General features: G+C 39.1%; 22 protein-coding genes and 1 long non-coding RNA gene across 48 annotated transcripts; 10 read left to right on the forward strand and 13 right to left on the reverse strand.

Annotated features, from left to right (window-relative positions):
* The first annotated feature begins 969 nt into the window (after positions 1-969).
* BAIAP2L1 (BAR/IMD domain containing adaptor protein 2 like 1) lies at positions 970-40,882 on the forward strand. Of its 2 annotated transcripts, XM_035548884.2 has the most exons (14): positions 970-1,294; positions 9,580-9,655; positions 11,846-11,932; positions 28,890-28,951; positions 29,047-29,118; positions 29,453-29,590; positions 31,168-31,320; positions 31,753-31,920; positions 32,644-32,791; positions 33,976-34,183; positions 34,493-34,570; positions 34,902-35,079; positions 39,412-39,452; positions 39,989-40,750. In XM_035548884.2, the coding sequence occupies exons 1-14, from the start codon at positions 1,244-1,246 to the stop codon at positions 40,062-40,064; spliced, it is 1,536 nt and encodes a 511-aa protein (XP_035404777.1). In that variant the 5' UTR covers positions 970-1,243; the 3' UTR covers positions 40,065-40,750. The 2 variants fall into 2 exon arrangements, with proteins under 2 accessions (XP_035404777.1, XP_035404778.1); XM_035548885.2 differs by lacking the exons at positions 970-1,294; positions 9,580-9,655 and adding an exon at positions 11,240-11,291 and having other exon boundaries at positions 39,989-40,882.
* Positions 40,883-42,045: 1,163 nt separating this feature from the next.
* BRI3 (brain protein I3) lies at positions 42,046-56,609 on the reverse strand. Its single transcript, XM_035548886.2, has 3 exons — positions 56,334-56,609; positions 54,716-54,830; positions 42,046-42,431 (listed from the first exon to the last, which is right to left on the reverse strand). The coding sequence occupies exons 1-3, from the start codon at positions 56,497-56,499 to the stop codon at positions 42,299-42,301; spliced, it is 414 nt and encodes a 137-aa protein (XP_035404779.1). The 5' UTR covers positions 56,500-56,609; the 3' UTR covers positions 42,046-42,298.
* A 1,779-nt stretch (positions 56,610-58,388) lies between these two features.
* Positions 58,389-85,753, forward strand: TECPR1 (tectonin beta-propeller repeat containing 1). 2 transcript variants are annotated; one of them, XM_050713864.1, is made up of 26 exons: positions 58,389-59,345; positions 59,873-59,974; positions 62,279-62,511; positions 64,196-64,378; positions 64,893-65,015; positions 65,706-65,831; positions 67,107-67,281; positions 67,379-67,479; positions 68,737-68,838; positions 69,222-69,367; positions 70,202-70,725; positions 71,586-71,731; positions 72,677-72,832; positions 73,361-73,510; positions 74,146-74,303; positions 75,570-75,697; positions 75,982-76,084; positions 76,784-76,880; positions 77,282-77,361; positions 77,687-77,743; positions 79,235-79,409; positions 80,689-80,824; positions 81,178-81,270; positions 81,938-82,044; positions 82,513-82,632; positions 83,643-85,753. In XM_050713864.1, the coding sequence occupies exons 3-26, from the start codon at positions 62,281-62,283 to the stop codon at positions 83,838-83,840; spliced, it is 3,615 nt and encodes a 1,204-aa protein (XP_050569821.1). In that variant the 5' UTR covers positions 58,389-59,345; positions 59,873-59,974; positions 62,279-62,280; the 3' UTR covers positions 83,841-85,753. The 2 variants fall into 2 exon arrangements, with proteins under 2 accessions (XP_050569821.1, XP_035404700.1); XM_035548807.2 differs by having other exon boundaries at positions 58,389-59,156.
* A 2,202-nt stretch (positions 85,754-87,955) lies between these two features.
* Positions 87,956-97,109, reverse strand: BHLHA15 (basic helix-loop-helix family member a15). The gene is made up of 3 exons (XM_035548973.2): positions 97,095-97,109; positions 91,446-91,594; positions 87,956-88,854 (listed from the first exon to the last, which is right to left on the reverse strand). Exon 3 carries the CDS (start codon positions 88,816-88,818, stop codon positions 88,324-88,326), a length of 495 nt encoding a protein of 164 aa, XP_035404866.1. The 5' UTR covers positions 88,819-88,854; positions 91,446-91,594; positions 97,095-97,109; the 3' UTR covers positions 87,956-88,323.
* On the reverse strand, positions 93,206-136,875 carry LMTK2 (lemur tyrosine kinase 2). Its single transcript, XM_035548974.2, has 14 exons — positions 136,728-136,875; positions 123,003-123,127; positions 121,979-122,123; positions 120,882-120,955; positions 120,258-120,376; positions 118,980-119,067; positions 110,269-110,402; positions 107,512-107,596; positions 106,740-106,861; positions 105,231-105,380; positions 102,096-104,991; positions 100,536-100,671; positions 98,296-98,541; positions 93,206-97,220 (listed from the first exon to the last, which is right to left on the reverse strand). Exons 1-14 carry the CDS (start codon positions 136,873-136,875, stop codon positions 97,192-97,194), a joined length of 4,497 nt encoding a protein of 1,498 aa, XP_035404867.1. The 3' UTR covers positions 93,206-97,191.
* An 11,992-nt stretch (positions 136,876-148,867) lies between these two features.
* Positions 148,868-174,486, forward strand: LOC118249178 (parvalbumin, thymic). The gene is made up of 6 exons (XM_035548895.2): positions 148,868-148,987; positions 170,321-170,384; positions 171,636-171,703; positions 172,510-172,642; positions 172,925-173,034; positions 174,340-174,486. The coding sequence occupies exons 3-6, from the start codon at positions 171,643-171,645 to the stop codon at positions 174,363-174,365; spliced, it is 330 nt and encodes a 109-aa protein (XP_035404788.1). The 5' UTR covers positions 148,868-148,987; positions 170,321-170,384; positions 171,636-171,642; the 3' UTR covers positions 174,366-174,486.
* Positions 174,487-190,411: 15,925 nt separating this feature from the next.
* Positions 190,412-193,104, forward strand: LOC118249100 (parvalbumin, thymic CPV3). Its single transcript, XM_035548750.1, has 4 exons — positions 190,412-190,472; positions 190,846-190,978; positions 191,402-191,511; positions 193,079-193,104. Exons 1-4 carry the CDS (start codon positions 190,412-190,414, stop codon positions 193,102-193,104), a joined length of 330 nt encoding a protein of 109 aa, XP_035404643.1.
* A 6,780-nt stretch (positions 193,105-199,884) lies between these two features.
* CCZ1 (CCZ1 homolog, vacuolar protein trafficking and biogenesis associated) lies at positions 199,885-217,659 on the forward strand. Its single transcript, XM_035548760.2, has 15 exons — positions 199,885-200,190; positions 201,811-201,908; positions 202,037-202,130; positions 202,228-202,302; positions 203,325-203,372; positions 204,017-204,100; positions 206,446-206,621; positions 207,774-207,855; positions 209,648-209,709; positions 210,616-210,727; positions 211,362-211,395; positions 211,750-211,867; positions 214,808-214,966; positions 216,048-216,175; positions 217,311-217,659. The coding sequence occupies exons 1-15, from the start codon at positions 200,086-200,088 to the stop codon at positions 217,364-217,366; spliced, it is 1,431 nt and encodes a 476-aa protein (XP_035404653.1). The 5' UTR covers positions 199,885-200,085; the 3' UTR covers positions 217,367-217,659.
* LOC118249102 (radial spoke head 10 homolog B-like) lies at positions 216,184-234,032 on the reverse strand. 8 transcript variants are annotated; one of them, XM_035548752.2, is made up of 23 exons: positions 233,857-234,012; positions 232,911-233,219; positions 232,093-232,168; positions 231,757-231,825; positions 231,351-231,524; positions 230,792-230,877; positions 230,028-230,148; positions 228,994-229,170; positions 228,137-228,278; positions 227,510-227,631; positions 226,877-227,066; positions 226,028-226,139; positions 225,267-225,346; positions 225,012-225,160; positions 224,093-224,200; positions 223,297-223,326; positions 223,004-223,180; positions 222,096-222,227; positions 220,887-220,938; positions 220,214-220,324; positions 218,855-219,047; positions 218,218-218,456; positions 216,184-216,597 (listed from the first exon to the last, which is right to left on the reverse strand). In XM_035548752.2, the coding sequence occupies exons 2-22, from the start codon at positions 233,141-233,143 to the stop codon at positions 218,249-218,251; spliced, it is 2,742 nt and encodes a 913-aa protein (XP_035404645.1). In that variant the 5' UTR covers positions 233,144-233,219; positions 233,857-234,012; the 3' UTR covers positions 216,184-216,597; positions 218,218-218,248. The 8 variants fall into 8 exon arrangements, with proteins under 8 accessions (XP_035404645.1, XP_035404644.1, XP_035404651.1 ...); XM_035548751.2 differs by having other exon boundaries at positions 233,750-233,876; XM_035548758.2 differs by lacking the exon at positions 232,911-233,219.
* A 1,081-nt stretch (positions 234,033-235,113) lies between these two features.
* On the reverse strand, positions 235,114-248,221 carry PMS2 (PMS1 homolog 2, mismatch repair system component). The gene is made up of 15 exons (XM_035548761.2): positions 248,139-248,221; positions 247,798-247,937; positions 247,214-247,300; positions 245,988-246,090; positions 245,114-245,297; positions 244,432-244,599; positions 242,733-242,830; positions 241,861-241,960; positions 241,494-241,578; positions 240,757-240,909; positions 238,625-239,516; positions 237,594-237,761; positions 237,018-237,118; positions 235,884-236,053; positions 235,114-235,514 (listed from the first exon to the last, which is right to left on the reverse strand). The coding sequence occupies exons 1-15, from the start codon at positions 248,162-248,164 to the stop codon at positions 235,371-235,373; spliced, it is 2,619 nt and encodes an 872-aa protein (XP_035404654.1). The 5' UTR covers positions 248,165-248,221; the 3' UTR covers positions 235,114-235,370.
* A 132-nt stretch (positions 248,222-248,353) lies between these two features.
* Positions 248,354-252,467, forward strand: AIMP2 (aminoacyl tRNA synthetase complex interacting multifunctional protein 2). Its single transcript, XM_035548672.2, has 4 exons — positions 248,354-248,658; positions 250,474-250,680; positions 251,207-251,438; positions 251,946-252,467. Exons 1-4 carry the CDS (start codon positions 248,536-248,538, stop codon positions 252,329-252,331), a joined length of 948 nt encoding a protein of 315 aa, XP_035404565.1. The 5' UTR covers positions 248,354-248,535; the 3' UTR covers positions 252,332-252,467.
* Positions 252,468-252,605: 138 nt separating this feature from the next.
* On the reverse strand, positions 252,606-270,827 carry EIF2AK1 (eukaryotic translation initiation factor 2 alpha kinase 1). Of its 2 annotated transcripts, XM_035548671.2 has the most exons (15): positions 270,685-270,827; positions 270,061-270,219; positions 266,967-267,103; positions 266,156-266,187; positions 265,578-265,677; positions 264,949-265,029; positions 264,427-264,526; positions 262,809-262,860; positions 261,739-262,108; positions 261,358-261,469; positions 259,347-259,453; positions 254,366-254,492; positions 254,173-254,252; positions 253,394-253,627; positions 252,606-252,900 (listed from the first exon to the last, which is right to left on the reverse strand). In XM_035548671.2, exons 1-15 carry the CDS (start codon positions 270,806-270,808, stop codon positions 252,778-252,780), a joined length of 1,938 nt encoding a protein of 645 aa, XP_035404564.1. In that variant the 5' UTR covers positions 270,809-270,827; the 3' UTR covers positions 252,606-252,777. The 2 variants fall into 2 exon arrangements, with proteins under 2 accessions (XP_035404564.1, XP_050569726.1); XM_050713769.1 differs by lacking the exon at positions 252,606-252,900 and having other exon boundaries at positions 253,394-253,985.
* Positions 270,828-271,339: 512 nt separating this feature from the next.
* On the forward strand, positions 271,340-292,248 carry USP42 (ubiquitin specific peptidase 42). 5 transcript variants are annotated; one of them, XM_050713766.1, is made up of 20 exons: positions 271,340-271,459; positions 273,843-273,960; positions 275,539-275,776; positions 276,510-276,710; positions 277,856-277,966; positions 278,127-278,229; positions 278,388-278,455; positions 278,613-278,683; positions 279,224-279,306; positions 281,462-281,573; positions 281,935-282,075; positions 282,269-282,369; positions 282,830-282,968; positions 283,642-284,379; positions 284,760-284,848; positions 285,480-286,979; positions 287,464-287,756; positions 288,298-288,380; positions 288,970-289,012; positions 290,594-292,096. In XM_050713766.1, the coding sequence occupies exons 3-20, from the start codon at positions 275,548-275,550 to the stop codon at positions 290,632-290,634; spliced, it is 4,146 nt and encodes a 1,381-aa protein (XP_050569723.1). In that variant the 5' UTR covers positions 271,340-271,459; positions 273,843-273,960; positions 275,539-275,547; the 3' UTR covers positions 290,635-292,096. The 5 variants fall into 5 exon arrangements, with proteins under 5 accessions (XP_050569723.1, XP_035404563.1, XP_035404560.1 ...); XM_050713767.1 differs by having other exon boundaries at positions 271,369-271,459; positions 273,746-273,960; XM_035548670.2 differs by lacking the exon at positions 288,298-288,380.
* A 1,955-nt stretch (positions 292,249-294,203) lies between these two features.
* Positions 294,204-344,974, reverse strand: CYTH3 (cytohesin 3). Its single transcript, XM_035548934.2, has 13 exons — positions 344,815-344,974; positions 318,479-318,561; positions 317,850-317,914; positions 317,341-317,407; positions 313,067-313,185; positions 309,218-309,298; positions 307,105-307,217; positions 305,179-305,327; positions 303,998-304,109; positions 297,814-297,890; positions 297,665-297,736; positions 297,412-297,566; positions 294,204-296,449 (listed from the first exon to the last, which is right to left on the reverse strand). Exons 1-13 carry the CDS (start codon positions 344,843-344,845, stop codon positions 296,377-296,379), a joined length of 1,197 nt encoding a protein of 398 aa, XP_035404827.1. The 5' UTR covers positions 344,846-344,974; the 3' UTR covers positions 294,204-296,376.
* A 58-nt stretch (positions 344,975-345,032) lies between these two features.
* Positions 345,033-367,030, forward strand: LOC118249371 (uncharacterized). 4 transcript variants are annotated; one of them, XR_004779032.2, is made up of 6 exons: positions 345,033-345,396; positions 345,507-345,780; positions 347,674-347,756; positions 348,432-348,566; positions 358,439-358,523; positions 366,881-367,030. It is a non-coding gene; the product is annotated as an uncharacterized LOC118249371 (long non-coding RNA). The 4 variants fall into 4 exon arrangements; XR_004779031.2 differs by lacking the exon at positions 366,881-367,030 and adding an exon at positions 359,057-365,455; XR_004779030.2 differs by lacking the exon at positions 366,881-367,030 and adding an exon at positions 365,109-365,455.
* LOC118249370 (uncharacterized) lies at positions 352,754-365,594 on the reverse strand. Of its 2 annotated transcripts, none has more exons than XM_035549241.2 (3): positions 364,794-365,594; positions 353,664-353,721; positions 352,754-353,579 (listed from the first exon to the last, which is right to left on the reverse strand). In XM_035549241.2, exons 1-3 carry the CDS (start codon positions 365,592-365,594, stop codon positions 353,563-353,565), a joined length of 876 nt encoding a protein of 291 aa, XP_035405134.1. In that variant the 3' UTR covers positions 352,754-353,562. The 2 variants fall into 2 exon arrangements, with proteins under 2 accessions (XP_035405134.1, XP_035405133.1); XM_035549240.2 differs by having other exon boundaries at positions 352,754-353,582.
* On the reverse strand, positions 365,631-367,343 carry LOC126913492 (small integral membrane protein 10-like protein 2A). Its single transcript, XM_050713921.1, has 2 exons — positions 367,064-367,343; positions 365,631-365,707 (listed from the first exon to the last, which is right to left on the reverse strand). Exons 1-2 carry the CDS (start codon positions 367,247-367,249, stop codon positions 365,687-365,689), a joined length of 207 nt encoding a protein of 68 aa, XP_050569878.1. The 5' UTR covers positions 367,250-367,343; the 3' UTR covers positions 365,631-365,686.
* Positions 367,344-376,789: 9,446 nt separating this feature from the next.
* RAC1 (Rac family small GTPase 1) lies at positions 376,790-391,619 on the forward strand. Of its 2 annotated transcripts, XM_035549245.2 has the most exons (7): positions 376,813-377,084; positions 383,329-383,400; positions 384,789-384,906; positions 387,151-387,207; positions 388,888-388,950; positions 389,671-389,830; positions 390,010-391,619. In XM_035549245.2, exons 1-7 carry the CDS (start codon positions 377,050-377,052, stop codon positions 390,138-390,140), a joined length of 636 nt encoding a protein of 211 aa, XP_035405138.1. In that variant the 5' UTR covers positions 376,813-377,049; the 3' UTR covers positions 390,141-391,619. The 2 variants fall into 2 exon arrangements, with proteins under 2 accessions (XP_035405139.1, XP_035405138.1); XM_035549246.1 differs by lacking the exon at positions 387,151-387,207 and having other exon boundaries at positions 376,790-377,084.
* A 118-nt stretch (positions 391,620-391,737) lies between these two features.
* Positions 391,738-405,020, reverse strand: DAGLB (diacylglycerol lipase beta). 5 transcript variants are annotated; one of them, XR_007708890.1, is made up of 16 exons: positions 404,837-405,020; positions 404,303-404,454; positions 402,609-402,783; positions 401,682-401,943; positions 400,506-400,631; positions 399,319-399,446; positions 398,168-398,294; positions 397,705-397,788; positions 397,172-397,249; positions 396,695-396,775; positions 396,476-396,603; positions 396,018-396,086; positions 395,852-395,924; positions 394,689-394,942; positions 392,161-393,528; positions 391,738-392,000 (listed from the first exon to the last, which is right to left on the reverse strand). XR_007708890.1 is itself a non-coding variant. In XM_035549242.2 (16 exons), the coding sequence occupies exons 1-15, from the start codon at positions 404,929-404,931 to the stop codon at positions 393,336-393,338; spliced, it is 2,025 nt and encodes a 674-aa protein (XP_035405135.1). In that variant the 5' UTR covers positions 404,932-405,020; the 3' UTR covers positions 391,738-393,187; positions 393,320-393,335. The 5 variants fall into 5 exon arrangements, 3 of the variants coding, with proteins under 3 accessions (XP_035405135.1, XP_050569879.1, XP_035405136.1); XR_007708891.1 differs by having other exon boundaries at positions 391,738-391,850; positions 391,933-393,528; XM_035549242.2 differs by having other exon boundaries at positions 391,738-393,187; positions 393,320-393,528.
* Positions 405,021-405,618: 598 nt separating this feature from the next.
* Positions 405,619-418,385, reverse strand: KDELR2 (KDEL endoplasmic reticulum protein retention receptor 2). The gene is made up of 5 exons (XM_035548775.1): positions 418,117-418,385; positions 412,018-412,118; positions 408,869-409,027; positions 407,627-407,879; positions 405,619-406,837 (listed from the first exon to the last, which is right to left on the reverse strand). Exons 1-5 carry the CDS (start codon positions 418,205-418,207, stop codon positions 406,803-406,805), a joined length of 639 nt encoding a protein of 212 aa, XP_035404668.1. The 5' UTR covers positions 418,208-418,385; the 3' UTR covers positions 405,619-406,802.
* Positions 418,386-425,408: 7,023 nt separating this feature from the next.
* OTOA (otoancorin) lies at positions 425,409-455,502 on the reverse strand. The gene is made up of 25 exons (XM_035548834.2): positions 455,444-455,502; positions 454,261-454,392; positions 452,678-452,913; positions 452,358-452,477; positions 450,555-450,654; positions 449,963-450,102; positions 447,354-447,477; positions 446,759-446,974; positions 446,054-446,218; positions 445,610-445,750; positions 444,965-445,020; positions 444,518-444,635; positions 444,125-444,198; positions 442,857-442,992; positions 441,862-442,052; positions 439,735-439,828; positions 438,796-438,925; positions 435,063-435,250; positions 431,688-431,843; positions 430,920-431,062; positions 430,386-430,522; positions 429,701-429,798; positions 427,651-427,843; positions 426,393-426,482; positions 425,409-425,816 (listed from the first exon to the last, which is right to left on the reverse strand). The coding sequence occupies exons 2-24, from the start codon at positions 454,390-454,392 to the stop codon at positions 426,415-426,417; spliced, it is 3,156 nt and encodes a 1,051-aa protein (XP_035404727.1). The 5' UTR covers positions 455,444-455,502; the 3' UTR covers positions 425,409-425,816; positions 426,393-426,414.
* A 7,118-nt stretch (positions 455,503-462,620) lies between these two features.
* On the reverse strand, positions 462,621-482,556 carry METTL9 (methyltransferase like 9). 3 transcript variants are annotated; one of them, XR_004778963.2, is made up of 6 exons: positions 482,198-482,524; positions 477,721-477,911; positions 475,275-475,484; positions 474,043-474,227; positions 473,708-473,784; positions 463,214-463,354 (listed from the first exon to the last, which is right to left on the reverse strand). XR_004778963.2 is itself a non-coding variant. In XM_035548836.1 (5 exons), exons 1-5 carry the CDS (start codon positions 482,369-482,371, stop codon positions 463,149-463,151), a joined length of 966 nt encoding a protein of 321 aa, XP_035404729.1. In that variant the 5' UTR covers positions 482,372-482,556; the 3' UTR covers positions 462,621-463,148. The 3 variants fall into 3 exon arrangements, 2 of the variants coding, with proteins under 2 accessions (XP_035404729.1, XP_035404728.1); XM_035548836.1 differs by lacking the exon at positions 473,708-473,784 and having other exon boundaries at positions 462,621-463,354; positions 482,198-482,556; XM_035548835.2 differs by lacking the exon at positions 473,708-473,784 and having other exon boundaries at positions 462,621-463,351; positions 482,198-482,525.
* IGSF6 (immunoglobulin superfamily member 6) lies at positions 464,215-470,608 on the forward strand. The gene is made up of 6 exons (XM_035548837.1): positions 464,215-464,281; positions 465,642-465,992; positions 466,863-466,960; positions 468,088-468,144; positions 468,800-468,883; positions 470,470-470,608. Exons 1-6 carry the CDS (start codon positions 464,215-464,217, stop codon positions 470,506-470,508), a joined length of 696 nt encoding a protein of 231 aa, XP_035404730.1. The 3' UTR covers positions 470,509-470,608.
* Positions 482,557-487,954: the final 5,398 nt, after the last annotated feature.

Raw genomic sequence — 487,954 nt, forward strand, 5'->3', positions numbered from 1 at the left:
AGGTAAACTGTAGTTGTGAAGGAATAAACACCTCCATGTGCTTGGATTAAAACATTTTAACAGCTCTTGAAAGCTGATAACAACCCCCTCCCACACCTGAGTCCAATTTCGAGGGTTCTGGTCTAAGTCCAGTTTTGTTGCATGCCCTGTGTCATTTTATTGCGGCAATAAAATGGGGAGAATGGAGGGAGAGGCAGCGACCTGGAGAAGGAGGTCCAATGAGCACGGGTGTTCATGCCACACGCACACAATATCCCAAGCTGGGCCTGAGCTTTAAATACCCAAGATTATCAAATTCCCATAAAGTCCTTCAAGATAGCGCTGGTATTATTTTATCGGAAAGGCATTCCAGGCAGCATACTTTGAATTAATCTCGCAATCTCCAGGTGATTTATGGTCCACAAAAAATAAGTTACTCCAGACTTTCCCCCACGCTGTCCCCATGAAGGCCTTGTGAGTCATTTCACAGAACTAGTATGATCGGGGCACTTTTTGTTTTATTGAAGTGTATTTGAAAGGAATAGAAAACTTTAGGGTGCAGTACGGAGCACGGCTGGTGCTCCGCACGCGTGTACAAATGTTTTCAGGGGGAAACATCTCTCTCCAGGCCTGAGGGGTCCCAAGGGAGGCCCCTCAGTTCTGCCTTGTGCAGGGCTGTTGTGTAAGGGGGAGAGGAGAGAGGAGAGCACCCCCTGCCTCACAGCCAGCCTCGGCCTCCCCTGTTTGACATGAGAAAACCAAATAATTCTTACAGAACCTTCAGGAACTCTCACAGAACTCTCACTCAGCTGCTGAGAGGAAGACTTTACCTCCGGCTTCCCTGGACGCCCAACGCGGAGCTGCCTCCCGAAAAAAGCCTCTCACGCCGCGCACCCACACCAGGGGTCTCCACGACCACCGAGCGCGGAGGCTCAGAAGAGGACGGAGGCCCCGCAGGGGCTGCGGGGCGGGGAGGGCGAGGAGGAGGAGGCTGAGGAAGGAGGCCTGAGCAGGCGGCACCCAGGTGGAAGCGGCAGGGCCCGCTGAGGCGAACACCGCCGCCCCGCCCGCCGAGCCAGTCCTGCCGCGTCAGGCGGCCCCGGCCCCGCAGTCCCCGCCCGGCGGCGGCGCTGCCCGGCTGGTTCCACAACTTTTTGACAGTTTCTCAGCGGCCGAGGAGGGGGGAAAACAGCTTGGGCTCCGGCTGCGCTGGGGCCGTGAGCGCTCTCCGGAGGAACGAAGCCCCCCTCTCCCCGCCGGCACCATGTCCCGGGACCCCGAGGAGGTGAACAGGCTGACGGAGAGCACCTACAAGGTGAGCGTGGGGGGGGGGGGGGGGGGGCTGCCCGCCTGTCGCCGCCGAGCCTGAGGAGACGACGGCCGACGGAGGCAGCCACGGCCCCTCTCGCGGAAAGGGAGTCGGCTCCTTGTTTTTTTTAATTTTTATTTTCATTTTATGAGTAAGCTCGCCCGTCCCAGCGTGCCAGAGCCCTGCTGCTCGGTGCTGGCTTCCACGGTGTGAATAACGCCAAGGGGCTTGGGCAACAGGTTTAGGGCAAGGCAGGCTTTAAGACTGTTTTTTTTTCCCCTCCTCAGCAGGCTCGGTTCTCCGAAAACCATCATTCCCCCGGTGTGCTTTAATGAGAACACGGTTCGGAGAGCTTGGGGTTTGTGGTTCTCTGCTTAAGCCATTCCTTGATAGGGGCCTGAGCCTGGAAGTGGCTTAACGGTGAATTAAGTTGCTTGCCAGAGTCCTAAACTGATAATCTGATTTATGGAGGGACACCCTAGGGTGATTCAAGGCATCTGCTGGAAAAGATAGTCCGATTAATGTTGGTAGACTTCTAAACTTTCTAGAAATGCCTACTTACTACCAGAATGAAAAGTGTTTTGTGTGCTGGCAGGAGGCACTCAAACTTTTTCTCTCAACAAACAGCCCCTCCAAAACACACGAAGGGAAAAAAAAAAAAAGGCAAAATGCCCTTAAAAATCCTGAGTAGCAATAGCAGTCATAGATCCATGATCTTTATTATGTGCAGTGTGTTGTAGTACAGAAATCATTCACATTTGCAAATGTATTTAATCATGCAAATGAACCTACAACTGCAATGCGTTTGCAGCTTCAAGCCCAAAGGAAGGCTTTCTGGAGATTGTTCTGTTTTGCTGTTTACTCAATTGTACTGGCATATTATCAAATGTTTTCATATTTCTGAAGATGTTGTTACAGTATAAAGGTCTCCGAAAACTTTTACAGGAGTATTTTACTGTTTTGTTGTTCTCTGACACACTTAAGTCAACTTCACTCCTTCAAGTAGTCCACCTATATTGGTGTCATGTCATATTTCTATTTAATTTCTCTTAGATACCAAATTCATGTAAAATTAGTGGAAAAATGAGATTACTTGGCAATAAAGGTTGTCCTCTAGGATCAGTGTAGGTCTTAAAGAGTCTGTTGCTTTTTGATATCAGTTACTTTCATGGCAAGGCCATAAGCAAACAAATTATTTTTTCTCAGAAAAACAGTCTGTAAATACAGGCTCGCAGATGAGAAGCCTGGGAAGTTCAGGGCTGTGCTGAAGAAGGAATGCCCTACCCTGTCTATTGGCTTCCAGAATGTAGCTAAAACAGGACAGAAGATCTCTTATTTGTGAGTTTTAACAGATATACTATGAAATAGGTTTTAAAGGAATGACAGACCTCTTAAACCTTCCCTGGTACTTAGTACTTGCTTCCTGGGAAAGCTTCCCCCCTTTTTTTTTCTTTGTTTTCTAAACTAATTCAAAGGGACACTTAAGATTGAAACAACCAGCAAAACCACAGTAATACAAAGTTAATGTTGACAGTGTGATGAAATGTCTTCTATGCGGATATTTTGAGAGGTCTGGTATGTTGCATCACATAGCTAGTACTCACAGGCCTGGAAACCCTCCTGCCCTGCCCTCATTAAAAATGGAAACTTTATCCAGATAAGGTATAAAGGCTGCTTCAGATAGACCCAGAATCCATTCTCTGTTTTAAAGTAGTTATTTCTATATCAAAGTTAAAATCTGGAAAATACTTCTTTACTTCTTAAGGGCAGAGAGAACTGGCCTCTGTATTCAGCATTTGCTGTGACTACAATTACACCTCCCTCATTTAAAGCACATGAACGCTTCTTTGTGCCATGCTTCCATCTGCCTGGTGAGCGTGCTCTCCGTTCAGCAGTGTCCCTGTAACTTCTCGCTGGGTGCTGTCCTAGCAGCACAGCGCTCAGAGCACCGGGCTGGTATCGACCAAGTCAGCAGCAGTATTTGTGTTTCTCTTACCAATAAGAAAGCTTGCTCTGGAGAAACCAGCTCGACGTAGCATAGGGATGGCATCTGTGTGCTGCGGGATCAAACGCAGGTTTTCAGTGTCTCAAAAAAAAAAATGTAACCTTTCTGTGACCTGGAAAAATAATAGAAAAAGAAGTTTAATGCCTTGCTAGTCTGTTTTCCTTTTTTTTTTTTTTCTTTCTTATAGTGCTAATCCACTGGATTTATTAAACACGTAGTAACCTGTGCTATAGAAAGCTTTGAAATATGCTTACAGAGGTCACCAAGTGGCTAAAAGTAATGCCCTTGTATTTTTTATCTTATTCATCCTTTTTGTTGGCAACGACATAGGGAAGCGAATACTTCAACATATTTTAGCTAACCGGACTGAATAAACAGCATAATCCACAAATATGTGCATGTGTACACATATGAAAATCAAGGTTGACATTTGCTCTTTATGTAATACCTGAAGAATTATTTTAGTGCATGATAGGAATGGCACGTGCGAAAGGAAGCCCGAGGGTGTGGGAGCCTGTGAGCAAGGAGGGCCACGGCCTCCCCTGTGCCGGGGCGCTCCTGTGATGCCTCCCAGCTCTCGCCACTGCTGCAGTGACACGTCATGCTTGCAGTGCGGGACATTTCGTGACCTCCACGCACAGACCGTGTCCGTCGGTAACCCGGGAAAGCCGGTGCTTCTTGGTGTGCCACTGCAGCTGATGCAGTTTCCTTTTATCGGCTGTATAAGGAGATCTGTCTGTCATCTGGCTATGACACGCAAAGCAGGGGAAAGGGGAAAAAGGTGGAAGAGCTGAGTTACGCACCCATGGTTCTGTCCATGGAGTCTGAGGGCTGCGCCGACATGTATTGCTCCTCTGGTTTGAGGCTTCTAGAACTCTTGATATTTCACAGGTGTTGATCATCTTGAATTTTAAAGATGAATTTCTCAGTATAAAAGCAAATTTTACCTAGAAATTTTCATTATCACCCTAAGTATATGATTAGACTTGAAAAAAATAAGTTTGTTCCATGGAGTGCTGTGTTACTCTGAACAGGGGCATGTAGAATTATTTTGGTAGGCTATATTGCTTTCTCCTTGAAATATTTCTGATAAACTCAGTTTAAAACCCTAACTTCCACATATCCACATTTTAAAAAGGCTTACGATTAGATTAGACTACCAGACTTACTGTCAGTAGTTAAAATTCACTTGTGGCATGCTGCAGGAAAGGTATTGTTTTGAATCACCAAAATATAAATCCTAATTTGGGGGAAGAGGGGCCTCTGGGAATCTGTGAGCGTATAAATTCTAGCTTAGTACAAGTTATCTATTTGACCTTACTTAATTATGTCTGCTTATATTCTGTCTTGGGTCACACATTCATAACCTGGAAAATTTTGTATTTAGAACACATTGATGGATGATGTATTAATGTTTCTCTTAAACATGAAACATCAAGCTAATAATTAATCATAAGAATTAGACTTTTTGATTAAACACTGTCATCCCGATTTTTTTTCTCCATTCTGTTAGACCAGTTTTAAAACAATATTAAGCTCATTTACAGCTGAGATGGCTTAACATGAGGACTTAATCCTGCCCTTATGAAAGCTTTATTCTGGATTTCAAAGGCTAAAGAAAGAGATGAGATGTCATAATGTACAAAATGGAACACTGGGATTGGCTTTCTATAGGGCTTTTTGAATCTCCTCAATGGGTTCTCAGACAACATGAAAGACTCAAAAAAAATTAATGTTGCTGTTTTTTTTTTAATTGACCTGTAACGTTATAAACAAAATTATTAGTGGCTATACAAAGGTTAGCTATGAATAGCTGTAGTGATGGTAATATGAGTAACATTAGACCTACTTTTCTGTGTTAGTTCTGTAATTTCGGATTTCGACCTAAATACATTGTTATCCACTCTTGCAAAAGTGCCTGCAGGATGTAAACTTGAAACTACAGGGAGTCTGTGCATTGTTTGGCTGTACCCATACCTGCTGAGCTATTGTTCTGCGAGGTGTGTCTTTAAGTAAGAAGCAAAGCTGCACATTTACAGGAAGGCACTTTTACAATGGCTTTCATTTGTTTTGAAGATTAACCTTGTTTATATGGCTATCAGGAACTGTGGAAGATATGATACCTGTACCCAAGTGGAAATACACCGCTTGTTCCTCCTCAGTCTTTTCTGCCAGGCTGGTTAACGCATTGGTTTCATGTGGTGAAGGCACATAGCAACCTTCATACCAGAGAATACATCTCCCTTCAGCTCTTTTTTTGGGAAGGTCACTTGTGCCAACTCTAACGTTCTGCATAAAAAGATGTTTCCAGTTGCCTCTCTTGAAAGTGTTTCCCTTCGTTTCCGTTCATCCTAAATACTAGAAAGCTGTAGGATCTAATCATGTGCCTCCTGTTCTCTTCTAGTTAATTATTCTGTTCACGAGAGGTAGTGTGTCACTAGAACATAGGGCACGAGATTGACAATTAGGAGGCCTGGGCTGGGTTCCTCACTGAACAACCAAATGATGTCTTGTGAACTACTTTATCTCAGCTGTTGCCTTACTTTGTCATGTCCTGCAGGATTGAGACAAAGGTTTTATTACAATGTCTGTGTACAGCACAGCAGATGTCAAATAACATTGGGAACGTGTTACTTCTGACAGCTTTAAGTTAGTGGGCCTCGTGGTCAGAAATTCCTCTGTTCTGCCGTCTCTGCTTTATTAGAAGTTCTCAGATCTGGCTTTAATGTATGACTAGTGCTACTGGTGGTTGGTCCCAGTCATTGTCGTGACCTTTTCCTCAGACTGCAAATACGGGAAGCTGTAAAATAGTAAGGCATCACCTGAAAATAAACAGCTATAAAATTGATTTCTGAGTGGCTTGTTTTTAACCCTGTAACTTCTGAAGTTAAATGAAATATTACAATCATTTTAAGTGATCTGAAATGTCTTGGCAATATCAAGTTTATATCTGATCCTGAAAAGGGAGTTGCCAGTGACAGTTTCGTTTTTTTGAAGAAGTGCTCTAGGTATTTCTTCCTGGAATGAAGCTGCTTTGAAGATGGCAACAGTCATTAACTGTATAAAGAGAGCTCTCAAAGCAAGAGCAGGTTTTTGTTTGCTCTGAGAATCTAGCCTCCAGTAGAAAAAACAATACGTATGCTTCTCTCTAATGCTGGAGAGAGGAAAAAATCATCTAAAAATTATTTCATTAGGTTGTCTTGTGGATCCAGCAGGGAGGAGGAAAAAAAAAAAGTTGGGTCTCTATCAAACACAAACCCTCAGTAAGAAAGACGAGCCTTGCACAGTACTGCGAAGATCAGCTAAGCATACCCTGTGTTAAACCGAGCAAATTCCAAAGAGAAATTTCCATTGCAAAGGTTTTCACTGTTTCTCATGCGTTCCTGTCTAGAAATTGGCGCAGACACTCCAGCTAACAATCAACCACTGTGGCAGCGCAAAGACTGAAAAACTTCCAGAGACTGCTTGGTCTAATGGAGAAAAGATCCCTTGGTTGTACGCCTTCCAGCTCCTGAAGGCACTGAGCTAGAAATTGTTTCTTCATCCTTCCCAGCAGCTTTACATATACATAGAGCAGATGTGATGTACCAGAGCTCTCCCTGGGAGTTCTCTTTCAGTGGACTTGTTTCCACAGTGTGATGTCTATCTGCTGTACCTGGACACCTGGTATGTCTCAACTCAGCTAGTGAAAACAGAGCTGAAAAACTGGGGAAAAAGAGCAGAAAATGGCTTCAGAGAGGGGAACTGCTGCGCATTTTCTTGCTGGATTTTGGTCACGTCCTCCTAAATGAAGACTGATGATGCAGGTGCAGTCACTGTTTTCTCAGTCTGAAGTCTGATTAGAAGGTGTCAAGAAAACTGGCATCTTAACCTGGACGCGCATTCAACAAAATGAATATTTCAAGAGTAATAATTATCACACTACTGTTATGATTTTTGGATAGGGGGCAGTAAGGTTTTTAACTCCTTGTTGTGCAGGGCAAGGTAAGCAGAGAGAGGATCAGTCTTGCAGAAAAAAAGTTTTCAATATGGGGTGGGGATTCAAGGTGGCATTGGGATTCTTACCTGCTATGCATGCATACGTTTTCCACATCATGTAGAGCTTTCTCTTCCCCCATATCCTTGGAATACAGGACTCTATCCTAAAGCAATTCTATAATTCATCTAGTCACATGATTCGTTAACTCCATATATGCCAACAGCTACCTTTCTTAGCGCAACGCTGGGAAGAAAAGTCAAAAAGGTGGTAACAGGAAGGAACACAAGCACCTAGTTGCATGGTGCCAGCTCCAGGAAGGGCAGCAGAGGCCCAGCAGCAAGGTTTCCAGCAGTCAAACAGCTGGGGTAGGAGGAGGAACATTTCCAGACACTGCAGCTTGAAAGTCCATCCCATTAAGTTGTTGGAATAGCCCTGGGCGTTGTTGGCCCAACCTGAAACACACGTTCCCACATGATTTCTGGATGTGGTTTGTGAATTAACACAGACCAAGGGCCTGGGGACAACAGGTAAGTTTGCTCGCAGTGATTGTGTTTGGACGGGTAAGAGTTTATTGGTACAGACAAGAAAACAATCCCCATTGCATTAAATTTGTACAAATAAAAGCAACAGGGCTGGGCACTGTTGTTGTGTCCATTTCTGATGTCATAGGTGCTGTAGCAGTATCAGAACCTAATAGCTTTATGTCTCTTGGTATCATGTTCGCTCAGAACTGTGATACCACTGTGTAATGACATCCCATCTGTCATTGTTAAAGAGTAACGATAAAATGATTGCTTGGACTGCAGATTTTTCAGTTCCATTACCTAGAAAATGAAAAGTCAGAGGCTTGGCAAGAGCTGAAAATCTGTAGGTTTAAAAGGAAATTCTTGCTACTGCATTTAACTGTGGCATGCTTGAAGGACGCAGTTGTACTGGCCCCGTAACAGAGAGGCTGACAGTTACCATTGTATCCCAGTACAGGAGACAGAGAGATGGGCCAGTAGGGAAGACCTTTTTAAGGAAAACATTTTGAAGATTAACAGAATAACAACACACGTCCTCAAAATCAGTCCTCTAACAGAGTTTGGGGAAGCAACAGGATAGATGCTAACTCGGTATTGAAGTCCTTTCTTATGGGATGTTGTCAGACCGTGCCATTGGACTGTTGCGTGTGAACCTATAATTTTATCCAGGTCCAGCAATATTATGTATGCGGGTCAAGTGTCTTTCATAGTGCCAGTAAAATATGTAATGCGATACATAAATACTGAAACCATGGTATGACCTTTATGTGGAAACACAGAATTGCAAGTCCTGCTGTGCGAACAGTATCCAGAGAGATGTGAGTTGTGCCATTAAAAAGAGTGCCATTTAAAATAGTAAGAATAACAGAGTGGTGTCTTCACCTATCTCATGATCTTAGAAGATTTTAGAGAGTGATGTCACCGTTGTAGTTTTATTAGGAAGGTTCTGGGAAAAGAAGGTCTAGAATCTTCAAAAATGGAAGATCCATATCTATGGAGTACAGGGCATTTATTAAATTTATATTTAAAAGAAAATATTCATTACCAAGTTGTTCCTGAGACTCAGCAGCTGTTTTTACATGAAATTGTATTTTGTATGGAAGACAGTAGAGATGAAGGATTGGAACTTTGTGGTTACTTGATCTTTAAATGACTGGGCACATATGGAAAATGCCATAATATTTGTTCAGATATAGTTATTGACAGACATGGAAGGATTTGTTGTTAAACTAGAGAGAACTATTTTCCTAAGTACTAAATACTAGCTGTAATGTAGAAAAGAGGATTTTTCAGTTTATTTTTCTGCTTGTTAAAAAAAAAAAGTCTTCCTCTAATCAGGTATCTCATCCACTTCTTGCTCAAATCTTACACCATTGTCAGAAAGTTATTGTTATTGTCTGACTTTAGAAAACAATTAGTAGAGAAATGGTTTCTCTCATGCTTCTTTCTCCATCACTTATTTATCATAAAAGCAAGGTCTGTGCAAACTTTGATCATATACTCAACATCCTTTTTTATTATAAACAGACAGATTCCTCTTCAGCCCTAGTTTAGCCTAATTTTTTTTCCTGTTTATTGATCTTAAATGCTCAGTTTCCTCACCCTTCCGTCTTTTGCTCTCCTCTTCCTCCTGAGTCTTCTAATTTTCACCCATCCACAGACTTTCCAGGTAACGTACTGTACATAAGAAATATAAAAATATTCATAAGTGACACTGAGATAAATACTTTCATCCATTGCTGAATTGCCTTGGCTATAACACAAATTTTATTTTGTTTGCTAGAATGTTATGGAACAGTTCAATCCGGGACTGCGGAATTTAATAAATCTGGGGAAGAATTATGAAAAAGCTGTTAATGGTAAGTCTTTTGGCTGTTAACTTTAGAAACAATGCTTAATTTTCATTTAATTCATTTTCATATTGGATGTGAGGATTGCGTAAAAGCTTAAATTCCAAATTGAACTTTATGCATTTATAAAACAAACTAAAAAGCACAAACACCTCAGCATATGTACCTCCTCTTCTTTTTTTTCCTTTAATTTGGGAGGGGAAACAGGACTTTGTCCAAGTTCAAACACTGCCCTGCAGAAGCTGCATCCCAAACACGCAGGCACTGAGCTACTGAAAAAAAATTTTAAAAATGTATGAATAACACACATTAGAATCATAATATAAATTGAAGAAACAAACAGTTATGCAAGTTAGATATTGGGGTTTTTCCTCCTGGAAATACCTTCCAAAGATACTTCATGATCTTAGATTTGTTCCTGCTCACCTGTACACATGTCACTGCCCGAGTAAGTATGCCTATGAACAGAACAACGTGAATGAGTAAGAGTTGCAGGAATGGATTCAATTTTTTCTTATCCATACTAAATCTGATGATGTCTTTCTAACGGAGTCAAAATCACAATCAGAAAATTTGAATCTAAGGGCACATTCTCTCAGACTTCATAATGTGTTTGTTTACTTCCATTATTGACTTCAGAGAAACTATTTATATAAGAATTGGTTTCCAAGACTGGGCTCTGGATTCCCAAAGCTTATATTGTAGGACCTGTTAGAGCTTGCTCTATTTCACTTATGCAGACCTGTTGAGCTGCTTGATACCATATTAAAGCAATGTAAAATGTCTCCAAATTTGCCTCATTAAAGTCTGTGACACATATTTCCCTGCATGTAATCTAGCACTCTGAGAAATGTGATACTGCAGAAGTTGTGCATAGCCAAATAGTCACTGAAATATCTCTTCATGCAAATTTTAGACCAGGCTTGAGACAAAGATAAAAAACAAAGCCTGCTGGAGATGAAAATAAGGAAATATTGACTTAGTTGCAGTACCTTACCTTACCTGATTCATTAGCAAATGCAGTTTATGGATTATAGCTAGTACCAGAAATAATATGTTTGGCTGAAAAAAATTTATAGCAGTTTTCGAGAGCTGCTTTTCTTTTTTTGTACTGTACTATTGATGCATTATATTGTGTCTTTTGTCTTTTTAAAATTCAATTTGTTATCAGTACTTCACAGTATAGCTGTGCCCAGCAACACTGGAGAGAGGCTGATAGACATTGTGTTTTACAAAATTTGCCTTTAAGACTGGTTGATAAAGCCTTTCTAGTATGAATGCTTAATTTCATGAGTAAATGTTTGCAACATTGCAACAACTGTTGAGAAATTGTTAGTCATCTTTGGGCTCTCATAAATTGTTAATCTTTCCTCCATAAATTCTGAGTGGTATAAATAGATCTTCAACAAGGAGTAAATATCCTGTTGCTAAACAGTCAAACATTTTGCAGCTTTCCAAACAAGTCAGAGTGCTCTAACAAAGAACATAAATCTTACAAAAACTTCTCTTGGATTTATAATGCGTCTTTGTGCATTTTCAGGCTAAAGGGTCAAACCTCCTTTTCTGCCCAAGTACAGTTTACTAGCTGTAGTACTAATGAAGATACTATACAGATGGAGTTCTTGATTTAGCTTGATAAACACAGGTAAAAAAATCACATATTTTCTTCCTTTCTTAGTGACTACACTAGGAGATAAGACTGACTTGGGGCTATCTGAGAAAACATTAGATAGGCAGAGTTGAAATGACACAAGCTTTTCATGAACGTGTGGCAGACTGCTCCATCAGTAGCACCAACATAGTTGGTGGTGCTACTTTTTTTTTTTTGCTAAACTTTTGTTTTGTTTTTTTTTCCAACAGCTTTATCTGTACCAGGGAGTTTTGCTATGTCCTGAACAAGGGCTGGTACTAAACCTATCCACTGGATGCTGATTGCTCCTGGGTATATATGAAAGTTGGAATTAAAGGCTGCAGCTTCGCTGATATAGTTTGGTGTCCTGCCTTTCTGTCACCTGGTTTCACAAATTAGGAGGTAGCACAGGGACTTGAGTAACTTTTTTCCAGCAGCAGGATTTCCTTTTTGCTGTACGACCCTCTCTTACTTTGTGTCCTGGATTCCAAAATTTCGTAGGATCATAGATTAATGAAAATAGAAAATCTTTCCATGTTTTTAACTCTTTTTTTTTTCTTCCCTATAAGCTATGGTAGTGGCTGGAAGAGCATATTATGATAGTCTTGCAAAGATTGGTGATATATCAGCTGATTCTCCTGTTTCTAAAGAATTAGGTAAGTGATTTTTTTTTTTTAATATTTTATAATCTAAACTTCTTTTTTGTTTTCCTACTGACACTTCACAGAACTAATGTGACGTACTAAAGTATTGGAAAAAGAGCATTTTACTCTTTAATAATGCATAGATGGAAGGAATTAGATCGCTTTAAAATGTATTTTTTTCTCAGGAAACTTATGCTATTTTGATCAAAAATGTCAGTAAACGTTCTCAGATATTCTAGTTGAGCTTTTGAATGAGGAACTGTAGAGTAAAAGATATCATTTAGTCTATCAGTAGCCATTTATATTAATGTAAAATTAATCCAAATTCTGTACTTTACCAAAAGTAATTTCTGAATTTTTGAAAGACTGTCATCAGCACTGCATTTTGTATTCCTTTGGCTAGCATTGAAACGATATCACTCAATCTACAAAAGTGAAGTTTTCATCAAAGTACTTGCAATATTTCTGACAAAAATATAACATCATTACAAAAAAAAAAAGAAATTGAGCTATACTGTAAAGAGGAAACTGTTTAAAGGCTTGATCTGCTTATTGACTAAAATAACTGGATAAAGTGTCTTTCGATTATGGGCAATCTTTTGATTACGGGCAATGTAGGACTCTTTCATTGGTATAATGTGCATCTGCTTCTGTAACTCTTAACTTAGAATAGTATACAAATTCAGGTGATTATAAGGAATGGTTTTAGTAATTTTTTCTTAGTGATTCTGTTGAAGGTGATTTGAGGGAAAGACTCTCCTTGAATGGTGACCACAGGTTTCTATGTGCCTGCATGTATTTTTGATTTGTTCTGAAACCTCTTCTGTGTGTTAACATTCTGTGTTCAAAGTTGGGAGCGGCAGAACAGCAAACAGTACAAAGCAAACAGTCCTAGGGTAGTTACTTTCTGTATTTGCTTTGCATGTTGTTTAAAGGAAACAGAGTTGCTAGTTTAAAACCATAGAACAAAAGTATGAGAAAGTTAGAAGTATCAACCATTCAGTCTTATAAAAATGTCAACAAAAGCATAGTTATGATTTTTGTAATCAAGCAGTTGGTCAAATACATAGAAGTAATATATTTGTTGAACTTTGTATTGACTGTGGGATATTATCTGCATGTTTGAAAATATCATTGGGTAGTCTCAAGCTGAATTCTGTTTCTTCCCTACTACAGGGGCATTACAGAATTGTGCTTGAAAATAGATTTTTGGTTTAATTATGAATTCTTCCATGCAGTTATAAACATTTTTCTAGACACATTGAGAAAGTATTGCCTTCTTCAGGCTCAGGTGTCTAGCACTGTATTCTGTTCATCTTCTACTTAAACTGATACTGCAATAAAAATCTTCCTAAGGAAGACAGCAACTCTGGATTTCTTCCAGCAAACTCTCTGATAGAATACTTCAATTAGTGAACATTGAAAAAGCCAGGATAATGTGGTTACACATCTGTGACAGATTAGTTACATTTTCTTAACTTTTTTAATAGTTCTGAAGCTAGAATATGATACTGAACTATTTAGCAAAGAAATGGATACACCCCAGACAGCTGTAAAAGCGTCTTTCCTTAAAACAAAACAAAAAACCATGCTGGACAGCTTTTACCTTTTTGTATTTTAGAAATACTAAGAGAGAGGCTACGCAGTATTGGATGTGTAAAGACTAGATCACACTTTGCTGTGATTCGTTCCTTTGAGGACCCTATTAACCCTACCAGAGTTACCATAGGCTCAACCCACTGCAGAAGTGTCTCCTGTCAGTTCCTTTAGATTTGCCAAAATGCGTGTTATCGACCACCAACAGCTCTATCATACATAATGCTTCAGGCATCCTTGCCAGAACAGAGTTCAGCAGTCATCAGTTTGGTTTTGTGACCTACCTGTGACCTGCCTTACAGGACCGTATTCTCTTGAGAATGAAGTGAGCTGACACTGGTTTTGTTTACAAGAGCAGCAATCTACAGGTGACTGGCAAAGAAGCAGAGAGTAGCAACTTCCATAATTTTGTGTGTGCATGTTATCTGTATTCACATCTGATGCTCTGATATTTCTGTAACTTCTTACCTTGCCCTGGTTTTAAACTACACTACGCCTCTTCCTATATCCTGTATTAATTGAAATCAATAGTAGCATTCCCACAGATGTCAGTAGGGGGATCATGATATTTTGAGTATGTAAAACATCATCCTGGCTGCTCACAATGAATTAGATAAACCAGCAATGACAAGAGCTGTTTTGGAATGCTTTAATATTTGAGCATGAGTTGAGCTCCTGTGGTCTGGATTTCCAGTGTTAAGGGCTTTGGACAGACAGCAAATTTAAATGTTTTAATTTGAGTAATAAAAATTGAAACATCCGAAGTAAGTATTGAAACTAATACAATCAGTCTGTCTGAAAACAAACAAACAAAAAAAACCCATGACTTATCTATTTAATCAAAATCAGGTCAATTGGTGTATGGATGGCAAGGCTTTACAGAAATTACTTTTTTTCAGAAATCCATGCTGATGGTTTTTTACCTTACTTTGTCAACTACAGCAGAAATGAAGGGAAAGCAGATCATCAAATTATTTTTGACTCAACTTAAGCGTAGATGCTTCCAGCATTGACTTTGTGTTTACAGCAGAAAAGTACCACCCACTAGGTACTTTTTGGCTGTAAAATGAGATATTAGAACAAGATTCCTCCCTTTTGCATAGCAGCCTGTGTTTTTTGTGGATACACTTCATATTAACATCAGCCTTATGAAGTCTGAACTGGGCAACAAGGCAGGAATCAATGTTTCAGCTCTTTCCTGTAGCAATGTCACCTTCAGTAGTGTCAGATGAAAAATAATGTATTATTCTTAACTCAGTCGTGTTGCATTAAACTTCTTTCACTTAATTACAAAAGACTCCAAGGCTTAGACGGCTAAAATACAATATTCTTTCTAATTTATGGATAATGTTTACTGGAAGATCATACTGAGTCATTTTACAGTTCAAACCCAAACCTGCTGGGTGACCTAGAGTATATTTACTGCCAAGTGTGATGTAAAGATTTGTATCAAAAACACACTCAGTCAATCTTTCCTTCTCATAAGGAAACACAGAACACATTCTCCCTGTGATGAGACAGTAAAATAGAGAGCGCTTTCTTCCCTCTTCTGCTCCCATCTCATTCTATGGAAATGACAATGAAATGGAAATCCGGATATTCCAGATGATTTAGAGCTTGTGTACTAAGTATCTATATCTTTCAAGTCTAGATAAAGCTCTGAAATATTTTAATACAAAATAATTTAATATGAGTAAGTTGAGGAAGTAAATGAATATACTGCATTCCTATTACAATCCTTAAAAATAAGGGATAAGTTTATTTAGGTCAATTTCCTTTCTAATTTTGGATTTTCCTAAATTTCTAAGCTTGTAGTCCCTCAGAATTAGCTACAAGAACTATACACATGCAGGTTATATTCCTAAATTCAAGTTATTTTCCAATATGGAATTTCCATGTCTTTCTTTTCTAGAAACCTTTTCTAAATCACACCAAGAATTAAACATAGGAAACAAGAAACCACTCGTTTAAAAATGTAGTTTCATACTATTTAAATTACAGCATATCACATCAACACAATAAAATTTCAAGTTTCAATAATGCACTAAAATTTACATGTATACATTAGCACTGTATCAATATTAAAGATACTAACTTTCATGATGGTAATCTTTTGTTGTCATACCCAAAATACAGGTTTATGAGGTTTTATCTAATGGATTTTTTAGTACTTATAATTTTAATAAGCTCTCTCTTCTAATAACGTAGGCTGTCTTTTTAGCCTTTACTTTCTCTAGGAATCAGGAAGTTTTCCTGCACATTCATTGAATACTTCTCATGTTTTCCCAACTATTCCCTTGTAGGTACAATAAATGGCAGGTGCTAAATGCGTTTATAATACTGTGGGTGTGAAGTCCCAATTTGGTTGTTGTGTGGCAACTGTATCTATAACAGTCACCCACAGTTATATTACAGATCTGTACATAGAGCTTATTGCTCAAGAACTAATAAGTGTGAACTGTTCACTGCTGCTCATGCAACAGATAGCCAAACCATAAGAAAAACACTATATTGTATGGTCTTGACCTGTGGAACTGAATTGCAGAAATCTGTGGCAAACCTAACCTAAACTGTTAGTTTATTTAAAGATTAGTCTGTGTCATAAGCTTACTGTTTTCACAATTTCATTCTATTAAAACTCATCTGGAAACAGGTACGCAAAGCTATTGCTCATCTACAATCTGAAACTTAAGAATTTGTTAAAAATAGGGGGTTTGTTTGTTTTTTAGGAGAAATTTTCAGGTTAAGAACCACTGCCCATAATTTACAGAACCAAATATTGGGCAAAAAGATTGCTCTGTGCTGTGCCAGTCACAAGGCTGAGGAAGGGAGCCCCTCACGGCGCAAACAGTAAGCAGAATGCCTGACCAAGGAGAGCCCTGAACTTGATGTTCTGCTTGGGCACAAAAGGCATTGAGTGTCCTTCTAAAAGGGCTAAAAGACAACACTTGAACATGTCCACATAATGTAATTTTAAAGGTCTCCAAAATTTTGTCATGCTTTAAGTACAAAACATCCACTGAAGTGATATAGTAATATAGTAATTACACATAATAATACTATGACGTAGATAACTCAGGGCAGGAGTTCTCTATATAAACATTCCCCCCACCCTTTTTTTTTTTTTTTTTTTTTTGAGAGAGAGTCCTTATTCTTCTGTGAGCCAAATGCCTATAGTTACTGGGGTAACTGTGGATCAGTTTGAGAGTCATCGTTGATAACCGTAGGTTAGCTGAGAAAATAAGCTAATGAGTGGTGAATATGCCTACAATTCGTCCAATAGTGAGCATTTCTTATCCATTTGAATGGAATAAAATTCAACAGGATCATAGAAGACAGTTACCAGAAGAATTCAAGTTTTTCAAAGCAAACTAACAGTAATTTGATAATAATAATACAAATCTAATATTAATGTAATTAAGTGAAGTTAAATCTGTAGAGAGCACTGTCTAATTTTACTTTATTTTGTAAGTGATAACTCCTTCATTTTACATATTTAGCTAAGAGAAACCCAGTGAACTTTTCTCCCCTTCCTTATTTCAATTTGTAGAGAATTTTGATGTAAGAATCTGTGAGCTTAGTGGCCAATTAATAAAGAAAAAAAAATGGAATTGAATGGCAAAATTTTTATTTTACTAAAAAAATACGTATCTTCTGGCTGAAAAATTTCTAATCAGACTGTAACGTAAGGTAATACCATCTTTCTAAAGCACTATCTTGCAAGTAATTGTCATTCAAAACTCTTTTTCCTTCCTTATTAATAAGCAACATGGCCATTTGAGCCTGTACTGTCTCTTGCTACTTCTGCAATACAGCACTTAAGCATTGCTCTTGGTATTGAGAAAGCCAAGCAGAAAAACAGAAAATTTAATCATTTAGGATAAATGTAGCTAGTTACACTTAAATTTAAAAACAAAACTAAAAAGGGAGGCAGAGGGAGCAGTGGAGGGAAGAGTTGTTGGCTTGCTTTAGCATAAAAACTGACCTGTTCAGCTGGACTCCTGTCTCAGTTGTCTTCGAAAGATGACACCTAGCACGCTCTCCTTCATTGGCTCGTGTAATCTAAAGAAAAGATCTGTCATCTTGTCCCGTCTTACTTACTGCATCAGTGTCGTCTCCTCTATAGTATAAATGTTCTACTTTTAGAATAGATTCTGTTGGATAGAAAGGCAAGTGAAGTGTGCCAGCAACTAGAGAACCTCTTTAGCACCTCATCTTGTGGAAACTTCTGGGAAATTAGCTTAGAGGTTGCAGCTGAAGCAGTTAGTATGTCAGGCCAGTTTTTCCTATGGAGCATTAATAAAACACTCTTCTTCTATATTTATAATGAAATGGAATTGGAAGAAGCGACTGAATTCTTTTATTATAAAAAGAAAGTATCTTGAATATGAAACACAAAATAGTTTTCTGTTTCTCAGGAGTGAGGTTTTGTATCTTCTAATTTTGTGGTAACATTCAGTCTCAATGCTACATAGACATCCAATTTGCCATAAGTAAGCTAGGAGGAGATGAACCAGCCTTTCTAGGTATATTTCTACTGATGGAAACAGTAGCTGAGTTAGTGGAAACTTCCTGCTAGTCATAGTTCTACTTTTCCAGGTCATTTATAAAGTTAAAGCAAGCCAAACATTCTGATTGACAATTTTTTTCCTCTAGGATTGGTACTGTGGCTTTTGGTGCTCAGTATTCTGCATGTAAACTTTTGATGAGTCTGGTGGAGGAAAGCAAAACAAAGAAATAGAAAACCTTCAGTCTTAAATTCTTAAACACGAACAACTCCATATCACGTAGTAAGCTGCCTGCCCACCTATTGCAGAGCTTTTGGAAGCTGTATGTGTTCGCTGATTTATAAATTGAATCAACTATTCAGATACTCACAAACATGCCCTGCCAATGGCCTGGTAAAAACTCCTGCAAGTCAAGGTGTTCATGAACAGTGGAGAACTGGTACGGTACCATTAATAAATCAAAAAAGAAAAAAAAGGCAAGAGAAACCTGTTATCCTGTTGCTATCCAGAACCATAATTAACAAACAAAACATCACAAAGCAATAAATAATCAGTGAGGAGTCTCTTTTCCGAAGGTCTACAATCCTTTCTGATAAAATATGATCCTGCCAAGAGGAGTGAACAAGAGGTGTGTATGTTAGTACACGTAGAGAATGTAAATGCTTAAAAACAGATATTGTGGCTTGTTCTTGTACGATTAGAAAAACAGAAGTTTGTTCTATATATAATCACATCATTCTATTTGTAAGTTACAACAACTTCCAGCTAAGGTGCAAATTTTCTGGTTCTGGAAATGGCTGAGGAGAGGAGCAGAATATGGAAACACAAAAATTTCTTTGAACAATTGCAGGGTGCTGGTTGCAGAATAATACTAGCCCCAGAGAAGAAAAGACAACGGACACTGATATGACTTAAATGATATTTTTCAGATTGAATTCTAGATGGTCTCAAGGTAATCATTCAAATTTCTCAGATAATTTCAGTGTTTTTGTATTTTTCCCTATAGCAACCTGTAAACTGAAGCTGATTCTGGTATTTGATTTATATTCAAAATAAAAGTGGGTGTGCACTTACTTGATATCATCATGCAGTGCTTCAGAGGCCTAAGAAAATAGGGAAAATACCTCGAAGGGCATTCTTAAAGATATCTGACTGTACTGGAACAGTTAGATTTTACATGAGCGTCACTGGTAGCACAGACATCTTTCATCTTGCAGTGAATTGCACCTGGGTGTACATGCAACATTTACTTGATTGTGGCTTGTTTTTACGTAGAAAAGAGTAGTTCCAAGGTGAGAGAATGTGTGTTCTGTGCACAGTAGGTGCATGTTCCCTGGCAGCACTCCTAACTTACCCAAACACGGTACAATCGCAAGATACTGGGGCTGGTGCAGGCAGGAGGCTGTTCTCTCAGCTGATGCTAAGCAATCAGTTTTTCTTCACTGTCTCCACCCCCAGGTATGTCTGTTGGCAGGCAAAATAAAAATAAAAAGCCTGAGAGCCTGTGTAGAGGATTCTTTCTGTCTACTCCAGTGAGAGAAATGGATGGAAAATGGAAAGTAAATGTCATCATTGCAAGGAAAATTGCATCATGCATGTAACTAGCTTGTAAATCCTTTAATCTACCTGTATTTTCTCTGTACAGTCAGCTTTTACTAATTATTTCTGAACAACAACAAAAAAATCCACAAGCAGTGGTAGATGTCATTAACATTCCTAAGGAAAAAAATAATAATATCTGCCTTGAAATTCCAAGAAAGAGACTTTTATCAAAACTGTAAGCTGCATTTGGGTTTGGATTTTCTTTTTATTTTTTTTTTGAAACTGGCAGTTTCAAATTGTTGTGATTAAAAAATGCAGTGATTCCTTGCACTTTATTGAAATTCATGTAGCGTTTACAATGACAATTTAAGTATTTATCCTTTTTGTTAGTACTGGAAACCCATAAAGAGCCTCTGTTTTTGCTGGTTAGTATAATTTTCTTGTTCCAGTCCTGCTGAAAAACAGAGATTAGCTCTGTTGTATGATCTTCCCTAACTAATCTGCCTAAAAACAGCAGGGCGACATACAGGCAAGTTCAGGCCTGTGGCTGCACTCTAACTTATTTTCTTTGCACCTGACGTGCATGAGGATTAGAAGCTACTTGTTTAACACCATTGCAGAGCTCAAGTATAAAAACCTTGTGTATAAGGTTTTCAAGGCCCTATGAAAGATCAGTCAGTGTAGCACATACCTTAATATAGTGTTTTTTTTACGTATGGGTAAAAAAATAAAATAAAAAGAAATGCCTCCAGCAGTTTTTAAATATATTAGTAATGGAGTAACAGGTGGAAAAACAAGTTTGCCATTTTTCATGCATTATTTATGTGGCATATGCTTTTCCTTTCCTTTTTTTAACATGAAATTTAGTTACCATGCTTACTAATCATCTAAAACAAGATAAATATTTCATGTTAATTAACATCTGATCAATGATGTAGTAGGTTTAAAAAAATTTAATCTGAATTTTTTTTTGACTGAGAGATCAAAACAGTTTGGGAGAGAAAAAGGCGATTAGACTAGCAGACTGGAATTTGCTAAAGCTGGAGTAAACTCACACTTCTCTTTATAATAATATATTTTTTGGTTGTTGTTGTTCTGTTTAAAATCCTAAAATAGGAGCATCACACCAAGAACAAACTCCAAGGAACTGGAAATTGTAATAGTCTTGATAATCTTTTGTATTCGCTCCGGTAAATTCTTAAGTGGGAATGGCTAATTTATGAACAGTTTATTGCCTACAATATAGCAGGTAGTGCATGATATGCATTTTGTAGTACTTTTTAAAATTATTTGTACTAAAATGAAAGTATTTGGCATTAATTTTAGACTAAATATATTTTAAAATAAGTCAATACCTGGGTTTATCTTAATATGACTTTATAAAAAAGTCGTAGACTTTGAGGTATACAGAGCTGAAAAGTTCTCTATCTTTTAATACTTAATAATTCCACAGTTAAATAATAATAATAATTTTAAATTATTTTTATTTTTTATTTGTGTTAGTGTTAGGAAAGTACTTCATTATGGAGTCTTATCCTTTTTTGTTTCACATGATCATCAACAATGTTTTAAGACAAGGAAAAGATAAATGCATAGTTTAGATCCTGATCTACAAAAGAAAATGGTATAAATAGTAGGTGCTAGGCTACTAAGTAAAAGCAAATTATGCTCTATCCCTTGACTGTTTATGAAATGGGGAAAGGATTTTTGAATAGCAGGAGTCTTTGATTATACTCCTCACATGGAGAACAGTGTGTCATCTAACACGGGAAGTGTCAAAGAGAGCACTGCCAAGTGTGTGCTCTAACAAAGCTTATTCCAAATAACGTAGATAAGCTGCTGAATGTTGGTGGTTAGGCTTTTTGGTTTTTTCTCCCTTTAGAAGCACAAATTCCTTTTGGGTAAAATCCCAGCCAACCTTTTATAAATGCTCCTGACTGCATTTTCCCAGCCAGCTCCGCCAGGTAGTACATCTGTGGTGGCTCATTACCACCGAGAAGACAGAAATCTCGGAGAAGGTGGCGGGCACTGTTCAGTTGTCGCCAGCAGTGCAGCGTATGCCACTAGCAGTGCATTCTACTCTGGGTCCGGAGGCATGCTAGGAGAGGATGAGCAACAGAAACTGGCACTGGCAGCATGCTACCAGCAAACCTTTTTTTTCCCTTCTTTTTTTTTCTCCTGATGCTATTCGGTTTTGGCACAGAGGGAACAGGCTGTCAAATGCATGTGTATTTGTATGTATACGCTATATATATATATATATATATATATGTACAAAGATGTACATATCAAAATAAAGCTAATACTCCAGGAAGCATAGAACTGAACCTAGTGTGCAGCATTGGTTGTAAAAGTACAATGGTAAAAGGTACTTTTCTTCCAACAGAAGGAAGTGTGTTGTAGCTAGAAAGCAGTCTCTGCTGATCAAAACAGCTCTGGACTCCTGTTGAATGATGTTGCCTACGATGTAGCTGGAAAGAAGTTGTTTGACTGGATAAAAACAGAGGTTGTATCTTTTCTTTTCCCCCCCTTTTTTGTTCTGCTTGATTATAACTTCAAGCAACTGAAATTTTCACTTTTGTCAAACATACATTAAAAACAACATGCATCCCTCGTCAGTAGCCTTGTGAGGAACAGAGGCAGTGAAGTCCTACAAAAAGGAGGAAGAGTGGCTTGAGTTCATCACCACCTAATAACACTGGAGCCCAAATCACTAAATTAGCAAGTGTCTTGTATAAGCGTAGCTGTTGCTTATTGTTTTGGTCTGGAAACGGAACCATGATATTTAGGCATCTTCCAGGCTCTTCGGAACTTTGGAAGGTTTTCTTTCTTCTGTATCAATCAGACTATATCTAAAAATGTTTTAAACAATTGGAAGTAATGTAGCTTTTGGAAAAAAAACAGGTGATCAGACAGAGCTATGGAGAAATTGAAACTTCTCAACTCAAAGCATTAAATCTGTTTCAGATAATTACCTAAAATATTGTGGGTTGTGTAACTTGAGCTAACCTCAGAGGAAAAATGATGCTTTAAAAGCAACTTCATATAAAATGCTTAAATAGTTAAAGGGGTGCTAAAAGCATGAGATTGCATTCTAAATGAATATTTGCTGCAGTTTATTTTGTGTGGGAGCCTGGTGTAAACAACTCTGACAACATTCGCTGTTAAGAGGGCTGCATTTTTGCTGCATGAATTTGCCATGAATGAAATGAGAAGTAAGGCTTTTCTGTGCCCACCATGCCCACCAACTAAGATGGCATTAATTTATTATTAACTTCGGATATAGTAGTAGCCATTGAATTAAGAAAACAACAAAAACAAAAAAGACTTCGGAAAATGTTTTCTTATGTTTTCTGGCTTTATCAGGAGGGGAGAACACTTATCTGTATAGGAAGTCATATTCCTATTCTGCACTCATAACAAAGCATATGCCTATTCACAGTAGTCTGACTGAATGGACAGTGAGATTGACAAATTGATAATGCATTCAAAAGATTGTAACGTGAAGTGCCTATGATAAAACTGTCAGGGATCTGTTTGGTCAAAAAGACAGTTCTGTGGGATAAGCATGGAGGTTCAGCATACAGCAGACTGACACGGACTCCATTACCTCCCCTGAGCTGGGTTTCTGAAGGGCTAGACTTTCCGAGATGGTACGGTTTCAGAGTTAGGTTTTGGCTTTGCAGTTACTTTATATCTGCTATGGCTTTCTGGAAAATAAAGTAATTTTTAATAATTGTTTTTTTAAAAACGTATGCTTTAACCAACAAGTCTGTCACTCGGTTTCCAAAATTTGTTTTAACTGTATTCCTCTCACGTGTAGATTTTATTCATATTATTTATTTATGTGCTGTTCTAGCAAAACATAACTGTCCGTTTAGAAGTGCTGTTTTGGGACAGTTGGATCTAGCACATATAAGGGACTTCAAATACTTTATTATATTCTGAAATCTCTTCCCTGTTTCTCTACTGCAGGTTTTATTCTTCTTCTTCCCCTTCACCTTCTAGTGTCACCTTCATAAAATGGCACTGAATGGTCATGTGTCAACGCTGTTTTATAAAATGAACTACAGAGAGATTTACTCCTTGCTTCCTATTTCATGTTCGCTCATGCAGTAAGGAAAGGCAGACTTGACCTAGTCCTATTGATTTATGTGCATATTAGTATTAATTCTACAGATTGTGGTTTTTTTGTAAAGTATTCTGGACAAATTGTATTAGAAGCAGAGCAGTTAGAGGTTTGGAAACCTTCACGTTGCTTTTTTTCCTTATTATTTTTTTCATGTATATTACATTCCGTTAAGACTTTTTGCCTTCTTTAAGGCATCTGCTGCACAATTAAATCCTTCTGCAATAAATCCTTCCTATGAGAGAATGATAAATTTAATGCATTTGAGGCTTAACAGATGTTTAGTTCAATCATATTCATCTGTTATACTCTATTCGTTTGAAACTTCCTATTTTACTGCCTTTCAGGGGCTAATGGCTTCAAAGGACTTCTTCCAACTTTCCTTTGTCATAAATGCCTTTCTTCTGGGCAAAGGGTAACTTCGAAGAAGGAGCATCTCAACAGAAATGGGATCTAGTAATACACTTGAACTATATTGTCTCATCTGTAGCTTTGACTCAGCCTTTCACTCTTGTTTAATACAAATAATTATGTGGTTTCATCTTGAATACATGAAGTTACTAGACCTGCTCTGAATGCAAAATAGGACAACAGGAGATAAATGAGTGATTATAATTGAGCACTTTGTCTGTTCCCAGACATCTAAGAAAGTCTTACTAGAAAGACTTGAATTTTTTTTCCAGTGACCTCCTCTAAGGAAAAACAAAATTTAATTATATTTCAAGTAGGTGATACAATTCATATTTTTTATTCTAATATAATCATTTACTATTTTAAAAGTTTAAGTGATTTTGTTGGTAGCTACTAATATTTGCTTCTCTGACTCTATTGACTACCTTGCACTAATTTTTCTAGTTTTCTGTTCATCAGAGCAGTCAACGTAAGCTAAAAAGATAACCAGTAAAATCGCCCAGCATATACAGAGAGATTAAAGTGTAACTGCTGCAGAAATTTTATATTCTGGCCTTAAAATGAATGTGTTTATTAGCTATTCTTTCTTCAAGTGAGAATTTGTTAAAAATTGTTTTCCTTATTTTTCGTCTACTGTGAAGACAGGTTTTTTTAAGGATGCTTTCTTGCTCATGTGAAGCTGCGTGTGGAGGAGTGTTATGTATTTTGGGTTAGTGACTTCTATATATTTATTTTGGTAACAAAACCAACAGAGCATTAATGGAATTCTAGTCCATCTTATTTTCCTGATAGAAAATACAGATACAAAAGCCTCAGTTAAGCCTAAAAATCTTTCATGAATTTCTTAGGTTTCAGTTTACAAGATCTTTCTACCTGTGCATTTCACCTATTTGAAACTAAAATATATTTACCATGAATTCCGCATTACTGTTCATGGTCATATTTCAGATTATATCTGTATTATACAGCCTAATATCAAGAACTGTACATGAGAAATGTTTGGTTTATTTTTATTTTATTTTTAAGGTGAGATGCTCTCTCAAAACACCTATCTGAATTGTTTCTTTTCTTCCTTGTATTGCACTACTAAGCTAATAGTAAGATAAAGTATCTATAAACATTTATGACTACATTTTTGTTTTCTAAAATAAATGTGGAAATATTTAAAGTACCTTTATCGTTTTAGTCACAAAGATTTTACATTTCGGGTGTGGAGGAATGGAAGGCAAAAAGGTATCTTTGAAAGGGATGTATTTTAATAGTTATGCTTATCATCAGGACTGGTGGTTTTGGTTTGTTAATTCATTGCATAATATAATGCCTAAAGCTGGTTCAAGTTTACAGTATGTCTGTCATAAATTGGACTTAAGTGGTCTGTTATCATGCAGTCTAGTCACATCATTATGCTTGCTAGCTATGGGGTTTGACAGTGAATGATGATAAGGCTAGTATTTGGTTACTGTGTATTATGAGGTCTCATATATAAAACCTGATCATGAGGAGCTTTAATATATAGCAAAATGTTTTTAATTGATGTGAGAAATGCGTGTTTGCCTTCACTTCAGGTAGTTTTCTGTACCTTTTTACAAACTGAATAATCACTGAATGCCAGAGTCTGGTGTTAGTTTATGCCGTTATTAATCTAGAGTAACCCATTATCTCTTTATTAGAGCTACTCTATAAATCACTATGGTAATTAAAATCAAAATATTCTCTTGAACTTGTTCAGTTTCCAACCCACTTGGATACTGTTACAAGTAGGCTAGGGGTCATTTTGCCTCTCCTGAATTAGTCTCCTGCAAAAACTTTTCTCCTTGTATAAATCTTACTTGGGAGGGCCATCTAAACTTGGCTAACCCATTATCTTAAACCAGCGATAAAAGACCATGGTATATGTTCACTATAAAAGTGTTCTCTATTCTAAGTGCAGAATCTGACCTCTAATGTAAACTATAATTTAGATCTTAATAGGTCAGAGTGTGCTTACTATGGGTTCATTTCAAAATGTTGATTCAAAACATGAAAGAGGAAATGAAATGGGTGAGCCAGCACATACAGCGAGTGCCTCTGGATTACCAGCAGCAGTAAAGAGACTGCAGTATGAAATCTGTTCTGTCTGATGCACTGCGTACAGGGAGCCTTTGGTTAACAGTCAAAGAAAATGCAATGAGACAGTCACTGATATTTAAAAATAAAATTCAAGTGTTCTAGGGTGTATGAAGAAAAAAAAGTTGTGAAATAATCCAGCACAAACTGTTCAGAAGGAAGCGTAGTTCTTAAAGTTCTCTTAATCTCAGGACATGTTTTGGCAGTATTCTTTGCAATAAAGATTAACAAAATAAAAATGTTTCTAACCAAGTATTCAAAGCCTAAAGACTTGAAGGCTGCAGTTGGTTCAAGTGCTGTGTGAGACAAAAATAACAACCTCCGAGCGTCAGGTTTTCCATTCTTGACGCACCAGGTGAATGGGTTGTTTTATTGAGCGTTTACACTGTGGTGGCAGGGCCGGGCAGAGGAAGGGAGTGTGAAAGAGCGACGCGAGAGCTGAGTCAATACCCGGCGTTGTTGGATGTCTGTCAGGGCTTGGAACGCTCTGCTTGGCTGCACGAGCGTTGCCAAGTATTAGCTAAGTGCACCGCTTTGGCAGCAGATCTCAGAGCGGACTTTTTATGAAGAGTGAGAATAAGTTCATTTTAAAGAATAAAAACCTATAAGAGCAATTTTTTGATGGCCATTCACCCTGAATTTCTTTGACTTTCCGAAGTAGCTTTCTGTTCTGCATACTTAAAACCAAACAAACTTTGTAATCTAACTTGTATTGGATTTTTTTTCCTTATGTCTTCTAACACTATTTTTCTTAAGTTGCTGATAAATTTTTACAAAACTCCTCCAATTTTAAAATGCCATTACAGTCTAAAATGGAACTTCTCATTTGAATTTGATGAAACAAACACTACAGACTAAATTGCATTCACTTCTGCAGCCTTAAAATAACCAGGTGGCTTACCCGTGTTGATTCCTTCAGTGTTTATGTAACTGCATGGTATTTACTTCTCTGTTGCATATGAAATAACTAATTACTGTAGCAACTCTCACTTCTCATAGCATTTACCTTTGTATTTTGGTAATCACCAGCAACCTTAAATATAAAGGAAAAAAAAAAAGCATAGCACTGTAGGCTGTACAGAAGGACTCAGAGAAACAGGGTGTTATATATATTGTATAGTTTACATACACATAGATATGTGTACATATAAAAATATATATATAGTTTGAAAAGGAGAAAAGTAATGATATATATCCAGTCACTATGGGAAGGTATCTGCATTATATGGGAAGGTTACCAAAGCACTAACATATACTATGGAGAGACAGGTCTTGATGGCTGTGGAAATGTTGAGAAAGGAGAAGATGAGAAGGATCTCATCAAACGTTCTGTGTCATTTGTTTCATTTAGCTGAATTTGTCAGTTATCTGCACCTTTTGGGGAGCTTTTTTGGGAACTGAGGCACTGCAGGATGACATGTCTTTGCTGACTGACTCAGTCCTGTGCTGGGGCTCTGCCAGTGGCACAGAATCAGAAAACCAGAATTAAGGAGCTTTGTACATTAGAACAAGAGCCTTTCAGGTTTAATACCGTAAGAACCTGCATGGCAAAGACTTCAGTGTGGGATAACGCAAGGTTGATCAAATAGATTACTGGAGGAGGCATGACAGTGACCCAGCCCTGAAACAGAACCTGTGTTCTTGCCATGGAAATGTAATGACAGAAAACAAATCTGTAGACAAAAAGCCATTATACCAGCTCCTGGCTGAGGCCTGGTAACTACCTACAGTTCTAGTCTGGGTGAGGTCAAACTGGCCACTTTGGGACATGTCCAGTTACTCCTCCAAGCTGTACACTGCAGTCTCCCAGACAAGACTGGCACACGTTCAGCATGTCAGTGCCAGCACAGCCGGGAGGGAGCTGGATGATGTGGCCATCGGCATCCTGAGCAGGATGATGTGGCTGCTTGCGTACAGGGCAGGACCGCAGCAGGCCCAGTTTAGATAGGTTTGCATGTAGAACCACACCCAAGGAGTTTTTTTCCTCTACACCCTCCTAAAGTGAAGTGAAACATTCCAGCTGCTAACTGCTAGCAGTTAAAAGTAAGCTATGCAACCTGGTGCTAGAAGACAGCAAAGGGTAATAGACATTTTTAGGATAAGTTGAGAGGAAGCTGAGAAATCTGCCTCTCCATGGCTGCTAGTTAACGCCATACAGTCAGGCTCTGATAAAACAATGCAAGAAATTAATCAGCATGTGTATCAGATCTGCTTTACCAGGTGTGCCCTCAATGAACGTGAAAGGTTACTTTGATTCTGAGGGAGCAGTTAGTTAACCATTAAGGTTCAGTTTTCAGACTAAGAAACAGCTATCTGGGTAGTAACAAGTATCTCTACTTTTTATGTGCTATTCCCTGACTTGGCAAGAAAAGAGCCTGTTCCTGAACCAATGTGTGCTATGCTGGAGAGAAGGAAGTAGTTATTTTGTCTGGCACTCCAAGTCTTCTTTGCAAAATAATACGATTAATTATTCTTCTATCATTTATGAGCTTCTTGGTTTGTTTATGGCCATATATATTTATTTCAACTGCTGTGATGAGCAACAGCAAGAGGTTTCCTATCTCTTAAATATTCTAGTTAATAACTGTATCAGTTAAATATATTTTATTGCTGCTCTTTGTTAACTAACTTCAGAACTCTATGAAAGAAACAAATACGTTTGTATGCTTATCAACAGGCCAAGTTCTCACAGAAATTTCAAGAACACACAAGAAACTTAATGACAGTCTAGAGGAAAGTGTAAGTTAAACAAATTCTTAATCTATCTAACCTTTTGAAATTATAAACTATTTTTTGCTGATTTTTAATAACCCTTCATTCATTTGCTTTTCAAGTTCAAAAAATTTCATAAAGAAATTATATCTGAACTGGAGAAGAAAACAGACCTGGATGTAAAATATATGACTGTAAGTACATCCAATTTTAATACCAACAAGGTCATACTTTATTTATTTGTTGTTAGGCATAGACTTTTTCAGAAATTGTTCCCTAGCAGTTAGTTTATATGACAGATTTGAGCTTTAAATACATAAACATGGCCAAAATTTTCATGCTTATGTTGAGTTAAAATAGGAACCAATGCATGATGACTTAATAGCATTCTTAAACTAAAAGTGAGAAAAGCAATTGGTCACCTAATTTGATGTGTATTAGTGATAATCTATGGTAATGCTTTTTAACTGCTTACAAATGTTGCACTGCTGAGTGCATTATGAGATGTTTTAAATATTTTGATTGCAGGCAACTTTAAAGAGGTACCAAAACGAACACAGAAGCAAATTAGATTCTCTAGAGAAGTCTCAGGCTGAGCTGAAAAAAATCAGAAGGAAAAGCCAAGGAGCACGAAATGTAATGAAATATGAGCATAAAGAAATGGAGGTCAGTGTGTTGTCTCTTAAGTTTTTTTGTTTTGTTTTAAATGAGAATTGGTCAAAACGTTAAGCTGTTTCAGGTCATATCTGAGTCTGTTTTAAAACTTGACTTCTGAAGCTTACAACAATTTTTATATATGCAATGTAATTAGTTAATACACATAACTCCTCTGTAAGTTGTTTGGCAACAGTTAAACTAACTTCAAAGAACGTGTATTTTTGATTTCTCAAAGCTGTTTTATATCAAGGGGGCTCCTAGAATATGCATTCCGGTTGAAAATAAATGCTGGACTGTACTGCTGTATATGTTCAGAGACTTTTGCTTCAGTTTCTAGGTTTATTCACTTGACCACTACTTTAAATTACCTCAGTAACTACACCTTTATGCAGAAGTTTACGCAGCTATGCCATGCAACTTCAACAGTAATTTGCTATAAATTAATTTTCCAAAGTAGGCACCATCACTTATTATTTATTACCTTTCCTGCAGATCTTAAACAGCATTGCCATCTTGAGGCAAAATAAGAAGTGGCAAGGCAGTAAAGAGAACCTTTGTTTTAAATAATAAGTCATATTCTGGTTATCATGTATCTCAGAAAATACTTGCTATTGATATTTTTATTTGCACAAGCTTTTTATTTTATATTAGCTTTTACATTTTTTCCTCCATATTTCTGTTTTAATTTTCTCTTCAAAGAATGCTTTGTTTATAACAAAGTACAGTGAAAATAAATAAAGAATAGCTCTTATTTCTTACTGCCTGTCTTTTAACTTGCATTCAGTTCTTTTTAATGTATTGGACTGAGTATTCAAGAATTAGCATTTAAGCACATTTTAGCCATGAATCTTCATAACCTTAGATAAATATACTTCAGTCTCTTTAGTATCTCATTTTCCCTTCTCTAAAATGAAGTATAGATTCATCACAGTTTTGTGAGAGCAAATGTAACTGCTATGGAGCAGATGAAGGTAATTAGTCTAATTAGAGAATGAACACCTGTAGCCTTAAAATTGCTCAGCTCAGTTGCTACTGCTTTGAAGTCATATTCTTATTTGCTGCAGATATTACTTAGAAGCTAAAAGACTTTTCCTTGTTTTCCTTCCTTTCCCCTTTTAAATAGAATCAGAGAACTATTTAGGTTGGAAAAGACCCTTTTCCTGATCTTTCATGATGTCCAACTATCTGTCCGTCATGACAAGTCCACCACTAAACCATGTCCCCAAGTGCCACATTCACACGTCTCTAAAATACATCCAGGGGTTGGAACTCCACCACCTCCCTGGGCAGCCTGTTCCAAAGCCTAACATCCTTTTTGAAAATAACTCTGCCTGACATGCAGCCTAAACCTCCCCTGGTACAACTTTTCTTGTGCCTATAATTGTGCCTACTAATTGCCTATAATAAAAATATACATTTACCTGATGAGGTTGGGGAGTTAGGTGTATGTATGAAAAGAGAATGACTTTGAAGTAGAGCCACCTCACCCCACTTTTCCAGTAACTTTTTCTAGAGTTTTTGGAGTTCACTTCAGTAATTGAATAGAGTACTACATAAAACTAAGAGACTAATTTTTTGTCCCTTAGTATTTGGAAACCGTGAACTCTCGACAGACTGATATTCAGAGGTTTATTGCAGAAGGCTGTAGAGAAGCTCTACTTGAAGAAAAAAGAAGATTCTGTTTTCTGGTTGACAAGCACTGCAGTTTTACCCAGCACATGCACTTCTATCATGTTCAGGTCAGTGGCACGAGTGTAAATAGAAATGAAATCTAATCCTATAGGAGATCTTAAGCATCTCTATTAGTATCAAGATGAAACTGCCGTAAATACTTAGGACAGCACTAGGAACACTGTAGTACCAGACAAGTGTTGCAATCTGTTCACAAAAAATGTTTACAATGCAATATTCTCATAAATGTATTGTAGTGACAATAAAGGGTTACTATGACTTTTTAAAAAATCTACAGAAAGTCCAGTATCTGACCCTGAAAAAGAGCATTCTTTCTATTACATGCTATTTGTTTCAAAGAGATATTACTTAATTATGAACATGTTTGAAAAGACTTCCATTTCAGTTACCATTTTGCTGTAACAAAAATTAGCAAGTAGCTCTGCGTAATTTTATGCAAAAGCGTATCTTTGACTAGTACCTTTTACACCTGGATGCAGTGTGCAGAATTCCTCAACTCCAAGCTGCCTGGGTGGCAGGAAATTTGTAGTGATGCTACCAAAGTGCCTGAAAAAGTCAAAATGATGATAGACGAAATAAGGACACCTGGTTCCACTCCAATATCAGGAACACCACAGCCTTCACCAATGATAGAGAGAAATACCATGGTATGTCATTCCCTGATAGTTAAAGGTTCTCTTTTAAATGGGACTAGATTGGCTTCACTAGTTTCTTTTGTACTTAAGCATTTGGATTCAAGTCTATAACGTAACTCAGCAGGAATATAATGGGGTTGGGTATAAAAGCCAATCATTAAGCTGAAGCTCTACCACTGGAAAAATGCATAATGTATATAGTTGGCAGAAATGTATATCCAAACAAGGCTCAGTTTTCAGTTGGGAGCCCAGGACTTTTTCTGCAGACCCCACTCTTACAACTTCATTTGTTGTAACAGTTACATATCCTAAATTTTTAACTGTAAGTACTAGTAATTTCATACTCTGTTAGCTCAATATAAGCTAAACAAAATGTTTCTTTCTTTCTTCCCTCTATTTTTTTTTGTTTTACCATTAGTTGTTGAATTTCTAAATTATACTAATCTCCAAATGTATCTATTTATTTAAAGAAATTTACTTATCTAGGTGTGAGCGTGCTATTTGTGGAAATGGAGGCTTTCATAGCATTCCCACTAACAAATGTGTATCAAGGGACAGGACTCCCTTACAAACTATACTATCAACAACTTCACAGGAATGTAAGGACTTTCTGGCTGGCCTTCATATGTATAATCTGGGAAAATCTGCGCATTGCTTTCTAGAATTTTTTGTTGCAAATAACCCAGGTGTCACTGTCACCTCAGTATTGTGATAACGTTGTTTTTGTGACTCTAGATTGGAAATGATTTTTATACTCTTTATGAAAATGCATCAAGGGTGCCCCCTGCTCCTACAGGTAGGGCATGCACTAGTCCACTGGTCGATATGTTTAACAATCCTGCAACGGTTCCAAAGACATCTTCCGAAAGACTAAATTCAGCAGGTGAGTGTCATTTTGTTGCAAACTATAAGTGCAAATGGGACGTTACAGTATTAAAAATTATCTTTGGATTTCTTGACTACTATCATGATGTGAATTCCAGGACATATGGAGGAGTAGAAAATGGTCTTTATGAAACATTTATATATGAGTTACCTAACAGGCAAAATATACGTCATAAGAAGGGAGGAACTGTTAGCAGTAAAACACGGGTCAAGATAGGTAGATTCTATTTTAATCACTTCGCATGCATACCTGATTCACACAGTTTAACTGCTCTTCAGACTCCCAATCTTACTGGAAGAATACATTCTGCAATTTTGAACAAGATACATCTGTGTGATTATTTCAGTGCACACAAACAAACATGAACTAATATAGCAGTCTTGTTTTGGTTTCCTTTAAGGATATGTAACAGTTAGGGAAGAATGCACGTGGGACAAAATGAGCAGTCTTGTATTTCTTTCTTGAAACGCAAAATCCTCTGAAGATTTGTTTTGCTAGTTTCTAAAATACTAATCCTTGGCTTACCCTGCTATAGGGAAAGAACCAAGCCTACATCACAACAAAAGAAATGCAGAACGCTTCAGTGTAATAGTAGCATTTCCAGCATTTCTTCCTTAAAAAATTCCTCTACAATGAATTGTGCTATTCAAATAATACACATTTTTGAGACATCCTTTAAATCTTCTGGTAAACATCTGATGTCTGAAAAGTGCCAAGTGTCTGCATTTCTCATTGATTCGGTTGAAGCTGAGTGCTTGGCTCATTTGCAAATGAAATCTTGGACTTTATACACAGCTTTTTCTTTTTTTTTCCTCCTTTTTTTTAAAAAAAAAGAATGGAAAATTTTCAAAGGTCTTTTGTGGCTGTGTATGGTTAGCGTTTTCATGGCAAAAGAAGAAAGCAGTAGCAAGTTTAAATTTACATAACTTCTTATATCTGTTGGTTCAACCTTATTGTGATATGTGCATTTGTATACACATACACACACTATTAAGAGCTTTGTGGGGATAAGAAACGGTGGATAACTGAGAGTCTAAGCAGAAAGTAAAGCAGTACAAAGTCTCAGAACTTCATCTGCACTTGAGTTTTCCTTTACCTACTTTTCCTGTCATATAGCTAATTGTATTTTATTAGTGTGGTTAATTTTGCTTTTTTTTTCTTGTTTTGCTTTTTTTTGACAGAGAATTCAGAAGATGCCAATTTATCACGTTCAACTTCTGTTGCCACAGGGTTGAATATAATGAAGAGGCAAAAAGTGAAGACAATCTTCCCACATACTGCTGGAAGTAACAAGACATTACTTAGCTTTGCACAGGGGGATATCATCGTACTTCTTGTAGCTGAAGAAAAGGATGGCTGGCTTTATGGGGAACATGAGTCAACCAAAGCGTAAGATAGTCAATACTTTACCCAATCTGAACATGAAAGAAAAACGTCTCTCATCAGGTTTCATTAGCAGATAATAGTAAATGGTTTTCCACCCTTTTTGCTGGCTGTCATTGACTGGGGACTTGAAGTCCTCCTGTCAGGTGAATCACTGCACTTATTTTAGGGAGATCTTGTACACTAATTTGGTATCATCAGAACCCAGGCCTTTAAATGTTAAGTCTTCTGGAGTCTACTGTTTTGTCCAGTGTTGTCTTTTGAAAGATCATTCCAATCATATATAATACAAAATTGAAACCTTTCCCATTACAGAAAAGGATGGTTTCCATCATCGTATACTAGACCACTGGAAGAACCAGCAGAAGAAAAAGCATTTGCCCCAGTGCCAAGGTAACATTTTGAGTAGGAGTTGCAAAAATGCCCAAATCTTTACAGTTCCGTAACATCCAATAATCATGTTACATTTCTGCTTACACTTGATGTTGTTCAGTGGCATATATAGTAAGTACTTTCTAACAATTTGTAGCATGATCCCTTGATTACATTATCATGTTTTAACGGTTATACAGAGACCCCAAGAACCCCAACTTTAATTTGGAGTCCCACTGACCAGTGAGGTTACACACTTTAATTAACTTTCAGCTCATCTACTTCTGTTCTTTCCTGGGACTAAAGACGTGAGAGGAACTGAAAATGATATTTGTTGGGTTCTGTCTTACAGCCCTGCACCAATTAGAAGTATTAGTTCTGTGAATCTTGCAGAAAAAGCTGGTGTTGTCCTCCCACCACCAGACTATCTGGGGTCTTCACAAACAGGTTCATCGTCAGATAAGAGAATGGAGTCTTCCAAAGGTACTACTGTTAAAACACCAACTGACAGACCAGAAAACGTTGGTCAGGTAAGTAATCAGTACCACAAATCCAAGTGTTCTGCCCTGCTTCCTTTTCTTGACCTGCTTAACTAAGTTCTTAAATGAGGCCCTGAAATATTCTGGTTTAATTACTTGTACTTGACTTCAGCGGCCCTTTAGTGCACCTGTCTTCTGGATTCTTATTCCTTTTTGGTATCGCAATCCAAAAAAATCATAGTAATAAGAAGGGAGAGAAATTGTTTAGGGATATAATTAAGAGTACTAGCAGCCTTTCTCTGCATAGCAGAAAAAATCTCAGGAATGTAATCTATGAAACTTGAGAGTAAATCCTCATAGAAAGTAACACAAATCCATCATCTTAAGTGACTTTAGAACTGTAGTGGGACAGGGGATTTAGAATAACATAAGCTCTGTTTTAAAGAATATTTTAAACACCACCATGAAAGTTAGTGTTACTTCTGTGAATTTTGTTGAGGGATATACATACTAATTAATGCCTATATTCAGCAAAATTACAGACGAGTGGAAGTGCATTTTTATGAACAGGTAATGCTATATAAAGTTGGTATTTCTACTGTTATGTCTGCATTCAAACAGTGATTCAAAATGAAGACTAATGTAATCAAGCAATTGCTGGTACCATAGCAAATTTCTAAGAAGTTTACTAAAAAAAAAAAAAAAAATTGGTCAGTTAGACCAAAATATTTTGTATACTATTATAACATCTAAGCAGCGTTGGGCTGTCCTTCTGCAAGATGTTTTTGCTTTCTAAGTGATCTGTTGAATCATACTGTATAAATTGAAGAGGATTTTGTAAGTTTGTACGTGATGGAGGTAAAATTAAGAAATCTAAAAAGCAAAAACTGAAAGTTTATTGCATCGCATTTTGATTCATAGTGAAAGATTCCATGTAAGTTCAAAGAATGACTATATATATAATGGTACTTATCTCCTGTAAAATGGAAAGACATCAAGAAACAATGGTCTTCATCCAAGAAGCCTCCTTTCCTTCTGTTTCATTGAAGTCTACTATTAGTAATGTCAAGTATATCTACAGCATTTTTTACTTCAACATATTAGCTATTTTGGGTGGGGGTTGACAAGTGTTTGTTATACTGACAAGCAAAGAGAATGAACTATGTTTAAAATAAGTAAAAATAGAAACACGAATAATAACCAAAATATATAAATAACCTCCAATACATCACAATAGACAAAATTACTGTTAGAATGACACAAGCAGCAGATGTACAGAAATACTGAATTTTATATATATTTGAATCCACACTCAAGTAATTTTATTTATCAGTACTGAACCTTGTTATCCACTATTCATCCCACTAGTGGGATGCCACCCACTAGATCAGGTTGCTCAGGGCCTCGTCTAGCCTGGCCTTTGAACACCTCCAGGGATGGGGCAGCCACAGCCTCTCTGGGCAGCCTGTGCCAGAGCCTCACCACTCTCTGAGTGAAGAATTTCCTCCTATATAGGAGGAAATAGATAGATAGGAAGTATATAATTTGTGCAGTGATGTTGCATTTCTAGGACACTGTTTTTCTCCAGGAATAAAGCTTTTAACATGCATGAAAGGAATATCAAGAAGTAAGATCTAAATTTTAGTGTTAAGTCACTTTCAAATGGAGTATCTGGGAACTTCTAAAATTATTATGAAGACAGACATCTGTAGATTAATATATTTGTGGTTTTCATTTTTGGATAAAGAAGCAATGAGCCTTAACAATTGTGATGTCAGATTTATACATTGGTTCATTTATTCTATGACTATCTGTTGAGACCTATGGGATCAACATGTCCTTCAAATGTAATTATGTTCTCAATAGTTAAAAGACGTATCAGCCTGTGAAAGTTGCAAAGCAAGCAGTACAGTGAGTTCTTTGCCCTGCGACAAGTAAAAGGTGACTTACTATAGACCTTTTAAAATTATTGAATCCATTAAATTGCCATGGTATCGCTGCTCTGTGCTGCTGTCTGGCCTTAGTCAGCTCTCAAGAGCTGTCAACCTTAAGGAAGGTTTTCCTATGGCATTAGTTTAGGGGTTTTATCAATAAAATTAAGGCGTGTGGACTAACTTTTGTACTGAACTGAAAAAACAAACAAAACAAAAAAAAAGAGAGAAATGGCCAACTATTTAGTTGATAGATGAGGTCAGAGAATTCTATTTAGAACAGTATTCTCTTTGGAGGCCAGATCAGACTTATACCTTTTTAGGCATCTGATAGAAGACAAAGGCATCTTTTTTGAGATTCTGCATTTCCACAGGGAATAAGTGATTATTTTATGCTCTAGAATTCTTCATTACTGTTGTTTAGGTACCCCATAACTTGTAGCAGATACATTTTGCTGTGACCCCATGATACTTACCTGTTATACAGAAGGAAGAGAACTGTAGAGGAGAGTTCCTGCACTTGCACCAAAGGACTTTGCTCCAAAATTACCATTTATTTTCATTCTTTTGGAAAGCTGTAGAGCTTCCTTGTTATTCCTGCTTCTGGGCAAGTCAACAACTCCCACTACATCTTAAGGCTTTGGAAATAAGCTCAACATTACAGCAGGCTGGCCCTGTACAGAATTTACATGCATGTAAAACAGTATGCTTACAGTGTCTTATATGCAGAAGCACAAAGTGACTTGAGGCATCTTATTTTTGTTTCAGAATACAAAGAATAATAGCTCACGATTTCAAGGAGGAAAGATGAGGAATGGTTCTTACAAGTTAAATTGTTCATGCTGCATTATGTAGGACAGTTCTATGCAGACCAATATCAACAACAAAGGACTTGGTCACTGAGAAAGCTTGGATGAGGGCTAGTGTTTAGTAAACAGTAGCATATAATTAAGGCATTAGTTCATTCATTGTAATTAATTTTAAGGCCTAATTAGACCTAATTCTACTTATGGCTGATGTGATCCAATGAAATTGCACATGTACGTGCACAAGTTAAGCACAGGTTTAAGAACACGGTCAAATTAGGTCCTTAAATACCGATTTCTTCACCTGTGTCACAGTGTCATCAATATGGTAGCTAGGAACTACCAGTACAATAGATGGTTACCTAATTTGAGAAGACAAAAATTTACAAAGATAAAAGGTGGCTTACAGACATTCGCTTAGCAGTGAAATCTTATGTATTGAAAGCAAAATGGTTGTACAGACAGAAAGAGTAGTACAAATCAAGCAGTTACACAAAAGGCAACTGCATACTCCTGCTTCCACACGCATGAATGTTATTCAAATGTTCACTTTGACCTTTAGCTGACACTTATCAGAAGCAAGGCAGTTAGTTTGCCATTTTAAGTACTTGATTTAAGTATGATTATTTCTAAAAGTTAGTGCAGGGGGAAGTAGAAGTTAAATGTTTCCAAAACTGCCCTGTTGTGCAATAGGCTTGCCAACCCTGCTTTGTAGCACTTTTCCATCTTATTGCACCTGAAGCATTGCATCCTGTACTAACGTTGTGGCAGTGCAACACTGCCCTCTTCTGGGTCATCTTAAATTCACAAAAATAAACTCCATCACAAAAGTACCGTGCAAACAGTAGCTGTAAAAACAAATGCTTTCAGGTTGTACATTTAACCAGGACTGTTTGATTATAATGAAACATTAGCAATACCTGTGCAAAACTATTCCTCCTTTTGTATCACTTGCCCACAAACACTGCAAGTTAAATATATGAATGCTATCAGCTCTTTTCTTGCTGTTTTTATTATTATTATTATTCACCATTATTACTCACAAAAGTCACAGGTGATACCAGAACTTGTCCTTTGTAAATCAACAGCAGCTGAAAGTGGTAGTTTGTATTTTATTTAAAACAAACAACAACCAAAAAACCAACCCTGCCTACTGGTCAGAATCTGCTCTCACTTCAGACTTTTAATAGGCCATTAAGCTGGCTGCTGCCTTTTTTAACTTGATGCCTTTACAGCTGTATGAAGATAAGCTGTGTTCTCTCTGTAAGATCTGCTCCAAGCCTAGCTTTGGCATTGTGCAGTGACAACTAGCTGTTTATTAATTATGCTATAGAAACAATATGGTAAAACTTGTGTTCTGCTAATAGTTCTGTCCTTTTTCTTTTGGTTTTTGACTTTCAATGATTTGCTACTTTAACTTCTAAAATGCACTCTCAGGTGACCATCGGTGTTAAAGCTGGGAAAACAACAACGGAACAAAGCTAAGGCTGTTACTGGGGGCACAGTTCTCTACACTAAATGTTTTAGCCTGCTTACATGATAGGGCCTCTTCTCCTTAGCAGAATGGGGAGAAGATCACCTGTAGCTTTTTTGTTGTTGTTTTGTTTTGTTTTTTAAGTCTGTGTAAATATCCTTTTCTTTTGCAGAAACCTGATATGAATGGCATTGTAAAACCACCCTTTCTAAGGTATATTTTTTAAAGCTTTTATCCTAATGCAGTTGTGTTGATTTTTATATTGGCTTATAGTATGTTTTAATTGTGAGGGGAAATTGAGATGTTTTTTTCCTGAATTTTACTCTATGACCTTTCTTAGGCATTGTTAAAACCACTGTGGTTAAAATCAGTTGTACTTTTCTCAAGAGTGCTGTTAAGTGAAATACAATGCAATGCCTTCTCAGAAGAGTGTATTTCTCCAGTGGTTTGGCAGGGAGGAGGAGTCAAACAGTCTTTAAGGGTTAAAACTAAAAGTTTTTGAAAACTGGAAGCTATTTAGAGAATGTCCAGATCTAATTGGAGACTAACTTAACCAAGTGTTGGATTGCTGTAAAGTGAAGTGTATGGAAGCTTGTTTTAAATACTGAAGTTAAACTAAGAGTTGCATACAGTCCTTTAGTCTAAACCGTAACTTAATCTTCAGATAACGTAGATGAAGAAATGGCATGGCTTAAATTTCGTTTTGTATCACAGTGAGCCTTGTAGTAACTTTGTACATTTCCTTTCAGTGGAGAAAATCCATTTGCAACTGTGAAACTCAGACCAACAGTAACAAACGACAGATCAGCACCAATTATTCGATGAATATACAACATATATACACTTCCTCCTTATAAACATCATTTTCAGTAATGTCAATTGCTATCTAAAGTTGTTCTAAAAAAGATTATTTAAATGTAATTACTGTACAATAGAATCATACTGGAATGGATTTGTGATTTTTAAAAACCTATACTTTCTAATGAGGTTATCGCTTTGGGCTACTGTTTGAGCACTTTAGCTTGATTTTATGGTATGCCTTTTTGTAGTAGGACAATTGTGAAAATACTGGAGGTAGTTTGGATGCTGTAGAAAATCTGAGTTAACTAATAGCTCAAATCTGAATCTTTGGCATTTGCTATTTGGAAATTGCAATGGTAAGTTCTAGAATGCAAGTCTGCGTATGCCACTTACTAAATTAGAAAAGGCTAACTTTTTTTTTCCAAATTCAGCAGTGTAACAATTGCCTTATTATGCCAGAATAGAGAATTGCCTGTATAAAATTATACATTATTTTGTTTAAAAAAGATACCCTAGGTCATAAATAAATATTTATCCTCTAAGCATAGACACATTTGTAATGCTTTGCTTAATGTTCAGATATAAGTTTTTAAATGTTAGGACTAAGCCTAATGCATTGTCAACACATTCTTCAATGATTTTTTTTTCTTTAACACATTGTCAAACTTTAGCCTTATAAAAGTTGTTAATAATAAGGAAGTGCCATGATTTTTCTTCATGTATTAATATTAAAAAAGCTGCTTTTGAAGTTACTCCATTCCTGCAGCCTTCCACAAGACACAGACAATGCCTAGCAATGGCATAAATGTTGGCAGAGTGTAGTATCTCAATTAAATGACATATAGCTTTTAAAACGCACAACTCTGCTTGGGAGTGAAGTTACATTGCTACAGGCTTTGAGTTCCTGAATCAAATGCAGCTAGCCTGTCTGAAGAAAAGATTCTTCCTACTGTACTAATCAGCTTCTAAATTAGCCTAGGATCTTATAACCTGTCTCTTCATTCTGCATTAGTGTTAGGTGCGTTGTCAGAACCTGTACTGTTCAGGTGATATTTCCAACCTGCTATGTGAAGTGTCTCTCTTGACTACCCTCAGCAATTAATCCATACCCTAAAGCCTTCTATTTCATATATAAATATATATGTATATGCCTCCTACAGCATCCTGTGGATATTCATTTTGTTGTGCCTGCTTCTGCTACTACAGTGAATTCAAGTCATGTGAAATGCCTTTCAGTTACTTAATATCAAAAAATAATATAAGAGCATGTGATGGCTGCAGAGGTAGAGTCCACTCATTCCACCTCCTCTTCCTCTCACCCTGCCTTTCAGTGTTTAAGGCTGAGGACACTTCATTAGATACTCATGGACAGTTCCATAGCAATTACATCACTTTGAAACAGTGATGTTTCAAGGGTACACCTTACACCTGCACCAATTTTCTAAACTATTAGAGAGAGGCACATCAAACTAGACTACAAGCCCTCAACAGTTCAGCACCAGAATTAAATATTTTGACATGCATAAATCTTTAGTCATGGCCCATAGCAGTGCCACAGACTCTCTTTTTCAGTAGGAGCTCCCTGCTTCAGTCAGCAGTTACGGGTGTTATTGAACACTAGTTCAACGATGTTAGGAAGCTTCTGCTACAGCAGGAGCAGTTCTGCTACTGCAACCCCTTGGAAGTAACGCTTGTCCATAAGCAAAACCTTCACTTGTTAAAACAGGGCTTGTACTGAGCCTTCAGAAGAAAGAGACGGTATCTATTCAGCCACATCCATTACACAGTGGTAGCACAGACAGTACTTGCACTACTTTCCTCAGAAAGGCTCAGGATGAAGGGATCTGCGTGTTCCAACAAGTACAGCCCTAAAACATGACTATTGTCATCATAATGATCCTGACACTCATCCTTAGTTGTAGCTAGGATTACTAACTTCACTTTCAGACTACATGTTATCAGACACATTAGTCACATATGTAATAACCCAGCCACAAGTTGAGGATTGCAAAAAAGGAAAAGCAGTTTTATTTAGTTTTCAAGAGGTGCCACTAAACATGGAAAACAAGTTGGGTTTTCATGTTTTGCAATGCACATGCTCATAAAAGATTAAGTTTAAATTACATGCAAGAGACTAAATTTCTTCACACTTTACAAAAACAGGTCTGAAGCAAATAAAATGATTGTACATGACATTTACATTAGAAAGAGTATGCTAACAGTTGTAGCTTCCATAAGCACGTCCACGATCGTCCCCTTTAGCCAAAAGCCGCCCCACAATTAGGGCATCTTCGCTGCCTCAGTGCAAGACAGAACAGAATCCCAATTGGAAAGAATACAATGGCACACAAAACACCGAGGCAGGTGAAGGTGTCCTCCAAAACGCCAACCCTGTAAAAACGGAAAACAGACTGAGTCAAAGACACCCACTACGTTTAACCCAAAGTTACCACTTTATGATCTGATAGTCACTAAAAAAAAAAAAAAAAACAAAACATTTTGTTGAGCAAAAAGAAGTGCATGTAGTTTTTTTTTCTTTAAGAGTCTTTTATGCCATTATCTTGCAACAGGATAATTTGAATTATACCACTTCAGTTCCAGAAAGCAGACATTTCTTTTTCAATCACCACAAAACAGGAAAACAGGACTGGTACTTAGCACAAGACACAGCCACCACAGCTCTGAGCAGTAGCGTCAATTGGTTAATTCCAGTACACTGAAAAACACACACAGGTGCAGCACCAGATACACAGTGGAACTCACTGAAGCCACATGTGCTCTCAGATTCAGAAAGCTTTAACACAAAAGCCTTTGCAGCTTCTGACGTGTTATTACTAGCTGGTCCCTGAAGGATCTGAAACTCACGGCTCCTTTCTTGTATTCTTGCATGCTAGTTCAACTAACCTTGCCAAGTAACTACACAGCACTGACAGATCAAATGGTCAGGACAAGCAGTAAAGCAAGTATCAAACCTTTTTCCTTGCTAGCCCTTTCTAGGGTCAAGTTTTTCTGTATAGGTAAGGATAAACTTTCCTAGAACTTAACCTTACTACCAGCTAAAGAATATCCTCATAAAAATGAAAACAAGTGTGCTTTTAAAATACCTTAATCTGTGATGATGACTTTTATTTAATTATCAGTGTTATACTGGTTACTTCAGGTCAACAAAACAGCTCCATTTCTCAGCTGTTTAGGTCTTTCACAACAGGCAGCAGTCACGCTTGTGTCACATGCTTTGCCTACCTAGTTTCCACAATATCCCAGTGTGAACCCTCTCAGTTCATTCAGCCTCATGTCACCCAGAGGATATGCGCACTAGAGCTCTTTCAGGAAAAATAATAATAATCCTTGCTTTCTGAATGTTTTGGTCTGATGATCTGGAGTGTTTTTCTCAGCTTCTTTCTAACAGAAAGATCTGAATTGAAGTTGTGTAACACTGGCTAAAGGCTTCTGGTCAGCCATCCACCTCATGCTTTCACCAGGCAAGTTAAAACTAGGTAACTACATGTAGTATAAGTCTGTTTCATCAGCTAGGCTTGTCACTGAGGAAAGCAGCAGTTTTCCACTTTGTCTGTGGAAACATCAAGTAGTGATGTGAAGTGACCTCAGATAAAAAGAATATTGAGTCACTTCTGCCCAGAAGTGATGCTCTGGTAATTCAGTTCTACTGCAAATAGCCCTGGTACACCGCACAGAACCATCGGTATCTGTACAGAGCATACACGGTTCAGAGTAGCTTTGTGCAAAGTATCTTTTTAAAGATAAGTATTTCCAAGTAATCAGCTGACGAAAAGGATGTTTTCACAGCAGCAAGACTTCTATTTAAGCCATGAAATCTCCCAACTCCCCGCCTCATAGAAAGTCAAGTGACAGAAGGAAACAATTAAAGCAGAAGTAATATGGCAGTTGCTTCACTGGCAATGTCAAAGGTTATATAAGCAAGCAGTCTTACTAGAAACGCTCCACATTTCCTTAGCACAAAGGCACGAAAGAACCTTTTTTGCTATTGACATGTGAATGTCTAATAACATGACTTGAACTTCTTGTCCTATTGCATCAAGATCACCAGAAACCAAAGTCCCAGAAGAGCTGTGGTGGTTTTACCCAGCTGGGTAACACCACAACTGCTCTCACTCCTCCTCCTCAAAAGAAAAGGGGGAGAAAATACGATGGAATGGGCTGAAGAGTTGAGGTAACAACAGGGAGATCACACACCAATTATCACTACAGGCAAAACAGACTCAGCATAGGGAGATTAACATAATTTATTGCCTATCACTAGCAGACTAGCACAGTGAGAAACTAAAAGCAAAACTAAAAACACCAGTCTCCAGTTGCCAATGCATTATTTCAGATGGCCACAGATCTTTCTTCAGACTGCATGAGACCATATAACATGTGAAAGGCTAGGTACACCGGGCACTTAGGGCTCTGACCACATCAGCAGGATGAGAGGGACTTAAAAAAAAATCTAGCCATAGATTGAGTGTAAAAGTATTTTAAATATCAGCACTTCATTGTAGAAAGTGCCAATTAAGTAAGTGTGTACAGGACTAGGCTATCTACTCACATTCAGGCTTTCTAAGTCACTAGAACAGCTCAGAGGTGCAGCACTACTGTCATAAGCTGTTTAGCAAGTTTATTTCTGGTAGCTAGAGAAATAATCCAAAAGGCCAAACATGCAGCACTATTAAAATAACCCTCAGTAGGTGTTCCCAGGCTTCTATTTCAAAAATCCCAAGTTTTTGTAGAGCTGCAGGAGAACCTACTATTTGACATCGCGTGGCTCCAGATCAGGCCTGACTGAATGACCACCCTAAACGAGAAGAATTCTGTTTCAGCAGTTTTGTGTCACAGCAGAAAAATAGCTGAACAGACATTTAACTTCAGTCCCTAACCCTTTCTGAAGTGCTGTATTTGAGTGTCCCCCAGAATTAATATAGACAGAAAAGCCTAAGCATTCAGACTTAAGAAAATTGAGCAGCTATAAAAATCAAGATTTGGAGGTTAGCAGAACACTTGAACAAGAAGTGACCTCTGATTGCCTGCTACAGTGAAAGTCAACAAACCAAGCTAAGTGACCTTGAAATACATGCTACAACAGGCAAGGTGCCAAGACCAACAAGTTGTTTTTTCCCTACAGAGCAGTCCCAGGCTATTGTACAAGTGAATAAAGTGAAGGAAAGAAGATGCAGTCTCAGAGACCTCTCCCTTACTGCAATTGACTAAAACATTACATCTTGTTTTTAACTTAAGAGCTGCTGCCCTTCTCCTCAACCATCATAAGAAGCCAAAGGCTTTTTTCAAGGCATTCTTGATACTCTGCTGCTTACACAACTTCACATTCAGTTTAGGATTTCAGCATCAGTCCCCTCCTTTTGTTGAACGTCCTTTTGTTTACAGAGTTGCATGATAGAAGTTGACTTTCTATTTGGTGTAAGGTATTCTCAGAGTACAGCTGATCCCAGCAGTAATTCCAAAAGGCTCCATTAAGGCAACAAGCTGAGATGTAGACTAGCATTCTACTCATCCTACTGATTGTAGTCTCAGCACACAAGTATCCTGACTCAAGAGTTTTGTAGCCTGCGCTGCTCACAGTGGCTACTCCTACAACCTCAGCATCACACCACCTCTGTTGCCTCTCAGTCACACACTGCCAGAGCTCCCTCTGTCCATGTGAGCACTTAGTTCACTACAAGAACAGAAGATTACTCTTGAACACTAACACCTGTGTGTACAGAGACATAAGAGCAATGAGAGATCAGCTCTGAAGAAGCGTTCTACAGTTCTAACAAAATCTCCAGGATTTGTGATCCTACCATTTTTCCCAGACCTGGCACAAATTTTGTAGATTTAGTCCCAGTGGTATAGGTACCACTTTTTTTCCCCCCACAAGGCTCCATAGCACTTCTTGGAAGCCTCTTCAGACATGGGAAAAGTTTCATCTTTCCTTTCAGTCCCTTTTAGCTCCTGTTCTCATACTTCCATTCCCAAATCCAGATATCAACATCTGCTTAAAGTACAGCTGAAGTTTTTACCTGCGATGCTGCCCAAATCCATAGAACCATCTTTCTCCAGGATAGAATCTCCAAATTCAGCACACCGGTAGAGTCAAGACACGTTGTAAAGGATAATGATTCTGGCTTGTCACCCACAGATATTATTGCTAATACTGCAAGTACTAATGACACTAACATTCACAGAGTACTTTGTACAGTAGTTGTGGTATCAGTAGTATCTTATTCTCCAACCAAAGCAAAAGATATGTGCAAGAAATCAAGCATAAGGTAACGATGCAGCCTTTTACTTTGTAAATATTCTTTACATCTTCTGCAGAAGGACAGGATGCTCTCCACAAGACCTAAACAAACAGACTGCCATGCCAGAAAGTTGCTCCAGCTTATCTCCCAGGATTCTGAATTTGATTCAGTGACTGATTCTTGCCACAATGAGCACCTGACTGAAAGAACGTAGGACTTAAAGCACAGAATCCCACTTTTATACCTAATACTCCCACAAGTTTTAGCACTGACCATTGACTACAGACACAGCAGAGCAAGAGCAATGTCTCAAAAATCACTACCAGTTGTCTTCACAATGTAGTTTACCCGACCTCTCTTCTGTAGTCAGGCTTGGCAGCTCCACACCTGTCCAGAAGACACTGCAGGCAGTTCTTGTGGGACCCATGCACACAGCTGTAGCCTTTTCACTTCTGCTGGCTTGATGACAAGTACGTCCAGTGGGTTTATGAGGGTCAGAGAGAAAAGCTTTGTGTCTCCCCCACCTGGCACGCAAACCACTTCTACCTCCATAAGAAAAGTGCTGACGAACTACACTACATGCCAGCAGGCAAAAAGGAGCCAGACCATCCCTGCTGCAAAGCAGGAGCTCACCTGTGATTTGGCACATTAGTCACTGACTCACAGCACTTGCCCTGCATCTTCCCCACATCACCTTAGCAAGCAGTACTCATAGAAACTACAGACACCAGAGTTGCTCAGCTTGTTTAATATTGCTCTTCAGTTTGTGTCTTGGGTTCTGCTACAAAGAACTCTAGCCCAGGATTCCCCTCAGACCGTGGCAGTGGTGGCTGCTTCCCTTCCTCTCCCACCACAAAGCATTCCCCAGGAAACTGAAATATCGATGGGAAAAACAGAGGGGATAGGTAGTAGGAGAAAGAAGAGTGGAAGGAGCTATTAAAAAATTATGAAGACAAGTCATCACTGTCACAACTAGAAAACAGGCAAACACCATAAAAGAGCATATCACAAAGTATATTTTTTCTGTATGCTCTGGATTATTAATGCTTCATCTTGACTAATATATGCAGCTTTGGTCCTCATTACAAAAAGAAAGTGTCTTAATGAAGAGCGTCAAAAGGGAAGAATAATAGTAGAGAAAAGGTAGCCTCCATCAATTTGTCCTTGCTACCCGACGTTCAAGTCCTAATCCCAAGTCAGCTGTGTACTACTAACCAGTCAGGAAACATCAAAATTGGCTTGCTAGGTCAAGTTCAGGGCATACTAACCCAAAGAAGAGACACTTCACTAGACTGACTTTGAAAGCAGAGCGAAGAACCCCCTATTAACACCTGCTTCCAGAGATTTCCCACTAGCTGTCCTACCTGAACATACTGAGCACAAGCAGAGTTTACACAGTATGTCTTAAGGCTAATAGCAAAGCTTCATGATAATTTGTTTGCTAGGGCACATCCAGACACTAAAACTGTACAGTTACATTGTAAGGAACCCTCAAAATTAGACTATAATTAAAGAATAGGGTCAGTAAACAAGGATCTCATGCCTTCAACTTCATTCACCAGGGAAAAGATGTGCTACTAGAATTGCCATCTCCTGGGAAGAATATGCTAACAGGACTGAAACACAAGGAGATTCAAAACTCTTTAGACATAACCAGACTGGTTATAGATACAGCAACAGAAAGGACATCGGTGTTAAATTCAAAACGGCCACATATTTTAATAATTTCGTATTCAGGTCCTGCCCTGAAGTCTACCTTTGTGACAAGTACACCAATGTGTTTAGTTAAGAGTATAAGCAGCCTTATTTTGATTTGGCCTTAAGGTATAAACATACTAAACATTAAAGAGGGATCAGTCAGGGTACTTCTGGTCAGCCCTGAGCAGCTGCAAACCCAAGCATAGATGACTGCTGTCTAACCCATTACCATCAACCCTCTTAATCAGCTTGCAAAGGCCCAGGTCTCCTGGTCAGCAGACGTCCCTGACACCTTAAATAGAATTTACTTTGAACTCCCTTCCCCCTAAACACAGTTATTCGGGAAGTGTTCTTTGGTCACGCAGAATGCCAGTGAAATAAGACGACGACAACAACTTGCCATCCATACTCAACACCAGAACCAGGGAAAAGGTCTGAGAGGGATGAAGCAAGCAGCAGGAAGCACAGCTGGCTCGGCAGCAGAGGAGGACCAGGGCCAGCACAACCAGGGAACAGACTAAGTCAGTTCCAGGTGACGCTCATTTGGGAAGCTCAGCAGAAGTGTATCTGTGTGACCTCCCCCACAACATACCTGTTATTTCAGTCATTTCCTAGCACCTCCATAGCAGCGTGACTGCTACTACAGCATTAACTCCACAAGCATGCTCTGGTTTCTGTTGATTTGTGTCACCACCTAATTTTAGATGAACACTTATCCAGTCACTGTCTCTGCTTAGCCAGTTACTAAATTTAGAAGGAGGAAAAAAAGCTTTTTATAAAGGAGAACATGAATATTTTAGTTTGTGCTTGTGTATCTTACCTGAGCTACAGAGTAATTAGATTCCATATTCAAACTGCAGATTCATTAACGTAACCAAACATAAATTTTGTTCTACACAAACCACATAAAAGCTGATTATAACTGCACCACTCCCAATCTAAAAATAAAGAGGAAAGGTTTATTTATATTGCAAGCAGTGTCTTGGATTTAAGCTATACTGCAGATGCCAATTCCATAAAGCAAGGTCAATTATTCCCACTGACAAGCATTTAATAGCAAATTACGTTTCAGACAAACCTTTTCTTGGAAATAAGTCTCAAAACGTTAACATTAAGTCATGTGCTCAGGATCAGAGAGCCAACACGGAGATTTGCAAACACAATATTAGTACAATTTACCACGAGCATTTTTAGACTTAACACTACATTACAGTACTTAGATGTGTGCTTATCAGCATTTTTGATCCCTTATAAATGAAGTCCAAGGGTCAGCCTGGGTAGTCCAAGATAGCATTCTGATTGCACGATAAGCTCTGCAAGACCTGAAAAGAAGCTACACTTTACTAAGAGGTGCCTCCAGCTGTCTTACACACAGATACTCGCTGACTGATCAAGCAAGGGGAATTTTCAGAACAGTGTCCCAATTTCTCCTGCTTCCAAGGTTGGTTGAGTCTTTAACTTTAGATTTCAGTGGAAACAGTCAGACCGGGGACAAGCAGGGACTTTGGAAGTTGCACACGAGACCTCTAATTTTGAACGTGAAAACAAACAGATAGCTTCTCCTTGTGTCTATCCTAGCTAATCCAACAAAAGCAGCTAGGTTAAGCGGTTTAAATTTCACATGCAAGCAGCAGAAGAAAAAAAAAGTTATAACTATAGATACAACTACTGATGGTATACTAACACAGTTTTAGTTTCCACTTAGAGAGGTGCCAGTTCCTCCAGCCTCAGCTTGAAGGCACATTGAATGGTTGTTGATCTGTGTGGTTTCCCCACCACCACCACTCATCATGTAACGTGGCCAAGTTAGTATCACCTCGGGTTACCACCTTCATCTAGCAAACAAGACCAGTTTCCTCCTCACTGCTACAAAGAAGTTCTAATTATCAGAGTACAGACACCAAGACAAATGGTGACACTAAAAAAAAAAAAAAAATGTTATCAGCTCAGGCCCAGCAGCCAACTGGGAGTTAACAGCCACTATAAGAGTGATGATCTGGTCCCTAGGGAATATATTTCTGATGTATCTTGTTAACTGCATAAAGTCTCATTTATTAGAAAAAGAAGTGTTTTGATTATTTTCCACCAATCAGTTCAAAACAGTAATACAAAAATCCTCAGAACTGCTATGAAACTATGCTGTTCTCACTTGGGACCCTATTCCAAGGGTCACCACCTCCTCTGTTCTTCTGGGCTTAGGTATCAGACTTCCTGCTAAGTAGCTGTGTGCCTCTGCTATAAGGCTGGTGAAAAAAAAAAAAAGTTACAGCTATCCTAGGCAGTAATTCCGAGTGGCAGACTCATGGCATCTGCTCAAGTCTGCTGTATCAAGGCTTTCTTCTTCACAGTCACATGCATAAGTCACTGCTGAATTTCATGCCCTAACTGCTCCAGCCACCAAATTACAGCACAGCAGGGATGAACACCCCAATCTGTCCAAACAGCATACATTTACAAAAAGCTGCATATTATAAGGAAGCTACTTTGATTCAGCACAGGCTGAGCTTCTTTGTGACAGAAAGCAGTGTCATGAGCTGCTGCACTATTATAGCTGCTACTCTTTATAGCACCCTTGAAATGGTATTTCAAAGTTGGCTTTACTCACAAGATTCAAAAGGATCTCTGTAGCATGTCAGCCTGTTGCTAGAAACTGAAAATCCCCAGCTTTTCTTCAGGACAGAAAGTACATCTGATAAATAGCTTTTTTTATTATTATTATTCTTTGACTATTTAGCCAGTACATATTAAGACGTTACATTAAGAATCTTTATATAAAAGTTATTTATTGTGAATACCTACTGAAATCCTGTACCCTGAATGAGCTTCTCTCAAACCACACACAGCACTTGTGATTGAAGCAAGCAGAAGATTGACATTTTGAAGGAGTTTATCATTTAAATGCAATTTTTCCAGAACACACTTCTCTCAGCAGTGATGCCCTTAATTGAATAAAAACAAATATCAACCAAAATCTGAGAACCTACTACCTTATCAAATCGAAAAATCAAACAAACAAACCCACACCACTCTGTCAGGAAGAAGGCTCTAAGAGATCAGTAGTCCCTCATCCTTCAATCCTGGAAGAAGCTTCAGTATTACCATAATTTGGAACCCACTGTAATACTTCTCAAGCAGGTAATTCATAATCATCAGAAGAGAAAGCCACCACAACGCAGTGGCATGTCCTCTCCCTCACCCTTTCTTTCAAAGGACCCAATTCGTGTTAAATACAAACATAAACACCCAACAGGGCCAATCACAGGCTCTGCCCAGATTTTGAAAGAACCAGTTTTTGCAAACTTCAGATCAAAAGCACGTTTGTCACAGTTTTTAAATGGATCTTTCCTCTGTTAAGAAACAGGAAAGCAAACATTCCTTTGCAGTTTGTTCTACCCACGGACGAGAGATGGAGAAAAAGAAAATGAAAGTGACCACAAGAGAAGCAGCCAGGCTGCATTCTCCCAGCTAAAAAGATAATTAAATTACATGGCTGGATCTCTGAAGTTAGTGGCTGTAATGACTCAAGCTGTTCTTGGGAACATAAAATAGTTTAAAAGCCAGACTTGGCTAATCCTTACATGTCAACTACCAGCACTAAAACTGACAACATTCCGCACCTCAGTTTCTCTGTACATCAGGGCTGGGCTGGAAGAGGACCTCACACTACGAGTACTGCAGCCACCTAGACTTCTTAGCAATGCAAAGAAGGATGAAACGCAGCAAGGCTGAAGTCTGTAATTAGAAAGCAACACTGGACGCAACAAGGACGAATGAGGATGATTTGACTAACGAATAACTTTAGGCAAGAGGTACAGCTCACAAGGCAGGAGAGTCATCCCTCAGATACACCAATGCTTCAGAGATTTTTTAAAAATAAATAAAATAAAATGCAATTACATGGTGACCAGGAGCACACTACCTACTTCTAGAGATACTTTGTACTTTTTATGACTTCACACCACAAACTAAGCCTGAAGAGGGCTAGCTACCTAGCTACTGTAGCTAGCCTGTAAACCCCAAAATCATTTGCATCTGCAATAAAACAGACTCCTACCAAAATAACAGATCAGTACCACATGTTTCTCCTCAAAATCATCTATTTTAAGTTGAAAATGGCATATTTTTTTTCAATTAGCAACATTTCCATGCTATAGAGCTGACTGGTTTGTGTTTCTGATTGCAGAAATCCTGCTGATGGGCTTTAGCCCTCTCCATCAGTTACGTTATTCCACAGCCACAAACAAGCCTTTTCCCCCTCACAGTCTAAAGCATGTGGACTTCTCTAATAATCATGCACAACTTCAAATCCAAGGAGTAACAAGACAACTGTCTTGGCAGTTTAATAAAAGTTTTAGGCACTATTAATAGCTTTTTATGTTATCAATGCCCTTTCAGTATCTTTCTGTTCAGTGATGTATTCAGAACCTACCTGCGTGTTGCATTCGTCACAAAATAGGTTTCCAGGCCAAGAAAGTAAACTAGAGCTACGTTTAAGGTGTTGAGAAGCCAAAGAGGATTACGAGCTCTTTCTCAAAGAGAAGTAAATAATCAATGTAACCTTCCAGAACATGAGCCTGACGCTTCAAGTTCCTGTGAATATTTCTAGTATTATGCTTCCCATCAAGCCTCGCTGCTGCTTCTCTTGAGGCACTAGACTATCAACTCCTTAACTAAAGGAAAGACAACCAGTCTGAGCTTCCCCTCCCCCCCCCCCAAATTTGACTCTTTCACTACTGTTAGGGAAAACACAGTGCAAAGACAATTATGACACAGTGTTACTAGATGCTGGTCCTTGCGAGTCCCTGATCAACAGTAGGTGGGTCCTACATGGAAGCTGCGTAGTACTGTGCCTCAAAGGAACCCGTACAGCAGGTCTCACACCTGATTTCTTTTCACAGACTAAGGCAAAACTTGAGGATTTAAGAGCAAAAATGTGGTTACACTACGTGTGTCTCTCTCTCTCTCTCTCTCAAAAACACTGACTACTTCCAGTAGCACCAGGATGATGACTTAAAAAAAAGCTTTTCAAGTCAGGTCACTTAACAGCACCTTACAAAAGCTTCAGAAACTTGCTCATTTTTCCAGATCTGGCTGAAAGGATACTAGAATTAGATTCTTTATTTACAAATGACCATTTCAAAGGAATCTCCTAGAGAATCTCTGGATAACCACTAGGAAAAAAAATCCTAAAAAATAGCAGCAAGAGTCTACCAACCTTACGTTATCACACAAGACTACTTCAATTTTTTTTTTTTCTGAAGTTTCCTGATTCTAAGGCCAGAAGACCTGTATAAACATACTGCTTGCCTTTTACCAGACAACACACAACATCTTTCCTGTCTTCTGGTTCAGCCAAAACATGAGCATTTTAATGTAATTACTCAAGTAGCAGGATCTACGACATCCTCCCAGCAGCTCGGAGGTTACTTACCCTCGTTGTTTAAAACATACACCTTCCAGATCAATAGCTCTAGCTGGTACAGGTTTTTCAGCCTTAACTGCTGGAATTTCAGCATGCACCTGCTTTAACCTAACATCACAAGATACTTATTTGAATCCACCTTTGAAGGCAGGTACCGACTCTCAAACACACATCAGTTTTAACACAACCAAAAGGCATCAGAGGCGCTGTCCCCATCACTAAGACAATCTTCATCACCTTCCTAGCACTGAAACCCCGTATCATTTAAGCTATGCTAGCAAGTCTGTTTCCTACATGTTTTGAAATGGACAAGAAAAGGCTCAGACTTGCAGAATACAAAGTGCTTCCTCATAAGACACCACAAGGGTAACTCCCATACGTTTTAACAGAAGGGGAATGATTCTGCATTTGAGTCAGAGCTGGCCAGGCACACAAACGCCTGAACTGCACCAGCAATCTGGCTGCCCTCACCCATTAGTTAATATCCTGGGAGGAGGAGAACTGAGAAGTGCAAAAGAACTACTGCAGACTTACAGCACTAATGTGAAACAGAATGCCTCCTTCCCTTTTCTTATTTTATGGCTGTTGATCACTGAAGGGGAAGTTGCCCTTAAGTTGCCATTCTAACTAAGAGCTGACCATTTTTTTTCCTCATTTTTACTGCTTTGTCAGATTAACACTTTGAATCAGATTTATTAGTTTTCTTATACTTCTGCAGTAAAGGGACTTACAAAGTAAGAGGACTTTTAAAAACATCAGTATCATAGGGTTTTAATCAACACTGACAACCACCTTGCCTGGTTTTGCACAGCGGAGACTGTGGGGATGAGGACACTCACCACAGCAGCAGAAGCCCTTCCACGGGACTGCCGGATAACCAGAATTGCCGACAGTCAGAGATCACAGAACATTTCACAATAAAGTCATGCTACTCGCTATCACTAGTCATAAATGTATCAGAAAGGACTTCCTATCATCCTCTCCCCCAAGAGCTGACCCTCTACACCTGTGACTGAATTGTCTTTTCATTAAAAATACTGCCTACAGATCTTCCTCCATCATACCGACAGATGCATGTTTGCATAAAGTCTATTGTATTAATTATAGCAGTTGTCTACAGCCTATTAGGACATACTACATAGATTAAAGAACTGCTGAGTTTTAGTGCTTTTTCAGTTAGTTCAATTCTAATACAGACATACACACACAAAGAACCAGGCAACTACATGGATACGTCTCGTTTCAAATATAAAACATAAGGCTCAGTTTATTTCTCAATTAGAGGACTATTTTACCTGCAGGCAGGGCAGCCACCAACTACTACTACAGAAGTGGTGGTAGCAGGCTGTTGAATAATGGTGTATGTGCTCGAATAGTTTGGCTGTGATGTCGGTGGAGGAACAGCATATCCTAAAAAGAGGAAAAACAACTGAATCACCATGTATAAGGCACAGAAATCACTAATAGTTCAGTGAAAAGTACAGAAACAGAACACTTTTAAAAAAAATAGAAGTGTCTTGGTGAACAACTTTAAGAATGTTTCAAAGTCAGAATCAAAGCACACTGGTCAGCACATCTAATAGCAAAACCACTTCATAACTCCAAGTATCTAGCACAATTTAACCATCTAAAAAGGATTTTGAGCTAATAATTAACTTTGAGAGTTTGTTCCAATGCTGTTTGAACATTGAACAAAAACAGTTTAAACAAATGAGGATTGTGGAGTTCACTTCTGGACATTACGCATCAGGTATGCCCCACTCTGGCAGACAAACCAGTTGAAACAAAGTCTTCCTCTCCTCTGGTGTCCAGCTCAACTTCCACACCTTACATTTTTGGCTACATAGAGAGGCAGGAGTGATAGGATGCAAGTGGAAAGGAAACAGGCTGCATGGCACAGAAAATAAAACCTTTCACAAAACCCATCTTGTTGGCTAGTGAATGTGTTATTTGAAGAGCTGTACTTAAAAAGCACAGGCCCTTGGAGACTACATTAATGTGAAAAATAAAGACATAAATGTTTTTAAAGGGCTGGTTAGATGTATGCAGTGCACTCCTACAGCTAAGACACACTTTGCCCAAGTATAATCCATCCTGCGCTTCTCTCCCAGAGCACAGTTCTGATTTCTCTTCAGTCACATTACACACCAGAGAGCCCATGAACTCCACTATTTTAAAATCAAAAGGCCAACCGTCAGTAATATCTGTATTGCAGCACAACATCCCAAGTTACTGGCAGATTTACCTGCTACCTCACAGTTCTGCCCAACGCACCTACTGCGCTCTGCAGACTTTTTGCCATTTCAGCAGCACTCCCTTACAACTACAGAGCTCCTGACAGGCTCCTTTCTGTAACTGCGCTCAGGACTGACTCACCCCTCACCTGCTCCAGCCTCTCCAGGACTCCTGAGGTGCACCAGACCAAAACAAACGTGAACCGGGGAGCCGCACAGAGAGCGCAAGTTTTCTCCTGGGGCCACTTCACTGCTGTCGTTATCCCCCCCCCCCGCCCCTAGGAGCCACCCGCCGGTGGGGCGGCGCCTCTGTACCGGAGCCCTACACACCTGGGGCCCCTCGGAGGAGGAAGAAGAGAAGAAGAGGAAGGAGGGAGGCAGCAGCGCCTCCTCGGAGCCCCCTCAGCGCCTCCCGCCGGGCACTACAGGCCACGGCCCTGCCCTGGGGCCCGCGAGCGGCCTGAGGCGCGGGGACAGCGCCCGGCCTGAGGGGCTTGGGGAGGGGGGTTGGGAGTTGTGTGAGGTGCCTGAGGGGGATACCGAGGTGTGTGAGGGGGGTTGGGGTATGAGGGGGCTGTGGGGGGTGTGAGGGGTGCATGAAGGGGGCGCTGCCCCCACAGCCTCCCCTCAGAGGCCGCCAGCCCCCTTCCCGTCCCCGTCCCCCCCGCCTCAGACCCACCTGCGGCAGCCGCGGCGCCCGGGTACGGGTAGGGCGGGGGCGGCTGGAAGCCGGGCTGCGGGGCGGGGATGGCGCCGTAGTTGCTCTGCCCGTAGTCGTAACCCGCGCCCTGCGCGGCGGGGCTGTAGGCGGGCGGCCGCTCCTGCAGCAGGGGCTTGTTGTCCATGCTGGGGGGGACAGGGGACGGGAGGAGGAGGAGGAGGCGGAGGCGCTGCCCGCCCGAGGAGGAAGCGGCGCCCTCCCCTCAGCGTCCCGGGCTGCCGGGCGCCGCCCTCCGCCCCGCCCCGCCCCGCCCGCCCGGGGGCGCCGCGGCCCGGGGGGGTGAAGGGGGGCCCGCGCCTGAGGGGAGGGGAAGGGAAGGGGGGGGGGGAACGGGGAAGGGGGGCGGCCCCGGCTGCTGCGCTCGCGGCCGGTCACGAGACGGCGCCCCACGTGACGCCGCGGCTCCGGCGGGGCGGGCGCCTCGCTGAGGGGAGCGAGAGCGGGGCGGGAGGGGCTGCTTTAAAGGGGCCGCGCGGGGGAGCGGCGCGGGAGCAGCGTGGGGCGGTGAGGGAGGGCGCGGGGAAAGCTGGCGGCTCAGGGCTGACGGGAGGGTGAGGAGAGCGAGGGGTGCCGCGCTGTCCCCGATGGAAACTGCCCGTGGCTTCACCAGCGGGCAGCCCTGCGTCCAAAACCCAAGTTCTCAGCACTTTGTTCAGGCCACATGCTGAAAGGCTCTTCCCTGTCTTTTGTTGTCCTCACAGCTCTGCCCTCTCCTCTGCGCCTTTGTCCTGTGAGCACCTGATCTGTGTCCTGTGGTGTCGAGGTCCCGCAGGCTGCCCCTTCGCACAGGCACTGGCAGGCCTCGAAATGAGGTGCTGAGAAGGGGAAGCCCAGGGCCCAGGCAGCCTTGCATGAGGGTGCCCAGATCCATCCCTGCCCTGTTTCCCCCTCTGGCCCTGCCCAGTGTCACCGCTGATGCTCTGTGCCGTGGGAGGCTTCCACAAGAAATCTACAGCCCAATGCGACACAGGGCTTCTTCGTCTGGGGAAAGGCACTTCCCTATAACAAACACTGAGTGGTGGTGAGAAATCCCCCTTTTGAAGAAGTGAGATTTGGGAAAGTGGGGAAGAGCCAGCAGGCAGAAGGGAAACCACAAGAGCCACCTCTGGCCCATCAGGGCCATGGCCAGAGGACAGTGGAATGTGGTGTAAAATGCCTTGGATGGAGCAAAACCTTTCTTCAGGACAAGAGGTTTACAGACTCACAAAGTCAATACCTGAGGTCCGGCCTTGCCTAGGTTGGGGCCATGTCCCAGCTGTGCAGGGAGGCCCCTTCGGACTGCACCTTCTGTGCAGCAGAGACTTTGCCATGGTACGCTGCAACCTGCATTAGGAGCGCTACAATTACGGGCAAAACTGAGAAATTGCAGCAGACAAGGGCTAGCGGCCATAGCAAGTGAAGCGTGGTTCACTGAAGCTGTTTCCTCCTGTGCTGGACTGTAACCAGAAATCGGAGAGGGTATTTGGATACTTTCTCCCTCTTTTGCAAGGCCTCAGAGCCCCATCCACAGACAACAGGACATGGGGCTCACATTCATGCCATGCCCCAGATAACACACAAAATCCATTGCTCCAGCAGGCAGCAAAATAAAAATCTGGCCCAGAATCTGTTTGCATTTACCCGTTGTTTGGTTTTGTAAAATCTTTCTTGTTACCTCCTTACCAAATAGCAGTCACTGTTGTAACAGCATCACTGCAGAAAGTAGGGCTCAGCATCAGACACCCAGAAGGAGCCTCCACAAAGGAGGCATCCTGCCTAACTTTTACATCAAACCACAGGTGTAGCATAGCCACTGTCCTTGTTGGCTGGCCACAAAGAAGTTGTGTGCTGCCAGTGTCATGGATAATGCACGTTTGGCCTCACATGAAAGTTCCTCCTTAAAATCAGTGTGAGAGAACTCTACAGGTTGTAAATGGCTTGTCGTGTGAGCTCCCTGCATGGTCATTCCTGCTGCCACCGTGTAGGATTACAGGACTGCAGGTCAGAATGCAAACTGAGAGAAAATCACAGAAAATATGCCTTAAGCTCTTCTACAATCCAACTCCAATGGAAAACAAGTCTCAATTTCACCTGCTTAAAAAGGCAGCTGAACTGAGTAAATGTCAAATGTATCAGAGACACAACTGACAATAGACCTTGCAAAATGAAATTCTTATGACCTAAGCAGTACTTGGTCTTTATAAAAATTTTTTACTGAAATGATCAGATAAAAACACTACTAGGGAGCAGCATTTCTGCATTGAGGTTAGGCACCAATCTGCAAAAGGGACCAAATCAGAGCCATGTGAGGCGTGTTTCCATGGCCCCACAGGAAATGTCCCAGGCAGGATGGTTTTTCCTCACACAGGCATCCTGCTAGAGAATTTCACGTGCACGTCACACCTGGCTCCCTCTGAAAATACAGGAGCAAGGCAGATGTATTCCAATCACCCAGCAGCTAGAAGCCCCTTGGGTGGGTTCACAGCAGATCTGCCGGTTGGTTCCCTGTGAGAAAGGCCTGAAGCAGATGCCTGACTTTTCATCCTCCTTCGCTGCATCTCTGAGCGAAGCCAGGAAATGATCTTTGTGTGCAGCCTGCCTTCCTGCCTGGTAACTCCAACAGCCGATGGAAGTTCTCGTCTGTCGCGCTGGATTTTCCGGCTCGCTGTAGGCGAGCGGGCGGGATGGCAGCGGCAGGGCCGGGCACGCAGGCGCCTGGGCAGGGAGGTGGCAGTGCTGCGGCAGGCCGGCAGCGCTGAGCAGGGAGGGCCGCTGCCACCTGCCCCCGGGCCGCTGTTCCCGGTAAGCGCCGCCTGAGCCGGCCCCGAGGGCCCTCTCCGAGCCCTGAGGAACCGCCGCCCCGCGGGGCCGCGTAATGGCGGCGGGACGCGGGCAGAGGGAGCGCGGTGTCACCGCCCCGCGGGGCCGGGCCTGGCAGGGCCGGGCGGCTCCTTCAGGCGGCGGGGAGCGGGGCAGGCCGGCGGGAGGCAGGTGAGGGACTCGCCCCGGGCCGGGAGGGGAGCGGCGGGCACTGGCCCTGAGGCCGCGGGGGGAACCGTGGAGGGGCTGGGGCCTGGCTGACGGGCGGCGTGCGGCCGGCTGCACTCCCGCCGCGCCGCAGTGGTGCCCTGGGGAGCCGTGCGGGTCCCCGGCAGCCGGTGTCCCTCCGGTGGGTTGCCGTCACCTCAGGGTGCCGGTGGGTGCTTCGCCGGGAGGCACAGCCCTGCTGCCAGCCGCCGCCGAGGCCACCCCTGAAGCCGTGTCCCCCGAGGAGCTCCCCCGGCTTTGTAACGGGGATGTTCTTCTTGAGCTGGTAGCAGCCGGTGTTAGGGCAGGCAGTGGGGAATTTCATCCCACAGCACGCCTTCTCCATTGGAATAGCGTGCCTTCTGCGTTGAAATAGCTCTGCTTGTATCAGAAGAGCCTGGCGAGGTTGAGGGGTGAGGGGAACGTAGCTGGTGGGGGTCTGGCCCTCCTGCGCCCCAAGACCACCGGGCAACTTGTGTGTTCACCGACAGGCATGAGCCAGCGGCACAGAGCGTCCTTGAAAGCCAAGCAACGTTTGTCTTAATCTTCTGCAGCGCTGCCAGTGCGAAGGGGCCTAGATTTAATTCTTAAAGGTAGGTAGTAACCCCAAATGCATTTTCACATCCCATGATTCTCTGAACACTCAGTGTGACAAGTTCAAAGGAAAGAATATCCAGAAACTTGCTTATTTCAGCTGTCTTGAATATTTTAATTCAGTTGCATCTTCTCAGATTAGCTTAATTCCATCCCATCCATATCCGTCTATATTCTTCCTAACCTCATCGTTTTAGGGATATCTGAAAATTCCACTGCCTTTTTCTGAACTGTTCCAGGCACTTTTCTGCCTGCCTGGACTGTGGTTCCAGACCCAGGCCTTCATTTGTATATGTGCCCATCTTTAATACACACAGGCATCACTTTTCTTTATTATCTGACTGTGGATCTCTTCACTGCATTATCCATAATGCTTCCTTTACTCCAGACTTGCTGGTATTCTGGTTGCTCAGCATTAAATGCATATTTTTCTCCATTACAGACTGTTCTGTAGAATTTTCAATGCTTACACTGACAGGTTTATTTTCATGGGCTTTATTTTCCCAGTGATACATAATTTTCACCTCACCCTCACTTCTTCCCATTCAATTTTTCCACATTTTGCCTTTCTGTACCAACCTCTTTTTACCGATGTAAAAATGCAGATAAAGAAGATAAATGGCTGATCCAAGAGTGAAGTCAGTTATACATGCCCTATTTCTCACCTCTATTTCCTAACACAAAATTATCTTTGTCTTAGTGTTTTCCTTTGAGAGCTCAAATGAAGATTCCCAGGAAGATTGTCCTGCAAGGCTAACTTCTCACGGTTTGTACTGCAGAGTTGGGATAAAGCACAGAGTGCTGATACTCCCAGCAACAACAAAAACAACAAAACCAAGAAGCCCAAACCAGAGGATTCATCATAGTTATGCTGTCACAACTAGCAGGAGAATTTTGCTCTGTGACCTCCCCTGGCTTTCACTCATTCTTGACTACTGCAGATTTTCTTCCCAGTGTTACCGTTTTTTTCCTTGACAGACCCAGTTTTGTAGGTACTTAGCAGCAGCAGCACTAGGAATAAAAGAATTCCAGCACAGCAGAAGATGAGTCTTTGTGTTCCTCCTGCCTTCAGAAGCATCCTCCCAGGGTGGACCTGTGCATTTACCATGCAGGTCATGATACTGGCTTAGCTGTTTCCAGATGTGCATTGATTCTTTCCTGCATTCAAGCACAAGGTACAAACAAGTCCCCGCCGCATCTCTGCTAATTACCTGTCAGAAAGCAGGCAGGCGAGCTTCCTCAGGCTCATTTGTTGAAAGCAAAGTTGCCACTTGACCATGGAGGCGGCGTTCCACGGTGACTAAGCCAGATTTCACTGGTTTGGCTGTGAGTTCTCCTTTTTACCTTTCCCTTCCTGGTCCCCCACTACATATTTATAGAACTGGAGGCGAAGTTCAAAATACTCTTCACTAGTTTTGTCGTACATACAGAGCAACTGAAACTTGTTGGGTTTAATGGCATCCAGAGAGCAGCTGGCAGAAATAAGCCAGCTTTTCTTGACTTCTGAAAGGACTGGCCAACACCTACCTCGGAGAAAATGCTGACCCCTCCATTTAGGGAGAGCTTCAGTGCCCAGAATATAGCAGCTTATTAAGTGATAAAACTGGAATGGAACTCAAACAATTGTCTGCTGTCAAACAGTGCTCTGTGTATACTTAAATAAATATCACACCTATGTATATTAAATAAATATTAGATCCCAGAGTGGTCACCAGCATGCTTTGGAAAGAGGTTTCCTGGTAGCAGTAGCACCTCGAACATCTGTCTGAAAGCATGAGATGTCCACAGACTAAAACTATATGTGTGTTTATGGAGAATTCTCACTTCGCATTCTTTCCCTTGCACTTGTGTGGCTATGTTGGCAGATGGCAAGAGGAGGCTGAGAAGGAGGTACCATGAGACACCGTGGCTTTGTGCACCTGAGATGAGCAGTGTGTGTAGGGCATGACCAGCTCTGGAGAGGGAAGCTTTCTGCTATGAAACACTCCGTGCTGCTTCATCAGTGTGTCTCAGTTCACTGTTGGCTTCTGTCCTCAGCCTTCCAAAACTGTCCTATTAACATTGCAAGGTCTTGTAGGATGGACAAGAGTGGCTGTAGCAAGGTCTTTCACAAGAATTTTCAGACCAATGTGTGGCTCTGACTCAAAGAGATCTGTCTGTCAGCTTCACATGGGCTGTTTATAAAAGATCATTCTCTACTTTTCTCTTTAGTTTGACTGGTGCTGGATCCGAGCAGAACAGTAGGTTCGAGATTCATTTTTTATAACTGTCATTTCCATTAATACCTCCTTTTTGCCTTTCAGACATGGCGATGTCCAGTTCACTTCTGTGGGCTGTTGACATATTTGGGAGGGTTTACACTCTGTCCACTGTTGGCCAGCACTGGGAGCTCTGTAAGGATACACAGCTGGAATTCAAACGGGTCTCTGCTGTCAAGCAGTGCTGCTGGGGAATAGCCTGCGATCATCAAGTATACACCTACGTGTTCTCAGGTGATGTTCCTATTAGATACCAGGAAGAGACCTATGAGAATCAGGTATGGAACACTATGCATACCTCTGCTGTATGTTCTTCAGAAAGCAAATCTGTAGATTAGCTGTTTCTGTTGGTTTTTCTCACAGATTGATTGTTTGGTTTTATTTTTAATTTTTTACCTCATGTTTCTGAAGAGTATATATGCATTGAATAGGTTATTATTTTAATATTTTAATTCCCAAAGGAAGATTATACTTTCTGGCTCTTGCTAAAGGAACAGCGTGCACTGCAGCATCCTTCATGCAAGCTGTTTCACCCATTCCACCTGACGTGTTCCTTTCTGTGGTGAAAAAGACACAGTTTCCTTAAGAAAATGTCCAGTGTAACAGGCAACAAAAATACACTATTCTTCCAAAATACTCTTTTTCTAATGTTTCAAAGAATTCTTAAGAATTCTTTGAAGTACTATTTTTAATGTATCAGAGAATTCTCTAGTAAGGGCATTAACTCTCCATTAAAGTACGTTTCCAGCTTTTTTGTGTGTGTAGAAGTGTTATTAAGATGATCCTTTTTATGTAAGATACATCAAAAGAATGTTTTTAACAGTGTTTTTAAGTATATTTATCTATTTTGTTTTTAACTTCACCAAAAGTTATTTGAGAGATAGAATAAGTCTCTTCAACACATTTTTCTGCTTTCTAAGGGGTAAAAGGATAAATGTAAGTTGAGAAAATACATTAACTATCTACATGGGTAAAGATAGAACAAACTATTTTGGTACATTATTTAACATTGATACAACTTTCTGTCCATTCAAGAATGTTCATTTTGCTAAGTAAACGTGCACGTTCTTTAAAAAATGAAAAACTTTAAAATCGATTTGGTTTGTTGTTTTAAAACTTTTGTTTTGTTTGTTCTAGCCTATGAAAAAATGGAAAACAAAACACTAGAAAGTACAAAAGGAAATACTGTGTAAGAGCTAACAACAGAATTAAACTCAAGTAGTTTACAGATAATGTGCAAAGCAGTTTAGTAAGATTCCTAGTAAGAAAAAGTAATATTTTGCATAATGGCAATTTAATTGAACAACTAATTTCCCATGTGCCCTAAAATGCAGGACATTATTACCTGACCAGTCTTGCCAGTATTTCTATAGCGGGTAAAACTGAGGCGGAAAAAAAGAAAAACCACAACTGCATTGGTGAACAGCCTAGCAAGTTACTTGTTCTATAACTGATTTAGGAAAAAAAATGGTAAGATAAGATACAGGAAGATTTATTGATGTAGTTGTTTTGACATAGTTTCTGGTGTCGAAACTATGCTGTTTTCCTAGTGTAGGCCACGTGTTAGTCAACTTTCTCACATGGGATACATTAGAAATCCCAAAGCCATCTACACAGGAGTTATCCTAATGCTTCAATATCATGGTGCCATACATCACCAAAGAAAAATGCACTGTAAGTAGTAAACTATATCATCCATCATTCCTATTTTTGTAGTTGAAATTTACTTGGTTGGGACTAGCTCTGCAGTCAGTCCTTCTTTGATACTTTAAAACAGCTTCTTCCAAAGACCATATTAGCTGGGGATCTACAGCATGACCACTTGCTCATTCACCCCAAGAATTATTCCTCTTCTACTGCAGAAAAAAAAAAAGGTATAATTTATGACTCACTAGGGCTCTGTAGATGTCCAATGAGGTGATGTGATTTCAAATAAAACTTTTTTTTTATTATTTCTGGCAGCGCTGGAATCCAGTTGGTGGCTTTTGTGAGAAATTATTGCCCAGTGACCGCTGGCAGTGGAGTGATGTGAGCGGGCTAAAACATCAGCAGCTTGATAGTTTCACACTGCCTTCACCACACTGGGAGTGGGAGTCTGACTGGTATGTGGATGAAAATATTGGAGGGGAACCAACAGAGAAAGGGGTAGGTGAACAATACCAAAAAGAGATCTCTTCTGGGAATCCTTAGTCTGTAAAATAAAAGGCACTTTTATAAAATGGCAAAAGGTCTATAAAAATAAAAGGTACCTCTTAACTTCCCATAGCTACTTTTTTTTTTGGGAAATAGCTCAGCTATAATACAACACAAGGAAGGATCTTGTTTGAAAGCTTTTGAAGTCCATAGGAGTTGTTGTTTTTTCTCTTTGGATCAGGCCAAGAAATGCTGCCAACTTTGTATTGCTGCTATTTAAAAACTTACTATGAAGAAAGCAAAGTGCTTTACTGTATCTTGTTTGTTCTGTATATATCATGCAGAGGAATTAGGACATGATTCATAAATCATTCACAGAATTAGCTTGTCTGTTAATCAGGCTGTTAAGACATGCACAGTAACCTGTACTGTCTGTAGGAATGACTCTTGTGCAGAATCGTTCTGAGTTAAGATTTCAAGCTTTTCCTTGGTCCAGTTTTTCACAAAAGAAAACCTCTGTTTGCAGGGCTGGACTTACGCCATAGACTTCCCCAGCAGCTACACAAAGGATAAGAAGTGGAATTCTTGTGTGAGACGCAGGAGATGGATCAGATACAGGAGATACAAATCACGGGATATTTGGGCAAAGGTTCTGGATATCTTTTTAACATTAACTAAACTGTTTTTGTTTTTTCTTTTCTGAAATAAAAATTAATTTCCCTGCACTTATAGTTGATTATTGCTGCTCTGGAGGTTGGACTTTTATTCCTTGACTTCCAACCTTGTAATTCTTGCAAGCATAAATGGAAAGCTGGGATTTCTCTTAGAAACTTGTGGTAATAAGGTACCAAATCTCATGTTAATGCAGTTGGAGATAGATGTTCAAATCCTCTGTAAATTTCACACTAACTATTGAAGTTCCTTTGGTTATTGACAAAGCATTCTCTTTTGAGATGGCACCTGTTTAGCATCATCTAACTAGCTGTGTCCTTTATCTGAATAAATAACTGTTATTTAATAAATGTTGCTCCATTCTGAGAATGTGCAAAAATTGAGATGTTCTGGCTTTCCAACTCAAAGAACATCTGTTTGGAATGTTCTGTGAGCAAAACTTTCCTTTAGTTTGGGGCTGAAACAAAGACTTTTTCGTGCTGCTTCAGCAGTGTTTCTCCGCCCTCTGTAAATAGCAGCCTTCAATGAGAGAAAGAAGCTCCATGCTTAGCCTCTTTGGGAAGCGATACTGAAACCAACCTGCAAAAAGCAAGTTAAGCCATCGGCAAAATGGCCTATCCATTTGCAGCATCTCTTCTGTTCTAAGTCTTCCCTCTCTTTGCTCCAGATTGTATCACAGGATGATCCGGATCAGTTGCCAGACCCTTTCAATGACATCTCAATTGGAGGATGGGAAATCACTGATGAGCCTCTTGGCCGTTTATCAGTGTGGGCGGTTTCTTTGCAAGGAAGGGTATGTGCACATTCCATACGTTTTCTAATATAAATTACTACTGAAAAGGAGTTAAGTACTTTTAAAGCAAAGCATGTTTGTTATCATCTTACGTTGGTGAGGAACTACACTGCTTGTGCAGGCAGGCCTGCTCCTTACTAAAATTCTCTAGGATCGAGAGATTTGAGGTTACTGTTTGAGTCTCCAGACTTGGCAACGCAGAATCCAACTGTGGAATGTTTTGAATTTATTCTCCTTTGAAAACTATACATCTTTCTTTTGTTGTTGTTGTTTTGTTTCTGGTTTTAGGCCCATTGTAATGCTTCTCATCTTCTGCTCAGTATTGTAGAGATAGCTTCTTGCTTTCCTTCCTTCATTGTTAGAGCATGCATCTGAGTAGCCTTCCTTTGTCTCTAGACAATTTCTAACTTGTGGTCTCACAAGGAAGAATGTAGTAATTGTAACAGGTAGCCTGAGATTGCACTCACGCTTGACACTGCCTGGGGAGGCAAGCAATCTTGGTTAAATTGTTTAAAATGAAATTCCCTGTGCCTCAGGCTTCCCCGTAATAACTGACTTGCATCCCACTCTACAGGCTTACTTGACTGACGTTATAAAATGCTTTCATTTCTCAAAGTAAAAGTCCCTAGAGGAAGAATGTATTTCTAAAACTGATGATTTAGCACTTAGCAGTCGTCTTTTGGAGCACCTGTATGACCACCACAGGATGCTTTCTTTGACCTTCCTGTTTTGACTGGAGTCAAAAAAATCATGCAGGCAGTCTGAGCACGACTGGCAGATGGATGGGATGTCACTGCAGGCTGCGCAGAGAATGGAATTTTTACCCATGTTGTGGCAAGCTCTGTTCAGTGAAAGTGAGGTTGGGCTCTCATCTAACAAGAACATTTTCATGTTGTGTATTTGTTCATTCTTGTTTTGTATTGTTTTTTTTTTTAACATGCCTTGAGATATAAAAAGTTGTTTTTTTTTTTTATTGTTGAAATATACACAGAACTTGTAGCAACAGGTCACGTGCCCAATCCAGATTCAGGTCCATGATAAAAGCTAATCTGTAAAAACACCTCCTCCCTTAGTACATAAGGAAATAGTCTTCAACAGCATAATTGGCATCAAAAAAATACTTCTAACAGCCAGTGCAAACACTGCATTAAAAAAAACAACTGTTGTTAAAGGAGGACTGTTCTTTCATCAGGATGTCATCATGCTTCTCTGAATAGCTTCATTGTTGTAGTAGTATTTTTCTAAGTTTTGTTTTGTTTTTTTAAACTTGTCTAGGTGTGGTACAGAGAAAACGTTTGCCATCACAATCCAGAAGGTTCCATGTGGTCCTTAATCACCACTCCTGGTGAAGTTGTACAGATCAGCTGTGGACCATATGACCTCCTCTGGGCAACTCTTTGGGAAGGGCAAGCTATTGTGAGAGAAGGAATTGATAGGAATAACCCTCAAGGTGAAGTGTTGCTACATCTAGTATGAAACCTCCTTGATTTTTGTAATGTTGCATAAGAAAATAACCTACAATGGCTTCCGGGCTTTGTTTCTTGCAGGAATTTCCTGGAGTACTGTGGAGTCCCCAAACTCTGAAAATGGGATTATGCATGTCTCTGTGGGTGTTGATGTGGTGTGGTGTGTTACAAAAGATCGGAAGGTAAGAGGTGTTATGCTCTGGTTCTGTTTTTTCTCCCTTTTTTATCTGCCTTTCTGAAATCGGCATGTAACTTTCATAGGAAATATCATTGATTTGGACTCTCTATACGCATGGTTTGGGCAATTCCAGTAGCCCTGTTGTTACAGAAATACACTGTGGTTTGTGATACACATACTTGTGTGCAACTTCAATATTCCCTTCAATGAATCCCTTCATATCGAATCCAAAACCAGAGATTAATTCTGTTTGGGAAGAAAATGTGTTTGATTTCAAACACTAAGACATTGTAACAGTTCAAGATTCTTACTTTGACATCACAGACAATTTAAGAATGAGATGGATAATATGAATGAGATTCCTCATAGGCTGTGTGGCTTATGGGCTTCTTTACATGAGGAAGAGTGTAAGAGTGAAGCACAGGAAGTGATTTAAATCAAAGTAGTTACATCATTGGTGTAGCTCTCCCTTTGAGCATTTATTTTGGGATAAGCGTATGTGTTTTAAGTAATTCAAACAGTTTAAGCTGTTTTAAGTAATTGAGTTACACTGGTTTAATGAGTTACTGCTTGTCAGCTGAGCCATGGCAACTGATTGTCCAGCCTGCTCCATCTGCCCCTAAAACCACTATAATAAATGTAAATAAACTAGTAGGTTTTTCTTCAGGTTTGCCAAAGGTAGTCAAGTACACAGTCTGTTACATGTTTCAACCAACAAGTTCTAAAGTAGCTACTTGTCATTATAAGACCATATCCTAAATATAGAAGCATAACTGGAAAATTTTCCAGGTACCCAGCCCACAGACATTTTCTCATTGGTAAAAACTAATTTAAGAGGAGACAATTTAAAGAGCAGTACCAGTGAAAAAAATCCCTTTGTCAGTTCCCTCTGTCAGCTCAGCTTCACAGGAACATTGTTTGGAAGTTGATTTAGAGTCACCAAAAATAGCCTACAGTTGACATGTAATAGCAAATATTTTCCCAATGGCTGAGAAACTAACTGTCACAGAAAGTCATAACATGATGTGTCCTTGTGGGCTCTTCTGGCTTTAGTTGATCACAAAGACACGTTGTCTGGTTACTATTAAAAGAATTATTTTATCTTCACCTGATTAAAACAAACAAACATGGAGGTAAGTGACTTCTCAAGGCAATGCAGTAGTCAGTATTGGACATTAAGACTAATCCACTAAAGAAATTAAATTCTAGCTGTCCACCTGCGTGTACAGAAGATGCAAACTTCAGACTTTTGTTGTTGTAGGTATGGTTTAGAAGAGGTGTGAATTCACATAATCCTTGTGGAACAAGCTGGATTGAAATGGTTGGAGACATGATGATGGTAAACGTAGGCTTAAATAATCAGGTAAGATACCTGTATACCAGTTGTGAGGCTATTTGTGTTCCTCTTTGTGCAGATAGTATTCACGTGTGAACTGTCAGCAGTGCCAATATGGACGGCTGAACAAGAGGTCCATGTGCTTGAACTGCTAGGAAGGAATGCGTGGCTGCGTTCCTCACCAGAATACAACAGTCAGCCTGTCTCTCATGTGACACATTCAGGTTCAGTCTTCTTTTGATGGTACTGAATTTCATATTGCATCTACGGTATCAGCAGTAAAGAACAGAAAGGGAAAATGCTGAGTCCAGCAGGTTTTTGCACTGAATTTTCCACCACTGCACCTCTTTGTAGATGCTCTTTGCCTGCATTCCGTGCCATTTCCTTCACCAAGCCCTTTTCTTCCCTAGGTCTGGGGAATTGGCTGTGATGACAGAGCAATCTATTTTCGCCAAGGTGTCACGCCAAGTGAGCTCAGTGGGAAGACGTGGAAGGCAATTGTATGTGGCCGAGAGAGTGACAGATCTCAGACTGGGAGCTCAACAAGTCTGCTCAGGTGCGCAGTAAAATACCTGCTCGAGACTCTGTATGCCAGGAGTTTCAATGCTAGGACATATTTCTGTACATTCTGTACGTTCAAATGGTACAGACAGGGAAGAGCAGGGAAGGCATCTCTAACCGTTAAGCATGCCAAAAAGCATTTGCTTTTTTGCCATTAAAATTAACAATAAGCAGCAGCTGATGCAGTCAGAAGCTGATGCTCCTACTTTGGAATTCACTGCATGCTTCCAGTACAGTGTGTTTTTCTGGCCTTTATTATCCCTATCTGGAGCTGGTCTCTAAAAAGATAAAATGTTACCTGTGAAGTAACATGAAGAAGTGTCAGCTTCACTTAGCGATTATCCTTCTCTAGAGCATCACTGTACGTTTCTTTCCTGAGAGATTAGATCAGTAACTCCCTGCTGACTGCTTGCTGTTGACTGTGCAAGACATGACAGTGCAGCTGGCATGCTGCAGAAGCTACTTAAGTCAGAGTGCTCTGAGTAGGAGACCTCTCTAACTAAGACAAAAAGCACAGAGTTAATAATGGGCTTTAAAAAAAATCCTATTTATTATTTCATATCCCAAAAATGGGATGTTGCTTCAATGCTTTTCTTGGAATTGTTGATAGCCAACACGCCTGATTTTTACAAAGATCAATTAAATCTCCTCTTAGATCCGTATTAGGCTCTTCTTTCTTAATGATTGATTTTGACCTTTAATGAGAAGTCTGCTGCTTCTCTCCTAAAGCTGCAACACTCCATCAATTTCTGTATGTCTGTGGTCTCAGGCCTGTGTTAATTTATTATGTTTTGAATTACAGTTAATGAATTATCTATTTGTCCTTCAGTGCTGGCTGTTTCTTTACTGATGATATTCAGAACCAAACAAACGCAATCATTCCCGGTGATGCAGACACTTCCTCTGACACAGATCTTCCAAGCATCCCCACGTACCTTGCCAACACTCCCCCGATGGGAGCTGCAGCCAGCAGCAGTGGTAGCAGCACAGGCAACCAGACAGCAGAAATATGTGCAAATTTGACTGTGGATCCTCTGGACTCTGATCAAGGAGAAGCCAATGTTGCTTTGACTGGTCATAAGAAATCTAATCTTGAAAGCCGTAAGTCTACAAACCCAAATCCTTCTGCAGAACTGCAGTGGACAAACATTGACTTAAAGGAGGCCCAAAAGCATCCAGTCCTCTCTGTCAGCACCTTTGCAGAAACATCCAGCCTGTCTTCCCTTGGCATGTTCTCAGTGGGAGCTGAGGAGCAGTACGGAGCCGATGAGCACCCGCTGTGGGCCTGGGTGTCTGGGGGAGGCTGCCTTGTGGATTTGCACAGCCCACTGAAATGGTTCACTGTCTCCTCAGGTACAGTCCAAGCACCACAGAAGACTTTAATTTCCAATTTCAATTAGTCAATATTCTTAAAAAAAATGTTGTTTGTTTTTTTTTTTTTTAAATAAAACCTTGGCACAAAACTTCTGAGTACTGCTCTTCCTGCAATTTGTTGTTACACTCCATGTCTGAGCATAGTGCTGCATGTATTTAACTGTAAAGCACTTTGGGATTGAGATATGTAAGTGTAAAGGTGATAAAGGAGTTTCTGTAAGAATTTTATAAAATAATCAGTGTGCTGGAACTGCATCTTTTTTTTTTTAATGGCACTGAAACTGCAACTTCAGGCTAAACCCATAATACCATTGAACAGTAACTAGAAGCAGTGAAAAAGGCTCTCTTGAGAGATGCCAATGCCACAAATACTGCCTTGCTACTACCATCCCTGCTGAGGTAAGGGTAAGATTGAAGTTGCTGAGGGGCAGTGTGGATGTGAGCCCCACTGATACCTGGATGAGGCTGGAATTTACATTTTTGAAAGACAGTGGAGTATAGCCATATCTTAAAAATAAACCATGAACTGTGGCATCCTAGTACTTACTAACGGCATAACTCTTAATGCATTGTATTACCTAATTATCTTGCAGTTCAGTGACAGAAGTCCCATTTGTATAAAGTTACAGCATTGAAAGATTCAATATAATCATGTAGCAGTTCTATTCCTATGCATTATTTACAAAGCTCGGCTTTAATACACTGATTTCAAAGTGTTAATTAGCAAAATTTGTTAGACTGGGTTGATTCAGTCCAGTGTTCAAAGCAGTATCATGATACTTTTCCACAGGACTGTATTCAAAGCTCACTGAAATGTGTTGGTTTTGCTTCTCTTGTAGGTTTGTCGTCCTCCGTGCAGTCTCTTTCTCTGTCTATCACTCCAGCACAGACAGCAGCATGGAGAAAGCAAATTTTTCAGCAGCTCAGTGAAAGGACAAAGCGGGAGCTGGAGAATTTCAGGCACTACGAACAGGCTGTTGAGCAGGTAAGCAGCGAGGATACCTACTTTTGTCTTGTGAGCACTTAGATCTGTCAGTACTAGGCATCAGTGGTACAATTCTGACGTACTCATCTGAACTTAGCTGTCAGCTTTTTATTCTCTTCCTTATTTCTGTCTGTGACAGCTTTCCAGGAGTATCACTGTCTGGGCTCCTTGTGGGAAACTAGTGGCTTATTAAACATGCAGTAGCAATCTTCATCTAAAAATGTTAGCTGATAGTTTTGTGTAGGAGCAACTGAAGCACTGGTCAGCCATTATTTCATATACTGAAACCTCAAATTCAGAGAAACGTTTTCAACAGTGGAACATTGTAAGAATTATTCCACCACAGGATGAGGCTCCTTAATTGAAACGGTGACTCACATAGGTGAACCTTTCCTCTCCGTGAGCGTTAGGTGATTAACATAACTTGCATACATAAATCAGTGATGATAATATCAGTAACAGCACTTAAATATCAGCTCCTGGTCTCTTTTCAGATTCATTCATGGTTTTGGTCTCTTCATGGCTAATTACCAAATGCCAATTGCCAAGTCTGCAATTCACTTAATTAAAAACACTTGGAGTCTGGGGCTTTGATTCAGTTTAAAAGGTTATGTCAAAATCTTTCAAAATTGGAACAGAAATCGTGTTATAGTAAGGAACACACTAGAGTTAATTAGTATCTGTGTGCTATTGCATTCTTTGCAGAAGTCAAATGTTAACACTGACGTACACATGCCATTCCAGTGCCTTTCTATCCAGTTTTGTCAGTTTTCATTTTGTTCTCAGCTTCCTGAACACTGGTATACTCTGTGTCAGAAGTAACTGATATGATACAGACCTTACAGACCTACAGCAGAGATTTCTTGTGGTCACAAGAAATAATGTTTGGGAGAAAGAAGAGTCATGCAGTTTCCTTACTTTTGAAAATTTGTGTTTGCATTACAGTCAGTTTGGGTTAAAACTGGGATGTTGCAATGGTGGAGAAATTGGAAGCCTCACAAATGGATGGATGTGCGAGTGGCACTTGAGCAGTTCACTGGGAGTGACGGAATGCGCGACAGCATCCTGTTCATCTATTACATGTATCATGAGGAGAAAAAGGTGTGTTCAGCTCAAGACCCTCAACATTGTTGTGTATGGCAAAAGACAACCTATGAAGGAAAAAAAGTTTTTTATGGAAGGCAAATTATGATAAGCTGTTGTTTTGGGAACCAATTCAAATGTAGCCCAGGGTAATAGCGAATTGCAAGCTTTTCTAAGCTCTGTTAAATGCTCTGTCAGAAATGCCCAGTCAGCAAGCATCCACATTGCTTAAACCATCAGCTTTGCACTAACTAGGATTGCCTTTGGAAGTTCAAAACATTCCTGACTATGAAGAAAGAACCAAGCTTATCTGGCTAGGGTCTTCACAAATAGGGTTGATGCATATGGGCAACATGAACCAGAGGTAGTGCAGGCCTGGATACTGAGCCCCACGTAAGGAACAGCATTCCTTCTGCACCAAGAATTGATTCTTTGCTACCCTTGGCAGCAATGCCTTGCTCATAGTCTTGAAGTGCAAAAATGCTGGCACTGAGGAAGGTATATCTTGAGTTTACCTTAGTCACTTTTTTTTTTCTCTTGTCTTAGTATATTCATGTATTCCTGAATGAAGTCACCATTATAGTCGATGTTCTGAATGAAGCCAAACACTCCTTTGCCCTGTATACACCCGAAAGGACGAAGCAGCGATGGCCAATCCGCCTAGCAGCCACAACAGAACAAGAAATGAATGACTGGGTAATTCAGTGAAATTTTCGTTTCAAGCTGGCTATTTTTGAAATAAAACATGAAAGCTAGTCTCTGAAATCTGAGCGTTACGTTTACAGTATCTAGGCTACTTAACTATCTTCACAAATTAAGTATTTTAGAAGTTCTCTTCAAGCTCCGTCAGGGGCACCCAAGGCTTCCTGTCTCCTCTAGAGTTTTCACTGGTTCTGAAGCCACAGTTATCCACAGTAAAACCAACATTGCTTTTCCTTCCCTTCCTACCTTTGGATATAGATTGGGCTACAAATGAGTTAGGAGTTGAATTCAGTGAGTCTATTCCTCTGCATTGGTAGAAGAACTGTTGTCACTGTTGTAGAGAATCTTACATACAGGCAGGCCTGTGTACACACACCAAAGCAAATGAAAACCTGAAAGATACCTCATAAAAGTCAAATGCTACAAACCACATTAATTCCAGTTATTCTGTTAATAATTTCTAAAACACTGCATCCCAGTGCCTTTGAGAAAAAAATGCTAGTTCACTTTGCTGACTTGTAAGAACCTGCAAAGCTAAAACTTCATTTTGTAGTACTGGGGCATCTATATGGAAATTTTTGTTCTCGCTGTAAAAGTAACCTTCTGGCTCTCTGCTTCTCGTTTTTTAGCTGTCTTTGCTGAACATGTCCTGTTGTGAAAGCAGACGGATTCAAGGCCCTCCTTCTCACCATGCCATTTGGTCAGTTACTTGTAAAGGAGACATCTTCGTTAGCGAGCCAAGTCCTGAACTGGAGGCAGGACCACACCTGATGCCATGTGATCAAATGTAAGGGGTTTCAGAAGCTGTTCTTTCTGCATGGGGTGCCTTGGCACAGATTGTCTTTCATGTCAAGTTGGTGACATCGATGGGCTGTTGGAATGTATAGCACACTGCAGATGTCTGCCAGTCACAAGGTTAACGGCTGCCTTCATGCTTACGAGTGCATCTGAAGAAATTCACCAAATTGTATTTTAGTTCTCAGATGATGGAGCTATTCGTGTGATTTCAAAAATTTGGGTTGAGATCCCATCACAAATGACTTGAAAATTTTTCATGATGGCATCCTTAATGTAGTAATGATCTAAATCAAGAGATGGCCTACACTAAAAGTAAATCTAGTCACTGTAATTGTAATGTAATTTGAGCTTTCAGTTTTATCTGAGTCAGGAAATCTGAAAGTCTCATTTCTCTACTGTCACTTCAGTCCAGGAATATCTCCTTTAGAGTTTCTGTTACAACTGTGACAATGTCGTACTGCAAGCTCTCCAAGCACAAACTCAGAACTGGGGGGTCAAAGGCCAATCTTCAATTTTTAAAAATGCCTCCAGTTTCTTTGAATAATAACACTTCAGAAATACTTTGGTCCTTTTTCTTCAGGGTAGAGCACCTTCAGCATCTGGAAAATCACAAACTGATGTTCTCTTACATCTTAGTTTAGGGGATCTGTGATTGAAGCCATCTCCTACCATTTGCACAACTAAAACACTCCTCTGCAATTTCTTTACTTTCCCCATTCTTCTCCAGAAAAGTTTCATGGCCAACTGGCTGCATAAAGCTCCAGAAAAGGATTAACCTGCCAAGATTAGAAGTATTGGGAGAATTACATCCCTTCTTTTCTTCCCAATCTCCATAGCAGATATATAAATGATTTGTTTTTTGTCAGATAAAGGTGATTCCTGCCTTTAAAAAAAATGAGGACGAAGTTAAAGCTGAGGCAGCTGATGGCTGCTAATATATACAGATTCTAACAAGATCGTCCTAACTAGTTCAAAAAAGAAATCAAAACGTAAGCCATAAAATAAAAGGAAAGCAGAGTACTTCAAAGCCTGAAAATTCCCAGTGAAGGCAGACAGGTTCCTTCCAGCAACCTTTCCAGTTCAGAGGGAATGCTTTCAACTGGCAACTGCCTTCACTAACTGAATGAACAGAGGTTGAGCAAACAAATAAAGTTGCCTTTCCGTAGGATGACAGAGTTGTAGGGGGCAGGGGAAGCATAGATTCCTGATGGATGTAGTATGGGGTAAATGTCAAATACTGTCCCTTTTCTGGCAGGTTTTGGCGTCAAGTTGGAGGGCATCTTCGGCTGATAGAGTGCAATAACCAAGGCATAGTGTGGGGCATAGGATATGATCACACAGCTTGGGTTTATACTGGTGGATATGGAGGTGGCTTCATCCAAGGTAGGGATGACTGTTCTCCTGTGGTGTACATGTTTCTTTCTCATCTTCACAACTGGGTCAGCTATTCAAGTGATTTCAGCTGTCCTTCCTTTAGCCTTTGTCATATGCAGGGGTGTACACTGAACGGGCCACACATCAGGAAGGACTTGGTATTGAAGTCTTATATTGTCAGCTTAGAAGTAAGAAATAGGGTAATTTACAATATTATTGTGGCTAATGGAATTTAAAATGTAGTGCCTAGAAGGTTTAGCTTCAGTATAATCCAAATGATTTATTTCTCCCAGGACTGGCCAGTAGTGCTGATAACATCTATACACAGTCAGATGTGAAATGTGTTTACATCTATGAAAACCAACGGTGGAACCCAGTCACTGGATACAGCAGCAGGTTAATTTACTTGATTTGTGTTTATTGAGTGTACTTTTTTACTGATGTCAAATGAATCATTAAGAGGGTTGTTCTAGCTTTTTAGAATAATTACTACAGATATTCTGTCTTCAGTCTCCTCCAACATTTGTGGTTAACCTGAGATGGAAGGTGCAGAATTTTTGAATTTCCTAGATTCATAAATATCCATTCAAACTCCATTTGTAGTAAAGCATTACAGATTTGTGCTTTGTGAGTGCACTAAGAGTGCCTGCTTGCAATACCTTTTATTAAGGCCACAGAGTGAAAGTTCTTATTAGGTTACATATATGTTCATGTATATTTTGTTCTAAATACATTGTACATTTGAATACTTGAATAATATATTTAAATGGAAGTACTGAAAAGCATTCACATATATGGGTGTCTATGTCACGGACACTCAGGATTCACCTTGTAATTTTTAGCAGTGAGGAATATCACTCTAGAGAAAAATTTTTACATGGTCGTCAGGTTTGGTGTGACTGGAAGCAATTGTACAGATTCTTTCCCACTATGCTCCTCACTTACATAATATTTCTATATACAGAGTTTAATGACAGAAGACTTTCATTTATGAAAATAGGAACTGCTAGAAATAGTTTTTTTTTTTTCTTTCTCCCCTTTTGAATGATGTTGTTGTAAATGACCTTGCATTCCTTATGCACTGTCTCACTGCAGAGGCCTTCCCACAGACAGATACATGTGGAGCGATGCCTCTGGCCTGCAGGAATGTACAAAAGTCAATACCAAGCCTCCTTCACCACAGTGGTCTTGGGTAAAGTTTGTTTTAAAAGTCTTTTTACTACTAAAGTAAGGCTAAATAGGATACAAAACTTGTGATCAAGTGACCTAGATTTTTTTTGTGGGTTTGTCATTATATTTAACCTTGATTTCCCTATTTATACAATAGCAATAAACTTCCATAGTCAAAAGAACATTAAGCACTGAGTGGGTTTTGTTGTTGTTTAGTGGGACTTAGACTTCTCTTCAGATTGCTTTGTCTTCAGCTGAATTAAAAAGACTTGGGAACCTCTGTATGAATTTATATTGCAAGTATTAGAAGGTTTTTAGCAAGTCATTGCACTCCAAAAAGTAGAAGGGGAAATACTGAAAGAGGTTATTATTATGATACAGTAGGTATTGATTGTGCTTCTTATTGTTTCCTTCTGACAATAGGTATCCGACTGGTACATTGATTTTAGTACTTCAGGTGGAACGGATCGGGAAGGCTGGCAGTATGCAGCAGACTTCCCAGCGTAAGGAGATACCTTTTTCTGCCTAAAATCCTAGCAGGCATTTTTAAGTTCTTGTTTCCTCATTTGCTGTTTTGCACATAAACCATACTTTGACAGGGGCAAGCGTGCCTTGATTTCTCTCATGGTATGGGGACACTAACACTGAAATGTGTTGGGGAGGTAGGGCAGCAAGGTGAAGGTCACCTTAGCAAACAGAAGTTCCAAGTGTTTTAAAGTTAGCAGATGTGTCTGGTGGGCAGATACATAGACGATGCTCTCAGGCTGTCACTGAAATGGGAGATGCTCTGACATCCTCGTGAACACATATTTACATTTGTTTTGGTAGGTCCTACCATGGCCACAAGACAATGAAAGACTTTGTCCGACGGAGGCGCTGGGCAAGGTGAGGAACTAAGATATAAACACAAGCTTTGATGCTAGCTGCTGCCTTATCATCTCCTTTACTTGAGGGGAAGGGTTGTCACACAATCAACAAAAGCAGTAATAAAGAAACATGCAGTAACTAACCCACCTCCAGGATAAGCTCAGGATCTTTAGCACTCTGGCTCTATCTGAAGCCTTTACAGTAGATAACCTAATTGATTTTGTGGGATCTGTAGACAAAATCAGCTGGTGATTCTCTGTATCTGTTTTTCCTTACGGTAAATAATCAAGGAACAATAAAGTCTAGGTATATTAGTACGTACTAGTTCATTTGTAACAGCTGAAATATGTCATCTCTATTAGTTGCTTTAACATATGAATTCCACATACCATGCACTAGGCCACAGATAATCCCAGACCCATTTAAATCAAAGTACACTATATTCAGACGGGTCCAGGAAAATAGCGAACTGCCATTATATTCCATTAAGCAGTGAAAGTCTGCATTTACTGTTTTTCCAGCTTTTCTATGCTTTCCGTACTAGGCTATCTAATAACTATGCTAAGAAATTGCTGTGAATTTACAGTTATGCATTGTTCTATTTGATACTGAGGCTGCAAAGCTAGTATTTTGGCCTTTGTATAGTATCTTCTAACTAAGGTCCTGAAGCAAACTGTTGTTGTTCCAGGATGTGCAACCAACCAAATAACATCCATTTGATCAAAATAAGCAACTTGAGAAATACCCTTAAACCTGAACATTTCCTCCTACTTTAACTATCAATTTAAAATTGCAAACAGGTAAGGAACAGCTCAGGGCTGGATCTTATTTTTCAGATTTGGGAACAGAGGAATACCCCAAGTTTTTTAGGACATTCTTTACACACAGAAATAGCTGCTGTGATGATAAAATCTAATATAGTTTCCCTAAGACACCACTGCTTTGCAGCAGATTCCTTCCAGAATACACTGATTTCCATTGACCTACCTCCAACTCTTAACTCGAAACTGCCTTTTCTCTGCTTACCTCAGGATACTACATTTGCTTTTTAAGTCACCACCAAAAAACAAATTGTAAAGTGATTCCCTTATCCAAGGCAGTGGAAGGAATGAATTGGGTGTGAAGTTCTCAGTACAATGGGATTCCTAGCTGGGGTCAAATATCCATGATTCATCTGTTGCCCACTGAGTTTTAGAGAGTTAGGAAGCAGAGAAATTAAAGCTGCAAAACCTTCTTTGGTGGCCTTGATTTTATATATTTTTTTCTAAAGAACGACAAAAAACAACTTGTGAAATCAGAACAGATGTAAGATGTCAGAATTCAAAACCTGATGCAAAATGATTGTTGAAAACCCTTTCAAATTAAAAAAAAAAAAAAAAGCTAATTCTTACTGTACCTATTTAATGAAGACTTCAGGATTGTTCACAGTAAAGTCACCAATGGACCAGGGAACAAATTCAGTTATAGAAAGTACATACTTCTGATGGGTCTGGGGTTTTTTTGCTTCAGAAAATGTAAGATAGTCACCAGCGGGCCATGGCTGGAAGTGCCTCCTGTTACCCTGTGGGACATCTCCATAATTCCCAGTTCAGATGCGGTTGATGAAGAATCAGTAGCACTGTGGGCAATCAGTGACAAAGGAGACGTGCTCTGCAGACTTGGAGTGACACAGCAAAACCCAGCTGTAAGGCTCCTTGTTTATTTTTACTGCCTTATTGATGTATATAATGTAATTATGCAAGTACATACACAGAGTCATGCAGTGCCTTCTGTCAAAGTACCTTATTTTTTTCCCTTTCATGTCCCAGATTTTAAAGTCCTTGTCCATCAACTGTGACAGTTTTCTGCCCACATTTTTTTTTAATATTCTTTCTCTTGCATAATCTGCTTTAGCTTGTGCTACATTATTTGCAGTAGCCTCTCATCCCTGTATGATCTTTGAAGGTCTCTTCCAATTGAACAACTCTATTCTAATCTATCCCCTCTGTATCTCCTCTTGAAGTACTTGATTTCCACTTTCTGCACTGATAGCTTAGTTCCATTTTTTTTTTCCATCGTCAATAATGTGTATATCCTATTCATTTAACTGCCCAGGGATAGAAGTTCTCTAAACTATGGCCCTAACCTAATGCCCACTGATAGCAATAGGAGTTTGTCCATGGACTTTTCAGAGCCTGGAACTGACTTTGTTTATTTCAAAGGCAGGTAGGCCTGGATGTACCTACTGACTATTCTATGAACTGGGACAGAAATAATGAGTACATGTCCAGTAAGGTACACAGAAAGGAACAAATAGTTTGAGTAGCTTCAATAGGAACCTTTCCTAATAAAATACATGTGCTAAAACAACAAATTAGGGTTGATATTCACTAATTTTAAGCCATATTTATAATTGGAAAGAAAATATACTTTCAGTGGAATTTGGAGAAAAACTGCAAGAAGATGAAAATTTATAGGGATGAATTTTTTTCTTCCTACTCAGTCTGTTACAATAGCACAGGTCCGTATGGCAGTGCAACAGCAAGAAATGGAATTCTGTGTCTGGAATCTGAAGCCAGACAGACTTCAGTCTGTTGATTTTTGTGAGATTATTGCTCTATATAATCAAAAAAGATATTATTTGAAAAAAGGAGGAGAAAAGAAAGAGAAAGAGAGAGATCTCGATCCCAACCATTCAGAGACAGGCAGGTCCCTAAATTTCAGTGATTTCAACTGAAAAAGGTCTGGTATAGTCCAACACAGCTATTAATTTCAAAGAGTTAAATATCCAAGTATCTTTGAGGATCAGCGACCTTGTTTCTGTTCAGTCATCCTAATTTTTTATTTTTCTAAAAAGAATTATTACTCAGAGTCTTTTTTACTACCTAGGGTTTTCCCCATTTGGTAATAATCAAAATAATTTTATCATGGTTTCCCATGGAGTTTTTAACCATTGCTTCACAATTTCTTCCACAATTTGTCAGGGAACATCCTGGCTTCATGTGGGAACAGATCAGCCCTTCATTTCCATCTCCATTGGAGCATTTTACCAGGTGTGGGCTGTTGCTAGAGATGGTTCTGCCTTCTACCGGGGCTCAGTGTCTCCAAAGAAACCTGCAGGTGAGTACTTGTACTATTTTTGGTTACAATCTTCCTCTTATACAGGATGTAAGCTCTACTACGGTGCCATGTCTAGAGAAGACAATTTTTAGTAGAGGTCTTTCCAATAGGCTATACAAAATAAGGGATATGAATAATCAGCATCATGTTAATTAGAGCAGTTAATTTGCTTTTCACTTGGGTGATTTAGAAACAGTGTTCATCTCTAAAAACAAGCTAGCAAAAATACATCAAGTGTAATGTCATTCACAGTTTTCTTGCACAGGTATGCATTTCCACTGCAGATATTTCCCAGAATTCTCATACATAATCCTGTTTTCTCAGTGTTTTACTCAAGTATTTCTGACTTTTAGGTGACTGCTGGTACCATATTCCTTCACCTCAAAAACAAAAGTTAAAACAAGTCTCAGTAGGACGAACATCGGTGTTTGTGTTGGATAAGAATGGTGAGGATTTTTTAAAAATTACTTATCATTGGTAGAAAAACTACATCGGTATTTATTAGATTGATTTTAAAAGGAGAGTCCAAGTCAAACCTTCTGCTTGCACTGCTGCTCTTACAGAATACTCTTGTATTCAAAGAGACACGTAGTGCCATAGGTAACAACAATCCATTGCCTATACCGTTTTTGCAAGAAAAAAACAGTAACAGGTGAACCTCAAAGAGAATTCCGTGAAAGGATTTTGTGTCTGAAACCCTAGAATGTACAAAACTGAAGAATACTTTCCTGTTGAGAAAGCTAGAAATAGCACCACCATCGCAAGAAACATTGTGAAGGATTGTTTTGTGAAAGAAACAAGCCTTTAACACCAGTCTCCTTCAACTATCTTGACTTCATGTTTTACTTCTCTAATGCATAGTTCTTTATATAAATATTTTTTCCTCAAGAAATTTTTCAAAACAGTGTAGCTGCTGTTTTCCAGAAAGTTATAAAGAGTAACTGCAGAAATACAAATTCTAAAGTAGAACATTCATCTTCCCTTGCTGTAAAACATTAGTCAATGCCCCCAGTGATGCATGCCCACAAAACATAGAAAGTATTAACTACTGATTTCTTACGTTGTTTACTAGCACTTTATGCAGAGCTGTAACCAGGACTATTTATTTTATAGGCAACCTTTGGTACCGGCAAGGTATCACACCAAGCTACCCTCAAGGATCTACTTGGGATTATGTATCAAATAATATCCGCAAAATGTCTGTAGGGCCCCTGGACCAGGTGTGTATTGTTTCCTGGTATTGTATTAGTTTACTCAAAATTATGCTTAACATGTTTTTGTAATTAATTTTTTTTTCAGGATGTTTTTTTTTTTTGTTTAGCTTTATTTATTCCACAAGATGATGATCTAAGTGCTGGAATCCCAACAGCAGGACAAAAAAATGAGACCAATGCAATAGTGATACAGACAGTCCTTTGCCTTAAAAAGCCTTATTAATATATTTTTAAAAATTGTTATATATATATAAAATCTCTTTCCTGCCGAGTCTTACTATCTGGCACTGTTTTCACTACAACTCTGGTATCTAGTTACCTGTTTGGTTGTCCCTCTGACTAACTCAGAGCAGTTTTGGCCTACTCCAGAGTCAAGACTAGTCTGTTAATGTGGTAAAGCGAATCAGGATTTTTCACATCTGGGAAGAGCAGCCTGAGGAATGCATTTTATTGCCACTTTTTGCTTTCTTTGAGGTCTGGGTGATAGCTGACAAAGTGCAAGGAAGTCACAGTTTGAGCTGTGGGACAGTGTGCCACCGCACTGGCGTTCAGCCAATGGAGCCCAAAGGCCTCTCATGGGACTACGGAATTGGGGTAAGTGCTGGAGGACATTATGCTGCTTTAAAGCCGGTACCAAATGCCCATGGGCACCATGCGGAAAGCAAAGCACTAGCCTGCTAAGCTGGCAGGCTTCCTAAAGCTCGCACACACCTGCAGGAGACTGATGTTTGTTCTCCAGTTTTAATTCCTTTTTTAAGTTAACTATAATGGCTTGTACAATTATTGCTAGGAAGTCATTTATTTACGTTTGATAAGTATTCATTTTAAATAGGTCATTTAAAAGTTATAATGGAAAAATTAATAAAAGTAAGTAGCATTTTTAAAAAGTGGATTCCTTCCTCCTCTGCACATGATTATTCCTCCTTGTTGCTCCCTGTATTACCCTCAGTGTTCTCAGAAAGGCTATTTCAATGTTTTGGTCCCTTGCAGATGGGTGGAAAACCTGCAGTGGTTCTATAGGAGGCTGGGCAGTCCCCCAGTCTGGATCAGTGGGGCCCGTGGCCAGGCAGGAGGACAGCTTCCTTGGAGCTGGAGCTCATGAGGGGGCAACCACTAGCACCTTGGCACCCCAGGGGATGCAAGGGGACCCTGGCTGAGGTCTCCCAGCCCAGCTGTCTGGGAGCCTCTCCCCAGGGCCTCCAAAGGGGAGCGTCAGCCCTCACCAGCACTATCTCTGCACAGGCTCAGAGCCTCAGAGCCCCCCAGCCCAACCCAGAGGCAGGGGGAATACTCTGAGAGCCCTTCCTTATACTCATCCATTCTAGGCGCTCTGCTCAAAAGAAACAGCAATGTGAATGGTGGGTGCTGCATGTGAATTTTAACGGACGAGGTGAACATGCACATTCTTTTTTGGGGAGTTACACTTGCAATCACATTTTTGTTTTGTTTTACAAGGAGCCTTTTTTCTGACTGAGCCCAGAGCAGGATTATTTTCTATATGAATAAGCCATATAAAAGTAGTAGTGTACATAAAGCATCACATCAAGTGTTGTAATTACAGGGTGATGTTTCTCCTTTTATGTTTCTTTATCAATCTTCTGTAGGGTGGATGGGAACACATTACAGTCAGAGGAAATGCAACTGAAGCATGTAGGGTCGCTATGCAAGACACTTCTGAAGAAAACTCTGCAGTATCAAAGGACTTGGAAGAGAATGAAAGTAAAGGGAGAGCGGTACCCTCCAAAACCCCTCTGATGGTCAGTGAAAGACAAGACTTGGACAGAAGTGCAGTTAATTGTTAAGTTGCCACTGTCTACGTTTTGCAAACAAGCAGTAGTAAATATAATTTAAAAAGAAACAACATCCATGTGAATGTCCATGACCTGGAGAGAAAAACATGATAGTTTTGTGCTACTTATGTTTTACTGAACTGGAATTTACAGTGGGGTAATTTTAATACTGATTTCTTCGACTGTGTCGTGTGTAAAATGTGACTTAACAGAACTAATAGTTTTGTCAAAACAGGCAAGCATTATAGCCACAATGTATTTCTGACCCTTTACTATAGCTGGTACAAAACTATACAAATGTGAATCTTTGCACATGACCATTACATTTATTTAATTTTTGTATTACAGTTCTTGTCCCTACATTTCTCATATTCACATTGTCTTCCATGCTACACTTCAGATTCATATTTGAGCAGAGATACCTATATAACTGAATTACAAGCATTTCCATGATTTGCACTGCAAACATCCATACATGCACGTAACTTTGTCCATGTGAGCCCTGTTTACATAAGCCTGTAGGTTTGGTCACCCTACGCTTGCTCAAATCAGTAAAATTAAATTCTGTACAACTCACCTTAGGATGCAGTTACCAGTAAGGGCCAATTTTTGCTATCTTGGCACTCAACAAATACCTTAAGAAGAATCACTGGTTTCAGCAAGACTTTGTAGAGAGCATGGTCCTATTCAGTCTTGGTTAGAGAGGCAAAGTCTCATGCTAGATTGTCAGGACAAACAGCAATAGATCATGTTTAGTCTCCATCTTAACTGGAACCCTAATCACTAAGGTATACAGATACCTACCTTATGATGTTGGAAGGGACCAGATGCTCAAGGAGTTAGACTGTGCACCAGGTAATTGCAAATTATACTTTCGTAGCATAAAAGAGAAGAGCAGGTCTTAAATAAGATTCTGGCTTCACAGTGGTAAGAATTCAAAACAACCGTGCTGGTACCAGTGGAGTTTGTCACCATATACTTATGCAGGTTTAGGAGCGGCTCTGCATTTTGCTTTTAGCAAGCAATTGATTCATTCCTTCTTCCAGCAAGAAACCACTTTTTTTCCCCCCAGAAAAGCATTTTTCCTGTCTTTTACTTATCTTAGACTGTGATGTGAAATTGTTTGAAATCATTATTTGAAATCCAGCCTGTGGAAGTGCTGAGAAAGCATTCTCTCCCAATAGCTTCAGGAAGGCACCACCTTTTCTCCCCGGGCAGCAGTTTACAATCATTTTCCCTCTGTATGTGTGACTACATATGAAGTTATTTTTATACGATAAGCAGTGTGGTGTGGTCTCAGTACTGTATTTGTAGAAGTAAAGCTTACGTTTGCACGTATTTAAAGAATATATTTGATATTTTAATGCCAAGGAAAGCACTGTTTCGAAACCCAAATGTGAATGAAGATGGAAGATGCTTTACTGTTTAAAAAAAAATCTGTTGATCTTTCCAATATGTGATTATAGATTTCTGTTTTATACATGCATTGTGGAAATACCATAAATAACGTTTTGCGTTAATTACCATAAACAGGTTTTGCGTTAACTTGCACAGTATCTTGTCCAAATAGATAACTTTATCATGTATTTTTAGAGAATTATTAGGATTGTATTTTCTCTGCAGCATATCAAAAAAGGCCTTTTTCCTTTAATAGTGTCTACATGGCCAACTAGCAAAACAATTCCATACAATAAGCTTTATAATGTTCCTTTGCATTTTCCCTGCACTGTCAAGTTTCACCTACTTTCCTGTAAAACACTGGCTTTAAGTGAACACAGGTAACTTATGTTTGAATATTAAGTATTTGCTTTTTGAAACTGTTGATTAGAAAATGGATTAATTTAAAAAGATAATATTGTTATGGCTAATTAAAAACAGGAAAAGTGACTTTAAAACGATTTTGAAAAATAAAAGTAATTTATCAGAAGAATACGCCTTTTATGAAATCCCTTTTGACACATCCTCAAGAGTAGCACTTTGCAGCAAATAACCCTTTGGGCACCAGCTGCTGCTGCTGTGTTTAAGTGTGCTGGTGCCGTGCCTGGTGGTTCATCAGGGTGGCAGCATTGAGAGAAGGGCTGGCCTCTGGTCTCTTTGGTACCGCAGCAGCAGCCAGGTACTGCATGCCATTTGGGGCCTGATATTTGAAATAATGCCTCTTTGTTTGCAGTAAGTCCTATCAGAAATACGCTGCCGCAAGCATTTGAACTCTGTACTTGTAACAGCACCAGGAAGCGGCGCTTGGAGTGATAGGCAATTCTTCCATCCACAGCGCTGTTAAAATACTGGTTTTCCAACTCACTTGGTTCCTTCCTCTGCCAAAGTAACCAAAGAGCACCTCGGCCACCTGCTCTCCCACAAACATCTTAGAAGGCACTGAGGACCTGGAAAACGCTCACATCTCCTGTGTAATGCACAGGTCTGGTGGACCTAATGACTTTGAAAGAAACCCACAAACGTAGCTCCAATTACCAGTGCACAGCACGCAGCCGTCACTCCCCTCACACCGCACGGGACTGAGGCTGGACAGGGCCTGGGGCACTCCTGCCGATGTGCCTCATGGCCACTGCTGCCTGGCACCAACCCCTGCCGCCCCAGGCACCCTGCCATCACCGGCCCTCCCTGCCACTGCGGCTCATACACCCCAGTCAGAACAATGCCCTCACAGCCGCGGGAGGATTTCACAGAACCTCCATCAGGCTGCAGTCATTCCACAAGCAGGTTAGAACTGCGAGTCACCAGGGCAGGGAGAGGGTAACATTTCATTTTCAACACAGGCTATAACATCCAGTTCCCCCATCCCAGAAGGACAGTGGATTTTATAAGTTAAATCACCAGAAGGATGCTACGTGTATTTAAATATGTTTACATACTGCCTGATAGTTTGCTTCCCTTTCTGGTTCATTGTAGAAGAGTAGAGAAGCACTGTGACAGCTGAGCACTAGCAATATGCTTCCCCAGTAGAGAAGAGAAAATTTTGTTAAATGAAAAATTTATGGTGAGAAATCACCAATTAAAGCCTAATAAAGCATCCCTTGCTGTAAAAGAAGGGGTATAAGAACTGAAGGAAAATGCCTTAGTGTTACTCATATCTCCCATTACAATTAGACAATATATGTTAAGTGAATTACAGATAAGGAGCACCTGTTGTATGAAGTAAGATACAGCAGCACCATTACTGCAAGTCAAATCTGTAAGAGACAAGGTAATACTTTCACTAACACTTAAGTAGTAGGACAGCCAACCACAGACATCCTAAACACGCATGAAAACAGGTTGGAACCTAAGGAAATCGAAGCCAAGAAAGCAGGATCCAAATCATTTCTCTCCCCCCAAGTAAGACAACCACACAGAGACAACACTAAGTTGTTCCACATCGTATACCTGTAGATGTCCGTGGTGAAGAGTAATTCACATCCCTTGCAAGCCTGTCTGTGAAACCTTTCAAAGAAAAGTTTACTCTTTCCTTTGAAAGAGGAAATGAGAATTTTTCAGTGACAAAACATTTTCCAATGAGATGGGAAACAGATTAAAAAAAATAATTTTCCTGTTTGAAGAGCTCCTGCTTCATTTATTATGTTTCATAACACCAGAATCTAGCACTAGTCCAGAAAGAATCCCAATCACATTACAAGCTTCATTAGCTAATAATTGTAATTGGAAAGATCATTGCCTAGCTTAAGACTAAAACATTTTTATACTTTTTGCAAAGATTACTGATTCATCCATTATTTAATATTTGTATTGCAACAATATTTGTATTACAATGGCAGCCAAAGGACCCACTTAAGAAAAACTCCACAAGGCTGGATGCTTCAGAAACATAAGCCATAAAATGTCCTTACTCTAGTTTACGATCTAAGATAGCTTTGTAGTTGCTTAGAAGTATTTTAAAAGTTTATGCTATGCACAGTATGATTTCAAACCTTGCAATTTAAATACAGTAATGCATCTGTGTTTTGGACCCACATAAAGCAAGAGAGTCTTCCACCATCTTCAGACATTTTCAGAGCTGATCCAAAGCACTCAAGATAAATACTCAGATTTGATGGTCAATTTCACATGTGCTACTTTGCTTGCCAATTTTGTCAAGTTTGCCATCAACATTGATTTTCTTCAGTAACAAGATAGACAAGAACCAATTCACTGAATGGTTGGTGATCAGTGTTACAGCCAAGATTCTCAATAAATACGAGTGAACTCGGGTGACTCAGGCCTTAAAAGTGAACTCACAACCTTTCCCAGGAGTATAAGCTCCGAAAATTCCTTATAATTTAGGGTAACTTTATATGCAGCACAAGCTATAGCTGTTAGTGTTACCTGTTTGTCTTTTTATGGAAAAAAAGGAGGACAGAGAGAATTTAAAAGATTATTTTTCACCTCCAGCTATGTACTGAAATGTATTATCATGCAAGTAGGAAGAGGAATGAAGGTAGTAAGCTAAAACTTACTAAAACTAGCTAAAACCGTAGGTATTTTTGCTGAAGCTATAAATCTATGTGGTATGTTTTTGCAGATGTTCCTCATGATCATCATCTGCATACTGCTGTTGATAATGCTGGCACAGTTTGGACCCCCAGGCTCCCCCCATCCCTTCTGCAAAGTGTCCGTTGGACATACTGAGTATAATGGAGGTCAAGGATTTAATGTAATTTTTGGCCAATGTGAGAGTCTCTATTTTGGAAAGTTTATTCTCAGCTCTCACATGAGGGATTACCTCCCGCAAGGCCTGGAACGCATTGTTGAGCTTGTGCATTCTCTGCCTCTCCCGCTCGTTGCTTTCCAGTCTCCTCAAGTGTCTGTCTTTACTGCTCCAAGGATGCTTGGCTCTGGCTGCAGTACTCTTGCTGCTCTCCTTACTTCTCCCATTCCTCCTTTCTTTGTGTCTCAAGCATTTCACCAGTTCTTTGTTTTTCATTGCTGACTCCTCTGAAAATGCTTCTTTATCAACAGTATTCTTTTGCTTCTTCCCTTTGGCTTTAGTCTTCATGTTTCAGTAGATGTACTGGTATTAAGCATCAATGTGCTGTAAAAACATGACACCAATATCTTTAATTGTTGAACAGTTCAACACCAAACAAATGATCTGATGCAGGTTTGAAAAGTTTGTTCCATACTGGAAGACCACCACTGACTCAATTTAGTGATGTGCATTTTAGAAGTTGTGGATGGTACTAGCCAAGATGAGCTATGCCAATGAATCAAGGAGAAAATCCGTTTTCAGAGAACAGATTCCCCCTTCAGCTGGAAGGGGTTACAGAGGGAGCAGAAGCCAAGTGAATGGAACCACTAAAACAAAGATGCAGTGAACACCACCTGGTGCCCTCAGGGATGGAAAGGCAAGTGAAAAACAGACACCTCTCCACTTTCTCTTATATAGGCCTCAAAGTGGAGAGATCTCTCCTCTCACTGCATGCAACATAAGCAAATGGTCTCCAGGCTCAGCCAGTCATTGACCATTCATTTGTAGGCGTCTACTGGCATGCTTAAACTGAAGCCAAATCATTTTTTCCAGCGTAAAAATGGATTTAAACCCTGCTTCCTCCATTGAACTGACAGCACATTCAAATAATGCTGAAGTCACTAATAATCGTTGTGCTGGAATCATCTTTGGATGGTAGAAGTGCTGGCCGCAGTCTCCTCTCAGCTATGGCGTTATCAGTGGTTTACATGAAAAGAGAGTTTAGGCAGTCATGGCACTTGACAACACTGGTAATAACTATGTAAGTATACCATGTAAAAGCAGGGTCTCCCTTAAGAGAAAACAGAACAGAAATGTAAACAAGTTGAGATTCTGCTTTTCAGATCTAAAGATCTCAACCAGAAAAAAGCCTGTGGGAAGAGGGAGCCACAAATCAAAACATGCCAGGAACATAATGATCAATTAGGTTTGATAACATATTGCCTCTATCTCACATGCTTTTATTTTTTCCTAGCTCCACCTATCAAAAGTAATAAAACTACACAGTGCCTCATCATATGTATACAGATTTATGTGTGGAGCATTAGACAGAACCCTCAGGCTCTTATTCAAAGTAACTTCTCAAACTCCCGGTAATTGCTTTTTGTAGGAATAGGTTTCTACCATGTTTATGAGCAGTCCACTAGAGGGAAACATGACCCACTAACTCACGTAGCTCAAACTCTTAGCCAGTAACATTTTCACCCACAGCTTCTCTGCATTCTGGGCCAGACCACAACACTCACAAGCACAATTCCCGCAGTTTCTTCACACACACAGCCTATTTTTCTTTCAGACAAGCAAAGAGGGGAAAACAGGCAGGCCAGGTACTAACTACAAGGAGATGAGCAGTTCTCAGCTAGAGATTTGTTTGTTTCTTGTTTGCCCAAGCCCCTTCACAGGTGTCTTTCACTCCTTGTTTACTCTGTCTCATCCTCAAGGTGCCAGCTGTAGCTGCTACAACAGTGCAAGCAGCAATTCCTTGCTGGTGGTCTTCCCAGCTCTCAGTTCTGCTTTTTGATGCTGTTATACAGGTCAGAAGTAGTCTGGGTATTAATAACACAGAACAAAATAGTAAATTTTGAAGCAAGGGGGGACCCTAGATATAATGAGGGCTAGAGCAGTTTGATGCAGCATTAGCAGGATTCCTACTATACACCCAAAGTAACACGCTATACTTCTTGTGTGACTGACAGCTGCCGGGAAAGGGCAGCTTTCCCTTTTTAACAACAATCAAATAATGATGGGGCATAATCGCAGCTACTGCCCCAGTATGAGTGTAGCAGAGTGCTATTTATTGTCCAATTTATCCAAAAAGCCACAGCAATGTTCCTTCCTCTTGTGTTAGCAGGGCAGGTGATAACAGTGAAGTTTTACCCTCCCCTAGCTCTGATTCTGCCACACTTGAAGACAGCAGTCTCACAGCAACCCTTCCTCTAAAAGCAACTATCAATGTTACTGTGACTATTTCCAAAAATTCTTCCCTCCACCTTCAACCAGTCCATGTAGTCACAGAAAGGTTTGGTCTTAAACAATGCATTTGTATGCTGATGCTAATATATGAGTGGTTTTAGAAGTTGGTGAGCCAATAAAGGAAACTTGCCATGGGTGCCATCCCAGTACAGGTCATCACCTTTAGCTGCAGCAGGCTGTAGAGTTCCCAGCTGTGTTGCAGTAACAACCACTTCCTCTCTCTCTCTCTCTCTCTTTAGGGGTATTTTCAGCTGTTGGGCCTTTACAGAACTCAGTTCCCTGCCTGAGAGGTAACAGGAGGTTCATGGAAGCAGCCAGCAGAGAAGGCTTTAAGGACAGCTCAGGACACTTCAACAAACCACAGGAGCAAAGATTAAGTGTTAGAAACAGCAGGTGAGGGTGAGCAAATGGGATGACATGGGATAAGAGTTCAGCTGGCTGAAGTTTGCTTTCAGACTGCCACACACCACTGCTGTAACCCCCTGAGCAACTACCTCATGGAGCCACAACCAGAATCCTTGGCACACCCAGAGAGATGGCATGGGTGCAGAGAAAGAAGTGGGAGATAGAGGAGATTCAGGATTCAAGATGGGGGTTGTCAAGAGAAACCAAGAAGAACAGCCAAATACCAGCAAGCCTCTATATCCATCCATCAGGGCTAAGATTCATCCTCTGTGACTTACCGCTGTCACCAGCTGCGGAGAAGGCACCTAGAGCCCAAAGGAGGACATGACAGAGGTTTCCAAGGAACCAGGAGCAGCGGCAGGGTCCGTGGGGGCAGCTGGGGCACTGCTTGCCCTCGGGGCCCCGGGAAGAGGAGCCTGTGAGGGACCTGGGAAAGAGGAGCCCATGAGGTTCCCTCACGCTGAGAGGGGAGCCCAAGGGACAGTGTGGGGAAGCATTGCCAGGAGCCCCCAGGGCTGGTGCTGCCACTGTGCCCCAGAGCTCTGCCTGCAGTGTGGCGAGGCAGCAGCCCCAGGGCTGTGCGGCAGTCTGTGACACACCGACAGACAGGCCCGCTGCTCGCCACGCCACGCCAGAGGTGGCTGCGACACGACACGTCGCATTAGCGGCGGGGGCGGGCCCTGCAGCTGCCAGCAGGCATGCAAAAACACCACAACTAGTCCCTACCAGCACCCTGCTGCACTGAGGCCAAGCAGCACGGTTCAGAGCTGGGCTCCGGTAGAGGAGTCGTGCATGCACAGCATTCCCACAGCCCTCTTCCCCCACAGAGGGGGAAGTTGTGGGGAGGTAGCCGGGAGCACAAGGCTCCTGTGGTTTGGAGGGTCACAGGGCTCCGAGTGAAAACAGACAATTACAACAACGCTCCCAGGGGAGGCAGAACTGGAGCAGCATTTAGAAGCGGTGCTGTCAGACTGATGGAAGCTAAGCCACACAGATAGATACACCCTTGTCACTGCAGGAGGGGTGAGTCCCAGACTTACTTGTGGAGCGTCTTCAGGTGGCAGAGGAGAAAGGCTATCTCAATTCTCTGTTCTGCCCTGGGCAATGCAAGTTACCATATCCCCTGCATAACAAGGGCACAGAGCCAAAGCACTTCCATCCCCTGCAAGAAGGCTGCTGCTGATAGATTGCGAGAGCTCAGATTCTTTGATAGTAAAGTTCTGTATCAGACAGCCAGTTAGTGCCATGGATGGGATCTTTTACATCTGTTCTCAATAACAACCAGTATCTTGGTCAAGTTTCAGCCCACTAGTTATACTTTAGCTAATGAAGTCATCATCTTGATATCAGTTTCTTGTTCCCAGGTCTAAACAGTTTCCAGGAGCCACGAACAGCTGTCAGACAGATGCGGGGGCTTCCACACCAGCCTCCATTATCTACTTATATTGCTGTGCCATCATATCTCAACAGGTAATGAGGAAAAACAGCTCTTTCACGCCTCTGGCAGTGTCATGACTGACATAGTCTGAATCTCAAGTGAAAGAAGCTACCCATTCAGGTAAGTACATTAACCTGGAGATCTTACATTAGTTCAGTACATGCACTTAGATTAAAAACCATGATTTTCTATAAATAACTTCAATAAATATTAAGAAAACATACAGTTAACCTGTTTTCTGAAAGGTAGTTATGCACTCTGAAATCTGCATTCTTCCTACAAATACTTAGTTCTAGGATTAAAAGCAATACTCAATTTTTAAAGTTACCATGTTTGTATTTCAAGTATTGCTTCTCTACTGACAACATATACATGTTACCTGTGTTACCTGAAGTTAAAACAAGGGTGATAACTGAAGATATTAAAGGTGATGACATTATTTAGTGTAGACTCATCTGCTGTGACTGGGGCTTTGAGCCTTTGGTACCTTCTCTGCATCTGGATGCTAACAAGTGTAACTCAGAGTAGCCAACTATGCTATACTGTGGACCTGACTCGTTACTGGCATCCGTTTAAGAATGAACAAATATACAAAGAGATTATAAATATATAACTGTATTTTATTTTTAATATTAAATATTTTTAAATTACAAGCAATTTATCGAATCACACTATGCATGATAATCAATATACAGTAGAAATTACAATTTAAAAATGTACACAATTTAAAGACATTTTGACCTGAAATTTCATTAACTATTATATATTGCCATAAACCTCATACCTGTATTAAATTACAATAGGAAAACCTCATACCTATGATTTTGTTACATAGTTTCTCATTTACAAATAGAATTAAACATTATATATACACACATCAGTACCATTTATCATTTAAGTTACACCTACAACTGTGCAAGTTCAAACAATTTCATAAACAAAACTAACTAAGTCATATTCAAGTTTCTGAAAAACAGGCTGCTGGTATTACAAATACTTATTTTCAATAAGTTTATATGATGTTCGACTCCCCTCTAGATTTTTTCCAGTCTTGTACCAAAACCATTAACGTACAAGGATATTTCTGTATGACTTAAAGCTGAAATAATTTTGTACACTCCATTCTTATTTAAGGCTATTTCTTATAAGGCTAATGAACTTTGATTCCACCTTTCACCAACACCAATAAAAATAGCCATGTCACTAACACCTGACAATGCTGACATTTTAGCATAGTGCTTAATCAGAAAAAAAAGTCTTTCTACCAACCAGCCTCCTCATGAAAAAAGATTTGAGTACTACATAAAAATCTGCTAAAAATACTGATAAAAAGAATGAGGCTTAAATGGCTTTCATTAGTGCATCAACAAGGATATGAAAAATGCTTAACTCATTCACTTCCATGAAAATGGCAGTTTCCATGAACGCAGTTATACACACAACATGTCTGCAGCTAGGGAATTTGGGAAAGTACAGGTGTTTCCATTATAACTGGACACTTCTCACTTGGTTAGCTTCTTACTACAGATCCTCTGTTTCTAAACAAACTTCTTTAGGTGGGAAAAATCAGATCTTTTAAAGAATTTTAGTAGCCAAATTGAGACAATGCCTTCATTATTCAAATAATCAAGGTCTTGTACTAGAGAAGGAATTAAAATGTAACCAGTCCTCATAATAAACCATTGAAAATAGATACATGTACTTCTAAAACTGAAACCATGCTTTGTAGCTAGTGCAAGAAATTACATACACAGTTTTAAGAATGACTCATAAACCCACTTACTAAAAGGTAATTTGTTGGAAATACAGATTCATCTTCATTGTGTCACTGACTGCTAGGTGGGTATCTCAATATTGCTAGTAGTTGATCAGATTTTAACTATAATTTAACTATAATTTTTTCCAAAGAAACCTTTTAGATTATTGCAATCCAGCCTACTGGATTACTAAAACTAAATTCTTAGTTTAACTGAGGTGAGTCAACTTCAAATATTTCTTTCTTTTCATTGTACAGCTTAAAAGGACATTACCTTGCTTAATATCATACATATCCCAGCCCATTTTGGAAAAAAAATGCTCCTTTGGCAATTAATTAGCAATGAGTCCATTTGGACAAAGGAGTAACTTTCACTTTCTATGCAAGATTTTCTCTAAACCCTGCTAAAGAATAAAAAACATTTCCACCAAGCAAAGGAAATTCCTGATGTGCAGGATGAAATACTGCACGTTTGAGAAATATCTGAGTTTCCAGAACTACAAGAACCAAAATGCACTACTAAATTTTAACATTTTGGAATAAAAGCTTTTATTTAACTTTGGACTCTATTCTAAGTTAAGCAATTCAAAATTAAGGCTGAACTCCAGATCTGATCCAGTAGATTTCTCAGCACACAAGGCAGATAAACCCACGCATTATTTGCAGACCACTTAGGGAGTTTCATTCTCAGTTTTGAATTTCCGTACTCAATGTAGTGTGAGAATTACACAACACAGATGAGATCTAATTAATCTAGCCATATCAAGGAGTTCAATGTTGGAATTATGGAATTTCTAAGCAATAATGTGTGCACAAAGTCTATTACCTATATTTTAAAATATTACAAACAGCGCACAGCTTCCTTAAGTGCTCTACAGTACGTACTGTAAGCATGTATTAAGAACTATTTGGCTTTGTCTCTTAAATCATGTTTTGAGAAAAGTCCATGAAAAATTCTGTTCCTTGCTCCACACTGAAGTACAGTTCTGACCAACTCTGAACCTGAGTGCCGCATCAGAAGTTCTCAACAATAAATTGGCAAATTCAAATAACTTTACAGAACTAAATCATTCCCTTTTGACTGGTATGGAAGCCATTCTGGCTAAGGGCTAAATAATGCTGGACAAAAGCAGTTAACATATTCCTGTCATTTAAAACATACTTTAAAAATGAAAATGCATATAGAAGTATACAACACAAACTTCACATAGCTTAAAATATGTGGTCCTCCTACACTTCATGGGATGACAATTCTCTGGTGAGTGGATCTGAATACAGAGCACTCGGACCACCAATACAATGAAGCCCTGCCAAAAAAGCCACTAAAATACAAAGTACTTTAAAGCCGGGTAAACTGTTCTTGTTAGCGTTTCCTGCAGATCAACAGCTGGATAAGGCATTCCAAAAGGCCACGGATTTGTTTCTCAAATTAATTTGCTTTAGAGTAGTGATTAAAGATTATTTTTTTTCCAAGCAATTTAAAGGATTAAACTAGCTGAACACACAGCAGAGCATGAAGGTTAAAAAACCACGTTGTATTCCCTTCCCTACACACAGCTTCAGAGTAAACGTTAAACGTTACTATACAGCATCATTGGGTCAGTATGCATTCCAAGGTGTAGCATGGAGCCTTGCAAATACCTTTAAATGTCTGGCCTTATAAAGGGTGCAAAATTGGTTATTAACCATTAATCTAATTCTTAATTGTCGGAACATCACTGAGAGGTAGATCTACCACAGGCCTCTGAATGGCAGCCCCAGTCTGCAGTCAGCAGAAGAGAGCTTCAAAATTCACAGAATGTACAATTACAGGACCAAACATGCCTAAATCCAGTCTACTGAAATTAGTCGTGTTTTAGAATATTCATAATTTCCAGTTTTGTACAGTCAATTTTATTTCTTCTCTCTCCAAGGCAAAAGTTGTAATAACAACTGGAAGGCCCTTAAGCATGATATAGTCAGATGGTATTACAGTTTAAGCAGTCAGTAGGATTGTATTCAGGAATTGAGACATTATTTCTTTCATCTACAAATTCCAGATTATATCATATATTCTATTCCAGTTTCCTATAAAACATGAACACTAACAATCTATAATCGTTATCATTTAGAAATGGTACTGAATAGAAGATTTCAGCAAGTCTAACATAACACTCAGAAGTTATGTACGTTTTACAAGTACCGTGCATAGCAAAGGCTACAAAAGAGGACAAATTAAACTGGGTAACTGGGCCAATTCAACTTGTCTTACTTTCCTTGAAAGATTTAAGATTTTGATTCTGTACATCATCAGGAAATAGAGGAAGAATAATCCATAGTGCAATCGTAATAAGCAAAGTAACATGTAGTGATATCTTTTTGAATAAATATGGCTACTACTGATCAACTATCATTCATACAGTTTCAGCAACACAGACACCTGTTGCACAGGACAGTTATACACAATTCTACAACAGGTGTATGTTCAAATAGATAATGAACTACATGGAAAAATATAAAAAGAGTATTATACAATCTCATACATAAACCAGACTAGTGTAATTGCTTTACTTGTTTAAGTTATCTGAAAAATACTTCAAGTACTTGAAAACAGTGGCAGAATCATCTTTCAATGAAAAGCAAAATTGCACTGATTTAAAAATACATTACAAAGTTAAATACACATTCAAATTAATGTCCTGATTTAACATTTTTTTCAGTGTTTACTCTCATTTCTTAGGACTTCTTGATTACCTGTATTACTCCAGGAGATCCAGAGTTCAGATAAAGAAGTTTCAGACGCAGAGTCTGTGTGTTCTGTGTACGTAGTCCCAGGAAGTTTTAAATCCGTTTAATCTTTTTCTCCATCTTCACTGCTTCCTATTAGCAGAGGAAAGGTAATAATGTACAGTGAGATTCTTCTGAACAACCATCACTTCTTTGCAAGACTTATCCTAGAACTTGGCATTCTTCTGTTTCACACTTCCAAGTATTGGTTAATCTTTCCCTAGAGCTTTCATCTACTATAAACATTTGGTACCTTTGTACATAGACATCTGCTTAAATCACACAGTTCAATGTCACTTCCTAGGACACGTAAGGCAGTGTAGGATCTCCAAAATCTCTTATCTATAAGTTACTAAGCAGCAAGCATTATCTAATCAATATGCATGATACAAGAACAATACAAATCTATGTAACAGTGATTACGTTTTTATAGACATTGACCATCAGCAAGGTTCAGCAATCAGTAGTATTTATTTTTATAATGCAGTATTTTACCAAGATTAATATGCTAAACTGCTTCAAATCTGTTTTCTTTCCCCTCTTAACTCTCAAAAAACGTATTAAAGCTTTATAAAGCTTTTTGTTAGAGACAAGAAAGCTTCCATTAACAAATACTGCTACTAAATATTTCTATGAACTAATTTGTTCAACTCTATTCTACCTCCACTTTAGAAAACATGCTGCAACTCTTGAGAACGTAAAAAATGCACTTTCTAAAAAGCAGCGCAAACTGAACTGTAAAATAAGCTTAGACAACAATTGCAGACATATTCCTCACCCTGTGCAATAAATTGTGTCCTATGACAGGGCAATAATGAAAATTAAACTGCCACAGTGTTACAGCTATACATAAGCGCTTAAGGACTGCTAATATTTCATTTATATAACTATCATACTAATTTAGGAAACAAGACTTGTGAGCTTGTCCCATAAACATTCCAGAAAATGTACAGCTGTAAGTTTGTAGCAATGTGGATGCAAATAATCTCAAGCTAAATGGAAAGGTCTACCTTACTGAAATACAAGACCAGACATAACTTCTACAGCATTAACAATATATTTATAAACTAAGTATTTATCAAAGAAGAAAATTTGTCATCTACATTACTCACATCTTTGCACGAAGCTTTCAATTTGTAGTCTCAAAATAATTAACTAAATCACCTACCTCCTTGCTCTATATCTGAATCTGTAAGATGTGTAAGGGAAAAGCTTGCCATGTTTGCAGGAGAGATAGAGAATCTAGAATATGGGGATGAGTGTGACCAGTTCTGTTCAGAAGTCCGGGTGGGTGGAGGTGGAGAGAAGTATTTTGACTGAAGAGGTGGTTTAGAGCTAATAAGGCTATTAGCTGCCTTTGATATAAAGGATGGCTCTGGAGAAGAGAAGTCATCATCCCATTCAAAACCGCCACCTTGGAAGAAGGAAAAAAAAAACAAGAAAGCAGTTTAGAGTAATATAAAGTCATATATTGTTTTAAAAGCAAGTCCTGCAAGTCCTGGAAGACTGCATTAATCCAAAAGGAACCTGTAGTAGCTTTTCATACAAGATCTCTTACAAGTCAAAAGGAATGACATTTATCACACAATTACAGAGGTTACCAATGAATTTTGGAAGCAAAATCTAAACTTGGGGCTTTTGATACACAGCACTCAAAAGCGTAATACAGCCTTAAAAACATTAACCCTGACCCTGTCCTCTGCTGTACAGAAAATTTTACTTTTGTACTTGCTGTTATTGACACTCACCAGAATTAGAAATTACAACCTTCAATCTGAGAGAAGCTGGAGAATGCCAGCTTTCAAAGCACAGAACAAAAATAGTTAACACAGGCAAAGTCTATTGGGGAAATTAATATCAGATGAATAAATAAGTATTTTTAAAGCACTTTACAGTGCTAGGATTTAGACTGTGTTTATGGATATCAGTATAAAACATGTTATACACACACAAAAAGATTTAAATGCATGTCCTGAGGACCTCCTGATAAAAAAATCTATAGATTCCCAGGCTAAGAACACAGACAATTTTTCTCAGAAGCATTATATAGACCTAAGATAATTCAATGCAGTTTAAGAAAATATTACTTACAGCATCCTAACATAGAAATGTTGAAATAACACTGACTTCATTAGGAGTGACTGGCTGTGGGGACAGGGAGGAGACTAAATCCTTGCATCTCCTTCTAAGTAGTAATGGGGGAATAAGGAAGGAGAACACTGGCTGGTAGTTTACACATTGTACTGAGTCTGGCTGCAGTGGAGTTCATTTTCTTTATTTGCTGCTGTGCTTTACATTTGTAAACAAAACAATGTCGATAATATATTTTACCTACTGGCCAGTGTTTGCACAGTATCAAGGCCTTCTATTTTTCCTCACTCTGCCCTCTCCTCACCCTACCACCACTGAATAGATTGGGGGTGCATAAAAAGTTGGGAGGGGACAGAATCAGGCAGATGAACCAATCAAAAAGATATTCCATGCCACATAACAGCATGCTCAGCAATAAAACAGAGGAGAAGAGATTGGGAAGTTAGCCCTCTTTTGCTCAGCAACTGGCTAGACGTCTGTCTACCTAGGAGAGGTGGCGAGTGCTTGATTTTGCACTATTCGTTTTCTTTCTTTCTTTCTTCCACCTCTCCTTCACTTATTAAACAATTTTTGTCTTGACCCACAAGTTGTCCTGCTTTTACTTTTCCTTCCTCTTCCGCCATCCCACTGGGGGTGGGAGAGATGTGAGCAAGTGGCTGTGTGGCATTTAGCTGCCTTCCCATCTGTTAACCCACGACAAGCATACACAGAGTGTAGAGACTGGACAGAAGAAAAAAGGTCCGGAACGGCAAACTGACAGCCGTTATCAGACTGCATTTGGAAGAGGTATGTAGCACCTCCCCAGATGCAAAACTCAGCTTAGAGAATGCTGAGTGCAAATCCTGCACTCATACTTGAAATTCTGGAAAAAAAAAAACAGCTGCTAAAGAAAATTATTTGCTTTCCTTTGTTTTACTGAATGCAGCTTTGAACAGTACAAAGTCTTTACTGAGTCACAAGAGCACCGAGGTCTAGAAGTGTTGGAATGCCACAGCATCCAGACCTTCTCTCCGACTCAAAAAAAAAAAAAAATTATCTTGAGCCAACTGTGTTCTAGTCCAAGAGGCCACAAAGATTTATTGCCTGTACTTTGGTTGCCTCTCAAGATAGCCAATACATGTCAAACAGTATTTTCTCTCAAGCTTTGATAAACAGTAACACTACTATCCAAGCCTAGCTGAAGTATTTACTTAGGATGCAAAACTGAAGCCAGTATGGTATAGTGAACGTACAAACCACATATTTTAAGTGACACTTCATTAAAAACTATGCATAAAATATTCTCAACCCCTGCTGTGTACAAATATATTTAAGTACCTTCTTCATCTGTCGAGCTTTCTGAATTTGTGAATCTATTTAAGTAACTAAAACCCGAAGATGGAGCAGGAGTGCTGTGAGAGCCTTCGCCATTAAGGTCTGCTACACGGTTTCCCAGCTCCTTAGTTGGCGTTTCCTAATGCAAACAAAACAGCTCGGTTAACTCTTTCATATACACCATGCATCCATGCAGTTGCATGCTAGCTTTCCAAAAATACTTTGTTTTCCCCATCAAATCTACTATGAAAATAAATGGTCTGCAAGCTCTTAGTTATTACCACACAACAGGACTTTGAATTGTACATTAAGCATATGGATACACCTCCATTTTCAAAAAAAAGTTGCATCAGATCTATGCTAAACTGAATGCAGAAGTGACTATTTACATCATTTACCATATAAAGAGGTTTCATATGCCCTAGGAAGAAAGCTAAAATATCTTCCAATTGCACAGAAAACAGTTCCCTTACCGCAATACACAGGTAGGGATTTTTTTTTCTATTCTGGAAAAGCCTTATATAGTCCCATCTCCCAACGTTTTACCTTTTTTTAACCCTTTAACTATGCTTCAGGATAAAGAGACACGCTCTGCAGGACTAGTATTTGAAGCAGCCAACATTTAATCAGTTACTATAATAAGTGAGTTCGACAACTAAGTACTTTAACACAGATTATTTTTTCCTTCCCCTTCGACAATAGGATTACTATTCTACAGAGGACAGAAAAACAAATACATACCTGTGTTTTCTATTCCAAAAGACAATGACCCCTAGTATGCCTGACAACGTCACTGTTCTTTTAAACTGACTGTACTAGTTCAGTTCCTATAACGTTAAAATACAATCCCCTTTGTATCAAGTTACAGAAGCTTAAAAATTGATAAAGCAAATAGGGAAACAAAACTAACCTTGAATTTTATAAGCAGATCAGTATTGTTTTACTAAACTTGAATAACATTGTATTAATAAAAAGCAGCACTGTCATCTAACTACTGCTCTCATCCTTGATTATAGCCTAAGGTAAATTAATGCTAACTAATGCAGGACTCAGTTTTTATTTTTATTATAAAGACATTTGAACTTAAACTGTAAGTCCACAAATTCATTAAACAGATAACCCACTTCTATAAAGTTAAAACATTCTATTTTTTTTTATTATTATTATTATTATTTTTTTTTTTTTTTATAAAATCTAGTCCATAATACTGTCTCTCACTCAAATTCTGTACAGCTTACATGCATCAGTAAAACATCACTAAAAACCAGGTTTCATCCAGTGCATACACAGTCAAGGTTCCAAAAGCAGTGGAAATTTAGGACTTGGCAAGCAACCCTGTTCAAAGCAAAACTACACTTCAGGTCCCTGCTGCTATTCTACCATCAGCACAAAACCGCACCTAGCCAAGAAAAAAGTTTCTTTACATAGAGAATACAAACACATCACAAACAAGATGCCAAGACAAGAAAGTGATCTTGTAACAATGTGCCCATATATACTAGTAAGTTATTTACCATGTCTTGTTTAAAAAAACAACTTTACTTAGTAATTAAAAAAGGATACCTGATCAAACAAATAGACCGTGACATCATCAAAGAAAGTTACAGCCTTTTTCTCATTTTTCCAGTGCTCATGTTGCCTTTCATTAAGAGGTTTTGGAAGTTTTAACAAGCTTCTCAGATGCTTTCCATCATCCTTGTCAGTAAGTATCTCAGGTACTCGATGAACAGTTTCATCTTCACTGTCAGAACTCAGACTATGCATATGAAAAGTCCTCATGTCATCCTCAGAATCACTGTTTTCATCTTCCTCATCTGCATCATCGCCATCTTCTAAATCAAGCATTCCAGAAACATCGAGTTTGCCAAGGTATTTTCCTTCAATATCTGGCTCTTTCAACTTTTGTCCTTCAACGTGATAGAAGGACTTCTCACTGTTACTCGAATCTAAAGGATTGTGTATGTTATGCACAGATTTCAAGTCTCTGTGTGAAAAAAGTTCTGAAGTATTAGTGCCAACACAAGAGACACTTTTATGGGAAAACTCCGACAGCTTTATTTCATCCCTTAGGTTATTCTCCATTGATATGTCCAGGGAATTCAGAGTTGCCTCAGTCCACTCGTCAGGACACCTCTGTATCCTTACATCCATCTCTTGTATCTCTATCTTGTGATTCAGTTCTGGATTTGTACTTTGATTACTGGTATCCTGGTAATTTCTTAGGTCACGCTTTTGCTCTCTCTCTTCAAAACAATAATCCTTTTTAGTATTATTCTCTCCTCTATTTGCAGACGTGATACACATAGCCTCTCTTGATAGATTTACAGTCTCTTCTGTTTTTTTATCTGGCTCAGAATCATTATCAGAGAAATAGGCAGAGTCTCTATAGGAGTTTTGATTCCCACCCACAAAAACCTCCGGGGTTATTTCAAAATTGTTTACTGCATCTAAACAAGCTGCTGCTTCTGAAACAATTATGACTGGATTAGAAGGTAGATCATTGGCATTGCTCTCACTGACACCACAGTTACCAATATCTGCATTAGAAGCATCCTCAACAGTAATATGGGAAGTCCATTCTGGAGACTCCAGATTCTCTGTTTCATAGCCACTGTCAGCAGGCTTATCAGGTGGTAAAAGTTTCTGAGGACTTTGAGCCTGTAAAGATTCTAAAACCTCATTTACATCTAAAGAATCCAAAGAGTCAGGTGTCTCTAAGGCCTGTTCTGCAGTCTGTACAGGAGATGGGCTGTCTTCCAAAAGACTATCCTGACTAGTGCAATCTGAAGTAGCAACAGAAATTAAGGTCACCTCTTCTGGAACATCCTTACAATTCTCAAAATGACTTAATGTTTCTTGTCTTTCCTCTGACAAATCATCTTTTTTTAATATGGGAGAATTACTTTGCAAGTTTCTTTCTGTATCTTCCTGATTGGATTTTTCCCTATTAAAAGCTATTTCAGACTTGGAAAGTATTCCCTGTTTCATTTGTACATCACTCCCATCTGTTTTAACAGCAACACCGTAATATGGATCATTTCCAGCATTATTATTTTTTGTATTACTGGACAGCTCTTCTTGACAAAGAGTATCAGTGTTACAGGACAAGACTTTGTTGACTTCCACATTTGAAAGTTTTCCCTCATCCTTCAAATAAGGAAGATTTGCACATTTATCATGCAACTTATAGGCTGCAGATGGACTAGAGGATGCCTGCATCTCTACAGTCTGAGAATTCATATCTTTATCCGTTGTTACTGGATTACAATTTTCATCTTTCATGGTTCCAAGATTTTCACATACTAAAGAAAAGACCTGTGCAGTTTCAGCCAACACAGGCTCAGGCTCTACAGAGTTTCTATGTGAGGTTTCCAACATACTTTTTAGAACAGTTTCTGGTTTTTGCCCAAAATCACTGCTGGTTTTGTTAGACAATATCCCTGTTAATAAGTTTTTCTCTTGAAGAAATAAGAAGTTACCAGAAAGTTCTTCTAAAGTTACTAAGTCAGACTGGTTAGAAATATTTTCACCTAAGGAAACTGCTTTGTTTTCAGAAACATGACTAGAATGCTCTTTCTCAGCAAAGCCTGTGACATTTGTAATATCTGTGTTTGAGTTTAAAACAGTCAGTTTAAAGTCTTTAGGAATATCATTCGTTTCAGCAAAACCAAGTATTTTTCTGTTCGTTAATTCTTCTGATCTGTTAATGTCATTAAATATATTCTGGAAAGGACTTTCTGGACTACTATTAGCAGGCAAAAATTCCTCTTTAGGATCTGTATTGTAGTGGAAGAAGTCCCCATCAGTGCTAGATTCTTCAACATCAAGATCCCTGAGAACCATGAAATGAGAACTTTTTTCTTGAACAGCTTCTTGATCAACTTCTGTAGTTAGTACAACCGATTGGTTATCGAAATTCATGCTGCAGCCACTACCTTTTTCCTCTAACTGGATATAGTAGTCATTTCCAACAGAAAGTTTGTGTGCATCAAACACAGGTAACACCCCAGGAACAGCAAGCGATGCTTCCTGACCACTTCCATCCTGTGCTCCTGGCCCTTGCTCTGAAAGCGATCTCTCAAAAACCTCCACGGGAAAGAAAATACTTGTGTATGCCATTGCTTCATCAGGATTCACACGACCACATTCATCAAAATGATCATGTTTAGCTGCCTCCCAGATATATTCAAAGCTGAGGCCCTGGCTTGTTTCAGTTACAGTAAGAACTTCCTCCATTTCATGGCCAAGTCTATCTCCTGTAAAGTGATCTAAGATTGGAAATGCAGAATTATTTGTTTCTCTGTTTGAGGTGTTTGGTTTAAGAGCATTCCACTGCTGTTCAAAATCAATCTCTGAGTCCCTTTGGCTTTGCATGCGAAGGTAAGTTAAAAGTCTATGCACTTCTTCTGCTGTTGGTCTCTTTTCTGGAGATAGCCAGCAGAACTGCAGAACTTCATACCTATAGAAGTAAGAAACACCTTTCAATAGGTTCCACAAGGAAAAGGATTTTATAAAAATCAGGTACCTAAATACTAAAAAGTAACAGCAGTATTACTGGCAGGAATTTCCATCTATAGCAACTCCTCATTTTCTGTAGGCTGCCTTTGCAAGGAACATTTAATTTCAATACACTTTTGAGAGAAATGGGTAATATGAAAAACATACTCAGCAGCTTTAAAAAATAAAAAAAATGTTTACCATCTATCAGAGTATGGCTGCTCCAGATGTGGCTTAAAAAGTTTAATCTGCTTCTCCTTGATGACATGGGTTAGGACTTCCCTGTCAGAGAATTCTGAGTAAGGCTGAGCAGCATTCTCAAACAGCTCCCACAACGTTACACCCAGGGACCTAAAAAAGACCAGTAAAATGACTGTACGTTCTAAGAACTAAGTTGCTCTCAAGAAAATGTGTTATGCAAGAACAGGCAAGAACTACCAAATATCACTACCCCACGGCTCCATAATAATTTCAGAATCCATTAACCCATTTCAAGTGCGCTTGACAGAACACTAAAAGCCTCAAAAACAAAGTTCTTTGAAGGCCAGTGCCAATGAAGGTAACAAAATGAGTGACTTATCTATGGAAGAAAATCCTGCATATTAAAGAAAATTAGAAAACGCCTATTTAAAACAGAGAAACAAGAGGAAAAAAAACTATGGCTTCACTAAAGACTACTGTTGGACAAAACTGCACTTGTGAGTCAAACCACTAGAAAACTAATCTGTTTCGGACTTCTTTAAATTGGTATTTTTAAGCTGAAGTACTCAGAAGCCTTGTTTTTGTTCAGTGCTGTATACATATGACATACAACACTAATCACATTTTCAGTGCTTAGAGCTGATCCAGATCTTTGGGCAACCTTTTCTTGACCAAAACACAAAGTAAATTCTATTACCATAGAATAATTTAGATCAGAAGGGGTCTCTGAAATCATCCAGTCCAAACCTAGTCAAAGAAGCTTTGTATAAAAGGCACTGAAGTTCAATTTGGAATGCTTAAGACACTGGCTGCTGGTAGTTTAGATGAACCGTATGATTTGAGGAACTCTGCTTGAAGGATACAAGGAAGAAAGTATTTAAATCATTTCTATCCATCTCGCTTTCTGCGAATCTTGTTTTACATTAACAAATAAAACCTAGTTTATTATTCAATACCCTTAAAATATAAAAGCAGGAATTTAGCTACAATGTTTTTGGAAATGGCAGCCTAAGCCTCAATTTCCGTTATCCAAATTTTCCTGGACTTGAGAACTGAGGTGGAACTTGGCAACTTCAAAAAATGTTCAGGATTTTCTCTAGTCTCTCTCTATAAGCTTTGTGGTAGCAGAGACTAACCTTAATGGGATTCTAGTGGCATCTACCTCAAGATTTTGTTTTACATCATCCACAGCTACTAATGAAAAAAATACCTTCCTTTATAAACATCTGAAGGAATTTGGCAAATTAAGTAAATATTTTATTAGTATAAACATCTATTCTTCTGCTATACATTTCTCTTAATCTAATCGTTCTTGCAACAAATTTTTAGGCAACTTTCCAAAGCAAGATACAGTTTCAGATTTGTAGAGATTAACCTACTGTACATCTGATAAAATAAAAAAAGCACTGCATCAGGCCAATATTCAACGATAAATATTTACTCCTTTATGTAATATTTGAAAATGTATTCCAAAATCTCTCACAAACTATTTTATTATTTACTACATACCATATGTTACTGTATTTATTTTGCTCTGCTGATAACAGTCTGTCTTGAAAACTTGTTATTAACTCAGGTGCAGTCCATCGGAGAGGAACAAGTTTCTTCTCATCTGTCTCAATATAATCTTCCTATATTATTGACAAAAAAAAACAGAAAGACTGAACAAACATTGGGACAACTTCCAGAAGTTGACAATCTTTTTTCCCCTAATCTGTTTTTATGTGATCACTATGTGTAAAATGAGAATTAAAAAAGTAATCTCATTTTACCAAAGTAGAAGAGCATAATGCTAGAGAAAAACGGCATTCAAGAAATCCATTTCTTGTACACAAGAAAATTGAGTATCAATTTCTTGTTTAATGTTTGGTACTCAAAACTTTAATGAACACTTTACATTTTTCACTTTCTTGGTATATTTAAGTATGTTAAACATTTTCATTAAGCACTTTGATAGCATTTTTCCTTTCTTAGAACATTCGAATTAATTTTTTGCATAACACCTGCCATTATTATTTTAGGGCTACTGCATATATGACATACAAACATAAATTTAACCAAAAACTTCTATAAGCAGGAACTCCATTTCTGGAAAGATCGTTTATTCCATTACATGACCTTGCTACAGTTCTTTGCCAGTTACTCTGAGAAGTTCACTATTCAGAAAAATGAAAAGGACAATCTGGGATCAGTTCATAACATTGCAATATGCTTGTTATAATCTCAGGCTTTCAAATCCTTCAAAAATTTAAAAAAAAGTGGTACATTACCAATAACTTACCTTATATCTACTGAATCCTATACCATAATCTCCTACTTTGACATTTAAATCAGATGTAAGAAAGCAATTTCGTAAGGCCAAGTCACTGCAAAGGCAAGCAAATAAATAGTAAGAACAAACCAAGAAGTCTTCAATTAAAAATAAGACAAGTGGGTTAAAAGAAGTAACACTACTCAGTAGAGTCAGACCACGGCTTGAAAAATCAAATAAAAAAAGCCACAAAATTTAACAAAAAAATAAAAAAAATGCACATTTACAGGTTACAGTAGCAAATGGCAGGAGCAGATCGGTAATATGAAGCAACTAGTGCTAAGGATTCAATATCCACACTATATACACTTCAGTAATTTTATTCAGATGCGCTGTAGCCTGGTCCCATAGACCAAAAGGCTCCTAAAAGCTGAAGCAAGTTAGGCATGCACCTGAAGCTATCTCTCTGATTCTCTTTGGATATAATTAAACCAGTCCATGCACTCCAGAAGATCAACTTATAATACAAGCCCAGTCACAGTAACTGGCAACAATAGGGAGATTCATTTCAAAAGTACAATTTTGATTCAAACTAAATGTGGTGGTAGTTCTTCTGTTGCTTGTATTTTCATCAAGTTTAAAAATATATATATAAACCAACAATTGATTCCCAATCTCACTAGAAAACTGCGGACACCGTAGTTCTGTCACTCTTCACTCATACTAAGCAACCAATAATATATTACACGCACTTATAAGTTCCTCTAAATAACAAAACCACACATTACATTTGAACTAGAACTATACATAGTCTTTGAGAAAGACCATCAGAAGAAATCATGTATTTCATAAAAGTTCCTTTAATAAAGGAATCAAAGTTCATTTAACAAACGAATCAAAAAAGCTCTTGAATATACATTTCCTGTTTCCACTATAAACCAGACAAGTGCTAGTAGCCAGCAGTGTTGCTGTAATAATAGCAAGAAGCTTTTTTAGAAAACCCATCATGCAAATTCAGAAATCTATGCAAGTTTAATGAAATTGCATGCTTACTATGAAACTATAGCCATGACAGCAAAGAGTTCCACATGCTAATTGCTCAAATATTTTGCTTCTCAGTTCCACAGAAGGGTACCATGCAATTAAGTGCACTGGAAGAATTCTACCATTGCTTCTGTGTACATTAAAAGAAAATCTCTGAAGTGTAGATGGTCTGAAAACCACACAATTTCCCTACTTCAAAAGAATAAGATTTTTTTCCCCCTCTTTGAGAACTGTTGAGCCTCATAGGTCAGAAACATCTGTAACCTTCAAGTACACTCCAAAGCTTTCCAACTTGTATTATACTATTTAAATAAATATCCCAGAAGAGAAGATAAAGTTTAGCTGCTAGAATTTACCACTAACAACAAAATCACTGATGCTGGAGCTTTACCACTTACTCTGACAGCATCAGGATAGTGCTGCTAGAAGTAAACATTTACAGTGATAATTTTGCAGATCCAAAGAATAATTATTTATCAAGTTTAACTGTATTTCACTGAAAACATACTGCTAAATTTAATACCTACAAAGCCACACTGCTGCAATACAAGAAACAGTGCTCAGTTTAGAAGGCACAACTGGTACTACCTTCAAGTAACTTGAAATTGTTAAACAGGTTAAAAGCTCTGCTTATCTGGCACCAGCTGAGTCTAGGATTGGGGAGTTTCTTAGGGTTTTGTTGTTTTACACATGCACTTTTTAAGACTGAAGTTTAATAGTTCAGCTTCTCCCTGAACGCAAGGTCTCTGCTTTCTCAAAGTAGTACAATGCATTGACCAGCAAGTTCCTAACATGCTAAAAGGGATGATAAGTGCTGCTTCTACAGCAAAGAACAGTTTGACCCAGTACACACACACAGAATAAACTATCCTGAGATATATCAGGTTTCATCAGGTAAGCCACGTCTGGGGAGCAAGTACTCTAATATAGCATTACAAGTCTAAGGTTGATGTCTCCAGCTGCTTAACAACTTTACAATTAAAGCAAAAAAAATTTTTTTGTCATAGTTCAGAGCAGTGAGTTTCACGACTGCATTTTTTCTTAACTGTTAAAACTACTGCCATTGTTTCAGTAGTAACTGCATCATCTTTTAATAAAATAAAGAAATCCAGGCCTTCCCCCACCACTAAAATGAAATTGTTCTCCCATTATGATCTGACTAGCTCCATTACTGAAGATTAAGAGACACTGAAGATAAACAGTGCTTTAGTGAGAGATCACCTACTTCAGTCAGATTTTTCAATTTAAGCCAGGTTCTCCCTTAACATATTAAAAGGGTAGCAACTTTTTTTTTCCATTTTTAGTAACAAAGGTAACGGATTACAAAAATTCTAAATTGCTATGATCTATAAAAATACAGTCCGAAAGATTGATTCTAACAAAATTTTAGTTTCATCCCCCCAACCCCTAACACACATACCCCCAACAAAACAAACTTAACTTGTGCAAGAATTAATCAAACAACTACATCTTCTGGATTGGCCTAGCAGTAGGCTGTGTTCTACAGACTGCAGATCACCTAAAAAGAAGGTGATTAGCTTACAGTCGCACAAGGACTGTAAGACCATATCACTGCAGTTAAATTAACATCTTCATAAGCATCACACCTTCCTGACATAGGATATGTAAATTAGATGAAAGTTTATTAAACTAGTGTCTTTAAAATGCGCCGATTTGAATGAAAACACCTACATGATTTTTGGAGTGCGCCATAACAAAGAGTAACTTATCTGGAAAACATACCTATGCACAAAATTATGCTTATGCATTACAGCAAGTCCAGCAGCAATCTCACATGCCATTCTCTGTAGCAGCATTATTTGTGAATCTCCTTTAATGTGGTCCTGTTCGTTGCAAATATAAGTTTTTAGGTCACCCTGTAAAAGAAGTTGAAAATACTTAGCCTTGTGTGTTAGGTGAATCTAAGAAATACTTTATGAAGAGGCAGCTAACTACCTACGTTACTTATTTACCAGTGAACAAGGTTAGCACTAGTTATAAATAGATTTGTGCTTAATAAAGAATCTCCTTAAGTTTCAGTCATCACTTGTATAAGAAGTCATCCAAGGCATGTGGTATTGTCCTTGTAAAGGTTTGTAATCACTTCATTTAGGAGTTAACAATCTAAATCACACTGCCACATAAAACATAACTTTCATACAATAATGCTTTCCATTAAAAACGTGATGAGCTTCTGTTTTTTAAGTGTGGTCAGTTTCAATTGCTCCCCATCAGCAGTTGCCTGTCTGGCACGTGCAAGGGGATGGAAGGAAGAGAGCACAGAAAACTGTTTTAGATATTGCCAGCTCACCAGAGCTTTAGATATTAAAAGACCATGATAATACAGCCCACTCCCATCACTCAGGCACCAGAGGATGGATGGCAGCAGTTTTGTTGAACCTAGGCATTGCTGATCAGCATCCATACAACTTACAAGCCTACAGAAGCACTCCATAAATTACCAAAAAAAACGAAAACAGCTTTGAAACAGATGGAAAAATAACTGGGAGTTGTCAAGCATCTTCTAGTCTTGCTTTTCCTGTGTAGGACAATCCAAGAAAGGTAAGAGAACAAGTTTCTTATGCCACTGTTCTTACTTTCACTTGTACACAACTTTTAACCTACCACTTCTGTATTTTTATTCTTATTTAAATTGTACTCTTCCTGCAAGTTTATCAAAAGATTTCAGAAATTGTTTTTGTTTTTGAAGAAAATTAATTGTATCAAGACTGCACAATACATTACAACTTACTTCACCAGTGTAACATACTCGGCTATAACTGTACACACCAACCGTGCCTAAACCTTGGACCAGGAAAAAGACTGAAGAGAAGTCTGAGATTGAACAGACATGGCAGCAGTCTTTGCACTGGCTAAAAAGTGTTGTCTTCAGAAAAGAAGAAAATATCGCTAAACTTCTGTTCCTCTGGTGTTCCTGTACGTTACAGATCTGTAACTAAAGCATCTCATTTCTCCTTAATATGGCTAATTAAAAGTGACAATTTACAGTTCTCTTAATTCAAGCAGTAGATTGCAACTCACCACACAGACATCTAACAGTGCAGTAATACCTGAGAACTAATTGACTGGAGAATCACAGATCTGAATTATTTAATAAAATAAGAAGTCGGATAGACAGTCTGCTTAAAAGCAGACACTACTCCTACATAAAACAATTTTGTTTTAATTTGTTTTAAAACAAGAACAGATCCTACAGTACTTGCAAGCAACTTTCTATCTTCATCTGCTTTATACATGCTACTTATATTACAGAGCTAGTAGGTAGAGCTAATACCACTTCGTGACAAAAAATGTATAAACTCTGAACTGTTTGATGTTGTAGAAACCTTCATCACATTCTCTTTATCCTGCTTTCAGCTACTAATTAGGCAACATTTAAGTATTTGCATCCTACAGAATTGTGTAGAAATGTCTCCATATATGTTATTATGACTTGCAATTACAGCTTTAATATCACACTGACTCATACATGTGTATAAACACACAAACGCACGCTTCCCTTTCTGCCTTGCCAGAGCAGATTAACCAGAACAGAATTCCGGAGAACTACAAAATGAACAGTGTCCGTATCACAGATTCCCAACTGCATAGCCTAATGAAGTACAAAAATCCAGTTTAACTGACTCTAGATGGCAGCATGCTGCTGTACAAAGTCAAACTATCCTGTGAAACTGCTGTCATCCCTTGAAACAGCAACTGGTTACTCACAGTTTGTCCCAGGTGGATTAAGTTCTTAAGATGCCTGAAATGCACCAAGGAATTACTTTTTAATTTTTAAAAGCCTTAGTAACAGCAGCACTATGTGGCATCCTTTATTTAGTAAATAATTGAATTATTTAGTAAATAATTCATGTAGACACATTCTTATAGGAAATGCAAGTTGTATTAAATCCAGCATCTTGAACCCCACTGGCTCTGTTTTCCTCATCCTATTAATAGCAACAATCAAAGTTAAAATACAGTTGTTGTGGTTTTTTTTTGGTACTGGTTTAAGAGGACATTCCTTCATACCAATGAATGCACTCTAGTGCTGGACTGACACCCAGATGGACCTGGCAGGCTGGAAGAAGGGGCCCACTGAAACCTTATGAAATTCTAGAAAGACAAATGCAAAGTCCTACACCTGGAAAGAAAAAAAACCCTTGCAACAATACAGACTGAGGACCGAACAGCTGGACAGCAGCTCTGCAAAAGGGGACCCAGGAATCTTGGTAGACAGTAAGCTGAACATCAAGCACCTGTACTCCCTGGAAGCAAAAACTGCAAGCAGCATCCTGGGCTGCATCAATATGACCATAGCCAGGAGACCAAGGAAAGAATTACTCCCTTCTCCCCCACGTTTGTTACACCACATTTAGATCCTCTATCCAGCAGTGGCTGCCCCAAAACAAGAGAGAGACTGGAACAAGTTCAGTAGAGCGTCATCAAGACTGTCAGGGGATCAGAACATTTCACCCCAGCTAATTCAGGCTGGAGAAGGAAAAACTGCAGTGGCACCTGATAGCAGCTGTCCAGTACTTATGAAGCTATGAAGACTGAGCCAACTCTTCACTGCAGAAGGATGAGATGACAGGCGCAAGTCAAAACAGAAGTTCAGACTAAGCATAAGGAAAATTGTTTTCCCAGTAAGGACACCTGAGCAGCAGAGCAGGTTGCCCAGAGAAGCCGTGCAGTTTCCACTCCTGGATGTTTTCGAAGACCCACCTGGCCAAAGCCCTGAGCAACCAGGTCTGCCCCCAGGCTGATGCTGCTTTGCGCAGGAGGTTGAACTGAAGACCTACTGAGGTCCCTTCCAACTTGAATTATCCTATGATGCCTCCCTGTCTACAAACAGACAGTAGTAACACATCAATAGTATTCCCAATTTTGAGCCACACAATGGCTCTTTATTGGACAGAGTTTTTTAATGCAGAGCTCTATAAGTATCAAAACTTATACATGTCAGGGGAAACACAGTTCTGCAAAATTCACTGCTCAGACACCTGAAAATAAAAAGCTCGGTAATCATGCTTAAAGAAGGCTCCACTTCTTCTCCAACTTGTTCTGCCTCATCCCTTTTCTCCTGGGAATCTGTGAAGAACGAGATTTTTACCTTTCCTCCCACCTCTCTCAGTTCTAGTCAGGATCAGTTCAGCCTTCTTTGTAAATAAGTCTTAATTTTATTTTCTCCTCTAACAACCAGAAGCCAGGGGCACATTTATCTGCAGTATTCTTCTGTAGCTTTCTGCTTTGCACAAATTCCACGTTTGGTCCATAAGAACGCCCAAACTGCTGAGGTGACTTTTTAAACAAGTAGGTACTGACAGGGTTTGAGAAGCATAAAGAGGTTACCAAATTATGTCCACTCAACACTTCCTACCAAGTTGGAAAGCTACCTGCCAAGTCACATAACACCACATAATTAAGAAAACTAAAAATACTACCCCTGCCTCCCTGCTTCAACATTGCTTCACCATATACTTACCCAACATCACTGCTGTTAAAATACCTGAAAGTGGTATATGGTATGGACCCCTTATACCATTAGAAAGTTGTTTAGGCATATATAAGTAAGAAATACTAAACATTTCTGAGAATAAGAATTGTTTGAACCCAACAGACATGATTTCTGGAGCTGCCATGTACTGTCAACCTCCCATTTTTTCCTCTTTAAAACTACATATTATTGATATATGTAGTATTTGACTCCTTCATTGTTATTAACTACGATTATTAAACTGATTTGTTGAATACTTTGGTTAAGAAGTTTTCATTGCAAAGATTTTTATTTTATTTGAAGATAATGTTTTCAAGTGGCAGTAATCAGAAAAAGGCCAAATAAGAACCAACCACTGCAGGCAGACACCTTCCAGTAACAACTACATCCCTGCAGCAAGCTACAGGGCATTCTGGGCAAATACTGCGTCCTGCTGATCTCCTCTGCTCAGGGAATTGCAAGATATAAGAAACTTCTTCAAGAACTATTTGATAGGCAAATCACCCTCACCATATAGATGCTACTTCCACATTTGAATAACTTTCCTTTACTCATAAATTATGTCAAACTACTAGAAGAGTTGCTGTGCTGACAAAATGCTGGCCACACATGACTGAGTAATACGTCGAAGTTAATAAGCCAGCTACCACTATTTTTAACCTGGCACCATTCTACAGCTTTTAACAGTGGCCAGTTAGCTATTCATAGAAGACCTCTAACATACTAAACAAACTAATGCAGGATCTTTTAAGGACTTATTGACCATTTCATTTTGTATTTACCTGTTAAAGAATTTAAACAATTGTAACAGAAGCAAAAGAAAATTAGAATTTAAGTCTTTCAAGCACTTATATGCAACTGACCTCCCTTGCTTCTTGCCCAGTTCTCAAAAGCAAGGGACACACAGCAAGTTGGATTACACTACAAAATAGGCTAAATGCTAGCAAATATAGTTGCTGTGTAAACAACATTGTGTAACAGAAATGTGTAAATAGTTTATATGGCCAGGGAAACAAGTAATTTAGCCCACATGACATTCAGTACCGCTCCAGTGACAGTTGGCTCTGGTATCTCTGCACTAGTTTCCAGTGCCTCTGACCAAGACCTTTCAGTGCCAAGGAACCTGGAAACTGATAATCCAACAGGGCTGCCTGAGCAGGCAAGGCAAGGTCAAATGGCCCTATAAAGGGCCCACAAATCCTATTAAAAGTTGCAAAAGGGGGAGATGCTATAATATGCTATAATTTTGAAGGCATGTGAAGAAAACACCCTCTGTATCCTCTAGATGGTCTTGGTCAGTAGACCAGCCACACTTTTCATTACTTTATTATTATAGTGTGTGTGTGTGTGTGTGTGTGTGTATATATATATAGATATATACACACACACACAAACTTGTGTATATATACAAACTTGCAAAGTGGAATCTGCACAGCCGAAAAAAAAAAAAGCTTGTCATCTAAAGATAAAACTTCCTATCCAATACAGCTAACCTATTTGTCACTTTTTTAATAGCCATCTCACTCTTAACCACATAAGTAACACAGATCACAACAAGTTTATTCTTTGCTAAACATGTATATACGACATCAGTAATGCAGGGTAAAGAGCTTTAGCACAGTATTATACTACCACCAGCAAAACAGCAACATTTTCCATCCTTCCTATATGAACAACAAGCAGCCACAACAGACACTAAAACCTTCAGCCAACCACTTGAACTGCATCTGTTCCTACAGTCTTTCTACTGAAGAACCTGAAACTGGCATGTTTTGGAAGCACCTCCACACTCACTGTGTTACCCAATTTCAGAAAAAAGGTACAAAAGAACCTACCACCTTTTGGCATCACTTACTAAAACCCTGAGAAACCCAAGTAACTGCCATTCCAGCCACCGTATTATGAGCAACTTCTAGAGTAGTAGCCTGCTGAAAGTCTACTAAAACCAAAGAACTACTGAAGGAAGCTATCTAGTCATACCTTCTATTCCAAATGGTGCTGTCTGTCTTCCTTGGCATTTCTCCCCTCACCATGTTTCTCCTCTCCCCTCACTTCAATATTGCTCCCTCCCACACTAGACCCTAGGACTACAGCAGAAGTTAGTGACACAGCAATAACTGAGCTAACAATGCGCTCATCTCAATCACTGCATGAAACTACTTAAAGTGAATGCTGTTTTATCTGCCTAGCCCCTGTATATTTGTGTGCACAATGAATAAAATACTATGATCTCTACGACATGCTCAGCTCTACCAAGTAGAAGTCCTCAAGTGAGCCAGGCTTTCAGTATGAAAGTCATGTTTAACTCCCTACAGTATGTAATTTTCTAAAAAACAAGCTTTAGTTCACTAGGAATAGAAGTCAGCACAGATATTTATTTTTCTCTTCCAATGAAATATCTAACTACATTCAAATTTGTAAAAATACCATTTTGGCTGTCAAGCTTACTGCCCCCAGTTAAAGTAAAAATCTATTTTATCTGCTTAAATAAAATCCTTTCCATGACAATTTTTGGCACTAATCATCAGGCAAACAAGGATTTTTTTTTTAATATATACTTAAAGTAGGGCAATCTTTAAAAGTTACTCCAAATTCAAAGTGAGATTTAAAAATGTAACAATTTAAAAACATGGCAGCAGTTAAATCTGATTAAATATTTTGATTTATATCTACTAACAAAGCCTATAAAATACAGTTCTTTTTCAAGGGTCCTTTTAAAAGAAACTACAACTTGAATAGCAGGTTTAAAATCAGTAAGAAGTATTCCATTTCTGCACATTGAAAAAAAAATCTGCTTAACCTTAGGCAACCACTTTTCCATTCTTAGCCAAAAATTGAACATTTCACTTTGATCAATCATTTTAAAAGTTCAGGCCTTTCTCCCATACAGAAAAAGAATGCTTTTATCAGCATTTTCGCCTCATTAATTTACCACAGATAGTAAATTTGAGCAAAAGAGCAGTAATGAAAAATATGATTATTTAAGGTCACAGATTAACTGATGTTTCTCAAAAAAACTCAAAGTTCACGTTCACTTTTATTTAAATCGCCTGAGGCATCTGGTGCAACTAGAACTGGATTTGTGTACCTGAGTTTAAAGGAAAATACTGTAGTAGTGAAGCAGGTTAAGAAGGACTATATTGAATTTTATAAGTACAAACTATTTTTACTTCTTAAAGACTTCTTAGTAGCAAAGTCATGATTTTGGCTGGGACAGAAATAATTTTCTGCGCAGTGGCTCACACAAGGCTGCATTTTGTTTTTTTGATGAAAATAGTGGTGATAACACACCCATGGTTTCAGCTGTTGCAGAGCAGTGTTTACATAGAGCCAAGGCCATTTTTGCTTCTCATGCTGCCCTGCCAGTGAGGACCCTGGGGGTCCACAAGAAGTTCACAAGGGGACACAGCCAGGACAGGTGACCCAGCCTGACCAAAGGGATATTCCATATCACATTGTGTCATGCTCAGTAATGAAAGACGGGGTTAAGAGAGGAAGGGGAGGGATGTTCAAAGGGATGGTGCTTGTCATCCCAAGAAACTGTTAGAGGTGATGAGCCCTGCTGTCCTGGAAGCAGCTGAACACCTGCCTGTTGATGGGAAGTAGCAAACGAATTCTTTGTTTTGCTTTTGCTTGGGCACACAGCTTTTGCTTTGCCTAGTAAACTGTTTTTATCTCACCCCACATGTTCTCACACTTCTACCTTTCTGATTCTCTCCCCTTCCCACCTGGGGAGAGCGAGTGAGCAGCTGTGTGGTACTGAGCTTCCTGCCAGGGGTAAAACACAACACTCCTGAGTTCACTTCTGCCTTGACATTTCTCAACGAACTGTTTTCACTAATATCTAGACCACAGATTTAAAAGCAGTAATTAAGCCTACATTTAGATAGCCACTTGGGAGTTCTGGGTTTGTATTTTTTTTTAATATTGTATTACACTACAATAAAGCAATTCAAGTCTTTCCAGACCATGGGACCATTGCCATATCCAAATCTTAGTTTCTTAAGATTCTGTGTGTACTGGGCACAGCGCAAAGTTTCCATACATGCATACCACCTCCTTCCTCACAAAACTTATGTAAATTCCAACACATGCTCAAGAATGCAGTAGCTGAGCAAGGTTTTTGTGCAACTACCCTTCCTATCTTCAGTGGCCTTTGTGGCACTAACAGCAGAGCAAAAACCAATGAGAACACCCTTCACTGTGCTCTTAATATTTCTTTAGGTGTTCAGGAAGCACAACAGGTAGATGCCTGGGGCGGGAAGAGACAGAAGGAGGGAGATAAAAGAATAAGAAAGTAGGAATAATAGAAGTACAGTAACAGAAAGGATCAGGAAGAGCACAGGATGATACTTTAAACTCCAACTGTTGGAGCACACTCATTACAGATTCTGGAGATTAGCCCACCACTGCATTTTAGCTGCACAGCACAGGTAAAATTTGGGCACGCTGGAGGGGAAGGGGCAGGAGGGAGGAAGTTCTTTCAGTTTCCTAAATTAACATTTTCACAGAAGTCGTATTAAAAACAAATTAAGGTTCCACAGACAGCAAGTAAAATTTAGGATGAGACTGAGCACGTGCATGATACTGGACTGCAATAAAAAGCATCCTTTTTTCCTTCCAGCCTCCTTGTTACATGATGTAGTTAGACTGATATGAGTTATTAGTGTCTTTCAAAGAAAGAACAACTAGTTTTTTCCTCAAAACATTCCACAAGAACAAACTTTTTTATTCATCACATAAATTCTAAAAAAAAAAAAAAAAAAAAAACACACAACACTTCTGCAGTCTGTCTCTAAACTAAAAAAAGTATCCTTTCTGAAATTCTGGTTATTCAAAAAAAGAAATCCCCCAAAAGAAAAATAAGAATAGTTTCGTGCCTGAAGGGCAATAAATATACCACATAAAATTTACATAACAGAAAAATAACCTCAGCCTTTTGTACAAACGCACTTACCAAGTCACAGAACTCAAAAACTAGGAGGTAAGGAATGGCTTCTACGCACTGCCCGATGCACTGGAGAACATTTGGATGCTGAAGAATACTGGAGTGAAAATACAGTTGAAGTCAGAAAGATTACAGTGTACATTATTTGCAGTATAACATAACACACTGAAATCTCAATTGTAAGTCTCAAAACATAATCGGGGGCAGCATGAACAGAAGGTGCAAGTATCCAGCCACAGATTCCCTTTACACCTTTACTTTGTATTGCTGCAGCATATCATCAAGAGCAGCTGAAACTCAGAGGCTCTCAAAACCACCGAGCCAGCACAGCCAGAAAAGAAGTCACACCTATCTTCCCACCCCCACCATTCCCTTATACCAAAAATAAGTGTTCACGCATGCAACTGGTTCGTGAACTATGCTTGAGGAACTGATCTGGCTAAAAGCTAAACCCTTTTTTTAGCCAGGCTAGTTCCCTGCCAGATTAGTTTTTTTCTAAATTGCTTCAAAAATACTTGTGCCAATGCAACAGAAGGTATGAGATTCCTTCTGACAACTGCCAACAATTTAAGCCTATATGCAAACGTAACTAGAACATTAGAAAGCATCTGTAGCATATTCAGGCAAGGTAAGCCACACAAAAGTATACCTGGTAAACTACAGTACTCCTCTCTATTCCACTCAAAACATGAGAAGAGAAATTAGAATACCTTTAATACATCAAATACCTTTCTAGTAGGCAAAGACTCAATTTCTAGAAGCAAATAGTTCCAAACAAATTCTGATTTTTTTTTTGCACAAGCCCAATTGCAAGCTACCTGTGCAAATTTAGTTTTTAGCACTATGCTGTGTTCATTTTTTTTGAATAGGGGAATTTTAAAGAAATTTAAGTGCATCTGATAAAGAAGTGTTGCCAGTTCTCCTACTTCCAATAATAAATTCAACTACAGGATTTAAACTTCAGTTCTTAAAGTCAAGTAATTAGACATAATGATAGTTTGCAACATCAGGATTTTTCCAAACAGCTGCAGAAGAAAATCTGATAAACCAAACCAAGTGTGTTTTCCAATCATGAACAAATAACTACCCAACACATTTAAGCAAAGAGCTTATATCTAAGCAAACTTGTATTTTGTCACTTTGAATTGACTGTATTTCATATCTTAAAGTCAAGAATTTGACTTGTAAGGGAGGGCAAGCAGAGACAGCAACACTGAACAAAAATTTCTGTAACTCATAAGCAGTAGTATGAAAGTGTTTAAGGTAACCTAGTCATGATTTACTTACTAGTATGGTTCTCCATTTCTTAAAAACTGTTCTTGCTCCTTGAGACCTGCACTTGCTTTCAACTCTTTCACTATCACTCTTGCCACACTAGTGCCTGTATAGATCTCTCCAAGCAGAACCTGAAAAATGATAATCATTGTCTTTAAATCAGCAGAAAAAAATTGGGAGTTTCTCTACAAATGAAAAAAGAGCTAAAAACATGGCGCATGGAAGATTTTCTGGCTTGTCAACACATGTAGAGCTCTGATAATTAAACACCCATACTTAACAAATCTTGACAATTGATCAACACATCAGCTTTCAGAAAATGTCTTTTTGTGAAGACCATTTATTTACTTAGGTTTTTTTCCTAGAAATCATTGGTAGTAACAGGAACATATTAATTCAATCCCATGGAAGTGAAATGTCTAGACAGTAAGTGGCTTTGGTAAGAAATTGCATTTAAGTTAAAGAAGCATTAATCATAGCTTAAAAAAGTGCATGCAAGTAAGCAATTTCAACTACAGCTTTTCTTATGCTACTATTATTCTTTTAAATAAAGAGCATCATATTAAAGGAAATAGAGTAGTCTGGTTAGTTAAGAGGAAAACTCAACCTGCAGTACAACATTAAAGAACTTCTCACCTTTCCAAACCAGCCATTTCCAATTTCCTGGATGTAGTTTAGACTCTGACGAGCAACTTGAGACTTTGATCCATCTGTTATACACAACAAAACAAATGTTACATGCAGCTAACCACTCAGAATGACAAAGTCACACAACTGTTGAGGAAACAATGCGTGCTCCTAGAGTATTTATTCCTACTTACATGTATATATTCACGCTAAACAATAAAACGTAGTATGAACAAAATGAAGTATGAAGGTAATGTGACAATAGTATTCAAGAGAAACTTCTCAGCTTCTAAACCATTTGTACCAGAATACCCATCCCACCCAAAAGATGTCTCTATGACACAAACATCTTTAAAAAAAAGTAAAAAAGCAAAAAAGCTGAAAAGCTGAGTTCTAATTCCAATACAAGTGTATCATACACTGTATTGGGCATAGCAAATTACCCACTTACACAAATTTCTATGTAAACAGAAGAAAAACCAAAACACTCACTGCTTCTATATCTTAACATTTATAGTTATAGAGTTACCATTTTAAGAGAAAAGGGTTGACTGCTTTACTCTTCAGTCCAACTGCCCTACTTATAGCTACCATCTGGAAGGAGGACATTTTCTGACTAAAAATACTTTGCATAAAGAGCATAGAGAGGCAAAGGACAGAAAACAAGGCAAGGATCTTGGCAGAGGATCGACAGAAACAATGGTAGACTATACTATAGAAGAGATTCAGCAGCATTATCTCTCTTACAGTGATATTAAGAAAGGGATACAGCTGAAACACTAGCACTGCTGTCAAGTAAGAGATTCACTCTTGCTTCCATTTAAGACCAATGTCTAAAGTCCAATGACAACTCAGCCACAATGACAACTACTAAAGCGTGGAAGTCACTGACATCCTAGAGCATTCCAAACCCTTTGTGTATGTAGATACATAAAGGAAGCAGTCTAAACAGATTTAAGCCAGTTTCAGTCTCTTAAGCTACTATATATAGCACCTGCTGTAAGTTATATTTTAAGAAATTTCACACTATACCCTACAAAAATGTAGGGTTAATTAACTCAGTTTAATTCAATCTGTAACAGTTAAACTTAAGAAGTCTATTTTACCTGCGCGAGATGGAAACTGGGAGGGAGTTGGTAAAGCAATACTGGGAACTGAAAGAGTAAAAACTTCTGCTGGAGACTGAACTGATGGAGTGTCTTCTGCTGGAGGTGTAAAATCTATTTCATCATCAAAGTTATCTTCAAATTCCTGCAATAAAAAAATATTAGTACTCAAACTAGTGTCTTAAAAATAGCACTAATACATTTCTTTTAGTTTATTATCTGAATACATAAACTTGACTACAATAAAATAACCACCTGAAGGTAGAAGTAAAATATGACCCATTACAAAGAGCTTCATTTTTAAGGGAGATAACCTGATAATATTAAAAGAAACCATCTGAAAAGGTGAAAAAAAAATCATAGTTTTTAAAGCACTTCATCTGAATGAGTAACGATAAGGAGGCTCATTTTTTTCTTGACAGTGACAGATTTTTTATACTTCTATTCCTTGTTTTCAAATTATTGCTGATTAAAGGAATTAAAGCATCAAGTACTATCTTTATCAAAAATATGTAGGGCTTTTCAGGGCCTTTCCTCAGAAATGAGAGCAAAACACAAATTTAGAAACACCAATAACTGATGTTTCAAAAGTAACTGTTCTCTGATAACACCTTCTCAATAGATTTGCCGCATTAGATGTGCATCTTCAATAATATTTGCCAGGAACATCTTAAACACTGTCAGCAGACTAAACCCAGCAAATGAAAAGAAAACAGGCAGCAAAAAATATTCTGTACAGTAAAATTTTCTCGGGGTATACTTTTGCTACTGATCCTAATAGATAGTAATGATTTTGAGAAGACACTAAAGATCCTTACTGCAACATGGATCAAGTGCTTAACCAGCTGCAGCAGTATTTTACAGCATGCAGAAATACATTTGCCGGCTATTTCAGAAGAGGAAATGTACAGAGACAGAAGTGTCACTAACCACAAAGTATTAGCACAAGTAATAAGTATCCTGGAAATCAGACTGCAGCTGCAAATACCACTTGCATATAACATCTGTAACTTCTAATGCTTACCTTGAAATCTATCTCAGGGTCTTTGCAGCAGGAGACACAGTTCACAAGCAGTATTACCAGTACTACTAGAGTACATACACACAGAATCACAAAAGATGAGGAAAGTTCAACTGTAGCTCCTTGTCCTAGAAATAAACATGTATGTAGTATAATATAAATATATTTAGCAATTCAGAAGTTCCTTCAAACTATATTACCCCTCAACATTTATTTAAAAGATAAATTTGAACATTTAACTCTGAAGATATGATTAAAATAAAAGGAAACTGACCAGAAAGGATATAACTGGCAAAATATTTCTATGTTCTATAACCTGCCTGCACAGTTTGGACTTTTAGCTAGAAGAACTCCTCGCATGAATTGCGTACAGATTTCTAACATGCTACTGTATGGCAATGCTGTCTCTTTCACTAAATGCAATCATGACAGTCTGCCAAACACACAAGTTGTTTTCATAAGCGCAATGGATCTAACCAACTCCACCCTCAATTCCTGTTTCCTTGTGATTCTTCAGGTGATTTGTCTCCATTTCAAGTTTAGACATGCTCTCTCACCATTCTGTAAATGCATTTTCCAATAGCACACTTCCATATTAGCTGATAAAGATGTTCTATAACACATTTTATACGAATGAGTCAGGTTATCATTCCTTGCACAGAACCAAAAACCACACATAACATTTTAACACAATCTTAAGGCATTGCCAGAAGAATTAAACTCATTTTCATGCCTGTTTTTGATTTTAAGTTGAGGGGGGAAAAAAAAAAGTATTTGGGTAGTCACCTAGGAAACCACAGCACACATCTTAAGGGTTGGGTTATTTTTTTTTTTTTTTTTTTTTTTTGCTGTTAGTTTGTTTTTGGTTTTTAAACAGGAACTGGTATATGGCTTGAAGAGTAGTAGGACCATAACTGATTAAGATATATTTAGATATTACATCAGCATTGCAAAAGTTACACAGTGTCAGGTGACTTAGTCTGACTGGATTTTTAGGGAACCTCTAAGGATCAATGGGAACCTCTGGCGATGGAACACTATCAATAAAGCCTTAAAAATAAAGAAAATAAGAAGTTGATCACCATAACTAAGGACATACAAACCTGCCCAACTAGCTCTTAAGCTTTAAAACCTACAAAGATTCCTAGAAAAAGCCACAGCTGTTCACCATGTTCTGCAGAACACTTAGAGCATATTTACTTATTTTTATTTCATGTCAAAGATAAATTGACAAACTACTGCTTTATCATACTTTTGAAACTTGTAAGTTTGCTGCAGAACAGATTAGGCACATTAGCCATCCATACAAAAATGGAAAAGTTAAACAAAACAGTAAGGTTTTCAAACAAGCGATGCTATTTCTAGTCTCAACAGCAGCTCTGGTGTTCCAGACTCATTAGAGGACACAAATACTGCATTTCTAACTATTATATGCTGTTTGAATGCAGATCAACCATGACGTGAAGCTATTTAACCACCTTTTAGTCATAATTCTGAAAAGTCTCTGCAGAGGGTTCTCAGTAGAATGATTTACATTCATTTAAATCAAGGCTCCCACGTTACGCCTTTGTATATTTCATTTATAAGCATCAACAAGGAAATGGAAAAGTAAACACTAATTTACATTTGCTTCCTTCAGATGGTTAGTAACATTGCTAAGCAGACTGAAAATTACCTAAACCACAAATATACGCAAATATATTGTGGAATAAGTCATTAGATAGCTGCATCACTGAAATAAACACACACAGGTAAAAGGGCTTCAGACGAAGCTTAAGAGATTCCCTTGAACTTTTAACTGAAGCCAAATAATAAAAGGTAGCTTTAGTACAGAAAAATGTAAATGTATTTATGGTACCAGGTATTACTGATTATTACTTTAAATGTTTTCCCAAAACCATTCCACCCAATTTCCAAACAGCTTCCTCACCTTCACCATCAACAGCCCTGAGATAAGAAGCAAACACACCACAGACCGTCTACCGACTAGATGCAGATTCTCCTTCATTAATACACACCTGGGAACACATCACCACAATTACAATATATATTCTTCCCAGTAGAAAACCAAAGTTCCTGAGCCCCACTCTAGCACACCTTAGAGTGCAGTTTATTGTACTACAAGGATTCTCTCGGTCTCGGAGGATTTATACCAGTCTTCTGGCTTATTCAACTCCGAGGCATTAATGATCATAAGCCGTGTTAACTGTACAAGTTAGATCCACTGTATATGGCCTCAGCTATTTATATGAAAAAATAAACAACACATTTTGATTACAGTTTCTCCTGTAAAGAAAACTGTAAATTTATCAAGCCTGAAGTCTAAGTGTTTTATGCAAGTTATACTCTTCCCCATAATGTAACCGTCGCCGTTAAATGTCTTGGAAGGAATTCAGAAAAAAAAATCTGCTGCTGCTCATTGTGTTACTTCCTAACCTTACAGAATTCCCAAGAAAGTGTGTGTACTAACAGCACTTAACTGGAGAAGGCAATGAAGGTGTTTTTTTTTTTTTGTTTGCTTGCTTAAAATAAAAAAGAAAGCAAAGATCATCTTTGAAAAGGCAACTAACCATTAATGGTTCATTAAGATGGAAGACACCTAATCTGCCAAAAATGCAAGGAAACCGTTCATATACAAAGTTATAAAAAGATGCTTTAATGTAAGAAAAATGCCAATTATCATGGGCAAGTTTCTGCAACACTTACAGAATAGCATTTCAGATGACTCACACAAGTGCTACTTACTAAGAATTACAGAATCCAGATCTATTTGGATAAACTTTGAAGTCTCTCACACAGTCATTAATAAGTGGTATCTTTAATTTGCACTTTTAAATAAGATTAATGTAAAATTAAATATAAAATGACAACCTGTAATTGAGCTAAAAATGTAACTGAAATTATTTTAATATCTTGCATAAATACATATTCAGTGATGGAAGTCACTGATTAAATATTGGAAGTAGTGTTTGACAAACTGCTGAACTATCTGCTGCAGTATAACCTCTTTTGCATTTTTTCAATTATTTCGATATAACTATTAATTCACTGGAACTTCGTAAAATGACTGGGAACTGAAAAGGTAGGAGGTGTTTAATTCCTTCTTTTGTTTGTAAATTGTGAAAGTATTTGCACCTATTATATAGGTATATGTATATATTTACAAGATCCTGACCTTAATGCAAACAGAGAGAAATCAGTTCAGTTGAACATAAAGGACCATTTGATACAGTTACTACAAGAGTTTCTCTAATAAAAAACTGCTAAAATATTTTGTAAATTAAATTTATCTAAACCAAGATGAAAATATATCCAATATCACTTATAATTTCGTAACAAGTATCTAAGTTTAAAATCTTAGCATAATAGATGCTGAAAGTAAAGCATTTATTAAATTTACTCAGCATATCATCTCAGTTAAGAAACTATCATTTACTGTAACTATACTCAGCAACAACCTACTACATTCTTTAGGAGATGAACTGCAAAACATCCAAAAAATACTACATGAAAAATGCTAACAATATAAAGCTTCATACTACCTGATAGACACTGTCTAGCCTACTTAGGTCTGGTCTATCCAAACTCCTTACACAGGAGGAAGAGGCCTGGATTGTCTGAGTACCATATTAAAATCAGCAGAAGATGCAGTATGTCTTACTATTTGTTTCTGCATGGTTTACACAACATAATGCTTTGCACGAATGTTTAAAGCTAGCAAGCATTTCTTCTCAAAATGATATCTAAATGACTCTAAATGATGAACACACAAAAATAAAAAGGCCTTTTTTCTCAAACCTTTACAGTGTTAGATTCCAACTTGATGCTGCTACACACTTTTTAAAAGCGTATGTTATTGTAAGTAGTAGGTATTTAATTAACAGTTATTGGAAGCAGGTTCTTCAGCACCTCTGAAGACTGCCATTGCAAAAGCAAAATTTACACTGAAGTGTAAATTTGAACACAGCACATCTGAAGTCAAGCCCTGTATATGTGCAAGTACAGGAAAACACAAAAACCAATAATGATAAGTTACACTGGCATTCTCAGGACCAAGTATAGACGTGAGAACATAAACTTCAATAAGTGCTAGCATGTCTAGATAGAAAAAGGCTACTTTCATACAAAGTATATTTCAAAAAAATGTATATAGCTCAGGATTCTGTATTAAGGTTTCTGTATTTGAAGTCTACTTTCTTCATAATATAGTAGACATATATCAAATGTACCAACTAAGCAAACAGAAGTTGGTTTCTCATCTAGAATTGGTTTCCCTCCCTGTCCAATTTTCCAGTTTTGCTCACAATCATCTCAAACACTCACTCATGTCATCTGTGGCATCCTGTGCTACCATCAAGTAGGAATGACACGCACACCAGGCTGCCGAGCAGTAAATCCACGTTCACTTGCCAACCAGCGGCCACCACTCAGAATGGGCACAGGATCAGATGTAACTGCCTGCCCGTACGAGGGACAGCAGACCTGCCTCTCTTCCCTTACCACAGATCAAAAGCCATGGAGCATGAATTCAGCCTCTCTCAAATTTGGTTCAATGTGATTAATCATATTATTAAGGTCTCAAATCTTCAGGAAATTGGGCTAAAAAAACTAGCAGCACAACAGTGCACATTTCTAAGCTCAGGAAAAAAAAAGAAAAGTCAATGTACATGACAGACATGACTTAGTACGCTAACAAAAGACACTACTGTGATAAAGACAGCGCAAAGCCCAGATAAAGTAAGCATTATTAGGGCAGCACAGGGAACTTCAAGGGAGCATCTGATTTTAAGCTTTCAGCACAGTAGTTGCTATGCAACAACGGTCCCACTGCATAAGCAAGTGCCTCTTTTCTTTCAAGAGCATCTATCTAAATGGCAGCTCCACACTAATAGCTGTAACTATTCCAGCACAAATCTAGCATGACAGCAGTCACTTAAACTGCCTTTTGAACACCCTGAAATTATATGATCAGGAACTGAGGTGTTACCTTATGACATCAAGTCAGAACACAGCATCATTTCAAATACTATTGAATGGCCAAATCCAATGTTTCTCTCCAGCTACATCCATGATATCTGTCATAAACCTGACCAGTTTACTTACTGTGCTATTCATAGATATTAATGTAACCAGATTAAATATGTAATAATGCTAATTTATACTGTTTTTCATAAATACGCATTTAAAAGCTACTCTGACTTTCCTAAATAACACTGTCATTTTCTTCTGTGCTAGCAATTAACTTGAAAATTAACTTATTCTCAACTCCTACCTAGTTCTTCACAAGTCAGATTTACATCGCTATCTGTTCTCACAAGGGGTTTCTCCTGCATTTGTTTACTCCATGAAATCTTCAGAGGCTTGCTGCTAATACAGACAAAACCAAGACTCAGTGCTATCTGTATAAGAAGGCCTAGAGGTAACAGGCAGCCTGCTAAAACAAAAGCCTATCTAAAACAACCTTAGATGTATCCATTGTGTAATGCTTGATTAGCATGGCAAGGCAAAGCATGGTGTGCCTTGCAACTCTTCTGTTTCGCAAAAAATCTCAAGAGTCAATTCTGTTAGTTACTGCATTCCTATCATCTCAATTTTTTCCTGTGCTCCATTTAACAGCGGAGCCAAAAACCAGCATCATTTTTGAGAGTAAGTTTCAGCTGGTATTTGTGCAGCACCATCACTTAGCTGCGCAATGTTACATTACAATAGGCTTTACAATATTACATTAGAATTGCATCAAGTCGCTGTTAACCTTCAATTAAAGCACAGCACAAGCAGATGAACCTAGCGTAAGTCTGGAAGGAGTGTTATTTACACTTCAGCCATTCTTTCAACAAGAAATAAGGAGAGCTTTAGCACAAGAGGCACGTAACAGAACTCCATATGCCAATCGGCCGTTTGATTTGAATGACCATTACCAATACAGCAGGAGAAAACATTCCCAAGATCTCAGATGACTTTCATTGACTTGATGTCCTCAGCATAATGCCAGCATCTTAACTGCTTCCAAATGCCCAAATTATATCAAGTGGTTCCTTCAACAAGCAAATCCCTAAGAGCAGACATATATAATACCCCTCAAGGGACTTCAATCAGGTTCTTAGCTCATGTCTGAACTCTTCAGCTTTCACAATTTTAATACCTGTTGTCATTCAAAGAAAAACACAAACATTTTAAAACAATAAAAATCATCTGGAACAAACTACTGAAAAGTTTATTAACTGAAGAGTTATTTCAAAAGCCTTCTCTCTCATTATGTTATTACTACCCTCGTATTGGATCAGGCAACGTTTGCATACCTAACACAAATAACCTTTGATATGGATGACACATCTTATTTCCCCTTCTTCCTTACAACTATACAAAATCCCAATAGCTACACTCTCAAGAAAAAGAACTCTTAAAAACTTAACAGCTGAGTTACTTGGGCACACTTGTACTTAGTCTTTCTGAATACAAAAGGCAGCAACTAACAGTTTATCAATAAGAAATTACTGACTGTCTAAATCTGAATTCCCTTACACAGCCTAAATCAAAGTATCACACTTAAAAAGATGAGAATAAGACAACGTTTTCAGCAGTAGCGGAAAAGAAATCACAAGCAAGTTACTCAGTTACTGTATTATTCTAGACAGAAATTGAAACATTTTACCCCTCTCTACTCAACTTGGCCATTACCATCCCTGCTTTATCCTAGATTTTTATTAAAGTCCTTCATGGGGAGATGTGGACAGGATAAAAGACTAAAACAGGTGCACAGACGTTTCTTTTGAAAAAACACCAGCTTTTCTTCTTCACAACAGCTAATATTCAGAAATAAGGGTAGTGAAGACAGCAAGTGGCAACTTCATACTGAACTTCTCCCGTGAAGCAATAAAAAAGCACCTTTGCCCCCCTTCCTAAAGCCTCCTTTGTGCTCAATACAGTTCTACTCAAAGAAAAGCCAAATTCATAATTAAAGGTGTTTTGTGGACGTGACCCTGAAACCATTACTGTCCCATGCAACAAACAACAATACATTCAGGAAGAAATATTAGCTCCTTCATATCACAACCAGATGAGTAACTGTGTCAGCAATTCTTGGCAAATTGGCTCAGTCCTCCCATTTGTCCTTAAAAAGAACACAAACCTCTCCTGTCATCCAATGTTTTTTTAGACTGTTTTATCCCATGCTCCCCCCCCCCATATACTTTTACAGTATGCTTCAAGTGAGCTTCTGCAGCTGCTGAAGTCCACTTTGTACTCGAGGCTGGCAGAGATTACATATCCTAAGGCACGAATAGCTGGGACAACGTTGGATCCCCAAGTCATACAGCATCCCCAAAACAACACTGCTCCAATCCTCATTTTCTTCTGAACACTTATCCCAGCCCACCTCAGTGCTGGCTGAACAACTAGCAAGTAGCACAACTATGAGCTGGGGTTAGTTTTGTATTTCTGTCGTTATTCTGTTACTCTACAAACCTTCCAAGTGATGTCAAAGAATCGCTTGTGAAACAGCACAGGGCTCAATTTTAATAAAGAGTAAGTATAGGCTAGCACTTCCAGTGTTTACAGAGCAAGGTCTGTTTGAAGTTGAAGTGTTAAAATGTATTTGCACAAAGCAAGATCTTAAGACAAGGATAAAAATGTAAATCTTCAATAACATATCCTATGCTTTCATGGTAATGTTTCTGGAGAATCTGGGTTAATTAAAATCTTGCAAAGGCTGCATCTGATTCTTAAGTGTGTGCGTACACACACACTATACACACACAGTTTTTAAAAAAGAATTCTGCAGAGCACACTTTTTAACATGCTGCTAGATTTTGGTTCTAAAAACATATTCCTGCCCAAGGACAGTATGATTCCACGCACTTTAACATCTCTCCAATTGTGAGGCACATGAGTTGGTTTTTTTTTTAAAAAAAAACAAACAGGGTAGACCACAGTCATCTAAAGCATGGTGAGATTACATATCGTGGTATCTCAAACCATCAGAGTTATCTGCAGCATGGAAACCACAATTTCCATACCTCTTCCTCCCACCACCTGAAAGACCATGTATCTGAGAGCACTGTCCAAATGCTTCATGAACACCAGCAGGCTTGATGCCATGACCACTGCCCTAGGCAGCCTGTCCCAGTGCCCGACCACCCTCCTGGTGAAAAACCTTTTCCTGACACCCAGCCTGACCCTCCCCTGTCCCAGCTCCACGCCGTTCCCTCGGGTCCTGCCGCAGTCCCCAGAGAGCAGAGCTCAGTACCTGCCCCTCCGCACCCCTCATGAAGAGATATTGTTTTGAAGAGACAAATTACTTCTGGTTCATGCAAAAGGAATCCACACTTGCAACATTCATTGATGGTATTTTCTAGAATCTTAATGTTACCAAAACATTTCCAACTTCCATGTAAGGCTGGGATAAGGTACATGGAAAACAAGGTCATCATTTTGCCAGAAGTTGTTCATCTTTATTTGTCATCCCCATCCACAGATGAAGAATCTCTATGAGAAAGAACAGGCCACAGGACACATGCCTGATTTTGGACAACTGGATCTAGTCTACAAGCTGAGAGCTTAAGGGCAGTCCTCAGAAGCCTGTCTGAGTACTGCCCAGCTTCCCCACACCTCTTTCATAACAGAGAAATCTCAGGGTACAAAGGTAGCTCTAAAACAATTCACATCCCCGTTGAATCACTGAAGTGACATTTCCTTTCCATTAAGGAAACTCTACATGTAGCATTGGACGACACTTAGTGCTACTTTGGACCAGCTTTTCATACTGAAACCCCCTCAGAAGACAATTCCCTGACACAGCTTGCTTCACTCCATCACCCCGCCTAAGCTGCATCTGGCACAACACCTTCCTGCTCCAAGTTATGCTTAATGAACCTCTCAGACTTAACTACCCTGACACACTTTGAACATCTCCAATTATGTCTATGAGATGTTTCTAGCACCACTGAAGTTGTTCAAGTCCTTTCAAGTAGTACAATGAAAACAGTTTGTATAGAGCAATCAAAGCGACAAAGCAATTGAAAACTGTATCCAGAACCCCACCAGGCTCCATATACTAGATGCACTCAACAGCAAGGCAGGCCCAAAGTGAAATTTAAGAAAATCCAGTACTCCTTGCATTGTACTTCTGCTGCAGAAATAGCGCATTAGGACCAGGACAGAGAACCAGCCTCTGGCATTATGCTGAGGGTCCCCATGTCCTGCACAGGCAAACCACACATACAGGGACTGAAAACAGATTACAGCAAACGTTCAGAAAATTACTTCTATTCAAATTTGCCTGACAGTTGTTCAGTACACCCCCCCACCCCAAATATAACCTGGCCTTTTGTGCTTTCCAAATAAAATGTTGGCATGTTGGCTCTGACTATACAACACAAACTCCTTTTCCATCCAGGACCTGTGGTAAAAACAGTACTCATCAATGGGGCCCTCCTTCAAACCGATGACCCAGGCCTAGTGCCACGACCACAGCTTTGAGACTTCCTCTTATCAGTGCTATCTTAACATGCTACAATACCTGAGGAATTATTAAACATACCACAGCATTCAAGATGTGAGAAAACACCTCAGAAAGGGGCTGCCTCCTCTAAGGACTGCTTTAGTTGTAGCAAACTCCAGACACCTTACAGCCAGAGGAAGAGAAAGCAGACCAAGCCTGTGAACAAAGCCTTGCAGGGAACATTCCTGCAGGCCAAGAGCTGGGGTTGCCTTCTTACCTCAAAGTCACAAAGTCACAGAGAGAAACAAAAGATAAAAGACAACCCAGCAGCTCTAGCTCTACAATTATTAGGCATCTGGGTCAGAAGTTAGAAAAAGAAATACAGGGAGAAGTAAACAAATTTAGTGCTTGAAAGAGAGAAGAAAGGTTAGATGAACAGATGACTCCCAAGAAAAATATACCACTGATTAAAACCCCCTTTACAAGGGAGATTTAACTTCAAATGATCTGGGTCTCTACCTTGCATATGCTTAGAAAATTGCTTTTCTCATTATGTGCAACTGTCACATACACTGTACATAGATCCAAACCACAGGCTACAACCACAAGCGGGCCCCAGGCCGACACAACTCCAAGTAAAACATCAAGCCAAAGCAACTCAAAACCAACAACTTTCCCAAGAGTACACGTGAACTACAGAACTCATCTTAGCACACAGAAGAAAATTTCAAACTGTCACCTATGACCAGTCGACTATACTAGGTAGAGCTGCACAAACAACATCTAGCTATCTCTGGATGCTATACGCCAATTTCTGTGTCTTTTCTGGAGCTGTACATTACCCAGCTCTTCAACAAGGCTCCACTGCTGTGCCATGCAGCTGGTCCAGGAGGGCAGTCCACAAGTGAGGTTCCGGCACAAACCAAGAAATCGTGTAGGTGCCAGTCCAGCAGCCTCATTTCATCTGAGCAGACTATGTAATTCAGCACAGATGTAAGAGTGAACACACCTGTTAAAATGCTACCACCTATTCAAGTTTTGCAAGAAAATAAGAGTTCTTTTGAGTCCCTGTTCCTTTGCTCTTGCAAGGACTTCATAAAGCAGAGAGATGATAGAAATGCTTTGTCTGACATTAACGTATATACCCTTGATTCGCATTCCAAGCTTTCTGGGGAGGCAGCTGAATTAAGGCCATGTATGAAAATCCCAGTCAAAAACAAAACAAGCATGAATTTGAATGGAAAGCTTTAGCACAGTAAAGCAGAAGTGTCAGATTATAATTCAGTATGCTTGTCTGCAAAACAGTGCTGCTACCAATTTCCCAAACACCCTTACTTCAGTCACACAACACTAAAGATGAAAATTGTCCTAGCTTGATGCATTCAGGTAAAATCACTGATGCTCCACAGGCTCAGAAAAACTGCAGCATTTCATTTTATGAACTCTTCTACTTTTAACAGATTAGGTAATAAATTCTTCAAAAGCTGCTATCAACTAGACCTGCCCCCAGCTCTTACCTCCAGGATAAGGTGAAACCATTAATTCAGAACTATCACCGTACATATCAGTATCCTTCTTTTCCATTCACAGAATAAATTAAATTTAAGTTGGCCTAAGTATTTCTAGATAGGAAAAGCAAGATGTTAAAGATGTTACTATCTGTTACAGTAATTGCTATGAAGCATACTAGGGGAACAGTTAAAGCAAAGTTTCCTTTACCACCACCTTTTTTTTCAAAAAGTTTAGAAAGACAACCTCAAAAATGGGAGACAAACACATCAATGCACACCTTCACCTGCAAACACTGTGAAGCCATACTTAACGTATGAGCTGCATCATTCATCTTGATCAAGACCCCGGGAATGTGACAATTCCCCAGCTGTGGTCTGGCATACTTCCACACTACTTCCACAAAATGGAACATTTTTGAACATTTTTGGACTCCAATCTATTCCTGCTAGAACCTGCCCATCGTCACTTCTTGCTTTCTTCCTTCTTTCCTGAAAGGGAAATCTATTTATTATGGGTATATTCCATGAACTATTCCACGAAGTTCACTACAACAACTTCAGACAATACATATCCTTTCCTTCTTTTCTGTGGATTGCCATCTCTCCAGTAAAGTGCTCGGGGCAATGCACCTCAAAATGCTTCTCCCCTGTCAGAGAAGCAATCCTTCTTGCTAGGTGCAGAATTGTGGGATCTTGAAGTAACTCTGAAATCCATTACTAATTATTTTATGAAAAGTCCATTAAATTCTTCACAGGTTCACAACTCTTTAATATCAGACTGAGCATTATGGTCAACTGCAAGAACTGCCAAGGCCTACAACAGAGACCGTTACTTCCAAAATCATCAATGAACACCAGTCTCAATAAAGGAAATCAAAGCAGCTTGTCACAGGATACATGAGAAAGTCATAATACGGCTGAAGCTGTTTTCAAACACAACTCATGCCTCCTACCCCAGCAGAATAAAGTTACAGGCTTGTTTTCTAGACAGTTCATAAAATTTGCTTAGTATGACAGAGAGGGTTCAAGACAAAACTGTCTGTCAACCATGGGTGAGTTATTCAAGGGAAGGAGAAAGAAGTCCTTGTAGCTTTCCAGCTGCTTACTGCTGTCCTGATGATATGGGATGTGCTGCAGAATCTGCTGCACATAAAACCATTTGTACACATTATCTCATTCAGAAAAGAAAAGTCTGTAGAAAGTCTTCCCAGTAAAAGCGATGCCACTGAAACTGGAAAAGGTTCCTCTTGAGGCTTTAAGGATCTAAACACTAAATATCTTTCAATCAAACAATCCAAATACATTGCTTCTTACTATATGGGCAACGATACAGGAGAAAGCAGGAGTTTCATTTCCCCCAAGTCCACCAGGTTCTCCATGACAGGATGTGGCAGTTTGCTGAATTTCAGGTAACAGCCCACATACGTATACCTTGGGCTAAGATTATAACTGAAGACACCCTATAAAGTTAGGGTATGACATTCACTTTGTATTAGTGCAACATTACAGCATCGTGAGTACTTTCCCTAGCAGTACTATACTTAACATATCTAATTTAGCCTTTTTTTAAAAAGGTAACTGTAATGCCATTTCCTGCAATATGTCCAATCAACTTTTCATTCTGACAGCTAAGCTTTTTGCCAGTGTTGTGGAAATTATGTCTTCAGCTCCAAGCTTTGTAAGATACATACGTGATAGTCCTGATAGCAGAGAAATTCTTATTTAAAAAAAAAAAAAACTAGGCTACTTTGAGAATACTTAATGCAGACATCGACACCTAGCTTTAAATAGAAAAACTAATAACACGTCAGGAAAAGACAGATAGAAAAGGAAGAAACCGCCACACAGACCTGACTATGCTGTCTTACCTTGGGGCCTGATGACAAGCCAACGTTATTTGGAAAATCTTCAAGCATTTCATAAGTGAGAAAATTATCGTTTAGTCTCAAAGGAAATACAAATGTGTTCTTGTTTTTTTTAGAGGCTTACTTTTATAGAAAGACTGACCTCAAGGAAGGCTAATGGAAGGAGTAATTCATGAACAATTCTGAATTTTTCTTGGGAAGAAAATAAATGGAAAAAAATGCATAGATCCTGTTAAAGGCAGTATGTGTTCCACTGCCAGTTTTGATACTTTCTGTGGACCAGTAGCCAAATTACCTAACCTCTGTGCTTCAGATCTCTCCCTCCCCACTGCTGCTGCTCCTCCACTCCAACCGTAGCGTCTATTTCAGCTGCTAAACTCTTCGTGGCTAGCACTGAATCTCAGAGTGCATTCAAACCAAGCCTAACCAAATTCTGTCCTAATACAATTTCATGCTTGCCGCGATAAAAACACCAAAAAAAAAAAAAAAGTGGTTGTTACCTATGCGTACTAATAAACTTTCCATCAGTAATTCCTAATATTGAGAAAGCACATTTTTCATTCTACGTCTTCAGGATAAACAGGAAAACGAGGAAGGGAATCGGAGGCAGGCAGCGTTACCTAACGCATGACAAACAAGCACGGACTACATGCCTACTCAGGGAGACGAGAGCGCGGGGGGACCCGGCTAATCGGGCCGGAAAAGAGGGGAGCGCCGTCTGCCCTCGGAGCCTCCACCCTGCACCGGGAGCCAGACCGGGCGGTCCCCAAGGAGAAGAAAGAAAATCCCGCGGAGCCCAGAGCGGCGCCCTCCGCAGAACCACCGCCTGTGGCCGGACACCGGCGCATCGCGCGCCCCACAGCGATGCACGACGCCCTCCCGGCCCCCCCCCCCAGGCCCCGCCGCGCCTCACCTGCCGCTTCTGGCGGAAGCGGAGCCGCCCCGGCGGCGCCCAGGAGCAGCGGGAGCAAGAGGGCGGCCGGGAGGACGGGCCCGAGGAGCTGCGGGCCGAGGGGCTGCGGGCCGGCCCCCCGCCGCCCGGCCCCGCCGCGCTGCCGCATCCCCTCCCCGCGCTGCCGCCCGGCGCCCAAGCCGGTGCTCTCGGGTCCCAGCGGCTCTCAGCGGCTCCCCGCAGCCCCCCCGGCGGTCGCTGCCCCCCGCCTCGGCGGCGCGGCCGCCCGCGGCATCGGTCCCGCAGCTCCGCTCCCCTCACGGAGCACCGCCAGGCCGCCGCCGCCGCCATCTTCCGGGCTACCTGACGGGGAGGGAGGGGCGCGCTGCTGACTGGCAGCCCGGTGGGCCAATCATCCCGCGCCTCGCGATAGGGAGGCGGGAGCGCTGGGCGGCACACGACTGAGCGGTGATCGGCAGCCGCGTCGGCCAATCGCTGCGGGCTGGGCCGAGCGAAGGCTGCGGCGCGAGGAGGGCGGGACGCGTTTGGCGATCGGCCCGCAGTACGGGCCATGGAGGGGGCGGAGCTTCTTCGGCATTGAAGGCTCTCTCCGCCAATCGGCGGGCAGCGCGGAGCCCGGGGGCGGGAGGAGGAGCCCGGCCGTGCCCGCGCGCAGGGCGGGGGGAGCCCCTCACAGGGCTGCCCCCTGCAGGAGGGGCGTGAGTGGGCTGAAGGGAGGCGGAAAGGCTCCAGGTGCACTCTGCAGCCCCGGCCTTCCCCAGGCTGGAAGGGACCTTGTTGTTAGACGGGGCACGAGCACGGCGCAGAAAGTCTGTGATTCTGTGAAACAAGGCCCGACCTCGTTCACGTTTGTAATTATTCTGGTTTTACAGAGCATGAAGACGAGGTGACGGCTTTAAGCAACGTAAACAGAGGCGTTAATCCCAAGCAACCAGACGCTCCATATAGTGAGGAAATGGAGAAATATCATACAACTCACTCGATTTCCATTTTCCCAATAATTTAGCAGAAAAGGCTAATTATGTCAAGGTTATATAATGAATCTGGGAGCACAAGTTGTCCCAAGCAATGTCCTACGAGCACACCCCTGGGGCCTCAGGAAAGGAAAGCTTCATGCTCCAAGCAGCACCAAGGACACGACGTTCAGGAAGACACAAACAGAAACCAAAATCCTTCTCTCTAGTAATTTTTTCTAGGGTAATTTTTCTCCTGCCATAGACATCTACTGAAAGTCTAATTACTTTCCTGCTACCAAGTCTGTGTCTACCCCCAGATACGTTCTCTCTGGCTTGAAGATACTAATTGTATTACCAAACGTCCCATATTTTTTGAAATGTCCTAATTACTTTTTCTTCCACGGGAAGTATTTTACTTGAATAGTGATGTGGCAGACAATCTTTTGTCATTTTAGTAAACTATTGTTAATGCATTATGCTGCTCCTTGTGAATGTTTTAAAGCAATAGATAGCTCCAAATTATTCCTTGCCTGGCTGTCCATAGATTTTAGTATTGGGAAGGCAAAATAGGGCCTCTTCCCTTTAAAATCAGTGATATGTAATAAGCAGTATGTTACACAACATATATATTTTTTCATGTACTAACAGCTACTATGTTAATTTAAATAGTTCTGTATGGATTTAAAACTGGTGCTGGTGACAAGCCTGTAGTCTGGTCCTTGTCTACACATATATAATATCCACTGGAAACTTCAAAAATATTCCTTTATTCTTCACTCTACCAAATCTCCCTTCTGAATATGGACATCAGGGCTGGGGCCTCTGGATGTGTTTTCCTTCTAGTTGACACTTTATCCACTTTAATGATGGTTATTCAAACCACACTGTGCTATTATGGTCTAACTACATGAGCAAATCTAATTTCTACCTATCACTCTGGTATCTAGGGTCTATGGTATTTCTGAGATCTGTCACTGGCTTCATGCAAATTCCATAAGCAAATAATTTTGAGGTTCATAGCAGCTACAGACCTTAAGTTTAAAACTTCTCTTGTAGCCTAGCAGCAGGTTTACAATGTAAGGGTGTTCTCACTTCAACAGTGAAAACAATTCAGTGCATTTTAAACACAGCAGACTGCTTCACTTCACAACCCACCCCATCCTAATTGAATGCTAGACCTTTGATGTTATTTGCTGATAAAGCATCATGTTGTAATATTATCTGGGAAGTTATGGTAGCCTATCATTAAAAGGACTTGTCAGAGCACTATTCTATAATGACAGTACACTTAAGGTTAGCTGTGAATTAGTCATTGGTAGAATACGAAGTTGAAGCTACAAAACCAACCTTTCCTATCCTTTGTTCTACGTGTTAGTCACGGTTACTCCCTATCTACAAATATACCACAAGCATCCCAAAAACAAAGACACAAATCCTAATCTCCTATCTGCCATCATCAGGAATGTTACAATTTACTCATTTCCCATTTCTGCAGCTGAACATTTGTTGCGACTGTACGAGAGTAATGGGATGAGCAACCTAATGCCAAGGAATCCAAAAGGTACTTATACAGAAAATATATTTACTTAAATAAAACAAAAATCTTCCTGTACACAAAATGGGATGTATTACCACATCGCAGCCTCATGTTTCTTGATTATGCGCTGTTATCACTGCCAAATTACTGAAGCTGCTGTTCCGTGTGGGAGGTGTTAAAACCTTTTTTTAGAGAGGGATAATTGGATCAACTAAAGGATGTTGATAATTTTATTTTCAGTTGATTTTCTTAAATATTTTTGATAACATTATTGGTGCGGAAGGAACATTGTCTAGCAGACTGAGCAAGTTGCCAGAGGAGTGTTAAAGGTCCTCAGTGTAACTGTGAATAACGCCCCAAAATATTCACGATTTGCTTACTACAAAACAGTATGGCTGAGCATCAGGAACGCAACTGAAAACAGAACCCAGGTCTTTATTCCAGGCCACTGTTTTAAGCATAAAGATTAGTGTCTGTATATACGAATGCTGAGATACATGCCCAACACCTCCTCTACCCAAAAGAAAAATCTCTCATCCCTTTATGCATAATGTTTTCCTTCACTGTCACTATTCTCTTTTTATATTAAACAGTAATTTGCTCCTCTACCTGATAAATAGGGACAAATTTTAACCTCCACTTTCAGTCATAGTGACCAAATAGCGTTTTTATATAACTAGAGACATCTTTCTCAGTTCACTGCTGTTCCAATACTACAGCCTACAAAAGGATTTTATATAGCACCCAAGGAAAATTGGCTAAAGAAAAGCGGGTTTAAAACAATGAGTAATTTGCTTATTTAAGTCAAATGTTTTCCCCTCATTCTGTATCTGTCACTCTAAAATGGGTTTAGAACAGAACTCCCTGATTTCTCCCACAAATGCTTAAGCTTGCACATGGAGAGACAAACTCCTGAAAAACATGGCAGGGCATATTGTGAACTGCTGGCAGAAAGTTCCATTTATATGGATTTTAAAATGTGTTAAACAATGGACCAGCAGCTCTTGTCATAACCACAGAGGAATTACATTCCTCTTGGGAAACATTTTAGAATTAGATTTGCATCTGCCACTGATGTCCTTGCAACCTTAGTAAAAATTTCATTTCTGTTGACTCAGTAATACCTACTGTATTTTGATGGCCCTGATCTGGAATGGCGCTACCTACTTTCGCTTCAGACAGGTGGGCTTTGAAGAGGTCTTAACATGAAGACATGAAGGTGGTTCATAATTTTAAATATACCTTATTCCATTTATGTTGTTTATTGAATCAAATTAATTTCCCTTTTGTCCACTGAACCATCCTAAGGACTCAATTAATCTAATGAATGATTTTTTTGTAAAAGAGTGTTTAAGTACTCCCTCAAGAAGGCATAAGAAGTGCTTTTTTATCAGTATAAATTTCTTATCAACAGGATTAAAAGAAATAGTCATGAGTGGGCAAATTTCTTTCCCCAGGTATTGCTCTCTGCTGATGCTGCCAGCCAAAATACCAATTCTGACAATTTTGGAACTCTTTTCTTTATGAAGATACTCTTTTCTTTATTTAAATGTTTAATGCTGGACTAAATCACATCTGTGTTTTAAGGCTTTCTCTAGAACCCTGCACCAACTGTTTCAGAGAAAACCAGGAGATTTAGCTAAGTAATTTCCATTAATAAGACAGGAAATGCAAAACAATGACCTTTGTGTAAAGGTGTTGTACAACTTTCATAGCTGTATTAGATATTCCTTGCCATCCTCTCCTACTTGTTATTCTTCCCTATTTATTTTTAGCAAATGCTGAGCTGTGTGCTCTATTAAATTTTGTTCCAGATGCAGGAAAGCAATACTAAATAGAATGAGAAACTATTTAGTCAAATGAGTGTCTAATGCAGTACTGATCTAAATATACATTATATGTGTCAAAGGAAAAAAGCAAGACAGAAAAAATATTCTCACAAATAGACCAGGTAAGACGCAACAGCAACAGATCAAATAATAAAGTCTCAATTCAGTCTTTCCTCACGCGGTACTTTCATTACAGCAATAGTTGTGGAAGCCGTTCAGCAGCTCTCAAAAACTTGTCCTATCTGAGATGACTGAAATAAGCAAGCATTGCTGCTTAAGGTTTCATATGTTTTTACACTGTAGGTGTCATGACAAGAACAGCACTCCTGCAATGGCATAATTTGGCAATGCTTTAGCCAAAGGGCATGGGTTTAGTAAAAAACCTACAAACTGTAGAACCACTGCTTCTGAAAACAAACAAATTAATTACCCACAGGCTGCAATGAATGGTCCCGTAATTAGTATCTTGCTGGTGTATACTCTATTCACACAAGCTTGCCAAAAAAGCAGTGTTTGTTTCTTGATGTCTAGATCAGGAGGAATCTCTCCATCACAAATCCTTTCAATAAAGGAAGATAAGCATTAAACAAACAAACAAACAAAAAAGGTACAACATGATTTGCATGTCTACATAAAAAGTAATGCTAATACTAAATTTTGAAAATATTTTACATTGCCACTTAAATGTGTCACCTGTTGAAAGAGAAAAACCAAATGAGTTTTTCAGAGCTGTGTTTGGAATCCTATCAAACTGGGTATACTTGGTCAACCTGCCTATTAATTTAACACTTTCCATTTCCAAGATACCTTATACTTGACTTCATAAAAATAATTAAAAAAAAAACCTCATACAAATACTATTTCTCATTAAAATTGAGCAAGCTGAAGCTCAGAGAAGATGAAAGGACAGTTTTTTACATATATAGATACACATCGCTCATTTTAAGTATCTTTAATAACCTGATCCCAAATAACTGGTCCACAGTTAAACCAGGAATTGGCCTTAGACCACTTGCATTCCCCTTCAGTGGACTCCAATTGGCTTCCAAACTTAGTTCTAGTGAAAGCACAAGCAAAGTCTTCCTGCTAAGGATCAGTATATATACTGGGGGAAAACTCATCCCAATTTGGAAATAATTGGCAATACTGCCAGAATAAATTTTAAAAAGGAGTATTTGAATCTAGAGGTCAGATACAGAAAGGGATAAATTAAATGGAATAAGTAAGCTCTAATATACAGACATCTGGTGTTCTTGATGCTTTAAGATAAAATTCACATTTGGAAGGAAATCCACAAGGATTCAAGATTTAACAGAAGGTGTGGTTTGTTGAAGCCACGTAGGGGAAGAAAGGGTCTACCTTGTACTGGAATGCTGATGCTTTGCAATCTTATTTATTCCTGTGTTAATGAACGTTGCCTCTCAGAGCACTGACATTCAACATGACCTACTAGCTGGAAGCATTAGGCAGAGAAGAATCGAGATGAATCAAGACAAATTAAGCAGGATCAGGAAGAATCCTGCCAGCAGAGCAAGCAATATATCCAGCACATGTATCCTGGAAACATAACTTTTGATACCTTCATTTATTTTTATAAGTTACGGGTTCAAAAGACAGAGTTCAGAACAAGAATGGCTTATTGAAGGTAAGAATTAGATGTAAGTTTCTGTAGTATTTGCTAATCAGAACAGAAAGTTGTATAAAACCCTTCAATGAAAATTTGTTAGAGAAGCCAATCAAAACCAGTGAGAAAAAAAAAAAAGAAAAGAAAAAAAAGCTTAATGCCCCAGACAAAAAACAACTCACTAAAAACAAATTGCATGAACATTTTCAGAGAAAACTTTGGCACTATTAAAGGACTTCTTATTTTAGAAGTTTACTCATTAATTTTAACTGGTTACTTACAAAAAACAATCAGACCTGAAATCTGTAGCTTATTTCCCTTACCACTGCAGTCTGAGAGTCTAAAGATCATACAAGAATCAATGGGCTCCTGTCTTCCACAATCTCTTCCTCATCTGTTTAATAACACTAATCCAAATTATTTAATTTGGATTAATTACAAAATTATCTAAAAGTTCAAAGTCTTACAGCAGAAGTTGCTTTGGTAGTAGAATTATAAAATACAAACAGATACAAAGAGAGCAAAAATTTAAGTGAGGATAATATTTGTGCGACTGTTTTTTCACCTCCAATAATAATAACTGAATGAACTCAACTCATTCAGTATGAGGGCATTCTTTTTCCTCCCCATTACAGCATCATAGCAGTATTGCATGTACCTTAAATTCCGCACTATATTGTTCTGGCCATATCCTCCTAGGTGAGCATGTGCAGTGGGGCTGCTCATGTGATTGATATTACTCATATCTGCCAGTATATGCAGGAATTTGCCTGATTTTTTAACTAAGGAACTCCAGGAAAATCCAGAGAATGATCCCATATTGTACAAGCACAGCTACAAGCAGGAAATACAGTATTTTTCAAAACGCTCACCCTTCTGCTACTTTCCGAAGCTTTGACTAAACTGGAAAGGTCTAATTTCCTTCAATAAATGTTAGTAGTTACCAATTTCCTCTCCAGTCCAGGAAAGGAAAAAAATATCCAAATCAAAAATGCATTAATCCATACAGAGAACTGGTGCTTTCTTTTGCTGTTAAAGGAACCTAACAACCAGTAAATATCCTGAGCAGGATGTTGGTGATATATCCAACATCACAGAATCCAAATGACTTCTGAGCAGTACCAAGGGGCTTGATGATAAATGGCTGGCTATTTATGAATCTTGTGAATCAAACTCTATATACACTGAATAATTAGGAACAACTCATGGCTGACAACTTGCGTTTTTTTTCTTCATAATTCACAAATGTAAATTACTTGAACATGAAGTAGATTCAATGTAAAGGTGCAAAGACAACCAACATTCAAGGGCTGTTTGGATATTCAGCAAGAGGAGGTTTTTTGTTTTTTCTTTTAACCAAGAGGATGTGCTGTTTCAGTGCTGTAAACTCCCAGGGGTACACTGACTATATCACTGTAAATTGAGAAAAAGCATTTAAGAGATTAAACTGCATGAGAAAACAGTTAACAGCACCTTTGCCAAAATTTTCATTCCTCTACAAGCACACACTACCAGATCTAAGTAATTCTGATCATCTAAATGTTTTTAGAATACGGCAGATGAAGTACATGCTCTAAGACATCAGAGAATGTTAAAATCACATCTGCTTGGAGCTTCCTCTTAACACAAGAGCAGACCAGGGATTTTCCACCTAAGAAAAAAATCTTTCTGTCATCATGAAGCACATAAGCATACAAAACATGATTTGATCTCATGTTATGAGCATGTATCATCAGCACATGGCTGGAAAGCTGCCCAACAAGCTGACAACTTATGAATTAACCTTGTGTGATCACAGCTCAGGTTATCTATTTATAAAGTCATACCACAGGTGTTGCCTACAGTGGGATATTACAATAAGCAGCAGTTAACAAAGCTATGCTCATTTTGATGCAACCCAGGTGTTCAGTTGTGCCTTCTCAGTCTTTTTAGCTAGTGCTCTCAATTAGAAATTCAAAGAGCCTGGCATCTGGCACAGGAAGACAACAGAAATTAACATTTCCCATTTCCCAGGGGTCATGGATTAAACATGGCTTGCACCTGCTCTGTTTACCGCTGAGCTGGCATTTTAGAAGCAGGATTATCACTTAGACTCTTTCATTGGTTACATTTTACAGCTTATCCATCCAGTGCAGCATGGACCACTCTTTAATTTGACCCAAATATAATCTTTATCCCACATAAATCTCTAGACACATTTATTTTGGTTAAAGACTTGTCTCAAAAATGCTGAATCACTCAACGTAGGTAACAGAAAATGTTGTTTTTATCAAGCATATTAACACAACTCATTACATTCCTACACATTGCAAATTCTCCTTTCTAATATCAACATATTCCACTGTGTTTTTGTACATAAGCTGAAACAGGTCCGATTTTCCTTCTGCCTGACATTTGATTACAGTTGCTGGAGATGAGAACAGTTCCAAGAGCTTCCCTCTTCACTAGCAGTATTAAACAATTAGCTAGTCCCACCACTGAGAATGGGTTTGTACACATGTCCCTGCTGCAATGTGCTTTGCTCCAGCTGGCAAATGCAGACCTGGCAACAGTCCATTACTGTTCTCCACGCTGACCTACATTCCCAGCCTGTGCAGACCCACTGGAGAGGAAATATCCCCAGGAGGATCCCTGGTCTCATCTACTGGGAGCCTTACCATGTAAAGGAAGTGCTAGTAGTAGTAAAAGTGGAGAAGGAAGATCCCTACAACATCAAGACGAACACTAAAGGCAGGAGATCTCGCCTGTGCACCACCATCACTGGCCAATGATTCCCACGGAGATATGAACAGGACCAGCCAAAGGCTGCCCTGCTCCACTGACAGCGGTGCTGTGGCTCTCTCGCAGGTGGCCCAATTCATGTGGAGGGCTCTCCCTGCAGTCAGAGGGAGCCCTGAGTGAGGAACACGCAGGAGCTCTGCCATGGATTGGTTTAGCTTTCAAAGAGCTTGCTGGTGCATATTGCTCCCCCTATTTGCTCTTAGTCCTTTTCTGCTCTGTCATTCTGGTCCTTGCCTGAAATACCATTTTGTTCACCACTGAGAAATTTACATATATCTCCAGATGGCTCTGGATATTTATTTGCTTTCTTTAAGCAGAGATTTGGACTGCTGTGTAGAATTGCAAGCCATCACGGAGTATCAGAGAAAGCATGCTTGGTGCTGCACAATGCTCAGCCCACTGTTAAAGAGCCTAAAAACTAAGACAAAGATGGAGGTTACCATTTGGGACACAACAGGTACATAATAACTTACGAATTTGCTGAGGTCATGTTGAAGGGAACTTGCATTTAATGTAATAGAAAGAGAGACAGCCATCATTCACATAGAGAGAAAATATTCATTAAGTTCAGAGGGACCAATAAATTAGTTGTTGCACACAGCAACAAATGTATGGACACACAAAAAAAGGAAACTTTTTTGAATTTACTGCTACTGCATAACAATGCACTTGTGATTATTACAAGTTGAGATATGCAATTGGTCAAGCATGTTGTGTATGTAATTTTGAGCCCAATACATCATCTGGCCCAGGAAATACTGGGAACAGCTATCATTTATAGTCATGTTTATTTACACCACTCTGGAAATGAAATAGACTCTTACACTGGGTGTACTTGTTTACTGCCTGATCAGCATGTAGCAGTCAGCATAAATAAGACACAGTCAAATGGATTCGAAGTAGTTCAGGCATTCAGGTGTCCTGTGATGCCCACTGCATTATTACTGGTATCCCTTTGCTTTTTGCTTCTTCTGTCACAAGAAGATTTACTACATGTGGCAGAGGAACTCAGACTCCTGCCCAGCCTTAAAAAAAAAAAAAAAAACTGAGCAAGGGCTCAAAGGAAATTCCACAGATAGGTTTGCATGTGGTAAGCATACATAAGAATGGGTATAAAATCCTGAAGAAACAATGTCTAGTACTACAAATTCTGTAAAGCCTTTAAGCTGCCAGCAGCATAACTCTTTGATTCTGCACTTTCTTTAACTGCCGCAGACTTCAATAGCAGTTCCGGCCATTCACAGAATGAAGGGTGAGCCCCTAAGAGACTGATAAGATATTACAGAGATTACTAGAAAGGAAGAATTAGGCCCATGTAGGGCTTATTCTCCTACAAAAGGGCACGTTAGGAAAAAAACAGCGTCTTCTAAAATGGACCTATAACAAGGTACAAATTAGGAATCTGTCCTGTAGCTAAGTCAAAAAGCACAGTATGACCCTATTTATGCAAAGGCTTCGACTCAAATTAGTAGAGGAGAACTACATTCCCAAAACTATTCATATGAAAGATGGGAAAAGAACATGTAACTTGCATTCACTTAAGACTCCTTTCCGACTTGTTCTTCATTCATTATATGGTTTTGTAGATGCTGAAAAATGAGTTCCTAACTGAGAAATTAAACAAGAAGCACACTAAGAAGCAAAAGAGGATAATGTGAATGAGACATGAACCTAAGGAAAAGTTCATATTGAATTTGCAAAAGTTGAGTTTCTGTCAGAAAGATGATTATGACTACATCAACGAGCCCCCCAGTTAATGCCAGCAATGTGACTTTCAGCAGCCTTTGATGCACAAAATGACAACTCTGCAGTATTAAAGCTTAATTTGTTCTGAGTAGAATACTCCCTGATTTTTCTCTCCATTGACTCTGGTGCAATTAATTCCCTCGACAATAGTACTTGTAAAACCAGATAAGTCAAGTCAAAGCAGTTAATGGACCAGATTTTTTTTTCCTGTCTGAAATATCTTGTGCATATCTTTATGTAGATACAATGACTCTCCTTGAAAATTTGGTATAGTTTATGTAGAAAGAGGCTGGAATTCTTAGTTTTACATATACGTACATTGAAGATCTTAAGAAGAAAATTGCTGCAAGACATAACTTTATGTAGCTTTCAGTAATGAGAATTGGATCTACGTCAAAACTGACACATTAAATAAATACCAAAATCTGACGGCTTTGGGGAAATTGAGGTCTAGACTGTGCAGCTTTGGTTCTGTAACCAAGAAAGATTAATCTGTATTTTCATTGGCATATGATTCACATTACAATACAATTTTGAGCAAACAAATATGCAATCACTTAGAAAACATTTTTTCTAACTGCTAATGAATCTATGGTGAAACAAAATAACAGGATTGGATATTGGGATCTTTCCTTCTGCTCAACCCCCAAGCAAAAATCCCCTATAAACTTTGTGTATCTTCAGATTACAGATCAAGATATGAGATATTGAACAAGGTTTCCCTATCCTTGAGGTCAGTTGGGAGTCTTTGTGCTTTGATTCTGCAGTCAAAAGAACTTCAACTGTGGTGACTCATGGACATCTTACAGGATCACATTTCTGAATTGGCAATATTGCCTGAAAGAGTTAAAATCAGAATGAAAGTTCCTGTTACAAATCTTTTTGTCAAAAACATAATGTGAATATAATGCTTTGGAAAGAATTGGACTGATGATGTAGACTATAAATAGCTGGACTGATAATAGCTGTGACTGTGAAGGTACCAAAACTACTTGTTTCTCCAAACCATTCATTCATCCCTAATTGGGCCTTGGACTTACGCTGGGGATTATGCACTATTAAAATACAGATTGTATTAACGATAATACCATTAATACTGTCATATACTTGTACCGGTATCACTCAGAAACACAACATATGACATGGAGTTGTGCCCATAGCATAAAAAATGTTTCAGATTTGTTTTGTCATCTCTATTAAGCAATCACATAAACTGCTGCCTGTATGAAACCCCATCTGGGTTGCAGCTGAAAGATAATATTCAGAAACAGAGCACGCATTTGCCCAATTTTCTTTGTCAGCATTTAATTATGGTAGTATTTGCAGTGGCACAGTGCCTAAGAGCAGAAGTCATGGACAAAATCATATCTAGCCAATGGAGCTTACAACCCAAGTAGCATTACCCAGCCTGCATGGAAGTATTCATATGAATCACACAAACTGGAGCTGGCTCACCAACCTTAGGTAAGAGTCATGTTCACTTTCCATCCTAAAACTGTAGGCACAAGATCAAGTGTTTATTTCAGCTGCCACTTCCCATCTGTAATTCTTCCCCCATGTGAAACAACCTCCTGTCTCACCCACCTATCAGTATAAGCCATCCAAAAAGAACTGGCAACAGACAGCATACGAGCCTCGGCTCCAAACTCTTACATGCAAATCTGTTGACTTCAATGGAGTTGCGACAGGCAAAAAATGTTTCTGTTCCAAGTGAAGTTAATTATCTAGGTAAAACAAGGACTTCAGCTGGTACTGCAACTATGCTAGCAGTGAAGACACTTCTAAGGGTAAGGATGGTTGCTGGTTTTGTTCCATGCTGGATGTGTTCCTTCACTTCTTCAAGTTAACCTTTCATACATCATCTCTAATCTCATTCAATGGAAGTATGAATTCCCCTTTGGCTGTCCCTTCCAGGAAGAAGCAATTGTAAGATAACACTGTGCAATGTAACCGAGTACTACCAAGTGAGCTCTGTGTTCAGCTCGCCTCAGCTCAGTCCATGCCGTTGTGCCTGTGTTTCCTGTTCTCCGGTTCTAGATGCTTTAATTCTGACAGCCTCATGCAGATTATATGGTGCTTTGCCAAGAAGGCAAAAAAACATAAATAAGTTTCTTGCCTTTCAACTAGTAGGAGGAAGGCACAAGAAATTTGTTTCCAGCAGGCCACAAGTTCTTTGCAAACAATTGTATCATCTTAGAAACACCACTGCACTTGTGATATGGTTTCAAACCATATTGTCCTTTTGCAGTAGTCAGTTCCCAAGCTCCTCAAAAGACAACTGACCAAATATCTGCTCCAAAAATATTCCAAGCATCAAACAGAGCCCACAAAAATATCAGTGAGACATTCCAAAACTAAACTTGCTGTTTCTAACCCTTCTATTGAGAAATTAACTTCTAATAAGCCCTGAGACTTACTAGTTAAGAAAATCTTTTCAGATGCAATATGCCAAACAAGTGCCAATCCTTCTGTAACACACTACAAGGAAAAGGTAGAAGAACAGCAGTAGTGAAGCACAGTCAGAAAGTGTTATCAGCTAACAGGAAGGAGAGTCACTGTATCTGAATTAATAACATTGCAGCTAAAGAAAAAGTTCTTGCTACATCAAGAAATGCAAAATTCCTGACCAGAGCTGCTAAACTGTAAACATTGTGAAACTGCTGGGCTGCTGTTGTTGGCAAACATCTTTGTAGAGGGGTTGAGCTATTTTTGATCTGATGGAATAGTTTGAAGATGAGTCGGATACAAAATTATTACTCTTTCTCCAATTCACTGAACTTTTTGCAGCTCTCCCCCTTTGTAATTTAATTTTACATCTCTGAAAAATTAAGCACAATGCATCACAGCCAGTAGTAGCCGTTGAAAGGGGAAGCATTGCTTGGACTGCACAGAAGCCCCATCCTAATTCAGGAGACAAGAATGTCTCTTTCCACTCACCACCATAGTTTCCCTTCAGGCTCCAGCTACAGTGCTTGCTGCCCATAGCTATTATCAAATTTAGAAATGCACAGTATTTACTTTGTGAAAACAGTTGTTCTTGGCCCTATGATGGGAGTTCTTCAGGGTGTAAACATCTGAAAAATGCTTTGCATCACCCAGCTCTGTGTCTGGAGCCGCTCCCATCAACAGCAGCTGGGTGTGTGCAGCCACAAGTGACTGGGGTGACAAGAACTTCAGCAATGCCATTTCCCAACAAGTCCTCTGGGTTGTGTTCAATGTTGTGCCCACTGCCAAGAAGCAAATCTCGGGTGGATTCAGAGGATCGGGTATATGGGAGCGCACTTCTCTCCTGCCCATGCTGAAATTTATAATCTCAGGGAATGCCTTCATGATGTGGCTAAAATCATTTCTCTGAAGAAGCAAAGAACAAATAACACTTGGAGACGGCTGGTTAGCTCAAATAGTTCTCTCTGTAGGAAGTGCCCTGACTATTCTCATTGGCTCTGGATGCCAGGACAAACATACAAACAAACAAACAAAAACCCTGCCAGTTCAATAAGCATGAAAAACAGTGTTTCTGTTCTTTAACTTCATATTAATACTTCTCTCTGATAATCCTGAGTGGATAGTCAGGGCCTAAAGACCAATGAAGTCTGGGTGTGTAGACAAGCAGCTAAAGTATCAAATGTCTATTACAGACCATCTTTGACTGTGAAAAGTCAGCTACGAGCTGATATAAAGCACAAGGGATGTAAAAATATAGGAAAATAATAAATGCAATTTCACGTTTATGGAAGACTTTAGCTTCCTGGGCATAAAGCAGAAAATAAATGCCACCAATGATGGCAGAGCTCCATCAAAGGCATAGCATGGTAAGCAATGAATTTCTTTAATAATCAATTAACTAAGGGGAGCTGGTGTTATTCCAGGGTGAGAAAATAAGACCTTTGCTTTGATTTGGTTAAGGCTGATGACAGATGAGAATGATACACAAAGGAAACAGCAGCAGGATAACAGAAATAACACCTTCTTAGGAGAAACAAAACTATTTCTTAATGTGAAAAGGGATCCATGTAATTGCTTCCCTAGTATGCCAAAAGAACTGGTATATGAAATTATAAGTAAAGCAGCAGGTTTTAAATAAATTTGAATGAAAATTTACCTAAGGCTCAAGTATAGCAAATATAATGTATATATATTCCAGAAAGTATTTTTTTAAATTCAGTATAATGCTATGTCTTAGAGCAAATGCTGAAACAAGGCATGATTAATTGTAGTGAGGCGAACAGAATGTGAGAAAATATACATGGTTTACCAAAGCAGAGGATGTCAGACTAAGCTGATGTGTTTTGAATATGACAATTGTCTTTTTAGAAGCGAATAATGCAGTAAAGTTGGTCTATTGAGTTTGAAACAGTTCACTTGATACAGCGTTCCACAAAAAATAATTACTGAAAGTGGAATTTATAGGGATTAATAAAAAAGCAATGTGAACAAGGAGCGACAAGTTGTAATAAAAAAGTAGTTATAAGAACAGAGCAAATTTCCTGATGCCATTCCTCAGGGATCAGTCTGTGGAGCAATGCTATTTAATGTGCACGGCCGTCACCTAGGAATAATGACCAGGCTCAGCATCAAAAAAACATGCACATGATGCAGAGCTGAAAGATACTGCCAGTACTGAGGAGGACCTGATCACCACATTGGAATTAGATGACCTTCTTGTCTGTAGTGATAGAAATTCAATAATGTGAACTGCAAAGTCGTGTTCCTGGGATTCATCAGCTGGAAGCAACAGAGAAGGAAAAAGATCTGAGTGCACTGATAGACTGTCAGTGTACCAGAGCTGCCAATACAACACAGTTTTGGAAACAGATAATATAACGCTAAGACGGGTTAGGTGAGATGTTTAGTAGAGAAGGAAATATTTGTACTTTTACACAAGGAACTGGTAAGATTTTGTGTGAAATATTTATGCAATTCCAGTCAACAGTGTTGAAAAAAGATTAATTTAAACTGGAATCAGTGCAGGCTGGCTATGAGAACAAGTGCAAAAATGGAGCATCAGTCTTAGGGAGAGATAAAAGAGCATGGTTTGTTCAGCGTGACAGCAGAGAAACAATATGCCAGTCCTTTATAAATAGATTTTGAGATAAACATAAAGACAAAAGAATGAAATTAAAGGTTAACACTACCATGAGTTCAAATTGCTCCAATCTGATCAGCAGTATGTTTAGACTGAAAACCAATGCAAAATTTTCTAACTATTCACGGAGTTCATGTTTTGGCATTATCCTTCAAAGAGAGCAGTAAGGGCAAGGAACCTAAATAGGCTTAAAATGGGACTTGATATACCCATGTAAGAGTTACATAACTATGTAAGAAAATGAGTTTGTGGCCAATAAATGTTTGGGGCATACCAAAAGAGGTTTGAAACAAGACTAGATCTCTCTTGTTCTGTATTTATTTTGTACGGATCCCATGCCTCATCGTGTTTTCTGATTGCAAAAAGATTCCACCAACAGAGAACCAATGGGTTTCTCCCAACACGTCCCCATTGCTGGACAAGTTACATTCTGAGTTTTTTTCACCTTCCTCTGAAACACTGGAGCTTTGCCAACTGTTCACTTTCACATCTTATGGTTTGACATTTTATCTTCTGCAACCTTACAACTCAATTTTAGGCGTCTTCATTCCTCCTGTGATTGTTTTTCGTTTTCTCACTTGGTGTAAGTCAGGCACAGCCTTCCTGTAGGCCTCCCTTGATAATTAAAATTAGACGTGTTATAACAGAAGACTTGGTAAACTTGGATTGCTTATTAAATACGTTTTGCCCTCTAAGTATTCCATTTAGCATCAGACCTTCAGTCTACAATCTAAGCTTTATTGATTTTTGTTTTATCAAGGAATGGTATGTGATAAAGAACTTTTGCTGTGACACTAAGTTCAAGGACACAACTTCTATACCTGCCAAAAGTGATTCTCTGGACTTCTGCAGAACGGATGAATGTCGTTATATTTTTCTTTTCTCTATAGCTGTCGTCTTCCCCACTTCATTTTAAGAGGAAAGAAAGCCAGAAGAGTTACATAACAAGTTCTTAACGGGAAGCAAAGTAATTGTTTGTTTTATTTGTTTCCATGTCAAACTGGAAAAAAAAAGCTCTTATCCCACTGTAAACTGCCTGGCCAAATATAATCCTCTTTTTTATGTCTGAGAAGTACCTAGGACATCTCAAACACTTGGGGGGAATAGTATTAGTAACAGCAACAACAACAACAACATGTTTACCATGGTTTGAACCTGTTCTGTTACATTCTTTTTAAGCTCTTTCCTGATGGTATCATAAGCTGTACAAGCTCTCACAAAGCCCACTCAGGTTGCCCACCACATGAAATCTTTTGATATTTTTCTGGATTTTTGAATATGTGAAATTCGTACAAATAATTCAGATTTAATCACTAAGCCCTCTGTAACTTCTAGCCTGTCAGAATAAGCTGGTTTATTCTCTGGCAATAAGCAGAATTCCAACAGGCTCCAACTGTGCACTCAGACTCTCCTGTGTCCCAGTAGATACTGCACTGCAGGATATTTCAAATCCCAAAGGCCTGCTTTGTTCAAAATTGGGTCCTTTACTCATTCAAGGATCCACTTTCTGACGTTTCTACATAACAGAACAGATCTACATAAGGTTTAGCAGGGGTGGATATGATTCAGGTAGCGATGCCAATGGGAGCTATTCATAGCTTGATGAGACAATCGAGATATAGGGGAAGGTCTTTTTCTGGAGAACTGAACCTCCACTGTGGGGAAATGCACAGGCAAAGAAGGCGCTGGGATGAAGGCTCATATACAAGATACACCAGCAGGATGAAAGGGGCTTGGGTCATCTCAGAGCAGCTCAGTGCTTACCTGTGGAAAACAGAAGACTCACAAACAGCAGGCACACAAGTCAGGGGAGCAGCTGGAAGGGGCAGCACTGGAAGCTTCCTTGACTTCACTGCTGCACTGATTTTTGAACCACAGGGCAGGATTTAGCAACCTATCAATTAATCCTCGTATTCATCCTCCCAGCTAGCTCAGCAGTGTCAGACGGGTCTAAGAGCTGTTTTCATACAATATGATTACACGTGTTTTTAGAGGCTTGAATTTTTATGTATTTAAGGCCTCGAATTGCCTGTATAGCTTGCCTGCACATTGTCGAACCCAACAGCGTCCCGTTAGGCCATTGTGCTCTGCGGGAATGCAGTTAACTCACAACCTGATCCTGCTGCCTCCAAGAACCACCCATCATCCTTCCCCAGCAGCCCCAGAGGACTCGTCCGCAGCCAAGTAGCCACAAGGTGGTGCTCCTTAACCTCTGTGGTTGCACTGAGGCTGGATACTTCAGACAGCGAGATGCTGAGCTGGGCTAGAGTCAATCTAGTGGCTGGGAGCCCGGCTGGGTGAATGCTTCACACACTCGGCCATTCATTGAACAAGTGTTTTCTACACCAGTGTTTACAAATTCTCCACATCTAAAGGTTTTAAGACGCTTTGAGAGGTCTTGTGAAGTGTAAGAATCATACAAAGGCAAGATACAAGGAAAGAAACTGGGGGAGCCAAGAGATATCCTAACATACTGATGTCAATCCTACCAGTTTATAGCTCAGTATTTGCAGGCTTACCACCCTTGCCCAATTCTTCCAGCCAGACTCAGCCAATGGCAGCATAAAGGAGAAAGGCAAAACAGCCCAAGATAGGTACTGCATGACAGACAAGATCTTGTTCAAATTCTCGCTCTTGTTTTTTTCCTGTCTCTTGGCCATACCCTTCCACCTGACTATTTCCACCTGACTGTTCAGTCTCCTGTTTCTCCCATTCTCTGCTTTTACTGCATAGCCTGTTAGAAAATATAATGGAAGAGGATTCAGCAAGCCACCCCCCCAGTGGACATGAACAAAGCTTTGATCTCCCCATCGCTGTCACCGTGGCTGCAGCAGAGCCATACTGCAGTGTACAATTCAGAGATGGATTATCAGCCTTCCACTTTAATCTGAAAGGCATCTTCTGTTTGAAGAACTGACATCGATATAAATATCACAGTGAAGGAAAGACAACTAGACCTTACTGATCACAATGAAGAGCTCTCCCTAAACAGTTCTTGATTACAATCACACACCTTGTTGCTTATATTTCTCCTGCAAAAGCAGGTCAAGCCATATGTTTTATTCACATAAGCACGTCAATGTACATCACATGTAAGGTGTGCTACTTGTGTTAACACTAGCTGGGAAAGATTAGGTATTTGTGTTTGTTTATATTGCACCCTACCTCAGAACAGGTGGTCTCCCTGGTTTTTTGGCATCACCACCATGTGTGGGGCCATTCTTGCACACACGGATGTATATGTCTGCTATGTTCTATGACTTATCCCCAGGTAATGCCAACTAAATCGTGTGTTTATGCATAAGACCTGCTTTATTTTTCATGCATCCAGCTCTAGTGCAGACAGTTCAAAAAAACCCTCCCTTCTTTTCTTGTTAATACCTTGTCAGAATTTGATTTGTTCATTATCCCTAATATTCTTCTAGGACCAGCCTTTAAGCAACAGAATTCACTCTTCTTTTTCATCCTATTCTTATGACATTTTCTCTTCGGGCAAATCCTGCCCACTCCATCATCACAGAGGACTCCAAAAATAATCTAATCTGCAAAGATTGACTGCCAAGTGGGTGTAGAATTTAATGAGTCTGCACGTGGTGGCCACATCCCTTGCAAAGACTAGTTCCGTGGGTGTACACTGTTTACATACCTAGGAAGTGTAAGGGAGTGCAAGGTGCATGCTTGGAATAGTATAAAAATCCACTGCCATTGCTCCATAACACCCTCCAGGAGCATCACAGAAACATCAAAGCCATTAAAAAGCCTCTGCTGGCACCGTGCCCATTGGCCCTGGTGAGACAGCTTTGAGCCATTGCTGAATGCTTCAACTAAGCTAGAGGAAACCATTTATCTTTCCTCGTCAGTTTTAGTTAGACCAGTTAATTGCCCAGCTCGAATGCTCTCCTGCTACAGCAATGATTATCTAACATACAGCATTCCTTGGAGCACTTGAAAAGCAGAATACTCTACAGTTCACTGCTCCAACAGCATACTTTAAATTGTAACCCACCCAAAAGAGAAGTACCAAACGCTGGCAGACCTCACCCAGTGCTTTAGTCACTTGGGAACAAATCCTGAATCTTTAAGTGGCATTCAGAGAGCTCAGAGGTGCATTTCCATACCCATGATAATTTGCCACTTGGTCAGTTGTCCCACTGTCAATCAAAGAAACCAAAGTGATTAACAAATCTGAGCAGTTTCATACAGGCTTGCTGTAAATTCAATGGACAGCACGATCTATCATAGTAGAGAAAGATGTGCTTGCTTTCCTATTGCTAATTTCACTTTGGGGAGGTCTATAAGCCAACCATAAACAGTTTAAATTACAATTAGACACCAGATCTTCATGTACCAGAGTAAGATAGATCAGCTGCAATTTATTTATATGTTTGTGCCTTATTTTAAAGGAGACACACTGAGAAAAAGCAACTGCAAATTCTGATTGAGCAGCAGTCAAAATCTGCACAATTTTAGCCACGTTTACATTGGCTTAACCTTTAATATCACTTAAAACATTCTCTAGTCCTGAAACTGATCTTACTTATTTACATATTTATTCTTGCTCTGCTCCAAATTCCAGAAGAATGGTTACCGCCCAGTGAGTGTCAGTTTTGAAAAGAACAGATCCAAACAGGAACTTTGCTGTAGAAGTGAACCTTCCTCTCTTTCACACACATATATGGTTACTCTATGCTTTATAAAAGCAGTTGGTTGGCAGTTACCTAAAAATAGAAAGCCTTAATTGTTTTCCTTTAGAAATAAAAGCAAAACATAGAAAATATTCTCTGATTACTCTCTACCTGATGCTGGGGGGTCATTTTAAGCAATAAGTGATTTATTAAAAACTGGAATTTCCTTTTAACACCAGAGGCATTTTTTAATACATGAGGGCTCCCTGGTATGTAGTTGGTAGAAAGTCACACTAGGTTTTCAGGGTGAAAGGTGCTTAAAGAACAAAACCATTATTATAAGCATTTACATTTATGATCGGTGTTGAGCCTGTAATGACTGATTTAGCTGACAACCAGGCGAAAAGCAATGAGAGACCCTTTCCTTAAAAAGGAAGCACCTTGCCCCATCTTCTGGACAAAAAGTGGCTGAACAGGATGGTGAGTTTTGCAGCCAGGCCAGTCCACGCAACCACACGCTCAAGCACCGGTGATGATCTGAGTGTACTGGTCTGTGACAAGACGCTAGCACGTTTCAAGTCTAGCCCTGGCTCCAGTACAGATTTACGAAGTACAGAACTGTGCTGTCACACTGCACAACAACCCCTTTAACTACAGCTTTAACCACAGCCTTGACCACAGCTCCTCTCTGCTCACCACTTCTAAGGGTCGCATGAGTACACAGAAGCTGGTGAAGATGGAGGGTTAACGTAGCCCAGTGTCAGCATGTCACTTCTTAGCTTCCCTAAGCCAGGGATCTTGTGTCTGCACTGGAGAATGATTCATTTTAAAAGAATGTAGGTATCAAAATGCAGGCAGATCTCCAACTACATACAAGTTAGACTATCTGTTTCTTGCTGATACAAATTTTCACACACTAGGAGGGAAAAGTGCTGGTTTCATGCATCAGTTTGCACTGGATTGTGTCCAGTTGCTTTACTTATCATTATGCAACTTAACCCAGGGCAACTCAACACCCAAAGACAAAATTAGAAATGCATAAATATATTTGCTCAGTTTCTTTTCTCTCCATAACAATATTTGTTTTGCTCCCCAACCCAAGATGAACTGTACAGCACAAAAGGAAGTTTAGAAAAATATACCAATAATTTTATTTTTCTAAATTGACTATTTTTGCATTTTGTTATTGTCTTGCTTATCAGATCAGATGGGACTATTTCAGCTTAAAATAAACCACCTATCATCCTCATCACTGGGAAAATTAATCCGTGGACCAAATCTATCACAAATCAGCCCTAATTCAGGCAAAAGTTCAACTGACTTCCAGTAGAGACTTTGTCAATGTAGGGATAAGCAAGAATTCAGAACTAATGTAAGCCAAATTCTGCTTTTACCAGCATGAAGAACTTACAGAAAAAAAATGAAAATAAATGAACTGGCCGGTACTTAAGTTCATTTTTTCATCTCCAGAATTGATTAATGATTAGCAAATTCATACAACACCTTTTTAAGCTGTTAAAGAGATAAGCCATACTTTACTTATAAAATCTGTCATCTGTCATCAGAATGTCATCTTAAATGACATATAGGAACAAATTTGTGGTACGCTTACACTGAGTAAGATCTGATTCCTAGATTCACCTCTACTGTAACGAAGCAGTTCATAGCACAAGAATCTACTCAACATCCATTGAAGCTCTATCAACAACTTGCCCTTCTGGCTTTGACCTCCTTGGGACAAAACCCGTCACTTAAATGCATGTGTGGCAGACCACGCCAGGAAGCAGTGACATAAGGCACACAACAAATAGTAACTGTCCAGGGTCACATAGAGGCTCAACATCCAAGTCAGAATTAGAACTCAGGTGCCCCATCCTGAGTTGCGTGTATGTCTCTCTGAGAAGCATAGATGATTTAAATATACAGAAGTTACCTGGTGGCAGAATGACAGAATCTGCTGTAGTGGGATCCAGTCCTGGATTTGCTGCAGGTCCCTAACAGAGTAGATCCTTACCCCTGAACTGAGCTCACATGAATTACTCAAACACTAACCTGCTGCCACTCCTGGAGAGCCTGCAACTGTTACTTTCTCAAGAGTGTCTGTTTCCTCCTTACACTAAAAATTACTGTCTTTTTTGACCTTATGTTGAAATGTTCCTCTTTTGAATGAAAAGTAAACTTAAGAATACAGCTAATATTCTGAAGAACATGGCTGATAATAACCACGTTGCCTTAACAGAAACTTAAATTTGTCTTGACATAGTCTACAAAGTAGTTTTCACTAGTAATAATAATACAATGGCTTTAACCACAATGCGGTACAGGATTAAATATTTATAGAGTTTGGTAAAAACAAGGACACTACTTAATCTTAAAATCAAGCAGAGAAACAAAGATCCAGTTCATATAAACAATCCACAGCTTCTATAGCTATCAGATCCAGCTCATTAAGCAGCTTCCTGATGCTAATTATATCACAATTTTAATGGGAAACATTTGTTTTAAGGCCTGTGGTCCAGATTCTGTTGGCACTGAAGTCAGTGGGAACTCTGCCATTGACTTTAATGGAAACAGGAAGTCTCTGTATAGTAAGCAGTTATAGATATCATATGTTTGTCCCTATAATTTATAAATGATTGCTCTGCTTGGAAGACTGAATCTTACTCCAGTCCCTTTAAAAAGCAATGGGATTTCCTTGTCTTAGACCTAGGAACAGTGTGTAAGCTTAGTACTGTATTTCCCATAACAGAAAGATAATTTCATTCTGCCATCTCATCTGTTCTCTAGCCAATACAGAAATGATAGTGGCATCCTCTGGAAGAGCTATGCCCAGCTCTCATCAGCCAAAGTGAATGTCACTGTGCTCTGTGCTCCTGCAAATCTGAAGAGGCTGCGCACAGGGATATTGCCAGTCTCTGACAGACTATGGAGATACCCAGGGTGGGATGCACTGAGACTTTAACTAGATTCATTTGCCCACAAAAATTAGTTCAGATAAAAAGGATTCATTAATGCAGGTTAAAAATACCTGACTCCTATCAGTTGCTATAAAGTGTAATTCTCTGAGAATCCCCTTCTATAAAGTTATAAAGGTGTGACACAGCTACCACAAACCTGCCTGTCTTTGCATGCACAGGGGAAAATCCCTGCCAAGTGTTACTGACTTAAAAGATATTTATTTTATGTTGCTCAGATGGGAGGATTCACATTTAGATGCTAACTTAAAAGGCTGCATTCCCAATGTCAAGAAACTCAAAAGTTTCATTAGCATGAGAAGTAAAGAAAAATACTCTGAAGAGGTACAGATAATAAATTTCTGCGCTGCCATGCTTACTAAATCAATACAGAAAAATACTATCTAGGCACTTTACCCTTATCAAAACAAATTAAGAGACTGATTCCACAATTCTTATTCGTTAAATTCCCACTCCTTACCAGAGATCAGCTTAGAAATTTGCCAACTCCTGTTTCCTTTAACTTTACAGCTGCAGAATTTACAATCAAATTCACCACTGAGCAAACATTGTCCGCAGAAATGTCAGATGATGCAAAGTGTCTCAGAAAGATCTGGAAAGTGGTCAGTGTTCCTCTGAACAGAAATAGCTGCTACCACCGGGGAAAAATTCCTGTCACGTATGGTTCAAAGAAACGGCCTTTAGAATATTAATTGCATGCATTTAAAAGCAGACTAAATACAGACAATGCCTTACATTAGTCTGGGGAGTGGGCCTGATTTTCAGTGTTCTGAAGAGTCACTTTTTCTGGGACTGCCAGCGTAGCAGCAGCTTCTACTATGGTATTTACAGACAGATTTTTAAAGCAGCATTCAGTACACAGCTCTTTTGCAAACTTAACTCTAGGAGTCTTTTATTACCAGCTACAAGATAAAGGCAAAAACGTTTTGACCATGTTGCCCATGCAATGCATATAGCAAAGATGTGCTCCAGTCATCATCAGAAAATGTCACCTCTTCTCAGCTTGTCAAACTCGCACGTTTTCACCTGTACAAAGAGAAAGAAAATCCAGTGCTGCATTTTTGCCTACCAATGCACAAAAGAGACCAGGTCTTGGAGACTGAAAAACTGGTGGCATTTTAAGAAAGTATCTTCGGTTTCTTTACCTCAAAACCATACCTCTTTCCACCAACAAGCACAACTGATAAAACTTGAAACCGGTATGTGGGACATAATTAACAGGAGAAGCTGGAGAGACCTGGGATTCCAGTGATACTTTGGGGTATGGAGGCAGAGTGTATTACCCAAACACAGAACTAGTGTTTTTGTTAAATATAGCCCTAAACTCTCGCTATGCTTGCAAGTATGTGTCAGCTTTATCTGCATTGACCACTCTGTAATTTTACACCCTGCCAGGGATCCGTAAAAACAGTCTTAACATGAACTAGGTCTGTTTAGCTTGCTTCAGAGCCTGCCCTTTTAGAAAACCCTGGGGCTGGAGTAATAGTGCTGGTCTTTTTTAAATTTTGCACATTTCATTGCACCAAGACGGCACTGTGTGTGTTGTGAGCAGCAGCACAAGCCAGGGGAGTTCTTTCTACAGCTTATCCAGCTTTGCTCAGTGTAGGCATAGTGGGCGTAAGGCACATGATTCTCTGAGACTTGAGTTTTGAAATAGCCACTTAAAGAGTCCTAGAAAAATTTCTCATTTTCACTTACAATTTTGTTGTGGAGGATTTCCCCGAAGCAAAAGGGATCCATTAAGCTTCTTTTATTTTCTACCTAATCCCATACTAATAATTACTTCAAATAACAGCAAAAAGTAAGAATATTCAAGACAGTGTCGTTTAATCCTGAGGTTTCTAATACTGATGCCACTATCTTTTAAATTAAATCCTCTTCCATGATCAGGTAAACAAGTCTGTTGTTAGTCACCAAGTCTGCATGGTTCTCTTAAGAATGGTGCTAAAATCATGATGGGGATTTTGGGTCAGCTGAGACACAGGATATCTGATCCTGCAGATCCTAACTGGAATTTCCTTCGTAGCTGAAACAGTAGAGGACAAGCTGAATTACCAAATTCATCAGACAACTTAAAATGGTCCGAAATTAAGTGGTGGAGTTAAACATATTGATTTGCTTCTACTAAGCTGGAATACAGGGAAAGAAAGACCATTTTGAAAACATTGTTTGAATCAGAATTAATTCAATTCCAAATGGAGTTAACAAAAATTTTCATGTTAAGCCTTTTTCACCATAACACCTTTCAAAATAGTCAGGAAAGAGACATACATACGTATGCACAAATTGCACGTTTGCCACTGTAATTGTGAACATTTCTCATCTATAATTCTACGTTTTTTTAATCTCTTGCATCTGCTCCACATGTGTTCAGCATTCCAAGGACACAGACAGTTTAGTAACTAACTTAGCTCAGTTCTGAATTTCTTCCACCAAGCAGATGTCATTACAGGCAAGTACATTGGGGTATTTAGTCTTAATCCTACTGCATATAGCGGAACTGCAAAATTGTTGTAGCAACCGACCTACAGCCCACTGCTCACACTGTGAAGTACGCAGGGTGAGCTCGCTTGGGGGAAACTAACTGCTACTCTATTTTGATGGGTCTCACGCAGATTGCTTTATATAAACAAGAAAATACTCAAACTCTCTTCAGTTATATGTCATGAGACAGTGTCTCAAAAGAGACTTTGCTCTTTTGAGCAAGCTGAATTTCGGGTATACATTTCTTTCCGGAAGCACCCTGCACAGCTGAGCGCGGCTGTGCAATGATGGCTCCCGAGCTGCGCAGAGCCAGCTGCCACCTCCCCGTGCTGCCATGGCCTCTGACCGTGGTTACTGTCGTCGCTGAGATCCCAAGGGATTTCCGAAGTGCTGTGGCCTCATCCCAGAGTTAGCACCCTCAGCACAGGCAACACTCCAGGGTGCTTTCTTCAGGAAGTTTATGGATATTTGCCCCAATAAAAGCAAATGTGGAAAGGGAGTTAAAACTTTTCTACTTCTAAAGATGGGATTTGTATTTTCCATTTTACTGACTGGTTTTGTTTCTCTAATAGCTGTCTTCATATTTTGCGATTGACGTTGTTTACACAGCTTTCTTTGGAAAACTCTAGGGGGTTGCTGAAGAACTGGCAGAATTAGATACAATGAAAGATACCAAGATACAATGAAAGCGATGCCTGATTATCAGACCATGATTTCCATACTTTTAGTTTTAAAACTGGGTGAAATCCAATCCCACTCACCCAAAAGAAATCCTCCTTTCAGAAGGCAACCTGCTGGCCATGTCAGCAGAAGATGAACTCCCACGTTTTTCTTTGATCCATTTATATCACTTAGCTAAATGCTGTCCATAAACCTGAGATCTAAATAGAAGTGTATTCTACAAATAAACACAATTATAGAAAATGTTCAGGCAATGCTCGGCTGGTCACCTCTACAGGGAAGTTACTCCCCCTCAGAGACACTGGTCATCAGAAAGCTCTCTAGACCATCTCCATCAAAATGGAACAGGCTGACAAAGATTAAGCTGATCGTTTCAGCTGCCTGCTTCCATAAAAGCACTGACATAATTGCTTGTAGGTATTATAATTTAAGGTTGGTTTAATTTAAGGTTAGTTTATACACCAACTTCAACAAGGCTTAGAAAAACTTTCAAACATTATTCAGTGGATGCTCCTGTCTGTTTTGTAATAGCTACATATTTAATATAAAAATATGCTTGGTTACCCAAATATTCATGAACTTTAAAACTATGTTTAATTTTGTACTTTTCTCCAAAGCATGACTCAAGTTCTTCTACTAGTTCTAATAATGCATACACTTTAATTCCTATGCCAAAAAAATTCCATCATTTATAACCAGAAGCATTCATAATTTAAATGACTGTCTCTGCTGTTGATGACACCATCAATTATAAAGTTACACGATGGGGAAAATCTTCTGCACTGATTAGCACACATTTTTCAACATCACTGTTAAGTAAAGTTTTATATAGCTGTATCTTTCGGGAAACAGTAAGGATTTGGCAATCTGAAATTACCTTACCATGGTACTCTGAGATAACAGCTTTGGAACACTGCTTAGTAAAGGCTTCACATTTCATATGATAATCAAATTTCAGTAACATCACATTTTGCACAGAAGTATTTGACATTCCAGCAAAAAATTTAGGTGCTGAATTTTGCCGAGAACTACAGCTTGTATAGCCCATCTCAGCATTGCATACGACACGCAATACGTTTGCAAAAATTTGGTCTTATTTCTCAAATTCAACAAAGCACTTAAGCATACATTCTACTTAGCACCTGCTTCCATCCACCTCTACTCGGAGAAGGACAAGCCAACACGGAGAATTCAAGAATCAGCAAACTGCCTTCTGCTCTCACTTTCTGGATTTTCAAATCTGGAGGTTGCTATTAAGTATATCCAAACGCAGAAGTTAAAAACTAATGTGCCAAAATCCTTCAAAAATCGTAAGACTCATTAAAGAGTCTTGTTCATCTATTTGTTGTCTATGCATTATAACACCACTCTGTGAGTTGTTTCAGAGAATAATAAATGCAGACAGGCATCTCCCCACCTGCAGCTGGCAGGCAGTGTCCTCTGTGAGCTCATGATCAGTTTCCGCACATTTCAAGGACATTTTCTGCTGTAAGAGCTACCCATTTACAGCCATACCCGAGTTTCTGCTTAGGAGATAGGTATCCTGTTCTAGAGCTTTACTTAGCCTTTTGCTCCTAAGTTTCCAGGTTAGTACAGTTCCTTTCTAAATGTATGCTTTTAGTAAAGTGCAATCAGTGCTATAATCCAGCTCAGTTGGAGGACATTACATTCTAAGAAAGATTGTTAAGTGCATTTATTGCTGGAATACAGTAAATGTATTCTCTATTCAGAGCAACAGATTTGAAGTGATTAAATTTACACCTACTGACTACAGCAATTTATTACAAGGATCCATAGTGAATATACTGTAGTTTGTCAAAAATGAATAATAACAACTCACAATTTCTGTCTGTGTTCTATAGGATACAATAAAGCTTGAAATCGCTGGAATATCTGGACACTGGTATTACTCAGGAGATGCAGCACAAATGCAGCCCTGCGTAAGAAGAACAATGCCCTCTTCCATCTTTTCATCCCACCGATCCCCTAAATATTTGAACAGTGGGATGGCTTTATTGATGCACCATTTGATTAAGCCAGGCTTAGCTCTCAAACGTAAATGAATTCTTGTTTGTAAAGACCTAATGCTTTCATATCTGATGCCATTATGTCTCTAGTACCAATTACCGTATTAATTCAGCTTACTTTTCTACAGTTCTCATTATTGCCAATGCTTTGCTGTTGGCAACGTCTAATGTCTAACAAGGGAAGAAGGGATCCTTCTGAGTTCCTGAGTCTGAGTGCATGGCCTGGAGACATGAACTCTGCATTTGGACAATACCCAAACGCACATCAGCCCCTTTATCATGCTCTAGTTTCCATAGAACAGAAGCCTGAGCACACAGACTGGCCTGGAGCAGTGGCAAGTTGTGAGCAGTTCTTGATCTCTGCAATCGGAGGAGCACAGAGGGAAATCCCTCCTCACCAGGCACCTATAAATCAGACTGGGTATGGGCTTTGTGCACAGGGAAAACATCTCTGAGAGTCAGTTTTATGTCAGTTAGCACTTAAGTTTTTTGAAACCTATATATCCTTGATATATATATATCCTTGGCAAGCAACTCTGCCAGAAAAATCAAAGGCACTGCATTGTTCAACAATATCTGTACTAGATTAGTATATGCATGAATAATGACCCAATTCTTATTTCATACTCCTGTAATTACATAACTGCAAGGGGTTGTTTCTCTTTCCAGTGGGATATGCTGTTTACACTGTGTGAGAAGTAATAAACAAGAATATACAGACAGGCTCCAAAACATCTGAGTTAATTTCAAACATTTGAAAGCCTGCTGCAACTGATGATTATTTATAGTGCCTATAAACCGTAGTTATGGAGCATGACTGCACTGGGCCACACAGTGTAAAAACACAGACCACTGACAACTCCTGTAACAAGGACCTCTCTAGGGCTGTTCATGTCTGAGAGCTGCAGAACATCGCACAAGAAAACAATACAGCAGATAAATATTGAACACAACTTCTGTTTTCTCAATGTATCTTCGCTTCCAACTTAGCTAGAGAAGATTGCTTTGACAGAACTGATTTTATTTTCTACTCAAGAAGCATGATTATCCTACGCATACATTTTTATTGGTGATTTTATTAGGATACTTCCAAAAATAGGTAACCTTTTTGCTTCAGAACTTATGTAGAACTGTACTTCTTTTACATGCTTCCTGACGCTTGCTGCATGTAATTTTTAAACTGTTGAAATAATCATCTGATGGTTCAAGTACTTTATCCATTTATGAATGATTCCATCGGATTTAATAGATCCAGGAATCTAGCACTTCAGGAGTCATTCTATGTGATTTCTCTCTTCAGAAAAAAAAAAAAAAAAAAAAAAACAACTTTTTTTTTACATCACCACATAGGCATTTTCAGAAAGAAACAGAAATGGAAACTGATTTTTTGTAATTCATTTAATTCTGTAAAAACACAACAAATGTTATTTGGTATATTACCCAGGTACAGCCTCCCCACCCCATAGCAGCAGTTTTGATGTTCTTTTTTTTCAGCATTTTACTGAAGAGTAGCTAGAATGTGTCCATAGATGTTAGTTTAAGTAATATATACCTAAAACCACTTACAACTATTTCCAGATCACTCCAAGAGTTATGTTCCTAGAATGACAGCAGCATGATGCATTAATGCAATTACACTAAATTACATTCATACAATTTCTTTCATCTCACATATTCCTAAAGCAAATGACAAGCTGACTGGATATTGCCCTTGCACTATGTGCATGTCATTCTTCACATGCAATAGGTTATACACATTATATGAGGTGATTTCTATTCCTTGACTGCTAACTATGGATATCCATATCATAGGCAGCCAGGGAAAACGATCAAAAGCATATACAGAGGCAGCAAATCAGATTTATTTAAATCAAAATGGGCATTCACAACTGTTTAGTGTATTTTTGTTATTCTGCTGCACGTGATTCACATCAGCACTCAAAGAACAATGACAGGAATATTACAGAACAATTAGAGAAGACCTAAAATACAGCTGCTCAACCTGGGGAAGTAACTTCAGGTGCCAGAGAGGTTAAGATAAAAAATGGGAAAAATAAAAGAAGAGCATTCCATTACAGAATCCTCCAGAAGTCAGTAAGACTTGAGGAAAATGAAATGCCCAAGTGCCAGGGTTTAAAATTGCCTTTAGTGGTAACCTGACCACCTGAAGGGATATCTTCTCCTTATTTTTTAATACTTCCCTAGTTCCTCTCCCTGCCAAATTGGATGGCAGCTGTATTTGATGTAAGAAGGTAAAAATGACCAGACAGATGTTTTTGCAATCTCTAATGTAAGGCTTGCAACTAAAATGGTTGGTGGAGGCTGGTTGTAAACAGAGTTACATGATCCTTGTGCATTTCATCCCACCAGCCAGTGCACATGTTCTGGATCTCTAGTGCCTCCAATCTCACTGCAGAAGCGACTCCAAAATTCATTGGAGTCTGAGTGCAGCTAAGCAGACTAGAGCCATAAATCATTTGATGTTCATGCTTTATCCTTAAATTTTCAGAGAGCAAAAGGAATCACGTTCTTACAGCCTCTTAGAAAACAAAGCACACTTTAAAAGACTGCATCCTTATGTGATGCACATACAAAAAAGTTCAAACTAATGGCAGGAGTCCACAGGCATTAAGGGAAATAACAGCAATCAATGCTATTTTTAAAGGGAAGAGTGGGGGCGAGGGGTTAACATATGTGGAATTAGCTCTAGGCAAATTGAGAAGCCATTGCATCTAAAATCAAATACATTCTCTGAAATAGACACCAGAGCCCAAATTCCCATGTAGACTCCTGCAGTCCAAGAGTTTCAGCAGAATTTGGCCTTCCTCTTAACTTAGCTTCATTAGGTCATATCATGCCATCGATTTTTATGTTGGATGCCCTACTTACTTCGCATCAGTTGTTGGCACTATGTAGGCAATTTTCCGAATTGGAGGGGGAGAAAAGGGTGGTGTGTGCACAAGGGTGAGGATTTTTTTTTTCCATGTGGAATAAGTCATTTCTTAGAACAGTTTGAGGGGGGAAAGTGGTATTTGTATCCCTTCTGCCAGATGTCACTAGTGGCAACAAGAGCCAGGATTAAATATCTATCTATCAAATTCTTCCTGAAATTTTTAAGTGCCAGTTGGTTAGCGACCCATTCAGAAAACTGGGAAAACTGGCTGTCTTCCACAGCCATTCTTAACCAACAGTTCCTCACCTAATGACAATTATCTCTGACTCTGAAACTTTTTGATGGAGGACAAACATACAGAATCTGTAAAAAGAAAACAAAAAACAAACAAAAAAATCTTGTAGCAATATATTTTAGTGTTTATATGCAGTAAGTGAAGCAATGTCCCCTCCTTGCACACTTTTACAATAGTCTTTTGTCTATTTTTCATCAGCTGCTGTCAATGTCAGATGGACTAAGGTCTCACAGACACCCCATTCGCCCCTCTTCTTGCCTCACACAGCAATCTGTCAGTGTTTGTCCTCAGTGCTTGGTTAGGATTGCCTTTCATCTTAGAGGGAAATGCTTCTGAAACAAAAGATGCTTTGATACTCTCTCCAACATTAAGACAGTCTCTGCACTGTCACATCTTACTGTGCCATCACCTCAGGCTGTGATGCCAACTGCATTGTCATCCCTTGCCATCCCTCACCCTGGCCATAATGCCATCTTGTGCTCTCATCCATGACTTGTTTTCTATTGTTCTGCTGCCTGAAACCACAAACAAGATCCAAGCTGACTGGGTCCTCACCCAGTTAGGCTACATAGTTCATGAAAGAAAACTGAGATATCAAGCTGTTTCTACTTTATCTTAAAAAAGGTGAAAAGCACAAGGGAACACTTGGAAACAGCACGGGGGAAAAAACATCCTAAAAATGAGTTACCTAAAAGAGATTGGAAGGTAGGTTACCAAATTGCACAGACACTCCTCACGTATTGTTCCCTGCAGTGATGCTGCTATCAAAATTTTTCTCTCTATTCTGAAAGCAAAGATCTTTCATGTAGGGCTCAGAAGCTTTTGTCTGAGACAGCTGGGTGGATCACAACCCCTTTGCTTCATACATACGCGACTAAACAGGATATCAGAACCTTACAGAATTCGAAGATTTTCTCTGGAAACATACCAGACTAAATACCCTCCCCCAACCAACTGTTCCCATGGATTGACATAATATTATTTTACCTCCTGTAGCAACACATTCACTGTGTGGTTTTTTTTTTTTTCAAAATGACAGCAAACCAGACATTCTGAGACAATCTGACTACTATTTTCCCTAAATGGTTTGCTACACAAACAATATTTGAACAGGACGTTTTTAATTTTTTTTCTGTTTAGTTCTCTAATGATTAAACCCTATCACATGCAGCGTCTACAGATAAGATAGCAAGTCATCACATTTAAACATTAAAGGCATCTCTTCAGAAGCTAGTACCGCTTCATTTGATCTGACTCCTCAGATCGAGCATATCAGATAGGTTTTTTTTCTCTCTCCCCTACATCATGAGGAGAAGTTGGTATTTTCTGCTTAAATCAGAAGAAATTTAATGAGACTCAGTCCGTTTCGTGTATATAGCTGCTTATCTTGTTTCGTTTGCAAATATCGTATGTATTCTCTTGAGATAAAAATAGTGCAAGATGATTAGTTAGGCAAGTTCATTTGACACCATTCCCCCTTCGTGACGCTGAAATCTAAAATCTGTATATGGTATACAACTTAAAGTATATATATGCAAGCTCAGCTCTGGGAGAGCCACACAGCAAGTACTTTCCTCCCAACCAGACGGCTTCCTTATCCCATCAAGACGACCACAAAGGTAAGCTGATTAGATCCTCTGCTTTCAGAAACACAAAAGCAAAATGCTCCCTAAATGGAAAGCACCTATGCAATTAAAATATATATTCTTATATCAGCTTTCAGTGTGCCATACTTTACAAGGTCCCATAGAACAGAATCAGCATCCAGATTGCAGGACGCAAAAAGACAGACCGGTGCCCTTCACAAAACCTGAGACCACGCTGCAATTTTTAGTTTTTCCTTCAACTCTTCCCTGTTTTTGATCCTGTCAGCAGTGAGAATTAGGTGAATGGCAGAGCTCCAAATTACCTTGCCTAAAACTGAGAGAGGGAAATACTCTGCACAAGAAGCCACTGGCACCAAATAATTGCTAGCAAAACAGAAGTAACTTATCTGCCTTAGCTGGAGAAATGCTCCTTGCCATCAACACGGATTTGTCCCATTGTCTCCTTAGATCTTCTGAGACATTCAGAAAGAAACTGCAAAGACTGACTATTTCTTCTGCTGCAATCAAACAGGTACAGAGGTATCTCTTTCATATTCTGAGCAAAGTTTCAACCAATGTGTAGATCTCAAATCAATGTACAGACTATAAATGTTTACCAGCATTGATTTCCTCCTAACCAATGCTGCTTTCCAAACTTAGACAGGATGGATGATGCTGCTGAAGATCGGTTAGGAATTCAGGAGAAGAGATTTCTGTTCTCTTGTGGTTTTCAAAAATAACTTTTCGATGCCTCAGTCCCTCTTCCTTAATTAACATGAAGCTACCTCACAGTAACGTTGCAAGTTTTAAGTTGCACTGGAGTGCGCTACGAAACTGCAGATGCATTGATGCTGTATTCACACTACAATAACTGAGAAATTCAGGCCTTGTAGCATTTTCTACTACTTTGGCAAACAGACTATTGCAGCTGTTGGTGGTTGACTGAGACAAAGAGTATCTTTTGTCAAATGCTGCTCTATCAGAAGAAAATGCCTCCACCATTCTATTAGGAATAAGATTTAAGTCTCAGTAAGTCTGTTCAATATACTGAAATGCCAAAACGTGGATAAAAATCTGGTTTATTCCCATCTACACCAAAACAAAACAAACAAACAAACAACAAAACATAATTAAGACCCTTTTTTAAAAGCTACCATGAAATGTAGTCTTTTAACGATGCAGCAGCCCAGCTGACCAAATTTAGTGTCACTACATTTATTGTGTGTAGCTAAACAGAAGAGATTACCCTCTGATTTTAGATTTCCTTGAAAAGAGTGGGATTATTATTGTTCATTCTACACTATTATTTTTATTCTTGTAAAGATTACTGCATTTATAGACAATAATACCAGATGTATTTATGTTTTTAATTCCAATTAAATTTATTCCAGATGTAGTTCTAGGACATACTTGGCCCTATCTTTTATGTATGCTGTAAATAAATGCTGAATTTAATTGAGTAATAATCCAGCTCCAGGAAAACCCACAAAGAATTCATGAACTTTTGTGGTGCTAGCCACCTTTGATTTGCTCTCCCAGTGCAACAGAGGCATCAGATCTTCCTGAAGCCCCCCACTCCTGCATGCAGAATTCCTCCCTCATTACCCAGCTTTAAGTGGAAGCACCTGCTGCAGACATCTGTTACAGAACACTCCCCTTACAATTAGATGAATAATGTCTCCCCTATCACATACTGTCACAGCAGCAACTTCAAATAGAGCCATGAAAGAAGTAGAGAAGTCATTTTAATGACTAAGTAGCTCACTTTTAATTTATTTTACAGTTCAACAATGGCCATCACTGACATCCTTTCTGCTAAAGATATTGAATCTGCTCTCTCCAGCTGCCAGGGTAAGGAATGGTCTCTCCGCAGCCAGAAGATGCATATCATTTTTATGTCTTAAGATGGCATGCCTATCATTTTCCCCTTAGATTCCTTCCCTGTGAGATCTCATTGTGGCTACATTACCGTATAGCCCCTTGAATTCAGAAAGTCTTACAAGTGGATATTTGGTGGGTAACATTCCCGGAAACACAAAGAAGTAATTAAAGGGCCACAGTTTCAGTTAGTACCAAACTGCCTCTCAATTTCTAAACCTGTTGAAGATGTAACTGGCTATCCTTGTCCTTCGGAATGTCAAAAAAAAAAAAAAAAAAAAGCGCCACAGCTTGCAGAATCCAACCACCATTTGTGAATCAATGACTAGCCTCAGTTCTCTTAGAGTTCTTCCCTGGCAGGATCAAGCCTAATTTCCAAATGCTCAGTGAGCTAGTTCGAGACTGCAGCTTACTTAACTTTCTATCAAATTCTTCACTGAAGTAAAAGCGAACATGCAATGTTAGGAGTTGGTCTGTAAGCCACAGTAGCACCCTCTAAATATTTATTATTAATTGCATGACACAGATTGCAAAGATCTTGATTTAGCAGGATGTGCATTGTAGCAGAAAATGTCAAACTAGCTGAAAGGATATATGACCACAGGCACAGAGTGATTAAAAAGGGAAACTATCCACTATATCATCTTCCTTGCTACACTGAGGAACAAGAGGAACAGGGGCAGGCTGATTTTTAAGAAAAGACATACATATTCCCAAGGAATACATCCAGTAGGAGCAACTTCAAGGGAAAACGTTTAAGAGGGTTTTGTTTCTTCCAGCTGCGGATTCCTTCAATTACAAGTCTTTCTTCTCCACGGTTGGTTTATCCAGCAAAACCCCTGATCAGATAAAGAAGGTTTTTGGAATCCTTGATCAGGACAAGAGCGGTTTCATCGAGGAAGAAGAGCTTCAGTAAGTACTGCTCAGCTGATGTATTTCTTTGAACAGCGTAAACCTTTGAACATTCTTGGTGTCCTAGAAGAATCTTGCTGTTATTTTTAAAACAAAATGCAGTACTTTGCCTTTCCTTGAATCTGGGTGGACTTCATCAGAAATTAAGAGCAAGCATTACATTACCTTTTTTTTCTTTTTTTTTTGGCATGGATTTAAGTTAGAAAATCAGAAATACCAACATGCCAAGGTCATTTCAGAGAACAAAACTCAAGCACAGCACTCTACCCTGTTCAATTCCAGGCTGTTTCTGAAGAATTTCTCTTCAAGTGCCAGAGTCCTCACTTCTGCAGAGACCAAGGCTTTTCTGGCTGCAGGTGATACTGATGGCGATGGCAAAATTGGAGTAGAAGGTCAGACTTTTGGCAATTTCATCGAATTTATGTTTTAAAATGCATGCATTTAGCTGCATTTAAATGGTTGAATGAAGAATGCATTGCAGCAATTTGGCCTGCTACTTTCTGACACAATTTTTATACTAGCAAATAATCCTTCGTTTTCATAGCCTTATTTCTGTTTGGTCTCTATTGCAGCAAAAGCACATTTAAGCCCAATGTAGAACCTGTTCTTTCAATCCATAACAACAGTTTTGGGGTTAATTTCTACAGTGCATCTGATCCACAGGCTCAGTGTGATGGATTTTTAAAACATTCTGAACATCTGTTCATTCTCTGCATTTTCATTTCAGCAGTGGATGCTTTGCACTTCTGGTCATATGCCACTTTCACTTTTAAACAACTTCCAACTACATAAACTTATTTATCTACCACTTTCCAAGGCTGGCCAGTATTACTGAGTGGATAATTTAGTAAAATAAAGTAAAACTGGTATTTTTTTTAAATCCAGAACTGCTACAAGGCAGCACATAATTTTCTGCTGGAGAACTATCTGATATTTGCAAATTTCACTGGGCAGTCCTTCTGTGAGAAACTAAATCAAATTCCTCACGAAACCTCACAGATGTGATGATGTGAACCAGCAAGGACATTTCTTTTAGAAATTGCAGTAGAGGAAAATAGGGCATTAGACATCATGTATTAGAGATGAAGTCACTGAAAATGGGGCTGTCTTAGCTGAACTAGGACAGGTGGCAATAACTCCAACAGACACGTGCTAATCTTAGCCAGAGTTTGGGAGGAGAGGGAGACACTGTTGGAGGAATTTGCTTTAGCAGCAGCTTTTGCAGCTTCTGTTTATGAGCCCCAAATAGAGCATTATATTACGCTTAGCTATTAACCATCAAATTTCCCATTCTGAAATTATGTCATTATTAATATTTTTTCTTTGGAGTAATAAAATCAAAAAAAACCACCCTCACATTGAAAGCTACAGGCTTGACCTAATTAATTCATTCTCTGCTGCCTTAACTATTATCAGACTTTGTAAATGGGTTAAAGATAGTTTACTTTTAACTCAGGATTTCCTACAAACACGAATTTACAGACGCACTCCTCTCTGCACATATTCTTTTTAAGGAGTGAAAAATCTGTCACGCCCCCAGAATCTCAGTTTAGCAGTAGCTTGTGCAGTGTTATAATAACTATGGGAGCCCTCCACGGCTAGGAGTTTAGGACAATTTTATCTACCTTTTTTAAGGGTGTTAATAAGCACTTTCATCTAGTTTTATTCCCTGCCTTTCTCATTTTCTTTCTTGACAGAATTCCAATCTCTGGTGAAGGCATAAACAGCATTAGACCAAAGGCAGCCTTGGACTGACTCTTCCAATTACCTCGTCCAACAAGCACTTCGCACTCAGCATGTGTTTGTACATTTTTATATTGTTTCAGGCATTAGCAATTCCCCATACGCCAAGTTCACACACAGGATTGCTGAGAAATCTTGCAACGTACAGATGTTTTGGTGACATGGCATTGTTACATTTCCATTGTAAAGAAGGCACTTTGTCATTTTCAACTCCTAGTGTTGAAATCGTGGCTGGAAGATGGGACAAAAAACATTTAAAAAAATGGGGAAGAGCTTTTTTTTTTTTTAATTTATTTTGGTTTTGTTTAGGTTTTCCATCTCTGTACTTTACCATGCTGACTTGCCAGACACAGTTTTGATGTTCTTAAACAATATGACATCTTTTAAGGCTTAATTGTCCTGATTTTGTTGAGTTTTATTTCTACTTAATTCTCTGATCCTTTAGGAAAAGCAATGCTAACAAGATAGCTCAAAATAATTTATATTCAGTTCCAGACCTGAGACTGAGAAAAAATTTAAGAGGAGCTGACACATAGCTCAAAGCATGGAATAAATTTGTGGGTAATTTTACAAAATGAAGTACTAGGCTACAGCATACATCGTCAGAAAGTGTTTATGGCCTAAAATGTAACTCTCCCTCAAGAAGATTTATCTTTCATGAAACCTAAGGCAGCTGTGAGACAGAGGAGAAGGTTCTAATCCCATATCTGACACTGTCACAAGTCACAGTGCCTTGATGACATGGGCCAGGCCTGGAGGTTTTTCTGTTAATCATGAGCATGTTGCTTGTTACCTCTTAATACCTACTAAACAATAATACTTCGTCACATTTGTGAATTTCTGTGATCACTACAGATGAAAAAAACAGCCAGCCTTGCTGTTTGATTATCTTAAAGTGAAGCAGAGTACAAATACTATCTGTCTTATGCAGCTAAATAACAGCCATTACTCAATTATTTCATTTATTATAATGAATAATCATCTATATAACCCATTATATTAGCAATTTACTTAGGTATGAAAATCACAAAGAGCTAGTCTTTCCTTTCCTTTGATAAGTGTCTTACATGGTTTAGAGCTAGTTATAGCATTGTTTTCATTAACGGACAAAGTAAATATTATTCATGGTTAAATGCAGAGCTCAGTAGACTGAGTAGATGCTATGCATTTCTGGATGAGTGGGTTGGAAATTTCCCCACCAACATTTAGTTGAGACCTCTCCCATCTACCATGACTTGGTTCCAGCTCAGAAGTAGACTGTCATTTTAATCCTCCCCGCTGAAACTGGGTGATAATTATAACATAATTTGGCAGCTGTTTTGAAGAAGAGCAGAAACAAAGCCTGCTGGAACTTTTATGTAACATTCAGTGCTGGCATTTCTATGAATTGCAAGATGATTACGTGAGGCAAGTGCAGCTCACTCATACCCAGGCATGTAAGAGAGCTGTTCGGCAGATTTAAGACTGTTAATGCAAAAGAGGAATTCTAGCAATCAGATTCACTGAAGCCTTGGCAGAATTATAATGAATATAAATCTTAATTCTATCCCCAATGCCTTTGATGTTAAATCTGGGCTTAAATTATAGCTGCTGTTAGATAGAGCACTGAAATATTTTGCATAATGATGAGACTGGTGGTTCCTTTTACCTTATTCATTTTCCTATCTGCTGAAGAAACAAGCCAGAGCAACCCAGACCTGCAGCAGTATACAGAGATAACACATACATTAGCTCTTCACACTGCTAATCATTAAAATATCACGTCATTAATTCACAAGCAGATGGCACACACAATACACTAAGTGACAAGCCTGACATTTTATTCGTTGCACACCTGAAAGTCTCATGTGGAATGCAAGAAATGCAAGACTATCCTGTAGTTCAGAGATGTTAAACAACTGCATGTCAGTCCCTTCTGTTGCCATAAGGGGGAAATTAAGTACTTCTACGAATTAGGCAATTTTCATGTATATTGCAAATTTAAGTAAAACGTAGAGAACTTTGTTCATGAGAAAATCCATCCTTCTTCAAACAGTAACTCCTGGTAACAAGATGAGTTTTAAATTTTACTAAAGCCATCCAGACATTTCATTAAGAAATTACAATAAAACTCAAAGTCCTCAATTTCAAAAAAAGCTCATAGACTGTTCATCAAAAACAATGCTTAGTCCCTGTTAAGTCTTCTGTTGGCCCTAGGATGCACATTTTTAGAGCTGAACTAAATTAGAAGAAAATAAATTCCAACAAGAGGAAACAACTTCTTTTGTGTGACAGACGCATTAACAAATGAAAACAATACCTCTCATGTTCCATTTAAAGACATACTTTTACCAAGTATGGCACTACACAGACACGTGTAAGTGCCAACAGCAATTGGCTATATAGAAATTTGAAAAAAAAACAAACAAACACATGATTAACCTTTATTCTACATCCCAGATTATGTACCTGAGGAACGTACCAATCGTTGCTTAATGCCCATTGTTTTGTAGCATATTGTCACAGAATAAACCAAGCAGCAGACGTAAGAGGAAAGGTCACATCATTCATTCACCAAACTACAGAAACTCATAAAAACATCTGTAAAGAAAAGTTTTCTTGGAAGGTTCATTTAAATTAGTTTAAGTTCAGCCAGTGGCGGCCTTCAATTTTTTTTTTTAGGCTATAGCAAGGAGCGCTCTCTCAACTTCATACTGCCATAGTGCTAGAGAAAACCTTTGTTTGCAGGATATGCCATCTTAAGTAGCAAAGAGACAAATGGTGATCTCACAATGTTACCACAACCAAGGCATAGGATCACAGAGTAATCTATGCCAGAAGAGGGTTCTGGTGGTCACTGGTGCAATCCCCTGACCAGAGGGCCAACTTAGATCATACTGCTCTAAGATGAGTTTGAGTATCTTCAAACACGGAGGCTCTATAACCCCTCTGATCAATCTGATAAGTAAGGATTAAATCCTCTGCATCAATCTTTTATGAAAAAAGTACACAAATAAAACACTGATAAGTACACAGTTTAAACCCCATATTCTATTATAAATTGTTTATGCTACATCAAATCAGAAAGGATCTAACAACCCGTGTATCACACCAATAATCTGTTCTCAGTTTCTAGAGTAATTCCATCCTACTCAGTATAATATTGCTTCTTAATTCCCAGCATGAAGGAAATTTTATTTATATGTTTTACCTCCACTTAAGACAATTAAATATCGACCCAAAACATGAGCAGCAGATCTGAGTCCCACTGAGCCCAAAGACTGTGAGTTCTCAAACACACCTCAGCTGCATACAGTCTCCTCATTACGCTGTAGGAACAGTTTAATCTCTAATCCTCCCAATACCTCTTGCGAAATAAAGACTTACTATCATCTCTTTAAGTGGGAAATCAATACATTTTGAATCAAAGAATTTTGATTGTCCTACACAAGCTCTTATAAGAAGGATATGGTGGGTCAGGGTTTGGAAACCTGTTCTCAAAACCCAGCCTATTGCTCCAGACACTGAATGCACCATCTCTCTTAAACTAAAATTTAGTTTGTCCTGATAAAGAAAGGATAAAGCAGCAGAACCATGCATGCAAAGGTAAAATCTCCTGATATTTAATGGAAGCTGGCTGCCTAATAACTTCATGTTGCCAGAGAATACTCCAAGTAATTTTACCACCACATTGTTCCTTTGGAAATCCCAACCTAGAGCCATTTGTAAACTTCAGATTCAGTTTGAGCTCTCCAACTGTTCAAAATCTGGCGTTCATTTTCTAACAAGAGGAATGAGAGAGCACAGAAAGGGCAAGGGGATGTCAGAACATTCGTTACATGCACAGACTGGTAAAGTTTATTCTTTGAGTTAGCAGACAGCCCATGTGGAAAATCTTTGATGCAGCATCATCAGAGGCGCCTGGAGCCCTTCACCCAGTGTGGGCAGAGGGGGCCAAGGCTGGATTCATTTCCTGGAATGGGTTACCAAAATAGATACATCTTGATTAAATCCCTGAACAGACATGTACTTAACATTTTTATGCTTAGTTGCTTGTATTTTTACAACATTATACTAAGTGGGTGCAGTGGAATCTGAACTTATTCGAAGTGTTTGTATTTTATGAAACTGAAACTCCACATTACTTTTGCTTGCAAGCACACACAGAAAACATTAGATTAGTATGGACTTTTAGGAAAACTTTCTGTACAGAAGGCCTAAGGAGAAAACTGTCTAACAGATGGGATATGGTTGCTCAATAACTTTTGATTTGCTTATCAACATGTCTTACACTCATGAAAACAAGAAAATCAGAGCTTCTGTGTATCAAGCTCCAGAAAAGAAAATCAGATTACCACATTGGTCACAATATGAAAAGAAGGTGCTCCTAGACAATGGCTTCCCCTGCAGTTACAAAGACAATGACCCTACAGTTTGAAGGGGAATTTGTCAAATTAAAATAGGCAAATACCTGACTGAAAAAGAATCGCACTGGTTTCATCACACCTAGATGTTCATCAGCAGGTACTTCTCAGACACTAACTTCCTGCCCTAACTCCTGGGTTTCCACAACCAGTCTTATCTCAGATTTGCAATGATCACCCTGACAGACTGTATTATCTAGCCAGCATAAAAAATATATACAGTAAAACTGGTTTTGTTAAGTAGCTGAAATAATCTATTCTTCCAAACTATCATTATAGGAAGGTCTGGAATTATATTTGAGTTTTCGATTTAACTTTTTTATATTGCAGTCTTTCAGTTGGTTTGGTAGATTAGACTTTTATCTTTTAAATATCAGTTCTTTCCTCTTCTAGTCCTTCCTTATGAATGTCCACCTGTGAACGCATTCTCATTCTGGTTTTTGGTTCCCTCTCACCCAAAATAATCCTGGAGATTTCATGGGTGCACATAACTGCCTTTGGTGCCATCTACAGGCAAGCTCTAACCAACCACATAAACACTCAAAAAGTTGTATCAATAAATGCTTTGTAATCTCAGTGTGGTCTTCTGACAAGAACTGCTTCTTGAATGCTCAGAAATTCCAGCACAATTATTAGAGCCTCTCTGATCCCATGCCATATTCTCAATTATTTCCTAGGAATCTGACCCAAAGGCAAAGCTAGATTCCCAGACAGAAAGACTGGATCATTAAATTTATATATTCTCCAGTTCTGAACGAAAAGTCTTTAAAAATAACTTGCTCAGTTGATTTTATACAGTCCAGAAAGCTTTGCTTTCACAATGTTAAATTTACCATATAGCATAGGCTTAGAATAATACAGTTAGCACTCCTTGCCCGAGTCCATCTCTTGAAGAAATGATCCAAGAAAAACCAAGAAATGCAAGATGAGGCTTTGTCTGTATTTTCACGTACATAACTGCTGAGAGAAAAGACAGCAGCTTTATGTTACATTGACCAAGTGTTAGGATTTATTTTATACGTAATGCCATTATTCAAAGACTATCTAAAGCTACAACAATACTCTATGCGTATCTATAAATATGTGGGTGTGTAATGTTCACCCAATGGCTTTTTACACCATTGTAATTTCAGCCTTTCTCAAGGCCACTGAGTTCCAACAGATTTCATGAGATCGCCAAGTGGAGGGCCCAGCAAGAGAAAAGTTACAGCTTGTGCTTGGTCAGTGTTCAGATCCTTATGGAAGTTTATCTTCTCAATACAGAAAAGAAGAACCAAATATTACTGATTCCATTGCTCACATTTTCGCTTCTTACCTTTAACTGGTGCGTAGTGCTTTGTGCTGCTGAACGACTGACAACTATCATTCTATAAACGGACACATTTACTATTATGATTTAAAATGTGTACCATGTAGTAAATTAATACTGAGCAAAATGTCTTCAGTATTAAACTTTTATAGTCTAAAGTACATATTGCAGTAATTGGGTAACCGATCTTTATGTATGAGCTTATTAGAAATACCTCAGGCTGATTTATAATGGCAAGTTTTATCTATGTGAGATTCTACTTGCATGTCAGTTATTTTTACTACATTTGTATCATTGTAGCATTATTTGAAGATTATTAAGGCAATTACAGGAGTAATGCTTCATGGGCAATTAGTGTCAGGATTGGACACTTGGAAGTCAAAGTCTACAATGAAGATATCCATTTGCAGCTATCATTTAAGTAGAAAAAAAAGTTCATTTACAGCTCAAAAATCACTCACTGGACTATAAATAAGTGCAAGTGAGATGATTTACTTTGATGCCACTAAACCTTATATATTGTGTAAAACACCATGCACATTCCTTTGGGATATAAATATCAATCTGATTAGCTAGCAGGTCTTGTTAGCCACAGTAACTTATCCCCTAGGGTATCTGAGCCATCACGTGGCTCCAAGACTTCTGTAAAAGGTCAAGAGAGCTTAACTGAGATCTATATAAGTCATTATCTCTGTCATCTGAAAAACAATCAAGTCAAGAGGACTCTGCAGATCTTTTACCTTAAAGATTTTTCTGTTCTTGGCGTGGGAAAAACTATGCTGCAAGGTGAACTGAATCTTTCCTCTGGGAGCTTTTCAAGTCATCCCAACAATCCGTGCAAATAAATGCATGGAAATAACCAAAGATTCCACAACGTCATGCAGTTCTATAAATACATTTGGTTTCATCCTCAGCTTGTGCACCTGAAGCCGTAACTAGAGATAACACCAAGGCAGATGCACTGTGGATGGAATAGCCTGCTCCTGCAGGGCAGCTCCCTTGGTTTGTGCTGTGACCTACATTACAAGTGTCCCACTAATCAAACCTGGCTGCCCACACGGCAGCGTCAAAGGCTGACAGAGCAAGATCAATGTGCACTCTACCCAATGTTATTTTTCATTTTACAGTAGCATGGCTCTTGCTGGTATCCTGACAGAAGCTGAAATTGCTGCTGGCCTACAGCGCTGCCAAGGTAAACTTTAACTTTTAAATTTGTTTTTTCAGTTTATATATCAAATTCGTCTTCATGTGTTACAATTCAAGACCCTCTTCTTCTCCTACCCTTAGTCTCACTGAAGAAGGAAGATTTTCCACTGAGTTCAAAAGGATTTCACAAAGAACTTTGAAATAGTCTGAAGGAATGAATCAGGCTTAATTTTTTACAGTTATTACCAACAACTCCAAACGCTTTCATGACTGAGGTATGTCTCACTCCTTTTTCCTCTCACCTTTAACAGACTTTTCCTGCAGAACTTCTCACCCAGTGCCAGAGCTTTGACTAATGCTGAGCCCTAGGCATTCCTGGCAGCATGCGACAGGGATGGAGATGGTAAAATTGGAGTGGATGGTAAGACCCCCTTTATGGAATGGAGTAATACTTGCTGTTGGGACTTCCTAGTGGCTAGCTCTAAGCAGCTGCCATGCTCCATACACTGGCTGTTACAGATCTGATTCTGAGGTGCTCAGCTCTGCTCTGTCGTAGAAAGGATTTAACACAGGAGTGTGTTTGTATTTTGCCCTCACCTCTAGGTAGTCAGTCCCTTTTTTCATCTGCAGAGATTTCAGGACTGGAATCCAAACATATTTATAAAAACTTAGTATATAATTTCATTGCTTTATTATTGAACTATTGATACAATATGACACTTAAATGAAACATTTCTTACGTTTTAAATATCTATTATTATGAGTACACAATGTGCTACTTTTAAGGAATGATTATCAGATACGAGATACAGAAAGTACTTTTCTGAAGATGCAGTTATAAAATATGGTGTCGTTTTATTGTTCTTTTCTTTCTTTTTCAGAGTTTCAAGCCCTCATCAAATCTTAACAGGCACTCAAAATAAAGACCAAGATCTGTGCCATGAACAATCTTTCCCATTGCAAGCACATTATTTATTTATACATTTTGTACCTTGAAAGGTCATGAACAATTATTGGCACGTGACTTCGTATTGCTAAAAAATGTATGAAGTAGCGCAAGCACTACCTACATAATGTTCCCCAGTGTTTTAGGCAGAAGCTCGTTATACCACTGGGAGACTGAATGGGAGTTCACTCTGTTCATCTGAATTTTGATCTTTAAAGATCCTAGTAAAAATGTTAAGAGCAGGAGAAATTAAAAGTATCTCTGTGGGCCATTTAATTTTCAACATTTGCATAATAGCTAGCAAATGCTGTAAAAAACTTGAATTAATAAAATTTCTGGGTATAAAAACTGATTATGCTAAATGGCGATATTATACTTGCATATTCAAGAGATGTATTTAATAATCCATATGTTTTTACGTCATTCTTTATGCAACTGATTATGCTTCATAAACTAATTAAATGGCAGGACTTAGTGTTAATTAAGCTGTTAATTTTAATAAAAGATCAAATGGATCAAGATGAATTCTGATTACTGAAGCAGAAATACATTTAAAATTCTGCCAGGAATAACTCATCTTCATGTCCACCTGATGGCACTATTGTTCCACTTGAAAGAAGTTAAATCAGTATTCTGTTTGAATTAATTCAAGCCAGAACATTACTAGTATCCCGTTTGTTCACTTCTGTTTATGACTCAGTTTTGCCAGATTAAACTATCCCTGAACACAGAACGAAGGCCTGCACAAAGACAGCCAGAACAGAGATTCTGTATCTTTTAATCATATCAACAGAATTTACACCACAATGAGTTCTTGTATGGTCAAGGTAAAGAGTATTAATTGCTACCACAATTCTAAATTGCTTATTTTTCCCCAGAAATCTTCTTGGAGGAAACATGTTTTCCAGCCCTCACAAGTGTAACTGCAGGCAAAGGGAGCTGCATTTTGGATACAGTAGCTAAAAAGCACTTTGAAAACTCAAGTCCCTGCCTCCATATTGACAAATTGGGGCATGTTGCCCCAAAGTAATCAACGTTCTGCTTTTCTCCATCTCATAACTGAGCATAACACAATGTCCACACCTCACAAGGTAAGTAAATGTATAAATATTTGTGAAGAAGGTCAGGTAAAATGAAGAGCACCATAAAAAAAGCTTACTATGAAATTAATATATATTTTTTTTCTTTACAGACAGATTGAAATAGCAAGAAGTAAATAAGGAATGAGAAAAATGCAAAATTCTGGACAGTTCGCATTAACTGAACTTCATCCAGTTTGTGCACTGACTACATTAGAGTTCTGGTTAAAAAGTAAGAGTGTGATGATGTCATTACAATTTGTCCATAATATATACACAGCTGTCAAATTAGATTACCTAATTACTATCAGTACTTACCTAGGCATTACAGTCTTTATGTTCTTTTTAGACTTACGTATATGATAAAAATAACTAGAATCCAAACATCCCTCTAAAAATAAACAAACAAAACAAAACCAAACCTGTCTTTTACCATTTGGAAAGGAAAAGATCTGGAACTCTTTGAAAAGTCTTTCTTTGGGCATTAATCTTGTCAAAACCTGTCTGACTGTCTCAGATGGCATTTCTTGGAGCTACTTAAGAAGACGTTCTAGTACCTGTAGACCAAAATCTTAATTTCAAAATTATCTGCTAATGCTACAATGGTACTGATGCATAACACGTTTATGGTAAGACATTACAGAGAAGCAGGAAAATATTAATACAATGTTGGGGATCAATATAATGCTGGGGAAATTACAACACTACAAAAAATTAAAGCAAGCTACATGACTTTAATGAATACTCAGTAATTTGTTCATGCCTTACGGATTAGCCAACAGATATCTCTCCATTAACTTTTATGAATTTAATCAAGGCCCTAATTTTATAGAAATTTTCTGAACAGTGAAAAAAGAATTATCCATCCAACGAATTCACATTTATTATTTCAGTGGCATCTCAGGAGAGTAATAAACTAACGAAATTCTGAGGAATTAGTAACTGCAGTCTGATTGCAAGGCTAAAAGCTGTCATTGTCAGAAAATGTTATGCATCTCATCTAATACTATGTTTTATATTTTCAGCACGTAACACTGGTCACCTGAGTTTCTTCAAACATTGTACCAATTTAACTGCTAAGAGAGAGAAATGCACGGACAGCTCAGGCATCTCCTTTATTTAAGCACACTTACTTCCATGCTGACTATTCTGCCAGGTCTATACAAACCTACAATAATTTCACCACTTACCATTCCATTAAGGACACTAAAAAATTAATGATGAGGTAGGTCTGATACCAGCTTCAGTGATCGCTCCCGAATGTTAGGGTTTTAGAACTTTCCTGCTTTCAGCATTACCACTAAACAGATCAGCGGAGAAAATGCTGTTTCTGTCTACCAGAACACTCACTTTTTCTTTTAATTTCTTTCTTTCACTCCCTGTCTCTCACTCACACAGGCTGTCAGGTACTGTGGAAAGTCTTTATCTGCTTATCATGTGCTTTAAGAAAGTTCTTCAAATTGCGCCTATAAGGCCGCAACTGGAAAGAACACTGCGTGACCATAAACATGCATTCCCACTCAGCTCCCTTAAGTGAAGAATGCTCTTCTGGAGTGATAAATTCTTACGTCTGGGACTATGAGCCCATATTCAGCAGATGTTTCTATCCAACGCTTTCCACCTGTCTTTAAATATGTGGTTGACTGTTGTCAGTGGAATTTTGTTCTGCTTCCCCTCTATTTAGAAGGGCATTTCTGTTTAACAAGTGACTTTAGATGAATACTTATGATAAGGTTAACTGATTTATAGGGCAGTTTTTATTTTTATACATTATTAAGGGTTACACATCCTCGTATACAACATCCATATACAACTGACTACTGCTGAAGTCAATTGTAGAAATCCCACTGATACCAATGAGGAGAGGCAGTAAACACAGAAATAGTTGGAAACACTTCAGTGTTACTTGCTTTATTTTACTGTGGCTTGGTACACCGTCGGTCATAGTGAAATACAGCCACGTGTAAAAGGCCTTTGGTAACAGTATAGTACTGCTGTACAGATCTGTTACAGGCCACAAAAGGCAGCATCCAGAATCTTTGACAGTCTTTAACCTTAGGGCACAGTTACTTTTTAAAATGCACAGAAAATCTGAACAATTTACACTTTCAAATATAAGTCCATCTGATACTACCTACAATGCTGACAGCAGTCAAAAACATCTTAGACAATTATGTTTAGGGTCACAGTGAGAAAACAGTGTTACTGAGTCACAGAAGCACTTACAAGTACATTTGAAGACAAACACATAGCATATATAATGCTAGCAGAGATCTTCCAGGACAGCTTTTTAAGTGGAAAAGTATTATGATCAGAACCATCTCTATGAACTAGCTATGTTATTAATGTTAGCATGTTATCATTTTGAAATTTTCTCATTTACACACAATGATAAGGACATAACTTGCACTGGGGAAAGCACACGCGACATTGCTCCTAACACACAAGAAATACCTGTCTCTGTTTAGCTCCAGACCCACAGTGCCGTGGGATGTATCCTGTAGCTTGGATTCAACAGTCCAGATCTCTGCTCAGTCTTCTGGGTAATATCCTCTGCTTGCTGCAAAGGCAAAAAAAGCTTCGTCACTGAGGCTTCTGAGGCCTGGATTTCATCGTTCATTGTAATAATGTGAAGTACAAAATAAAACTCAGATACTAAACCATGTTCTTAAACCTCTCTGCTAAATGTGGTAAGACTATGGCCCAAGAGGCCACTCATAGGATTCTGTAATTTTTTCTATACAATTAGAGCATGTACTTTGAGAGACAGCTTGAAGCAGCAAGATGTAACACACGTCATTGCAGAGACCCTTTCCAGTGATAGCAGCTATATTCACACTGAGATTTTTTGCCATCACCACTGAGACATCAGCATTCATGACCAACCACATAGGTTGATGAGTATCTGTTTTAGTTACTTCCACGCTCACTACAAAGGCAGACTCTGTTATCCAGGATCATGATACAACTGTTCTAGCCCTAACGCTACCAGGGCTGAAAGATGGAATTGTTTGGGGTTTAGAACAGCTGCTACAGCATCTCTTTACACTACCGTAGTTGGTCTCAGGTTAACACCTCTCCTCTGATCTCATCTGAGACAACTCCTGACATTACTTCGCATCTGCTTCAAGTCATGTCTTGGGTTGATTTACCAATTAACTGTACTTTATACCAAACAGAACAGAAAGAGTACAAGACTTGTCCACAACCTGTCAATTATTTACTAAAATACAACTTGCCTCTACATATTAGTTAATGGTACTTGATTTTTTTGTTGTTGTTTCTGTCAGATTTCACTGAAAATGAATTTATTTCAAGGTAAAAAGTAGAAGACTGCTACCAAGAACTTATCAATATGAACATTCTGTATTTTTCAGAACTACATCTTCAAGTTCACTTCTAGAGGTTTGAAGCAAACAAACACAAAAAGGCGCTAATATTCCTGTAATGCATAATGCATGCAGAGACATCTCAGGAGGAAAAGAACAGAAGTAAGTTATGGAAGTACATAAATCTTAGGAAGAAAAACTCAACAGCACTTCCAAAACTCCATAGTAGAGCAAAAACAAACAAACAAAAACATCAAAATAAATATTTTTTCTTGTAATTTGCAGGAACAAGTGCAACCATTCCTGGAAACTGCAATACTCAGATTCTGTATCAGAATTTGCACTATTGTAAACTGCTCATTACCTAGCAACTGCTCTTCTTGTGGAATAAGTATTTTTTTTCTATAGCATTACATTTCCTGCACATTATCTTTTATAAATATTCTTTTACGGTTCTTAGTTTTTGAGCCCCTACAGTGATTACAGTCAACTAATTTAACACATATCCCACAAGTAAGGAAAGCAACCAAATAGTTTAGCTGTACGATAGATTACCAAGTTAAGATGTCCCTTTATATAATATAGTCATCCCTGATTATTTCGTTCTTATTGTAGTAGAGGGAAACCTGTACTTCAGATGCAGTCTCATTAATAAATAAATAAATACCAGTAACCCTAGATTCCCACCTGTATCAATATACAGTGACATCAACTTGATTCTGAAATTCAGCTGTTTTAGGCTTTTGTAAGTCATCTTTCAGGCAGGATTAGCATCACTTCCATTGTCAGCATTGAATTTCAAATGTTACAATACCCCTGCATAAGCAATAATAATGAACCTATTGTAGCAATTAGCTCATTTCTATTTGACATCATATTTTAATATAACATTCATTCTGATTACTTTACTGTTGTCGAATACTCTCTGCCACATGTAGAAACATTTCAGAACCCTGTGTGCCACAACAGAGCGTATGAGCTAACCCGAGGCCATTCTTTGAGCATTTGCTGCTTATACTTTAATACAATGCCTGAATAAGTTGCAGACATATTTTGAGCTTGAGTATTATTTACTTACCTTTATCTCATCATTTGCTTCTACATCATTGGCTTTTAATAATTAGTGAAGTATGACAAGTCAAAGATTTACAGAAAGCTAGCAGCTCAGCAAGCAGTTTGTAGGTGCAAGAAAAAATAAAGGAAGGCTACTATGAAGTCCAGCAGTGAAATTCTGCTCTCAGTAAAATCAATAGCATTATTACAGAGGTCAAAAAAACCTTTCCTGTAGAAACATCTTTGTTATAAAATATATCAAAGGGAAGCAGTATGAAGGCCTATGAAATCTCATATTAACATGAGATGGACATAAAGGAGAAAATTCGCAATGCAGTGTAAAAATGTACATACAGTGATGGGAATTATTTCAGAGTGGATCTGCAGAAAGCATGTATGCACTTCATTCCTATTGCAGATTATAACAGCATGCAAATCTTAGGTAGGAAGCAATATGAACATACCGTACTAAGCAAAGAGGAAAGAACATTAAATGGAAACATTAAAGAAAGAACATTAAATGGAAAGAACATTAAGAGACCTGAGATCGGATCTTCAATATATACAAATCAGCATTGTTCATTCGGTTTTCTTCAGACAATTCTAATTTGCTTCAGCCAATGATTCTTAGATTTAATAGGAAGGAGTCCTTCCAGGTCACTATAAACAGTTTTCATACTGAAAGAAATAGAAGAAAGCATTCTTCTATGCAGCTGGTATTTGGGATGCTTTATCGTTATGTCTGATTATTTGTGATTTACACCTTTTTTTTTTGTACAAAAGAGATATCAAAAAAAGGGTAAAACTGTAATTAACTGATGTTTGCTTTCTCATGTTATTTGTAATTTATATTTCTCTACCCAATTTCACATAAACAGATGCTATGCCTAACTGCTCTCACTGACATTACATAAATGAGTAAAACTACCACATTCCATAAAGTTATACCAATGTGAAAAAGAACCATCTTAGATGTACTACTACTCTATTTCACTGCTCAATTTATAACTTTTGCCACTATTAAAAACAACGAAAACAAAAAACAGTGTTCTGGTATTAAGAGAACATTAATTTACATACCATAATAGACCATTATACAATAAACTAAATACATGTGTTCTTTTATTGGACTTCATCCTAGAGTCTTGTCCACATAAACCCCCTTAATGATGAAATAGATTATATTTTCTCAGAAGGAAAACCTCATTTCTGCTGTTCCAATTTTTTTTTTCCCTCCAAAATTAATGATCTCGAAAAACACACACACAAAAGTCCATTATTATATACCTGCAATTTTATTTTCTCATTAGGGAAATTGAGTATGTGTGTTGTAAACTGTACATACCTCTATCTCCACAACAGCAAAGTCTGATTCCTATGATTTCAAGTAAATCTATTATTGATTTCGTATAATTTAAAATAATTGAAATAAATTATTAAGTAGACCATAAATAATCTTCCAAGGATACAGACAAGAAGATTAGCTTATTCAGCTTTGCTTAGTTACTTGGTTGTGCTGTCAAGGAACGCACTGGTTTCTGTTCTATCCCCAACTAGGGACGGCACTGTAATTTAAAAAACAGTCAGGACACATGAAATGAAGCCTACTGTAGAAAGATTCCCCTAAATTATGCCACACTTCCCTCTACCCCAGTGACAAGTTATCTTTGTCAGAAGGACAAACTGTCACCTCAAATCTTTCATCTCCAACTTCCTTTATATGCTCCAAAGGTCAGACAGACTTCAGGAAACCAACCTAGTTCCATTTCATAAGGCTTTGACTGCTGGAGTCAGCTTCCAGCAAGCAACTGGAAGGTCCAGAGGTTAACTGAAAATCTTTAGCACGCTTGGAGTTGGAAAGACTATGTTTTGATGGCAGAGTCATAATTAATTAATCCCAAGTGGATTTATTAAAAACATTGTTCTTCTTGTCCATGTTATAAGATATAAATAGAAAGAAAAGTTTAATTAGTTCAGGAAGAAATTTGAGCTAGGTCTCAAATCAAACATTTGATCCATGAAACAGTAACCTAAGTAGTGGTTATTGTCACCTTTTGAATCCTTTATAAGTCAGAGTGGCAAGCCAGAGCCAACAATACTATTTTGCCTGGTATCTCCTCAGCTATATTTCCTTACCTAGCTGAGAAAACTATAAAGGTGAGCAGCTGACTTGAGATTGGTTAAATGACATGACTGTGTAGAGCTGCACCAGTAGTAAGTACAATAACCACTGCTCTAAGATTTTAATTGCTGGAATTACATGTGGATGGACCTTCTGTAGATAAGTATGTTTTCTTTTTATTCTTCAGAGCTGTTGGGGGAGAAAACAGAAGCAAACATTCTTGACTTTATTGTTTCCCACTGTCTATACTGTTATTTGTATTGCCAAATGCCACGCATTCCAGTAAGAGTCATTGATAGATTAATGGTAATATTGAGTTTACTATGATGTACTTAACCAGGATGCAGGCAATAGATCAAAAAAGATTAAAAAATTGTACATCAACTCACAATACTGTTTACGTGATCCATCTCATTAAAAAGTATTATTTCAGCAGTACTATTTTTAAAGAAGTAGCATACTAGATCTTCTAATTTGCTTAGGAACAGCAGCAATTTCAGTCTGATCAAATAGGTTCATCTACCTTTAGAAATCATTAGCCATATAGTATTCCTCAAAACATTAAAAAAACAATTTGCTGTAAGATGCATTTGCATTTCATAAATCTGTTTGCAATATATTATTTTGAACAGGTTTAAGATGAGCCTCGCAGACATTCTAAGCCCTTCTGACATTGCTGCTGCTCTGCGGGACTGCCAAGGTGAGAAAACAAAACTCTAAAAATCTATTATTTTGTGTAACACATGGGAAGTCTAATTCAGTTGCAAAAGCATACGGGACAAGCACATACTCTCAACAGACTTCTGTAGTCTCCTTCCGTAGCAGCTGTCACAGTATACTTGTTCATGAGATTTCTATTTGTGGGTGGTTTGAGATTGTTCGTAACCTATCGCCCTGTGATTTCTTGATGTTTACCAGGGTATTGTGCAGTATAGCAAAATGTATTCTTTGTCAGTCTTCACCTACTGTTCATGTTTAGAACAATTAAAACATAACAAAGCTGCATCCTCAGACCATTTAGGAGCAGTAAACACAGTGGTCTGGGGTTAATTTATTTATTAATTTATTTTCAGCTCCAGATTCCTTTAGTCCCAAAAAATTCTTTCAGATCAGTGGGATGTCTAAAAAGAGCAGCAGCCAGCTCAAGGAGATCTTCCAGATTCTCGACAATGACCAAAGTGGCTTTATCGAGGAAGATGAGCTCAAGTAAGGATTTTCTGTGTTACTTTAACTAGTAAGAGCCTATCCACAAATTACCACTTTTTTCTTTCCAGAACTGTTCCATAAAGGGGTGTCTCAGGTTATGCTAAACATTGAAAAACCCTTCAGCAGGTTGTGAATGGTGCATTTGAGTAGACAATCCCTACAGTCAAAGCCAAATTAGTAAATACCTGCCGTTACTGCTTAGTATAGAAAAAAAATAATAACTCCCTGGGGCTGGATTTTGGTAGTGGGCAGAATCCAATGTATCAGGGCCGGACTTACAAAGCAGAATCGTACATGAAGAAAATTTACCCTCCAGTGTTTATGGTAGATAACTTATTTACAGATAGCTATCAGTGTGATAATACAGCCAACAAAAGAATTGTATGATCTGAAAAATCATAATCAAAGGTGCTTTCCACCTAGGTATTTCCTTCAGAGGTTTGAGTGTGGAGCCCGAGTGTTAACTGCCTCAGAAACCAAGACTTTCTTGGCAGCTGCAGACCATGATGGGGACGGTAAAATTGGGGCTGAAGGTATTTATTTCTATATAGAACTAAGATCCTCAAGATATGTTGTAAGTAATGCGTGATTCTCTTTTATATTGATGGTACATTAATGTACCTCCAGTTATTTTTTGCTGAAACCCCTTCAGCACTGACCTCTATGAATACAGAAATGGTCCCTGACCTTACAGCTTCATCTCTGCAACTCCTCATGCATAAGCAAGTCAAAAAGAAAAATAAAAAAAACTACCCAGCTGCTCTAAGGAGCTTCCTCACTGCCACCCATAAATTTCCAGTTACTTTGCAAGGAACAGCTCCCTGTTTCTCCTCCCACCTACTCTGATGTAAAGCATCACCAGTTCACTTGTGCTACACGCACGTGAAACAAGGACAAAAGAACCAGCCCTGCACAGCAGAATCACCAGCACATTCAAAGACTCATTTACAGCAGTATCCCCCTAAAGAAATGCTACTAGTTTCAGTGAAATCACTCTCAATGTGCAGGAGCTAGCAGCATACAGTTGACTATTAGTTTTGCATAATAAGGAGAACAGCATGATCAAGTGTCACTACCCCGACATGAGATACCACAGAAGGGTCTGTGTGTGCAGATGGAGGTTTTTTACCTCCGGTGCCGGGCTACGCATCAGATAAGAAGCGGCTGTTTTAGGAAGCAGCAGATTGCATCCACCCCCTGGAAACGCTGGTGTGGTTTAATGGCTGCTCAGCGCGAAAACCTCACAATCTCCTAATTCCACCCTTCTGGGTCTCATTTTGGACAGGAAGCACACGCTCACAAAAAAGGCTTGGAGCCAATGGCAGCTTGTCCCACGCGAGCAGCAAGCTGCCCAGCGAGCGTGAAAGGGGCTTAGGGAAGGGCACGCAGGGAATGTGCTGCTGTGCGGACTGCCCAGCTCACTGCGCTAGGGGCACAGGACTCTTCTGCTCCTTTCTTTGGAAGGAATTAAATCCAGTTCCTTAGGAAACATGTCAGAACAACCACACATGATTTATGAAGCAATCTATATATTTAATAGAGTCTTTCTGGGACAGGATTGATCAGATGCTCTTAACTCACAGAAGACAACATTTAAAAAAAAATCTTCCTAATGGTGGTATCTTGTTGAACACCACAATACCACATGAAGCTTCACACATTTTTAGCTTTATCCTCTCATCTAAATAAACAATTCTCAGCTGCCGAAGCACTACAAATAGCTAGTAAGACACATGGACTCACTTTTAATCCTGCTTCAGGTCTGCTTACTCTGATTCTACATTGGCCATTCCATTAACTCTGCCCAGAATCATTATTAAGCAAAGAAAGCTAAAACTATCCTGGGAACTTTATTATTCCTTATAAATGTCAGCAAATCACTGCCTTTCCATCCGCTGTTTGATTAATTAGATTTGTCTGCCTGAACAGGAAATATAGGCAATGTCTCTCTTGCATGCAAGTTTCTTCCATTCTGATAATCTATCAGGTAATTGCTTTCTGTTTATTTTGATTCTAAACCTCTTGATAAGCCATTAATCTTTTCTTCCTAATCCTTTTATTTTACTATTTCTACTGTAAGTATCGTCTTCTTTTTCACAGAATTCCAGGAAATGGTGCAATCTTAGAGGTTCAAAAAGACCAAACAAGATAGAATTGGGATGAATCTGCAAGAAAAACTCCAAAACCTTGAAAATCAGCAGTCCCTTATGTATTTCTCTTGACGGTGTCTGTTATTTGTTCACTGACTTAATAATATAATGAAACACTGATTAATTATTTTTTTTCATTGTGTGGACCATTTACCATGTTCTAAACTCTACTTCACCAGACACTTCCCTTAAAAATATCCAATAAAAATTAATTACTGCAGCTTGTCTGTGTTTTTTTGAACAATAAATGGAAACATGAATTCTTAAACAGAACGTGTTAATCTCTCAAAGATCTTAATCTTATCAGAGCCTCATATATAGATCTGATTGAACTCAGTGGGAGTTCTCCCTACACTAGACTTTCCGTATTAAGCTTGAAGCCCTCAAAACCCTCAGTTCTTAGGCCAAGACTTGGGGCTCAGACATAGCTAGCAGGTAGGTGAGGAGTCATCTCTTACTGACTTCGAAATGAAAAGCAGTATTTTTTATTTTTTGCCTAGGAAATGGTTTCTACATGAGAGTGTTGCAGTTTCAAGCTGTATTTTTTCACATTAACCAACCAAGAGAAGTTAAAAATCATATGCTTTCCTGCGGAAAGAATTAAAAAAAAAAAAAAAAAGGAAAAAAGCCTCTGTGGGCTTAAGGCTTCATATAAACTGTAAGGCTTTAAAAAACATAGGGGAAGCAAAAGATGTCCTTCTTGGTGGTATTTTTTTTAAATTTTTCTCAAAGGGAGGACTAAAAGCATGGAGGAAAGACTTGCAGAAATGCATGTTGAGAAAGCTCCAACATATTCTAGCAGGTATTTCTGGGCTATGTTGCCTAACATAATAGTAATTAAGAAATTCCTCTTAGCCTCAAATGTGTTCATCACTGAAGTGAAAGCATTTAAATACACTAAAGTTTTCTCACTAGACAGCAGCACAAACACAATCATGATTCATCCTTGAGTACTCACACCTCTAATGCCTTCTCTACAGCCAATTACTCTTCTGGGAGCCAAGTACTGAAGAACCAGCCAGAAACATTTACTGCTTTAAACATGTATACATTACCCTACACCTCTTAACAGCTGATGGTTGAAAATAGATTTTTTGTCCTATTTCAAAATGTTTTAAATCACCTTAGTTTAGTTATTCATACACTGGGATACTCAGGACACGTGAGAATTTACAATGATTATGACATTTTTCCTTTTATTGTGGAAAAATAATACTAACAAACTGATAAAAATTTAACACTGAATTTAAATAATATTTCTTAACATTAAGAAATGTTCTCACCTGGCAAAATTCACTAGAGTATCAAGGACTTGAACAAAGCTACTCAGATTTACACAAGATAAGGATCAGACCCATGGAGATTCTCACAGCATAAGATGGATGTCACAGGATATTCACAAGAAATAAAGTTTGTTCTTGGCAATGAAACCGGCCTGATGACAGAAGGGTCTTGGACTAGTTCACATGTAAGTAACAAACTGTTCTCCATTTCACTGGCAATTAACTTTCCTGACCTTGACTAACCATATTACATTAAGCAGGAAAATGCATGTAAAACAAAGAAGTTTCCAGTTGCTGTTGTACTCTGCATTTTATCTCCTCTCAACATCTCAGCCTCTTCACCATGTTCCTACACAAAGAAACCCAGAGGCAAAGTTCAAATTCTGTTATTCTCCACTAAGATGCAACACATTGCTGGAGCCAGTCACTGGACAGGAGGTGGACAGAAGATTTATGCACTGCCCTGACCCAAAAAACGTTTTTCAGTGAAATTAGAACTCTCTTCGTTTTCCAGAAAACAGAATATATTACAGTTGTCTGCATTAGAAGTTCCTGTAAAACATCTGAGCTACAAAACTTACTTAAGACCAATCAAGATGCCAAAGAACAAAAAGACTAGGGAAGCACTTTTTGGCAACTACCCTGATATCTATCTTCTTTTACCCAATTTGTATGTAAAGTCTTTATTATAAACTCGTGCATCCTTACTAGCTTGAAACATGCCTCAGTTGTTTGTTTATAGCTTATTATTTGATACAAGTTGTGTGCTACGGTACCAAACAGGAAAGATACAAGTCACTTACTCTGAGCTATTTTGAGATATCTCTAGCACCCCAAGTACTGCTGTTAAAGAAATCCTTCCATACATTTCCAACACACACACATAAAAAGTACCTGAAAAAAAAGCTCCAAAGTACGGCAGCTACTGCAGCAGATTACTGGTTTCTGTGGGAATTTGCATTTTAATTAAAGGGAAACTCTCTGACGTAGGATTTCTGAAATAGAAGAAACTTTTAAAGTAAAATCAACTTATCATTTCCCTGGGGTCCCTCAGGTACTAAATCATACTTTCAAATGCTGTTGGCCTTGTCTGTAAAACCCATGAAAGTGATATCTCAGATTGGATTTTCTCACTGACAGGGATACCTTTCTGCTCTACGGCCTAAAACAAAATGTCATGGCTAAGCCTCATTCTACAGACATGGTACGCTGAATTCTGATTGCTTTCAAGCAGGGAGGGAGTTGTAACTGAGAAAGCTCCCGCAAAGGGGCCTACTGACTGACAAAGAAGGAAAAAATATATTTACCATATTGTAAGGACACAGTACGTTGCATCATTTATCACATGCATACTGGTGCACACTGAAGAACATGAGCAGCTAATTTCTATAATCATTGTAATAAATGAAATGGAAATAAGGACTGCCTTAATCAAGCATACTCAGTACCAAGATTTGACCAGAGATAGTATTCAGAAATCAGCTACAGCTAACAATCATGTTTACAGACTGCAATCAAATTTGCAACTAGTTACCAGAACTGCCACTTGTAAATTATATTCTAAAACTTTTTACTAGACACAACTATAAAAATACATTTTTAGAAAACACCAGAATACTTATGAGTCCAGCAAGAATACAGGTCTCCTTAGTTCCTTTGCATGTTTACATTATTTACCCCATAATACTCTGTAAAAATATCCTGTGAACAGTTAAAATTAAATTTAAAATATAAAAGAATAAACAGTGGCTTATTCAACCTCTCAGCATGAAAAAAACAATACCATGCCTTAAATACATCAAACTATGACATAATTTCTCATGTAATTCTCTCTCTTTCAAGTCTTGCTGTGATCAGCAGGGAAATAACTAACATATTACTGTTACTCATCTTCAGCGCTGAAATCCTTTTACCTGTTTAGCCCCTTCCTCATCCACTCTTCCCAGCTTTTCTTTCATGGGTACTACAGATTCAGTCTACAGACAATGCCTAGGCTATCCTAACACATTAAACAAATCAAAACATTTAAATATCTCCAGTTTTTCATGAAAGTAGGGTTTTTATTGCTATTCAGTGACTCTGTATCCTTAACTGTAACCAAAACTAGTATAAATTTACTACCTTCCACTATGGAATCTTGGATTCTGCAAAGCATACACAACTGTTATTAAACCATCTCTACTCACCGTGACACTCAAATAGTTGCTCGCATTCCTTGACATCACACTAAGAACAAATCTGGGGGAGATGAACAATGCTCTTCAGAGCAGAGGCAGTACCCTCGCATCTGGCTGCAGTGTTACATTTTCACACAGAGCTACAAAGGCCTGGTACAGAATTAACAAAGCGTGCAGACTAGGGATACACAGGCATTGTGCTTTTTGCTGGATCACAGCACTATTTTGTAATTTATTTGCGAAACTAATCCCAAACTGCTGAGCCCACACATTTGTTAACACATTTAGACCACATACTGTCAATGGAACAGCTATTTGAGCTGTCAGCTGTATTTACTTACAGCTGTCAGCTCCAACACCCGGAGTGATTGATAGTATACCTTTTTGTTAAGTCTGTTACTATGCAGCTGATGGAAATGCTCAGAATAGTACCTAGAAGCAGGCTCAACAAACCAAAACGTATGACTGTACAATGCTGTAGATATTATTTCTTATTCCAACTTTTTTTTAATATAAATTGGAAAGCACTAATGAAGTCCTTAATTATTTGTCTCTTGATGCTGGGGTTGTTCTCTGTCAAATTTCCAAAGTACTTATGCAGCAGCTTAATTTTACGTAACCATGGGCTAGGAATCACATTTCAAACTCAGGGAGATCTGATGCCACTTTGCAAATGCCAAGGTGTGGTGTTACTGCACATACAATTAAGAAGATGGGATGAAATTGGAACCACAATTGAAGTTCCTTCCCACCCTGTTAATGTGTATATTAGAGATGTAATAATTTAAATTAATTGAATCTATTATCACTTCCTCTTTGTAGATTCTCATAAATACTTCCACCAAGAATGATATAAAATTACATGAGAGATTGCACTGAGCGGAACTGTATTTTAGCAATCACTACACATACATTAATTCCCTTCCTAAAGAAAGTTTGGCACGGAAACACCTTCCTTATCAATCACGAGTTACACTGAGTATCCACTGTCCAACCATACATGACTCCCCAGTTCATCCCTTGCAACAGTATTTGTATTACAGCAGTAAACAGGCATCCTAGTCATAGACCAGGATCTTAGTTAAGTCCCGAACAAGCACACATCTAAACGATCATACCAACCCAAACCAAAATCCACAGTCACTATGGTTTTATAGTTTCGTTGGTAAGAAATTAATAAACCTGACTATTTACACCACCAATTTCAAGGATTTCCATGTTTTGCTTAAAGTGAGTGATATAAAGAAATTTAACTTTTCTGGCCTGCCATCCTGATCACCACTGCCCTGCAGTATAGCATGGATAGGGAGGAACTTTTTTTTTTAACTGATATATTCCGTACTGACTGGATGTTCCCAGAAATTGTCTCACCTGTGCAACAACCTTTAAACTGACAGGCCATAACTCCAAATGGTTTATCTGAGCAAAGCACTGAAATTTAACTCACAGCTGTAGGGTAGGAAGCTAGAATTACCATTTTTGGATGCCTAATCCTGAGGCAGATGGTCTGATACTTATTCAACGTGAACTCAGGGCAACCCTGTAGGCCTCATGGCACCAGCACCTTCCCATTCCTGCTTTTTGTGCTGGCCAGGGGCAGGAGTCACTTTAACCTATGGTCTCTCTGAAAAACCGAAATTAAACTACAGATCAGAATCTCTTGGCAGCTTTGGAAACACTTCCTACAGCTGCTTAAGACCTGGCTGACAGTGACTGGAAGCACCGTATGGTGTCCCCCCAACCAGTCCAGTTCACGCAACACCAATAGCTTCTTAGCTCTTAAGAGGTTTGGGTTAAACACCATGAGCACAGGCAGAAGAGGTCACACCCAAGGCAGTGTTGAGCTCCACACCCATGGAAAACAAACCTGCACACATGTACTACCTTCATATGAATTCACATGCTCACACTCTGCCTTGAGCCAGCCTTACAGGCCTCATTCCAGCAGCTTGACTGACACACTATACCTTACAGCCAGCCCAGGACCGCCATTCTGTGCCTCCCCTCCCTCACAGGAGGTATGCCCAGCCATTTTGTGCCTCCCCTCTCTCACAGATGGCAGCCCCTGACATTTTCTGCCTCCCCTCCCACATAGGAGGAATACGCCGCCATTTTGTGTCTCCCCTCCCTCACAGGAGGGGCACCCCGCCATTTTGTGTCTCCCCTCCCTCACAGGAGGCACACCCCGCCATTTTGTGCCTCCCCTCCCTCACAGGAGGCAAATCCCACCATTTTGTGCCTCCCCTCCCTCACAGAAGGCAGCTGTCTCCCTCAGGCTAGGTACCAGGTGGGTTACAGACACAGCATCCCAGCTGGGATGCGAGACAGACCTAAACATTGACCCTGCCAGCCCTGGAGAAAATTGCGTTCCTCTCTCTCTTGCTTACACTGCTCACTTTTTGGGTACAGACTGATTAAATATTAAATTACTGCAGTCTTACATCATCTTTATTTTGCACTGGGCTCACTCAGCACCACGTTGGGTTTTCAGGAATCAACTCACGAGGCTGATTAGACTATCTGGAATGACATCACTAGCGCTGGAAGTACATAGAAACTAAAAGAGCAACGAGAGCAACCAAAATAATGACAAAGTGGAAAATGAAAAACCTAAGAGTGCAAGATGTGCAATTATATTTTTACACCTTTTTTAGGTGGTTAAGTAGGCAATTATGTAACTTTGTTTTTTTTCAGATTCCCAAGCTTCATACTTGTAAGAGATGTATCGCTGCCCTGCACCACGTATCTGTCTCTACTTATAAACTCACACTGAATTTTGATTAAATTGGAATTGAAAGACAGCAGAAAAGCTTTTCAAGTGCTTCATGAGTTAAATGCAGCTACCTAATATGTGCCACACAAAAAATAACCAGAATAAATGTAATGCATCCATTTATGGAGAGAGGATTACCTGCACTACGTGATGCTGGGACGACATGTCCTTCAAGATATTCAAAGTTGTGGATCTCATCTCTCAAACCTTGGTTTTTACCCCTAGAAATAAGGCGTTTCTACTTATTCACCTACTGGGCGTCTTTAAGCAGAAGGGAACTGAACCACACTGTGTTTTTGCCCTTCAGAAAGGGGCAGCTTTGGCCAAACGCTTGGTATTTTGGCACCGGCCAAACCGTCAGGAACCTCTCGCCTGCCGACGGGCTGCTGGAGGCTCCAGCAGGGCTCGGGGATCACCTCTCGCTAAGGGGGACGCCCGCCCCGCTCCCCGACTCCCGCTGCCCCTCACACCACCGGGCCGTGCCCGAGGCAAGGCTGCCCGGCGACGGCCACCTCTCTCTCTCCCCGCCGGCGGTGGCGCTGGGGAGCGCCGTGTCCCGCGGGGCACGGGAGCACTTCCCGCGCCGTGCCGTGCTGTTCCGGGGCGGGGGAGAAGGCGGAAGCGGTGTGGGGCTGGTGCCGGTGCCGGCGGAGGGCCCTGGGCTGCTCCCTGATGGTGTGTGGCGGCGGCGGCTGGCCCCAGGCGCGCTCGCTTCCAGCTCGGTATGGCGACGGCGGCGGCGGGGGGAGCCGCCCAGGAGAAGCAGCTCGCTCCGACCTTGCTCAGTTTCTTCATCTACAACCCCAAGCTGGGGCCCAAAGAGGGAGAGGTACCGGAGGGAGGGACGCCGCGGCTCGGGGCAGCGGGGCGAGAAGGGTTTGGGGGCCCTACGGTGTTGTCCCGGCCCTGGGGCGGCTGTCGGGGCTCGGCTGCCCCTCTCTGAGGCCCTGGGGACCGCGGGATTACCGCTTCCCCTGGCTCCTGCGGCCGCCTTCCTCTGGCCGTGTCCTGCTTCAGGCAAAGCAGTAACCAAGGTGTTGTCAGTGGTAGCATGTGAAATATTGCAGGTGGTCTGTTAAGTACTGTGTTTTACTGATGTGGTAACTTCTTCTAAAATACCTTTTTCAATCGCTATAATCTGGTAAAAAACCTCAGTCATTAATTTAGCTAAATCTAAGCTATTGCTAGTTAGCATTAGCATCACAGTGCTCATGCCACTGTGATTTTTGATTTCAATAAGCCAGAATCTGTATTTTTAGATAATAACGTATTGTACAATTTGTGTGATAGCCTGTAGTTTTAGTAGTGCTTTTGCACAGGGCTGTGCCTATACTTACTTATTAGTGACTGACGGGGCTGACTGCACCCTCAATGAGTCCGTGGATGGCTTGAAGCTGGGGGGAAGCTGTTGATGTGCTGGAGGGCAGGGCTGCTGCTTGGAGGGACCCTCAGTGAGCTGGGGAAACAGCTACCAGAGACCTCGCAAAGTTCAACAAAAACAAATGCAAAGCCCTGCATGTGGGACAAAACAATCTTACGCAGCATGGGCTGGCTGGTTAGAAAGCAGCTTTGCAGAACAGGACCAGGGAGTCCTAGTGAGCAACAGGTTGTACATGAATCAGCAGTGTGCCCTTGTGGTAGTGAAAACCAACAGCATCCCAGGCTATGTGAGTGAGAGTGTATTAGAAGGTCAAGAGAAGTGGTTGCTTCCCTCTCTTTGTGGGCAGTGTGGTCCCCTGAGGCTTCCCAGGGTAGGAAAAACACTGACAGACTGAAGCAGGTCTAGTGGAGAGCCCCTGTTGGTCAGGAGGCTGCAGTACCTGATGTGTCAGGAAACCCTTAGAGAACTGGGTGTGTGCAGCCTGAAAAGCAGAACGTGTTGGAAGGGGGTCTTGTGGCTGTCTTCACCTGCCTGAGGGGCCATTATTGAGAGAATGGAGCCAGGTTCTTCTTGAAGATGCACAGTGAAAGGATAAGAAGCAATGGAAGACATTGCAGCAAGGGAAATTCTGATGAGATAAAATAATTTCTTCATGTTGAAGTGGTCAAACACCAGAACAGGGCCCAGAAAGTCTGTGAAATCTTCAGCCTTGGAGATACTCAGAACTTGACTGGACAGGGCCCTGAGCAATCCGAGCTAGCTTTCAAGCTAGCCATGCTTTGATCTGGCTTTGAAGCTATCCTTGCTTTGAAGTAGCTGTGAAGTGGTTATGGCCTGTTATTTCAGTAGCCTTGGAAATATAAACCATTTTGAAATGTCTTGGGATGACTGCTTAAGTATGCTTAAATACGACTTTTAGCCATTATTACAGAAGCCTATTTAGGTACAAGATAAAATTCTGCCTAAAAGACTGTGATTGAAGTTCAAAAACAATCAGAACATGATCTGAGTATTCTTTAACTTTGATTCTGTTAAAATGCATTTTGCTTTGATTCTTTTAAATTTTAGGAAGAAAAGAAGATTCTCTTCTATCACCCAAATGAAGTAGAAAAGAATGAAAAAATTAGAAATGTGGGACTGTGTGAAGCTATAGTACAGTTCACAAGGTATAAAGTCTGACCGTATGACTCATTGTATTAGCACAGACAAAATGCTTAAAATTTCCCAATCATATATGTTTTCTTTTTGTGTGTGTATATAAATATCTATATCTACATAAATGTTTTCTTTCTAGGACCTTTAGTCCAACAAAACCTGCAAAATCCCTACATACACAGAAGAATAGACAATTTTTCCATGAACCTGAAGAGAATTTCTGGATGGTCATGGTACTTATGCATATGATATGCATATTTCTAAAACATCATATCAGAATGTTCTCAATGCATTCTGCATTGTCTAATGCCAGCCTGTTCCACCTTCTAGGTTGTACGAAACCCCATAATAGAAAAACATAAAGATGGAAAACCAGTCTATGAATATCAGGAAGAAGAATTACTGGTAATACTGAACTCTCCCCTCTCCCCCTTTTTAAATAAGTTACATTGCATTTTAAGAGTAACACCAGAAATACCTTAGTTTGATTCTTCTTGAACTGCTGCCAAATTGACTTAAAATATGCATATAGCCATAAATGGAAAAAAAGCAAAGTAGTTTTCAATACAGTTTAGAGAAGACAGCAAGATAGGAAGTTATCCAAATGGCAGTTCAAGATCACCTAATAAACATCAGTGAAATACACAGCTGTGAGTCTTTTTTTTTTCTTGGAATAGACAAATATTTCTCACGATCTGTTTATTTAATAGGTTTCCTGTATGATTCTGAAATGTAGCTTTATTAGGTTTAAGTACATGTTCCACAACTATAAGACTACCAGTAATCTTTACTAATAAGTTGGAAAGCCAAACAGCTCAAACCTATCATGGGATTTCTTGTCCAGACTGCAGTATCTTTACACCAGTTTAATTGTATGCAGGAAAGGTATTTGGTCAGCTGGAATAATGTTTAAAGAGGTGGTTGTTTATGCTGCCTCTGTTCATCACAGTATGCATACTAATGCTGTTCCTTATTTAGTCCTGTGAAAAATATTGGTGTTGTCACTCTATTTCGTCAAACAATAAAAGTCTTTTTTTCATTAAGACTGTAGTCCAGTAACAACTTGCTATGATGTCCCACCTCCTTTAGCCTTTGAATGTGAAGAAGAGAATAATGGTCAGAAATAAGTTCATTTTAAATTGACCACTGGCCTTAGGAAATACACAATTTGTAACTGATACCTTGTGCTTGAGTTAATAACATTTGGTATTAAATTTAAGGGGGGGGAAGGACTCCCTTTGAAATAGTACCTTATATGTATGAAGAAATCTCTAGATGTTGACTGAAAATGCTATTTAACTTTTCAGAGACCAACTTCTCTAATTTGTGCACGTGCCTGCTCTTTGAGTGTTCGTTACATGTAGCTCAGCCAAAATATTTGAAATACTGCCTCTACTTTTACTAATGCCTTGCTCTTTTTTCTGCAGGATAAGGTCTATAGTTCGGTCCTGCAGCAGTGCTACAGCATGTACAAGGTAGAGTTAATAATACAGAAATACAGAGGCTCTACTTCTGGGCAGAGAAAGAGATCCTTATGGTACCATTTGGATGTGCAAGCTCATCATTGCTTTGAGATGCTTCTCATTGCTGTTGGCTGCAGTAATAACTCTTAATAACTATTCCTGAAGCTGTAATAGTGGTGATGGAAGAGAAAAAATAAAGCTGTTGCAGTTGTCAGTGTTAGTTCATTAGCTTACAGTAAAAATAAGAGCCTTCTAGTTTCCGTGAAGTCCAGATTTCTTCTTTTGTGGACAGTTCTGACACTAAGCACTTGCTTTTGATGTTTATATTATCTGTTGGAGAAACAATACTGAATAAAGGCCATTAAAATGTCTTTTAGAAAATAAGGAATTAAGATGTTTAAGCAACACAGATAAATAACTTCTCTACTAATGGAGAATTTATTTTCCTTCTCTAATTCTGACCATGCTGCCATGTATACCTGGAGTCTGCAAATCTGAGAGAGGATCTTTCAATAAGGGAGGGGTAAATTTAGATCTATGCAGAGCTGTAGTACTGAGGAACAGAAGCTGTATTGTAATCTAGCTATATTCATATTTGAATTACGTGAAATTAATGTAACTACACAATTATCTGACTGACTTCTTTTAACCACTAGCTTTTCAATGGCACATTTGTGAAAGCCATGGAAGATGGAGGTGTAAAAGTTCTAAAGGAAAGACTAGAGAAGTTCTTCCATCGGGTAAGACTTTATTTTTCAGGCACATCTAGTGTGATTCTACATTGGAAATAAAAAGTAAAAATTTTCTCTACGTGGCTTCAGTGTAACTCTAAAACAGGAGCGGTGGAAAAGATGTAGCAACAATACAAAAAGCCTCGTTACTTGTTCTTTCCAAATACTTCCTGCTTCCTACTAACATGGTAGATTCTTTAAAGGAGTTGAACCACAAACAGGGTTATAGCTTGATAGAAGAGTTTAGCTATTGAATATTTTTTTCTGATGGAATCGTGTTCGTTCTTTGGAAATTCTGCATTAACGTTTGAATTGGTTAGTGGGATAATCATTTGTGCAGACCTATTCGAGAAACTGTTAAAGAATGATTCAAGTTGGAAAGAACCTGGAGAGGCTATCTAGTTCAACCACCTGCTCGAAGTAGGGTAACATTGAATTCAAATTAGATTGCATGTGGCTTTGGCTGGTTGACTCTTGAAAGTATCCAGGGTTGGAGTTTCCACAACCTCCATGCACAGACATTGAAGTTCCATAGCACAATGAAGTAACTGGTAGTTGTGACTTTTAACTATATTTTTTTTCCTGTGTGGGATCAATAGTCATGCCTGATAAGGTTTCAGGAAATAAACCTTGTTTATAACTTGTCTTCAGTATTTAACTTCAATTTTGAACAGCAAATGCTTTAGTAAAAGGATGGAAAGCAAAACCTATTTCTGAGCAGGAAGTCAATCAAATATTTTCATTTAACTTTCATGTAAAGTAGTCACATCTAGCAAAAGTTTGAGTTCCTACGTTAAAAGTTTAATCGAGCTGACTTCAGAAGATAGCAGCCAAGTGTCTGTCTGCCCCCATTCTTCTCATTTGCATGGAAGGAAATGGAGGGTTACTGTCAGCAGTTAGTTCTCTTGTAGAGATTTGAATATTGATATCTCTGATAATGATAGAGTGTAGACACTGTATACTGATGTTTAAAATTGTTCTCTTAGCAACTTTTAAGAAAAAAGTGTAAAAAAAAAAGTACAATTCAAACTGATTTTAGGATAGGCTTCTTTTTTGTTTTTTGTTTTGTTTTCCTTAGTTTTGGGTTTTTCTGTTTGCATGTTTGTTTCTTGTAAGGCTGTCATAGGCCCCAGAATGAACCCTGTTGGCACAAGGAGTACTTGTTTGATTTGCTGGTGTATACTTTTGCCTAGACTGCATTCAAATACAGCATGGCAGAAAGGGAAGTAATAAATAATCTTTAAAACATTAGTTTTCCTTTCAAGCTCCTAGTGAAGATAAAACAGTAGTCACTGAGATTAGTATAACAAACAAATCCAAGGAAAAGTTGTTTCTCTTTTTTGCTGGGGAATTAGAAATGCTTAGAAAGTTTGGTCATGCAAATTACTGTATTGTAACCCTATTGAATGAATTGGTTACGTGCTGATGGCAGGCTTGGTCTGCATTGAAACTGTGAAGGGAAATGAGACTTAGATTATAAACTGTGACAGAGACCTGTCATACTGTCTGTAGCTACCATGGAATATGTAAATGTGAACAAGAATACGCATTTCTAAATGGAATGAGAACAAGCTCTAATTTTTAAGCTAATAAAATTATTCTGCAAAGCTGAAGATTGATCTGAGCAGTTCAATATGTATGTATGTGCTTGGTTGAATGCAGATTTTTTTTTTTACTAGGTAGACAAAGATTTTTGTAATGACTTGATAACAACTTGCTTTAGCTATGCTGTTTTGTGTGTATGAAACTAATTTTTGTTGACTGTTTCCTACTAGTCTAGTACGGTGGTAATGTATGCAGTGCTGAGTAGTGAAGTTCAAAAATGGGGCTTATTTTATTGCTTGGCTTTTGGTAATGTGAAATGACTGTAGAGGGAGCCACTGGATAACTCATCGTTCACAGACCAGGGTGTCTGATAGTGTGTTTAAAATCTATTGGTAAAACTTACGATCTATCAGGAAAGAGAATAATAAAAATTTTCTTTTGCACATTGCAAGCTAATGTATTTATCTAAAATTCCAGTGAAAATATTTTATAGAATTATTCTGTGATTCTATGATCTAATATTTCTACAGAGTTACTTCTGAAATTAAATAGTAGTATGATGGGCTTTGCGTTCTTGTCCTCTCCAAGGATCTTGAGCTAGCCTTAAAAGCTGTTGTCCCTGATTAAATAGTAGTAGATTGACATCCGGATCACATTGATACATTAAGGAGTACTTCAGGCAAACAGGACTATAGGGGATTTTTTGGATCGTTAGTCTAGATTACAGGGAATGAGACTCAAATTTGTCATTTAAATGTACACATTGGAAATTTTCTGAATTCTAAAAACAACTGTCATTATCCTCTTAGTACTTGCAGACACTGCACTTACAATCTTGCGATCTGCTGGACGTATTTTGTGGAATCAGCTTCTTTCCACTCGATAAAATGACTTACTTGAAAATTCAGTCATTTATTAATAGGATGGAAGAAAGCTTGAACATAGTCAAATATACTGCATTTCTCTACAATGATCAGCTTATCTGGTAGGTACTAAGATAATTTCTTTTATGTGTTTTTAAATTATCATCCTATAAATAAGTGCCATAATAGCAAAGCTGAATCAGTGGACAAGGTGCATGAAAATGCAAAAACAGAATGCTAGGAAGAGTGATGTGGAAGAAAGTCTTTGATCTTTGGCTTTAAAAATCTCTAAGCTGTACCAAATTATTATTTCCAAGTAGCCCTAAGGAGCAGCTATAAGCCTGTTCTTGTAGTTCTATTTTATGTCTCCTAAAATCAATGAATCTCTCCATGCCTGCAATAATTTTAGGTCTTTCCAGTTCTACCAAATATTGGACTTCTATGTGAGTCTTGTTCCTACTAAACTGCTTAAGGTGAAGTCTCTGGAAGTTTTGAGCTATCATTTCTGCTCTTAAACTAGGTAGTAATATGGCAAGTAGATTCAAAAGTTATTGGGGAAGGAATGTGAGCCTTTTATTAACCTAGCTTCCAGAGCAAACGAAGAAAAAGTCCAGATTTATAGATCTGTATTTAGTTTTGCAGGGGCAACTTAAAGTAATAAGCCTTGAAAAAGCATGTTTGATATTTAATTATTCTTTAATATGTCCCAGCCCTCATTGTGAAAAATATTGGGGGGAAGCATTTTTATTTTTTTTTAACAAAGACAAGTATTTAAGTTTGCAAAACCAATGCTAACTTAACTTTTCAGCTAATCTAGGGGGTATTTACTGACATGACACAGTTGTTCAGGGCATACTGCTTCATTTGCAGCTAAACATTTTATTTTTTAAAGGGTGTGAGGAAATCATAAGAGAATTGCACTGTGTTTCAGATGAGAAATCTTGTGTTGCTTTTTTTTTTTTTTTGAAATATTTTTTTAAAAAAATCCCACTACTTTGTACTTACACTATGTAATTATGACATCAAATATGAGTTAGTAGCAGGAGATATGACTTCTATTTTACAGCAAACTTGGATGTTAGTTTGTTTCCTAAATACAAACCACATCTTATTAAAAATGAATATTCTGGGACTGAATCTACTGAGACGCTGAAATGTTGCTACCCTAGTTTTATGCGTGCTTTGCTGCCTGGGTTGTGGTTGGGGGAAAATGTGTGACTTGAGCACTGCAAGACAAACAGCACTTGCATTTTTATCTCTGCTTGATGTTCTAGGAGTGGACTGGAACAAGATGACATGAGAATTTTGTACAAATATCTCACAACATCTCTGTTTCCAAGACACATGGAGCCTGAGGTATCATAGTGGGAGTGTTTGTTCTTTTTCCTTCTGTCTATTTTGTAATGCTAAAGCCTAAAATACCAAAGAGAAGCATCTCTTTTCCCCTACCCACCTTAAAATTCAGTTTAGGAATGCCTAAGATTTATTGCTTTGGGGGCATTCTACTAAACTCAGTAATGTTTGTACCTATCACTTACAGTATGAATTCCGCTGATAATTTGAATAAGGGTTGCTGATAGGGAATTTCCTAAATGTTGATACCTGATGACTCCTTATAGTACCAGTGGAGACCTGCTCAAGCTTAAAAGTGAATGCTCTGCATGTTCTTAACTGTAACCTTCGCAAAAGCCTACAGTGTTTGAGGCAGAGCTGGATAAAGCTGAATCTTTTATGAGTAGTGGACAGTGGGATCAAAATAAGCTTGCTGCTCTTCTGATATACTTCTGTTATAAAAGGAAAAGAGCATTTTAATGGAAGCGTTATTTTAAAACAAAATTATTTAAAAATGTATGCATTTGGGTCTATTAAAGATGTGCAATGTTAGTGATCGAAGGCGTGGAAGCTTTTAAAGTAATTGAGTAAATTGTGTGTAGTTTTCCAGTTAATAAAGTGTTGCTCAAATACACCAATTTTGATATACAACATAGTAGAAACTCCTTAAGCTGCACAAATACCTAGTAATTGGCCTCTGAGTCTTTGTCTAGCAGCTCAGTGCTTGATGAATAGAACTTTCACACTGCTTGAGGTGAATTTCAGAAGTCATCGAGCCTTATTGACAGGACTTTTTCTTCTCCTGTAACTGAATCAAGCGAGCTTCTATAGCTTTTAGTGAGCTTTACAAAAAGAAGACATTTGATTTAGGGTGTTTGTTTCAGTCTTCCATGGATTAGCATATGAAGCTGGAGAGGGGAAAGCTTATTGTTCCCTGAATTTAAAAAAATGTATTTGTAGCTATTTAATTAGCTGCTACGTGATGTTCACAAACAAAAGGGGAAACCCTAGGTTTGATTTGAGCTTTTCCACCTTAGGATATGAATTTTGATGATAAAAATAGCAAGGGATCTCATTCCCAGAGATGACTATGGCAACATAGGTAACATTTGCGGTGCTAACAGTTTGAGTTGATTCTCACTATAACTAACAACAAAACAGGGAGAATAGTGCAGAACATCTTCTAAGAAGAAAAATCATGTAAACACAGAACTGTTTACTTCAGTGAGGATTTTTTGTGTGTGAGCTTAAGTGGCTGATGTAAATAACTACAGGTAGTAGATAGCGTGTGGCACAGCCTCCTAATTTGAAGTACAGGCTGTGCTTTGGCACAGCAAATTAAAAGTGAGGGCTCAGCTAATGTGTGTGTTGCTAATGTAGGACTTGACCACAGCAGATAGGGTGAACAGACCTGCCTTCCCTGTATGTCACTTTGAAGAATTCATTCAGATGTGTTTCATACCTGCATAACAAAGATACTTCCCTACTTCATAGTGCTGACCATACTCAGTATAGCAAACAAATCGCATCAGCCTAATGGCTAAACAGAACGTGGAGTTCTTTAAGACCACATGGAGTTAGTTATCCTTTTCCCCACCCCCAGCAAAGCTCCAAAGTAATAAACGCAAAATCAGAATGTTCTGTTCTGTCAGCATCTCTTTAGCTTTGTCTCCATCACGTTACACAAAGAGTATATATCTTCATGAGCGTTATTTTCTGCAGTGGTTTATATATAACATGATATAAAGACAGCCTACAAAAGAGTAACAGAAAATACCTCTAAGGTGTTTTTTTCTTGTGTTCTTTTTTGCTTCAGTTAGCAGGAAGAGATTCTCCAATACGTGCTGAAATGCCAGGAAATCTACAACATTATGGAAGGTAGCTCTTAATAACTGTCACCGTCTACTCCTCCTTCCCTCAAGGGCAAAACGTTAGAGAGGAGTGAATTTATTTTTGGGTACATGTTCCACATGTAGTCCATTCCACAGGGTCACACAGTAGTCAGTATAATGTAAAACTTGACCTCTAAGGAAAATAAATATGCAGAAACAGTAATTAAGCCTTTTCTTCCCTACTGTTCTTAATGCACTGCATGAAAAGTTTTGGCAGTGCTCCAGACACTTCTTTTCAGTCAGGCACTTCAGACAAAGGTGCATGTATCTAGTGATTTGTTTTTCCTCTGTACTCAGTATGTCAGAGGGGGGAATTCTGCACTTAAGCAGCTGGGCAACATTTTGAATAATTGTGGGTTCAGCCATCTTTCTTTAACCACTATAATTCCCTTTGCCTGATTTAGAGTATTGTGTTGTGATAGAAGCAGTGGCACGTGTTTTCCTGCTTTTCCCCTCAAAGTTAAGTGCTTCTAATACATCACTGTTCTACGTAAAACTAATCTGAATATACTGTTGGAAAGTGGAGGATGAATGCCTTCCCAGTAGCAACAAAAAAAGTTTTTTTTTTTTTAAAGTCACAACTTGGATGTGGAAGGAGTTCGGCTGTCGTTCACCTGACAGTCTGTGCAGTTTACTTCCTTATCATTTTTTACTCTGCTTTTCTGATCCTGTTTCTATAGCTGGAACATATATGTAAGTAATACTTTGACAATAAGAGTGCTGAGATAATATATAAACGAAAGGGTTCTGTGCCTATCTGGATAGCTGAAAATTTACTGTATGCAAATCCATTCATGCATGCAAGTAATTGCTAGTCTCAAAAACATCTGTTAAATAGGAAAAACTGAAATACAAGAATTCATCACATCTGACCTGTTAAATTATTTTATAGGTTTCTCACTGGACCCTTAAATCTTAATGATCCAGAAGCAAAATGCCGATTCCCCAAAATATTTGTTAACACTGATGACACTTATGAAGAGCTTCATTTAATTGTTTATAAGGTATTACATTTTTCTCTGCAATTATTCCTCAGAATTAGGAACCTATATACAACGAGAAGCCAGTGATGTGAAATATTTGTGAACTGCATAAAGAGATGCATTGATAGGACCAGGTTAGAGCAAAGAGACAGAAAACTGTGGAATTTATAGCAGTAAGATTTAAAACCTGAATCTACTTCTTCCTCTCTCGTATACCCTCCCCAAAACAAAAAAGTTTTATCAAAACAAAATGTCAGCCGTAGTAAGTTTACATGATTTCATACCTGGCTTTATATTGCATTAATCTGTGGGGAGAAAAAAATAGTATTTTTTGTAATGAAATGCAATTCCTTGCAGACATATGTCCTTGCATAAAATGCACTTAGTAGCAAATTTTACATTTCCCCTACAACTTAAACACTCTAAACTGGGCTGAATTTTAAAATCCTAACTATCCCATGTTATGGTAGATTGCAAAGAGATTGTTCTATTAAAGGGTAAGGATAATCACCTTTAAACTAGGTGATTATTTTATTATTATTATTATTTAACTGGTTTACCTATGTGTGACTTCACTGAGTTATTGTCAAATGACTTTGAGGTAGTTGAGGTAACCTGTTGTAAATGTTTTTTTGCTTTAACTTTTTTGTTCCAGGCCATGAGTGCAGCTGTCTGCTTTATGATTGATGGTAAGTACCTACTAGTATCACTTCTTCAGTGAGACACAGTTAGTACAAAATGCATACAACTTGTTTTATTTTTGAAAATATTCAAGTTAATTTCTTATTTGAGACACTTCTTCATGAGTGCTTTTTATCAGTCTTTTGATTTTGTTCCAGTGGTATAGGTAATTCAGTTTACACAATAAAATGACTAAATATTGCTTAAAGTTAACCTTATGGATGATTTGGAAAGTGCACAGGTATAACTGAGAAGTTTGTCCCGGGACTCTCAAGGATGTTTAAAGAAAGCAACTACAGAAACTGTACCTTCTACTGTGGGAAGGGAATCTCATCTCTCCCCTTTCTTTACATGCCATGTAGCTTCAATTCCGCCTACACTGGAGTTTTGCCGTAAACTGGACAGCATTGTTGGGCCTCAACTTACTGTGTTAGCATCAGACATATGTGAACAATACAACATCAACAAGAGAATATCAGGGTTTGTACCATGTTTCTGTTGCAGTCCTGCTTTAGTTGGTTAAAAATTAGCTTTAATGTACTGCTTATATAATGGTAATATGATTCCCAAATTTTGAAAGCATTGAGTTAATTGTATATCTTAGGACGTTTTTCTACCTTTCTGCATCTTAAGCCTTTATAAAGTTCCTGTTGTTGCATATTCAGGTCTCCTTGAAATAATGACATGCATGTTATTAATTTTGCAATGAATGTTTATCGTGTGGCTGAAGCCTTTTTCTTCTATGTGCATAACTGCTGCAGAAGAATCATGTAAATATTAAGATGATAAATCTCATTTATTGATCAAGATTCTCCCGCCTCACCCCGAAGATGTCAACAGACTTTTCAGATACAGCAGGTGGAACTTCTGGGTTTTGCTTTTTTCATATGTGAACTTGAGCTTGATCTATGGAGATGCACAGTTCTATGGATTACTGTGCTTCCAGAAATACATACAAGATAGTAAAAATGCAGACTGAACTGGTAGTTTCTGTCCATCCTCGCCATGTTGAAACAGAAATAACAGTTCCTGCAAAACTTTCAGTTTGTATTTTGCAACTTTTCTTGATCAAACAGGATCTCTTAATGTTCACAAATAGCCTTTGGGCAACTAGAACTTTTGAGTTTCTTTAAAATATCACTGGCTTTGTGCCCACCTCCTTTCTTTTGTTGATTTCCTTTGACTTCTGCTTTCCTAAACTGATATTTTCTGTAACATTAAAAATAGAGAATTTTCTTCTTCACACCAAGTAGATGCTGACACAGCTAGCTCTGTCTGTTTCCTTAGACACATGTATCTACAGCTTGGACAGAGTGTATGTAACTCTTAAATCTGTTACAAATGCACACCATGTGTTTATCAGACAGCATGGATGTAAAACCTCTGGGCTTAAGTTGTTGATTGAGACAAGGGCATAGAAATCAAGTGTGACCTTTCACAAGCAGCTTTATTTTCTTGTGTTCTTCATTTGTAGAAGTACTGTACTTGCACATCAGGGCATAATGGGCTGCTCTTTGTGGCACTTATTTCAAGTGGAAGATGTAGCCTATAAACAGATGAGAGGGCTTTGAATAACCCAGTTCTTCCTGGGGAAAGACCTAGAAGCATCCAGTGTAGTCTACCTGAAGGTAGCCTGCCTGAGTGAAGACTTTTTCATGGGACTGATGTTCTAGTCTTCCCTTCGTTATGTTGAGATACTCCCTTGGTCCCAAGTTCTTGTGCTCTCTTTAATTACCAATTCCTGGCAGGGAAACACTTGCTTTGTCATAGTTTCTGCCTCATCTGTAGGGCAGGATGGGTGGTGTTTTTCTGTTTTTTTTTTTTTTTTTTGTATTTAACTCCTGCAGGTTCAACTCTTATCCCATTTTCCAGTTCCTCCTCCAACTGTCCAATTCAAGAATTGTCTTTCATGCTGCATTAACCCAATAGAAAGGTAGTGAGAGCACAGGAAAGACAACTTTCTTGCTGTTGCTTTGGAGCCACAAGTCCGTGCAACATATTCGATGGATATCAAAAGTTTTATCTAAGATGCTGAAGCTAGGCTCCTTATCTTATGGGAATGATGCTACAAGGAAAAAGAAGTTCTAGATACTAGAATGACTTATGTTGAACAGGTTTTTTTGTTTTTCTTTTTGGAGTAACATATTTGTTAGTTATAATGCAAGCTTTAAACTTAAGTACTTTTATTCAGAATTACTGCTTCTCGGTGTGGCCACGTATGATAGGCGAGGAAAAAAATGATTTATTATTTTTCCATTTTGCAGAACTAAGGTAACAAAGGAAAAAAATGAAAAAGCATGCTAATGCTTTAGAAAATTTGAAAAAAATATCTTAAAACTATAGCTGATTCTCCATATAAAATGACTTATTTGTAGGTAGATCTGTTAATTGTGGAACCAAGAACTGCAGTCACATAAAACAACAAAAAATGAATTAAATCAAAGATAGGTGTGAGACTTAATTTTTATAGTGGTAGCATGCAAAATTAGCAGAATTGCAGGGTACAGAGTAGGATGCACTTGAAATTGTGCCAATCTACTAAATCATTAAACTTGGTGGTTTTTTTTTTTCCCTGTCATCTGGGACTGGTTTTGGCTGCTTTATCTCTTTTAAAGTTTAATGCCACAGTGTCCTGAAAACATGATACAGTTTCTTGACACTAATGCACTGGGGTGACAGAGACAAAGGGTATCTAGTTGTTTGCTAAGGTGACTGGTGTCATCACAGTATCTCCTTGACTCTGAATAATACATAGCCTGAAGTACCAATTGCTGTAGCCAGTTTTCGACGATCTAAATTTGTTGTGGCTTAAACCAAAATTACAGCTCTAAGTGACAGATTTTATATTACCTTAATAAAAGAGGAAATGGAGGAGGATAACTGAGGCAGGAGTTTGAAAATAGTCTTGCCTGGGCCACACAAATGATGGTCAAAAACTAACTGTCTGGATCAAGGAAGAGTCTTTCCTTTTGACTTAACAAATAAAGATGTGAGTGAAAAATTCCTAAGTAGTCACGTTAAAGACCCATCTCTATCCAAAGCAGACTGAGCTGACACAGCAAGGAAACAAAATTGTAATGGAGGAAGAAATAGTTTATTAGAAAGATCTGAATAAAATACTGATGGAATGTGGGACCAGGCCCTTAGACTCCACCGTGTCTATTTCTTAGCAGCCTAAGAGGAGGAAAAACTGGTCTTGGAGGTTTTCTTTTTTTTTTTTATTATTTTTATTTAAGTATTGAAATTAAGTTTGATCTTGCTGCAAGTCTTAATGTACTTGGTCTCTGCAATGTGAAAATAACCTCATGATGTTTCAGTAAAGTTTTACACTTCTTAGTTAATAAATGTTTTCTGTGAGTCTTGTGCTTATAGAACATGTTAGTACTTGCAAGTCACTTTTTTTTTTTTGAATCTTCCTAGGGCTGAGAAGGAGCCACAGTTTAAGTTTATCTATTTCAATCACATGAACCTTGCAGAGAAGAGTACTATTCACATGAGGAAAACACCCAGTGTATCACTTGCATCTGTACATCCTGACCTCATGAAGATTCTTGGTGACATCAACAGTGACTTCTCTAGGTAATGCTTAACTATTAAATAGCCTGTAACCCCTTCTGTCAAGTAGATTTTTCAAATGTGTGAAGCTTTCGTGCCTTTTTGTTCATGGATGGCTTTCGTAGCTCTATAAGGAACTGTGTAATGTGGGTCATATTTACTACTTCTAACCAACACAAAATATTATGTCATATATAAACTTTTCTTGTCCTTTAAAAAAATAATTTAGAGGTCCTGGCCCTTTCTTTATCCAAGAAAATATCTAATCTATGTGAAGCTTCAGAGTAACCATAATAAACTTAGAAGGAGCCTGAAGCCAAGTGCTTTTGCACTTAAGTCCATCTAATGTCATGATAAGTAGCATAAAGGACAGGGAAACCTGCTTCTGCCTGTTACATTAAACCCTCTGCTGGGGTTTAATAGCTGGCTGCTTTTAGGGTTCGGACAACAGATAAAACACAAGTCTTGCAGTTACTACAGTACTGCTTGTAGGAAAGATAACTGGCTTTTTGTAAAGGGTATCCTCTTATCTAAATCAAGGTTGGAGAGACCTTCCTAGAACTACAAAAACTCATAAAAATGTGATAATGTGGAATGATTGTGATGCCCATAGCTCTTACTAGGGACTATCAATAGTCCCACTCTATATAAGTTTTTCATTTTCAGTTTTCATCATATTATGGAAGTACCAGGTTAGTGACAGCCTTATATAATAGACTTAGTTGTTCAGTTTGGTTGAGTTCTGTTTAACAACTTGATACGGGGTGTGAGTCTACTATCTCCACCTTCTGTTACCTAGTCACAGTGTAGCAAAACATCATGCTATGAAATATGTCCTTAACTTCATGGACACTGTTTTCTTCAAAGTGCAGGAGTGTTTGGCCAACAGACAAAGCAAGAATTGTGCCTTCAGATGAGTAAATCATTCTGTGCAGCTTATTTATGAAGTCTTGGATTGATGAATTATGTTAAAGTTAGTACTCTGTTAGTATCTCTTGATACTCCACAACAATTTATGATGTTATTATTAATAAATTAGTACAACTGAAAAATTGATGACTATCAACTTGCCACCACCTTCTTTACTTTTTGAAACTTCTTTCAGAGTTGACGAAGATGAGGAAATTATTGTGAAGGCAATGAGTGATTACTGGGTAGTTGGGAAAAAGTCTGACCAGCGAGAACTGTATGTTATTTTGAATCAAAAAAATGCAAATCTGATTGAAGTTAATGGTAAGGATTGGTTTTTATTACTTTTAAATACAGTTACTACTGAATCGTATGCCCATGGAAAAGTAATAAAATCCATCTCATGCAAAATCTAGAGAGGGAGTTATCGATGATAGACCAGGTAAGTTTGTGTCAGGTTTTAGTCTGCTTTCTCTATTAGCTATGAAAAAAGAACAACATAAATATTCATCAAACATTCTTAAATTATTAATGAGTCATTCTTCTTTGAAATAATAGAGGAGTACTTTGTGATGTTTAGGAGTAATTAATGAAGTGTATTACAGGTGAGAGATGAAAATATTTACATCTGATGTAACCTACCCATGGATCACTGACATAAAACTTACTTACACATCATGTCTCTCCTGTCAATGATCCTTCTGCCAGTATTGGTGTTTCTAAGACTGTTTGAAGACTGATTTGCTCTGAGAGGGCAAATGAACATTAAGATGCATTAAGCTTTTAAATAGATTGATTTTAAAGAGAAATGGCAGTTTGAGTATTACTTGCAGCAATTTGGGGCTTCACGGTTTTAATAAAGAGGCAATGCTCTTATTTCGATGATAGGAAATAATATTTTTTCTATGACCTAAACCTAATAACTTAAATTTTAGAAAGAGGACCTGGTTGCATGCCTTACACAATGACCACTAATTGTCCTTTAGCATCAAACTTGCCATACAGAAACAGTGCGCCTTATAAACTCAGAACGTCCTGCTACCTGTGAAGCATTATCTGCCAAGTAGCACGAAGCAAAAGTTTTGTTGACTTGATCTATTGTAACAGGCTACAGTAATCCTTCCTTCCTCTGAAAAGGCGTTCTAATACACTTCCTTGCGTGGAAGCTAGGTCTTCTGCTGTTGTAGTGTAGAAGTTTAAGACATGTGGTCCAGTGGCAAGCTCAAATAATCACTTACACTTCAGCCACTAAGCAATACAACTTATCTTTCAGACAGTCTGGGACTTCAGATTTAACTCAACCTTCTCTTACTGAACACAAAATTTATTACTTCTACAAGGAAACTCCTACTTTTTTCTATTTGAATTAAATTATACTCTACTGGATGCTTGCCATGGCTTTTCTTGCACAGCTTCCTGTATAATATACTGATTTCTAAATTTATTTATTTTTTTACAGAAGAAGTGAAGAAACTTTGTGCAACACAATTTAATAATATTTTCTTCTTGGATTGATCTGTAAAGGGCTGATTTATTGAAGATGTCAATGTCAGACACTTGTTCAACATGAGAAGTTATTAGTCATATTATTGACTGGAATAATGACAATAGTAAAGCAATACTTGCTTTGTAAGAATCAAAATTTCTACTAAAATCTGTAAACTGATCATAAAATTTTTAGATTTTAAAAATGTTTATGTGCAAACTAATTAAAAACCAGTCTGAATTCATCTGTACCATTCCATTCTGATGTTATGTGAATATTTTACTGGAAAATAAAATTAATAATTGTTACACTTTTAAGGGCATCTTTTGGTTTCCCTGTGTTGATTTGTAGAAAATTAACAGAAAGTCATGCTGTGATATGGAACTAGACTGGTTACACAAGACCTCAGAAAAGGTGCTAGAAGATTATTTGTTCAAAGTTGACCTGTTTTTAAAGCTTCTCCTTCATCCTGATTCACCTTTTTTGTTGTCAAATTCTTACTTAAACGTAGGTCTACTCCAGACTGGACCACAAAAATACTTGCTTATATGAAGCATTTCAATCAAATAGACAATGGTTTAAGGAGAAACCATTTACTTAGGGCATACACTCATGATATGGGATATCAATTCTATACCAGCTTAACAATGATAGAAGTTTTAGTTAATCATCAAATACTGACTTTTGTAATAGTTTTCTTTATGCAAAGGGTTACGCTCATTTAACTAACATTTTTTTTCCCAAAGCCCTTCATTTAAAGCAGCTGGCCATGAAGTTTAATTTCCCTGTGAAAACATACCATGCAGTTTTATCTCACTTGTGTTTTAAATGCTACTGCAGGTGTTTTTTAGTGTTTGTTTTTTCTTCAAAGAATACTTACATACTTGAAGTTTCAGGCCTCATCAGAAGATTTACTTCTTCTTTCTCTTTGCACCAGCAGGCACCTTGGTAACAACAGGGGGTGGTACAATGGATGCCTCTTCCTTTGGAGGGGGTACTAACTGTGGAACAGGCTCCTCTAACTCCTTAATAGCTGTATTGTTGGACTCAAAAGATCCTTTTTCAACTGTGGCCTCTTCCTGCCTTTTTGCCTCTTCTGCTTCTCTTTCAGCAATAAGCCTGAGTGAACAAAGTTTATATTTATGTACTGCAGATTTATACTGGCCAAGCAACTACACCTATATTCACATTATAAGCTGTCATACTGTAGAAAAGCAGAAAGTCCAGCTAGTTAATCCTTCAAGTCCAATTTATAGCATTCAAAAATACATTTGACTTGACTGCCTTTATACAGAGCAGAACTAGGAAAGATTGTTCTGTAACCTAAAGAGAGCCTGCATTCATTATTCCTGACAGTAATAAAGTTACACAAGTTACGTTCTATATGTTGCTTACTACATTTAGATTATTTTTCCCCAGTTGCAGTATGCTATATTACTTTATTACAGTGGATTTCCTGTTTTCAATAATTTTGCTAATAGAAGATAAAATATTTTAAGATAAGATACCATACGTACTTTGCCAGCTCTTCATCCTTCATCTTTCTCAGCTCAGCTAACTCAGCATCCTGTATTTGATTTTCTTTTATTTTTTCCCTCAGTGCTTTTTCATGATGGTAGGCAGGAAAGAAGTTGTTTATAAAAAAGATTTGCACCTGATACATCCACCGACCAAATTCCTCATCTTTTACAGTTTTGGCTTCTAGTTTATCTGCAACATACAAATTAAACACGTTTATTTAACATAATATTTATATTTCAAATGCCTGTTGGACTACAGTATTTCAGATCTGATACCCTGCAACAGAAAAGTCTAGCTGCACTGATCATTATGCTCCTCACCTCTTCATATCTGAGGAATACATGCTTGTTTCTGCATGGTATAAAAGATAGAAACTCAGAACTGATACACATGAAAGGGGATGGCCCTTTTGCAGATCTTCAGAGCCACTCATCTCTGGGAATGGCATCAGAAGAATATAAACACTCCCTTTAATCCTATGACAGATGTCTTAATTATGCAGTAGTCTGACAACAGTTCAGGACCTGGGACTCCCGTACATGTGGGAATGGAGGGATTAGCATGCCTCTCTGAAAGAACAGAACTGCATCCAATTGCTGTGGCTGTCAAAAAAAAGGCTAGGTTACATCTGATTGTTCTTTACGAAATAGAGTTTTTTCAGATCTAACTGTTCAGTCATCAGATTTCAGTGAAAGATATGATGGACTGCTTAAAAAAAAAAAAAACACAAAAAACCACCTGGCCTACTATGTTCTTGCATTTGGGTTCTTTACCCTTGTAACAAGTTAACAAAGACAAAAAACAGCCCCAATGAGACCTGCTAACCAGCCAGCAGGGCGATGTTATAAAAAGGTGAGTAACAGGAAAGTTAGTAGGCTCTATATATGAAAATGCTCTTAGCAATTTTTCTTCTGCATGAATGCTGGCCTGTCATAACACAAAACATTTTAACCCAGATAACGGTGGCATGCCATTCCTGAATATGCAATAATAATTCTTTTAATAAGTAAAAGATGCAAGAAATAGCCATAATATCTTTTATTTTTCCAAGATTGAGCTTCCCATAGAGTAAATAAAAACTAAAATTTATAGATCCCCTACAGATAAGATGTGGTGTTTTAAAATTGTGGAAATAATATTTAAGTTTTTACTTTAAATTCTCATTTAAGTTACACTTTCTTTAAAATAATTCTTTTAAAATTTTTCTTCAAAATATTTCCTCCAGAATTAATGTTCATTTACTGCCCTCTTGTGACAAGCTGAAATCTGCATATACAAATAATATTTCACAACTGAAGAGCTATGAGGGGTGTGTATGTGTGCATGTTCATCTTAAGACAGTAGGATTGCTTTACCTGTCAGTTCCATTGCTGGACAGAGATCTTGTCCTTTGGCTGTATCCCAGCTGGACAATGACCAAACATCTTTGACTTCTCCATGACTTGTGTGGAATGAGAGGACAGGATCTGGTACCGCAAACACAGAAAAAATAAAATGACTCAATCTGTAATTCTGTGTGTTAAGTATTTGTTTTGATCTTCAGCAAAAACAAATACAGATTATCATCAACCTTCCAGCTTGTTTAGTGGTTGAAACACTTCCGTACCAATGAAAAGATTGTTTATAATGAATGCACAGTGTAGAGTTCAATCTCCTGCTTCCATGCCCAAGAGTGGGACAGACCAGTAAGAATTTAAGTTTAAATTAAGTTTAAAAAAGCCTCTGAGGTTTTTTGTTTGTTTGTTTTGTTTTTTGTTTGTTTTGTTTTGTTTTGAGGGGTGGTAATGAAAAAACGTGATTGTTTACAATTAAAAAGCACAAAACAGATTCAAACTTCTCCAGCTAACTGAGCATAACATGTTTTGGAAGCTAAACATGGAGAGGTAAACCTTGTCGTAAGTACAGAACTGAATGCCACTACCCTCCGTAATTACAATACATCCAAGTGTTTCAACAATTAACTACTGTTTTAATCATCATTAAATTTGTAGCTGCCTATAGATGCTTATGGTTAACTACAGTACTCACCCATTAGAAATTCTTGCAGAGACTGCCCTCGGTCTTCACAGGGTCTCGGTGGCTGGCAAGAAGTTTTAAATTCAGTTACTAAATGCTTTGTCTTGTGTTCAAAAAAAAAATATTGAAATTACATTGTCCATTTAGATCATGCAAATATCTACCCCCAAAGCACTCTCCTAACCAAATACATTCTTCAATTATGCCTATTTCAAAACATTTAACTTACAATAGTGTTTGACACATTCAAATATTAGCAAAACAGTCACAACACTTTGCCTTTGACAATGGCCAGGGAATTAGGATTATCCTATTTCAGAGTAAAGGAAAGACACAAGTACAGAGAACAAAAGCTCCTGCTCTTATTTGCTGTGCTATATTCTATTAGTCATCTATTTCTGGCTATAGGAATATACTACAGGAACTACATTCAGTGAAAAGAAAAGATCATTATTTAAAAGTGTATCTGAGAAGGATCCTTTGAAATCTTCCCTACTGTAATCCCAAGCTTTTACTGTAGCCCAGTGATGCCACTCTTCAGACAAGTGACAGCAAAAGTCTCACAATAGCTCAGGTCAAACATGGTTCCATTTTCAAAGTGTTGGTATGTTTTATTTCATTTTAAGTCAGGAAGTTTCTAAATTCTCTGACTAATCCTTAGTATCTTACCCTAGAATCACAGACATCAAACAGAACATTTTTGTTCTTGGAATATCAAGAATCTCACCATAATCATATTCAGGTATCTTTACTTCACTGATTCTACCCATGGTTAAAATAATACAGCCTCAATGGGTGCAAAACTGTAAAGGTGGTGATGTTGAAAAAACTGCCAGAAGAAATCTGAAAAGTGTTTTTAGGAAGTTACAGTTACTTTCTCCGGTGCTACTAAATCTCTTTGCCCACTTCTAAGCCTCTAACTCCCCACCTTGCTAATACAGGTAACACACGTAGCTTTATTCACCACTGGCTTCTGCTTTAGTTTATGTAGAAAATACCAACCAATATCCTAAATAAAAATAGCTAAGAATATGTGTAGGAGCAAATGCTTTGTTAGCAGTAGAAATATCCCACTTGTAGGCTCATACACGCATTCAGGCAAAGGAACACATTTTAATATTAGGTGAAATTCTAGCCCCTTTCAAAACATGTAACTACCTTGGCTTCTCTGTCACCCATGAATGGCAAACCCTCAACTTTCAGTATGGGCTTTTTATGTACCTCATGCTTCTTTATGTCATCTTGTGATATGACACTTTTGCTTGAAGACAACCATGAGCAACTGTTGAACTCAACTGCCTCAGAAATGTCATCATTTATGTCTGCACCAATTATGCTTCTGCTGTAAGTGTACTAGTAAAAAGTAAACAAGATATTCAATATGTTTTAAATGAAGATTTTTCTATTAGTCTTTGAAAATGAACTAGTTGAATTGGCCTGTTTCACTGTGCTACTGCATGAGTACTTGCAGTGATGCAAGGTAATAAGGTTACACAGGAGAGCAAAAAATGGACAGAGAATGGGAAAAGGTGGTGTTCAGTGGCGCTACTTAGAGACTGAAATTAGTTTCTGAATTCTCTGCAATTTAATAAAAGATATTTTCATCTTGTGCATAACTCTTAATAAGTCTTGCTTTCAACTATCCTGTGTCCATTTTTTGGATGTAAGATGTAATTACACGAGTGTCATAGGCAGCATCTTACAACCTACAGAATCCTTACTCAAAAGATTAGCAAAAAAAGGAGTGCAGCATAACCTCTGGGAATGCACAGTCCCATCATGTCCAATAGCTTCAAGGCCATTCTTACACGGCAATTTTAGACATCCCACTTAGAGCAGGAGAGGCATGTCCTCCACCAGTCAACCCACTTATCAATTCCCCTTTGAACACTGGAGAACCTGAAAGTGCTTTATGTGTGTTTATAATTATCTATGAAAATGTGCAAGCCTGTTTATACTGTCTATACCGATAATGCAATCTAAGGTACCAACAAACAGAAAAAGCAGAAGGATCCAATAAAATGAGCGTTTATGCAAAATGATGAATTTGGTTTCTATGTTCAGGCTTTGCAGGGCCTGACTTTGCCCTCTAAGTGGACATACATTTATCAGGTCTGTATTAACTTTACCTGGGAGAGAGAATATTCTGGACACAGAGACACATTCGTGGTTTTCTCGGAGAAATCCTCAGCTCTGAAGTTACTTCTCTTCTGATTATCATGATCTACCTGCTCTTTAATCATATCATTGGTAACATACACCAGCGCACAATCGAGAAGAGCTTCAACAAATTCGAGAAAAACCAACTAGAGTAAAACAAAATACAGTTATTAATTCATTAATTTTCACAAATCCTTTCATCACAGGTAAATGTGTCTGAGCAAACAAAGAACTCAAAAACTGATTGTTCACAAAGCCTCACCTGCTTCATGTATCTACTCGAACATCCCTTCTTTTGGAGAAAAAAAGAAAATTAAATTGAAAAATTCAGTCAGTGATATACTGTCTTATGCCTTATACAAATCTCATTAAAATAAAATACCGAATAGATTTTTGCTATATCTGGAGCTACAAGAAATTTTTCCCTGAGCAATAACATAAAATTATTGGCGTTACTTAAAATGTTTAATTTTACATGATGCTTCCAGAGAGACCAAGAATGGATGTATAATGAATCCTTTATTAGTGCTTATACACTGTACTCTCAGTTTATCAGATACTGTTTAAAATCATATTCAAATCATATTCAGTCATATTCAGTTATGTCATTTACAATAGATTGTCACTGGATAAGAGCTAGTTCTTTAAGGGTGAAGGCCCTCTATGGCATGCCAGCTTGTAGCTCAAGAGTCTTCTACCATTCCTCAATGGATAGTGACTCTTGGTGACACCTCACGCATCACTAACCAAGTATTTCGTCCTCTGTGTTACAATACTTTTAAGGTGTTATCTCTATGATCAGCGCACAGGTATGCTGAGACTATACCAAAGGCAATATAATAAGCAAAACATGGAATTACACAAGCTGTACTAGAAGATATGGGCACAGAACAACAGAAGATAAAAATATTACAAATTTTGTGCTCATTTTTTTCATAATAAATTACATTTTCTTCACATTTTAGCAGAAGGGAAACTGTTTGCAACATTTTCTAAAATTAATTTTAATTGTTCCTGTAGCAATGAACTACTACGTAGTATATTTTTTCCATACACACCTCCTGTTCCAGGTTGGTACTACTGCTGTCATGTAGAGATGGACCATCTTTGACAAGTATTTCCACAAGTCTTGAAGCAGTTAATTGTTTGCTGAGAAGTTCAAAATCCTGTGTGAGATTAAATATTACAAGTTAACAGCACTTAAGGCATTCCCATATGAACCTAATCCAATTCCCCTTAAAGCCTGTGTCAAAATTTCTATTGGTTTCAAATGATACTTCCACTACGCAAGTAATGATAGACTGAAATTCTGGATCAACAGAAGTCAACAGTAATTTTTCTGGCAATTCAAAAACAGTGTTAAAAAAGAACTTGAGAAAGCTCATAAATAAGAATATTAAATATTACAATTTTGCCATCTGATAGTTTTAATTAGAAAATTTCAAGGAAAAGAAAAAAGGCTTGGATTTAAACAGTGAAAGGGACTCAAAACACAGTTATATCAATGGAAATTGTTCCATAGCTTCAGTGTAATCTATGTCCGTCCCTGGATTGCTGAATTTTAGTAAAGAATCTCATGACCATGATGCAGTAAATTAAATTAGTACCTTATTAAAATTCTTTATTTTGTTATTTCTAAAGTTTCCAGTCTTTAAGTTCCACCAGTATGACATTTCGGCACATATATTTTATGGGAGGAAAAAGAAAAAGAAAAAAAACCAGCAAAAATATTTATATTCCCTTAAAACATGTGTCTAAGTTTTGATGATTTGAAATAATCAAGTAAGAAATCAGAAGGCAATCCTGTGAGGAGCACATAAATTTCTATGTAACAACTGTAACATCTGTTGGACAGTTTGTACAAACAGCAATACTCATATTTTTTCAACTGTGCAGAAGTCACAGGGAGAATTTTTAAATGCCTATAAAAACTGAAAAAAGTGCACCTAATCACACAAAAAAACAAAAATAAATTACATTCAACATCCAAAGGAACTGCCTCATTTTCATTGTGGGTTCAAATGGAGGTCTGGTATTTGATCTACAAAAGGCTCTGTATATTTCCCAGCATTTGTCAATGTAGCTCAGGGCAAAAACAGTACGACGTTGTTCAGAAAACAAGATACCTGTAAAAATTAATTGGGAAAAAACATAAGTTACCAGAAAATTGTGATGTATGTAGTACTAAATGAATTTTACACAGTACAGAAGAATATCCAGAATATTACTTACCCTGGATATGACATGCAGTGGGAATAACATTCCTGGACACCATTTCTACAAAACACTTACTCAGATAAGGACCTTTGTCCCTACAGGCGAAACAAAAATTACATTTTTTTATTTTACATTTTGTGCAAATGAAAGTTTTTTTTAATTATGATGTTTTTAAAAAAGTACATTTATCCTGTAAAAGTTTTACAACAGATTTTTCTTGGACACTCTTCAGTGAATTTCAGGACTCTTGGTAAAAGTCCTTCCCAAAACCATCTTGAATTATGACTCCATCATATAGAACCAAGGAGAAAAGATTCACATTTATTTCTGTTCAGTATGAAAATGTCATTTAATTAATGCAAAAAACATTAAGTAGAAATTTCAAAAACACCCTCATGTTGTAGGATCAAAAGCCCACTGAAATTCCACAGTCTACCTTGCACTTCAGAAATATTTGCTACAATTTATATAGACTAGTTTAAAAAAACAAAAAAAAAGAAGAAAAAAAGCATTTCACCCATACAGCCACCTCCAAAAGCACTAATATATGGTTTCTGCAATACCACAGCTGGTACTACTTTGTTAATAGTTCCAGTATTGGTTACTGGGATATTTTGCCCAGTATCAGAAGAGGCAACAGAAAGAGAATGAATAATCAAGAGTGCAAAGGCAAGCCAACGTCCTGGGAGAAGTAGAATGAAGGAGAGGAAGAAGTCCTTGTCTGGGAAGAATCAAACATTACGCTGAAATAAATTTCACTGAAAGGTGAAACTTACTTGTGCTCCTTATGATAGATATGAAATGCTAGATGAATAAGGTGAGATAAAAATGTTCTGAAGAGTAAAGTCTCATATGGAGAATGTATCTCCTCAAGTGGCGTTTTATCACCTAAAAAAATTGAAAAAATAACCTCTATTGCTATCATGTACATTAAAATGCTCTATAACTGTATTGAGCTTATAGCTTTCTTACCCTCTCCGTCTCTACCTATCGCAGTGAAACAACACTCCTGGAAGAATCTGACGAGACACAGCATCACTTCCAAATAAGCAGGGCAAGGTAGCACAGTCCACCTATATCTATAACTTATCATTTCTCTTTCTAAAAACTCATCCCTTCAGCACATGCAAATAGAAGGGGAAGTGAAGTTGGAGTTAATGCCTTCACACACTGGGGACACTGCAGTGTGTCTTTATAACAAAGGCACAGTGCAGGTCTAAATGGAGCTGACTCATAAACTGGCTCTATGGAAGAAAAAAAAATACTACATGAAAACCTGAGATAAGAGCACTTAACATAAATACGGAAGATTTTTGTCTTCTACTGGTTCTTCTCAGACCTCTTAAAACTATGTGTAACTGTAGCAACAAGACCAGTGGTGAAAAAGTTTTTATACAGATGTCTGTCTCCATAGAACAATTTTTAAGTGGTATTTTAATTTTGCATTTCTCTCACCTAAGCACCTGAAGTGCTTTTAAAAGTGTTAATACATCCACTGAAAATTCACAAGCACAGAGGAACTTGCTTTGTGCCACTTACCTATGAGTAGAGCCTGCCACTCCCACTCTCCATAGCTTACTATTGAAATACCTAGATCCTACATCCTAATCAACAGAAATACAAACCACTCAATATTCGATCCATTTCAGCGAGAGTTATGTTGGAGTGATGAAGTTGGCAGTCCTTCAGAAATCTCCAAAATTGGAGCCTAGTCATAAGGAAGGTGTTGTCATGAGCATCGTCACAGCCTAAGCTGCTGTAGAAACTGTAAACTCTTCTCAGTTCTGTAATATGTCTCAACACAGCAAATTCTACCTAAATAAAGCAGGATATGTTTTCAGTATAGTCTCATAGAAAGTAGGAAGCAGCTCATATGGAGTACGTAATGCTTCTGATCTTCTAAATTCCTGGCTAAGGACTCAGCAGAGGATTACTCAAATGAAGTTACAATACATATTTTTTGGTGACTGATAAAAATAAATTTGTCTATGTCTGCTAGTAGACAACCCTCCCAGTAGCTGCAAGTAGTTGCTGAGTGCCCTTATGAATGTTAACATATTTTTTATTGTTTTCTAGTAGCTGCTCAGTAAGAGTCAATACAGTGTATTCATTATTTGTGCTTTTTTTTCACAGCCTTCAGATTTTTGAAAAATTCTTGAACAAAAAGACTTACACTAATATATGTAAACTAGAAATAATGTGAATCTCACTGTAGAAAAAAATGACATGAAAAAAATGACTAGACAGTAGGCTCTTACTTGTCTCGTTTCTTCCTGTTTCTCTTCCCCTGGTAACAAGTCAAGCAGTGAAGATATATCTAATTCAATATCTGATCCCAGAGTAGAAGGATTTTCTGAGTCGTTAATGATTCCAATGGTTTCTAACATACAAGTAAATAAATTAGAAACAAAATGAAATTAAATACACACACAAGTAAAAGAAACCATACATTATTCCTTCTTGTTTTACTGACTTCAGAGAAAAACAGACTCCTTTACAGTGAACGGTGCATATTTCATTATCAACAGCATAGCTATTAAACTGTATTTTTTTTCAAATCCAACCACTAACAAAAAAAAATGCATATCTTATATCTGCTATGAAACTTCTAAACAGTGTTTCAAAACTGTAAGAAGATGCAGTGTGAATGTATCACTTAGTGTGATATGTATCAGTGTGAATGTATCACTGGAAACAAGAATAGGAACAAGAATATTAAAATAACTTTTAAATTAAAGCAAAAAGTATTAAAATAACTTCTGTCTTCATCAAAGTTCTTTGAAGAAATAGGTCTGGCTCTCAAATTAGCATGAACAGCTTCACATTATAGAAGAAAGAACAACAAAATCTGAATTGGGTAGAATTTGTGTTCTTAAGCTACTTACCAGTGCCAAAACGACTTCCTGTGCAAATGGCATTCAACTTTTGTGCATCCATTGCACCCACTTGAAAAGCAGGATATCCTACCATATTATCATCTACAAACTCTCCTTCATAAACATTCCCATTCTTGAAAACAAACTTGCCCTACAGACAGATGCAATTGATTAATTTTCTTATTTAATCAAAGACCAGGAAAAAGTAACACTAATGTTCTCAATTAAACTTCCTTTTAAACAATCTTGGTTATAAAGCATTATACGAGATAAAATAAAGCAAAAGAATTTTTCATACCCTCTTTTATAAAGTATTTTGTCATCTGTTAATTAAAGTACACTGATGGAATGAAGAATTGCCAACATATCCTTTTTATTTTTTAACATATTTTGAAAGAAAAACATCCCCACACACACCCATATAGAAAGACTGCAGTCTTTCTTACTACTTTAACAATGTGCCCATGGTTGAGTGGTTTTTTGTTTGTTTCTTTTAAACAATCTGCTAATGTGAGAACACCTCTGTGCAAGGATAGCTTGAAATCCATTAGCTCATAGGATAAAAGCACTGACCAACTGCTGCAAAAATCAAGATGCACCAATTGAACCTAAAATCTCCACAGTGAAATATATTTCATTATACACGTAACACACACTTAACTATAGAGTCAGACCAGTGGCCCAGCAAGGTCCCTGAAAAGGCTCCTACTGCTCTCAGTGGACTCTGTCCTTTATGTTAGGATTCCATCCACAATGCAAATTGAATGTAGTTTTTGGTACAGAAATCTCGAGATCCACTATACAAAATCAGAATGGACTAATCTGGTGTTTTCTCTTGCTTTGTCTTACTACTTGTCAATACGCACCTTGCCATGCTTCTTATTACAAACCCATTCGCCATCATACACTGCTCCACTGGCATAGATGAACCTCCCACGTCCATGTCGTTCCCCATTTACAAAATTCCCTATGTATTTATTTCTTAAAGGGTACTGGGATGCAGGCATTCTCTTCAGAAACCATATGTGGGTGCCATATCCATGCTGAAAAAAATTTGTGTGGTTAAAAAAAAAAAAAGTCTCCAGAAGAGCTACTACTGCTACCTGTCCTGACTTTTATAAAGGACGACCTCCTAGGCATCTCTAAGAGTTGCTACTGATAAATCTCTCAAATAAAAGCACACAGTGAATAGCTGTAGTACTTCAAACCATACACAGAACTATATTCTACAAATGTGCGTGGGAAAAGCATTCAGCGGATATACCGAATGAACATATACTTAAGCAGGCTTTACCAACAGGACTCCTAAAAACATCCTTCCTATCTGAATCCTTTCAACTGTAATGCGGAACAGCCAGGTGAGGAACAGCATGCCACAAAGCGCCACGATGTTCCAGAAGCTGGACTCCTCAGCAATTTTATGCAGAGTAAAAAGACAGAGGAAGTTGTTCCCATTCTTTTTCCAACAGAATAATATATGGAAGGAACAGAAAATGCCAGAAATCTCCTTATACCCTAAACCTTTTACAAGAGGGAGCAGTGAAGTCTCACATTTTACAGATGACACAAGTAAACTGTCACATACAGTCATGGTCAAAGTCTTATCTCAAGCTAAGTATAGCCACAAAAATTTAACTTTTCTAATGGGAAATAAGATTCTTAATAATCAAAAAAAGTTTTAAAAATTAAATTATAATTTTGTAAGATTAAGTCAAAAGCCGTTAAAAATGGGAATATTCCAAACATGAGAATTAACTTAGAACAAACATCATATTTCCTCGATCTCAACTAGCAAGATCGTACCATGCTCCTTTGATCTTGCACAAAACTCCCTATCTAGTTTGAATAGAGCAAAGGATAGATGTTCAACTAAAGAGGTTGCTGGGGAAGAAATCAATACCTGTATGCCATACACCCACTGTCCAATATACTCTTGATTATCTGTCAACCACCTCATTCTTCCTCTTCCGTGACGTACATTTTTCTCCCACTGACCTTCATAGGTATTGCCAGACTTATAGCTGCAAAAAGAAAAAAACGTTAAGATTTCACACTGAATTCTGAGTGGGTCTTATGAAAGCAGAGTTTATGCAAAGCCTCAATGCTAATAAATTTAGCATTTCTTAATGTTAAATATTAGTGTTAGTTTGAAAGCTGGCTCACTGTGACATGGATACACAGGTTTGACTGTGCTCACTCTTTACCAAATCTTAACTAATAAACAATTGTAAAAATATTAACCAGATCTTTTTTTTCTCCAAAGAGACTTTGTCATAACTAATAAAAATATTATCTTATATATAACTAGACCAAATAATTCATTTATTCATGAAAGCACCTCTATCTGTTCAAATCAATTTAGTTCATTTGTTTTGAAATGTTGATTTGTGGTTTACTAAAGCTGATTCAGGATAATTTCATCTTTATAGTCTATCTTTTTGGCAATAATCAGTATAAATACATTAACATAAAAACGTAACTCATAGAGAAGGTCTACGTTATTACAGTCAAGCACTTCGTACAGTTATTTTTTCCACTGCAGGAAGTACATACTACTATGGAATGGCAGCACTTGCACCTGCTTTAAACAATTGGAAAAAACATATGACAATATATGCAAAATAAATAATATGAAGATAAGAACAAAAGTGTTATCATCTTTACCATCTCATTCCCCATCCTTCCTTGACGTTATTTAGCCAGTCACCTGAATACCAAGAGGTGTGCTCCCGATCATAATAAACGGTACCCTAAAAGAAACAGTACCATCAAATTAAATCAATACCTAAGTATTCATCTACACTTAGAAAACATCACTTGGTCTGTCTAATACATCCGGGAGGTGGGTTCACTTTATCCTTTGTGGAAAGCAGGAACACACTGCTGATAGAATGTGGCTACGGATGCAGTCATCAATTTTGGCTTTGTTGTCATCTAATTGTAGCAGCCTTAAGGATTAACAGAACACACAACAGACCAATTACTCTTTTGGCAGACTACTCATCCCTTCTACTACAAACAAGATCCCAAAGTAGTTGTTTTAATTACTATTCACAACCTCAGAAAAGGTTCTGAAAAAAAAAAAAAAAAAAAAAGGAATCTCTATGTAGGATAAGACCATGCAATGACACAGAACATTTTTGGAAAATCCCTGCACAAGAGTGGATTATGTTCTAGAAGGTACACACCCAAAACTATGCTCTCATTTGGTGTTTTTATTTACCTTTCCATGTCTTTTGCCTTTATACCAGTAACCAATATAAGAAACTGGATGGGTACTGCTCCTGAAAAAGCCAAATCCATGCCTAAGTCCATTCTCGATCGATCCTTCATAATAGCTGCCATCATTCCATGTATAGCATCCATTAAGCATCTGCACATTCTTAACAAATGTTCCCTAAAAGATTAAATTACAACATTTAAAAAACTAAGGCATTTGACTCGCTGTTCCTTCTTAACGCAAGGAAGACATAACCAACTGAGGACTCAGATTTATGGCTGAAATCACTACCACAGTTCTGCAGTTGCAACCTGTATTGTACCAATTACTGTAATGTAACTACTTCCCTCAAATTTATACATCTAATCAGCTGTAACAGTGTTCAGTCACAAGGTATAATGCACTTTACCTCATACTTCACTCCATCAGCCCATGTGTAAGTCCCTTGTCCATGCATAAACCCTTCAGAAAACATCCCCTTTAAAAAGAAAAGAACAGTATTGTTTGCAAATTTATTCCAACCACAACTGAAGCCTACAGTGACCATAAAATTTCATAATAATAGCATATTAAATTCCCTCCAACTACTAGTTGCCAATGAAGTTTTAATGCCGGAAACCAACAGAGCTTTCGATGCTTACACATTTTAAGCACTCAACCTCCACCTACATTAAGAGAAACAGCCTGTTTGATCTAGAAAAATAAGTTTATCCATCACTATTTTTAAATTAATTTATACACCCACCTTATACGTGTTTCCTCCCTCAAAATATGCAACACCTTCACCCTCATACAATCCATGGACTTTTTCACCTTCATAGCTACAAGGAAAACAAACTAAAGATGAACATTTCAAGTCACCAATACACCTAAATCATGGCAGACATACAATAAATGACTTTTGTTTTACCATGGTTTGAACACAGGTCAGTTATTGTATCTTGTGTAGAAAACAGAGCTACAAAATTTCCAATTTTCAGAATCCTCCCTGTAGCATTTCACATAATTACCATGTCGCCACAGACCCAAATTATTTTCAATTAAAAAATAAATAAAATAAAATCATACTGGTAGCATTTATTAGCTTACAACCAGGCAACTTGGTGAATATCTGAAACATTACATACAGTTCCCTTGAACTACAAAAGTATTTGTTATACAATGGCATTCACCTGTCTTCCTCAGTTTAGGATATTTGTAAAGGATATGAACAGCTCTACACATTAAAAGGCAGCAACAACTGAAAATTAAGTGATGTGGGTAAATTTTTTCTACATGTTGATATATTTAGACTAAACTTCACCACACCTAAACAAAGCTTAAAGAATGAGACTTCTGGCAAGCAGCAAGTGCCAGCAACACTCTAGGATCCAGAAAGGCAGTAGAATTTCTATGTGTATCACTTTTATAACATGTCAAGGCTACTAGATCTGAATAACCTCATATGCTGTCTCAAATCACGGATCTGATCCATATTTGTATGACAAAAATGTGTATCACTGTACACCACAGATACTTAAAGGAGAATTCCCAGTTTAACTGATATATTTGTAACAACCATACCTTTTTACAATAAGCTGAGTAAGAATAGGCTCCTCATAGTATTGAGGAACATTTTGGACTGGACGTTCTTCTACCTCCTCTGGTTCTTTATCTGATACTGCTGTGCTTGCCTGTGCTTCCTGCAAATCCGTTAGCTTTGTTGAACTACTCTCAGTTCTGGCACCTTGTTCAGCGATAGAAGGACGTACAGACCTTTCTGACTTCTTGACATCTTTCTTCTTATCCTTTGCCATAACTACTGAATTGCCTCAACATCTATTATCCTCCCAAGTATCTACTGTCTTCTTATACAAAGATTTTTCCCCATATCTGATGCAAAAACAAACAAACAACACAGATAACTAAATGAAAAAATTATAAATCTTTCCTTACGTATATTCACTTAAATACATACACATATTCATACAGGTATTTAAAATCAGTGCTGTAATAAGAGTAATTCCTCAAAGAAGTGTTTTCAGCTTGTGGCAGTCAGACTGCAGGGTTAACCAGAACCAATGTCTGCCTCTATGAAATCCATCAAATACTGACAAAACACTATTGCCAGTAGACCAATTTTAGCTATGCAGAGAGGTGTCCATCTTTACTAAGGGAATTTTAGGGTCTAGATTTAATCATGTAGAAAAGTTGAACACCTTTTTTCTTAAGAAGACAGTTTAGTGGGCTTCTTTAAAGTTACAGTTGAAAGAGTATTTTGGATTTTAACCCACTTTTGTTGATCTACAGACAACCACAACATACAAAAACCATTACAGCTTATGAAAAAACAGGCTATTTTGCCAGTCGTTACACGAATGCCTTGGGACAGCTTCCCCAGCCATAACAACAAAAAAACCCACTCTTTTCACAGACGGGCCACCACTGCTCTGTAATACAAGAATCAATCCCGCATTTTGCAGCGGCGGGAACCGACAGGGCCAGCCTCAAGCACCCGCCATGTTCTCACCACAGCCTGGCTCCAGCAGGCGCCTGAACCCCTCAGGCACTACCAGAGCAATCGCGCCCAGGCTTCGCGGAAGAGCCGAGAGGGCGCGAAATGGCGACCGGGTGCAGCCCCTGGAGCACGGGCAGAGCCGCAGGGCCCCCCGGGCCGCCGCCGCCTCACAGCCACCACCCCCTCCCGCGCAGCCGCTCCGCGGCCGGGGCTGCCGTGGCCTCCGTAGCCGTAGCAACTGCAGCGCCCAGCCCGGCCCCCAGGCCGGCGAGGCCCCGCCGCTGCCCGGGGAAAAGCCCAGAGCGGACCCGGCCCGTGCCGCCCTCAGGGGAGCGGCCGCCCCCTTGTCCGGCGGTGAGGGGAGCCTGGCTTTGTGCTCGCTGTAGGGCCGGAGGAGGTTGTTTCTGCCTTACGCGGACCGCGAGGGAAACCGCTTTACCTCGAGTTTATTTTACTTTGTGAAATCATGGATTAAAACTGCCCGTTAGCAGATGTTGAACTCGTTCCACAGATAGTGTATTTATGGCACTTGGCACATTCACACTCAAACGCAAGACAGCTACAGACATTTGGATATGGTCTCTGAGTGTGCCCATCAAAACCACAAAGCTGAGAGAAGCAGTAGATGCTGATCTGCACCAGGACAGCTCCACCATCACAGCCACAGCGCTCCATAAAAAAGAGCAGTCAAAAATAAAAAAACAAAGTCCCCTAGGTCAAATCTTAGTCCTACAGAAGTCAAAGACCTTTTTAGTTTTTTTTGTTTTTTTTTTTTTTTTTTTTTTTTTTAATATGACAATTTTCTAACTACTGTGATCCTAATAAGAGTGAGTTTTACTCACAAGGTCTGACTTGTAATACTCCCTCTCCCCAGCGCCTGGTGAAACAGCTTTTTGGGTGTTCATTCTCTGAAAAACAAGCACTGTTCTTGAAAAAAAGTGTTTGAGATATGAATGGGAACAATGCTAATTAAAAGTAAATATGCTGGATAAGTTATTCTTTTTGAACATTAACCAGCGATGCCAGTAAGTTAATCATTAAATGCAATATTAATGCTTGAAGTAATTACAAATGAAACCCAGCTTTATTGTAAGTAAAAAATAATTGTATTTCACTTGCAGATCATTTACATTTTCTTTAAATGATCTGTTTGTACATCCTGTATATGATAATTTTATGTTTTATGGCATTACTAGACTTAAATTAACATTACACTTAAGAATCACTGTATTTGCTACAACTGAGGGTCACCCACTCTTGCTCTTCATATATAAATATTTATTTTAAAAAATCTTGATTACAAAAGTAATACAGAAGGCAAATGACAATAAAAGATGTTATTTACACATGAATTCCAGTATGTAGATATTGTTGATAATGAAACCCTGCTGAACGTTTTTAAGTGCTATTTTCAAATTCGCAAACTGGCTAAAATCATTTTTAGTCAAAATAAGAGAACCATGATAAAAGGTTGAAATATTGCCAAGTTATTAAAATTGAAATTGTTAATAAACAGAAACTGACTGTTACTCTGATGAAATCAAGTCTAGACTGACTATGTGTCTCATAGTAGGCCTTCCATGGGGGCAGTTCCAGGGATGCTCAATCTCACCCATATGGGTGATCAGTTTTCTCATCTCCTGTATGTTCAGTGCAGTTCCAATCATCACCTGAAAATAAATGCTAAATAAATAAATAAATCTTACTCCATATTGACAAGTGACATACAGATAAGAGCAGTACCTCCACTACTACAGCAAGCAAAATACTGTGCAAAGCATTAAAAGCAGAAAGACCTACCAGAAAACGAAATAGAAACAAGTATATTGTTCATCAGTGCACTAGTTTGAACCAGAATAAAAAATTACCAGGATTCTTCCCAAGTTTCACTATACAAAGACAAAAATGAAGGATGTTGGCTGCTGACACCTAGCAGTAAATAAACTTCTCTTGCAAGACATACGCAGATACAGCCACATATAATACAACAGAAAATATAGTATTTACTTGAAAATAAACATCAAGTGCTGTATACTTACAGATTTTCTGCAAGCTCGAGAAGCAAACATCTGTCTGACCCTGGAGGGTCTACACATGACTCCCGGACAGTCACTTAACATGAAGATCAGCTCATCTATGTCTTGTGGACCAAAAGTCCAATTTTTGCTTGTTGGCAAAGATATTAATTTCACTCTCTGAGTTACAGGAGCTGAAAGATTTGCAATAATTAATAAAGAAACAGCATTACAGGACATTACATTTTTTCCTGAGAGAAAAATAGAGAAACTACTTTGATATGCTACTGTGTTCTGCATATATGACAAATTTAGTCTTTTGATGGGATGTTATTAGCTAACCAAAGCAATGACTATAGCAGACATGCTTTTGTTTTTAACATTGACCAAGAATTGTTTGCAAATTTAAAATCAGATAGATATGATTTCTGAAAAACCCTTCAATTTCAAAGAGCAAAAGATTTATGAAGGTATTTTGAGGTTATGTGACTAAAAAATAATCAAGGATTTTTGTTTGTTGGTAAAAGATTAATAATTAATAGCATTTCAGGCAAAAAAATTGGGAGATTCTGAAGTGAAGAATAGGGAAAAATCTGTAGTGACTTCCCAAATACCGAAGTGGTAACATACGATACTTTCACAATCCTTCCCAATAAAGCTCTGAGATGTAAAGCAAGGATAACACATGTATAAGAAAAATAAGGAGCTTGCAGTTTATGCAATTTGATCAGAAATACATAGCAAGTTAATGCTACAGCCATAAAGAAAACCAAAGAACATTATTTACCAATGCTATCTAATAGTTTAAAATTACTAGATTTACCATTTGCCTGTATCTAACCTTGCTGGGACCCACAAGTGTAATAATAAAGCAAAATGATTTTAGTGTGACACATCCAGAAAATACAGATCCTGTCATAAAGCCAAATAGTGATGCCAAAGAGTCTACAGCAACTTTAAAAAAAATGGTGAGATAAATATTCTACAATGTTCTGTTAAATAGTGCAGAAACACTACAGAATGGGAAGTCTTAAGAAAAAAAAAGCCTGTATACAATAATACATTATTTTCATGTTTCTGCCTAAACGGATTCTTGAATAAGAATGGGAATGAAGCCATAGAACTTCCTTACTTCCAGTAATTCTGACACAAACTCACCATCTTCATTTATCACAAAATCAAACCCATTTTTTCTGAATATTTCTATGTTTTCAATCAATACTGTTTCATTTACAGCAGTTAAGTTGAGATTTTGAGGCCTGAAAGAGAGAAAAATACATTATTGCATAAGTACATAGTAAAGACTGCTTAAGGTAGTGATAACACAGGGCTCTCCGAGATAACATTTCATTTTGCTTTGTAAAAAAATCCCACTACTGAGTAGAACTCTTTGTTTCCAAGCGTTACTCAACAGAGTAAAATGAACTAGGCAGCACTCCTTGGTGCTATAGCTGTCTCCCATATCTTCAGTATATGACCAGGCTTACCAAATTAACATGTAATCCTGCCATGAAATCTGTTTGACTGCTGACTTTCTACATAGCTATGATTATCTGTGGAATTTAGTTGTAACTCTATGTGAAGGTTGATTCTCTGGAACACCGAACATAAAAATAACTTTTGTTGTAAGTATTTTGAATGTGTGAAATACTATGTAAGTATAATCATAGATACCTTTCAAAAACATCAAATTAAACTTATAAAATTGTTAAAATAAACAATGAAAATACTTACGCTATCAGCTTCTGACCTTGAAGCACTGTGTGTTGTTGTAACATCTCAAAGTTGTACTTCTCATCAGTAGCATGTTGGTCGATTATGAAAAGATCAGAATTCAACTTTGCTATTATAAACCCTAAATTGAACTGGCCAATGATCTCCATTTTTGCAAACATTTCTTTACTGTATATAGAAAATATAAACAGATTACAAGTCAAACCACATCAGTTACCATGTTAGTGTAAAACCTCAAAACATCTTTATCTCCCCTGCAGAACACGCTTTACATTTAAAACAAAAATAAATACAAATAAAGATGTAATTTAAGCAGGATATGAACAAGAAAAAAGAAAATGGTGATCTGGATTCTGGCGCTGACTGATGATGCCATTCCTGGCACAGCACAATCCATCCTTAAAACAGGACTTGATCAGCATTCTTCCCATTATAAATACAGCCACTAGCAGTAATAAAATTAGAAACATGCAGTATGGTGATAGTCTAATTGAATAACACTGAAGGCAGCATCATGGTTTTGAAGTAAGGCAGCTGACACATTTGCTGCCTTCTTGCTATAAGAAGGCTTTGTTAATACCTTTTTCTTAAAATCGAAGTTCACAAATCATACAGTGTTACTCCCCAGTGACCATCTGACCAAAATTTATTTCCACAGACATATATCACTGAATTTTAAATTCACATGAGGGAGAAATATGAGTTGTGGAATCTATTTAGTGTTATCTGTCATGAAATTTGGCATTCCTCTGAAAATTACAAATCTTAGCCAAGTCAAATCTAAGATTCGTTGCCTTTTTTTAGTGTTTTTTTCCCCACATTCTGCTTGCACTTAGCTCAAACAGCTGCAGACCTCTGTCAGACTCTTGCAAGAATGCTGTTTTAATGGCATAAGCTAGGTAAGAGATCCCCAAAATTAGAAAGTAGGTGTAAGCATCCCTTCCATCTCCCCCCACAAGGCAGTTTTTATCTATTTCCTTAAATGTATTTTGTTTATTCATGAATACAACATGTTAAGAAGGTTAAAATACCTGATCTCTTTTCTTAATTCATCTTCTGCTACTTTATTTTCTCCAGGACTAATTTTTGCTCTAAATCTTCTGTAATTTTGTGTTTCTGTACTCTTCCGTTGTTGCTGCATTACCTTTCTTACCCTTTCTGCTAAAACCTTCATAGAGAACTCAAGTGGCACAGTTTTCTTTTTAACTTCCACCAGTACATCAACAGTTGCCATACAGTTTTCAGTATTCTTCACTTCAGGATTTACACCTGCCTTGAAGTCACCTGACTCACTTTTAAAACATTTTCCTCTCGGGGAAGAATTACTAGCTTCCAGAGATAAGTTACTTTGATTATTCCAGTCATTCATGCGATTTAACTTATGTTCAGTGCCCAAGACCTGAACATCACATTCCAATGATTTCTCACTATGTCCAGCCATTTTAGGACGCTCATTTTGAAGTTGTTCTTCCGAGCTAGAGAATTCTTCTTCAGGAGGATTAATTACACTTTCACTATTGACGCAGCTCCCAGCTTCCGTTGTATTATATCCAACATCTGATTCAGAGGTGCTACAGAATCCAGAATCTGTATTGTCTTCTAATTTTCTCAAACAGCTGTTTGGAACTGACATCTTTGACTCCATCTCATGACAACTCTCAGACTCCTCACTCAAGGTAGTCTTTCGAGTCTTTACAGTACTCAAAACAGTTTCAAGTGACAGTTGTCTAGGGGAGCTGTGCTGCTGTTTTGCCCTTTTAGGGCTTTGAAAATTACTCTCTGTTTGGTGGAGAGAGAATGACTCCCTTAACCTGGCAAGAGTCATTCTTTTTCCTCCACTGTTTGTATTTTCAGTCTCAGAATTGAGCAGCATTTCTTCCCGAGGCTTTTCTGTCTCTTCAGGAAGTGTTTTTTTCAAGTTGCCTAATAAAACCAGAATAAAAAATATTTCAAGACTATAAGTTAACTTATAACTTAAGTTGAAACATGAAGGGAATCATGTGCTTCAGTAAAAGGAATGAAGGGAGGAGTAGAAAACTAACAAGCTCCTCAAAGGAGCCCTTAAGTTTCAGACCATGACTGAGTAGGAGCTGAAATGTATTACTATCCAATGGACAAGCAGCTATACCTTTAAAAAATTTAACATGAATGAATTTGTAGTATCTTTTTAGGCTGCAACAGCAATCAGTCCAATCAGCGCTCTTATTTATATTATCAAGAGTTTAAATGACTGAATGACAAAAATGAATTGCTCTTCCACTTCAATGGTCACTATAAAAGTCTGTGGGTGAGGAATTAAGGAGCTGGCACAACAGATACCTCTAGTACATGTGATTCATTGATAATTAAAGGACTTAAATCTTGCAGATTGTCGGTCCAACATGTATTTTATTAGAGATTAACCTAAAATAAATAATACTAAGTCTGCAATTGTTCCTATACATAAAAAAAAAGGAAATTAGAAGGGTTTTTATTGAAATGGGAGAGGAAGAAAAGCTCCTGCCAACATAGAAAAGCAACCCTGAAAGATTACATAGTGACAGGAGAAACAGTGATTTCTGTGGTTAATATAAAAGAATCAAAGTACTCAGGTTTCAGTTTTTGTTTTTAAGACTTCAACCATTTTTTCAGAAGCACATTTACATAAACGATGCTTCTGTCCAATAATCTTCACCTAGCCTTTTTAGTTAGATCATAAGCTCTCAGTAAGTATCCTGATATCCTCCATGACAGGTATAAAAAGTATTCGGTTTTTAAAAAGAACAGCCCAAATCAGATATGATGTTTCAGATGCTTCTATGGGTTAAAAAATAAATAAATAGCAAAAACAAATATATATATATATATATATATTCTTTCTCTCTTCTTCTGGGAGGAACACAAATTTCTTCCCAGTATTTTGTGAAAATTCTTTCAGACATCAATTAATTTTGTGTTAATCTTTTCCCCATACAGGTGACTAAAAATCATATTGTATTAGTAGTTTTTGGTCTTCCTTTATTATATAATATTTCAGTGTAAGCAACACATGAAAAAAATCTGCCCTGAAAGGCATGTTAATTAAAAAAAATGAAACTTTGGTAATTTCTTCTTTGGGTTTAAAATACATTTTCCAATTCTCTACCATATATCATACGCGAAACTTTCACATTTTGTGTCCCACCTGCAATGTCTAGAAGTTTCTGATTGACGTTCAGTTTGTTAAGGTCACTACCAAACATCTCCATCAGAGAAGTTTTTAAAATTGCTAATAAAAGTTTTTCCTCCTGAAGTAAAATTTGCCTTTTGTCTGGAGTAACGTTGATGTCAACACATTCTAAAAATCAAAAGAAAGACAACCATATTATAGATGGAAAAATAAGTGTTTCCTCCGCCCTTGGTTCAAAGTTCCCTGCAGTTTTGCCCTTCATTTTTATTTCACAGGATTGAAAACAAAACCACAGTCAACATTCAAAGTATATCTGCAAATTAAACTTTTTCAACATTCTAGCAAACAAAGCAGAAGCTAATTCTGTGCAGTAACATGACAATCTTGTGGTTAGCTTAAATACAAGATAGCTTTTTCTCATTCATTAAGAAGTTACTTCAGAGTCAAGTAGAGACTAGAGAAAAAGTAGAACCACAGCTAGACTCCATCCTCACCAAAGGTAGATCAAAAAAAATCATTGCATTGCAGAAAGTTAAAGTTGGAAAAGCCCTCCAAGCTCATCTGGTCCAACCATCCCCCTACCACCAATGTCACCCACTAAACCATGTCCCTAAGCACCACATGCAACCTTTCCTTAAACACCCCCAGGGACGGTTTTCTAAATAACTATGATATTCTTTAAATAAGTATGATTTATTCCTCAATGAAGTTTTAGCCTTTACAAAAGTTACTGAAAATTATTCATAACTCACCAGAATCCACACAAATGTTAAGGACAATAAAAGGATACTGGTGTTTATTGTACACGTGATAAACTTCATTCACAACCTTGACAACCTGCAGAGGTGGAAAATCAATTAAAACTAGTACTATTATCTTGTCTTTCAAACCAGAATGCTATTTAACCCCCCACAAAACAACAGATGTTCTAAACCTTATCTCATACAATTCAGCTTTTGTTCACATAAATGGACCCGATGAAGACAAAAACTCAAGACAGGAATTTGCAGCATCAAGCCACAGATAGGTATATCAGCTACTAATCAATCAAGTGGTTTTCAGAGAATACCAAACAAGTTAGTGTTGCCGTTGTTAGAAAACACAAATAAAACAATTCACCTTTGCTGGATCACATGGACGTTGGTTGATAAAGAAAAATTGTCTGTCTGTTGCGCTCCTTCCAACACCGTGATCACAACGAGAAATGAAGCCTGTAATACTGTTGAATAAGAATATAACAGTAAGGTAAAATGGAGGAGGAAAACAAAAGAAATTTTTCTGAGTCAGAGCATATTTGAGGGAAAAGTATTTTATAAACTGCTAAAAGAAACCCTATTACACAGTATCAGCAAATGTGCGTACTTATTTTCCTCTCCCAGTTACTTATCTAACAAAGGCTTGATGTTCAGCTCTAGAAAGTCGTCAGACATTTCAAAAAGTTATTGACTGATTTAAAAAAAAAAAGTGGCATTTGTCATTTTTCTGCTCTGAAAGCAGAAGAGAGGTCAATTGTGAACTGGCATTGGTCAGATATCGATGCATCTATTTGTCAACCTCACCTATAGTGAGGGGGAAAAATACACTTTAAGTAAAGGGTAATTTACTTACATAAACTGATTCACATTCATTTCACACCATTTCTCAGTAACATTACTGAAGAAATACAGGTGTAAACCATGGATACAATTCATGCATGCAATTACTCAGAGCACCTTCATGGATGACATTCAGCAGAAGATTACAGTAATATAAAACTAGATGGGTCGCAAGGAATAGCAGTTCTGCTATTCCCTCTCATCTGACTGTCAACATCTTAGTCCTGTCCTGAGTTATCTTTTTAAATCAAGTGATGTTGTTTCCTAGACTGTATACTAATACTTACTATGCTGTTCTTAGTTATTTTTAGTACTGTTAACTGCATTTTTATTTTATTTTATTTAGGATTATGCTAAAATGCCACTGGCAACACTGCTTTGTACTTCTCTAATTACCTATAAAGATTTGGTGGCATGTCAGTAGCGTTAAGTCCATATTCTTCACAAACAGCTTCATTAGGAGGTAGCTGAACAAAAGGGATGAGGCTCTGCAACTGAAAAAAAAATAAAAAAATTTTCTTCTATTACTATTTATTAACCTTAAACTCCATTTGATAAAAGGGTATTTCTTTTCAAGTTGACTCATTCAAATTACCCAAAACCCAAATGTAGCCTAGCAGAAGACAGTAGCACTGCTGATGAGTGCTGAAGGTATCACTACATTTGAGGACAGATTTAGATTAGACATTAGGAAGAAGTTCTTTACTATGAGGGTGGTAAGGCACTGGAACAGGCTGCCCAGAGAAGCTGTGGATGCCCCATCCCCTTTTACTGCACAAGGAGCAGTAAAATGTTTTTGGACTTGGGAGAAATTTAGTTACCCCTTTAAAATAACCTGGCCATTACAAACTCTTTGTTAGGGAAGTGTTTGAGGCCAGGTTGGATGGGGCTTTGAGCAACCTGGTCTAGTAGTAGGTGTCCCTGCCCATGGAAGGGGGTTGGAATTAGATGACCCTTAAGGTCCCTTCCAACCCAAACCGTTCTATGATATGTCTTATTTGTTTCAGAGACCCTTACTTTAAAAGACACAAAGAAAAACAAAATGATTGACTTAAGTTGGAGTCTCAGCTACCTACACATTACCTAAACAAGTTTTATGCGAAACAAAAAGGCAAGAAGAGTAATAGAAGTTTCTTTTGAAAAAACAATAAAACTACTAGAAAAGACATGCTATTTGAATCACAAATTACCAAACAGATGAGGGGACACATTTTCCCAATCATACCACTATTTTTTTTTTTCTGTCCTTACAACACCTCCTACTGATTTTACATTCACGTACTTGATATTACGTAACTAGGTTATAATCGGTATGTTCTACTCAGGTAACACTGAATTTTCAGCTACACTTGTTGCTATCTGGCAAGACAAAGTTACATCTTTTGTCTAATCTTTCAGGATGGCATGAACAGGCTTTGATAACTCTGCAAGGGGCACTCTGAAGGGTAGAAGGGCTTAACAACCAGAAGGCAGCTATCAAGCACTCAGTATTCCTGGTGGTTGTAGAATATGGTTCTAGAAAGGGTGCTTTGAGTTTCTTTCCTTTTTGCTTTCTTCTAGATGCTAACAATTATTTTTATAGCTATTATTTAGAAAGCATCAGAGTCCACACTTCTACAGGGGCTGACTGCAACATCCATTTAAAGGTTAATGAGGCAGGCGTTGCCTCACTTTTCTATTTCCCAGTTAAGAATATCACATCACAACTATTTTTATGATTTTTTTTTTTAATTGCTTGCTCTTGCAACAGCCTTTGATGTCCATACTGTTTTTTGAAAGCACAAATCATGGACCTTCAGAGGCCTTCTGTCAGAACAACTCATAAAACTGGCTTCAGAGATATTAAGCATTAACCTTATCTCCTAAATCATTTCTCATCCATCAAAACACAGTTCCTCTCAGATTTAGAAACTTCAGGGGAACTGTAAAGGCTGCACTGTTTCCCCTTCTTCAACCTGTAGGGTGTGCCAGAAGTCAACACAAGCTCCATCCTTTTATGTTTTTTAAAGGCCTCCTGCATCCCCTCTATTTTAATGAGGTCTTAAAACTACATCTCTCCAACTACATTACCTCCCTTTTCATTAGCATGTAATACCTGTTTTTGCCCAAATACTGCTCCAATGTTTTCCTTTAAACTAGGACTTCCAGTAGTGGATACCACAGAGGTTTTTTTCCCTTGGCCGACCTGATTAGTGCAATTAATCCGCACTCCTTTTGAAATAATACAGTATGCTTGCAATATCTGGACCATTTTTGCATATTCCTATTAAAGAAAAAAGAGTTCATGCTTATACAAAATGTCTTTTTAAAACAAAATTGTATAACACTTTCAATATTTGCATGCAACAGAGACTTTATTGTGTCCAAAAGGGGAAGTGTCAGATTTTTTTTAATTGTTACAAGCTAAATGTATGTATGTATATATATATATATATATGAAAAATAGATGTGTGCAAATAGTCATACATTTTTTATTAATCTATGTCATATTTACAAGATTGATATTCAGTCATTTTTAAACACAGCATTCCCTGGTTTTAAAATACACAAAAGTGATCGTGTTGTTGTTTCTTTTCAACACACGGAAATTTGAGACTGCACCTCTAAAACTATCCATTGCAAATCGGAAGAGGAGAGCATATGGGCACACTGCTTACATATATGAAGATGTAAGACAGGCATGAAAGAGTCTGACAATATCAGAACTGAACATTATTCAGCAGTGAAAAAATCTGAGGTAAGACAGTCTTAAATTAATAATTTCTGATCTAACCTACCTTTTTAATGTTTCTTTGAAATTCTTTATGTCGTACTGGCAAAGTATAAAACAACTGCTGTATGTTAACAGTTGTTCCTTGTTGTCGCGGATAAGGAGTTTTCTGAGTAATTTTACCATTGTGATCAAATACCAAACGAGTCCCAACCTTTGCAGATTTATGGCAGGTAAAAATGGTAACATCACTGATGGAGGGAAGAAGGGAACAGAATTACTGACTGAGCATTATCTTTTCTTAACCATTCCTTACAACCTGATCAGGCACAGAAAACATTCATGTATTTTTAATTATAGTTATGTTTTCACCACAAGCAACTTAAAATATAACTGAAGAGTAGTATAACATTTTCCTAGCTACAACACAAACATTTTTATCCCTTTCATCCTTCTCATATAAAATGCAAAGTTAAAATCTGGTTTGGTAGGACACTACATTCATTGTACTAACACACAACAGCAGAACATTCTTGTTGCAAAAAAATCTGTGCTATTTGAAACACAGCTTCTCTTGGAGGAGTTTAAATGCAGTTTTAATGAATTGCAGTAATTGCAGCCTAGCAGGCAGCACTTAGGTATAACATCAGGGTATCAAAGACTTCTGCAAATACACAATTCCATCCTGCAGAGACTTGCATACTGAAGTAACGCTAAATTTTGTGCATAAAAGGACCATTCAGACGCTTAGAATCTTAGAATAATTTTGGATGGAACGAACCTCAGGATGCCATGCAACCTGCTACTCAGAATGGAGCTTACCTCAAGTAACTGCAAGTTCCCAAAGCCTCAATTTGTCAATAACGGTAAGCTGAACAGTTGGCTTCAGTCATTTTTTGAGTATAGTAACTTTCTACTAGTAAGAAGGTTAACGTTAATACCTTAATGCACACAGTGAACTGAGAGCTTCACCTCGAAACCCAAATGTTTCAACATGTACTAGATCAGAAAAATCTTGTATCTTTGATGTGTAATGTTTCAGAGCTGGAAAGAGATATTTAAAATATATATTTCACTTCAAAGTTACAGTGGTCTATGCAAGTAGGTTTTGCATGCATATCAAGAAGCAAAAAAGACTTTTGTATTATTCATTATTTAGATAATAATCAATTAAATATGCAACGTTTCTTTTCTGCTATACAAGATCTCTCTAAAATCCTCAGATATACCTGTTCATTCCATACTTACACCTGAAATTCACACAGCATTACTGGCATGTGCATCACAAAATGCTTCAGAGCAGCATGCAGTAGCTGCTTCTGCCACTGTTGTACCTGCCACAGATGCTGCCATACAAAAAAACAACTGCAGAGCCATGCTGTGTAACAGTATACAGCAGGCAGGGATAAACCTGTGCACCGCGACCACAGCTGGGAAGGACTCATTGTACATGACCAGCACAGCACTAGTCACCAGGTAACAACCTGAGCTCCTGACAGCGCTCCTGAACTTTCCCTGTCCTGAACAGCAGAAGAATGAGTTTGCTAGCTACCAGATAAACACTGTGAACTCACAAAGTTACTCACTAATAACTTATGGTGAAAGAGATCCCTACTATTACAGGAAAGAGGAAAGATAGGTATTTCCGTTGCAATGGCTAGTTACATTTGTCAGACAGTATCATGGCTGCTCTCATTCTGCATTACTTAAAAATAGCAAACGGAAAATTTGACAGTCAAGCATGCAATGTCAGTTCATGGTCTGCAAATACTCCAGTTCACAATTCATTTCTCAAAAGCAGTCACTCTCACAAAGTTTGCCTCCTTCAGCAGTGACTGATGACTCAACATGAATAAATCTACATGAACAGTTCTGGGGCATTCTCCTCTGTAATTACATCTATTCTATGTTCCACTTAAACAAGCAATCAAATCAAAGACTAGTTCTGAGCTACAAAAACTATAACCACAACAGCACTTACGAAGTTCATTCTAGTTTTGTCCAAGTCACTGCAAGTCACGCAAGCATTATGTAAATGCCAAGTGCTCATTAAAAATGACTAGATATAGGAAATTTGTAAAAAACAACAGCACAACATAGTAGTAATTATACTGAAAATATATTTTCAATGTGTCCAAATATAAATTATGAAAAAGGTTAAACTTACTCAAGCCTTCAAAGTTTTCTTCTTCCACTCCACCTCCATTATCTGAAACCTCTATCAGTTCTGTTCCATGATCCTTCAGTTTTATATCTACAAATTTGACAAATAGAGTCTTTTAACTCTACATGTTTATAGGCAACATTCAGCGTTAATTCTGTAAACAATTTTACCATACAACTGATTTCCATATAGTTTTAATGACAATAAAAAGTCCTGGTATCTGTCAAAAGTCAGACAACCTAATGCAAGCCTGCCTGTACTTTCAGGTCGCTCTTTGGCCCGTACAGGAGTTCTCACCATTGTAACAGCTCTTATCCTGGCACTTCTGGAACCTGCAGCCCTGACTTAAAGGTCTGCTAGCTTGGGGCAGCAGAACCCAACCACCACAACGATTTAGGGGCAGAGCAGGCTACAGATGAAGTGCAAATTGAGCCTGCACGAGCTCAACTGGTGCCCAGTAACTCAAACGCTTTGTGTATCCGAGCTGTAGAATCGCTGCCAGCGCACTTGGATGCGCGCTCCACAGCGAGGAAACAGACGTATCCCAAACCTCGGGGGGGCTCACGAAGTGCTGACAGGCACGTTACCGATGTTGGTCGCTCCAGCGTCCAGGCTGTTCTCCACCAGCTCCTTGACGGCGGTGCCGAGGTTCAGGACGACCTGCCCGGAGCAGATGCGATGCACGGACCTGCTGTCGATGGCCCTGATGGCCTTGGCGGGCTCCGGGCTGCAAAGAGAGAGAAGGGATGGGGGGCACGGGGCGGCCTCTGGGGGGAACGGCGGGACCCGACCGGGGCGGGGCCCAGCAGGCCGCGACCGCTGCAGGGCCCGGCACGGGGAGGGGCAGGGGGAGGCCCCCGGCATCTCCGGGCACACGGACGCCAAAGGGGCCCCGGCTCCGTTTCCGTTCCCGGCCCTGTTCCCTCACCTGGGCTCCGCCGCCACCGCCTCCATCGCGCCCCCCCTCACCCGCCCGCCTCCTCCACGGCCCCGCTCGCCTCAGGAAGCCCCGCCCCCTCCCGCCCCCGCCATTGGCCGCCGGAGCAAAGCGCCCACCAATCCTAGTCCCCTCTTTCCCCCTTCCTCGCCAGCAGTTGGCCGACAGAACTGCCCAATCGCACCCGGCGCCGTTCTCCCTGCGGCGGCTCGCTGACGGACTCGGTGGCTCCCCCCTCCCGCCGGCCAATAGGAAGAAGGCGAGAGGAACCAGCGCGGCTCCCTCCAGTCGTCATTGGGCGGCGGGCCAGTCAGTAAAGAGCCCTGCCCAATGGGCGCGGCGGGTGGGCGGTGCCGCGCGGCGCGGCGCTGTGCGGTGCGGGGGCGCCATGCCGATGTACAAGGTGAAGCCGCTGCACGGGCCGCCCGGCGCGCTGCGGGCCGAGGAGCTGCCGAGCTGCATGTACCGCCTGCCCTGCCTGCACCGCCCCACCGCCGCGCGGCCCCCCCAGGTAGGAGCGGCCCCGCCGCCGGGTTCCCCTCGCGCCCGGCTCGGGCGCGGCCTCACGGGGCTCTCGCGGGCTGCGCCTCGGCTCCGGCTCTCTTAGGGTCTTTTATTTTTGGGGGGGGGGGGGGGGTTCGTTCTCTCTTTTTTTGGGGGGCTTTTTTTCTTTATTTTTTTTTCTCCTTTTATTTATTTTTTTTTTTCTCTGGGGCTGGTCGGGCCGGTTCTAAGCGGCCGGGCGGGGCTGAGGCCCCTCTGTGGTGCCCGTCCCTGCGCCCTCCGGCAGCCGAGTCACGGAGCCGGGGAGCGGCACGGCTGGGGAGGGACCTCGGCGATCGCCCAGCTCCCCCGCCACTAGGGACACCGCCCATCGGGTCAGGGTGCCCAGGGCCTCGCCCAGCCTGGCCAGGAACACCCCCAGGGATGGGGCAGCCGCAGCTTCTCTGGACAGCCTGTGCCAGGGCCTCGCCACCCTCTGAGTGAAGAATTGCCTCCTAACCTCTCATCTAACTCTCCCCTCTTTTAGTTTAAAGCCATTCCCCCTCATCCTGTCAATATCTGATCGAGCAAAGAGTTGTTCTCCATTTTTTATTATAAGCCCCCTTCGAGTACTGAACAGTTGCAATGAAACGCCAAACACTTCGTTAGTCTGCTTGGCTCCATCCCCTCAGCTGTGTCAGGAGTGCCATGAATTCCCCAGCACCCATGGTCCAGCTCAGCCCAACGGCACCGTGTCTTTCAGAGCACACAGCTTGTCAGTGGGAGCCCTGAAGAGGATTAAGCTCGGGGGGCAGATCTTAACAGACACCCTCACTAGCATGCTTAGCATTGCAACAGCCACGGGCTAACCACCAGCCTTCTCCGAGACTGGGGTTTATCTCGTTTAATTATGTACGTGCCAAAAACCATTCGCGTAAAGAAATGGCTCAGCATATGCTCTATGAGAACAGTGTGTAAGCTGGTGGTGTGATCCTGCTTAGATACCTTGCCTCTTGTCTCTTTATCCATTAGCCTGAAAGATGAAGTCTGGTCGATAGGTTGGGCTTCTTCAATGGCTGTATTCAGGAGGCTTAGAAATTGATTATCTACATACAGGTTTTTCTTAACATTAATGTAGGGCTATAGACTTAAAGCCTCCCACGGAAATGTATTCTTTGTCTTTTAAAGAGGTCATATTGTAAGATGGGAGACTTCTAGGCAGAAACTGAGATAACAGAAAGATGTGTTGGGATTAAGATATAACAAAGTCCATGGGTTTGGGTTTTTCATTATTTTTCCTCATTAGTTTATGCTCTCTGAAACAAAGAGCAATCTCATACAAGGTACCACCCATCTGAACCTGCAGCTTTCCTTGGCTTAGCCATGGAACTGGCCATGTGAACTGACAGGAAGTGTCCTTGTTTGGCAGCTTCAACACAATCTTCATTGGTTTACTCAGCTAGGCTGAAGGAAATCCTGACAAGCAAACTTTGGCTTTTCAGGCTTTTAATTCAGTTCATTGCTGCTAACTGTAAGTGTCTGTAGTTCCATGGTTGTGATCTGACTTTTACTAGATTTTGGTTCACTGTAGCTAACAGTTTAAAAAAAAATACATTAAACAGATTTCACTGATGTGTTTAAAGAAGATATAACCCATCTCACCACGTTCATGCAGACTGGAGAGGCAACTAGTAGACATAGGAGCTTAATATGCCATGATGTAGGGTTATGCTTTGAATAAGGTGTTTAAAGTCTTTCAGAATCTACTGTCAAGTAAGCTGTGAACTACTTAGACGCTGAGCTGATTGAACGTTTCTGTGATTTTCTTTTTCCCCTATTATAGGAAGAGGTTGACCCATCACTTCAAGCACTTGAGTCCCGCCAGGAGGAGATTCTCAAACGCTTGTATGAGCTGAAGAGTGCCGTCGATGGTCTCTCAAAGATGATACAAACCCCTGATGCTGACTTTGATGTAACTAACGTAATTCAAACTGATGAATGTTCTACTTTGACAACAAATGGAGCAGATTTAGATTTGATGCTTGGAAAGGTAAATTTCGTTCAGTATATACAAGGATGGGTATTTTCTTTGCCCTCAGCTCTTTAGGGGTGGCAGGGAAGCATTAAAACTTGAAACACTTGGAACTCAATTTACAAGACATTCTTAGGAATAACCTACAACTACCAATTTATTTTGGGCATGCAAATTAAAGCTGTAAGTCTTTCTAAACATAATACCACATATATTCTCATTTTGATACCAACCCAAGCTGGAATGGCTAATCTGGAAATCACAACAGTTGGTTTCTTGTTTGTTACTAACTGGAAATTTTGACTTCAGGTTGGACTAGAGTTTACCTCGATCATGTTCTTAAATTGTATTACTATTGAAGGAGAAAGATGTTTAATTTTTTTAAGTAAACCTTAAGTGTGAAAACTTGAATTGTTTGAATATCCGTAGAATTTTAGACACACGTGCATGGCTTTGTACATTCTGGTGTCAAATGAAAAACCCAGTACTTCAAAGTCTTATCGGGAAAATGTCTTATCTGCTGATTATTTTGCTTTCCATTCAGGATTATGGTGCCCTGAAAGATATCGTAATCAATGCAAATCCTTCTCTACCTCCATTGTCATTATTAGTACTACACAGTCTGCTTTGTGAGCACTATAAAATATTATCAGCTGTTCACACACATTCATCAGTGAAAAGCGTGCCAGAAAACCTCTTGAAATGCTTTGGAGAGCCAACTAAGCAGCAGCCACGCCATGAGTATCAGTTGGGCTTTACTCTCATCTGGAAGGATGGTAAGAATAAGTTATCTTACAGATGAATACTTAACAATAGGTCAGAAAATGAAACTTGTGCTATAGAACAGATGGTTTGGTGTCTTTTTGCTGACACGTGATAGACACATAGTGCAGGTAACATTTTTTGCTCTTCTTGCAAGTATGGACTTTAATTTTCATAGCTGTATGTAGTGATGGGAACAAAGCGGGAAAACTGAATTACTGCTATTAAAATACAAATGGTATTTAACGGGTGGTTATTTGAAAAACACCTCTATGCAAAAATCCTGTGGGTACAGTTTCTGTAAGTGATTTACTAGAATGTAAATTAGGTGAAAGATTTTGCAAATTTCAGTCCAGTGTGAGCTTTTTTTTTTATTTTATGCTAAGTGCTTGCATTAGCTTAAGTAAAACTGAAAGTCAAAGTTAAGAGTGGGCTGCTATCACAAATGAAATGAATTTTAAATTACCAGTTTATTTAGCTTCTCTACCATGCGGTAATCACTTTTCTTCTCTTGATTTCAGTTCCAAAGCCTCAGATGAAGTTTAGCATTCAAACGATGTGCCCAATTGAAGGAGAGGGGAACATTGCTAGATTTCTCTTTTCCCTTTTTGGCCAGAAGTACAATGCAGTTACTTCAACTCTGATTGACAGCTGGGTTGATACCGCCATCTTCCAGCTAAAAGAAGGGAGCAGTAAAGAGAGAGGAGCAGTCTTACGATCTATGAATGCTGCTCTGGGCAAGACACCGTGGTTGGTGGGAAATGAACTCACTGTGGCAGACATTGTTGCATGGTGTGCACTTCAGCAGACAGGTAGTACAAATGCTGCACCAGCCAACGTGCAAAAGTGGATGAAGTCCTGTGAAAACTTGGCACCTTTCAGCTCTGTTATTAAGTTACTAAAGTAAGGCTGTACTCTTCGTAATGGTATAATTTTAATCTTTTTTCCACCTCATGGCTAGTGTAGTGGTTTGAGTCCTTTCTGAGATATAGTCAATTTCTACAGTTGGACAGAATTCTAAAATCAATAAAAGATTACAGCTACCTTTTGTATGTGATCTTCCTTTTTGGTAACCAATGTGTAACAAGCATGTTTGTTTAATGAATGAGAGTTACCTAAAGTTGTCCTCTACAAATACAAGCTGTTATTTTGAATTTTTAGTTATTCTTTTGCTGCAACCCAAAAGCCTCAGTACTGGTTAACTTGGAATCCTTTCTGTTGAAAGAAGATTTGCCTTAGCAAAACAATTAAGGCCTTTAAAGAACAGACAAGACAATCAAAATGCGTTGAAATATTTTATGTAAAAAAAAGTTTCATATAACTTAATATACAATAGTTTTGTTCTTCCTGTACTTAAACTGGAGAACCTAGGCTCATAGGTTCATCTTGTTCATTAGAAAGGCGTCTTAATTTCTCTTTCAATTTTTCTATTTCTTCCTCTTGCTGTCTCAACTTCTGCTGCAGATTATAAATAACCTGAAAGTAAGAGTCAGTTTATTTCATTTATATACAGGCAAGCATAAAGCCTTACTGATTTATTTGTGTGTCTGTACTGGATTGTGAACAAGATTGATTCTGCAGCACCACAGGTATTAGGGGTATTTGATATTACAAATTGAAAAAAACTGGCTCAAGGAAAGGGAAAATAAAGATTCTGCAGAGTTGACAGAAAGCTTCAAAAACTTTTATGACATTTACCTCAAGCGGTATGTAAATCAAGTGTCCAGTCTTAATTAAATTACATATGCCTAATGACCATTTGTCTACTTTAAGAGACCAGAAACAGGGGCCTAAATATTGTCAGGGGGAAAAAAAAATTAAAAAAAAAAATCAATCACACAGTCCTCTTAAGTTATTTGAAAAACAAATATACAGGTACAGTAGAGGCAGGGAAACTAAGGGGATCATTATAAAGCAACTTTCTATATTTCTTTATCCTGCAAAGGCTGAGGTTACTGGCATAACTTACATGTTCTGTGGTATGAAATAATTCACTTTCACGAAGCTGAGCAGCAGTTGGTCTTTCTGTAGATAGCTGACTGGTGAGAAGCTTAACATACTTGGCTTGAATAGGCCATTTTTTGTAGAAAGTATGAGGAATGTGGCCATTCCTCAAATGTGTAAGAACTTCTGCTCTTTCCATTTCTGTTCCAAACGGCTGGAAGAGTTCTAGCAGGATAACACCCAAGCTATACATATCTGACTGAAAAAGGGATGAGGAAAAAGTTCTGGGATAATCCTTATTTTAAATGACTTACTAGATTTCTGCTCACCTAAGATTCACAATATGAAAAGTTTTTGTGATAAAGTTACATGGCACTACTACAGCAACTCAAATTCAAATCTACACAGATTCTTCAAGATGAACCTAGAAATGCAAATTTTGCATTTAGCAGCTTAGTTGAAATTTGTTTCAGCAAGAAAATGGAGTAATGGTAGAAGAGATATTTACCAGCTATGATGCATAGGTGAGGGGCTTGTTTTATTCCTATAATCCAATTCTAAGTACGCCTTACAGAAGTCAGTAATTTCACCGTAAGGCTCTGTTCAGATGAATGGTGCTATTAAAATTAAATACATAATTTTTGAAAAATTACATTTCAGGTTCCACAGATAGACACAAGGTGTAACATTAGACAATCTGAATATCAGTGCCTGAATATCAGGCAATGAGGCATCAGACAATCTGAATATCAGGTAATATTTAACAGCATTTAATTGGCTTCATAGAAAAAAAAAAATCCCTACCTTGAAATCATAGTCAGAGCCCTGCAGTTGTTCTGGTGAGGCATAGAGGCAAGTCCCCACACCTGAAGTATGCATCAGACCTTTAAAAAGTCAGTTTAGACTTAACTCAGGGTTACCATTTCATTTAAGAATTTAGTGTTTTTAATACGACATAAACTTAAATACTGAAACCTACAAAGATTTCTGCTCTTACCATTTATCCTTTCTGTGTGAATCTTCATCATCCTATCTGCATCATCCGAAAGGAGGTCTTTGCATGCTAATCCAAAATCTCCTATTTTAACACGATGATCTGATCCATGTAGAAAGATATTTCTGGGCTATAAAATGAGATAGTATAAAGTCTTACACAAACCTATACATAGGATTACGATGTATTAAGCTGTTTCAAAATCTGTAACATCCATTCAGAGGGGTAAGATAATGATTATTTAATAACTTCTGTTAGTGAGATAGAAAAAAATAGACTATCAAATTATGTGTTAACAAGCACTGGTTGGACAGAAAGACCACACATAAAGGACCTAGGGAAAAGTAAAGAAAGCAAAACAGGAAAAACAAAGATTTAGTGAAAAGACAAAGTACTTTTTTCTTCTCAGCAGGAAATGGAAATTTGCAGAACAGTAATCTTAACAGGCAAGAGTGCACAGCAAATTAGACCAACTAACATAGCAGGAAGGACTGAGATCTTTGGGCTAGGCATAGCATGAAACAGACGTACTTTTCTGTATGACAAGCACAGCTGCAACATGCTACTTTGTTCCAGGAAAGTTGCTAAGAAAGTAAGTGCTGAGAGGCTGCAAAGTAGGGAACGCTGACTATGGAAAAACGGAAATAGTTTTATCTGTGTGTTTTGGCTGTATAAGCACTAAGCAGACATGTTAGTGCTATGTGTCTAGGAAAAAGAAATACTTGCCACATGAAATAAAATGTAATATCAAATTAAAGTTTTTACTTAGTCTCTGCAGCACAGAATTTCTGAACTTAGGTACACTTCTATAAAAAATGAAAACAGTGTTGCTTAGTACAGATTTTTTTCCTACTAAATAAAATGAACACTGGCAAGAAAGCAAATGGAACAGAAGACTTTTTCCATTCTTAAACTTTTGCTGCTTTTATAGTGCGTTTAAAATGTTGCACTGAATAATGAGGTTACTTCAAAGCTACTCTCGAACCAGACATCCCACAACATCACAAACAATGACGCTGCTCAAGTGATAGATTCCAAATCTTTTTTTTCCAATTATGGATTTTCATTACAAAAACTACAAGTCCCTTGTCTACGAACAATATGATCAAGAGAGACATTAGAGAGACTGGCCACTCTCTACATTTGCTGCGTTCTCCTGGGGACAGAGGAAATGCTGTGAAGAGCTATATGAAGTAATAATGGAAGATGACAACACTTAAAGCTTTACTATCTGATCACTCTGACAGTGAAACAGTGTCTGCTTGGGGAGGACCCTTAACTCATAGATCTGCTCTCCCTCCAGGTAACCATTTGATCGGGATTATAATTTATGTTTAAAGAATCTTGTAGATTTAAGAAATCCCACCGTTTTTTTTTTCCCCCTAATGAAAAAAAATCATTAAAAAACATTTAATGGTTGTGGCTTCTAATGAAAACAGACTCCTAAATCTTAGTAAAATTGAAGTCACAGGACTTGCAGGCACAAGTATTACTTTGGGGAAAATGGATCTCCAACAGATCACAACAGGGGCCTTCCACATCTCACATTTCTTTGAAGGAGTCAGTGGGCCTCTAGTTAACAGCAATCCAGCTGAACTCATTTATATTAATTTCAAAAAGATATTTGTCCAGACCCTCACTGAACTCAACTGTAGTGAAGTTAGAGGGAAGGTCCCCCCAGATAAGTATCTAGCTTAAAGACTTAAAAGAAGCGATAAATAGTCAGCTTTCAAGGTAAAGGATATCAACTGATTTTTTATGAATTTGTGCTGGGAACTATGCTGAACAACATATTTGTAAATGATTCAGAAAAAGGAGGGTGAGTGGTGAGATGACAAAGTTTACCAGCTGTACTGTATTATTCAATGAAATAACGATGAGGTCTGAATGCAAAGAACTGTAGAAGGATCTTGCGATTCTTAACAGGCAGGGAGTACAGTGACGAAAGGAATTCAGTGCAAATAAGCATTAAAATGTAAATTTAAATGTAAAAGGAAAAGCAATCCCAATTTTATATGGGCAACAACTGTCTCTGAGCTGACTGTTACCGCTCAAGAGTGGTCACAGACAACTCCAAAAATGGCAAATTGATGTTCATCATCAGCCTATAAAGCAAATTGTACATTACCAACTAAGGGGGGATATAAACAAGAAAACATCATATGATACTACATGAATTAATACGCTACCATCTTCAATACCGTCTACAGTTCTGAGCCTCCCATCTCAAAAAACACATAGAGCTGGAAAAATGTGCAGAGATGGTTCACATGAACGCTGAAAATTTGGAATGGCTTCCATTCAAGGAATCGCTAAATATAAAGCACAAGACAAACTGTTAGGTTTAAAACAGATCTATTAAATCATGCATGGAATGGAAAAAGTGAGTAGGAAACACTACTCAGTAATTAATATAAACAGAAACTATAACCAGAGGTAGTATCTGTTGACTCAGAGTCATATCATTGTTGAATACACTTCTTATGCTGAAAACTGCCTTGTTACAATAGATTTTTAAATAACATTTTCTAAGCTGAAAATAGAGAAGAGGCAAGAACTAGTCACTAGCTGATGAAGCCATCTATAGCAAATCTGTCCAAGAAGCTGCTAAATTTTGTTGATTTACAACCCAAATCTGACGACAGAACTGACCTATAACAAGCTGTAATCCACACGTCCTGAAGCCCAAGCACTGTATCACAGACATGATGGTTCTGCCTGCTTATGCTTCTTCTATGAGATTCAGTGACCTGAAGCTGAACTATGATGACTCATTTATCATCCTATAAAACTGGGAAATAGAGGAACTCAAGGCATAACATCATTTTATGCATTCCTGCTGGGCACACAGAAGCTGTGGTTAGCAAAAATGAATTAATGACCTAACTTCTGTTAGGTTGCTAATGACCTAACTTCTGTTAGGTCATAGCAACCCGTAAAATTTGTTCTGACAACTAACATTTTGCAACCTGTTACAATGCTATGCCCTACCAGTCCAAAAGTATTTTAAATTAAAAAAAACAACTGAAACTGTGTTTTGTATTACAGAAATAACAAGAGGCTACACAGCACTTCATCTCGTACTAAATTTACCTAGTACTTATAGAGCTGGGACATCCACTTCAGGCAAATTTCAGAGAGATCAGCAAACTTGACAGCATATTACAGAAAAGTGTCTCTGTATCTTGCACACTGTAAGGTATCAGACAGATCCTGAAATGAGTAATTACAAATACGACCATCTGCTACATTCAGGCCAGCAGTCTGATGATGCCTTTCCACCTATACGCATTCTTTTTGAGTATTGTCTCAACATAAAGGACACTGCCAAGTCTGGCTGGACACCTCTTCACATAGCTGCAGGATCACTAAACACAGAGGAAATAGCAGCTTTAATCGCACGTGGAGCAAATATTAATTCTGCTATTCCAACTTGTGGGAGAACTGCCCTTCACATTGCAGTGTGTGCAGCATCATCTAAAGCAAGCAGAATTTTAGGTGTCAACACAGATTGCATCCATTTACTGTTAAGTAACGGAGCCAGTGTAAATATCGAAGATCGTGAAGGACGAACAGCTATTCACGAGGCCTGCTCAGGTGGCAGAAAGGAAATAGTTGATCTCCTGTTAGAGTATAAGGCAGACGTGAATACTTTAACAAGAGATGGACAATCTCCACTCTTCTCATTTCTTCAGCGCAGACCAAATTTGAAAGATACAGCGCTGTTGAACAAGTTGCTGGGATTCTCCTATCCATTGAAGTTAACAGATAATCAAGGACAACTACCCGCTGGACTTCTGTTCCCAGAATTCCAAGCATTGAAAGACTTCCTTTTAACATTATCACAGAAATTACTGTCCCTGCAGGATATCTGCAAAATCACTGTTAGAAGAATGTATGGCGAAAACAACAAGCATTGGCTCAAAAATAGGCTTCCAGTAACTGTATGGGATTCTTTATACAACTACCAGGAGTTTGGAAAATACAGCCATGACAACGCTAAACAGGAAAACAAACTGAAAAACTGTTAACCCAGAAACAGCCCATAGAAAATTAAAATTGATCCAGGATGAAGATTAATATTGTGTGTTTTTAAGTTGTTCCACGTTCTCTTATGTGGAATGTTAATAACTAAGATAATATTTACAGTAATTTCCTCATACAGGTATCATCTCAGGTGCAGAGAACCTTTGAAGGAAGCAGCACAGAATACACATTCACATCATTTTTAATCAATTCCATGAGTTTAAACTGGGGGGGGGGGGGGGGGTGACAAGATGTATTCTACCTATGTTTCACATTTAAGCCAGCAAGTCAAAGCTGTTGTTATGATTAGAGTTCCAAAAAACTACAGAGGAACATAAAATGGACATCTATTCTAATCCACTCAAAGTGTATTTTTCTAAGTCTGATCTTCACTACATTTAACATGAATGAAAACAAACTTTTCATTCCTTCACTGAAGTCACCTACAATTTCAGTCCCTTACATTTGATAACAACCATTTTGAAAGACAGCAGTTATTTGCAACTGAGGAAAAATTATCAAAAAATAAGCATGTAAAAACTATAATTTGAACTCATTTTCAAAAGCTAACTGATTTGCTGTTAGCAAATTGAGGAGCACTCAAAGGTCTTTGCTTATTTTTATAGTTACCTAAAAGACTACTTTTTAGGTAATTTAGCTCCTACCCTGTTTAAGGAAGGACCAAATAAAACCAATCTGTCCATCCCTGTTTAGGACAAGACAATGGCTTCACAAAACATTTCCAGAGCTTAATCAGAATTTACTTTAAGTAATTGAGAAATATAGTAAAGAAAACATGGTAATGGTATAGAGGAGACAATTTATTTTTCATATATAATATAGCTAAATTCTTAAGAGCCCAGGTCCTCTCAAATTAACCATGAAGTTGCTTTCATCCTCCCATCATGTAAGCTATCTTGGTTTTCTTTAACCTCAAGTGATAATTCAATGAACTTACTTTAATGTCTCGATGCATCACTCCCATGCTGTGGATATAGCACACTCCTTCTAATAGCTCCTGAAAAATTTTCATTGTCCAGTTGACATCCACAAGATGGTATGGACCTTAAAAGAATTTAAAATCTGTATTATTTCAGCTAATTTTGCTGACTTATTTGTGTTTATGATACTATGCATTGCTGAAATTAGTTTATTTATGAAAAAAAAAATAGAATGAACACAGTTTAAAGAATGAAATTTCCCATAGTTCTCCTAAAGGGTATTTTGAAACAGTAGAAAGTCGCTCAGCTCAAAATTCGGAAGGGGACATGAATGCATCTGCATGAAAAGATTTGTCCAAACCTATCATAGTTATTAGATTAAAAATTTAACAATCACAGACTTGAAAGTAAGTATCCTCACTGTTTGTATATTTGACTCCAATTTGAATTCTGCTAGGCCCCAGTAATGACTGGAAGTTGTGGTTTCCATAAATTAATCACCACTTTTGTAAAACTGTACTTATTTGTTCTGGATTAAGAGATCCATGAACTTAATTAAAACCAAAACAATGATATTCTTATCACTCTCCAAGAGGATCAGAATGGTATATGAAAATGAAAAGAACAACAGGTTATTGTCTTCCTTACAACATAAATGATGGAGTTTGAAAATCAAGGAAAATGCATGAGAATCTCTTGAACGCTGTGAAACACTGATGGACTTTTCTTATTGTTATCCGCCTGACCACAGCATCAGAGATGACTGACATCTGATTACTCTTCACTGTGCACCTTTTGTTCTAGTCCCACCTCTCTTCTTTCTTACTACTTCCCATGTTTTCTGCTCTCATTCAAAAAAAATCTTGTTCCTTTAATCTCTTTCTACTGTGTTTTCCTGAACTCTTCACTTCCATGCAACTCATAGATTGGAACGTAAAATACAGTTCTAGATAAAACCATAACAATTTGCACGATAGTATGCTGTCTGTATTAAATTGCAATATTCCTTTTTGGATCCTTCTGCAGTTGTGCTCCCCTCTGAAATTCCCAAACCTTCTCTGTCTGCTGCTGTCCTACATAGACTTAACAATGTAATTGTTTTTACCATTTCCCAAACTATTATTTTATTAAACTGCATTGACTTCCTACTTTAATGACCCAGATCTAACGTCTGCTGCTACTTTCAACACTCACCATTGTCTCCCTCTTGGGTTTCTATTTCTTAATCTCTAACCTATAGCATTCACTTTTTCTCTCCTGTCACTTGTGGAAAGTTTGTGAAAATGGCATTTTGCAAGGCCAAATGCCCTAGCAATTCTGTCATTCCTAGAAGAGAAATGTCATCTCTTAAGCCTATGAAAGCTATAAAGACTATGATTACGGGAGACATCAGGGAAAGTCAGCTGATGGGGAAAAACAGTTAGCTGCTAAACGTCATTCCATGACTAAACGGAACAACAGATTTACCTTAATAGTGATTTAACTAAGATTAAATGTTAGGTTTTTTTTTAGATCAATGGCAATTAGCTTTAAGAACAAACTTGAAAGCTTTTAAGTACGTTTTAACTTGTTTGGAACAGTAGATGCATTTATGTTTTCCCCAGCAGATAAATTAGCCTGCGCGGAGCTCTGTTTTGTAGCAGCTAGACTGCTACCAAAGTAAAAATTCAATTATTTAAACAGCTTACTGAGAAAGAGCAAATTCTCTCATTAAAAAATTCTATTCCAAACAAGTAGCAGTGTCCATGCACAGATCTCTCCAGGTAACAACTATGCCTCAGGCATACATTCACTCTTCTTTGATGAATTGTCTAAAACTCATGAACTTAAATCTCTTTTACCAACACATAACATTAAAGGTTCAATACTAGCAGCTACTAGATGAAGTGAATAAATAACCTAATTAAGAAGATCCGTATTATAAACTGCTGAATTAAAACATTAAATCATGTAAATGGACTTTCAGTTAGGACAAAATAAATATTTGCTTTACGATATGTAAATTTTAAAAACAGTGATGAATCTTACTGGCAGTTTCCTCTGTTCTCTCATTGTATTTTTTATTACGGTCAACAATCCAATCCCATAAGGATAGTTCACACAGTTGCATCTGTATATGAAGCATCAAACGATACTCCACCTAACAGAAAAATAACAGTCCATGATTTTGCCAGTGTAATAGGAACAGTATTTCCTTAATTATTTGCTCTAAAAAGTAATAAAAACTAAATTTATTTTAGACATAAATTTAAGTTACAAGTAAAACTTTTCTGTAATTTTGGTTCTTTAGCAGTCATTTTCTTTTTTAAATTTATCATTATAAATCATTTCTGCGTTTACCGAATTCTACTTTATAGTCATCATTAAACCAGACAGTAGCTAAGTATATCTAAAGAGAAAGGCATTTACCTCAAACTCGCCACAGAGAGCTACATCGTTCTTGGAGCATTCTTCAGTGCAGGACTTACTTTCAGTGCTAACATCTAGATCCAGACTACAATGAGGTCCATGTGATGAATGATTTTTAAAATCAGTTGACCCACTGTCAACATTACTTACAGAGTCTTCTTGTACTTCTAGGGGTAATTCACATCCATTTGGTTTCATACATTCTTTACTACTACTGTTAGTAAAATCATTCTTTACATCCATGTTCTGCACTGATTCACTATCCAGATTTCTAAGACAGGTACTATCACGGGACTTCTCTTCTTGTGAAGTAAGGTCAGCAAAGATAATTGAACTACCACTTCCCATGCTCTGAATGTGACAGTGATTACTGAAAAGGATAAAGGGAGGGAAATCAAAATATGTACCGTTTTATGCCATCTATTTGTGATACACCATTCTGAAAACTTTATTTTTTATTGTGAACTGCATTCCAGAGTAAAAGTTCATCTGCTTCGCCACATAAAACTTTATGTAACTGGCAGTGTAGGTTCTAGCCTTTTGTACCTTCCCTCAGCACAGATTTTTTGATAGCTGACCCAGACAGCTCATAGGTACACACAGTCCTGGGTCACAGCATTTACTGGGCAGAAGTACGATGATCCATTCCTTCTCAGTTAGGAAGTTACACTATAAGATACCTCATTGGACTCTGTCTCTTTATGAAAAGGGCCAATCAATACTTCTGAGAAACAAAAGGCCACTTTCCTCTAATTAGACTCCACAGTATAAATCAGTGTTGGTGAATACTACAGAACTTTTGAAGTAAACTTGAAGCTCAGTTCAACACTCAGACACTCTGAAATTGAGAGATCCAAGGAAGGCAGGAGAATCCAGCAACATTCTTCAGCTCATACAACCAGAAGAGAAACAATGACAAGGATAACTAATACTTATTCTTTGTTATAATTTGGAAATAAAAAACACTTGTGCAATACATGCTGAATTCTGTACTGTTTTAATGTTATTAAAAAAAAATGTCTTTCTGTTAAAGACAAATTAATGTTATTATTGAGATGTATAATACTTACTTGCCACTTTCTTGCTCCAAAGATAACGACTGCAACTTCAATATTGTCTTATCTATTGGATGAAAAGATAAATGGTATTTTACAAAACAACACATGCAGATGGGTACTGCAAATTAACATTTAATCTATATCATCTTACTGAACTTAACTTCATTATCTGCAGATCTCTCTCTCTCTCTCTCTCTCTCTCTCTGCTAATGCAAAAGCCATCTCTTAGTCTACTAGGAACCTCAGTAATTGGTTTTTCATTCTTCTTTATAGGAAACGAAAATAAATGTTCTAAGCAATCACTGAAAATGTTGGACTGTGTTTCCTTACATTCACCCAGATTTCATTAATAACTTAGCCAATTCAAAATCAGGGCTTACAATGTGTACAATAATACACAGTTAAAGAAGCAACTCCATAAGACACCACCTTTTGCATCACCTTGCTGCTGTTTTGAAAACACCTGAAATAATTTTCATTAAAATTTCTTGTTTATATGAATAACGAATTTGTTTTAGCACACACAGGTTTCAAAAGCAAATATGAAATACCCATCTTGTAAGCCAAAGAAAAACATTAAGAACCACAATACCCACATGTAGATCTAGTTATATATTAACATTATTGACATTAAATTCTTGTGAAGTATTCCTTGCACTAAAGATGCATCCTTCAACATTCTCAGTATCACGGTTAAAATCTCTTGTCTGTTTTACTATACCATCAACTTCCTATGCATTTTCTTTTGTGCTTAAGGCTGACTGGGCATCAATCCACTGACTTGGAAGACAATAAGGTCATATAGAGGATAAGCAAACCTCCCACTAAGAGAGGATCAAAAGATTTAACTGCTAAAGGCATTCCGGAAGAGAATGACAAAGAAAAGTGACCAACAGATTAGGGTTTGAAAAGGACCAAAGGACAAAGTGTGGAAAGAGCTGAGAATAGAGGAACTGGGAAAAAAAAAAAAAAGAGGGGGAGGGAAGGTCACCAGGGAAGAATGCGTAAAATGAACATAAAAGTAGAAAAATTCTCAACAGCTACAGATAATAGCTGATGCCCACACACAAAAAACAAAACCAAACAGCTTCCTCTGTCACTGCAGAACTATGAAACTCAATTTGTCAAATTTAAAAACTCTCCTGCAGAAAGCAAAATAAGTTTTTATTTTTTCCCTTCCCATTAAAGTATTTCCAGTCTCTTACCTAACAAACTTTTTTTTTTCTCCTATTCACCCCTTTTCTCACGGTAGCTGAAATAGTTAATTCCCAAGTATTCATTCTTCTCCTTGTTAACTCAACTAGTTTTTGCATTAAGAGGTTTTCATTGCATTCCACTGAAATTCACCCAGCTTTAAAATCCTCCTCAAATACTACCAGAAGAGAAGCTAGTAATTCCACACTTCCAAATTTGTCATTATCATCATTTGTTATTCACCAAATAACACAAGCAAGACTGAAGCGCACAGAGGGACATAAAGACCTGGTGGTCATCTTTGGTTTGCTTTGTTGGTGTTTTAAGGAAGAAAAAAAAAAAAACACAGTTATTTTATCAGAGAAGTACTCTCCTGCAAATAATAGTACAAAGGTTATACATAGGATGCAAGAATTGCACAATATGCTGTACTTTCCTTTTGGGCATAAAGTTTGAGCATGTTCCATCCAAGCAGTGTGATAGCCCACAATATTAGGATGCTGCAGTCCAGCCAGCACTTTAACTTCTCGTAGTACCTAACAGGACCAAGAAGAAACAGTCTGTGTTCTTTATTCTGAGTGCTTAGTAAACCCAAATGGTTTATGGTTAAAATGGTTTACAAAAAAAAAATAGTTTCTGATAGAAAAAAATAGATAAAATTATTACAAAAACTGAGGAGATTTGGAAGCTTTAAAACAAATTAAGATTATTTTTTTTTGAAGGGATAACCAAATTCAAGTTAATATACTACTATTAATGGACTTAAACACCTCTTAATTACTTTTTTTCTATCAGGTACTGATAGGGTCAAGTCTTTGGAAACACAATACTAAATGTATAACAAATGTTATTAATATTTTTGATGTTTTGAGAAATATTAACTGCATTACTAAATTAAATTGAAATCAGTTAGAGGAGGCACAGAGTTAGAACAGAGACAAACCAGGATAAATGATACCTTCATGCAATCTCTTCTTGTGGCCTTCTTAATATTGATTTTTTTAATAGCATAGAACTGACCATCTAACTTGTTTCTGACCTGAAAACAATTGTAATATGACAAAATTAGATCTTAACGTGTTTAGATTAATAAGTTATTAAATCCTATAGAATCAAACATTTTCTAGTAATTAGTTTCTGCACTCTATTTGAATAACCTCTCACTTGTATCAGAAAGTAGCTATCTAAGATGAGGATACTATACTTTTACCATATTTCAGGCCTGCAAACATCTAATCCAATCTTTCTGAAATACATATCTCTATATCTGTCTTTCCATCAGTTAAAAAAAAAAAAAAAGCTGATAGGTACTGAAAACTGCTTGATCAGGTTCTCAATAAATCTGAGAGACCACAACGGTCATTTACATATGGCACATACCAGATGGGAAGCTTTAGGCTGGCTGTATGCTACAAGTGTTCAGTACAATTCAACATTAGGTTGAACAATTTACATCCAAATTAAGGTTGCTTTCTTTTCAAGCAGCCACAACTGGAACATTGGGATATGCAGATTAAACGGCAAATCTAAATTTGAAAGAAAAACTAGCTATAAAGTGGTAAGTTATAAATGGAAGGTAAAGAATACCTTGAATACTTGACCATATCCTCCTTTTCCTAGTCTTGCAATCTCATCAAATTCATTCAAGTATCGTGAAGTCTGTGCTTCCAAGAGAACTTCTTTTCCCCTATTCAAAAAAGTTAGGCTGCATTAAACTAAATTGAAACTTTTAAGGAAGGTATTATATATGCTACAGGTATAGACAATCTAAAAATACTGTCTACATCATGAAAAGAAGAGAAAAAGAATCCTTTGGCATTGCCATACTGCATGCTGAAAACCAGGAGACTGCAACAGCATGCACGTGGACAGTTACGGTAAGAGTAACCTACGTGCTACACATACATACCCCGAGTTAGTGTAAGTATTCAAATGATCTAAATTTATTCCTGAAAAATTTGTTTTCGTATGGCCACCCTAACCATGAGAGTTGTATTGAAAAAGGAATTTCCATCAGATCGTTCTGAGAGAGTTTGGAAAAATTACAATTTTTTTCCATGTTTCAGAGAGGAAACATGAAAAGCAGTATTAATTAAATTAAGAGTGGAGCACAGAACTTTAGGGAGGGAGTTGTTAAATATCATTTAAATGCTTTGAATACATACCCAATTGCATGAGAATCTCCATTATCCAGTTCCTGTGAAACAACAAAATCCAACATAAAAACATGCCACAGAGAGATAGGTCTACCATGCCATCAGCACAAACAGCTAAATGAAAACAGTAACTAAAACTATGCCCTTAAAAGAAAATGAGGTTACAGATAGCCTTTCATTCTGCAGAGAGCTTCACCAAATTAAAGTATTATTCTCCCACCAGTAATCTGCTAACATCCCTTTACTGGAGAGATTATTGTCCTTCAAAGTTCTGCTGGCAAACAGGATAAAATGAAGGCTCTAAAATGTGCTTAAGATGACATTAACTAGCTTAGTTGAAGTAGCTAGGTAAGCAAACCGGTCTGATTCAGCCTGAAGCCTATTATGCAGTATATAAAATTATGCCCGCCATTAGTATTAATCCATTATAATAAACAAGGGTGTTAACACAAACAACTGGAACAGTTAGAAGTTGTAATGGATGCTGGTCTATCGTTGGAAAAAAAAGAAAAAAAGCTGTAGCAATAGAACACTTAGAACACTTCGCCTGTGTTTAAAAGAAAAAAAAAATCACTTTTTTAAAAAAATTAGAATTTAATAAGGAATGAAATATTGCTGGCTTCAAAAGCATTGTTTTGCACCTGTAAATCCAGAATGTGTCATCCCACACAGAAAAGACAGAGCTGGAATACCATTTTGTATAATTATTGAAAACATCCAATCCAATACTAAAAGAACCCCAAAACAAAAGCTTCTTTGGATGCAATGATGTGTTAATTCCTTAATGCAGAGGTTGCCAAACAAATTTAACAAAGCTTACCCCATTAAGTACTTGTCGATTAGCTGCTTTCATTAGTTCAGTAATGGCTCTATTATGCTGCAGTCTTACAGTACTAAATTCATCACAGAAGGCAAAAGGGGAGAGCAACCCTGTTCTTGTGAAAGCCTGACGAAGTACTGTACAGAGGAACAGAGAGAAAGGTCACATTAAACGAAGCCTGCCAATAACCACTTGTTTTTTAAATGAGAAAACTTTATTTGAAAGATAGCACATCTGAAAAACTGAACATTCAGTCGCTCTTATTCTAATGCCCTTTCCCATACTCTTAGCAATAAAAACTAATTAAGACCAAACTAGAGCTGCTCTGGGGGAATCTGTTTGCATAATGCAGTCATTTGCCATGCCTTTCATGGCATCTCCTTTCTCACCTCAGTAGATGAATTATACAAACATCCACCTGTTCACTCACTTGTCACCTCTAGACTAATTTTGCTTAGTAAAAAGAGAAATTCAAAGCATGTTTACAAGTATGAGGATATGTTTATAATAAAAAGTGGTATTGTCAAGACTTTCTAATTCCCACACAAGCTCACACATTTGTGCATGTACTTGTAGTAAAACATCACCCCTGACAAAGCACTGCATATTTCACAGTCTGAGTTAAACACTGCTGTGGAGGGGAGAAAACTAACAAATACTGGAGATGGGTGCAGCTGTAAAGATACTACGAAAAAGATTTAGGAGTTTCTTGCTCCAGCAGGGGGATTGGACTGGATGATCTTTTAAGGTCCCTTCCAATCCCTAACATTTTGTGATTCTCTGTTCCAAGGTCTTAAACTTACTTGTAAGATTTCTTTAAGATGTTTCTTCAGTATTGGTATTTCAAAATCAGCCCATTATCTCTTTACGTACATAAAATTTACTGAAAGCAAACCTGTAAGGAATCAGGAATTTTGCTATACAATCCTTATGGACGCAGTTATATACAGCAGGAAAGTGTGTGTGGGGGGAATGGGGCTGGGATCTAACCATGCCAACATGAATACACCAACCAAAACCACAGAACAGATAATGCTTAATAAAAGAAATACATATTGCAGTAATCAGGTTTATTCCACTTGGGCAACCAGTTTAAACTATACCAATGGAGGAATGTAATCTGCCATAGAAGTACACAGGGAAATCAAGCAGCTCCATACTTTGGAAGGTGCCTGATCCCTGGTCACTGGGGGGACATGGGAATAACCACATCTTGCCCAAGGCCCTTGGGTCAATAAGGGGGACGGTGAAATGTTCAAGTATTCAACAATCATTTATTAGCTTAAATAAACCCCCCAAGGTAATTCTAAGATGCTTCAAGTCTTCCTACTGGCAGAGCTGTCAGTTATTAGAAAACACACACAGATCCTTGGTCACCCTAGGGTAGAGATGGCAACACTGTCTCTCTCAGGGTGCTTGTGACTGAACCAGCAAAAGCAAGTTCTGATTAGACTCAACTTCTGGATAATTTAGTTTAGTGTTTCTAATAATTATTTAACATATCACTAAGTAGATAAGTATGTGGTTAACAGTGAAATACTTCTATCAGGTAAGAATTCAGTGTTTCCACAATCCATTTTTTCTTCCTCCTCTCCAATTCAACAAATTCTTTTAAAATTATTTTAATTTTTGACATGATAGAGTAGATATGACATATCAGTATAGGGCAGCCTATAATTCTATAGGTACAGGCCAACCTAATCCTTTATCAAACAGGTAGATACAGGATTTCAAAATAGGTCTGTCTATGTCTTTATAGAGATAAAATTATTTTTCCCCCCCTAAACATTATTTAACATACCATAAAGTAAATAAGTATAATGATTCTACTGCTCTAAAATCCAGCACCCCTTCCTCTAATCCAAATGTTTCTAAGAAATATGTTGTCTTCATTTACGATAAGTTTATTGTGGATATGGATACCAGTATAGGACAATTTTACTTTTCTAAGGTAAATTCTGCTTTTAGAACAGTGAAGATCCAATCTTTACAATCGTTTCTTTACTTTTCCTTGAGCTATCATGAAGCAGACAGGTACAGGCTGGCCAATTTAGTCTAGTCTACTACTAGACCTTTATAGGTCTAGGCCACATAAGCCTTTACAGGTTAACTTCATAGGTTTTAACCTATATAGGTTTTACATTCACAGGTTAAAAATTCAAATGTCTTAATTTATCTTGTATCATAAATCAGGCATATCAGTATAAGCTGACCATACCCATACAGGGCGACCTATACGTCTTATGGAAAGTTACTTTTTTGTTGTTGCTTTGTTTCTCTCCTAAAACAAGGAATTTGCTTCTTTTGTTTTTGACAGGTATTTTTGCTTTTGATAAAGATATAGTAAGACCTGGGGCCAAACATCTACATCACACTTCAAGAATGAAAAAGTGACAGTTGTCTGTTATTACTGGATGCTAGAAATGGCTTCAAATATAAGCAATATATTATGGCTATTTTTGTTTTCTATGATTACATAGAATAAGGAAAAAAAGCTTAGATTGTTTCTCAAATGCAGTAAGCATATGCTTAATTAAACAAAAACACCTAAGATACACCATATAACAAAAAGCTAGATTTCAGGAGAGACACCTCACACCTAAGATGCAAGGTCCAGGGTTACGTCAAAGGATTCTACTAGAAAATAAGACTTCTAAAACTATTTACTCTGATTTTCACAGAACATAATTTGACAGAGGTAGTGAAGACTATGTCACAGCTATTTCTTGATAAATATTTATGGTAAATCCCACTTTTATCTGTGTTTTTAAAATCATATTTCACATTTCCACTAAGTGTAATCTCTTTTTAAAAAATTACCTTGCTACCCTTCCTGTGATGCAGCTCTCATGATTTAGCTGAAGCAGAACTGTCTGTTCCTTGCATCAGCAACAACAACATTTGCTTACTATTTTTGAAAACAACACAGGTCCTCAGCCCCCATCAAAGCTGATTCAGGGCATACAGCCTCTTTTCAGTACTAGTCCTGTCGCCTCATGGGACAAGACCTACAGCTTTTTACTGATATTCCACTGTAATCCTCCACAGAAGATACAGGTATATATGGCAGTAAGAAAGCACTACTCTTACTAACTTCGGAACAAACACCTCGAATGAACAGGGTTGTGCGTGTACATGTGGCAGAGATGCTCCAGCAGCGACACAAGCAGCAGCTGGTTTTGGATGGTCGAGGTGAAGTTTACAAACTTCTGTGACCCATTTGCAACTCGCAGTTCTGCTGGCACATCTGATTCTGGAAAAGGAAAACCAGAGGAAGGAATTTAGAACTGATTATATCCTAAGTTACCAAAAAACGAACACACATACCCACCTGCCTTCCACAGCTTTAACATAACCCTAGCTCACAAAAAGGCACACGAGCTGCTGCTGAGCAAGAAGGTTAAGATGCTAATTAGGAACCTAATTATAATTAATTTTTATAAGTGCCTATATAACAAAGTAACTGGAGAAGACGAGGCTCCCCGGTGGCGGCCCAGCTCCCGCAGCGGTCGCGGCCCTGCCCGCTCTTGCATCACCCCCCGCGGCCGCCGCTTCCTCAGAGCTGAGGGGAAGGGAGCGAGGCGCCCATTTTACCTCCTCCTCACTCAGAGAGCCGGGGCCCCGCCGGCACCCTCAGAAAACGGGGGGGAAACGGCGAAACCTCCTTCCTTTCCCCACAGCCCCCGGGGCTCTCCTCACGGCCGCCAGCCCCGCTTACCGTCAAAGCGCGGCTCCGGGCTCTCCTCGGGGAACTCGATGGCGGGCGGCGGTAGCGAGTGGGGAACCCCGGCCCTCGGTGGGGTCCCGAGCAGCCGCCCCGTGCGTCCTTCGCCCCGCCACATGCCGGGTGCCGGGGTCGGGGCCTTTTTACCCCGAGCCAACGGCGCCTTCCCGGCCGCCTCCGTGTGGGCGGGCCCGGGGGCCGGGCCAGCGGTTTATGGCCGCTCTTTGAGCGTAGAGCAATAAAACGTTAATTGAGGGGGGGCGATAAATCGGAGAGAGGTAAATACAGCCCGGAAGGCAGAGCCGGGCGGGAAGGCTACGGCCGAGGAAGGGGCTGGGCTTTCGGCCCCGCGGGGAGGATCGGGGGGCTCCCCGCCAGCAGCGGGGTCCCTCACCTCCGCGCCGGGCTCGGGCTGCCCACATCCCCCGACTCCCCGCCGCCTTCCTCGCCCCCCGAGCCCTGACCGGGGGTCGCCGAGCCCCCTCTAGCGGCTCCCGGCAGCGGCACAGGGGCGGTGCTGGTCCCCGTGTGACCCGGAGGAGCTCGCTTCTCTCTCTCTCTCCTCTCCCCCCCTGCCGCCGCCGCCGCCTCCTTTCCTCCCCCCCGCCCGCTTATTGCCCGGCCGGCGCCGGGCCCCGGATGGAAGAGGCCGGCGGAGGGACGTCATTGTTCCCCGACGGGCCGTACCAGGAGGCGGAGCGGGCCGGGCTGAGGCGGGGGCTGCGGCGAGGGGGACCCGGCAGCGCCGAGTCAAGCGGGGCCGAGCCAGGTAATGGGGCCGGGCCGGGGGGTTGGTGGTGGCGGCGGGGGGGAAGCGGCGGGCCTGGCGGCGGCCTGGCACAGCCCGGCAGCGCCGCGTGCGGCTCCCTGCCCGCAAATCAATGGGCCGGGAGGAGGGGCCGGCCCCGGGAAGAGAAAAAGGAAGGGGAAGGGAAGCGGCCGGCGGGAGCAGCCGGCCCGGCCCGGCCCAGCCCTGCCCAGCCCACCGGGCGCGCTCGGCCGCTGCCCTCCCGGCTGGCGGGCCGCCGGAGGGGGTGGGACCCCCGGGCGGGGCAGGGCGCCGCCCCCAGCGCTCGGCGGGGGGAATCAGCCCCGCTGCCGCCGCCGCCACCTCCGCCCCCACCACCCCCTGGGCCGGCGGGACCGGCCCCTGCCCGGCGGTGCCTAGCCTGCAGTCCCCGCTCCCGCCTCCTCCCTTTCCCTCCTCCTCCTGCCGGCGCGGGGACCCGGCGTTGCTTCCTCTGCGGGCGGGCTGGCTCCCCTTTTCCATCCCCTTCCCACGACTGCCATGCCGTTGTTGCCGGCTGGCCACGGAGTGGGCTCCCCTCGGGGGTCCTGGGCTGCCCTCGGGGGTCCCGGCCTCCGCCGAGCCCCGTGCCGCCCTCACCACCCCGTTGCCATGGCCACTGCCGCTCCGAGGGGCGAACCCTGCCCGGCCGGGCCGGGAGGCGCGGGAAGGGAAAGGGATGGGAGAAGAGAAGGGAACGGAGAAGGGAAAAGACCGGGAGGGCGGGCGCTGAGGCGGCACGCCCCGGCTGGGCAGGGCGCCGCGGGGCTGAGCTGAGGCGCACGGGGCTCGGCGGGGCGGCCCGGGAGGGGAGGAGGACGGCGGGGCGAAGCGGCGGCCCCCTCGGAGCCGTGTCCCCGCCGCCTCGCCCGCATGTCGGGGCTTTTTCATGTCGCGCCCTCGGGCTCTCGCCGCGGGCGAGATGCTGCTCCCCAGCGCGGACATCTTGCGTGCGGGGCCTGCCCGCGGCGGCGGCGTGAGGGAAACCCCATCCCCAAAGCCCTCCCGAAAGGGAGAGCTCGGGGTGAGGGCCGATCCGGCACCGACAGCAAACACACGCCGGAGGAAACGCTCTAGTTCTAGCCGTGAGCACAACGGCGAGGATAAAAAGGCTTCACGCTGGAGCTCCGAGTTCGGCGGCGTTCCGAGGCCCTCGGGGCGAGTTGTGGAGACGGCCCCGGCTGAGGTGGCGGCTGCTGTCGCTGCTGTCCCCTCTGTCCCCGCTGTCCCCGGCCCCTTGAGACCCCCGGCACCCCCTGTGACAGGATCTGTGGCCCCGGGGAGCTGCCGCCGCCTCCTCGGCCAGCCCAGCAGCAATCCTGCCAGCACAGAATAGCTCAGTAGCTTTCTGTGCATAACCGGCATCCACTTCGGGGTAAAGTGACTATTAATTTCTATTTCCTGGCATGGTTGCTGGTTTATTCTTTAACGAAACTTCAAGGACCATGACATGTGTGTTTGGGGTGTTTATTTCCTTTTTTTCTAGCTTACAGCAGCTTCAGAGGATGGAACGGCAGTTTGTAACTCACGCGTGGTCTTAATATCTATGCCATAACAGTTTTCTCTTGCTGCTTATTGCTGTTTAGTTCTTCGTGTGTTTTGGTTTTTTACAACCGCTGCTGCAAATGTTTGTTTTGTAATAAGATATGTGCATGATGACTGCTGCCTGGTTAAACTCAGTTTTGTGAATGGGATCTTGTACAAAATCTTAAGCTGTGATTGACTCTCTGCTACGCGGAGGCCAAACGTGTACCTCCTGAGAACCAGGTCATAAGTGATATCGTTTTGTAAAGAGACTGCTGAAAAAATCTGAACAGTGCTGCTGCAGAACTCTGAATGGGGGCATAGCAACTGTCTTAACTGATCTGCAATCTTGAGTTTACTTTTCAGTGGGCAGGAGGAGAGTCTATCAAGGCAAACAGAGAGAAATAACACCCGATGCTTATGTCAACATAAATTGTGTTCAGAATTGTGTAGGAACAGCATCAATGTGTATATGGAACATTGGGAGAGGAAACAGTATCAGTATTTATAGTTCTCCTGCTTCCTTGTCAGAGAGATGTTATATCCAAATTAGAAATTGATGTATTTTGAAAAAGTGGTGATCGATCTGACTTATTCTTACTAGTGTTAATATTTGCTGTTGAATAGTACTTAATATCTGGTAATGCATCAATTGTCAAAAATAAATTTAAAAATGTGTAAGGCTTATCTCATTGGTCAATATAAAGCTCAAGTTTGTTTTTTGTTTTTCTTTTTTTTTTTCAGTAATGTTCTTCTGTTTTCCTTCTCACTGCGGTGTTGATTTTGTTTCTTGGCCCTCAAGTATGTTTTCAATGTGTTGAACATTTTCCCTTTCAATCAGAAAAAAAGGAGATGTCACTGATGTCTGCAATTTGAAGACTGGATCTTGTCTGAAAATCACTGAGCCCAAGAGCTGTCACCTTAGTCTTCCAATAGGACAAGGATGTCTTCATTTCTCAGTTAAATGCATTTTTCAGTTTTGTGTATTATATTCTCAGAAATAGCAAGTGTGTATAGAATGGATTTAAAATTAATTTTAGATTAAAAATGTAAAGGGAAAAAGTTCTAATTATAACCTCTGCACACAATTTGTCAGTTGTGGGACTAGGAGTTTTCTTATTTACTGTGCTTTGTTTAACCTGTCTTAAGTTTAATTGATAGCAAGCAAGTTGTACTATAAATCTGAAAACACTTTATGCTTTGTTCTCTCAGTCATTTCAGTATAACAAACTAGCTTATGTTTTAAACCCTCCATTAGGTTAGTGGTTTCACTAAATGTACCAAGTCTCTGTGTGCTAAAGTAAGACAGTAACAAAAAATTAGATAGAAGTTGATCATGTAATTATTCAGCTTCTGACTATGCACTCACAATTACACTAATTTAAAGTGGTATCATCTTGAAACCTAATCAGCATTTTAAAAAGGACTTAATATCAGTTATTGCCTTTTGTCCTGGAAGGCTGAGGGTTTTTTTGTTTTGTTTTACATTCAGCATTTCCTTTTCTAGCTTACATTCCCCTGTTGTTTCACATCAGGAAAATGTGCAACTTTGCAAAGTAGAACTGAAACGGAGGCTTTTTAGTCTAACTTTTCAGTTTATCGTAGGGGTTTTAAATGTGATAGGTGCAAAATACCGTAAGTGCTGTTGCCAAAGTTATATCCAAGCAAGTATTTCATGGAGAACCAGAAGAAGCCCAAGGAGATATACATTTACAAACATCTTTATGCTCTCCTTTCCCTGATTTCTCTGAGATATATCCCATCCTCTGTGTGTTTTGAGGTATGTGGTTCCCAGGAGTGAAAAGGAGGGCCAAACATCTCTCCTCTTGGATCTCAACATGCCAAGGCTTTAATGTACCGCCACTTATGGCTCCTGTTGGCCTGGAAAAAGCAACCTCATGATGTAGACAGAGGAGCCCTCACAAATTAACTTGCTATCACAAACTGATGCCCAAAAAAAGGTTTATTTAAAAGCTAGGCTTATAGAATCACAAGAAGCCCCTCATGACTGATGCAGTAGACAGCGAGGTAGAGGGTGAGCCCTGGAAAACAGAATAAAAGTAGCAGCGAAATGTAGGTACCTTTGTGCACATGAAACAGAAAAACGCAGGCAGTAAAGTAAGTGTTCCATTACTAATGCCAGCAATAGATAATTGCAACAATTATCTATTGGATAATAGGTAATATTATCCAAAACTCAGAAAATGCAATAAATAACTGATTCCCCTCAGAGCATGTCATCTACATTTTTATATTAAAAAGACTCCAGAGTTGTAATGGATTAAAATCCTGTGAAAGTGAAAGAAATGACATCAGCCACTAGTTCTGTAGAAGCTAAAAGTAGTATGGATAGAGTTTTGATGGAAATTTTTACTTTGTGTGTTTAGTTTGGGGATTCTCTTTAAACCATTCATACCAGTTATTTAGTTCTTCAGGCTATTTCTTTGAGATTAAGTGACAGGACTGCTACTATTCTTTTCTTCTTGGAATGCTTTTTGATATTCTTACGTCAACCAGAACTTTTGTCTCTGTCACAGATATGAACAATGACCATAGTTAACAAGCCAAAATCTTCAAAGTCTAAAAAATCATCTTCAAGGCGGTCTGGCAAATCCAAGAAACCACGTACTAAAAAAATGAAGTCACGCACTGCAAACTGGGGCCGGATACCACCTGCAGAAGATTCTAACCAAGTCTCTGTGGCCCAAGGACGTGGAGGTGCAATTTATTGTAGATCATCTGAAAAATCTAAGCCTTTTGCCCAAAGAGATCTAAGTAAGTGCATGTTTTATCCTGCTTCCATTTCCCGCAAAACAAAAGTAGAAAATGCAGTTCTTACTTGTTACACTGATAGAGAATAGGACTACTGTGAATAAAGACTTCAAAAGGGTGTCCTCTAAGGCAACTGAAGTGACTGATGTTATAGAAATTAATTTTGATATATTTACAATCGACAGTGAAATACGGGGAGCTTTTTGTAATACACAGATTCATCCATGTCTTTTCTATTTTGCAAAGAAAAGTGTTTGATTGTTGCTATTCACAGCTTCCATTATTCACAAGTTTTTGAATGATAACGTTGCTCAGGAAAAGGTCTGATATCTACTGTCTTTGCTAGTTACTTGTTTTTACATTGTCCTTGCATTTATTACCATATAATTTCAAGTATAAGTTTGTGGTTTAAGTTATAATAAGGAAAAAAACTGTAGTTGAGTTAATCGGGTTAAAGATTATAAATGAAAAGGCACTTGGCATTAGTTACTAAAATCAGAATGGCAGGTAGTCTTGCCTTAGAAAAATTAAAATGGTTGAACACACTTTTTTTTATTCCAAAACATTGTGTTGACCAGCCAATTTGAATTTGGCGGTATTAAAGCTGTCTGTAATAAGTTTTTCTGTTTTGGATTGTAGGTAGTTCCTCTAGGTGCTCCTGCAGAATAGTATTTTTTAAATACCTTTCTTAGAAACAAACGAACAAAATCTCTTTTTAAATATAACTTTCTTGCAGTCATTAATGATGGAATTGCTCCGCCGCAAAGAATTCTTTTTCCGCCTGAGAAGATTTGTATGGATTGGCAACAAACACAAAGTGTTGGGGTTGGACTGTACAATCTTGGCAATACATGTTTTCTTAATTCTACTCTACAATGTTTGACCTACACACCCCCACTTGCCAATTACATGCTTTCTCTTGAGCACAACCAGTCATGTGAGTACTTTCTAACAGTATTTTAAATCTGTTGGATAGCTCTGAAGGTGAAAGAACAGCACTGATTCTGTGAGACAAAATTACTTGTCTGATTTTACCTGTAGAAGCTAGCTTTGAACATTGTATTAGCAGTGGGCTCAGAATAGCATATGGAGTGCATTTAATGCACCATGTTAATAAAAAATAAAGGATAATTTCTTGCTTCATGTGAGTAATGAAGTGCATTGGAAAGCAAGGCCTTTAATGAACATTTGGCATTTGGGCTTCCTGCTGGTAGAAAAGCAATAAAATTTAGGATGTTGGCACCACAGATCTTTAGTCTTCAATGCCTAGATTCCATAATGCACTACAATAAATGGTATGTTCGTTGTTGAACTAATTAAAAAAAAAAAAGTAGAAAGCAATATGAGCTCTTACGAACTTGACTAGAAATTTTAGTGGGACTGTATTAAAATCTAGACTGATCTTGTCCTAAATAAAATATTGTATTTTTTAAACTGTTGAATTTGTGTTCTTTGAATTTCATTGTTATACTTCGGTTTATTTAACCCTAGGATCCTGTTGTCATATCTGTATATGTGTGTTTTTACAAAGGCACCTGTATGCTTTCTAGCCTGGTATCTTTGTATTGATACCTAGAAATTTAACTGTTTTCTTACTGTATATAGAAATTGTTTCAGTTATGAATCCTGTTGAAAAAAGGAGGGTAGAAGTACTATTACATGCATTAATTTTTCCTTTCTTCCAAAGGACTCGTAGCTCTGTATCATGAGGCTCACCTGACAGCACTGTGCTGAAAATAACACACATTCTCTTAATGCTGTATCATCAATGTCAAATATTCTTTCCTCATATATTTTGCAGCCTGCGGAGTTCACATTCCTGTCAGCCTTTACAAACGTGACTTTGCAGTAGTCTTTTAGATTTCTCATCAGAAAATACATTTGAATACAGGCTTAATGGATATTTTTATTCTGTGAAGTTTTGTGAAATGAAATGTTACAAGACTGTTGGGACACTGGCATCTTGGGAGAATAGAATGTAGCAAGGAAATGGATATTGTATCTATAGTGTAATTTTTCTTTATATGTTTGTAGTTACGTATATTTTGCTAGACTGGGGTGCTTTCTTCTTTCACTCTTCAGGTCGTGAACAAGGTTTTTGCATGATGTGCACAATGGAGACTCACATTAACCAGGCCCTGTGTTGCACTGTTGATGCCATCAAGCCTACACGTGTTATCAATGATCTTAGACGTAAGTGGCTTCAGATGTGTTTCTTTTTCAATATCCTGTAATCTTCAAATAATTATTTGATGTGTATAAATGGTTTTAACACTATAAAGAAGAGAGATTTTAGAAATACGAGAACTATTTCATTTTTAAATGAGGTAAATACTATAATCTTCTTATTTAGGAATAGGAAAACATTTCCGTTTTGGCAGTCAAGAAGATGCACACGAATTCTTGCGCTATACTGTTGATGCTATGCAGAAAGCATGCTTGAATGGAAGCACCAAGTAAGCATAAACAAATTCACTTTTATATGTTCTCTAGCACCTTTTAGTCCTCTATTTACTATCAAAAATGAAAGTCTACATCCTTGGTTTTCATAAAACTCTTTGAAGAGTTAACTCTGCCTTAAATCTTCTGAGCTCTGATTATAATTTATTTCCAGATTGGACAGATCTTCTCAAGCAACCACCATCATTCATCAAATATTTGGAGGATTTCTAAGATCAAGAGGTACTTTTAAAAGTATTCCTGTCCTTAGAACTGATCTCTGTCTTTTGTCGATACAGAGAGCAGTCTGTAGTTTGTCTAAAGTAGTATCTATCAACAACTTGAATTTGGATGGTTAGTCTCCTTCACGTATTGTTAAGCATTTATATTTTGCTTCCAGTAAAGTGCTTGAATTGCAAAGCAGTTTCGGATACGTATGAGGCATTTCTTGATATCACTTTGGATATAAAGGTAAGGTGTTTTGTAAATATAATTCATGATGTTTAAATACATGTATAACTTTCTAAAATAAACTTGTTTATCTTAAAAAACAAACAAACAAACATATAATGTTAAAATATAAGAGCTTGGTCATGGTTAGGAAGTGGATTGGACGTCGTCCTTCTGTAGAATCCATATAAATAGTCTCCACATTTGCATTGGGCTAAAGCTGAAAGAATTTTATATCTACACAAATTATGATACTGTCATATTTCTTTGTTGTTCTACCTCAATATACATCTAATTGTTAGATTGATGGGTTTGATTGTTCCACTACTGATGACAAAGCACACTATAGATGCCGTCTACGTTATTGGAAAATTATTTTTTCAAAGTAAAATGACTTCCAAGTGAGGTAAATGCTGAGCATGCTCTTTCTGCCTCCTTTTTCACAGTGCTCGTAGTAGATTGCTTAAGTATGTATTAGTAAGAGTCTCTTATAAACTACTAGTACGTCTTTGGAATTCTGAATTTACAGTGACTTTATGCTCTTCTTTCTTGCTCCTCTAGGCAGTTTCATCTGTTACCAGAGCTCTAGAACTATTTGTGAAACCTGAACAGCTGGATGGAGAGAATTGCTATAAATGTAGCAAGTAAGATTATTACTAATTATGTCTTAATACTAGCTACTAGTTTAATATATTGCATTGACTTAGAGCATAAGTTATCTTTTCATTTAGAAATGAGACACAGCTTCGTTGTTGTTGTTGTTGATGCTTCATTTTGTTTAAACAACTGATGCACTGAAATAATCCCAAACTTGAAAACATTACATTTGTTTTAGAAAGATAAGAAGAGTGGCTATTAGCTATTATTGCACTTTTATTCCTAATATTGTCTGCACCATGGCTTGTCAAGCTTCCTAGGTGTGTAGTTGCATGCTGAAATATTCATATTGCAAGAAGTTAAAAGACGTGCCCAGTAAATAGTGGTGTACTGAAGCAAGGAGCCATGCAGAACGATTTGGAGTAGAAGGCAGCAGCAGGTTCCTGAAGGTCCTAGCGTTCACTGTGAAACAAAGTTAGATTTAGTCTCAGTGAATGTGAGCTGGCTCTGTGATAATTAATGTTAGCAGCCTGTGCTGGCTCACTAAACAGCGTCTTGCACAGCTCTTGAACTGTAAAACCTGTGGACTAATGTCTGAAATGAGCTACCTTAAGGCCTAACGCGTGCTCAGGGAAAGCATATTGAGTTCAGGCGCTCTATATGCTGATCAATATGTAAAATGTTTCTATGTATTTGAGAAACAATTGAACATTTGTATAAGATGGTTTGGCACAACAAGTTGTTATTCAAACATACACTGAGAAAAGCAAGGAATGCCAGGCTCAGCTCTGTAGGATTCATGCCTGACCCCTCTAAATGAAAAATGCAGTATCCACTTTTTGTTGTTGGAAACTAAGTAAATTAGTATGTTGAATCAAGAGCATTCAATAGGTTATTAACGCAATTTAATCCCAGGTTCATCTTAGCCTGTTGATTCTAGAAAGCCACATGTAGTATATTCAGGATTCTTATAACTTATGTCTGAGGAAGAGAAAAACTGTAATAAGCACCTCACATCTGAATTGCATGGTCCTTCATTAATGTGCTCTTTGAGGTGTGATTGGTTCAGTAACACACAAAGCCAAAATTTTTCCATCTTTTTGTGAGTTTAAAAGGAAAGGCCTTGCACATGTACAGTACTTTTTCCATTGCTGATAAACTATCTTACTACTTTAAATTTTTCATAATTTACATTTTATTTTCTACCATGAATTCTTCTAATAAAGTGGACTGCCTCTAAACTTTGTATCTAATTACAAGTTTTGTGGAGTTTTATAAAACACTTGGATTTTTGTTTCTTTTGAGGGGGAAGTCTTTCTTGTTCATAGGCATTCTCTATGGGTTTGGAATTATCTGGCTTGTATTTCGACATCAGAATTCAAAAAGAGATACTTTAATTCTTTCTATTTATTAGCTATCAACAGTATTTTTCTTGATGTAAACTGACCAGTTTCAGTTGTTCTCTGGCCTAGTGGTTAAATTTCACTGCTTACACTGTAGGTCCTACCTTTGAGTGGGCAATATATCAAACTTAATTTTAACTATTTTGTTTCAAAGGATTGCAGATGGTTTCAGTGTCTTTCCAGACAACCTCAGTACATGAAGACTTATTACTGTTAAATGTCTCCCTCCTGTAGAATGACCATGTGCTTCTGTTGTATTTTTGATGTTGATAGATGATCTATTTTGGAAATTATTTGCAGTTTCTAGTCCTGAGGACCAAGGCTCTCTTGTGGCTCTCTTGTTCCACTTTCAGTATTTGTATTTCACTTGAAAGCTGAAAGAATGTATCCAGGATTTGAGTTCAAATAGCCACTTTTGTATACCAAGAAATGGTACTTTGCCTTACAATCTCGTGATACACTTTTGTGAGAGATTCCTGTTCCCTACACTATGAGTTGTTGGGAAAACTTACCTTTTTGGTGTAACAAAAATATGTATTCAGACATTTGCTTGGCTATCAAAAGATAATGTTCTAAATCCTTTATTCTTTGTTCTGTAGAGCTGTCCTCTAATATCCTGCTATCTTCTCTGTATTAACAAACCTGAAATGCAGTGTATGGATTTATGAAAAGAAAAAAACATATTATGCAAGTAAATATCATTCAAATAGCATAAGCATGTGTGAGACATTAAAACTAGTTTGATTTTAGGGCAAAAAAAGAAGATGCTTTTAAACAGTTGTCTCTGCTTGTTTTTAAGGTGTAAAAAGATGGTTCCTGCATCCAAGAGATTTACTATACACCGTTCTTCCAATGTTCTCACAATATCACTGAAAAGATTTGCAAATTTCACAGGTGGAAAGATCAACAAGGTATATTTACCGCTGTAATGCAACTTTATCATCATGTAATGGGGCATCTCCCAAAGCTGAAAGTTGTTAAAATTTTCAGACAATAATTGTAGACTAACAACTATGGCTTATTCTTTCTCTTAATATCAATAAAGTTCCTGCTTGACAAGAAGCATATGCTTTCCTCTGAGAAGGCTAATTCATCTGAAAACAGTTCTCTGCAACTTCTGTTATTAAACGTTGTTTATGGGAAGACTTCTTTTTAATGAATTAAGAAACATACTCATATAATTCTAGTCTGTGTGTTTTTGGAAGTGTTTTTCTCAGGCTAGTCCACGAAGTACTCTGGGATAATTTTTATATCTTCTTGATCTCTCTTTAGGAGGTAAAATACCCAGAGTATTTGGACCTTCGAGCCTACATGTCTCAATCAATTGGAGAACCACTCCTCTATGCCTTATATGCGGTGCTGGTGCATAATGGTATCAACTGTCACGCGGGACACTATGTATGCTACATAAAGGTAGATGTCAACATCATTTCTAACAGGGTAAAAGTTGTGCTGGCAAACCAATTAAAATGTTACTAGTAACTAGTGTTTCTAGGGAAGAAGATTTCGTTACATGTTTATTTGATATGTGTGTATTTTGTTCCTATCTGTGATTTCATTTGGAAAACATGCAATCATCTAAAGATATCGTTGTCTTTATTTGCAGGCTGGTAATGGACTTTGGTATCAGATGAATGATGCTAATGTAGTCCGTACTGACATTAAAACAGTTCTTGGTCAGCAAGCTTATTTACTTTTTTATATCAGGTAATAACAAATATTAAAATGTGTTCAGAAGAGTTTTACTTTCCTGTTATTGATATTTTTCTTTTTTGCAAGTGTTTTTCTTTCTATCCTAGGAAAAGATTATTATTTGTATAATTCAGTTCTGTCTAACCTGAAATTCTCTGTGTCATTTATTATCTTTTGTTGCTTGGCCTTAAACTGCAGCACTTGTGTAAATTGCTATATACGTGTTATCTGTAGGTGGCTAATTTAGAGAAGAGAAATTAAGGTCATCTGTGGTGTAAGAATGAGTTATTGCTCTGAAAGTGATAGTCATAGTAGGAAGACTGTTATCTAATTTTCAGTTTGTAGTCCTGGTTAAGTCTTGTGTATAGAACACTTCCATATTGTATGAACTGTTCCTATAAAATTATAGGATGGGATTTAATCCAAGAGTAGGTTGAAAGAAAAACTAAACTAAGATCACTGCTCTTTTCTGAAGGCGCTATGATTTGACACTCGGAGAACGTGCTTTTTACTTACCAGCACCATCTTATCCCCGTTCATTCCTTGGTCAGCGGGGGGCTAATAGTAAGCAGGCTGGATTTATGGGACCACGACTTCCTCCTCATATGATTAAGGTAATTTAGGGAAGTGGGAGGGCAGATAATGGACCAAACTGATAGTGGGTTTGGGGTTTGGTGAGGGGTTTTTTGTTTGTTTTTCAGCATCTTAGTTTTGTTTTCCTTCCCACGCTGCAGCTTTCTTCACAGCCTTCATGCTACAGCCAGTATCATTCAAACAGTGGCTACTGCTGAATTGTGCAGCCGTGCTACTTCATTACTTTATACCTCCAAGACAGCTTTCTAAAGCACAGAGAGCTATGCTCTTTGACAATTTGAGTGTACTAATCCTTGAATCATTTAAAAGAGGACTTTTTTTTTTTCCTATCAGCGTCGCATTAGCTAAGACAGTGAAAACAAATTGTCTTATTCGTGAGCACCAGAACAATTATTCCAGGCTTTTCAGTGTATGTTTAAAGGGGAAAATAAATATGTTTGGGAATAGTTTTAGGTAATGTTAAGTTGTTTGGATGGTTTTCAAAAATGATGCTCATTTGATACCAATATGCAGTAAACCAAAAGCAGGAATTAAATACATTTATTGGATTTGCATTTATGTATAAAGGGCAGTGTTTTTTTCTTTTTAGGTGTTAAGACCATTTGTAGAATTAGTAGGAGAATTTCTTGTTTAAAATTTTTAAATCTAGTGTTTGCATTAATCCATCGTGCAATTTCTTCTTTATAAATACAGAATTCAAGTCGTTTAAATGGAAATGGATCCTTAAAAGAGGATCCAAATACCATTGGTGTCACCCTAAAAAGGCCATCTTCAGCACCACCGACGGCTTGTGTTCAAAACTGGGCAATTACCAGGCCTTCAATTACTGACCCATCAAAAAAACAGAAGATCACTATCAGTATTCACAATAAATTGCCTGCTCGTCAGACTGTGTCACAGCCTGACTGTCTTAGCAGTGCTGTGGAGGATGAAGATCTCAACAAGGCTGTTCCTTCATCTACAATTACAAATTCCACCGCAGCAGAGTCTACCTCAAATCCATCTACTATGTCAGTTACTACTAATGTTTCCAAACAAGAAGTTTCTGATGAAATTTTCGTGGAGCCAGCAGTGAATGGAAATCCTAAACTCAGCTCTGATAACACAGTCCCTTACGGTGCAGAATCTTCAGGAAAATCTGAGGAGGAGTCGAAGGGCATATTTAAAAGGAATTGCAATGTAATATCCTCTAATGGAATTTTGGTTGGAAAGGTAGTCCGTACATTGCAGAATTCCCATTCTTCCTGTCAGAATGCTGAAGAAGAAAGATCCCAGCATGAGCTGCCAAAAAATGATTCACTAAATGGTGCTATTAGTTTAGTTAATGAATCTAAAGAAAACGGACTGAAACTTGATGATTCCACTTGCCAAGCTGAACCTGTTAAACCTTCTGAGATGTTCTTTTCTAAAACAAATGGATTGCTTGAAACAGTGAGTTTTGTTTGCTCCATCTAGGATTTATCACCTATGATGTATTCAGGAGTATTATCATGTTCCTAATTCCTGTGAAATACTGAGAAAACACAGCACAAATTTGATTGTTACACTTTGTGATATTATCCCATTAGAATTTGCAGAGCTGAGCTGACATTAGAAATTGTCAACTTAAGGTCAGCTGAGATAAAAATTCATAAGTTTCATAAAGTAGATTTTTGAGGGGTGAGTTGGGGTTATGTTTGAAGTGTAGATAAAGCATATAACTCAGAGTGGTCTTGTTTAGCATTTAATGGAGAAATTCTGACAACGCTAGTCTTCAGTACTACTACAAATAGTATTTTTTCTGTCTGCTGACTTGTGCATTTTAATTGCAGATGCCTATAGCTATGCCTCCAGTCCCTCAAGAAGTAATGTTAGAATCCCTCACAGACAGCCAGCTGAACAGCTTGTCAGAGGAAATAAGGTAAAATGAGCACAGTCTGATTAAAACAAGAATTTATGGAAGTTCATTGTGGTTTTATCTGTCTACTAATACTATTTAATGGAAGGATTTAAATCAGTAGAATTCCACACTGTATGTCCAGTGTTATGAACAGAACTAATGATCAGCACTGTGCATATTACTCTGATAAAGGTTGGTGCCTCATAGAGAACTTCTGTTTCTTCATAGAATGTTTTTCTATTTTTCTCCATTGTCTGGAGAAACATTGGCTCTTCCCCTCCTTTTTTTTTTTTCAGTCATAGGATATGTGAATGTAAATTCTTGGGAGAGAGAGAGAAAAATAAGTTTCAACTGTTGTTTTTTCAGCTATGGGGGGAGAGCAAATATAGTGGTTTGGGATATTTTGGCTATTACTCAGAGCAGCACATGGAAGGAGACACGTGTTTGGTTTTTTACTGCAATGGTTTCAGAAGCAAGAGGGGAAAAAACACTTTCTCTGGGAGCTGAAGAAGGTGTAATAATCACAGGATAGGTTTCTATGTGGAATATCTTCTAGAGTATTCCTGCAGTCGTGAGTTTTTTTTGTTTGTTTGTTTGTTTTGTTTTTTTACTTAACAAGATTCTACTCTTAATGTGTTTTTATTTTGTGCAGTGTCCCAGGACCTCAGAAATCTACAGAGAATGATGCTCTTATGGAAACTGTAGTGATGGAAGCACTATTGGTCTATGAAGAATCCAGGAAAGTTCCTTCTGACTTCAGCTGTGAGGCTGAGAATCCTTTTATTCAATCAGATTCTGAAACCATTTCTACCAAAGAAGAAGTTGGAAGTATTATAACAAAAGCTGATAATGCACATCCCAGTATCAATGGTCAGCACAAGATTAGGGAAAGATGCTTTGATACTGAAGATGAATTCCTTGAACAGTACCGATCTGAGGACCGTGGAGACAAAGACAAATCAAGAAGATCAAAAGAACCTGAACTCATTTCAAAAGAAAATATTTTGTACATCAAAGACTCTTCTGAGGCTGATGAGAACTTGCGGCAAACTTCCTCTCTAAAGTCGGACAGTGAATGTAGTTCTAAAAATCTTTCCTCCTTAGCTGTTACAGATAAATGCCAAGATACAAAGGACATATCTAATAACTATGTAGAGGTACCACCTGTTAATGACTCGTCTATTACAAAGCTGGATAAAGTTTTGGAAAGCCAATTCTCCAGACCAAATGAAGAATTTGGTGACAGAAAATGGGAAGAAGACGCCATGCACAGGAAAAAAGATAAGAAAAGGATACACGAAACTAAAAAAACTGACAAAGAGCATTACCGAAGAAAGAGGGAACATTCTGATACTGAAGAGAAGGAGAGTCAAAACAGAAGCAAAACAGATGGTCATTCCAGCAAGAGAAGGTGCTCTCGCAGCGTGGAAGTTATTAAGCAAAATCGTCATAAGCAGGAGCATTGTGAGGGAAGCAAGTACAGATCTTTCCATGGTGAAAGAAACAGCCCTGATAATGGGAGAAGATCAGTAAAATATTCAAAGTACAGATCTCGAAGCAGAGGAAGATCAGAACAAGATAGGAATAGATATTACCATTCCAAAGGGGAAAGAACTTGGAGCAGAGAAAGATACTATCAAGATGAACCACGGAGATGGGAAAAATGTAGATATTACAATGATTACTATTCATCTCATGCAACAGGAGACAGTAGAGAGAGAAAGTTCTCTCACGGTGATAAAGACTTTGACAAATTGAGTCAAGCTTACAACAGCAGGTCACATAAGGATTATCATTACAAAAGCAGATGGCCTCACAGTTCCCTCTCGAGAGAAGATGATGTACATCACTTTAGCAGCCACAGAGCAGACTTACATCGTTGCTCAGTACCTCAGCAACATTCTGAAAAATATTCTCGTGAAAGACATGCACTTCCACCTGTGTCAGGTCATTTTGAGGACTCTCCCCAGAAAAATGAAAAAGAAAGAAACAGAAAAAGACAATATACTCGTGCAGAAGGTAGTGAAAGTGAAATAGAAAGGAAACGCAGAAAGATAGAAAAGGAGCTTTTAGGTGATGAAAAAATGAAAAAATATAAGAAGTTCAAGAAGAAAAAGAAGTCTAAAGATAAACATCGAGAGAAGGATTACAAGTAAGCAAGGATTCCAGCATAATCAGCAATTTTTTTCCTAATTCTTTTCTGGGTGTTTCTCATGTCTTCCTTTTTTTTTCATAGTTTCAAAGTTATTTTGGTAGCATAATCTGGCTGGGGATCATGTTATTAGGTTGATCAGTGAAGATAGGAAAGATATTGCTGAATTGTGTTAGAATACTAGATTTGGACCACGTAGTTAGAATCCTATCTGCACACCATTCTGGATTAGGTTAAAACATTTTTTTAATTGCACATATTCCAGAGCTAGCCACTGTTAATGATTTGTGTACAAACCAGGACCTATCGTCCTTCAATCTGAGGGCTTAAGTTTTCTGCATCTAAAGTAAGTTACATGTGCACAAAGTACCACAAAATAGCTGACATGCCGCAAATCATCACCTGTGGTAAAATAAATAAAATTTCATATATGCATCAAGTGCCACATCTTTTTTTCTATTTTTAACTTGCATGTTTCCTTCAGACTTTATGATTTGGATTTCTCTGTGCTCCACTTTGACAATGACAATCGCAAGCGTAAGAAAAAGAAGAAAAAGAAGAAACACATCAGGAAACTGAAAGGCTTCTTGGAATACTTAGATCCTCGTTTCCAGAAGAAAACACGGGAGAAGAAGGAAGAATCCCGTCCTCCAGATGGCTCTTTTTGTGAGCAATACAGAAATGAGGGCAGTAAACAACCTTATAAGGAAGGGAAGCCTTCCACTGCAGGTGAAAGCAAGAAATACAGCTCCATTGCATCCAACGAGTATATTAAAGGTAAGCAGCTGCAGCATGTTTACGGGATTCCTTTTTTATTAATACAGAGAGCATTTAAAATGGTCTTTAAATGCTTGATGACTGAACAGTCTGCATGGATATTAAAAAAAAGTTGATAGACTATTTTTTTCCATTTTTGAATGACCACTAGGAAAGAAAGTCTGAAAAAAAGAGGTTAAAAGAGAAATAATTTTAATTTGATTTGATGATTAAGTGGCAAACAAGAGGAAGAGATGCAAGATGCCTTATTAAATTCAGTCCAACTAACTAGGAAAAATAAATTTGGACAGCTGTATCTTGGAAAAGAATATTGTAGGTAGAAAGGAGGTTCAGTAGTCAAGATGGAAGACGATGACATGAGGCTTACAGGCTAGTAATGTAATAGTGAAACACAGTCTTCCTTAAAAAAAAAAAAAAACCTGCCTGCATAATTCATTTGAATAACATACTATGTTCAGCTATTTCATAACATAGAAACAGTGCTGACTGCTTATTCAGAGTAACATAAGTTGGTGATAATACTGAAATATTTTTGTTTCAGATGTAGATCTGCCTTCTCCTAAGCACACTGAATTCACAGTTATTAATCCTCCAGAGGACGCTTTGCAATTTAACACCTGGAGAGTATGTTAAATTCCTGCTATTCTACTTGTGGTTTTTTTTTCCTATTAGTATAGGCTTAAGAATACAGAGAAATGGGCTGATGAAACAATTTTTAGTATAAAAAAGCCATCTTGGTACATCTCCTTAAAGAAAACTAAATACAGACTTTAGCTCCCGATTGGCTTTACACTGAACTCTGTGCTGTTCTTGTCACAATCTTCGTCTCTCAGTAGATAATATGGTTTAATTAGCTATAGAATCTTGTGATGAAGAAGATTGCACACTGCAACAAATTCAACATCTAAAATCAAATTTTACTTTTTCCATGACTTTTTTCCTGAGCAGAAGTGTGTAGTATTAAATATATATGTATCTGAGATGAAGCCACAGTCCCAGTTAGTCAGATATTTTAATAAGCACGTGCAGTAAGATAAATTGCTGCATCTTTTAGCATTATTTGGTTTAATTGTAGGGTTAGAGACACATTGATTCAACAGAGCTGTAAAGTTTCTAAAATCTCACTTTGAAAAATACCAGCTAAATTACTGGCAAGACTGCATCCGTTCTTAAAAACAAACAACCCCTCCAATCATCTATTTTCCTCTTACAGATAACTGAAGTAATCCCTGAAGAAGACAGTTCACTATCCAAAGGCAAGTTTTAAACATTTTATACATTTTATACCTAGACACAACTTAACCAGTTAACAGTCAGTGACAAACCTGTTCATTGTTGAAAATGCCATTCTGGCATAGGAAAAAAAGGAATTCATCTTCTTGCTTTACAGCTGAATGCCTTTTATAGAATGTTTCGAGAAGTTAAATCTTCGAAGAGATTTTCAAAAATTCTACCTGGTTTTAATGATGAAGTAAATTGCCATAGTCAGTAGATTCCTGGCACTGAAAAGTTTCTTAAAGATAAAGAGGACGTGCAATTGTTGCAAAGCATGTTTGTGTTTTGAGATATGGATGACCAGAAGTTTTAATCTTAAAATACCACGTGGAGGGGAGGCTGGTTGTTCACACACTCTTGCAGACTTTAATACAATCTGTCCTATTATCAAGAACAAAATTAGGGACTGAACTGAGGTCTTTCAAATACCAATGTTGCAAAAACAGACTTTTTATGATATTAATGTCAGAAGAATCCTGATTGTGTACTAAATTGTAAGTATCTCTTCTAGCTGATAAATCAGGAACAGCACAGAAGAAAATGTATCTGCTCTAATCTCTTTGGGCTTCAATGAATTCTCTGGCCAGCAGATGGCAAACTCGTTTTTCTAAACCAGTCAAAAGTATAGGAAGAAAGTAAATGTCTTGCATACATTCCACAAGTCCGGGGCATTAAGATCACTGGGCTATATAAGTGAAAGCGATGTTTGTTGATTAAAAACAATAGTACCCCACTTAGATACACTGCTTGCAACATAAGCAGGATAGGAGGGCTGTGCAAAGCAATTTTGGTAAATTGAGGAATTCAAGTATTTAATCAAGCCTAAAGATATTAATTAGTTTCATTTTGGGGAAGGTCAGTCTTTCAAAGAAAAGAAAAAATGTCTCTTAAGCAGGATTTTCTGAATGATGGAATCTAATCTGAAAAAAAGGCCACTTCAACAATGTGGTTTTTTGTTTGTTCGTTTTTTACAGCATTGAACCCCTCAAATAAGCTAGGGACAGACTAGGAACAACTGAGGACTTGTTAGAGTGTGCCTTTTCACCTGGACTCATGTTACTTTGAATAAATTAACAAGGATAGCTAGTGATAATTTGTGATATAAGGAAAATCCAGATACGTGAGAGAAAGAGCAGCATTAAAGCAGGTTAAATTCCTGCATTCCTAAGTGCTCTCTCTAGCAAGTTTCTGAACGCTTCTGTTCTGTGGCTAGGATTTGGCCAGCTGACCACAAGATCACTAGTAAAACAAGGATGCTGTCCAATCTAACCTTCAAATAAATTTAATTTACCTAAGGTCTACCATTTGCCATTAAAGTAGGTAGCTTTGTCCTAATATTCTGTACAGTTCACCAATTTTAGCGTAGAACTGAAATGCAGCAGCAGTTTAATGGGAGGGCTTTGGAAGCCACCTTCTCCAGTCAGTTCAATCCTGTAGTCACAGAGCAGATCAAGCCGTGTACAGGGTTGTGACTTCTCTGTTTAGAAAGAAAACCACTGAGCCAGACAGTTCCATGTCGAGTAACACACCAGGGAATGACACTTCTTCCTTTTGTCTTTCAGACGCAGAGCTTACTGATGGAAGCCTTCAGTACTCAAACTAAACCTACCATCAAAACCGATGACCTTTTTACCATCCAAACCAACCATTTTACCATCAAAACCCAACAACTTCTTATCGTCAAACCCAACAACTTCAAACTCAACAACTTCTTACCATCAAAAACCCAACGACTTATGACTTCTTACCGTCAAACCCCATGTCTTCTTACTGTCAAAACCAACCTTTTATGGTCAAAACCAACCACCTTTTACCTTCAGAACCGACGACTCAACATTATCAAAACAAACTATCAAAACTTACTTAAAATTTATCAATACCATAAAATTACCATCAAAACAAAACCCAATCATAAGTGGTGCTTCAAATGTCTGTACAGACTTTTACCATGAAAGAACTTTTTTTTAGCTTTTAACTTGAGACTTTCTTTTTTAAAATGTACTTCTAATCCAAAAGGGTGGAAACTTTCTACAACTGCTGAACATTGTACATTACCGAGTAAATATCTCACTGAAAACAATGCCCTGGAATAGAACATCTCAAATGCTGCTTAATTACAGACTCAGGTTGATTGTGTGTTATTCATGTAATGTTACTCCAAGTTAGACATCTGGTGCAAGAACAACCAGGAAAACCACAGAATTATAAAATTTGCAACTGACAGTCTGTATATTTAATTTAAAGACTTATTTAAGATTTCACAAGCTCTCACATAACAGGAGTTTTGCAAGAGCTTCATCTTTTTTGTGACGCCTGACACTAGAAACTAATTTACTTCACATTTTAATTCTATTCGAGATCGGAAGAATGTTCTGGTTTTCAACGCTGTGGAACAATGATCAGAATATGCAGTTCTGAATGTATCTCTCAGACTATTTGTATACTCTTCCATATGTTTTTATTACACTTTTTAATACAGCGTCACTTGTCTTAAGTCTCGGTTGTCTGTTTTGTCCCTCTAAAGTTTCTAGTTACAGACAAATTCATACTGTGATTTTTATTTTTATTATTAAATGCTATCAAACTGTGATGCACTTATTACTCACTGGTCCTGCATCAGGAGATGAGTGGGGAACCTGTATTAAATACAGTTCATCTGAATAATCTGTCTGGTTTATACAAGCTGTGTTGTTCAGAGATGTCTAAAGTTTGATCTTTGTTTTTTTAAAGATAAAAAGCACTTGCCCCACTGTAAATATATAGCATGTAAAATTTATATAGTATATAAATACAGCGAAGTTAAAATGGATTTTTACTTGAGTTTTACTTGAGTTATTTAACATGCAATATGTCATGTGACTTGACAGCTTTCAGAGTGTTGGATAATCAAGAAATCAGATCTTCCTTTCAGTGGTAGGTGAGAAGATGCTGTTGGTATGACCCAGAGAAGACAAGTAACTTGGGACCTCAACTGCCTAGACAAGAATGCAGAAGTCTTTCTCCTTTGAAGTTAACAGCTTCCAAAAGCAGGCAACAGGTTGGAAGCTCGGCAGTAGCTTTCCACTGTGTGAGACACTAAAAAAGGAGCAAGGTTAATGTTTTACTAGATACTTCAATATTTTGGTACATGGAGAACACCATAAAGCCAAACCATAAGTGTACCCTGCATAATGTTCCTATGGCAACAGTTATGTTAAGTTACATAAAGTAACATGACAAAGAAAACACCCACCTGTCCTGTATCTGGCTTTTTTTTTCCTCCTTTGTCCTTTGGCTCCAAGATTTGGTGTCTTGTGTTTTGTCTGATCAATAACTCTGGGCTTAAATGTATAAAAGGAGTTTAAATGTTGACTGCTGTATCTTTTTAGTGCTCTGTCTATTAAGTGCTCTGGCAACAACTACTGCTGGAACTAGCCGTCATACAGGAGTGGGGGAATGCAACGAGAGACGCTTCAGCTTAGCCCTCTGAAGAAGATGGGGCAACTGCAGCGGTGTTGGCTGCTTCTGCCAGGGGGAGGTCTCATTTGTCTCCTTGAGGAGAGGAGTTTGCTTTTTCTCCCACTTACATTTGACTGAAACACAGGGAAATATTTTGTCAGGTCCTTTCGCTAATTTAGGGTGGTTCTCAAAGAAAATGGAGATCTCCAGCTCTTACTGGAATTAACGTTTCATAGCTGTAGCATACTTTATTCAATCTATTTTGCAGTGAAAGGGTTTTCTCTGTAACCTGATCATTTAAACTGTTGTGGCTAAAATAAGGGCACTTGCAAGAGCAGTTATAATCCATGCTATAAAATTGAATCACCCTCTAGAAAGAAAAAAAAGAGCAATTATCTTGCATATACTCTTGAAAAAGGAGGAGCTATACAACAGTATATAGTTTCACACTTTATTTTTGAGAATGTCCAGGTTTAAGTAACAGCTTTTGATGATAAGTGAAAAGATTAATATTGCAGTGGATTTACACAGAACATTACATTTTTAACAATGATCGATACAGAGTATTTGTCATGCAAATCACCTGTGTACACCAAGTAATACTTATATCAATACATATCTGTACAGTATTTACATTTTATATTTAAACTCTAACTAGAAACATTTTCCAAGAAAATATAGAAATGAAACTGGTAAGCCACAAGTCTTAATTTGTAGCATTTGGTCTACAACAGACCTAGCTTTTCCAGCAAGCATATCTACATAGATATGTAATAAATCTTAAAAAATAGGCATTGTTTTTATATATGAAGCATTATAAATGCTGCTTGGTTTATAAAGGTTCAGTTTTGTACCAGTTTAAAACTGTTCAAAATGTTAAGTGATTTAGAGCTTATTTTGTCAGAATATTGTAAAATTTAAGTCAGTCCAGCTGAGCTTAAGTATTATATACAGTTCTCTCCCTAGATTGCACTGGCAGCGTGGCTGAAGTTAGTGGCCAAACGGTTTAGGTATTCAGAGAAGCCGTATGTGTGGCAGAAGCAGTAGCGGCTCTTGCTGGCCCCTGTAGTTTCAAAGGGCAATGGTAAAGAGCTGAAGAATTTATGCAAATTTCAGCGCAACGGGAAGGGAGAAGTCTGCTGTCCCCAAAGGACTTTTCCTCAGCCTGGCCAAACTGTAACAGGTATTGCTTTAGGCCACAGAGCAGCTAGTCTTAGTAGCTACACCTGGACTTGAAGCCCAATAAAAAAGGGAAAGGTTGAGAGATTTTTCTTCACCCTCATGGATAGTACCTGACTTGGCCAAAATTTTCACAAGCCACTTTGTTTTACTGGCCTCGTGGCCAGTGGAAATTCTGGGCCAGTTTCACTCCCCGTTAATACTGTTACAAAAAAAAACATTTGAAATCAAATATTATCACACAAAAGAATGATATTCCATTAGCTTTGGTAAATTAAATAGTTATATTGAGCACCACAAATAGCTGGTTTAGATGTTGCATTTTAATGCTAGAAATGATGTATTTCCTGCTATGATATCCTCAGTTACATGTTAATCTAAATAATTTCTGCAGGATATAAGAACTTCAAACCAAATACAGCAAATAAACTCTCAAGGCATTTCCTTCATGCTTACAGGTAGACACCCTCACCTGGCTAGATAAACAGATTTTCTTGAAGGTGATATTTCAGAATATAATAATTGATTTAAAAAAAAAAAAAAGTGCTTCATGGCTTACTGTTTTTGTAATCTCACATTTCTCCAGGAATACTTTATTTGCTGCATTTCACCATTACACTCGTCAGTACCACTGATTCTGGTTTATCACTATTTGCATTACAAATCTACTTGTCCAAAGCTAAAACTGATGTATGCACTGATTGAAAACAAAAATTGAAGTTGCAGAGCAGAAGACTCAAGTCATTAGGTTAGCAGCTGGGTAACCATACTGCTTTCCAAACATAAGATGTACAACTTAATTCGTTTCTATAAAGAGTTTAAATGGCTACCATTAAGCAAAGATGTCCCCACGTTGATACTTACTGTTAAGCAAAGATTCTACCTCCTTTGGCTGAGGTTTGCTCCCCTACTCACATTTGAACATTCATCCAAGTAGCCTACAATTCCACATGCTCGGGGAGTATAGAAATAGTATATAGTATAGAAAAGGTTCCTCCAGGCTCTTCCTCTCAGCCTTTTTTTGAAGCATGCAATAAAGCGAAATATTCACAGGCTGACATTCCATGCAAAACAAGGCAAATTAGTAAGACAGGAACCACAAAAGTGACTGTCCTTTAAAGTTAAAATGAGATTTGAAATAGATCAACTTAGTAAGCGTCTGTTTTTCCCAATGCAGCATAATTTCCTATCATGTATCCAGAGCTGCTTCTGTTAACTCCAAGAAGCAAAACTGCTTTGACAACATACTGGGTCACCAAAGCATTCGCTGGCACAGTAGGCACGGCTCAGGTTCAACAAGTTTGTGAAAAAAATGAGTACTAACAGAAGCAGCAGGATCCAAACAAACACTATGTCCCCACTGCAAAATGAGGGGCTTGACCTTGAGTGTTATGCATGCACGCTGTCAATAGAAAAGCACTGTAACAGAATCTGCCAAGGCAGTTTATATGTTACTGAAAGACCATCAGAGTGGGACTGCAGAAAGATCTTCCAGAAGTTACAAAAAAACATGTGGGGGTGGGAGTTTAGGTGCATTAGATAACACAATGTTAGATACAGATTTTGTTCTTTATGTAAAAGTAAGGATGTCTACTCACTTCTTCAATGACTGAAGCACAAGTCTGAAAAATCGCCTTTAAGAATGTAATGAAAATATTTAACTTTTCTGTATGTTCAAAGTTTGCTATTAAGCAAAGGAATGAATGCTGATGCCTTAACTATCTAGGGCTGTATCTTACAGAAAGAATACACGTTCCTGTTTTTTCCCTTTAAAAATATTAAATGCATGTGAAATTATTAGGGGGTGTTTTCACATGCAAAGTCTAACGCAACACATGCAAGCCCTGTCATCTTATTCCTTTAGTAGTAACTTAGTGTTAGTTTAACTACAACATACCTAAAACATAAGAAGGATGTTACTATATAAAAAGCAGATGAAACCGGTCATTAAATCTTACTGCTTATTGTGCATGAGCAAACTGGAATGAGTTTTAGCCTACTGGCAAATATCAAACCACATCTGTACTCAGTGTCATGCCTACAGACAATCCTTTACCGTTGGGACCTGCATATTTTTCAGTGTATTCAACACAAACCCTTTGGCACAACTAGTTAACTACATAGCTGCCAGTCCACCACTCAGCTGCACTTCTGAAGAAGAAAAGCTATTTCCATCTAACGCAGGAGCACATACTCTAAATGAAAGCTTCACTCAGCTGGTCATTTACTGCGAGATGCACAAGATTTAAAAACTGCTACTGAGATTGTGGGTTTTCTGCTTACAGAAAAATTAAGTGCTAGATCGCCCCCGACTCCACTGTGTAGTGCTGCATTTAATGGAGATTAAAATAATTTCAATTGCTCCTCCATTTATGGACAACGAGCTCAAGGAACAGGTACAGCATATTAGCCTGGAATTCCTTCCCCGCCAAAGTAAACTGGAGCTGTAACTAACACAAGCAGAAACAAGGCTTCCATGTTTTCAGTTGAATAAAGTTCCAACAAAATCATCCTCTGGGATTTGAAGCTTACTTCAAATTATATGCCAATAACTATTTACCTTGAAAGGTCTTGCCAAGTTTTTATGTCATAGTAGAGTATATATATATATATATATATATAAAATTTACAGTTAATGTCTTCACTTAGTGTGTCCAATTTTTACATTATCACTCAACTGTATGCTCATTTATAAGTTGATGCATGTATACAAGCCGCTGATCACGTTCTATTTCTTGTTTGCAATTCTTCGTTTCCTTGTTGCCAGCATATCGTAAAACGGATCCCTGCTGATACTTGCTCTAGAAGAAAAGGAATCATCAGTTTGGTTAACAAATACCCGTTTCTGAAAACTAGAACTGTTTTGTTCTCTCTTCCCTTTGAATGACTCCACACTTCTAATCAGATAATGGATTGCTGACCTAGAATCACAGAACATCCCAAGGTGGAAAGGACTCACAATAATCACCGAGTCCAACTCCTGGCTTCACACAGCACCATCCAAAAATCAGACCCTATGTCTGAGAGCGTTGCCCAAACGTTCCTTGACCTCCATCAGGCTCGGTGCCATGACCACTGCCCGGGGAGCCTGTCCCATTGCCCAGCCACCTCTGGGTGCAGAACCTTTCCCTAACGCCCAGCCTGACCCTCCCCTGTCCCAGCTCCATGCCATTCCCTTAGGTCCTGTCACTGTCCCCAGAGAGCAGAGCTCAGTGCCTGCCCCTCCACGCCCCTCGTGAGGAAGTTCTGTAGGCCTCTAAGCACCAGAAACATTTATTTTAAAATAAGATCATATTCAGCTGTGACTTGTTAAGAGTTCATGCCTTCCTCTTGAACATTATTTATTCCTTTAAGTGTGGGTCTGCTTTATAAATCTTACAAGAGGAAGTCAAATTATCAAAGTTCAAAGCTACACTGTGAACATGCTCAAGATAGATGTCACTGAAGTTAATTAGTAGTTGAAGAATTTAAACAAAATCACAGTTAAAGATAATTCACACAAGGCTTTAAATTCACTTCAAAAAAAGAAAAAAAAAATCCACATTTTCCTCATTTGAGTTAGGAGCACTACTATTTCCTTAGGACCAGACAGTAAATGGAGACTTATCCTGATCTATCAACCCCATGCAGCTTTTCATTAATCCTAGAGGACACTGCCACATCAGAACTCTTTAAGTAAGTTAGAATACAAATTCTCTTAATACCTTACTCAGAGAAGAGCTTACATTTCATTTCTGAAAGACATTTAGGACTCAAAACTCACTTGATAGATTTAATCCATTCTTCTTTTTCTTCTGGGGTGGGAGCAGATATTCTATACACTACATGGTTGCCTTCTACCACTCTACCATCAGCTTCGGTTTTACAGGCTTTAATCACTTGCCCTTTATGACTGGGGTTATAGAGCTCAAAGCAGTTCTGGAAGGTAGAAATGGAAAAATAAATTTAAAAAGCAAACAAAACAACAAACAACTGGCAATCATCTTCAGTAAAAACTTATAATGAAGATATCTTACTGGTTTTCTAGGGTCTTCAACTTCTCTTATGCTAAGGTTTTCTAATGGAATAATCCCTCTAGGTTCTTTGTCCTAAAAATGAGGAAAATATCACATTAGCCCCTTAAATACCTGGATTACAATTGAAGCTCACTGCAATATATACTCACTGTTGTATATTCAAAGTAATACAGGCAATTATCAGTCAGAATAAACCATCTTCGTTTCCATGTTTTTACTCTTCCCCCTATAATCAAAAGGTATCGATAAATTAAACGTGTGTTGCTGTCAAGGCTTCAGTAATGGATAAGAAGAAAGTATTTAGTTTTGTTTTTCAAAATATGGCTTAATTAATTGCAAATGGATCAGGCACAGATGAGCTGAGATTAAAAGAACGTGTTTCTGTAGCTCTTGTACTGAGATCAAACTCCTGAGACTGCATTAACTACAGTGCTGTTGACCAGCCACATGAGCTTTATGCTGTAAAGCTGTAAATGTCTCCTCTCTTACACGTTCACTCGAGTCTAGGCCTGCTCCCTCTGTCCATGTAGTCACAGTTATTTCAAAAATATTAATCCTTCACAGCCCTCAGAAACACAGAGCCAGTGCCGCTATGGGAAAGGAGGCTGAACAGCAAACCCAGTAACTGGGTTTCAATGACAGGACCAACCCTCTCCACAGCCTGTCTTTTTACAAGGAAGGTGTCTCATCAGTAAAATTAGTGGTGTTTTATCACCTTCCTTGCACTCCACTCATGACCATGCATGTGATTAAGAACCTATCTCTAGTACTAGATTTAACATCAAGCACATCAGACGCTTACAAACTTCACCGCTTGCAAACAGAACAACTCTGATGAGTCATCAACTTGGAGCAAATGCAGAAAATGCTACACCAAAATGTATCATTTGTAGTGACTTTTCACCATTTATTGTTTTAAAAACATGTGCTTTTTATGGGGAAAATATGTAACGGAATACACCTGACAAAAGCCATAGCTACTGCTCCAAAAATACCATTTTTCCCCCCACATTAGTGGTTTAGAAAACAGCAACCACTGAGATGCTCTTTCTCCCACCTGTTAACGTCAGGCTGTATGGAATTGATCCTTTCAGAAACACACATTGTCTCAGACTTTTCGCCTATTGCTCTGCAGTGTGCTACCTCACAACCTCTCCAGTATTCTACAATTACTATTTTCAGGACTCATTTTCAGGAAAGACAACAGTAGATAAAGAATTCACGTGTTATCAACATACAGGCTTAGTTCCACCATAGTTACATGACTTCAGGATTATGTCACCACCTGTGCATCATCCATTCAGCAACGATTTCACCTCATTAACCCAAATGTCTCAAAATAGTTGATCTTGCTATTGAACACCCTGGCATAAAAGAGTACCATTATATACACAAGGCCCCCAATTTAATTTAAGTCATGTAACTAAATTTAAGACAAACATATTTTTTCATCTGCTCTTCTTGAGATAGTTGGAACTTTTTTGATATAATCCTCAATTCTAGGAATACTGTTATTTTTTATACCAGTCTACTATGTATTTGCAATGCAGACCAAGTCTTGTTGAATGTTGTATCTTCATTTCAGTTGGTTTTATGACCTATGTGTGTTAGCACAGTGCTAACACGCTGCAATGTTCAATGTACTCAATAAATTGCACGTTTCCACTACACGCACACATATCTCAAGAAAAAATTAATCTGCAAGCAGGTGTGGTGAAATAAGAGAAGGCAAAATAGTGCAAGATGCAGAAGCCGTGACAGAATGGATGGTTGAGTGAACTGGAGACAGTGAGGGAAGAATTGGTGGCATTTTAGTATGGCCACTGTGACAGGTCCTTAAATAAATCATTGTAGAAACAGTCAAACTGGCACATGAGTCACTAGAAAAATTCCCATCACCTTGACTAAGAGCTGGTTCAAGTATCAGGAAGTATTTGGGCCAGGAATGGAAAACCAGCCAACTTTAGCTTGATTCACTTCTGGATCAATGAATAAGCAGCAATCAAGTCAAGATGACTGCCAGGGCAGTCCTTCCTATCGCCGTAACAGGATCTGTTTTTCAGGTATTCTAAGGTTCATTGCAGTGTTCATTGCAGCTCCCTTCTCTCTCAGCCAGCCAGTAGCTCACCAGGTCACAGCACTCATGCGAGCTGTGGAACTGCAGCACAGGTCCCTATTCCCAACCAAGCTATGAGTTACTCTTCTCCTCTCTTCCAGAAAAAAAAAGCAGCGAGGCAGGATATTTTTTCCCCAAGATAAGCAAGTATTCTAATATATAAATCTCTATATCCCCACCCCATTAATTAGTTGCAGCTGTCAACAGCACAGAAACTCTAATAAAAAGCTTGAAAGGCAATCTAATCTGTACTCATCAAGTTTGCAGGGGTCACCATACAACGTGTTTAATATGCCTTTAAAAATGGGCTAAAACCCAAGAGGCTGGTTGATAAGGCTTTGGGGATCATAAGCATGGCATACAAGATTAATGGTAAGAACTACTGATAACAAAACATTCTTTTCCTCGGCCGAGATTGCTGTAGGCTCACAAAACAACAGCACAGGGGGTTAGTACTGTGTTTCATATCTTATTCCAGTTGCCAGCCTCTTAGGCATTAAAACTGAAAGGAATTGAGTTATCAGAAAAGGATCAAGAAAATCGGAGTATGAGTCCATAAACTTTTACAGAAATGGAGAGATACAAAGGATGTAATTCTCACAGATCCGGCTGATTAACTGAAATGCAAGGACAAACAAAATAAAGTACATCTTGTCAGCCAAAATCTAAGGAAACTACAAGAAAAGGCCACAATGCAAAATACATAGAAAGAGGAAGACAAATCCTCTTCACCTCAGTAACCCAACACTGGATTTTTTTTTTTTTTTTTCAATTCTGGAAAAAGTATGAACTAGAGAATAAGGTAAAATAAACAACCTAGGCCAAAGGGAAAAACAATTGGCACTGACTTAGGAAACACTGACTTCAAAAACTAAAAATGGTTTTACAACCAAAGGCAAAGTATCTGAAGTCAGAAAATCCTACCCAAATCTTCAGCACGTTTGTAAGTAACTTTTAATGGGGAAAAGGAGACAGGCAGACAGAAATACAAAGAATTTTTTTGTGTGTCTCAGTTCATTTAGATACCACTAGGTGGAATTGGACTCAGAAATTGCAGTTACACACAATTCTGTTCGCATTTCTTTGAAAATGTTTACCTCAACAGCAACATTAACTGCCTTGAACTAGAACAGCATCCATGTGACCCAGATGGGTACCGGAAGGCATCAGTTTCCTGATCATCAACCATTATTTTCTCGCCCTGGATTTGGGAGAAGCAGTGACATCCTCCAAAGGACAGATGTGCTGCAACAAGCGCCATGAGCAGAATGGGCCCAGAAGGGAGGCCTTTGGACAACCTCCAAGCTCTCAGTTGCTGCCTGACTGGCAGAAAAAAATTAACACAATCACGTATTGGGCTTGAATCATTTCCTCTCCAGTTTGGTAGAGCTATGTCACAGCTTCCCTCTAACTAGAAGAAATTACGCAAACCAAGCTGTTTGCCAAGAGAAGCTGTTTTAGACACGGAAACGCCCTCCCCGAGCAAAATGATTATTAGTTAGAAATTAGGACAGACAGCCCATATAAAAATTTCAAATACCTTCAGTTGGAAGGTACAAGATTTTACGGTAAACACCACCAACAATCATCATGCAGAAAAATCTAAAAGCTAGTAATGTGTCAAGCTGTTCTACACGAGGATTCATAAGCACTCGGCAGCTTTCAGCTTTTTCCCATGTAGCATTTGTTTTCATTACACCATGCTTCAAACGATGTAAAACCAAATGATAATTTAGGTTTACCGAGATTAAAAGCATCTACAGGAAAGAGCCAACTGAGTCTAGATAGATAAAACCAGAAGTGCTGCCTGGCTGCCCGGTTTGGCACTTGGACTTGCACTAAGTCACCTCTGAACAATTCAGAGCAGCAAGCTTCACAACAGCAAGCATTTGTGAAGCACAGCTTTCTAAAACACAGTGCCTGGCTAGAGAGCTGGGGAAGTCTTCAGGACAGGTGAATTTTACTATATACGGTAGTTCCACAATATCCATCTCCTGCCCAGAGAAGAATCAACGCAGCAAGCTGCAATACCAAATAGAAGGGCACAGGCAGACAAATGGGAAGAGATACTGTAAGTAATACAAAATAGTGTCTTGATAGACTCAGGGTTTGAGGGCTTGTCTTAGTCATAGTTTTATATATGAACTTTGATCTTTTACGCAAGAATTAACACAACTGAGCACCTGAACTCTCACACAGGAATAGAATCTCCTCAGCATTTCAACAATACTGAAACTTTAAATATTCACATCTTCCAGAAATAAAAGGAAACTCCATCAACTTCAGAGTAATTGTTTCCCAACAGAAAGGGCTGTAGCAATGCAGACTATGTGGATCGAGATGGGACTCTCTAACATATAGTTTAAGCCTCCCAGTAAATAGGAAACTCAAGGGAGAAGAAAGAAGGAGGAAAGAATGAAAAGGAAAGAATATTGCCAGGTTTGTTTTCGGTCAATTCACCTAATCTACCAAAACATATTTGTCTGTAAGCAGTCTGCGCCTGCTGAAAAAAACGCGGTCTTTCCAGGAAGCACAGCTTCATGCATTCACAGGCTGATTCACCGGAGGCTTCAGGACACATTTCATTTCCTTATTCAAATAACCCTGCCGCTGTGGGAGCGTCACCAGCAACACCCTGCAGTCTCATGCACGCTTTTGCTGTTGGGTTTCCTGTGTATTGTCTCTCATTTACACCATCCACAATGAAAAGCTGGCTTCATTGGCCCTACTTGGCAGCACTGGAGGTGGCTGGTGCACAAGTATCCAGTAGCTTTCAGCAGTCACCTTTTTTCTTCAACCTCTTTGTTCCTCTATTTTTATTTATTTTATATCTCTCGTATGTATTTTATTGACTCTTTGTTCCACAGTGGATGTTTGGCACTCCTCTACGCACACACTCCCACTCTTGCTTGCGCTCTCTGTATGCATATAATTCTATGAGGAGTATTGGCAACCGACAGAGAAGGGATAGATATGCCCAGCATTCATAACAAGAGCTTATTCCCAACCTCTTCTCCAGAAAATGCATTTTATCTACTTCATCTTGAAAGCCTTTTTTGTTGAGAAAGCTGTGCCAGGAGACTGCAAATTACAAAAGATTCCAGTGACCTTAAACTTTGCGCTCATTTAACAGTCTGTTAAGCAAGCTATATATATTATTTCCAAAGGAAAATAAATAGCAAAAAGAACAACTTTTATATATGCATAGTTCAAATGTAATCAAATTTTTCAATAATCCAATACAATTGATGTACACGTAACAAAATCACCCTGAAACTTGATTACAAAGGTAAGAAAGGTTTTTCTCTCAGCTGAAATTATTCTTCCCTTGTTATATTCTTCAGTGACTGTGAGAAGTTTGCTGAGAAGTCATCTTTATTTTTCTGCTTTACATTTAAACACTTTCTTTTTTTTTTTTTTTTAAAGCAGAAGACACTTGCATGTGAGCTAGACACTAACATGCCAGTCTTTTGTGGACAGAATACCACTGATGATACTGTTAGTGACACTGAGTGAAAAAGCAAAATGCTATAATAAATTTGATTAAAAAAAATAAAGAAAAAAAGAAAAGAAAAAACAGGAGGAAGGAGGAAGAAAATAAAAGAATGAGCAACTGAACAAGATGGGACTGGAAAGCAATCAGATACGTACCTCCTAATGCAGAATAAGCAGAGACAGCCAGTCACAGAACAGAAAGGTGATAGGTCATAGGCCATAAGGAAAACAAGAAGGCACATTTAAACCACTCATTAAAAAATCATAGCCAAAACCAAACCAAGAGAAACTCACAAATAATATGGAAAAATAAAGACACAAAAATAACTATTTGAAGAGAAATCCTTTCTTTTTGCACACAAAAAACTGAATTGAAATTTCACATTAATTTTCTGAAATGACTTCATGGAGATTTAGATGTTATTTATCAGTCATGGCATGTGGCAAATAACATGTGGAGTTTCCTTTCTGTTGCTGAGTTTTCATTTCTCAAATATCAGAAATAAAACTCCAAAGTTTGAAATAAGATCGCTAATTTGGATATGTAAAACAAGAAGTAACAACCTTTAGTTGTAAAGGAGTTACTTATTTGGGTATACATTTTTAAGTACAAGTTACAAGATTAATCCTATTACATTTAGGAGAAAGCAGTTAGACAGAGAAGGAGCAGACATGCTAACAACGAACAAACACATAGCAGCAAAACTGCCCTTATAACTAACCTAATTTCAGCAGCCAACCTTCTCTATCTGGATTAAAAAATGTATGCGTTAGATCATTTCCATCATCCTCTGGAATTTTAAACGGCTCATTCTTAATACTTTCATATAAATTCTAGAAGAATAAAAAAAGAGGAAAAATACCTCATTAATAATGTCTAACAGAAAATGCATCCTACTGCTTCTCAGACTATTTGTATAAAAAAACAAAGGAAATATTGTCCATAAAATTCTGGACCATCCCTTCTCAATCGTTGTTTACTACTTTGAGTAAGTCTGTTTTTAAATTACATCATCTATAAACAAATGTCTCTTTCTCTCTACAGATTTTACAAGTACATCCCAACAAAGACATTTTTCTTTCAGAATTCAGTATTTCAAAGGTTTCAGCTTCTCAAACAGTTCTCATTTAGAACAAGTGTGGGCCAAGTGAATCTGGATTTTCAGAAAATTCTTTAAACCATCACAGTCTTAGAGAAATGTCTACTGGTATCTCAGGGGACAGGATGAAGCTTCACAAGATACATGGAAATATATCAAGGGAATGTTTTTAAACTAATCGGGAATGGTTTTAAACTACAAGAGGGGAGACTTAGATTAGATGTTAGGAGGAAATTCTTCCCTCAGAGGGTGGTGAGACACTGGCAGAGGCTACCCAGAGAAGCTGTGGATGCCCCATCCCTGGAGGTGTTCACGGCAAGGTTGGATGAGGCCCTGGGCATTCTTTTCTACTGGGAGGTGTCCCTGCCCATGGCAGGGGGGTTGGAACTGCATGGTCTTTAAGGTCCCTTCCAACCCCAGCCATTCTATGAAGGAAAAGAAAAGCAATAACAAAACAATGATTTTTTATTATTTATTCTATTTTCTCTGACTTATCCAGAAACAGTATTTTTTCATAAGAAGCCAATTCCACAAGAATTTTGCCATAAACAAACTGCTGAGAGTAACACAGAGTATTTCCTCTGGAATCTCCCCTCCTCAACATAAGATTGAGGACAGAGACAACTAGCCAAAGAGGCCATGAACATCAGAGAATGCTTCTTTCAGCTTCTCAAATAGTTATGCATGCTAGGAAGTGTTCTTACTTCCTTTGACAAATCAGTCTGAGAACTGTTGCATGTGCTTTCAAGTTTCCTATTAAAAAACACAAAGCAACCTCTTTTTTTCCCCCCAATTTAACTTACCCGTAGCAATTCTTCTGGAAGGTCTCCACCTTCATTAATTCCACGATTCATAGAAATAAACCTCTCTACTGTTGGTTTATCTCTTACGTTGTGGTTGTGCAGACTGGTATTTAACATAATGATCGCAAATGATAGCACATAGCACGTATCTGAAATGAGATTTGAAAAATGATTTATATTTCTTTGTACACTTTCTATGTTTACAGAAACCCATAAAGCGAATATGTAGCTCATCCTGACTGATGAAGAAACTGCCAGTCATAAAATACTACGCACTATACACAAAAAAGTCAATTTTTTTTTTATGAACTGTTGAGTAAGCCTAAGAAAACAAAAAAGTAACAACTCAAATTAAAAGCCAGTATAATAAACACAACAGGAGAATATGAAAAATTTTTAAACTCTCTGAAATCATTGCTATCACCCTAAATTAACGTTTCACTTGAAAGTCTGAAGTGTTGGGCAAAATTTAAGAGAACTGTCATTTCTGTTTTCTGCACAGAGATTTGGTATTGATCACGTAATAGACTTGGTAGATCCAATAACAGACTTGATCCATCAGACTTTGACTCAAACTACCTCCAAAACTTTATCACAATCACCCAGATAAAGAACAGTCTCTTCAAAATCATACTTGAACTGCATTTACAAAGACTGAAAATAACATTTGACTCAATTTCTTGGCATAGATGAAGGGGTTAATAGCACTGGACAATACCAAAGGATAACAAGAGATCTTATCATGCCTCTTGATATGGTTACGACTGTGGTGAATTCTCCCAGAATTCAAGTACAAAACCCCGTGTGAGAAAAAGCAGGATGGAAATCCTTCCAAACATCTTTCCATTGAGGAAATCAATGGAAATCATTGTTTGCATCTTCAGCATTTTGTTTTCAACAAGGATTTCCCTCTGTAGCTGTTGCTGACCTGCTTTATGTTAACCTTTTCCTCGTCTCTTTCTTCCTCAAATTAACTGAGCAGCAGCAAGCTCTGTGTGCATATAACAATGCTAGAACGCTAGGTCATTCTGTGCAGTATCACAGAGCTTTTTTAGCCTTTTATGGCCCAAATAATGCTAGAGCAAGCAATTCAATGCAAAGCTGAGGTGCATTTCTAACTGAGATAAGTCATCGATGAGCAGACTACTAAAGAGAAAAGATACAGTCCTCATAAGGAAAAAATTGATGACTTTCTTGGTTAATATACTACAGCCACATATTAGGTAGACTTGATAAAGAGAAATTCTGGTGTGAAGTCCTTATACTTGACAGATGAGATTACCCAACCTGTAGGTCTCACCTGGCTGAGCCCCTTAGTCTATGTAATCTTACGTATCGTCAAACAATCATGTTTCCTGCAGGTTGCTCTGCCAATTATATGCATGTCTGCTTTAAGGGTTTCCTGTCTACTGTTTGGTTGGTTTTTCTGTCTTTCCAACTTTGTCCACCATCAGTCACTTACTACTTTTGGTTTGCTTTGCTTTTCCTTTCATGTTTCTTGAGGAACAGGTAATGCATTATCATTCTGAAAAAACATCAAAGCATCAAGATCTTCTTGGGTCATCACTGAAACTGCTGCTTACAAAAAATGGCAGTTTTACCAGGATATACTGAGATATCTAATCCTAGAGCATAAAACACACTTTAGAAATGTCACCAGAGATTTTTGGCTTGGAATTTGAGAACTAAGATTCTAATTAGCTTATATATTAAAGGTAAAGTTTTATAAATGAAAATGCATTCTGACCATCAGCTTGCACCTCCTGGACATAAAATATAGGATTAGACAGTGGCATTTTCTCAGTTCTCAGAAATGTATTAGTTCATAATACTTTTTTATCCTGAACTTCTAAATTGGCCATTGTTTCCTTGCACCAGATATAGAAGAAAACATATCATGCAAAAAAAGATACATAATTAACTAACCTGTAGACTGAAAAACTCCTGGGTTACAAAGGCAATAGCGTGAAGCAAAAGCTTCCATCATACGATCAATTTTTTGAGCCTCTCCTGGGAGTCTGAAGCTCCACAGAAACTGCCTATAGAAAAGAAGAATAGTTGTTAGACTCATTCTAGTCATTATATATTAAGAATCTATTACAAATAATCAGAAACAAAAGTCAGCAATGTCTATATAAAATGTCCTAGAAATAGGTTCTTAATCTCTCAACACACAAGTCAGGAGCTGTTATAAAGCAACATGCACAGATGGCTAGCCCAGTAATGCAGCCAGCAACACTGCATGCTATCAGGCAAGGTAACATGGCAGTTCATATTCTGAGACTCTTTATTTTCCAGAGTAGTAAATAATTTTCTGTATGCATCCCATTTTGCCATGAGAATACTATGGGGAAACAAAACAGTTCAATCCTCCCTTAGGTTTCCTGGATACTAAAAGCAATAAACAATCAACTAGACTTTTCTTTCAACGTAAAAAGACATAGTAAATAAAATATTTCCGGAAGGAGAGAGAAGCAAAGAACACAACGCTCAACATCTTTGCCTGAATTCCTCAAACATTAAAAAATAAAAACAACAAGAAAAACCCCAGTGCTTTGACAGAGATGCTGCCTGTTAAGCGTGAGTTCACCTTACAAGAATCAGACCCAGATCTTATAAAGAAAGTCTTGCAGTGTCATCTCAGTAATTTTGTAATGTATGTGGGAGATCTGTTCTCCTGTTTAGCTGCATGAACTGAAATAGAGTTTTTAGTTTCGTAACTGACTGTTTCTACATATAGGTACACTGGAATGCATACAGGACAGAAATCTTTACAAATTCACTTTTGGCACACTGCGGAACTAAAACGCTCCAATGAATTGAATCACTTTTTTCTTTCTTAGCAAAAGAATTATCTAAAGTAAAACAGGACCTAAACCAGCAAATTTACATGCTCTGCCATGCAAAACAAGTTCTCTATATTCCCTGTACACTGGGGGCCAATATAATAATCATTTACTTCCATCCCTGTAAGTTTTCATTTTAGGACATGATACCAAATTGTCACAGACCATCTTTAGCTTGTTCAGTTCTACATACTGTCTTTTACTCACCTCGTACAAGGTTCCAACCCAGCTCACGAATTTTGTAAGCTACCAAAATACAAACATTTAATAGTAGCAGCTGCTAAGGAAGAATAAAGTCAAGCCTAACATTAAGTTGGGTAAAAGAGATAGGAATATGAAGCCTCCCAGACAAGCTTCAGCAGCCAGAGCCTTAGCTCAAGCCTCAGGCAGCTCAGGTTATCATCACCACATCACTCAACCATTGCAAAGCTGTTCTGACGCCACATCACAAGGTGCTGCACCAGAGACAAAGCTCACATGAACAATTCAATTTATTTGGTGTCAGGAGGGAGTCACTTGTGGCAATGAAACTGGCAGAACTGTCTAGATCAACTTTATTTGCTGGATTAACTGTGGATTTCCACCAAGACAAGAGCAGCCTTCACAAGGTCACTGTACACTGCCATCCCAAAGAAATCAAGTCAAGTGTTAACTTAGCAAGGGCAAAAAGTATATTAAGATTTTACACTTTTGTTTTCACATGACAGTTCGAAAACTATGAAGTAGGAGGAAATTACTTGTTCCAAAGTTTGCCTTTTTGCAATTGTAATTATGGCCAGCAGGACTCCCCCGCCCACCCAAAGAACAAGTTAAAGTGGAAGAAAAGGAGAAAAAAGAAGGCAGTAAAGAAAATTTGTTTGTTTGTTTTAGGTTAAAAACAAACAAAACCCTATCTCTGTGCTAAGATATAAAATGGGTCTTCAAATGTCCTCATTTGGCAGGCACACCGAAGAGCCATGGCTACAGTTCAGTTGTTTGTATTTGTCTGAAATAATTAAAGTTTTCACCTTTAAAGGCAACATACACACAAACAATTGGAAGCGCTAAAACAGAGCTGTCTCTGCTAACTTGTGGAATATATAACCCTGCTGAGCTTTAGATCAGCTTTCTGACAAGTAAATCAACACAGTGACTCATACAAACGTGCAATTTGATAAAGGAAGCTCAGGGAGAAAAACAGAAAATTTACTCACCTTAAGGCTTGTACAAGATTGAGATCAGCGAACTCATGGAGTTCAACAAAAGCCTGAAGAACTTTAATATTAAATTCATCTCTATGAAAGACAAAAACGGAAACAGACATTTACAATTCTGAACTTCAAAGCCTTCTTAGTTATCTTTATTTTTCTCCCTGAGAATAAGCAAACAAATAGATGATCATACTGATCAAATCAAACCACCAGAAATTGTTTACATATTTAGTTGAGTATTTTAATTGCTAGTGTTTTGCTCATTTTTGCAAGCATTAGTAATCTAAATTAGCAATAGCCAGTATACTTGAATGGATTTTAGTACTGCTTATTTAAACGACCTGAAAAATGGCCTGGCTTCCTTTGCTTCATTATTTATTATTACTGCACCTACCTTGACATGGGAAAATATTTGATAAAACTGTTCAGTACAAAAAATCTTTTGCAGAAATTGTGTCAGGAACACTTAAAGCAACAGCTAATGTACGTTTAATTTCTAATACAACACAGGAAAAATAAATTATCCTCTTTTTTCCCCCCCTCTAAGAATGAAAAATATTAAATTGATATATTAATTCAGATACAGAAACAACAGAAATACTTCAACCCATTATGCCTAAGAAAAGAACAGTTTTTTGAAGTATCACATTCTTATTCCATTCCCAAAAACTGTTACAAAAGAAGTATACTAAAATCAGAATAGCTTTTTATTTGGTTTGCACTTAACTATCTTTTACATCGTTATGCATTATTTGGCATTGTAAGCCAAAGCATGCTTTGTTTGATACAAGGGTATTTGAATGCAAAAGTAATATTTAAATGTTGATGAACACAAAATGATTTGGATACAGATAGAGTTTAGTCTACACCATCACTAAGTTCATATGCCAGAAGTATAAAGGTTTGTAATCCTTAGGGTGTGCTTTAAATACATCACCAAGGCAGAATGCTGCATATCAGCCTCCACCCAAAAATAGAAAGGTGTGCATCCACCAAGAATTATCTGTTGCATTACTGACTAAATGCGTGTAGCCACCCTGGAATACTCACAAGCAAATACTTTAAACCAAGCCATTTATTAAGATGCTTCCATGTTCTTTAAAGAAACACACATCAGCTCCATCAAGCAAAAAGAAGCAGCTCTCATCAAGTTCAGTAATATACAATTTAGCTTCAAGACTATTTTGCAGGGCAGTACACTGGCACAAGTGTGCAATTAAACCGAGCACTCAAGAGAGTTATTTTGTTTTAAGGCAAAGATCTATCTTGCCTACACATACATAAAGCTGCAGTAATTCAGAACAAATATTAGCCTTATATTGTAATTTTTGCTCTTTTAGGTTTTAGTGTAGACTGGATTAATAGTCATACTTGTGCTGGGTACGGCTCCAACGACACAAGCCAATATCACAAAAGGTCTAGAAAGCCACTTAACAACAAATGAGGACTTGTCCACATATAAAGAAATCTTAAATCTTTCATAGCGTGCAATTCATCTCTTATTTATTGTACATTTTTTGGTATTATTTTGTTCCATTTTGCCATTCATTTTTTCCAGTTTGCAGAGCCTGTAATACTCTGTAAGTCAATAACTTAAAACATCTCTCTTTATGCCATGATATTCTACAAATTACACAAATTTTTCATCCTGGTGACTGTCCCAGTCTCATCCTCAGCTATATTTAGCTAGAGTGCAGAAGCAATTTCATGATGAGCCCCAGGGAGGGAGTGGCTAAGTAAAAGGGAACATCCTCAGACTCCAGGTGCCTTAATAAAAGGTAGGAAGTACATATCTGAACAAAAACTCTTCTGTAATATGTGCTTCCATTTGCATAGCATAAATCACTGCTTATAAGGCAGTCACAAAAGCAGAACTAGCAGCTTAAGACCACCTCAGTTGTCACATTCTGTTTTATCCCAGGGCAGTTATTTCACCCCAGGACTTAAAGGCCTAATATATTGTTTTCAGGGGAAAATGAATACATATTATTAGGCTTCTAGGAAATTGATTTTGCATGTAAAGAAGTACTATGAACCAATTCCCCTTTCCAGACCTGACTACCTTGAAATTTTCATACACATTCCTGAAAATCAGATTGTCATCTCTTCACCTTCCTAATTGCTATTAGTGGAAAAAAAAAAAAGTAGACAAAAAAAGTAGATAAATATGATTTCCTTTCCCACTACTACGCTAGTATCATATCCTTCACAGAAATGAAGAAACAAGCAAAACCCAATTAGAGTAGAATGACTGAATACATTGAATAAAATCTTCTTTTAAAACAAAACATAATTTTATGTATATATATTTTTTTAATTCAGTTGCTCCTTAAAATGGGTACACTTCTGCTTTGTGGCAAAATAGAAATGGCATTTTTTTTTTCCAATTCTCCTCAGATTTTATCACCTATTTAACAGATTTATTTAAAAAAATCCTGATTTAATTTGCTATTCAGGACTGATTGCTAAAATTTCTCTTATTTAAATAATGAGAAATCAAGAAGATGCAACTGAATTGCATATTTGTCAGTATACATACTCAATGTTAATAAACATTGCCCAGTATTTTCAGATCAGATGACAGTGCTGCCCAGCTTGGAATGAAAAAGGATGAGCAATACATTTTTGAATTTTAAATGTGAACCTATAAATAGTCACATGACTGTTCTAGATTATGCCTGTGGGACTGAACATATTGGAAAGACCTTTCTGCATGAGTATGCAGGCTCCAGGATTAGGGCTTGAAAAACTGGAAGTATTTCAGAAGGTAGAAAGCAACTGTCAAAAATGAATACAGACTGCTTTGTACAAGCTTTGTTACTATTCTGTAATTATGGATGTTAACATACGAGTAATTGTATAACACTGCCCAAATATTCAAGATGAACATCCTAATGCTTTCATATAAAACTTGTTGAAATGTCTACATATACGGTACAGCAGCTCCATGGCAAACATTTTCAAAATGTATATATCACAGTGAAAACCTTCATTAAACCTGTTAATGTCAGAAGGAAACTGCTGAGCACAAACTAAGCTGCTGATGCTGTAAACAGATTATGGATGTCTCAAAAGGGATCTGCCAGAACATATCACTGCAGGAGTAGATCCTAAATGAGTCAGCTTTCAAACCTCCGTAACTGGCATCTGAAGCAGAACATGTGCAAGCACGTAGATAGATGTACTTCAACCAACTCTCCACTTCTGTCTCTTGCTCTTGCCTTTTCCAAAATCAATTCCTAGTTTGCAAACCAATGGAGGTAATTTACATTTTTATTATGTTATGTAACCATATGCAAAAATATGCACATTGCATGTTTATTGCACTGGAATTGATAAAGCTGTGGTACAGCTGCTCTTTGAGATACCTACTTACTAACGGGAAGTCTATGTGCAGAGAAGATGACAACACTAAAACCTTCTTAGAACTACTGTCCCAGGAACTACCAACTTTAATAAGTTATTTCTTTACCATCCAAATATAAGCAATTGTAAGGCACTCCTTGTCTGGGCACGGTATCAAGAATTACCGGAACTGTTGCAACACAACTCTTTGTCATTCCAGAAGCTTATGGCATTAAATTATGTGTTATAGCCAAATTTAAGGATATTTTCTCAAAATGGTAAGTTACAATGAATTAAATATTTTTTTCCACAGTGCATCCAATTAAGAAGAACAACAAGCAATCAGAAAAAAAACAACATTATAATAGGTTAGTATTACTTCCCACTGTAGCTTTTATAGATTTCAGAATAGCAGCTATTATGTGCAGCCTGTGAAGGGGAAGGTAACTACCAAACCAGTAAGAATGCTTTGTAAACAAGAACAAAGTTCCAATATTTTTATTTTACCTTTCACCGAGGTAATCGCCAATTACGGTTTTATTTAATCCTTCTCCTTTGTAAAGGAACTGTGCAATGTCTTCTGCAGTGTTCTGCAGGAGGTCATTTTCTATCAGAAACTGTATTCCCTAGGAAAAGCAATTCCAGAGGAAAAGGAACGTTATGTTTTCTTCCACAAACATTTATGTAAATACTGCTCATAACAGTTGGCATTAATACAGTGACACAGACATACACATAGCATATAAGAATTAAATTAGCCTATAGAACTTTTTTAGACGAAACGGTAAACAAGTGAAAGTTTTCCAGTCAGATAAGCAGTATTTAGTACTGGTTTACACATAACTATGGGAACACATTTTAAGGCTAGAAGTACTAGGTGGCTGTTAGAATTCCTCAACTGCAAATATCAAATACTGTTTTAATTGAATAAATTGAATTCCACACTGCTCTGTGGAGTCGATGCGCAAGTTGGCCTGTTCACTATATTGCATAAATGTCTGCAGAGTCATAATCTGTAAAATCATATAATGAAGTATGCAGGAATAACTTAATTACCACCATAACACAAAATAAAGCATCTGCAAACTGCAACCCAATACATCAAGCCACTACTTGCAGTAGAAGTCGTGGCTGAAGATACTGAAACCAGTTTATAGAATTTATGCTGACGCTGTGATTATTGCTGACTGCTGGTTGTGCTTGAATTAAACTATTCACAAAGGACTATCCAGAAAAATCAGTCAAGCGTCTACCACAGAGCTTCTACCAAAGCCAGGAGGAGTCCTACCCTGTCCCCCAGTGGGCGCTCAGTCAAGCCCCTAGACCCCCACGCTTCCATAAATTACTGGCCCTACAACTTGCCTGCTCTGGGGGTGCCCAGAGAGCTTTCTGCAAGGCGGTAAAGAAAGGAGACAGAGTTAGATAAAGATTACATGAAGGCTACAAAGGATGTCATCCCACCACCTAACAGGTCATGAAGAGACATCTCTTCCCCCTCTCCACCACACCCCCAAAGTTGTTAATATTCCTGCTGATTTCACAAAACTGTGAGCAGCACGCTGCTAAAAAGGAGAAATGGCAGATGCAAGGATCCTTAATGCCTTGGATTCCAAGTATGCACAGGAGAGCTCAATAAATTATTCCAAGTCTTTCCTACTAGGATATTGGATAATTTCAGAAATTTTCCAATTGCCAGAAGTTTTCAAATTTCTGCAAATTAAATATATTTAGTTTTTGTTTCATTACATCTAGGAAAATTTCCATTACTTTTTGACATAGCACAGCAGGCCCTGCAGTAATATTCAAAAAAGTAATCATCTTCCTGTTTGGTTGTTTTTTATTTTTGTTGTTGTTTTTGTATGGCTGGTTGGTTGGTTTTTAGCTTCAAGACTGCATCTTCTTTGTTAAATTAGGTCAGAAAATTGACTTCTTGTCAGGCACATAATCATTTAATTATAAAAAAAAGAGTCTGGAATACAATTCTCTCATAACAGTTTCATCATCTGGAACTTAGTTCAGTGACATGCTGCTAGTCTGACTGACAACTCAATATTTTTGTAACTCATTTCAGAACAGAGATGACTGTTGCAAAGAAAATATCAGTTTTATCTTGAAGTAAAAATAGCTTTCTTCAAAACTGATCACTTCAAAGCTTATTTGGTAACTTATTATTTGTACAAAAAATTAGAGTATGAAATGTAATGCTTTTTTTCCCATAGCAAGTTATTCAAAAAGCTTTCTCAGATCTGTCAACCACCAGAGAACCTTCCTTCTAACAAACATTAGAAACAGCAGTTGCAGATTCCCTTGTTCAACACCCAGACCGTATTATTCATGTTTAATGTAGACAGACTGTCCAGAATAATTTTTTTTAAGTCATACAGGTTACTGAAAAATGGAAGTTACTAGAATCATGTAAAATAAATTTCTATGGACAGAAGCAGGTATCTTAGCATGCTACAAAAATTATTCTAATTTTTTTCTTTTTCCTTCAGATCTTTAAGAACCAGAAGTCAGATAGACAGGAAAGGAATGTCTGGGACAACTCCAACGTCTGGAAGAAATTGTAAAATAGGCCAGCCAAACACCCATCAACTCCTACACTATCTTTTGTCCTGATGTAAATTTTCTTTCGCTAGACTGATACAAGATGGGAGGCAGCTGTACTTGTTTGACCTCCCCATACAAAAAGCACTGTTACAGAAATATTCGATATTCACTACAAATATTGCATAGATTTATTTATTTATTTAGGTCTGTGCAATGCAATCTTCCTTGAGTTTCAGTTTTTACAGCAACTTAATTAGAGAATTTGCAGTTATTTAAATCCTGTCTTTGTTACCCTTCATTTTCTGGGCCCACCACAGACAGTACTAACATCCAATGCAGGGATCTTCAGACACAGCTTTACATCCCCTGCACTGGGATTCCTAAAGTGTTTGACAAACTTGACCGTCACAGTCCTTTCCACAGTATCTAACCAAATCTGAACAGCAAATTTTGTGATGTTACATGATTTAACTGCATTAAACACAGATATTCTGATGATGCTTTGCTGGTAAGGGGTCAGGGACAATTATTCAACATACTAGTTAGCACATTAGAAAATTTAAATCTTTAAATAAAAATGGTTAAGAAAGCTCAAAATGTTCCTGCTACTATGAAAACATTGTATCTCCATTATTTGATTAAAAAAGAACCAACACCACCACTTTGGGGATTCAGTGCATGTATTATTACTTTACTTTTTCACATTCCTAAATATGGAGACCATCTTCCCTCCCACTACGAAAGAAAAGCATTGTTTTCACAATGACCCCAAGTTCATTCTCTCATACAACATGAGAATGACACAGATTTCAGCTGCCTGTAATTTCAAGTAGCAGCTCCTAACAGAGAGGCAATACAGCTTTAGAGCAGCCAGCTACTGCAGGCTGCCACTGATTCATAAACATTATTAAGGAATTACTACTGTAAGTCTGTTTACCACATTTATATTATGTTACAGTAGTAATGTGGCCACAGCATCTATTTATAGAAATAATTTCATCCAACAAGAACAATAACAAAAAATAGTTGACACTGGAACAAAAGCATCTGACATCATCCTGTGATTTTGCCACAAGCTTCTGAAGGCGAAAGAGCTGGAGGAAAAGAGCAAACTACCAGGATATTGGGGACATTCTGCCCTCAACAGAAATGAAGTTACACAGCTACCAAAATGGAAAAGAGAAATAAAACACATGGTCACTAGCTTCAAAAAGGTTCTACATCACAAAACACTTGAGTGCTTCTGGTAAATTGAAAATAGCCAGAAGAACGGTAACTATTACTGTACTTGAACATTAAGGAAAAGTCATTGAAATATAACTGACTTCAATACAATCTGAAAGAAAAACAACGTTAAGGCAATTTCAATAAAGACGTTAAAGAAAAAAAAATCAAAACGGAATCCCAATGAACACTGTAGAAGGCAGAAAAGCAAAGCCAGAAAGACGCAAAATTTAACATAAACAGTAAAGGGAAAAAATGTAAGAAACCAAAATCATGTATATTGAAACTGTTCTTTTAAATATATTGGGGAGTCTGTAAAAGAATGTTCAGGTCACTCAGTTTTCAAGACAATTAACAACGCTTGAAGAAACGTAGAGGTAGTGCAGAAAAATGAACTACTTTACTTTTCAGCTAAATGAAACTGATAACAAAAGTCTCTACCTGCAGGTGTTTGTACAGACTGTATAGATACATATATGTGTACATATGTACACAAATATACAAATGTTCAAATATGACTTTTTCACAAACAGAATTTAGATATGCAAATGTAAGAGCCTGTATGAGAAATAATTATCAACCACGTTAAAAGCATTTTGGAAGAACCAGAGGGAATTAAAAAAGTAAAATCTATTTCCTCACTATTAACTAAATATCAACGTATTTTTATAATTGTTTGACAAGTCAACATTGAACTCCCTCTATTAGGTACAAATAATCTGTCTGCAAGCCTGCTCAATCAATACCTGGCATATTTGATTGTTGATAAAAACCCTTTCTGATCAAAAAAAAGTTTGCTTAAGTGAAAAAAGCACACATGACTGGCAAATGACTAAAATGACTGCTTCTACATTAACCCTCTGCTCGGTGTACTAAAGGATATGCAAATAAGGCCTAACAATTTATATTATCAGAAATGTTTTCTTAAGAAAACAGACTGTATTTGCCATAGATCATATTACAAGCAGAAACTCGATTCCCAACAAGCAATAATAATAATTCTGTACCTTCTTAGGGTCCATGTTGAATTTCTTCCTTCCCATAGCTATCTGCTTATTTCTTTGTGTAGTTTTGCTACACATGGAGAAAAGGAAAGGAAAAAAAAAAAAGCAGTTATCAGTTATTCTTATAAAACAGAACAACTTCTGGATGACTTTCTTTTAATTTGTATCGGACTACTTTGTATTTTTCTATTACAAGAAAAAAGAGACATTCACTTTTTATAAGGGGGAAAATTATGTTACTATTCACGGTTATTTCAAGTAATTGCAGCTTCAGTTAACTATATCATTATTAACTGGACCATCTAAAATACTACATTCTGTTGAACATATTCTCAATCCAAACAAATGACACACCTGAATGGGATAGCGTCAAACTTCAGAGACTTTATAACAGACTAAATAAAGGTGATCAAATGTTTGTTTAGCATAATAAAGCCATTTTTATTTTCTGTTCCTAGAAGAGCTTATTTCAAGGTCTTACTGAATCATGGCTGTACGTTGGCATTACTTACCTTTCTTCCACACTGGTCAGGTTATCAATTTCTGTCATAACCTCAGCTATTTCAAATTTTAATCTCTGTCAAAAGAAGGAAGTAAATTAAATTAACCCACATTAATACTCATTTTTAAATTATCATGTACTAGTAAGATGTTATTTTTTTAAATTATTTGCTAGTCATCTGAAGACAAGTGATAAATCTCATGGTTTCTTTAGATATTTTGTTTAAAGATTTTACCACAACTGAATCACTGATCTGAAGTATAGCATCCAAGTAAATGCTCGTCAGAATATCAAGACCAAACTGTCATTACCAACCTCAATACAAGATTTATTTACCCAAACTTCTTTCTCACTCCTATGTTATATACAAATCTACCACTTCTCAAGTTCTTGATTACATAAATCAAATGTGTACGTATACACATAATGCATTACATAAATACAGAAGTTAACATTTTTAAAAGCACATAAATGAATTGTAAATCCTATTGATAATTAGTAAGTTTTAGCTTAGGCCATTTACATGCTTTTAAAACCATTATGTACAGTGATTTATACGTACAGTGAAATGTTGCAGTCTGTTGTAAATTTCATCTACTGAAGTAGTCTCCTAAGGAATTTTACAGATAGATAAATTACCTCAATATCATCAATCAGTTCTTTTTTCCTGCGACGAATATTTAAAAGTTCTTCTCTTTCTTCTATGGAGAGGTCATCAGGCACTGAAATAGAGCAAAACGTAGCCTTTCAAGCATTTGCAAGTGTAACTCAGCAGAAAACTGAATAAACTTGATCAAGAAAAACAAGTTTATATGGAAGTTTTTTTAGTTGGAATTATTTTCAGGAAAAATATTTTCAGGGGAAAAAAATACTGAAATTCTATTTTGTAAAATCATAAATAATGTAATAGACTAGGGACTGAATCAGTCCTTCAAAAGAAATCTAGACAATTTAAGGGAACTTGTTATTATAAGACATGTGGTAAGATTTGGCTCTACAGTTTAATTGCCAAAGTCATTCCAGTTATTTTAGTAATGGACCAAAATTTTTCATGTAAGTAAATTATGGTTCAAAATACATTCATCTAACACTTTTCATGTGGGGAAAGCCAAAGAAAATCCAAGACTATAAAAACTCATTACCAAAATGTGTATCCTGATACTGATTTCACACATCATAACTGCAAGAGTAACCTTCCACTTGGCGGCTTTTTACCCGTACGTATCAGACGCAGGTAAGTAGAATAATACAGACAGCCCTAACAGCAATTACTTTCCATCAGCTAGATAAACACTTTTGTTTTCCCACAAATAAATATGCAGTTACAATCAGTTGTTAAACACAGCCTATCACAAAGTTCTGCTTTTGTGTACCACCACTTAAGTGAGTCTGAAGCATTTAAGTCAACTTGAAGTATCTCCTTGGCCATGCTAAAACAAATACGTTATAAAAAGTACTTGCCTCTGAAGATGCATGTTTTCCCACATGGTTGTCACTTACTCTACCAACAGCCCCTTACCCTGCATCTCTGACAACTAACAAATAAAAAGTTACTTGCACAAAACCCCTGCTTTTCTCGAGCAATCAGATCTTCACCAGCAAGAAACTACTTTGGACATGAATTCAGCTCACTTATTTGTACAGCAGTAGGACATCAACCACAAATATTCACCTCCTTTGCAATGATCCTGTAATAACAGTTTTAACGCTACCCACTTTCTTGGAAATAGCTCCTTATTTATAGAACAGCTTTTCCTTCCAGCTCCAATGGAACAACAAAAATAATTAAGATGTTTACATGGTTCTGTACCAACAGTAACAACCAAAGTGCAGTCACTTCAGAAGGCCAAGCGTGTTTCTTTATGTCATATATACATTTAATGGACACAACAGGATCACGAGCAAAGATTCAGCTTGACAAGAGTTTTTTCACTTGGACACTCGCACCATAGCCTCTGTTCAAATCTTAATAATGAAATATATTGATTATTTTTGACATCCAGTGGTTAAGCTCCTTTCCTTTTAGGATTCAAATCATAATATAAAATCCAAATGGCAACAGAGCTTGTTAGACATGAAGTAATTATGGCAAATGATCTCATTTAGCCATTCCAGATACAGACATGATTGAATTACTTCCAGTTTAGGAAATTACAGGCTTCTGTTGAAAGAATACTAGACTTCGATGTTTACCTGCTTTTTCCCCTCATCAGATCAGAAACCCACCCATTTCTAAACACTCTTTTTATGCAAATACTGGTTGATTCTTTTCACATCAAACCTCAGAAACACATGTGATGCCTAGACAAGGGATCACACCTTTGTCTCACGTGTACTTGAAGATTTTAACCATCCAAACTCAAGAGATTCTGTGCCTATGCGCACACTCTGTACCTACACATACCAGAGTTATTCCACTTTGTTAACTGAGGACTGAAAACAACAAAACTCAAGTCTGTTAGCCAATGTTGATTGTTTGAAAGGCAAAACAGACATTATCACTCTCCTAGCTGGGAAGTACGCTCAAGTATCATTAAAGCATTTTTGCAGTGTTAGATTAGTAGATGAAATTAGATTAGATTTTGCAGTATCAGTAAGTCCTTCACTTACACACTTCCTCCCATAGCAGGGACTTTGGCTGATCTCACCTTCACCGGTAACTAGCAATACTAAACACAATGCAAATAGAAAATAATCTTAAAGCATTCAATATTTAGTATCCACAGACGGTGCTTGGTTTGCCTTCAAGATGAGTTACAAAATCGGTGTATTAGCTGCTATCACTAACTCCTCCTGAAGCCTAATGGCAGTGAGTGCTGCTGCAGTTCCTCTTCCTTTAAGTTACTACACAGTGAAAGCTTGTAGGTGTGGAATATCTGGGACAAGTGAAATTTCTATTTGAAATCAACATGACTTGTGACAGTTTTCCGTGCTCAGGCTACCCAGTGAAGGAAAAGAAAACACCAAAGTCCTACAGCACTCAGAGACTGTCTTCTGGTTTTTTTCATTCCCTCTGATCACAGCAGCAGCAGAGAGACAGCCCTCACAACACAATTAATGATACTGTTAGACAAAAAGGAAGTAAACTAAATGGAGGCAGACTGTCTTTTGCATTAGGAAATAACATCAAGTATCTATCTGCCAGATGAAAGACAAGAAAAATCTGCTAGAAAATAAGACTAAGTGCTCTTACAGAGCACTCTTACAGAGCACTTAGAAGAGAGTACTTAGAGGGAACTCCACATTACTGCAACAACTGTAAGTAATGGCATTAGTATCAGAGCCAAAGGACTCCAATACCCTTTGATAAGGATAAAAAACCAGGCTAGAGCTGAGCAAGGGTCACAGTACTGCTCAGGCTCCAGCCACTACTGGTGCAGTCGGTATTTTATATCCACTCGCAACAGAGGAGGGATGCTTTAATTGTAGGAAGTGCACGGTCCTATCACCACCAGAAACTGGCAGATGGGGAAGATGATACTGAAAGCGTTTGCCTTATTCTCAGCCTTCTTTTGGTGGTGTATCATCACTACTGCCCTTCTCCAGCACTTCTGTTCATGCTGATGAGGAAGCATACCAATGGGCACACAAACTCACCAAAGACGTTTTGGAACTGCCCGCGGGGTGTTACAGCCTGCAGTTTCAGAGGTGTCTGCTCCAGGAGGGTGCATGACCTCAGCCATGGTTGGTGTCCCTGGTGTTTCAATTCCCCTTCTTAAAACAAAATTTTACAACAGTGCTTCTGTATTTCAATGAAGGTTTTTGATACACTAACTCTGCAGGATGTTCCTACCTGATCTGAAAGGAAAAAAACAGTAGAAAATATTCAACTGCTGCTAAAAAAAATAAAAAGAAAAATCACTAATGCAAAAGGGCACCCACCATTACTTAAACCTTCTCCTTACAAGTAAGGATCTATTCTGTTTTTCACTTCAAATATGCTTTCCCTTTCATTGATCTCCAGTGATTTAAAAACACCTAGAAAATACAAGAAAAACTCAGCATCCTACTTCTAAATGGATAAAACGTTTCCCCAGCAGTAGAGCTGAATGGCAATCAGTCTGTCTCACTGTGTGTGAGGTGCCTTCCACAACCTGCAGAGCAGACACCACAGCGAGAGCCTGAAAAGAATTTTCTTTGGAAAGGAAACCTGCGGAGCTATGGTGCCCAGGTATTCTTAGACAACAGAGCTAGTGCTTGCCATGCTTCCAACCTGAAAAGAAAAATATTCATTTATTCAAAAAATTCAAAAACCACAGCTGAAAAGTGTGACATCAAGGCTGACGTTCCGGCTCATGGCAAGCAAACCTGAGACCAAAGATGCCTGAAGAGTAACCACAGTGCCTTGAAGAACCACCACAGACCTCAGCAGGTACTCCAGGTCCACGCCACAAGGGATGTGTGCTCTGACCACGCCGCTTCCATTCAGTTGTGCTGAATGTGCAGGCAAGTGCTCTGTAGCTAGAACACTTGAGATTATTTTTTTTAAGCTTGTGCCCATATAACCCTCCACGCACAAGTGCTCCTTGAATGCATATTACCTATTTGTTCTCTAAGACAAATTTCCTAGCTCTCTTCTCTGAGTCATTTCCAAGCCTCTTTTTTTCTTTTTTTTTTTTTTGGCTTTCACCAATTCTAAACACAAAGTAGACAGGATGGGAGGAGTTAGCATGAACATTTAAATACTGAAAAAGAACAAAGAGCTGGATGGAAAAGCACTTCGGTATAGCGAACAAACTGGAGTTGCATCATGCTTTTATGCTATCTTCTAATCTTTAAATAAAGACAATGTTCTATTTCTAACGTGAGTCATTCATGAGAAAACCCTTCAGCTCACAGGGAGAGCCCTTCCTTTTTCTTAAGCTTCAGAGTTTCAGTTATTACTAAACAGAAAGACAATTTGCCTAGCAATGATTTTACTAGATAGACACAGTATTGTTGTAAGTCCAAATTATATTCCTGGCTAAGTAGCAAAACAGAAGGAAAGACAACAGTATAAATCTTGCTAGTACTAAAAATATTTAAAAATCATTAAAAAAAGACTAAATAGATATTCCAACTTAGCCCATTTCTGTTCAATCACTGTGACTGAACTAAATACATTTAGATGAATTTCCAGTAAACAAATACTTATCAGAATATGCACTTTTAATGCAGGTTTGTTTACACTAAAGGTGTTACCCAAAAAAACACATCCCAAAACCAAAAAACAAACTGTAGCTTGCCATAGTAATCAGTGTTTTGTCCTGTATTTGTGATGATGCCACTTCAATCATCTTCCACTATCAGCAACACAAGCACAGCATCCAAACACGGGCATTAGCCCAGAACTCTGAAGCTTACAAAGGCACCTTCAGTATTCGTTTCTCTCGACAAGTCCTACAAAAAAGCATGGGAATCAATTCACTTCTCAGATGCTGACACTGAAGGTATAGCATCATTAAAAAAAAAAGAAATCCAACTGTCAAATGCAATTCTTTACATTCCTGTTTCCCAATAATTTCTTTACATCACCAATTGTTTTCCCTTTGTTTTACACTTTTGTCCTTCATTTGTTAAGCATGAAGCAAACTTAATAGCATGACCAAAATGCCATCAATCTAAATGCTACATTTTTGAGCAAGCAGGCACCAAAAATTAAGAATAAGCAAGTCTTTTGCACACTGAGAAAGAACTGCAACAGATCAACACACAAAAAGCATCCCACAGGTCAGTGCAAATTAGGAGTTAATCCCAAAATAAAGGAGAAAAATCCAGTACTTTCCAAATCCACATCCCTCATCTTTTCTAGTAGCAAAAATTAAATCCTCTCCAGTGATGTTAAATGAACCAACAGAATTCCTGCATTTCACTTACTAGCCTTTCCCCTGGCGTTCACTGGCCAAGATGTAACGCAATCTTGCTCCACCACTTCACCTGATTTCAGAGTTCAGATTCTCAAGAGAACACCAAAATAATCCCTAGCCAGTAAACAAGAAAGCTCCTACAATATCTATCAATAGATAAAACACTGATTCTCTAGCTCACTTATGAAGAAACCTGACTACTTGATGCAATGAAATTTTGGTTTCGTAAATACTCTCCTCCTACCATGTCAGCCCCAAATGGGTGATATTAAGCACTCCCATTCCAAGCAAAGAACTTCATTTAGATAGATAGAACAGATAGATTTCATTTTGCTGCTACTGAAGTATCTCACGAGTGCAAAAATAGTTACACAACACAAGGCTTAAAACTAAACAAACCTATCCTTGCCCATCCACAGAATCTGCACAACTGTTTCTTCTGGCCTTTAAAAATAATACACATCCATCCTGAGAACAAATCTGATCGTCTCAGGACATTTGTCTCAACGGATATTCTCAGGCTACTCTCTTCCTTTCCCCCTACACGCTCCCTTTTTTAAACTTAATTATAGGAACATTTTCCAGCTTTCAGACAAGACGTATAAACAAAGCTGTGACCACTTGTGGCTATTAAAAATTCCATGGACGGTTTTGTAGGAGGACATCCTCCTGCACAGATTTATTTCAGTGTGAAAACAAAATATATCTGCATTAAATTCAATCAGTAAAACTAGCTGGATTTGGTTGCCTTTAAAAATAAATAAATAAAATAAAACTATCCTAATGCATGAATCTTTGCTATTTAGTCACTGCTGAGCATGTTCTAGCACAGTAGTGCTCACACATCCATTAACAGTGAAAATAAACCTTTACACAATATCCTTTCGCACACAAAATTACCAGTTAGCGGTATGAGGAATTTAGGACCAAGTCCATGGCTTGCAGAGTTATTTTGAGAGTTTTCGGTCACGAGGGACGCTGTGACCAGAAAGCACATTAGCAGCAAAACCCAGAAGAGAGCCTCAAACATGCATCCATCATTGTAATTGTTTAACTACCGGAAAGCACACCATTACAAGATGTTGCTGAAAACATCTTTCCCTCTAGGACAAGGAGATACTTTACAAGCAAGTCATAGCTAAGATACCTGTCCTTTGGGGCTTCTAATAATATGTGAAAAAGCCCAACTTAATATTAAACCCATTATCACATGAAAACGTATTTTCAGGCATTTAGAGGAAACAGTTTCCCTCTGACATGACCCACTAGACCTCTTACATTTAGAAATTGGTTTATTTCCTCTGCAGGGTAAGTTTAGTTATACCAGTGATTGACATTCAACATGTTTTTACTGAAAGAACAAACAAAGGCTTAAAAAATTGTAAATAGAAAATACATTTTTATTCTACACAGAAAAGAGACAGCAGGCTAACTGCTGCCAGGTATATAATCACTTCTTGGAAAAATCACGCATTATTTGTTATAATGTGTAAGAATGACTTCAAATAACACAAAAATATGTTTTTGTCCTGGTCAGAAATACCCACATACAATTTAGTTGGTGTTAACATGCCTAGTCAAGCAGAAAGTAGGCAATTCTGAAGTTGTGCAAAAGCAGGGTCTAAAAAACACCAATCTGGGAAAGAAAATATATATATATATATATATATATATATATATATATATATTATATATAAAAATCCAATCCGTGCCATTTACCTGCCTTCCCAAAGCCAGCATTAGGATTTCACCTATCACACACAGGAGACAGCTGCACATATGCTTATGTCTATAAGGTACAAACCACAGTAAATGTGTTTCTTGAACTCGATGGAGCAGGAGTTTGCAGCAACTGACTGCAGCATATGTATCTTTACAATCTGCCCATGCTGATAACAGGAGCAACAACAGCTGTAAAGAAACAGACGAGTGTACAAAGGCTTTTTACAGCTCGCATGAGCAGCTAACCCTCACTGCTCCTACTTGCCTTTCCCAACAGCACTGAAGCACAAATAGGTACAGCTTTACAACAGCTTTCAAATCTTCACCCTGCTAGATAGATATGCCGATAGAAACAACCGAAGGGCCAACCGCCTTGCTTTTTATTTCCTAATTATGCCACTGACACACATATCTGCCATCTGAAAGCAGTGTTTGTTTAGGTTAATGAACACTTCTCTTTTACCATCCCTGTTATTTTTATGAACAGGCCGTACTGAAGACCACGATTACACTACGCTTACCTCCTCTACATCTTATATTCACTAATGTACCTTCTCTCATCATTCTGATGCATTTCCATTAGGAAACCAAGTGTTTTGCTAACACAAGTAAAAGAACCACCTTCAAGCAAACGAAGGGGTGTCATGTGTGGAGGAAAGAAAAACCACACAACGAGCAGCTCTGCACGAGTTGCTTTGCCACTTGCTGCTGGATATACAGCCCTGCCTGGATCCCTTCTTGTTCTGGGTTTGTTTTCTGCCAGTTTAGCAAGCCAAACTCTTTCACAGAAGTATCACAGAGCTGCCCAAGCCAAAGCAACTGGCATGGCAGAAAGCCCTGGCAGAGGGAGGCACAGGGGGCAGCAACCCTTGAAACATCATAAAACCAGCTCAGCCCAGCCCTCAAACCCCACCCTTGCAGCCTGTATCCTCTAAATCCTGAAAGTAGTTCAACCTGATATTAAAAATAGATAAGTGTGGATTTCCTTTTAGGCGCATTTTTCTTTTGAAGTCACTCTGCTCCTGATTCAAGATCAGAAGATGCTTCTAGGCCAACTTTTCTTTTTAAAAGTATGTAAATACAAATCACTGAATATGGAAAGAAAGCTGAGTTTAACTTCACATTCTAAGTCTCTTACCCAAATAAATTAATACTGGCATTAATAACACAGTGTTAAAATATGCATGGTCATGCATATTGAAGAAATGCAGCAAAATTTTATGCTAACTAACGTGGAAATTGTAATGGGAGATGCTGGTCACAACATAGCAGTATGTCTGTCGGGGTGGGTTATTGACAGGTTAGCACAGATAGTGGAAACACTACCCAAGTTAGCATGCACCTTCATTGGTATCGATTGCCAAGTACTGTTTAAGAAATCTGGTGAATGGCCATTCTGATTACAGTTACACCTATAAACTGATAAGTACACCATCACCTTCACATCGCTGCCCTCTTTCAAAAGGTAAAACAGCAACACTGAAATAATGAGGGACAGACGTAATACCTTTGCAGTGCCAAGCACTAAAAGTAAAAATGCATTCTTGTATTGTCTTGCTGTGTAATTTATATTGCCTTAAAACTTTCTTAGGATTTCAGCTTTTAAGCAAAATGATTACATTTGATTTTCCCCACAGTGAATAATGGGAAAGGGTGATCAGAATCAGCTCTGTGTAGCAACACCACCAGGAAAAATGCAGATGGTATTATGACTCCAAAATTAAGAGGCCTCAAGCCTTTTCTTTACGCTACATCAGATCAACAAAACATTGTCAAACAGAATCAAAAGATTTCTTCCCCATCAATATGTATCCTGCAAGGCAGAGTCTCACAAATATGTAATTTTGGGAGAACTCAATAGTATTTTTCCTCCCTGTTGAGCAATCGTTATGTGCAAAACCAGGGAAACATAGGTTACTTTGTGCTACAGCTGAAATTGAACTCCTTTCCTCTGATGTTTGCATTTGAAAGCCCACAGTAAGTGTTACTCTAAGTGTTAACACAAAATAGAGTCTTTGTAAAAACTGCAGATTCCATATTTCTCTTGTTGACTTTCACAGAAAGATCCAGGTCACAACAAATTCTGTAATTTTGGCTCATGTTTCAGCACTCCAGAGTGAGAGACTGATCCAGCAACAATGCCAGGAGAGGCCATGGTAACAGCTGATAGCAAATTATGCACCCGCCTGCAACGCACAACAGCCACTTTTTAAGTGGGAGTCTTGGGAAACAAATCAGGGTTCCTCCTCCTCAGCGTTATCTAGGTGGTGAAAGCAACAGACCACCGTGCCAAGTATGCACAGCTAAGTGACACATGAAAGATACCGCATATTTATTTGAAACCCTTCATTCATTACAGTGCGATGAAAGGGCAGCTGAAGATCAGTGGATTTAGCTTGACTACAGTAGGAAAACTCTGAAATTCAAAAATTAAGATCGAATAGCTTTCCAAGAGTAAGATCCTTTAAGCTGCATGTACCTGTTAGTACTTTTTAACTTGGGGCGTTTATGATCTTGCCCAGTAAAAGCATACTGTATTACACCCCACACAGTACTATAAAGACTAATACGAAGAATGGGATGGAAAGGGACTGGATGATCCCATGACTAATTTCTGTGACAGAGCTATTTGCTTCTAATTGAGACAAGCATACAGGCAATGCTAACAGTAATTTAAAAAACTTGAAACAATTGCCAGATGACAAAACTTCAGATAAACAAGGTTTAACAGATTCCCATCAAGTCTTCAGCAGACTGATATTATATATCATTATACTATACAGCACAAAGACATCATCTAGTTCAAATCCAGGTCAGAAAATAAGCAATTATCCACCTCTGTGAGTTACGCTGCATTCTCTTCTAATGCAAAAAGGGAAATGGTTAGCACTTGGCTACCTCCAGGTCATCAGCCATGACCAAAGCCGCTCTCCCCACAGGGCACAGGAGTGGTCACGTACATACATGCTCCACAGGCAGCATTCAGCACCAGCTACTGATGGAAATCAGGTCAAGCACACGAAATACGGAGCAGGCCGGGAAGCTGGATTGCTTGAGCTACTGTTACCACTGAACAGGGTTTGGCTCCATGTTCACATCAGAGGATACGGGATGATTCCCAGGAATTCAGCATCTCCCACTGGCACACACCACCTCCCAGTAGCTGCTGTGAATGACTGGACTAACCACAAACGTCTCGCTTCCAACCTAGGCAGCTTCCAGCTCCAACATCCAAGCATCCTGGACCAAGGACGGGACAATTCCCTCTGAGTAGCAGAGATTATTCCATCATCTGTTGGGTGTGGGAGAAGCAAACAAGAACACACTGATCCTTTCAACTTCTGAAAGGACACTATGAGAAGAAATAAAATTTGCAGCAATGTGTTTCAGCTTTGCCCTTACCACAGCACCCCCAGCTAGAGGCAAGGAAAGCATTGGCTGGCTAGCACCTACGTTTCCAAGTACAGACCTGGAAAAAGGCTCAAAAAGCAAGCAGACCAGAGCAGTATCAGACATTCCTGTCAGATCCATTTTGAGTCACAGCATGGAAAATCAACAGGAATGTCGCTGAGCAGCTGCAGGGGGGTCCTAGAGGCCAGACCCCACAGCCGCCCACCAGCAGTACCCTCAAATCCTGCTTTAGATGCGGGCGCAGTTCACCAGACATACTGTGCTCCCAGCACGTCTGGGGCTCAACCCGTCTTGCTGTCATCATTTTCCAGTAACATCTACTCTTGGCAACGAGGGAGCTGCTCTCTGTACTTCACTCATTAGTGGAAAGCATTAGTCAGTTACTTATGATTGCTGGCTCTTTCTAAAGCACACAAATCCAATTTTCAGAAAAAGCAAGGGAAAATTCATCCTTCCCCTTCCCCCACCCCTGCCTGAGACAGCTCTGGAGTTAGATTTCAGAAGCAATATTTATTGCAGAAGCTTTCTATTTATTCATTTTCCAAGATCAGTTGCAGGTTAAAGGAAGTGGAGCAAATGCTGGATTTGAAAGTAGTCTTCGTTCTCCAAAGAATGTCTCCAGACAGCAACCAGGGTGCCATGGTAGGACTACTCATGCATCAAATGACTGCTCGAGTAGCATTTACTTTCCTCCAAAAGAAGATGAGCTCCAGGGTGCATGATGGAATACCTGACACTGCAAACCATCAAAGTTCTTGTGGTCTCATCCAAAAAAGCAACCCTCATACCTGCTATGGAAGCTGCTGAGCTGCAATACCTGAAGGAAAATGCACCTTAGGTCGTACAATATTTTACTTCTTGGTCATCTTCAGCTCCAAGTGTTCCAGCATCTTGCTATGACATCAACAAGCTCATTCGCCACATGCTCTGTAGCCCAAGAGGGCACTTTAAGAGGTCTGGAATTTATTCATAGGTTTCTTAGTGAAGGAATAGTAAGGCTTAGTTTAAGACTGTATAGTGTTTTCAAATTCCTCACACAAGAGTATATTTAGCCTTTGTGAATTGTTGGTTGCCATCACTCCGTGCAACAATTAGCTTGACAGGTCACTAATCCAGATATAAAAGAGCTTTTTCTCTGGTTCACTGATAAGAAGTTTGCTGGATGGATCACTTACTGTAAGGTCAAACCCCTGCTCTCCCATTCCTAGCTTGGCAAAAGACCATTGGTAGTTTATACCAAATCTGGCTCATCATACTTCCAAAATAAAGCACATTCACTTTGAACATGCTTTAAAAAAGTTTGAATACTTTTTATTTATTTTTTAGTGTAGACATAAGTTCTATGTTGAAAAAAATATATATTTTTTTCGTACTTCAAGCAGACCCTCTGGCACTCCAAGCAAAAACTCCTTTGAATAAATACATTCTTCTATTTAAACTTTTTCAAACAGTTTCAGTCAGATCTGCCAAAATAGTACATTGCACTTTCTAGGCTGTTTTTCCTGCCTAGTATTGACAAAAAAAGTCACTGCATTCCTTCCCGAGATCAATGAAAAATAATCTGAACGTGTATTTTTCTACTTTATTAAGTTAATCATTTTTCCTCAGCTAAGTGCTTAATAAGAAACAATCTGTATCCCTACAACAACTTCAAAGATCTAAGCAATTAACTTCTATTACACTCTCTCTGTCTCAGACTTACAGCATGTTAAATTCAGCATTTTCCCTGAAACTGAAGGGAGAAAGGTTTACAAAGCTTTAAGTAACTAACTGGCATTCAACACTAACCTCCTTCCAAATCCATCGACTCCTGCTGCTCCTATTTATAAACATTCTTACTCAGATTTCCACTTCATCCTGCCATGCTCAAATAGCAAACATTTTTGTTGATTAGGAAACAACTGAATGGGACCAAATGCTTTAGTTGTGTTACCCCTCACCACAGTGCAAAAGGTACCAATAAAAGATAGCACTTTCTGCTAAACTTGTAATATGTACGGCAAATTATGTCGTCTTTAACTGCAGATACCAGCTTCATAAGACAATGCGGTTATATATAGCTTCTGAGAAGCAAATTTCCAAAGAGCTCCTCTCTCTCTTCGGAGCAGTGCTCTACCTGGCATGAGCTTTCAGTACACAAAGACAAACTTTGTGTAAGGCTGTAAAAAATCTGACTCACATTAACAGTCGCAATCATCCTAATTTTGCCTAAGGGCAACCAAAAATACCAAGTTGGAAATTCTGCTGAGCACTCTGCGCCAATAGGGTGTTTGTCTGCACCTCCATGGGCACTGCTAGCGAGGGGCATAGGGAGAAGACTTGTTCACCCCGGGCAGAGATCCTTCTGCCTTCCACAAACGGGCAATATGGCACTGGGTACAAAACACCCGGTGAATGCCATTTGCTGACACTTTCTTCATTGTTTTAAGTATTTTTTGCCCACTGAGAAAGGCAGTTGCTAATAACAATGGTGGCATTATTAAGCATAGGTTTTTGCTACCGAGTCACCTAATCCCAACAGCATAGAACCATGTAGAGAGCAGTCTACATACCACATCAAAATTATACAAAAGCTAGTTCAAAAAGATTTTTCAATTACAGCATCTGCCCTACCATCTCTTCAATGTTTGAACTGATTTGGACCTTAACCTTTGCTAAAGTATTTGAAGCACGACCAGAAAACCCAAGCGCCACATCCACAGACGTCCAGCCAATATCTCTAAACATTCAGAAACTAATTCTGAAAGATTACATTTGGAAATTCTCCTTAAAGAAAAGGAGTCAACAAAAATTGCTCTTATACAAATTTTGAATCAGGCTGTTAGAAAACATGAAATGCTTCCACTTGTCTCCGCAGTTGTAAACCTTCGTGATGAACTCCGCTTTAACGGAAACTTTTTCCTGAATTTTCCTGCAGTTGTAGTTTAAAAAATGTCTTCCCATATGCCAAAGAAACACAAAGCCTAATTAATTGCAAACTATCAATGGAAGTCTAGCCATCCTGCATTGTTCCAGCTAAGAACTTATGAGCTCACTAATGAAATCTAAAAATACTCCCTACTGATTGAATGGCGATACACACGTTTTCACTAAATACCGCGACACGCAACTTTGCATGGCACACATAATGTGTTCATACTGAATAGATGACATAGCTTCCATAAGAATTAATAGCAATGGAAAAAGACAACTTATACAGACCCACAGAATATAATCACTACATTGTTCGTTAATCCCTGCCACCACTGTTAACTCTATTCCAGAAAGTCTCAAGAGGAAGCAAGATACAGCAGCAAAGGCTGAGGAACGTCCAGCTGCAAGGGGGTGGGAGGGAAAGGAAGCAGACTGATTAGTTGAAGAGATTTATTGTATGCGCATATTCTATGTTAAAATTCATTATCTACAACAACAAATTTTTTGGAGTCATTTAACTGTTCTCAATTCAAATACAGGAAAATGCTATCGGGCTAACATGTGTTTGTTCAGCACGAAACCCTTTCTTTAAAGCATAAAATGAGGTTGTGAAAAGCCAAGACTTCCACAGAATTATCATACAATTATTTCAATAAAGTGAGAAGGACCTCCTGATGATTTTCGAATGTGACAGGATAACTTCTAAGTCCATATGAGCACCAGAGAAAAACAAAAAGTGTAACAATTAAAAAAAAAAAAAGGCAGCATTCTCTCTCCCTTTCAAGACATTATTATACTGCTTTCTTCAATTTAGCTGGCATATTTCATTCTCTAGGCAACAATACTTCCTGAATTTCCTCTCAAATACACCACAAATGCAGCCAAAGCATCCTGAAGCATAGTTCCTTATTCTAGTTGCTGTATTTTAGTGGCCTTTGACAAAGGCAGAGTCTACATACAACCAATTCTGCAAAAGACAAATTGTAGAATGCTTACTGCCAGTTAAGATCGCAACACCTACTGTTCAGAAGAACTTTGAATACTATTCTTGCAAAACAAAATGAAGCAATACTGATAATTTAATCACTACAATGTTGGGAAAAAAATTACTTACATGTATTAATTTCATGTATAATATTGTATTTAAAAATAAGATAAAACACAGGGGTGCTCAGGACAGGAATCAATCTCAACAAAGCCCAAACATAGCTATGCAATATACGACACCCAGTGCAGTAACACAGCAAAATGAATGTCATAATTTGCTTAATTAAAAAGGAGAAATAAATGCCATGTAGAAAAAGAAATTTGGTTGCAGGTTCACAAAACGTGCTGTTAGTCACCATGTTGATAATCACCACGTTGACAGTCACCAGTCAACCATGTAGATTCGGTGACCATACAAACAAAACCAACTGTTACTGCCACTTATCCATGGAGTGCAGCAATCCTACCACAGGAACAAAACTTCCTCATTCTTAACATTGACACTGGTGAGCAAGTACAAGAACTCCAAAGATTGTTATATCTTACGTAGCTGCATGGACAGCATAGGGATTTCTACATTGCAATTGATTTGCTTCAGAAGTATTGTGCCTTCAAAGCATACCATTTTGTGCACATTCCACTTCCACTTTGAAGTCACAGATCAGCTCCTACTAGTTCAGGAAGGAAAATAAATTGTTGTTATGTTCTAGCACAGTGGGGTGAAATGCCAGGTTGTCCAGCAAGCCAGCAGGCTCACCACAAATCTTTTTTTTTTTTTTTTCTCTTTTTTTTTTTTTAAATAAAAGAATTAGTAAGGTGTATACACTAATATTTTCCAAAATTATGCTATAGACTGTGGTTATGTTTTAAAATTCCTCTATTGCTAATAATATAATATTTCAAGCTAGTTCTTCCAGTCAATTAGGACTTATTTGTATACTATTGTTATTAAACTTATTACTTTGACTAGCATAATTACGAAGTGATTGAGTAACTACATTCAAAATTAAAGACTTGGTGGCAGTAACAGAATTCTTAAGTTTAGTAGCCATTTGATGGATTCCACTTGCAAATTCAGTGTGGAAGGAAGATCTGAAAGGCAGGCAGAAACCTATCAGCCACTGCAGTTCTACCTTGCATCACTGGTCCCACGTAACTCACATACAGGATGGCTGGCTCAATTATAAAGAAACTCAAGAAATTTGATCTTTTTAACAAAGAAAAAAAGAAACAGAAATTGTTTTGAAAGAATAAAGGATGCATTATTTTGGTCATCCTTAAGTATTCTCACATTCCGTGTACCTACTGTATTTCTCACTCATTTTGTTTAATCTGGATCCAAACCATCATCTACATAGTTGGAAGCACAAAATATACCAAAGGGAAGCTGAACTCTGAAGAAAAATATTAGGCTTCTCGCTTCCTTAAATACTTAGGCTCTGTAAAACAAAGACTAGTGAAACACTGCATAAATGAAGTTAGCAAAATCAAAACTGTTCGATGAACATTGAAGAACTCATTACATATTGTACCAATACTTTGAAGACAATAAAGGATTTCGTTTCAATTAAAACTTGTACTAGGAGTGATAAATTGATACCTTCTTCCGAAAGTGATCTAAAAGTATGGCTACCTTCCCATTCCATTCAGGCAACTTCATTTCTTTAAAAAAAAAAAAAAAAATCCTAGATGCCTTAAAGTCTACAGCAAAATCTGAAGGCGTTTAAGTATTTCAGGATGGGATTTATGGCAGAGTTCTGAAATGGATACTCCTAGTTCCTGTTGCTTTTACTGGAATATTTTTATAGAGAGTCACTTTTTTCCCACCCTGCCCTTTTCCTTTACTGAATTTCCACACAATAACTTAGATTTGACCATCACCGGACATCTGAACAACAATAAAAAAAGTTACAGCTGGATCCTGTATTAGTCCCAGCTGCATAGGATCTCTGGCTGCGTTCACAAAACAAGAAAGCCAATAGGAAAACAGTAGGAGAATTTCTTTTAGCAACTTAACTTTGAATAAATTGCTTTTCCATATGCTACTACAACAAACTATTTTACTACTCGATGCAAACTGAAATTATTCTTCCTATTTTTCATCCCCTTTTCTAAAAAAAAAAAAAAAATCCTACTACAAAAACCTTTACTACAAAATGCCAGAAAATAATCATCTCCATATGGTCTTTCAAGTCTAACATACCACAATGGATGTATCTGCCAAGTCCACCCACCCACAGGCTCCATAAACTTTAGAGTATTATTTGTATTTAATTTGGATTACCAATTTCACCCAACCTTTCCCCTTCATAATACGTTTCTATTTCATGCTTGCAACACAGGTAGAAAATACAAAAGGAAAATGAGTTTTCAGCAATTAAGAACAATGACGTAACGTGTACTCTCTACACTTATCACTGAATTCATAGTGGAAGGACTTAAGCTAGCCTTCTTTTTATGTTTGCACTTATAAAATATCACCTAATCTTTTAAAACATTCATGTGAGACTATGTCATTTATTGGTACAAAACCAAGACTAAACACTGCAGTCCTTCCAACTTACAGTGCAGAAAACGAGGGTGAAGAAAGATGTATTTTGATTTCAAAAACGCTGGGGGGGGAAGTTTCCTCTCAGATATTTAAAAAAGAAAGTTACTATATTTAATGCACAAAAATGCACTTCCTATAGCCAAAAAAAAATAAAAATCAACACCATATGCTCCATTTATCTGTCCTGAGCACACCACCTCCAGCAAACTGCAGTGTCACAGGCTTCCCAAAAAGGCTGACCTCACGTCACACACAAGAGTTGGGCTTGAGAACCAGGCTGAGACTCCCAGCCCGCAGAATTCACCAGCATCAGCTACGCTAAGAAACAGCAAACCAGTCATGTACCTGAAAGCCTTTAATCTCTCCCTTCTGTGGCTGGAATCATTCTCATAGACACAACAGTCATTTCTCTAACTTTGCATCCGACTAACTTTGGCTTCCAGTTTCAAATTCCACTTCAGAAACAGTTTCTATACAAACTGCAATTCAGGAGTAGCAGCACAAGGAAAAAAATGCACAGATATTCTCCTTGTCCCCAGATGAATGCTGGATTCTCCTTTAGAAGTGTTGCAGGTACAGAAAGTAATAATCCGAGTAACTAGAAGGGCGGTACAATAGGTCAGAACTGACTTGCAGAAGAGCGGGTTAAAATAAAAATTTACTTTTGAGACTATAAACATACACTTCCATAACATAACGTGCCCATGAATGCGTTATGTGACGGATACCACATCCAGAATGAGTCCTCCCCAGTTAGCATGCACCAGGGTTACGCCACGGTTTCCTCCAGGCTGAGCGAGGCTCCTGACGGCATGCTCCCCAAACACCGAGCGCTTGGTTTGGGCATGGCCCAAGCAGGATCCTTTCAGTCAAAGGGAAAACCACACAGAAAGGAAAGAAAGAGAACCAAAAATGGAGAAAAACAAAAAAGGGAGAACCCCAAAAAGATGCACAGACACACGTTTACCTACCCCAAGCAATTAAGTCCATAGATCTGCGAGGGATCACCAGCCAGCACAGCCTGTACACGGGAGCTCCTTTGTAGGCAACCCCGAGCAGCTGAGCACGTACAAGCACAAGAAAGGGGGCAGGTCCCTGGGGGCTTCTCAAGAAGGACTCAAGGCTGTCCTACATAGGACCAAGCCACTAGCCTGAAGTTGGGAGGATTTTCATGGTCAGAAAATGCATTTAACTTGCAAGGTTCCTCCCAAGGAAGGGAGTTGCCCTGTACCAGAGCCACCAGCGCTTCTTGAAGCCACTTGGTTTAACCTCCACTTCTTGGGAAAGCCTTCCCCCGCAGCCCCCAGTTGTGAGATACAGCCACAAAAACATGCAGCAGTTTCACAAATTCAAAAATGGCATTTGCAAGTGGTCAAAGTTGTACTCGGGGAGAGTACACAGCCTGGTGGGAAAATTCCTCTCCAGTCGATTTGAATGACGAGGCAGGAAGTTCATTAGTCCACGCTTACATGAGCGAGAATAAAAGAAAAAAAGTACTCAAAATCTGACTACTGAATATAAGAAATGCCACTTTACGCGACAATAATCCCTTATTTTGTAATATGCGGCTACAAATGCCCCTTTTGCCTATTCCCCTCTCTTGTGCATGCCTCATGAGGCAACAGGACCCATTCGGGTCAGAAGTTGACCCTCCAGACAACGTTGCTTATGAGCTAAACAAAGATCTTATTAAGGAACATGATATTTACAATATATGAAAGCAAAAACGTAACAGCAAATAAAGACTTCTGAAAACTTGGGAACCGAGCAGGAAAACAACCTGAATGGTATTTAGCACTCCAAATCACACAGTACGAACACACATCTCCATGCTGGAAGTTACACTGCCTATTAATAAGGCACTTGTATAAAAACGGAGAGGTGACTCACTAAATGATTACATCTCACTGTGCCTTTCACAGAAAGCAGCAAGAGGCAGTTTCCCTGCTTGCACATGCCAATTTTTTCAGCCTTTTTTTTTTGCGTTTGCATGTGTGTGAGAACAGGAGAGAGACAGGATACATTTCTTTTCTTCCCCATCTACTCCTTCTGCCAAACGACGTCTTGCGTACCACTCAATTTCAATGTAATTTGACTGAAGGGTGGATATTACAAGCCTTGAGAGAACTGGTAACTGGCTAGGGGAGACACCAACATGAATTCCCACAGTTGCTGCTCAGCCGCTCCTGCACCCTGAGAGGCAGCAGACGGCGAGCGAATTTGCAGACGCGCTCTACGTGGCCACCCCGCGCGAGCCCTGCTCCAAACCAGCTGCAGAAAATCACATTATTATGCAGATAAATGCACGGGGAACAAGGCCAGAAATAGAATACCGTAAGGAGGAGATGCGTGGTATGTCACTGGAGACATGAAAAAGATTCAGGCCTCCTAGGGGAGAAGGCAAAGCTTTAGAGATACCAGACCATTTCCATAGACTTGGGTTTCATCATTTTCATACAACTTGCTTGTTTTGTTCAAAAAGTTCAAGGTATTTCACCTAAAAATCAACAACTGTTTTCTCCTTTGGTATTAAGGACCCACAGCAGCTCCTCACAATCCAACCGGGCTGCTAGATCCGATAGGGAAAGCCAGATGTGAACTCAGATTCAATCATCACAAACAAACTTACCTCCAAATCTTGTTTTAAACAGAATTTTCTTACGAAATTCTATAGCATTATTAATCAATAGTCTCGCAGTAAAATCTATCCTTCACAAATCTTCCGTACTCCTGGCATAAGCTATTTCTTTTTATAATAAACAGAGCATCTGAAAATGAGGCTAATTAGTAAAACCATGCCAAGAAGTCCAACCTATTGAAAAATTAGATCAAAGATCTCCAGTACTTCATGTCCTGGTTGAGATTTCCCAAGCTTCCAGTGTGCTACATTTCCTGTTAAACTCCATGAGATCCTACTGAATTTGTCAAAGAAATGTTTGTTTGTTTTCTGGGAAATACTAGATAACGTCTGTATTTGCCTTTTTGCACGTCAACTTATATTGGAAAAGCTACCCACTTATATCCCACCTACGTGTAAGTAGATAGCAGAACTTCAACAGAGTTGTGGAAGCAGCTATGTATCGTTGTTTGTTTGTTTAATAAAACTTTATAATACTGAATAATGGGCTTAAAGAACTTCAGAAAGTAATGAAATAAATGTGACACAGATGTTCACCAAAAAAAAAAAAAGAACAAGAATGTTTTTACTTCATAGCAACGAAATAGGTCAAGCCATTTCCTTCTTCAGGCAAATCTCAGAGGACCGCAAAACACATGGTTTTTTAGTAGATTTTGTGTGTCTATCCCACTAAAAGGAAACACTGTTGTCCAAAAAATTTGCAATACTAAGTTTTCCCATGAAATTGTTGGAATTAAAAGAAGGAAGTCATATGCAATTAAAAACAATTTGCTAGATGCTAAAGTTATACAAATGGTATATAATTAAACCCACTTTTACTATCTAAGTCGCATACCTTTCCTCTACAACACACTGCTTTAAACAAATGCGCAGTGAAGAATTCAGAAACACCACTCATGGCTGTTCACATGAAGTTTTCTTTGCCTCTATGAATATTAAAGTAAAATATCACAAGTTCTTCACCTCCATGGGATTGCGGCCCTACAGCCCTGCAAGCTGACAAGCTTTCCCAGCAGACTCGCTGCTAAGGGCTTAATTTTATCCTCAGTGAAAGAAACCCCTGGTCAATGTGTCCAAACTCTTCGCTAAAATGAATGCAATCTTTTGGTACCTGCTTAAATACTCACAAACCACAGGAAGACAAAGCGAGGCAGACAACCTTAACTACCACTTTGCCTCAAAAATGTGGAAATAATTCCCACAGACAGCTTCAGTCACCACGAGACACTACCCCACACGCTGCCTAGAACCCATGCAGAAGTGTGCAGAAAGCGTAGTGTGGGATCCCATAACCAGATTAAATTTATTCGTGCACTCAAATAGGAAAACAAATATTGCATAGGAACATGCAACTTATTTCCTAACTTCAGGAGTAAGATTGCAAAAGTGTTCAAAAGGTTTTGCATTGCCTTTTTTAATGTCTTTTTCGTACAACTTTTCTATGTACTTTTTAAAGAAAGAAAGAATAAATTCTAACATCTGATTATTTCCTTGTCAATAGCCACTCGGGATGTCGGTGTGCACCCATGGACACTAAGAAAGGCAGTGGGTGGAAACAACACTAACAGCTCTGGTTTAGACTCATTAAACTTAAGATGACAATTATGCAATCTTAAGATCTTACACAAGGTAGCATTTTAGCTGGGACAGATGGCACTGGATCCAGAGCAGACAGTGTATGCTGGAAGTCATCCCTTTAAACACAATAGTTTGATTTCTATTTGCAAATTTGATTGTTCAGAACAAGGAATAGGGAGGAAGACCATTAAGGCAAGCACAGGATCCTGCAAATCTTCACAAAAATTTGGAAGCAGAAAGATGATCCTCCATATGAAAAAGCGATTAACGAGATCGGAGGGGAGTGAGGAGACAACAGTGAAAGAAGCCAAGAAAGAGCAAGATTTCAAAAAGAAAAGTATAGTAAACAGTACTAGAGGCAGCTGGCGGGACGAAGAGGAGGAAGGGAATGTACTGAGTACAAGGGGTCAGGACAAGTGTGGAACGGACCTAGGATGAACCTGGAGAACATGCTCTTCAGACGGCAACTGCAAACAGCTCATTTGATGACTTTCAACATGAAAAGAAGATGGGGCAGTAGTTCAACATGAAAATGGGGCCAAAGACAGGGTGTAAAAAGAAACAGACCAAAGCATGTTTGCACTGGGAGGGAAAGGAAGCAAGCAAAAGATAGCAGCAGATAAGATGGAGCTACAGTATAAGTGAAACAGTTTAAAGCTCTTAAGGCAATAGATCAAACTTTTCTATAGTGCAAGCAAGGGAGAGACACAGGTGGAAAAGACAGCAAGCAGAAGAAACTGCAGGACAGACACACCTTATTTCATCAATTTTCCCTTGGGAAGTGTTCAAAATCCTATAAAGAAAGAAGGGGAGGTAATAAACATGATGAGACTGAAAGATTTGATGTGAACCGCAGGATGTACCTTGGAAAACCCTGTGCTGCCTCGAGACGTGCAGCCCCTCAACTGGTAAAAGCTTTTATGGAACCATTGCTATTAAAAGACTGCAATATCCATCCCGTAACAGCAGCACATGGGGAGCCCCCTTTCACGTGGCTATTACCGCGATTCCCATACACCGTTCTGCAGAGAACACTCTGTTCCTCTCAGTAAATCCTACAGGTGTTTTGTTTTTTTTTTTTTCCTAGATGTAGTAATACACACAGATGCTACGTTATAGGCATGCTGTTCCACTAAAATCCACGCCATGCTTATATAGCTGTGCACCAGACACCAAATACTACTTAACAATTTGTCAAGTTTGGCAACCTCTGGAAACTTTGTCAGCAAAAATTTAATGTTTTCTTCCAAGGCACAGCTAAGAATATTGAATGCTAGGCTCAGAAAAAAATTCACGTGTTATTGCAATTAAGATGCCCATTTTCCGATAGCATTATAAATAACTATTATTCATAATTACACTGTAAATATTAATATGTTTGGAGCTCAAAATTAAGATCCTATTGAACCAACAGGTAGCCTGTATAAATGTGAAGTAGGTTGAGCACGGAGAACTATTTATTTAAGCAAAAAGCGACTTAATGTGAAGCACTGCTGGCTAACAGAAGACATTTATGTTTAATTTTGTGCTGTATCCCCAGATCTGCTCTTTTTCCTCTTCCTAGAATCCCTACATGTTGTTAGTCTAACACTCAGGTGCATTTTTATATTCTTGGCACTCCCCCAGTGTTATTTAAAGCTACAAGCCTTCCTCCAAAGAACTTTTGGGACAACTTTTTAAAACCACCAGTACAAGTTATCCACTTTGATGAGTCTGGAGTGAAACATGTTTAACATTCTTCTATGCTAAATAAATTCTTTATTTCATGAGTTTCTTTTAGTATAAACAAAACATGCAGATTTAGTCTCAAATGCAGAGCAAACATCTAGAACCATGCGCAGGCCACATGGATTCTTCTGTCTGTAACATCTACCTTTGAAAGACACAAGAATGCGCAAAAAACAAAGCAACAATAACAAAAAAAAACAGAACCGGTCTAGAGGTTACTGCCTGAAATTGAAATAGATATCTCTATATATATGAAAATCATTTTTAAAAACATTTTTTCTAAGAAGAAAATGTTTTTTCTTACATTTAACAGATTTTGCCTATAAACGTGTAACCGCATTGCCATGCAGAAGAACAGAAGTCATCTTGCTAAATTTGGTTTGGCAGCAAATCTATTCTTCTGAGTCTTCTGCAAGACGATCTGGTCTCTTGGTCTAGTTCCTCATGAGCGCCTCTGCATAATAGAAATCAGAGTGCTACTTGGCACCGTCACTGCAAGTTGGGCCAACTAGCACAGCCTGGCAACTGAACTGCTCTAACCCCCCAAAAAAAGCTTCACAATTTGGGAATAAAGAACAGAGTTTGGGGAACAGTATGGAAACTTCACTGTCACAATCAGTGCTATATTTTTTATGTTTGCTAAGTTGAAACAAGATTTTAACCTTTTTGCATGTCTGTTGAGAGCCCTTCATGGAGATAGGCTCAAAACAAGCACACACACACGTCACTACGTACTTCATTGTGTAGGTTTTTCCAGGCAGACCAGCACCGAGTTGGATTTCGGTGACCACGAAGCAACTGCACAACTCAACTCAAATCCAGGGAAACAAAGAAGAGTACTATTCCGGCCTGCCTTCCACACACCTGCTGCAATATTCAATGTAAAGATCTCGGTTCAATGGTACCAACCCTGTGTAACAGTAAGCATGTTAGAAAAGCCTCAGTCAGATCACAAAACATGTGATTTTAAACCAAGCGAGGAGAGGGAGGGGGAGAAATTTCCTGGATCAAGTGAACCACAGAGATATTTTAATCAGAACACAAAAGAAGGCTGAGACAAACACCAACTGACTCGGATCATATCACATCAATAATCCACGCACACAGCCTCCACTGAAATCAATGGGAGGTTTGTGTATAAATGGCTTGCATAAAATAAATGCATGTCCCCATTTAGACTCCAGAGAAGAGAGAAAACACTGAGAACAATTCCCGTAATTAACATTTCTCTTCTGTCAAGTGTTTCTAAAATAATAAATCCTAGCTTTACATAGCTCCGCTGTCATTCACAGTTTTTACAAGAGGTGGCAAAATAAGTGACCCCATTTGACAACTAAGGGAACTGAAGCATCAGATGCAAATTACACAGAAGAGCAGGGCAGCAGGCAGAACTGAACTGGGAATAGCAGTTTACCTTCTGAATCACAGTGTAATGTCCTAGATATTTAGATGCTTATCTAGATCAAGTCTCTAATTAGGGTGATACCATGCAGTCCTCAAATAATTGTGCACACTTCCTAAAGTACCTGTGCATATCGATAAGCTCAGCTTTATGAGTCTGCCGGTCAATCATGTGAATTTTTGAGCACTGGAGGTGTCCTGCAGAGGTTCAAATGCTGGGCAGCCCTGCTCAGACGCCCCTGGCAGCCCACGACTCTCAGTACTTAGTGGCACTAAAGCATTTTAAAATTGGTTATCAAATCAACACTTTTCACATGCTTTCTATTGTTTAGAAAGAAGAAAAAAATGACTCTTAATTCAAAACAATTCATTAGCTGGAAATGATCTAACTGTGTTCCAAACTGACTGTGTTCCGTAAGAAAAAGCCAGACAGGATCTCTAGTCAGGAAAAAAGTTCAATACTCACAAGAAATTAGTGTAAAACATTAAGTACTGGTTGAAAAAAAAAATACAGTCTAATTAGTCTACGATTGTTTTACAACAAAGCCAAGTAGGAACATAAGCTATTCTGTTCTGACATAAAAGCAACATGTTTATTAGTGATATAAAGTTATAAATAATAGTTTCATTTGCACTTTACATGAAAATCAGATGTCTTCATCCACAAAACCAGCCTTCAGAGCAATAAAGACCAGCTCCGCCCGAGCTTCCATCTTTTTCCTCCTGTGAAAATGCAACTCTGAAACACTTAACACTTTCTGAAAGATGATTCTCGATTCAGCAAGAGGTCCACTTGGTCTAAGCCTTGCACATGAGCAGGTACTACTACATTACACAGGGCTCATGCCAACAGCAGGCACGGTCATCTCCCTTTACTACAGATGCAAGCCCATAATGCTGTGAAAACTTATTTTGAGTTGAGCGAATTTTCTGACCTTTACAATTACAGTGTTCAATTGTCCCCAATGACATTTTTTAAAGGAAGACTGTCTTGTTTTGTTATTTGGTTTCCTTTTTCTGATTTTTTTTAAAGATTTAAGCCCAACACTAACCAAGGGACAGAGGTGCCTGCTAAGAAATGGCCATGCTTACAGACGACTCCTTGAATTATTTTTCTGATTCATCACAGACTTTTTTTTCCAAGTTGTCAAAACAAACACCACACCCACTTGATTTCCGAGTTCTGGGTAATTATATTTAGGATTAGCAATCACCGTGTAACTATTAATCATACAAGGCTTAGCCATTACTTTACCTATCTAAAATAAAGCAACATGTTCAAACGCGGGCGGTTTAGTGCTTTATTCAGGAGAGATCCCCACCACTCTTCACTCCGAACCATGCCACTGATGCAGACAGCCATGGTCGCAGCAGCAGCAGTGAATATAGGGCCACAGTCGCAGCAACAGCAGTGAATATAGGGCACAGCATTGAGCCAGTGCCTCTGCCCCAGGGCAGGACCGGCTGCTCCTCAGCACCATTATCACTGGCGGCACCCAAGAGCTGAGTGTTTCAGACACAAGCTTTACAAACGCGCTCACACCACGAAAATCACACGAGGAGAGCGGGCTGCAGAGCTGCAGATCCTGGAAGCCGGACGGTACACAACCCCGTCTCCCAACGATTAAGAATTGAGACTAAAAAAGCTCCCCCAGGACGCGAGCCCTGACTTTCTAAAGGCAGGTTTTGGGAGCACTCACACCGCTGCCTTCAGGCTCGGTTCACCTTGTTCAAACTGGCCGAACCACTCCGTGATTATCACCGAGCCGCCACGAAGACGACACACACACACTCGCAGCAGCCCTCACAGAACATAATTGCCCTTTTCACCGCCCGCTGCCAGCCGCGTACTTTTCCCCCCTCCTCCCCAGCAGCTGCACCGGGGCAGCGCAGCGATGTCGCCGGGCGGGAGCGGAGCCAGGAGCGGGGCCGGCCCCCGGTGAGGGCCGGGGACACAGGGCCGCTGCCGCCGCCCTCCCCACTCCGTGCCCGGCTGCCGGAGCCTCCGGCCCGACCCCGCCGGCCATGGGGCTCCGAGCCAGCCCCCGGTGGGGCCGCCGAGCACAGGCGCCAGCCCCCGCACCCGGCCGCGGTCCCCTTCCCCTCAGCGCCCGCGGAGCGGGACGGGGGAAACGTCCCGGGCTCGGGGCTCCCCGGCCACGAACGCGGGTGTCCCTCCGGCCCCCCCAGCGCCACTCACCGCCGCCACCCCCGCCGCCCTCTTCGTCCATGTTGGGGCCGCAGGCAGGGCGCTCCGCAACGGCCGCGGCTGAGGGAGGCCCGGGGCTCGCTCCACCCGCTTGGCGCCTTTCTCGGCGGCTGCTCTTCCTCCTCCTCCTCCGCCCAGCCCTACCTCAGCCCCGGCGGCAGCCGCCGCCTCTGCCCAGCCGCCCGCCCCTCTCATGTGACGGGCGGCGGGGGGAAGGCAGGCCCGGCCGGCTCTCTGCCGCCGCCCCCCGCCGCCTCTCCCCCTCAGGGGGCGGCAGCTCGCCCGCCGTGCCCCCCCGGGCCGAGGGGCCTCCCTCCTGCCTTCTCCCCCTCTGGGTGTTCCCGGCAGGTTTGGCCTGGCGGAGTTGAGGCCACGCAGAAGCGTTCCCCGGGGGGCGACGGTGGGAAGGGCTGAGGGGAGCCGTCGTGCTGGGTATCGGTATGGCCGGGGTGTCTTCTGGGCTCTGTAGTAGCCAGAAAACGTCTGCAGAGTCGTTCCAAGGTGTCTGCAGAGCCGCAGAAGTCGTTCCAAGGTGTCTATGAGGGAAAAAGGTGACAGGGAGATGACAAGAAGGTGAGGGGTGAGAGCTGGGCTGGTGTCACACTATCAAGGGGGACGAGGTGGGTGGAAGTGTCCGAAAAGGAGCCTGAGGCTCATGGTGTCTGTGCTCGTTTCTTTTGCAGTCTTTCTTGCTCCTGATGCTTTGGTCTGCTGCTGCAGAGATGCTGTATGCTTCCCCTGCTGCAGTGGTCATGAAGTTTTGTGTATAAATGGGACTGCTTCATATGCAGCAAGGGGTTTTGCCTGGTATGTATCGTCTGTTTTGGTAAGGGAAAAGATTTGCCTGCTTACGGATCTAGGACTCAAATATCTGTGGGATTTCCTAAGTCCTTGCTAAAGATCGTCGGTGCGATACCACAGTGGTCAGGATATCAGCTGCCTCCAAAGTCTGTAAAGGTAAGCAGAAGTGTGCTGGCACAGACCAGTCTTCCTTCCTTCCCAGGCACCACCCCGCTTTACTTTTTAAAACCTTTGGTGTCAAAATTTTATTCAGAGAGGAAACTGGGGGAGGAAGGGGTCAGCCAACAGGAAAATATCAGGGTTTTCATTTTCCTGTTGTAGGCTGGCATGGGACAGCATACTGTCTAAAAAGCTGTGTCAGGAGTGCTCACCTCTGGACACCACTGCTAATCGGTGGCTGTTACATCCATCCCCTTTTGCTGAGGGCTGAGCTTTGGTTCTTACAGCTGCTCTGGTGATAAAGCATTTTACCTCAGCGAGAAATCATAAATGTCGTACGCCTCTAAGATACTCCTCTGTATTTCATATTTTAAATTAACCTTTATTATAACTTTTATCAGTTAGTGTATAAAAAGGAGATGATTACATAAAACAGAAGCATTGCCTTGGTAGGAGATTTATTTTGAAATGTGTGTCTATGAAGTGAAATTACAGAATGATTTTTAAATAAATTTGAATGCGGATGAGCTGACAGTGGGTTCTGAATATTTTTGCCCACTGAGCGGACTTAATTTACATTAGAGGGGAATCTGTTTCATGAGAAAAATTCAAATTTTATTTTGATCACAGATTGTTTGCTTTCATTTAATCTGTGTTGTTTTGCACATTTATATAAAATATATTTCATTCTGTTCTTGTTTTTGTTTAGCAGTATCGTTTTTCCCTTCCTGTATTCCATTATAGCTTAATATGCTTTTGATACACAGAAAATTCTACCACAAAATGAAAGCCCAATCATTAATTCTTATAGCAGAGAAGAGTGACCCATGGTCTTCCTCCCACTGGCAAAATTCCAGTTGACTTCAGTGGAAGCAATACTAAGGTTTAAAATTCTCAAAATTAGTAGCAAAGATGAAAATGATGTTGTGATGCAAGCAAGATGAGAAAAAAAGGATTGCCCCAACTATAAGTGATCAGTTGGGATATTTATATAAACTTCATGCTGAAATCAGATAAACTTGTGAAATAAACTAAATGTTCTTTATTATAACCTAATTATTAACTTGAGCAAACAGTTATATTTCCAGTTTTTTGCCCTATTGAATATGTAGCTTACGCTATTGTAGGTTTGAAAGATATATCATTCAGTATCCTCTCAAGGAAAACCTGTTCTTTCAGTCCTGTTTTAGTAGGATGACTTACCAATGATACGAAATATAAAAGAGCATTGAAATTATAGTGTCTTCTTTAAGGCTGTATGTCTCTTTTTAAGATCAAAATTGTTACCTTACTATCTGCTTTTCACATGTTTAACTTTAGTCTGTCATGTCTGGCTAAAAATCAAACTAGGGCAGAAGATTTTTTGAAAATGTACAGAATAAACTAAAGAATTACAGTCATAGTTCTACAGTGTAATTAGAGTGCTTCTACCATACCAGAACAGCTCTGTATTTTTTGGTAATTCAACAATAACATTATTAAATACTGGGCAGTTCCCTACCAACAAAGAAGCAGATGCCAGATAACGAGACAGGTTACAGTCTCAGCAAATTTTAGGATGCACTCCAATAAAGTATTTCTTACTCATGTGAATAATTCTCTCACATCTACTTTGTTTTCCTGAACTTTGATCATTCTTCTGTTATGAAACATATCGATTTTATTTTTCTCTCTGTGTAAATAAGGGTTTCAATCAACAGTTTTGTGAAGATTATTTGATCTTTTTTTTCTTGCTTGCCGTCCCTTCTGTAGTCATAGCTCTATTTTTACCACAAGTATGTTTTGCCAGTTTTATATCCACAAGTCTAGCCTTCTGTGTTGGAAGAACTTCATAGTCTGTCATTCGTGTAAATAATAGTCTAATAGTTGGTCTGTTTAAATTATTTTTAGGGGAAAATTGGGCATTCTCCAAAAACTGCTGTTGGCAGGATTGATTCCTTGATGATAAATGTGGATATTTGCTGAATTTTCAGGTAATATACTTTGCCTTTATTCTCCTTTCTCAGATAGCTTAGTGTCTTTTTTGATTAAGTTTCCACTAAGTAGTAATTTATCACATTGTGTTTCATTTTAAGGGGTCAGGAGCACATCTGTTATGACATTTGTCGTAACACAGAGAATCAGTGAAGACAACTGAATCCCTTACATCATATTTTTGTGGCTTAAGTGACTCATTAAATCTTGAGCCATTTTTATGGATTGCAATTTAAACCAGACCCCAAGTGATAGTGAATGAAAATTGCTCTTCCCCCCCCCCCCTTTTATATATGTTTTTTAATAATTGAAGAATTTAGGTGTAGGAAAGCCCAGTTGGTTATCACATCTTTTCCTCAGCGTGAGACGATTCCCTTTTTTCTGGATTACTATTTATCAGTTAATGGAAATTCTGAAAAGAATCTTAATTATTCATCTTCAGTTTACTTGTAGAAAGAAATATGCTTAATCTTACCGTGATAAGTTTCCTCTTTCAGTAATGTAAATGTTGCAGTGATGTAAAATACCATTTTGTGATTATAGATTTTGTAAACTTCTAATTCTAATTTCTAAACAAAAGCATGAACTATGGTGGTGTTCGTTACATGAATTACAACAGGAAAGTAGATGGTAACATTATATATTAAATACCATTCTGAATTTTCTCAACACAGAAAGAAATAAAGAACCTGCCATTGTGCCATCAGGCTGGATGTCAGTATCTTACACAGGGAAATGGAATAATGCATCTTACTGTTGGAAGGAAGAATCTGAAATTGTATTTGAGGAGGCAGTCATCATGCATGCAGGTAGTCCCATTTCATATGTTCAAGACATCACTAATTGGCAACTTTTGCTTATTGTGACTTTGTTAGACTTGATAAGAAGGATTTTGTAGTTACCTTTAAGGAGACAAGTTACTCTTAAAGAGCAAGCATCTATACGCTTTTAAGAATACATTCTTAAAGAAAATGGATGCATCTTTTAAAGAATATACATACATCTTAAAGAACATAGATGTTGTGCAACGTTTTGTGTACTAGAATTATTTGATTGATTTTATTGCTCACTTAGATGCTCACATGGTTGGAAAAGTGGTGCAAGCATTTCATTTCCTGAGACAATATCTTTTCTGAGACAGTCATCGATACTCAGCTGTTGTATTAAAGATTATTTCTGTGTAAATTCTAGACGATCAAACAACTTTTATTTTTTAAGAAGCAATGCCTGATAGTTTCCAGGAAGGAAGGTCTTAGTCCATCACCATGTCTTTTTTCCCTGTTTTTTATTTATTTATTTATTTATTTATCAGTACTTGAATAATCTGGTATTCTTGAATCCCTAAGGCAAACTCTTTGACTTCCTCTGTCTGGCAGATGGGTTTTAGTCATGTATTGCTTCTCAAAATGTTTGTGCTGTCACACACATCATATTTGTCTCAGCTGGAAAAACACGTTTATAGAAAATCCTGTTTGCTGGTTGTCTTAATGGTTTCGAGAGTGCTTGCACTTTTCATTTAGTCCAAAAAAAATTTTACATGTAAGTATTTTATATTGCTTTGGGGAACATCAAAGCTCAAGCTTAGCAAGTAAATCATATTTTATGAATGGTGCTTTTCTGTATGGATAGGAAGCTTATTCCCCTAAAATAGTCGAAGAAGCAAAATTAAATGCTTGTTTAAATGCTTGTTTTCTGAAAAATTTATGTGCTCTTTATGCAAATTAACTTCTAAATCACATCCTGATTTTTATTTGTGACATATTTCAAATTCCAATTCTTGACATATTTTTAGGCTTTTTTTCAACACTTCTAAATGACTGTAATCTATTCTTAGCATCAAATACTACTGGTTTTGGAAGTCATTGCTGGCTTCCATTGTGTAACACTGATAGGGCCACTGGTGAGTGATTGAGCGAAGAACACCAGAATGATCCAGTGAGGAAAGCCAAATGCATTAAAAACCGTGGAGGTCCACCAGCTCTGTAAGGCTTACGATGTGAAATACACTAAGTGTTAGAACTTGTTCTACCTGTATTAATTATGCATAGTACTAGAAACAAACAGGATGCTTTTGAGTATGAAAGCTGTACCTAAAATAACAGAAAAAGATGACTTGTATTCAAAGCATCAGGTCTGAAACAGACCAATAGTGGGATTTTGTATAAAACTTGAGGGTTTTTTTTATCTAAGGGAAATGAAAGAGCTTGATATAAAGTAGTTCTCCAAGGGAGAGCGCACTGACTACGGCCACGCTCTGTTCTCACCCTGAGAAATAGCCACAGTCTGTGAATTCACCTCTGCTGGTAATTCCAACTTGAGGTGGCTGCAAATATTACTGCGTAGCGCTCTTCAAAATCCCAGGCCTTGGTGAGACTGGAAGTCCTAACTCATCCTACCCTGGGAGCTGTAGCTGGCTGCAAGCCACATATGAGTCCTGCTCTATCTACATACACATGGCAGCAGTTGAAGGATTTATTGTAGTAATGCTGATAACAGGGGAGGCCCCCACGGTTCCTTCCTCCCCGCCTGGAGAAGCCTGCTTAAACAACTCCACAGTGTAAAAGGGCTGGCATCCCAGCGTACATATGGCAGCCAAGTGACAGGCTGGACTTGCTCATGACGTGCGATGTTAGAAGGGTTAGACCAGGTGCTCTTGTTGATTCACCAGCGAGCATCTGAAATGCAATTGCATATCTCCACGTGAGCTGGCTCAAATCTGGCTTTTGGCAAGTCAGCAGTGCACAAATCTGGGTTTAATAAGTATGGAACCATAAATTTAGCCAGGAGTAGGAACTGTCAACTAATGATGGTGATTGTTAGTGCCCTCTTAGCTGTTCATGTAACTGTTTGGAAACCATGCTGTAAATCAGAATACTCAATCCAGATTTTAAAAGTTCTCTCTAAAATAATAATTTTCAACCTGTATTACTCCATTGATCAAGTTTACACCACAAACAATTGAACTGGCAGAATTACAGTGCCAGTTGTTAGACTGTGACACACAGGTGGTGTCAAAAGAAGGCAGAGTGGTGGATAGTTGTTTTGTCAGTAGGGACAACATCCCTGTATAATCCTAATTTTATTCCGAACCACAGGCTCTCCATCAATTTCACTTTCTGATCCCTCATGCTCAGCCCTTCTCCAACTGTACCTAGAGCCAGACTATGCTTGTCAATACCTCATCTGTGCACTGCTAGATCACCTAATGGTAGTAAATTGATCCAGATCAAATATGAGCATGTAATTGCATTCTTGTCAAGATCAGACAGCTGCAAGTCCCAATGTTTAGACCACGCTTTAACCTGGCTTTATAGTGGCAGCTGAAATACCAACTTTAATTTAAAATCAGGGGTAAAACCACTCTTTACTCCTTGTTTTGTTTTTTCCTAAACGAACTTGTACTGTTGGGTTAAATATGTCCTAAGAATTTTGTGCCACGTGGCCATCCAAAAACTGAATTTAATGTAGCATGAAATTGTAGTTGTGTACTGGTGAGAGTGTGCCTTCAGCTTCTCTTGTACGTTATTTTCAAATACATAGCTCCTGATGAGTCCAGAAGCAAAGGGAAAATGATTCCTCGTTAAATGGTGGTGTGTAGTATTTTAAATTCTTACTGTCTCTAACTAAGAAAGGTCCCTATTTATTCCAACTGCTGTAGTTAGAAAAAATATTCAAAGTCTGAAGCAGAACAACACTACCTAAATCCTTTCCTTCTCGTGTCTCTGCCCACTATTTTATTCCTTGTATGTCCTCATAGATGTAAGAAAAATCCGGTACTCTTCTGTATCAAAGCAGAAATGTTTTGGTATTTTCTTGCCATAAGAAGTGTACTTCCAATTTAAAAAACAGTTCTTCACCATAATTGTCTTTCTTGTGCTGTATTTCTCTTTAAAGTCTTAAAGAAAAACTGTCTCTAAGTGCAAGATGATGTTAAGCAAGGGAGAGTCGAAGTTAAAACTTGGCAAGCACTAAAACAAAGAATTTTTCTAAGGAAATGGTGGAGACGGGTCAAATTAATTCCTGATGTAACTCCATTTACCTCAGTGCGGTTACATGAAGGATGAATTTGGTACCTTATGCCTCTGGGGTCAGAAAAGGATTTCTGTGATCTCAATCAGCAGTATAAAATAATCATTCTTAAGAAACAGAATTGTAAATTAAGCCTGATAGAACTGTCTCTGTTATTTTTAGTCTATTAATATAACTGTAAAAGAACAATAGGTCTAGAGAACAACAAAAAGGGCTTCATAAAAAGACTAGTACATGATGATTTGCAGCCAACATCCTCCATAACAGTTTGTGGGAAAAAGGAATTATAACAGACTGTTAAAATGGGCAGTGACATCAGGGACAACTTCCCTTTCTTGTAAGTTCCAAAAGCTTTTCTCTAGTTTGCTGCATTGCATCTTCAATTTTTTTCCTCCAATCTCATTCTTCTCCCCTGACCATCTCTAGTTCAATTGTCCTTACCCTCAAGTTTCTTTTGGTTCCACTGTGTGCGCAGGGATCTCAGGTCTCTCTGTGGCTTCTCACTGCTGAGTTAATCTAAATTCTTCTCTTCAAGCAGAAACATTCAACGTCTTTGGATGGAGAAGGGAGAGGTGTTTGGCCTTTGCCCTAATTTCTTTTTAGATTTTAAATTTCGATATGCTTAAATTTGATGTGCTTTAAAGCAATGTATTTGCACTCTGAGAACCCAGCCTCCATGTGTCAATCTGTAGTGCTCAAATATAGCTATACCCAGAGATTACTTCAGTTTTAAAGCCTTGTTATGAAACATCAACCTCTGCCTCCCCATCCCACTCTCAAATTGAGGAAATACTTCTAATAGCAATATGTTAAGATCTTTCCATAGTATAATGTAAAAAAAAAGCCATGTAGTACATTAGTGCAATTAAATTGAAATCAAAAGTCTGTCTTTTTTATCCTTACCAACATGCAACTGTCAGTTTTAATACAGAGGAAAGGATCTATGTATACATGCATATAAAAGATGTGAAAATACAAAGGCATTTATTGAAAACAGACAAAACCAGGAAGATGATAAAATAGTAGGAGGAAGGGGCCTCAGATATAAAAACTTGCTTTGTATAGCAGAATTTATCACTAAAAGCTAGGGTTGGCAAATTGCCACACTTTAGATACAATAAGCTATGTAATGTAAAAAAAATGCTTGACAGTACAAAATACAGTAGATGCATTTGCAAAACTAATGTCCGACCAAGAAATTCAATAAAACATTTTTTGAAGTTTTCTTTTTTTTTTATGTGTATCTTTAAAAGCTTAATTATATTTTCTAATCCTGGAAATCTCAGTTGTACAGATGCTAGCTCTCCTCTTAGGATATCTGCATCAGGTGTACCATTCAGCAGGATATTGAAAATTTCCAAATATCCAAATTAAAAAAAGATGATGAAGATGCATTTTGAAAGTAAATTTTTGTTAGCCAGAACTATTGAAGCATGTTTTATAGAAAGATTATTCACATTTTAAAATATCTACAGTTTTAATCCACAAAGTACTCAGGTAAACATGTACTGCTAAACATTTTCAAACTGGATAAAGAATATTTTTTCATGCAGAATATCTTTTCCATTTCCTTATTTGTTTCTGGGAAAAGATCCAGAGCTTTAGGAAATAAGAGGACACTTATACCAGAAAGACTTGTCATGTAAAAGTTTTTGAAACCTGCAGAGAACACTACAAAAACATGAGAATCTTGGGTATTTAGTTCAGGTATTGTATCAGCTTAGAATAAATGAGCTCTCTTCCGCAAGGACATTTTCTTCCTCTGGCCTGGCAAGGTCAGAATTCTGGTCTTCCTGCTAAAAGAGAAACCATTTCAGTAGATGATATGGATAATGAGCACAGCTAAATTCTCATGACTAACAGAATCATGCCCTTACTCTCTATTCCCATCTGCAAGGCTTTTCCAGAGCTCAGCATGTATGGAGGATACCAAACCTGAAAAACAAGATGGCAGATAACTACAGTTAAAACAAACAGATAATTTTTTCAACATCTTCAACTGATTTACAAGATAGACTGTTACCTGAGTACTGCTCATATTCTTAAATAAGGTCTCTCTCACAGCAAAAAACTTCTGTAACTTGTTGACAGGGGCTATTATCTCCTTCATAGATTAAATCATTCCATGAAGTATTTTTAGGCAGTTCTTGTATCTGAATCTTCAGCATCCTGATTGCGTCTACAGAATTTCAGATTTACTCTTTATGAAGAACAGTAGCTTGGCAGTTCTTTTTCTAGGTGCTGCTTGTTCCCTGAAATGGCCTGGACTTTCTGCATAAATTGTACAAATCTCTCCATTCTATAAATGTACTTCTTTCTGCTTTAGTAAAGCTGAGATACATCATTATAAGTTAAAAGGAGATAAATTCTTCATTATTCTTCAGCTAAAATAAAAAAATGCTTAAAATTATTAGAGAGGAGATAAAATTGTTTCTGCTAGGTTATGAAACTGCAAATAATGGCAGATACATGCAGATAAAGTATTTTTCTCAGAAGTCTAAACTTATAATCAATTAAAGATACTGTATCAGAATGCTGACCATGGGCAATAGGAACTAGTAAAGCAGTAGCTTTATCACAATGGGCTTTTGGAAGATCCACATTAATTCCACAATAATGCAACAGAAAAGAAAGGTATGCTTTTATCATGCTTCATGTACGTTGAGGAATGTATTTCCATTCTTTGCTACCAGACTTCTAATAATTTATGGAAAGTACTTAAAACTTAAGCAGAAATATACTCTTGAGCTAGAAAAGTATTCATGCATGTGTATATTTATATGTAAATATATGTATGTCTATATACATGCAGGCAAAAAAACTACAATTTCATATTTTATGCTAATGAGACAGTCTTTTATCTCTAGATCATAGGATTAGAGGCATTCCTGGTTGTGTAATGAGCAAAAGACTCTCTGAAGGCTGTTACAAAGCCAGCGTGGATATCCTGCCTTGGTTCCAGCCCAGTTTTGAACAGAGACATGGTGCTCACTTTCAACAGCTGGTTCTAATGGGAACTCTTTCTCGATTCCTTTACAGACCCCATTTACAACACACGAGGAGCAGACTCCACCTCTAACTTTGGAGTCTGCCTGAGTAAAATCATTTCTCCTCCCATTCTGCCAATCACCAGCAATTGTTTAACACTTCTGTAGTACTTCTTAAATAAAGAAAGCCACAGCTAGTAACAGCAAATTAAAAAGATGTCATCAACTGAAGTAAAATTCTCCCTGAATTACTGAATTTACTGGAAGCTGGGGTGTCTTCTTTTGTAAGTGGAAATTGCAGGGAGGCACTCTATTATTGCTGTGCCTATGTATGCGTCACAGTTGCAACACCCTTTAGGATAACTGGGAGAAACTGACTGGGGGATTCTTCTTTACGATAAGAAGCCATTTATAAATAGAAGAAGAAATTATTACAACATGACAGTGTTTGTCAGATTAATTTGAAAGCATAATTTGAATAAAGATACTAAACATTTTCTCTAACTGCAGCACCAATGTCAAGCAGCTGACTTTAAACAAAATAATGCAAGAGACAGTACATCCTAGGTGAACAATGTGTGAACAACAACAACAAAAAAACTAATACTCTAGGAAAGAAAAAAAAAGGTTACATTTACTCCGCAAAAAGGCTATAACTGTATTAATGACTGTGTGCAGTTCATGTGAGATTATGTAAGATTACAAACCAATATTGACTAAAGCTATGTAAAAAATGTTAGCAAAAGTTATCAATTTAATCATTCAAAGAAAGTGCCAAATGATACCATTTTATAAACTGGAATTCCCAGCAGTCTTCTTTGTTTTAGAAGGCCACCCAGTGTGCTCTAACTTTGGACATTGCGTAATTTACTTTTCTAATTCTCAGCTACTAAATGCTGACAGTGTGTTTCTAAATAATACATTTATTTTAACAGTGTTTTTTGCTAGGAGCACACTATTAGGAAAGTATGCAATGAATTTGAAACCACCTCAGACGCATGGTATTGTATCCATTTGAACCGCTGGAAGGGTGCACGTTGACTCTACTGTCAGCAGGCCTGGACCATTAACTTAGCCTAAATTTAAGGACATTCCCAAAAAACGCAGGTCCTGACCTCGTAGTTTGGTTCACATAGGGATATCCTCATGCTTACAGAGCTCTGATTAAGTCAACAAGGCTAGGCATCAGTACTGATCCTGTGTGATTGGATTACAGGATTAAAGTTGTGATTTGTCCTACTAAAACCACTTTAAGTTACTTAAACAGATAAATACAACTATCAGATTTCTAATTGATTACACTTTCCAAAATGAAAAACAAACAAACACCTTGCTTGCTTCACATTTTTAATGAACTACTTCACCTTCCTGTTTACTTTTTCATAAGGTGTATCTAGGGCTGGAAAGATAACAGAAATAACAACTCTGAGGGAAAAATAGTACAGGTGTTATTTTGCTTTCCCATGAAACTGATATAAAATACTTTTGCTTTTTTATTCCCTCTGATCCCATTTCCAGTCCTTATTTAAGTCCATCCCCCCGTGGCCCCTGTCCCGGTCTGTTTGACAGAGTTCTCTCTGTAAAGGAAGGTCAGCCCATATCCAGGTTGTCTCATCTCATGCTGTAATTCACATTCCTCATCCTGTGTTCCTGGTGAAAAGATTTATCAAAAATAACCAAGGATACGTTCAATGCTTTTTTTTTTTTCTTCTTTTTTTTTCTTTTTTTTTAATTTTTTTGTTAGGCCTTCCCCTGCCCTGGGTTTATTCCTTGCCTCTCAAGCTCTTACATGCTAGGTTGAGAAGAGTTGTCCTGCATATGTCATTATCTCTCACAGCTAGAGTATCTGCTAGGAGGTGGAAATGCGATTCCTTCCCAGGCAGATCAGCTGCTGGATTTGACAAGCACGTATGAGTAACAAAGGCTTACCAGATGTGTTTTCACTGATAAAAAGCATTCTTTTATAGTAACTATAGTAGCAATAGCAATATCCAAAATACAGTTGAAGCTTTGGACAATGCTATTTCAATAGGGGCCTTTAGAAAAAAGCATTTCCTATGTGGAGGAAAGACAGACTGCTAAATAATCCATTCAGGAACAGCTATAATGCCTTGTGGATACTTTATGAAAATACATTAGAATTTACTGTAAATTGAACAAGTAACAAAGAAGCTTGATGAAGCTTTAAAAAAATACAGTGATGAAAATCTCTACAGACTTCTGGATTGCTGTGATTGCAAAGTAAACAGTTTAGCTAAATAGAACTTAGAAGGTACAGTTACCAACTGCAAATGCCTGATTATAAGCCAGGAAGAAAAGTGAGGAAGAACTCTGAAAATCATGTTTGACAGTGACAACACAGACCACACAGTTATTATTTCAACCAACAGATTGTAAGGAACACATACCATATATCACAGTGAAGGACTAAAAGCCTGCTATAGTCTGCACAGATGTTCTCCCTAAGCAAGCAGCTAGAGAACAGAAGATGAAACCTGACCTAAAAGTGACCTGAAAGTATACAAGCAAGCCCTTAGAAAGGTGCTCTACTTCATCATATGTTTTTTTAATCTTAAATACCTTTATATTGTAGGAGAGGAGCAAAGGGCAGAAATTGGAAATGTTATAATTATTTCTAACTCTGGAACAAGTCATACGTGCTTGCAGTCATACTTGGAATGCAAGGCTTAAGATCTGAAAGGCAATTTATAGGAAGCTCTGCTGTAGAAAAGATTTTTTATTACAAGAGGCCAGACAGGAACACTGAGCTCAGAAGGGTCATTTGTGAATAACTTCCAGCTTAAGTGATTAAGGGCTCCAGCCACTAGCCCGACCCACCCCTCCTCCCCACACACATAAAAAAAGGCGTATCAGAAACATCCTGTTTGTCACTGCTGCTGGCTTTTTGTTCAATGAGCAAGAGGGGGGAGCATTTGACTTGTGTTGGTTTGGGGTTCTTTGCCCTTAGGGATACTTTTAACAATGCATAATACTTGAAAGAATTCTGAAATATTGATTTTTTTTTCTTTGAACTATAAGGTTAAAGATAAATACATTTTGATATGCATAGAAAGCATTTATGATAACAAATAAAAGCAGCACTTCCTAAGGCTCAAAATACCGATAATGTGCTTTACAAGCATGCTTGACAACAAGATCCTCATCCTTTTTTTTTTTTTTTTTTAAATGGAAGGTAAAGCATTTCAAATACCTTTCAAAAACCTTCTTCTAAAGAGATAGGCATAATTTCATCATTTTGTTAAATTATTTTATTTTGGTTGATTTTTTATTTTAAGCTGCTATCGTATCTGCCAGAAAAGACAAGAGCTAAGAAACACACTGCAAAGGTGAAGGATGTATGAGTCTAAATTGCCAATTGGTTCCTTTGCCAATTTCAGATTCACATAGAGGAGGTCTGTGCTCCTCTACAATGAGAGCTCTATTGTGAAGTGCAGAAAGAGGATTGATGGCACTCTGTTAACTGTGGATGTCTAACCATATGCTAAAACCTCATGGCACCTCCTAGACTATTAGATTTATTACCCCCCTTTCTTTTTTCTCACGTTAAATTCATGTTTTGAGGGAAAAGACACTCAACATTTACCATTAATAGTATGTTTGAATTTCACAGCCATTTCTTCAAAGTCAATATCATTTCTTTTCAGAATGAATACTGCACATAACAGTAGCATGTTTCCTCAGTATTGTCACTTACAGCATCAAGGGACCCTGAGAACAACCAAAAAAACCGTAAGTTAATTATGTCTTTTGATTCCAGAATAAATCATCCGGTAGCAGCTTTCAGTAGGGAGATCTGAAGTGTGAAGGTTTTCTGGCCATTTATTTTTTACTGCTCAACATCAAGCAGAAAATAAATGTTTATTCGACTCCTCTAGTGTCACTTTGGTCAGCAAAAGCAGTAAGTCTAGCATTTAAACCCTTAGGAAAAACATGCAACAGTATTATCCTGACTTATGCAAGAGAATTGCTGTGCATTTTCTACATGTTTATCATGGTTTTCTTTGCTCTTCTAAAATGAAACTATGGTGCAAGACTAGACCTAGTTAGTAAATACCTTGGAATTAAATTCACTGTGACTGGTTCATTAAGGTGTGTCAAAGAAAAAAGTGTAAAAAGAAGGCCAACCAATTAGCATGGGTTGCTAATATGATATGATTAAGCTACCCTAGAGCTCAGCTACCATATTTCCAAAGCCAAGCATAAATGCACTTGTTTTAAAGGTTTTAAATGTTTGGTATGTGATAAACATTTTATATTGTCAGGAATAGGAGCTCTTAAGTTATATGCACATCTGTACACCTGACTGAAAGATCAGAATGAGGAGCAGCACAACTAGCTCTTCCGCTGAGCACAGACAAAACATCTTTTTTAAAAGACTTTTATTCGTTTTAAATAGCTTGATAAAACCCACCAATCGGTATTCAGAGTTCAATTGTAAACAGTTACAGTAATTTACCACTGTGTACTGATTTTGTACATTAAGCTATTTGCAGTGACAATCCATAAGACAGGTCAAATTCATCATATTTATAAACTGAAATGCACTGTACTAAGATAAAACAATGCCATAACTGAAAATATTCAAAAGACTGATGTTTAACTCCCTCCTGTGGTGTAAGCAAGCAGCATCACAATCGGCTCCTGGCAGCTTAGACAGCACTATTATTCAAAAGTCTGTATTCATTGCATTAGGACAACAGATTTCAAGTTTGCTATGGAAACTCACAAGTTGAAAAGTGTTATAATAAATTTCTAAAATACATACAAAGTTGTAAACATCTTTCTCTGGAACACACACAAAAATGGTTTGTGCCAACCTTCTCTGTCTCCCACACTGTAATAAAAAAATAATTAGGCCAAAGACCAAGGCCATGGACTAAAATTGCTTTGCATGGGTAACATCACAGTTCACAGAAAGTATTCTAGTGTCAGCATTTAAAATTAGTGTCACCAGCAGGGAGCAGAACCCATCTTAAAGGAAGTTCATGGAACACTCATCTACTGATGAACCAGGCACTAAGCAATAGATTTACCTATTTTTAGTAACAAAAGCTTAATTACATCCAGATATTTTTATATTTGAAGAAAAGGTGAAATTGACTACAAGCAGAAAATAGAACATTGCTACTTGGAGAAGATTGTTTTTTAACCATTTTTGCTATCAGGTTCTAACTATATAGATCTTGCACAAAAAGAGATTTTCCAAAGAGACTATAATTGAGACTATATTGAGATCACACAAACACATAGGATCATTTCAAGGCAGATTTTTTTTTTCTGGAAGTCCCTCAGGCCATTTTCAAAAATGTATTAGTTTTCAAATTGATTTCGGCATTAACAATGAAATAACTGTTTACTTGGTCTGAATCTTGTATCACAAATTCCAAAAAGACTAAGATCATTGAGATTTTGGAATTGAATACAGAATTAATTTCAAAGTACACACTAATACGGCTTACTTAATGCAGGGTAATAAAGAAGGATAGCTTCATTCTAGCACATCCATATTATTATTCTTATTTTCACAACAACTGCCAGCAGGTAGATGATCTGTGTCCTTGTATTGAGTATATGAGCTGATCATAAATATTAACATTTTCATAAACAAGTTGTTTGTTTGAAAGTTCTGTCAAGTGCAGCTCCTCACTGAGGATTAGAGGCTTTGTAGTCAGAGATACCAAAAGGGAATTCATCACAAGTATTACAAAAATCCTAAATTTTTTTTTTCCAGTTATTGACTGTGCATCACAGAAACAAGCATCAGGACACATTTTGTAATACACAGTCTAGAAAAAAAAGTTTTAAAGTATTAAGAGTACATTCATGTGATTTTTTCAGAAAGTTATGCTATGACTTAAAGTTTTGAAGCTAGTGTAACTGTTTCTTAAATTTCAGCCTCAATGTATTTGATAAGCCCTAAATCCTAGCTGCAATTCTCAGCTGACAGAAGTAAACAAACTTAAATATTAGATTTTAATCAAAGCAAGTGCTTTGTTGGGAAAAAGCAGAAATATATCACACTGACTACTTACTGTTCTGTAAGATATACCACTTGCCATACACCCTCATGCCAGACTATGGATACTTGCATCTTGATGTGGTTACTGTCAGTTTGTTATTCATTACAGGGGAGCATTTCTGAAATTACACAATTTCAGCATATGCTTATGCTGAGGAATGATGTGGAGGGAAGAGAAGGAAAACATAAGTAGGATCAGGCCATAATTAAAAACAAAAGGAACAACTTGACAATAAGCTGATATATTGGGGAAGTAAGTACAGATTTGCTTCTTCCAAAAATTAAAAGAATGTATACTTTTAGTATAGGTATACACGCACTCCTTAAGGAGGGGCAAAGGAGGAAAAAAGGAGGAAAAAAAAAAGCAAACTTTGGCAAAGTTTAAGAAACTGCCGTCTTTGAAGTTGTAAAAAAAAAAAAAAAAAAAAAACAATAACACTGAAGAAGCAAGAGGCTAAAAACTGTCTACAGTTAAAACTGTCTCATGGTGCATGAGAACGCATACAAATAGTTTCTATGATTGCACTAGCTAATACCACACTGCGAATTACAACATCATCTCTACTGAATTTTGCATTGTAATGTCAAGAAGTAAATAATAGTTTGCATAAGCATTCCAACATCATACTGTGATAATACATTTTTATCCACATGCAGAGCTCTGTGCACATACATTTAAAAGTATATTATTTTTTTTTTTTAAAGCAGTACGCCATATAGTAAATTTCCACTTAAGTGTATGTTTGTGGGAAACTATTAGGCAGTTCTCTAAATATTGAGTATTTTTGTTGTTTTCTAATGACAGAAACACAAGTTTCCTATGTAGTACTGGAGGGATCTGGACACTGGTCGATGAAATTTTAAAAAGCAAGAATTGTTTAATAGAAATACCCCTTTTCAGCAGCAGTAGAATAGCAGGACTTAAGAGGAACTGGAAATAAGAAGGCAACTCCCGGTTCAGTTTAAAGATCCCTTGCCCCTATTAAAAGTTATTTTTCTGTACTATAATAAATCATCCAAAAAACATTCTCAACCCTAACAACACATTTATTCAGAAAAGCAATTTCCATATAGAACTTAGAGGCCACAAAATTCCATACAAACTGGTTCTAAGCAGAGACATTTTCTATCTTTTGAGATGAGTTGATAACAAAACATTTGTGGAGAGAACAGTGGCCTAAACCATATATTGTGTTTGATTTATATACAGTTTCAAAGGATTGACACCCTTTTGGTTTACTATTCTCCCACTAGAGAAGAAAAAAAGCCATTTGAGCATTGTCTCTGCTAGTCAAACAGTTCTATTAGTGCAAGAATAGTGTTTCCCATTTATGGCCTCCCCATGCTTAAAGTGCAATATATTACATGAGATTTCAGCATACCAACCATCCTTTATTTGAGTTTCAGAAGGAATGTTCAAGTTAGAAAGTTACCTTTTAGGCTTCAAGCAATAAAATCCAAGGCAAAGTATATAAGCTATCTTAAAAATGGATTAAATCCACTCACTTAAGACATTATTTAAGTCTTATATTCAATATACATATAATACACAAAAAATAACATGTCACTTAACTGTATTGTATCTGTATTTAAAGTGATCCTGTATTAAGTAATTAAAGGCCACTCAATGCAAATTTTGTTTGAAACAGGACTATGTTATCTGGACTGTGATACATAGTATGTTTCAACATTCCGAGATTCCCACCTGCACAGGCTTATCAATAATGAGACAGCCCTTGGCACCCCACTGTACACACAGTTAAATTCTGATTAACAGGTGGTTTCTCTCATTTTTCCTTTTTTTTTTTTTTAATCACCATTAAGAGTCAGTGTGTTAAAAACTGGATTAGTAACTTTATGCCTTCAGCAACGCCTCTTACCTGTTAACATGACAATACTACTTACAATCTTTTGTTTTATGTACCTGTGGTTCCCAAAATACATGGTTCCCAAATGACGTACAACAGGGAAGAGAATCTTCCAGGCCATACTCTTCATCTGAACAGAGGGGGTTCTAGGCAAATACAGGTACAACCATACCAACAGATTCTCTAAATAGGAAGTTCAAGAAATCAGTTGTGGATTCAGGACTATGTTTGGGTGCAACTTTAAAAACAAACAAACAAACCTCACCATACCCATACCAGAAGATGGTATTTCTTTACCTGTGTAGCTGCTTATAGAAATTAAAGATGCAGTTGCACATTTCTGTTAAGCAATCAAGCCAGCTTAAACAGGCTCCAGCCCCAACCTCCACCTCCATTCCTGTACCCACAGCTCTGCCAGCTGTTAAACATACAGCAGGGTTAAACTGTATACAGACAACAGTTCACACCATAACTCAAATAAGCCACAGACTTTTGGGGAAATGTCTTTGTTTCTTGTGTTTTGGGGAACCACATTACCTCAGCAATCTTGATCCATAAATGCTTGCGTTACTACCACTGCAAGAGTGATAAACTGCAGTAGTGGAGATGGGGCAGAAAAGTATGAACGGCTTGACGAGAAGGAAACTATTACTGTCAAAATAATTAAGATACATAATGCATTATTATTTTGAAGTTTCTGTAGTTTGTGACTAGAAGTCACATAGTCAGAAGTCTAGAACTTTAACAATTAATAAAAATACACACCAGGGAAAAAGTTATTTTTTTAAATTAAAGCAAATGGCTTTTTATGTCTTCTAACATCCAGAAGAAATAGTCAACCAGTTGGGATAAAAGCACAGCATGCCACCTAACACAAGAAGTAGTATACCTTACTTTTAGCACTCAAGTAAGGCTTAGAAAAAGATATATCCTCCAATATCTCGCCCCATAACACTGCTAACCAACATCTCATCTTCATAATCAAGGACTTTTCTATGCTAGTATACCAACACCCAAGCAAACATTAGAAACACTACTAGCTTTCCAGGTCAATACAATTCAAACTGAACATAACATCATCACTTTGTTTCCAAAGTGAAGTAGGCTAGATAGTAAAAATGACGTGATGTGTCAGCCACTGGCACGAGTTTACTCCGCATTAAATCCTCACTTTTAACTCAGACTGAAGAGTTAGCTGAAGACATATCCTAAGCCATCACATCAATACCTCCCTCTTTAGGGACGTCCACAGAGCGCACTAAGCCTATATACTAATTCAGTTGTTGAGAATTTTGGACACTAAGTTCAAATTTTGACCTACTGCACAATGAGTTTCGCCATCTACGTGTCCACAGGATCGTATTCCTACAATTTCTTATTCACAAGCAGCTCTATTGATTTCAACATGCTTGCTCCATTGTTTGCCAAACCCTGTTGTCAGAAGTCTGTCCCAAAGCCAAAGTCAGCAGGCCAAGAAATGATTACTGTGCCTCAGTGATAACAATCACTATTTCAAGGAAAGAAAACGTTCTCTTAAAAAATTATTTATAGTGTGTCTATTGTAGCCCAATAAAGCTCATGAGATCCTGCTTAAGTTAGAGCAGTATCACCCTTGAAAAGGAACACTGCTGAGAATTATGCCATATTGAAGACCACCACCCCAACAGCTTTCTGATTCATAGTGTTCTAAGGACTGATACATTAGTTATGGTTGATTTCACACTGGGAATTCAATTCTACAAGCGGGAGTTTGGTTGGAAATGGTTGTAAACAGTAGCCAAAGTACTCAGCAAATACAAACCCTTAAGAAAACAAAAGGATCTGTGCTAAACAGTCAACTTGAGTTCTAGTCTAGTGTTAACAGGACACCTGCAGAAGTCCCAGAAAGTGTTGAGATTAAGTTCGTTCCAATCAGAGGCAGACATTCTGTGCTAAAAAAAAAAAAAAGCCTCTTATTTCAACAGCCAGTTTTACCAGCAATTACACAAGTATAATTTTTACTTTAGCTGTCTATCAGTAAAACCTGAACTGCAACCTTGTCTCCAAGTGAATCGATTCAGTTTCTATTAATGTTAAAAAATAGTAACTATTAAAATTTTAGTATGTTTTTACCTTCACTACTGCATACCAGAGACCTGCTAGTGCAAAAGCTAGGACAGATATTACTAGCTGTATGACGTGAAAACTGGTAGTCACATATCGTACACTTGAAAGCATTGTCTTATATCCAAGTGGTTGCTCTGAAGTAACAGGGCTTAAGTAACAAAGAAAAATACACGATTTCTGGTTGTTTAAGAGTCCCATAGCATAATCATTCAGTGAGGCAACTGGAACAGAATAGAGATCAGTAAGCCCACCAAACGCCGGCTCTTCAAGAAGTGCAAGCTGCAATTCATTCTCTGTGCTGCTTCTCACTTCTAATTCCAGAAACTGCAGTTCTTGATTACACTGCACCTTTCCCAGCCATGCATGTGCAAAACATACAAAGTTATCTCCTGGGCAGCTTAAGATAAAGTCTGCAGCAAAACTACGAGCTTTCTCCAGCCAACCCATTACTGAAATATTAACGCAGTGAGAAATCCCATCAAGCCTGGCTTCCCCAGAAGAAAAACACAGACAAAATGAATCTTTCCAAGGAACTGCTGGACTTGAGTTTCTCCCTGCTGATTCACTCAAACTCAGAGGCATTTCTTTGCCAACATAAGGCGGAGGTATATTAATAAAGAGAGAACAATTCCTGATGTTAAAATAAAATAATTCTTTTTGTAAACTGCTACTATGATTCTGAGAGTTGTTCAACACGGAATGTACACGTGTCAGGTGAGCTGCAGCCTTGTGATGATCTGGGCCACTGTCACATACTCTTCCTGGGTTTAAATCTTCTTCCTTCATATTCCTATAGAAGACAAACATAGCTTTGCTGTTTCACAGCAGAATGAGCTTGAAGAGGAACGTGACTGACTGTAGTTGCAGCATAGAGTGCAAGCAGAATAACAAGTGACAAGTCAGTGGATCTCAATATGGACCTAGGGAGAAAGAATACAGAAAGTTATTACACTAATTTCCCACCCAGGTTTTTTTTTTCTAAGCTCATCCCACAAGAAAAGAGACTCATCTTTTCTCTAGCTCTTAGTATATAGAAAAATAAAAATTCTTTAACATAAAGAGGAGCCCAAGTGCAGAACTTAAGAGTAGTCCAAACAGACAAGTCACCCTGAAGACTGCTTTGAACATATCTAAAGGGGTAGGAGGTGTACCCAAATATAAACTTTCTTCTGTACTTTCAGTTTAATGTTACCAAAAAAGAGTTAGTAGCAAGCAACAATGTGAGTCAGCAAATGAGCAGCTGTAAAGATTGACTGTGTAACAGCATGATTTTCCCTTACCAGTACAAACGCAGACTGTAACTGATTAGAGACTTAACGTTAAAGGCAAATATTAAAGTCACGTTCCTGTAAACAGAAGTACATGCTGCAGTCAGTCAGAGACAACGCCGGAAATCAGGAACGTGGTGTGAACAGCTTCCCGAAGGGAACTGGCCAGACTGGCAGTTAGAGGACACTGCTTATACTGCAGCCAAATGACAAGCTGATGGTATTACAAGAGAACCATTACGTAGCAGCATAGATAAGAAGCAAAGGCGAGGCGTTTTTAGCCACCGAGCTTATTACTATGCCATGTGTGTAATTTTTGGCAGCGTGGCTCAATATCAAGCTTCAGAATTGCACGACAAATGCGTCCCAAAAATAAAAATATGAGACACCACATTTTGACCTCTTCCCTCTCCAGCGTGCCTTTCACGAGTCGCAGGCTGCAACCAGCCTTATCTGTTAGCACTCGGCCACCAGCCAGACGTCAAAACTTTGAGCACAGTTATGTTTACGAGCAGAGAGCAAGCGCCCAACCTTTGGCTACATCAGATGTCCATAGCCTTCTTCTGTTGCCAGTTATGTTAAAAGCAAAGCTTTCATTTCAGCACCAAACCAATAAAACTTCCACCCTGTGAGGGATACCAGGAATGTCTTTAGGTCAAAGCTTGTTTAGGGAGCCCCACGTTTTGTAGAAGACAGGAGAGACATTAAATTTGAACTGTCATTTTCATGCAATTACGTTATTACTTAAAGCTACCCCTGCGTTCTCCCTGCTTGAACTGTTCTTGGCTTTAAACACATCATTTTATTAGGAAATTATTTTATCAGGCGCCAAGCACACGACACCCGAACAGAAGCGCTCCCAACCCAAGCTAAGGATGCCCTCAAGGCGAGGATGACTCGGTAACGAGGACAAACGTGAGGGCGGCACACGGGGGCACAGGGGCTGAGCAGGGAGCAGCCCCAGAGCAAGGTGCCGGCCCCGCCAGCCCGGCGCCGCCGCCCACCCACCTGCAGCCGCACGTTGAGCATCATGGAGGCGACGATGTAGAGGTACGGGAAGTTGATGCGGAGCTTCCAGGCCAGGTCGAAGAAGATGAGGAGGGTCCTGGTCAGCCCCTTGCAGAACACGCCGTACGACCTGGCCACTGCCGACTGGGAGAGCCTGGCAGCCAGGGCGGACAGCGCCGCCGCCATAAACCCGCGGCCCGGCCCCGCCGCCCGGGCCCCTCCGCCGCCTCCGCCGCCGCCGCCACCGGGTGTCAGCAGCGGGGAGGAGCCCGCCGCCGAGCGACGTGCGCGCCGCCGCCTGCGTGCTGCCGCGTGCGCGCCGCCGCCTGCGGGACGGGGCACGCGTGCCTGAGGGCGGCGCGCGGCCGTTGGGCCCGTTGGGGCGGGCGCGGCCCCTCAGCTCCCTCAGCCCGGGCACCACCCGCCGCCGGCCTTCGGGTGTTGGGAGCCCCCGGAGGGTGGCTGGGGCTCCTCACAGCCCTTCCCAGGCGGGCTGGAGAAGAGAAGCCCCAGGGCTTGGCTCGCTGAACCTCCTCAACGCAAATTAGTGGGCTGTCTGTATTGATAATGATTTTTGCTTGTTTTGCCCCCCCCCCTTTTTTTTGTAATTCTGTTCTTTATGCAGTTCGGCGATCAATTCTGAAAACCACCTATTTCCACAAGGAAATGCTTTCTATGCTTTTCAAGCCAGCGCTTCAGTTCTGAATTTAAAAGCAGTGTTCAAACATAGGTTGCACTTAAACATTTTGCAGTCATACCCTAGGAAGCTCTTTGAGGTACATTATCATCATGACACTTAACTTTGCCAGTAGGGAAAAATGCCCCCCAAACAGACAACCAATATCATTTATGAAGATAAGGAAACAAGAAAAAAATGCCCTTTTCTACCAGAACTCTTCTATATAGTTTCATTCAATTAACTTTCAATAACTGTAACGTGAAACAGAAAAATCAATCTATTGATCTAAACTCCTCATGAAATATTATTTTATTGCCACAGGATCACTCTGGTGCACAGAGAGAAATTCCGGTACAAAATTGGACACGCTCCCAGGTTTATTTGCAGTCCCTTTGTCTGTAATGCTGTTTTGTTCGTTAGTTACATAATAGAGCGGAAAACCCCTGGAAAACTCACTCTGTGTCTGGAAACTGTAAACAGTCCAATTAAGGAGAATACAGGCACTGGCTTGTGCTCTCAGGAACTGGAGTATTTTAAGGATGCGGTGTGTTTTGAGGGCTTGTCCATCCTGCAGGTGAGGAGGTACCGCAATACCTCCCTGCTGCCTGAGGTACCAGGCAGCCCCTCCAGCCTGATCAGGATGGGTAGAACGTGGTTGTAAATGGCAGAACCAGTCACTGGAGCGGTCCTTAACCAGTTCTTTCACCTTATCCGGCTTCTGAACAGATCTGAAGGAACCCACTCGGATCTCAGGCCTTCAGATAAGCCTCTTATGAGTGTGGAAGTCCAGGACCACCTTCCTTCACTCCCTGTTCTTCGATTCTGGACAGCTGTAGCTCACTGCGGTCATCTAAGCAGATCTGACTGAATGTCAGACTGTGGAGTTAAATGTTCTCTCAGAGGTAAGATTATCCTACTGATTCTTAAAAGCAAAACACTGCTTATTCAGATCAAAAAAAGTATCAAAGAAAATGCATCTTTTAGAACCCACCTTATCAGAAACCTATCCATCTTCCCCAGGGTTTCCTAGCAGATTCAAAGCTCTTTGGATCCCTCTTTAGTCACAGATGTTAGTCAGTCCTTTAATCAAAGCTGAAGAATCCCCTTTGAGGCCAGGATTGATCTGTCTATGATTTGACATCTCTGTGCCTGGGTCTCTTGAGCCTACCTGCCGCTATTCCAAGGAAGAGACAGGACTTACCTGCACCATCTTCATTTTGGAGAACATGAAATAATAGCCTCCACTCTCCTCACAACTTCATTCATAAAGTGTCCTTTAGGTTATTTCAGCATGTCACGCAAAAAAGAGAAAGAAAATGATGTATATTATTCATAGAGTTAATGCAATAGCTTGCAATTCAGAAAGGTTTCCAAAGATGGGCACATGCTTCTTTCTGAAAGCAGTAGTATTACTGCTGTGTAATGTGTCTATGTCAGTTCAGCTTGGGTGTTTTGTGAAGGCAGTGGTGCTTTTTTCATCTTTTTTATCTTTATTTATCTTTTTTCATCCACATCTGAAGTTTTTAATAACCCTGTTAGTACTGAAGACACTGGAGACACAGGAACAGGGATGTGTCCAGGCCCTACAACTGGAATTCCAAGATAACTCAAATTCCTTAATGTCTCCATTCCTTTCTCTGTTATGTGTACTGCAGCCATCTACTCAGCAGATGAGCACAAAGTGATTTAGCTGCTCTAAGACATTTAGCAGCTTTTTGTGATTATATTTGAATGCAACATGATATACAAAGACTAAATCGGGAAGCTGATTAGCTTGTATTTATTAGTTGGTATCTGTCATTCTCATTAGTTTGGGCTCATGTTGTTAATTGACAGAGTTGTGACACTAGCGACTTTAAAATCTTGATTAAGAATTTGACACACAAGAGAAAATACTGACAGTAAATTACTTTTTACACTAAAATAAGCAATATAATTAATAAATTAGGTCATAACAACAAGTTAGTGTTGGTATTGATTTGGATCTAATTATTTAATTAAATATTGTGTTTGATAAAATAATCTTTAGTTTTCCAACAAAGAATGCAAATTGCAAAGATAATTCAATTGAATACCAACTGAAGAGCTTCATCAGATTTTGTCACATCAGGATTTGGAAATTAGATACTTATTAGACAGTTAAACTAAACCCCAAAGCCACCCCCCACTTCCTCCTTTGATTTCAGCTCTGTCACGGTGGTAAAATCCTTCCTTTTCAATTTAGATAGAACACTGATTACTTTAATATGCAGAAGTTCAAAACTATTGATGTGCAATTTGTGGCTGAGAGCTGCAGAAATCCTTTTCCATCAATTTAGTGCCATCATTCCATTTTGCTTCCTAACCCTGACTCGCCTTTCACTGTTGCATCAGACAAGCACAGCTTTATCTTTGAAGTCCTTTCATGTTTTATTTCATTCTGCCTAAAATTTCTCCTCAGGAATTCAAATATTTATTCTTCTATTCAAAGAAAAAATGTTGTTAGTCAACATTACTCTTGTTACATTTTCAAAATGTACTCTGAAGTGTTCTCAACTTTTGTCTGTTAGGTTTAGGAGTTCCTCATATGCTCATACAAAGATTTCTCTGTTCTTCTTCAGGGCTCTTATGTTACCATACTTCCAAAAGAAATAAAAATTACGCCCTGGATGTGCCTACCACATAGACCAATGTTACCTAACAGCATCCCCGTATTTAACTGTATCTGTCTCTCCTCTGCTTTTGGATAGGCCTCTTTTGGGAAGGGACTTCTCTGTGCTCTGGTGTGTAACACAACAGTCTTTGTGCCTGTGATAGGGTCTCCAGGGTTCTCTGTAAGAACTACAAAAGCATAGATACACTATGAGCACTTAGAATTTCAATGAGAGAGAATTTAGGGTTATTTATACTTAGTTTCTTTCTGGTATCTTTTTATATCCATTGCTATGTATGCAAAAAATAAGACAATCAACAAAATGATTGCAAAAGACCAAGATCATAACAAAAACTTGAAAAAGGGAAAAGTCAGATTTTTTAAACAATAAAACATTTTGTTCTCTTCAGTTCTTGTAATCTTCTGTACTCTTTTGGACTGAAAGTTCACTTTAAAAAAAAAAAAAAAAGGAAAAGAAAAAAAAGAGAAAAGAAAAAAGAGCCAGATGGTTCCTAACAAACCTCTTCTTGTGAGTGGGTTTTTAGGGCTGCAAGAAAACTTGTCATCAGCTCTGGTAGCACGTCTGCTGATGCCGTGCTTTCCTTCCCCAGCAGCAATCAGCCTTGGCACTCTGCAGTCCCAGGCGTCCCTCAGAGGGTTTATTGTCCCTGCTGACAAAAGCGTTCAGATTACTCTTTTGGTTTGTGATGTTGTCTAGTTTTGAGCCCCCTCTCTACAAAATCTTTCAGAAAATTAGGTGTATAACATGCTGCGGATTCTAACAGCACGTTGTTGAGTCATAGTTAGATGGAATTGAAGCTCCTGACAATATGAACAACTCTTGCAGAAGCTATTGTGTTACCATACAGTGCTACAGTGAGCTTGTACTGAGAAACATTGGTCCTCTAACATACACAATGCTAAAAAGACACCAGACTACATTTGAACAGGCATTTTTCGTCAGTTTAATAAATGCAAAGTCTAACAGGAAATCAAATTAGCTAGCTGCCAGAAGTATGCAGAAACACCAGGCACCCAGTTGCATCCTTGCTATTGGGTGAAAACAGAAAGAAGGTGATTAACCTATGCCACCATTAACATAGATTGTTTTGCAAACAGGACAATTTTGTAATTGTTATATTTAGGAACTTCAGAATAAATCAGTTTAATTGGGGAAGTCTTCCTCTTCACATGAAGAAGCAGTTTAGCAGCTTATGTATTCATTGGGAAAAAAAAGGGGGAGTTTTTCAGAAAGTTTTTAATTCAGCTGGGAAGTAGGCTTCTTACCACTCTGTCTGTCCTCAGGCAAATTGACCACAGAAGACTTATCCTTTTAGGTCCTAGCTTTACTGAAGTTCATAAGCATGCCTGCAAGCCTGGAGCAAAAGTAACAGTCTTTCAAAGGAATTCAGGTGGCCAAGTCAAACCTCGTAGCCTTCAGTCTTTATTCATGTGAAGAATAATTGGCAGGTGGAAGGCAATATAACTAGTAGGGCTGAACGGGCTTCTGTCGTGTTTAAACCTTTACCCGTTTCCTCAGTATCTGAAAGCTCATTTCTGTGAAATGCTTGATACCGACATAGGTAGAAGACGAGGGAAATCTTTAATTTATCCATTTGTGTACTTTGGCAACGTCTCACCTAACGGCATGATTTGATGCCTTCAGTTGGCAAAAAGACTTATTCCCTTATTTCTGCTGAGGTATTTACAGTGATAAATAAATAAATAACAGAGAGTTCTAATATCTTGTTAATAAATATATAATAATGTCTCTATTCCAAAAAGCTTACAGCCATATACAGGGATTACTGTATAGTCCCGCTGTCTTCAGCAGCTCTCGCTGTAGTAAGCACTGTTACTGCTTGCTAAACCTGAGGGGAGGCAGAAGTGAATGCAAAGCCTTATGTGGTTTTTATAACTGAAATTCTGCACAGAAGAGGTATTTGTCAGAAGCTATCTAAAGAAAATACAGGACTTGTTTGTGTTGTATATGTATACCAGCTAAATCATCTATGCTAATATCACACGAATACGATGCATTTATTTTACAACGTTTCATTATTAATTTAGAGATTTATATATTAACATTTTATTTTCATACTCCTTTAATCTCTTTTATCTGATGCAGCAAATGCTGACATTTAAAAGCTGTGGTTCCTTTTTTATTGCTGGCTTTGGTTCCTCTAGAGCAGACTGAGTACTATATTTGAACAGTGTACATATCACATGCTAGTACTGTTTTTTTTTCAAAGCTCAGGAAACTAATCATGCCAAAAATGTCTGCCTGGAATAGCTAAAATTTGTGGATGATTATTTGCGGATTATATTCTTTTCTAATATGAATTTTATGTTACTATATCTCCCCAACTTCAGTGAAGATTTACTCTTATCCAAACAACTTGAATACGTCCTTCTATCCTGATTTAAAACTGGGAAGGCAAAGGGGCTCAGTGAGTGACAGGCAGGCCATAAAGGCAGGTAATGCCACAGATGGAACTAGAGTCCAGGAGGGAATGTTGGTTGCCTAGTCCTGTGCATAAAGATTTCATTCTTCCAGTTACTATATCCCTAATACTATATCATTAATCACCTGAGTTTTACCACCAACTCAAGTGAGGATAAAATCTTTAAGAACAATTCTTTGAGACAATTCTTTTGGCTTTTATTGTAAGATGAAAAAGCACCTAGAAACCCTATTTTTCTCCAGTAAGAGAAATCTCTCAAGTTGTTTCGGGTGCTTTTGGTGGTGGTGGTATGTTTTTTTTTTTTCTTCCTTTGTTTTTCTTCTGATTCTAATACAAATATGTAAAGAGACAAGAGTGCAGCATATGCTGAAAGCCGTACTCCACCCTTTAGTAGCATGTGATTCACTTTGCTTCATGCAAAATTGGCTCCTGCACTGCTTCAGTCCAACCCCTAATTTCAAGTGGCTGTGAGCTCCGATTACAGCTTTTCACCCCTAAAACAGTTTTGACACTATCCATAAACAGGCTTTTACTTTTGACTTAGATATTGTAGCATGTTATTTCCTGGAGACAATCGAACAGAACTGGTGTCTGCAGGAAGTGTCATCTACGAGCAGTAGAACACATCCATGAATCACTCTTAGGTGTCCTGTTTTTTTCACTGACGTGTTTTCTCATATGTACCGGGTGTATACTGGTACTTCTCTACTTCTCTGTGCATTTGTTTGTGGTTTTATTGACGAACTAACACGTTAAGGAAGACAGTAATAGTTTGGGATGAAAGATGCTATAAAAGTGCAAATTATTGTTGTCTCTGTAATGCTGATGTTTTGTGTCATGGTGACTAACACTTTCCACTATTGCATCAGTGTGATTACCCTGCCACTCCCCATCCACAAAGGATAATAATCCTTCTTCAGTGCCAGCACATACACAATACACACATTCAGGCAGTACCCGAAACAATTTTAAATAAGGATTTCCTCTCGATGTCTAAGAAATACTTTCAACAATTGTCGTGGATGACAGAAGATAAGGTGATAGGTTATGGAACAATATTAGGACTGATCTAAGCCTCAACTTTATGATTCATGACTTTATCAGAATTATGGAAAGATTTATAATTGGTTATAGCTACTGCCATTCATTCTTTTCTTTTTACATGCTCCTCTGTGTACTGCATCTGTAAATATTCTATATACAATTCAGCAAAGCAATCATATCTATCAAGCTAATATTTTTTCTATTAAGCTGTTTGTTATGAACTTCTCACTCCCTTGTCCTGTCTTTCATCCTGTTCTTTGATTCTACATTTATTTATGTTGTCAGACTGTTTCAGTGTATTCCCTGTGTACACCTCTCCCCCGATTCTCAGGGAAAAAACATATATGCAAAGTGTTAAACATTAGTAGCACTACGTAAGGGATTTTTTTTCTCTTTGAAAACAAATACACTTCATAAGAGAGTAGCAAAAATGATGTAAGAACAAATTGAAGCATATATTAAATATGTTAAAATTTAATAATAGAATAATTAATGTATCATGTACTGTAAGGAGCATACACGCAAGTAAGAATTTGTCTTCCAGAGCATGTAAAGAATATTTACCTTAAAAGAGATATCAGTTAGGAATGCAACTGAAAATTTTGAACAATTCCAAAAGGCTCTTTTTTTAGGATATTGGAAGGAATAAAGATATACAAACATGTGGGAAAAACACTGTAGGAGTCTATTACTGTCATCATCTATCCAAACTGTAATATTGTTTTCAATGATTAACAGTAAATATTTATCTAGATATTTTCTAATATTAGCATCTATATATCCAATTACAACTGTAAATTTAAAACATGCTTGAATTATACCCTGTGCTTTAACTTAAGTAGTTTTTGACAATGCTTTAAACAATTGATCCCAAAAGAATCAGATGGAAGAGCACTGAAAAGAACATACATAAAAAGATTGCTTGTCTCAGGGCAGGATCATAAAAGCAATTGTTGCTAATGTGGATGTTTTCTCCATTACAGCCTTCATGCTTATCTTTCTGTGCTATTTTGTAATAAGATTGTAAATGTCGCTGTAGTTCCTTTTCATGTAAAAAATTCCAATCATCTATCTGGGTTACAATGAGCAAAAAAGAAGCAGTGAAGGAATTGGTAGGTGGTGGGATAATCAGAAGCAGTTTTACATGGCACTTGAATCTTTCCATGTTCTGGGTCTCCCCAGGACCCTAACATAAATTAGACAATCTTCACGTCTGCTCTATTTCTGTGCAGTGTCTCAAAGGCCCCAAAAGCTGTTGTAGCAGCCAAGAACAGCAGGAGCACTGTGCTACTGCCCACACCTCTCTTCCACAGCTCCCGGCTGCTGGGTAGAGAACGGTTGCCAGGTCATTGGCAGGAGCAGACTCTTGGCTTTCAGGATATTTAGCTTAAATGACAAGTCATTTTCGCTTCCATCTGTACAAGGGAACGTGGACATACAAGTGTTGCAAAAATAGCCTTTCAGTATACAGCAGTAGTTATATTTTCTTCACTAATGTTAAATATCTGAGGATTTTCTTTGCTTCAGAAAGAAAAATGGAAGAGATTAAATATCATGGGATGCTTTGTCCACTGATGAGGTTTTGTTGTATGGTATCAAAATCATTTAGAAATGTTCTGAAATTAATAGATCAAACCACTTGAAAACCACCCTTGGTGGTACACTGTATCAATTTCAGTGAACACATCCATTTGGCACAAGAAGCATGTGCTTTTCCCCATACTTTCTTTGAGGCACGGATGGATGGCAATGTAGAGAGAACAGTGGTTGTGTGCATCAGTCCAACCAGAAGCTTCTCTGCCAAGTAGAATAATGGCAAGAACTAACTGTAGAAATGAAAAGACTCCTGGGATTGTTGGACCTGCTCTGCTTGACTTTCACTTCAATAGTTACTAAAAATAACTGGTTTGCTCAGGGAAAAAAGGAACCCGAGGCTCTTTGTAGCCTGGCAGTCCTAGTGTGAGCGGCTCAGGCTGTCCCGTCTCATGAAGCTGACTGTGTACTGATCTGTCTAAAACTTGCCAGCAGAATTAATTAATGTCACAGCATGTCAGGAGGAGGGAGGGCAGCACGAGGGTCTGTCGATGAAAGGAACTGTTCTGGCCCTGCGCTGTGCTGGCACGCTGAGCGAGCGACTGGCCTGTGCTGTGTGGCTGTCCCGGGGAAGCAGGCGTCCGCCCACAGCGGCACGCAGGGAGCGCAGTGGGTGCTCTGGCGCCCCGAGTCATGTCCACACGGTGACTGTGAGGCAGACGTCGCTTCACACTAACATGTGTGAAGCTTCACACTAAGATGCCTTCACACTAAGATGCCGTACGCTTCACACTAAGATGCCGTACGTTAACTCGTCCACCAGCCAGAGATGGCTGGGAGGGCCGTAGTGGACGGCCACAAGAGTGAAGCACGGGCTCACAAAATGGTGTCCGCACACGGCTTCTTGTTCGAGGGGCTGCTCACGTCGTGTCCCCAGCCAGCCGCGGCCCGGGGCCAAGGGCTCACAAAATGGTGGCCGCACCCGGCTTCTTGTGCCCCCAGCCGCAGCCAGGCTCCTGCCCTGACGGGAGGCCGGCGGGGCCGCAACGCAGCCTCCCGACGGGCGAGCTGCCCTCCGGCCACGGCGTGACATCGCCTTTCGGCGAGGCTCCGGCCGATTAAAGAGCCAAACACCGAAGGACCGTACTGGGGGCACCCGAGGCAGGGGGCACTGACTGGGCCGGCAGCGCGGCCATGGCGGCCATGGCGGCCGCTCCCTCCCCGAGCCGAGCGCCGCCGAACGCGCCCGAAGTCCTCAAGGCGGTGCCGGAAAAACCCGAACAGCGCCGGGAAAAACCCGAGCGCTGCCGGAGAAACCCGAGCGGTGCCGAAGCGGCGGTGCCGAAGCGGCTCGCCGTGAGGGCGGGGTGCCGCCGAGCGGGCCCGAAGGCGGGGCCGCGGGGGGCCGAGCGCGGCCCGGGCGGATGTGAGCGGCGCGGCCGCTTCCTGCTCGCCCGCGGCCCGCCCTCCGCTCTCCTCCTCTCCGCTCCGCTCCGCTCCCCGCCTCGGGTGGTGGCCGCTGCCTCGTCCCCGCTGCCAGCCGCAGGGCGGAGGCGGCCGCGACCCGCTGCCCAGACCGCCGCCCGCCCCTCCCCGCTCGGCAGGAAGGCCCCCCCGCGGCGGCGCAGCCCCGATGCAGGCCATCAAGTGTGTGGTGGTGGGCGACGGGTGAGTCCCGGCACGGCCCTCGAGAGCCCCGGCGGCGAGAGCGAGCCCCGAGGGGAGCGGAGGGGGGAGGCCGGGCCCTGAGGGGAGCCGCGAGGGGGGCGGCGGGGCCCTGAGGTGATCGGTGGGGCCCGGGGGGGGGGGGGGCGCTGAGGGGGGTGGCGGGGCTGCGAGGGGGGCCCTGAGGTGATCGGAGGGGCCCTGAGGGGGCCGGGCCCTGAGGGGGCCCTGAGGGGCGGCGGCGGGCGTGGGCCGCGGCTTCCTGCTGGCGGCGGGGGAGGGGAGCGGAGCGCGGGGCGAGGCGGCGGCTGCCGCCAGCAAATGGTGGCTGCGGCGCCGGCAGCGGCGGGGCTCCGTCCCCTCCCGTCCCCTCCCCGGGCCCCGGAGCGCGGCGGGAGCCCCGGAGCGGGGGCCGTGGGGTGCCGGGGGCCCGGCGCTGCCGCTGGCACTTGGGGCTCGCCGGGGGGGGCCGCGGAAGGCGCAGCGCGCACCGGAACGCCCCGCTGGTGTCTGGGTGCCTGCGGCTCGGTGCGGTCCCGCAGCCGGGTCTCGCAGTAAGACTGGGCGGTCTCAGCACGTCTGGGGTGCTCGGGGCTGGGACCGTTTTTCTGCCTGCGTGAGTCTCGGCTGGTAGGGTTCCTAGCCCAGGGTTAGGGTTGGGGTTCCCAGCCCGGGGAGGCTGCTAAAGCAAGTGAAACAGCCAACAAACGGCATGCAGGTTGTCTGTACCGACTGTTATGCCTATAGTGTCCTGAGCATGGCATTATCAACTAGTTGGAAACAACTTGATAAGGCATTTTAGAACCAATTTAACTCCCGAGTTTCAGATCTCAATATAAAGAATGCCGGAATTGTGGTGGGGAAAGAGTCGGTGTGTTTACCGCTGAGTATTCTCCGTGATGCTATCGCCATCAGCTCAGAGGCATTCTCTCTTTTACTGGTTGTCAGAGCTCAGGGGAACATCACGGGCCAGCTGGAAAACAAGACTCGTCTTATGCAGTTTGAGAGTTGTGTGGTGTTTTTTTTTTTTTCCCTTGGTAGAAACAAAAATCCCAGTGTAGGCTGAGCATAATTGGTATCACAGCAAACTTCTGTAGATGACAGAGCAGCGTAAGTGTAGTTAAATGGGCTCGCCACTCTCTGTGTAATTTCGTGTGGTGGATTAGTCTTCAAGCTATTTGTGTGTGTTTTAATTTTTTTTTAAATATGCTTGGAATTCCTAAAAGCCATCTAAGTATGCTTGAAAGATAAAATTACCTAGTATAACAGATTTGTTTCGTCTTCTCTTGCTGTACAAGATTTTGAGCAATACGAACATGTGTTCTTCCATGTTCTTCTTGCTTGACAACCATCTTGACAAATGAAGACTTCTTGTAGCAGTGTAATTCAGTGATGCTGGACAGAATGACTCTGGACTGATCTTTTGGTTGTATTGATTTTAAAAACAACTAATTTGGTTTTTATTGTGTGTGGGTTTGTGTTTTTTCAATTCAGCTGAACTGTGTTGTCTATGACGGTGCTGTAAATAAAGGTGATGCATCATGTTTGGGTGGGGAAAAAGTTCCGTCTACTTCCTCCTCTGGATTTGAGAACTCTGTATAGACAAACTATACATTATTCAATAGTTCGTTCAACAAAGCAGCTCTTTTTTGTCACTAGCTTTATAAATTACTCCTTTTCTAAATGTACTTACTGCTGCTTGTATTGGAAATGAAAGTGGTGCAATTAAGTTCTTCCCATATTTGTGAACAAAATACAGTAGTTTGATTGGTTTTTCTTCCTCCCTAGTTAGAAGAATGTCTCTCTTAAGATTGCGTTTAGATACCATTGCTCATTTTTGGTAGCTTTTTATTGTCCTCCACTGAGATTTTTAGATGTTTACTTACTTGTGTTTCTTTGCTGCTTCAAAGCTCAAGCATTACAGGTATTATTGAAAATGTGTAATGTTTGGCTTAGATAAGGCTAGAGCTTTAGTGTTTCTGTAAAACAATGCAAGTTAAAGATTTGCTTATAGGATATAAAACTTAGGTACTGTTTTATGTACCTTTTGCAAAGATCTGCTAGGAACAAAATAAAGCTGTAGAAGTACCTGTGACTTCTTTTTCTTAATTTGTAAATGAGTAGGCTGTTTCTGATATACAAACCGTGTTTGTTCTTAGGGCTCTGTCTGATAATCTGTTTAGAGATCTAATGTGACTGGCAAAACACTGGAAGGAATGCTGGTTGTGCTATCTCATTTTGCGCTTGCTCTACTCTTCGCTGTGTCAGGAAAAATAAATGGCAACTGTTGCTTGCACTTCTTGTAGATGCAGATAAGTAGGAATGTGCAGGACAGATGAAGAGCACTCCACTTGAATAACAACTACAGGAATCACTGCTGATTGACACTTGAGAGAAAGCACTGGTATAGGTTATTTTTAGCAGCTTTTGTTTTTACTCTAAAAAAAAAGTCTGTTAAGTGGTACGAAATCTCAAGTGATCTTGTGTAACGCTAGGGGAAGTGCTGTGTTTTGGAGAAATGATTACTGGATGCCAGAGAAATGGTCAGACTTCATGCTCTGCTGTATGCATCTACTGCAGAAATATTGTAAGAACGGGAGAGGTGAATGGAGAGTCCCTGTTTGAAATTGGGCTCACCTTGAGGCCCTGCCTGCTAGAGCCGTGCTGTTGAGAGGAGCAGAGAATAATTGGCTTCTGCTCAAGTGCAGTGCGTGTTTGAGGAAGGTGCTGAACACCTCGCATCTCTCCAGTCCACGGAGAGCTCAGTGACTTGAAGTCTGGAGATTTCTGTTGTTGCCATTCTAAAGTTAATGCATAGATAGATGTAAGTTCTGAGCAGCGTACTGGGGGAGAGAGTGTCACAGCGAGTAAAACAGCTTATCTGGAAGAGCAGCATGTAACTAAACCTACAGCAGCAGAGATGCTGCGCTTCACACCTGACAGTGAAGTTTGAGTGGAGACCTGGGCTGTGCATCATGTCAGGGTGAGAAAGAAAGGAGGCACTTCAGGAGTTTTGAAGGCTACCACCTGTTTGCAGATGTCAGCGTTTCTGGAATGAAACCAGCAAGTACTTCAGCTGGCCTCCAGTGCCATGGCTGCAAGTGGCAACGAAACTCTCACTACTGGTTTTTAGTTGCGGGCAAGGAGGAGACCGTGCAACATCTGTGGAGCCCTGGCACCTTCAGAGCGGAAGAAATGCTGGTGCAGATCCTCAGGTGGCATTTCTGGTGTCCCTTAACGTGGCTCCAGGCAGCCCCAGCGCTGGGGGGAAACTTTGCAGAACTGGTCAGTGTAAGTGAGGCCTGGGAAGAGACGGCTTGTTTTGTTTGCAGGAATGAGTACATCTGTGCTTTTAGAAAGATTGATTCCTGGATGGTGCCAGGAAGCAGTGAGGGATTCACTGCCATCTTTATAAGCCTTTTGCTTACAGTTAAGTGGTTAAAATGCCGGATTTCTGTAGGCCGTGCTTTTAATTACAGCCAAATGTTACCAGTTACATTTGATGTACTGGTGGGAGGACAGAGCTATGATTAAGTAGTTGCTAGAAATTTTGTTACAACTAATACTGGCTTGGTGATATTTTAGGGTCTTAATCTTTATGTACAAGGGTTTATACTTTGCCAAACAATTGCATTTTGAGTTCCTTAGTACAGACCCAGACACCTTAAAGCACTCAGAGGTTGTTCTCTATTTATAAAGATAGGTGTTGGTGTTCATTTTTAAGACTGGTGACTATAATGATCTGATTCATGGGGCAGTGAGCCAAAAGGCAAGGAAAGCAGGAAACCGAGGATGGAGCAAGCCTGAAACAGGGTTGTTGAACATGTTTTTTCTTGTTCAAATGACTGATGGGTGCTGCAGATACACGCTGCAGACACTTCTAAGCTTGGAATGAAACCTTTCACCACCTCCTCCTTGCACTGTTTTGATTAGCCAGAGCAGACTCACCAGTTTCTGAGCAGGGTGAACAAAGAAGCCTGAGCACAGAGAAAAGTTCTTGCTCCACTGCCGAAAATGTAAAGTTTCACATCGATTTGTTAGAAGCTTGCATTATCTGTAACAAGCCTGCTGGTAAATGAAGCATCAGACCAAACAGGTTCCAGAGGCATGAGAACATGTGGCCTCTGAGCCTCAGAGGTTTCCCTGAGGATCTGCCCTTTGCTCCTCGGTGCTCTGAGGGCTTTCACGTTTGTCCTCCGTGAGCCTGCTTTATGGCGGTAGGAGCGCAGTCCTGCGATACGTTGTGGCTGCTGAGACAGCCCAGAGAGAGAAACCCGTGCGGTGTCCCTGTGGGGGAGGGAGCAGTTTGCTGAGGCTCCTCGTGCTGGCCTGTTAGTAATGCTCGCTGGGGCAAGAGATAAGATGGGATCTCCTTCTGACAGCTGTTAAAGCAGCATAGCTGTGTCACGCTGCTCCCAGACTTCACCAAAGTTTCTGTGAGGTAAATCCCTGTCCTGCTTCTGCAGACCAGCACATCTCAAGCTCGTTACTTCAGGAAAACGTTCAGCGATTGTACTTACCGAGATTAGAGAGAAATTGTGGCATTTAACTCTTACAGCTTGGCACGAGAGGGTGTGTGCTGACAGCAGGTCAGGCTGTGGAAGGGTCTGGCGTCGCCTTCCCTGGGGGCAGGTGGGGAAGGCAGTGCAGACAGGCGGCTGCCGTGGTGTGGTGGGGGCACAGAGGGCTGTTGGTGGGACGTTGTGCTAGGGGGCAGCTCAGAAACAACATTACACCTAAAAAAAACGGGCGTGTGGGACAAAATCCTGACATTTTGCACACCGAAGCAACTATTCTTTTATTGCTTGAGCGCGGATGGTGGTGTCATCAGGTGCTGCTGTCATGTCACTTGTGGGCTGCGGCAGCGTTGGCCTGCGGGAAGTTTGATGGAGGCGCTTGTCACGAGCTGGGCTGCAGCATACCTGGGAACTTGTGGTTGTGGCACCTCAAATTCACTGAACCCGCCTTACATCGTGCGTCACCGGGTAAGGCTGGTTGGGTAATGCTGAGTGCTAAATGATTTTAAGTAATACTTTGAAGATGGCAGTGGGTAAATAAAGTGGCAATCCATAGTCTTCCAGACCAAGAGAAGAAATGCCAAGATTCAGATGTGAAATTCAGATGTGAATGCCTCAGATGTTTGCAGCAGCAGAGCTAGTAAGCCCATGACTAAAGCTCATTTCTGTGAGCTGTTTTTTTCTTCTGCAAAAGCTAAAGGATAAAAAGATATTTTTAGCAGTAGCATTTGGTTCCTGGGAATATTTGTTGTTTTTTAATATTAACTGTAGTTCTAAACTAAAATCTTGCTGAGTTACTTGAGCTTGTAGCAAGTTTAGGAGGCATATGCATTGAACCTAATGCTGATGGCAAGATTCATCTGTAAGGACAGTCAGGTGTCAAAGTTTCTGCTGGCTTGCTTTGAGCATGTGGTTTTAGAGATGCAGTTTGTCTGAGAAGAGTAACTGGGAGGACTGTGAGGCAGTTTGGGCATTTTCTTCTTTCAGGCACTGTTTGCCGTCACCTCTGGAATCTCTTAAGCTGTTGAAGGACTGCGCTTGAAGTGAGAAGGCAGCATGGGGCCCAGTTTTGCAGTTAATTAAAAAAAAGGTCCTATTTCAAGCATTCTGACCCTTTAATTGTAACTGTAGCAAAAGTTCAATTATGTCCTTCATATAATGTTTGACTGCAGATAAGATGTGAGGAGGAAGGAGGAGGAGGAAGGAGCTTGCTGACAGAGTTCTGAAAGAAACCTGGAAGAGAACCTTGTCATGCCCACAGTTGTTCCAGGCTGTCCAGGACTAGATCTGTGGGGGAAGGTTTGGTGTTCCCAGTTTCTTCAGTGCTGGAATGTGATTTATCTGTACCTCAGTTAGCGAAGTGTTGGGGTGGTTGATGAGTGCGTGTGAGGGGACATTCTGCAATAGCCATAAGTATCGTGAGAATTGCTGTTTGTATTTTCTAAAATACACAGAAGTATTGATATGTTGCAAAAACATACTTTTCAAGCTTTTTTCAAACTTACATAAAATAAAACTCAAGATTATTGAAATGGATGTTTATATCAGGTACGATTCCATTACCAGCTACCTCAAGGCCACAGCCTGTTAGGAGTTTTCATGCACAGTAGTGACTACTGACGCTCTACATTGTTCCTTAGACGACTGGTTGTAATTGGTTTTCTTCCCTAAAAAGAGTATTTCTTACTGAAGATGAATGGTTTTTACATGTGAACTTTTTCTTTTTACAGTGCTGTAGGTAAAACATGCCTACTCATCAGTTACACAACCAATGCATTTCCTGGAGAATATATACCCACCGTGTAAGTACTTACAGAATTCTAAAACCTCATTTATATCCACGTGTGTATGCTTGCTGCCATTCCAGGTGCCTCACTGGGGCCCTTTGAATTGGCTGCAGGCACCCCTCGGTTTCACCTTAAATGTTGAACTGGGCACCTAGGTGTGTTCAAGGAGAAACACTTTGGACTTTTGCTATTGAGCATGGTCATACCAGGGTTTGTTCGCGCTAAATCAGTTCTGATTCTCTGACCACTAAGCCTGCCTGACTAGGGACTAGTATTTACTAACATTTTATCAGTTTTTATTCTCTTTTTAAAATTTCCATGTTAAGTATTACTCATAATAAGCAGTTTCAAGGCTGTAAAACCTTCTAAAACATAGACATAATTGGCTTACGTTACTACAGATGAGATTTTTCTGTTCCTCCCTTTTTTTTGTACTAGTGCCAGTCCTGTACTAAGCCACAGCTCTACAGCTCCTCGGGCACAATTGTGGGGACTCATTTATTTTGGTGCTTCCCATTTTCTTGCATGGACAAATTTGTTGGTATCAGTATTAGTGTAGTTCTCTTATTTGAGGGCATTTTGTGTGCCAGGGGAGGTGTTTTAGAGACAAGCATCTCCCCTGCCCTTTAGAGATGTCTCTATAAAATACATTTATCTGTCTAACTTGCTCTCTATAAGCATTGATGAGTTTTTCTGGTAAAGTAGATTTTAATGAGATTTTCTGATGACTTTTAAAACAAAAAGGTCTTGGAGGGGACCTACTCCTGATTCTCTTTTTTTGTTTTTAAATTCAGTTTTTTGCATTATAGTATGTATATGTTCTTAGTGAACATAGTTTATCCTTAGAACATCATGAAAACCTTTGCACCTACAGTAGTGATAAAAGCCATGTCTGTTCTGGCTCCTGGTTATTAACTTTGGTGTTTCGTTAGAGGAGATTTTTGTGGTGGCTTTTGATTAGCAGTATTAATATTTTTTTTATCTTACCTGCTGTTGTCTTTAAGGATTCCTTGGTTGTTGCTGATGTATCTGCTACTCTAAATCTTACAATATGTGACAGGCTGTCACTGTTTATTGTCCCACTAAGACTGGAAGATGCTTGCTAAGTGCATCACCTGCGTTGCTCTGTTTGCTGAGGCTGACAAGACTTCTGTTGGAAGAGCAATGAAAAAAGATGACTTCTGCACAGACTGGACCAAGTCTGTTGTGCATATTTCTTCCATCTACCACTCAATACCAGACTTCGTATTTAAAAAAATGACTTCTTGGAGCAGAAGGATGCAATAAATAAAAGCTTTATTTTGTAGTCTTCCCAGTTAGGACTCTATGAGAAAAAATCAGTGTGGGCCCTGTTTTACTGCAACCAAATGCATCTAGCTCTTCACTTTATTTTTTACTTTCAGTTTTGACAACTACTCTGCTAATGTAATGGTTGATGGAAAACCAGTCAATCTGGGCTTGTGGGATACAGCTGGTCAAGAGGACTATGACAGACTACGCCCACTTTCCTACCCGCAAACAGTAAGAACTACAGTGTGAAACTTTACGAATGCATAGTTTTGCCTAACATATGGATTTCTCTTTTTAAACATTTCATTGTTGCATCTGAAGTTGTATTTATTAGTAACTGTGAATTGTTTCAAGCTACTTTCCTTCATCCTACAAACTGTAGCTGTAGTATTAGAATCTCTGATGTGTGTATAGCTGTCCAAATGTTAAAATCTGCATCCTCGCGTATTTGTGTGCTGATACATGTTGGCTTCTTGTAGTTGCAGCCTCAGAATTAGCTTGAATCCTTGATTTTAAACAAACAAGCAAAATCTGGGTGAATAGTCCCATCAACAAGTCCATTGATTTTAAGGTTAGCATGCCTGCCAAAAGCAGAGTTTGTTTTTGTTTTTAGGCATGATGTTTGGCTGCAACCTGACACTGTCACTGCTAAGCACTTGATATTGTTTAGCCTTTGTAAAGAGGTACTGAATGTGAGAGGCGGTACTGAGTGTGAGAGGCGGTCCTGACTGAAGATACTACTGCTATTGACAGAGCCTGGGTTGTTGTGGCTTTCAAATGTACTTAAGCCCATGGCTATTTTATTACTTACTGCAGTTTGTGCTCTAACATCAGTATGAATGTGCTTCTCTCTTCAGGGCTTGCAACTGGTTAAGTCCTGTCTGCGCACTGTGCATTTCCTTGTACAAAGCAAATGCTGAAGTGATCTGCTCTTTTCTTTCCAGTGCGACTTCAGCTACAGTTGATCTTTGTAGACTGATTTTTCTCGTCTCTTTAGAGTTAATTTTATCTAGTGGAGTTGTCCTTTAAGAAAAGAAGGGTGGTAACTTGCAGATTTTGTTGTCAACTGTTGCTGCTATGTTGAGTGCTAATAATGTAAAACAAGCACTAGTTCCAGTTTGCTCTCTTGAATAATATGAATCTTATTTAATGAACTCTAGTGTTTTTTTAGTAAACTTGTCTTAATTCACAGTTTTCCTTAATTCACTGCTCACTAACTCTTAAAATTAGGCTTTCCACTCGGTTTCAAGACCCAAGATGTGCATGAACTTGCCAGTTGTAGACACGTCTAGTAGAAATGCCGGAACTACCTGCCTTCCCTTGTAGAGAACCAGCATAAATTTGTTTTTCTCCAATATTTAAATCTTTTTAGGATATTAGGAGAACTTCAGGTTTGCTTAAAATCTTAATTAAAAAAAATAGTATGGCGGGGTAGAAAAAATACCCTAAAAGATCACTCAGTAGTGTGTGAAAGCAGAATTGTAGAGAAAAATATTGTTCCTCTCCTGTGCTGAAGGGACAGAGTGCATGTGTATGTCTTCAGCCTGCTAAAATAATAGCAGTAAATTCTTCTGTACAGGCATGTATATCTGACAAGTAAAGGTCCGAAATACCTTCCATTATTCAGATTGTATGTTTTTTACAGCAGAAAATGAAACAAAGATAGGGTGGTAAGTCTTGAACTTCTCGTGATGCAGTCTTTGGATCTTAGACTTATGCAATAAGTAAGCTTTATCATCACTTAAAGGACAAAACCCACAAAATTAATGAATGTTTTGGAAAAAAAAAAAAAGGAAGAGAACAGTGGAACTAAAGAAGCCTGACTTCTGCAGGATCTGTATTCCTCCTCCCCCTTTTTTCATTGTGCTATTTAAAAATCACCCCCGCATGCACGTCTTTCCCTGTACGTGCGCATGAGCTATGTTCTGGGTGAGGTAGATACAGCCACTGCCTTTAGTGGGACCACACGTGTGTTTCTTGGTTAGCCAGCCAGCAGCCCAACAGCTGGTAACTTCACAGTAAGAACTTTGTTGTAGTTGGGGCATTCATTTATATCTTTTCTCCTGTATTCATTTTTCTTAAAGTATACAGGAATTTCATACCTTCTCCCAGATGTATTTGAAGTACACGAATATTCCTGGGTATCTGGGGGAGGGAAGAGGTTGGGACAGATTATTGGGATAATCTTGTTTCCTTGAGAGACCAAACCAAAAAGAAAAATAGCTAGGAGGATGCTTTTTATGTGGGGTTTGCTCTTGCAAGTCCTCTTGGACAACGCAGACAAACATCTACAGGCTTATGGGGAAGTCTGGTGGCCTGGTTTGCGTGCAGGTAGTTGGTTGTGCTGAATTACAGGGCGGCACATCTCGGAGAAAAAGCCTTCTTGTGAGTATTTGTGAGCACAGATTGCTGGTTGAGAGAACATTTTTCTCTTAAATCCATTTTTGGAGTAACTTTATCTCATACTGTTACTAGGTTGGAGGAACCAATGGTAAGAATCTATCTTCCAGTCTGACAGATCAACCTATTGCCGTATGTAAAACTTTAAGTAAACTTCAGTCCCAAGTTCTGTACATCTTGTCTCGCTTACGATAGTGATAAATTGGCCCCTATTTTTTTAACAAACTACTTTTCTTGGAACTAATTGCTAGATCTGAGAACTTTGTTACATTTCTTATGAGTTGCTAAAGACTAAAGCTTTTTTCACAAATAAATAGTGTTTCCTCCTATTTATTAAGATTGCTAGTGTGCAAGACACCTGAAATCTTGAAATAATTCCTCCAGGTCACACTGATTTTTTTGATCTCTGGAGATAGCAAAGGAGAGAGTCTGCATAACATACAGAAATTCAATCACCACAAACTGCACGTTTGGAAAACAGAAGTAGTGGCCATAGTATCACATTATTTGATGTTGTTTCTTTTTCGGGGACGCTGCTACGGAAACTTCTTGGGGTGATGCATGAACAACTGGGTTGCAAGTGCTTAGCAATGCAGATGTCAGATGCTGACCTAACAAAATGCCTTGAAATGCAGCACAATCAACTAACATTCTGAAATGTCTGATTCTTTAACACATTTGATACTGGAGTAAGTATGGATGCAGAGGTAGGCTGGGAAAAGTTGGGCTTGCTTGAGATGCGTTTATTGAGTTTTGAGTCATACAGCAAGACTTAAGAATGGTCTTCATCTGGTTAGGTAGAGAAAATTGATTTTGTGGTTATTCCAAATGCTTGTAGATGATTGTTTTCGAAATGTATACTGTACAGCAGTTAGCATGAAGATCTGCTATGTAATATTTTTACCTGATCTTATTTATAATCTTCCGTTGCTTTCAACTGACAGGCGAGATGTGCAAGATCCCCCAAAACATCCACTCTTCTGTCTGTACTTTTCTTCCATTTCTAAATTATTAAAAGGAGCTAGTGTGATGCTTAGAGGTATTTTGTGCCCTTCTCGATCCTACTTTGGTTCTAGAGAAATTCTGGAGTGTTTTTACAGTGACACTCAGTAGTAGTGACAGTTCTAACAGATTCTTCTACATTGGGCATGGAAGCAACAATTGTGGAAACTGGTGTATGTTTTTTTTATTTTTTGCTGTTCCATGCTCTATACTTTGCCTTTGCAATTAAAGATTACTTTAGAGTAGCACATCATTGATAAATACATTCCTTTTTTCAGAAATTGGTGTGAATGGTAACACTTCGCAACAACCTAAGCTGAGGAGTTGCATGTCTTTTAGGGCTTAAATTGCTCAGAGTTCTGCAAAGAACCATCCAACCCTGGTTTAGAAGCCAGTCTAATGACTCTTCGTGTGCTGTATTTGTTAAAGATTTGAAGTGTTTTTTATTGGATGTTAGTAAGAGAGGAGGAGTGACATTTAGGGCAAAAAGCTTGCAGTGCAATGATATTAGAGTTTAGTTGTTGGCTACTGCAATAGCTGATTATAACTTGAGTACAGTGTTTGTTGTTTCCCTCCCCACCTCTTTGCCTCTGCTTGTAGCTGCCTGGGAATGGATTTCCCATGGGGAAAACCACCTCGAGTTGTCTTGTTGAGCTGTGTTGTTGACCTTGCCTTTTGCAAGTGTGATACGGATGGCAGTGTGATACAGCTGGTGGTGATACTGGTCTTGGTCTCTTCATGGTGATGAGATTTTTTTTTTTTTTCAAATCGCTGCTCTGCCAGGCTAACTTCTGCTAACTTGTTTTGTAGGATGTCTTCTTAATCTGCTTTTCCCTTGTGAGCCCCGCTTCTTTTGAAAATGTCCGTGCTAAGGTAAGTATAAGTTGCTACCATTTTATTTCAACGTAATGTTCATGTCACAGCGGTTTCAAGAAAACATTAGGTGATTTTTTTTTTTTTGGCAGGCAATGTAAATGTAGCTTGAGAAGGCAGAAATCCATTTCCCTAACTTCTAAGTCACAGAAGTTCAGGGCACCTGCAGCACTGTAGGTGTGAGTTTCTCCTTGATGCAGCGATAAGACAGAAGTAGGTTGCGTTTTCAGCCAACAAGATGTTAAGATCACAAACAGGAAGTCTCGTTTTAATGCAATGTAAAGAAAAATATGTATATAAAAAAGTAAAAATTGGGTTGATGCCACTTGTTTTGTAGATGGGATAGCATTTAAGTGCATGCTGTGCTACTGTTGCAGTTTTTCATGCCCCCTGACAAGCTAGCCTATGGCAGTGTGGCCGTAAAAGAGGTGGTTGCCATGGGTAGGTGAAGTACAGATGGGAGTTCCTCCAGAAAATGGAGGGGGGGGGATACAGCCTTTAATAGGATGAATTTTTAAAGTATATGGAAATACTTGTTGGCATTGTTTAAAAATGTTCTGCAATTGTATACTTTTTAAATACTACCTTGCCAGCTCTTACATATTTCCTTTAACTCTTTGATGCTTGAAAGAGTCAGGAAAGGCTCTGAGCCCTTCATTTGTCATGTTGCAGAGCCTGCATGGCGATCTGCCCCCACACACAGTTATTTTGTCTTTGCAGTGGTATCCTGAGGTGCGGCACCATTGCCCCAACACCCCCATCATTTTAGTGGGTACCAAACTTGATCTCCGAGATGATAAAGACACTATTGAAAAGCTGAAGGAGAAGAAGCTGACTCCCATCACCTACCCACAGGGCCTTGCCATGGCAAAAGAGATTGGTATGACTGCATCTGGGTTACTGGTGGCTTGGTCAAAGTCTGTGGAAGAAACTGCATCTTTATTAAAATAAATGCCTGTGTTTTTTTTTTTTGTTGTTGTGGTGGTGGTGCTAACTAAGCAGCAGTGCTTTTTGTAATTGTGGAGAACTGCTTTGTAATTGCCCTCTCACTTCCCACAGGTGCAGTGAAATACCTAGAATGCTCAGCACTTACACAGCGAGGCCTCAAGACAGTGTTTGATGAAGCTATCCGAGCAGTTCTTTGCCCCCCTCCTGTAAAGAAGAGGAAGAGAAAATGTCTGCTGCTGTAAATGTTACCTTCCCTGCCCCACTCCAACTGTGTGCTTTGCTCAGAACGATGGAGCAGTCACATTCAATGCCAAGTCTTTCTGTTATAAATTAGTTCTCTTCCATAAATTTTGAACCAATCAACAATTTCACGGTTTCATTTGTTTGATGTACGAAAGTTTTCATTCTACTAAAAGCAGAATCCTGAAAAGACAAACTTATATAAAGCCTTATTTTTAAAATCCTATTCTTGCTCAATTAAGTGTTGCCAAACTATCTGCTGAACTAAGTTGCATTGTTGTGCTACGAACACTAAGCACTAAACTGTTTTTTAAAGATTCTTCTTGAAGATGACTCTAATTTCTGTTAGGAAATGCAGAAACACTTTCTAGTTTTTCACAGTAACAGTACCATATAATTAGCAAAACACTGCAGCCCGATGTGTTTTATTATTAAATGTTTTCTCAACCAGGGTCATTGCATAGCATTGTGTATCAAACCTAAGTCATTTACGATGACTGACACCCTTGAGTCACAGTGTAAAATGCTTTATCATTGGTAAGGGCTTGGTTGCAATCTAGTTCTTGCTGCTGTGATTTAAAAAAATAAATAAATAACTATTCTTACTGAAGTGTATCTAGTCCTTTTGACAGCATTGTGTTGTGATGGATAAATGAAATATTGGATTGGATCACCTGATAGTGCCAGACAGTATTTTGACACTGTACAGATCACCTTACACTACACTGCCAGAGTAGTTGAAACTGAAGTGACTTTATTTAAGGTTAAAATCGGTGACCGTTTTCCCAGTCATGCAGTAGTGGAAGAGAGGTTGGTGTTCATAGGTAAATTCCTTTGAATTTCAAGTAGGGCATTCATTTAGGTACAACTTTGAACAGTCATTCCCACAATAGTTGTGTAGTAAATGCTTTTCTTGTAGAATTTCTTCTTACTGAGCAATATAACTTGTATTTTAAAACCTTTCTGATGATAGAAATTTGCTTTTCTTTTTTTTTTAGTAGAGTAGAATGTTCAAGCATAGCCTCCTTATTTTCCTGGTATTTCTGACCCAGTAAGTTATACGCTTTCTGAGGAGCTTTTAGTCTATTAACTAGGTGTAAAAATCATGTGAAGCAGCTTTACACGGTTTAGTAATTTTTATATTTTAGACCTCTGTAAACTATGAACCTTCTCAAATATCACTATTTGCCAGCTATCCCCAACACTGTAACATTACTAATGCAGACCAGTGTTTTCTGTCACCTACATGTCCATGTGCAACATAGCTTGAGTAATGGTAACTTGGGTCTGTGAGGTTCTGTAAATTAGTGCTAATGTTCTGTACAGCCTGAACTGGCAGGAATATGATGTTCAACTACACCCTTTCAACCACTAAAGCAAAACTTAAAAGTTGCAAAATTGTGAAGTTTTTACATTGATCTTTTGCTAATGCAATTAGCAGTATGTTTTGCATGTATGACTTAATAAATCCTTGAATCACACGTATGGTAATGTTTGAGTTTCTGAGCAATGTTCTCCTTCCTGTAACATAACATCATGACCCAGCAGGCTGCCTGGGCCAATGGCAGCTCGGGGCGCTGTCTCCTCAGGGTTGTGTGTGCTAACCATGGCCTCTCAATGCTGCGTATGAGAATTAAATGCAGGTCTTCACAACAGCTCTTCAGAGGCTGTGCAGCATCAGTGTTGTCACTAGCTCCCATGTTTTAAAGATTCTGACAACCAGAAAAAAATGCATGTAGCACATACATACATCATTCAGCTTATTGTATGCAAATAAAAGTGATGATTACTTACTTTCTTCTAAATCTTACAGGCTTTGAAAGTGATGGCTCTGGTGGAAGCAACTTTGTTTAGCCTTTTAGCTGTAAATCGAGTAGTGCTGCATGTGTCAGTACTCCAGCCCCCCTCACCTGGAGCTCATCGTGCACCAGGGGAGGGGAGGGGTGAAGCTGCAGCAGGCAGCAGGCTGCCCATCTGTGCAGTGGTCAAGGTGCTGGACCTGCACTACTGCTGGTGACTTACCTGAGTGAAGGGCATCGAGCTGTATAACCAGCTAGAAACCATTAGTTTGGGGCTTATACCCAGAATACCTGAACATAAGAAACAAGTTTTTAGCATGTATTTTATTTTTTCTCTGCATTAAGCATCACAGCAAGCACATAGCCATTCTCAACCATGTCATATGGTTACTTATTTCTAGCGATGACTTTTAATAAGAAAGAAATGTCTTAAAAAAATTGTTCAAGTAGTACACACTAGAAACAAGGAAGCTTTTTTTTTTTTAAAATCAGTTCTACCATACAAATATATATATATATATATATATATATTTTAAATTTTTGGCAGAATTACAAATTGATCTTTCCATTAGTCAGAGCTAGAGCATAACATGATGAACACAGAGCAAGAACAATTTTTTTTTCCTCGTTAAGTAATTATAGTATTAGTTTAGTTTCAAACAAACTAATAATAGTAGTTCTGTGGATCAACAAATACAAAAACCAGGTAGATCAAAGAATATTGCACATGTCCAAGCAGCACTTAAACACAACCCCACCACCACGAGGGATTACCACAATCTATAAGAAAAGTAGTGCAACCAGAACTGCTTGAGTTCAAAAAAAACAAAACCAAAACGAAATTAAAAGAGGCAGTATGCCTTCACCACCCACCTTACTGCTTGGTTACAAGTAGTCCCTTACTTACCTGCCTCCTGCCAGCTCACGCTGCAGCGCTGTGTTACAGCACCTGCTCTATCACAAACTCCAGGCTTTGCTGGGGCAGGTAACGGGACACCACAGCGCACCAGCTCCGAAGCAGAACTGGATTTTTTTTTTTTTTAAGGTCTGACAGGGCGCTGCTCTGTGGAGCAGGCCGAGCTGGCCTCGTGCCTTCACGTCAGTCCAGCAGTCAGTTGATCGTGCAGCTCTCTTGTGACAGTTCACAGCAGCTGGGCTAGGCCTTGTCCTACTGGTCCACGTTTGGAAAAGCGCAAGCTTCAGCATAAGAGCGAAATACGCGCTTCAACCATCAACACTGCTTGAGATCACTGCAGAGACAAGGCCACTGAGACCTCTGGTTTATTATACACAGTAAGAGAAAAGTACTGCAATCCACTGCTATATGAAAGTGGAATATATCGTGAATACTTGAAACCTGCATTTAAAAACCAAAAGCATACCTCTTTCCAGCTATGGTTATATGACATTGGTGTTAAGTTCCCGTGTCTGACAAGAAATACAAGATCCGTGTTCCTGAGACAAACTGTTCAGCGCGTTGAGCACAACATCTGGCATGTGGTCTGTTATCATCTTGGGACTTATTAAAATGCTGCTGAAGACTGTTTCGTTTGACCAGCTTGCCGTGTATTTAATATCTGAAGAGCACAACCTAAAACACACAAAGACTGGACTGTCACGGGTGATGATGCCAAGCCGGGAAGAGGTTTCCTGAAGCTCTGAACAACCTGGAGATGGCTTAGGGAGCAACGAGACCCTCCTCACTGCAGGAAGGCAGGCTTCCAAAGAGCAACAGGGCTGGCCCTTGGGAAACAGATGGAAATACTGCTATTGACTAGCCCTGAGGACAGAGCTAAGCCAAGCAAGTTTCTTTCACCATTAAGGCACAATCCCTGTTAAGGTGCAAACAAATAATCCTGCTCACAAAGAAAAGAACACTGATCAAAGAGTGAGGAGGGGTTAAGCAACACATTCATAGAGGTAACAGCGAATTTGGGGCACACAGTGGAATCAGTAAGAGGCCAGACACCAGATTTAATGCTGCCTATACTATCTACTTAGGATTTTATTTTACAGAACAGTACATGATGGGGCTCTCATGTGCTAGTCTAGTTGAGAAAAAAACAAAAAACATGATTAACTGCTGTGCTGTGGAGTAAACGAAGGAGAAAAAAAGTGAACTCACTAAAGTAAAGCAGAACAGCAGCCATCAAGAAAATCTGCCAGGTCTCAGATGTTGAAGTATCTAACTTATAAAGCCAGTATTAAAATCTTTAGGCGTTAAAGGTTATATGAAACTTAAATAAAATACTTATTAATCTACTGAATGGGAGGAAAAAAAATTTCCCCATCCCTTCTCTTCCCTCTTTTGCGAAGTTAGAGAACTGTAAGTTAGAGATTTTTTTTTAGTGCTCTGTAAGATGGTCTTGTGCTTTACAGATGCTCTTATTCCTGCTTCAGAATGAATGGGGATAGAAGAAGCAGTAATAAGCAGGGAGGTGCAGAACAAGGAAACAAAACCACCACAAAAGCTGGCTAACATGTAATAACCAAACACAGTTGTTGGAGATGCAGATGAGAAGCTGAACTGGAAATGTACTTTGAAAGCGAGAAACAGCTTAAAGTAGATTTTAGGAAGACAGCACAGTGAATATTAATGAACATATACACAAATGAACATATACATATATGAATAAATGTAATGAACATATAATAACAAATACCATTATTGAATGAACATATATTAATATATATAAAAATAGATAATTAATATTTAATAATGAATGTAATGAATCCCATTATTCCACTTACCTCTTAGAGCTGGATTCTTCTACAATATGGATAATCTTCCCTGGAAGATACAGATGAGGATACTGTGGCGGTGAATGTAAGTGTGATTCACAATCAAGGGCATTGTACGAAGGGGACCGATGAACCATTAAACTCTCCTCAGCTAGAAGAGGCTGGGTCAGGGCATCTTGGTTTCTACCATCCAGCTCCGTTGGGAAGTTATCTGGATCTCCTCCAAACACTTCGTACCAACACCCACGCAACAAAATCTGGTACTGAATTCAGAAAGAAAAACAGCTGAACTGAGGCTTGGTGTCTCTTTGAATAACTTATTCTACTAGTGTGCTTGCATGCACATGATCTGAAACTACAATTAAAGATTAAAAATGACTGCATGCACACGCTCCCCAAACTTTCTTGTTCGGTAAAATCTCCTTACTGAATTTTCCCCACAGTAATATGGATTCCACCAGTACCCAGCCCAAGACAACAGTAACGCTGTATAAAACATTACAATCTTTACCAGGGGGATTATTCTGTGTGGATTCTACTGTGCAGATTTAAGTCTTCTTGCACCTTTATTTTCTAACTGTCCGTTAACTTATTCTATATTCGTGATGTCATCCAAATAGTGCATTACTTTTAATCCTGGGACTACAAGGAAATCTGGCGGACACAGCATGTTTAGCTTCGCATATACAGAAATGGCTGTTTTAAATCCTTAAACCTCTCCTCCATAACTTCAGTGTCATTTCGCCTGACAACACTGTTCCAGCACTTTCAAAACTGTGTTTCTAACCAACAGTAAAGAGGTAAGCAATTAACACCATAACGGAGAAATATTTGCCTTCCAAATTAATTCTGAAGGGAAAAATTTCTTTTTTTAAAATTATTTTTTAATTAGTTTCCTTTAACAGCAAAACTAGCAAACTGATCATTTCAGGTCTTGGATGTTGTACACTATTATCTTTCAGGTCTTGAACCTTGACGTCTAACAAGACAGCCTTCTAGGATAAGAGACTATCACAAATGTCACTGAATTAAAAAGGCAATTTGTTTCAAGGCACAATTGAATTCCCACCATTAAAACAAAAATACACACACCACCTGCCACTTCATTAAAGCAGGGGCTTAACACAGCTGACAATTCCACTGACTTTTAACCATGAACTGTTTTTAGTTACCTTAGGTCTGTTGCAGTTTGCCACAATTCTCACTATTCTCCTCTTTAAATCCTCCATGTTGGGCATGCTTAATCTGTTCAAACACATACAGAACAAAGTAAAGCCTCCTATTTTATGTAATCTAACTTATCTCTGAAAGAACAATTTAAAAATACTTCCATCTCACCTTGCAACAAGGTCCTTTCCAAGAATGACTGAAACAATGAAGTGCTTAGTGTAATCTGCAAGTGTTTTGCTAAAAGAAAAGACACGCTTTAGATACACTGAAGAGATGTGCACAATTTAGTTTTATTGTGGTCACTGTCATTCAATAATAAAACCAGTATGTAGCAAGGTCAGCAGCATTTGCAGTCAGTTCTTCAGTAGGCCTTCAGACCCACTCGCATACAGAGGAATTTCGGTGCTGATTATAACACCATGAGAGCATTTTATTCCTGAAACATTTATACATTCCCCCAAGAACTCAACTGTAACTAAGAATGGAGCAAATACAATTCTATTGGAGAATGTACAGAAAAACTTAATACAGACAAGCTCATAGTCATCATCTAACATATCTGTCAACTATCTTGAAGTTCTTGACAACTTAGATGCAGAACCAAATAACAGAAGTCTCGCACTTACCTTAAAAGTCCTCCTGGAGGAGAAAAGGCGTAACATTTTAATGTTGGGAAAGAGTTCCTTAGCATGATTGCCAATATAGAAGCTGTTCCACCACCCAAACTGTGACCAACTATCACAAGTTTGTACTCCTACAGACAGAAAAAGAAGACTGAAACATAGATACAGAAAAAGCTTGGTGTAACTTCTCTGGCAAACCAAGTCATTTGGAGGGCAACTTACTGGAGCAATTGTGAAAGCTTGGTTTAAAATTCCATCATTTATTAGCTTTTGATAGATGTAATTTGCAGCTTGAGTTATTCCCTGCAAGACAGCATTTAAAGTTAGACGGGTAATATTTAATCTGAAGTGTGATACATGTGTACTTTAAAAGCAACGCTATACTAAAACAACTTTCTGTTTGCAAAACCAACCTTCTCTTTTAACACACTCCTGACAGCGAACTATAACTAAGTGGTCTTGGGCAGAATGGCTAAAAAGCTTTCAGAATACTTAGTAAGGGCATGAGGTTGGTCAACAGGATTACAGGTTCTACCTTGCAGTGCCACAGACAGCATTTGATGCAACAAGCAAGCCACTGAAATAATTTGTGCAATCCATCTCATTAGGAGAACGCTCTTCGAGTTTAACTACAGGATCCCAAGTATTTCATTTTTTTACTGCAGAGATAAATTCTAAACAGCCACAGACTGCACATACCTTATGTACAAAGCCGTTCTCCAGAACATCCTCCAGTGTCAAGTCTTCACAGTCTGCTGACAGATCAGTGAGAATGTCCTGGAAACAAAGCAGCTTTTGTCAGACCTCTCTGCAGGGCTTCATGGCTCACGGGTCACACTGTACCGCTTAACGTTCTCATGGGAACAATCACCACGTCGACTTCCCAGTTTGTAAGCAGCCAAACACAACTGACACCAAAACAACACCCAGGCAATCATATACAGCAATCACGATTATGATTTCAGCAACTATTTCCAAGCTGTAAACACATGTTGCGAATGCACCCTCACTCACGGTAAAAAAGAATGACCACTGTCCTCCCTCCACACTCCTTTCCAGAGGCACAGGGAAAATCACCCACCCAAGGACAGGAGCGTTTACACCTTAAGCCTGGAAGACCCATACATGTGAGTGGGTTGTTTTTAAATGTGCCACTGTAAAACAATTTCCTCTAGATCCTAAGAGTTCACCCAGTTCTATAAAGCCAATTACACATATCAGATGGATGATACCTCAAAAGACAAGGTTCCTCTCACAGCAACCACAATAGCTTCTTTTTTGTGATCCAAAGCAACAAAAAATGGAATCTCATAGATCTGGAGGGAAAAACTGTATTCAGTAAACATACCAACTTTTTTTTTTTTTTTTTTTTATAAAAGTAAGCATTTGTTCTCACCTTCTGAAAGCTCCCTTATTGAACTCTTTATTATATTATGGAAAGAAGATGAATTGTTTTGTTATCAAATTATTAAGTGCCTTTATTGCAATACTGAGACAGATTTATGTCAATGGTTTTGTGACTGTTCCCTTAGACAGAAAAAAAAAGAACTGAAGAACATGTTTCAGGGCCTGTTTTAATTTGGTTTTGCATCTTGTGCTTTATAAATGTTGAAGGCAAACTAGAAACTTCACCCCCTGCTTTCACTGATTTAATCATTAACCTTTTTTTGGTGAATGCCTGTCCAGATTGTTTACCTTGTTATGAAAACTGATATGAATGAAGTCTCTGTACTGCAGTCCTGTTATTTTTAGGATGGATCCAAAGTGAAAGTTATGACGATCACTGCCCGTTATATCAGAATCTGTTGGTCTACTTCCGCAACTAACAAACACAGAAGAGAAAAACTTTCACGGTCAATTTTTTTAGGTTTCCTTTCAGGAATCAAATTCATTACATTTGCAGAATGATTTCTGCCAGCAATCAAAAGCTCTCTCTTTTTTTTTTTTTTTTCCCCAATACTACTATTAGTCTGTACAAGATATTACCTCTGCCCACAAACCTGGTTTTGCCTGAGCAGCATGCCATACATTTTCAGCTAAAGGACTGGCAAACGCACCATTGTTACAGGACTACCAGCAGAGCAAACAAGGCAGTAAGAATAGAATTCTTAAGACTAGGGGCCAATGATAGAAAATCGAAACAAGCAAAAAGGAAATTTCAAACAAATTCTCTGCAGCAGGCTTCTCTGATGTTTTATCCATTGTATTGCATGATTTTTTTCCCAAGGGATTTATATCTCAGAAGATTAAACAATTTCATGTTACTAATTAATAAAACCATGGTTGCAGTCATAAACCTCAGTGGTCAATTAACTATGCGGTAATCCTACATAGTATTATGCATACTTCAACACTGACTGTAAAAGATTTTCTGAGTAAAGGGGTCAGAGGGAATAAAATGGAAGCTAGAGGTACAGGAACTTTCCCTAATTCCTTTTCGGATTGGGAAAACTGCTGATACATTTATTTCTACACATACTTACCCAACAGACAGCTCTATAAAGCCTCATTTTAAAACATGGTTTAACTCTAATACTTCTTTGGTTTAATTCCAATCAGCTCCAATTCCATTGTCATTTTGCTAAATTAATTTTATCTCCATCACAAACTATTCTTAAGAAACAAAAGCTAATCTGGTTCTGAGGGCGGAGAGATGTTGAATTTTTTTTTCCTATTGAATTTATGAAGGATAACTCTACCAGTCAAGCTCATCTACTCCCATGAGTGATATAATTTAATGAAACAAAGAACCTGCTATTGAAACTATTTTGTTTCTGCTAACACTAGTTAAATAAAAGAAAGCTATATGCTTTTACGGAATGTTACGTGTTCGTGATCCAACCTACCAGTCACCATTGAGCTTACAGAGTGCAGTAAATGGGTTGGTGTATATGTAGTAGGGCCAGCCATAAGCAGCTGCAGCAAACAGCATATAGTGAGCAGCATTCTCCAGCTCAATGTCCAAACCATCAGTCTGCAAGGACATGGGGAAAGAAGAAGGAGAAGGGAGAGAAAGAAGGGTGTGTTAGGTAACCCCAGAATAAAACCTCAACACAGACTACTGAAAATTAAGGCATGATGAAATACTTTCCAAAAGGAATACCGCAGGGTCTAAAAGGAACATAGATTATTTTCCTGGAATATGAGTGGCTATTCTATGTTTATTTACACAGCTATAGAGCTAAAGAATCTTGAAAATCTCTCTCTCATTGAATTATTTTTCTTCCAATACTTATACACCGATAAGCTCAATACTGATAAGCTCAAAGGAATGGCTGAAGAGCCTATAGCAGGTCTCTCTGGAACGGATGTTTTAAGCATGACTCCACTTTGCCTGGTTTCAAAAGTAACTTGATAGGAATGCTTTGGTTGAAGTAGAATTATACACTTCAGTGTAACGTAGACTAAAAGAAGATAAAATAATTTACAAAGATGTTTTACCATAGCAAAAATCACTTAGCAAACTGTAACCCATCATGTCCACACATTTAAAGAATGCTGGGTTTCCTTCTTATCTGCTCTGACCATTTGTATCAGACAGAATTTAGACAGACCACAATACTAAAAGACTACCAAACAATTTTCTCTCTGTTCCTCTTCTCTCACGTCTCTTCAACAATGACCTTAAACGATTCTTTTTTGTACTTAATTCCCTCCGTTCATACATTCTGTGGAACAGAAGCGCTATTAGTGTAAGTGAATACACGTCAAGAGCTGGAATTTTTAAAGAGCCAAGACAACTTATACCCCTTTTCAAGATAAATATCGCAGGAACATATATTAGGTACCTTTGAAAACTCCTACCCTTAGCGTCTTCAAAAGCTGTGTCAGTCTGGATTCATAATCAATTTCTAATCACTCATTTTTAAGTTGTATTTATGCAAAAAGCAGACAAATGTTTTGACTGCAAATTCATCATGATGTTTTCACTGTGTTTATTAACAAGTTGAATTGTGAATTTTTATAGTAGTGTTTAATTTTGTCAAAAAAAAAAAAAAAAGGTGTACCAGGCACTACAACAATCCTATCTTACCACAAGAGATGATGGAGAATGACAGAGGACTTCTTCAGGCTCTTTTGGACAACTTTCCATTTTATCTTGCTCTTGATGGAGTAGAATCAGACCAGCTGCTATGTCACTTGGCACCAGATCAGTGTCCTGTTCAAAGAAATGAAAGAATGCTTAAAACCATCCCATACCTCAATCTGTCAAAACAATTTCATAAGAAAAAGCACGAGGCATTCTATTCTCTTCAGTTTATATAAAAACTAACTATCCTCTCCCTACCTTTAGTACAAAATGAATGTTTTCTTCAGTAAGACTGATGATGACTTTACACACGACTTTTATAATTTAACAACATAACCTACAGAGGGCTTGCTCAGCCAGATAACAAATAATGATCCAGATGTTACTGACCATTCTATGCCACTACACAAAAAGCTCGTTTCTCTATACAGCTATTCCTACTCATTGAATACTGAGAACAAGAAAGAAGGATTTTACATGGGAGAGGACTGAAGGGCTTTTATTCAATTACCTGGCACAGTAATCTCTCCATAAGACTCACACCCTTTGCCCTACAAACCACTGGGTGTGCTGTAGCTGTAAATCAGCCTGCACTAGTACCGCTTAATAAACAAGAACTACTCGTCTTGAAATCATGAACACAGCTCAGAGTCCACACTCAATCACGGTTGAGCAGTAGGTGACATAAATTTGAGCTAAAATACTATGTCTGCATAGTCTTGCAGATTCTACATTCTCTGTTTCCAAAAAGCAACTTCCTGCATGTGCACAGCCTAGCCTCGTGTTTGCTCAGAAGTCATTCAGACCAGGAAGACTGCCGTAACATACTGCGGGGCTCTTTTGTTTAAATAGTCAGAAAGTAGGCTGACTTTTTGCCATGGTTATGACTCCTTACTGGCAGTCAGGAGGCAAAACGCCTGGATCTTCACATACTGAGGAAAAGAAAATCACTCTTGTTCTCCTGACTAGATACCTAAGGAGAAAATACTGTTTTCTCACAGCCCTTACACTTGTGATAGGAGAGACAAATCAGAGTTGTATCCACTGCGTGAGAATCACCTTTAAATTTGCAATTAGCATATTCAAAACCTGATTTCAGGCAGAGACCAGGTACACGTAGCAACATCTGTAAATTCAGAGTTAGTCAAGAAAGAACACTAAAAAAGCTTTCCATCTTACTGAAAAGTAGTTGCGGAAAAGCTCTGCGATACTTGTAAAAGCCACTCGATGGTCATCATCTTGCACAATACAACAACACATTAACCTGATTCGTTTTTCCCAGACTCTGGTGGCAGTGTTCTTCACATTAAATAGCAATTGCCCTGACTGGCTGCTTTCCAAGTTCCGATTCACACCATCAGTGAGGTAAAACGTCTTTTTTCCTCCAAGTGGATCAAAGACGATTAGCACTCCAATGATGGTAAAGATGATGATAACCCAGCTGCAAAACAGGAGGAAGCAGGATGAAAGGGCCATGAAACCAGGTATTTCTGACACATATGCAAGAAAATAGAACTATAGGTCTTGAAAGACAGAAAACAAAGTTAGGTATGAAATACCACACAAACACAATCTGTTAATGTCAGAAGGGTGCACGTGTTGTTGTTGAGCTTTCAGTCCACTAGGTGTAAGGACAAGGCTGGTGGCTCATTTCACCAGGGCACCAAACTCAGAATCACAGCCCTTCTCGCTTTGGAAATTTAAACCCTGGTACACAAAGGCTTCATTTTTCACTACCAGTTAAGCGATCTAGTCGCTCCTCTCTTCACCTTTATCTGGTTTTCTACATTCCCATCTATCCTTCTTACCCTTTCTGATCGTCACCTCCTTTCTTTCACCCTTGAATGCACTCTTGCAAGGCAGGAAACTCAAGCCTGTTTATTTAAGGAAAGGCATGAACTCAGTCTGCTTGTCTAGACTAAAAAGCTTCTCTCCATTCACAAAGAAAATGTGAAGAAACCAAAATAATTCATAAGAAATATCAAAGCCCTCATCTACCAGTAAAGCGTTCACCGAACACATACAAAACAAGTAGAAGCACTATTTTCTGTTTCACGTGAACTGTCAAACTTAATTTGTGGGTGGCAGAGTGGAGGGCACCTTTACCTTGCAATAACTGTCCCCAGGATGGCATTTATCACAGTCTTCTCGCATTGCAAGCTGCTGTCTGACACCCACACAGCTCCTACAATAGCCCAGATGAATTCAGGCAAATAGAGAAGTAGGCGAGTATAAAGTAGCTTGGGAAGTGATTTTCTTGGGCCTGGATTAGAAATTGTTCCTGAAAAAAAGGGGGAGAATTTAGAACAAGAACAGCTTACGAATGCATCTTAAGTACATAAAATCCTACATAAATAACTTTCTGAGCTGTACAGAAAGTAAGAAACCTAATTGAAACTACGAATTATTTCAAACTAATGGAAAGCGATCAGTGAAGCTGAGAAAAGAAAACTTTCCACTTGAATAATTTAAATACTCTTCTAATTAGAGTGTGTTGTGAGAACCAATATATTAGAAATTGAGAGGTCTCCTCTATCATTCCAGAGACCACACGCAGATTTCAGATTAATCTTTGTGGCATTACTTTGTAACGAGGTGCCTCACCAAGAAAAAAGTACTTCTCTAGCATTTTTTTAAAATCCAAAATGAAGCATTTCTACAAATGACTAGAAGTTGCACTAGTTTAGAAGTTCTGTTTAGCTACGTCAACTAGTTTTAGAAGTTCTGTTTAGCCATGCACTTCAAGCTTTACCTCCTGTTCTACTTAACGTTATTTGCTGGGTTAATTTTATTACAACACTTATAGGGATCACTTTCCTATGTATTTTTTCCACAAGCAATCCATTGCAGCTAATGAACTTCTGCAAGATGTGACTAAATATGCCTACGCAAGGCAAAGTTTACATCATACTTCAGGTAAGGAATGGATTGGGATAAATTCCCACAAACTCCTGTCAGAGACACTGAGCAGTGTTCCATCCAGCTCTGGGTCCCCCAGCACAGGAACGATGTGGACCTGTGAGAGCGGGTCCAAAGAAGGGTCGTGAGGATGATAAAGGGGCTGGAGCACCTCTCCTGTGATGGCAGGCTGAGGGAGCTGGGGGTGTTCAGCCTGAAGAGGAGAAGGCTCTGGGCTGACATTACTGCAGCTTTTCAAAACTTAAAGAGGGCTTATAAAAAAGATGGAGAACAACTGTTTACACAGGCAGACAGTGACAGGACAAGTAGGGATAGTTTTAAACTAAAATAAGGGAGATTTAGATACAAGGTTGGGAGGAAATTCTTCACTCAGAGGGTGGTGAGGCACTAGCACAGGCTGCCCAGAGAGGCTGCGGATGCCCCATCCCTGGAGGTGTTCGAGGCCAGGCTGGATGGGATTTGGGCAACATGGTCTGCTGGGTGGCAGGGGGTGGAACTGGATAGGCTTTAAGGCCCCTTCCAACCCAACCATTCTACGGTTCCACGGTTCCAGGTCATGTGCTAACGGTGAATGTAGAAGAGATTTTTAAAATGCCCTGGTGGCAATGAACGTATCATCGTTAGCCATACCAAATTATTGTGCCCATTAATTATTTTAGATTTCTGACTAACAGAATAAATACTATTAACAAATATATATATTTGCTAGCATTATATTAACATATATATTAATGCTGACAGTTACTTAAGTTTGACTACCATTAAAGTACTTAAACTTTTTTGTATGTTTTTTTTCCTAAAATCTCAATGCTAGAAGAAAAGAACGCATACATATTCAAATTTTACTAGATATGTACAAGACATTGTTATTAACTCTTTACCTTGCATACTGATGTACACAAGAGCGGATAACGCACATATTATAGCAGCGAGAAGGACGAGGAGGACGAGCAGGTAGCTGTGCAGTAATCCTCCCCCGGGACAGTTGAACTGCCCTTTATGAACGGCGTAAAGCACGAGGATTCCGATCCACCTACGGGAAGGTAAGATAAGGAAAGTTGTAGCTGGAAGGGAAAAGCGAGCGCCACGAAGTTTTCATCCCAGTGACAGCACTGAGTAACGGAAGGGAGTTGTTGTACGGGGATCTGTGGGAGCTAACGAAGAACACGCGGCAACAATTACCGAAAGTCGGGCTGCACGGCGCGGACCCCGCCAGGAGCCGACCCGCACGGCGGTACGGCCGCTCTACACCTCGGGCAGCAGCACGGCCCCTTCAGCACGGCGCCGTGACCGGGCACCGCCGAGCGGGGCCGGCCCGGGGCGCACAGACCCGGCGCTCACCCGAACGCGCTCCCCGCGCACCGCCCGCAGGCCGCAGCCCGCGGGGCACCGGGGGGCCGGTGCTGGCGTCTCACCACAGCACGCGGAGGGACAGCTCGAAGGCCCCCGGGAGGACGAAGTCGTCGCTGCCGATGGCCCAGCGCCTCCCGAACACCACCAGCCCCGGCATCCCGCCGCACGGCCCGGCCCCCTCGGCCCGGCCCCGCTCCCCTCAGGCAGCGCCCGCCCCGCCGAGGCGGTGCGTTCCCGGCCCGCGGCGTCACCACGCAGCACGCGGCGCACGCGCCCTTCCCGCCCTCGGCGCGCAGCTGGCGAGGGGGCGCTGCGCTCTGCCCGCGCGCGTGCGCTAAAGACGCCGGGACCGATGCGCGTGCGCGGGGCCCGCTGCCCACCTCCCCCCCCTGCTCCGCCCCGCCCCGCTCCCCCCGTGTGGCCGCGGCTGGGTTCCAGCCAGGCTGAGCAGCCGAGGAATCTAAGCGCCTGGAGGGTTAGGAACGGTAACACCTCTAACCAGGGGAACAGTCGTGGTAAACTAAGAGAAGCCAAACAATTTCCTAAAGGTTTCCTGAGCAAAACCATAAAAGAACCAAACCTTCATCTCCGAGCCCCGCTCATCACGTTACCCCAAATTCCTCCATTTTAAACCCTGTCACACCAGGCTGAAGGTGGAGCTCGTACAGAACAACCAGAACCAAGTCACCACTGCTCCATTCCGTGACAACACCTCGCAAATCCTTGAAGAAAAGTTTGTATCAATAAAGCAAACAATGACATCAAACAGCTTGTTCTTACCACAACTTTTCTTCCAGTCTCAGACTAAAGGAAAATTTTAATCCAGGAGTAATAAAAGAAACGCTTTCACCATTTCATAAAGTGTTTATTGAGGATGGTAACACAGGATAAATCATGCAACAGCTCAGTAAAAAAAGGGAATCATTTAAAGGATAAAGAATGGTAACTGGTGCTGCTGATTTTGGAAAGTCTATAAAAAAAAAAAAGTAATTGTCCAAAAGTGACATCAAAAACCACTTGAAGCTGAACATGGATGTTGCTTATAAAGCATTCATTAAAAGGAAAATGTAGACATTGTTTAAAATGATCACCTACAGATTACTGTAATCAACAACTTACAAGTCTCCCATTTCTATGGCTGCAATGGTGTAGCAGGGCTGTACATCCAAGATAATTAACCTTCTTTTCCAGAACAAAGAATACAGTTACAAACATTTGCCACTAAGCAACAGAACCACAACTCCCACCCTTCACAACCTGCACTGCCAAGTGCTGTCATTGTTGGGATTACCTTCCCAAACATCATGGCAGAACAGGAAAGGGCACATTCTTGTGGCCACAAGAGATTTCCTGACTGTCCTCTTGCCATCAGCCTGTTTTAGAAGGGGGACAACTACAGAACGTGACTGTTCCCCTTCTGGCACCAACATACATTTTAAATAAGGAACTCCACGTCAGCAGATGGCACAAAGACTGGGCACCAGCACATCACATCAAACATTGGTGGTTTCAGATTTAAGTTGACATATATTCACCTTTTGGAAAAAATAAATATAGTGGAATGAAAATTGAATCAAAGGGAAAGAACAGATGACTACCATCCATCAAGGATGCACATATTTGTGCACTGAAAAAAAAAAGAAAAAAAAAATCAGTCATTTCAAAGAAATTCTTGAAAATTAAAAAAAAAAAGTTTGCACTTTTTCCTGGTCATAAACAATCTCACAAAAATCTCACTTTTGGAACTATTCCAATTGAAACCATACACTGAATTTATTAATACAGTATAAGTTTCTTTATGTAAAAAATCTTTATACATAGTAATAAAAAAGATAAAGGCAAGATGCATCAAACAGAAATCTGCTGGTTGTTTTTCCTCCGTTCTTACAGAGCCGCTGATGACTACCTGCACTATATAGAGCTGTGTTTCTGACTTTCTGTCTCAAGCATCTTCACCTTTGCTTGTGATAAGGATTGTTCTGTCCAAGCATCCAAAAGGACAGATGCTGGTGATGTTTTTTTTGGCACTTACGCTGGCAAACTGAGCTTCTTTCCCTTGAGTACTGCAAGGAAAAATAGGAAAGAAAACAGTTAGCAATACGAAGCACACAACTGTCAAAACTTCAAAGGGACTAAAACCTGTTGTAGAGTCACTTTGTTACAAAAGGGATGCACTGCCATCAGCTCTCCCCAACTCCCCTCTCTATTGAATACAGACCAGTAAAACTACAGTGAAGTAACAATTCCAGCTCTGCCCTCTTGTGACACCCTGGTATTCTTACTTTTCAGCCTCATCCGACTTATTAGCCTGTGACTGTGGTTTCTTAGAGTTTTGCCTAACACAGCCACATTCGCATAGTTTTGTGGTTATATGACGGATGCTGGAATACCAGTAAGAGCTGAATTACTAATAGATCCAGCAGGAACAACGGCTTCTATGCTTAGTGTATTCATAAACAACCAAAATCCTTTGGACTCCTCAAGTATTTAGAACAGAGAAAGTTGTCTCTAAGTGTAGAACCTAAACTAAAAGTAGTTTGATAGTAAAAACATGAGAATCATGCTTGTTGACAGAAGAAAACTGCAACGTGTATTTAGCCATACTTATTTTCAAAATTGCCAATTAAGTGTATCAGATCATTTATACATTCACAATTTTACCTGTACTCAAAACAGTCCTCAGAAACGCCCCAAACTAGCAGAAAGTGTACTTGATTAAAACTATCGAGGAGATTACAGTGATAACTTGCACACAGAATTAACAACTTCATAATGTCTATACAGTAGATCCTTATGAATCTGTTAATTGCTACATTCTACTACCTGAAGCTGCGAGTTATTCCAATACTCACCTTTTGTAACATACAAATAGAAGAAGTCACAGTACAGAACGGTCTGGACCACACCAGCAACAACAGCTATGAGGTCAAAAAATCCCTCAAAATAGTAGCGCCAAATCCAGTTGACTAAGTACAAGGCACGGTACAGACCCAAGAAGAAAAGATAGTGAGTAGTGATGGTCTCTGCTTCCCCAGTTTTGCTGATCATAAAAAGCTGAGGGAGAATAGCAACTGATTCAAGATAGATGGAGAAAGTCCACAATATCTGAAAAGAAACAACAGAGATTATTCAGCTGTCTTACTGATAACAGAAGCAGAGAAAGCATTTGAATTGCCTTGACTTTTCACTCAGCAACAGATCTTCACACAGCAACAGATCCAGTATTTTGGCAAACTATGTGTTGGTACAGGAAAAGCTAAGTCAGCCCTGGGATGGCACAAGGAAACAACTTTTCACAGACAACTCTCTCCAAATCAGCTGTCTGGTGAGCTTGCCAATACAAGTTTACTCATGAGGAAACTTGGCATGCATCTGTCAGCTCAGGATACACAATGCCATGAAACACAGCGTATAGAGCTGATGCTTTGAAAAGCTGCACAGAAGATGAAGTCCTTTTTCTTTCATGTTTTTCCAACTTTTTCAATCAGTTGGTTTAAAGAACAAGTTAACAGAACAAAGTTTAAAACAAAATTTCAAAATATGGCAATTAAAATTATTTTACTAATTACATCACGTAACTCCAATGAATATAAGAAAAGGCCTGCCCACTTAATATAAGCATCTAAAGTTACCTTTATTTAGTGTAAAGATGTACCTGTTTGAACTCTGATTACATTTACACACATTTTGTTCTGATAGGCAAACACAGCTACATTTAACAAGTATAATTTCTTTTGCTTTCAGCAGGTGGCACCAACTACTCACAAGTTGCATTCTGGGGTTATTTCTTTAGCAAACATAACAAAAGGAGGGTTTCTTTTGAATTAATGTGACAATCAGAGTGCACTGGGAAAGAAAACAGCCTTCCGCTTAACAGAACACTCAATGTTAATTAATAATGCTAGGCTCCTGAAGTGCCTTCAATTTGCAGAGGCATCTATAACATAAAGATGCATTACAGAAACAGGATTAGCCCGAACCTACTAAGCACAGGCGTCTTTCTAAACATTCCACATTAAGCTAAAGAATGTTTACCTTCATGTACTACATATTTTAGAGGAAAAGGGTGTAGCCTCCTGCCATAACCAACTCACCTCCAGAGGAGAGAAGTCATGATTGACAAGAAACGAGAGGCCGCCGACAGGAACTATCAGAAACTCCACCCTGAATGTATCATGGTTTCCATCATAGGTGGCCTTAAATTTCATGTAGATCAGGTACACGGTGGCATACGAGCAAGCAATGTAGATAAGCTAAAGAGTAATAAAGAAAAAAAAAAAAAACAACCCACAGAGGCTGCAGGATTACACCAAACTCACTGAACAAAGATATTCCCAGACACTAAAAGGAGTAAGCTCTGCCTTTTTTAGTTGTTTGTATACGTTGTTTGTTTACATGCCTCTGCAAATTCATGCTACCCGGTGGCATTTAGCTTTTCTCAGCAGAGTAATAATTCAAAACCAATGACCCAATGAGGTTTTCAAATGTCACCTTGCCTCTGGCTGAAGTGGTTGTCAAAAGTTTCTTTAGAGACTCTTCCCTGCGTAGACAGAAGTACAGAACAGACTGGAGGTGGAAGACTACTTCTGCAACTGCAGAGCCCAAAACATTTGAATTAAAAATGTACATGTGATAATTATGGGAGAGGTCTTTTTGAATTCAAAAAGCCTGGGGGCAGTGTGGCTCACGTGACAATTAAAAATCTATTGAACAAGCCCCACGCAGACCCGTCCCATTTAATGTCTAACAAATTAGCTGATTTGATTCAGACCTTTAAACATCTCTTAAATCAGAAGAGTGGCCAGTGTCTTCCACCAACCTACAGACCATAAAACTTAAAGCTAGAAGACTGCCAGAAGCATTGAACCTGAGTTCAGTTTTAATTTCAGTTCATCTCTAACCTTACTACTTCTTACTGTTACGACACAGTAGACTTCATACCTGTTCCCTGGGGAATGGGTAAATAGCTGTATTTTACAGATGAATAACAGAGTCATCGAGAGAATACATGAGTTTCTGAAGGTCAATGTGCCACCATCAGGACACAGCTCACAGTGTACTGAAGAAGACATGGTACCATAGACTAGACTGGACAATTAATTTAGCATCTGCCTCAGTTTCATCAGGAAGATTAAATAATCCAAACAATTTATTACATTAAATATAGGTTCTTCACAACTGAGAAGTAACAAATTTAAAACAAAAACCGCTGTTTGCAGATTCTGTTCATCACTAAAAGCAGTGCTCACAAATACAAAATACTACAAATAAAATGTTAGGGAGCTCAGAATCCAAAGACTTATTACACTAGCACCCTGACTAGCCATAGATAAAGGGCCATGTGACAAGATATTAGATTTAAGGAATACCTACTGCAGCTGTAAGCTAATCATAATTGGTACGGTCACAGAAGGCACTAAGGGATGTGAACGAACCCCAACTCCTTACTGGAAGTTTCTTCATGAGAATTAGTGTATTTGGGGCAATCAAAAAGTTTTTATTTTCATTTTCAAAGATACCAAAATAAAAGAAATGCATCCAATACTCAGATACAGGTGCTATGCAAAAATCAACTGTAAGATGCATAATGCTAAAAATCACAAAATTCAAGTCTACAGATCAGTAAGAAAGGTAGTTAGTGCCAATTTGCATATTTATATATATACACACACACACTCCTGGAACACAGGAGAAATAAATATTTTCTTAAATATCTGATGATTGCTGCCAGACGAATACATCTCAATTTGGCACCTACAGTTTAATTTATATGTCTTTTTTAAAAAATGAAGTAAATCCTAACTCTGTAGAAACTAACAGCTTTTTTTTTTTTGCCACTGATTACAGCACCTTCCTCTGACTAGAAAACTTATCTAGCAATGCTCTGGGTCAGCTTATTTGTATAGCATCTCCTGTTCCCTACCACAACTTTGTAATGTTACATAATTCTGAATATACGCACAGAGAAGAAGCTGTGCTAAGGGCACTCAAGCAGCTTTGTCTTGGCACTACAACAACGGGCTGAAAAGCCTGTTAGATCTAACAAAGTGTGTTTAAGTAGGAATCTTTGAAACTGTAACTGTTGTTATATATAAGCCTATAACCACAGGCTTTCATTTTACATGTTAGTACTGGATCTGAATGGAGGACCACTCTCCCATTGCTGGAAAGATAAGTTAGTTCAGTATGCAAGTGAGTATCATGTGTGATTTCCCACATTCATTCATTTTCTGGGTACAAGGGATGTAGAAGACACTTGGCCATGACTCTGAATCATGACCATTAAACAAAGAACTAGCTGCTCCTTTAGGGCATCCAACACTAGCTTTCAATAGTCTTAGAAATCCCCTATGAAAAACAGCTTGTGTTTCAAGGAAGTTGTACTTAATCCACAGCTCTTCATCTAGAATGTTGATGTTAAAACACAATCATACCCATATTTGACTTGTTAGAAGACAGCAGCCTGAGCAGGTTTAAGATCTAAAATTTTATTTTACAGTATTATTCTCTTAATTCTTCAGTACTTTTCATGTTACTGAATGCCTAGTCTTCCCTCTTGGCAAAGTTATGTTCTTGTCTGAGCTAAAATTGAAAGGCATTAAGAAACCCAAGAATAAAGGCACTGGATTAAGAAGGTGCCTGCTCCAGTGCCACAAATGCCAAACAAGCTGCACTCCTTTAGTCTGATGCTTTATTTTCTTGTACTCATCATCATAAACAGCACAAACAAACAGAACTAACAAAAACAAATTTGAGCTCACTAACATTCAGTGGACAAACAAAAGGGGTATAATCAGATGGAAGCTATGCTCCTAAAGCACTCTCCTGCAAACTTCTGGTCAGCCTCGGACAAGACATTAGCTGCAATTCTGGCTACAGAATACTTTGAATGCCAATTTACCTTGTAGCGTGCAAAAAGCCATTTTTCTTAAGCTCTACTCTCCCAAATGAGAAATACAATTTATGTGAAACATTTTTTGCCACAGGCTTTTATTTCCAATAACCAAACTGGCATTTGTTCTACGTGTCACAGTACCCATTACAAACGGTTTTTAGATAATTGCACGTAGAGTGTAGAAAGAGTAAGGTTTTAAGTCCATTTTCCATGTTCTTTATCCAAAGCCCTTCCAGAATTTGTTCTGCACTAACTGTGCAGTGGGCCAATTAAAGAGGCCTTGATTAATGAAATTATGCACTCTGCATGCAACAACACTAGCTTTTCTAACTCTTCAGTATACTCTACCTTCATAGATGTGTTATACAATGAAATGAATGAAGTGAAGAGGTCCAGATAACGGGTAGTGAAGACCAGTGCAAACAGAAGCTGGCTTTTCCCAGAAATACCTAAAGCAATAAAGGAAATAATTAATTATTCAAAAAGCGATGATGTTCTTTAAAACACTTGATGCCAAGGCTGAGGAAGAATAAACCCCTTACTTCTGTGCAAGTTGATTACAAAATGAGGACAAAAACTAGGCTTACAGAAGTACACTGTACAATCAGAACAGTAAATTAGATAGCTGTATCTCAGCAGTGTGAACGTACACTACCTACACATTGCTGTGCTGGAAAAGGCGCAAGCACTACTTAGAAGTCACTCACAGTAGTTAGTATAATCTCCAAAAATACCACCTGTGAGCTATCTGTTCTGCATTATCATTATTAAGGCTGCATTAGCTTTCAAGTGTCGGTGTTGTCATGCACTACCTTTAGATGAATACCTGGAAAGGTGTAAGGGCAATAGTTACTACAGATCCAGAGATAATCAGAAAATGTGCTAGCACCAATTACATGATTTTAAAGGAATTAATTGATTTTAAGACTCAAGTAAATTGAATTACAAAACTTATGGAACAAATGGTGAAAAATAATTCTATCAGTCAAAAAGAGATGTTACTACATGATACTATTTACGAAAACAGAGTAGTGAGCTAAAGTAACAGACATCTACATAGAATCTTCAAAGTAACTTTCAACTTTAGGTCAAAGCTCAGACATCAAAACCTTTGTTCTTCGGCCACCAGAGTTTCTGAAGGCAGATATACCACTAACTACAGCATCCACTGGTGAAACGCTGCATTAAAGCTTTGCACAGTCACTAAAAGCTTCTGAAGATTCAAGTGAAGCATCACGCTGTAACACTGATGTGGCAGTGTTACAGCAGGGGCACAAAACCACCAAGCCTTTATCCTGTTATTACAATTATTCTTGTTTTCAGTCATCCAGTGGGAAAATAGCTTAATTTGTTTAGCTAAGCATGCAAACATTGTTCAGAAAACAAGATGGGAAATTATTCGCTAGAAAAGGGTTACAATGCAAGGCTGAAAACCCTCGTCCCTTTACACCAGCACTCTGACAACAGCTTTCATTAACAGTACCATAAACCAATTAGAAGGCAGGCTGTGTGCTATGGTTATTGAACTCCTTTTCTATTTAGGCTTAGGAAACACCGCACTGCCCCAAACGAAGGGACTTTACATTCACAGATGAAGCACAGGAACGGCTGAAATTATAACAATTTGAAGGTTTTTGTTTGCAACATTTGTACCTGAGATGTTGGCCATTCAGGTAAACCTAAGGCGGTAGCTACAGAACAGCCCAACTGTCAATTACCAAGCATAGTACAGCAAAGGGTGAGCGCCTCAAAACTTTGTTATGCAGACTGTAAAACTGCAAGGCAAAAGCCCCATTTAAAAAACTAAACAAAGACACAGCTTTCCAAAGTTAACAGAAAAGTACACTTGACACTCCTCAGACCCAGCTCCAGCCCTGCCTTGCAGTCTGAGCCTGCAGACACAGAAAGCCACGTGGATCCAGTGCAGCATCACGCCACTGCGCGTAATGATGCTCGGCTACTTCGTGTGCTATGTTCTTTTAGTAAAGAATTGCAAACAGCAAGAAGAAAAGCATATTAAATACATGAATTATTGATCAATGGTTTATTATAGTCAAAAGTTCAAGTTCCTGAAATACATCTTAAAGCCAAGGCTAAACTAATTTTCAAGTTAAGTTGGCTAGACTAGGCAAGGTTCAAAGTTTAAACCAAAGGCCTGCGAGGAGCCAGGCAAACTGGGAGAAAGCTAAGATCTATTCCCTAGCAGAACTGCAGGGAGGACACCGGCACAAACTCTGCTGCAAGGACTTGGTTCACATCTTGGTTCACATTAGGAAAGGTGTCAGTACCCCTGCACAGCGCTGCCCAGAGCTCGTGGCTGACATCTGGGACAGAGCAACCACGTCGCTGTCATTCTGCTCCTCCTCCCTCACACATTACTTAGCTCTTCAGCTAAACATACACACTTTTATTTCTTCATCTTCCAAAGCTCTGGGCTCAAATTTTCAGGAGTCAAACCTCTCATTTGTGTTTCATCCTCACGCATGGAAAAGCTCCTTCAACTTCTGCTTGGCTAAAAGCAAGAGGATGAGATTCTTCCGAAGCTCTGCTGATTTTCACAGACAAGGAGGCTGAAACAGACAAGCGGCGCTGAAACTGGAATACTTTCTCATCAACCACAGTTGCTGTTGTGATTTCGGTGGTGTGACAGACTGCACAGCAGAGGCGTTCAGGCAGCCTGGCTATGGAGTCTGTGCACCACTTACCTGAGTGCGAGCTGCACATCACAGCTGTGAGATCTGCAGAAAGCCAGTCTGTACACAGTCTTGGAAACCTCACAGACTTTTTGTAGAATTTAATAAAAAATAGTTTGTTTAGCATGAAGTCCACATCAGTCACAGAACCACAACTTCTCTGGTTCTGCTAATGAAATGCTGACATTAAAAAAATCAACCTAACTCTAAACTCAAATTTATTAACTAAAAGGCAAAGTGTTCCTTCAAAAAGAGAAATGAAATTCCAAACCTACCTAAAGCAGTGTTTTCTGAGAAAACACAGAAATTGGCAACAGCCAATGTCAATGCACTTTCTAAAGTCTTCAACACAGTATACAGTCTGGTCCATAGTGGGTGAGACAGCTACATTACCTAGCAAAAGTGTTACACACTCACTACCTATGCCTTTTTTTTTTTTTAAAAAAAAAAGAAGACAATATTCAGCATATAATTTGACAGCCTCACAACTGCAGGTCACCTTTAACACTTGACAAATGACACTGAGAAAAGCAAATCAATTTTCAGGTTGTAATTCACAGCGCAAACAATCTAATTTGACTTGGAATGGATTAGAAAATACAGTCTGAACATGACAATGTTTGAAAGCAGAGGATTCTTCAAGTCTCATGAATTTCCTAATCATGACAGGAGAGTCAATAACAGAGTTACCTGCAGCATTCTCCACAGCTCCTGGTAATTATTTCTGAGCTGTTATTTGGAGTGGCGAACATTTTTTCAAATTCTAAATGTGGAAACTCAAATAACCACTCATGCAAAAAATTGTTGCCCTGCCAGCAATGAAATCATGACTTGATTTGCTTCCCCTTGTTATCTTTTTAGCATATTGACTAAATTAGGAAAAAAAGAAATAGATTAAGCTCGTCAAACACTGAAAACGCAGACTGTTTCATAACGCAGATTATCCTGGCCTCATCAGTTTTCTTCAATTAGAGGACTTGCTTCTTAGGAAAGGGAACAGGGACTAACACATCTTTTCAGAAAGCAGAAGCTCGCAGCAGAGGTACACGGGCTGCCTCCCGCTCAGCTCCAGCTGCTTTTACAGGCCTCCTAGCTCCTCCTGGAACAAAGGCCTCAGACACACACAGATGCAACTAGATGAGAGGAGTCGGCACCATGTGGTTTGCCAGCTCTTCATGGATCACAGCCTGCAGTTTAGCAATCATTTAGAAGCCTCTATTTATTTTCTAAGCTTCTACTGCTTCAGAAGCGCACAGTTAAACCAGCTGCTGGTTTGCTCGGTTTCCTTAGTCACCAACAACCATGGGGCATACATTTATTTAATTTATAACCTGCTCTGCTGACCATGCAATGTAAAGGAATCGCATGAAGCCCTTTAATAACAGCATCGAGCAGCTGCTGAACAGTTACCGGCAACTAGTTAGGGGTTATCGTTGTGAACTTTATAAACGTATGTTATGTGAATTTGTATTTATGAAACTTTTATCCTCAGAAACTGCAACCGACAACAACAAACCACTACAGGAAGGAGCCCCCCAAAACAGAACCCCATGCTCCTCTGGGGCACTGTTCTCCTAGCCAACTCATTAGGCCTCTGACACGAATACTGGAGGTACAATGAATCTGGACTTACTCCTAAAGGCATAGGCAGAAATAGAAGACACCATGAAACAATCCCACTCAAAAAGTATTTCAGCCTTTTGCTGAGGAAAATGAACGAAGCAGGCTTTTCAATTGAACGAGTGCATGCAGGCACACTTGTGTTGGAGGATGCTGGCTGATTTGGTGACGGGAAGAGCTGAGGGTGATACAGGCCCCTTTACTTCTCTCTGTTGCAGAACGCAGTACCAAAAATGACTGCTATGATTCTTCTTCCCTACAAGTAAAATCCTAATAACAGAGATCCTCAGTCATAACTGACCCAAGGAAAACAACAGATCACTTTTTAAACAGAAAGATGGGACTAGGTTATGCTGTACTACGCTGTGTAAATAACCTCGTGTACAAAGGTCACTTACGAATCTCCTGGATAAAATGCTATTAGAATTTTAATCTTCCACCGAAACTTCTCGTTGTCCTTCTTCAGACAGTAAGATATGATTATTTTTCAGCTCGTTAACTCTTTAGTCGTTTGTAGCCTTGACAGCGTTTCTCAAGTATGACGGAGGAGGAGAGAACCCCAGAGAAGAGTTGGGGGCCAGATCCTCTCCTGACAGACCTAGACAGAAAGCCTGATCCACCAGAGCCCGAGCCAGGAACGTTCATTTAGGAAAGAGCTCTTGGGTTCCCTGGCCTCAGAAATGACAGTTCCGCGCAATCACTATATGTAAACTGGGAAGTCATTTACTTGACACCTTCACACATAAAGAAACGACTGTTCTAAACCAAAGTTCTTCATTTACTAGAGTTTTTCTTTTGCGCTACCAAGTGATTTGCAAAAAGCAACCTGACCTGAAAACATAGAGAATCGGTACTTCCTCTTACCTGTAAATTGAATGAGATTTAATTTCCCCATTCTCAGTTCTTTCAGGTTGCAGCCTAAACTAATTCCTCATGTTGTTAACCAAATACTTCACAGATGCATCTGCTCCAGAGCGTACGTGCACGTTACTCCACGTCAACACACGGCCAACCGATCTGAGGCATAATCACTCTTCCTAGCAGCACCAGTAGCACTTCCAGGCCTGCCAGCCTGATCCACCTAACCCACACACGGTGCAGAAATGCCCCTTCAGAAGCAAGCTCCTGGCTGCGTGCTGGCTGGAGCTGTGCAGCGGTGCAGGGACCTGCCTGCGGCTCCCCCCGAGGCCGCAGCAACCCCGGCGAGCAGACAGAGGGCACAGGGCAGGGAAGGGAGGCCGAGGACGGCCCTCCCCAGCCCTGCCGGAGGCCGGGGCACTGCTCGGTGGCCGCGGGGCTTCTCCCGGCCCCGAGCCCGGAGGGCGGCCGAGCCCCGGGGCCTCCCCGCCCCACCTTCCGCGGTGCCACGTCAGAGCAGGCCGACGAAGGCTGCCGGCCCCGGCCCAGCCTCGCTCCCTTCCAGCCGGCAGCACCAAGGCTGCAGAAGGCGGCGGCACGGCCCGGAGGGCGAACGGGCTCGTACCGGGGGTGGGAGCAGAGGGAAACAAAGGGGAGAAGGGAGCGGGGCCAGCCCGCCGGGAGCGCTGAGCAGCTCAGGGGGAAGGGAAGGGAGGGAAGAAGGGAAAGATGGAGGGAAAGTTCAGGAGCTGCAGCCTGCGAGCCAGCCGCTCCCATCACCACGTCGCCTGTAGAGCGGCGCTGCCAGCGACGGGCGTGCGAGCCCCGGGCCCGGCGCCCCCCCCCCCCTCCGGCCCCATTCATTCGGCAGCGGCGGGGACACGGGGCTGCCCGCCGGGACCGGCCGAGGCGGCGCTGCCGGGGGTTAATGCACGAAGAAAAGGCGGCCGTTGAGGCCGCGGAGGAAGGACAGCCGCCACGGTGCCCCCCGGCCGGGGATGCGGGCGCCCGCCCGGGGGTGCTCCCCGCTGCCGGGTGCGGGGGACCGAGGGGGGGCGCTGAAGGGAGAGATCGCCCCTCAGCACCCGCGCGGCCTCCACCGGGGGGCCTTGAGGGGGCGCCTCAGGCAGGCGCGACCCCCCCCAGGACACCACCCCCGCCTGTTTTACCGCCGGCCGTCCCCTCCTCAGGCAACGGGCGGCCCCTGAGGGGCTCCCCTCAGCCGCCGCCCGGGTCCCGCCGCCCTCCCTCCGGGGCCTGCCTCCCCCACACGCACCGGCGCAGGAGCGGCTCTTCCAGATCTTGAGCAGCAAGATGATGATGGCCGCCAGGTGGGACAAGTCCCCGGTGAGGCGGAAGATGTTCATGGCGGCGGAGCGGCGAGACGAGGAGGAGGAGGAGGAGGAGGAGGCGCAGCCCGGGAGCCGGGGAGCGAAGATGGCGCAAGCTCAGCGGGCACCGAGCGACGTGGCCCGGGGACGTGGCCAGGCAGCGCCGCGCCCGCTGCACCCTGGGAAACGGGCGGGAGCGGCGCCGCCTCCCCCCGGCCCGGCCCAGGCCCCGGGGCCGCCCTCAGCCCTCTGAGGGGGGAGCCCCCGATCCTTTTTTTTTTGTTTTGTTTTGAGCTTTGTAGAAGAGTGGATTTGAGGTTTTTCATCAGGCAGGAGCGGTGTCTGGGCTGATGGTGCTCCCGCGACAAGCATGATAGTGATAGCTACTGTCGTAGTAGTAGCTCTTGGAGCTAATCTTCCAAGAAAAAAAAAATCAAATAAATTGTTTCTAGCACCAGTAATGTTTCTGTAAGTTAGCATGCTGCACCATTGCAGCCCAGAATCCCTGAACTTGAAGGAGGGCACCACTCTAACAGTTGGCCAGTGTCCAGTCCAAAGAGTATCCCCTCTAATAACTCTCCACTGTTGTCTGCAATAAAAAATAACAAAGAAAGCTAGGTATAGCTTTTCATTCCAGTGGGGACAGGAATGGGATTTCCAATGATTGTGAAAAACACATATCAAGTTACCCTATCTAGACAGAGGTACTTAACTTACTCTTCTGGGATGCTATAAAAAGTAATTTCTTAAAAATCTCATTTGACATTATTACACACGCTGTAGCATAAGAACCATGCTGTATAAAGTCCACAGAAAATTTCCATCAGAACAACATATATACTTTGAAAACTTATCCTAGTCATGAGATAAAGACAGGGAGATCACTTACCGATTTCTATCACAGGCAAAGCACTCAACTTGGGGAAAGTTAATTTAATGTATTGCCTGTTCTTCTCCCTTCCCTCTTTTTCCCAGGCTCAACTTGACTCCCCCAAAACTTGGACACCTTAATGCTTGAGAGTAAGTCCCACATCTGAAAGACAACAGGATATTGCTCCCTGTTGTGGTATTTAGCCTCTAACTGAGGGAGGCCAGAGCCCGTCCACAGCTCGATCTACCCTGCGGCATCCGCACTGACCTGGCTCCAGCCGTCCACAAGAGCTGGCAGCATTGCAGGTCGGCTCTAACTTCTGTGCAGCACGCACAGAAGATGAGGACAGAGCTCCCTGTGTTAACAGCACAAGGTAGACCTCAGACAAGTCCAGTCTGGCTGCAAGTTTTACCCACAGGTTTAACATGAGAGCCCCCTTGTTTTACCAGTGATCCTATGGTTAACTGAAAAAAGGGCAGACATGAGAACCACACAGAAAAGATTTAGGAAAAAATCTTTGCTTAGTTTAAATCTTTATCTCAGTGTTCTTCATTGGGTTTCTTTTTCTTCTTTACCTTCTCGGATTTCCAGTCCCTGAAAGCTCATTTTCTATCTTTCTCCTTTTCATTTCTAGTTTGCTTTCACTCCCCTCTTCTCAGGTCTGTTTTCTCTGTTTCTTCATTTTCCTGGGGAAAGCCAGCAAAGTTCCTTTTCCATTCAGTAATATTAGATGGGTAAGCAGAGCTCCCTGGCAGTCTCAGGACAGGCTTGCCACCCTGAGGCAAGCTCAGCTTTCCCTGGCCCTTGCTGTTCACATGCCCATTTTAACACCTCCGCCTGTCCTGGTATCCTGAGGTGCAGCTGTGCTCCCTGAGCAGGACAACAGGAAAATTCTGCAGAATCTCACTCCACTTGCCTAAGATACCTTGCACTCAGCAACAGCAAGTGAAATGGAGCAGTTCTCATCTTTCCTTGGCCCTTGACCAAAGTCTCCAGGATCCTGACATTCAATGTCACTGACTAGGCAAGAGAAAAAAAAATGTGGAAGGTGAGAAGTACATCTGATGCTCTGCTGGACAGCCAGTGTTTCTCAAAGGCACTCTGGCAATAGAGCTCAGGGTACTGAAAGCTGTGGTGTCCTTTGCACTAAACTGGACAAAGATTTTCCTAGGATGCAGTAAGGTACTGAAGTCCCATTTGTGCTGCCTGAAATCAATGCCCCATGAGAGGGGGATGCTGTGCAGCATAACACTCTGCTTTGGTTTAAAGGATTAAAAACACTTTCATCATGGATGAAATAAAATACCACCTGAGAAAGACAGGTATTAGAGCATGAAATACCACCTGGGACAAATACGCTGTCCTGGACAGTGGCATTAAGTGGATAGACTGTATATTTCTTAACCAGACGAAAGACTTCTTCAACATCTTTTCACAGTGGTTTCAGGGAAAGAATCCATGTGAAGCTGTCCATGTACTTCAATGGGCATTGGCTCAGACACTGACAGGCGTTAATATTATACTGTGTATTCTTCTGACCAGCTGAAATATATGCTACATTCCATGGATCTCTTCCCAAATAAACTTCAAATTTCTAAAACTGACCTACCCAGCTTGACAAAGGCCCAGTATAGAAATAAAGTACTTAGTCTTAATGATCACTGTTCTGTAAAGAGGGCCTGAAAAGAGTGTGCATCTCCCCTGAAACAGCTGAACATACTTATTTCACAGAGAAACTTGTGATTAACCCAAGCTATGGAAACAATTACATGGGAGGTAGTAGGGTCCAATTCAGATAAACTACCTTACATATAAGCTTTCTTGATGACCTGGTAGAGAAATGATGTTTCATCTCTTTCAAAAGCTATGGAATCAATAATATTATGACTAGAATAAACAACAACTCTTATCTCAGTTTATGCAGTATATATTCAGAGCTTATTTGTGATCTAAGTTGTTTTCTGATATCTGATTAAATATTGAAACACATCAGGTCTCACTTGAAGATGACCCAGGGCATCAAACCAGCATGTGATTTTAACTAGAGCAAAGACTATTCTTTGGTAAATCAAAACAGTTCTTTTCTATACAACTGTTAAAAGCTCATGAGGAAAAAGAGTACCAGAAAAAATACCCTGCTGTATTTGTGATGAATTAGTATTTTCAGCAATTTTCTCTTCTCTTCTAGGAATTTACTCCTGTCCTCTCTCCCTTTTTTTTTTTTCAGTAAAGATTTCAGATACTATGAGAGACACTGTTAAGTGTTTCCAAGGGTAATTAATACCAGCTAAAATATTAGGAGATAAATGTTACACTGTTGCCTGCAAAGCAAGAAATCCAGCAATCATAATTCCTCCATTTAATGCTGCAATGTATAGTCACTTGGATGGTAAGCTCTGAACATGCCTTCTGTTCCTACATCATGAGGGCATGAAAATCCTTATTAATCCAGATCAGAAAAGCAGAACGATGCTGAACAGGAAGGGGCAGGAAGAGACAGATGGACATTGGCTGATTTGTACTCTTAGCAGAAAAAAATACAATGCATTCCCAGACTGTATACTGCCAGGTACAATTAATAAGATGCTAATTCTGACAAAAATATTTTATGGTACAAAATTGCTACAGGTCCTGGTACCAGACGAGGGCAGGTGGAGTGTATGAGCTAGTCTTATAATTTCTCTGTTTAGGAACTGAATAGATAGGATGAAAAGATATTAAACATTTTATCAAAATATATGAAAATATATACCTGGATGATACATTGATTTGTTTGACAGGTTTGTCTTTTATCTGTACATTTTAAAGCATGCTGTAAAACGAAGTACAAAATACTATTTCTGAGGAATAATTTTAGATGTTCTAGGGTATTGATAAGAGAAATTTAACTTACATTAGGAGTTTGCGTTTATTCTTTGCAGACCTGTCTTTTCTATCCAGTTTCCTTCCTGCCTTATCAGGTAGGGAAGCCAGAGCCTGTCCGCAACAGCAGTGGAGTAAGCAGTCCACAGGGTTGTGCCACATCATATGATACAGGAGAGAATATCTTACTAATCAAGACTGTAAGAGTAAAATAAGGATCTTAGCCCTCCTGAGATGGTAGGCTCATGTATCGAAAGCTCGTTTTTAAAAAAAAATAAACATTATCAAAATGTTATCAAAAACATTATCAAAATGTTATCAAAAACATTTTCATTGAGATAAAGATATCACATTGCTTACAGTTGCATATTAGCCTACAATATCAGTTTTGTTTTTTTTTTTAGGAGGAGAAAAGGGAAGAGATTATTTGATTTCTACTTTTCTCTAAGGATGACAGCCTATCACAAGGGAACATGGTACTGCAATTTAACAAGTTACTGTTCCTCAATTGATCTTCCATAACTGGCATCCACTGAAGCAGAATGAAGCATCTACAACCACCACAACACAGTAAGAGCCAGAACACCAGCATGTGAGCTATGGTCAGTGCTATGGGATTATCTACTCACATGACTCATTCCAGGCAACTGTTCGATTCCTTGCTTATTTGTGAGTAGCAAAATAAGTGAGTTAGTAGGATCTCCCCCCTAACCCTACATAGGTTCGGCTGGCACACCTGGAAGGAGTGGCTCACAACTGCTGCAGCATGGGTGGACAGAATGGGACTTCTAACAAAGCCCCAGTTGAGCAGGATGGGACTTGCAATCTGTGGTGATGATCCTAAGACAGGCACAGCAGTCAAGTGATAAACTAAATCTGCCATAATGCAGTGTGTAATTGCCCCTGGAGTATTTGAGCGTATTATACAGAAGCATAAATGGTGTTTTAACTTTAAAATTAAAGAAGGATGACTTTTTTTTTTTTTTTAAAGTGGTCTCTTTAGAGCCTCACACTGATAGGTATTGGTTAGTCCTGATGTGACAGATTGAGATCACTGGGAGTCAAGCATTCCATGTACTGCACAAAAACAACAGCCATAATGCCAGCTTTAGAGGGACATCTTTCAGACACTGTGGATATGTAGTCGTTTCCTTATCTCCAGGGATTTAAAGATACCACCAGAAATGTGGGATTTCCCCAGTACCAGGTGGTAGGGATAATTTTTCCACCAGTGACCTCAAACGAGTAGCCCTTTTTTCTCTTCTAAACACGATTACTGGACACAAAAGGTGGCAGGCACTGAAATAATAAGCCAACAGAGTATCTCTTTCTGTCTGACCCTTAACAATCCTACATCTCATCAAATGAATTAAATGAAATACCTCCTCTGACATCCTGCTAGACACGGCCGCTTGTCACATGGTTCACAACACTTGGAGGAGCTTGGCCTACACCAGAGTTATGTCAGACTGTCAACAGTCAGACGTATATCCTGCAGGATCTACAGCAGTGCCTAGCAACCATCAGAGTAGGCACAAGTGGAGAGGAGAGCTGCGATACTCAGAGTATGCAGAAAATTAGTGTCATGGCATATTCAGCAGCAGATTTCTGCATTAGAGTCTGGTTTTTTTATGCTATTCTCAAATACGAGTGTTAAAACTAAAAGGGTATGGGGAAAATTAATCTTGGTTTAAACAAATGTTACCCACATGTAAAACAAGCAGCAACATTTCTTTAAGGATCAAAGAAAACTTTATACAGCATTTCTCTGTCAAAAGTCTTGGCAGTGTGAAAAAAGAGGGAGTGTGAGACATCTTTCCCATGAACACATGCCAGTGAATGTGATCATGGGTATTTGGTATATAATACATAGCAGCACTGGTGACAGGCGCTTGTGGCTAGCAGTATCATATGGCATGGATGCCTGCAGTAAGCAATTCTGTGGTTTATAGGAGTAAAAAGGAAAGTTTACGTGTTTCAGTTTCTTCTTAGCAATGGAAGCATGCCAGATTGTGAATGGACAGCAGATTACTTACATGGACAGCAGACTACGTGCTGTGCGCACTACTGCTCTGACTCTCTCCTCCCCATCCATTCTCCTCACAGACATTCATTTTCAAGAGTTTTGAGGAAGGCATCTTATGAATCACAGTTTTTGCAGAATGAACCGTTATATCAGATATCTTTGTAAGAGGTGCACCAGAAAAAGTAAAATAGCTTTTCTGCAATACTCACCATCCAAGATGCTCACATCATCACACAAACCAAAAAGGGCTTGTCCTCTCACCATGAAGCAACTATGACATTAAGTATGTGCTCTGCATTTACGTTTCTATGCTACTCTTGTAAGAAATAGATGTCTTTGACCAAATGTAAATGCAATGCTAAAGATATTAACATAATTATTAATTTAATAAAATAAATAATCAAGGAGTTTAGCTATTTAAGAGCACTTGTGCTTGAAAGGAATCACAGCACAGATGGCACAAAGCAAAGAGCTCACTCCTGCTCCAATTAAAAGCTGAACGCTGACTCACATAATTGCAGACAGAATCACTACCAGGTACATTGACAGAAGATCATTTTCAGCTCATATGGATTTTTGAAGTGCTTGATATAGCTAAGTCACGTATCTGACTTACACAGCTGAACTGGAAACACTGACTCTCTTCTTGACTATGAAAATACTCTCCTGCATCTTCACTGAAATACACACAGAATTCAGGTCAAGTAATTTCTAGAAATGAAACAACCTTTTAGTACTTTCACATCTAAATGAGGCATGACTTTTTAAGATGAGAAAACATAAATCTTTATAATGTATTGGATCCATTGAAGCATTTTTGGCTTTTGGTGGGTGTTTGCATGTATTTACTGGGATTGATCATACAAATTTTTCTATTTAAGTAAATGCTGCAATCTACTGTTTATATGCAGAAAAGGAAACGCACTGGGAACAAGCTAGAATTTTATCACTGGCGCTAGAGAAAAGGCTGCAAGGCAATTTGCAACAATAGTAGTTCTTTGCTCATAAAATACAGCATAGTAGTACTTGTAACATCACATCATATTTGCTAGGGTTAAAGATAGGCAAAGGCAGTTCAGAGAGGAACAGATTGCTAAAGAGCAAGAGGGAACATGAGGGGGTGAAAAATGGCCATGCTCTTACTGCTTCCTTTGCCAATAACAGAGCCCTGAAAATCAGGCTGGCTCCTGCTGCTGCAGGAATTACAGACTATCTGGGAATGGGGTGGGAGCTGTTATTCCCAGCAGCAACAGCAAACACTCGCTCTTCCCCAGCAGCACCAGAAGCTGGGAGCCTCTTCCCTCCAGCCCCGATCCTATCCCTTCCCCACCCGTAGGAAAATTTTAAATCTGCTTTCAGTACTAAGAAGCTAGGTGTGATGTTTGCCACAAAGAAATACAAATAAAAGTTTGAAAGGTATTTCACTCAGGACCACTTCTTAGCTGAGCAGGATTTAAACCAGCATCCCAGAGATTAAATTATTTTATTGCAACAGCAGTAACTTTCAGCATGGTTTCTACTATGTCACACAGAAAGACAGCCTCTGTTCTGAGGAATGATTCAAGGTATAAAAAGAAAACCTAACAGACGGATAAAATAGTGTGACCAAAGTAGTCAACATAAAAAGGACTGCGTAAGTTTTTTTCTCATGATGCACATAAGGCATTTCCAGTTTTGAAATGTGTTCTGAAGCACTTGGAGGGAACTCCTGTGTTACTCATTAATGGTAAAGCAAGGAAAAGGGGATACTTCACATCACAATGATGGATGAAGGTGTTGCTTTTAAGAAATTAATCAGGTTGTACTCGGACATTTGAGAACCTCTTCATTCTACTATTTGTGCTGAGCTGCAGCTCTTTAGCATCTCCTTTTTAAGTTCCAGGACACTGAAAATCAAAAAGCAAAGAAAAAAATGAAATCTTTTGACATACCTTGGTTTGCAGTCTTTAAATGCTCTGGTGTTACACTCAACATTTGTTTGCTTAACTAGCATTTACAACATAAGCCCACCAGTGCTCTTGTTAAATTTTATTCTGTCAAAATTGTAATATCCCCTCAACAGTTAATGGCAACATTCATTTAGCTGGAGGTTATCACAGCAGTTGTGGAATAAAATCTTATCAGTGGACTGGAACACACAAAATACAGCTTAATACCAACAACACGCTCCAAATAAAATGCACTAATGGATTGGTGTTGCATGGAATTTTAAATATACGTTTGTTAAGGCTGGCCTTACAGTAAAGATGAGATAAAATGTTCTCCCCTTGATTAGGGTCAAAGATAGTCCAAGAGAGGTACATAAAATACATAAAAGTTATTCAAAAATTGTTATCTCTGTATTCAAAGCAGGAAGGGGATCTCTCAGTCCTTCACACTGTTGTGTAACTGCTAAGCCACCACCATTGCAGATGAACTGTGTCTCTATTATAAAGATACTTCCAACTGAAAATAAAACTTACCACAAGCTTAACAATGATAGATTCAGGAGAGCACGCACAGCATGAACACGGCACACAACCAGATGCTGAAGCCACTCAAACAGGGAGCACCTGAAAAACAGAGCTTTATGCCTTAGTGTTGCGACACAGTTCAGACTAGTGCAGTCTTACCTAAGCCAGCCTAGAGAGGAACAGCAAAATCCAACATTTCAATCCTCCCAATTAGATTCAGCAACTCTAAAGATGATACAATTCAGAATGGTCAACCTCAGTTTAACATACACAGCTCTGAAAAGAAGCATTCCATAGGGGTAGTACAGAATGACAAGTATACTGGGAATAACGAATGAGGAGCTTAAGAACTCAGGTGATCTTCACCCAGGAAACTCCTCCTTTTGGAGTATCTACAGGGGAAACATGTCATGTGCATGAGAGATCTGGGCTGAGAGCACAATTCAGCTGCTTCTAGGAAGACCTGCTCTAATTCCTGCAAGGGCGTCAGAGTAATTTAGCCACCTTTACTGCTATTTTAGCACCTCGGCATCCTTGTCTTTTCTTCACAACTTCTCTCTCACTGGTGGTAGTGGAAAGAACAGTGTTTGCTGTCTGACAGCGATAATTTCTCAAAACTGGCTTGACTGTGTAAAATATCACTAAATGTAAAATGTCCATTAATACACTTGCCAACATAACTTGCCCAGTATAAATTACAATATGGAGAAGTAGTAAGTTAAACTGCTGAAGCCTAGGTACGAATAGACTTTCATTCCAAATAGGATGGGAACAGAAGAAAAAACTGCTCCAGGGGCCCAAGATCAAGTCTCGGTAAAGGTGCTAATCCACCCCAGTGCTACCTCCTTTCCCACTTGCAGCTCTGCAAACCAGGTTCTGCTGCAGATAAAGGCTGTGATCTGAAGGTCCAGAGATGGAGGGACCTGCTCTAAGTTATTTAGGCAAAGAATATGGGAACAAAGAAGAAGGGAAAGATCATTGCTTTGGACAACATTCTACACAAGCTAGTGCTTAGCACAATGTGATGCGCTAGCCAGCTGACTTATCTTCCTCCATTATCTCTTGCTGTGGGTAAATCCAATACCACCCTTGCTGCTCCTCTTGGTCAGGTGCATGATTGGAAGCCTGACTTAAAAAGTTGATTAGAAAATTCACTCTAGTCTACTCTCAGAAGACGTGAATGATCCTGGTGGGTGCTGAGATACCTGTCCCACTTGTGCACCAGTGTCCTCCCTTCTAAGCAGGAGAGGGGACTGGCTGCACTCACCACCTGGAGCTGGGGTCTGCCCCACTGGGCGTGCACAAGCTGTGGTGGGTGCCTCTGGGGTGCTTGTCCTGGCTCCATCCAGTGCCAGCTGAAGGCTCTGGAGCTGTGATAAAGTCAGATGCTTACGTTGAGATCCTGTAACCATGGCAGCATTTTCAGGGCCCAGGTTTGCTATTTGTTCTGGGGACAATGCCTGGGAGGAAAAAAAGTCAGAAAGTCATTTAAGCTGCTGATAGGCTAGTGGCTCCAACACTGGTAAGGAATCACTGTTTTGCCTTTGGAATGAGGGGAAACAGCCTTCAACATTGTATTTCTATAGAATAGCTCAACAGAGCTTAGAAAAACCTTTTTGTTCATTTACTTCACTGGCTACTCATCTATCTTACACCCTCGTCTTTGCTGCTCGGGTCTGAAAGTTTGAGAGGCTTTCTGTGCCAACACTATATTGGACACTGCTTCAATATGTAACTGGAGTTTAATTTTCCAGGCAGTTTTCTGATTTGCTCAAAGACTGATGACGCTGTGCATCCTCCTGCGTTTTCATTTGTTTCCTCTTACATCTGCTCCCAAGCAAACTCTCTTGAACGTATGTTCGACCTTTGATTTGAGTTATCAGTAGAGCAGTGAGATAAAAAAGCAATATGCTTCAATCTCATTATTCATTTTCCTCTTTTAGACTGCAAATCTTCCAACTTTGGTCATATTAAAACTTGTGTTTAAAAAGGAACACGGAAATCATAATTTTACAGTATTTGTATCACACAGAAATTAACCAGTCTGTAAAGCCTACATGTATTGGTTGGTCATGCTGGATGGCTTGCATTCCAGCTAACAATATGCAGTCACAAGAATTGCAGCCCTCCTGTACAACGTGCTGTCTGTGCTGCAACAGTTCTGCATCCTAGTTCTACTTTATCTTTGTAAGGGACTATATTCCGCTTCCAAGTAGGTCAGACAATGGAATAAACCCTTCCCAGTTTTTCATTATCTATCAAATGGTGTACTCTTTTAAAACTAGTAAGCTCAAATAAATGCCTGTCAGTCCAGAAATGTTAAGATAAGCCACTTTAAAACTAAATTAAGGTCCATAACACAATGTAATTTTTCATAAATCAAAAGCTGAATAATATATGCAGCCCTATACAAGATCTGTGTAAACACAAATTCTGCTTTGAATCTTTCAAATGCAGAAAACTGTTCTGGGAAGGTTCCCTGTTATTTGTTAAGCACATTTTGTAGTATCATTACTATTCTTACTAACAAAAATGTATGTTATTTGAAAGAAATTCTACAAGATGATGTAGACCCTCAGCTTTGCCTGTTTTCCAGAGAGATAGTTTGACTAAGGACATCTCAAGCTTATCTAAACTGTTGGTGGTACTGTGCAGAACAGTGTTCAAGGAGTTTTTCTCATTTATGGAACCTGACACAGTTAACTATCTGTTTAGCTCATCTGTCCATAAGTATATTGCTTGCCCAGGCATCTGACAGAGACCAGCCTAGGCAGAATATTAATCTTGTCACTAAGTCAAATAACGTCTGGGGCAATGATCTCAAGATCCATGTTCTAATTTCTGGTCCACATTCAGAACAGGTTTAATTAGATGTAATTCCTTTCTGATCTGTATCTGCTTGTACAGTCTGTTTCTCAGAGCCAACTCTGGAGAATGGTGCCAGATTTTAAGATAATAAAAAGGCTCTTAGGCAGTCAAGCAGAGAAATGTGTAGCTGTGATAGCATCTCTGCAAATGTTAATAAACAGAAGAAAGCTCAGATCTGAATACAGTGTCAGAAGAAAGAGTCCTTTCTGTGCTTTCTGACCCTAGATCTTTTCTTTTCCCTTGGGACTCATTTGAGGGGAAAAAAAAAAGCTTGTTTAACATATTTTATGTTCATCACAAATACAGATGATATAGTTGAAAGTTAATGTTTCAGATCTTTGACTGTCTCTCACTTAACTGACCACAGAAAAATACCTGCTGAAACCCCAAGCCAAACCATAAATCAGTGTTGCAGTTCATTCATAAGAGAGTAAAAATAAAGCTCTTACTTGGAAAATTTCACCAGGTATGTGGCTTATTGCTATTGGCTGGAAATATGGCATCAGGTTTTTATCGAAAGCTTTTAATTCATCCTCATTCAAACCACCTGCAAAGGTAATACATTTTTTATTAGACTGACTTTTAAGCTAACACAAAATTTAAGCTCTTGCACAAAATATCTAAAATATATTTCTTCAACGTTTCATAAAAAAATACCAGTTCTTTTTTTTTGTTTGTTTTCTCTTTCATTATATTCAAATATTAGAAATAATCTGACCTTAGCTAACGGTATGGAACCTACACTACCCAAGGGACCATTAAATAACTCTTTTGCTTCTAAGAGAGACAGTTGAGGGGAGATGTGTTTAAATCTATAAAATCTATAAAAATACAAGCAGTGTTATTCAGGAATGCTTCTTGACAGCTTCTTCTCATACAAGAAGTCTTAGGGAGCATTAAGTGAAATTATTGGAAAGCTTTAAAAAAAGTGCAATGGGATGCACCTTATGGAAACTACCACGGCTTTTCCTTAGCACTGAAGAAATTGCTGAACATCCATCCCTGCAGATGACTCCTCCCTGGAAGAAATATATTTTGCCAGTCTAAAAAAACGCATTACTACATGAACCTGTCTCCTACTGCTCAGTAATACTGCTTCACATCTATTACCATCTGCAGTCTGAAGTTTGTTACCTGCTATAGTACCAATCTCCTGTAACACAGAGCCATTCCAGCTAGTTGCAGATCCAAACACAGACTCTGCCATCTTCTTAAACTGCCTCAGAACAGGGGTGCTACACAGCAACAGGCCAATTCTTGCAACAGCAGCACTGCAAAAGGCAACAAGGTTAATATGACATGCTGCAATCACATGCAATATTAAAAGTGCTTGGAATATACTTAGTCTGCAGTAGCAAGACTGTAAACCTCTTTTCCAGTTAAAAATATATGTACAATTGCTGCATACAAAAGTTTAATGCTTTGAGCAAAAGCCTAAGTTTCTCAGTGCAATATTTGAATAGTGAGATATAAATGGCAGAGAAAATCTAAAATGGACTATATTTTAAACAGCTACTGTATGCTTTCCATAACATCTATTGGCTTTCTTAAAGCATCTTAAGTGCAAACTAAAAGAGGCCTTTAGGCTCTGGAAATCTCAAAGGAAAACAAACTGCATTTTGTCAATAGAAATACTAATACATATTTCATAAGTATCGAATGTAGTACCTGAATTCAACACTCCTTATGGACATGATTTCTGTGGAGTTCAGAGCACAGAGAATAGCTCCTAATCCAACTAAATCAAAACTTTTTAATGTACTCATTGTCTGGCCAGAGTCTTCTAGAAAACTGTGCAAAATAGATCTTGCCTGCAAAAATAATAAGATATTAGGCAAGAACAGAGTGAACTTAATTGAAGGTTTTGTTACTAGAAGCTCAAAGTCTTACTGGAAGCTATGGAGTGTTACAATGGAGCCTCCCCAACATAATTAAATGGAGTTTTGCATGGTCTTCAGGACAGGCACTGGCACCACCTCTATGAGGCATCTAAGCAGAGCATGGTTACATGGCCACTTCAGAAATGAAAGCAAGTTAAAAGAATTCAGTGTGTCTTCTGCTGAGTCACAAGAGACCACTTCACCAGAAGAAATGTGCATTGAAATGCCTAACAGAACTGCCCAATTCAATTAAATTGTTAGACAGAAATGCAAATTACTCAAGGGAATCAACATGAAATTTTTAGGTTTTCTAATATCAGGTTGTCCTGCCTTATTTAAGTGTCACCTATAGATGGTGACCTGTGTTTAGGACTAAGATTCAGATGTGAATGGGATGTAGGTGCCAAAATGTCTTTGCCAGCCCTCATTTGCAGGGGCCAAGGCTGAAGACAACAAGCAGAGAGTGGTGGGGGTGGCTGTATCAATTTCCTAGGCAATTCTAGGACTTGAGTCTCAAAAAGCATGAATCCAGTAGTAAATTCAATAATGTACTTACTTGGGTATGAGTCCATTCTGTTTGCTGACTCAGAACAGAAATGGTGTCGATCAGATGTAAATCCAGCTCTTCAATTTCATCTTCAGTGAGTGCCAGAGCAATGCGCCCCAGAGAAACAATATGGTAACTCTTCCAGACTGACAGCGATCCCCAAACCTTTAGAACAGATTCATTAATGTACAGCATCTGTTAGATCATTGTGAATCTTCCTGTATGTAAACCATTTCCCAAAACTTTGGTTTTAAAAGTCCCAATACCTGATGTAGGCTTCTTCGCACACAAAATGCAGAGACTGGATATTGTGAAGCCTTTCAAGGTTCTGCATTAACAATGGTTAGTTTATCTAAAATATCAATACCAATGTATTTAAAACTAGAAGCAGTAGAACTCGGTTTATCTGTGATATAGTTACAGTGACTGAGAAGTTGTTACAGACCAGCCCCAAGGAAATTTTGATTACAGGAAAAGATCTATCTGGATAAGGAATAATGAAAGGGCATCAAGAGCTGGATTTGCAGAGCCTGGAACTGTCAATAATATTTAGCTGATAGTCGGTGGGCAGTATTTCTCAGGATGTGGCCAACTGCCTTTGCAAAAAAAAAAAAAAAAAAAAAGTATGCTAGGTTCTGGCTGAAGGGAGTAACTTGAACAAGACAGGTATAAGGAAAAAAAAAGTTCCCTTTAAAGGTCTCAGAGACTTCAGCAACGTTGCAATGTTAGTTGGTACAAGGAAGTTTTCTAGTACAATTGTGCCGCTAACTTCATGTAGAGAAATAAATGTAAAAAGCCAGTTCTGGGCTAAGTTAACCATTCCATGGAAATACTTCTTTTATTTTCAGGATTGCCACAATCTAGCTTTTGTTCAAAAAGCTTGAAGGGTGAATGCTAGTGAGGACTCACTGAAGAAATCTCTCTGTACTTGCCTACTAAATAGTGTTTGCACCTTCAGATACATCTGGTACTGTACAACCCACAAAGGGCCAGACCTCTGGAATAAAATAATTCTCACCCAGAGTTGCTGACTATGTGCTGTTCACACCAATGTGCACATCTAAGACAGAGCAGCCCCAAGGCTGCTGAGGTGTTTCTTCTCAACTATGACACTTGGGTTAAAGATTTGCTTAAGAGAGGCTTTTGCTGGACCTGTACCTCCTGACTGAGTTTCCACCGGATCTTTTATGCTGGTTTTACAATATCATAAAGAAACAGAACAGGGGCCTAAGCGTGGGAAATTTCAGTCTTTCCAAAGAAAAGAGACAGTAAAAAACATTATCCTGATTTTAAAGCTCCTAATTCTCTAATTTAAGAGGTACACGAAACACATACAGTTAAAAATGTTGTGTGTCTGTTTCCTGATCCAGGTCATAAAATACGGGGTTTCAGCTGTTTCATAAATAGCATCATCTGACAGCGCTGCATGAAATCTCAGACATAATGGTATAAATAACACAACACATTAAAACTGAACCACTCCTTTGTCCTCATTCACCTAGAGAATGCAAATCCACACATCTGTTACTATCACAGAGCCTGGAGACCTTCCCCTTACAAGTGAGCTAAGCTGCTTACTTTCATTAAGACCCAATCTGATAACTATTTTTTTTGAATTAGTTTGGGACCACGAGTAGTATGTTGTTTATTTTGGAATAAATAAATCAATTTAGGAGAAATTAAAGCTGGCTTAATCAAACATTTAATCAAAGATGCCCTTTAGTTAATAATATAACAGCATCTTATACATACAATGTCGAAGAGCTGCAGTTGTTTTGCCTGTACTATCTGATTTCTCATGCTTGGCGTTCAGTGTATATAGAAAGTCTGTCCTTGTCCAGCAGCAGTTTGTCTTACCACAGAGACCCAATATACAAAATTCAGTGCACTACAGATCTGTGTATCTTTCGGTATCTTTGCATTGAACATAGCTGGGCTAGGAGCACATTAACCTTGTAGACAATTTCTCTAGAGCAGATACCACTTCGTAAGCACACCATTATATTGCACTGCTGTAAAACACTTTAGTTTCCACCATCTCAGATAATAAACTAACATTCATCTCCTCGGATTTTTTTTTCCCCTTTTCCTACCCACATATCTCTGTGTTGACAGAGGAAGGCTGTCTTGGGACAGAAGCATTTGACACGGGGGGCTGTTGTCCTACCCCAGCACGGCAGCAGAAACAGAACTGCAGTCACTGTCAGCTTTCAGAAATCTGACCAGTGCTCTCTCCCTTCCAGCACCTGTAGTTCAGGAGTTTTAAAAGCTGAGCTGCACTTCTAAAAACTGCACTGTCGGCCTTATTTACCCAAAGGTCATGGTCAGCTCCACTGCTCTGACTGCAACTCGTGATTACAAAGATACTGCCCAGGCCCACCTTGACCCTTGTCCCAGCCCTCAGATCTCCAAGCATCTGCACTGGTCCTACTGGCAGTCAACTGGACTTGTAGATGCTTCCTACCCTTGTTCTGTCAGAGCAAACCGTACAAACAACTTTTTAAGGGTTGGATCATTTTGGTAGAATGGGATTCAGAAGTAGCTAGCCATGAAGGGATGGAGACAGAGAGCAGACAGCCTCCATCAAATGCTGGTGACATGCAGCTGAAGACAGCCTGGGCTCGGTAACCTCTTCACCTCTGGGTCTTCCGCAGCCAAAACAAATGGTTTCACTACACCCTAAGGCTTTTTCTGGCTGAATCAAAAGTCTGTTTGTGACAATACCAGGAAGCAGTACGAGGAAATCACCCCCAGGAGGGTGAATCACCAGTGCCAGGGATGGGGTGAGGTGTGGCTTTCAGGAGCCCACAGCTGGACAAGGGAGCACTGATGAGCACCCAGGCACCCTGCTGACGGTGGCCCCGGACACAGGGCACAGCGCTGGCATCACACAACCATGTCCTGTGCTCTGGCAAACACCATGGGCATCAGGTACGGCCTGTGCCCAGGGCAGAGACCTGTTACTTACCCAGCTAAATACCCTCTTGGTCCATCTGGTTTTATGCCACCATAAACTATATTTAACATAGATGTAGACACTTTAACACTCTAAGCTGAATTCTCAGCAGGCCAGCCAAATTCCCATAGGACAGCTTGCTGGTTTTTCATTTATAAAAGAAAAGCAAGAAGCAAGCAACCAAAAAGCCATGGGAAAGCAAAAGCACTCAAGTTTTTCAGCAGCGAATAGCTCAGAACAACTTGCCTGTCGACTCTAAAGCAAGACAATAGCTTTCTATCACCATCTCACATTATTTTTCCAATAAGCAATAGATATTCCTGCAGCAATAGTGACATTGCCATAACATAGTTATTTTTGAACTATGCAGCTCTATAAAAGCAAGTCAAATTATGGATTTAATTTTCTTTCACAGACAGTATAGTTACCTGCTTGGCTTTTTCCTTCAACACCATAAGCTGTGAGCTGTTAAAACCAGAGACAGTCCCAAGACGTTCCACGTTTTTGTCAAAAGTCCTTGCATCCATGCATTTCAGTTCCTGAACTGACCAATAGACATTTGCTTCTGCTAATTTAATAATTTCATCTGAAGAAGGGGCTCTGGTTCCAAGGCAATCTGGAAAAAAAAAGTGAAATACTAAGAGTTTTCCTCAAGGAGACTGCAAAAAGGAAATTTACCAATAGGAAAATGTAAGAGGCTGACAGACTGTGAATTAACTGCAGCCAATGTGATATTGATTAACTAATTATCTTACAATGAAATTATTTCTTTAAATATTTACATCATTGATGTAGTGGATACAAAAGCAGAATTTGCCTAATTAGCAAGAAATCAGGTACATTTTTTGTCGTCCAAAGGCAGTGCATGCTGGAAGAGAAAAGAGGAGTAGCTGTATTTCAGAACAGTTACAATATAGAATGCCGGGAAAAAAAAAACACTAAAATCTGAATGTGCACAGTGCTAAGAGCAACCAAGATGTTCCAAGTTTCTTTCAGGTCCAGTTCTGTAAAGGAAGCAAAACCCAGGCAAGGGCTTAGCCTGCGGTCAAAGCAGTGCCCACTGGGGGCCACGATGCAGTAGGAATGCAGATCTCTGGAACAGCCTCAGTGGAAGCTTCCATCCACGGCTAAGGCTGCTCACCCCTGCTCTCCCAGAAAAGCTGCAGCTGAATGAACTTCACGTTTAACCAGCACATATACGAACCCAGCTCAATAAGAAAGTAACAACCACAAGGGGCCCCTTCATGCTAAAGTACTGTGACAGAGATGTATGGCTTGTAAGACTTGCCTGACATTTAAACAAGGTGAAGACAGAAACTGGATGTGTCAGAGGAGCACAGTGCTTGTTCTCCGTATCAAAAGCAGGTTGTTAAAATGTCAAGAATGAGAGAGAGTGGCTCACTTAGAGCACAACTGTTTGGACAGACAACCTGCATTTAAAAATCTGATTTATGGGCAGGTTCTGGATCCATACATGATCAAATGAGATATTTTCCAGTGTGAGTATTAACAAAACCTGATCTTTGTTGGTGTAATCTACATCTAATATTGATGGAAAGCAGAAACTGGAATCCTAATGTGCTCACTTACTTCTCTTTCTCCTGTCACTAATTCAGGAAAACCTTATTAAATAATGACCTAAACCAAATAATCTCTACATGTCTTTAGATATGACCATTACCAGTAAAAATCAAGAGTTTCACAGATGCTCTGTCTGAGCTAAGCTCCCACAGATAAATAAAGTGAGGATGTACAAAGTAGATTTGTACTTTGAAAGGAGGCAGAGGAGGGATTTATTTGCATCAAAAGAAGCTGCAGTAGTGGGTAGAACACTGAAAAAATTGAATCTGTTGAGCAAACGAAAATGTTGTTCAGCTTGCAGTGTACCAGCTGATGTTCTGCTCTCCCTGTATGTGCTTTCCTGTGAAGCTGCATTGTTTCACTTTCCCATGCTGCAAAAAGGTCAGCTTTTCTCATGTAAATACTGGCATCCAGACACAATGCAGTTCCCTTCCCCAAGTCATGAAAACCTATTATTTTTTGTTCATGGAAAAAAACATTGATTTTATTATTTGCAACATACCAGATACATTGGCACTATTACAGAGGGAAATACTAATTAGACTCCTGGCTTTACTTCCTGTATCTGATGCTATTTCATTCTTCCTTCTACTATATAATCATATTTAGTTTGATGAACATATTATATAGGTAATATATTATAACATCTCAGTGCTGTGAGGTAAGCAACTTGAATTCTTTTTCCACCATCGCTGCTCCATTCTGGTAGCATCTTGGGCAGATGATTCCTCATATGCTCCAACTTGCCTTAAGCAAATGAGTTTTGCCCTCATATGCTCCAATCTGCCTTAAGCATCACCTGTGCTTTTTCCTTGGCATAGGCATAGATGTAAGAACTGTCACTGTAATTATTACTTTTGTTACTATTCGCTCACAACCAGACAGTAGGAAATGTTAATTATCAGGTTGGTAGCATGGAGAACCATCCATGTCATTCTAGAGCCACTTTCCTAGTAGTCAATTTTCTAGTGATTTAGAAGTCAGAAAACTTCAATCCTTACTGAAACTACTGTGTGAGCTCTGTGGAGTTGATAAGATTATGTTTGGTAACAGAACTTCAATACCACACTTGGACTGCAGAATTTCTTGGACTAGAACAAACAATCCCTCCATTGCTCATCTTCCACTCTTGCCCCCAGCTACGCCAGCACAACCTGAGTGAAGAGTGAGCAGCCTTGGAACCCTGTTATCCTTTGACAAAGATCATTAGTTCCACTGGCAAGTTCATATTGGTCTTGCAGTGCAAGTATCAGACAGCTCTGCAACTGCACTGGACAGAAGTTTGATTAGAGGAGCCTTTGGGATTTGTGTGTTGTGATCCAGAGTTCTAAAAAACCGTCTGTGAGGACAAAAATGTGCTGAAACATCTGATGCTGAACCTTTAATCCTGTGGCCCATGCCTACACATTTCTTAATTAATTTCTTAACAGTTAATGATCTGGTGGTTTATTTGTTCAGGGAAGAGTGAATTTGATCCATTCAGCTTGACTCTGCTACTCTACCAGCTTGATCCTGCTTTTTTAGAGCATGAAAAATGTGTAATGACTTCTCTGCTCAACCGAGGTCATGGTTTTGTTCAGGCAATGCAAAATACAGCTCTGCAGAACACTTTCTATCTCCCTCTGTGTATGAATACAACATTGTAAAGGACGCCACAGTCATCATTCAGAATCGCTATTATACAAGTGGGAGGATTTCTATGCAGGCACAGGGCTAGGTGGGAGCTTGGACGTGCATTCTGTTGGACAGAACCGATGGGGAGGTTTTCGAAGGCATAAAGGTAGACAGTACCAACCCCCCTGAAACTGTTGGGCTCTAAATTCTAAGCAGTGCATTCAAAAGCCTCCCCTACAACATTGTCATTCTCCACAGCACAGGACAGCATGGCCTAAAAATTCTGCCTAGGTGAATTTAAGATAAGAGAAGGAATTGTTGTAATAGAATATAGTCAGAGTATGCATTTTCTACAAAGAAAATGATCCATTTGTCGCTAGCAATTCTAGTAGACTGATTGCTAATTAAAATATATTTTAGATTATAATAAGCTTTGCCCATTTGGACAGACAAAACACGGTGCCACCACTGATGTCAGATTTCAGAACAGCTGAGTCAACACACGATCATGTCTGGCAAAGGATTAACTACGTGTACTCTTTTGGCACAACAGTAACTTGTCACCTCCACTGCTTCTTAATTCAAGGAAGCTTAATTTCTGTTACAAAGGAAGCCAAAAAAAAAGCCAAAATAAACAGGAAACCATAATACAAGTCATTAATCTTTTCCTTTGTGCACTCACAGACATGCCAGGAGATGTTAACCATGCAATCACGTACTGAGATCAAATTTTTCAGCAATTGGTCAGTGCATCAGATGGCCACAGGCAACAGAGTAAATACTCACTGTTTTAGCTAGAAGACTGATCCCTGGTAAGTTACTTAATGCTTTAATTTTTACTGTCCTGCTCTTGGAATACATTTAATGACTAAGTCAAAATGAAAAGTCAGTTTAAACTGCACCACCAGAGCCCCAAATGCAAATCGGGCACTTTGACACCACACAGACACCAGGTGAAACACTCACCTGGTCTGACAAGAGGTGGTTCAATATTGGCAGTGGCATTGGAGACGGATTCAAATACAGTTGATAGAAGCTCTTTGGCTGAAGAAATTGGCCTTACTGTCTTTGCTATTTGCAAAATGATATCCTGGAACTTTAAACGGAAAGCAAAACAATGAGTAAGACATCTTTCCCCCTTTTAAAACAAATTGTTTTGGAGAGAGACTCCTGCAGACCTCAGCAAAGTAGGGGTTAGTAACAGCTCAGCCTCCTTCCGAGTTGTGCAGATGTTTCACAACAGAAGGAGAATAAACCAACTGCTTCTGAAAGGTTAGTGGTAGATCTTTAAGGAAAAGCAGTATTAGAAACAAAACAAATTCAGAGCAATTCTTCCTTTTGTATGTCCTCTCAGCTTCTGGCAACATCTGAGACTGCCTCCAGACCTTATTGTAGCAAGAGCTCCTCTGTTACATGATATACGGTATGGAAAATATTTTGTTTCAAATTTGTCAGATAAATATAAGAATTGATGATATAGACCCAACTAAATTATGAGGAATATTTTTTACCTGTTCACCTTTTTTTCAGGCTTTTGTGATGTTTTGACCTTTCTCCTCCACCCTGCTAGACACCTCCCTTTCAGTTGAGAAGTCCCATGCTATTTGGGCAATTATATGCGTTATCTCCTGAGGAAAAATTGCTGACTGTGCTCACATATTTCTGCAGAATAACGAAACCTCATTCCAGTATAGTTTAACCCTATACATAAAAAATTGTAAGATTATATGAACTAAAGAGGGCAAAGAAACTACAAAGTGCAATGCTGAGGATATCAGTTACTACTGTGTGTGCTATGTTGTACTTTGGGCAAAGGGCCACATATTCAGGTTACATAACTTAGACTGTGAAACCCAAATTCTAACATTATCTCTTACAAAATTAAAAGTTAAAATAAAAACATACCTTTTCAGCAAGTACATTTAATTCTCTTTTTGACAACTCAGCTATGAATGGTCCAATATCTAATGTTGTTTCAGCTGTCCAGTTCTTCGGGGAGCTGAAGAAACATTTTGGAAAAGTATATTGATCAAGAATGTTTGCAATCAAAATTATACTAAAACTTCAGAGTTTTTATTACGCTGTATTATATAGAAAAGACAGATGCTCCTATGCCAGTGTGATGAATCATATATATTAACATCAGACTCTACTTTCTCATCTCTCTCTGACACAGGGGGCATTAGTGGAATTCAATACATTCAGAGGAAGCCTTCAAACATTGCAATCATGGAGCTTTGTTCTCTCTCTCACTCAATGTTCATAGCATTCTTAGCAGGACAGTGTTCAAGCAAGGAGAAAGACCTTTAAAAAAAAAAATATCCCATTTTCTCTCAGATTCATGCTGCAATGGTATCCTGCTAAATGGCATCAAAAGAGAAGCAGAAACCTCACAGCCAAACCTGAAACCATCTTTTTTCCAAATACCTTATCCTAAGGATCAACTTGGTTAATACACAGGTAAGCAATATTTACCAGTACTTGCTTAAAAATTTGAACAAACAAACAAGCCTATTCCAATATTAAACTATCTGCAGTTTTACACGGGCTGGTTTTCCTTGCTGTTGGGCAACTGCAGCTTTCTCTGATGCCAACAGGAGCTGTGGGTGCTCATCATTTCTGAAAAACAGGCCCACGCACACCTCACAAGAGTGGACAGTTTCCCGCTGGTTCTGAAAAGATCAAATTCACTAAGCAATTCAGGAAAGTAACTCAAACTTTTTGAAACTAAGGGACGGGAACATGAAACATAGGTGATGAAACTGAAAAATACCTATCTTATTGGCTCCATATTTTTTACTCTCAGTGCTATTTTCTTCATCTGTAATATCAAGAGTAGTGAAAGGCAGCTCTAACACCTTGGACAGCCACATCTAATGACACCTAAGCCATTTCTGTATTAGAGATTTTTTCTATGATAGGTACCATACCTCTTGAAATAACACGTTAAATTATTTGTAGGAATAGGAAGGAAACTCCGCTCTGAGTGGTGCTGGGAGTTTCAAAATGTATGTTGCTTAGCACTATGCCTATTTGGGCTGTGTGACACAAACCTGACAAACCCACTCAGGAGTTGATTTAAGACACAAATCTGACACATGTTTGCCAACCCACTCGGGAGCTGATTAAGAGAGCACTTGGATAAATAAATTTCATCCTGCAAGTCCCTGCAGAAGGTGGTAGTCCAACCAGTCTGTTACTAGTGTGTGTTCTCACAGAAAACTTTGTGGAGTTTGTTGCCCCATTATGAGGGCACTGGACTAGACAAGTATTTTCTTAATAATAAAATGAAGTATTATTTAGCACAGCGAACCATGATTCATTCAGATTTATGCAGGGATGGTTTCTGGTGGCAAATTTATCTACTCCATTACCAGAAAAATGCTGACAACTAGGAGGAACCTGAATGAGCAACTAAAATGACTAGAAGCACCGAGTGACAGACTTTGGGACTGAAGGCATGGTCAGAAACTGTGTGTTCAGTCTCTGTCTTCAAATGCAAGATATCTCTAAGAGAAAATGTAAGAGACAGATGGTATATCCTTGCCAGAGGACAACTTTGCTTTTTGCATGACTGATACAGCAGCGTGGTTCAAACCAGCCTCCTAATCTGAGTCATTAATGACATCCAACGTGCTTTCCGCTCTGTTGCTTCACTTGGTTGAACTTGACATCCCTCTGCTTCCTCCTCTGGCTCTCCCCCTTTGCCACAGGTTGTCTTTATTTCTCTTCTCGCACCAGTGCATTGAACGTGAGAATTCTTTGCATTCCTGTGCCATGCTTTGCCAGTAATGCTCTTGCTCTTGCCATGCCAGATTCTCTTTGCCTGCCCCTCCCTCAACTGTTATGCTTTCTCTCCTTTTTCTCTGGGACTTAACTCATTCAGAGTGTCCCTGGGGCTGTAGTTTGTTCCACAGTTATCACATTACACACCAGAACAGAAATGTCATTCTAGTGAGCAAAGAACACTGCCTTAATACCTTGCATGCCTTAACCATCAGCAGAAGCAGGGTGGTATACCTAATACCTTACCCGTATAACTCAAGGAGTTTGTATTTAATTTCAGTCTTCTGCTCATGGCTGAGCTGTTGGCAGAGTTTGAATTGATGAAGGGCTGCTGCCATTGCCTTCAGGGACATTCTGTCATGTAGAAAGGTTGGAGGTAAGTGGCAGATTAGATTTCCGAGTAGGTCAACATCATATTCATCAGCAATGGAACCATTCTGAAACAAGAAGCATTTACCTTGTTGGTAGAGCTAATCTTGGCTCTTGCCCTGTATCACTCAGCTGCATCAAAACACATTTAAGCTTTGTGATCCTCTAAGGAACAAAGACACAACAGTTTGCACTGGCAACTTAATCTATAGTTTCTGTTGAAGCCACTTTATACTTCTTGCTCTTACCAACAAAACTGGTGATATTTAATAAGCACTTGATATTTAATAAGCATTCTTTGTTTATTTCATATTGAACTACACTTAAAAATAATTAAAACCAGATCTCCTGCCACAATCTCCAGGCAACCACCCAACAAGCGCAGCAGCAGCGCAGTTCTGCTAGCTAGGAGAGTCCTCACATGGCCCTGTGTGGCAAAGGGGCCACAAGCTCTTGCTATCACAAAGCTTCACTCTGTGGGATTTTTCTAGCCAAAAACACGAGGGATTATAGGGCTGGTTTTTACGTACAAGGACATGAATAATCACAGCTACATCAAGAACTAGTTTTCCCTAAAAAATGGTGACTGCTGCAGCTCTTTGGTGGCAGAAGCCACAAAATATGCCAGGTACACAAACACAGAGCCGAAAACATCAACCCAAGACACAGGCTCTATCTACAGAAGAACATGAGCATCTGCGTGCAGACTGGAGAGTAGAAGCAGGCAGTATGACTTCGTGATGCACCACATGACAACAAAGGGAGATAAAGCTATTCAGCCACTCTCACTGAGTTTGGAACGGTCAGTGGCTAATTACAGATGACTTCTGTGCAGCTTCCCCTCTACCACTGGCCCCCCTAACCATGCCTACCAAACACTCCTGCACTTTCTGCAGGACAGCGTCTTTTTTGTGAAGGCTTGGATTCAAGAGGTCCACCTCAGTCTTCCCAAGGCTTTCAATGAAAGTGACACACAGAGGGCCTGAAACATACTCCAGGTACTCAACCCTGCCAAAAGAATTAAAATGGTCTCAGAATGCAAACCTGACTCTCAGATGCCCAAAACCGCACCCATAAAATCTGTGGAGACTGAAAAAATTCAGAGGCAAGCCTGAATTTGAAAAATGATAAACTAGGCAGGCCAGAAAAGTTGCAATTAATCCCCAACATGTTTTAAATAAAATTAATGCCTTTTTAAACAGAACCATTTTATTTTCTCATTTTTGATCAGGTTTTTCTTAAATTAGTTAAAAACATTCTGGCAAAATAATAGTTCTCATACCATTTTATCTCTTTCAGCAGGTGTGAAAAAAGAAAAAGAAAAAAGGAGAATTCACATGTGAGGAGTTACAGCTCAGCAGTTCCTATCAAGGTATGATCGTTAATTGTTTTCTGAGGAAGAAAAGCTGTTACTGAATATTACTTGACTACTTACATCATGGAAAATTTTGCTAACTGACAAAAAGTATTTCTAAACACATTGAAATGTTTTTAACAACACAGAGCAGTACTCTCGGGCGGCAATGTGATGGCTTTATCTTACATCCCTGCTTTCAAAAAAAACACCATAAAAAAAGGTAAGTGGAACTAAGTAGCATATTAAAAAAAAAAAAAATCAAGCAACCACCCCCCCTCCAAAAAAAGTATCACAATATAGGAAGAAAACAACAAAAATGCAAAGAAAAAAATCCAGCGTAAACTACATTTAAGCTAGTTTTGTGATTCTCAACAAGACACTCATGACAGCCTACTCAATTATCCCCTTTATTTCAGCAGGCATCAGAAACAGCGTAAACTGTTTTACAGCATAAACAACATTACAAACTTTTTCATTGCTGCTGTATCACTGTGCTGTGATTCAGTCTGCACAGAGCACGCTTCAAGGGAGTCTGATTTCAAGGATGCAAAGGAATTCACAATTGGGACAAAAATAGGGTATACTAAAAGACACCGGGTGTTACCAGCTTTCACTTGACGTAGACTTTGGCTGCAGTCAGCGAACACTTTTTATATGTTATCTTTTACCTGAATTACTGGCTTTCCCAGGACTGAAGAGGTTATTAAAAAAGTGCTCACAAGGACTACTCCGAATGTTCTACTATGGATGTGCTAACTTAAGATACAGTAAAATGTAACTTACGGCAGCACCAACAAGAGGAAGGGAGGAATGGATGCACTGGAGGCTTTCCAAAATTTCCAAGCCAAACAATTAACCTAAAAGTAACAAAAAATTAAGATCTTAAGTATTTGTTATTTTTGAGGAAGAACTGAAATATGGCTTGTAAATTAGCATATAGAAGACTGTGCATGTTATCTTCAGAGAGAAGATTTTTCTTTTTACAGAGGATTTTACTTTTTCCAGACATCAGAGATAAAACACCCTATATTTGGGTGCATAGGAGTGTTTGTATCTTTCCAAAAGTTATATATATATATTTCCAGACAGATTATTCATGGATTAGCAAGTTGGAATGACTGTAGAAACTTCTTGCAATTCCTAAGTGAAAAATGAAATTGCTTTTTTTGGTCTTACCTGATATGGAGAAAGCAGATGAAGGTTCTTTTCAAAGAATTTAAAATGGCTTAAAAAAAAGTCTGTGCCCATACTTTCAATCAACTGGCAAGTCACTCCTTTCACAAGCTGTCCTGTGCTGATAGGGAAAAGCAAAGTTCAAATTTTTCAGTATTTTTAGCAGAATTCAGTCCTTACTCCCCACAACAATGTCCTAAGATTTAGTTTCCACAACCACCCCCCTTCTCTTTCTTGTAATCTAAAGGCTGTCAAAAAAAACAACAAAACAATACCTCTGCAGTGCAGTGATTTGGATTTGGAGACTCTTTTTAAGGAAGAAGCTGTTATCTTGTGGTACCAAGGAATGAATAAACAAAACAGTACAAAATAACTACATACTGTTTACCTCAAAGTTGTTTTGATCACAGATCTAGACTTAAACCCCTTTCCAAAGACAATCATCCATACCTTAGGAGGTCAACAGGAGAGCTTTTCTTAGACAGTAACTCATACAGATATAAAGCCTGAAATAAAAACCACCACACAAAATTAAACTTCGGTAATGCAGTTGAAAGATACAATAACTACTGCAAGGTTTTTGTTTGCTTAATGCTTTTATGTACCCTAAAGGCATTTCTGGGGTCCAGCCTGGCCAACAATATCGTTTTGCAGGCATCCAGTGGTGAACCTGTTCTTCATAAGATATCAGTGACAGGCACCGTGGGATGATGTTAAACATGTTTGTGGAACATGACCACAGAATAAAATTTAAGTTTAAAGGGACTTCTGGAGGTCATCTGGTCCAACCTTCCATCTCTGGAAAGAGCCAAAGGACTGGTCGTACATGCAAGTATCTAGTATACACAGTACCAGAAAGAGAATTTATGGCAGAAACTTTAATATATTTGAACTCAGAACATTAATGCTTTCCTTTCCACTATATTGACTTAGAATCCTGTCAGGCTCTAAGTGACCACTAGTTGCTTACATGAAAAGATATTTGCGGCAGTTCCTTCCTTTTGCCTACGTTCTTTTAACACCTATTACAACACTTTTCCTATTCTCCCATCATACTAAATCGCAGTGGAATGGAAAGCTCACAATGTTTTTTACCTGGCTTCTTCTTAGTTCTTTTTCTTTCATCACTGAAGAATTATATCCAGTCTCTTTCCATAAATCAGGAAGAGATATTTCTCTAAAGAAAGCCCCTTGTATATCTGTGACTGGTGAAGAAAAATCTCTAGATGAAGCTATCTAAAAAGCGGAAGAGACAAACACATGACATTTCAGAACTTATGCTTAGAATTACAGGATCTGACTTTCTATTCTGTATAATATTTCTCTAGAGAGGATAAAAGAAAAACTTGTCAGTATTAAAAAAAAAGCCATAGACTAAGCTAGAGAGAGCCTTCAAAACAGACTTTTCCAGAAAAAAAACAACACTAGAAATATTAACCATTGAGTTAAACCCACATCTCAGTGATAACATTTTAAATCATGCTCTGCATATTATGCTTTATTATGCTTTTGCACAACGAGAACCTGTTACGCAGGTACCTTCCTGAGGATCCCTTGTTGTTGTGCAGGTGATAAGTCTGGCGAGTATTGGGACATTGTGCCTCGAATGACCTGAGAAAGCTCCTTTGGGTTCATCCTGTAGAATGACTGGGTGCTAATACCAGTTACCAATGCACCCATTTGACTAACATTATAAAATAAAACCTGCAGACATAACAGAGGAAAAGTTATCTGGGTTGTGTACAGCAGACACATTAAAAGTGAAAGTTAATAAATCAAAACTACTTTTCTTGAATATTTAATGCCTTTCTTGCCTAGGGATGTACTTTCCTCTGATATTTTTCAATCCAGACAAGACTGTCCAGGGAACAAATACGACCATTTTCCAGAGGCTCCTTTATTTTGAAACAGAGAAGCCTGATTCCTTCCATTATGATATATTTTAATATATAGCCCAATATATAGTCTTTGATCATGCAAGTTCTGCTGCATGCGGCAGCAATACAAACAAAATAATATATACAATTGCCAAACGCAAATAGGCATTCTCCATGTCACTAGAAAATTACTTTAGGCTACAGTTTTGAATGTTTTTATTTAATTTAAACAAAAATTTCTAACCACTAACAGTACTACAAAAAGTGTCATACTGATACTAAGCTTTTCAACATCTACAATGATTGTTGAGAAAAAAGACATTTCACTATTAAAAAAGAGAAGATAGGAAAGCTATATCAAAGGTACCTTTTCATAAGAGAGGTATTTACTGGATAAAATCATAACTTGGCTTTTTGCCCATCCAGAGACTTGGTTTAGTGTTGCAATAGCATTATGAACTGCCTCAGGTGACAAAGATTCCAGCTGACCTGAAGTCAGTCCAACCACAGCGTCTGACAGTGATCCAAGGATATCATTCAAAGTCTGGTTCTGCATAGCAATATTCAGGAGCTGAGATTTGAGCTAAAGCAAACAAACAAAAAAAAAAACAGATGGGAAACAAAAGTCTGCCAAGAACAAATTTCCAATTATCACCCAAAACTTTAACTGGAGTTTTTGGAATAGAAATTGGCAAGCATTTAGTGACCACACAGTTCATAAAAATTCAAAAGTAGAACCACAGTTGTCAAAGAAATACAGAAGAAACAGAACAAGAAAAGAATGAGCACTGTGGAAAAAAAAAAGATAGGCTTTTATTCTTTGCATCATACACTCGAGAACTATTTCCTTTATTTCTTAGATCCCAGTAATTTTTCCACTCTTTTTTTTTTTTCCTCAATTCAAGAAGTCCCTCCCTCCTCTGTTTTCAGGAATAGGAAAAACGCACGAGCACAGTACCCACCTTCTGAACCTCAGCCTGGAAACCTCTCAATTGATTGCATTTAATCATTTGATGAAGCAAAGCCCGGGCCACAGAGGCATCCATCTGTTCCATGTCATCATAAAAGCAAACCAACAAACCTAGCCTATATGGAAGAAATACATTAGCTAGCTTCTGAGATAAAAGCTGTCACTCTCAGGAATGTGAAATATGGTATACCCTACTTGCGCACCAAACTTAAGTCATTTGTTTGTCACCAACGCTTTAAGAGGTGATCTTTAAAACTCTACATGGCCTGAAATGTTGATATGAGAGACTTGCACTATTCTCTGTAGTTAGCTAAACTCTACTCATATTTGTGCTGTCAAAAATTTAAGTTCCCCCGTTCCATTTGTGCATTCCTGGACTTTCCCAGTTACTAGACTCCACTGCCCTTGGCAGAATTGGCAGTATAATCTCCACTTTGAAAAGGATGGAGGGCTATTAAGAAGTCTCAAAGTAGCTTGCTGAGTTTTTATCTGGATTGAATGTACACTTTGAACTCTACTTCAAATCCTGCTTGGATTTCACAAGTAACACAACTCATTCATGTGGTGGCACAGCAGTTAAGAGCATTGCATAGCCTCTCTGTTGTCTCAGGTTTAAAGGAAGCCTACTGTACTTCTCACCAAACATATTTCTTTATCCCTATGACAGGCCCTTGGATGGATTCAACGTGCTGTGGTTCATCGCCTCAGTTGTGCCAGAACAGTAAGGCTGTGTTGTGAACTAGATGAGGAGCTCATTTGTCTCCACACTCTAACATTTCTTGGCATTTTCATTAACCTCTGTAAAGTGCAACCATGGCTGTAGTCAGTGGGCACATATCCTCACACCACCAAGGGCTAGCACCTGCTGTACATGGCCTCCTGACTTGTGCCTTGGGAATATTTGTTGCCATTACCTGCAGGCCTGCATGGATGGAGGTCTGAATTGTGCATCGCTCTCTCTGCATTTGAAACTTTAAAGCAGTGGTGATGAATTAGTTTATAGGGAGCCTGAATTTGTGGGAAGCCTGAATCAGTCCCATGTCGCTGAAAACTCCTAGCCTTTTCTTTCATAACTTATGCAGGACAAGAACTTGCAAAGATATGGGCAAAGAACAACTCACATGCTGCAATCTGTGTTTTTTCCAATTCAAGGATGCGGGTGTAGGCAGAGTTCAAATGTCCACACCCAGATGTAAACTAGATCAACAGTGGACAATGCTGTGGCCGCAAAGTTTGTAAAAACAAAAAAAATCTGCTGCATACAAAGTCTCAGCTTTTAATTCCCCATGTCCCTCAACAACAACCAGCCTAGTGATGTAACAACCTACTGCTTCTGCAGCCCATCTGAATTCATGGGACATCATCAAACTAACATATAAATCAAAGAAACATTATAACTGCACTTTTATAACAAATAATTACCTTCTGATGCATTATTGCATAACCACCAAGAGCTCTTTGTCTCCTTTGGGATTGGCAGTAATGAATAACGCTACTTCTTAAAAGTAAAAGTGCATTTAAATCATCAGTATGGTTAAAATAAGTAACATAAAATAAGTGTGTTGGGAAAATGGAATAGATTAAGGATTATGGAGCATGATATTCCTCTCATTGGTGACAATCTGGCACCTCTCATGAGTGATAAAATCACTTTAAAAATTTCTGACATGAAATCTAGACAGTGGGCACAATTCTTTTGTCACTTACATCCCTGACAATCAACAACACTTCATGGAAGTCAATGAGTTACACTGCAATAAAGACAGGAGCTCTGAAGTCATAAAGCATATTCTCCATTATTTTAAACCTCTAAGGTATCCCCCAAAGAGACTACAAATAACTCCAGAAAGTGGTGTCTTGGGACTAAATGCATCCACTTATATGACAGCGCAAATGTAAATGCACAGCACTCTCCTGCAGGTAGCTCAAGCTCACTGCGTATTTATGAATAAAAGCTAGCTTTTTTTGTTGTTGTTGTTATTTTTAAAGTAAATTAAAAAAAAAAAAGTGCTAATTTGAGAGCCCTAAAAGTGCAGTTTCCTGCTTGCACACACAAAAGTCACAAGCATCTAACCATGGCTCTTCTCTGCTCAGTAGGACCACTTATAAAGAGGACAATGATGAGCAACCCCTCTGGTGACACCAAGTGGACACCACCTGCAGCCCTGGCTGGTGTGAGCTACAATTTCCTCCTTAAATCCTAACGGTAACACAATTTCCAAAAAATATCTGCTGTGATTCGAACACCCAAGGCAGCTTGTGTCCTGTCATCCCAATTTGTTTTATTGCTGTACCATACAACAACAGAGTTTTGACTGGGTGCCCCAGACACTGCTGTGGTCCTCTTACTGTTACTACAGACAACTCCTCACTGCAGAGCTGGAGACAAAGCATCAGCTAATTAGGCACACGTCCAAAATTCATAAAATAGCAGTTCTTCACTGTTGCTAACCAGGGTTGGATTTCAGCCTAGATTTTTCTGCTAGAAGGAAAAAGCTATGCCATATCAACAAACTCATCAGCTATTTACTGCTTATACTCTTCTCTTTTCTTCTTACTTATTCTCTCCATACACAGCCAGAAAAAAAAAATCAGTCTTGCCTGTAGATAGTTGAAGTGTTTCTCATATCAAATCCTGATGAGTTTATTCTTTCCAGGAAAGCTTGTGCAAGCTCTGGTGTGATATCATACACCGTGTCCAACTGCTTCGTTGCATTGTCGTAGCTAATGAATAGTCTTATCTGATCAATGCAAACAAAATCATGCATGAGGATTAGGAAGTGATTGCATCTAATAAAATGTTTGACACTATAAATTAATTGACTCCATTTATGTTATACAGAAAGGAAGAAGATAGATTTGGGTAAAACTGTTTTTGAAGGCAACACTGAATGAATGATTCTCTGTTGAACTGTCAAATATCACTGGTCCCCCATCTTTCTTTCGGTACAAGTCACAGAAGCCCAATGCAGATAAATAATTACATATCAATGATAATTCTTTTGAATTACAAAAGGGAGGAATATTTGGTTGACAATGGATTTGAATTCATTTTATATTTATTTTAAAAATTATATTTAAGAAATTAAAGTATATAAAATTCTTTTTCATGTTTAAGTTTACATTTGTGTTTATACTGTTTGTAGCTGACATCACTGGACTAAGATAGATCCAACCATATTTTTTTACTTACTTCATTGAGACTAATTTTCAGAATTTCTTCTAAAGGCAGATGGACCATGTATCGTCCCAAAATCCATAAATTTTCTGCGCTGACCCATGAAGCTGATTCACTGAACTCTGTTTTGTACAAATAAATACTCACTAAAATGTTTGGAAACTCATCACTTTTTCAAATTTGTTGTACCCAGTATTTTATTATTGGTAAAAAAAAAAAAATATATATATATATATCTGCAAATCAGAAAAATGCTTAGCAGAGAGTCAGGTTCCTTCCATTAGCTCGTTTTTAGCACCACATTTTTATGAAATCATTTTTTTTTTTAATGGAAACAAAATAGCATTGCAAATGTTTCTAATTTTCTCATATGAAAATGATCAATGTTTTATGTTGTTGAAACAGAAGTGGACAAAGTATGGGACTGGAAAAATTACACCAATAGCATTAAGTATGGAGCAGCATTTTTTAAACTTGGTTTTCCTAATCAAATATATTATTGAAGAACATCAGGAAGGCATGATACTTTTTAACACTTTATATATATTATTAGCGATGATACCACTTGTTTCAGCAATATGCAATAGCGATAATGGAGAAAATTAAAAATCATTCATATACTTATACGGAGAAAGTTTGGCAAAAATACAAAATAATGCCTAACAGTTAAGAAATGTGATTTATTTAGTAACATTCTCTCAATGTATTTTAAATGAAAACAGGATTCCTACGAATAAAGCATTTACAGACTAGCTGGGTACTCTGAGCTTCAAAGACAGTGTTTTCTCCAAAGTGTCTTAACCTAGATGCTCAACATGATACCTTATCTTCACTATATCTGCACTGCTTTGCATGTGAAAGAACAAGCAGGACATAAGAGAGGCGTGGCAATTCTCAGTCCCTCCTGAGCTGAGTGATCTTTTACTACCTTCAGGCATGAACCATGATGTCTGATGCTGTGGGATTTTCACAGGACTACTGAGTACCACGAGGCAAGTCCTGCATCTCTGCTTAGCACACGATAGCACGCATCATCACAGAGTTGTGAACTTCCCCTCCACAACTTTATGCTTTACACTGACATTTTGAAATAGCCATGCTCCCAGAAGCCAGATTTTGCTCCACTGAAACAAGTGGGAATTTTGCATTTGATTTCCAGAGGAATAGGAAGAATATAAACTGGGATGTTTGCTGAAACTCAAGTGCTGGCTTTGACACATTAGTGGCACCACATTACAACCCTCTCGTGGAACACCCCCAGCACTGTCACAGCTGTGGCATATCTAATTAAGACATATTAGCCAGGCTAACAGAGGTAGGAAAATGTGTAAAACTGGATTGAATCCACTTCGGTTTTATCTTTGTCCCTTTTCTGAGCAAGTCACTGCCATGTGCAGTAGAACTTTCGCAATTTCCCACACATATATATATATACATATACACATATATATATACATATACATTAATCTGTGCATTGGCTAATGTGTTCCCAGCCAGATCCGCTCTAGTCTGAGTAGGAGTTCAGAAGTGAGCAGCACACCTGTGCAGAATGCCTGATGACTGTACCCTATTTAAGTCTTAGAAAAAGGAACTTGGGAACAGAAACTTGGTGCATAGCTCTGTGCAGAAGAGGTGAAGAACAAGTGTCTTTGGAGAGCTATTTGCTGTGAATAATAATATTATGTTTATTGCATTCTGCAGCAAAGGTATTCAAGACAGCTACTCTTAAACAGTCCTATGCTAAATTTGGGAACCAATTCAACACAATGGACAAGCCTTTTGTTGACTGTTTTTCTCTTATGATAAGCAAGAAAACACTTTGTACATAACATACCGCTCATGTTATATGATTTTTGTAGAATCTCCCTCATCCAGCCATACAGAGCTTTCTGTGTATTTGCTGAGGTTTTGTCATAGAGGTCCTTGAATACTGTTGACCTAAGTGATACAATGGCATATTAATTCACTAAACAGTAAACTTTTAAAATAAAAAGAACACATGGTCAAATGTTTTTAGAAACAGCAAGATAAAAGCAGAAAGCTATAGCTGACAAAACAGAGACCAAATAGTAACCTCTTTACAGTCAGCAAATGCTACATAGTACTAATTGTGGTGACTGGAAAAATAAACGGCTTACAAGTTTCTGAAAGCATCCTCCTGCAGAACTTTTGGGAGGCTCCCAATGACATCAGGTTGGAGATAGTTCACTGCTGACACATGCAAAACCTGGCTTAGGATATCCACACAGTCCATAGCCCTTAGGGCCAGAAAGCATTTCTCCAGCGTTATAAGAAACAAGGTCCTGTTCACTCCTGGGCTTTGGAAAATTCTCTCTCTAGTGTTTTTCCAATCAAGAACAACATTTCCCACTTCCTGCAAGCAACACAGGGTTAAAATAACGTCTCTTTGATTCAATATATTTTTCATTTTGAAAGCTGATAAAGTACTCTACAAACGATATAGTACTATTCTCACAAAAAATAGCTGCAAAATACTGCTGGGTTGCATTGGTTCAGATAATTTCTGTCTGGTGTTGGCCAGAGACCAGCTTGAATCTTTTGACAAAATCAAAATGAAGCAGCAGCCAAATGGCCGAAGTTACAGCACACACTCTCATGAAAGAGTAAGTTATTGGAAAAATGAAAGGATACTAGAATAGTATGGGTATTATTTCATATACAATTTAGTATGTAGGCATCTCTAGAACAGATCTTTTCCCATGCAGTATTTCTTGCAGCTGTTACTACAAACAGTCCCTCCAAGAGATCAGGTGCATCAAGAAACAAGCCCAGGTAATAAAGCCAACCTGGCTGGGGATGGATCACTTTTTTTTTTTCCTCTCTCACAGACTGGTATGTCTAGGACAGCATGGTCAGAGCTGATAGTCCAAGGTCTGGTGACTTGTCACTGATATTATTGGTCTTGGAAGAACAGGGTGCACCATTTGAGAAGACAAAATTCACAGCGTACTGACAGGGCTCATGCTCCGCTGCTCTGGCTCCCATCCGTGTGCTCAGGCAGCAAGAGCTGTGCTGCCACTGCTTGAGTAGTGGAGCATCCAGCCCTTGTCCTGGGCAGTCACCTCACACATCCGGAGAAATGCTCTGCCTTTGTCCCACGTTAGTCTGCAGCCCTGCAGTGACACCCACGCTGGAGGCCCACAGGGAGGATGCCAGGTGCTGTCACCTGCAAGGCCACCATCCCACCCCAGGGGTGGCAAACCCCTCTGCAGGCCACCTCTCTGGGGGGCACTCACTCAAAGCCAGTGAGTTGTTTAAGATGGGTCACCCACAGAACACACCACAAGGGCAAGCAAAACGTGTTGTGCTGCTTCCCCTCCAAATTGCCTCATGATTTGCTTGTATGGTGCTATAACAAGATAACTAATTTCACCTTCTTTTGCCGTCTTGCCTCTCTTTCTAGCCAGCGTAGAGAAGCAGACACACCTGGAGAACAACCAGTCCTACCCTCCCAGTAGTATCTGTGCAGGAAAGTAGGTCATTCTCTGGGGATGCACCTTTCTCCAGTGGGTTCAGAGAAAATCCACACTTGGATTTGGCACCAAACTTTTAGACGCTGACCTAAGGAAAGGGGCTCCTGCAATCTGCTCCAATCCAGCTAAGTAACAGCACAATATACACAGTGAGACCCCCCGGTCTGGCCCCTTCCCCTTTATCTAAGCCTTTGACAGCAGCTTTTGTTTCTCACGCAGTGACTTACAAGACGGTCCTTTCTGCTGTTGAAGAGGTACTTCATTGCAGTCTGGAACTGCTGCTGATCAAGCTGCTGAAACACGGACAGCAGCTGCCTAGGCTGGTATAAAAGGTTCTGCAAGTAACTTTGTATGGACATCTGAAGTGTAAAAAAAAAATGCACAATAAACATAAAGCTCACAGTATTCTACTAGGGGCATCTTTTAATCCCTGAAAATCTCCACTGAAGGAGGGATAAACGCTTAGCTTTCTGTATTGTCCATGTTGTCAATGACTGGAGTAACCACCCTCAACGCAAAATGTAAACAGAAAATTGTATCTCAATGCAATGCTGAAAAGACAAACATTTTTAAAGGCTATTCCTGGTGTCATTATCAAGTCCTCTGCAGTGAGCCATTTAACAAAAATGTCTGTTTCTCCCTTCATAAAAACAAGGGTAATAATGCTTTTCTGCAAATGAACCTTTTAAAGACCTCAGAACATGTGGTAATGTGTGCATATTATTACTACTTAAAAAAAGTGCAATTAAATGGGAGGCAAAGCCTGTACCAGGTCATAAGGCAAGAATCTCCCCTCTCACATCAAAATGCATTACCAGCTAACAACCTTGTGCCTGTTTTAAAACTCTAAGGGGAATTATAGCATAGGAACAGAAAACACTGTAAGGCTCATTAGCACCAGACTGGAGAAAATCTCTTCTAATTCCCACCAGAATTATTTCAGAATTGGTTAGGAATTTGAGTCAATGCTGTCATTTGTTGTCTTGGCATTGCCACCACCACATATTAACATAAGACCTTGTTTGGCTGGAGAGTTCAGGGCTGATAACAGCCTTAAAGTGATTATAAAATTCATCTGTGTAAGTGAATTTTAAAGACATCAAGAGAAAATATGAGGAGGTGGTGTCAGTCTCGTGCAGGTTTGGAAGAGCAGTGGCAGTGAAACAGGACTTGGGAGTGGATTTGCGTGCTACAGAACTGCACGGCTGTGGGCTTTGGGTATGAAGCCCAAGGCTGCACATTTGACATTTTCCTTTTTCGGAGTGTGTGCATGCAGGGAGGAGAAAGAGCTCCATGTCTGGGCTAGCAGGCTATAGGTCCACTTAAACTGGTGAGGTTGGGGGATTTGGCTCCTAACCAATCATCATGACACAGGATAAACAACTTTTTCCTACCTCACTGACAACTTACAGAAAACAGAGCTCAGAGAAGTCTTACAAGGTGGAAGCGTTTTGTAGGATGGTCTGGAGGCTCTCATTCCACCAAAAGCAATGCAAACTACAGCCACAGTCAAAATCTGGGAGAAACCTTCCATTTTATGGAGAAAAAAAGCACATGCACACACACAGTTCAGAAACAAACACTGAGCCTGAAAACTCCAAATTTCTGCTCACCATCAGGTTTGATACAAAAGGATCTTCTCGTGATTTAGTCCTTGCATACTGCTGCAATCTTGGGGGGGGGGGGGGGGGGGGGCGCGGGGAGGCATTCCTATTTCCTGTTTCTCTGCTACACTTCAGGACTATTATCTCTATTAACAAACTAGCTTTGGCCATGGAGATAAGTTGCTTATTAATTAAGAATTCCTTTTTAAATAAGAATTTGGATGCATTTTAAATGTCACAAACCTGCAGGCTGCTAAGAGTAAATACAACATCTTGGGCATGAAAATATGCCATAACTTTTGTAAGCGTATCTGCTGTCCAGGCATTAGAACTGCAACAGAAAACAGGACCAAAAATGCCAGTAAAATAATATAACATTTAAAATGGCTGATTACAAGACAAAACAAAAACAGGAGAAGCAAACACTGTCACTATCAACATAATGACACAAGTATTCAGCTTTTTGGCCTAACTAGATTAATAGCTAATATATTTAACGCAATGAAAATTAATACTTGGATGAGAAATTACATTTTTTCTTCATCTAACTCCACCTGCCCCACAGTAATCTCAATTTTCTGACACATTGCCATTAGTACCATCTCCAGTGGCTATTTGGGAGCTCTACAACTACCCCTGGCACCTTGTTCTGCCTGCCCTGATCTGCTTATAGAAAGAAAGTATGGGGACTAATTTTTACTGTGTTTCCCCCAGCAGCATCTTTAATGTTTTTCTTCTTTACCCAGCCACTGAGTTTCACAAAAGTAGAATTGTCTTTGAGGCTTTTATTGCTCTTTCAGATTTAGACAAAATTAGAAAATAATTCAAAAGTTGCCAAAAAGAGCTGGAGGAAAAGGAATGGATATGAGATGGAGCGGGACTGAAAGATGGGCAGAAAGCTGGAACTACACCTAATTTCCTTAGAAAGCCATTCTGAAACATATGAACAAAATTGATTATCGAAGTTTTTGAATACTGTAGCATGTTCTCAGCCTCATTCGATGCAAGTTTTTTGCTTTATCATGAAAAAAGGCTTTTTCCTCATTAGGAGGAAATACTCCTCACAGGAGATCTAAATCAAAGCAATCACAAGCCAATTTCATTCTATCCATAATGTTCCAGCTTTTGTGGAAATGAAACACATTGTATATGAAGTGCAAGATGATACCTAAAATCAAGATGGTGAGAGTAATACATTACCTCTGAAAATGAAGTATATCGAGGAGAGCTATACATAAAAAATTGAACAGAAACAGTTATAGTGACATATTGAGTTTTAATTCCTTTTAGAAACATAAGTGGGAACAATTTTGCATTTTACCATTCAGATATTTCCCAGTTATTACTTCCTCCTAAGGAAAAAAAGATAAATATATGTGAACGGGTATTATTTTTAGATTATATGACAAAACATTATTAGAGAGATCAAATAAAAATACTAACCACAGCTTTTTGTAATAACGGAGGCAAATCTGTAAAAGATTATCCCATTACTAAAAGTTGATTTAACATTTTACCATTCAATTGCTATATAAAAATGTTTGTCATCAAACTATATATACACCTATAATTTACTTTCACACATGCAATGCAGCTTTGATTAAAAGTATTTATAGAAAAACACTGAAAATAAAAGGCTACTGTTTACCAAACAATCTAGCCTAAATTCTTTGCTGGTGGAGCTCCATGAAGCCAAGAGAGCAGAGAATATGATCCTACTTACTAAATAGCACTGCACCTATTTTACCACACGCAGCTTTTTCCATCCACACAGAATCCATCCCTCAGACAGGATTTCTGGTCTTACCTGCGGAGTTCTGACTGTGTGTAATCTCAGCAGGACTCATTAATATCAATAAGAAACATATCTTCAAAAGTCTGGGCATTTCTTCTAGTGTTTAATAGAATCAGAAGATATTTGGATTGAAAAGGAAAATAAAAAGAACAAAGTCAAAAGGCAGTATTCACCCCAAACTTTCATAGCTATAAATTAGAGCCAGCATAAGCTATGGAGTGCAGACTGAGATCAGAACGATCTAAAAGTGCTTGCTCCCAAGCTATCCATTTAGATCTTTTTCCAGGATAGAGATACACTTCATACAAGCCTACTAGGTGTATGTGTGCAGCCAGCTTTCCCTTTTGCCAAACAACTCTTTTACTTTTCTTCTTAGCAGCACTGTTTCCTTACTAAGCCACATTCCAACTAAATATGACTTAAATGCAATTTAGTTGGGAAAAAAATTAAATTCAGATAAAATAAAAAGAAATAGAATGAAAAAAAAGAAATAGAAATGAAACTCCAAACAATCCCAAAGCCTTCCCTAGCTTGTGGAATTGCCTGTATGACCACTGCGGAGCAGCCCTTGGACCTTCCACTGGCAGAGCTCTGATCTGCACCACGGCCTGGCCCTCTGCATCAGTGCCAAGTACTCCACCCCTCCCTCGTGCCACCGCTCTGCAGAGAGCCCAAAAAATATACTTGTGCCCCTGTGGAAAAGCAACACGTGGGTTCACGACCATGCCACTTTATTTAGACTGCTCAAACCTCTAGTCTTTGTACTCATGAGAAGTACACCATCAATTTTTCCAGCATCGGCCAGGTCATAGTTTCTAGGCAAATACGTGCTTTAGTAGCTTCTGCTATCCCTGCTGCCTTGTGCTGTGCAACATGAAGGTCACCAAAAGCTAAATGAACTGGAAGGAAGGGCAGTAATGGGACTCCCAGAGCTTTGCACCAGGCCGGCACTGAATCTTGTCAGGGAAGACCAACAGTCTCAGTTGTCCTACACAACGTGATTTCTTTTTTTCCATTTGGTCTACATCCTGAAGGACAAGGATACATAGTGCAAAGCTGCTTGGCCTGACACACAGCCAGGATCGAAAAGAAGTGGGGACTGAGCAGGTCTCTCTCCCAGAGGCATTTCTGCAACCACGCTCCCTCCCCTGCACCAGGACCATCACCTGTCGTAGCCCCCTGCTGCAGCAGGTCCCTGCAGGGAGGGTTTCCTGCCTCTGCCCAACTGCGGGGGTCACCATCCCCACAGGGGAAGCAACAAATTAATTCAGATATTACGTGATGCTCTGCAGATTGCAGCTTCTTGCATTGGAATTACTCCATGATTTTTAACAAATGATACAGAGGTCCCATCAGCCAGCTTTTCTCTGACCACAAGATCACTTTGTTAGGCGTTCTCTCCCTTACCTTCCTTTCAAAGGCTTATCTGCCGCTACGCTTAATTTCCCCATTTCTTTTTTTTGCTGAATTTGGATCTGTTTTTTTTTTTTGTTGTTGTTGTTGTTCTCTGCCGTGGATTGAATTACAGATTTGAACATTTGATAATTAGAAACACCTTTTTCAGACTGTTTAAACTCACATATCAGCAGGGTACTCTTATGAGAACGTCTGTCAACAGCCTCTAGCAATACCTCAGTCTAACCAAATACATAACTCAAGTCCTGTAACAGGAGCAACTCAAACTGATGGATGACAAAAAAAATAACCATTAGGCTTCAAGAAGGTAGTGCCTCTGTACTTTTCTTACACGCACTGAAACACTTTTCAACAATTCTTTTGGGAGTACCACACTGCAGTCTCTCATTCAGATGTATCTGGTTTCCTGGACAATGAACTTTCTTGTGTTTGTTTCTGCCATTGTCCTATTAGTTTTGCAGCAAGGTTTGATTAATCTGTACGGTTTAAATCATGCTACTAATGTCAACCCCGATTTGTTTATTCCAACACACTCACTTTGATCAGGGAGTGTATTTTAATTAAAGCATACCAAATTAATACACAAGGAGATGAAATACAGGGAAATATATGAGGTGGGTAGTGCTGTTTTATCCCAACTAACTGCAATGGACAATTAGCAGGTGCAGAAGAGATCTGCTGTGAAATAGCCCTGCTTGATAAAACAATCCGTGGGGTGAAGTATTCTCCTTTGTCAGTTAAACTAGTCCATTTACAGAAGTTGCCTAGAGCTCTCACAATCCCAAATCAGCCTGTGGCTCTGCAGATCCTATCTGGCACCTCCCTGCAGAGCTTTCCCTGCACCACAGCAGCATACGCTGTGACCAGATCTCAGACTTCCCTTGCAGGACTCTCAGGTTATGGGGAGCTCACAGCCTGCCCGTCCTCTTGCTCCCCAAACACACGCTCCTCCATGTAAAGAAATCCTAGACATTTTATCACCCACCTCCTCGATGCAGCCAGTGCCTTATCTGAAGCCTGATAACCAGAAAGCTAACCTCATAATCAGAAGTCTTGCCGATAACCTCACGCACCGCTGGTGCCCGTCCTCCCCCTCACAGCCAGGCTCTCAGCACCTCCGCGAAAAAGCCCTATATGCAGCAGCGTATAACCCCCTATAGGAGAATGCTCAGGGGGTTCAGGCTGCAGAGGGAGGGAGGGAGGGAAGGAAGGGGAGGGCTGAGAAAAAAGATGCTGGGCTCCTGTGGCACCTATAGAGAGCCAGAGCCCCGCAGCACTTTACCTGCCTCTGCTGTGCGCGCCTCCTTCCCCACGCTCCGCAGTGCAAGAAGTGGGCGGCTGCAGCCAGGACCCCTGCGGCAGGGCAGGGCCCGGGGCCAGCACCGCCTCGCAGCTCCAGGTGCCTGCCCAGCAGCACCCAGTGGGGAGGGAAAGGGTTCTGCTGGGGGGAATCAGAAGCTGAGGGACTCCCACAGTGCCTCTTCTCGTCCTGAGATGAAGAGAGCTCAACGAGCTGAACGGGGTCAACAAATGGGGCCAGGCTGGTGTTGCCCAGGGCCCCCCACCTCTGTACCCCGAGCAGGAGCAGGTGGCTCTGGGCTCCTGGGAGCAGGATGGGAGCTGACTGTACCTGGGGCCACGCAGCCAAAGGGGGCCGTGCTGTGCCTTCTGAGAGATGAAACTCATCCAAATTTCTGCTGAAAGTTCCCAACTAAACCATGCCCTTGCACAGCATCTTTTTTTCCAGCGATGCAACATATCCAGTGCCACCTCGACAAAACAGATAATTTAGTTACTCTCCAGGGCAAAATACTGCACATTACACCTCACGTTGCGACTTACAAGTCCCTTAGAAGTTCAATAGGTCTAAGCAGGTTTTTGAGGATAATCACCAGATACATGAAATACTTCTGGTTTCCCCTAAAACACAGCAGGGAAATGGGCAGTTGCATAGATTTTCTGCCCAAACTATTATCTTTACAGGACGAAGCTACTAAGTATTTTTTTTCTTCTGCATGAATGTGTACATAGCAGATATATTACAGAAAGGGAAACTAGGCAAAACTAGCACAATATTAAGAACAGGACTGCAGTGTTTTGATTAATACCTACACCCATATTTGTGGCCCTTTTAACTTACTTGCACTTAATTTTGCATCATCTTAATAACAAAGACAACGTGATTAGACAAGCATGTGACAAGTGCCTTGTGTCACCCATGGTAGTTATTAGGTGAGGAAGCTGTCACACAGCAGAGCTTTCCGTGCTGTGAGTGGTCCCCCCAGCACCCTGCCCCCCAAGAATAACCCACAGGACTGGTTATGGACATCCGAAGACCAACATCAACTCTTGCAAGACTCAGTCCCTTAGAACTCAAGCTTACTCTGGTCACAGCTTTTCCCTGTTATTGCTCATGTTTTAGGTAAGTGTTTAATTTTGTACCTCAAGTGTAAGAATACTTGTTTAAACAAAGGGAACAAAATAGGAAATTATAAGAAAAATTACTTTTACATTGCATCTTCTGTCCCAAAACATCTAAAAACTATTACAAACTAACATCCCAAATGACAGGACTAAAAGATATGAAAGATGTGAAACGTGTAGTCTCTCATGTGATTGTAACCTGTGGGAGTAAAACTTTTAAGTACCATGGAAGAATTTTGTCTTAATATACATTTACTACATGAAGCTAAATTAATTATACAAGAACCATATTTTCTTATTACGATATAGGTCCAAATAAAGTAACAAAAAAGAATAAACTCACTCCAAAACATACACAGCTCATTTTTTCTAGACAAATCTGTTTTCTGTGCCAAAATTCAGTAGCAGATGCTGAAGTAATTCTGAGCCTGCATTACTGTTGGAGGAAAAAAACCACAACCAAAAAACACTAGTCAAGCCTCTCACTCCTTACTACACAACACAATCTTACACAAAGACAACTGAGAATAAAAGGCTATTAACTTTGCAAGAGACATCACTAAACAAAGGAAGTCCAAGATAAACCTAAAAAGACAAGCTAAAACATCCTACCTGGCATAAGATCACCAATTGTTAAATAAATTGTTTATACTTCAAAAGCATAAGACAAATCAGTTCTTGCTTTACTTACCAGTTGATACACAAGCTAAGGTTCCTCTGCTCTCTCACAACACTTACATCCCAAGCAACAAGACACGTCTGCCAGTTCTCTACTCTTTACTGGTGATGCCACTTGTCATTTTAAAGGAAGGTTTTATCTCAGCTGCCAGAAATTAGCTATTTTAAACAGGATTTTTAAAATAAGACATTTTAAAATAAATAGCATTTATTTTGTATTCGTGGAAAAACAAACAACTGTTCCAAGCTATTTAAACCTTCAAAATCAGGTCCCTAAGCCTCAGAGGCAGTTTGACTCTCAAAAAGTTTGCCAGTAAGTGCCTACAAGTTCTCTTGGCTTTTAGGAACAACTCGCTTAGGAAGTTTGTTATCAAACCCATAAGTTTAAAGTGCCGTTTTGTCTAGTTCTACCATAGCCCCTTTTAGGTGGAAAATGGCATATGCAAAAGCAAGGAGAATTTATGAGGCATTGAGAGGAATATGAAAGAAACCCAACCAAAAGTGATTCGTTTTTTGTGGACTGTTATCCCATTAAACAATACTTACATGCTGTTTAAACAAACTCAACTTTGTGCTGCTACTGAGAGTGCAATTCTTAACACAAAGAGCAGCTGCTGCGGACAAACGTGGCTATGGTTACAAAAATGAACACAAAAGTTAATGCAAAAAGTCATCTCAAAAAAGTTTATTAGCATGAATAAAAACATGAAGAATGACAGTAAGAGAGAAAGTAACTTAGCATGGAAGAATATCCATTTCAACAGTTTATAATCAACAAGGTTTGAACTGAATGGATAACTTTATTGCCAGCTTTCAGTTGATTTCTTTAACAACAATTCACATTGTATCAGTTTCCTCATTATCAGGACTATTGCTTTTGTTTGGATCTGATCCCTGTTGCAGGTAAGTGTAAAAAAAGTATCCCCCATTACTGCTGGACTGCAGAATGCATTGTTGGTTTAAGAGCTGGTTAAAAACAAAGATTCTCAGCTGAAGAATCTGTTTAATAAAACAAAACCCTTTTTTTTCCTAAACACTACAAAGAAATACATTAGTATTTTGGCCTTTAAAATTCTTACATGGTATTTATTTAGCACGGCAATACCCCAAATTCCCTCCCTTTACGTAACCGTAAATCAAAACTCTCTTTCAGAGGCTGCTTCTTGGGACTGATTCTGGAGATTTACTTCATATACACTTACACTGGCTTCAGGACAAAGACAGCATCATCTAGTACATAGTAGTCATTATACATATCACCTTCACATAGGTATGGCAGTCTCGTGAAAGCCTCTATGGCAAAACCAGCTTTACTGAAAACTTCTGGCAGGCTATTAACCTGTTCTTCCCAAGTATGCCCTTTGATTTCCAAAACTTCTGAGGGCTTTTCCCACTTGCCACCTACTGAGAAAAGAAAAGAGTTTCGTTTTAGTTATAAAACAGACTTTATTTTAAACAAATTATATTACACATTATATTCCATTCCACTCCAAATATGAGGTTGACAAGCCATTTGTAGAATTGTTGATAGATCAGTTTTTTTCCCCCAAGTTTTTTTTTTTTTTTTTCCCCCCAAGAGTTCAGAAGAGGCTCCTTCTTAAGGTTATCTTTGGCTACATTTTTAACTAGCAGCTCCAAAACTGGCTGAAAAGTACCTTCCTTTATTGAGGCTGGTGTTCAGCAGACATGGACGGACAGACAGACAATTTAATGAAGACGTTTTTCAGCATTATAATTTTTTTCTTTATGCCTACTGTCTGGCCAAAGATGGCTTCAGGTAGTTAAGTAAATAGAGACAGCAAGTTGAAAATTATCATTTGCTGTTATTTTTTTTTTTTTCTAGGAAACCACCATGCTAGTTAGATAAGGGATGACTACAGAATCTGTTACTGTCACAGCCACTTACTAGCTGATATACTAAAGACAGTTTAAGGCCAGATAAAATTACAAAGCTGAACGTATGCATTACATCAGGAAACGTGTTGTCATTTGTTATATCCAAAAAAGCAACCTGAAGGACTACATGCACAACTCCCAAGTTTAAAAGTAAAAAGTGTTCACTCACTTTCAAAGTAATGCCATCCACAAACAACAGAAACGTTTTCTGGTTTGGTCTGTACCTTTAACAAGTTTACCAAATACAATAGTAAAAGCCCTTCTCAACAGGAAGCTCTAAATCGCGTGATACAGAGCATTCTGCAACTCCAAAAATTTCACAAGTTCCTCTTCCTTCAAGCAGAATCATTTCCAGAGAGATACAAGAAATGGCATCTTTCAACAACTTCCAGAAAATGCTAATGCTGGCATTCAACTGGATTCTGTACAGTGCTGGTAAGACATCTTTTAAGCTTCTTGTATTTTCTCATCTAATAGAAATTACAGGATTGAATATGTTGTGGTTATGATCTGCAACATAACTGTAAGTGTAGTAAAAAGTTTTGCTGAGAATTGAGCTAATTTCTGCTTTCTTCATGCAACTTCCAAATGAAATGACTTAGCAAATGCTTTTTATTCTGTAATTCTGAAATGTAATCTATGATTTCTGGGTGAAACCGTACTGCGCTCTCCTGTAAAGAGTGCTCCAGCAGCAACAGCATGGTTTCAGTGCAGCTGTGCTTGTTTGGAAGGAAGGTTTAGGAAGTCCAGCAGACAGTATCTGTATGAACTGAACCTATGGTGTTCTGCTCTGCAAGGTCAACCAGAGCACTAGAGTTAGCTGGAAAGGAGAAGGCAATCAACTGTAGGAGCACAACCTACTGCCTTTCACACTTACACTACTTTACACTAGTAGATCCTTCAGGTTGTTGTAGCTGCTATGGAATGGCTCTGATGTTCATCCAATGGAGAAATAGAATTTAACTTCATTCCCGTAGAAGTCACAGACACTGAATCTGCTTGGATTTGGTCCATAAAATATTTGGTGAGAAAAACGATAAAGGGACAGCATTGACTGTCTGCAGTAGATAGGCTTATCAATTGTGTATCAGCAATAGATTAAGACAGATTTCAGTTTATTTTTATTCTAACTTTTTACTTTCTAGAAAGCAGGAAAGGATGCTGGTAAGCTACTACCTTCATTTTCACTGCATAATCCTCATTCTATTGTTTAAATAACTAAGCAATGTGCATAAAACTAGACACATCAAAAGTATCTAAATTATAGATTTCAGTAAGGACTTTAAAACATAAAATAAATCTCCCAGAACAGTCATATTAAACATTTCGGTTCCTTAATTAGAATTCTCTTCCCTGATTGAACTTCCTGTTTTCTCTACGCACATTTAAAAATGTCAGAACTAACAAGCAACATTGTTATCCTTAGAAACCCAGAGTCAGTATGTACCACGAAGTGAAGGCATATCCAGGAACTATTATGAATTCTAATCAATGTTATGAAATTGCTAAGTTTTAAATGTCTCCATTTATGACACTTCCACCACCTGCAATCAGGCTGTCTCAATTTACTCCCACATCAGGGAGAGTAGAGGAGAAACAAACCTTTGGAGAGACATACCACTGAGCATCTAGATTTATGTCACCCACCTTGTCCATCCATCTTAAAAAATTAAAGTTTGAAAAACATTTTTCCCCCTTTCTACCTACCTTTTCTAGCATGAACCATAAGCATCTTATTTTCTTTCTAGATTATGCCTTGCTTATCTAACTACCCCTCATTGTTTATTCTCAACAGGTGCAGCAGATACATGCCAAGTCACTGTAAGACAACCCAGATATCAGGAAGCTGAATATTCCACCCAAACAGTGTCCCTACCGTGTACTTTCTCTGCCTCTGGATGCTCCCTGTCCAAGCCTCAAGTTCTATGGTTTCGGTTTTTTACTAACAAGCATGAGGATTTGTGCACTCCTAAATGCACAAATGATCAGAAGTTCAAAGTACAAATATCAGAAAATAGCATTGCACTTCAGATCAATGATCTGACTGTAAATGACAGTGCTGTTTATTTTTGTGGAATAGCATTTTCAGATTCAAGTTCATCCCATTCTAAGCGAACAGGAGATGGAACCGTTCTAACAAAAAGAGGTCAGTCGGTTATTCATCCTTAATGAATCATAAAAGAAAATTCTTTCCCAAATACTATTATACTCTCAAAAATGGCATTTAAGATTGAAATACCAACAAAGCAGTTAGGAGTAGTATGAGTTTCTTAAACTGTTAATTGTAAAACTATGGAGGGATTCTACAAATAACCATCTTAATGGCATTTGCTGGTTAGACTGCTCTATCATTACTCTAGTATTCTAGAGCAGAAAAATGTACTCTGTACTATCTAACCATACTCTACATCCCCTTATACAGACCTTAATGGCTGTCAGAAAGGAAGTATCAACAGAAAACAAGAAGCAGAGAAACTGTTGTTTAGTAGAAATATGCTCAACAGAGCACAGCGTTTCAGAACTGGGGATTCACTGGTCCAACTCAAGCAAAATGTTTTAGTTCTGTACTTCTGTAGTGTTTGCCTTCTAACTAAAATATGAGGAGGCTACATTAATTACATTTCAGTTTTACATGGCTAAAATAGAAAAAAATAGGGAAAATAATAATCCAGCTGTATTAATTCCTTCCCCTGTCTAACTGTATTTCTGAACAAAAGCCTGTAAGCTTTATTCAGATATTCCTTTATTAGAGCAGAAAACTGGACTCTATTCTCCATCTATCCCTCAATGGGATCATAATCAAAAATAACAAGTCTTCATTGCCCTTACAAATGTTCAGAGAAACATAAGTGATCTTGCAAGGGAATTCAGACTGAAAATAAATCAAAAAATAATGATGTGTGTGAAGTTTTTTAATTCCTCAAAGGAAGGGGGCTGAAATGCAGAGTCTTCAGAAAATTACATAAATCAGGAGAACTATCCGTTATTCTAATACTTACTCTTACTTAATGACCAGAGAGGCATAGCACTGAAGAATTTAACTGCATGATCATCATCTCAACCTTACTACTTCTATACTGCACTACTGTATGCGCAATCCTTATAGTCTACAAGGTAGGTTCAAACTGATTTTGTTCATTATTTAACTTATTTTTGTTCATTATTTAACTTAGCAGTCTTAACATCTCCATAAAGAGAATAAAAGACATTCCTAGCTTCCATAACTTTTACAGTTAAGTTCTAAAGAGGTGCTTGGTTGAAGTTCATATGCTGCACACATCTGCGAACCCATACCTCTACTCTAAATAGCAACCACATTTTAAGTAAATTGTCTAAAATAACAGTATTATAAAACTAAAATTATACCAAGTGTATTAATCAGCAGGTTGGACACTGTATCTGTCAAGGCACACTCAAAAAGCAAAGTTAGAAATTACCATTGCAAGTCATAAACTTTGTGGATTAGCTTCCATTAAAAGTAAAATAATTTAAATTTAATGTCAAAATATTTGTGAGCTGCAAAGTTACTGCAATCTGACTTTGCTTGTACAATGTAATTGTATTCATATACTGTACATATACAGAAGATAGACAGTGGTAAAAAAATTTAAAATTATCAGAGACTTGGCAGAAGTTTTATGGATATAGGAAACAAACACAATAGAATGCATACAGTTAAAATTATATAAATATCTGATATTTATTTTTTCTAGAACAAAATTGAATTTAGTTAAATACAAACACCCAAAGCTGCAACTGGAATCTTTAAATAATTGCTTTGACATGAGAATAAGGACTTCCCAGTCCTATGTGGTATGACACGGTAAATGGCTCTTTGCTGCAGTGATGGCTGTTTATATATAAAGACAGGACACTCATTTTTGATGTTGTTTTGTTTTCTTTAAACTACCTGAAGTCATATAGTGGAAAGAATTAATCATGCCTTTTCTCAGAAAACCTGGTATCCATGATGTAAATTGGTTTATTTTTGACAACTAGGTAGCTTCAAGCAAGTTCCATTGTACTCAAAGCAAAGATATGTGCAACATCTACTACCAGAAGATGAAAAAGGCCCTAAATGCCTGATTTTTTTTCCAATGGTATAAGCTGATATCTACTTATAATATCTACTTATCTACAGACTGTTTTCCACTGTAACAGGGCACCACTCAACTATTCTGCTACTTTAGCTGTTGCTATATCATTTTATGTTTCCATCTTTTTTTTCTCCTTCCTCCTAGTTAAAACCAAAGCTGCTAAGTAAAAGTGGAAATGAAGACCAGAGAACAGAGAACTGTGTATGTTATCACTTTGCTTTATCTGTGATTCTGAGCCTTTTTTTTTTGAAGTACATATCCGATATCAATTTTGTGATTAATTGATGACTCAGTTAAAGGGACATATACAGCTGTTAAGGCTTCACTTCAGATTTGTACAGAGATGGTTAATGATTTTACATTTACCTAATGTTTAACTAATTAGTTAATTTGTAACTACCTGGATACAGGATAAAGTCAAATCTACCTAAAGATCATCCTTTACATGCAGCTTCCTTTAGGTTTTGCTTGCAAGAAAATTTTGTTTGAACTCCTTTTTAAAATAACTTTTCAATATTGATTTTTTTATTTATTCAAATGGTGCATTCATGTAAACCCCTAGTTTAAAAGTCTACTTAGACCATTTATTGCCATGATTCCTTAAATTAAAGAAAAAAAACCACAGTATTTAAATATCTATTAAAGAAGGTATATATGTTAAGAGATGTGATATTAATGCAATTTAAACCCTTCTGACTGACTAACTATATGGTCCTAAAGTGTTATTCGGTAACTTTTCCAAAGACATACACAAGCAAAAAAAAAATAAATCAGAATTACAAAAAGATGCTAGAAAAAGATGCTTCTCCCAACTTCAAACATAATACTAAGCTAAAATATTTTACATAATTTGCAGAAAATCACTAGCGGACGAAAAATTTTTCAAGCAATTGCCCAAGAACTTCAAAAGCAGAGGTACGCTGAGCACTCCCGACAGCCTGTAAGTTTCTACTGGTATGGGGAATAAAAAGTGGGGGAAGAGAGGAACTAACAGTTTTTAAGAATTTACCATTTCTATTTCCTCTGGAACTAGATTTTTTTTTCTTATTTAAAGTCGATTGAGGTCTCTTAAAAAAAAAAAAAGTATTCTGTGCAATAGTCAAAGATTCTACATGATCAAGAAGAGATCAAGACAGTTTACAGGAACATTTTTCCTGGGACAGATATACACCTTCACATTGTGCAGAAACACACTCATATGATCTGTAATCTAAGAGCACAGATTATGATATTCCCATATATGCAGTGTCTGCATGTGCAGAAAACTGATAGCTGAGTTCAGATTCAGTACTGAATCAAAAAAAAAGCTTCCATTTCCTAAGCCATCCAACATTTCTTAATTCCAATATGGCTAGAACCAGGACAAATATGTCGTCTGGGAATAAAAATTCTTTTCCTCCCAGATGGACACAAAGTTTCGTGTCACGAAAGGCCTACAATACCAGGGCTCAAGTTAGGCATCCTTTCTGGGGAAAAATAAAATATAAAGCAAGACAGTTTTGTATCAGAGATGCTCGTGATGCCAGTATGTCATATGCTGTTACGTATATATACACAACCAAATATGAGTGTATATACACACTGCGCTTTTCATATACCTTTAAAAATGTGTGTGTATGTACACTTCATGAAGCCCCTTTAAGTTTGTATTTTGCCAAGAAGAGGTTTCAGCAAGTTGTTCTGGACTGTTTGATAAAACACACAAACCTACTAGAGCTCATTCGTGAAAATATTTCAACGGTAGTTCCTCTTGTCCCCTTAGTCCAGAAGAGTAAGATGACAGAAGCAAAACAAAACAGTTTCAGCAAACTCTACAACATTCTTACAGATATTTCCCCACACACTTAAACTTCTGTAACCTAAGCTAAGTATTCAGCACACTGGATAAAACCACACAGCTTATTTCATCATTCCAACCTTAGGCCAGTAAATCTTGAATAACTATATGACAGTAATTTTGCATATGCCAGGTAAGTTACAGAAAATTTTAGAAATCACATGTATTTGCAAGCAATGAAAACAGCTTCAAAATCATCCTTCAAAAAAAATCTGTTTCTCTAGAGAAACATTAAAAATTCTTTCACATTCTAAGCTTATGCTGCACTATTTCAGAGATGTGATGAGAAAGAAAAAGAAACAGAATACAAAGTCAAACACTCCTCCTCTAAACATTTTTAGTTTATTCACCTCTGTACTGCCAAATGATTTCCTCTGTAATTATCCCTTTAAAGTCCCTGCTGACCCGGTCCTTGGTTTGAGTGTCAGATAAAAACATAGTGAAAATAACAAGTGTGTTTTACTGCCTCTGTGCTCTTTGAAGATTAGGAGAAGCCAAAAGCAAAAGAAACATGTTTAGAATCCTGCAGATACCACACAGACAAATGCAACTAGATAAGTAGGGAGGGAAGGAGTTTACTGAAACAATAAAGAGATGGAATTTGCCTCAAAAAAGTTTTGCCTTTCAAAACAATAACAATAAACATTTGCATCAGTGAGTAAACGCTTCCACATTTCTTTTTCCCCTAGGATCATCTGGAAGATGACACTGTTTACCAGAACAGATGAGTATGTGCTGCATTTCCAATTTGTTGGACATTTTTAGTGTAACCAAAGAGGCAGATGAAGAAGTTAAGCTTCTTCACAGACTTACTTTGCTTTAAAAAGAAAGGAGAAAACCTTACAGGGCAGTGATCTTCATAGTGTTTTCTAAACAGACAATGTTCAATGCACTTGATTTTGATGACCTATGTTACACATTATTTCCCATTCAGCATGAATTTACATGTATTTCTTGTATGCAAATTAAAACTCTTGTGTAATATGTACATTAATCAACACCATTAGAAAATAAACTAATTTCATGGTGAAATTCTGTTTTCAGTCATGTTAGTTATAATGGATACATAGATCAATAGTTACGGAGTCTTACAGTAGCTTAAACAGCAAAACATACATGTTCTGTGGATAGGCAAGCAGAAAAAAAGATTATATAAATGCATGTACTATCATTGTAAAGCTCATTTGGGTTGGGAACTTCATCCTAGCTTACTGAGGAAAGCAAAGTGGTGGTCATGAAAAGGTTGCTCCTGTAACTTCAAAATTCAACTGCTAGACAGACAACCCCCTTTCTTCCAATCCTACCATCCAAAGTCAGGGTTACTTGTAGCACCAATTTTTGCTTTTGCGTGCCTGTTCCAAACAGATACAGGCATGAAAAGAGAAGTATACTGAGAAGTTACTACCTAGCCAATCTACAAATCAGCACTTTCAGAAGAGACCTGTTGGTATCAGGCATTCTCCCTGCTAAGGAACAGTTACATCTTTTGTCATCCTTTAAATAAAGCAAGGCTTTGTTTAGCAACTGAAGCCACATTTTGCACATCAGTGACATGAGAACTGAAAAAAAACAGACAAAGTAAGGGTCCATCTAGTACTGTTTCCAGCTCAATTTAGTACTAAATACTTCAGGAAGATGAAAAATGCACCTTCCTCTTCTTATCCACGTTAATCAATCATAGAAACATTAATCAGCCTGGATAGTGACATTTTCTTTTTGAGCAAATTATCTAATATTGCCTTCATATATATATATATACACGCACAGACACACACACTGTCTATATTAGGAAATATAAAACATTTATGATCACCCTATGGGATGCCCACCAAAACCAAAGTTAGACTATTCACACAATAACATTTTATTACGATACCATACGATTCGTATGGCTTGACAAATTTAGAAATGCACAGGAAGTGCATTTACTTGTTGTTCTATACATTGAAAACAAAACTCCTCTGGAAAGCTTAATATGTGATTAAGCTACTTTGGACTCTAGGTGTCACTGTAATTCCAGAAACAGAAAGCACAGAAACAAATTATACCTCCTACTCCACCTTGCTTTGTTCTCTTAGAGCAGGCTTTATACTGTTCACACTGAGGGTTTCTCCAATTACCTTCGCATTAAGTGTAATAACCCAAATATCTTGTTTTGATTGAAATTTATCTTTAGGTCTCCAGTTCTAAAAACTGATCTATACACTGATCAAACACCTTACCTGCCTAATCCCTTCTCCATTTATTCCCCCCTCTAAAATTCACAAGTTTCACCTGGCAGGTCCAGACTTTTTAATTAGCTGATAGTAGGGAGTTATAAGACAGTCTGGCAGCTCACTATTTCTTTAGACTACAGCTGAAAAGATCTTAAGCAGGAAAGCTTTAGTGGAATGACACTAACTTGTGCATGAGGTAACTCACATTGTCTAGAGATGTTTATATGGGCCCATATCAGTGGTAAAGCATCAGTGGTCAGTGCTAAACAGGCAAACTGAGTATGTTTAAAGTTTCAGTAGATATTTGCTAACTGGAACAGCCTCAACTGATAAAAGCGTACTAAAGCTACTCTGTCACACCCTGCAGATCAGAAAAAAAAAAGAACATCACTGTGCTAGCTGAGACTTACAAAAAGCAAAGGAAACAAAGATGTCTTAAAGAAAGTGACTAATCGTTTACAAGTCGCCAGCACAAACTAGAGTCTGACTTTGGTTTACAAGAAGTCTTAGTCATTCCTACTTGTTGGAAGCTGAAATCTGTTCTGAATTCAACAATCACAGGACAGGTTTCCATTCCCCAGGGATTTTTAAATTTAATATCCTATTCTTTTCCCAGTATGCCGTAGGCAGTTAGTGATAGATATAAATGGACCCGACGTAGTTTTTTCTTCCTTAATTTCCCCACCTCCTGCTGCGTGAGGAAGTTGCATGTGGCCTATCACATGGTTACCAAACAACACGTAGAAAAGTAGATGCGGTGTGCAACAGTGATTGCAAAACACCATGGCACACAGCTTTGAAGTCACGCAAATGATACAAACACCCAGATCACTTCTCAATTTCTGCTTCTAATATGCTGATGAAAGTCAAGCAAGACATGGCTGTTATACGGAATTTTAAAGAAAGGAAATCAAATTGTTCCACGTTACAGCAACAGGACGTTGTAACCAAATGTGCTTGAAAATACCATACAGGTGCCTAAGTCAACCCTCCATCTCATATAAGACATACTACTTTTTAGAATATCTACAAAATTATACGCTCAAATACTGTATTTTAAGGAATTCTTCAACTGACACCATTCATTTTTACACTTAAAACTCTTTTTGCAGTGTCCTCCCCTCCCTCCCCCCAAAATACTACTGACATACAGAAAGAGAAAAATAGTTTCATTTTGATTGCATTTACAATTTCCAGAATGTTAAGGTTATTAGTTCTGTATTTTCTGTGCACACATGCCTTTCCATTGACAAGTCAAGGAGAGGCAGCATCCAAAGAATGACTGATGAACACCAGCCTTCTACAACTCAAATCACCTTTAGGGTGCCTCAATCTGAACCCCCACAATCACAGGCATCTAAAGAAGTTTTTAGTCTCTTTTGAGGTTTAGTCACAAGGAAAGATTCATTTGAAAAGTCTCTCATGTATTTCTTTAAAATGCAACTACAGGAAATAAAGGAATTTTAGCACTTAATTTTACTTTTTATTCCAGTTACTAATAAAGTATTAATAATGGTTGGTATTTTGTATTAGTAGGGGTCTATATTTTATTCTGAGAGCTCATATTGGACAGCGAACGTTATCATCCTATGACTTTTTAGGTGTAGTTCATCTGGAACACTTGAAACAGATTGAGCTAAGCTGCTCCATTCAGTATTACAGACAGTTCTGATGGATTTGTTCAATGGTCGCTAAAGACAACTGGGGTTACCTATATGAAGGCAGCAGAGGGCCCTAATCAGAGATCAGTTTTCCCATGTTGCTCCAACACAGCTCAAATGTGGCAACCTGCAGAACAGGATATGTAACTTCAATATCTGAGCTTTTTGTTGGTGCCAATAATGTATGTCGGGGAATTAAGAAAACATCTTACCTCGTGTGGCCTATTTACCTATGATTTCATACTTCTGAACATGCACCCTAGAAGCTATTTGTAAGAGTCATTTACACACATGTCAATTATTTACTAAAACATTTAATTCAGGATACTACAACCTACAAAAGCTTTCTTTATTTGCGTGAATAGCTATTAATCTGTGTACTTACCATTTTCCACATATGGGTGAAATGGCAGAACTAATGCTAGAATGACTCTGCCTCTAGTTGGCTCCAGTACACTCCTAATATCTTTTAATACAGTCAGTGGCTGATCACAACGATCCAGCAAATTCAAACAGCTGATAACATCATACTGAAATCCTGTGTTCTGCCATTCATTTATACCAAGCACCCTACAAACAGAGAGAGAGAGATACAGAGCTGAGTTCTGAGAGACCCACCAAGGATAAAAATTCCCTACGGATGTGTTCATAGTGCAGGTAAGGTCAGCCAACTAGGCAATGAGGAAAAGCAGACGTGGTCTTTCTAGTCTTCTGGAAAAGAAAAACTAATCAACAATGGGCATGGCTATATATTCATCCACACCTTTATATTGCCTTATAAACTTCAGGCAATAAAAGAAAAAAAAAAAAAGCCCAGGTATTATAAAAGTGTGATGTCCTAGAATAAAAGTGAATATACAGCAAGGAAAAACGAAGCTGAAATATGATTAATGGCTTGCAGCATTTTATCCACTCTGATTTATCTGCATGCAAACCCAGTTGCTGTTCGTTTTCCATTCAAGGACATTTGAAGAAAAGATATCTACAGCTCCTTCATTCTTTGGGTTGCAGTCTAGGGACACAGTGCCCCAAATACTAGCCATTACTCAACAAGACAAAGAACCTCCAGGAGCTGTGACCAGTGTACAACAAAGTTCTGAAAGTGCTGAGGTTTTTATTACTAAATATTTTTCAGTCTTAGCAGCAGCTAAGCATAACTAGAATAAAAGATTCTTTACATAGTAATCCATGAGCACTCCTTTCCTAGTCATTAGAGATACCTGAATAATCTGCGTCTATTATCAAGATTCAGCTTGCTTTCTTTGCAGTCACTTTCCTTCCTCTTGCAATTTTGTACTGTTCATTCATCAGTATCTGAATTCTGTCTTCCTAACTGTCTTGATTAAAGCAATTTAAGCAAACTATGAAGAACGACTTCAACACAGTTGTTGCCAATTCTGTCTTAACTGGTAACAGGGAACATCAGCATAGCAAAAGTCCTGATAACAAGGAATATCAGATGTGTTCGCTCTCCCTGTTTTGTACAGGTCAGCTCTTTCCATAATGATCAAACATGAGAAGAATTGACTGAAAACACTGAACATTCATAAAATATTACAAAGATGATTTTGCTGTAACGTCTGAAAAACACAATGTAGGAAGTATTCAGTACAATACCTGTATTTCTTCTTCTGAAGCTGCCATATCATAGTTTCAGACAACTCTGTGGCATAGATTTCTTCAAAGTGAGGACTCATGACTTTAGTAACCTCTCCATCCCCAGCCCCTAAATCGAGAAGTCTGTGGGATTTCCATTCTGGATTTATTTTAAGCAGTCTTTGAAATTGTTCTGGGGAAAACACAAACATTGAGCCCCTTCCCAGCAGCCTGAAAGGTAAAGATGAGAAATGTCCAATTTCATACAAACTTTAACAAGGACAATGAAGTAATTTAGAATGGCAGCAATCAGTCACACAAAACAGACAAGGTCGCTCCTCAGGTAAATTTTAAATCCAGTTCAACTTGCCCTCCACTTGTCAGAGATCCGACACATGGCTACATGCAGTTATAGTGGCTAAGACTTCAGGAGGAATTTGATCAGGAAAGCAAGGGCTTGTTGGGTGCAGCGCAAGATGATCACACACACACACAAAAGTGAGGAGGGTGGAGAGAAAGACAGAAAGAGAAAGGCTAAGCCTTATTTGTCAGGTTTGCAGATTTGAATCTCTCCCACCTACCTTAAAAAAAGGAAAAAAGGGAGAGAGCAGAGGAAATACAATGGCTGCAGACAGAAGTATGCACAATAAATGAGGAATGGGATGTGGAACTAGGAGGGAAGCCGGGGAAGAGATTTAAAGAAAGAATGGGGGTAACACTGCTGGAGTGGCAAAAGAGACGACTTTTTAATCGTATGTTACAATGGCTTTTGCTGCTATCTGCAGATCCTTCTGCATTTAACACAAGAGCTGTCGAATAAAAAATAGACAACTCATTAAGGAATTGGGTAGAGGTGACAGCTGGATTCTTTACGGATCAAGTTAATGACATACCCGCCTGTAACTGTTTGAAGACTACACAGTGACAGATTTCAGCTGTCATAGCAGAAGATGAAAGTTAGCAGAACAAGAAGAGGAAGAAAGAACTGGTCAGTGACAGACTAGAGGTGGATAAAAAAAATCATTTAAACCAACATTGGATAGCAGGTTAAATTTAAAAAATACAATCTACAGATTTCTTTTATGACCAAGGGGGAAAAAAGGTAAACAGAAAAAGCACAAAAGAATAAAAAATCTGAAAAAAAATAAGAGGCCTAGGAAAGATCGGCTATTAAAAACAAAACCACCAACAACAAAAAGGAAACACTATACAAAGTTATATAGAAGAAACTAAAGCAAGATATTAAATATATATAAAAATAAACAGAATACAGCCAATTTAAGTACAACCCCTTTGCAGCACACTTGTGTCAGTCCATGCTGTCTAATTGGTTCGTGGCTATTATGCCTAACAGCACTACGAGGTGTAACTCAAAGCGCTGGAGAGCCTTTGAAAAAAAAACAGGAAGAGAAAGGAAGACGAGGAGACCAAAAGAACCTTTACATAAAGCTACAAGCAACTAAAAACACCACAGGAAAGCTCACAAAGACATCTGGTTAGAAAATAAAGAGAAAGATTATTTTCCTAGCCTTAGCAGCCAGGCACTATCCTCAAATCAGACTGCATCGAAGTATGCAGCAGGTGCAGAGGTGGGGATGGCAGAGAAATGAAGTAAATGTAACATAACGCATTATTCATAGAGTTAAAACTGGTAAACATATGTCTCAATGAGCAAAAGAGAAGTAAGCAGAAAAGGCAATGACTTTTTGGGAAAACATACAAAAGCACCCGTGAACAGCTGAACTCCCCTGCAGCCGATGGCAGATGAGACCAATGCAATAACAGTAGGAGAATAATGTTTTATAACTTCTCTATTCCCACCTTATTGATGTTTCATCAAACATGCCACATCAGAAGCTACCGTCCGAGTATAGCTTACACACAAACCAGGGTGAAATTTAGTTTTAAAGAATAAGAGAAAAGAGAGAGTTCCATTCCACATCAACGTTACAAAACACACCACTCAGCAACTTCTGCACTGTGTAGCAGTCTGCCTCTGCCTAGTCTTGCAGCACACATGGACACAAACTTCAGATGTAATACAGAACTGACTGGACACAGCCACCTTCTACAAGGACAATCACAACAGCACATGCTATAGGCATGGCAGTAGATAAAAGGGCAAGGGGGAGAAAGACAGAGGGAAGAAGGACACATTATCTAACACAAAGAATACTCTCAAATTCTTTCTGAGTATTCTCTGGAATAAGACAAGTAATGGTTATAAAATACATATAGAGTCCTCTGACTTATTAATTGCAAATACACCCTCTGCCCTGCTCATACTGGAAATGGCGTTAATTAGGAAGGTTTAAGTGGAGAGCAAAATGGGGCTTTGCAGATCTATTAGACTGGCAAAGGGAAAACTGTAGATGTTTAACAAAACTGGCAGATCAAGGAATAGGGATGAACACCTGAAAAAAATTCAAAACGTATTTAGTTTACCCAAGATTGACTTTTCACTTACCCATTGATAGATGTTCTAGACATAAAGAGGCTAAAAATTGAGGACACAAAAGAGTGATAGAGCTGGATAAACAGCCAGCCTGATTTTTCAATGCTGTTGTTTAAGAAGATCTGTGTTCCTTGGTCAAGGTAACTCTGGACAAAAATAGGCTGAAGGGATTCAGACAACTGCTCTGTGTTGCAGACATACCACTAGAAAAAGAAACAAAGCATTATTAAAATGTTCAGCAGCAATATAAAAATAGAAGTAGTTAAAAAGAAACAGAACACACAGAAAGCTATTATCAATTTCCGTAAATATCAAAATTTAGTTTTCCCTACAGACTTTTGAACAGGCTTCAAGATTAATTTAACTTAGATTGGAACTATAATCAGTTGAGGACAGATTACTCACTAGAAGTAACACATTTTGTCTTACACATTACCCTGTACTTTGAAGAATTTTACTAAGCAACTTCCCTAGAAACCAAACACAAGTCTTCTAGGGAACACCACCACACGGGTAAAACAGTATGAATTCGGATAACCTTGTTTTATGTATTCCAACTCACTCTGAACCTGTCATATCCTCTGAAAAGAAAACAGGAAGTACATTTGCAATATTTTTCCAGGAAAATAGATAGATAGAAAATCCAATCTATACTTCAAACAGCTTTTCTGTCGTGTATCACTGCTGGACTACATTTCTTCGCTTACCAGTACCCAACAAGCAGGTCCACAAGTCTTTCAAACCAATTTTGTCTAAGGAGCTTTCTCCCATCAACTCTACTAAAAAAGCAATCAGGTTCACACATCGAAGAAGTCATCAATATCAGCTGACGGACAGTTCTATACTTTTAGATTTCTAGAATATGAAGCCCAAGTTAAAATGGGCTCACGGTTCCTTTCACCTCATGCTACTTGGCAATAACCACTCCTATACAAACTACGCCAAATCTGAAATGCCAGCTGCTATCCAGCTCATTCTGAGGAAAAGGATGCTTCTTCTTGCTATCAAATCTAGCTGGTAAAGTAATAAACAATGTCATAATAGTCCACGTGTAAGGCACATCTAAACTTCTTTAACACCTAGCTTACATTATTTTAAATGCACGAGACTTGTGCAAAACAAAACAGACCTATAAAAATTCTGAAGTTTAGGACCCTCATGCCCACCTTACACACCTCTATCTCTAATGCTGCAGCTTTCTGGAATGCCAGCGTGGAGTATAAAATTCAAAAGGTTGTTCATTGCTATGTTGCAATGCCAAGCTAAAAAAAACATTCACTCAATATGCTGAAGTTACAAAAAAGTTTTAAACATTATTTTAATTGCTATTATTTTACATTCTCTCACACTCCTGCAGAGTTATTGACAGCCCTTCCCACATAATCTCTAAAGCCAATCTATATTCTAATATCAAGAATTATAGCCTATAGCTAATATTTACTACCATCCCCTCAGATCTTGCAGTGATGTTCCCAATCTGGTTGCAACTGTTCATGGTGCAGATAGAGTCACAAGTAGCTTAGAAAGGTATGGAGAGTTTCAACAGAATCTCATAAAAATGCATGCAGGACATGGTCAGCTGGGGCAAGCGTGCAAAATTAAGTGCCTAAATCTCTACAGTCACGCTATGCAAAATACACTTACATCCTGTTCCCTTCATGTTTATTGCACCTTGTTGGGAGAGAACAAGGTTAAGGTCAGTTAACACACGTTTATAGTGCTCAGCAGCACAATGGGACTTCCAGTCACTACTGTAACATGAACAATAACGGTACAGGTTTCTTAGTCCAGTGTCCTGCTGTGTCACAATACCAGTGCCAGCAAGCTGAGGGGAGCAGGCAGCTGCAAGAAGGCCATTACATGCTGGATTCATAAACAGGGGCTCCATCAAACAGTCTCTATGTAGGAAGCTGTTTCAAGACCCTTCAGCAAAGGAGCCAATATACACCTTCATAGGTCTAGTTTGAAAACCACTTTCACACTGGCCAAGTTTCCTGCAGAATCAGGCCCTCAGCAGTACTTTCAAGCACGCTTGCAGGTATCGCAAGTGATCCTTTGCTCTAAAACCCACAGTTTGAGAAACCCTGCACCACGTGCTGGAGCCTGGCACTGGGACCCCCAAGACTGCTGATTTACCCATTTGAGTCTTTTCTCACTGCAGCACAGTGCTAGTTGAATGAATCAGCATGGACCAGCGAGTCTCGAAAAGGATCCTTAGCAAACTGTTAAAAAGCACTAAAGCAGCAGCCAGCATACTTTGCCCATCCATCTCTAGAAACCAATTTCAAGAGCTGGCAGAAATGAACCATCCACAGAGCTGAGGAGCAGGCAGGGATGGGTGTCAGCTGCAGCAGTAATTTGGGAGGCTGCTGCCTAGCTACAGCAGGCACTTTTTGAGTGCCTCCTTGTGTTGCCATTTTCAATAGAGAAGAAAATGTATCCAAATATCAGAGCTGCGTTAAACATGGACTTTGACCCATAAGCAATACCGCTACACATCTGCCTTACTCGAGCTCATAAAACTTGGTTCTGCACCGAACCCTGTTACCTGCAGTTTCAGGGTCTGACCAAGGAAACCAGCTGCCCTACAATTCCTGTCCTTAAGTCTTCCAAACATTGATGTATATTGACATAAAAGCATGGGCATAACAGCGACAACTGTGAGAAGCTTATTTCCAGAAATTAGTCATTGTTTGCAGCCTTCCTCTAATTTCTTCTTCATGGTTAAGTTTGCCAATAAGCTTACTGGCTAAAACATGTGCAACTATCTATGTAACACCAGAGAATATTAGAAATGACAACAAACTGCAAGGAAAAAAAACACACCAGATAAAAACAATCCAATTTTCAAATAACAGAAGTGGTGAAAAACAGTTTTATTCTAGAACTAATTCCCCAAAGCAGAGATTACTTTTGTTTTTCCCCACATCCAATATATGAAGAGCTCTTTTCATGCCACTAGTTTTGTGACAGAAAGTTCATCAATCTGACATAGTGCAACAGTAGAAAAGCTACAGCACTAAGTAATCTGAAGAGAAATCTTAGGATATATAATAAAAAATATTGACAACTCTCACCTAATATTAGTAAAAAGAAAAAAATTGTAACTAACTTATGCAAAACTAACAAAATTAGTAAAACTGCAGAGTGCAAGTACCCAAGGCCTCCTCATATAATCCTTACTTATGACTAAACTCACAAACTCAGTAACTGTAAGTCTTATTAAACTTACTAAATGACCGATATATTAGAAGTAAAATCCAGATCCAATAAATTACAAGTGGAGACTATACTGCAGACAATTTACCTGTGAATGACAGTCATCTCCACAGCAATATTTTCTTGATTTACTTGTCTTTCTAGTGCAGTTTTTAACAACAGAAAAGATCTGCAAATTTAATTTGTTCAGCAGAAAGTTTTTTCTGTAAATCTAAATTCTGTTTCTGTCATTCTACATATGCAGTGAATGATCCGAATGCGGACCGTATTCATTAAACCCTAGTAATACGGTCACCTGATAGCAAGATTCTCAGTCAGCATCCACCCAGAGCACTAAAACAACTTCAGAAGTGGAAAACTTCTCCTCAGCTTGGAGAACTACAATGTATACTTTTTTTTTCCTTTGTACAACACTCCTCAAGTATTTATGCTGTCTTCTTCATGAGCTTGGCTATGTATATTTTACTTAGCATAAGTCAATACCTTTGTTTAGTACCACAGCAGTTTCTACTAGCCCCTCTAAACTCCTGCCAGGTTTTCAGTAGCACAGATCCGAACACACGCAGTCGTATCCCCAAAGCACTGCACAGCACCTAACTGCTCCACAGAGCAATGATCCACGTACCCACACTGCCCAAGTACAGCACTAACCTTTTAGAGCAGTTGTATCACATTGCCAATCCATTTCTAGTCAACCACCTCCTACCATTCCAAGGCCTCCGTGAGCTCAGTAGTTTCCCAGCTGCTCACTTTTTGCAGCCGGTTCAGATTATTTTCCTCTAGACACACACGTACGAACCAAACATCCCGGTGTTTATAATCCCACCCAGACAACACCACCTGCAGACCTCGCTCAAGCACTGTTACTCACAGAGCTCACTAGGACAGGAAGCAAAGCGGAGATTTTAGCCCCCCAGGGGCAGTCTGACCCCCCAACTTGACGCGTTACCGCACTCGGGACACCGGGCCTGCCTCCCACCCCCGCTGTGGCTGGCACTGAGCGCTCACAGAGCGGCAGCCCGGCCTGCCCCCCCCCACCTCCCCAGCGCTTCAGGCCGACCCCAACTTTCTCGCCGGGAGGCCCCAGCCATCGCCTCTCTTTGTCTGGGTCAGGCGGGCGCTGCCCGGCCCGGGGCCCCCTCAGGGCGCCCTCAAACCGGGGGAACCGCGACTGTCCCGCCGGGCCCGGCCGGCGAAGGGAAGGGAAGGGAAGGGAAGGGAAGGGAAGGGAAGGGAAGGGAAGGGAAGGGGGCTACCTCAGGGGCCATACCTGGTGGCTCTCCCTGGCGCCCGGGGCGGGCTGGCCGTGACTGCCCATCACGTTGGTGTACAGGGACCTGGATAAAGGGCTCCTCAGGTACCTGGCAGGGCCAGACCACATCCTCCTCCTCAGCGCCCACAGGAACAGGGTGTAGCAGCACAGCCAGGCCAGCCACAGTCTCATGGGGGGGGCAGGGCCGAGGAGTCACCCCCTCCCGCTGCTGCTGCTGCCGCTGCCGCCTCCCCTCCGCATGGCAGCGGCGGCGGCAGCCCGCGGCCCGCCGAGCTCGGCTCCCCGCTGCGGGCGGAACGCGCGGCGCGGGGGCGGCGGGGGGCGGCCGGGACGCTTTGGCTGCAACACGCCGGGGCCCGGCGCGGCCCCGCTCCCTCCCTCGCCCCGGCCAATCGCGGGCCGGGCGGGGCCGTGACGCGCGGCAGACCGGACCCCGCCTCCCCCGGTACCCCGGTACCGGCACCGCCCCGGCGCGCACGTGCCTGGCCCCGCCCCGGCACCCCGGGCAGCGCGTGCGCAGAGCGTGAGATGCGCCTGAGGGGCGGTGGCGGGAAGGGGCTGAGGGGACGGGGCGGCGTCCTCCCCCCCCCCCCCCCCGGGGCTGTCGTCCCGCCTTTGATCCCCCCGGCAGCTCTCCACCACAGGTGTATGCAGTCACAAAGCAGAACAAAAGGCACAACTCCCTTTTCACCCTCACTCCAAGCTCTCATTTTCTGCTATAGCATTTCATCAGAGCTGAAATGACAACATAGTGGGGCATCTTGGAAGCCGCCTGCTCCCTGTGTTCCTCTAAGGAGGTGTCTTTTAGAGGAATAACAAGGGGCTCGGTAACAACCTGGCAAGCGTGAGCTTTTCCAGGGAGGCTTCGATAGTGACTAAAAACACTGCTGAAGGCCTGCCTGACTACGCACTGCTGTGGTTGTTTGGATTGATGATACAGAGGACCCCTCTGAAATTAGTACCTTTCCTTACCTTGACTAAAGTTCAGAGTTTTGGGGATTAGTTCACCAAATTCAGAAATTCTTGGCCGCTACAACGGTAAATACTTAAAAATGGATGTGGTACTTCACCTCGACCTGTGTTGGGTTTCCACTCTCTTCAGGTTTTTCCTCCAGACAGACCCTTAAGGTCAATAGGCGTGGAGGTGGTGAGATTCCTGAAAAAACACAAAATGCAGGCATCTTAAGATAAATTGGGTCTTTACAGAGTTTGCCCTTCAAAACTTCTATCTGCAGATGAAAGAGTACAGCTGTTTGAAAAGGAGGATTTGGCTTTAAGTCCTTGAGCATTGCATTTTTCTTGTAAATAACTATTTTGGAATGGCTCAGACTAAACCTTACTGCTAATGTAGAATTTCTGGAACGCGTTTTAATAGTTTTTTACAAAGCTTACACTCTTGGGTCTGTGACAGGAGCATGGGTCACTAAACAGAAGGTTCTTAGGTCTACAATCCACAATTATTGTCCTGAAGCTGTAGGATGTGCATACAGAGGACAAAGACATTGTGCAGGCAGGAGAACAAGAACTTGAGACTTGTGCATGCTATGTCTGTGTTCGGGAACGCACTGGGGTATAGTGGAGGCTAGTAGATCAGTAAGTGTCCTGAATGCAATACTCTACAGAGGAAGGATAGGCTGGAAAAACAATCTGTACTGAAGCATTTTAATCTGGGGTAGGTCAGTCTGTATAAAAATCTTGTGGCTTTTCACACAGGAGCATGTGCCCTTGCTAGAACAAAAGCTTTAGTTCCTCTGGGTTTGGGTTAGGTATTTTACCACAGTAATCACTTATGTTCTAATAAAAATGTTTATTTGTGGTAATAGAAAGAGAGGAATACCATACCCAATTGGCACTGAAAGCAAATCTAGACAAAACCCATCTCATTAGTTGAAATTCCAGCTGAGTAAGGCATCAGGGCTAGTATCTCTAGTCTCTCAAAAAATGTTTCTTAGCGACCACAGAACAGTTGATATTTTTCCTTTTGATCCAATTTGAATGGCTGGAGCCTAGCACCTTCATTTCCTGGTAAGAGTGATACTGGAAGCCAAACTACCAAGGCACCCTAGCTTCTACCTGGAAGATCTTCTGCTCAAGCACTAATCAAATCCAACCTTACTTATCCTGAGAAATCAACAAAACCAGAACAACAAAATATCGTTGGAGGATTTTTCTGTTCAGTTCATTTTCACTGATGTTTAACCTCCTTGAGGAATATTCTTGACATGAGCGCTTTAGACAGTTCTCCCTGGGAAGATTTTCTTTCTCCAGTAGTTAGATGGGCTAAGGCACTTTTCAGTCTATTTCTTTTTATTTGGTTTGGGATCAGGAGTCTGCTTTCTATGTACGTTCTTGTTTGTAAAGACAGATTAGCTTATTTTTCCCTTCAGGAATAAAACAACTTTATAATCAAAATCCAAAATGACAAAAGCTACATTTGCTGCTTTTTAAACAGACATCTGCTTGCAATGTGTAAACTAATAAATACAATTGGTTCAGGTTAATTACATGTTCTTCACAAGGCAATGTATTTTATCACATGTGAAATGTAGGTAATGAATTGCATACTGAATAAGAAATATACTAGCTTTCATCTTTGCATTGTTAGTATACAACCTGGGTATGTTTTAATAAGGCATTTCAAAGTTCCTATCCAGTGTTACATTTGTCATTAATATTTTGCTGCAGTATTTGTATACTAAGCATATTTTTTTTCTGGACAGGCCATAAAGTATGCACTATTCATGTACATTTAGGTAATAATTTTAATATATTGTTATTTGCACATATGCTGGTGGAATTGTACCCTATATCAATTGGTGGGCATTCTCAGAAAACTATTTGTTATATAAGTGTATGCATACATCATTCAAAGCAATTAGCATGCTTGGGGAGGATTTCTGGAAAAAAAAAAAATTAACTTTTCTACTTTCTCCTCAACTTTTTAGGTAGTATTTCTTCTTTCTCTTGGAGGAAAATTTATATTATCTATTTAATACTTAGTGCCCAAAAGGTCCAAAACATACTCAAAGGTTTTGAATACCTACCTAGAAAGGAGTATTTTTAAGACAGTCTGCATTTGCTTGGTGGTGATCACAAGGAGCTTTGTCTTCTGGAACAGGACACACAGCTACAGGACCGGCTGCACAGCCTCATGTATTCTAGGACTGTAATTTTCCCAATTAAGCACAGCAATTTAACAACTTTCCCTTCTATTACTATTAGTAGTAAGAAATCAACTACTAGAAAGAGGGTGTAAGATAAACAAATACAGATACCTGATCTAAAATCCTTTCTCCCAAAGGTAACCTAGAAATCCAGTTCCTCCACACATTCCTCTTGGTATCTTTGGGTCCTTCCAGCTCTTTAAGATTGGACACAACTGGACTCCACCAGTCTTGGCTGTATGTTCCTTTACAAAACTAGCTTGAATTCTTTTGATGGCATGTATTACTGAGCTTTTTCCTGAGCTGGTGTAATACTGTAAAAAAGAACTCATAAGTGTTTGTGGAGATGAAACATATCTTAACTGTTCCTTTCCCTTCCTGCTCGTCTTTCCTGACAGCAACCGTTAAGCTACACAACGGTATTCAAATGTAAACATCCTACTAGCCATGTCAACAGAGCATATTCATTAATTACTGAGCAGTTCCAAAATCAGCGCAGCAGGAGACTGAGAAGGTCATTTAGTACAAAATGAGGACAGAGGCAGGCCTGTAACCACCACGAAGTATAAATCTAATTTTTGCCTACTTAAATACTCTTCATCGTCATTTATTCCATCTGTTTTCAGTTTATCACTAACCACATATTATAACTATATATAATTATACTAAATTTCTTACTATTATATAATATTGTTTTAAATCTAGTAGACACTTATCTATTGATTTTCAATAAATAAAATTCATTCAGTGTATTAAGGTCCAAATTCTCAGAATTTATACAGAAATTCTGTGAAGTAACGGGATTCTCATTCCCTGAAGTTATCAAAACATTTCCTATTTTATATTATACACACTTAAATCCTCCTTATCAGTTATGAGGCTATTTTAGACATTCTTAAATTATCAAGAGTAAATTGTGGCATTTTTCCAGCAGTGGGATTTCAAGCTCACATACTATGAGCTAATAAGGAGAGAAAGCAGACAAACCAGCTGTTACAAGACACTGAACTTTTGAATTTGATCATCCTTTACTTGAGTCACAGCCAAAACCAATCATGTAGGTTTAGCAAAGGATAACAAAGTTTAATGAATGTCAGAGAAATGGAGAACAAGCAATGTCAATCATAAAATACTGTCAACCTCCTGTCACTACTTTTTGTAGTTAGACTACCACCTGAATTTAAGCCAGTTTTCCAGTTCTCTTTTAGATTGACTGCTGGTATGATGAAAGATGCTTTCTTTTTCCTGCCCTTATATCAAGAGAAATAGGGCAGACAGAATACAAAATTCTAGTAATTTGCAGAATTATTAACATTTTACCTATTCAATTATTTGTATTGTGCTTCTAGGATTTGTTTTCTCAAATAGGTTACTCTACACAATTAATCCCTCATATTTTAAGGCAGTCTCACTTAGGAAAAGTAAATAGTCAAAGATTTTTATCTTAATTCTAAACATATAGAAGTTTAGAGGCTATTCAAGGTGTGCCTTCAGTCGTATCACACCTTAATCCTTTTTATTTCAGCAATTAATATACTAGTTTTATCAAAAAACTTCCAGGAAAAAAAATGAAAAAAAATGAAAGAAAGAATGAAAAAAAAATCTGGCCATTTCAAAGAATTCTTAGTATGATTTTGACACTTACTAGTTTTCCTAATCAGTTTGACATCTTATTAGTTTTCCTATCAGGTAGCACCATGCTTTCCCAGTCGTTAACTATTCACTGTAACTAACAATGCTGTATTAGAAGAAATTAATAAACACAGTCATCTAAGAAACTCTATTTATGCAACAACATATTCACCTATCAGAAAATGTGTATTATATGGGGATTGGATGAGCATATGAAAATTAGAAAATATGTAAACTCTAAAGAAAATTAAAACTATTGTAAGTTATTTATTAACATTTTAAAAGGAAAAATCAGGGAGAAAACAGTTTCGTATACTGAATTAAATATCACATTAACCTAAATTCCTTCAGATTTTTCTCCTTCAGCCTTTTCTCCTTCTGCCTTTTACACAGAAAATGCATACATAGAACACAGCATATCTTTTAAAATTCAGAATTTAAACACAAAGTCTGTATCTGTCCTGGTATTTTTGCAAGTACTCTATTTGGATATGTAAATACAATTGACAATTGTATATGAGCATAATGCTATTAGCATGTACTAAGCAAATAAATAATGGTATATCTGACAACAGATAAAAACAGGTAAAAAAAATGTCATCACATTTCCACCTTCTTACATTTTAACATAAACCTTCACATTTGTATCAAAAGGTTCACTTGGATTTCTAAATATTTGAAAGATGGTTTTACACTTTTTCACTCATTGCTTTGAAAACACTTTGTAAAAGCAAGGAAACTTTTTTTTCTACTCTGTGAATGTAAAAACTGAGGCATAAAATATTATTTTTTCAAGATTAGTATTTCAGATCTCAAACCTTCTCATTAAATGAGGCTATTGCCCAACGAGAAGCACAGTAAATTCTTACACTCCTCTTGTTTCCAAGATTCCTATCATGATAAATGAGCTGATTTAGCACCTTAAAATCTTGATACATGCAATTCATCTTCTTGTACT

This window comes from Cygnus atratus, chromosome 15 (genome assembly GCF_013377495.2).
Source record: "Cygnus atratus isolate AKBS03 ecotype Queensland, Australia chromosome 15, CAtr_DNAZoo_HiC_assembly, whole genome shotgun sequence".
In the NCBI taxonomy this organism is placed as follows: Eukaryota; Metazoa; Chordata; class Aves; order Anseriformes; family Anatidae; genus Cygnus; species Cygnus atratus.

Bases quoted from the DNA above. Each gene is read 5' to 3' on its own strand.
- BAIAP2L1 (XM_035548884.2), top strand. From the start codon at position 1,244: ATGTCCCGGGACCCCGAGGAGGTGAACAGGCTGACGGAGAGCACCTAC. The intron at 9,656-11,845 runs GTAAGTCTTTTG...CTTCCCTATAAG, and splicing joins TTATGAAAAAGCTGTTAATG to CTATGGTAGTGGCTGGAAGA. The intron at 11,933-28,889 runs GTAAGTGATTTT...GCTTATCAACAG, and splicing joins TCCTGTTTCTAAAGAATTAG to GCCAAGTTCTCACAGAAATT.
- BRI3 (XM_035548886.2), bottom strand. From the start codon at position 56,499: ATGGACAACAAGCCCCTGCTGCAGGAGCGGCCGCCCGCCTACAGCCCC. The intron at 54,831-56,333 runs GTGGGTCTGAGG...TCCTCTTTTTAG, and splicing joins GGGCGCCGCGGCTGCCGCAG to GATATGCTGTTCCTCCACCG. The intron at 42,432-54,715 runs GTAAAATAGTCC...CCGTTTTTACAG, and splicing joins GGTGGCTGCCCTGCCTGCAG to GGTTGGCGTTTTGGAGGACA.
- TECPR1 (XM_050713864.1), top strand. From the start codon at position 62,281: ATGGCGATGTCCAGTTCACTTCTGTGGGCTGTTGACATATTTGGGAGG. The intron at 75,698-75,981 runs GTAGGGATGACT...TATTTCTCCCAG, and splicing joins TGGAGGTGGCTTCATCCAAG to GACTGGCCAGTAGTGCTGAT. The intron at 82,045-82,512 runs GTGTGTATTGTT...GCTTTCTTTGAG, and splicing joins CTGTAGGGCCCCTGGACCAG to GTCTGGGTGATAGCTGACAA.
- BHLHA15 (XM_035548973.2), bottom strand. From the start codon at position 88,818: ATGAAGACTAAAGCCAAAGGGAAGAAGCAAAAGAATACTGTTGATAAA.
- LMTK2 (XM_035548974.2), bottom strand. From the start codon at position 136,875: ATGCGGCAGCGCGGCGGGGCCGGGCGGCGGGGGGCCGGCCCGCAGCCC. The intron at 123,128-136,727 runs GTGAGGCGCGGC...GTTTATTTCTAG, and splicing joins GCTTCCGCCAGAAGCGGCAG to GACAAGGAGCTACAGTTGAA. The intron at 104,992-105,230 runs GTAAACATTTTT...TTACTTCTATAG, and splicing joins CAGCCATACTCTGATAGATG to GTATGAAGTTCTGCAGTTCT.
- LOC118249178 (XM_035548895.2), top strand. From the start codon at position 171,643: ATGGCCATCACTGACATCCTTTCTGCTAAAGATATTGAATCTGCTCTC. The intron at 171,704-172,509 runs GTAAGGAATGGT...TGTTTCTTCCAG, and splicing joins TGCTCTCTCCAGCTGCCAGG to CTGCGGATTCCTTCAATTAC. The intron at 172,643-172,924 runs GTAAGTACTGCT...GTTCAATTCCAG, and splicing joins ATCGAGGAAGAAGAGCTTCA to GCTGTTTCTGAAGAATTTCT.
- LOC118249100 (XM_035548750.1), top strand. From the start codon at position 190,412: ATGAGCCTCGCAGACATTCTAAGCCCTTCTGACATTGCTGCTGCTCTG. The intron at 190,473-190,845 runs GTGAGAAAACAA...ATTTATTTTCAG, and splicing joins TGCTCTGCGGGACTGCCAAG to CTCCAGATTCCTTTAGTCCC. The intron at 191,512-193,078 runs GTATTTATTTCT...TCTTTTTCACAG, and splicing joins CGGTAAAATTGGGGCTGAAG to AATTCCAGGAAATGGTGCAA.
- CCZ1 (XM_035548760.2), top strand. From the start codon at position 200,086: ATGGCGACGGCGGCGGCGGGGGGAGCCGCCCAGGAGAAGCAGCTCGCT. The intron at 203,373-204,016 runs GTAGAGTTAATA...TTTAACCACTAG, and splicing joins AGTGCTACAGCATGTACAAG to CTTTTCAATGGCACATTTGT. The intron at 206,622-207,773 runs GTAGGTACTAAG...TTGATGTTCTAG, and splicing joins TACAATGATCAGCTTATCTG to GAGTGGACTGGAACAAGATG.
- LOC118249102 (XM_035548752.2), bottom strand. From the start codon at position 233,143: ATGGCAAAGGATAAGAAGAAAGATGTCAAGAAGTCAGAAAGGTCTGTA. The intron at 231,826-232,092 runs GTGGGTGTATAA...TTCTTTTTAAAG, and splicing joins AGGGAGGAAACACGTATAAG to GGGATGTTTTCTGAAGGGTT. The intron at 230,149-230,791 runs GTAAAGATGATA...TTCTTTTTGCAG, and splicing joins GAAGGATGGGGAATGAGATG to CTATAAGTCTGGCAATACCT.
- PMS2 (XM_035548761.2), bottom strand. From the start codon at position 248,164: ATGGAGGCGGTGGCGGCGGAGCCCAG. The intron at 241,579-241,860 runs GTGAATTGTTTT...CCACCTCTGCAG, and splicing joins GTCCATGTGATCCAGCAAAG to GTTGTCAAGGTTGTGAATGA. The intron at 237,119-237,593 runs GTAAGTATTTTC...TCTCTCTTTCAG, and splicing joins CAAGGTCAGAAGCTGATAGC to GCCTCAAAATCTCAACTTAA.
- AIMP2 (XM_035548672.2), top strand. From the start codon at position 248,536: ATGCCGATGTACAAGGTGAAGCCGCTGCACGGGCCGCCCGGCGCGCTG. The intron at 248,659-250,473 runs GTAGGAGCGGCC...CCCCTATTATAG, and splicing joins CCGCCGCGCGGCCCCCCCAG to GAAGAGGTTGACCCATCACT. The intron at 250,681-251,206 runs GTAAATTTCGTT...CTTTCCATTCAG, and splicing joins TAGATTTGATGCTTGGAAAG to GATTATGGTGCCCTGAAAGA.
- EIF2AK1 (XM_035548671.2), bottom strand. From the start codon at position 270,808: ATGTGGCGGGGCGAAGGACGCACGGGGCGGCTGCTCGGGACCCCACCG. The intron at 266,188-266,966 runs GTAAGCTTTGTT...GTTGTTTCACAG, and splicing joins ATCGACAAGTACTTAATGGG to GAACTGGATAATGGAGATTC. The intron at 253,628-254,172 runs GTAGGGATTTTT...TCCCTTTTTCAG, and splicing joins GCTCTGACTATGATTTCAAG to TCAGATATGTATAGCTTGGG.
- USP42 (XM_050713766.1), top strand. From the start codon at position 275,548: ATGACCATAGTTAACAAGCCAAAATCTTCAAAGTCTAAAAAATCATCT. The intron at 279,307-281,461 runs GTAAGATTATTA...CTTGTTTTTAAG, and splicing joins AATTGCTATAAATGTAGCAA to GTGTAAAAAGATGGTTCCTG. The intron at 288,381-288,969 runs GTATGTTAAATT...TTCCTCTTACAG, and splicing joins TGCAATTTAACACCTGGAGA to ATAACTGAAGTAATCCCTGA.
- CYTH3 (XM_035548934.2), bottom strand. From the start codon at position 344,845: ATGGACGAAGAGGGCGGCGGGGGTGGCGGCG. The intron at 305,328-307,104 runs GTTAGTTAATTA...ATCTCATTTCAG, and splicing joins AGGAGTTTTTCAGTCTACAG to ATACGTGCTATGTGCTATCA. The intron at 304,110-305,178 runs GTAAGTTAAATT...TTATTCTTCTAG, and splicing joins TTCCAGAAGAATTGCTACGG to AATTTATATGAAAGTATTAA.
- LOC118249370 (XM_035549240.2), bottom strand. From the start codon at position 365,594: ATGTTTGTCTTCTATAGGAATATGAAGGAAGAAGATTTAAACCCAGGA. The intron at 353,722-364,793 runs GTAAAAACATAC...CTTGTTTTTCAG, and splicing joins TCTGGTATGCAGTAGTGAAG to GTTTGGTATCCTCCATACAT. The intron at 353,583-353,663 runs GTAAGGGCATGA...TTTCTCTTTTAG, and splicing joins CTTGCAGATGGGAATAGAGA to CAGGAAGACCAGAATTCTGA.
- LOC126913492 (XM_050713921.1), bottom strand. From the start codon at position 367,249: ATGGCGGCGGCGCTGTCCGCCCTGGCTGCCAGGCTCTCCCAGTCGGCA. The intron at 365,708-367,063 runs GTGGGTGGGCGG...CTTTCTCCCTAG, and splicing joins TGCTCAACGTGCGGCTGCAG to GTCCATATTGAGATCCACTG.
- RAC1 (XM_035549245.2), top strand. From the start codon at position 377,050: ATGCAGGCCATCAAGTGTGTGGTGGTGGGCGACGG. The intron at 388,951-389,670 runs GTAAGTATAAGT...TTGTCTTTGCAG, and splicing joins TTGAAAATGTCCGTGCTAAG to TGGTATCCTGAGGTGCGGCA. The intron at 389,831-390,009 runs GTATGACTGCAT...CACTTCCCACAG, and splicing joins TGCCATGGCAAAAGAGATTG to GTGCAGTGAAATACCTAGAA.
- DAGLB (XM_035549242.2), bottom strand. From the start codon at position 404,931: ATGCCGGGGCTGGTGGTGTTCGGGAGGCGCTGGGCCATCGGCAGCGAC. The intron at 396,776-397,171 runs GTATGTGCAGTC...GCTGTCTTGCAG, and splicing joins AGAACGGCTTTGTACATAAG to GGAATAACTCAAGCTGCAAA. The intron at 393,529-394,688 runs GTAAGTGGAATA...TGTGTGTTTTAG, and splicing joins GAAGAATCCAGCTCTAAGAG to GTTGTGCTCTTCAGATATTA.
- KDELR2 (XM_035548775.1), bottom strand. From the start codon at position 418,207: ATGAACATCTTCCGCCTCACCGGGGACTTGTCCCACCTGGCGGCCATC. The intron at 409,028-412,017 runs GTAGAGTATACT...ATTACTCTTTAG, and splicing joins TGTATAACACATCTATGAAG to CTTATCTACATTGCTTGCTC. The intron at 406,838-407,626 runs GTGAGTATTGGA...TTTTCCTTGCAG, and splicing joins CTATTTGTATGTTACAAAAG to TACTCAAGGGAAAGAAGCTC.
- OTOA (XM_035548834.2), bottom strand. From the start codon at position 454,392: ATGTCCATACAAAGTTACTTGCAGAACCTTTTATACCAGCCTAGGCAG. The intron at 438,926-439,734 runs GTATGTTTTTAT...TTCCGTTTAAAG, and splicing joins TAAATGTACTTGCTGAAAAG to TTCCAGGATATCATTTTGCA. The intron at 427,844-429,700 runs GTAAGAGCTTTA...TTTTCCTCCCAG, and splicing joins TACCTGGTGAAATTTTCCAA to GCATTGTCCCCAGAACAAAT.
- IGSF6 (XM_035548837.1), top strand. From the start codon at position 464,215: ATGGCATCTTTCAACAACTTCCAGAAAATGCTAATGCTGGCATTCAAC. The intron at 466,961-468,087 runs GTAGGTTCAAAC...CCTTCCTCCTAG, and splicing joins CAATCCTTATAGTCTACAAG to TTAAAACCAAAGCTGCTAAG. The intron at 468,884-470,469 runs GTAAGTTTCTAC...TTTTTCCCCTAG, and splicing joins CTGAGCACTCCCGACAGCCT to GATCATCTGGAAGATGACAC.
- METTL9 (XM_035548836.1), bottom strand. From the start codon at position 482,371: ATGAGACTGTGGCTGGCCTGGCTGTGCTGCTACACCCTGTTCCTGTGG. The intron at 475,485-477,720 runs GTAAGTGAAAAG...TTTACCTTTCAG, and splicing joins TCTAGAACATCTATCAATGG to GCTGCTGGGAAGGGGCTCAA. The intron at 463,355-474,042 runs GTAAGTACACAG...TTCTTTTCTCAG, and splicing joins TCACCCATATGTGGAAAATG to TAGGTGGCAAGTGGGAAAAG.